Source organism: Mustela nivalis, assembly GCF_964662115.1.
Source record: "Mustela nivalis genome assembly, chromosome: 13".
Classification (NCBI taxonomy): Eukaryota; Metazoa; Chordata; class Mammalia; order Carnivora; family Mustelidae; genus Mustela; species Mustela nivalis.
Window position 1 is genome coordinate 69,716,387 of NC_139032.1, and position 576,716 is coordinate 70,293,102.

Here is a 576,716-nt window from a genome sequence, read left to right on the forward strand (position 1 = left end):
CCTGAATCTGGGCTGTGAACAAACTTCCCATAGCCCTGGGACTATCGTGGAGAACATCTCTGCATTCTCAAGAAACAGTCAACATTCCTCACCACAGTGTACTTAGCAACACCCCCTGCAAAGTAGGGCTCATCCTCCCGTCTCCTGTGAATGGAAGTAATTTGTTTCTGGTTAGCAGAGATCCTATCTGGCAGGGAGGAGACCGGGAACCACATCTTATCGTCCAATCTGCCACCGCCTTTCTGCGGTATCTATAACCGTGTTATAACCATAGAACCCAGACATCGGGAGCAAAACAGATATGTGGGCAGGCCATATCATCCTCCTGTTCCATACTCAGGTTGCCATGCATGGGGAAGGGACCAAAAGAGATACACATCTGATTAAGACCTAATGGCACAACAAAACAGAGGCAAGTGGGGGCAGGGAAACTGCAGAGAGCTCACATGCACTTGGGGGTTTGCCCACACCCTCAGAGCCCAGAGAGAAGCTTCAGGATTGAGGGTTAAAGCCAAACGGTACTCATAACTGGAGGTGAGATTGATTTCTCCCCCAACTCCCATCAGATCCCAACTGACAAAATGTACTAATGACCATGATCTTTGGTCTTTTGCTACTCCATGAACTATAAGTATGACTTGGTTCCCTCCTGCAGAGTGACAGTCCATGTTCCAATTCTGATCCTCATCACCTTTTTCTAGAATATCATAATAACCACCTCACAATTTTCCCTGCTTTGCATTACCCAGGTCAAATCTATTCTATACTACAGACAAATCTACTCATGACCATCCCCTTGAAATCCACCACTCGATCTGCCCTATTGTATACAACAGCACTATCCACTCAACTTGTGATAATGGAAATGTTTGTATCTGTGCTGTCCAACTGGCAGCCACCAGCCACATGAACCTATTAAACATAGAAATATAATTAGTAGGATGGAATATTACATAGTCATAAAAAAGATGAGATTGTGCCATTTGAGACAACATGGATGGTCCTTATGCTAAGTGAAGTAAGTTAGACTGAAAAAGACAACTGCCACATGATTTCACTCATAAGTGGAATCAAAAAAGAAAGAAAGAAAGAATAAACAAAAGCAGAATCAAACGTATGGATACAGAGAACAAACTGATGGTTGCCCGAGGGGAGGGGGATGGGGGGGTTGGACAAAATGGATGAAGGGGAGGGGGAGATAACAGGTTTCTAGTTATGGAATGAATAAGTCACGGAAATAAAAGAGCAGAAGGAATCGAGTCAAGGATACTGTAACAGTGACGGAATGGGACAGATGGCAGCTCCACTGTGTTGAATGGACCATAATGTATAAACTTGTTGAATCACTACCTTGTACACCTGAACTAATGTAACACTGCAGGTTCACTACGTTCAAATTAAAAAAAAAAAAAATACAGGGGCGCCTGGGTGGTTCAGTCATTAAGCATCTGCCTCTGGCTCAGGTCATGATCCCAAGGTCCTGGAATCGGGCCCCGTATTGGGTCCCCTGCTTCTCCCTCTCCCACTTGCCCCTGCTTGTGTTCCCTCTCTCCCTGTGTCTCTGTCTGTTTTTGATGCCGTGTTCCAAGAGTCACTGTTTATGTACAGCACACTCATTCACATTTAAAGAGATACATGTGTCTAGTGGCTGCCAGGACACTTTGTAAATGTGCAGGCTGGTGTGCAAGCTTCCTCACCTGCCATGGAAAGGCGTTGGTGACCTTGCCCCAGTCAATGTTACCTGTGCCATTTCCCACCCCAGTTCCTGTCTGATCCCCCTCCCAGATAAGTTAGACTATTTTAAGCCTAGCTGTTCCTTCTATAGAAGTATCCTTTTCCTCAACACCTACTTAACACATTTCTACTCAGATTTCAGCATCTAAATTAAATGCCGCAACCCCTGGGAAGCCTGTCTCCACCTCTCTTCCCGACATAATGAGGCTCTTCCTCCCCGGTGTTCCCGAAGCTCACCTCACCTGCTTCTGTTACAGCACGCCCCACACTCTACTATAATGATTTGTTTACTTCAGCATCTCAGCCACTAGTCTGGGAACTCCAAAGGGCAGGGACTAACTCTTCTTCATCTTCGTAACCCTATCACCCAGGGAAGTCCACAGTGGTAAATGTGTGGGGAACAGACGCAAACCTGCAGAACGAATTCATCAGTTAATCAATCAGCGTTTAGCTCAAAGAGCTCCCTGAACTGACAGAGACATTAGTAAAGTTGGAACATCAAAGCCGCTGAGGCCAACCCGTGATGTCAGGGACAGATTTGTATCCATGAAGTGGTGCCTCTGGTTATACGGAGGGTCAGCATGAACTCTCAAATCCACTTTAAATCTGAAAACACTTGGGCTTGGGGGGATGGTGCACAGGGCTGGGAGGCTAAGCTGGAAAATGCTGGAAACTGCGGATGCCTAGGATGAGAAACCAGAATCCTGAGGCCTCTGGGTATTCAGAACATTTGAATGGTTACTTAGAATTGCCTTTGATAAGCCAGACATAGAAAGACAAATATTGAGTGGTCTCACTTATATGCAGAATATACAACTAAACAAAAAGAATTCATTATTCTTTCCTAAAGAATGGGACAAGGATCTGCTGTACAGTACAATACCTAGAGTTAACAGGATGGTATGGTGCACTTTAAAATATGTTAAAAGGATAGATCTTGTTAAATTCTCTTGCTACACATGCACATACAGAAAGAACACAGGGAAATTTGGTGAGATGATGGATGGATATATTTAGTACCTAGACTGTGGTGGTGATGTCCTAGGCATATCTATGTTCAAACTCATCAAGCTCTATACATAGAATGTGTGCATTTTTTTTGGTATTTCAATTATATCTCAATAAACTATAGATATATGCATATATAGATGTATATGTACATAATACTAAAAAAAAAAAACGGCGAGAGAAAGGGAAACATTACATTTTCATCTATAAAGAGAACTACTGTTTATTGAGCTCCTACTTTGTGCCATGTTTTATATATGTTACCTCATTTGACCTTTTAAAAAATCCCATGACATCATTATCTACCTTCCACAGATGAGGACACCAGAGCTGAGAAAGGAGACATGATTTTGCATGACCTCCCATACAGTAAATGGTAAAGAGGATTAACACCCAAGCTGACCTCCAAGACAAAACTTTCCACCTGCTTTTTTTTTTTTTTTTAGAGATTTTATTTATTTATTTGAGAGAGAGAGAGAGACAGTGAGTGAGACCATGAGAGTGGAGAAGGTCAGAGGGAGAAGCAGACTCCCCATGGAGCTGGGAGCCCGATGCGGGACTTGATCCCGGGACTCCAGGATCATGACCAGAGCCGAAGGCAGTTGCTTAACCAACTGAGCCACCCAGGCGCCCCTCCATCTGCTTTTTATAGACCCCTGGAGACAGGAGGTGTAAGTGTATCTGATTTATGTTCCGAGACACCTATTGCCTGAAGAGGTTCTATATTCTCCCAAAGTGCCAGAGAAAACTAGAGCTGAAAAAATCTACACAATCATCTGTTCTGCCCCGACATTTCACACTTGAGAAACCTGAAACCCAGAGAGAGGCAAGCACTGACCCGGTGTTGCCCGGCGCCAATGGCAGAGCAGGGAGCTGGTTTCTAGTCTCAGGCCACGGTCTTTCTGCTTGTTTTTAGGTTCATTGGAAAGCTGAGCTTCTGATACTGTCCTTGCTGCAGCGTCAACTATATGGGCAAGACTTTGAGACACCAGCAGGCACAGGCCCTCATGTGTCATGGAACAAGTATGCCAACCTTCTAGAAAGCCCTTTGCCATCCACATCAGGGGCTTTAAAACTGCTTCAAAGAATTGACCGAGTAACTGGTTTGATTGCTGAGAAGTGGCCCTAAGGTCATTATCTGCCATGTGGGCAAAAATGATTATCTCAGCTTTACCTATAATGGCAAAAACAAAACAGAACCCACCTCCCCCTCCCAAATAAATAAATAAATAAATAAAAGGTAGCAAACCTAAATGCCCTCAAATTGGGATAAGACTACTTCCTACCATAGGGGAGTGTTAGGAAAAATGCCAAATATAAAATACACTTAACCCAGTGCTTGGCCCACCATTAGCGCTGGTTGAATTAGATTCTGCAGGCCTTCACATGTGTCCCTCCTTCCAGAGAATAATGAAACCAAGGACAAAAGTATGTGAACTGAGCCAGCCTAAAAAAATAAATTCCAGGTCTGAAGACTGCCAGAAATGAAAATTCAGATTTGGCCAAGTCTACTTTCACTTTGGTTTGTGATACAACCAGGTAACAAGGAACGCTTAAATCATGCCTGCTTCAGGAAGCCTCTTACACAACCTTTGTTAAGGTATCCCCCAAGTTTTCAGTCTCCCCAGATGGGGCAGAGAGGAAAAATGGGCCAAGTCAGAGGAGCCCAGACCAAGGCCTTCCTGCTTGTTATTGCCATTTTCAAAGGCATAAGCCCTTGAAGGTCCACATTAATACCATAAAAAGGAATTTCTTGCCAAGCCCCTGTTATTATAGGTGTTTTCTTCCAGGATTTCTTTCTTCCATTGTCTGCGTCTATCTGAGGTTTGCTGGTAGTGGGTCTGTCCACAGCGTAACTATTCCTAATACATTAGAGTAGCCACTGGCTTTAAAGGGTTAAAAAAATTCCTTCTGCTCTAAGGGCTGCAATTAATCTCATTGAGCCTCTTTCTCTTTTCTGCAAAACAGGGATGATACTATCGGGTGGCTGTGGGGGGATCAAGTTGTGTATGTGGGAATGTGTCTGCACAGAGCCCGGCACCTGGTGAGGCTTCTACCAAAGGGAATGCCACCCATCTTGATCCTTGACGGCTTGTACAAAAGAAAGGAAGCATGAGGACTACTGCAGGGCTAGTGCCTGTGACGGGGAAGCAAGGACTGGGCACCAGTGGCGCCAAGACACCAAGGACCCTGGGCATCCAGGTAAATGTGGGGGCAGAGTGAGATCACCTGGTAACCAAAGGCATGAGGGAAAAGGAAAGTTAGGGAACTTTAAGGGGTAACATAATTCATCTGGACATGGCGAAGCATCCCATGGGGCTTTGGGTCTCCCAAAAGAGAGTGGGGGAATCCAGAAACAGAAAATTCTACAGTCTTTTCATCTGAACAGCAAAAAGTGTAAAGGTTGCTTAAAGAACATTAAAGTTTGTTTTGAGGATCGTTGTAGTTCTGCTTTTGGGGGATTTTTCTTTTCCTTTCCCCCTAGGGTTGCATTTTTAAAGAAATACCTTATTTAGGACGTCAAGTGAGGAACACTGAAGAACAGTAAGAACAGATTCTTGCCCTTGAAGTGTGAGCTTTTCGGGGAGGGACCACATTAGCTCTCATCTTTAGATTCCTGGGGTCCAGAGGGGTTGCTGGCTCTCAGGAGAAGCTCAGGAGATGATTGCTGGATCACAGACCCGTGACCGGAGTCTAACCGCAAATACAAAAGCAATTCTCATACCAATGAGGCTGGTAATAATATTTGCAAAGTTGCAATAAAAGATCTTAAAGAGCAAATTGAGGAAGGTAAGGGCGATGACCCTAGTTTACAGACTTCCACTCTAATTTTGAATCAATAAAATGTAGAATATACTAGAGGCTGTACCAGCATTCAGCCTGAACCTGCTGGAACGGCAGACCTTCTTGCTTTCAGCCAGAGTCCACTGGGAGTGATTGACAGATGTTAGAAATTCTGAATATCCCTGCAGAGCGGAAGGGGCATATCAGTCTTGGCTTGAATAATTCTTCTTGAATTCACTTCTTTCATTAAAAATATTAGGGGAAGGGACAGGGGTGAGGGGTTGGATGAGCCTGGTGGTGGGTATTAAGGAGGGCACGTATTGCATGGGGCACTGGCTGTGGTGCATGAACAATGAATCTTGGAACACTGAAAAAAAAATCAAAATAAACTTTTTTCAACAATTGCATAATAGAAACCTTGAATGCCACTATATGATGCCACTGTACTATTTTACAGTGTGAAATATATTTTCTTGTGGGATGGATGCTTACGTTCGTTCGTTCAGGAGCCCAATCTCTTTACAGATCATTCTCCTACCTGGGTAGTCAAAACACCAGAGATGGAATCAGAGTAGGTAAACTTTGCTGAGCTTTCTAAATCATGGGCAGTGGCCTTGGGTTTGACTGCTGATGTTCCTCTCCAATGCTAGAAAACTTCCGGCCACAAACGTGTGGCTGGCATGAGTGAGTCAAGATACCCTCTCCCTTGGAGGCTCACTTTTTTGGCCAAGGTTTTTGGACCAACGGATGGAAATTATTCCAGATCACTGAATCAGCAGACAGACTCTTGTGTAGGACTTTCAGATGAGTAAGAGAAAACCTATCTGCCCCAATATTCCAGAGTCAGTAACGGCCATGGAGGATATCGGTGCCCCACTAAAGCTCCTAGACACGGTTATTTGCTTGTCTCTGAGTTTCCATCTAAACACTAACAAGGGGAACAGAAGGAGTTTAAGATCTGGCTAAAGAGCTCACCAATAAACTTTTTCACAAGAAAGAGGAGAAACCATAAAATCTTTTAAAAGCTTTTATAGACAAAGTGTTTCTAAGCACGACCACACTCCTGAAACACTCGATGGTCTTGAGATGCAGGGCGCTATTGGAGTGTATCCAAGACTTCAGATTCTCTGAAGATTGGCCATTATCCTTGCCAGACGGGCTTGTCCCTCTTCCCATCAGTGGCAAGACATTTAATAAAAACAGGCTGCATTAATTCATGCTTGCTTTATGGACTGCTCCACAGGGCCTCAACTGGGTAAGCCTGCAAGACCCAGCCGTGCACGGCAAATGGCTAAGCAGATGGTTTCAGTTTAGATAGTGGCTGTCAATGGTTTGGTGTGAACAGCTCTTGCAAACCAGCATGAAGCGAACAGATTGCATGGTGGCTGGGAGAAGCATATGTAATTGGAAACAGTAGCCACTTACAATGGGGGCACATTTTCAATCTTGATCAGAGTGGCTCCAGTTTAGGGGAAAAGAAAAGGGGAGGGCGTTGATTAACCAAATGTGTTTTTGGCTGTGATGAACCCAGCATTAAGATAAGTTTGGGTAGTGTCTCAGGAGTGTGCTGGGCATGATCGGTCTGCCACATGGATCAAGGGTGTCGGGGTTCCAGAACTGATCCTGTTCCCTGGAGACCAGGAGGCATTGAGAGAAATAGGAAAGCAGGCTCAGCTGAGCGCACGAGGCAAGCTTAACATTGCAGTAGCTGAGCTGGTGATGGCGGAGAAGGTTCGCCGGCTCAGGCCACTCCTCAGGCCACTCCTGTCTGCACGGGCACGAAAAGACCAGAAGAGGCAGAAGTCCATGTGGGTTTGCGGGAGACAGAGAACAAGGCGGGGTGACTTTTGGAGACCCCGCAGGGAGAGGATGTGTGGAAGTCTGCAGCAGATGGTCTGGCCACAGGCTCCGGGCCAGGGTTGGATCAAAGACTGTGGGTCTTGAGGGGAAGGAGTATGGACCAGACAGCGACACTTCCCTGAGTGACAGAGACATAAAAATATTTGCTGAAACGGTTGTGGGGCTAATGGACCAAGGCGGGGACTAGATCAGGGCCTCTGAGCCAACTTTGCAGAAAGTGCAGCCTCCGTATTTATAAACATTTATTGTGTAACTCTCAGGAAAAGGAACAGCCAGACCTGGGTGACCCTCCTTGATCCTCCTTGACTCCTTTCTGATACCTGCAGCTCCTTCTCAGCAATGCCAGCATCCCTCTTGGTGGCTTCCTCTGCCCTCCCTGGTGGCATCATGTTTTCTTGCCATTCAGTGTGCGGAGTGGTCGTGAAGTTGTCGTCCCTACACTTGTCCAGTTCTAGTTTCTCACGTATCAGATCGTGCATTTCAGGCACTGGACCATACGTACTGTAACACTGGAAACCATTTCTGGGGTTGTTTTCTTCAATAGTTTGCATCTCTCAGGAGAATCAGACACAGAATATTTGCGTAATTGTTGCGTGGATGAGCGAAAGGAGAAAAGGATAATTTCTTTGTTCAAGGTTCTCAGAATCCAGGAGATAAGCAGTGATAATGTCAAGGCAGAAGGAAGCACCAGGCTTGGTGACCAAGCCAGACCATGGGAAGTTGGGGAAGGCTTCCTGGAGGAGGTGACTCTTGAGCTAAAGTCTGAAGCTTAAGGTGAAACTGGCTCAGTAAAGGTCACAGGAAGACTTGGGGAAACTTGACATAACACCTGATGTTAAGACCTGGGGTTAAAGATGCTTCCAGGCCTTTTGTCCAGTGCTCCCTGATTCTGGGAAATGGAAGGCAGAATGGAGTACATATTGGGTGTCCCCAGCTCAGCAATGAACAGCATCTGGGGCACAAGAAGTGGAGTCCAGGTAAGGGCTGCACAGGACCGAGACCCAGACACTGGAGGTAGAGAAGAGTTCTTCTTGGGGGGAATACTTCCCTCCTCCAGCAGGGTAACTGAAGCAGTGGCAGAGCTGGGGGCCCTGGGTCACTGGCTGTCGTGGTATGGGCCCACACCGATCTGGGCTCTCGGAATCACCAGGGCCTGATTGGGGTCCGTGCTTACCCACACTGGCCTGTCCGGGCCTGGCACTGCCCCTGCTGTGTGTCAGCTCAGCCTGTGGCACCCTTGGCAAAGGGAGCTGGGATTGCAGGGGCTGCCCACCCAGAGCTTGGCTTTCTCTGATAGGGCCGTGCTATCTCCTTGAGTCAATTTCCTCCAGCGATAACGCTGGCCCCACACCAGTGCCTGTGTGAAGGAGCCATTCTTCTCTTCGCCTTTTCCGGAGCCTGGCTCTGCCCTGTTGGCAAAGCTGGGCTTGTTGACGTGACAAGGTCACCCAGGCATTATGAGCCACATGTCCACCCTGGACTGAATCAAAGGAGGCTTGATGCCAACTGGCCCAACACTCCCAGTGACAGATGAGAAAACTGAGGCCCAAGGAGAGAGTAATCAGCAGTGTGGCAAGGACCTGGGCCTTTTGAAACTCCCCTTCAAGTGCTAAGTCACCAAAGAAAACAGTGGGTGAAAAAAATAAAGCACAATCTGAAACCCCAGTGTCAGAAGAGCCAAGAGTTAGGCTGGGTCTTTAGACACTAACCATGCTGCTGGACCCTTTCCCACACCTGGAGACCCAGCTGTGCACCTTGGGGTAAATTGCTTTACCTCCCTGAATCTGTAAGAGTGGGATAAAAATGATCATGCTTCTCACATCTGCCCTTTCGAAGTACACAGTTCATTCAAAGGACAGATGCCCCAAACCAATCACAATAGAAGATGAGTACAATTCTAGAAATGTGTAAAAAGGATGCAATTAGTTTAAGGGATGAGAGTTTCTAAGAATACCAGGGAGGGCTTCCCAGAGGAGGTGTCCCTTGAGCAGAGTTTTTCAGCAGCGCCTCATGTGTACATCATGGATGAGCACCAAAGACATCAGAAACAGTGTACACCCAAAGGTGTGCTGTGGGAACTCCCCACAGGGGTTGTGATCAGAGTACCCAGTGCCAAGAAGTGGGTAGGGGCTAGGGCATGGGGTTGAAGACGGAGTCAGAGTCCAGGTAAGGGAGATGGCCCTCACATCTGAGATGAAAGCAACCACTCTGATTTTTCAAGATCAACATCAAAATAACCCAATGGTGAGTGAAATTTGCTGGGAAAAGTCAACTTTATAATTCATTTTCAACACATTCCTTGTATCTCCCTACATATAAGTTGTTAGTTTGAATTGTACTATTTCTCTAGTTTCAGTTTGGTAGTTTGAAACGAGCTACAAATGTAAGGAGTTTATAACTACTCTTATGTTTGCATACATTTCAAGAGCCCTAAGTCAAGTTCTATAAAAGCTCATCCAGAGGTTGCTACGGAGGATAGAATATTTGGAACTGGACCGGAGTCAAGAAGGCCAGCCAGAAGGATGTCGAAATTGTCTGGGTGAGGAGTAGTCCCTGAGACAGAACATAGTATGTGGTGTTAAAATGCGGGGCCCTGTGTCACAGTCCTTGGGGATGACTTTAGTTTCTAACTCACATAAGATCACTTCTGTAAGCCTCAGTTTCCTCTTGTATGAAATGGAGATAATACAGTGAGAAGTGAGACCACTCCCCCCACCACCCTGAGTGATTACCAAGGTCAATAATCATCCAGACAAAGTACTTAGCGTAGAATCTGGCTAAAGCACATGTTCACTAGCATTTAAAAGAAAAGTTCCCATCAGATAACAGCAGCAGAAGACAGGGATGGTACCAAAGGGAATGTAAACTAGACCCGCTTTCCAAACGTTGACATTGTTTTGGTGCAGAGGGAGAGAACGAGAAACGGGGGAGGGAGATCTCTGGGACGGAAGGTTCTGGAAGGCTCTGAGAGCCGCGTCGTGCAGCCAGCCAAGCCCTGTGGTCATTTCCTATCTGGGCATTTCTCTGGTGCTCTGCCTGCTTTGCAAGGAGGGACCTTAGCACTTAAAACCACAATGAGATGGAAAATGGTATCTTCACAGCTGCGATCGCACCTCATCCCAGAGTGCTGTTCGCTGTCTGCTGGAGGGTTTCCATGAGAACACGGAGGCTGAAGTCTCCTTTGCCTTCCACTGGAGCATAAGGTTCATTTAGAAGCGTGCCCCAGACAAACCACTGCTTTTGTCAAAGTAGGATATTTCTGAATAACTCTTCCCACAAATCAGCAGCTCTCCTAGGCTGGGGCTTGATATTCTCCATCCAGTACCGTCTTTAGTTCCCCTCCTTCTGCTCTATACTACAAGGTCAAGACTATTAAAACTGTAAATGACAAATCTGGAAGTTCCTTTCACAGTTACACTTTAACACTTAGGGGAAAATATTCAAGGGTTGCCTTCATCCTTACCTAGATTTTATGGTTTTAAGCCCTCCATTTTTGTCATAAATTCTATTTCCTATAACTTCAATGAGGGGAACGTTCTAGTTTCTTAGCTGAAGTGAGGAGGAAAGGTAAATTGTTTGAGCTTTGGTGTTCTTTAATATTGGAGCAACACTGTACCCCTGGTCAGCTTCAACAGAGATTCCAAGGAACTTAAGATAGGCAGTCTTGCAGAATTTGGAGTCCACTCAGATGTGACTCGGAAATTAGAGAGAGACCTGGCATTCATTCAGTCCCTCATTCATTCATTCATCCATATACTGAACAAATGCTTATTGATCTTAACTTTGTGTCACACCCTGTGATCTGTGCTGGGTGAATCTGGGCCCTCAGGGAACTGTTCTTCCACTAGGGAAGGCAGAGATTAGTCAAACTCAATTCAAGACAATGAAATGGCACCTAACAGGGCCAGTGGGATAAGTGGAATTCTGCACAGCTGTAAGAGTGTTTATTAGGGAAATCTGATCTTCTCTGGATGGGGGGTGGGTGGGAGGGATGAATCACAGTCCCGCCACTTTCTAATTCCATGACCTTGTCAGGGAACTGAACTTCTAGTGCCTCTCTTTCCCCATCTGTGACCCAGGGCTCTGCCTTTCAGGGTACTGTAAGGATTCTAGGAGGCAAAGTGCGGATGCGCCAGCACAGGAACGGGCTGCGGAAACTGCTCTGTAAGTAATCTCTTCCATTGCCCTTATGTCTTTGAGGTTCTTAATATTTTGGATAAAAACAAGTTCTTTCCAAAATTGTTTTAAAATTATAGAAGGAAGAGTAAGTCTGTACTTACAGGTTGGACACATCTCTACCAAAACACTCTTTCTTTTCCTTCTCTTCTACTCTCTTAAATCATTCTAGGCCTGAGCTCCAAGACCAACAGAGGCAGAAGGCATAGTAGCACAGGGGCCTCTCCCTCTGAAGACAAACCCTTGACACTATGGCAAAGACACTCTATAGCACTCGGGGGCCCATTCATCTCGACATACTGTCCATTGCTGTGCCATATGCATTCTCGGTTTGGCTAGGTGCATCTTGGGTGAAAAGCAGGAGTGGATGGGCACCTGGGTGGCTCAGTGGGTTAAGCCTCTGCCTTCAGCTCAGGTCATGGTCTCGGAGTCCTGGGATCAAGGCCCTCATCGGGCTCTCTGCTCAGCGGGGAGCCTGCTTCCCTCTCTCTCTCTCTGCCTGCCTCTCTGTCTACTTGTGATTTCTCTCTCTCTCTCTGTCAGATAAATAAAATCTTAAAAATAAAGAAAAGAAAAGAAAATCAGGAGTGGAGCGTTACTATTTCACCGAAGCACCCCCTTCCAGTTATTGGTAACTCAGACACTGCACGAGGGGAGAAGTCAGTCTCTTGATCACTAGCCCTGAACTTCAGTGGCAGCCAATGAAGCACATCTTCCATAAAGCATGGACCCAACCACACAGGAAAACACCAGCCATAGGGAAATGAAAACAAACACGGTAAAAGCATAAGAATTGGAAACACGACTTTGGGTTTTCTCCTCTTTTTACTCCTATACCTTCTCCTAAACATTATTAATATCATGGATTCCTTTCTAAATGTTGAGAAAAAGGATTACCAAAGAAGTGTGAAGACAAGGGTGAGCTCAGAGAGAGGCCAGATTCAGCCCGTCTCTAAAGGACGATACTGACACCATCACAGGTGCTCTACTCATTTTGCCAAAGCAAGAATGCCAGCTCTGGGATATTATTTAGGTGGTACAAAACAGAAAAATCCTGTCAAAGCTTGAATAGGCCTATGTACTTGAAAAATTCCTAGGAGTACTTCAAAAATTCCTAGGAGGAATTGGGAGTTGGCACCAAAACCCCACTGATGGATAAGGATGACTTATTCTAGACATTTATATTTAAATTAATAAGAAAGTAGCATACATTAATTCTGAGTCCCCCCCTGAAAATACAGTAATCTTCAACTGATCCTTCTGTTGTCTTCATAAATATAGGGTACAAATATGGATATAAATGAGCTTCATTCCAGATCAACAATTCTAACAATTTTAGAAAAATGAGTAAGTTCAGCAGGCTTTTTCTGCTTATCTGCCTCATGTTAGCTGAGGTTTCTGACTCAGGCTCTTCCTGAGTTACCCAAAACAAACCCAGAGAATGGGGACTTCCAGAGTTGTTTTGAAGCCTCCTCCCTAAGGTCAACTCTGAGTCTTGGGTTAAAGAGCTAAACTGTTCTGTGTGATAACTATAACTGAATTACTTTGGAGGAGGAGAAATTGTTGAATGTCTTACAAGTTTCTACCAAATGACAGTATCTTCCAATCAGGTTAGCAAACATGTGCCAAGTAATTTTAGAAAGTAAATATGGTTTTAAAATATATGTTGCTTTTTTAGAAAATAATAAAGCAGTAAATAGCTACAGCTAGTTAACTGAAATTGTTGTAGGAAAGGCAGGTTATCATGAGAGCAATATAGATGTAACTCAAATTTATGCTCCTTCTATGTCTTTGCATCAGGTAGCATTCACTGAGATTCTACTGTATGCTGGGCACTGCTCTCAGTACTGGCCCTGCACTAATATGCTTAGGACATTGTGAAGAAGTAACTTACAACCAAATTATTATATATTGTAGAAAGCATGTGGTCAACTCCTAATCATCCTTCAAAACAGTTCAGCTGCTGTCATCTCCATGAAATTTTCCTTCATCAGAAGAATGAGTAATTAATTTCTAATTGCATTTATTAGTGCACGTGCTGGCCTGTCTTGAAATTTTGGGTTACGTATCCTTCTCTCTACTAAAGCAAGTACTTCCATCAAGTAAGGACTATCTCTTTTCAAAATCCCCGTGACAAATGGATAACAGATGCAAAGATGAAAAGAATAGACTTTTCTTAAATGATGTATGTAAGTTGTATACACACGATAGGTGTGTGTCACGTGGAAAAAAGTAGCAAGAAGGTGCATTAAGTGTAGAGAATGGTGAGGATGAAGTAAAGACACACACAACAGGGGAGAGAGGCTGATAAATATTGGAGGTAAAATACAAGAATATATAAAATGTAAGAGCAAAGGGGCTTATCTTCATGTTGTTGACACTGGAAGACAAAAAATTATAAACATTTTAGAAACTTTAGATTAACCTAAAGGGACATACGAAAATTGACAAGAAATGGGAAGAAATATTCAAGTTCAGTAGAATGTCTGCTTCAAAGTAACTTTATGACTTTCTGATTATTATCACCAAAATTCCTCAAGGGAAATTTTATTCTGGTATTTGTGTATCCATAACACTCAGTAGAGTACCTGACTCCTAGTAGCTCTTTCATTTACCATATCTAATTAGACTTTAAGGCAAAGATAGAGTAGACAGAGATGATTAAAATAAGATAGTAAGAAATTCACTGAATATGCCTGGAAAAAAAATTACTTTGAAAAGCATACTTGGTCTTCTAGTAAAGATTATTAATTATACACATGCATTTCCCTCTACTCCTGTCTCAATACTCCTTTGGAACAATAGTTTAGGGACTAAAATATAAAGAAGAAAACTCAGAAGGATAAAGAATACAAAAGAAAACAAAACCAGTTTTTTGGAAGACAGAAAGCAGATGGAAACTGAATGAACAGATTCAGTAATGCTGAATTATAAGCCAGCAATAGAGAAAGCTGCAAAATCCTCAGGCTTAGCATCATCAGGTACCTCTATAAAGGGGGTTTGAATAAGAGGGCTGGTTGAAAGTATATCTAAAAATTATTGAATCCCCTCTCCCCCCATGTCTTTTACCATGCTGCTAAGTAACTGCTACTATCACCTCCTGGCAAGAATATTGGAGGCTTTTTTTCTTTTAAGAGGGTACAACAGCACATGTCAATATTGAAGAACATTGAACAGAGTTGAAAAGTGGGTGCCATACTGGAAAGAAGTTATTCAATAAAAGTACATATCACATGTTATTCAGACTTTCCCCTCACACAGCCTCATGATGTGGGAATCTAGACTTATACTCCCCACAATGGCTGCAGGAGGGGACTTTTCTAGGAAATCCGATCTAAAGAAACCTAGAAATAGTAACACTGGGGTATGAAACAGCCCAACCAGATAATTCTATACTGAAGCCCTCTGAACATCCCTCCATGTACACAGAGCTTCTTAGTGTCCCACACTTAACTATAAGACATTTAGAGAAAGCACTTAATATGAAATACAGAGACCAAAATAAATAAGCAAACAAAAAATATGGCCTAAAGAAGGACATGAAAGTTTTAGAAAACTATCACTAAAATTCTCCAAGAGATGAAAGAATTTACATCGTGGAGCAAGAACAGTATTTAAGAAATGAGAACACAAAACACAGAGAAAAATTTTAAATGAGAGCATAAGCAAAAATATTAAGTGAGAGTGTTTCAAGATAATCTGAGAAAATCATCCAGAAAGAAATGTAAAGAAAAGAGATGGAAAATAGAAGAGGAAAATAAATAAATCATTCCAGAAGGTACATCTGAAAAAATGAGACTCATAAAAAAGAGAAGATACAAAACAGAAGATTAAGTATCATTACAGAAATTATTCAACAAAAACATTGCAGAATTGAAGGATAAAATTTTCAGGTTGAGTGCATCCAGTACAGTGGCTTAAAAATAAACCCACAGCTAAACACATCATCACAAAATTTTAGATCACTGAAAACAAAGAGTATAAAGTTCCAGGAAGAGAAAGAAATGTTTTAATACAAAGAATGAAGAATCAGAAAGATAACAGACTTTTCCATACATATCTAAAAGCTAGAAGAAAACTGAGCGACGTGTTCAAAAATGGTTTTTGACTGAGAATGTTCTAGCTGGCCAAACTATCAGTAAGTGAGATAATAAAGATATTTCCAAACTCAAAAGGCCTCAAAAAGTGACTAATGATATATCCTCATTGAGGAAGCCCTTTAAGAATGGACAGCACAGGGGCACCTGGGAGGCTCAGTGGGTTAAAGCCTCTGCCTTCGGCTCAGGTCATGATCCCAGGGTTCTGGGATCGAGCCCTGCATTGGGCTCTCTGCTCAGTGGGGAGCCTGCTTCCTTCTCTCTCTCTCTGCCTGCCTCTCTGCCTACTTGTGATCTCTGTCTGTCAAATAAATAAAATTAAAAAAAAAAAAAAGAATGGACAGCACACAGAGAGAGAGAGAGAGGAACTAGTAAGAAGCAGAATCAGTAAACAGTGGATCCAGCACAAGAGACAGGCAAAGAAGAGTGCCCAAGAGAAGGGTGAAAGAAAGCCTAAGGTATCAGTCATTTAGGAGGGCAATGTATGTACATGAGAAGTTCAGAGGACTCAGAGGGATTGTTTTCAAGATGAAATCAGTATTACCGACTATATTTGAATGTCTTACAAGATACATGTCATAACCTAGAAAGGTTTTTGAGGATAAATTAGTGACGCGTATGTGAGAAACCAAGCAAAAAGAAAAATCTATAGGAAACCAAAAGATTGTGCAGGAAAAGAAATACATAACACGGATCAACAGGGAATGGCATTTGTGTAGTCATGTAACGTAAATACTGAAAATGGATCAAACCACAACTACAAGGTGGTTATCTTGGGCTAGACAGGGGATCCGAATGTGCCTGGATTAAATGGAACAGAAGGTGTAAGAGGGCTAAATCCTCATTCCCAAAATGAGAAATTAATTCATAATCTCTAAACTATAATAGAAATTAAGAAGTATCATCATAAGCATGTTACTCAGAGGATATGAAGGCAAAGAAATATATGATAGCGATTAGCTAAAAGAACGACTCTACGTAACTTCAAGTAGAATTATTTGATTCCACAAGTTATGTGTGTGAAGCGCATTGATGACAATGCCAACTACCTTTCCTTTTTTAATTTTATTTACTTTTTAAATTTCTTTTCAGTGTTCCAGAGTTCATTGTTTATGCACCATACCCAGTGCTCCATGACATACGTGCCCTCCACAATACCCACCACCAGGTTCACCCAACCTCCCACCCCTCTGCCCCTCCAAAACCCTCAGTTCTTTTTATGAATGTATCAAGTTCTGGAAAAAAGTAAGACATTAACCTCTACCTTTGGTTCTCAGGGACCATTTTAATTTCTAAATACTGTCCTCACCCGCACTCTTGCTCTTTCTTTAAGGATTTAAAATAACCCTAGGGACAATTTAACAATGTTTTATTTGCATCTTAGAGACTTACAAATCATTGCTTTTGTGATTAAAATTGCTCTAGAAGGCGAAGCCTGGCGGCCATATTGTCTGTTTGCCTTGGGAATTAGGTTACAAATGCTGAGCAAAAGCTTTGCCTCTCCTTTCTGTATGCCTGTTTACTCAGGTAGGTACCATTTTGTGGCAAAGCAGATAAGATCTGTTCCCAGGCCTGTAGGGGTGACAAGTATATTATTTGAACATGTGGGAAAATTATTTAAATAGAAAATGCACAGGATTATCAACACCCCTATCACTCAGTTCAAACAGGAACCAAATAAATGTCACTCTGCCATCATGTACTTTGCAGCTTATTTCCCAAGTGTCCACAGAGGACGGGGAGGAAAGGTGTTGATAGCATTGAGAAATCACCAAGGTGTGCACAGGGAAAATAAAAACTGCAACATTATTTATTGATTGTTAACAAGTTTTCAACCACAAGTTTCCTATTTAATCCTTCCACCAACCCTATCAGGTATAGCATTCCTAATTTACAAATAAGGAAACTGACACTTCAGAATTTAAGCATTCTAAATGAAAGGGCTGGGAATCAAATTTATGTCTATTTCATTATAAAGCCAGATCTTTTAACATGTATGCTACTTAGATGGGAACTTACCATGATTGTTAATACAGTGTGTGTGGGGGGGGTTTCTATTCCTATCTGTGCATACATACACACACGTGTGTTTGTTGAGAGAGAGAGTAGAGGAATACTAGAGGCTTCTCACATCCTCTTTTGATCTATCATCCATATATCCCCTTGTTTCTAAGTTTCTAAGGGAAAAAAAAAATGTACCAAGGATAAAGCCCAATCCCCATGCTGTCTTTGTAACTGCATTTGTCCTACGTATCTTACATATCTGCATAGTTCCTTGATGAGCTAGGCTTAGTGGTGTGGAGAACACCTCTTGCCCCTCTAGAGACAAAGCTTCGTTGCCTGTTCTCTTCTGGCCATTTTTCTAACCAGCGTTATTATGCAGGACAAGCTTATACCAGCTGGTGAGAGCTGGCAGCTAAATTTTCAGGGATTCTGTGAGCCAGCTGATGTCAAGTTGGTTGTTTAAAACGGGCCATGGTGGGAGCGTTTACAACATCGAAAATGGCAAATGCTACAAAAAAGAGCTTCTCTTCCTTTTCTTTTTCTCTTCTCTTTTTCCCTTTTGTGGTTAAACTTTCATCAGCACAGCACTGCCTAAACCTCAGTTCCCTGCATCTTACTACCCTTATGCAGAGGAAAAGCCAGTCTGAGAAAAGAAATCTGGCTGGTACAAATGCAAAAAACTTTTCCCAAAGCCTGGAGCAGAGCTGGGAAAAGCTGGCCCAGACCTCCACAAAGCAGGATCACAAGAGTTTCTAACCTTACCTGTTTTCGTTGAAGAAGAGGGGAGAAGAGCCGGCAGTAAAAGAAAGAAGGAGAAAGTCAAGAGTGAGCCATGACAGATGGTGGGATCACTGCCCAGAACAGCAACCTCTCTCTGCCCGCCTTCCCTCCCTTCTCTGGCCCCAAACTTAAATCTCTTAACTCCTTCCCAGAGACAGTCCTCTCAAGCACTGTGACCGAAGACTACCTTTGAACTTTACCCACCGTGAAGGACCCCCTTTTAAGTGGGGGAGTTTCAGCTTTCCCAGTATACAGTATACAGTATACAATTGAAGGCAAATCATATCATGTGTTTGAGCCACAGTTTCATCTGCTGTAAAACAGAGCTTTGAACACCCACCTCTGCAGGGATGTGGTGCGGAACAAGGTCAGGGTCCCTCAAACACCGCCCAGCAAGACAAATGTGAATGATTGCTATTGTCATTGCTACTACCCGTATTATGATCATGGATTCAGTATTTCTATCAGGAAAGGTATTTGGAGAGCAGAGGGAAGCTAAATGAAATCCTGCCTTCCATTTCAGAGACTACAACAGCTTATTTGATGGGTCTTGTAATGAAGAACCGGCTTAAGATTCCGTCAACACGCCAGAGCCATCACACCAAAGATCAAACTAGCTCTTCCTTCCAACCGCAACAGCAGAAGAAGACCACTCTATACTCAAAGGTGGCTTTTATGATGGTGGCCCTCTGTGAAAGATGTCTCTGAGGATCACGAGTGAGCCATGAGGACCTTATTTGCCAGCCTACCTCTTCCTTTTGCCTAATCAATCTTTATTTTTTTTAATTTAATTTTTTTCCAGTGTTCAAAGATTCATTGTTTATGAACACCCAGTGCTCCATGTAACACGTGCCCTCCTTCATACCCACCACCAGGCTCACCCAACCCCCCACCCCATTCCCCTCCCAAACCCTCAGTTTGTTTCTCAGAGTCCACAGTCTCTCATGGTTTATCTCAATCTTTACAAGCTGGTTTGAAACTTGGGACGCTTGAATCCTTGAGCTACCTCCAGGTGACTGAGTGATGGGGAGCTGGGAACAGAGTTATCCTGATTTGGTTGCTCACAGACCAATGGGCCTATAGAACAGAGGGCATGACCTGTGTGTTTCCAAACCCTCTTGATAAACAGTGATTGCATCACAGAATGGACGGGGCTGGGAATGGCTGAAGATCGGTTCCATAATCTCGATAAGCACTCTTCCTCTAAGTCAACACAAAGAAATGCCAAGAGGACATCAGAACGGCATGCTTGATACAGAGAGGTAGCTAAAACCAGTCCTCCAATCCCTGAAGCACCCAGAATGCCACCCCTTAACTCTTCCTACATGGAAATTCTGGAACTGGCTCTTATGACAGTACGGTTTGGAGGAAGACATGGAATTGGCTAGTATGGCCCAGATTTACAATTTCAACAAATGAGTGGACTCTCCCAGGAAGCAGCTATGGCTCTGCTAAAAGACCTTCTACCTGATGAAGAATTCAGCAAACCAGGATGCTGGTGGATGAGGAGTGGTGAATATTGTTGGAAGTATGCTTTGCACTTTATCAGTCATACCGAGAAATGCTTAGAAACTTGCCCACAAGGAGTCCATCTTCATGGAAGGGGAATTCACTCTGGAAGTTGGATCTCTTTTAATCTGGAGATTTCACCATTAATAAGGTCTGGGAATGAACTACAAATGACCTTCATTTCCCTATAGCCAGTCACTACCCTTGAAAGCTCTGTGAATAATGCATGAAGAAACTTCATTGCTCTTCTCGTTTCTATCACACATGGTTTTGATGGTTCTTTTGACAACAGTGACTGTTATGTAAGTGTCATGTGTGTGTGTGTGTGTGTGTGTGTGTACACACAGAGAAAACAGTAGATGAATTTCTCTTTTAGTTTACTGCTTGGGAAAATGTCTCTACCTATGAAACTCATATACTTCCTCTTATTCTGATCATGACAGTAAGGCTACATTCTGTTTTCTTTTTCTTTTTTTTTTTTTTTTTTAAATACCTTGGTTAACAAAAGATTCAGTTCAATTTGGTCCTTGCCTGTAGAAATTGACTATGAATAGAATTTTGTTAAAATTATTCATTCCGCCCCCCCCTCTTTTCCAAAGGCTACAAAAGGGAGTAAACGCCTATTGTAAATTTGGTAGAAAGTGAATGACTAAGTAAATCAAATAAATCTTGAAAGGATAAATTTACATATAAAATGTACCACAGAGCTGGTCTCTCAGAACTCCAAGTTTAATGTTGGATGGCTTTTACCTGGCTGTTGCCTATTCCAGTTGCCTAAAGGAATAGAAAAGGTTGATCATTGCTTCAGATTTATTATATCTTAGTTTTTCCAATTAATAAAATAAGACAACATCTATACTTTTCTTAGCGTATAAAAATACTGTCAGATTCAATAAGTGTATATTTGAAGATCCAGGTTATATGTAAAATTTGTGTTACATTCTTTGCTTCTCGGGGATAAAAATAAACACCCCTGTTTCCTGAGAAAAGAGACACTTTTTTTTTTAAATGATAAATAATAAGCATGTCAAATGTTCAATAAATTTGTACCTCACAGTCTTTGCTGTCAGCATAACATTTTGCAAGGCCGGATGTGAATTTTGCAGTAGCTTTGTGAAAGAATATGGGTGTCACTTTGGTCAAACAAACCAACCTGTAATAAAACATTCTATGTTTGATAAGCCTTCTGTCACCAACATATCATGATTGAATTATCGTCATGCAAAACATGAACTTGGCAGTGCCAATGCCAATATTGATATTGACCTCACCTTGGCCACCTAGCACAGAACAATTTTTTCCTTTTATTTGACTTGCTACTTTTTTTCATAAACATGGCCCTGTACATGTTTACCCTCTCACTTTCCAGCATCTCATACCCACAGATACTGGGAATTATCAGGCTATCACATTTCCTCAATAGTCATCCAGGTCTGCCTAGTTTTACAATTTATAAGATAGGGCACTCGTGTGAACAAATTCATCAATGAAAAATAATAATCGTGCAAAAATTAATTTCTAAAATCCCTTCCCGTGGTATACATGACTAAGAGTTTAATTTGTTGGATGATATTGACCAGACAGTACACCTGTATGCACACACACACACGTGATGTAAATTCATAAATAATTTTCTCATTGGGGGGATCAGTGAAGTAATGGTAAAATTCCATGTATTGTTAAGTTATAAAGGGAATAGTCTTTCTAAAAAATTCAATTCAGATCATTTAACTTTATTTCAAATAATTAAGATTAATACACATTGATAATATACTTACTTATACTTAGTTAATATATTATTTATGTAATATAAATATGCAATATTTATATTCTTATTATTCATGTAATATATGTCTAATATATTATATTATATAAAATATGTAATATAAATAATATATGAATATATAATATTTACTATACTTATTTAAATATATTTAAATCTGGAGAAATTACATATTAAGGTATATATGTACCCAACAAGAGATTGAGTCATATTTCTCCCAAGATAATTTTAGGACTCTATCAGCCAGAGGACTAAATGCCCATGGCAATGACTGACCCCGTGCACAATTTGTACACCGCGGAGAGACAGAGGTTACTTCAGGAGATACCATGAAGGAATGTTAGTGAGATGAAGATTGTCCCGTTATCCCCTACCTTACCACTAGAGGAACAAATAAGTGACACTGACTCAAGGTGAAAGCATGGAATGAATTGATCCTAAGTGATCCTGAAGGTAGAGGGCCTCAGTGTCCACAAGTCTCAGGTACCTCGTTTGTAAGCTGGGTGAATTGTGTCCACTACAACACCGTGATGACCAGCAAGGATATGTGTAAAATGTATGGTACCATGGTTGGTATGTAGCAGGAGGTTAATGCATGTTATTTTCCCTCCCTAATTAAAGATTAAATTAGTCTCGACACATCTCAGCTTTGAATGAGACAAAGCACCCCTTTTCACACATGCTTTTAGTACAAAAGGCCCTGGGCGTGGAGTCTGAGAGTCTGGGCCCAGGTCCCAGACATTAACCTCTGTGAGAATTTGGTCACCTCATTTCCTCAGTTTGAGTTTGTTTCCCCAACCATAAAATGGGGTCTTGACAATTTCATGGATCTATCTGGTTTGGTCATTCTGGTCTGAGAGCGTTTCCTAGTAAAGGATGTTATTAAAGTAGATATTCTAGTACTGTTCTGGCCTCAGTAGAGTACTTTAAAAAGGGTCATGCTTAGTGAAATAAGTCGATCAGAGAAAGACAACTATCATATGATCTCCCTGATATGAGGAAGTGGAGATGCAACATGGGGGGTTTAGGGGGTAGGAGAAGAACAAGATGGGACTGGGAGGGAGACAAACCATAAGTGACTCTTAATCTCACAAAACAAACTGAGGGTTGCAGGGGGGGAGGGGGGGTTGGGAAAAGGGAGGTGGGGTTATGGACACTGGGGAGGGTATGTGCTATGTAAACCTGGCAATTCACACACCTGTACCCCTGGGGATAAAAATATATTATATGTTTATAAAAAATAAATAAAAAATGACAAAAAAGGATTATTTACAATGAGGAAGGACTAATATCCAAACCCCTTTATCCTTTCAGAATATTTTCAGATCTGTGATTGAAATATGCAAGTTCTAGGAGCAGGAGAGCAGAAGCAAGAGAAGCACAAGTCTGTTATCTCCTTGGATGTGTTGCCCGTCACTCATCATTCCTCTTCCTGGCACACGCCTTCCACACTCTGCCTGTCTGGTAAATTCCTCCGGGATTAAACTCCACATTGCATCAGAAGGAAAAGAGATGTTTCTTCTTACTTCTCTCAGGTTGTGTTTGATATTCTTTCCTCTCCCCACCCTCCCTGTTTGACCTTTAATAACCTTTCACTGAAGAATACTGAGTAGCACTGTGCAAAGAGTATGTTCAGGTTCACGCAGCAAAACGATCATTCAGGAGGCAGTACTGAGTAGTACGTGAATAGCAACTGCCTGCCCCCTATTTCATGAAGCATTCGGGGAGATATGATGACGACCCAAAGTTCCTGCTCTCCGGAAGCCCATGGTCTCTTGGGAGAACAGGCATCTTCAGAGAATGTGAGAGAAGGCATAGAAGATGAGGAAATTTCTGGAAATTGTGATGTACTCCCTGTCTTCAGCAGTGAAACTCATTTTCTAAGAAATTTCTTCCTATATAGTATATAATATACATATGCATATTATGTATATATACATATATTTGTAAATATGTTTATGCAACATATTATGTACATATAGTACATATAGTACATAATATATGGACTATATATGTGTATATATAGTACTATATATATAGTACTACTATATATATGTGTATGTGTGTGTGTGTGTGTGTGTGTGTATGGTATAATATATATACATAGTATGTTGCAGCAGTTAACAAAGTCTTCAGCCTGGAACCTCTTTCTCAGCTGAAAGGTTAGGTGGAAACAATAACAAAAAGAGCTGAGGAGAAGAGGAGTAGGATAAGGAGGCAGAAGTCTCTCTTTCCATGTTCCAGTCCTAATCCGTGACTGACTGGGCTGATCCTGGCTCCTGACGGTCAGCTGCGGCTGTGTTGAGTACAACCGTGTTGAGTTCAGTGACTGTCACAAGCCATATGCTTTGACAAGACTTGACACTGTCCACTCTTCCTACAACAGCCTACGGACCCAAGGGCAAGTTGGTCTGGTCACCTTTCAAAGGGTCCCTCTCTCTAAGTTTCGGGAACATTCTATGCTCTCTTCTATACGCTGATGTTACCCCTTGGATAAATGCCCCCTTCTTCTTGAGGAACTTTTGTTACTTCATAAACTGGGGTTAGTATCATACCCGGCTGTTTGCCTTACTTCCTGAACCTTCCACCCACTACCATAAAAACCTGCGCATTTTGTCATTCAATTTTTTTTCAATCCTTGAGACAGACAAGGAATTGGGCTGTGTTTTGAACGTCTATTTCTTTATTCCTAGCACCTGTTTGGTTGCCTAAAATATTAAAGTCACTAAGATGTTTTGGGTTTTTTTTTTTTTAATTGTTAAATGCAGACTGAAGGAATGATGAGTACATGAAGAAGATAAGGACAGAGTATTTAGCCGTCATCCAGACTGCTTTAAAATTTCCAGACGAGGTTTGAAATTTGGAAGAAAGAAGCTGAACACCCTGCGTGTTCTCAGCGATTCTCCGCCACACTTTTGGGGATGAGTCGTTCCAGGGCCATTTTGCAGTTGAGAAGATGGAGGTCAGGATCGGGCTGTGAGGCAGCGGGAGGGCGGACACTCCCACCTGCATCTCTAGGGCCTGAGCCTTTGTTCTTTCTCCTCCTAACATCACACAGCCTCGCTCCCGGTGCGTGAAGCCTCCCTCCCGGTGAAGGAGGCAGCAACGATGCCCCGTCCACTCCGGCTCTCAGGGAGTTCTCCCGAGTGGCTGGGCATTTCCACTGCCAGAAGCTCCTTTGGGCCAGCATGGCAGCAGTCCCTTGGGAGACCCACTGAGCCCTCTGCTCTGCGACAGAGCCAGCGGCAGAAGGCACAGCCAACCCCTTCCAATCAAAGGAAATCCTGAAAAAACATCTTCGGGGATCTACTGTGCATTCTCCCTGTCATAGTCCTTGGCAATACATAATACACGAAAAGACATCAGCTCATGCCAAGGTGGACTTCAAAGAGGGTGGCGGAACAATGCCAGAACCCTCCATTTGGCGGCTGTGTCGTCTGGCCATTCCAGAAGTGAATTCGCGGAGAGGGGGATGAAGGGAATGCCTGCCTCCCCTCCCTCTGATTCGTGGGAACTCTGCGTCTGCACGAACAGGAGGGAAGGGCAGCTCGCTAGTCTTTCAAGAACATTTTTCCCGGCTCCAAGCCTTAGCGCGTGCCCTTGAACTGCTGCTGTGACATGTGTTCTGAACGAGTCCCAAACAAGTGCAAACACAACAGCCTCTCCTGATCAATGCGGCACGGCTAAAAGGATGGAATCCAAACCATGAGCCCAAAGAACAGAAAGTCCCGGCGCTTCGGTCTGTGCAAGTTGCCGTGAGCTCCAGCCATGCATCCTGCGGCCAAGGATGGGTGGCCCCCGAGCAGGAAACTCTTTGGCAGCCTCTGCTGCGTGCTTTGCCTGCTGAGAAGAGCACACCCTGGCCTCAGTTACTGCCCTTATAAAACAGCTCAGGGAGGACTTGAGCCAAATGTTTTAAATGTGCCTGGAAGAAAAATGTTAACTATGAATCTGAGCAGTAGAACAGTACAGTACAACTACGACAACATGCCATGCAGCTCCCTGGGGCGGGCGGGGTGGGAGCGGGGGTTGAGCAGGCAAGTGCCGCTGCTGGCCGAGGCTCCCTCTGGGGCCATCCTCCTGGGGCCAGGGCTGCCTGGACGACCCCTCTGCAACAGAATCTGAGAAATGGGGGCTCATGCGGCTGTGGTGAGTCTTTGAATTTCCAGAATGCTCCCAATTAGGAGAGGCTGTACTAACCCTTTAGTCTGCATATCAACAGAGGAAGAAACTGAAGGCCATAATGGTGAAACACAAGGTCTAGCATTTTTTTTTTTAATTAAAATTCATTCCACATGTTTTTCAATCCACACGTTGCAGAAGGAAACTAGAAGGGACTGCATATCTTTCACGACCAGTGTCTACGATCTACCAGGCACTGTCCTAGGTATTTTTCCCATGCCTGATTGAATTTGTAATACAGTCTTATAAAGGAGTATCAGTGCCTGTACTTTAGAAAGAAGGACATGAAAACTTCAGGTGTTTATGCAAATTGTTTACCCAGTAAGGGCTGAAACAAGGATTCAAACATGAGTGTCCCTGACTCCAAAGTACGTGTTCTCTTCATTGTACTAAAATGCCATTCAACTGGCATCAGAGGTGTCTGTTGTGTTTCTGAGTTATGGGCATGCATTTTCCCGTAATAATTCTAATGAAGATATTCAGAAGAGGTAATTAGAGCCATCTCTGAGTACATCCATAAGGAGAAAACCTAATTTGCCCTACTTTTTGGTGAAATACCGGAAGCATTACAATCAATATAAAGAAAAAGATACTGGGAGCCACTGGTGACATTAATACTTATCTTTCTGGACATCTGACCAATACAAGAAGGCAAGAATCAGAAAAATGAAGCAAAAATCCCAGTGAAAGGATGTAAGATTGTTAATTTTTTAGAACTGATTATATAATGTAAAACTAAAGGGGAAAAAAAGCTGAAAAGACTATCAGCGCTATAATAGAGCCCAGTAACTTAGCCATATAAGATCAAGAATAAAATCAGTAACTTTTTCTTATAGCAGCAACATCCATTTAAAAAACATAATGGAAAAAAAGATTGATTATACTTACATTAAAATATACTCCTGGAGAGTTTTACTAAAATTGTGCACTCTGTGGAAATTAAACCTCAAAATTTCATAGGGACTCAAAAGAAATTTTACAAAATCAAGAGAGATTTCAAGTCCCCAGATGAGAGAAATGAATGAAGATGCCAGATGTTCCAAAACTAATAAGCAAGCTAATCATGACAATAGTGGGGTTCTTACATTAAGAAAATGGTTGCAAAGTTATGCAAAAAAGGATGAAGAGATGAGTGAAATTGCTAAGACCAAGCTTGAAACAAGAGAAATGAGAGGAAGTTTGCCTACTAAAACATTATAAATATGACTGTCATTAAAACAGGATCTTGTTGTCCAAAGACTAGACAGCTGTATCAGTAGAATATGACAGAAAGTTCTAGAACAGTTTTGTTTTTCTTTTTAGATTTTCTTGATTTATCTGACAGAAAGAGACAGCACAAGCACAGGGAACAGCAGGGAGGAAGGGAGAAGCAGACACTCTGCTGAGCTGGGAGCCAGATGTGGGTCTTGATCCCAGGACCCTGGGATTGTGGCCTGAGTTGAAGGCAGACCCCTAACCCATCGAGCCACCCAGGCACCCCTAGAGCAATTTTAATATACTATGTGATAACTTAATATATGATAACAATGAAAGCAGCAAAATTCAATGAAGGGAAAGTACAAAATTCACCAAATGATACTGGGGAGTGTGGCTAAAATATGGGGGGAAATAAACTTAACTAATCCTCACCTCACAGATCGAACAATTCAAATTCCATTTGTTTTATAGATCTACGTGAAAACAAGGAAAGTCGTTGTTAAAAAATGAAAATTACAGTAAATATTTAAATTATCTTGAAAAATGGGTCATAACTTCTAAATATAAAATAAATGAAAGAAATCACAAATGATAACATATTGATCACAAGATATTAGACATCTTTACACATTTCAAATACAAAAGTAGATGAGAAATAAAAAATGGAAGAGCAATTTCAACAATTATGAACGATAAGGGTTTTATCTCTTTTACGCCTTTTATAAAAGATGGAAGTATAGTTGACACACAGTGTTACATTAGTTTTAGGCTTACAATGTAGTGATTCAACAAGTCTGTACCATGTCCTTTGCTCACAAGTGTAGCTACCATCTGACACCATGCAACACTACTACACTGACTACATTCCCTATGCTGTGCCTTTTACCAAGGGTTTAACATTTTTTAAAAGAATTATGTATTTATTTTAAAGACCGAGAGAGAGAGAGAGAGAGAGAGAGAGCGTGAACACACAGAGGGAGGGGCAGAAGGAGAGGGAGAGAGGCACCTGAGCGTAGAGCTCAACCCAGGGCTCCATCTCATGACCCATGAGATCATGACCTGAGTTGAAACCCAGAGTCAGATACTTAAATGACTGAGCCACCCAGGCACCCCAAAGGGTTTAGTATTTTTAAAGAATATATAAAAATACATTTGACAAATCCTTTTTCTCTAATACCCATTAGCCTAATCATAATAGCAGCAACACAACGTCCAATGTCGCCAAGTACAAACATTCATCTAGGTGCCCTGCTTCCAAAATCCAATCCTCACACTGTAGAGCTGGGGTTTTTACTCACGTGTACAAAGTGAGAGTCTTGAGACAAAGGGTGGTTACATTATGCGCACAAGGTCACACAGCTAAATTGGGGGGAAAAGTCAGAACCAGACATATTTGTCTGCAAAAATCTCAATTCTCAACCTGCCTCTGCATAAAAGTGGCCAAAGGCACTGAGCACCTATTTCTAAGAGGAAGAAATACATCTGACCAATAAATGTGTGATAAATATTCAGCCTGCTAATAATAAAAAATACGTAGGGAATACCCTTAGCTGTTAAATTGACCCCCAAATGAGAAATTATGTGAAGAACACTCAGTGCTGGTAAGGATAGACTCCTTAAAGCTTGGGGAGTCAAAATATTTTGAAACCTTTCTGAAAGGGAATTTGGCAAGATAAATCCAAAGTCCTCAACATGTTCTTACCCAATAACTCCACTTCTAGGAATTTATACTGAGAGACCATCAGAGAAACTCATAAAAGTGTTTTCATTTGTAAGGAAATTCATTACACCACTGTTTATAATATTTGAAATCAAGAATTGAAAGAAAAATTAAACCGAAACATCCAAGAAATGGGGTATTAGGCTTCATAATGCTCTTGCTAGTCCCCCCCCCCAAAAAAAAAGCCCAATCAGGTCCTAAGGCTCAGAACTGATGAATATGGTACTTTATACCACAAATGCAAATTTGTGGAAATGATTAAATTGAGGATCTGGAGATGGAGAGATTTTTCTGGATTATGAGGGTGGGTACAATGTAATCACAAGGGGTCTTGAGGCAAGAGGGTCAGAGTTAGAGCAGGCAATGTGCGGATGGAAGCAGAGGGAGAGGAAGCAGTATTACGATGAAAACAGAAGTTGGAGCCATGCAGGGCCACAAGCCAAAGAATGCAGGCAGCTGTAAAAGGCAAAGAAACAGACCGTCCCCTAAAGCTTTCAGGGGAAGCATAGCTCTGCCAATGCTTTGATTTCAACTCACTGAGACTGATTTAGGACTTCTGACCTCCAGAACTACAAGACAGTAAATCTGAGTGTTTCAAACCATGAAGTTTGTGGTCACTTGTAATAGTAGCAATAGGAAACTAATTATAGCCCTTAAACACCCTTAAAATCATAGTTTCCAAAATCAAAGATGATCTAGGGGTCATTATCAGGACTAACATTATTTGAAAAGAGAGATTAAAAAACTTGGCATAAATATTAAGTCATAAGTTTCAACTATCACCAAGATTCAACACAAAATTTCAAAGTGAGGTGCAAGATGTAAATTTCTGAAGGAAATGGATATAAAAAGTTTATATGACTTTTTTTTTTAAGATTTTATTTACTTATTTGACAGACAGAGATCACAAGTAGGCAGAGAAGCAGGCAGAGAGAAAGGAAGGGAAGCAGGTTCCTCACTGAGCAGAGAGCCCGATGCGGGGCTTGATCCCAGGACCCTGGGACCATGACCTGAGCTGAAGGCAGAGGCTTTAACCTACTGAGCTACCCAGGCGCCCTGGTTACATGACTCTTTAATCTCTCATCCACCCTCTGAGTATGGGAAGATCCCATGATAGAAGTAAGGAAAGAGGAATTAGGGAAAAATTTTTGAAGAGAACTGTCACTATGGTCTGAGTACCCATCATACATGTCCACAAAGCATTCAAGTGTGTGTATAAGTTTTGGGTAGGAGAGAGCATTTGAAACTCATCTCAAACCAGCTGAGAAGAAACTCAACAGGACTACATGGAAACTTGATTGATCCTTCTACATTCAGGAATCATAGAATGTAACGTCTCAATGACGAGAACCAGCTTGGCTAGCCCTCCTGGTGGGGGCAGTGAAGAGATGGTTGGTGTGGATGGGCAGGAGCTCCTACAGAGGCCAAGGATGTGTGTTTCCACTGGAGCAGACATCAAGGGGGAGTGAGAGAGAGCCAGCATGGGGCTTTGTCCTGAGGAGGAAAACGTAAGCCTTCCTCCTCCTGTGGGTTTTCTGTGCTCTCACAACATTGCCATGCTCCCACACTTCTCACACCGGCTGTGTGTGTTTTGCCCACATCAAGAAATTCTGTGAGGCCAGCTGGGTGTCCTATAATTTAACTCATTTCTGACACCATCTACTTGGAGACGGTGTCAGATCCCATAGTCTAAAGGCTCAATCCTATTAGACTGCCCCTCCCCCTACCTCAGATGCCAGTCTCAAGTCCAGCTTGCCCCCCCTGTGCTTCTGACCACTTCATTATCAATCAGGGCTTCCCAAGACTCCTCCCCAGGTTTGAATAATTTGCTAGAGCAGCTCATAGAACTCAAAGAAATGCTTACTTACATTTACCAGTTTATTAAAGGATATGATAAAAGACACAGAGGAACAATTGGGGTGAGGTCTGGAAGGGTCTTGAACGCAAGATGAGCAAGCTTCTGTCCCCATGGATTTGGGGTACATTACTCCCCCACTTGTGGAGTTTGTGTTCCCTGACCTGAAAGGTCTCTGAACCCCCACATGATTATGACTTTATGGAAGCTTCCTCACATAGACCCGATCAATTACTAATTTCATTTCCAGCCCTTCTCCCCTCTCTGGAGGATGAGGGCTAAGCTGAAAATTCCAAACTTCTAATCATGGTTTGGTCTTTCTAGCAACCAGCCCCCATCCAGGAGCCATCTGGGAGCTTACACAGAGTCACCTCATTATAACAAAAGATGCTACTAGTTCCCTCACCACTTAGGAATTTACAACCATTTCAGGATGTGTCAGGATGGACTGACTCAAAGACCAATTATTAGAATAAGAGATGCTCCTAGGGCTCTTATCACTTAGGAAATTACAAGGGTTTTAGAAGTTCTGTGCCAGGAACTGAGGGAGAGATCAATATATGTATTTTTTTTCCTCAGAAGTCCTATCTCACAGGACTCTTGGAAAGTGGAGGGTCCCCACTGCAGGAAAGCTGAAGTAATGTTGTATTAAGTAGGGGCTGAAAAAGGAGTGAACATGAGCTATACAAGAAGAATGTATCCCCAATATTAGGAGAACTGCATAGGAAAGCGCTTGGGAGGCACGGTGTGGAGGCAAGAGTGTCTTGAAGAACACGTTACAGGCCACTGACTAGTCATTTGCCTGGTCAAGGGAGTGGGAACCCTGTCTTGGACAGTGCCAGTCATGTAAGAAACTTCTAGCGTCTCTGCTGACTCCAAACCTGGAGAGGGCAGAAATGGACCAAAGTGGGGGTGTGGGGCAAAATCTGAAAGTGGAAACCAACCACACCCTCTTGGCCTTCTTCAGGTTTGGGCGGGCAGCCAGCCTAGCTGGGAAAGTGCAGAAGACCATTTCAAACCAAAGTTTTGATTACTGTAAGGGATTGGGAATTGTGATTTCTGAATTGCGACTGTGCTGAAAAAGAGACCATCTGTTCTCTTACTACTTAGTCATGATCAGAAGAGTCAAGAGGCTGCCCAGGGCTTCAGTTTGGAGCAAGGAAGATCAATGTCTTCTAATTCATTTTAAGAAGATAGTGAAAGAGATGAAATAATTTTGTTTGGTGATCGTTTCTCAAGGCTTACTGTGCCCAAGACATGGGTATGTTTTTCAAAACATATGGAAAGAATAGCGGAAGGGAGGAAAGGAAAAGAAAGATGCTAAAATATTAGTAGAGTTCTTTGGGTTGGTCGGGTGATGCTTGAGTTTTATTTTTTATTGTCTCCTCCTTCTAATATCTTTACTCCATTATAATTAGACAAATAATTCTTACATCCCATGCAAAACATCCCATTCTCAGTGCCTCCATGGCGTCAGGCTTTATTAGCGGAGAGTTCCAAAAATCAAAAGGTCTTGGCAGTCAAGGGACTGGAGGAACTTCTTCATCCCCCAGTATCACAGTTTCAGGTCAGCGTGTTTATGGGAACTTTCTGTACCTGGCCCTGTAGAATCCTTGCAACAGGATTGGGGCTTCATTATAGAAAGAACCCACACACAGTGGACAGGAAACAATTGAACAATACAACACTGGCAGCCAAAAAAAATGAGTTGGCAGTTTTTAGCTTCAGTTCATAAAACCAGGGTGGCATTTGTTAATGGGATGCAGAAAACACCAAGAGAGACGAGAACTTCTCGATAACAGAGAGGGACAAAGAGAGAGAGAGAGAATCTTCTAGGTGAAGCCAGAGATTTAGAGTAACCTTTTTTGTTCACCTCCCCTTGCAATGATAGCATCCACCCTATAGCACAAATGTGGAGAAAGGCCAGCAGGAGCTAAAAAAGAATTTGGGACGACATCCGTACGTCCAGGAGGATTCTTGGACATGGCAAAGGGCATAAAAACACCTCAAACCCAGTGTTTGTCTCACTGTAGGTACTTCATAAAAGTTAGTTCTCTTCTTTCCCCGAGTCTTCTCCTCCCAGCCCCCTTCGTAAACATACGGGCACCTCGCTGGGGTGGTTTGGCACCAGATGCCTCCTCATCTCTGCTTTCTTTATTCCATTTCAGACTCTTGGGTGAATTGTCATGCCTGATATGGTTGATTTCAAAGCCAAGTTTAGACGATGTGAATAATTAAAATCATGAAACTTAAACTCTCAAGTGAAACATTTCTGAGTCCTGCACACAGAGGAAACATGAATGTTGAATTGGAAAGGAGATGCCAAACCGCAGCCAAACGAAAAAGGCTACAAATCCAGCATTTTAGGGACCACAGAAAATTAAGCACAGCAGGCAGAAAAGCAGCAAAGTTTATTTTGAGTCTCGGCCAAGAGCGAGCCAGGGGGAAAACAAACAGACAAACAAAAACTCTCAAGCAAAATGCATTATTCAAGTAAGGCTCTGTAGATACCCATTCAACCTTTGAGCCGATCCCCGCTAGGTGATGGTCTGTTTCTCAAGGTCTCCAAGCAGATGAGCATCTGCGGATACAACTCTGCAAGGCCATGCGTCGCCTTTAAATACAATAGTAAATTAAAGGTCTTGGGGAAGACCAGAATAGTTCACAGAGGGTTCTGTGGTTATCCTGGTGCCTCCACTCTTTAATTCTGCAAATGCATGTGCTGGAAAACGTAACAGAGATCCCTCCTGATAGACATGTGGCTCTTGTGGGATCTAAGAGCTCCTTCCGTCAGACCAGTGCACTCACAAGGAAAATACACCCACACTCGCTCACACACACACACACACACACACGGCCAAGTTTACTCCAGCTAGGCGAGAGTACACACACACACACACGCACACACATTCTGACACACCAACATGCATATATATATGGGCACACACTAGCCTACACAAGAAACTGAAAAGGGAGTATGGAAATTCAGTGTTAAAAATAAAATCCATCAAGTTCCTTTTGAGGTAAAAAAAACGTGATCCGAGGGAAAAATCTGATCATTGTTTTAAGTGCATTTCCCCCCTCTCCCTTTGGTTCCACTGATTTTTCAATGTACTCTGAAGTATTTAGCATAATGGCTTCTGATGAAACTGGAAAATTTCAAACACTTATGCTCTGAAACTACATTTCCAGCAATACAACTGAGAACGTATATTTGAGTAGGTTCAGGGGTATATTAGCAGGGTTTCTTATCTAATAAGGTAAATCCACACACACACACAAAGAAATCTAATTCAGTATATTCTCTCCAGTGGCTAATGAGAAAGGTAAGGGGGGGAAATCTTGACACAGTGGCCAATAATCTTGCTTAAGACAGTTGGTGTCTGTTGTACAGGTAACTACATCAGAACACCCATACGACTACATTTGGAGTAAATCACCCCTTGAGGACCTACTTACTTAACATCCTGGGCATCTACTCTTTGTCCATCTCCACTGTAGAGACTGCAGGTCTTCCCTGTGGGAGCTCCCTAGCCCTATGGTTGCGCACTCCCCATCTCATTCAAAATACTTGCCCTTACCACATTTACCAAGGATGAGAAAGAGGAGTTGCTATTTCCCGACTTGGCAAAAGAGGAAATGGAAGTGAATCACTCTGGAAGTAAGAGGATTCAAAGGCATGTTGGAACTGGCCTAGAAACTCTGTTGGAACAAACTGTCCTTGCACTGGGCTGAGCTCTTTGTACCACGTGCAGTACAGAAATACTCACTTACCAGCTGGAAAACAGCCTGGAAAGTACATGAGTTGCCTTGTTAGGTTTAACTCTGATGGCTACAGCAGAACTTCCCCACTCCAGGACTGGCATCATTTTAGAACTATAACCAACATTTAGTTCTTCCTCCCCTTAATCAACCAATATGAGAAGTTCCCTGGTTGCACTGGCGAAACTGCATAGTAAAGCTGAAAGGCGTGCTTCTCATTTCAGCCAGGGCCTACTGTGAGGACTTGCAGCAACATTGGTCACTCTGAAGCAAATGGGTGATGGTGGCTGGAGGACTCTGGGCCTTATACTCAGTGGGACCCCTGCCCCACATTCTAGAAGGTGAAGCTAATGCACCCTACAGACCCCTGTCTTCTTATGCTTATGCAAGATTAAGTCAAACACCGTGACTCACTTCCTAAGCTAGAACTCACAGAGTATATCACCAACAGTATCTTCATTTTAGATGCTTAGTCACCATGTTGCTTAAACATGGCTGCCGAAGCCACAACTTGACCACAAACTTCTAAATCTATACGTTCAGTCATAATTTCATGCCCGAGTTCCAGGCTTGTATCTACAACTTCCTGTTGAACATCTTCGCTGGAATGTTCTACAATCACCACAAACTCAGCACATTAACAGATGGAAGCTATTGGCCCCAATATCCTTCCCCAACATCAACAAAAATCTATTTTCTGTAAAGCAAGATTCAGCCAACATTTTTCTGTAAAGTGCCAGAGAGTCAACTTTTTGTAGGTTGTAAGTCTTTGCCACAACTCCCTGACTCTATCATTGTAGTGTGAAAGTAGCCATAGATAATGTGTAAAGGAATGTGTATGGCTGAATTTCAATAAAACTTTATTAAAAAAGAACAAGGAGTAGACCGTTTTGGAATAGTCCATGAGCCACTCACTCATAGTCGCTCAAACTGGAAATTCCCAAGTTATTCCAGACTCCTCTTTCCCCCTAATCTTCTACACCTTCCCATCATTCACTAAATCTTGCTGGTCTGTACCTTCAAAAAAAAAAAAAAACATCAAATCTCTTTCCTTCCACTCTATCAGTAATGCCTTTGGGTCAGTTATGGTAATCTGTGCTTTTTGAGCATGCCCAACTGTTGTGGGCAAAAACAAAGCACTATATATGCCCACTGACCTATTTCTCCATTGTTTTTACTTTTTTAACTCAACAACAACCACTTAGGGGTGAGTGAGAAAAACATGGTCCTTCTCCCACACAGAGCTTCCATAAATAAAAGGAATATAATTTTAAAGAGTTTAAAATATCCCAGTCTCTGAAAGTGGCTTGATTTTATCTACATAACAAACAGTTTCCCCAGTTTAAAAGCTCATTTAAAAAGAGAATTTTTCATTTATTGAAGAGAAATAAATTATAGTCGACCCTTGCACAATATTGGGGATTAGGGGCAATGAACCCCACCCCTAAGCCGTCAAAAATTTGCATACAACTTTTGACTCCCCCCCCAAATAAACTTAACTACTAATAGCCTACTGTTGACAGGAAGTCTTACTGATAACAAATAATTGATTAGCCAATATTTTATATGTTATATTCATTATACATTGTATATACTTACAATAAAGTAAGCTAGAAAAAAGAAAATATTACTAAGAAAATCATAAGGAAAATATATTTGCAGTATACTATATTGTATTTATCAAAAAAAATCCATGTACAATTTGACTTATGCAGTTCAAACCAGTGTTGTTCAAGAATCAATTGTATATATATTCTATATTTGAATATAAGCTAGTTATTTAAAGTAAATAAGTATGAAAGCAAAACTGTCTTACTTATTGACAGAATGAGGTATTCCTTACCCTGTAATAATTTCTGAAGCATGTATTAAAGGATTTAGGAATATTCTTATCTCACCTCCCAGAACTTCTGAGGATTCTAAGTATCAGGCTTGGTTTATATTGATGGAAATTGCTAGATAAATTTAATTTACCATAGAAAAGATCATACTGTTATGTTAAATCTAAAATACATTCCCATTTGGGGAGTTATAACTCCAGTAATATAAATATAAGGAGAGGAGTGAATAATATGCAAATTCCATTTTAATAAAAAAATGGAATAGACTAGATCGACTAGAGTACCTTTAAAAATGGTAACTGGGATGTCTTGAGATGCAAAGTCATATCATATTAAGAGGAAATTGGGTCATTTGAAGCTGCAGAAGAACTGGGGGACCATAATCCCTGCATTAAAATAAAAATCTGGGATAGATACATAGATATAGAGAGTTTTATATATAGTATCATATATAACATAATACATACAAATATCTATAAACATGTAAGTATAAATAGTATATAAATAGAATATATTTAAAAGATATATATGTTTATATATTTCATACATATACATACATATATACATACATACATACTTAAATATGGGATTACACATATATGATTACATTTATCTTAACCTACAGCCCCAAGTAGAAAAGCTCTGGAAGGGAGATTCAACTCAAGGTTGACCCTTCCACAGACAGGGCTGTCCATAAATGGCCTGGTCTTCCTTGGGTGGGAGGTGGGAGGTAAGAGTTGCACAGGAGAGGCTGCATGGCTTCCTAGTAGGATTTCATAACAAGGATGGCACCCTTGGCAGGGAGCTGGCCCTGTGGCCCTGAGGACCTACTGCCCTGAGCATCTATGAGGTCATTAAAGACGCCCTTATGTAAAAAAGCATGACATGACTGTACAGATAGATCTCTTTCACTCAGAAAGAAATACTATGTAAAATAATAATGTGCTTGTGCCCCAAAGGACGAAGTATTCAGCATGTATTGTGAAATGTTGTGTTGGCTGGAAAAGTAGGAGCAATGCTCACAACGGCATCTTTTCATGGAGGCAAAAGAAGAGATTGTACAATATGTTGTAAACCCCAACCTGGGTTCCAGGGACGCTTCCTAGCATCTGATGGTTGAGCGAGAGCAAAACAGATAAATAGACTGCGTTAGCTTTGTTCAAATCCTGCCTCCAGAATTTCCTTGACGTGGGAACTTGAGTACGTCACTGTCAGGGGCAGCCTACATTTGTTCAATATATTTACTGTGCCTTCCCTGCTGGGGTCTTATTACCTGCCTCGTCTGTGTCAGGCTTGGCCATGTCATTTGCTTTGGTCAATGAAGTTGCAAGGAAGTGGCCTGTGTCCCTTCTCAATCTGTAGCTTTAAGAGACAGGCCGTGGTGTACCTTCACGATATTCCGTCTGCCAGGTCGCAGCTCGGTTGCAGATAAGGGCTACTCTTTCCATGTGGTTCCCTCCCCAGGCCCCCAGCCAAAAAGAACTAACATTAAGTGACAATACACACAACATGAGGGGGAATTAAAGCTTTAGTGCTGTAAGTGAGTGAGATCTGGAGTTGTTTGTTAATTTAATGCGGTGTAATTTAGGTTATGCTGTTTAATACACTATTTTTAAAAACCACTCTCAGTTTACCCCTCTGTAAAAGGAGGATGTTGAAAAATATATTTGAGAAAAGTGTTGGGGTAAATGAGTTCACTCGTGAAAATTACCTGGAACTGTCTGACATACACGATGAGGACTAAATACGTGGTAATTATCATTGTAATTTAACTATACAAAAAATCCCGAGATTAATGCCTACAACTTCTTAGAGCCGGTTTTGCAATTATTACCTGATAACCAGGAACGATCATCAGTAACAAGGAAGATCCCACTGATAGTTAAATTTAGCCAGACAGTCCTGAACTAGCTTTTACAAAGAAAAGATTTCATCACAGAGAAGTAATGTGTGGAGGCTGTGAGTGCCACCACCATGCTGGGAATGAAGAAACCAGGCTTTAGAACTTTCCATTCGCTGGGCTTCAGTTTCCTCCTCTTTGAATCAGGGGATTGGACTAGGTGACTTCCAATGGCCTGGCAGCTTGCGTGTCCAATGGCGTTCTCGCAGAATACATTTCAATATTACAAGCGACACATTCAGAGAATGAAATTGTAGAAGGCGGCCCTGGGGTACATTTGTTTATTCCGGTTCAGCAGGGGTGGAAATTTGAATTCCAGGTGTCCAAGCAAAGTTCTGGAACCCAGAAAGGCTCCGTGGCATACCCAAGAGATGCCCTGCCTTTCATGGGCTCCCAAGCCTTGCAGGGGATGGCCGGCCAAGAGCCAGGTCTTTGTATTCCAGCTTTGTCGACATTTTGTGGCTGAGTCCTGGGGGATCTCTAGCTGACACGTTTAACAAATATATTCCACTCATTTGTGTCCCCAAAGCCCAGGCATGTGGGTACCAATCCAACACCTGCACAGAGGGACGGATCAAACTCAAAAGGCTTCTGACATCTCCGATGTTTATGTTTATTGCTATGATTTCATAGTCCGTCTCCGAGAGTTCATACAATCGCTGAGTGGCAAGTTTTTCGCCCCACTTCAACCAAGAGAAACCTTCCCATAAGAACTTCAGTTTAAAAGACGTAAGACGACCTACAGTGCTAAGTTTGTAGTGGAAAATGGCTTATGAAAACACTGCTGGTGGTAGTGTAAATTGATAAAAACTTTTCTGGAAAGCAATTTTACAGTATCTACCAAGAACAGCAAAATAGTTCATTTCATTAGACCGCGCGTGACTCAACTCCAGGAAATTTATTTTAAGGAACTAGTTCCCTAAAAGGGTAGGGGCGGAAGAAACTAAATACAAAACTAAATTTATTGCAGTGACTTCCATAATAGTGAAAAACTAGGAACAACTTTAAAGCCCGCAAAGAAGAAACTGGTAAAATAAACCGTTTTATATCCCCGCAGCTGAATTTGATGCAGCAAATAAAATCATCCTTTAAAATAAGACACATTCACAGGAAATGTCTATGACACAGGGTTAAGGGAAGAAAGCCAGATATACCATGACTCTATATGAAAAAGGAACCATAATGTGCTTGATTCACTAAAGTGGTGAAATAATTAGTGATATTTTTTCATTTGTTGATTGTTGACATGGTTATATGATTGAATACTCCACAGTGAAATCTGTTAGATTTTCTAACAGAAAACAGGTTAGGTTAGAAAACATCCAAGAAGGGTCACACCATTCTACTCTTCTTTTTTTCAAAATCTTTTTAAAAAGATTTTATTTATATATTTGAGAGAGAGAACACGGGCCAGGGGGAGGGGCAGGAAGCAGGGGTGGGGAAAGAGAGAGGAGGAGAGAGAAGCAGGCTCCCCACTAAGCAGGAAGCCCGACTCAGGGCTAGATCCCAGGACCCAGAGATCATGACCTGAACCAAAGGCAGCTGCTTAGCCCACTGAGCCTCCCAGGAGTCCCACACCATTCTACTCTTATATTCAATTTGTTCTTTTTTCCCACCTTAGTCAAGACTTATACTTTTTTTCTTTCTCTAGGGAGGAAAAAAAATTACAGTACTATATGGAAAGCAGTATAGACCTATGGTTTTTCTATGCGTTTGGTGTTTTTGGAAGAGAATGCATGTTGACTTTCATGAATTTATTTGCAAATAAATTGCAGTTTAATTGCAAACGCAGTTTGACCACTTTTCAAAAATCCACAGCCAAGGCACAATGGACATGATTTAAACAAAATGTATAACAACATCTTTCCTTTTCACTTATAAAGCCAATGCTTGTATAAAAAGCAGCCTGGGAAACATCACACAAGCAGAAGGAACCGTCAAATAAAAGCAAATTGTGTCGCATTATCCTGGGCTGACCATTACTTTCCATCTGGTACGAAGAAGACAACTCTGGCCAAGAGCGATTTCACTGGCCAAGACACCCTCCCAGGGCACTGCTTTTCCAGGCGGCCTTGTTCAGCCTGTGCTTGCCTCTTGCAATTCAAGACCCTCTCTTTCCCTTTTCTGTCAATCCCCACTTCCTGAAACAAATCCTCGGTTTCATTTTGGAGCCGAGACTCCCATTCTCTCTGCCAAGAAACCTGTGAGAGCGATGCTTTTATCTTTGAAGGAATGTGCTTGTGCAGGAAGCCAACACCCATCAGAGTAACATTGACTCAGGTCTATTCAAATGTGCTAATACTCAGAGGAGGTGTGGCGCCTGTAGAAGGACTTTCTAGGTTGCACAGATGGAGAGTTAAGATCTCCGTTCTGCCTGTTGCTTGGTTTTACAACCTTCCCCAAAGTCAGTCACATTCTCCAAGCCTTAGTTTCTTCTTTTGTAAAACGGGGATTGTTTCAACCACGTTGCCATGATGATCAAACAAGATAACATATGCAAAGCATGTGACACGTAGTTAACGCTCAGTAAGTGCTATCTATTATTATTATCTTAGGTATTTCGTTTAGCAAGAATACTGGGGCAATCTACCTGTTAGTATGTGAGCCAACCCGTATGATTAAAAAATGGGACACTGCATCATTGCTTCATTTTGATTTTTCTTTTTTGTACCCCTAGTGACTCTCGTTTGGCAGTGCCTAGCTCCTCATATAACATACCTGTGTTGGCAGCTGTGAGGGCGAACAGGTGGAGAAGGAGGTAAGAAATACTAAGAGGAGGAGGAATGGACTAGACAGTTTGTAACTTATCAGCAAGAAAACATATAACTTGATTTTTACTTTTTAAGTGATCATACAACTAAATAAACACCACTCCATGACGAAGAAATGTTTTTGTGGGTTTTGTGACACTTAACACTTCCAGCTGTCCATTTAATTTTGGCATTTGAATGTTATATCTGAAGAGACATCCTTGATGCATCCATTACTTTATATGTGAATACATTTAGGCTGCCCACTATTCAACTTCTCCTTCCACCGGGGGATGGGAGAGGTGAATCCCACTGCCTGTTTCCTTGATGGCAAATGAAGGGAAATTTCCCCCTCCCCTTGGCAGCCAGGGCACAGGCACATCCCACATGGTGCTAAAGATGCATTCCTACTAGGAAATGAGAATCAGAACTGAGAAATGCCAAAAAGAAGCCAAGTTGGAACTGATGGTGTATTCTGCAGCCACCATGCTGCCCAAGGTCAGGGTCCAACAGTGGCGGTGATGAGCTGTTGTGTACCTTCTAACAGCAGTGGTGTATGGTCCTGGTCAGATGGCCATTCCTGCTCGACCTCCAGACCCTCTTTGAATCTTATCTGTTTGCCAACACTATCTCTTCAAGCTCCCATGATTTACAAAATATTCTCTTTTATTCTGAGAGATTTGGGTGCTATTGTTTGCAACCAAGAAATCTGGTTAGCACACCATTTCCCCCCTGAACTACTCTAACACTTGTGTCCTCATTCTCGGTGGATCCTGTCCAACCCGGATTCTTTATATATCATCTCCAGCCAGGACTCAGATTTTAATCTCCATTGGCCTCTCATCTTGAAAATTGTTGGTGACAAGGACCTTTCCTGGGACGTAGGGATGGGTGTTGAGTAGGATAATTAATTTTAATGTTGATCTTTAATTGTGTTTGTGCTTTTTATAGACCTAACGGGCTGCTTGGCTCCATGTCTCTTCACTTGCGCTACTGTGTTTTGTCTCTGCCCATCTGTTTATGGTCCTTAATTTCTACTGTGAGTATCATGTTTGGTGTATATTCAGATTTAATTGTGTATACGAAGGCTAGAGTTAAATTCTCTTAGGGTATTTAATGTACAATGCTGTTATACATTTGTAAACGCAGTTCTCTAAACGATTGCATTAGTTTTGTTTCATTTTTGCAGAATTCAGCCATGGTGTGGTATCCACTGAGTATGGTCACCCTGCCAGAAGTGAACTTAGGCTTGTCAATAAACTTAAAAACCACAGTTCAAAATGCCTGATTGACATGATGATCCAAGTCTTTCATGAATGCAACTGGTTTTAACATAGTGAAAAATGACTCTTAGGGACACTCTCTAAATTTCTACTCTGTTCTATAAACTGGGACCTACTATTCATTTATAAATGTTAGGAAGTAGTACCATTACTCTTATTTCTAAATCTCCCACCCCGACCGGCAACCCCAGGGAGTAGGAAAGACCTCTCTGGGCAGTCTCAGCTTTAGTCTCTGCTTTCTGCTGTCTGTATCTGTGTGTGTATGAGTTGTGCTTTACTTGTGCTTCCAAATGGAAGTATATCTGATTCAGAGCCCAAAGGTATCTCAGGAGACCCAAGTCTTTGTTCTTACTTTGAGGCCTACCAGGTGTGCTGTGGTCGTGTTCCTTGAGGCTAAGCTGGCTGGTTAAGTAAGTCTGTCTGTTGAACTAAGGCAACTCACTCCAAAGTTGAGATTTGAGAACAAGGAGGAGAAGCTTGCTCAAACCACATTCTCTGATCCAGCAATACTAGTGAAAAGAGTTATTGTCATCTTCATCGTCTGACTTCTCTAGCTCTCAACTGGTTTCAGACACATTGTGTGTGTGCATGTACACGCACACCATTCCAGTGAAGTTGGAAGAGGTATAGTAAGAGGCAAGTAGTTTCCATGTATTAGACCCTATCTGTGGGTAGAACTTCACAGAAGTCATTCTAAATGAAGAGAGAGAAAATAAAGATGAAGCATAATTTGTTCTCTTTCTCTGTAATGGCCAAAATTTTATTCTATCTCCTTGCATCGTTTGTATTGCAAGAGGACTTCTCTGAAAGGACACATATTACACTGTTTATCTGACATTTGTTTAGGGCTCGTCTGTTCCAGGCAATGATGTGGATGTTAGGGCCATCCCTCAGCATGTCTGCAGCCTGTAGTCTGGCCCCAAGCTGACCCTCCGAGCCCTGGGACTTGACAGAGTCACTTACGAGCCCTTCAGTGTGAGGAATAGGCCAAGGAGAAGGGCTCTGGGTCCCACTAACTCCAATCAGGACACTTCCAGATTCACCTAAATTGTATACTTATACAGAACATAAGCATTCTTCTGAAAAAAGGGGCATTTCAGCTAAAACAAGATAAAAACCAAACTTTTATATGTTTAAGAATAAAACTGTAATTTTCAACACTCCTATTGAGGGCCCTACTGCAAGTACCTCATGTTAAAGACTCAACTTATTCTGTGTGTGGAAGTGTGATCTCAATTTGCATCTCCATGTATACAAGAAATACCGCACTTCTGTTTTCTCTCTAAATCAAACTGAATATGACTCTGAACAGTCCTTCCACCAGGGCAGCAGGAAGTCAGTCTTGGTTATGAGGGGTAGTCCCTTTCTTACCCCAAGACCACGTCAAAACCCAAGAGCCTTCTTTGGTCACCCGAAAAGAGGACAGCTCTCTAATTCCCAGTCCGTCATGGTCCTCATGAACATCCTCACTAAGCCTGAAGCAGCCCTTTGACGTCCAGCTGCTTCCATGTCATATGTGTGGAACTCTTTTTTACTCCAGTGCCCAGAATCCTTTGTTCTATGTACACCAAGAAGCCAACCATGCTCAGGTTTGATCAACTTCCTAGAAAACAAAACGGGGTAGGGCATGAGCCCGAGCTAATCTTTGTACTCACAGCCTTTCTTCATCTCGGAGATGCCCTTCCCACTCTGTTCATATTTGCCATCTCTTCTCTCCAGGACCCTAAGCATAATGCTTTCAGTTAAGTCTTTAGCAAAAGGTTATTTTCTACACCGCAACATTCTATGAAGTCTAAAATTAATTGAAACTTGCTAACTGCTTAGAATAGAGGTCAAAGAAGACAGAAGGGATATCAGCATAGGTTGACACTTCAGTAGTATAAAATGCAGGGGTTTGTTTTTAAATCACTGTATAAATCACCAATTTTGTCTTTCTAATTGCTGACTCCTGTTCCTGGAAAATAACAATTCTGAATAACTGAAGAAAATACTTTGCTCAGCTTTTAGTCACCCCAGGGACTTGTGACCTTTTCTTTTCCATTTCAGAGACAGAAGACAAATACTTCTTCACAGAAGGGAAGTCTTCACAGAAGCTCCCTGGAAGAGGATAGAACATAGCACTGCCTTCGTAGTTTGGGAAGGGGTTTCTCTTTCCTTCTGACCCAGGTCTCTAGGCAGGCACTGCACGAGGCCAGGTGACTCTGAAGGTCTCTATCATTATTCCAGTTTCTCATAGTCTCCATGGGAATTCAGCCAGCTTCACCAGTCACAGATCTCTTCTTTACTGGTGGGTGTGGGGAGGGGGGTGGTGGGGGAAAGGGGGTAGAATTCTTGGCTAGGAAAAGGGGTTCATTAGGAATGTCCTATCTGCAGAAGTATAAACCTGAGGAATGATTCAAAAGCCCCATTAAGAGCCAAACCAAAGCACCAGCACAAGCCAGGCAGACAGGAGGAAACCAGGTACAAGAAAAAGCCAGAAATAACACCAGAACAGAATGAGCAGCTTCAGAGTGCTCACTGCCTTTTGCTGCAAGGGTGTGGGTTGGCTGTGAATATTATAGTAACAGGATCTTGGCTGGGGCAGTGGGGTTGGGACTGGGAGGAAGGCCGAGAACTCTAAGGACAGCTACAGCCTGGCTTTTATCAGTGCTTGGGTGTCACAGGTCCTATTATCTTTTGGATGTGAACCACATCCCCTCTTGGTCCTTGCCCTACATTTCACTCCACCTATTGGAGGTGGGGCAAATTACCTGGTTGGTAAGCCACAGCCATTAATCTCAACTGGTGGAGCTGATTCTCTCAAATATCTTAAAATTTTTAGATTGTCTCATTCTCTTTCCATCTCTCCATGGACCAACGGGAAGGAGGCCTATAGTCAGACAAATGCCTTTCCCTCCTTAAAGATGTAGGCTCTAAGAACACCATGAGAGCAGAGAATGAATTACCAGTGGTTTCTAGCAAACCCCAGGGACTGATAGAAGTGCCAGGATCAACAATAAATGGTAGCTGCAACATTGTCACCTCACATACAACTCTTAGTCATTTTCAATGACAGGCCCCAAAGACAACATCAGTACAAAGAACACATGGTTTCCAAAGAAACATAGGAAATTCATATATATTAATTATATTCTATGTGCCAGTATCTCTATCTACATTGTCTCATTTAAAGCAGAGCAATTTATACTTTCATTGTAATCCCTATCAAAATACCACTGACATTTTTCATAGAGCTGGAACAAACAATCCTAAAATCTGTATGGAACTAGAAAAGACCCCAAACTGTTGAAAAAGAAAACCAAAGTGGGGGGCATCACAATGCCTAACTTCAAGCTATATTACAAAGTCATAGTCATCAAGACAGGCACATAGATCAATGGAACAGAATAGAGACCCCAGAGATGGATCTTCAACACTATGGTCAACTATTCTTCAGCAAAGGAGGAAAGAACATCCAATGGAAAAAAAAAGGCAGTCTCTTCAACAAATGGTGCTGAGAAAACTCAACAACCACATGCAGAAGAATGAAACTAGACCATTCTCTTATACCACACACAAAGAAAAACTCAAAATGGATGAAAGACCTCAATGTGAGACAAGAATCCACCAAAATCTCAGAGAAGAACACAGACAATAGCCTCTTTGACACCAGCCATAGCAATTTATTTCAAGACAGGTCTCTAAAAGCAAGGGAAACAAAAGAAAAAATGAATGTTTGGGACTTCATCAAGATAAAAATCTTTTGCACAGCAAAGGAAATAGTCAACAAAACTAAGAGGCAATCCATGGAATGGGAGAAAATATTTGCAAATGACATTTTGGATAAAGGTCTCATATCTAAGATCTATAAAGAACTTACCAAACTCAACACCCAAAAAACAAATAATACAGTCAAGAAATGGGTGGGAGATATGAACAGACACTTCTCCAAAAAAGACATACAAATGGCTAACAGACACATGAAAAATTGTTCATCATCACTAGCCATCAGGAAATACAAATCAATACCACAATGGGATACCACCTTACACCAGTTAGAATGGCTTAAACTAACAAGACAGGAAACAAGTGTTGGCAAGGTTGTAGAGGAAGGGTAACCCTCTTAACACTGTTGGTGGGAATGTAAGCCGGTACAGCCACTCTAGAAAACAGTAGGGAGATTCCTTAAGATGTTAAAAATAAAGTATGGAGATTCCTCAAGATGTTAGAAATAAAGCTACCCTATAGCCCAGCGATTGCACTACTAGGTATTTAACCCAAAGACACAGATGTAGTAAAAAGAAAGGGCACATGCACCCCATTGTTCACAGCAGCAATGTCCACAATAGCCAAACTGTAGAAGGAGCTGAGATGCCCTTCAACAGACGAATGGATGAAGAAGATGTGGTTCATATATACAATGGAATCTTACTCAGCCATCAGAAAGGTTGAATACCCACCGTTTGCATTGACATGGATGGAACTGGAGGGGATTATGCTAAGTGAAGTAAGTCAAGCAGAGAAGGACAATTATCATATGGTTTCACTCACATGTGGAACATAAGTAATAGAGTGGAGGACCACAGGAGAAGGGAGGAAAAACTCAATGGGAAGAAATCAAGAGAGGGAGACAAACCATGAGAGACTCTGGACTCCAGAAACCAAACTGAGGGTTACAGAAGGGTATTAAGGGTTTTAAGGAGGGCACATGTTGTGATGAGTACTGGGTGTTATATGCAACTAAAGAATCATTGAATAATACATCAAAAACTTATAATGTACTCTATGCTGGCTAATTGAACATAACAAAATAAATAAAGAAATGAAGCTTAAAACATCTCCTCAAAATAAGCATTATCTCCATTTTTATAAAGGATGAGATGGGTATTTGCCCAATGTCACCCTTTAGCAAATAGTAAAGCTGAAAATTGATGCCTAGTACTTCTGGTTCTTTCTAGTACACTATGCTCCAGGAGGAGATCATCTGAAGGGGGTTGGCTATAATTTTGATATCTATAGTCAGATTTGCAGGTTAAAAAAAATCAGTCCATTTTCTATACTCTCTAGTCACCCTTAATAGAAATGTATGTATAGTATAGGTAAGAGCCTGGAAATGCATGGATCAAACAATTCATCATCAAATCAAATTGGGAGCTTATTATATTTCTCCAAAGAGAGAGAGAGAGAATGTGATTATATGACTGTCTATGTATTCTTCAAACCCCATTTTGACAGTTATCTTTGAAATCAGTGCAGAGTATTTTTAGAAAAACCCCAAATTGCTCCAGCCTTGGTTCAAGGTTGACAATGAGATAGAAATAGGCAGTAAGGTGGTTAGCATTCCCCCTGGTGGGGTGTATACAGCCCAACTGTTCGTTCATGGCCTGCTAGAAAGATGGTGCCATGATGTCAATGTTTATTTCAACCTCCACAACCATAGGGACACATAAGTTCAGAATAGAAAAGACCACCAGAGAGAGTTATCCAGAGCCCTGCATAGAACTCTTCAGCCAGGGCTCCTATGGTCCTCAGAGAAGAGTGCCAGCATCTTCCGTAGGCATTCAGAATACTTGAATTTTCATATCATATCAAACCAGGTCTACTGGGAGCTTGAAGAACCTAGGAGAAGTGATTCATTCATTCATTCATTCATCCATTCACTCATTCACTCATTCATTTTTCCCCCTATACATCTGGAACACCTATTTGTGCCACCCTCTGGAAATACTGAGACTGCAATAAATAATATCGATGAGAAATGTACAGCCCCTCTTCTGAGTGCTCCGCACATAGTAGGTCCTCAATAATTATTTCCTAAATGAAAGAATACTCTTGAAAGACCTACTTAAAACAGGACATATAAGTACATGTTCTTGTACTGCTGTCACAGGATTATATGCCAAGGACTGCAGAATTATATGCCAAGTACTGAAGGGAAAAACCATTGGACCTTGGTTTTGAAGGTCAAACAGGAGCTTGAAAAACAAAAGAAGAGACAAGAAATCCAGATAAGGGAAATAATATGCACATAGACAAGGAGATAGGAAAAAAGATGGTGGGTTTACAGGCCTACAAGTATCACTGTGACACAGGATTATACACACATGGGGGTGGATGAGGTACGCGGGGGTTGACACGAAAGAAACCAGCAGGGGCACACCTTGCTAATCTGAATGGACTGGACTTATCTTGTAGGCAACTTGGCAGGGAGGCATCCTGACCAACATTATTTTTAGGCGAGTCTCTTCTGAGCAAACAGGGATGACTCAGCACAATCTATTCGTGGTCCCTGGAGCCATGCTCATTCCTCTTCTTATGCCAGTGGGTGGGCTCTGGGCGAGAAGACCACCCGCTTGGTGTCACTACACACACATCTGACTTCCATGGGGATTTTTCTAAGCCCTATGGCATGAGGAAAGCTTATTCAGAAATCTGGAAGGAAAATTCTCCCATGCTTTCGCTCACACTTGTGTTCCCCGCCCCCCAACTTGGTTTGCATTCTTTTATTATGACAGTCATAGGATTACTTCTCTACAGCTTCTTTAGTTTTGCGACAGAAAAACCATTACCTTGAACATCTCTTTCTCCGATGGGCAGATAATTCCCACTCACACTTCAAAGTCTAGTCAAAAACTACCATGCATTTATGTCCAGCAAATGTTTAAAGCAAGCCTTGCAGCAGAAGTGAGCCATTTTCAGCAGAGCTTCATGTGGGAACCTTCCTTCAGCTATTGGACACTCCCTTCCCTCCATGACCACACCTCCTGGATCCCACCCCCATCCCACATTTACCCTTGTATCTGGCCTGCTGACTCAAAACTCGATGAGAGGTAGCAGAAACATGAGCGGCCAGAAGCACACAGAACAGAATAAGTGAAAAAGTAGAGAATGTTTATTCAATGCTAACTCTGAGACAGCCACTTGCTCTTAAGGATTTTCGTATTTATTAACTCATAATAGGATAGACCGCAACAGAGAGGCTCCAGCCACAGGTGCTGAACAGGAAGAGAAAGGAGGAGGAGGGAGTCTGCTGTCAAGAGAAGTGGCAGCTTTCTCCACTCACTTTCGCTGCCACATAGCCTCCTCAAGTCTCTGCCCAGTAAATCGTGTCTTAAGGATTTTGTTTCCAATACTTCTGTTCTCATGTTCATTCCTCCTCCCTAACGGAACCTGCAAGGAACGGGGAATCTCAACCTTCCCAACTTTATTCTGCTAGAAGGGCATCAGATATCCCTCAGAACCACTGTGTGAGGAAGATTTTAGCAAGCTCCATCTCTTTAAAATAAATCTGAGGGGCGCCTACGGGGTACGGTCTGTTAAGCATCTGCCTTCAGGTAAGGTCATGATGTCCGGGTCCTGGGATTGAGCCCCAAGCAGGGTTCCCTGCTCAGAAGGGAGTCTGCTTCTCTCTCTCTCCTTCTGCCCCTCCCCCTGCTCATTCTCTCTCTCTCTCTCTCTCTCTCTCTCAAATAAATAAATAAATAACTTTAAAAATAAATCTTAAAGGCAAGAAGAAGCCGTTGAAGGTGTTGGAATAGGGAATAACATAATCTAGGTGGTGTTTTAGGATTTGTGGCAGAGGGTTTTAGGTTCCCCCTGAACTTCTGGCTTCACATGCTGGTAGAACATTCAGAAGGAGTGCTCTAAAGATAACAACACAATCACAGCTGCTCAGGAGAATAGCATAGTGCCCAGAATCACAGTTGGCAGCACACCTGTGCTCCAGTGAGAGTTTAAAAGACTTTGAACATCTTTTTTTTTTTTTTTTAAGATTTATTTATTTGACAGACAGAGATCACAAGTAGGCAGAGAGGCAGGCAGAGAGGGAGAGAGGAGGAAGCAGGCTCGCCGCTGAGCAGAGAGCCTGATGTGGGGCTCGATCCCAGGACCCTGAGATCATGACTCAAGCCGAAGCCAGAGGCCTTAACCCACTGAGCCACCCAGGTGCCCCAAGACTTTGAACATCTTGAACCAACACCAGTGGGCTCTCTCTTCTCCCCACTCCACCACCTTTCACCAGGCCAGTAATCAATGAGAGGGAAGCAGCAAGTTGCCAGCTCACTGAATTCTTGACATGAAGTTGTAGGATTTCCTTTGTGCCCTCTCCATCCTACCCTGAACATTCTTGTGTTCACAGTCTACAGCCACGCAGCTGTCTTCCTGGGCACCCAGTTGTAATGACCCAATCAGGACCTATTGACTGTCCCTCCGTTTGCAACCATTCTGATCTTCCTCCTCTCCTGGCCACTCCCTCCTCCTTCTTTGGGCATTCATTCAACAAAAAACTATTTAGCACTCACTACATACTAAGCACTCTGCTAAGAAATGAGGATACAACTGTGAAAATGCTCCCTAGAGTTTCTGACCTCATGGAGCGGATGAACAAGAGAGCAGTAGACAGACATTTGAAAGGGATCCTGACAAGGAAGAACTAGGAGGTACAGGGGCAGAAAGCCATTCTAACATGTTACCGACGGCCAAGGGAAAAAAGGATCACAGAAATCATGAAGTTTAGATGGAAACTCAGCAGATGCAATGAATGAGTGTAAATTTCATAGTAATTTCCTGTCAAAGAGGTACAAATTTATCACTTTATTTGAATGAAATTTAATTAAAATCCCAGCAAGCTTAGTAGCTCCTTTATCTAAATTTGGCCAATTCAAGATTAAAAACTTGGTCACTCTGAGGTTTTACCCTCCATTTTTTCCCCCCCTTCCTTTTCCAGCATAATCTAAATTGGGGTAAAGATGGAGACGTGGTGGGGAATTGCCTAGCACTGGTGTGGAGCCATGTCTCAGCCTCAGCCATGCTTCTGTTCCTTCCCTGCCTCTCCCAGCACCCACCTGCCACCATGCTGCCAGATCCACCCTTATGACACCTGGGTCCTTCCTCTGAGTCTCCTCTTCACTCTGTCCTTTAGAGCCCCAGACTCTATAGCCTCTGGAGGTAGAGAATCTAGAAAAGGCTTTCTAGATTCTCTACCTCCAGAAAGGCTTTCTAGACTCTCTACCTCCAGAAGCTAAAAAAACACAGTTAACACTCAATCTCTCTTCCTAAAGAGAGATGATTTTACATGCAGAGAAACTGATTTTCCCCTTGTCTCTTAACATCTCCCCTCCATTCTAGGTCCAAGGTTTTATATTTGAATAACCGGGGGTCTCATCCAAATATTTTTGTAACAAAACAGGATTCCTCCAGAGATGATGACCTCTGCCAAAATATATAAACAGATGCAATTCTTTAAAAATGAACCTTTTTACCTTTTGTCCTGATGCATGTAGAAAGGTGAAGTCCAAATCTATTCTCTCCCCCCCTGCACTGTGAAGCCCTCTGAGCATCAAGCTCACTTTTCAGTCTTCTTGGATTTATTGAGACTTGTTTTGCAGGCTAACATGTGATCTGTTCTCAAGAATGTTCCATGTGCACTTGAAAAGAATGTGTATTCTGCGGTTTTTGGATGAAATGTTCTGTATATATCTATTAAGTCCATCTGGGCTATTGTGTCATTGAAGGCCAGTGTTCTCTTATTGATTTTCTGTCTGGATGATCTATCCATTGGTGTCTAAGTGGGATATTAAATTCCTCTACTATTGTAGTATTACTATCAATTTCCCCATTATGCCTGTCAATAATTTGCTTTATATATTTAGGTGCTTCTATATTGGGTGCATAGATATTTGCAAATGCTATACCCTCTTTATCGGTTGACCCTTTTGTCACCATGTAATGTTTTTCTTTGTCATTTGTTACATTCTTTGTTTTAAAGTTTATTTTGTCTAATAGAAGTATTGTTTCACCAGTTTTTCTTTTCATTTCTATTTGCATGGAATTTTTTTCCATCCCTTCACTTTTAGTCTGTGTGTGTCTTTAGATCCGAAGTGAGTCTCTTATGGGCACTTTTAGTCTGTGTGTGTCTTTAGATCTGAAGTGAGTCTCTGTCCCTTTTATGGGCCTTGTTTCATTATCCATTTGGCCATCCTGTATCTTTTGACTGGAGCATATAGTCTACTTAGACTTACAGTAATTATTGGTAGGGGTGCCTGGGTGGCTCTGTCGGCTAAGCAACTGACTCTTGATTTCGGTTCAGGTCATGATTTCAGAGTTGTGAGATGGATCTGGGCATAGAGCCTGCTTAAGATTCTCTCTCTCCCTCAGCCTCTGTCCCTCCCCCTGCTTGGGCTCTCCTCTTTCTCTCTCTCCAGAAAAATAAAAATTAAAAAAAAAATTTTAAAAAGTAAATATTGGGGCATCTGGGTGGCTCAGTGGGTTAAAGCCTCTGCCTTCAGCTCAGGTCATGATCCTGGGGTCCTGGGATCGAGCCCCGCATCGGGCTCCCTACTCGGCAGTGAACCTACTTCTCCCTCTCTCTCTCTGCCTGCCTCTCTGCCTACTTGTGACCTCTGTCTGCCAAATAAATAAATAAAATCTTTTTAAAAAAGTAATTATTGATAAGTATGTAAATATTGCCATTTTGTTCATTGTTTTCTGGTTGTTTCTTTAGTTCTTCCCTATTCCTTTCTTCTTCTCCTGATCTCTTCTCTTGTGGTTTGATGGTTTTCTTTAGTGTTATGTTTGGGTTCCTCTCTCTATTTTTTGTGTATCTATTGTAGGTTTTCTGTTTGTGGTTACCATGAGGTTCATATATATCAACCTACATATATAGCAGTCTTTTTTTAGCTGATAGTCATTTAAGTTCAAACACATTCTAAAAGGACTACATTTTTACTCCCTCTTACCATGTTTTATGTTTTTATATCATTTTTATATCTTTTTATTTTGTGAATCCCTTAATGACTTATTGCAGCTACAGTTGATTTTATTTTTGTCTTTTGATCTCCATCTGATTTTTTTTCTTTTTGAGATTTTTTAAAGTCATCTCCATACCCAACATAGGACTCAAACTCACAACCCTGAGATCAAGAGTTGCAGGCTCTACTGACTGAGCCAGCCAGGTACCCATAACCTGCATACTATCTTTTAAAAAAAAATTATTTATTATTTTTATTAACATATAATGTATTATTTGTCCCAGGGGTACAGGTCTGTGAATTATAAGCCTTAAACACATCACAGCACTTAACATACCACATACCATCCCCAGTGTCCATAACCCAACTACCCTCTCTATACTCCCCCTGTCCCTAGTTTGTTTTGTGAGATTTAGAGTCTCTTATGGCTTACTATCTTTTAAGTGGCCAATATACTGTCTTTACTATATATTTGCCTTTATCCGTGGCAGTTTCTTTTTCATGTATTTTCTTATTTCCAGGCATGGCCTTTTCTACTTCTGTCCCTTTAATATTTCTTGTAGGGCTAGTTTAATAATGATGAAGCCCTTTAGTTTCTCCTTATATGGGAAACTCTTTATCTCTCCTTTAATGCTGACCAATAACCTTTCTGTGTAGAGTACCCCTGACTATGTTTTTCCCTTTTGATACTTTAAATATATCCTGTCACTCCTTTCCAGCCTGCAAAGTTTCTGCTGAAAAATCAGTCGACAGTCTTATGAGGTTTCCTTTACTTGTGGTTCTTTGTTTCTCTCTGGATGCCTTTAAGATTTTCTCTTTATCTTTAACCTTTGCCATTTTAATTACATGTCTTGGTGTGGATCTATTTGGGTTCATCTTGTTTGGAACTCTCTAGGCTTCCTGGACCTGAATGTCTGTTTCTCTCCCCTGGTTAGGAAAGTTTTCAGCCATTATTTATTCAAATACATTTTTTGCCCCTTTCTCTCTCTCTTCTCCTTCTGAGACCCCTATATTGTGAATGTTAGTACATTTGATGTTGTCCTGGAGATCGCTTATACCACCCTCATTTTTAAAAAATTCTTTTTTCTTTTTGCTCTTCTAATTGGGCAATTTTACTCTTTCTGTCTTCCAGATTACTCATCTGTTCTTCTGTATCCTCTGTCTGCTGTTGATTCGCTTTAGCATATTCTTCATTTCAATCATTGTATTCTTCAGCTCTGTGCTCCTTTTGGTTTATAACTCTTTGTTGAAGTCCTCATTGTGTTCATCCATTCTTCTCTTGATTTCAGTGAGCATCTTTATGACCATTATTTTGAACTCTTTATTATGTAAATTGCTTATCTCCATTTCATTAGGATTCTTTTCTTGTGAAGTTTTGTGTTGTTCTTTTATTTGAAACATATTCCTCTGTCTTCATTCTGTTGGATTAGTTGTGTTTGTTTCTTGTTTTTTTTTTTTTTTTTTTAAGATTTTATTTATTTATTTGACAGAGAGAGAGACAGCAAGAGAGGGAACACAAGCAGGGGGAGTGGGAGAGGGAGAAGCAGGCTTCCTGCTGAGCAGGGAGCCTGACACAGGGATCCATTCCTAGTACTCTGACCTGAGCCCGAGGCAGATGCTTAATGACTGAGCCACCCTGGCGCCCCTTGTGTTTGTTTCTATGAATTAGGTGGAACAACTACCTCTGCCAATCTTGAAGGAGTGGCCTGATATAGGAGCATCCCCTGTGTAGAATGCATGTGTCCGGCAGCTTTGGGGTGGATGTAGGCCTGGGGGGTCCCAGGGCATGCTCATAAAGTTGACCTTGGCAGGCCGGCCAGAGCTCGAGCAAGTGCCCTAGGCACTCTGCACTGGGCTGTCCTGGCAGAAAGGCTAGAGTGTGATGGAGGTCCTATGGTGCTCTCTGCTGGGGCCACCCTGATGGGACAGCTGTATCTGGGGTAAAAGCTTACTCTTCTACAGAAGTATGTTCATGTCAGTTCTTTGTTCTGTTTCTCCAGGTTCCAAGGTGATAAAAAAAAAATGTTGCATGAATTACGGGAGTAAATTTGCCTACAGATTCTTAACAATGGTTATGAAAGTCCTTCATCCCACATAGACTATTTTGCATTTTTCCAGAGGTACATGTTCTACCAGTTATGCTATTATCATAATAAATTCAAAATATAAATATCAAGGACTAGAGGGGTTATATGACCTTCTGGATTACCCATGCCTGTGCTCCTTCTTTAGCACAGAAAACGGAGAGGAAGCTCTCTCCTTATTATTTTAAGAGAGTATGTTTTCAGGAACCCATTTCCTTAAAAAGCTAGAGATCAGTCAATGACACAAATAGAGAACTCAAGACATGTCTATGGTTAGTCCTATGGTTAATTTAAAAACAGAAGGGACTGTTCCTTTCCATATATATCCTCGTTCCTTTCCATATATATCCTCACACAACCACACTCAGGCTTCCAAATATACCCACTGATTGAATTCCAAGAGAGGTGCTCTACTCCAGTCCCACCAATTCAATATGTATTCAGTCTGAACAGGGTATGCTGGACATGGGTAATCTGAGGTTGAGAGCTGGTTATAAGGAAGACTCTGAAGTGGAAAGGATCCTAAAGCCGAGGTCAAAGTAGGAAGGATGTTATACAAGGCAGCCTAAGGTAGTGGGCCAGGTTATCAGGGTTTTTACCAGGAAACCAGAAGCTCTTTGGGCATCAGGACATGAATAGTACAGCAGAGAATGTAGGGAAATCACTGAAATGTGTGAGATACAAATTGCTGATGAGGAAGGCACGAGGGTAAAGGCATTTTGCTGAGCTCCACAGGAGACTGGTATAATGCTGGTACTACTAAATGCATCCTGCTTGGATGCCTTTCTTCTAGGATCCAGGCTGACATATGGCCTCTCCTGAAGGCATATGGAAAGGCCAGTCCAACTTTCCACGCAAGAAGTAGGGAAAACACCCCCTCCACGTAGTAAGCATGAAGTCAGCTGCATTCTTAGGGCCGTGTGGTCCCCGTCACTTCTCATCCCTCTTTTCCAGGCCTGTACTGAGCTATCAATTTTTTAGCGAAAGATTCCAGAAAATTACAGTCTCCTTGTTACTGGTATATGTTCAGGATTCCTTTTAAAAATGATGAACAAATTATCTCCTTGTTTAGCTACACAAAACTCAGCAGCTGCACTCTCACTGCAAACTCAAAGGTGTGCACACTGTCAAAATAAGCTTTGATGTATGCCCTCCAAACACTACAAGTTTACACTCCACTGGCCCAGCAGTAACCCTGGTATTCTAGATGGGAAGTAGAACACCCCTGATGGTCTGTTCCTTGAGCTGTGGGTCCCGAAACATTTGGTTGTACCTAATTCCCAGTTGCCCTTTACCACTTAGGGAGAGGAAATGGAGAAGCGAAAAGGATTTTGGGACAGTCTCACATTCACCATCCTACCCCTTCCTTTCAAAAACAGAAATTGTAGCCTTTTCATGAGCTTTATAAATCTATTTTATACACGATTCTTCCAAGATCACATAGCTGGCATCATGGATTTAGAATTTAAAACCAGATCCCCAAACTAAATATCTACCATGCTTTATGTTTTGAAAAAGGAAAAAAAAAAAAAGACTTTCCTGCCAAAAGGAAAAGTGGGGGGGGGGGCGGGTGGTGGAGAACATGACTTATTTGCCAGGGTCCTGGGATATCAGGATTCACAGATTTTCAAAGATGCTGCTAGAGTCTTTGGTAGAGTATGTGGTCCTTTTGAAGTAAAGCCAGGGTAATGGAAAACACTGAATTTGCTTTGTTTGAATCCCCTTGTTTGGCTCTTCCAAAGTCCAGCTTTTTCAAATAAAATGGCATGCTAACAGCATTTTTGCTTTCCTGAGTTTGAATGGCCCCAATGTGGCAGCATCCCAGAGCATGCTGGGAAGAGGCAGAGTTCCAAGGCATGTCCAGTGACCCAGCATCGCCTCCTTCCTGACCAGAACCTGCTGCTGCTGAGGCTAAAGATGAGTCAGTCTCCCTCCAAACCAAATGGTAATTAAGAGAGGATGCATTTTTAGACTGCTGTGGTCTGGTACTCTGCTGGCAGCTTCTGAGAGCTGTCAGAGCTCTGCCAAGAAAAAAGGGAAGGGACTACCATCTATTGCTTGAGTAGCTATGACAGCCGAGGCACTGTGCTAAGTGATTTACATACTTAGTGATATTTCATCTGAACACCATCCTTGTGAGATAGAACTTTCTTGCCGCATTTCTCGAGTGATAATAATAAGATTCAGAGAGGAAAACTGACTTGCTCAAGGTCACCCAGCTCGGACCCACAGCTGCTAGAATTTAACCCCAGATTTGCCTGACTCAAGGGTCTATTTTAATCTTATATACCAATCCTTGAAGCTAACTTCTAATGTCCCTGGAATTTGCCATGTGCTCTGGGTTCTGGTCCTCAAGAAAAGAGATCAAAACAATGGAGATCCAGGAATTCCATATTAACAATACCTAGCTCACATCTGTCCTTCTAAATTCAAGGTGCCTCCTCTCCCTGAGGACCGAGCTTCTTCCTCAATACATAACTTACAGACTGTGCTGTCTGTACGCTCTCCCTGATCCATGATGAGATAAACACAGAAAGCTACAGTAAGTAAATATTTATAGCTATGTACATAGTCTTTTTTTTTTTTTTGCAGCAAATCCAATTACAAGGTATTTAGGGATGATTATGGATATCTTTTTCTTGTTTAATTTTCCTAGTAATTCATTTTTCATGGGCTTCCCAAAAATATCAGTAGGTAATGGATTGGAAACTAAAGAAATGAGATGGATTCTTTGCCTCAAGTTTGAAAGAACTGTTCCAAAGTTTGAGAGATCTTCAAAAGGACCATCGTTTAGTGTCTGTTAAATGAGAGCTTTGAGGGAGGGTCTGGATAACTGAGTAATCTACCACTTAAAGGACAGCTACTGGCTGAACATTCCTGACCTATACCACTGGCCACTTCAAGCTCTTCTGATCTGAAGGGAGGCAAACCAGTGAGGCAATTAAGAGTATGGACGCTAGGGTCAGAGGACATTGGATTTGAATCCAGGGTCTACTCCTTAGCAGCAGTGTGATCTGGAGAAGTTATTTAGTTTTGCTCTGGCTTAGTTTCCTCCTCTCAAGAGATGAACATTAGAGAAATGCAAATCAAAACCACAATGAGATACCAATTCACATCCACTAGGAATGCTATAATGAAAAAAAATGAAAAATAAAGTGCTGATTAGGGTAAAGAGAAATTGGAAACTTTGTGCATTGCTGGCTGGAGTATGAAATGGTGAGGCAGTATGGAAAATGCTTTGACAGCTTCTTAAACAGGTGAACAAAATTTTCATATGATCAGCAATTCTACTCCTAGATATATACCCTCAAAGAACTGAAAACAGGATCTTAAACAGGTACTTGCACACTCATATTGAAAGCAACATTATTCACAATACCCCAAAGGTGGAAAAAGCCCTAATGTCCAGTGATGGATGAATCAATAAGCAAAATGTGGCAGATACATACAACGGAATGGTACTCACTCTTGGTCAAAGATAAACTGAGGCATATTAAAAACTTTGGAGAGTTTTAACAAAAATCTATGTGAATCAGGCAGTACCAAATAGGAAAGAGTTAGGAGTGCTCCCCCAGCCTGAGCTAGGGCAAAGATTTATAGAAGAAGTGAGGAAGAATAGCAAGGGAATCATTTGAATGGCCATAACTTAAGGGTTTGCCTTATTTGAGGAAGACTAGTTGGCTCCTTGTGATTGCTACCTTCAGTTTTGATTTCTTAACCTAGAGGCACTTACAGGCTGCTAAGGTATTAGAGGCCGCCTCAGTCCTAAGGCTTCCTCGTTTAATTAACTTAACACTTTTACTTTTTTTTTTTTTAAAGATTTTATTTATTTATTGGACAGACAGAGATCACAAGTAGGCAGAGAGGCAGGCAGAGAGAGAGGGGGAAGCAGGCTCCCCGCTGAGTAGAGAGCCTGATGCGGGGCTCAATCCCAAGACCCTGAGATCATGACCTGAGCCGAAGGCATAGGCTTTAACCCACTGAGCCACCCAGGCACCCCAATTTAACACCTTTAAAAAGGAAGAACATTCTGACATAAGGTACAAAATGGATAAACTCTGAAAACATTAGGCTAAGTGAAATGAGCTAGGCACGAAAGGACCAATACTATATGATTCCATTTCCATGGGGCACCCAGAGTAGGCAAATTCCTAGAGATAGAAAGTCAAATGGAGGTTCTCAGGAACTGGTTGGAAGGGGAACAGGTAGTTACTGTCTAATGGATACAGAGTTTCAGTTTGGGATGGAAATCGATATTGGCGATGGGTCGAACAACATTACAAATGTACTTAATGACACTAAATTAATTATATGCTTAAAAATAGTTCAAATGGTAACTTTTGTGTTATGTATGTTTTGTATAAAAAGAGAGAAAAAAAATGGTATTTCCCCTTATTCTACTTATTCCTAACTGCTGTCAGCCTATGAGTGGTGTCAAGCAGAGACTGACAGGAAATGTGCCAAAGCATCCGAGGAGGGGCTTTGCCACTCTCTGTACTTTCCAGGTGTTCTGCAGTAAGCAAGCATTTGTCCCACGACTGGGAAATAAAGGATACTTTTTAAAAAACTGTCTGAAAAAGCAAGATTTAAAAACCGATGCTCTCCCCCATCAGAACTGAGAGGGCTTCGCCTTTGCTATCGGATCAGGCCACAGAGTGGCTATTTTTATCCAAAGGTCCCACGCCAACCAGCTCAACTCTGTCACGTTTTGTGTGTCTCCAACATCTGGGCTAGTTTTCAGACATCTCGATAACTGGGGACACCCAGAGGCACTCGTCTGGAAGATATTGGCTCTTAATTTCTGAGGTAAATTTCAGGCACATGCATTACCATCTCTCTTCTGTCATCTGCCTTTGAAGTGGGCTTGCCACTGAGCTGAACTTCAAGGTTTACCCGACGCTGCCTTGGTCTCCCTAAATTACTTCCTGTGGTTGGCGGCAGAAACGCAGGCAGCATTTGGAGGGTGCAACTCGACGTACTCATTCAGCAAATTCTAGGGAAGCAGCTCTTGGGGCCCAAGAACAAGAGAGGGGGCCTCTCAGTGAGGTTTCTGCTGATGACGGGCTCACAGGCGACGGCGAGAGCCAGAGGAGGAAAGAAATGAATGCATGGAGAGTGATGGGTTAATTACAAGCTAGCCAAGCGCAGTGAGAACCCAGCCGGAGATCACACAACTCAGGATTCTTCTTGTGGGCACTCCATCTAAAGTGGAAATGCCTTATGGCTCTGCCCAAGCTTTCTCTCTTACCTCCATCAGTCCCTCTGTGCCATACGCCCTATGTAATTATCTCCGTTAGTAGCTCACGCCATCTTGTATATTTGCTTGTAATTTCCATGGTGATGTATGCTCTGGGATCAGGGACGCCATGTCTATCTCAGTCACCACTGCATGTCCAGCATCTAGAATGGTGCCTAGCTTTGCACAGTAGCACCTCGAGAATTTCTACCCAGAAGTTGTTTACGGACAGCAACCTACACAGAATGGGAGTCGGGCTGTAGCTCCATTTTCAAACAAACCTTGCATTGTTTGTTTCAGGGATCACAAGTATACTTGGCATGGCTTTGGTAGGGAGACTGTTAGGGGTTCAGGAAAAGTAACCAGAGACACCTCGCTCCTAGCTGCCCCCTTGTGATAACTGCTGTCCTGTAGCCTCTTAGAACTCCAGGGAGTGGGCCCTATTCATTGATTTTTAAACATCTAATATAATTCAAAATGACCAGAAAGAAATTACAAAAATTGTGCTGCTTTTTAAATGCCTGCATGTAATAAATGAACATTTAATAACAGAAAGCAATGTTATTTTCTTAGTCATAGAATAATTCAAGTACATTTTAAAATTTAATAATAGGTGTGCCTTGAAAATTGTGTTCCCACAATGGGGCACAGATTTTAAATTCCACAATAAATGGGTCATGTCATTTTCAGAAGATGCCTCAAACCCTAACCCATCCTGATGAGGCCCATGCCAAGCAGTCCCTAGACACCCCCTATTTCACCCCCATTTCACCATGTTTGGTATAGGCCCTTCCCGGCACATAAATACTGCTCAGCAAGTGGCTTAAAATTATGCTAAGTGAATGCACAAATGAAGGGATGAAGTCAAGGAAAGACAGCATATGGGTTGAGTCCAAAGATAAGCAGCATCCCCAGAAGCTTGGTGGTTAGGAGGATAAACAGACTTCTAGGCTGAGGGGACAGGCGGACAAAGGTATGGAATTGACAGACAGAACCATGTGTTCTAGGAACTACAAACAAGACAGAGCTACAAACAATGCAGAGGTCACGTGTGATCTCCAATGTAACAGGTAGCAAAAGGCCAAACCCACTGGGCTTGGAGCAGAGCTTAGAGTGATGGGGAGGCACTGAAGGTCTTTAAGCAAGACAGCACATAGTTCTACTTGCCTTTGAGAGAGATCTCATTGACCCCGCTGTAGAGCAGGGTCCAGCCAACTCTGGCCTGTGGGACAAATCTGGCCCTCCACTGTTATTGTAAATAATTTTGTGTTGGAACACAGCCATGTTCATTCACTTGTGTACTGTCTGTGGATGCTTTGCACTGCAACGGCAAAGCCAAAAATATTCCCCACCTATCCTTTTACAGAAAAAAAATTTGCTGACCCGTTTTGTAGAGGAAGAGGGAAGAGACAGTGAGATCAGAGGCAAGGAGACCAGTTGAGAGCCTGCCAGGAACCAGTAGAGTGAAGACAGAAAGAAGAGGGCAGAGCAGGAGATACTGAGGGAATAGAATTGTCAAGACTCCATGTTTGGTGGGGGAGAAAGAAAGGGTGTTCAGATGACTCTGTTTTCTCCTATGAGTGACTGGGTAGAGGTTGCATGATCCACTGAGGAAGGAAAGAGATTTACGGGCAGGGAAAAGAGATACTGACTTTGGCTTTCAACATGTTGAGTTTGAGGCTCCTATGGAACATCTCGGTGGAGTTGTGGTCTAAGCAACAGGATAAAGGAGCCTTGGACGGCCTGGAGACACAGATCTAGGAGTCTCAGCACGTTCAAGGAGGCGGTTGAAGGAGTGGGGGAAAAGGAATATCGGTGAATCATTCCAGCCAAAGGAATATCGGTGGCCATTTGTTCTATCCATGTCACTGAAGGAACTGTATACATTTTCTTCCAGAGTTATTGCAGTCAGGTCTCTCGCCCCAGGATCCTGACCTTAGCTCTGGGCTTAGAGGGACCATATATAAAGATAACACATACACATACGGATGTAGGTACGTGCCTACAATACATATAAATAAATATATAAACACACAGGCACACTGCCCTTTGTTCTGGTCCAACTGACAAACTGACACCTAAAAGTAGAAGGAACTTGTGCAAGAAGGTCACCAAGTTCACGGCAAAGCCAACAACATCCCATGTCTTCTGACTCAGAGACCTGTCTTCCCTCCCGCCCGGCCTCCCCTCAGTGTTCCACAGACCTTCGCTGTTCTGATGTGGATTGAAGGGTGTTTGGCTCTCCTTCCCCACATCTACCCCTGGAGCTCCCCCACCCCCTACACCCCCCAGCCCAGGAAGGTGTCATATAGCCACGTGCAGGCATGATATTTAGGTTTCAACAGGGGCAGAAAGCTTTTTCCCCACACCTCTGAATTTCCTGGAGTACTTCGGCCTCCTGCCTTGGCCTGACTTTTTCTTTAGAGGTATATAGTGAGTCCCTTAGATGGTGGGGACAGCTCTTGCTGCATGGCTGCCTATGGGTGTCTTCATCAACAATCCTGAGCCTGGGGTTCTCCCCTGCTTCCCTGCCAACAGTGGTTACGAGGCAGTGATTATGGCTTAGTGGGCCTGCCCTGCAGACTCTCACAGTCCAATGGTTTAACTACTCCAAAGTCAGGCATATTTGGCTCTGACACAGGGCCACGCACTACAACAAGATTTCACCATGTTTGAAAGTCATCTCTTGATCTCTATCATGCTGACTCTTATATCTGTCTTTCAACTTGTTCCAACTGTAGGTGAAAATTAGGGAGGTTGTCAACTTCTCAGAACAGAGAGGCAGGCATTTTCTAAATAAAACCTACAGCACATCTGTCTAAGGTGTGGAGAAGGGGAAGGTTCTCTCCGATATTTTGTCTCTGTGGTAATTTACGTGAGACTCACACACTTCACCCCTCTGAGAAAGAGGAAGTTCAGAGCTGAAAATATTGTATGTGGCTGGGGAACAAGGCCTGTCACAAGCTGGCCCTGGCCTGCCTATCGAGCCTCGTTCACCATGGCTGGCTGCCCTGCAGCCAAATTTATTTTTCCCCTCAGACATGATCCAAACCTTTCAGCCACTGGGCCTTTGCGCACAGGGGTCTCCCCACAGCTACACTTCAGGCTGACTCTGAGCGTCTGGGAACCAGGTCTGCAGAAGACATGAAGAAGGATGAGGTATCTCAAGGCCTAAACCCTCTGGGCCCACATCCGTTGCCTAGGGCTGCCAGAACAAAGGGCGGTAAACTGGGTAACTGGGAATTTACCCTCTCACAGCTCTGGAACCCGGCAGTTTGAAATCAAGGTGTCAGCACGGCCGTGCTTCCTCTGTGAGGTAAATCCTCCCTTGCCACCGCCTAGCTTCAGGTGGGGGCTGGCGAACCTAGGGGTCCTTCGGCTTTGCAGCTCCGTCACTGATTCTCTGCCCCTTTTGTCACATGGAAGCTTCCCTTCAGACCCGTGTGTCTCTGTGCTTTCACAGGGCAGCCTTCTTTTCGGGGAAGGATGCCAGTCATACTGGATTAGAGGCCTCACCCTAAAGACCTCATGTTAACTCGATTACAACTTCAAGGACCCAATTTCCACATACAGCCACATTCATAGGTACCTACGGTTGATGGCTCTTATTGGAAGGCACAATCCAACCCCCCTCCCCACAGGTTCTATTCATTTTCCAAGACTCAGTCTAATATCCTTGGAGAAAGTTCCCTGATGCCCCAACGAAAGGGGGCCCTTCCTTTCTCCGCCCTCCCAGGAACCAGTCTCCCTCTTCTGCTATAAGTAGTCTTATACTACCTTATAGATGTGTGGAGGAAAGGCATCTTCTAACTTGGAGAGGGTGGCCAAGAGAAATGGGCCGTTCAGGGAGAAGAAAACATTAAGTTGAGCCCAAGAGACTACTTCATGATTACATAGCCTCTCACAGACTGTGGAGTTTCTGTACATATTCTTTGGCCTGACCCCAAATTCTGCATGGTGACCTGGCCCGAGGAAGCCTCTCTCACCGAATCCAGGGTTGCACGGAGGCATTGGCACAAACTCACCGCAGCTGGCCAGGAAAGCCCTGGCTGACAGATGCCCCGCGGGTCCCTCTGTGGTGTGTGCCTCGGCCCGCCTGCCCACCAGTGAGCGCCCCCTTACTGCTTTCTCTGGATCGTGCTGAATCCAGAAAGCAGGCCCTTCAAGACCAGCATGCTGCTTGTCTGACCCAGGCCCACTTCCTTTCCCCACCCTGGTCCTCGAAGCTACCTGTAGCAGCCCAACCGGCAGGTTCAGGCTGCTTCTCCACCTACATCCCAAAGCCACACCACTGGGCCGAGACCTGCAGTCTTGCCTACAGTACTGGAGGGAGGCTTGCTGTCCCTTGCTGGGCCAACTAGTGACCTGGGTTGAATCCTAGATATGTACAGATCTCTACCTTATAGCCTTGTTTAGCCCAGGCTCCAGAGCAGGAGGACTTTTGATCTAGAAATAATCAGAACGGGATGGCCCTGTGTTCTGAATCCCAGTTCTGTCTTTTAGGCAAGACTCTGACCTCAGGCAAGGTCATGTAAGTCTCTATGTTTCTGTGATCCGCCTTATGCTGAGATGGGTTTAATGGTCATTTCTGCTGTTAGAAGGTAGCTTAGTGGCTATGAACACAGGCTCTGAGGGAAGGCAGCCCAAATTCAAAAGTGAACCATCAATCTGGAGCCCATGACCTCCCCTCTCAAGGTTTAACCCCCTTCACTGCACTGTTCCCAGGACAGCTGTACCAGTTTCCTGGGGCCGCTCTAACAAATTATCACAAAGTCAGTGTTTCAAGAACACAGCTGTATTTGCTTATAGTTCTAGAGGCCTGAAGTCTAAGTCAGTCTCACAGGGCCAACACCAAAGGCTGTCCCCTGTTCAGATCTCTAAGGAAGAACCCATTTTCTGTTCCTTTTCAGCTTTAGAAGTTGCAATCCATGGGTTGTGGCCACTCTGTCCATCTTCAAAACCAGTGGGCATGGCATCTTCACATCTCCCTCAGCTTACACCATTACATCATCTTCTGGCTTCCATGTCAAATCCCCTTTTGCCTCCCACGGACAGGGACACTTCCAGTTGCACTCAGGGCCCACCAGAATGATCTCCCCATCACAAAATCCTCCATGAAATCACATCTGTGAAGGCTCTTTTGCCATGTGAGGTAACATTCACAGATTCCAAGGCTGAGGACTTAGATCTCTCAGAATGGCCCCCTTCTTTCTTGCCTCACTGGAGGGGCAGAGGCAGCCAAAAGGGTGGAGAGCCACTCAGGGAGATCAGGTCAGCAGCTGTTCACTAACTGGCTTTGAACGACTGCAATGTTTTAACACCCAGCCATACCAGCTAAATCTGAGCCCTGCTGTTAGCAAATACCACAGAGAGGTTTCTTCATGATTAGATTCCACAATCCATGTCAAGCTCTTAGTACAATCCCTGGCATACAGTAAGTGCTCAATAAATGTTAGCTATGAATACTGTCATTGATAGTGACATGGTGCCTCCTAGGAGCCTGAACTCTATTCTGGGTAAACTAATTCCACCAAAAGACAACAGTTCCCCCCCCCCCCAGAACCCCCTCCCATCAAGCTTCCCCTCTGCCATCCCTTCAAGTAGCACAAACACCCTTGCATACCTGGGCACTTGCCTTCTGGGATGCCAGTTTTCCCCATCTTTCTCAACTTCCTCCACCCTTCCTGGACTTCCTGGACTCTCACTCTCAACTCCCCCAGATTCAGGGACTCAATCTATCTTCTCCAGTTGGCACTCTGATGAGAAAGTTGGGTCAACATACTCATTCATCAGCCCCCAGTTTGCCCAAAGAATAAATTATGCTTCCCACTTCCTCATCTACATATTATGTGCCGTGGCCAAGAATGCACCAGAGGCTTCCAGCTGCCTGGGAGCTGGCCAGACAGCCTGAGCCTGGAGTTTGTACATGAAAGCCAGGCTCTGAAAGTTGCAAGAAGTTTGCTGGAAGATCCATTAGCCTGAGCTGATTTGCCAAGCCTAAAAGAGAGCTCCAGGCTATACCCATCCATGCAAGCTGACTATGAACTTGCCCTAGGAGTCTAAGAGCTAGGCTCTAAGGTAACCACTCTCTCATGAAGTTAAGTAGATGCAGGTCTACTGGAATCCTCTCTACAAGGAGGAAGGTTCCAGGCTTCCCTTCCCTTAGTGTTAAGGCCAGCTAATCTTTGAAGTGAAGCTCTCCAATTAAATACACACACACATACAGGGGCATCTGGGTGGCTCAGTGGATTAAGCCTCTGCCTTCAGCTCAGGTCATGATCTCAGGGTCCTGGGATCAAACCCTGCATCAGGCTCTCTGCTCAGCAGGAAGTCTGCTTCCCCCTCTCTCTCTGCCTGCCTTTCTGCCTACTTGTGATCTCTCTATGAATAAATAAATAAAATTTTAAACACACACACACACACACACTCTTTATCATAACCCTTGCCAGGCTCTGGAAATCCAGAATCAATGATAATAGCTCCTGCTTATTAAATGCTTGTTCTGTGCTAGAGAGGGTTCTAGGAGCTTCTATCTATCCTCCAATTGTAGTAAAATGCAGAAACCGAGGCTTACACAGGCTAAGTAACTTACAAATGGTGTTGCCAAGTCTTCAGCTCAGGATGTCAAAGCCTTGTTTTGTTGTCCACACCCCCCCCCACACACAATACCATTCTGCCTGTGAATAAAAAACAATCTTTGAAATCAGAAGGCTCTAGTGGGAGCATGCTTGGTAATTAAATAACCATCCCTGCTACCATCTGAACAAGTTAGTAGAAGCATAGAAAATATAGAACCACTTTCCTATGCCGAGGGATAAGAGCCAGTGATATCCTCAGTGACCTCCTGATTTAACCACCCCCACATTGTGCACATGGGGAAACTGAGTCACTGAGAGGGACAAAGATTCCACCAAGGCCTCACCACGAGTAGGCAGAAGAGCTAGGATGGGAGCCTCCTGTGCCCCAGCCCACACAAACTCTCCTCGCTGCTTCTTCCTACTGCCTGGGCCCCTAGGAAAGGGAAGAACTTAGATTAGGGTTGCCAGACTTAGCAAAAACCAAAACAGGGTACCCAGTTTATTTAGATTTCAAATAAACAACAAATATATCTTTGCATATCTAATACACAAGCAATATTTGGGACATGATTTTACAAAAAAAAAAATTATTCATGACGTATATGTAATTCATGTTTAATTACATCTCCTGTATTTTACCTGGTAACTCTAGCTGGGATGGATCCCCGAGCCATCAGGGCTTTGGGGAGGGGCAGTTTCACTCCTTGGCTGAGTTCCAGCAGATTGTGTGAAATTCAGAGAAGTGGCCTGAAGGAGCCAGGGCAGGAAGAAGACAAGGGAGAGGTCTGGGTGATGCACAATCAGAATCTGTAGGTTCCAACCAGCTGCAAGGTCCAAACTCACACGAAAACCCTCCAGAGAGAGAAGGGATGTGGGATGACTAACAAATGCAGCGCAGAGGAAGGACAGAGAAACTTGGCCTGGATGAAGAACTTCCAGAGAAGGGCAGAGCTCTTCCAAGAAGCAGCAGTCAGTTGGGGGAGGGGGGAGTGGTAGGGGAGGCATCTGAGGCAGAAGAACTCAGCTCAATGACAGCTGAACTTTTTTTTTTTTTAAGATTTTATTTATTTATTTGACAGACAGAGATCACAGGTAATCAGAGAGACAGGCAGAGAGAAAGAAGGGGAAGCAGGCTCCCCACTGAGCAGAGAGCCCAATGTGGGACTCGATCCCTGGACCCTGGGATCATGACCTGAGCCGAAGGCAGAGGTTTTAACCCACTGAGCCACCCAGGAACCCCAACAGCTGAACTTTTTATATCCTATGTCACTTTTCTTAGTGTCTGGCAGCTTACAACAATGGAAAAAAAAAAATCCAAGATTTGACTTAAGAATTTCTAGTCACAGGGCGCCTGGGTGGCTCAGAGGGTTAAAGCTTCTGCCTTCGGCTCAGGTCATGATCCCAGGGTCTTGGGATCGAGCCCCGCATCAGGCTCTCTGCTCAGTGGGAAGCCTGCTTCCTCCTCTCTCTCTCTCTGCCTGCCTCTCTGCCTACTTGTGATCTCTGTCTGTCAAATTAAAAAAAAAAAAAAAAAGAATTTCTAGTCACATCAATAGTACTTCCCAGCTATGTGACCTGGACACATTTACAGAACACTTCTGAGCTATATTCTTTATCAAGTGGGGTTCACAGAGCTGTTGCTCAAATGAGATGAGAAAATGAGGCTACCACGTGATCGAGTGCTGGTCTAAATGCTTGCTCTTAACCCAGGCGAATGCCCATCAAGTGTCTCCTGAATGGATCTTGGGTTTGTATTTCCTCGCCCTCCCCATCAAAAACATGTCAGGACCTTAAAGAAAATCCTGTATGTGACTCGAGTCCTCTGCTGTTTTATCACTCCCTGCCATTTCAGTCTGACAAGAGGATAAGTGAATGATTTGCAGCTATGAAGGGGTCTCTGGGTCCCTGGTTTCTATCGTCATTTTGGGGAGTTGCTTGGGTTCTTGGCAGCACCCTGGGCATTATGAAAGAATTTGTTGTGTCAGTAGTTGGTAGGGAATGGTCCCTTAGTGCATCAAAGTTTTGAGAATGAGGTCAAATAAGGATTACTGGGGTTAGAAAGCAGGTATGTTTGAAGACAGGGGTGGGGGTTGACACAATGAGGAGCCATGAGAGGAGGAAGAGGGAAGGAAGGAAGAAGGGAAAGGGGCAGAGAGGAGCAGAGGTTGGCTTTCCTAGCATCTGGCTATTCTCTGCTTGTAGGCTGGCACGTCTGGGGACTGAAGCCTCTGATTCCAGCTCCCTGAACCATTTTCCTGAAATGAAAAAGAGGAGACTCTATTCACAGATGGGTTGAGCTGATAATTATTAGAAAATTTTGGCAATTTTACTAATATTACATAATGCCATGGGACACCTGTTAGTTCTGACCTATCATCCTACCTGAATCTCAAATGATTCTAAAGTGGGCAAGATAGTGATTGTAATCCATGATCCATGACTTTTCCATTATCAACAGGCCAGCAAATGGCACAGCTCACAGCTATTAGGCTAGCTGTTGTTCTCTGGGACCCTGGGATCCAGAGAGCACCTGCTGCGAGGTAGGCCTCCTGGGATGTGCTGGGAGAGTGACTTCAGTCGAACGAGCCTGGTCCCTGCCGTCAGGGCGCCAACCCTCTACTGGGGAAAAAGACATCACCTAAACTGTCACGCAGCTACGTGCATAATTACACAGTACGGTAAATGAGACGATGAAGTCAAATACCTAAGTCTCCTGAAGAGCAAAAGAGAGGACAGATACTGAAAGGGGAAGAATGCGGGAGAAGGCCTTTCTGCAGAAAGAAGGTCTGAGCTGACATTTGAAGTATGACTGGAATTTAGCCAGACCCAGAATGAGACATTCCAGGCAGTGGGAAGAACATATTTGAAAGCCCCGAGGCATAAAACTGCAAGGATTGTGATCAGAATGTGTTCTTTCTTCCTTTCTCCTCCTTCCTTCCTTCCTGCTTCTCTTTCTTTCTTTCTAATTCTTTCTCTCTCTCTCTCTCTCTCTCTCTCTTCTTTTTCCTTCTTCTACTTTCTTCCTTCCATCGAATATGTTTTTTCAATGAGAGAGGAATGTGTTGCAGAATTAAATGAGGGTGGCTTGGTGGTCCTTAACCCATTCTTCTAAAAATCCCTGGGGAGGTTTGAGAAAGTACCAGTACCCACATACCACAAGAGAGATCATAATAGCTGCTCTGAAGTGGGCGCAAGACAAAAGAATTTTTAAATAGCTCCCCAGGTGATTCTAATGTACAACCAAGGATGAGAACCATGGGGCCTTTTAGAACAGGATGAACTTTTTGGAAGAGGATGTGGTGTGTCAATTTCCTCCCAATGGGAGGGCATCGAACATTTTTAAGCAGGAAGCAGGGAAACATCAAAGCTGAATTCTTAGGTGATCACTAGGATGCTGTCTGGAGATCAAAAGTAGGGAGACGACTGTACAGACTTTCAATAGGTCAGGTAGGATATGTGGAGGCTGGGACTGGGGTAGGGGCAATGGAGATGGAGAAGAGCAGAAGGAATCAGATATACAGGGGAGGTAGAATCAGTGGGCAACATATCTGTAGGGCTCTCAGAGACATGATTTCCGAGACTGGAATTTCTCGGATCATCATCTGGATGAATGGAGGTACCATCTATTGAGGTCAAGACCCCTGGAAGAGAAGCAGGGCTAGCATGGTTTTGAATCTATTAAGTAGGAGATACTCATGGAGTATCCAAGGGGAGCTGGCGCAGAGGCAGTTTAATGTGGAATTCTAGAGCTCCGAGGAGGTCTGGGCAGGAGAAGAAATTTCAGAGTTGTCAGTGGGTCAGTGATCTAAAGACACAAGTACAGAAGTACCTGTTGGTTAAGCCTCTGTCTTCAGGTCAGGGTGTGATCCCAGAGCCCTAAGATGGAGTCCCACATCTGGTTCCCTGCTCACTGGGGAGCCTGCTCCTCTCTCTCTGTGTTGAGTAAATAAATCAAATCTTTAAAAAAAGGTGAGGTGCCTGGGTGGCTCAGTGGGGTAAAGCCTCTGCCTTCGGTTCAGGTTGTGATCCCAGGGTCCTGGGATGGAGCCCCGTGTTGGGCTCTCTGCTCAGCAGGGAGCCTGCTTCCCCTTTTCTCTGCCTGTCTCTCTGCCTACTTGTGATCTCTGTCTGTCAAATAAATAAATTAAAAAAAAAAAAAAAGGCCAGGTACATGAATGAGATTGTTTAGGGAGTCTAAGAAGAATGAGAAGAGGGCAGAGGATCCTGAGTCCTGAGGATCTCCAGAAGTCGAGGGGTAGAAAGATTGAGAGATGCCGATGGGGAGACTAAGAAGGGGCGGGGGCCAGTACAGCTGTCCAGGCAGACCAAGGATGATCAGAGCGGTCACAGAAGCTGCTGGCTGGCAGCCTGGACTGAAGGCTGACACCTCCCACTGAATATGACTGCATGGGGGCTCCCAGCGACTTGTAAAGGAAGAGTTTTGGTTAAGTGATAGGGGCAGAAACCAGCATGCAGTGGCCTAGAGAATGGATGGGTACCCTAGGACTCAGCGATGCCATCCATAGTGTTAAAAGACAAACTGAGTCACACTAAAAAAAAAAAAAAGAAGAAGAAGAAGCATTTGAGTGAAAATCTGTTTGAATCAGGCAAAACCAAACCTAAAGCGATTCAGAGCACTCCACAGACAGGCGCTGGGGAGAAGACTTCTATAGAGAAGACGCAGAGGCAAAGCCAGAGGATCATTAGATTGGCTGGAGCTTTAGAGTTTGCCGTATTTGGGAAAGCATGGCCGGCTGATGGTGATTGGTTATCCCTTAGCTTTTGATTTCTTCCACTGGAGTCATTTACAGGCTTAGGCTGTGGTTTGCTTTACGTAGGCTACCAAGGCTTTAAAACCACCTCCGTCTGAGGGCCTCCTTATTTAATAATTTAACAATTGTCTGTGGAAGATACTTGCGCGTGAAAACAAGGAGTTCCACAGAAGCACGTTTACTGAAGCAGTGTTTGCATTTGAGAAAAACAAAAACAACTTAAATACCCATCTAGGGCTGAGTGGAAAATTAAAGCAAGGGAAGGAAGGCAGCTGTAGAATCCAGTGGTTAAGAATAAAGACCCTGGAGCCAGACTGTCCGGTTCGAATCTCCCATTTTCCACTTATTGGCAGTGTGATCACAGGCAAGTTACTGAAACCCTTTGTGCCTTACTTTTCTCATCTGCAAAAGAGGACTAATAATAGACCATCTACCTCATGGGAGTGTCTGAGGACTAAAGTAAGTTAAAACATATAAAAATAAGTTCAAATGAACAACTCAAATGAATAAATACCATTTTACAATTCGAAGGGTCTCAAAATAATTTTTACCACGCCAGTTTACAGATAAGTAAGAGGCAGCCCAGTGAGGGGGAAGGGGCTCATCTACCTCAGCCATGAGCCTGACTCCTAGATGCTTCTGGTACCAAGCTGCCTCACCATGCCTCTCCGCCTTATGCTGAAGACCCTCGGGTGTCACGATTCTCACTCAGTGCCTGGATAAAGCAAAATGCTCAGGAGGCAATACAAATACCATTTTAAAAAAATATATTTAAAAACACAAACTACCATCAAACAAATGAATAAATATAAAATGACATTCACAGGTCTTAGAACTCATGTATGAAATAAAGGAGTTAAATGAGAAATAAAAAATCTGTGTTCTCCTTGCTTGCTTTTATGTTAAATATAAAGTAATCCAGGTTCAGCCTCAACTTATTCCAGCCTTGTTTCCTTCTTCTGCTTCTTTTTACATTCCCAACGTTCGTCCTATTCCCTAGCTCTCCCTTCCCAACCCTAGAGCCTCACTGTGCCTGTCTGGGCGCCCAGAAGCCTCCTACCCTCTCTCTCTGCCTCAGATGCTAGCCTTCAGCCTCCCGTCCACACCGATAACAGATTCACCTTTGTGACAGGTCAATTTGCTCCCTTTTCATGCTGCTTATTACCTTCAGGGGCTCCCCATGGCCCTCAGAAGAAAGTCCTCAACATGGAGGGCAAGACTCTCTGGGACCGGGGGTTCCTGTCTCACCTGCTGCTGTGACTCTCCTGACCTCCATCACGAGTCCTCCGCTGACCTCATTCTTACCTCCCAAACCTTGCCCAGACTTCTCTGCCTTTCCCCTCTCGTCGTCTGCATAGCTCCTTCTCATCCTACAGGATTCAAGTCATGTGTCCCACCCCCAAGGAAGCCTTCCTTGGACTTCCTGCCTACCCCTTACCCACTCCTCCATGAGTTGGCTGCCCTTCTGGGTAAACTCCCCGGAGCTGGTAGCTGCCTTTTGTGCTTATCAAAACCAGTTACTACTGGTGGTTGGTTTGCTAGTGTCTCTCTCTCCACTAACCTAGGAATTCCCCTAGGGCAGAGACCGCCGGTTCTCATTCCTGTGAAGTCCCTAGGGGTTTTGGAAAGTGCCACACACAGACATGATAGGCGTGCAGGATGGAATTTTATTTGCAGGACCCTGAATTATGATTTGTAACTTGGAAAGGATACAGAAGAACTCATGGCTTCCTGTTTTTCTAAGATTTGTAATTGTACCCAGTGAGGCACTACACAGATACTTGAAAGATGTTTTTGAGGTAATAAGAAACTTGTTTTGTCTGTAATTCACTTTGTAAAAAAAAAAAAAAAAAAAAAAAAATCTGTGTTTATGTTTCTCAAGTAAGATAATTAGTTAGAAAGGCTTCACATTGTATAATTCCATAGATATTATGCTGCTCACTAGTTACAGAAATAATTGAGTATGCCTCATAAAAATGACTTAATTTCACAAATGAGTTGTACTCAAGTAAATATTTACTTCTAAATGCAGTTTCATTGAAAAACCTCTCAGAGCACTTTCATTAAGCTCACATGATGCACAGGCTGTGGAGTTATTAAATCATTATTCAGAGGGATGATAATTTTTAAATAAGGAGAAACATGTTTTCAATGCATCAAGCATTTATTCAGGGCTGCTTACATGCCAAGTCTTGAGGTGGCCACAATCTCCTTGATTTTTCCCATTAGCCATTCTCTCTCTTTCTCTCTCTTTATTTCTCTGTCTCTGTCTCTGTCTCTGTCTCTCTCAATCTCTCTCTCTCTCTCTCACACACACACACACACACACACACACACACACACGTTACAGGCAACTCCAAAACAGGGCACAACCTCTTGCTTTCTCTCCATCCTGCCATTCCAGCTCTGGCCAGTGACCACTCAGGTGGTCCCCTTCAGTGGACTTCAACTCTCCTAATTCCACTCACCATCTTTCAATCCATTTTCTGCACAACGACTGAGCAAACTTTGTAAGACTTGAACTACATGATAGGGCGCCTGGGTGGCTTAGTAGGTTAAAGCCTCTGCCTTCGGCTCAGGTCATGATCTCAGGGTCCTGGGATCTAGCCCCGCATCAGGCTCTCTGCTCAGCGGGAAGCCTGCTTCCCTTCCTCTCTCTCTGCCTGCCTCTCTACCTACTTGTGATCTCTGTCAAATAAATAAATAAGAATCTTTTAAACTACATGATAATACTCACTTGTTTAATACCTTCCAGTGACATCCCACATTATTTAGAATAAATTACAAACTCCTTACCATGGGTGACAAAGCCCCCCATGACCCAGTCACTGTCCACTCCTGACACACCACTGTCCCCAAAAGCTCTATGTCTCAACCACACTGTGCAGTTCTCTCTACCTTGATCACCCAAGCCTATTAAGTTCTCACCTGAGCAATTTTGCAGTCACTGTTCCTTCTCTCTAGAATGTTCTTTCCCCAGGTCTTTGCATGGCTGACACCTTCTTGTCATTCAGGTCTCCACCAGAACCATTTTCTCTGAGAGAGTTTTCCTTCCTTCCATTCACTCCTTCTGCTACATAACTGTTTTATTTTTTTCACAACACCTCCCTCTCACTGAATTCAGCTTATTTCTTTGTCTATCTTCGATTGTTTGCCTCCCCTCCCCAACCCCTCTGAATAAATATCTCTGTGAGAATAAGGATCTGGCTTAGCTTGTTCACAGCGGTATCCCCAGGGCTGAGGATAGTTCCTTATCCAGTGGACACGTTTAGTAACATTTGTTCAAATGAAAACAGTTAAGACATGACCATTCCAAAGTCATTTTTATGTTACCCCCAGCTGTCATAGAATATGCTGTATCATGATTGATAAACAATTATTCCCAACTCTTTTGATAATGATACATAAAGATAAAACATTCCCAGCAAATAAAACAGAAAATGAAGATGTTCCTAGCTAAAGAAGGACCTCCGAATGTGGAAAACATTCCCCGAAGGGTACGTCCACAAAGGTCTCTGTTTTTCTCAGAAATTTCCTAGAGGTATATAGCTACTAAGTGGTGAGAGTATAGTTGAATTTTAATAATGCATTAAAAGATCATTGCCATCATTTATTTTGTCTTAATTTTCAGAGTACAAGAAAGAATAATATGATTTAAATATTATCACTTTCTTGCCTTCTGCTGGAGGTCTTTATATCCAAAATAGGTCAAAGGCAACCATAAAACTAGGAGAAGAAACACCACGCTAGAGTAGCAGCCATCTGCCACTGGAATGGGACCCAGAGAATTTGAGCCCAATAAATTAACTTTGAGCTGGGAGGAGAAAAAAAAAAAAAAAAAGACATGACTTCTGCCTGAAAGATCGTGTATTTATAGAATTAAATTGAAAACAAGGCAATCTGGGACAAGGGATGAAGAAGTCCTGGAGTCTTCCCCCCCTCACCCTTTGATTATAATGAGAGTGTCCCAAAGAGTTCTTCTTTCCTCCAGTCCCTTCTCTGCAATGCAGTGAGTGCTCTGTCCTATACTCCCAGCCCTTAAGAATAAAGTATTAACTCATTAGCATCCATATGAGGCATGTCAAGTTCTGGCCCAGCTGAGCTCCATTGCTTCACGTCTGGCCCTCTCCGCCCATGTGTCCTTCAATCCTCTAAAAACCAAAGCACTTGTAGATGCCCATCACCCTCGCTTGGCCTTTCCTCTGTGTTAGGGACATCCTGTTCTTTCCGCTTCCAGTTCTACTCTCTATTTCTTAGGCTGGATAACACCTATTCGTTGTTTAAGGTTCACTCCAGATGATTTCCCATCTAGAAGACCTAGATTCTCCCTTTCACCTTTACTCTCTACCACAGGCTGGGTTGGTGCCTCCTCTTTGTTCCTATAGTTCCTTGTGCTTAGATCCCTCCTTGGACTCAGCACTCCGACTGTCTCAAGATCCACGACCAGATGGCCCTCCAAAGAGGGAATGAACGCGTCCTACTCAAATGCAGCGGGGTAGGAAAAGCTCCTGGAGCTCTTGTTCAAAATGCATTTAGCCAGCTTCTGCTGGAGAAACAGTGAAGGCTGAGTGGGGTGGCCAAAGAAAGAGGAGTGCACAATGAAAGGACGGCTCAGCAACAGAATTTCTGGCTTCAACTTACTCTTTGACTATTTCTCTGTTAGGTGTCCTCACACTGTTTCTTTTCAATTTAAAAAAAAAAATCACTGTTTTTTAATTCCAGTGTACTTAATATACAGTATTATATTAGCTCATGTGTACGATATAGTGATTTAGTAATTCTACACATTACTTAGTGCTCATCATGGTGAGTGTCCTCTTAATCTCCTTCCTCTAGTTCACCCCTCCTCCACTCAGCTCCCTTCCAGTAACCATCCGCTTGTTCTTCGTAGTTAAAGGTCTGTGTTTTATTTGTCTCTTTTTATCCTTTGCTCATTTATTTTGTTTCTTAAATTCCATAAATGAATGAGATCATATGGTATTTGTCTTTCTCTGACTTACTTTGCTTAGCATTATACTCTCCAGATACTTTGTGTTCTTACAAATGGGAAGACTTCCTTTTCTATGGCTGAGTAATACTCCACACACACACACACACACACGCACACTTCTTCTTTGTCTCATTTATCAGTGGTTGCTTGGCTGCTTCCACAGTTTGACTACTGTAGATAAAGCTGCAGTAAACATAGGGATGCATGTATCCTTTCAAATCAGTGTTTTGCTTTCCTTTGGTAAATATCCAGTAGTGCAATTAATGGATTTTAGGATACTTCTATTAAAAAAAAAAAAAAAGATTTATTTATTTATTTGAGAGACAAAGAGGGTGAGCCCATGAGCAGGGGAAGGGGCAGAGCGAGAGGGAGAGAAAGAGTTCTCAAGCAGACTCCCCTCTGAGCACGGAACCCACGCCTGGCTAGATCCCAGGACCCTGAGATCTGACCTGAGCCAAAATCAAGAGTCTGCCGCTTAACCAACGGAGTCACCCAGGCCTCCTGGATCATCCTATTTTTAATTTCCTGAGGAACCTCCTTACTGCTGCCCAGGGACTGCACCCGCCTGCATTCCCACCAACAGTACATAAGGGTTCCCTTTCCTCCATCTTTGCCAATATCTGATGTTCCCAGTGTGCCTGACACTGTTCTTAGCACAGCGGACCTTCACATGTAGGTGTCTCTTTTCTCTCACCCAATCTCCTTTGAAAGCTATGGTAAAAGGAACCCTTCTGCAGGTGTCTGGGGCGGTCTGACTTTCCAGGTTACACTTGGCTTTCAGGGCTGAAACCAAGCTGTTCATTAGTACTATGCCTCCACCAGCTGTGCCAACGAGAGCCAGCCCTGTCTGCAGGTAGGTCTGTTTTCACATACTGGACACATGCCTCCTGCTTCTGTGCACATTCTACATATGTGTATGTATGACCTTTCAGGTTGCATAATAAATCATTCATTAATTTATTCTATCAGTGTGTATTTACTGAGATGTACTGGGTATGGAGAATACAAAGTCGAGTAAGTCATGGTGTAATATTAACTACGCAGTTTTTCCATTTTGAAGAATCTTGGAGGGTTTTTTTTTTTTAACTGGTGTTTGTTTTTCTTTTGTTTTCATTGCCTCGAATGGATAATGGAATTGAGTTCCTAAGTACCTCTTGCTCTTTATTTTTTAAGTAGGAGTATTCTTTGGGGCATTTCATAATTAGGTCCCTCACTTTTCCCAGAGATAATTTAGTTTTACTTTTTCCAAGTGGCTTTGTCGGGGCCATAATGAATCTTCCTTCCTTCATGTAAATATCAGACTCTTGAGAAGCTCTCTCTGCCCCTGCCCTTCTCTATTAATTATTAGCGGTTTCTTGTGCAGCGCCCATCTAAACCCGCTGACACTGAGTTTCTCTCACTTGATTGAGATGCATTCAGTTCCATGTCAATGCTGAAATATAATTTCCCTCTGAGCTCCAGCACATAGCCTAGGGCCTAGTATACACTGGATGCTCAGTAAGTATGGTCCTGAATACATTTAATCAGGCACAGATTTATCTGCTCTGCTCTACTAAAGTCGTCGTCGAATTCAAAAGAGCACATCAGGTAGTCTGGAAGACAGATGTGTCATGGCAGTCCGTTAATCACCCGAAAGAGCAGAGATATGCTCTGCCTCGCTCTAATGACCTCGTGGACATGTCTGACCTAGCAGCTACTGAGGTGTTGGGCTCTGCTCTTGGTCACCATGGGAAGGACCCCAAATGAGCCCCAGATTCAGAGTGAACGGGAGGACGTGAGTGAGTAGCCTGGATGAATCAGATGGGCCTGGTTTGCTTCATTTTCAGCCTGTTCCAGTTTCCATGCATCTTAGAAAAATAAGGACAAATACTTAGGCAATCCTGCCATCCACATAAAGCAAAAATGTTTTGTGATGTATGCGTGGGTCACTGAAGGAGCATATAGAGTGCATACCAAATGCCCGCCTGGGGAATTGTTGAAGGGAGAAGCTAGATGTCTCGGAGGGTTTGGCGGGAAGGCTGCTGAGGACTGCGCACAGCCCGCCAGAGCATCCCAATTCCGCTTCTCGGCTTAAATAACGCGGTGGAAATGAGGTGCTTGGCTTCCTCGCAGAGCAGAGCGAAGCTGACAGGCGTGAGTTTGGATCCCTTTGGCACTCCTTCTCATTCCTGCCACCACTTACAGCTTCTAATAAAATCTGCAGCCTGGCAGTTTGTTTAGCACCTCACAAAGCGAGGTCTCGCCAGAGAGGAGAGCAGGACGTGGCCGATCTAACATTTCATTATTTCTAACGTGGTAAATGTTAGGGACCTGAAATGCATCAGAGAAGCAAGAGCTTAATTAGACACGTATTTCTGCATCAACCCATTGTTTATTCGATGTGGCTCACTCGCAGACAAGGGAGGAAAGTCTAAAAGGCAACCGAACAAAGGCAAACAATGCTCATTCTCCTCTTCACGCGTTCTGTTGTCCTCTAACGGAAGCCGTAAGTGAAACAGATGAGGGGCTGGAAGTATAATTTCTTGACGGCAAGGACATACGCTGCGGTGTTTTGAGTGTATCTGAGCACCAAGAGGTGTATTTGCTGGACTAAGCATGTGGCAATTTATTCTTTCTCCTAACCACTATTCCTCTGAGATATTTTTTACTGCAAAACATGACGTATGTACAGAAAGGAGCTTAAATCCTCTAAACACAGAGTTTACAAAATGTTGTTGAGTACCCATTTACCACCCTGCATGTGCAGAGATGGTCACCAGCAGCTGAGAAGATGCCCTTCCTAATCTTGATGCCCTTCCCTCCCATCTGCCATGGCCCCCACCTTCCTGACTCTTAGAGCAATAATTTTATCTTTACTGTTTAACCATTTTTCTACCTGTTTTCTTTTCTTTTCTTTTTTAAGATTTTGTTTACTTATTTGACAGAAAGACACAAGTAGGCAGAGAGGCAGGCAGAGAGAGAGAGGGGGAAGCAGGCTCCCCGCTGAGCAGAAAGCCTGATATGGGGCTCGACCCCAGGACCCTGAGACCATGACCTGAGCTGAAGGCAGAGGCTTAAGCCACTGAGCCACCCAAGTACCCTTTTCTATTTGTTTTCTGAAACAACACACTCTTTGGGTGTGCTTCATATATATGGACTTGTGTGTATTCGTTTGCATACAACTTCTTTTATCCTACATCATGTGTTTCAGACTTACCCATGGCTTTGTATGTATCTGCAGTTTTTTTCTTTTTTATTGCTATATAATGTCCTGTTATGTAACTACTCTGTGACATTCTGATCCATTTATTGGTTCATGAATATTTACATTGTTTCCAATTTTTGGCCAGTTTAGATGAATACTAATATAAATATCTGTGTTGGAATTTCCTAGTACATATGTGCACATATTTCTTTATGGCATCCACTTAGGGCAGAGATTGCTGGAGAAATAATTATTTATATCCTCAACTTTGATAGATTAGGAAAAAGGTTTTAATATAATACAACAAATAGGATAGTGCTTTACTAATAAAAGGCTTTTTACTTTAATGGGGGGCAATATACTAAGATGTTCTAATGGACCGATGACTCAAGTTTAGTTTGGGGATTTATCACAAAAAGAAAAGACGTCATAATGTCTCATGCCTATTTTACCAAGAAGAGAGTAGATTTCCTTTACTGTGAGGATGCTCTTAGCCCCTTATTTCAGGGGTTCAAACTGGGAATGGGAGGTCATGAGATGGCAGGTGTACCCTTATTCGTTACTTAGCTGAGAACATATATTTTTTAGAATTAGGACGGTTTTCTGTCTCATAATAGAAGATAATGTTGGCCTTCTAGTATTTTTTCTATATTCAAGGTTCCAGAAGAATAAAGGTAGGTATTAAAAACCTTGACAGGTAGAAAATGTTTGGGAAAAGTGAGATGAAGACATGCATTCCGAAAAAGAGGTAAGTGAGAGAAACAGGATCTCAGCACCCCAGTCTCAGAAAGGTCCTTGTAGGGAACAGCAAACAGACCTCATAGCAAGATTGTAAAAGAAATCTATGCACTGATTTAACAAACATTATGTTGTGCTAATTATGTGCCAGGCACACTTCTAGACCCATGAATTGGCTCTCAGGGAGGCACATGTCAGATGAATTTTCCAACAAGATAGAACACCTCATCATAAGGAGGCCCTTTGCCCCTGGAGGTACAGGGCCTCATAGAATGCTCTATGAGCTGTGTAGGGTGATTCATACACAGGGTACAAGATCTGCTCTGCCTTTACTAACTCTGTGGCCATGGGCAAGTTATTTAACATTTCTGGGCCTCAGTTTTATCATCTATTAAAGGGAAGGGGTAGTTAATCATAGTACCTTCCTCATAGGGCTGTTCCCAGAACCGTGTGTGGGCATGGGTTGAGTATGGTGTTTGACACCCAAATATGCACTCAGTACACCAGCATTTTTGTTTGTAATTGTGGTTATGCCAGATGACCTCAAAGGTAACTCCAGGTGCCTATATTCCGCATTGCCACGCAAGCAGTAAGCAGAGCACAGACGGATGGACCGATTTGACAAAGACTTTCATCTACATTCCGGCTGCTATATTAGTGAGGCACATGGGCTTTGGCAAGTTATAACCACCTCTGAGCCTCAGTTCCCTCATTTGTAAAAGAAGAGTAATTACAGCTCGCCCCACGGTAGCCGGAGTGATCCGTGGGTAAGGGATGGAGAAAGTGTAGCACACGTGCCTGGGGATCCGACCAGCCTGGGCGCTCTCCTTGTTTTAAAGGAGGTTTAAAAACCTTGACAGGTAGAAAATGTTTGGGAAAAGTGAGGCAAGCTTCTCAGTTCCCATGAAGTTCCATTTCTTTTTGGTAAAATCAGAAGAGCAACACGTGCCACAATTTAACACAGGTAAAGCCCCTTGGGATGGGCATAATCTGTAGTAAGCCCTGAGCCTTTCTGGGTTTCTGTTCACTTTTCTATAAAATAGAGAAAATGATGCCCATCTTTTGCTACTCCTAGGATTCTTGTGACTATCAAATAAGGTAATGGAGGGGAAGTCACTTTTTAAAGTATAAAGCAGTATTATGACAATAATAATTTACATTAGTAAGAACCTAAATCAGCACATCAGGATTTATACCGCCTAGCTTTATTTGAAAAAAAAAAAAAAAAAAAAAAAAAAAAAAAGTGAATAGGAAAAGAATGCTTTTAACATTCAAGATCCTTCCCAACAGTGTATTCACTTATTCACTTGATGACTCAGTGAACACGCGCTACATCAGGGTATTTCCCTACAATAATTTAAAAATTGCCTTTTCAAATCATTGTCATCTAGTTCAAAAGATAATCTCATAGCAATAATCAGAGAAAGATGGATACAAAAGTAAATAAAGGAAGAAACTGGGGTTAAGGGAAGAATAAGGGCATAGAAAAATAAATTGAAGCCCGAGGCAAGAAAACTAAGATATAAATCTGTACTCTGATCAGAGAGGATATGTGATTTACTCATAGGAGATAATGCAAAGAGAAAAGCAATTGGCTATTGAATGTTTTTCAAACATCGCTCATTGATATTGTATCAGAATAACTGGGGACACTTCTTTCTTTCTTTTTTTTTTTTTAAGATTTTACTTATTTATTTGACACAGAGAGAGAGATCACAAGTAGGCAGAGAGGCAGGCAGAGAGAGAGGAGGAAGCAGGCTCCCTGCTGAGCAGAGAACCCGACCTGGGGCTCGATCCCAGGACCCTGAGACCATGACCTGAGCTAAAGGCAGAGGCTTAACCCACTGAGCCACCCAGGCGCCCCCACTTACTTCCTTTTTCCATCACCTGACCACCTGAAATTCCACATGTATTCACTTTGCAAACATTTTACAGAAGCCCTAATGCCTTAATGTAAAGAGCTATCAAATTGCCATGTTGTATACTTGACAGTAATGTAACACTACAGGTCAACTAGACTTCAATAAATTTTTTTTAATTAAAAAAAGTAAAGCTCTGGGCGCTTGGGTGGCTCAGTGGGTTGAAGCCTCTGCCTTCCACTCAGGTCATGATCCCAGGGTCCTGGGATCAAGCCCCACATCCAGCTCTCTGCTCAGCAGGGAGCCTGCTTCCTCCTCTCTCTCTGCCTGCCTCTCTGCCTACTTGTGATCTCTGTCTGTCAAATAAATAAATAAAATCTTTAAATAAATAAATAAATAAAGCCCTAATGCCTACATAAAGCTGCCCTGTTATTTGAAATTCAGAATACAAGGAATAATACCCATGGTACCCTTGGCAAAACTTTTGGAAAATAATTTGGCAAAAGTGTTAAAAATGTTAACAACCAATATCTGAAATTCTTAATTTTCTTTCCTAAAGAGCGATTCAATCAAAAGAAAAATAAAGACTAAGAAATAAAGACAATAACTGCAAGTCTAGGGTTGGTTAAATTGAAAACAACACGGTTGTACAAAAATGGAGAAATAACTAGTTAAAATATAGAATACCTTTTCCATTGATTACTCTGGAGATATAAAAAATGATAATCATAACTTTGCCAAATTGGCTCAGTTTCCTAAATGAAACTTGGAGGGTGGAATTTAAAATGACTGCATTGATATAAAATACATAAACTGAAGTCTAGAAAATAAAACTTAAAATAGTATTAAGTTTTATTATGGATGTACCATAGACGATTTGGTTTCACATTTTAAAAATTGTGTTTCATTTTGGTTGGGTCTGGCTGTGTGTGTGTACTTTTTCACTCAGAATGGGGCCAGTCTATTATCTCCATCACCGTGCATTATTATTAGGAATTTAAGAATCAAGCTCTGATTATTTCTGCTCTTCCCTTTCTGGGCAAGGTTAGAGTGGGCATAAGCAGGGAGGGGAATACGTAAAGCTTATAACATCACTGAGAGAATCAAGAAAGACCATGAAAATATAAATTCTATGCACAACCCTCAACATCTCTTGGGTTTGGTTTTTTTTTTTTTTTTTAAAACATGCTTTTCTTGGCAGCTGTGTTTATCAGCATATGTGAAAATATTATCCAGGGTGCATTCTGTATTTTCAGAAATGTGACATGATAACATCCCTTAAAGAAAGGGATTTGGTGGTGAACATCCATCAGTTTTCACTCGTGGGACTCCCTGAGGCAAGACCTTCTGTGCCATGTCAACAAACCCCCACCAGCGCAACTAGGAGATAGAAGGAGAGATAGCATCTCAGCATCTTGTCATCATTGCCTTTCTCACCCCCGTTCCAACAACCCGCCTTCCCCTTGTGGAGCCCAAAATGACAGGAGGAAAAATGTTGCTGCTATTGCCTTTTTTCAAGGGAAATAATGTCAAAGATAAACAATGTTTACAGATTTAACCCAAATGTTAGTCATAAAATGATCTTCCAATGCTTGGATGTGTAATAAGGCATCTAGCGCCAAGTTAATACTGTCAACAAAAAACCCATCCAACTTTCTAAACGGTCTTCATCTGAACTAGGGGCAGCTCTCAAGATACTATGAAGGATAATCCCATAAAACAAGTCAAAGGGTACAGATGCCTAGGGTTTTTTTTTTTTTTTACTATGAGATCCTAATTTTTCTCCCATTACAAGAGAGCATAGAGTTCTTTGAGGGACGATGTGGGTGGAGGGAGACCCTTGGTCAGCCTTCCTTTCCAGAAAGAATAAAGCACTGGAACACTCTTTTCAGGACCAACCTTCTCCTATTGGAAAGGCATGCGAAACTTGATTTTTTTTTTTTAATTTCTTTAGCCACTAACACATTGGACCCAATAATCATGTTCCATTCGATGATAGTGCAAAGAAAAGACACACTGGAAATGGAGTCACAAGCTGTAGTCATGAGACCCCTGGGCCTCATACTTCTGAATTTGGGGTAGACAATGGGGCCTTTAGAAACTGAAAGGTTTTCTCAGTTTACTTGGGGCAGCTAGCCCGAGCTGAGGTGACTACCCCTTCTCTAATGAACTCAACACTTAGACCTTTTTTCTCCCCAAAGAAAACTTAATTGGCTCAATTTGCTGTCACTTACTATGGAATGTCTCTGTCACTCAAAGTTTCTACCAGGACATCTCAGAAGGAGCTGGCTTCCTTCCAGCTGATCTGTCTGATCGGCTGTGTCCAAGAGCAGAGTTGGTTTTTCTCAAAGCACAGTGGGGCAGTCATAGTAATTTATGTGGAAAATATTCAATTTAGCACTCTTTCACCCAAAGGGCCTTGTGCATGTGGAATTTTTGGCTCTACAAACTCTCCCTAAATCCTCTTTATTACAGGGAGATGTTTCCATAGGTCTAAAAGGAGGCTCGGAGGATGGGTTATACTGCACGCCAATTCCAAGCATATATGTGAGGCCTTCTTGTCCCCTGTGTTGCACTGTTTGTAATACAAGAAGGGGACAAGGCTTGTTTTCCACTGGAATAGTGTGGGACAACTATAAAAGTTCTTAAAGTAATTATAATAATCATGCTGACTCCTCTTTTTTTCCTCCAGAATCCACTAGAATAAAACAATTCAGCTATGACAGGGCTGATATTTAAAGGGGTTCCTCTACTTCTTGTTGGTTCTAAACTCAGGGACAGAGAGAATCTGAAAAGCTCTAAAGTCCTTCCTGACTCCCCCCAGATGTTTTTCACTGGTAGGTGGAAAGGCACACTATTTTGTCTTTATTTCCTTGTAGCACCCAGCACCCCCTTAAAAATACAAATATTAGCCAGAGATATCGATATAAGATTGTGACCCGAGAAAAGGATGTAACTTCTCTTTTCCTACATCCTTACTGAAATTATCACAAGATCTTTTTTTTTTTTTTAATTTGGAAAAGGCTGCGCTTGTGCGTCCTAGGGAACAGTCCCTCTATTAGAGGGAACTCTGCTAAATGGGACCAAAACCCGAGAGGAAGTTGAGGAGAACTAATTTGTCTGTCCCATGTCGGAGAAAGCAAATGAGCAGAGGAGATTCATGACGGCCCCCAAAATCTCCAAATGGAAAAAGGCAAGAAGACGACGCAGGGTACACAGGAAGCCCTGCATTCAGACACTTTTACGGTAATTATTATAGTTTTGACACAGCAGCCTTGCCAGAAAGTTAGCAAAGGAACAGACTTGTCCTCTCTTCCCCAGGCTCTGGTACCTGGCTCTAGCCATACTTCGGACCTGGTCCAGAATTAAGATCAAATGCGAAACTCGATGCAGAAAGGAGACCCTTGGAAAAATGATGCCAGCAAACACGGAGAACAGGCGCACACGCGATAGCTGATAGCTTCAGCTGTCTTCCTCCTCCCCTCTGACTACTTTATCCATCGGCTGGGAATAAATGTTGACATCAACTTACCCTCCAGCCTCTGATACGGGGGACCAGGTGAACAAACAGCGAAGGGAAGCGTACTTGTGTGCCTGGTCATTTTTAAGTGCAGGAATGGGGTGGGCAGAGGGGGGAGAGGGTTTGGAGGAGGAGAGAGCTAACTTTGCAAAAATGGCCATTGCTCTGGCAGAAGGCATAAATCCACATGAAAGAAAGAAAGCTGGACAGAGACAGAAGGAAAACAACACTCCCGAGAGTGGATTACACGTATTCCCTTCCCAAATCCATGTTCAGTGACCAGACGGGTAGCTAGAAACCCATGTGGCAGAAGTTTTTACACCACAGAAATAGGCAAATGCTACAAATCAGGACTTACCCTCCCACCCTCTGGAAAGTCTGCTGTTAAATATTTACCACTGCTGGATTAAAAGCAAGATTTAAAAGGATGACACGGTCTAAAATTTATTAAGCACCTTTGGTGTGCTCCTTGACACCCATGCAACCTTGTGATGTAGTTATTATTACCCAGCTTTGCAGAACAAGTAGCTGGGAGTCGTAAGAAGTTAAATTATTTGCTCAAGGTCCCACCCAGCTAGAAAGAGGCAGAACTTGGACTCAGACCCAGCTCTGTCTAGCTGACTCCAAAGCCCACGGTCTTTCCACCGCACTATGCGGTTTTGCTAAAATCCAAAGTCCGTGATTCTGAGATGGCTCACTGACAGACTTGCTTATCACATTAATTCTCCTTAGCATTTTTATTTCCCCCAGTGACGTGCAGGCATCTGAAAGGCCACTGCAGCACTTCCAACACATTCATCAGACTTGCTCCCATGGCTCCAAAGTCAGCCTCCCCAATAAGCTCTGTCTTCAAAGAAACCGTCCCAGAGTCAAGCAAATCAGAGTTCAGTAACCACTCTGCATTTTCTGACATTGGGAAGATATATTACTACACTGGGGTGACTGCAATGTTTGAAACAGCTTTGGAAGAGTATTGTATCAATTATATTATCCCTGTGGGAGCCCTATTAACATTAAAATGTCTTATGAGACTAGCTAAAGACTTGAACAAAGAAAACCTCTCCTACAAAGGCTTCCTCATATTTTATAGTTGTTAAGGCCAAAAAAAAAAAAAAAAAAAATCACCTTGCCTTTCCCTTTGCACATGACACTAGGATAAATGGCTCTTCTTGGACTATTTTAATCAAAACTATCTCGGAAAATGAGGGCTCCTCTCAGATTACCTCAGACCAAGCAATGCTGTGGAGGAGGTGATGGGAGGTGGTGTGGGTAGGAATTGCACACACCTGGGTTTGAATTCTGGCTCTCCAACTTACAATATCAACAAAGCAATAATAATTGTGGTTATAATTCACTGAACAACATTATGGGCCAGGGGCCTCATATAGCCTATTTTGCTTAATTCCCACACCAACAGAGCAAAGTGGATATTATTCTTCCTTCAAACATGGGTCAGTGAAGACTGAAAGAGACTCAGGTGGTGTGGGGCAGCTTGCCATCCTTGTACGAGGTGGACTGGACCGAGTGACTTGCTCCTAGCGAACAGAACACAGCAAATGAGATGGGCTGTCTCTCTCAAGATTACGCTAGGAAAGACTGACCTCCATCTTGGTCGTGTTACCTCTTTGGCTTGCTCACTTTGATGGAGCCGGCCGCCATGTTGTGAGCCATCCTATAGAAAAAACTTTGTGGCCAGGAACACAGGGTAGACAGCGGCCAACACCCCGTAAGGAACTAAATCCTGCCAGCATTTTCTGAGTGAGCTTGGTGATGGACCTCACCTCAGCTCAACCGTGTAATGACTATGGCCGTGGCTGACACCTGGACTGTAGTCTTATGGGACACCCTGAGCCAGGAGATCCAGCTAAGCCCTGCCAGGATTCCTGAGCCACAGAAACTGTGAGTGAATAAGTGTGTGTTATTTGAAGGTGCTAAGTTATGGGGTAATTTGTCATGCAACAATGGATAATTAATACAGAGGTATGATACGAAGATGAGGTCTGAAGCCAACTCTCCAACTTCAAAGCAAAGGCTCCCTCGTCTGAGCTGATTCCTTAAAAGCCATGTGGACCTTGGGAAAATTACTAAAACTCTCTGAAACTTATTATCTCCATGGATAAAATAGGGATGATGCCATACCACAGTGTGGTAAACAGTTTAAATGAGATAATGTACATAACATCTTTGGCTTCTCTGCCAGCTGAAATATAAAAGTGGAGAAAACAGTGCGAGGTTATCAGGGGAGAACGTCTTAAGAATGTCACACAATATGTGACAGGGGGAACCTGAGCCATGGTTACGGTGCAGACTGCGGGCCAGCTAAGAGCACAAGTGTGGGTAGCACACAGGGGTCACGTGACCTGAGCCCAGCCAATTCACATCACGGATCTTGTTTCCCAGGGGTGCAGAGATAACGATGTCTGCCTTCTAGGAATGTTCTGTAGATTAAAGGAGATGGTGTTTGCAGAATCACCGGGACAGGGCCTGGCACGTGATGGACGTTCACTTGACACTAGCCAGTTTTATAATATTTTCCTTGTTAGCAGGATTTTTACTAATAATGATGGCATTTTAGGGACCCGTGTGCAGGTGAGTACAATTTTTGGATCAAGGTCTTTTCAGAAATCCTCATCACTTCGCAGACCCTCTCTATTTCTTAAACGCATCAGATATGTCTAAACATCCACAATTTGGTTCTCCATCTCCGTCTCTTTTCCCTTCTGTATTTATCAGATCTTGTAGAGGAGCTATAGCCAACAGTCATGCCCTAAAATAGAGAAAGGCTCCATGTAAATTATGTGCTTGATTTCCTATACAAGGATTCTTCTGAGGGATTGGTCATCGGGCATCTGGCCTGCTGCTGACATGGGGACCCACTACTGATGTCTCCACAGAAATCAGACACGGCATGCAGCAGGCACCCATAATGATCCACTTGATACCTTCGAGAGTAACAGGAGAAACCATGTCAATCCTGTTTCTTCTCACACCCCCAGTGTCTAGCAAAGGGCCTCACTTAGAGTAGGACCTCAAACATTTGCCCAATTAATGGAAGAACTGCAAGAACCCGGTGGCTTCTTCACCCTGCCTAGACAGTCACCATCTGACTTTCTAAAAATCAGTGCATTCATCAAAAATTCTGCTTTATCGACTTCGTTAGTGTACCGGATATATGCAACCATTTCACTTTTGTGTTCTCTCTCTCCCCACTGTCTTCTCTTATTATATCCTAGCAAATCTGGTTGAAAAATACAAGAGTTTGCCTCCCATATACAGATTCAGGATCTACTCGGTTTCCTATGAAAATGAAATGAAAGAAGATGGAAAAGTGAACCGCAGTGATGGCCGTGATGTATACTTTGTCGAGCTAAGTGTGCGCGCTTGCTCAGGAACTCAGTCCTCATCGGACCATGTTAGCCACGATTCCTTTCCACAGTCACACAGGATGCTCTTCTGGAGCATGGTTGGCCCCAGTCACCTTGTTTTTCAACCTCAAAGACAATCTGGATGTGTTTAAAGATGTAGAAGGTCATATAGCTCATCTGACACCAAACAGCCCTATAAACTTACATAAATCACCACAGCCCACCAGCTTCAAGGAAGTCGATGAGAATAATCATTGGCATTGCATTTTATACACTAATCGTTGATTTCCCATAGACCAAATCAAAACCACCAAATATGCAGACCCAAAGAAGTTGCAGGGATGATCTAGGAATGGTTATTTTATAAAGGTCACAATTTGACGGACCCCCCTGTTTGTCAATGCATTTGTTCAATGGGATGGGGATGCTCAGGAGTTAAGGAGAGAAGAGAAAAGATTTGTTCAGTTAGAAAAATCAGCAAGATGTGAACCACATTTTAGAATTAGAAACAGCAGTTATATTAAAAGTGGGAAAAAAAAAACCCACCCTGGACTTAGAATTTAACACGTGTGTGTGTGTGTGTGTGTGTGTGTGCGCGCGCGCGCGCACATGCTCAAATCCTTGGCCGCCTCTGATTGCTGGAGTAAACTCAAATCACTTCATCTCTGAGAGCCTCAGTTTTGTTATCTGTAAAATGGACAAAACCACTCTGCCCTCACTCTTGGCCCTTGGGTGAAGTTTTAGGGAAACATTTAAAGGAAATATCAAAGTGCATAACTCCACGCGCATAGCAGGCACGGAGTGAAAGTTTGTTAAGTCTCAATTTGAATGGGAATGGCTAGCCACAAATGAAGTCTAATTAGAAAATAACTACAGAAACCAAACCTTTGAATGGTTAATGGTGAAAATAAAAATACATTTTTTCTCCCTATTCTATTTTCTACTTAACACTAGGCATACTGTCACAATTAAGGGCCAGAACTTTGTGACGTTTCCTGCCATAGAAACAGAGCCGGATTAATTAATAACAATAATAATAATAAAACAACGGTTACTGCATTCACAATGTTCATGTCCTTTAAATTAAGTCCCAATTCTCTGGATTTTGCTAAGAAAAACACATGCAAAATGTCTACCTCTTTAGGAACAACTTTCACTTTTCAGAATACATTAACGTCCTCCATAGTTGGACCGCCGAGCCTCGGCACCCTCAGACAGATGGTGGGTTTATGGTCATTTTCTCAGGTCTTTCTGACTAGTGTTTTTCATCCCCAGAGGGAGGTTGATCCCACTTCCTAGAAGACTCAGGAGCTACAGGTGGGTAGGTGACTGAGTCTCCTGGGCCCTGCCTTTTACAGAGTTCAAGTTTCTCGTGCAACCTCCTCCCACTCTAGCAGCCCCGGAACTGCTGTTGTGCCCTATGGGTCTAAGGACTCTGTTCTTCTCTTCTCACACACTCTCCTTGAAGCACTGGCTTTCACCATCTCTCCTACGCTACGTATTTCCAATCACCAACCACATCTGTCAACTCTCCACTTGCGGTGCAAGGACAAGTTGGACACCCATGCCACCATGTCCCGTCATGCACTAAACCAAGGAAGCTTAGCCTTTTCTTCACTAAACTTGGTTCCCTCTTTCTAAGAACAGTACTGTCCATCTGCCCAGAAACCATGAGCCAGGAACCTGGGAGTATACCTAAACTCACCTTTCAGCCTCCCCATCTCCCCAGTCCAAAGCTTACTGATCTTATCTTCTAAATCTTCATGAATCAGACCTGTCTTCTCCCTATCTACACTCACTGGCCTGCTTCAGGCTCACAGCACCTTTTACCTGCCCTACTGCATATGGTCCTAAAAGGTCTTCCATGCCCTACGCTCATCCTGCTCCAATCAATTAACCACATGATAGCTATAGTGATATTCCTAAAAGCAAGTCTGACCATGTCCCCTTGCTGCCTACAATCGCTTTACAATCCTTCCAAGGTTGGAGGCGATGTAACTTAGCATTTTAGACCTTATACATATTCCTACTAGATACTTCAGCCTCAGCTTCTACCCCTCTCTTAATCATAGTAACGCTCAAGCAATACTCATTTCCTTAAAGTAGCTTCCTCTTTGATTCTTGCTGTTTCACAATGATGGGCCGTTTTGCCTGACGTTCCTTTACACAGAATATATTTTACCCTTCAGTACTCTCAGTACTCTTTCAGCTGTTCCAACTCAAGTTTGCTTTTTTTTTTTAAGGAAACCTTCAATGAACCCCCAAGGCTCCTACAAGATCACATGAGTGCCTCCATTCTGGAACTAGTTAGCAAGAATGAACGTCTCCAGACTAGTCTGAGATCCTTTTTAGAGCAGAGGACTAAGCAGCATAATGTGAGATTCAAGAATACGGGCTCTAGAACCCTGGGGTTGGAATCCTGTCTCTGCTAGTTACTAGCCGGTAGACAAACTACCTAGACTCTTTGAGCCCCAGTTTCTTTATCTTTTAAGAGGCATTAATAACACTGAACTCAATGAATGATTATCAGAATTAAATGAAGGGAGGCTTAGAGGATGAGAAGGAGTTGGCCGTGCAAAGATTAGGAGAATGCACACTTCAGGGAGAGAGAGCAGCTAGGACAAAGGTCTGCCCAGGGCGCCTGGGTGGCCCAGTGGGTTAAGCCTCTGCCTTCAGCTTAGGTCATATCTCAGGGTCCTGGGATCAAGCCCTGCATCGGACTCTCTGCTCAGCAGGGAGCCTGCTTCCCCCCACTCTTTCTGCCTGCCTCTTTGCCTACTTGTGATCTCTCTGTCAAATACATAAATAAAATCTTTAAAAGCACAAAACAAAACAAAACAAAAAACAAAGGTCTGCCCAGTGGGACACTGGGTGCCAAATAATTTACAGCCAATGAACCCCAAGCCTCCTCCAGCACACACTCAGTCTAGGATTAGTTTCTAAGAGGAAACAATCGAAACTCTAGAATTGACAACACGGTGCTTTGTAGACTCTAATTAGCTCTAATCTGCTTCATTTCTTCTGTCCCACTAAGCCTTGGGTGAAAATTTAAAGCCCTCAAATATGGTGGAAGGGTCTACACTGGCAGTGGAAGGCTACACTGGCAGGGTCCCCAGGGATGAGCCTGGATGCCCAGGGCAGCGCTCTGGCGAGAGCAGCTCAAAGAAGGCACCATCCAAAATGGCGTGCCTCTGACTGAACGTGCAAAGTACCCACGTTAGGGAATGCAGACTTCTTGTCAAACTTGACAGCAGGTTTATTTCAGCATGAGACCCATTTGCCAAATGAGCAGAGACTCAAAAGATCGCACTGGTTTTAAAAGTGATTTTTGCTTTATAGCAGGAAAATAAAATGATTTATGAGTTTGTCAGGGAACGGATGTTGCCTTTTGAAAAAAAAAAAAAATCTTCCCTGCTCCAAAGTGTCATGAATTGCAAATGAACCAATGGATGATGTATATATGGATGTTGTACGTGTGTACGCACACATGTATCTTAGTGCTTGTCCTCTCTCTTCTTTGCCTCCGTGGTTTGGAAGCCAACTCCACCGTGTGCCTTCACTGACGCTGCAAGCAAATGGTAATTATAATGCCGAACAGTCATTTCCAAGACAAACCAAATCTGTGTTCCATTAAAGTCATGGAATAGTTAAACATTTTTTTTTTTTTAATTCCCAGCCATAATAAAAAACAGGCTCCCCATTCAATCTGATGCTCCAGAAGGCAGAGGATTCCACATGGTCCCCTCCATGATATTTGGAAATAGATTCTGATGGTGTCCCAGGCTTATCAGCAGGAGGTCAGTTTAACTTAGGGTTTATCTTGCTCACGGTGGTTTGGACAGCAACTGCATGGAAGTCCTGAAATGGTAATCGATTTCCTCTCTGCGATTCTAAGCCTGCCTGCCAACGACTGAGCATATTCCCTCAGTGTGTCCTTTCGAGATTTTTGATGGAATCACAGAAATGAGAACTGTACCTTCTGTGGAACTAGAGATGAGAAAATGCTGCTTTCCAGGAGTTGTCTCAAGAGGAAAAAAAAGATGCTTGAAGCTTTCTATTCACCAGCTTTCAAGAATCATTCTGATGATACATTTTTATAAAACTGTCTTTGAAATGAAATCTTCCTCTATAACCCACCAGTTATTTTATCCCAACGCCCTAAATGTATGTGTATTCGGGGTGCATTTTAATCATAAAAGGAACTCTTCAAAGAATATTTGGATTAAAAGAAATGTTCCAATACCCACTAATAACCATTTACCTCCTACAGAAAGTCTAGCTTATAGGCACTTTCTGCCTTCTCTTCAACATTTTGCAACCATGCTGAGAATTATAAGTAGATTTAAATGTTTAATTTAAAAAGATCATAGACTTTCAGCCAATTCTCTACATAGCAGATCCATGTTACATCACTAGATAGAGTGGGGGATGCTGCTCTGGTTTGGCTTCTAAAGATCTCCCTAATTTTCTATTAAGTTCATCAGTGCACCTCAGCGGTGGGTTTCAAATTCTGGGAGGGACTCAAATAAAGACGTACATTCACACTGCAAACCATGACACACAAAAACTTGTAATTCATGCAACGATACTTCCCCTTACCATCTACAGTCCGCTCAGACACTTTCTTTCCTATTCTATTCCACTCCAATCTACTTCATTTTGAAAACGGTAGTCACAACCCACTAAATTGATTTTCCTACACATCCATGGAAAAAGGCCTGCAGCTTCGAAACACTAATTCGCCAATTTCAAGGAATGTTCTCCCTCCTCCTCCTCTGTTCCTTTGTCAGTCGTCTACCCGGAAGTTTCGTGGATTTTGTAGCATAAGGATCTTTAGGATATCTAAGCTATCATGTCGACTCTTAACATTTTTAAGTCTCTTTACCTCATCTCTACAGTGAGGATAAAGATAAATCGTATTGATAACACAGGGCTACTGTAGGAATTAAATGCGATCATGGATATAAAGCATCTAGTTCAGCCCCGGCACATAGAATGTTCCCGATAAAGGAATCCCTATGGCAGATTCCCACCTCTAATCTCATCCCTTTTGACCCACAAGGAATATCTAAATATAACCAAAAGAGGGGCAAATTAATAGAATGAGCCTTCTAGCTCTCATTCTAGGCTCCGAATAATGGCCTTACCTGTTTGCACTCTATATGGGGCTTGGGTCTGTGATTACCAGAAACTAATGAGTTCCCTTCACCATTCTAAATGATGTGTGCCACATCTTAACATGGAACACAGTATACCTGAGAGAAGTTTGACCAGTTATCTGTTAAAGCAATCTAATCAAGGCTAAGGGCTGTGCTTTCGAATTATTTAAATTCACCACCAATACTACAAAGGAACAAGTCCCTGCTGAGTGGGCCCTGGCAGAATGCCAACAGAGATTCTCTATTTCTCACTTTCTTTCTGACTTCCATTCTTCCTTCATGACCTTCTCTAGCTGCTGCTTCTTTCCAGCCCCCTATTCTTAGAATGTGACGAATTTGCCCCAACCCCTATGGTTCCTTTTTATATCTTTCGAACTCTGTAATTCTTTGGCCATTCAGTTCCCACTGGGTCAACAGATGGATAGAAGATGGTGGTTGGGTGTGAGGGATGCTTTCATTTCAGTCTGTGGCTCTTCTTCTCTGAATTCCTTGATGTTAAACACAATATGTAACTGTGAGGATTGAATTCCTTCTGTAAACTACCTTGTCCATTTGACATGAGCCTTGGATGGTCTTCCTATTAACATGACTTTGATTACATTCCTTAAGAAGTTATAATCCTGGCCTTAGAAAGCTGAAGGTCCATCTGTCCCTTTCCTTCTCTGAGCTGCACTGGAAGAGCAGAAGCATTGACGACTATGTCTCTGTCTCCACCCTCCAGATAAATGATGGACCCAGAGAATCTCCCCAAGGCTTCCTGGTGCCTCCTGGAAGGACTGAAAATTTCTCATCATGACTCTGAGGGTATTTAATGACTTGGCTCTCAATTAACCTTCCCTCCTTATCTTCTGCCATGGTTGGTCTCCTCACCTACCATATATTCTTTCTGCCTTTCTATCTCTGCCATGTGGGATGATTTACCATTCTCCCAATTTTCTAGAATTTACCCATGCCTTGGTTCAAGACTGTCTTCCTCCCTACCTTACTCCACCGCTTCATCTGGCCATCTTTTATGCATTCCTCAAAATTCTGCCCATGTCGTCACCCTTCCTTGCCCTTCTCCCCAGGCTGTGGCAGGTGTCCCACTCATCAGGCCATGCAATTTTCCTTACCACAGCAGTTGCACACACTATAACTAGCTGTCTCTTCCAATACCAGAAACCCTTTCTCATTTTGAAGTTTACAGAAGTAAATGTAAAATGGGTATTTAGTGAGTATTATTTGGGGATTTAGTTAATTTATTCATTAATCTCAAGTCCAGCCTCTTGTGCAGCTTCAAAGCTGAATTGCCTGAATTCTCTACAACCTTAAGGATGAAAAGGGATGTTACTTTCCTCCACCCCATAAAATTTGCTTGGTCTTCCCTTGCCTAATAGTCAGCCTCCTGTCTCATCTGGAGAGACTTCTTTTGGTGCTTCAGTGTAGTTTGAGTGTGGATGAATATGGTGTGTGTGTGTGTGTGTGTGTGTGTGTGTGTGTGTGAGAGAGAGATGTAGCAGCTTATCTCATCTTCTATTTGCTTTTAGATTCTTCACTTTGAGCTCATGTCCAAATAGCCAACTTATCACTTCCTGAATTATTTATCGACATTTGAGGCAACGGAATGTGGTCCAGATGGGGATTTCTAGTTAATGGAGAAAGTGCTTCTTCACAAACTAGATCAGTGTTCCAAAACTGAAGCCTCTGGGAGGTGCAGAATTCTTCAGCTGTCAAGGAGACTGGTTATCCATCAGTCAACAAACAGGGTCAGACACACAGACTACACATTTGTTTACCAGTTACTGAGCCTGGTACCTTCTCCCTCTTTCATGTCTTGTACCAGACACTGTGCTGCAAGGATGGTCAGACTCAGATCTTAGGACCAAAGAGCTCAAAGTCTACTGAAGTAGAGAATAGTGAGCAGATCATTAGGATGAACTGTGATAAAGGTATGCATAAAAGTAGGGAAGAAAGGGTAGAAACTAATGAGGAAGGTATAAAAAGACTTGATGTAGGCAGAACAGAACTCACCAGGTCAATAAAGAAGCAAACACTTGTCCAGATGTGTCATAGGAAAAGAGATTTGGAAATGCCAAAGTTGATGGGGACCCTAAATTCTGTTCCTGTTGGTTTGAATCCCCCTTGAAGCTAGATTCTTTGGTAGGTTCTGGGAAATCAGAGAAGACAGCTGAGTAGGTAGTGAAGGAAGAAGTCAACAATAAGGCATGAGTGAGTAGAGAAGAGACTGCCACTTGGGGGACTTCCTTCTTCACTCTACTGGCTGAATGTTGAAGCAGGTTGAAGGGAACTAAGCAGAACTCAACCTCACTATTTTGGAGCAGTAGCTAGAAACCATCCCCTATCATTCTAAATCCCCTGGTCTTCCTACTTTCACCATGAAAAAGTGGCTAATAGAATGGTGAAGATAAGCAAGATGACTCCCTGAGTTGCTTCCATATAGTTACACTATAGTGAGAGCCCTGGCTGACCCAAGACCTATTTTGTGATGAGTAAAGGAAATGTCAGAAGATGACAACCAGGAGGAGATGATCTATGTTCTTGATAGCCCTTAACACTGTCCAGGAGTTCTCCTGGAGTTGTCATTGATCTTGATATCTCCTAAAGAGTCTCTAAACCCGGCTCAGTACAGCTTGGCCTCAGGCCCTTTCTGGATCTTTTCTTTGAGATGTGGCCTCTTCTTATGATCATTCATATGACAACTGCTATATTGACTTACAGGTTACCTGAGCTGGGTGCAACCCCTCACTGCACATATGGGCATCTTAAACCCCAAAAGGGAAAGGGACGTCACTAAGACTGCATAATTAGGGGCAGGCTTAGTCCTCCCAACTACATTGCCTTGTCTCTTGATGTCCACCCTTAATTTTGGGGATCTGCTCTACCATCCTTAACATACCTGTCTCAAAGATGGCAGAAGAGAGGACTGGAGAGGATTTAATACCTTGCCCATGATTACACAGATAATAAATCATGAAAGAAAGCATTTAAGCCAGGAATGTTTGGTTCTATTTTTTTCCTGCTATATTGTTTTTGGAGAACAAATCAATGCAAAGAATCATTCATATCTCCTGAGGGAAACTCATCTCTCAAGTACCTTGAAGTATCCTTAGACATCTAAGAGGATGTATCTTGACATGTCCTTTAAATGTGATCTGTAGCAAACTTTATTCTTGAGAAAGCAGGCAGAGATCCATGGGGGATCTTTGTCTTGTCCATTCCTCAAAGGGTTCTATGTGACTAGATTGCATATATATGACTGGAGTGCCTTAGGGGAAGTACTTGAACTTCTGCAGTGACTTATGCTGTCTAAATTGCATCCAGTGCCCTGATTCTTCACATAGTTGGGAAGATTTGTCACATGTTTATGCTATTTTGACAGTAGCTAGATTGAAATAATCCAGAGGCAAGCAATATTGCTTCTCTAACTGGCATACCCATGGAGCAGGAGATTCACAATTAGTCATTAAATGGCTGAGACAAATGGCTTGGATGCCTCTCTTGATAGAGACATGCAGCAGGGCCATAAGAGAATTTGGTCTGAATAGTGACAAGGTCACAGGAAAGCAGAGGCTGCTATCAGTGATACATTCCAGGCACCAGTGAACTATTTCACGCAGTGTCTGAACAAGAAGGAACTTGGAAGTTCATCTAATCCTAAATGCCTCCAAATTAAAGGAGACTAGGGATTGAAGGGAATCTTCTCTCAAGTCATAAAGAACAGATAGAATTTAGAACTTCTCTTATGCAGAATTTGAGTTTTGCAGTTAAGCATCTGTATAGGCTAAGTTGGGTCAGGTATAACTACTATTTTCAAAGAAGCAACCAAGGCAGGGTGCGTGGATGGCTCGGTGGGTTAAAGCCTCTGCTTTCAGCTCAGGTCATGATCCCAGGGTCCTGGGATCGAGCCCTGCATCGGGCTCTCTGCTCAGCAGGGAGCCTGCTTTCCTTCCTTTCTTTCTGCCTGCCTCTCTGCCTACTTGAGATCTCTGTCAAATAAATTTAAAAAAGAAGAAGAAGAAGAAGTAACTGAGGCAAATGGGATAAAGTGTGCCCCCACAGTTCACCTGGCTCAGGTACATATAGACTGTTGACTACCTAATTCAGTGGTCAGACCCTACTTCTTCTTGGTGAACAAAACTCCAATTTGATTCACGTAGCCAAGTGCACAGGTCCAGGCAATCGGTCATAACTCGTGTGAAGCAATCACCACAATCCCAGGTCCTTTCACCAGTGATTTACTCAGAGCTGAGGAGACGACCCAGTTCTGGCCAATGAGACATACAGAGCAGTCACAGGGGACTTCACAATGCTCAGTACTGCAGCACCCATGCTGTGACCACAAGAGGAGCCACTGCGTACAAACCGAGGACGGTAGAGCCAAAGAACCAAAGGAACCAGAGTCCTTGATGGCCACCACATCTGGGTCCTCACACCTCTACAGAGCATGCTAATCCAAAAGCAAATGGCCTTGAAGATTGAGCATTTAATATTGTTACTTGTAACTGCCCTTATTTTAAAGCTACATAAAGAAAAAAATTTCCGGGGATGGCTAAAACTTTGAACGCTCATTTGTTCATGGACTACTACAGTCCTCAAAAGCAGAGACTGTTCCTAGACTTTCTGTCTTATAATCCCAAGGTCCGGTCAGGGTCTGCCATTGTATGGCTATTCATTAAATGTGTGAAGCATGAACACATATATAACTACGTAGACAAACAAATTGCAGAGTAAAGTTTGGGATGGGCATGATTAACTCAAAAATTGAGCATTTGTTGAGAACTTAACACAAGCTGCCCCTTATCCTAGTGGATGTCCCAGACTAGTGGGGCACTGGGGACCCGATGGTATGAGCTGTCCACCCCAGGTGCGGGCAGTAAGGGGTGCATTGTCTGTGAGGAGTTTTGAAACAATACCACAAATGGATGGAAAGTGGGTCGGTTCCTTATTATCATCATGAGCCAGAGAGTCTAAACAACATGTGTGACAAAACAGGCCTTGAGAAAAATCTTTTGTTAGTCTAAATGCTAAACAATTGTTGTGACTATTAAGTCTTAATGATCTATATGTAAGCTTTAAATTAGCACTTTTTTTGTTGCTTCTCCTTTAATAAACATATGCCACACAGAAGTTCATTCCGAAAATTCCCAGCTATGTTGGCAGCACCCAACAGGCAGAGACCCGGCTATAGGCATTCAGGCTAAGATTGTGTTTGTGACATTCTGGAACCATTCCAGGGCACCTGGGCGGCTCCATCAGTTAATCATCTGCCTTTAGCTCAGGTCAGGATCCCAGGGTCCTGGGATCAAGTCCCACTTTTTTCTCCCTGCTCCATGAGAAGTCTGCTTCTCCCTCTCCTTCCTGTTCACGATCTCTGTTGCTATCTCTGTCTCTCTCTGTCTCTCGGTCTCTCTCTCAAATAAATAAATAAATAAAATCTTAAAAGAAAAATTTAGAACCATTCCAATTCACATCCTTGGCACTTGTGGTATTACCTATCCTTGTGTTTAAATGGGTGATTCCGAATGAATATCAACAACATAGTGATTAAAATAGTCAAAGGAATAAAACGGAAGTTATCACAAATCTGGCATTCTGGGTGACCAGCTGGAGAATTATTTTGCATTTAAAACTTCAAACCGAGTGAAAGTACAAGATGTTATGTTATTGGCTAGTAAGTGCAAATTTTAGCTCATAAATGCAATATTGTTCTGAGTGTGAAATTTTCTGGGTGTGAATTTTTAGATGAGGTTAATTAGACATCCAAAACACTCCTTACCAACAGCTAGAATCAATGTACCATACATAAAACACCAAGCTTTAAAATTTGTCCTTGAAGCTCAGCACAAAGCAACTGAGGAAAAGGTTGTTAACTACAAAGCAAGAGGTAAGGAAATTTATATTTTGCACAAGAAAAAGAGTCAAAGTTCAAAGAAGAATGCAGAGGAAACAATAAAAGATGTTGGTTTTACAGTGCTAGGAGAAATCAAAAGCACAAAAGGATGTCTGACTGCCTCAATCATTTCCTCAAGGAACCGGATACTTGTTCTGCTGCAATTGATTGACTAATGTCAATATTAATTATCATGGAACCATTAGCTCTGATTTTTGCAGATTTTATAAAACATAAGACGTGTTTGATAAACTTTCTGGTGAAGTTATTTCAGTGGGATTTTCTTTTTTAGTTTCATAGAGATTTTAAAACTGGTAGTATTGATTCCAAAAACACATAATCGGCGTAACAATTTCTGGAATGTATTGTGAAATAGGGTTTTTATGCATCTGCCAAGCTTACTCTATGTACAGTATTTTCTTAACTATTTGTATATCTACTGGTTCTTATGAAAGACAACTTGAAATTAAAATTAATAAAAACAAAGAATTCTTGATCAACAATGAGAGGACATAGGTTGGTAAGTCTGGCTATATCATCTATTGAACATAAATAGACAACGAAAACCAAATTTGACAAAGTCATTGACATATCTGCACAAGGTACAAAAACAGAAACTATATTGTTATGTAAATGTAGATGATAGCGTTTTCCCTTTTTTTTTTTTTTAAAGACTTTATTTATTTGACAGAGAGAAAGAGGGTGAGAAAGAGAGAAAGTATGAGTGGGAAGAGCAGCAGAGGGAAAGGGAGGAGCAGACTCCCCATCGAGCAGGAAGCCTAATGGGGGGCTCCATCCCAGGACCCTGGGATTACCACCTGAGCTGAAGGAAGATGCTAAACCAACTGAGCCACCCAAGAGCCCCAGTTTTTTTTCCTTTAAAAAAATTAATGTAAATTAATGTAAAAAAATCAATCCTTTAATGTTTTCCCCTTTTTCGTAATGTATTTTATTGTCATGATTTTATATATCATATATATATACACATATATGTTCATAGAAAAATTTTACTATATTTCTTTTCTTGCCACTATTATTATTCATGCGTTTCATGGTTATTACTGAAGATCATTTCATTGCTTGGGGGGGGGGGCATTCAAAATTATCTGTCTTTGTGTGTCTGAAGTGCCAGGCTCACCACTTTTCAGCAGCTGTGCTTTACAAAAGAGAAAACCAAGACGAAGCAACAGGAAGTACCCAAGTCCCTAAATTTAAGGACAGCTTGGAGATACAAGACATGAAGATACACTGCTATGCCCAGAGCCCATGCTTGAGCGCAGCGCAGGCTAAAGTTAACTGTAGGCTGATAGACGGAATGCTGTGGTCAACTTCATGTGTATTCATAACTTTTACTTGAATATAAGTCAATCCCATTCTTAAAGCCTCTCACCCAGAGTCCTTTGCTTCACCCAAACAAATTTTTCCACTAAAAAATAAATATCAACTGTGAAACAGCCTATTTATGTAAGCAAAAACATTATCTAATCCTCACTTATTATGATTCATACATATACAATGTACTTGATTATACTTTTTGGTAATATTACATTTCTAGTAAAGTTTATTAAAAACAGAACTCTTCAGGAGATGCAAAGGGAATCACTGTGAAAATCCACAATAAACCCCATACTCCCAGCCTCATTCCCCTAGTTAATGTCGTTCTCGAAGATATACACAGGAAAGGCATACGGGGCCCCTTCTCAGTTGTGTTATACTATATGCTGTTTCCATGGGAATACATACTCAGGAGATGAAATCATAAAGTACTCTAGAAGGTGCTAATATCTCAATGGAGCATAATAACCCTCTGAAAGTATCTATAGTCACATAAAATACGGCAAAGGCGAACAATGGAAATTTGGAGGAGGAGAGAGAAGGAGCATCTGATACGGCAGACCAAGTTGATACGAACACCCTTGCTAAGTTTAAAGCTGTATTTAATAACTGTGAGTCACAGGTAATAATAAAATGCCATTGACTGCAATTTAATTTGGTCAGGGTCAGTGTTTAGCCTTTGAGTATTCAAATTTCTCTCCTTTGATCCCTCTCTTTCAGTCCCGTAGAAGTTCAACCCAGCAAATTCTTTTCCTAACTTTTTCTATCCTGTCCTTATTCTCCATCTTTATCTGCTAGTTTTCAGGACATCAGTACCAAGTGATTTACAAAGATCACCTCATTATATTTTGGAATGCACTGATCATTTAGAAATTACTTTCTTTTCTATTTCGCTGCTGAGGAAATCGAGAATCAGAGAGGTCCACAGAGCTCATGAGCTAGATCAACACTCGAACCCAGGTCCCTCTGATGCTACACTGCAGTTCCTTGTTGATGCCACGGGACATGAGGCTCGGGATTCACCTCTTTCGGATTTGACAAACTTACAAACATCTTATGAAATGGGACAGTTTCCTGCAGGTGTGACAGGAATCCTAGTTCAGCTTCAAGCTATCCCAGTACAGCCAATCGGTAAGGACAAAAGGGCACGAGGAGTTTTCTCTAGGAGTCAGATGTCATGAATGGATTAGCCAAGAGAGAGAAGGTTCAGAATATATGTATCTAAAGGAATTGCACAAGAACAAGGGGTGAAGGTATCTCAGAATGTTCCTGCTGGGCCCCTTGAACACATGTCCAAGCCCTATGTCGCGAGGCTGGGACCATGACGGACTCTGATACATGAATGTCAGCTGGGCTGACCAGAGTATAAAATGGAAAGTAGAGCTGGAGAAAGCACTGGCCTAGCCCCACACAGAAAATGATGGGGTTTGGGGATCAGTGAGGGTCCATTATCTGCAATAACAAACAGACTCCAAAAAGTATAATGGCTCAAGCATAGATGTGTTTCTTGTTGTTTGCTTGCTTTTGATTATGTTTTGGGTGTCTGCATGGGCGTGTGCCCGCGCGCGCACGTACTTACTCAGAAATAGTCCAAGGTTGGCAGTCTGGTCTGGAAGAATGACCTTGGTCACAAGTCATTTGAAGATCTAGGCTCTTTCACCTTTGGCAGAGTTTTCACCATCCTCTCGGGCATTAGCATCTAGCCAGAGGAAGGGAAGAGCCGAGAGATGATCACCCATGAGATGTTCAATGAATCAGTCTGAAAGTGACACCCCTCCCTTCCATTCACACCCTCTGGTTTGAGATCAGCCTCTATGGCCAAATCTGACCGTGAGGGAGCCTGAAAAGTGTGGTCTTGCTGGGTGCTCACAGAGGAAAGGAATCGCCTAAAAGAGTCCAGGGGATGCGTCCCCATTGCCAAGGGCAACTTTGGGAATTCCAGGTGTAACTCAGAAATCAGCATTCTCAAAGAGGATTCCAGTCCTTGCAGTGGGAGTGCCAGCCCTTGTGGCCTCACGTCAGCAGAGAAGGCCAGAGTTAGTGGCCGTCTACCAATGAGAGCCGGGAGGAAGACGGCTGTTGTCCTGCGGTAGGTAGCAGAGATACCTTCTCAGGGCTCACAGGAAAGGGGGCTGGGTGACAGCAGTTACTGCAAGAGTCAAAGACCCCCAAAACTTGACTGCTGATTTTTAAATATCCAGACAGTAAAAGCAGGACCAAAAAAAGAAACGAATGCTATTCATAACCATTCTACTTGGAGATTAAAATTATGAACATTTTGGTGTATAGCCTACCAAATGCTCGCTTACCCTCTCTCTCACTCACTCACTATCTATATTGTTTTATGTGTACGTGTGTGCGTGTGTGTGTGTGTTCTTTTTAATGATATATATTTCCGTACCTTGCTTTTTTCACTTAACTATTCAAGACTCTTGCTCTTCCATTAAGTAGACAATCATGTGCGATCAAGTCAATTCTTGATAAACGAAATTTTAGTCCTTTTCTCCTTTATATTTATTTATATTCTTTTTGTTTATAAAAAAAAAAGTTGCAGTGGAAATCCTTGTTCATATATCTTGAGTCACTCTTTGAATCATGTACATTGGAAGAATTGCCAGACAAAACAACTGATGGATCACACATCATTCATACCTGCATACTTGGGGGCAAAACCCTGAGAGCATGCACATTTAAAAAACTGAAGTGCGGGGGCACCTGGGTGGCTCAGTGGGTTAAGCCTCTGCCTTCTGCTCAGGACATGATCTCAGGGTTCTGGGATCAAGCCCCGCATCTGGCTCTCTGCTCAGCGGGGAGCCTGCTTCCCCCCCACCCCGACCCCGCCTGCCTCTCTGTCTACTTGTGATCTCTCTCTGTGTCAAATAAATAAAATAAAATAAAATAAAATAAAAACCTGAAGTGCATCCTCAAATTCCGCTTGAGAAAATTATACTCACTTACCTTCACAGTATATGAATGCGTGATCCCTAGAGTTACAAACACTAGGAAGCTTTATAATTTTTAACATTTGTCCAAAAAAAAGCCAACAAAGGTGAAACTCCCATTCTTATTTTAACTTGCATTTCTCTGATTATGAGTGCAGTACGGCATTTATTCGAATGCTTACTGGCCATCTCCCATTACTGTATTTGAATCCCTAGCAGCTCAGTGCTCCACCCCCTCCCCACCAGTGCTATTTCTTTTCAGAAAGTTTGTATTATGCTAATGTTTATTTTAGATGAACCTTAAAAATAATTTAATAAAAAATTGTTTTTATTAAGAGTCTGTTAAATATATAAGTTTGTTCATTGAAAAATGGCACTACTAGAGTATTCACACAAGAACCAAGGGTAACTTCTCATTTATTCTCCCCTTTTTATGATATTTGATGGATTTTTATAGTTTTTCATGTAAGCTCTGAATCTTTAGTTTTTCTATTTATTCCTGAATATCTTTATGTCTTAAGCTGTATTTTGTACCAGAATGTTCACCATTGTATTTCTTATCTGCTTCTTCTTGTTACAAATGAGTTTTGCTAAGTTCGTTTTTTACTCAGCCACATTATTGGTTCTTATTTTTATATCTAGTTGGTTTCTTGGGTTCTTACGAAATAAGAAATCTGACTTTTTTCTGAATTTCTCTTGCTTTATTTTCTTAACTACTTGCATGGCTTATTTTTCTAAAACAGCATAACGTACCAGTGGTGATAACAGACGTGTTTGGCTTGTGTCTCATTTAAAGGAAATGGCATTGTGTTTGAATTTATGTTCGTGTGTGTGATTAAGTATGTATATGCATGTTTATCATATGAAGGAAACAGCATCTTAATTATGTTCCTCTTAGACTTTTAACAAGGAACAATGGATAAAAGTTATTCAATGTCTTTTTTTAAGTAGGCTCCACGACAGTGTGGAGCCCAGTGGGGGACTTGAACTCACAACCCCAAAATCAAGACCTGAGCTAAAGTCATGAGTTGAATGCTTAACCAACTGAGCCACCCAGGAATCCCTACTAAAGGCCTTTTATTATTTTTTCAAGATTTATTTATTTATTTGAAAGAGGGAGTGAGAGAGTCTGGTGTGCTCATAAGTAGAAGGAGAGGCAGAGGGAGAGAGAGACAAGTAGTCTTCCTGCTGAGCAGGAGTTCAGGAAGGGCTGGATCCCAGGACCCTGAAATCATGACCTGAACTGAAATCAAGAGTCAGAGGCTTTAACTGACTGAGCTACCTAGGCGCCCCCTATATGCCTTTTAAATATCCATCAAAAAAGTCATTCTTCGAGCTCAGTTCTACATTTGGCAGGGAGTTTCTAAGCAAAAATAGGGGAATAATTCTAGTTACATTGTATTCATTGCCTATAACATGGAAGGACAAATCTTGATTTCTGTAAAGCCACACCTCCAATAATCTCAAATTTAGCCAAGTATTATAAAAACAACTTCAGTGTACTCTTTAAAAAACAAATGATGATATAAAAGCTGTTTAAGGAGAGCAAAATAATTGTCATGAAACTGAACAAAGATCAAATAATTAATTGTGTGGAAAACCTGGAACTTCATTGCCCCCCCCCCCAGGGATTACAAGGTGAAACCAAAATAAAGATGTCTAAGGGCTCGTAAGAAATAGGTATACAGTTGCTTCGTACCTTGAAGAAAAGCAAAGAGTTGCCTTTTAAAATAGACTTCTTTTTTATTCATGGGCTCCTTCAGGGGGATGAAGGAGTTGATCTGTAATGTCTCTTTCAGATATGCTGAGCCAAAATGAGGGACCACTAGAAGTAGCGGCCACTAACAGCCACTGGAAATCGTGGCAAAGAACGTCAGAGATTTCAGAGTAAGGGAGGGGGTAGTTTTGGTCTGAGCTAATTGACCTGCAAGGGCCCAGTTACCTAGCAGGGAGGAAAAACAGAGTTGTGGTTTCTCTAGGAAACCTTTCTGTATTTCATCTTCCACTTCCATTCCTAATAAAACTGGACTCTTCTCTCCATCTAAGCCTTGTATTACTTAGTCCGCCTCTCTTTGGCACTTCCTCTTCTAATTATTTATATACTATCCTTTTCCAACTAGAATATAAGACCACTGAAGGCAAAATTCATGTGTTTATCTCACTCCTACCCACACCCTAGAGCATTCAACACAGGTCCTGTGGACAGCAGATGCCAAGCAATAAACACTCATTGACAGAATAAATGAGTGATAAGTGTAAGCTTAGCTTAGATCCCTTAACAGAATTACGACTGATCATAAGAATGGTAACAATAGCCAATTTTTATGAAGTGCCTAGTATGTGCCAAGACTTTAATAGGCATTATCCCTTTAATCCTTATAATGGTCTTGGTAGGTAGATACCATTATCCTCACTCAAGAGATGAAGAAACGGGGCCCAGAGATGTCACCTCACTTGCCAAGGCTCCCATAGAAGGGACTGGAAGGCCTTTCTGACATCAAAAACCATGTTCTTTCCAGTGTCCTGAGTTGTCAGATGTCAATAGGAATTTCAGCTTATTACACAAGCTGTCTGGTGTTCCTCTTCTGCAGAGATTCCTTTGAAGAATTTTAGAAGGAAAAAATATGTTCAGATGTGGGTGGGATTTCCAATGAATTTTGAAATTGGAGAAAATGTATTGCCAAGCACTAAACAAACACTGGATCTGCTTTATGAGTTAATGGATTAAGTTGGATTTCAGCGGCATTCCTTCACTGTACACAGCATACGCAGGCTCATGCCTTTCTTCAAAGCTTCGGAGCAGTTGGTCTTGATCACAGACACGGCCAACGAGCTCGGCTGCTTGGAAGAGATCTACACACAGGGTCTGTGTCCGAGACTGCCTCTCTTTCCAAAAATGTTTGTGAAAGCATTCTGAAGCCCAAACGGCCTTCCTGAGAGCAGGAGAGATGGTTCCCTAAAATACCTTTCCTTAGTTTAAAATATAAAGCTTGTGGAGTCAGGAACGCTGTCTTCTTTCTATACAGAGAATCAGCTGCTGTGTAATAGTGCCTCGATAATCATTGGTTCAAAGAACTGAGCAAAATTTAGCATGCTGGTGTTTAAGTCAGGTCCTACCAAATCTGGTTTTTCTGTACACAGTCCTAAAAGTCCTGAAAGGGAAAATCCAAAATGCAAGTTGTGAGCAAAAACAGAGAAAAAAAAAAACCTCCCACAATTATTGGTTGCTTGCTCATGAAGGGCCTTATGTACCATGCACAGAAGGAAAAAAAAAATCACTAGAATAAGCACATTGAAAAGTGAGACAAGTAGCTTTAAATATTGATAAAATTTAAAGCGAGGATAGATAACTGTTACCAACTGGCATAATACCAAGCAGTTGTTAATTAGACTGCTGGAGCTTCCTGCTAGAAAGTCTGAGACTGGATACAGGCTAGGAGAAGAAAGATTGTCTTGATCCACTCTCTCTCTCTCTTTTTTTTTTTTTTTAAGATTTTATTTATTTATTTTTTAGAGAGAGAGAAAGAGAGAAGAACACAAAGAGGGGGAGCAGCAGGCAGAGGGAGAAGGAGAAGCAGGATCTCTGCTGAGCTGGGAGCCCGATGTGGGATTTGATCCCAGGACCCTGGGATCAAGACCTGAGTCCAAGGCAGGCAGATGCTTAACCGGCTGAGCCACCCAGGCGCCCCCCTGATTCACTTTTAATGTGTGGAAGTCCTACTGGTGACTGGGCTGGTGCTCCTGCCCCGTGTGGACTGAATTCACTAGGCTTAAGAAGAAAAAGAAAGGTTATGCCTTTAAGAGAAAATCTGGTCTGCCTATCATTTATTCAGCTGTAAGACTTAGTAAAGAAGCATTAATTTCTCTTATCAAATAGATCTGAGGAACTGAAATGGTAAGGATAACTTTCCCTTGACTGGAAACTCAGACTGCCAAGGCCCAGGATACAGTCTGCTTCTTTTCTTTGTCAAGTAAGAAGGTATAGGGGAGGACCACAGGACCCTTCGGCTGGCCTCTGTCCCATCCAACACGCATGCCCAAACCGGCGAGTGACACTGGCAGAAGTGGGACGAGGGAACGGGCTGGAGCAGGAGGAATCCAGACCATGGAGGACTCCACGGACCACAGGCCCAACTGCAAGGGCTCCCAGTGCCAAACCACAAACAGTTGACGAGAAATCACATTGGAACTTTGGTCCTCTGGTTTTCACACGCTGAGGAGCGCTGGAAGTTGAAAGCTTCCCTAGAGGAGAAAGGAAACCCAAAGGGCTGGCTAATAGCCTCTGACCTTAGTCAAAGAAGAGATTTTATTTTAACCGAGCTGTTTGCATGTCTTGAAATTTCGCTGCAGATTTCATCTTAAGTTTGAAAACAATGGCAGATGCTTCGTGATTTATGTTTTTTCATTTAAAAACCATCTGGGCTACAAACTGTGTCATCCCTCTTTCTTGCAATCCTGCACAGCAACAAGGAACATCTCTTTTAAATCTGTTCACCTCTTTTTGTTAAGTCTTTTTTTTTCTCCTGGTGGCAAAAACTTTACGTGGTACAGAAAATGATAAAAAAGAAAGAATTATGTTGTACCTGTACCTATAGGATGACTCTTTCACGATCGGCTTAAGAAAGGGGGTCCATTGTTCTAGGAGAGTTCAGAATTCTAACTTAAAGAAATAACATATTTGTGCTTCTTCCTCTTAGCCAACAGCAGTGTCTCATTTCTTCACAATATCTGAGTCTGAATGATTTTCAGCGTTACTGTATCTGAGCTTTCTCTTGTAAAATGCTTCAAACTATCCTAGTTTCCTGGGGCTGCTATAACAAAGTATCCCAAGCTGAGTGGCTTAAGACAACAAATATTTATTCTCTCACAATCCCGGAGACTGGAAATTGGAAATCAAGGTGTTGGTAGGACGTATGTCTAACACCATCACACTGAACGCCTGTCTATATAGTCCTCTAACTAGACAGCAATAGGGTTGATAGAATCTCAGCTTCCCAACTTCAAGACAGTGCTTTGTACTGCTTCAACGTGTATGGAATTTTGTCGTATTTCATGTGAATAAGCCTTTTCCTCTTCAACAATCCCCACCCCCAAATGTTCATCCTTCCTTCTCATGGAAGAGGCGTTTTTTTTGTTTTTGTTTTTGTTTTTTTTTAACTCTCATGGTATCAGTGCCCTCTTCCATCTTAGCAAGACACAGAAGGCTGCGGGCCCACAGAGAAAGTGAAAAATAGTGTATTCATTGGCATTGGAACCCAGTGAATTATCAATAAAGCCAACATATTTTGAAAGTCTCTTTCATTTCAACTTAATGTTAGAACTGATAAAAGGGGTTGAAGCTGGTTTTGACATTAAGGAATTCATTCTTGTTCAATAAATAACTATCATATATGGCAGGTGCTAACGAGCATTACAATTTGAAAACCATCTTTGACATCAGAAATACAGCACTCAAGGAAGTTTACATGTAATTCTCTCTCATCATTTCTCTTCGAAGAAAATGAGTAAGTAATCCAAAAATACTTTTCATAGAGATTAATTTACTCATCAGCTTTATTATGGGGTTGGTATCTTCCCTGAGAAAGAACACATACCTCCAACAGAAGAAGGCGCACATCAGCAAATATTAAAAGACTAAGTCCTTGCATTGTACCCATAATAGCATGGTTCACTTGCTGAGAGAAGAAGGAAGAAAGACAGGGAGAGAGGAGGAGGAAGAGAGGAGAGGGAGAGAAGGAAACAGGTAGGAAGAAAAAGGGAAAAAAGAAGGGAAAATCTTTCCCGAAAATAAGAACGAAGGAAGATTATTCATGAAGTCAGGAGCGAAAAGCATCCAGTCCATTCCAGTCTGTGTGATCTCTGAATGAGACTTTGTGTTTCAAAGTCCTTGTTTAGAAAATGATGGCTTTGCTACCCTCCTTGGCTTGCACGAACTTAAATTACAGAAGACAGCAACTGGAGGCTGCTGGGACATGGCAAACCCTCAGTAACGGGTATAACCAGTTGTTACATTAATTGAGCAACTAATTTAAGGGAGCTGTCATCTCATTTAGCATCTCTGCAGCATTACCTAGTTAAATGATTTCACCCCAAATCTGGTCATAATAACTCCCTGATGTTGCAGACACACACATCAAGAATGATCAGTGATTGAAATTTTCACTTTTTGACAAACCCTTTCAGTGACATTGATACATTTCCTTCTTGTTTCAACTCACATTTTCTGAAATTAACTCCTACAGCTTAAATTACAAATTAAATTCCAGCACAAATGAAAGCTTCAATAAATCAACCCACCAAATCTTATACTTTGAGGGTGATTCCATATATCACATAGAAAGCTAAAGACCTTGTCTTGAAGAGAGTTCTATCTATCAGAGAGATCTTTTTAAAAGTGAATCATTTATGGCTAAAATAGGTCTTGAGTCGACTTCTAAAATATATACCTACTGCCTAATTATCACAGATATCTGGAGATGATTCAGGCTTATGCTTAGTAATGTCATTGAAGAGGTGCTACTTCTGAAAACTGCTTTATTTACGATACTGCACACACGCACACAAAATGCAAAGCTTCATCCTGACTGTTAAGCAACAGTCTCTTTTTGTAGATGCTCTATTGTCTTTGCTTCAGGAAGAAATTTTAATAGCTCTTCCCCTCAGGTTTTCCCCATATGTCCTCTCTTGCTGCCACGCTAAGAATTTTATGAGAAAGCTGAATAAATATTCCAAATCCTGATAATACTTTCTTATATACTAGACTTTCATTTGTTTTGAATAACATTTGGTTATTTACTATATGCAGAGCTTTATACTAATAGTTCTTTGGAATCAGGTGGATTTTGCATGTATTTTCTCATTTAATCATCCTAGCCCCTCTGTGCATGGGAGGCACTCTTCTTAAAATCATTGCATGAGAGATGGTGCTACGACCTAGAGAACCCAAGTAACTTAACCAGGTTCTTACAATAATGGAACCGGGATTCAAGCCCAAGCAGTCAAATGACAGGAGCTGAGCTCTTCATAACCCCTGTTCCATACGGTTACCTGCTGGCCATGACATGCTAGGGGGAAAATGCAAATTTCAAAACAGCATATATAGAAGAAGTTTTAGTGTGGTATATTTCCCCAGTCTATGTGGACAGACATATAATAAGATACATGTATCATCTATGTGCATATAGGTCTGTATATTTTTATATAATATAAATATCAAATCCGGTGAGAGTTATATAGTACTTTCTATAGTAAGCATTTCCTCTAGGCTAGGTGTTTCACATGCATTATCTCATTTACTTCTCAAAATAAAATGGGTACCATTGTCTCCCCCATTTTACAGATGAAGAAAAGCTCAGAAAAGTAAAGAAATTTAACCAAGGTCACAGAGTTCGAAGGTGGTTAATGATCAACCACGTAGTGATACACACACACACACAGATGTACATGCACATACACATGCATGTATGCATACAATATGTATACACATATATATGTTTTAAAAATATATTTATTTATTTATTTGAGAGAGAGAGAGTGCATGAGGGGGAGGAGGGGCTGAAGAGAGGGAGAGAGACCATCTCAAGCAGACTCCCTGCTGAGCAGAGAGCCTGATGCAGGGCTCGATCTCACAACCCTAAGATCATGACCTGAGCCAAAATCAACCGACTGCACCACCCAGGTGCCCCATATGCATGTATATATATATATTTTTTTTTTAATCAAAGAAGGGACCTTCAACTAACAGAGCTGAACATATCCTTTCCCATTATAAGATGACCTTTAAGAAACTGAGTCCCAATATGTGATCTCCACTGGCCATGATCCCCGTTTTCCCGAGTCACTTAGGAATGAGCACTGTCCCCAAATGCCTCATGAGTCTTCTTTGTCTTTTCTTCCATGGTTTCTTTGGCTACCCAGATTCCCTTCAGCCTGGCACATTCACTTTTCGATGGCAGGGATCTCTTCAACTAGATCACTACCAGGTCTTATGGACCGAGATACATTTTACTTCTTTCTGATAAATACCCCTCTATTCTAGGAGTCAGCAGATTATCGCTTTGTTTGTTTGTTCTGTACGGTCTGTGATGTAAGAATGGTTTTTGCTTTTTTAAAATGGTCCAAGAAACCAAACGAAGAACAATATTTCATGACATGTTAAAATTAAATGAAATTCAAATTTCAGTGTTCATAAGTGAACGATCATTGGGACCCAGCCATGCCCATTCATTTGTGTTTTGTCGAAGGCTGCTTTTGTACTGCAATGGCAGCGTTGAGTAGTTGCAACAGAGACCATCTGGCTTGCAAAGTCTAAAATATTTACTATCTGGCCCCTTCTCAGAAAACGCTTGCCAACCCCTGCTCTACTCTAATGCACTGTGTGTTTATTTAAAGTTCAGCTTTCTGGGAGCTTCTCTTCTTTCCAAATTCATTCAGGGCACCTCACTATTGCCCCATGTCCTCCTTTGATCCTTCAAGGACAAGCCACTTTCAAACAATCCTTTTCTAAATATGACCAACTGTTTCCTCACTGCATAGGAATGTTGCTATAGTTCCAGTGGTCTTAGAAAACAAAGGTACTGTACAGTGGGGGATAGCTGGAGAGCCCGGTTACAAACGGTTACAAACTTTCCTCTCTCCGGGCCTCCATCTTCTCATCTGTAGAATGAGTGCCTTGGACTGGATGGCTGAGATCGTTGTTACTAGGACATCCTGTATTTGCACTAGTTCAAAAATGACCAAACAACAACCATATGCAGGGAAGAAAAGTGAATATAAATGGAGTTGAGTCTTTGCTTTCCATGAGCTCACAGCCCAGCACTTGTCTGGACTGCCTAAATATTAGCTACCCAGGTATACCAGGTAGAAAAATACTCCCTCCCCTCCTCACCCCCACCCCTCAGATATCTACACCCTAATTCCCAGAACCTGTGAACATGTTATCAAAGCCCCCTGTTGACTCCTATCCTGCATGGTGTCTCATATGTGACCCCTGTGCATATCAGGATATGCCATTTCTGGTGTTACCCAGAGCAGTTACCTAAAGAGTGTACTGAAGTCTGGGAACTTAGAAAGAAACTGAGTCCCTTAGAGATAGATAGGGAACCAAGAGAAACAGCCCATCCATTTAATTAATTAACATTTATTGATTATCTACCATACGCAAGACCCTGCGGCTGCCCGGTGTGTGATGTGACCCCCTCCAACCCCCACCCCCCATCAATGGGTCCTCAAACCTGGGTATTATCTCCTTTTGTCCCCCTGTGTGATAATGCTTTGAATGATTTCATCTACCAAGGAAATAAAACCCTAATACTTAAAAATTCACCTTCTTCTTACCAACATCATCATACAGAAAACTCAGAACTCCTGAACTGATAAATTTTCCTCCTAATTATGGGAAAGCGCACAATTCTGGGCAGTCATTTTGAAGTTTGAAAAGGATTTTCAAGTCAGTCCGTAGGGGTTCAGAAACCACAGACCAAGGATCACTGTTGTTCTGGGCTGGGATCACTAAATCCTGACCTGACAGCGGCCCGTCGGAACCAAAAAGCTAGCACGCTGTGCTGCTCAGCCGGGTCAGCAAACATGAACACATTCTCTCCGCCTCTTCCTCTCTCTTTCTCATCCAGAGAGAATGATCCCAGCCTTGAACCCTTGTCTAGTGTTCTGAGGAGAATTAGACAAGTTCCATGCTTATTATGTTCTTTGCGTTAAGAAGGAAACAGGGGAAAACTGTGAAGAGAGAGATGAACTGCCCTTTGGAATGTGAATTACTGTTTCCAGGCTGTAAGAATGGAGATGAAAAAAAGCTTAGAACAGCAGGGAACATGACCAAAACCAGGGTGCCAAGAGCTAGAATGGATTGCTGAGAAGACAGAAAGAACAGAGAGGTGTTATAGGATTGCCCAGTCCCATGTCACTCAGGCCAGGCCTGATGCATGGTACTTAGAAGGCCTTCTTTCTAGAAGACAAAGGTGGAACTTTCTTGCCTTTAGGTAAATAAAATGGTTTCATTATATAATACTGAATAAATGAAGAGGTATCACTAATCGCTATCATTTTGCTAGTCTTTGTGATAGATACTTCTGATATGTAATCTGTTTTTTTTAATACAAACAGTTGCTCTTTATTAATACCTTCAACCAAGATCAAAAAAATATGTCATATTTTCTCCAATAATTTTATATCATCTGATAGGTCAGATATATATAAAATTACATTTAAAGTTTAAAAAATATCAGCAAATATTTTCATTTAAATGCAAATTTGAAAAAAAATCTACTTTTCCAAACACGACTTTTTATCCTATTTTTTTCTTTTTTTTTTTTAATAAACATATGTGATCTGTTTTAATCCTTATAACAACACTACAAGATGAGCATTCGTATCCTCATTGGTAGATAAGGACACTGATGGTCAGAGGTATAGAAGGGACCCTATTATTTGCTGGATGCTATAGGGTAACGAATTTTTAAAATATAATTATTGTTATTTAACCTTCATTAAAAAAAAAAAAAAACCCTCCAGGGTTCCATATTATCCCCATTTTCTGTAAGCAGAGAACAGGGATTCAAAGAGATGATATAGGTAAATAGTGAGCCATGATGTCTTGCGTTTCCCTGGGACATCTAAGTGGAGATGCCCAGCTAAGAACTGGAAATCTATCCCGAAAGACTTACAGATGGAGACAGGGTACACAGGCAAATAGGAGAATTCTGAATTAAAGTTGAACCTGAAAAGTTGAATTGCTTTAGTGTGACCAACTCTGAGGACAGAAGTGGTGATGACATAACGTGACAAAGCTGCAATAAATGAGAGCGACCGAACATGAGCTTTCTTCTTCCCTGGGACTCCTGACAGATTCCCCTGAGCCCTCTGCCTTTGCAAATGTCACCTCCTGCGGCTCAGGCTCAAGCCTGTCCTAGAAAACTGCAACCTCTTTGAGTTATGGACACCATGGTCCCCATGGATTCACAGTGAACATTCATGAAAGAATAGTCTACACTTTTCATCTCTACTTACTGACATCTCATTCACTCCTCAATATGAGTGATTTTCTTATTCCCACCATGCATCTGGTGCTCCACTCACAGGGGGTCTCCACATGCAAAGACTGCCAAGCACACGGGCACATTTCAGAATTGCTTTTGCTTGGCACTGCTGACTGCCAGTTCTTTCTAGAAACTACTTTAATTATGGGTTTTGGGAATACCGTTTTTCCAAGTTTTTCCTTTCCCCTTGAATTATTCCTTTGGCTTTTTCCAAATTTTTCTTCCTCTGCCCACTCCATAGGGTTGGGGGACACCAGAGATCAAAGGAGAAGACTCTGTTGATATCTCATTTCCCTTGGCTTCAGCCATTGCCCAACTACATGCCTAGGAAAAAATGTTTCCTTGCCCCATCAGCTTCTGGATATAGCTTGCATTCCTTGTTCATGGCACCTTCCTCCAACTTCAAGACCAACAGTACATCATCATTGTATCTCTCTCTCCCTCTCTCTGACCTCCACACCTGTCATCACATAGCCTTTTCTCACTCTGATGTTCCTGTGTCCTTCTTACAAAGAAACTTGTGATCACTCTGGGCCTACCTAGAGAAACCAGGATAATCTCCCTGTCTCAAGGTCTTTAATTTAATCACATCTTCAGAGTTCCCTTTGCCATGTAAGGTGAAATTCACAGGTTTGGCGGATAAGGACATGGGCATCATGGGGGAGAGGCAGAACAGTATTCTACCTACCACACCCTCTGGGCTTGCTTTTCCACCAATGACACTACTCTTCACCTAGTTGTCCAAGCCAGTAACTTGCAGTCATCTTTGAAGTTTTATTCACCCCCCATATCTAACTCACCATCAGATTCTACAAACTCCACCTCCTAAATCTCCCTCCATCTTCCTCCCTACACCCACTTCGTCTCTGCCATCCGAACCTTTCTTGCTCAGACTGATTCTACATAATTCGGTTCTAGTACTAAGCCCTGAAATAAAAATACATCAAGGGCAGCAAGCCCTGGGGGAAGAGTCAGAGGCTAATTTTGAGTTACAGCTGGCTATCTCCCACCCCCTCACATCTGGCCAGTTATCGAAGTGCTCTAATTCTTGGTTTCCTCATCTGTAATACCTAACACGTCCGTTATTCAGAGATTCCAACTGCAATGACGTAGGTATTTATACTGCTCATATGTAAGTTGTTAGTAACACACTTTTGATTCAAAGGATAAGCCATTATATAAGCAGAGTCAGCCAGAGCCTGGAAACATTTTAATATTCAAAAACTCAGCCGAGGCAGTCTCAGGCCAATAAGCACCGACTTGCCTGTCTCTCGAATACTTACAACTAGGCAAGGAGCAAATCTCAGCTCATTTTGTCTAGGGGTAGATTTCATTGTTATTTTTATATACTTGGAGGAGCGCTTTTTAAGAAAAATAATACTGAATTTTGAGTACAACATACATTAGAAAAGGGGGATTTATTTGGAATGAGGAATAAAATCACAAAAAAATAGAAAATCTTTATTTGCAAATATTATAAATCATATGACCATGAAAAGAGGTGTGAGCAAATGAGTAGCCTTGTAGCTTACATTTTAACAGCTTCAGAGTAAATCTCTTTTGGCTTTGTCTATTCCTGTATTTAAGAGAAAAAAAAAAATCCACAGTTCTTGTATTCTTAAACATCACAGTTACCCCCAACCCTGACACATATTAAAAAAAAAAAAAACTTCCCTATTTGCAAAATTAAGGTGCTAAATATACTACTAACAAATGTTACAAATAAATGGCACATGGATCCTGTGGCTTGCTAAGCATTAAACATTCCTGCTGCAAATTCGTTTCAGTACTGCATTAACACAAATCTGACTGGTATGGGGATGCATTCTAAATTCCAAACAGAGCTATGAGGGACAACAGAAAATGTCTGCTCCTTAAAGGACCAGATACACATACCAGTAGACAGTCGAACTTGTGTAGTGGCTACACGCCCTGGGAAGCATAACTGAAATGAACAGATAATCAACTGACCTGTGAGTTCTTAAAAATGGCATTTGTGGAGTGAATGTTGCCTCTTCGCCCCATCTGTTGGGATGGGTAGGCACAGGGAATTGCTGTGGTGCCATAGGGCTCTTTGGAGTCAAAGCGCCATTCCCTAGAAGATGGGGAGGTTGCTACATCCCTCCCTGGGAATTGCTCTCTGCTTCCGGAAACTGCTTCTGGTTTGGTTACCTCCTCTCTTATTGGTCCACTGCAATGCAAGGCTACAAACGCCCCACCCCTTGCCTCAGTTTGGAATAACTCTGAAGAGCCATTCTAGCTCCAGAGCTTCCCCAGGACCGGCTGATGCATCACTGGCAACCACACTGAGAAGCAGCCCTCCCCTTTCTCAATCCTGCCCGCCTCACTGTGTGATTACAAGTGTAACTCCTGAGAGCATTTCCTAATCAACTCTTATCTCAGACTCTATTTTTTGAGAAACCAAACTGTCTAAGACAGTTGACACCAGAAATGGTCCCAAAAGGCATACTCCAAAATGAGGTCCGAAGATGGATTACTCAATGGATGGCTGCAAAGAAGCCCCAGCAGATTTCCCCTCACACAAAGGAAGGGCTGAAAAGGGAAGGAGTGCCATAGAGGCAGGGATGGAGTCTCTGACAGAGCCCAACAGCATGGTCTCATCAAGAATGATCTTGCTACCATCAGAGAAAGGCAATTATCATATGATCTCCCTGATATGAGGAAGCTGAGAGGCAATGTGGGGGTTTGGGGGGTTAGGAAAGGAATAAGTGAAACAAGATGGGATCAGGAGGGAGACAAACCAAGAGAGACTCTTAATCTCACAAAACAAACTGAGGGTTGCCCGAGGGGGGCAGGGGGCTAGGGAGAGGGTGGTTGGGTTATGGACATTGGGGAAAGTATGTGATATGGTGAGCGCTGTGAAGTGTGTAAACCCGACAATTCACAGACCTGTACCCCTGGGGCTAATAATACATTATATGTTAATTTAAAAAAATTCAAAAAATTAAAAAAAAAAAAACATCTTGCTACCACTGTTGCCAATATCTAGAAACAGAAGCCAACGACAGCCCTTAATGTGGTACTGCCCTTCAAGAAAACCGGTCAATCACTTGGAGGTAAGTTGACTACCTTGCTTTGTATGTGATTACAAGTCCACTCCTTTCACTGTGGGAAGAGTAGTGATTCATACTGACGGAGGTCCATCCATTTTCTAGAAATGGGTTTGCCTTTCCTGCCTGCAGAGTCTTAGCCAGCACAATTATCTAAGAAATCACAGAATATTTGATCCACCAACATGGGATACTGTCCCAAATCAAAGGTCCCATTTTCAAGAAATGGAGGTGCAAGTAGGCGTTTAGCCTTGAGAATCCCCTATTCTTTTCATAATCCATGCCACTCAAAACCCACCAGCCTGAAAGAATGGTAGGATAGACTCTTGAAGATTCTGTTAGGGTGCCATCTTGGAGAAGATATCCTGCTAAGATGAGTCAGTGTCCTCCAGGAGGAGGATTTGCACCCTAAATCAGTGATCTTTATATGGTGATATCTCCTCCATATATAGAAGACATGTATCTAGGAGCCAAGAGATAGATGGAATCTAAACCAGACTCAATTACCATGATCCTCTAAGATGCCATTGGAGGATTTATACGTCCTATCCCTGCAGTCTTAGGCTCTACAGATCTAGAGATCCTGCTCCTCTAGGGTAAATAGTTCCGTTTGGGAACACAATGGAAATCCCATTGAACATTAAGCTCTGGCTACCTACCAGAGTCACTTTAGAATCCCCATACCAAGAGAACAGCAAACAAGGAAAGAAGTCAACACACTTTCAGAAGTCATTGACATAGATCAACAGCAGGAAGAAGTTGCTGAGAAGTCAGCTACCAATCTGTCAATTCTTGGTTGATGATCTGTTCTTTATAATTGCTTTTAAGATATTTTCTACATATTTGGTACTCTGAAATTTCAGGAGCAGGTATCTTTTTATTGATCTTGCTTGAAATTATTGAATCTGACACTGAGCATTTGTTGTTGTTGTTGTTTTCACCAATGTTGGAAAACTCTTGGGCATTATCACTTCAAATTTGGCGAAGTCTCTATGATCTCATTACAGAACCCCAATTAGACATATATTAGATACTACTAACCAGGGGCCACATTAAATTAAATTAATACTTTGGGGCTTTTGGGCCACAGAGGTAGAGTCAATTCTAGACATATGAGTATAGGCACATATCAATATTTAGATATTTTCAAGGGAAACCCACGTTCTCATTCCTCCAACTCTCTGCCCAGCCGCTCCACCTAGAGTCAAGGCCAAAAAGGTCAAGTATGGTGCTCTCGCCTCTGTGGAGGAGGTTTTTCTTATACCACACATTTAGCACATATGGGTGGAAGAGATGCTCTTACTTCACAGGCCATTGGGAGGACTATTCGACCCTCCTCTCTACGCTAGTGTAAACTAGGGGCACAATCTTATTTACTCTGAGTTTGAGCTGGGGCACTCAGTTCAAAGGAAATTGTGTCCATTCAGGGCTTGTTGACCACATTCCTCTCTCCAGCAGTGACAGACCTGCTGGGCTGCTCTGTCCTCCAACACTTTTGCTGGAACGACCAGTGGAGGAGTCACCATACCAGATGGAGCTAGGACTCCAGCAGGCCCTCTCTTACAGAAGTCTCTTAATTTTCTCTGAGGTGAAAGACATTTGGGGCATTTGTTAAATGTTCGTGAACTTTGCCAGCTTTTCCTAGAAGCGGATTCTATTTCATTTCTTCTTTTTAAAAATGTTTATGAGGGCACCTGGGTGGCTCAGTTGGTTAAGCAACTGCCTTCGGCTCAGGTCTGATCCTGGACTCCCAGGATCGAGTCCCACGTCAGGCTCCCTGCTCAGCAGGGTGTCTGCTTCTTCCTGTGGCCTCTCCCCTCTCAAGCTCTCGCTCTCTCATTCTCTCTCTGTCTCAAATAAATAAATAAAACTAGAAAAATAAAAATAAATAAAAATTTAAAAAGTGTATGAAGCCACTGAAGTTGCACCCATTTTTCATACATTTTCAGACCTGCTGAAGTTTCTTTCTCGTGTTGTGGCTTGTTGCTGCTGAAATGACCATGCTGTTCTTTGAGAACCAGGACAATCTATTCCCATATCAGAAAACTTCATGGAGTGATTAATGTTCCCATTGCATCATCTTAACTTAATTCAAATAGAGTTGAATGGTGAGACACGCAAGGCTTTCCATTCCCTAAGACAAATCTTAAAAATCAAGTCCTCTTTGCAACTTTCCCTGACATTCTCCTACCACCCCTTATGGTAAAACACTTTCTCCACAGTGCTCCCTCAGGACTTTGTGTAAACACTGTCCTTAAAAAAAAAAAAAAAAAAAAAAAATTAAAATTAAATTAAAAAAAAAAACAAAAACCTTTGGTTTGGCATTTTGTCACTATTTGTTTATATGGCCCAGGAGATGTTCCATCTCTTAAAGGGCACCTAGCACAGAGCCTACCATGTAGGAGGTGCTCTGTGAATATTTACTGAGTCAAAACAAGAAGCTCTTAAAGTTAAGTTATCTTACATGCCTACAATTACATAAGATTACTGCTTAAACTCAACGTAGCTAATATAAAAAATGCCAAAGCATAATTATCACATCCTAGTGAAGTGATAGCACTTTTTATAATGTACTTGAAGGGCTTTGAGGTATAATATTTCCTGAATTCTATTTGGTGTTATTTGGATGGCTTAATTGTGGGGTGCTTCTTCTGACAGAGGAATTAACTGTATTGGGTTCACGAATGCCAGAGCAAGAAGGGGCTTTTGAAATCATGCAACTCAACAATATCTATTTCCTTTCCCTGCTTTATTTTCTTCAGAGTACTTATCATGACTTCAAAGTATATAATTTTAATGTTTCCAGACTCTCTTCCTATCTCAGTTGTGAGATTAGAAGTTCCATGAAAGCTGGGCCCTTACTGTCATATTCACTGCTGTGTTCCTACCTCTTAAAATAATGCCTGAGGCACAGCAATTTCTTACAAAAATATTTGTTGGATGGGTGGACGGGGGTGTGGAGGGAGGGTCGGCTGGAGGGATCATGAGAGGATGGGTGGATGGACGGGTAGCTGGGTAGGTGAGAAAGTAGGTGGGTGGGCGGACAGACTGACAGATGACATACACATGTGAAAAGGGAATTGTAGGCTTAGATCCAAGTATTCTCATTCCCAGTCCAGCGCCCTTTACACCTCAGAACATTGCCCCATCTTTATGTGAAATAGCTCAAATCCCCAGAATTGAACCTCAAAAATCTCTGTTTTGGTTTTTTTTTTTACCTTTTTTGAAATCTGTTGGACTGCCATAGTCCAGAGTCCAAAATTCTCACCTGTAAATATGTTTCTCTTAGACACCCTTAGTAGATGTCAGTGCAAGATGGCATCGGTCAAGTATTCAAGAACAAAAAAAAAAAGAAGATGCTTTCCGCAGATGTACTTGTGAAAAATTACAGGAACACCGTCTATTCACTTACCCAAGAAACACTTAGGGAAAGTGGATTCTGTGCCAAGCAATAGTTCTAAGTATTTGGTTACTTCAGTAAATGAAACAAACAAAAATCTCCTTCTTGGTGGAGCTTAGGTTCTGTTCTGGGAGCGGGATGGGGACATGGACAAAAAACAAGCATAATGAGTAAATTAGATAGTTTGGCTAGACAGTGAGAGGGAGGTAAGAGCACTGGGAAATACCATTTCCCCCCAGCCACTGTGTCAGGAATGATCTGTAGAGGAACAAGGGCACAGGCATGGAGACCTGCAGGGAAGTCGGAGAAAGTTCTACTGCCCATATCACACACACCCACATACACTCCCCCAACACCACACACACGCCCCACCACACTCACACACACCCACTCACACCCACAAACACACCCCCCACATATACGCACAACACGCCCAGACACATTCACTCACACACACACCCACACCCACCCCCCTCACAAGCAGATAATCCAACCATATGGGAAGCTGGCTTATGCCGAGTCCAAAAGGAAGCCCTGTAGATGGCAGACAAAATACTTGCTCCCTGACCGACTAGTTGTGCATCTCCTCCTTTGATTAGATCCTTTGTAACATCCCCACCACAGGTATACGCAGCCCTCTTTCACATTTTCAGGAACAGGGCACTTGCCCTCATGCAACGCAGCCAGCTTGACTTCCAGACATCTGGGATGGTTTTTACATTCTTGAGCTGACCTACCTGAAATCTACCTTCATTGTTTCCATCCACTGCCCTGGTTTGGCAAACACATCAGAGTCAGAGGGAAGGCACATAAGCTTCGGAGCAGTCAGGGCCTGTGTTATTTGACCTGTAGCCCCACTGGTGCCCAGCTAAGGGATGTTCTGCAAGGCACAATTTTTTCTGAGCCTCGGTTTCCTCATTTACGAGACAGGGGTAACAGTTGTATCATAGGGACACATTAAACACTAGTTTCTTTATTTTGGCCCTCAGCAGAATACCATATTTACGGAAATAAAAAAAGCATGGGCTCTGCCTCCAAGGGGCAGACCTGCTCTTCTGAAGGTCCCCTGTTCCTTCAGCCATGGCCCCAACACAATAGACTGGAGTCTCCTCGCCTCCAGGCACCCCTAGCATTGCCTGCACCAGCTTCTCCCACTGCCTAGCTTTCCCCTCTTTAGATTCATCAGGCTTAGGAAGCATGTTTTTGAAAAACGACCTCCAAACTCAGGTTCGATCGGAGCAGCCCTTAATGGAACAATCTAGGTTGAGATCCAGGAGCCATGGGGCCCTGGTCAGACTCCATATCTAGTTCCCTGTGCAACCCTGGTCAGGTCATTTTCCTTCTTGAGTACTTGACTGCCCTATTTGTACAATGAGGAACTTAAATAAATTTGTACGCATGGAGTTGTAGCTCAGGTGCCCTAAAATTCCATCAGTCCTAGGTGGAGGTTGACGCAAGGGAGAGGGGATCCATCCTGAGTCCTTGCGGGGACAAACCAATTCTTTGATAGTGACGGCTCCAAGCAGAAAATTGTTCTTGGCAATTTCATAAGCATTCTCCCTTTATTATTTTGAAACTTCAGCAGGATTTCCACGTGGTCATGCAAATGGTCTCTGATTAATACCAGGGACTGTTCTTTGAGTTTCCTGCTCCCTGCCATCTGTAACTGTAACTGTCTCTTCCAAAAAAAAATTTACTTTTCAATTACAAGGTCACGCACTGAAAAATAAAATTGCATCTAGCATGTGGAATGAGAGATGGGTGGTATCTGAGGGGTGTGTGTGTGTGTGTGTGTGTGTGTGAGTGAGATGTGTATTTGTCTAATTTTTTAAAAAAATTTTATTTATTTATTTATTTATTATTTATTTACTTGAGATAGAGTGCGAAAGAGAGAGCACAACCTGGGGTGGGGGGGGGGGAAGAGGGAGAAGCAGACTTCCTGCTAAGCAGAGAGCCCCATGCTGGGCTAGATCCTGGGATCATGACCTGAGCCCAAGGCAGACACTTAACCAACTGAGCCATCCAGGTGTCCCTGTATTTGTCTGATTTTAAGAAAACAAGTCAGAAGACATTTATAATATTTACCAAGATTATACAGCCAGAATTATCCTAAAAAGTCTAATGGAAATCCAGAATTAAGTAAATCTAACAAAATCCACTTCCCAAAGCTGCCTTCGTAGTTGGCACATTTCAACACCTGTTTCTAGACCTCCAAATGCTCATTTCCACAGAGGTTGCTCAAGGGCTTCTTCCCCTGGGAAGGGAGAATGAGGGAATATGGGGTCCCTTGAGGAAAGGCAATGTTGGGGCCAGGGAAGCCACCTGGCTTGGGTGTTTTTTCCAAGAGCAAATAAGAGGAAGCCGCTATGTTGCAGGTCCCTGATGGGAAAGTGACTATGGGAGGGTTTGTGCTTGTAACCTTCCTCCACACAATCGCTCCTCCAAAATCGAAGGGAGGAGAGCAATAGGTCTGGAACTTAAAACAAGCCATTTCCTGCTTCTGGCCTCAATTTTCTCAATTGTCATGTTGTGAAGAATGTGGCAGTGCTTCATGTGAGTATTAATGAAGTTGGGAGCAATTCCCAGCCCTGGGAGAACAGGAGAAGACTGGAGGTGAATGCAGGTGTCCCCAAATCAGCAGGAGTCATGTTCCTGGGCAAAGAAGAGAGATGTCCCCAATCGGAGGAAAAGACTGACATCCCTCAAACACTTGAGGGACCTGGGCAGGTTCACAGTGAGCAATGCAGACCAATGAAGGACTGGATCCACCCTCAGGCCCCAAACCCCTCGCTCTCACTTGCTGAGCTCTGGCTTCCTCCCTCCAGAGCCCCAGTCATAGCAACAGGAGAAGAGCCTAGCTTAGGGAAAACTTCTAGGTCCCCAACTCGAAGTCTTCCAGAATCAGGAAGAGACGTCCATGCAAACCTAGGTGGGAGAATGGCAGATGCCAGCACAAGTATGAGTTTGGGGAAATGAGCATTACATAGCAGCTCCTTAGGGGAGGAAGTACAGTGGGAAGGTGATAGGGATTTCCCTACATCCCCCCTGATTCCTACTCTACGAACGTTTGCTTTAATAAGTCTCCAGTGGCTGCCTCAGCCTCTCCCACTCCTCCCTCTTGGCTCAGTCTCCTCGGGAACAGCAGGGAGTCAAGGATCTTCTTGATGTCCTCGGCCCCAGGATTGCTAGGGAGCAGAGCCAGGACTGGGGAACAATGCAAAGTTCTCATGGTGGGTGGCAGCCTTCGATGCCCACCCCATCTGCGGGAGCCCTAAATCAGGCTCTCTGGCTCTGCAAGGGGTCCCACAGCTACCTCCATGGTCTGTGTTCACACGGGGAAGCCCGGCTGTGAACACTCCGTGAGTGCTCCAAAACAAGAGGAGGAGGCTCAGCTAGAGCTGAGGCCCTTGAGAAACTGAACCAGAGACCCTGAGGCCTTTGGTTTCTGGCTTTTCCCTCAGTCCTGGGCTTCCTCAGCCAATCTCAAGGCCAGGATATCTGTGAAAATGCCATAGGTTTCACTGAGTGCACCTGGAAAAGGAACCAAACTAAAGACTGGATGAGCATGGTTTCTGGTCTTGATCCTTTGGTTATTTTCCCCTGGCTTGTCTGAAATTTTTGTGGCCTATTTCCCCCACTCAAAATTTTCTTTTTAAAGACAATTTTCCTATGCTTCCGATGATCAACATCCCACCTATGAGTGGCTCTAAAACCACTATCAACCAGAGATTAGGAGTATTGGTTTTTTTGGTTTTTTTTTTTTAAAGATTTTATTTATTCATTTGACAGAGAGAAATCACAAGTAGGCAGAGAGGCAGGCAGAGAGAGAGAGAGGAGGAAGCAGGCTCCCTGCTGAGCAGAGAGCCCGATGCGGGACTCGATCCCAGGACCCTGGGGATCATGACCTGAGCTGAAGGCAGAGGCTTAACCCACTGAGCCACGCAGGCACCCAAAGTGTCCTCTTAATAAATATCCGCTGGATTAATCTTTTAAAAAGCTAGCATGTTGTTTACTATTTTCTATTTGTCAGATACCACGGTAAACATCTGCATGGATCTAATCTCACAAACGCCCTCTCAAGGATTTGCTTATTACCACCCCCACCCCCATCTCCAGGTCATGATGATTTCAAAGTGTTGTCTGCTTTTCATATACAAAATTTAACACATCTATTTCTTCTTGTCCATACATGTCTCTCCCTAGATGTTATGCTTCTAGAAGATAGCAGCACGTTCTTGTTCATCTCTTTTCCCAGAGCTGAGTTAATTCCCAGGCACATCTAAGCGTTCTACAAATACTCACTGAATGGATGAATGAATGAAGACCTTCCACGTAAAGAGAAAAGAAAAAGCAGAAGCAGAGTGTTTGAAAATGGAATTTACAATCAGTTAGATTTAGAGTAGAACCCATTGTCACCACTTACAGATTCTCTAGTCTTGAGCTAAGCTTTGGTGTTCCCTTCTGTAAGCCAGGGATAGACCACCTGCTCCTAGGATTAAGTAATATAATGTAGGTAAGTCCCTGGCACGCCAGTTCCTTTCCTTCTGTGGGATGCAAAATGGCTGCGTATCCTCAGAGTGTGATAACCAATCTGGTTAGATTACAGCTCTGGGGAGGAGCGAGCTCATGGGAATGGAGAAGCTGATTACCCATCTGTCGCTCTGATGGCTTTCACTATAGGGGAATTTTGTCACTTGGGCGTTGGCGACAACAGATGCAATTCTTGGGCCAGTGAGAGTTCCTCCATATTCCTTTAGCACCGAGGGCCCCTTCAACCCGGAAGTGCACAGACACTACAGATATTTCTATGATCCCGTGAGGAAAGCCTGCTCCTCCCAGTCTCCCTGGAAGCAAGGCACATGCACAAATTTCTGCAGGGGACTTTTCTTTGAGTATATTAATCTGTCAAACAACAGAATCTTAAGGGGCCTTGGGAGGGTCTATCCTCAGTGTAGCATTTATTGATTTATTTATTTAAAAAGAAGGATCTTTTTTTCTTTTTTCTAAAGACTTTATTTACTTATTTGAGAGAAAAAGAATGAGAGAGGTGGGGAGAACGTGAAACAGGGGAGGGTCAGAGGGAGAAGCAGACTCTCTGCCGCTGGACTCGATTCCAGGACTCCAGGATCAGGACCTGAGCCAAAGGCAGTCGCTCAACTGACTGAACCACCCACACACCCTTCAGTGCAGCACTTAAAAATCCTTTCAACATTCATTTAATTCTTCAAATTTTTTGTCTCAAAGAAGATTCTTCTTCTCCTGCATGATCTCTGTGTACCTGTATCTCATAATCATGAGGGAAGTTTCTCCAAAAGTAAACAATAATTCTGCTTGTAGTGGGTTGGGGTTTTTTTTTTGTTTTGTTTGTTTGTTTCTTTTTTGGTGGTGGTAGTGGTGGGTGGGGGGTGCTTAGGGAACCAGTAATCACACCTCTCCCATTTGAGTTCTGAACCTATTAAGAAAGGCCTGCCATGAATTTCTCTTTCAGAGTATAACCAAGCAGAGGGCCTCCTTCTAAGCCAATCCTTCTCACCCTTTACCAGGTTTCTTTAATTAATTCTTTAATTCTTCCTCACGTTCTCTTTTTTAGAACCAGTGATGATTTTTGTCATCTTATCCCTAGATTTTCTCCAAATTCCATACTTTTTAAGCCAAAGGATCCTCACAGATAACTGTGGTGGCTAAGATTAACTATATGAGAATAGATTTTCCAACAATAGAGAAATTTTCTCCACACTGTCTGATGTGTAATTTATGACCTATTGTAACTCTGAGCACTTCTTTCCTTCCTTTCTTTCTTTTTTTTTTTTTAAGATTTATTTATTTGAGAGAGAGACAGAGAGAGTAGGGGGAAAGGCAGAGAAAGGAGAGAGAAAATCTCAAGCAGATTCCCCGCTGAACGCAGAGCCCCACACAAGGCTTGATCTCATGACCCTGAGGTCCTGATCTGAGCTAAAACCAAGAGTCAGAGGCTTAAGGGACTGAGCCACCCCGGGGTGCCCCTGAGTACTTTTTTCTTATTCAGTAAACAGTTTATTCCTCTCCCCTGAGCGACTGTACTGTACTTCCTTCAATGTCCTTCACCTACCCATTTGGCCCACCCTGAGGGTCAAGAACATTCCTAATTACAATCCAGCTTTCCCAAGGGCTTGTTCTCATGCCAATTTACACGATGCCACTTTAATGAGCATAGCTGCCATTCACATATCAAAGATGTTAATTAAATTGCTGAAAACCTCAACTTCCTCCCATTCACTCACAGGAGAAAAGAGCTCCCGAATAGCCACCAAGCACCTGACCGTGTTCTGAGAGCCATGGGAGCCCACGAGCAATTCCGGTTTTGAGCGCTGTGCTCCCAAGGACCAAGAGATAAAAGAGGGAAGGGTTTGACTAACAGGAGAGGGAAGCTGATCTGTTGAGGGTAACGTGGACCAGACATGTGACAATTGTCCTTCGGCAACTAATAACAATTTTGGCAACTGTGATAATAGCCCCTCTATAATATTATACCATGAATCCTTCCTTTTCATGGGGAACCTTGAGTCTATTACAGTGATCTTGCTAATTAAAGAGTTAGTTAAACCAAGCACTGACTTTGGGACCCATTTTCCGGGGTTTGCATTCTTCGAGCTGTGACCTTGGGCAAATGCCCTTATTTTTCTGAGCCTCAGCTTCCTCATCTGGAATATGGGCATGATGGGACGAAGGATAGAAAAACCGAAGTACTACATAAACTGAAGGTGTTTTTATTGCTCTGAACAGTTACTGTCCCACCATCCCCGCAAGTTATATAAAGGGCTATCTCATTACCCATTTTAGAGATGAGAAAACAGAGGTGCAGAGGACCCAAGTGATTAGAATGTTGGAAAATATCACGAGCTTCAGAATGAGGTGGATCTGAATCCCATGTACTAGCTGTGTGACCTGGGAGTAGTTACTTAACTTCTCTGAACTTCAGTCTCTTCTCTAAAATCAGTGTTTTTGTGGGAACGGCCCCCGAGATAAGTAGAACACATGATACATTCATCACACACCTAAGAAGTGTTTAAGCAATGGCAACGGTTATAATTCATATAGCAGGCCTGTCTCCGCTGTCCCTGTTTTACTGAAACTTCTAGTACTTTAATCAATTTTTCGTTGTTTCTGAAAGACCATGATGTGCACAGCCTTCCACTGCTTTTACTTCTTGAATCAATTTGTCTTCGTGGAATACACTGCCAAAAAAACAGAGAGGCAGTCCCACAACAGAAAGCTTAGTGGATTGTGCTTTAGCCCAAACGAGCATGAACTGCTGCTTCCCCCTTGGATAGCCACAGGCTCTTATTGGTAGCAATGCTTCAAGGCCAAGTTAATTGGTATCAACTATGCATTATGTAAAACAAAAGTGTCCCCCCCCCCCCAACCACCACTTAAAAATACGCTTTTCAATAAAGGAAAAAGTGATGTAACATGAGCCTTTGCAGCTGCAAACAGAAAGGCTTGGAGCCCAGCGGCAGGGCACCCCAACCCTTCCTCTGGTCTTTCCAGAAAAAGAAAAAGTGTAGCTGCGACTGGGTAGACTGTTCAGGGAGGACCCTGCAGGGGCCACGTCATGAGTTCCGTCTTGACATGCAGTTCAGTGTTCACCAGGGCAAGGGAGGTCTTCCAGCCCAGAGAACTACCAGCGTGCCCACAGATGAGGGCTGTGGGAGGGAAGGCAGACCGGGGACTTATCTAAAAGCCGAAACGATGTACGCTACAAGATGATATGGAGAGCGATGCCACCTAGGGCAACCTGACTTGCATTCTTGCTTAAGAGGAGAAAGCCCGCTCCCCAAATTCTTTGATGGAAGGAAAGATCAGAACAATGGCCAACTGAAAGAATGTGAAAAATGGTAAAAAAAAAAAAAAAAAAAAAAATCAGCTACCAGCAGCTCCCTGGACTTCAGCGGCTACAGTGGGTGGTTTAGACCAGGGGTTCCCCGAGCGTGATCTCCCAGTCAGCAGCAGCAGCAGCACCGGAGAACTGGTTAGACATGCAGATCTTCGGGTCCTCCTCCAGAAGCACTAACGCAGAAACTCTGGGTGTGCAGCCCAATCACCTGTGCTCGAACAGACCCTCCCAGGGATTTGTTTGATGAGATCTACTACTGGTTTAGGGGGTGTCCAGAGGGTTACAGCTTTTTCCCTCCCAGGATATCATAAAAAGAAGTTCTTGAAAATAGCCATTTTATTTATTTATTGGCAATAAAATTTATTTTACTTATTGATAAATAAGTTTCTTTAAAAAATATTTTATTTATTTATTTGAGAGAGAGCGTGAGTGAGCACAGCTGGGGGAGGGGCACAGGGAGAGGGAGAAACAGACTCCCCGCTGAGCAGGGAGTCTGATGCAGGATTGGGTCCCAGGACCCCCTGGATCATGACCTGAACAGAAGGCAGACACTTAACCAACTGAACATTCCAGGAACGCCTATTTATTAGCAAATCAACACAGGGTTTGATATATGCAAGGGGCCTTAAGTCTTAAGCCACATCCCCCTCAGGGACACTTGATCTCTGCCCACAAAAAACAGTACCCTCCTGTTGCAAAACGGGTGCTTTTGCTTAACAGTGAGAAGGAGGAAGCCGTGCTCGGGGCACCAGGACAAACCTGGGACCTCCTTTGGCCACCGCGTGCCAAGCCTGCCTATGGGTCTGGAAATCAGGACAAGACAAGATTCCCACGTACAAAATTAGATCTTGGAAACAGGTTAGTTATCTTGGACAGACTTAGCAGGGAGGAATGTTATCACTCTACAGATCTACACACAGATCTCTACGAAACTGAACTGAAACTGTACAGTCTTTTAAGGGAAAGCCACCAGCCAGAGAGAGCAGAGGAGCGCCAGGACGCCCGTGCAGAGAAAAATCAGGAACTGAGTTTTTGTGGACTGTCTGAGGTTGACCTCTCCCCCACATAGCCCACAGCCTCCTTTCCCCTCCAGTCTGGGTGAATACAGCCTTCAGGGGACATGCTAGACGTAGAGGCCTTCTGCAATCACCTGTCGAAAGTAAGTAACACAAAGTCCAAGAGACAGCAGCCAGCTGCGGTGTTCTGCTTTTTCAGAGGCAGACCGTAATTACCCTGCGAAACGATTGAATCAGCAATGCACTGTGGTGTTGCTTGACGACTGTAAAGCAAGCACTGGATGTTGTGTAAATATTCTTTTCCTTCTCCCAGGTCATTAACTTTTAGCACCTCATTGTTTGGCGGCCTCCCTTTCCACGGTGATCTGGCCACGTCTGTGGCATGGGGGGTGGTGGCGGCAAGCACAAGAGGTTTAGAACCCGCCGGACCTGTGTGTGGGTTCAGTGCTCACCGGCTGAGTGACCTTGGATAGGTCATTTCACTTCTCTGAACCCCAGTTATCTGGGAAATAAGGGTATTAAGAACCTGCTGCTTCTGTGCAGATTAAGAGAGAGGATGTTTACACAAAGCCAGGAGAAAAACTGGTCCGCTGGAGGAGATCATTACATGTGGTGCCTTTTCCTTCTCTGGGGCCACTGGAAGACTACCTGAGATGCTCATAAATGGGAAGGGCACTTAGCATGCTGGGGACAGGTCACGCGAGTGTTGGCTGTTTCTATTCTACTTTTTTTCCCTTTTAATTTTCACCTCCAAGCTTTTCTTTACCATAGTTTTAGTTTTCACAGGAACTGCACATATTAGCTTTAAAAAAAGACACCCACTGAGCCTCATGCCCAGAGCTACTTCGGTACCACACACTATCCCATTTAATCTGCACAATGATGGGCTAAGTCTCTCCCCGTTTTATTTATTTATTTATTTACTGGTCAGTTAAGCAAATGTAACTCCAAGGAGTTACCTGCGGTATAGGGGGCTTTGCAGTCAGGAACAGCTTCTACGCCTGTCTCAGTCTGAGGCCCCACTTTGTCTCCCTGAGAGAGGCCTTGGAGACCCCTGTGCCCCACTCCCAATGCTGTAGCCACCAGGGACTTGTCCAAGGTCACATAACAAATTATAGTATGCACCAGGGTTACCCGCACGGCTCCCAGCCCTCAGGCTCCGAGATCTCTGTTCCTATGTGCGTTTCAGCCACATTCTCTGGACGCAGGAGAGGTGAGATCTAAGTTGTCCTTTCCCAAACTCTCCCAGAGCCGTCTCAGGTTTGACAAAGAATTCTCAGAGGTGGTTGGTTCTCTTTGTGCTGCGTCTAATCCTGGAGTGAGGTGGGGAGGATGGTGGCGGGGAGAGGGAGATCTTCAGGAGCTTAGTTCCTGTTTATCCATGTGTCATTCTTTTAGTCCCTGGGGCTATAATATCCATTTAGAAAGATTAAATCAAACAGGATTGGGGACAGAGAAAGGGGAGCTAAGCAGAGGCAGGGAGAGAAGAAAGTGGAATTCACAATGCATTAAAAATAAAGAGCCTAAGACATTACTAATTCTCAAATAGGTCTCACTTCTTAAAGACAAGCTGCTCCTTGGGTGATCACAGGCAGGTGAAAAGCGGTTTGGATGATTCTTTTTTTTTCCTTTCTTTCTTTCTTTCTTTCTTTCTTTTTTTTTTGTCCACGAACCTGGCTTTTCTTTCCAGCATTCTCAGGTGCACTGGAGGCCCCGGGAAGAGAGAGGACTTTTTCAAAAGACACTTCCACCTCCTAATCCCTGTGCCTACAAACCAAATATTGATCTATTTAGTAAACCAGCCTGTGGGAGGAGAGATTGTAAAGCCCTGTTTACTCAGCAGTTGGGCCCCCCTGACAGCTGTTCAATGGGGGATTATGATGTCACAGTGGTAATTACACTATAAACAAGGGATGGGGGAGAATAAAGCATGAAAGGAAACTGTAGGGCTAGTTACCAGGCAACACAAAATATGTAACCTGAAACCCGACAAGCATGTTAATTTCCTAGCAAGCCTCCCAGATGTCCTCACTTCATGGCCAACACTCAGTTTCAGTTTCAATTTGTTTATTTGCCCTTCTTCAGTCACGAACGGTGGAGCTGAAAATATTGGAAGAGAGGAAAGAAGGCAAAGGAAGATGGGAAAAAGAGGGCTTGTGTTTTGCTCCTGGGAAGCAAGCCGCCGGGAGAAAGTTTAGAGGCTTGGTCTTATCTTTTCAGGTCATTGCACCAGAAGGGAGCTGAACCAGGTGAGAAAGTGAGCCTCGGGAAGAGAGGAGAAAGAGAAAAAGGTGAGAAGATTAAACTGGGTAAATGAGAGAAAAAGACGACTAAGAGAAAAAGACGAGGACTCCACAGCAGTATTAGACCCCAGAGGTTAGCAGGGGCCCTAGAGTCCCACCGCCACAGCCCCACCTAGTGGTTGCCCCCACAACCTTTTTCCCAAGTCTCATGACCAAAATGCTCCCTACAGTGCCTGGCAACCTGGTCTTTCCTTAGGCAGCTTTATCCGAAAGCTTTTATGTTGAGCTGAAATCAGCTTCCTTTCCTGCCCAGGAAAAATGATTCACAGCCCCACACAGATTGGGAAACAAGGACTGGGCTACCCTGTGTTTTTCTGCTGTATTCTCAACCCATCTGCAGTCCTCCCCCCAATATGATTTTGTTTTGGCTTTAAATCAAGTTCTTCCTTCCTCAACCCCCTGAACTATTTTCGCGTTGTCAATGTTCCCCTTATAACCCGGGCTCTGAAACTAGACACGCCTTCAGATGAGGTCTGACCTCACAGAACCAAGCAGGATGGACCTTGGCCCCACCTTCAGGGTCCTCCCTTTGGAGAGCCATAGAGGTGGGGGGCTAGAGCTGTCTCAGGACTGCTGACGGAGAGATTTCCAGCAATTTGGTGAGCTGGTTTTTAAGTCTCTGGAGCCTGAAATCTGCCGTGATGACAGTATTTACACCACAGTCATCGGCAAACACAACACATCAGGGCTTCCCGCCCCCACCCTCCAGATGGCTGATCTACCAGCATACTGCTGTTCCTGGTCAATCACACTTGACCTCTTTTGGAAATCGGTGGTTTACAGGGGATTGACAGAATCTTGTAGCCAGGGACCCCTACAGGCCACTGGCCTCCACATAAAAGCTACAGAAGAAGGAACTGCGCCCGTCAGATCTAAAGAATATGAAGCAGGATTTTAATTCCCCTTGACTTTCTTCCATCTATACAGTGATCATCTTTGCTGACTGAGACCATTTCTCTGGGGACCGATTTGCATCAGAACCACAGAAATTTCCACGGGGCACTCCTAGAGCCAGATGCTGAATGACCAGGCTGAGGGGGTGGGAAACATAGTCCCCTGAACCGACTTGTAGCAGCGGCGGCTGCTCCTGGCAGGGCCACAAACGCAGCAGCTGGTACGGTCAACAGCTTTTCTGCAATCTTGGGAATTCTGTCACATTTCTTCCCCTCCTAAATTCTAGTCATAACTGTCTAGAGTGACAGTTTGGTGACAAGGCTAAATTCCAGTCCTGGCTCGGCTGCTCCCTCAGTGTTTGATTGGGAGCCAAAGCCTGTCCCTTCTGTGCCTCAGTTTCCCTATCTGTCACCAGTGAGGGTTGACTCTGAGGACCTCTGACTCCAGATGACTTTGTCAGCTGGCTCCAGTACGGGCCACAACACCGAATTCTCACGGACACCGCAACCTGAGCTCGGCATTGGGGGAGGAGCGTTTTTCCACCCAGTAATCCTCACTGTGTGGACTTGTCTCTCGCCTCCACTCCTCCTGTTGTCCTGGGGATGGTTTGTTTGTTGTGGCTCTCCTCAGATGCACTACAATCCGTCCTCGATACTGCAGCCCTAGGCCACATTCTCTCTCCCAGGGACTCTCGCCCGTGTCCAAGCTAACTTCCCCTCATTTCCTTAAACCCAGCCACCAAGCCTCAGATGCCCCAGAGATCTGGGGGAGCTTGACAAAGCCCCCATCCCTCTGCAGAGATCTTCTCTTTGGCTCTTACCTGAGCCTTTCACAAGAGAAGATGCATAGGGGTGTTTTCTTTTGCCAACATTATGACAACTCAGGAAGCACTCTGCATCCCCAAGCTGCCTTCCTTCCAAGGGCCCAGGTTTTGAAGTTAAGGAGTTCAACATCACTTGCCAGTGCACTTGGATCTCCTCTCCAGCCTCCTGCTCAGCATCTGCATACTGCTTGCCCCCACTTTCCAGATCACTCATCCCACGCACATCCTTGGGACTTGATCCCTTTGAGTGTTTGTTCCAGTGTTATATCCCAGGCTGCCCTCTGACAGGTCCGTATGATGAATGGCAAACCCTCTATGCAACCCTCCTCACACCCCCACCCCCAAGTTTAGTCTGCCCGACCATCTGACTGATAGATATATCTGCATTCATCCCTTTCCCAAATCCTAGATCTATGAGCAGGGGTGGCTCTGTCTGGCTCACTTCTAAATCTGCAGTTCCTGGAATAGTGTCTGGCACTGTCAACACTTGCCGAACGAGTGAATATACAGTCAATCCTCGCCATTTGCAGATTCTGTATTTGTAAATTTGCCTGCTCCCCAGAATTTGCCTGTAACCCCCCCAATCAATATTTATGACAATTTCATGGTCATTCACAGACTGGTGTGGAGTGGTGAAAAGTCCGATTCGCCCAAGGCACCTGTTCCCGGCAGAGGTTGAGCAAAGTGATGGTTTGCCTTCTTGCTTCAGCTCTCTTTTGTTGGGCGTCTATTTGGTGGCATGTTTTTCATACCTTTGTGCTTTCTGTTAGTGTCTGCACCATTTAAAATGGTCCCAAGCATTGTGTTGAGATGCTGTCTAATGATCCCCCATGAAGGAAGGCTGCGATGTGCCTTACGTGTAGATAAGCGCGAGCCAGGCATGAGTAGACCATGAGTTCAATGTTGATGAGCCAAAAATAGGTATTAAGTAAGCTGTCCTTAAACAGAAACATACATAAAACGAGGTTCTGTACTGATTGGCTGATGAAGAGACTCACAGGAACCTAACCCTGCGTCTTCCCTAGGAGCACTGGCTCATAGTCTCTAATCTAGCCTTCACAGACACTTTACGGCTACCATGAATACTGAAAATCACGTGTACACTTTACGGCTACCATGAATACTGAAAATCACGTGTACCTGGGCTTGAATCTTGAGTACTAAGCCACTAAAAGCAGCAGCTGAGGGGATGACTATCATTCTCTGAGCCCTAGATTCCTAACTGTCAGTTGGTAATAATAGTGCCTATCCTCATAGCGGTTCAAAAGAATAAGTTAGGTGATTAGTGTAACCAAGTGCCTAGCGTAGCACTCAGCCCATTGAGGGTGGACCATAATCACTCACTCCTCTCACCTTCTCCCTTCTCTTGCTCATAAACATATTTGCAATCCACAGGGCCAATACGGTTTGCTTTTTGCATTATCAGAAGCATTTATCTATGTAGTTCTCAGGATTTTGAAATCAGCCTGTCAACCGTCCTGATCCCTTCTCTTACTGCTGGACATGGAGCTTACATCAAATTTGGAATTATGCGGCGAACGACATTTTTTTGTTCATGTACCTTTTCCTTTTTCTTAAGGAAGTTATTTCTTTACAACAAGCTCCTGTCAGTAGAATTACTAATTCAATGGGTTCAAACAAAAGCACAGCCCTGAAAGTAAGTTCCTAAGTTCCCAGAAAGTAAGCAGTGGTGATAAGAGGAGACTTATTGGCAGGCACGCCACTGGGTATGTGTGCACAGGACTTAAAGAGGTTCACGGAGTGATTCACCTGTTCTCCTGAAGCTTCCAATTTCTCAGAGAATCCAGACCTGGGAGAAGAAACCACCTCATCATATCAAGAGGGAAACTGAGGTTAAAGAAAATAAGTGAGTTGTCCAAGGTGATATGACCAGTTGGTGTCAGATGAGGACTGGACCCAAGGTCCATAGACTCTAGATCAGTCTTCTTCCCACCATCATTTGGCCATAATGAAAACTAAAGTGTTGCTGTCAGGTGCAGTAATGCTGTTACCTCAAGCTTTAGGACCTGGTGCTTGAGGAAAGAAAATGGGATAGATACAGTTGGTTTCCTACTGAGAAATTTAAATGTGCTATTCTGTTCATTTCTTCTTCTTTTAACTTCTGTGTTGGTACAGTGGCAAGGAGAATAAAAAAAAAAGAGGCTCTGTGCCCAGAAACATGGTTCAATATTGGGAAGACCCAGGGAGAATCTAAAGCCAACCAGCACGGCTCTGTCCCTTCACCTGTCATGGAAACTCTTCTCACTGAACTGTTCCCTGTATAGACTGTAACTTCCCTCATGAGACTGTGAAGTGGACAGCACTTTTCTGATATGAAGATTATATATATGGATATGCCATCATGATAGTAATTAATAGTTCCTAGAGAATGACAGGGCCTCGAGAAGTCTTGTATTCTATTAATACAATGTTCAAACCACTCTAAAACCTAGGTGTCTGCCTCCAAAAGTTCCCCGTAATCTCAGAATAGAACAAAGCAGAATGGGAACAGTTCGAGATTCATACAGAGCTTTTTTTGATTTTAGAAAATACAGTTCTTGTTCAATTGTAACTAAGAAAAAATTCCACAGACATTCATGGGCCAACAAAGCCCATGATGAGCTTGACGCTAAGTAAGAGAAGAATTTCACAGAAACGTGTGCCTCAGTTACCATCTTGGGTTGAGGATGAAATGGGCTTATCTGTCATCAGAAGAATTGCACTGACACAATAACAGACTTTCCACTTTTTCTCTATAGAAGCTGGCAGCCCCATGTCTTTGCCCAAGATTTTGTAAGGCAAGGCAAAAGAAGAGAAGGAAAGAAAGGACAACCTTTGAGTTCTACATAAATCTCTCATACAAAAGGAAAATATACACGGGCCATAAAAACAGAAATTCATATTCCACTTCCTTATTATTTAGTAAAAAATATTTTCCCTTTAACCAAAACCAAAGAGTTCTTTTCTTTCCATTTGGATATGATTAACTTTTATTCCAATCAGCAGCTGTGCTGTATGTCTTGGATAAAAGGTCAGCTTCTTCTCCATGGAGCTAATTCTTATTTTTCCATAAAGACACTTATCTACTATACTAACATTGGTACCAAGAATAATAGCCAAGATTTTAGTTATGTTTAATAAGGATCCATCAGCAACTATGTGTTTAGTATCTACTGAATACTCAGCACTGTGCTAGGGAATGGGAGATGTACAAATCATTGAACAAAAATCTATTCAACTATAACTTAGTTCCTAGTGTATGATGACAGACCTATTTCCATCTTAGATCCTGCTTTTGAGGATCCCAGAAGGGAAATGGACAGGTAAGGGGAAAAAATTAAAATGATGTGACATAACAATAGTAGAAAGTATTGTAGATTACAAAAATAATGCAAAGAGAGAAAGAATTGTGAAGGGAGTAGGGGTGATCATAGAGGATTCCACTCAGGAGGTGACTGCTGACTGTAAGTTTTGTTTTGTTTTGTTTAAAGATTTTATTTATTTATCAAAGAGAGAGAGGGGGAGAGAGCAACCACAGGCAGACAGAATGGCAGGCAGAGGCAGAGGGAGAAGCAGGCTCCCCGCTGAGCAAGGAGCCCGATGCGGGACTCGATCCCAGGACGCTGGGATCATGACCTGAGCCGAAGGCAGCTGCTTAACCAACTGAGCCATCCAGGCGTCCCTGACTGTAAATTTTGAAGAATAATTAGGAATGCTTCAGATGAATGACCTGGAAAAAGAAAGGACATGGAAGCCAGTTGGACCTTTCAATACAAAGGCCTTAAACTGTCATCCAACAGAGGGGACATTAGAATGGAGGTATAGGTAAAGGACAAATGATAAAGACCACTGAATGTCATGGTGAACAATTTCACACTCTAAGAAGAGGCACCAAAAGGAATCTGAGGACTCTCTCAGGCATCAATACAAAGGGTAAGCGGAAGGCATTAGAGTTAAGATCTTATAGGTAAGGGGGGAAGAAAAAGGATCTTATAGGGAAGAAGAGGTCTTTGCCAGGGTCTTATAGAGTAGAAAGGAAAAAGGGAGAGCATGGGAAACTAAGTCAGGGCACTTGACCACAGATAATTGCTCAGGGAGTAGAAATCCTATCCAGCAGGTCAGCATTTCTTAGGCGGGATCAGGAAATGCCCAAGCCTGGTAACAAACCAGAGGGAGGTCCTAGACATCAATCGCTAGCCCCTGAATTTTCCTTTCTTAACAAACTGATTCAGTCTTTTGAGTGAAAGAAAGCAGATATTGCCCGTAAGTTTTCTCTGGATCCATTGGATGCCCAGCTCTCTGACTTGGAAGGTGTATTAGCAGAAATCAGCCTTGGCTGAGTCTCACTGCAGAACAAGTGCCAAGGTGAGACCTTGTGGCTAACAAGGACTGTAATATGGCAACTGTCAATTAGGAGGTGATTCCCCAAGGAAATCCTGAGAAGCCAGGAACATAGCCTTCTTCCTGCTATGTCCCTAGTCTAAAAGCTAGAGGAAGCTGGACACAGAATGCTTGCTTGATGGGTTTCCGGAGAGGAAAGAGATGTTGAGGCCACTGTGACATTCCAAGTCTCTGGTTTGGTGGGAAAGCTTCCACTTGATCCTCTGCTGACTAATGTAGCAAATTATGTGTGCCTTTGTGAAAATGCAACCACTGGGAAAAACTGAAAAGGGGAAAGTACACAAATAAAGATTCCAGACACCAAAAATGGGAGAAGGGGTGTAGCTCCTATGACATGTCTAGATGCCCTCCTCTTTAATCCCATTGGTTCTACCAGGTGTCTCCTTCAAGAGTGACCAAGCAGACAATCCCATTCATAGCTCTGAATCAAAGTGATTGAGGCCTTATAAGACTAAGGTAACCTCACTGTGCTAAATTCTATCCTAAAAGTTCAGAAGGCCATAAGGACAAAGTGGCTTTAGTAAACAATGGGGCAAACAAATAATGAGGGTTATAAACCATCATTCTAGGTGATGCACCATAGAATATACTGAGCGCATTGTTAAATTTTTTATTACATCAGTCTTTGAAAGAGCATGCCTTGTTATTTTAATTTCAATTATTATAACTCACATCACTGGATTCTTGTTATACCAGCCCTACTACTCAAAAAAGTTTATAACAATTGGCAATTCTTTTACCTGAAGGCCCACAAATTACATCAAAAAGAATCAATAATTTTCCCTAATCATTTATTTTGAACAGTCCATGAATGGAGATGAACTTGGAAGTGAAATGTCTTACGAACCTACCAATTTTGATCTTAAGGACAGATTTGTCACCACATGAAAGCACAGTGGGTAATTACCAGGTGGTTGAAATGACAATTAACTCCATCGTTAATAATTATAATTTGACAGACAATAAATCAAGATGGCAGCCATCTGTAAATAAACACCCACAGAGCCAGCTGAATAGTATTGCACAATAGCTTAACCTCATAAAACCAGCAAACTAGTTCTGACTGGTGAGCAAGTAAATCTCCCAAAGACCAGAGAGAAGGAAATTTTTGGGTCACCATGTTCCTACATTTCTCAGCTGGATACAATTGAGGGCCCAGTGTTGTTTTATTTTGTTTTTATTTGATTTTTTTTTCTAGGACAATTATTGTTATTTTCCATAAAACAATCGCTCATTTAAAAATATGGGATTATGACTTTTTGATGCAATTGAAACTATGTTCTCAAATTGCTCTCCCCTGAGGCCTTACATACTCCTTAGGATAGTTAGTCCTGACCACAGAGCAACGTCTACAGAGTTATTTCTCTTTCTTGAAGACCTTTCCCCACTTTTCTTCCATAACTCCCCTACTTTTTCTATTTTTCAAGATTCCTTCTTGGATTTTTTAAAAAAGATTTTATTTATTTATTTGAGAGAGAAAGAGCACAAGCAGGGGGTGGGAAGGGGCAGAGAGAGAGAGGGAGAAGCAGGCTCCTCACTGAGCAGGAAGTCTAATGCAGGGCTTGATGCAGGACCCTGGAACCATGACACGAGCTGAAGACAGACACTTAACCGACTGAGCCACCCAGGAGCCCCTCCTTCCTGGATTTTAATGATAATAGTGATGCTAGCATCAGTCACCACCATCACCTATACTCTTTGTTACAGGCTGCTAACTGATCTGTGCATTTTACTGGTTAATTCTCTTAACAGCCCTCTGACATGGAGATCGTTTTTTCAATTACCCTTGAGAATATGGAGACCATGAATCATCCAGTCACTTCTCCATGGTCATAAAGTTGGTAAATGGTGGAGCAAAGATTTTAACTCAAGTCATAACCCCAGAGCCATTGCTCTCAACTCTGCCACCTCATCTGCATAATCTTTCATTATTACATTTTCCCCAAGTTTTATGTTGGGTTTTTTTTTTTTTCCAAATCTCACAAAACATCTTTTCCTTGGTCTGTCTTAGCTACTCCCACACATCTGTGATTCATTGCTAAGGATTTCCAAATCTATCGTTACCCCACATTTGCCTCCTGAGTCCCAGATCCTTGCAGCAACTGCTATGTCCCCACTTGGAGTCTTTCTCTCATTCAGCAAATAACCATTGAGCAACTTGTAGTCAGGCACTGCTTCAGGTATAGGGAACAGAAAAGCGCAACAAAACAGGAATCACTGCCCACATGATATGTGTATTAGGATGAAAGGGTGAGGGAAGACAAATAATAAAATCTAATTGTAAAATAAAGATAGATGGGGATTATGGGCTAACGAAAAAAATGTAGAAAAGTTGGGAATGCACTGGGAAATCAGAGGTAAGAGGGAACCACCAGTATGAGTAAGGCAATTGGAGGAGGCATCACTGAGCAGATGATATTAGAATGAAGACCTCAGGGAGTGAGGGAGATGATTAGCTGGGCATCTGAGGAAAGGCCATTCAGGCAGGGGAACACTCACCAGAAATTCTCACAGGCAGAAGTAGGACGGACATGTCTGAGGAACACTAATAAGTCCAGTATGGCAGAGAGATGCCAGAGAGGGCTAGAGTAGAAAGGGGGAGTCTAAGCAGAAATAGGACCAAGGGCTGTGAGGCTTGGGTCTTGCAAATCGCCACTGTAAATCTTTTGAGATTTTGCTCTGAGCAAGATGGGAAGACTATAGAAGCTTTGAACAATGGAGTCATGACCTGAGTTGCTCTTAAGAAGACCACTCTGGCAGCTGTGTTGGGAACAGTGTGAAGGACGTCAAGGTGGAAAGAATGGCGGCAATTTAGGGGACTACTTCAGTAATCCCATAGAAGATGACCATGGCTTTGCTAAGAATGGTAGCCAGAAAGGTGGGAAGAAATGATCAAAGGTTGGATACATTTTAAAGAAAAAGCAAACTGCATTTGTTAAAGGATCAGAAATAGGATTTAAGAGAGAGGAACCATGGAGGACTCTAAATAACAGAGTTGCCGTTTGCTAAGGGGAAATTTGCCAGGAAACAGGCCTGGAGGTGGGACTGGGGACAAGATCAGGAGCTTAGTGTTAAATATTCTCAGGTGGCTTTTGTATACATGTGTACAAAACAGATATCTATTATTTCCAGTTGAAAACACACACACACACACACACACACACACACACATTTCTTCTCCTGTCTATTTCTCATCTCCATTAGCAACGCACCATTCCATCCAGGCATTCGTGCCAGACTGAAGGACTCTTTTTCATGCTCCTCTCCCTCTTGACTCCACACTGAAGCATCGCCTAGTTCATTCCTCTCAGCGTTAGACAAGTTTTCATTATGTGAATACACCTTGTTTTTCTGTTCTATTCTAGTACCCAAGTCCTTCCCTCAATCCAGGTGGTCCACCTAATGACATTCTGCCCTCCCTTGCTTGGCCAATGTCAACTTAGTCTTCAAGCTACAACTTAAAATATCTTTTCCTTGAAGCCTTTCATGAGCCATCAGCAAAATTAGCCGCTCACTCTTCTTACGCAAGTATCACTCACCCAACAAGCCGGTATCACTTTACCACTTTGGGCCTTGGTTGCCATTTGTAGTATAGTGTGTGTGTGGGAGTGACGGGAGATGAAGCCAGAATAGGAAAAAGGAGTGAATGTAAGGCTCGGGGGTTGTACTTAGTCCTGAAGTTGATTAGGAATAATGGCATCACTCGAAGAAGGGAAGGGGCCTGGTTTAATGTGAGTCTTCAAAGATTGACTTCACTGACCATGTGAAGAGTGAAGTGGAGAGTAAAGTCAGTCAGACAAAACTTGATGACCTCCTGAAAAAAGGGCAGGAATAATGGGGATGGAGATGAAAAAGATGGGACTTTTCTGAACTATACTCCATGGCATTGGGGTTATTAATAATACTTACTAAGTCCTTGCCATTTATCAGGCACAGATTTAAAAATACCCCCTGTATTAACTCATTTAACCTTCTCAACTATCTCATGAAGGAAACTGTATCCTTATCCCCATTTTGCAAAGGAGACACAGATTTAAGACACAGATAGATTTATTAAGCTGCCCAAGTCATACAGTGATTAATGAGTGGAGCCTGGATTTGAAAACAGTCAGTTGCCCCAGGACCCACGCACCTCTCCCCTGCTCTATACCTCCTACAACATAGTGAATTAATATAAAGGTATGTTTAGCAGCACAAGAACATTTTATAATCCTTATCAATCCAAATTGAACGTCTACTTCAATCTTTTTGTAAAATCACCCTTCCAAAATATACCATTCATGAACACTGTGTTGTAAAACCCATGTTTATATGGATGTTTAGCCACTACGTGATGTTTTTCTTAGACTTTTTTTTCCCTCAGTCAAATGAGGGGAAATATCCAGCATATGGAAGCATTTCCACACTGCAAGTTATACTGAAGGGGAATATTATGCAATTTGCAAACACTGTCAAATGAAATATAAATATGCATTAGAAAATGCTACACAGAGACAAAAATATCTTTGTATCAAATATTCATTCAGCCAATCATTTTTTCATTCAACAAACATTAATCTGGCACCCTGTTTATGGCAAGGATAGTGGTCAGCAGCAAGAAGAGAGAGATGAATAAGACTTATGCCTCATCATGAGGGAACTCATAGCCTTGCGATTTTTATTTTTAAATGGCCACAGCTGGATGAAACAATTGCCATTGATTCTTTGTAACCCTCTGAAAGATAAACAGTGCTTTGATTCGGACAGAGCCGTGGTCTCTAGCTCTACCTCTTAGAAGCTGGACATGGCATCCCACTATCTGAGTCTCAGTTTCCTCGACTGAAAAGGAAACAGACACTCCCTTCCATGGGGATTATGAGAATTAGGAATCGTGCACAGTGCATAAATCCTAGTTTGAGCCAATAATAGTAAATGAAACACTACTGTGGCCTTGTATTTTTCAATCACCAAGAAGCTTTCCAAGGGTCCAGTGAAAATTCACAATGAACCAAATATCCCCACCTGCTCCCAAACTAGCAAACAACAACAGCAAACAAAAACCTTGAACACTACACCAAACACTAATTAGGTACTATATGTTGGCTAACTGAATTTTTAAAAAAGCAAAAAACAAAACTCTCCTTAATGACATCAAGTAGGAAGGAAATGGCCCTGCCAACAGGAATAGAGTTGACTGAGATCTTGCAAAAGCAGCCAATGCCTTGTCACCAACTAATGCACACCAGCGGGGAAGGACAAGCTTTTTGAGCATCAGCCTCTGGATGTGGAATGAAACTTGCTAAAGAAAAGGCAAAGACTCATAGAGCAGAGCAGGGCCCAGCTCCCTGAGAACCAGTGTCCCTGGAGAGAGAGAAAATTGGAGTTTTCCTGAACCTGTCCCAACAAGTTTTCTTCAAAAAGTGACACCGGGGGAACAGATGCTTCTTTGCTGACAAGGGGACCCCAGTGAACAAATTTTTAGGAACAACACAGTCCCACCCACCATTCCAGCTATGAGTCAACAAGGGACTCCCAGCCAAAGTGGTCAGACTGGTTCCCCCACCTCCACAGGGCAGGTATCTCACCATATAAGGGCTAACTAATGCAGGGCTAATTGGAGGAAACCAACAAATACCAAACACATTCCATGTGTCAAACATTATGTCAAGCTCTTTTCCTTGGGCAACCTGTTGAATATTCACAATAACTCAATCAGGTGGGAAAGTCGGTAGCTATTATTTCCATTTTGCTGGGTGAAAGAACTGCAATGCAGAGGGAGTAAGTTAGAACTCTCCTGGAGCTGTCCAACAGGTCTTCTCCAGAAAAGACCCCAAGAGATGACCATTAGTGGGTGGAATTTTGAGTCTAGATCTTTCTTACACCAAAACCTCTGTTCATTAAGTTATGCCACCCCATCTCTCAGAGTAAAATCTGAAATGGGTTGTTAGAGGCTATCCCAAGACAAGTCTCTGCTCTTCTCTGCCCCAGCAGGCTGACCTCAAGGATGAGTATTCCCAATCTCCTTACCCTGTGGCATCTGGTTGGGTCTGGCAAATGGGCAGCACTAGCCGGAGACTGAAGGGTCCAAGAAGAGAGCAGTAGGGACCTTCATTCTTCTATTTCCACCCAGTCTTGCTTTACTGAGCCATGCTGCATTCCTAGAGCCATGGGGCCTGTGGGGCCACCCCCCTTCTAGGGATCCAGAGTCCAAGTCCTACCTGTTGCCCCTTCTACCTGGGGCAGTAAGAGCTTCCTAACGTTGACAACTCCTGTGTGCCTCACCTTTCCTTGTGGATTCCCTTAATGGTGCCCATACCTCGTAAATACTCTCTTCACAAAATTTATATTCAGCCAAGCCTTTCTGAGTGTGCCATTAGTTTCCTGCTAAGATTCTAATGATACATATTAAATTAAAAAACTATTAGATATTTAATTCCACCATAGTTTAGTTTCTTAAATTGGCCTTTGGGTATCTAGCAAATAGCATCAACTTGCATCTTATAGCAATGAATCCACTCATTGAATTGAAGGGAACACATTTTGTTTGGACATGATGAACTGTGGAGGGACAGTAGACTCCCCACATGTTATTGGCAAACTCTGTGGTGAATGAAGCTTCCCAGTCACACTTGGAATGTGATGTTTTTTTCATGAGGCCATGCTACAAAGATGAAATCCAAAAAATATGAAAACACATCTGACAGATCCTGCCAAGAAGTTCTCTAGAATGTATGCAAAATGGAACTAAAAAAGTATTTGTAACTCTGTCACAGAAAGTGGAGCTTCAGTTGGGAAAACTTGACTGAAATCACTTGAGCTCTCCTGTCACTGGCTTTCAGAAATGATGACTGAGTAATTTGAAAATGAACTGAGAAACGTTTCAGCCTTAATGACCTTTTTGAAGTTTTCACAGGCTCCTACACAACAGTAGTGTGTCCAGGAAACACATAAATCAAACAGGCTAGATGGGGGGCTTGAAGTCATGCCTCAATGGGTCTGCTAGATGAAGGCTCAGGCTCTGTTTACACTATGAAAATGAAGTTGAGACTTTAGCTCCTTTTCCCTCAAAGTGTGCTCCTTCCCCAACCAAAACAAAACAAAACAAAACAAAACAAAACAACCCACACACTAAAAAACAATTGTCAGGCACTTCTCCTAGAACTTACTGCACAAACATCTCTTTCTCTGCCTTAACCCACACCCAGAGATCTACGTTGTGGGTAGTTACATGCATGATACCCAGTTGGTGTTTGTCTTTGGGAAAGTCCAAGGGGATAGTTTGTTGTCTGGAGTTCTTTGGTCTTGCAGCGTTTGGCATTTTGTAATCATGGCACTTTGAATTTGGTACCTACTCTCCTGAAGAATATTTTATAGGAGAATATGTTTGCTCTTCTAAATCTATCTGTGGATCATTCAGTATCTGTCTTCCCTCTCTTCCCCTCATTCCAACCTCACAAAGTCTTCTTGCTAGGACTTCACACCCACAGTAAAGTACGTGGTAGGCACTCAAACATTTACATGAAAAAATATAAGCACTTCATTAATCTATTTATATTTTTAGTCGGTGACCACTTTTCTGTGGGGTAGGAAATAGGGCTACAATAAGCACGATGAAGTTTTAATTGCCCTGAACATTGGAGGTATTTTTTTCATCCATTTTCTTGTTGTGTGGCTTCAGGCAAGTTAACCCAACAGCTCTGGCTGGCTTTTCCCTCCCACAGACCAGGGACATGAACTCTTGTTTCACTGATTGTTGTGGCGATCAAATGCTACAGTCTTTGTGGGGGGCGTAGCCCAGTGATGGGCTTGTGAAAGAGGCTTCCTAAAGTCCAACCCATGCCATTCTTCTGAACTGACCCTGGGGACACATCATGTAAATAGTGCCAAGGACGGAGGGGATTAGGGGAGATTCCCAATACGGAGGAAATGTGGATTTAGTGGACCATCTAACTGTACCCTACTCAAAGTTTTGCTCATGTTTTAGACCTTTCGCCAAGGAAACTTGCTTCAGGCTTCCCTAGAAGGCAGATAATATTACTAAGCAGCTTGCCAATATCTGGTTGCAACAAATATTTCAAATGACAAATTTTATACTCTATCCTGCATTTCCATCTCTGAATCTTCTTCTAGCTCCCTAGCAGATGCTGCTTGGTCGCTCATAGTTTGATAATCTCTAATTCTATGTGCATTTCCAACATCTGAATTATCTATCATTCTATTTCAGTCATCATTTAGAAACACTTTCAAGGGCACCTGGGTGGCTCATGGGTTAAAGCCTCTGCCTTCAGCTCAGGTTGTGATCTCTGGGATCGAGCCCCACATCGGGCTTTCTGCTCAGCGGGGCTCTCTGCTTCCTCCTCTCTCTCTGCCTGCTTCTCTGCATACTTGTGATCTCTCTCTGTCAAATAAATAAAATGAAAAGAAAAGAAAAGAAAAGAAAAGAAAAGAAAAGAAAAGAAAAGAAAAGAAAACACTTTCAGTGTACGGGATCCAGTGCTAGGGACTGAGATCATAGGAATGAGTAAGACACTGCCCCTCAGCAAAAGGCACTCCCATTCCGACCAGGAAGATAGAGCAATGAATACATTCTACAGTGTGATCACGATGACAGGATATAGGAGATGTCTAAAGCAGGGCCAGGACAGGGTGAGGCCACCCTGAAGGAATCGCTCACTGTCAAGGTCATGGGATTTGCAGAGTCAGCATTTGTACCACCACAGAGAATGAATGCTTGCTTAAATTTTGTGCCCAAGGCACCTCATTTGCACCTTTGTTCTGGCCCTGGGGAAAACACAGAGGAGAAAGATGCAATTCCTGTCTATGGAGTCCAAGAAGTTTCCTGGAGCAGATGACCTTGAACTGAAGCCTCTGATAAGGGAAGGAATTAGCCTGGGAGGGAAAGATGGAGAAGGATTTGAGAGCATCCTCTGCAAATGGTCAGCAAATGCACAACTGTAGTGGGGAGAGAGAGCATAGTTCATGGGTACACCTTCGAGTAGCCCAATGCGGTTAGATTCCTGCAGTGGGGAGACAGTTGTAGGGAAGGGGTGGCAGGACAGGGACTGGGAATGAATCAAGGGCCAGTTCACAGAACTCAGGAGAGGAAGAGACTGTATGTTTAGGACTGAATAGCGTATTATTGAAGCAGGACACTTTTGAGGGTGAAAGGAGGTGACATCTATACTTGTCAGAGCAGCAGAGTCGAAGTGGGATATGTCTGTGTACTGTGCATCCACGTTCCACAGCAAGCTGATGCCTCTTGACTGTGTTCCCAAACGCTGCTTTCCCCACTCCCTGACGTGTTGGACACATGTCACTCCTCTTTTGTGTCTAGGGCAGAGCTGGGAGAAAGAGAGGAAGTCAGAGAAACAGGCTTGTGACTGGGAGTCCAGTAAAACTTCTTCTAGATGTGAGTTTTAGAACGATGTTGAGGACGGGATCCCACCTTGTATGTAAGGACCATGTGGCCAGCTTGGCAAAGATCTTTTCCATTTTTTAACAAATCTGCACTCGCAAACATGACTATGTTATTTGAGCTCTGATTTTCAAGTGGGAAAAGGATTATAGTATTTCTGTGTGTGGTAGTGAAGAGGCCAGAAATTTTCAAAGTTTATCCCACCAAGCATGGTGCCAGTCTGCCAGCTCACATCCCTATTACCCTCTAAGGGGTTCTGGAGATTCCTGGAACCAGCTCTGCTGATGTATGGCTGCTGAATGCAGGGAGATTCCAGATTCCAGTGAGGTTCTAATGCACTGACTGGAAGAAAAATGGTTTTGAAAGAGAATAGTCATTTATTTAATGATGTTTAATACAAATTAGGTCTTTGGCGACATGTTATCCCTCACCCACATATTTATTATTAAATACAGAAAAGTAGAGAGAAAAAAGGATAATAAACACCTCTATGTATAGTACCTGGATTTTATTTTTATCTTTTTTAAAATATTTTATTTATTTATTTAACAGAGACAGAAAGAAAGCATGAACAGGGGGAGGGGCAGAGGGAGAAGCAGGGTCCCCAGTGAGCAGGGAGCCTGAAGCAGGGCTCAATCTCAGGACCCTGGGACCATGACCTGAGCAAAAGGCAGACGATACTTAACCTACTGAGCCACCCAGGTGGCCCATCACTTTGATTTAAATGGCAAAAACGTATCACCACATTTTAGTTCATATGTGTATACACATGCATACGTGCATACACACACATGGTTTCCCAACTAAAACACAGATATCAGGATATTTCTGCCTTAAACACTTTGTTGTGCATTTCTAAATGGTAAGAGCAATTTCCTTCAAATAATAATACTTAATAAAATTAACAGCTGAAAAAGACCACAGTAACTCCCTAATGTCATCTACTACAGTTTTCATATGCAAATTTTCCCAACTGCCTTCCAAACTTTCCCAGTCCTACCTTCAAGCTAGTACCAATCAAGGACCATGCATTGCACTTAGTTATAACGTCCCTCCTCTTAAGTCTTTTAAAAATCTAGAACACTCCCCATTCCCCGAGCCCGTTGAAGGTGCCAGGCCAGTCGTTATGTGGAATGTCCACCTTCTGGACTTGTTTTCTTACTGTGCTATTTCCTCATGCTGTCTATTCTTTGTATTTCCAGTAAGCCGGAAGTTGTATCTGCAGGTTTAGTTATATTCTAGTTAAAAGTATGTGGCAAGAATACGTCATGGGTGAGTTGCTTTCCTTCGTATTAGATCACGGTAGGAAGCACATTTTACCTGATTTACCATAGAAGATATTAGTGGTACCAAGATTAATTAAATTGACCCTATTTAGAGAGGAGAACTCTAAAGTTAGGGAGTTTGGTAACATGCCCAACATCATGCAGTTAGTAAGAGAGGAGGTGGAATTTAATGGGTTGCCTGCCCCTGCAGCTCAGCGAGGGGGAGGGGCTGGTGGGCAGAGTCTCAGAATACCCTAAGAGGCCAACCAGAAGTATATGATGGGGCACAGAAGCTCCAGGATAAGAAACGCTCATGGAAAGAGAACTGTCTTCAATGGCAGTGGGTGGGAATAGGGCTATGGGTTGTGACCAGCTCAACACAGGAGCTGACAAAAGCTTAGTGAGAGACTTTCTTAAGCTTGTATTACAGTCAATTAGGCATGAGAAATAAAGCAAACTTTTTAATGCTTTCTTACAAACAGATTCGTGTTACGAAGTTGGAGAGAAGGCGGTCAGAGACCGGTTGTAAGGCACCATACTCAGTGAGCTTACCTGACATGTAACAGGCAGTTCACAGCCGTTTGTCCATTGAATGAGGCTATTTGTGTCCAGTGCTGGTAACGCATTCAGCCTCAGCCCTGACAGCTGACCAGTCCCGAGGGCCACTGATGCTAGTTCCCCAGGATCTCGTGATTCCATGTGCTCTTGCGCATCATTACCCCAGCTGTATTGGGGCAAGCCACCATCTCACCAGAAAATACTGTAATGGCCTCCCAACTGGTCTACTCTCTTCCACTCTTACACCTTTCCCATCCATTCTCCACACTGCTGCCAAAATAATTTAAAGACTGCGAGTCAGATTTAAAATTAGGCTTAAACACTCTCAGTTGCTTACACTTAGGATAAGATCCCAGTTTGCTGTCTTATTTGACAAGGCTCTGCATAATCTGCAGTCCATCACCTTCTCCAGGCTCATCTCTTCCTCTGTGCCTTTCTGTTACACAGCTCTAACTCTAATTTGTCTTCCCTTCCTCCTTGAATGTGTCCCCCACTCTCCTGCTTCTGAGCCTTTCCATATGCTGTTCCTTCCATCTGGAATCCTCTTCCTCCTACTCTGCTTTATAGCATAGATCTCCTAACTATTTTCACCTTGAATAGCACTTTCTCAAGGGTGCTTTCTTGGATTCTCAGATCGGGCTCAATCTCCCTATTAGAGTCCTCACTTAATGTCTTGCTTTTAATCGGTAGGTCTAATCAAGTTTGTGATTAAATTACTGTTTATGCAATTGTATGTCTGTCTATATCTCTAACTAAGCTGTTAAGTTCCAGCTATAAGGAACCATGTATAAACCCAGCATTCCAGGTAGATCTAGCACAAAGTAAGTGCTTAATAAAAAAAATAATTGAAAGAATGAATGAGCGGGCCAGTGAGTGAGTGAATGAGTGAGTGAATTTATCATTTCCTAGTTCTAGTCACACATCATTTTTAAGACAGGTTTTTGGTCCTTAGTCATTCATGCAGTTTCAGCTTCGCAAACCCTCTTTTATCAATCAGGATTCTGCAACATTAGGGTCTTGAGTGCCCTGAGATTTGGGCTCTAAATATGACTATGGAGAAGAGCATTCCTTCTTCATTCATGTCAACTACAAGGTGGAAGGTGCCGTAGAGAAGGACAGAACCAGGAAAACCCAAAGGCAATAACTCTCCAGGTTTGGTGGAGGGGGTGTGGAGATAATAGAAGAGACTTCCTAAATAAGCTGACTCCTGACCTAAGTTACAGAACTGTTTAGGAGTTGGCCAGAGGAATAGGGATTGGCGGGGATGGGGGGGGGGTGCATTCTTGGCTCATGGAACAGCATACGCAAGGGCACAGAGAAAGGAGAGAATGTGGCCCTTTCAGTGGACTGCAAGGAGCTTGGTGTGGCTAAAGAGTGAGCAGTAAGACCAGAAGCGAGGAAGGTAAGTGAGGTGTGACTCACAAAAGGTCTTCTAGCCATATAAAGGAGTTTAAACTTTAGGCAAGATATAATGGAAAACCAATGAAGGAGATACAGCAAGGAGAGAAAGGAGTAGAAATGAATTCTTAAGCGATTGCGCAAACTGTGGCTCAAAGGAAGAAGAAAGACGCACAATCCAAATTCAATTTGGTTAAGTATATTGAGTTGGATTTGATAATTCTTGACTTTGTCAGGACATGTGTTTTTGTGCTTCTTTTTCTACTTGCCAAATCAAACATGCCTATAGCACTGTGTAGAAGGAGCATAATCTGCTACTTAACCCTTTTCTTCTCTAGAGCAGGGGGGGTTGAATTAACACATTGACTGATTGCTTACATACAGGCCAGGCCCCCCTGAAGCTGTCCCAGATAGCTGGGTTCTGTTGCTGGTTTTGTAGTTTTTATTTATTTAACCAGAGCTAGAAACATGGAAAACAACTTGACTCTGAGCACGTGGATGGGTTTCCTTGCAGGAGTCTGAGCTGGCAGTTATTTTAATTAGCAACACATTTTATAAGGGCAGAATCAGAAATGGAAACATGTCAAGGCCTCTTTAGCTATTAAGTTTGGCAGACTCACAGGAGTGTGCCTGGGCATGGTAATCAGCTCCTGACTGCCCTCCATCTCCCAAGGGAACCACACCAACAGCCAGAAGGAGTTCTCCTCTGCAAGGAGAGCACCCCCTTGGGTGTTGGAGGACTTCACAATGTCACACAACAAATGCTGAGGACGCAGGGGTCCTCTTGGAGCTAGTTCTGGGAAATAAGGCTTCTCAGTGTAGGCCTAAGGTCATCCCTCTTTCATCTAGCCCCAGGCCGATTTCTCTATTTGATGATCTTTTAAGAATCAGTCCCTCTAGATATGCATCTCAATTTACTGAGTTTATCTCTCTAAAATCTACTTTGCATTTGAAAAATGATTTCTTCTTTTTATTTGCCACAGTGGTTTCCTAGGATCCCTGGGAATATATCATATAAATGTATACATATATATATGTGTGTGTGCATATGTAAAATATATAATATGTAATATATTATTTATAGCATAATATGTAATAAAAGTTGGCTATATAATATATATACACATACATACACATATAGATATATACATATATGTGTGTGCATATGTAAAATATAATATATAATATGTAATATATTAACTATAACATAATATGTGATAAAAGTTGTCTATATAATAAATCACATATGTTATATAAGTTATATATAAATTATATAAATATATTACATAATATATAGTATTATATACATAATCTACCTTCTAAAAATTACTGGCACCTACGTATACTATGTATACTGTTGTAATATGAAGCTCTCCTCAGTGAATGAAGCTGACAGGGTACCATCTTTATTCCCTCATCCATTCACTGAAGAAGTCCCTGAACTTCTTTCTGAGCCAGACATATGCTAAGTGTGGAGGACAGGAAGAGACGGGTCTGTGAATTTGGAAAGTCTCAGTTTAAGGGGGTAAAGTGACCCAGGGACCAGTTTAAGACGAAGTGGTAAAAATGGTGACAGACATATACACAAGGTTCTTTGGTTTGCAAGTGACGGAAACCAATCTGAAGCAGCATGAAAAAGACGGAGAATTTGTAGGCAGAGGGAAATATTGTGTTAAATTCAAAGTCACATTTTTGGAAGCAAGCAGCCTCCTGGGATGGGCTGGGAAGACCTGGGACACAACCTCTCTCAGGCTCTCACTCCTTGTGTCTCCTTTCTTCTTCCCTTCCCACTGACTGCCTTTCTCTGCTTCACTCAAGCTCCTAATATTTCATTATCCAAATGCAAACAGATATCCCAGACTGAAATGAATCTCTTAGTCACAGTTTCAGGGCAGAGAGTCTGGCTGGGTCAGGCATCCCTCCCAGGTCTGATCAGCTGAGGCCGCGTGCCCAACTGTATGCCACAGGCAGTAGGTGGCTGTCATTCTGCGCGACTGCAGAGAGATATTCTGAAACTCAACACGTGCAATCTCGAATTTTCTCTCAAGAGGGACAAACATTATTTTCCTACTCGGTGTTGCTTCTCTCTGCAATAAGGCTTTAAAAGTCTATAGCTATCTTTAATGTAATCGGCTGGAATTCTCACATTTTTGGGGGGGCTACAAAGAATCACTGGGTGTCAGTTCTAAACTTTTAAAAGAGAAATAAATAAGGAGGGGAGAGAGGAAAGAAACCATTTTATCCTAAAAAACACAATGCACTAAAATTCCTAAATCATATTTAATGGAACACTGTTTTGTACTATGTTCAGTTTTTAGGCCAGAGATGTCAAGACTGTGGTGCATCCAATGAGGACAGCTTACTCCCGGTAGGCAGAAGGCCACAAAAAGAATTGTCTGCGTTAGAATGTACTGGAATCTTACTCCTGTAATTTCTAGATTCAGACAAGCCCTTGTTCTGCCTCCACAAACACCTCCCAAAAGCTATAAGGGCTTTTCAAGGCCATCGACCCAAACTCCTAAATTATTATTTATTTTTTAAAAGTCTCTTGCGTTGTGGTCCAATAACACCTAAGATCTGTCACAGTACTTCTGGAAATTAAAAGAATTAAAAGCACTTGTTAATTCATCCTGGAACAGACTGGGTCAAAACAGAAGAGAACAACATTGAGTTTTGGGCACATGGCCTCTAGTTCAGTATCTGCCACTTTGGTATTAAAAAAAAAATTTTTTTTTTTTTTAAAATATACAACTGTTTTTGCTTTGAGAAGCAGGCACCCACAGTTAGACGTGCAGGTAGAAAATCCAAGTCTTCCCAGGAGGAGGCTGCAATGAAGAGCAGGTCTGGTGTTGGCCACTCTCTTCCTTGGCATACTGGGGGAGTCTACCTATGTTCACTTCCAAGCGTTCATTTACACCAGCATGGGGTTCCTATGGAGTCCTGCCTCTGAGCCCAAGCACAGCTGTCTAAACACACAACACTTTCATTCTAAAAGGAGGAGTAGAAGGGTATCTGGGTGGCTCAGTGAGTTAAAGCCTCTGCCTTCGGCTCGGGTTATGATCCCAGGGTCCTGGGATCGAGCCCTGCATCCAGCCTCAGATCTGGCTCTTTGCTCAGCAGGGGGCCTGCTCCCCAACCCCCACCCGCCGCCTGCCTCTCTGCCTACTTGTGATCTCTGTCAAATAAATAAATGAAATATTTTAAAAAATTAAATAAAATAAAAGGAGGGATAGATAAGAACCCAGAGAAATGAACGGTGGAGGGGAGTATACTAAAGGAGGTACAAGGCACTAAAGGAGTTTGGAAGAGAACGTAGTAGGTAAGGTTGTGAAAAATTGAAATCCCAGGTTTGTCATCTCTAGCTATGTGACCCTGGTCAGGTTTTCACTATCATTTAACATTAGCATTTTCACCTGAAAATTGAGGATTATAAGAATATTCACCTCATAGGGTTGTGGCATACATAAAGTTAGCAGAGATTGGAAGATAATGTGTTATTGTCATATGGAAGAAATGTCATGTATCCTAGGCCTGAGAGGATGCTTTCTGTATTAGCAAAATAATGGAAATGATGTACTATAAAGTTATTATGCATGTTAGCTACACAAAATTTAGAAAATATAGTAATTATTAAAAAAGGCAAATAAACTCCAATTCCCATTTCTAGAGATGAATACTGTGGTAGTTTTGGTAAACCTCCGTCTGGTCTTCTTTCTTTTCATATATTATTACATGTAACAAATAAATTATGTAGTCAAGTTTCCTATATATATATATTTTTAAAGATTTTATTTATTTATTGGAGAGATAGAGATCACAAGTAGGCAGAGAGGCAGTCAGAGAGAGGAAGGGAAGCAGGCTCCTCACTGAGCAGAGAGCCCGATGCGAGGCTCGATCCCAGGACCCTGGGAACATGACCTGAACCGAAGGCCGAGCCACCCAGGTGCCCCTAGTTTCCTATATTTTAAAGTCAAATAAAGTAGTTATTTCCTTTACAATTTTCTATTGCTTTCTTATTTTGGAAGGCTTCCTCTATTCTCAAATGTAAATACTGTTTTAACTTATACTCTATATAGAGTACCCTCAGCTAGGGCTTCCTAAACTTCCTTTTACAACTCAAGGATAACAGGACAAGATAAAATAATAAATTACAAATAAAGTAAGATTTTTTTTTTTAAAGGAAAAGATGCAAAGAAGGAAGAGATTTATATTAAAAAAGCATGACCACTTCCTCATATCAGGGAGATCATATGATAGTTGTCTTTCTCTGCTTGACTTATTTCGCTAAGCATGATACGCTCTAGTTCCATCCATGTTGTCGCAAATGGCAAGATTTCATTTCTTTTGATGGCTGCATAGTATTCCATTGTGTAAGTGGGTAGAAGAAGAATCAATGAAACAAGATGGGATTGGGAGGGAGACTAACCATAAGTGACTCTTAATCTCACAAAACAAACTGAGGGTTGCTGGGGGGAGGGGGTTTGGGAGAAGGGGGTGGGATTATGGACATTGGGGAGGGTATGTGCTTTGGTGAGTGCTGTGAAGTGTGTAATCCTGGTGATTCACAGACCTGTACCCCTGGGGATAAAAATATATGTTTATAAAAAATAAAAAACTAAAAAAAAAAAAAAAAAAAAAAAAAGATAAAAAAAAAAAAAAAAAAAAAAAAAAAAGCATGAAAAGAAGTTGCTTGTTCATTAACCCAATTTCTGTGTCATTACTGGGTGCTGTTGTGCTTGGCTCTGAGGATCCTGAAGCTGCGTGAGACCTTGTTTTTGTCCCAAGAAGAAATGCCCTTTCAGTGAGATTAATGTGACCAAAGGCAGCTAGAAATTTTTATTAAGCAGTACGCCAATGCGAAAAGAATGGAAACCAGTGTACGGGGAGCTTCTGCCCTGCATAGCATAGTCAAATCCCACTTACCTCTCCTGGCAGCCATGAGAGGTGGGTGTGGGTAGCCCATTGCACAGGTGAGGAGACTGAGGGCAGAAAGGAGATGTGATTTGCTCTAAGCTCCAGGGTAGGTGAACTAGACCTGGAACCAGCTGGCTTTAAGGTTGCAGTCACAGGAGGTCTGCTGCTTAGAAAGGCCCCAGTGGTCACCATCTTGTGAAATGATCATTGTAAATGATATTTTGTTATCATTTTCATGAAAAATTCATCTTTTAATAATTTTATCTCTGAATTTGAGTTCCTAAGTGAAGCCTGATAGGACAATCATGCACATTCTGGGAACTGAGAGCCCCCAGATCAATGGACGCTCTCCTCTCCCACTGCCTCCCTGCTTGCCCGGTTGGGTTCTCCCTCCTGCTCCCCAACACCGGCTCTCAGCTGCCCAGTCATCTGCTCCCCACTCACTACACTGGGCCTCCCACCCAGGACAGCCGCAGGGTCCTACTGGCAGAAAGAGTCCCGCCTTCTGCTTTTGCCCTCTACGCCAGGTCAGGCCTGGGGGCATGGGCACGGGTAATGTCAGGCACACACCTGTAGCAACTATTTATGGGGCAAAGCTGTCCTTGCCCTGGACTGGCAGCAGCATAACACATCCAGCAGGCAACTCACTGGGGCCTCCTTACTTACCCCACCCACTTAGCAGAGCGTCCCTGCACAGAGGTTGCCCATCAGCCATCGGCACCACGGTCCTTTGCGAAGGGGAGACTGACTTTCCCAGCTGGGGCAGCGTGTTTTCTCTTTCCATGGGCTCTGCCAACTACGTTCTCTGCCAGGAATCCAGACCAGAATGACCTCAAAGCCTTCATTTCCCATGATGTCCCACAAGGTTGGGGATCACGTGAAGCAAAGCGTGAGTGTGAGGTCAGAGGGCTTCAGCCAGCCACATGCCAGAAGTCCAGACAGGAACTTGGCAGCCTCGTTGCACACCTCTGGGACTCCCCACCAGCTGCCGGGGACAACACCCCCCATTCTTCCCGCTCAAGTGGCAGCTTTGGTCATGCCTGTGCTGTCCCCCTCCTTCCGTTTCTCCCCCTTACGGCAGGACCTTGGCTTTACTGCACAGAAATCACTCTCTCCATCTACACAGCGCTGCAGACAAATCAGGCCCATGGTGACAGGTGGGTGGGGTTGGGAGGTCTTAGAAAGACACATAGGCACAGTAGGAAGGAACTGAACCAGGAAAGAGGTGGCAGAAAGAGTGATACGGGGGAGAATGTTGTGGGTTTCGCAGAGCTGAGTGTTTTCCCAGAATGTGGCACTTGCAGTGCTCAAGCAGGGTAGTCCGGGGCGAATTCGGATGGTTGGTCCCTCTCGGGGGTCAGATCATGGAGGCAGTGACCACTAGCAGCATCAGTGTCTTACAGGTGTCCGAGCTCCTTACCCTCCTTGATCACGTCTTACTCTGACAACACCTGTGGGCAGAAGACTGTCTCGGCCACTCTCCCATTTTAGTCATGAAGAAACTCAGAGAATACAAATGACTCACCCTCAATCAAATAGTTCCTAAGTACAAGACTGCAAATCCCTATCGGTTAACAAACTAGAAATAGTGGTGTCTGATAACCGATCTAACGTGTGGAGGAAGAAAGAGAGAAGGGACAGGCTCTTGAGTTGACCAAAAGATAGCTACTTCCTCGAAAAGAAATTGGGAAATTATGAGGAAAGAACTATCGGGGTTGGAGTGTATCACGCTCTGAATCCGTGGAGGGACTATTCCTTCATGGGCCAATGTCTTGAATATGCTCAGCCCAAATCATGTTGGCCTAATCAGTCAATCTGCGTTGGAAACTACAAAGCTCTGAGACACACCTTGGCAATGGCTTTCTGCTTCTACTCAGGAAATATTCTGGGTCACCCTGACAAGACAAGCACAAGAATTGGCAGTAAGTGACTGTGACTGCACGGTGAGCAGGAAGTAAGCACACACAGCTAATTCTCTGAAAGGACTGGAGTACGGGAACCACAGAAGGAAGCCCGGAAGGGAGGGGAGAAGGAGAGATGTTGGTATGCTCTCTTTAGGAATTGTTTTACATTTACTTTTTTTTTTCATTACCCATTTTGTTTTCATTTAATTTATTTCTTTGACAATTGATTTCCTGAAGCCATGCTACACTCAGAGAACACAAAGTCACAGCCCTGCCATTGAGAACCTCATGTATGTGTCAGTGAGGTGGACAGGGACAGTCTGGGACTGTGAGACGGGTCTGCCCCTGTTTGGGGGGAAGTCTCCAGAGGAAGTAATGCAAATGGAGCCTTGAACAATGAGAGAAAGAAAGAAAGAAGAAAGGAAAGGAAGAGGAAAGGAAGAAGGAAGGAAAAGAAAAGAAAGAAAGAAAGAAAGAAAGAAAGAAAGAAAGAAAGAAAGAAAGAAAGAAAGAAAGAAAGAAGGAAGGAAGGAAGGAAGATAGATTAATTTCAGGTAGAAAGGGGGTAGAAAAGTGCCATTCATTTTCTCCTTCATTGATTCAGCTAAGATTTATTTAGCATCTACAGTGTGCCTGGCTTTCCTTTAAGTGACTTGGCTCAGGATGGACAGCTCAGAGACTGAGCTCAAGACTTTCTGAATCTAACTTCTGCCATATTGAGACTCCTTCAGAGAAGACCATGACCTTCTGGAAGAGGCAGGGCCTTCAGGGGGAAAGCAGGATTTAGGTCCACAGATCGATTCCCCTATAGTCATCTGCTGCAAGCTTACCTCAAGGGTAGACCTCCATACACAGGTGGGGGGTTTAGGAAAAGAGGAATAAACACAGAAGCTACCACTCCCTAAGCACATACCACATTCCTGGCCCTGGGCTACCTCACCTTTTAAACTCATTCTGTGCTCCTGATGTCAAAATGGAAACTCAGAGAGGTTATTAAAAACTTTACCCAAGGCCACACAGCCAGTAAGAGAGTGCAGGGTCTTTCTGACTCATAGTCTATATTCTTACCACAGCACTGGACTTCTCCCGAAAGCATGTAACTGGAGTGTGCCTATTTAACTGTGAAATTCTCAACCCTTCATATCTTACATTCCACCAATTCCTCTAATTTTATAATTATCTCTACTCCTTCTGCTACTATAAAAATTAATAACTAGCAAGTGGGAATTTTTACGACAACCATATTTCATAACAGAACCACAACTGGGCTTTTCTAGGCCCTTCCAATACAGTTAACGCAAGTAACTGGGTAAGCTTTAAGACCTCTCCTCCTCTTGAAAGGCTGATTCCCTGGAAACTCCCAAGTAAGGCTCAGAATCAATCTTGCTGAGTTTTGCCGGTGACCAACATTTTTGAAATCTCCCCTCCCTACTGTCCCAGCTTTTGTTTTGTTTTTGTTTTTATTTGTTTGTTTGTTGTACCGTGCATTTGTTTAATTCTCCCAAAATGCCAGTAGAGGTTAGCGATGTTGCGCAAGACCTCACATTATCAATCTAGGCTATTCAAAGCATATGCTAGGACTGACTATTTTGTGAATATTATTCCTCTTGGTTACAATTTATGACAACCAAACAGAGCTTTTGCTACAAACAAACTTGCAATTATAAATTAGAAAAAAAAAAGTATCTGGGCAACACACAGAGAAAGGCTATATCTCTGAAATTGACTCTTGGTTTTTGGAAGGAGAAGTGGGGCAGGGGGAGGGAGAGGAGAGAGGATTATGCCTCCTAAATTCTTGGAGATTCCATCCAGAGAGCAGCCCAGCCTCACTTCTGTGGCTGAGAACTTCGACTCCAGCTTCCATCTGGTTTCCATAATGCAAGGGAACTTGGCGAATGGCTGGCCACGTAACAGCAGCACGTGCACACTCTGACCACGAGCACCAGTAAAAGGAGCCAAAGAGGATGAAGAAATTTCCCCCAGTCCCTCTGCACAGTCTCACGCAGGAGAAGTGGCTTTTGAGAGAAAGAGTGTGCTCTTCCCCCGTGCTGGGCAGGTTCACAGAGAACTCACCACTTCACTGAATCAAAAATGTCCAAACCCTGGGGCGCTTGAGTGGCTCAGTGGGTTAAAGCCTCTGCTTTCGGCTGGGGTCCTGGTCCCAGGGTCCTGGGATCGAGCCCCATATCTGGCTCTCTGCTCAGCGGGGAGCCTGCTTCCTCCTCTCTCTCTGCCTGCCTCTCTGCCTGCTTGTGATCTCTGTCTGTCAAATGGATAAATAAAATCTTTAAGAAAAAAAAAAAGCCCAAACCTAATGATGTTACCAGTTATTCTAGAAATATCAAGTGAACGTTTTAATGCGACTGTTGCAATTAATTCTATACACTGTGCCAGTTGCACAAGAAGCAGGATCTAAGAGAAAGAACCTGTGCTGGGATCCGAATGGATATGACCATTCTGTTACTGACTGTGGAGCCTTGAACGGATTACTTAAACTGTCTGGAAAGTAAGCAGAGTATCCTTAATTTATGAGGTTTTTTATTGATGATGTATATAAAAATCTTGTACACAGTGCATGCTTAATAAATTGTTAATGAATTAAGGCTGAAGTGATGCTTTCTTCCAACACTTATAATTATTAAAACATGCTTACATGCTTTATGAAAAGGGTATGTCTAGCCCGAGGATAGTGTACATACATCGCTTCCATCAATCTTTTTATTAACACACCTTTGTTGTTTTTAATTTATATAATTTGCAGTGCTTTCATTCAAAGAATCATGGAAAATGCAGTTTCAAAGGCATCTCCAATTCCCTCACCTTACAGATGAAGGCACTGATGATGTGATGGCAGAAAAAAAGCCCAGATGATCCCCAATACAGACAGTAAGCCGGTACTAGATCGAGGGCGACCCCGGCATCCCAGTGCTCAGTTTTTCCTGTCTACTATTCCATCTGATCTCATACATCTTTCTGAGGTTACAATAATTTCAGTTGTCCCTCTAAAGGACTCACTGTAAAGTGACAGAGCTGGCTGCTGTCTGCAAAGTTCCTTCATCGCTGCTTAGAGAGCCCCCAAAGATGCCTTATCCCTGGAACCAGTGAATGTTATCTTAGATTTAAAAAAGTCGGGGGAGGACTTTGCATATGTGATGACGTTAAGGATCTGGATGTGGGGAGATTATTCTGAATCCTCCAACTGGGTCTGCTATAATCACCACAGCCCTTATTGTAGGAAAGCAAGAGGAGTCAAGGATGAAGGGAAGGCGATGTGGTGTGAAGATGGTGAATGGACTGATACCCGCAGAGGATGGAGGAAGAGGCCACAAGCCAAGGGACATGTACAGTTTCTCGAAACTGGAAAAGGCAAGCAGATTCTTCTCTAGATCCTCCAAAAGGAACCAGTCCCACTGACACCTTGACATTAGCCCAGTGAAACTGATTTTGAGCTTAAGGCTTCTGGAGCCATCAGAAAAATACATTTGTGTTGTCCTGAGTTCTCCTTTGTGATGATTTGTTACAGCAGCAACAAGAAACTAATACAACATGTCACATACCGTATCAAAAACATTGACAATCAAAGTATCCAGTAACCAGGGATTAAATAACTAAGTTAAAGAACACAATGCAGCCTTTTTTAAAAGTATTGATTCATATCTATTGAAATTGGAAAATGTATATATTATAATTTAAAATTTAAAAAGGCAGTTTATCCTATCACATATAGACTATGATGCCGTTTTGAAAGAGAATAGAAAATTAGACTGGAAGTATATATTCCAAGTTCTTTACAGTGATGATCACTGATGGTAGAATTTTTCTATGTTCTTCTATGTACTTTTCTGTGTTCCCCAAATATGATGTAGTAAATGTGTTCATTTTATAATCAGAAAAAGCGATTCTTTTTTTAGAAACACGAATCAATTATTCCCTGATTCTTTCATTTCCACAGAACAGGAAACGTCTATGTAAAGCAGAGGGAATGCTGACTCAGGGAAGGGAGAGCTAGACCAATGTTCTCAACACAGATTTTGGAAGCTTATCCTTAAGTTATAAAAGGCATCAGAAGCCCAATTTGAATCATCCCTATGAAGGCTCATAGAAATGACCCATGCTTCCTTCTCTGCCTTCAATTCTCCTCTACAGACCACGCTTTGGTAATTAGGAAGAGTTAATAAGCGCTTCCTCCCTTAGACAAGTCACAAAGAATGCTGGAGAGCATAATTACGTGTGACATCTTGCAGCCTTGCAACAGAATCTTCCAGTGCAAATGCGATGCAAAGGGGATTGCACTCAGGCAAAAACTGAAATGTAAAGAGACTCTGATATTCTAGACCACGGAACATTCTCACAAGCCAGGAGATTTCCAGGGCTTGCCTGTCCTTTACTATTCATTTCTACTCTGCTCTTACGAGTTTGTTTTGTTTGTTTTTTGTTTTTTTGTTTTGTTTTGTTTTGTTTTTTGCTCTTACGAGTTCTTTCATCTCATCTCTCTCTCCTCAGAGCAGGGGATATTCCTTAATCAATTATCCCCAGATCTTTCTTACTGTTAACCTTCTTGTTGTGTCCTATCTCATTCAGTTTGGAATAGTCCTGAGTTTCTACCAAATTCCAAAGAGTGTACAGAGTTCTGGAGCTGCAAAAATTAGCAGAACAGTTCCCTGCCTTCAACTCATTTCCGATCTGTTGACACAGATAAGCACACGCAAAAGAAGTAAATCTCATATAGGGGAGTTAAAGGGGGTTAACTCTTCTGCCTTCGGCTCAGGTCATGATCCCAGGGTCCTGGGATCCAGCCCTGCATCAGGCTTTCTGCTCAGCAGGGAGCCTGCTTCCCTTCCTCTCTCTGCCTGCCTCTCTGCCTACTTGAGATTTCTGTCTGTCAAATAAATAAATAAATCTTTAAGATATTAGAGAGCATCAGAGGTTCAAGCAGCACAGAAAGATTAGGATTGAGTGTAATTCCAATAGAAAAGGAATGATTTCATGAAGGGGACGCCTGGTATTTATTTGCCTCTCTGCTCTGAGACCCATTACTAACCCTTCTCCGTGCTCTGCATTCGATCATGGGAGGGTTGATCCCTGAAAACTCATTTCCCAAGCTCCTTTGCCAACTAGCTAGATTCAGTCAATGGGAGACTCAGGCAGGATGTTGGAGAAGGGAGGAGGCCAGGTGTTTTTCTCTCTCTCTATGCTTTAGGTGGCATCTCTGGCTGAATCTCCATCATGCCTCAGCTCCCACTGGCTGGGGTCTCCAGGACTACCACCTCCTTCTGCTGTCCCTCCAGCCCTGGCCACAGCAGTGCTAGTAGTTTCCTCTGGGTGGTCAAATCATAATTGCCTCACTGTCCTCTGTTGGCCTTTTCAGCTCTTCCAACCGATTCCCGACTAGTTCCCCGGGTTAAATACCCTACATTCAACTACTGTGGTCTCTGTCTTATAGATTGGACGCTCAGAAGGAGTTGAAGAACCAGAAGTTTCTCAATAGACAAAGTAAACAAAACAAAACAAAACAAAAAAAACCATTCTAGGTAGAGAAGACAGCATGGGCACAGTACCAAGTGGAGAAGAGTGACTAGGGCAATGGAACCATGTTTTGCAAGACACTGGGGAATGTCCTGGAGAATACAATCAGCAATCTAGAGAGAATCAGATCACAGAGGCCCTTAGTTCACAAACTGAGGGCTATGGGTTTTATTCCACATGACTGGAGAGTTGTTGAAGGTGATGAGCACAGTGAAGTGACCAGACTCATTCTTTAGGAAGTTCGAGCTGTAAATGACAGGTGATTCAACTAAACAATGTTAGGGAGAGCCCAGGGCAGGGCAGTTAGAGTGCAAACAGCAAAGAGAAGGTACATTTGAGCAGAGCCAATTTGATTTGGAAAAAGGAGGGGCCCCTGGCCGGCTCAGTCAGTTAAGCACCCAACTCTCGGTTTTGGCTCAGTTCACCATCTCATGCACCGTGAGAATAAGCCCAAGGTCAGGCTCAGTGGGTAGTCAGCTTGGGGATTCTCTCCTTCTGCCCCTCCCTTAACTCACAAGCACTCTCCATTTCCCTCTCTCTCTAAAATAAATAAATAAATCTTAAAAGAAATAATAATTTGGCAAAAGGAAAGGGAAGTGTTAGGGGCATCTGGGAAATGAGCCTGAGTGACTGAGTGGCCAACCCAGTGAGCAAGAGGAAACTGCAGAGGTGAGCTTGATCTGCACTGACATGATAGAAAAGCACTTATTTGAAAAATGTGGGCTTGAAACTCATGGTAGAGATATCTCTGGGAGAATTTTTTTTTTTTTTTTTTTTTTGTAAATTCTACCTCCACAGTAGGGCTTGAACTCACAACTCTAGAGGCACACACTCTATTGACTGAGCCAGCCCTGCACCCCCTTGAGGGAAATTTATTTTAAAAGGCATTCTCACCCATCGACGAACTGATTTTTTGGACAGAGGAAATATTTAGAACACTTATGTTGATAAAAAAGCAAGCACCTTGATTCAATTAATGCATAGTAATTTTTTAATACTGTCATTTTGTTAGTGACAAATTCAGAAGCCTATGACATTTTCATGAACAATAACTGTACTATTAACTTGTTTTTATTCGTGTTATAGGTAGAATTAAAAAAAAAAAAAAAAACGTTTTCATGATCTTTGTTTTAAGTACCCAAATGAAATCATCAGTTTTTAGTGATGATAAAAAGAAGGAAGCTCGGGATGCTGGGTGGCTCAGCTGGTTAAGTCCGACTCCTCTTCTCAGCTCAGGTCATGATCTCACAGTCATGAGTTCAAGCCCCAGTTTGAGTTCCATGCTGGGCATAGAGCCTACTTTAAAAAAAAAAAAAAAAGAAGAAGAAGGAAGCTGAGCCGATCTTTCCCTAAAGGTGACAGAGGTTTTGTCCTTTTCTTGTATTCCGGACCAGCACAAAGGGTACGGAAGTAAGTAGCTTACATGCACATGTGTGTTGTCTCCTGACTTACTAGTCTTTCCAGACCCAGAGAATGTCCACTACATAAACAATTTCCAAATGTCATTGTATGAGTAAGCACTCTAGTGAGAAACTAAGTGCCAATAATCTACCCTATTAAAAAATCAGCTTTTTTAGAAAAGGAATGCTTGACTTCCCTATCATTCCATTTGAATATGATGCCATAACCAAAGAATTAATTTGGGGAGGGATTTCTCAACATCAGCGTACTTTAAACACAAACTCCCGTCTAGTAATGTTCATGGGATTCTGGGGTCCTGAACAACTTGCAGATGAATCCATTTGTTCCACAATTTGCAGGTGCTTTATGAGAATTACTGCCTGAACAATGGGCATTCTGCAGTTACCAGGTGCCCTTGAGATCTTTTATTCTATTTTGTGGAGGAGTAAATAGAGACCTACAGGAAGCCAAATAAATTGCCTAAAACATTTTAGGCAATTAACAATTAGTCACACTGGCCAGCCATATGCCTATCCAGCAACCTTTCCATCAGCATCACATAGGCCTCTGGTCCTCTAGCTCTGCAGCCCCCTCTGGTACCAGCCTGCACGAAGCCAGAGCTTCTGCTCCACCCAGGGCAGGGAGGCTCCCGGATCCATCAGATCTCCTGCCTTGGATCAAAGGTAGGCATCAAAGCCGAACAAAGTCACTCAAGCTTCACCTTTGGGGATACGGGTTTCATAAACCTTTTCTCACCACCCCCCCTGCCCCACTGTGGCTTTCTACGTACAGACCATCAACCTCCAGTGGGTCTCCTTGCCAGGGCTGTGTCTGACAGCAGCAGACCTGGGATGACTCCGACCACCTCTCTGGTGCACGTATAATGGATTTATGCTTAAACGCACACGCACCGCAGAGTAATGAAAGGAGATTCCAGCTGGTGACAAAGGCATGCGCTTGTGAATACAGCAGGATGGGTGTGAATTATTACCAACACCCCTCCCTGTTGACCCTGGATCATCTCCCTTTATGTTAGTTCTGTCGTACAGGTTGTCGTGCACCCTCCAGAATTCCAGAGCTGTCTCTAAGCATGGTAACCAGGCTGCTTTCTTTTCCTAAGCTAAGCCACTGTTTCAGGAGGGTCTCTGGATATCACCCATATGACATGGTATGGTATAAAGACAGGGGAATGGCTTTTTTTTTTTTTTTTTTCCTGTGTTTCCTCTCACAGGAGACAGGAATCTCTCTTATTCTCAGTGACCTAAGGGGTCTAAACCACATATAATCTGCCTGAAACTTTCCTCTGCTGAGGGAGACATGAGAGAATTGATGTGTTATTAGATCAGCTCAGATACTCATAGGGTGTTAGGGACTGAACTGTGCTCCCAACTCCAAATTCATAAGTTGAAGTCCTAATCCCCAGTATCTAAGAATGTGACTATATTTGGAGATAGGGTCCTTATTTTTTTTTAGTTTTTAATTTTTTTTTAAAGATTTTATTTATTTATTAGACAGAGAGGGACACAGAGAGAGAGAGGGAACACAAGCAGGGGGAGTGGGAGAGAGAGATGCAGGCTTCCTGCCAAGCAGGGAGCCCAATGTGGGCCTCGATCGCAGGACCCTGGAGTCATGACCCAAGCTGAAGGCAGCCACTTAACAACTGAGCCACCCAGGTGCCCGAGGTAGGGTCTTCAAAGAGATAATTAAAGCTGAATGAGGCTGTAAGGGTAGGGTCTTAATCCAATATGAACAGCATCTCTATAGGAAGAGGGAAGGACACCAGGCATGTGTACACACAGAGGAGCCATACAGGGAACAGAGAGAATGCAGCCACCCTCAAGCCAAGGAGAGGGGCCCCAGGGGAATCCAAACTTGCCAGACTTTGACCTTAGACTTCCAGCCTCCAGAACTGTGAGAAAATCAATTTCTGTTGTTTAAACCATCCTGTCTGTGGCATTCAGTTATGGTAGCCCTAGAAAACTCATACACAGGGTGATCCAGAAAGCAATTGTGGACCATGACCTTGATCATAAAACCCAGCACCCAAAGGGTGCAAGCAGCTTTGTGCTTTATGTCACTTGACATGATCGAATCTGACCAGTCTCCCTGCGGAAGAAGCCCAAGCCAAGGTAATCAGCCTCACAAGCAACGGAAAGGAAGAACGGTGGCCTCGTAGCACGCTGGATTTCATTCTGGCAGCCGTTGGACAGAGTCGTGTTTCATGGAGCAACCCCTCTCCAAAGACGATCTTGCCCAAGAAAATGTCTGTCCTATCAAATATCCTTAGTCTCTACCTTATAGGCCCGGCATATGTAGTGAGAGTTCATTCATCCAAACCTCCCACTTATTTGAATTTTGTGAGAGATTCATGCTAAAGTTTTTCTTTATACGAAATATAAATGAGATCATGAAGAAGCCAGTCAATCAACCTCAAGGAAATGACATGTTTACTTAGATTGGCTTCAAGGACCTTAGAAATGCGTGTGTGTGTGTGTGTAAATAACGATTGGACCAAAGTCTGAGGTGTTCCTCTCCCGTCACAGAGCAGCTCCCTCCCTCTCTGTCATACCCCGAAGAGTGGTTCTTAAACCTTGTGCTCACTTTGAAGGTCGATCTGGAAAAATTAGAAAGATGAATGAAAGTCTAACAGAACCACGGGCATAGGAGGACAGGATCAATATGATTCATTACACTTAAGCGCCTCCAAAAGCAGTAGAAGTACCTAATACGTAGTAGGTATTCCATAACTGTCATTTCTAGTCTCCTTTCCAAATTAGTGTAAACAGGAAGCTTCACTACAGTGATTGACATTGGTGATGGAGGATCATAAAAGTTCCTGAATAAAAACTGAAATGAAGTTAGAGACCACCCACTCCCAACTCCTTTAGGCTAAGATGTAGAAACTGAGGCCAACAGAGGTTAAGTGACATCTTCAAGTTCATTCACTCATCAGTGAATACCTGCCATGCCGCGAGCTTTGGGCTACTCACAGAGTTGGTTGTTGGCCAAGTCAAGAGTGGGAGCCAGGACCTTGGACCTTGAACTCCTTCCACTCCTACCCCAGGGCTGCCCCTGAACTACTTTTGTTTCAGAAATCACCATGTGATCTCAGGCATATCTTGCTCCCTCTGCCGACGTGTACTTAGGGTTGATTCTCATTCCTTAAATGTGGTAAGAGGAGATACAGAAAACAAATCCCTAAATGCTCACAGGATTACACTTACAGAAAGGAAGGAAAATGTCTACAAATGCTCCTTCAGATGTTTGAGAATGACTAGTGTTTTTTTTCTTCCTTTTCTTTTCTTTCTTCCTTCCTTTCTTTTTTTATTTTCATTTGTGTTTTTAGTTAAATTCAATTAGCCAACATATAGTACATCATTAGTTTCAGATGGAGAGTTCAATAATTCATCAGTTGCATATAACACCCAGTGCTCATCACATCATATAACTTCCTTTAATGCCTGTTGCCCAGTTACGCTATCACCCCACCTACACCCCCTCCAGCAATCCTCAGTTTGTTTCCTAAAGTTAAGAGTCATTCATGGTTTGTCTCCCTCTCTGATGACTTCCCATTCCCTTCCCCTATGATCCTCTGCACTGTTTCTTACATTACTCAGTCATCAGGAAGGATGAATACCTACCATGTACATCGACACGGTTGGAACTGGAGGGGATTACACTGAGCAAAATAAGTCAGTCAGAGAAAGACAATTATCCTATAGATTGACTCCTATGCCTTACAAGTTTCAACCACACTCTCCCTTGAGCAGCACGGGCACGATGGAAGCGAAGGTAAAAGGGCAAGTGGAAGGGCCAGTGGAAGGGTGTAGACTCGGTCAGCAGGAGGGACTTAGACATGGGAGTCACACTGGGTATGGAGGTGGAGGTGGGGAGATTGGGAACAAACTGAGATTATGGTTGAGGAATGACACCAAGTTCAGAGAAGGAAAGGAGCCAGGGTTCTAGGCAGAAGGAGCAGAACTAGCACATGCGCAGAGGAACATCTGTTCAATGTGGAATCTGAAAAGGCTTTATTTAAAAAGCAGAAAGTAGGATACAAAAATATATCATTATTAATAACTTGTAATCTTCCTAAGAATTTATGCAAATAGGCTATTTTCAGCCTGATTTCATTTTTCTGGTAAATGGAGTTCCTCAAGCCTCTAAGAGTGCCTTGAGTGCAAACATGACAACTTTGTTGAGCCAGTCAATATTTACCCTTTTATGTGCTTTCTAATTTCAGCTTTGTCATTCAGCTAATATTTTAGCAGGGCCTCGAAACTGGTCATAGGGAAGCCTGAGATGCTTCCCAGGCCTGTGAAGGGACCAAACATAGTATTATACCTGCTATGCTCACAAATACTGAGCTTAGTTTACTAGTGCCAATTTTTTTTTTAACATGATATGGTAAATTTCTCTAGAACGTTTGTGAAATACAAGTAACAGCAGCACATGCACGCACACACGTGCACAGTCTTCCCATCTATTTAATACTTTGGAATGTGAGGCCCCAAAACCATCTATTTTATATAGAGCCCCAGAAACATTTTAAAAAGAAGAAATATATGAGCTCATAAGGAGATCCTTCAACTTTCTCATGGTTATTATTAAAAACCAAATCTTGTTTCTGGTCTGGCCTATGACCAACTCTCTGGTACCAGACCAGTTCTCCTAGTCTATACCTTAAAACTGGAAATTAAATTAAGAAAATTAGAAAATTAAATCTAAAAATAGCATTTGTAATAACATCACAAACACATAATTCTAAGAAATGAATTAATGAAAGATGTATAAGGCCTCCACATTAAAAACCAAATAAATGTATGTTACGGATCAGAAAACTCAATATTGTTAACAGGTCCATCCTACACAAATTAATCCATTGATTTAGTGCAATCTCAACCAAATTTCTAGGAGACAAAATGATTCTAAAACTTATATGTAAATGCAAAGGGCTAGGAATAGCAAAAAACAGTATTATAAAAGGACAAAGATTGGTGAGTTACACCATTTAATGCAAACACTTACCACAAACTTCATTAAGCAAGAGATTATTCTCTTGGCAAAAAATAGAGTAGTAAATCAATAAGAAGGACTACAGAGTCCAGATATAAACTCATACATATATGACCAACTGATTTTTGAAAAATGTACTGACATAGTTTAATGGGAAAGGAGAATCTTTTCAACATAGGTTTCTGAAACAACTGGACCTTCACGTCCAAAACACACACATACACAAAACATCACAGAAGAATCTCAGCTCCTGCTTCAGGCCACATATAAATTTAATTTAAAACAAATCACAAACATAAACATAAAAAGTAAAATTATAAAAATTCTAGAGAAACACATAGGACAGAATCTTTATAATCTTTGTGGAGGCAAAAATGTCTTAAATAAGACATAATAAGCATGTACTACAAAGGGGGAAAAAAGGAGATAAATCTATCTTCATCAAAACTAGAACATTCTGCCCTTCAAAAGACAGTTAAAAAACTGAAAATGTAAGTCACTGACCAGAAGAAAGTATTCACAATACAGACATATGAAAAGGGACTAGAATATAAAGATTCTTCCAACTCAGTAAGAAAAGAAAAAATAAAAATAAACCAAAATGCACCCAAAGTTTAAATAGATACTTGATAAAAGAAGATATTCAAATGGCCCAAAAGTACATGAAAAGGTAGTAAACATTGTTCATCATCATGAAAACACAAGAATGGCTAGAATTAAAAGACCGATAATACCAAGTGTTGACAAGGAAGGATGAGTGGTGGGCAACTCATATATTGTTATGGATGAGAAAATGGTGCAACCACATTAGAAAACCACTTTGTGGCTTCCCCTAAAGTTAATCATACGCTAAGTGATTTAAATCATAGGCATTCGCCTAAAAGAAATGAAAATATATATTCACAAAAAGATTTTGTGTGAATATTCAAACTAGCTTTATTCATTATAGCTCCAAACTGGAAAGAATCCAAATGTTCACCAGCTGGTGAGGGGACAGCTGAACTGTTGCATAGTCAAACAATGGAATACTACTCAGCAATAATAAGGAATTTAGCTGCAGTTACATGCAACAACATGAATGAATCTAAAACATTACATTAAGTGCAAGAAGCCAAACATGAAAGAGCAGATCCAATAGAATTCCAATGATATGAAGTCCTCCGTCATGCAAAATTAGCTAACAGTGATAGAAATGAGATAAGTGTTTGTCTAAGGCAGAGGTTATGGCGGGGTAAGGGTGGGGGGGATTGAATGCAAAGGGCCACAAGAGAAGTTTGTGGAGCGACGGAAATGTGCATATCATACTGAAGTGGTGGTTATTCTTGGGTATGCATTCATCAAAACTCATCAAAGCATCCACTGGAAATGTAAGAACTGTATGTCAACTATTCTAGAAGAAATCTGATTAAAAAAAATAAAAATCGTAAAATAAACAGAAACATGCACAGCACAGTTTACAAAGGCATTTCAGTGTTAGGTTGACCTTCTTTTTTTATTACTGTTTTATTTTATTTTAAAGATTTTATTTATTTATTTGGCAGAGAGAGAGAGATCACAAGTAGGCAGAGAGGTAGCCAGAGAGAGAGGGGGAAGCAGTCTCTCTGCTGAGCAGAGAGCCCGATGCAGGGCTCGATCCCAGGATCCTGGGATCATAACCTGAGCTGAAGGCAGAGGCTTAACCCACTGAGCCACCCAAGCGCCCCAATCTTCTTAATCCTTAACACCACCTTGTGAAATAAGCATGCTACAAGCTTTGCTTGTAAAAAAAAGTTACAAATTATATTGTCTGTTCATGAGCTATATAGCCTCTCCCCTGAGCATAGGATTTATCCCAACATATCTTGGAGGAATGAGAGGAGCACTCCACGCCCCCACTCACACAAGTTATAAAAGCAGCTTAAGAGGGCACCTGGGTGGCTCAGTGGGTTAAGCCGCTGCCTTCGGCTCAGGTCATGATCTCAGGGTCATGGGATCGAGTCCCGCATCGGGCTCTCTGCTCAGCAGGGAGCCTGCTTCCCTTCCTCTCTCTCTACCTGCCTCTCCGTCTACTTGTGATTTCTCTCTGTCAAATAAATAAATAAAAATCTTAAAAAAAAAAAAAAGCGGCTTAAGAAGGAGCATCACCTCGATTTTCAGGGAGGGGATATTCATACTAGTCATGGCTACATGGATTTATCAATTTATTTACAAGGTTCTGTTATGTGCCAGAAGCTGTGGCAAACTCTGGTCAAGCAACCCTCAAAACAGTCCAGGGAAGCAGGCATTATGATCTTTGTTCCGAGAGGAGGACTTTTTCCCGGCTCCCTCCCTCTCTCTCTTCCTGGGTCTTGCACTCCTCCTGCACCCCGGGCTTGATACTATCCACGGTTTGCTTCTGCTTGGATCTGCAGGGTCCACCCAGGCTTTGCCTCAACTTTCTGTCATCAGCCTGCCCGTGTTCCCTGCAGTTGGCTGGGATGAGAGAGGCAGGAACAAGTATCTGTTCCAAGAAAAACTCAGAAACAAAGGCCAGGGGCCTGTCTGCTGAATCTCCTCCTAACTGGACTTCAAAAAAAGGCAAACCCAACCACGTCATGCTCTTGATTAGAATCTTCATTGGACCTCAAGGTAAGGTCCCAAATCCCTAGCATGACCTGCCAACTCCCCCAGGACACAGGTGATAGCAACCTCTCTAATTTCCTCTCTCTCCAATCTGCTCTCCACCTGCCACAACTAGTCCCTACCTGTGTACTTTACCTTCCAGCCAGATGGACCCACCTGCATGTCCCAATGTCCTGCAGTCCCTCTTGCCCCGGGGACTTTGTATATCCTCTTTCTCTTTCCTGGAATTCTTGTCTCCCATTTCCTCCAGGGCCTTCGAGACTCATCTCTTCTCTTCTTTCTGAGTCAGGTTAGCTCTTACTTGGAAAATTATCTCTGATCCCCGGGGGGTATTCAGGATCTATCTTGTCTGTAACCCCAGATCTGTAAGCTTTTATCCTAGGCTTGTTTATCATTAGTTGGTCTCATGTTTATCTTTCCCACTAGACTGTGAGTACTTTGAGAGTCGGTCTGCATTTGCACTCCTGTATTTCTGGCACCTGCCAGGGTGCCTGGCATGTAAGGGTCACTCTGTGAGCGCTTGGGGAATGAATACATGAAAAGAATGACAGCAGTCAGGAATGAGGAGTGATAACTACATACATTTAAAGGAGGCTGTAGGGCCTGGGAAAGATCTCCCTTAAAGGAAAGGAAATAAAAATGAGAATTTCGGCAATACATTTCCTATGAGATTTCCCCCAAGAATCCCAGCAAATGGGGCTGACTGCAATCCAAGACCACTGGACCACCCTGGGAAGGCAAAACCTTCTACTCAGAATTGCGTGGGAACCCCTTCCACCCACATTGTGCTCTCAGCCCACTCAGTCTGGAAATGGAGTGTCACATATTTTTTGGTCTGTGCTCTGCACTGGCCTCCAAAGTCGAAGAGCACAGCATTCTCTAGGCACAAAGAATGCACCCAGACCCATTGATTAGGAATGCATTTTGAAACCAAAAAGTTTGGGAAGAGTTAAGCAGCCTGGAAGCTTTTAGAGATCTTTAGCAAATGGGATTCAGCACAAAGACCTCCCAGGATGTAGAACTCGACCCAGACAGGAATCAAAGCTGTCCCTGATCTGGTAAAGATTTCTAGGGGCTTAAGTAATTATGAAAGATCTATTTGAGCAGGTCCCCAAGGTGGATACTAAAACTCCTGGGGTCTGCTCTCATAGGAGATCAGCAGATGCAGGCTTCTTTGCCCCAGTAGATGGGCAAATGTGAACAAACATACGTTGGGTTGAGAGAGTACTACAGGATCCTTGAGCTACAGTTGTATAGGAAGACTGCTAACCCATTTCCGGCCTGGGCATTATATGGATGTGTCCTAACTATCTCCTATAAGGTCTATTTCTTCATCTCAAAAATGCAGGCTCATTGAAACAATTTCCGGGCGACCATTGATCGACAGTGGAGCTGATATTGGACTAATAAGACACAGCACCAGACAGGGTGGTCTCTGGGGTCTGAATGCCTGGATTCAACCTGGGCTGTATCACTTGTGTGACTGCAAGCCTCACTTTCCACATCTGTAAACAGGAAATAATGAGAGGCTGTGTAAGAGCAAAGACAGAGTAGAATCAGAACTTAATAGAGAACCCTTGCAAACTCTTGGTACACAGTAGAATCAGTGAGTTTCAATGACCATTAGTGAACTGGGACTCTCCTTGATGGTCTAGGGAGCAGAGTAGCCACGGAACTGACCGGAACACAGTCTTTGCTCAAGCAGCTCACCTCACCACACCGCAAAAGAACTCTGTAGCTTCAACTATAGGACGGTCACTGATTTGGATTTGTTCTCTGGGTCAATCAACATACATCTACCAAGATTATGTGCCCACCTAGTGCTCAGCTCTGAGACTACAAAGATGAAGCAGGAATGGTGCCTCCTTCATCCACTGTTCTTAAACTCACTGATGCATGGGAGAGAGGCAGATCCAAACAGATGTCATGGCACATAAGATCCATCTCATTACATCTCATTACGGTGGGAAAGTTAAGTGGAAGAGGGAGTCAGGGTTGCTGTGGATACACAGAGCGGGGGGCTGAGGGTGTGTGGAAGATTTTTTAAAGGGCAAAGAGAGATGCAGAGGGCTGAGTTCACCAGCCAAAGAAGGCAAGGGATGCACGTTCAAACCAGGAAGGTCAGCCCAGACAGGGGCCCAGAGATGTCATGTACTTTGGGAACCGCTGGAATGAGCCGGAGATATGAGAGTAATTCGCCTAGGCTAGAGGCCAGAGCATGAGGGCAGCGAGGAAGCCGTAGGTTGATGTAAGTAGAAAAGGTCTCAGGGAGATCCCCTGCGCTGAATTAGGGTTTCTCAACCTCACCACTCCCTCTATATTGAGCAGGATGATTGTCTGTTGTGGGGGCCTGTCCTGTGCACTGAAGGATAGTTAACAGCATCCCCGGACTCTACCTTCTGGGGCCCAGTAGTATATACACATCCCCTGCCCCGCCGTGAGGACCAACAATGTCTCTAGACATTGTCAACTGTCTCTTGAGAGGCAAAATCTCTTGGTTGAGAGCCAGTGGACTAACTAAGGGCTTTGGACTTTATGTGGTGGATTAGAGGCTCCTACAGTAAGGTGACGTGGCCAAATGAAAATTTCATTTTGATTGTTTCAGATTAGAAACAGTACAAAGACAACCAACCTGGCTATTGCAACCATCTCAGAAAGGGCTTATACATGATAGCAGAAATGTTAAAGAAGGGATGTTCTCTAGATACAGATATAAACCTATATTATATAGAGGGTTTATACATCTCTCTATATATACTCTGTATAGAGATACATATTTACTCATTATATACTAATACATACTAACCCTAGTGTATAGAGAGTATACACTATATGCAATACTAATTATACATTGAGATATACATAATATACACACACATACACTAATTGGAAAATAGAGGCAGGCTAAGAGAGAAAGGGGTGATGAGTCTTCACCTCCCCTCCCAGGACAAATACGAAAACTTCTTTTGAATTATTTATAATCCTCCAGAAAGATTATGAATGCCACCATTACACTTTAAAATCAGTAACACAATTTCACGAACCCATGAGCTCATGAAGTTCACACAACGGTTCCCAGATTTGGGCTTTATCACCCCCACGTTGCTCATGAAGAAACTGAGGTCTAGAGAGTTGGTGGTTTACCCAGAGTCACACAGGCCAGGAGGCTGGGGAGCGTGGACTCAGTTCTTGAAACCAAATCCCATTCTCGTTCCCCCGCATCATGAAAGATGTTTCATAATATCAGGATTATGGTAGTCTGACTTGTTGCAATCAGTTTGATCTGGGTCTTTTTAAAACTAATTCCATCTAGTTTTTCAAACAACACATTTCCAAGCAGATGATCTCATAAAATACATAGAGAACCACACAAAGTTCTGGGAAGTTTTATATGCCTTTTTTTTTCTTTTCTTTTTAATTTTTGGTATGTGCCTTCTTTCTTTTTTTTTCCCCTCTTTCTTATGGTGTTAATTAAGGACGCACTTTCCCTTTTGTACTCAGCTCAGGCTCTTAAAACTAGAGTTTGTCAGCCCTAACTGAAGTTCTCACCACATACCCACACTGTCCCCCAAGAACTCCCCAGTTTTCTGTGAATTTGACGCCTGGAGCCCATGTGCCTCAATCAGGCCACTGAGGGGCAGAGAGAATCAACCCTTTTACTTAATGTGTTTGATTTGCTCTGTTGCCGGCAAATCTGTCTGCATTTTTTTAAAATTTTATTTATTTATTTTTTTGCATGGTGCAAAGTTTACAGCTGATAAATCTGTCTAAATGTTGTTAACAGGTCAAGTGCACCTGGGGGCCAAACATGAGTTCGCCAGACCCAGGGAGAATGTGTGCATTTTCCCCAGTCGCGCGCACACATCATTTGTTACGCTGTTTGAAAGGCTTGGCCAGTGGCGGTACTCTGCTCTACTCCCACTCTAAGTTACAGAGCGGGCTCCATTTAAGAGTTTTCCAACTATAGCAGGGAAAACATTTTCAAGAGGAACATCGGTCTGATTCTGCATGCCGGGAAAGGAACACTAGAGTTAGAGAATGTATTTAAAACTGTGCAGTCGCTCTAGTCTTTCCATTTAGACTTGCTTGAGAATTGCATTAAGTCAGAGGGGTGGGGTGCATGGGTGGCTCAGTGGGTTAAGTCTCTGTCTGCGGCTTGGGTCATGATCTCAGGGTCCTGGGATCGAGCCCCGCATCCGCTCTCTGCTTGGCAGGGAGCCTGCTTCCCCCCTATCTCTCTCTGCCTGCCTCCCTGCCTATTTGTGATCTCTCTCTCTGTGTCAAATAAATAAATAACATCTTTAAAAAAAAAAAAAAAGTCAGAGGGCTAGTTTGGCCTCTGGAGGTGAAAAGAAACCAATATCTATCCAGAGCTTTCCATGAGCGAGGCCTCACAAGAGTCCCTTCCCTTTTCATCTCATTAATTCCCACCATGAGCCTGTAAGAGATTATCCCTCTTTCCTCCTTATCTAAAAGGAAAGGCAGAGGCTCAGAGAATATAAAACACTTGCCCAAGACCACTGAGCCAATGAAGGAAGAATTAACAATATTCTTCACTCTTTCAGGAAGTGTGTTGAGACTTGCCAAGCACTCTTCTGAGCACTGAAGATACAGCTGTGAATGAAACAGACAAAGACCTCTGTGCTCATGGAACAAACATTCTAGACGGGGAACAGATCATAAATATGGTAAGGATATAGAACATCTTATATGTTAAAGACAACAAAGATGGCAGGAGTCACTGATACACTCACTGGATATCTCCTATGATCAGCCTTCCACTTGTCTGGCTCTTGTGAATCAGTAGTAAGTAGTGTCACTTCCAGCTGGAGGATGTTAATTGCTCGTCTGAGACTTTCCAGGCCACTCTCTGTCCCCTCCCATGGTGACTGGCAAGGTCTCAGGTGATGACTATCCTATTACTCTGGGTCCCAGATAAACACTAAAAGAGTTTAGTGCAGGAAAGAGGGGACAGGCTGTTTGCACGAGAGAGGTTTTACTACAAGTGTAAGTAGTGGACATTTCATTAGGTATAACACAATAAAGGGAACTGTGAGGCCCTGCCCTGGAGTTCAAATCCAACACTGCAAGTAGCCTAGAGCCCGGAACCAAGGGAAGAGCGGTCTTACGAATGGCATCCCATTGTGGAAGGAGCACGGAGCACAGGAGATGCGGAAGGTGGCTCAGGCAGACATTGGTTCAAACGTCACCTGTACCATTAACCAGCTAAACAAAAAACCTTGACTTGGAAATAGTTCGTATGTGAATGTCAGTTTACCTGCAAATGGAAGCAACAAACTTGCTTTATAGAGTTGTAGTCAGGGCTAAATAAGGTGCAGTATGTGAAGTTCAAGCGCTTGGTTCATTAACTCTCGGTGTCTCCAGGACCTCTCTGTCTCCTCTGCCCCAGGGGCCTTCTTTAGGCCTCCGCTCCTGAGAACGAGAAGTTGTGCACCATCTGCAAGAAGGCAACAAACCCGACTTTCCTCCAGTGGCTGTAATTACACTGCCTTTCCTCTCAAGGGCCTGGTTCTTGTATTCCTCATTTCGGTTTCTTTGTTTTGTTTTGTTTTGTTTTGTTTATGTGTGTCTTTTTTTTTTCTTTGCTTCTTTTCATTTGTCTTCAGAAAATCATCTATGTATCCACTGTTTAACATTCTAAAGACTAAACACTGATTCTTACTTCCTATGGCAACTGCTAGATTTCCTTCTTTCTCCTGGCTTCTCTCTGCAAGAAAAATAAAAAGTGAAGAGCACAGTTGCCTAGCTCCCCTGCAGTGGTCTCCATCCTGTGCTTTAGCCTTTCCTCTCTTGGGACTGTCTGGTATTGAAACATATAATTGGATTAAGCAGGTTTATGTCTTTGGGTCCTGTTTCCTGTGTACTTTATGTCCTTCCCCACACATCAGTAAGGGGAGAACAAGAAAAAAAAAAAGAAAGAAAGAAAGAAAGAAAGAAAGAAAGAGGAAGTGTCTTCCTTGCTCACAGAGAAAAATCAATTATCCTTCTTCTAAAATGAAATCATATGTATTTATTTGGTGGGAAATCTTCAAAGAAACCAAAAGGATCCCTCCGAAATATTCAGGCCATCTTTACAAACCCCTGGAGTCTGGCTTAATGCTTTATTAACTAAAAGTCTATTGGTTACCTACTGGGTACTAGCTATCAAATACAAATAAGATGTGGTCTCTCCCCTTAAGACGTTCACAGCCTGGGAGGGACGTAGACATGACTCATCAGAGTACACGGTGACTCACACGGTATACAGGGCAGCAGTCAGGGGTGGCCCAGGAGAAGGTACGATTAATACAGTGGTGTTCAGGGCAAGAGCAGTAGGTCAGAGGGGACAGTGAGATGGGGATAAGGTTGGAGAGATCAGTCAGACCTCATCATAAAGAGCTGCCATTTTATGGGAGAAAAAAGTCTACACTTTTCTTGTTTTCCCCAAGAGAAGAGAGGATTAGAAGATCGATCTCGAGGTCGATTCTACAGTGTATCCAGATTGGTTCTAATTCAAAAATAGAGGAGAGAATGGAATTAACCAGATGTTGCTCTGGGAAGTTAAACACATCACCCCCTGTTTGGCTCTCAGAACAGGCCAGCATGCACCTGCTTTCCCACAAGTTATTCGTATCGCCCCCGTTTTACATATGAGGAGACTGAGGTTGGGAAATACTTGACCTATGCCTGCCCAATGGACTGGGAGACATGGAAGAGCTCTTCTGAGGGCTGGTTGGAAACCCAAACAAGCTGTCCTTACCACATGCATTTTCTTCCACTCATCTGCCCACACCAGGGGCTTTTATGATTATTTTATATATATATATATATATATACATATATATATATATATTTTTTTTTTTTTTTTTCCCCAGAGAAAAACACAGCAAGACAGGGAACACAAGCAGAGGAAGTGGAAAAGGGAGAAGCAGGCTTCCTGCTGAGCAGGGAGCCCAATGCGGGGCTCGATCCCAGGACTCTGGGATCATGACCTGAGCTGAAGGCAGACACCCAACGCCTGAATCACCCAGGCGCCCCATGATTATGCTTTCTTAAAGCTGATGGAAACTAGAGGAATCAATGGTAGCTGGAGAAAAAGTAAACACGCAGTCAACTGCACAATTACCAAGGGTGGCACATTTTCCAGTAAAGATGTTCAGGCCTCCAAAACAGCTTTGTTCCCTCCCATTGTTTGGAACTTCAACACTGATACACTTGTGTGGGAGCTTAGACCCAAAACATCCCAACTGGGTCAACAGTGTCCACATAAAAACCATGAGGCCTTCACAGAGCTTTGCCTTAAGATACAGAGAAGCTGTATCTTCCAAAGGGAACCATCTCACCATCACCAACCGGCCCGACCGTGTTTCTCACATCTCCCTCTGACAGAGGAGAGGGATGGCTGCTCTGGGAGGAATGAACTACTCCCACTGGCAGCACGAAGTTCTTCGGTACGTTTCCATGCTGGGGCGGACTCCCTGTGCTTCCGCACAGTCGGGAGGAGTTAACCAATAAACCTGGGGAGTCTTTGTCTCAAGCCCACATTCTCCAAAAGGGATGGTGACTTCCATGTTGCAATGGCTTGGTGGTTTGCAGGTTCACCAAGACCGAGCACCCGGTGAGACTGGCCGACAAAGGCCAACAACAACGTGGCCATTGGGCACAGCCATGGCCACTGGAGTAAGAGCCATCTCCCCGGATTCCATGTGGGAGAAGGAGCTGCCAGGCTGGCTCACGATATGAAGAAATTCCATTGTGTGGACAAAAACTCAATCTGTCTGGAGCGTTAGACTTCCAAGAAGGGAGGAAGCAGCCCAGGGAAAGATGTGATGGGTCATGGGGGTGGCCCGTTGCTCTTCCCGACAGGTCGGCCTCAATCTATCTGTTTTATCAGATGGGATACAATCTCACTTCTTTTTCTATTTCCTTGAAATGGGCTGCCCGAGTTTAGCAATTCTCGCCTCCGTCATATTTCGACAGAACTGATTCTTTGGCTTAAGCACTGAAAAGCAGGCGTTCTGTGGGCTGCCTTCACCCTTGGTCTCCCTTTACCCCCCTAAAATCCCTTTAGGACAGATGAGGCAGATAATACCAGTGACCTCTCCTCTGACACATAAGGACTCTGACAGAGACTGGCTTTTTCCGAACTAGGAGGGAGAGACTGCCTGACGAACCCGAGCAGTTTTCTCCCTGAACATCCTGGGGATCAAACCGCAGGGCCCCGGTTCTCGCTACCGCACACTTCCACGCAGCGGTCATAAGTCCAGGGACTCTCTCCCCTTGCAGAGTGCGGTAGGGCAACCGTTGCACAATGCAGAGGAACTCCATCAAATTTAGATTTGATTTATCAGATGAAAAGTCCCCTTGGTATGCAGGCATAATGGGAATAGGATGCAAGTCAAGACCATCTTCCTGCACGCTTTTTTTTTTTTTTTTGGTCCATCTTAGGGCAATGCTGAGTGTCTAAAAAGATCCAAAGAGGCATTGTCATTATTGCTATTTTTGTTATCATTCTTCCGACTGAATGATTGATTGACTGATGGTGGTGGTCGTTCTCTTGGGCTCCCTCTCAATCTCTCCTTTCTCTAACTGAAGCTTTCCTTTTCCTGGCTTCTTTACCAAGACCTAATAATGACAAGAAATTGACTATCTACTTGGCCCCGCTCTGCCTCCATCCCCTCCCTGAGTTTTTCCTCACTATGGAAGTCAGAAAGTCACACACATGCATCCTTTATCCATTTCCTATGGTTATAAAACTTCATGGCTCTAGAACCTCTTTCTGACTCTATCAAAGGCTTGGATTCAACATTTTCTGTTCCTCTCTGTCAGTGTTGAGCAACCTTTTTAATCTCAGATATTTTAGGACAAAAATCATATGTATGGGGGTGCCTGGGTGGCTCAGTGTGTTAAGCATCTGTCTTCGGCTCAGGTCATGACCCCAGGATCCTGGGATCCAGCCCCCCATAAGGCTTCCTGCTCAGCAGGGAGCCTGCTTCTCTCCTGCTTGCCATTCCCCCTGCTTGTGCTTGCTCTTGATCTCTCTCCCTCGCTCTCTCTGTGTCAAATAGATAAATAATATCTCCTAAAAAAAACCATATCTCTACATTACTCCTTTTTCTCTACAATTCAACATGAAGACAGCTGTACAGGGTCCCTAAGAGTCCCCCATGGCTGGAGGGGCCATAGAGTGGGCTCCAGCAAGCTCCCCTGCCCCTTCATCACCATGGCTCCGGAAGTTGAGGGTTGTCCCAGGGTAGGCTCCTCAATCTTGGCACATCCCCCGAGAGTCAGAAACCTACGGAAACTTCCTTAGCAGCGCCCTCAGTGGTAGTACCAATGAGCTCTAGTGATGTCTGGCCTGTTGTGTCTCAATTTGTTTAATATGCTACTTCTGAGCTGGTTTTGCCTGTAAAATACAGTACATTCCTCAGTAAGTTGCCTTTAAAGTCTCATTAAGAATTCTATCGTGGAAAAAAAAATAATTCTACGGTGAATGTTGTATATAAAATTAATGGTTTGTCCTTGGGGCCCATTTGACTTAACACGGTTTCTCCTGTGGCTATTTCATAATATTTTTGATTTGTGAAGAAAGTTGCAGTGATTTTTCTGTGTACATATTCCCATTGTTCTTTTTCGACAATAAAATCAATACGATGTTAAGGACTCAGAAAATAAGGTTTCCAGCACCGCTTGCCTCTAGGCAAAGTAAGTGAAAGAATATTTATTGTGACTTCTTCATCGATATAATTTCAGTGGAAAATGGATTCGTTTAAAACAGATTAAGTTAAATTAGTTGCTCAAGAAATGCAGCCAGTGATAACAATGAAGGCTCGAGTCCGATTTTGTTCCGCAGTCTGGCCGTTTTCCGCATCTGGATCAGGAAGCCAGTGCAGAAACCCCGTGTGTTTGGAGGGCTACCGTTCTCCTTTTCATTCTACAAATGAAAGAACTAAGGGCACGGTAGGGTAGGGACTTCCCCCCAGGACACAGGGAAGGTTGACGGCTGGCCTGCTGTGAGAACTGAGAGCTCCTGACTCCCCAGGCAGAACGCGTGTGCTGTTCCAAAGCCTCCTTGCTAGCTTGGGACCATTCACTTTTCCTGTTCCCTGCGGGAAGCCATGTAACCCTGTCTCTTGCATTGTATTAAGTGGCTGATTCCTGAGGATCAGAGCAACATATGTAAACATAGTCCGACGTCCCTGTGCACACAGATACTTGCCATGTCCACATGGGAACTGGATCTTTGAAAGTCTGGAATGAGAAAGCAAAGCTGCTCCACTGAAAAGGAACGTGGGTGGGGGCACCTAGGTGGCTCAGGAGGTTAAACCTCTGCCTTTAGCTCAGGTCATGATCTCGGGGTCTTGGAATCGAGCCCCGCATCAGGCTCTCTGCTCAGCAGGGAGCCTGCTTCCTCCTCTCTCTCTCTCTCTCTGCCTGCCTCTCTGCCTACTTGTGATCTCTGTCTGTCAAATTTTTAAACAAATAAAATATTTTGAAAGAAAGAAAGAAAGAAAGAAAGAAAGAAAGAAAGAAAGAAAGAAAGAAAGAAAGAAAGAAAGAAAGAAAAGCAACGTGGCAGTTGCTTTTTTCAGTAAAAAGAGTTTGGGCTTTGAAATGAGACCAGTTTGGTTTTTTAAGCAGGCTCGATCTCTAATCAGCTGCACGATCTTGACCACACGGCAGAGCCCTGATGAGCTTGAGGGATCTAGACCATGGAGATGGTCCGTAGCCCTCTTTCCTGTTCGTGACAGTCTGTGCCAGGCAAGATAGCAGACAGATTGTGTTTGAAAATTCAGAACACGAAAGTGGTTACAAAAGCTCGCAAATGTGAAGGCATTTTAAAGTGAAAAACGTTCCTGTGCTATTGCAATACCCCAGGTACACACTTGCAATATATAATAATGATTCAATGTATAGTTACCTCTTGGGACTTGCGTCAGTTTCTCAAATCTTGTCCTAAGTCCACAGGTAAACCTTCCCTGCCTTCCACAACAATCATCCCACCTCCCCTTTGACCCTTGGGATAATGCACAAATGGGAAATACCTGATTAGTCAATAACCATATCACCTATGTGCACTTTTTGTAAAGACATGCCAGATACAGGATATGTAGTATCAGAAAATATAGTCTTCTATGCAACAAAATCTATTATTTAACAGAATAGAAGAGTACTTTTAATAAATGGGGAAATGCATTTTCTTAGGAAATATAAACTTAGAAAAGATATTTATCTTTTAGCTGTTAAGAAAGTATAGTTAACAGAGTAAGCTTTTTATCAGTTTATAACTTAAATGTATCTTTGAAATGTAAAAATAGTACTATTTTTATATATTCCCTTTCCCTAAGGTTTTCAGATAACTTCCACTAATTTTTATAATTTTCTCATCAGGAGAGATAAGAGCAGTTATAACCGGATCTACTCAAATGAAGCATTTAAAAAAAAAAGTTATGTTTGCCTGACTAGTCCAGAAGTCAACAATAGTTGGAACACCCTGAAGCAGGCACTTCACAGTTCCTCTGCCCTTTGGCCCTTCACCAACCACAATCATGAAGAGGAGCTGGTGGTCACAGTGACATCATCCTTCAGTCTAGAATCTGACCCAAGACAAGGATCCTATGAAACAAGTCCAGTGAAAGCCCCCAATAACCTTAGTGGGCTCCATTCTGCCATCACTTTTTTATGTGGACACCCCCCACTAAAATCTTCATAGACATCAGGGTTTAATTTCAAGGTTTCTAGTCACTGCTTCATCGTTTTTCTAGAGTCAACCATGTGAAGCTCCGTCCAATTTCCTTGTCACTTCTAAGTTATACCAAGTGAGTCTTTACTGCTGAATGACAATTATATTAAATGGAAACAGTCTGTACATATGATGATTTGATGTGAATAAATAGGCCACTTTCCCTGATCTTGTGGGTCTCTGGGTATGCTAATGTCTTAAGGACAGAAAAGGTATATTGAATGAATGTGCTTGCCCATGTGAATTCCCATGTCAAGACCCATACTGCTGAATGCCAGTTCTCAGGGAGAATTCTCCACTGCCAATCTCAAATTGCATATTGTTAATGCATGCCATTAAGATTAATCTTTGCTTTAGCTGTCAGTTCTTATTTACAGACCCCCACTTTCTTCGCTGCAGTTAACTCCAGCTATGAAATCTTCCTTGATTCTGAGGCACTCATGCCACCTTAAATTGACTGGCCTTAATTTGAGGATCAAAGGTGTATGGAGGGGTTTAAGGCCCATCTGAATTCACAGTTTGGTTAATATAGATGACATCTCCTTATCTTGTCAATTCTTCAAAAGAGGAGTAATAGTTTGGCCTCCAAATTTTATCACACATAAAAAATGACCATGTTCTTGGTCAAACTCAGATGACCCAAGGGAAGAAAACTACCATTAAGAGAATATCTACCTGCTGTGAAGTGTGTAAACCTGGTGATTCACAGACCTGTACCTCTGGGGATAAAAATATATGTTTATATAAAATAAAAATTAAAAAAAATAAAATAAAATGTAAGTTACATGTAAAAAAAAAAGAGAGAATATCTGCCAATCTACCATATATAAACACGTGTGTGCTCACAGCTTTGTGTACATGAATTCATTAACAACAACCTTATGAAGAAATCAATGTCTTCTCCAAATTACAAATAAGGTCATATATCTTAGAGAAATAAAGTAACTTACCCAAAGTCATAAAGCTATTTAAGCACAGTGGCTGAAATTTTTTAAAACATGGGGTTGGGGTATCTGTTCTGCTAGGGCTCTCATCACTAGAACACATAGAACAAGAAGGTGAGAGTCTTTAATTTCATTTCTCACTTTCCCAACTAATTAATGCTGATAAGAATTATGGTCTATGAATTAACATTATTTAGCACATAATAGCACATAATGTATTACATATTTAGATCATATCTAGTTCCAAAAGATGTAAAGAACTCAGGAACTGATTCATTGGGATCCACTTTCTCTCTCCTGTCTCAGGACTAGTTATTCGTTAGTTTCAGCCAAGGGGTGCTGTTTGCACCATGTCAGTCACTCCCAGCAAAAAAGTAATTCCACAATTAAAGAAGTTCCAATAGTATACTTAAGGACCTATTACACTAACTCTAATTCCTAAAGAAACCTGCAGCTCTCTACACTTACTAAAAAGAGACATTCCTGAGGTCGAGGCCTAAGGAAATCCACAGGTGACCTAACTTAACTATAATGCACAAATATGAGTCCTCCTCCGTATAAACAGCCACTTGTTTACTCTTAGCATCGTCTACGCAGGACTGGAATCAGAAGAGAGCAGAGCGATCTCTATCCTGGCCATGGACAGGTAGAGTCAAAGGCACCAAAATAATGACTTTATAGGTACAAATTGTCACAGAGTACAGATATGCAATTAGTGTTAGTGGGAAAGAACCCAAAGAAACACATTAAAAAGGGAAGAGGAAAGGGAAAAAGATATAGCAGTTTTACCAGACAAACTTTTCCTTGAAAAACAAAAACAGAAAAACTAAATTAAAAATGTGAGACTGAACACACATCTTTAACCAACTGTTCCCTCGTCCCCAAAGGTCTACTTCAGTGTCATCAGGCACTATAATGCATTATTATTGTTTGTTTGCCTGTCCACCTGTTTGTTTGCTTTAAAGCATAAATACACAAGGATAAAGAAGACAGAGGAGCTAAAAGCAAGAAACTGTGGGAAGGTGAAGAGTAACTAGACGACTAATAATACATTTCTCCTAATTTGGAGAAAGATATAATTTCAAAACAATGAGAGTAAACAGGATCCTACAGATTTACAGAGAAGAAATACAGCTTGTTTTAATATAAAGGCTTAAAAATTATACTGGCATCATAGTTCCTAACACAAATCATGGAACCAAAAAGGCATGAGCAATGCCTTCCGAATTCCAAGGGAAATTACTTCCTACCCAGAAGGCTGTGCCCAACTAAGCTCTTAATTAAATGTGATAGGAATAAAGACATTTTCAAACAGACGGGTTTAAAAAAATCATTTTCTCCTATATCTCTTCTTGAGAAACTACTAGTGGATGTGCTCCAACAAAACAAGGGAGGGAAGCAAAGAGAAGAAGACTTAAGATCTGGAAAATATAGACTACGGTGTAACAGTGTATCAAAGGGAATCTCCAGGATGATAGTGAGAGGACAACACAAGAAAACTCCTATGCAGAAACCCTAGAGAGTAACATGTTTTAGTTGGTTCTCCAGAAGCAGATGCTGAGGAGCTTGGCATGCAGAGTCTTTTTTAGAGAATCGTAATTCTCAGAATATGGGAAGAAAAGAGAGGGAAGAGACAAGATTGAGCAGGTGGAAAAATTGCATTGTGATTCGGCTAAAGTAATACCTCCCCAGGGAGATCTTGCAACACCACAGCGCTTTTGAGTTGTCCTCCAGTGGGCAGAAGTGACCCTTCTATCCTCTCCATCATCAATCATGGGATACAGGCCACCTTGGGAAGGCCATGCCCTTGGGAGGGACAGCTCTCTGCAGGTGAAGTAGAAGGTGAGGGGCTGACAGCAACTGGAACAAAATAGTTCTCCCCTTGGAAAGGGCTCCTGGGCCACACATCTCCATGTCCTGCACACTGTTCCAGGTTGGAGCAGGTGAAAAGAATACAGAAGAAAGTTCTTCAAGAAGATGAAATTCATAAAATATCTAATATGTTTTAAATTTACACACTGGGAGTAAATGTAGGGATGAATGGATTAAGGCGTAGAAACCTAAGTAAGGGACAAAAACAAGATTAACTCCAAGGGCAATGAAATATTGTGTGAGAAAAGGAACCATACGGTACTGAATGCCCAGCTGTAAATCATCTATACAGGGTCACATAATTAAATGGAGAGAATGGGGAGATGAGCAATGCCGACAGGGGAAAATCCTCAGCTCCTATAGTGGAAAACCCATATTAGAACTCAAAATAGTTTTTGCAAAGCCAAGAAATAGCAATGTTCTAATATTTAGTTGGCTCTTTGTGAACTACAAGTGCACCAAACAGAAATGGAGGTATTATTATTATTATTATTATTATTATTATTATTATTATTTGTGATAGCAAACAAGATGGCTGGATAGCTTTTATTTAGTGACCTGTAAACCTATCTTACTAGAAATTACGCCTGCCTGTATAAAATCTTCTGGACTCTCCTATTCCAGGATATTTTAATACACAGCTAACAAGGGTCTCAAAGTATCACAAGTCCCACACATCCGTTCGTATTCAGCAAGTGGGATGAGAGAAGAAAGACTTGCCATGGCCCTGACAACAACCTGGATATTCATCAGATGTCCCATGTTTCTAGACTGAGGGCTTTGCGCAGGCTTTTCTGGCTTCCTGGACCAGTCTTGCCCCCATTCTCTGCAAAAGTTGCCACTTCTCATTGAAGCTTAAATGTCAGCGCTAGCCCCAGGCCTTCCAGGAGTAGGACCCCTCTTTCTCAATACGTCTTCTGTTACTATCCAACTGAGTCCCCAACATTTTCAACAAGCTCCAATTATTTTAATTTGTGTCCTTCTCTCTCTCTTTTTTTTCCCTTAACTCTCTCCCCACTGAAAAACCATTTGCTTGCAACAAGGGGCCTTGCCTGTCCTTTTTACTCTGTATCCAGATACTTGGTAAGTACGGTGATTGAACATAAAATGAATGAATGAATGAATAAATAAGAACAATGAATCTCACAGTTAACATAATTAGCCAGCCTCCTGATTTGGGTTGTACTTCCAAGTAGTTCCGATGTCACTTAGGGTTGCTGTTAGACTTCATCTCCACAAATGGAGGACTGAGCACTCTCAACTAAATTTTCAAAAGCTACTGTTAAAGATAAGAGCTCCTACTTTCCAAACTGTGCATTCCTCAGTTCCAAAACTCAGAGTCACAGCTGGTAATTCATTCGGTATGTGCCAGGCATTCCACCAACACGGAAATGGACAGAGCAGAAAGCAGAGACCTGAACACACGGTTGCCATCATTCACCGAGCATTTACTGCATCTAAGGTACAGGGTGTATTTCTCATCCTCAGAACAATATGGAAAGACAGCTCCTGTTGTTGCTGCTGTCATTTTAATCTCACTTGAAGATGAGAATATAGAGGCTCAGAGAAGAGAGATAACTTGTCTGAGAATGCATAGCAAGTAATTATCTTTGTGCTGAATGAGAACTCAGGTCTGCTGTTTCTAAAGCTGCTGTTCTTTCTGTACTAAAATGTCATTTCTAGAATGTAAATTTGTATGTTTTCACACCCAGAAGATCAAACCACAGTAGACAAAACTATGCCATTCTAGTAAGAGAGCCCTTTCACGAAAGGAAATGTTAAGGATCCAACTCCTTCTTCAGGTTGTCAAGAAATTTAAAGAATTTTTGTTGTTGTTGTTCAGGGATCACTTATGCAATTTTATATAATGATCCTGAGAATCATGGCTCCATCATTGAGGTCTCAGCATAAATCAAGAGGGAAAATGATAATAAATATTTTTGAGCTAATAATGGAAAAGCACCAAAGTCTTCCAAGGGTTACAGTTTAGCAAGAAAAGATATAAAATGTAAATGGCACTTCATTTACTGTAAGAACAAGGTACAAATGTTCAGAGTAATTTCTTTCCACCATGAATTCCTAATGAAATGTTGAGATCAATGTCAAGCAGATTACGGAAACAGGACATGGAATAGATGTCAAAATAATTCAAACTGAATGAAGTAAGTTAGAGGAAACAGAGCCATATGATACTTTGTCTTTGGTTTCAAGAACAAAGAACCACTTTTTTTTTCTTTTTCCAAAGCAGTAGTATTTAGAAGCCATTAGTCATGATGAAAATGCCCAATTTTTAAGGCAGAGTTATAGTTTCAAAATGTGCTGGACAAAACAAAACAATCTCCCCCTCAAAACAAAATAGGAAAATAATTTTTAAAACAATCTTAATTTCAGGCATTCATCTTAGTTGTTATTTTGATAGATAAACCAAGATAATTTATAGAGAAAAAATTTTGTTCATCAGAACATATCCTTATTAATTTCCTATTTTCAAAAGAATAATCATCACATTTTTTTCTAATTATAAAATACACATTCATTATTTGAAACTTGAAAGATGAGAAAGAAAACCCTCCCATGATCCCACAAACTATGATAAATTTCCTATAAGGATAAATATGTTTACATGTCACATATGTGATGAATATTTCATGCTTAATTTTAGGATGTTCATCGTCTTTTCCCTAGTCCGAGCTTGGGGATTAGGGTTTTCCAGGAGGATCATGATTTTATGTAATTATTTTTTTAACTAAGGATGGTTTTTATTGAACATGTGGTTGTACATGATGTGGTTCATACACTTTGAAAAAAGCTTTCCATATAAATACAAGTGGGAGTCTTACTGGATGGTGTCTTCACACTGATTTCAAAATCTGTATTACGAAAACCCCACGACCACCGCCAGTCTACCCGTGTTATTAGACACCCTGTCGCTGGCCTCACCTGAAACCACATGTGGTTTCAGGTGTCAGACTGCTTAGTGGGGCCTAATTCAATTACCGTCTGCTCCTCTACACCCACGAGCTGTGTGAGGTCAGAAGCACCACTCCTGACGCCTGAGCCCCAATGCTTGGCCCCTCTTCTAGAACGGCCGAGCAGCCTCCTCTTCTAGAATGGCCGAGCAGCTTCGGGAGCTACCCGCTACATGGGTGCACAGTGGCCTATCACGATTTTTCATTATCAGAGATGGAGAAACTGGACGGCAACAAGCGGTATTCTTAACAGTGCACAGTTTCAATGGAGCAGAAAAACGCTTCACTTCTAAGTGGAATACTGGAGTACTTAGTGTAAACTGTTGAATTAAACAGATTTATGATAGTTCTGCAAAAGTAAAAGTTTACAAGGTGTTTTAAAGAAACTGATATCACAGGCCATATAATTTCCACAAGCATTTCAATGTAAGGCTGTGTAATCCCTCTGCATCTGATGGTGACGTAAGTGCAGGCGTCCAACACTCAGCCCTCCACCCTCAGTCCAATGGGATGACCGATGGATATAAAATTAGGGAAAAACCAGCATCAGCCTTGGAAAATAGGAAGGATGCCATACATATGTCCAACACGTTAAGGGATGTATGTTTCATTCAGGCTAATGGTAATGAACCCAAGGCACCATTTTGGCTCAGTTCATGATTGCCCAGTGACAGAGAAGGAATGGCAAAGAAGCAGAGGGACCAAGACAATTCCTACAGGACCAACTAATGTGCAGGGGAGAAAAGAGATCTTGGGGTGGGAAAAACCCAACAATCAAAATGTTAGTCCTGCTGGGAGGCTTTCTCCTTAAGCCAGGACCCATCTCAAGAAGAAAGTGCTCAAGACAGAAGTAGAAGGCCACTTCAAGTGGGAGGCCATACCAAACGGGGGTCGGTCCTCCGTCCTGAAAGGAAGCTGTAAGTCTGAATAAGAAAGTCACCTTGAAGACATGAAATGCTTCTTCGGAAACATTTCCTCTAAGATATAAGAACACCAATATGCTAATTTGTGTCTCAGAAAGATTCTAGAGGGCTTCTGAGTGAGTCTGATAACAGAAGCAGCAGTGAAAGTTAAAAAAAAAAAAAAAGCAGTATTTGATGTGGCATAGATGACTGATTGTTCACCAAAGATTCATGGTCCCCTGTCATTACTATTCTTGGGAAATGTCTTCCGCTTCACATTAGGGTAGAGCCCTATGAACAGTTCTTACCGAAGGAATAGGAGTAAAAGTGAAGAGTCTGTCTCTCTTAGACCAAGGCCTTTGAGCAGCCAGCGTGTCTTCTCTATCAAGCCTGTCTACTTCAGCAGAAAGCTCCTCAAGAACGGAAAAAAAATTGGGACTCTGAATGGTCAAGGGGTGTGGGAGGGGGAAGATGAACTTCTGTCGCTAAGAAGAATGTTGGAGTCTGTTGGTGCAAATTGTTCGATGGCAGCAAATTCCTTCCCTCCCAGGATCCAAGCCCTGTTACAGTGTGATTTGGCAGTGCCTTGGTGAGATAGGGACTACAGTTAAGGGATCCCCTGAAGGATGGCTTTTTTTAGTTCCTTTTCCTGCTTCTGTTCTTGCTGGGACCCGCATCCCCGCCTAACACACTTCTTAGAGTGGAGATCACGTGTATTCTCCTTGCGGGGGAAGAGTTAATGATTGGCTTGAAGTCTTCCAGCACAATTGGTAACATCTAACGAGTGAGGGTTGTCATGTACATTTTCCAGACCACTGACTCCCCCAAGGCCCTAGGGCACGAGTGGCTTTACAGGGGACACCTAAACACTCGTCTTTGTTCCTGGGTGCCTGAGGAGACAGGAACACCACACCACAACTCTCAATAAAAACCCCAGACCCCAAGCAAAGACGAGACTCACTCCTCTATCCTTTCTGAGTCTCCCAGACACTCTGTCTCAGTCGGCACTCCATGTCTTTCTTCAGTAAACTCTGCTCTCACTTCCTTCCCGCTTGCATTCGATTTCTCTCCTACACAAAGCCCAGGACCCTCTTGGCTGATCCTGCGGGGACCTGGGTCTTCTGGGCCCAGCCAGCCTGCATCGTTGGGTCCTTGGGCCCAGCCAGCCTGCATCATTGGGAAAGGAAAAAGCTCTATTTCCTCTCTCTGCTTTCTTTACCAACAAGAGGAGAACTCTGTTTTTCCATACCTGTACTCACACCACTACTTCACTTCTGACGCCGGATGTGTAGGTTTTTTCCCCCACATCAGGCAATTCTCCAATTCTCTGTGGACAACTGGGCGGTCTAGCTACCTGGAGTTCAGGTTAAGGGCTAGGTCCCACAAGGCCACCTCCACTTCAGATGCCAGTCACAAGTGAAGGCTGTCACCTGTGCATTGGACTGACTGGGAGCTCCCATGACCCCCTCCTTTGGTTCAGCAATGTGTTAGAATGGCTCACAGAACTCAGGAAAAACAATTTACGAACTAGTTATCAGTTTACTTTAAAGGATACAATATAGGAAGAGCCAGGTAAGAGATGCACAGGGCGAGCTCTGGGGAAGACAGAAGCTTCCATGCTCTCTCTGACACACCACTGTCCCCAACATCCATGTATTTTGCAACCTGAAGTTGTCCAAACCCCTTAGGTTAGAACTTTTATGGAGATTTCATTACGTAGGCATGTATGATTAAGTCTTTGGCCATTAGTGATTGAGTCAGTCACCAGCCCCCCTCCCCTTCCCAGGGACTGGAGGATGGACCTGAAAGTTCCAACACTCCCAATCACATGGTGGTAACCAGCCCCTACTCTGAGGCGATTCAGGAGACACTGCCCCCCACCTCCCCACCCAGCCACCACCATCTCATGACCATCACTTTGGAGATTCCAGGGGGTTTGAGCTTTGGAACACAGATGAAGAGCAAAGATATATTTCTTATAAATCACAATATCACACTTTCTGTTCAGAGGCGGATAGAATCTGGCTGGCCTTGTGACTTGTTTAGACCAAAAGAAAGTGGCAGAAGTAACATGGGAGAAGTTCTAGAGCCTAGGCCCTAGGCCTTGAGCTCTTGTCCTCAGCAACTGGAACATCTTCATCACCACGTAATGTGGCCAGGCTCAGCATAGATAGGATGGAGAAAGACCCTATATCAGCCAGTACCAAGGTCCCAGGCTGCATGAAGCCATCTGAGATTCTCCTAGACCCTCTAGCAACCTGTTGAGCAGATGAAGACAATAGCCATGGGAGTGAGGCCAGGAGAAACCAGCAGAAGAGCCACAGAAGGCAAAATATAGGAAAAAAATAACATTAAAAAATACAGTAGAGGGGCACCTGGGTGGCTCAGTGGGTTAAGCCGCTGCCTTCGGCTCAGGTCATGATCTCAGGGTCCTGGGATTGAGCCCCGCATCGGGCTCTCTGCTTGGCAGGGAGCCCGCTTCCCTCTCTCTCTCTCTCTCTCTCTCCTGCCTCTCCATCTACTTGTGATTTCTCTCTGTCAAAATAAATAAATAAAATCTTAAAAAAAAAATACAGTAGAGGGGCGCCTAGGTGACTCAGTGGGTTAAGCCGCTGCCTTCGGCTCAGGTCATGATCTCAGGGTCCTGGGATCGAGTCCCACATCAGGATCTCTGCTCAGCAGGGAGCCTGCTTCCCTGTCTCTCTCTCTGCCTGCCTCTCCGTCTACTTGTGATTTCTCTCTGTCAAATAAATAAATAAAATCTTAAAAAAAAAAATACAGTAGAGATAAAACAGACATCTTTGTGTTGCAAACTTCCAGAAACAATAGAATGATGTCTAGAGTATTTTAAGGGGGGAAAAAGATTGTGACAAAGAAGTCTATAATTAAGTAATTGAATTATGTATATGAAGCTAAAAAACTTATACTGAGGGATATAAGACATGGCATTATATCATTCATATATGCTTCCAGAAAATCATATATGGATATAAGTTACTTAAAGATTTAATCAAGATATAAACCAAATTTTTAAAATTCAAGAATGTGGAAGTTGTAGTAGAAAAGCTTCAGTGATACAAATTAAGTCACAGTTGTTTAAATAATTATAAATACGGTTTTAAAACCTAACATAGGTATTAAAATTAATCCTTAAAAGAGAAGCTACATGATGAAAATGATAATAATTTGGTCAAAGTAAAAAATTATTACCAATAAAAATTAGGATATGAGGGAGAAAATATACACAAGTATGTTAAATTTCTTTTGTAATGGAAGTAAATACAGCTTAATTCTCAGCATCAAATATGAGAGAAAATATATTCAAATTTTTTAAACTAAAGGCAAAAATATAAGCCAAATAAAACACTGCATTATTAGTTTTATCAGTGAAACTTTGAGCAATATCTCCACTCCAGTGATTTCTTAATTAATTATATACAAATGCATGTACCCCTGGGGATAAAAATATATGTTTATAAAAAATAAAAAATTATATTAAAAAAAAAAAAAGAAACAAATGCATGTACCATAGTATGTACATGTATATGCACAAATATTATAGGAAATACAGTAACTAAATCATGGAGAAGGTAAAATAAACCTGAAACTAACACTAATTTAAAACAAACTTTATTATATTTCTTAATAATATATTTTTTTCTTTCCTTAATGTAGTAACTTTTATTGAGAGCAGAATGATTAATCCTGCTTCCAATGTCTCTGAAAATCTTGGTCCCACATCTTGCCTATAGCAATTTAAAGGTGCAATTCTGGGTCCATTTTTATTTCAAACTTGGTTTGCGTGACTAATAACTGATTAAGATCCTTCACAGAGATTAGACAAATTCAAAGCAGAGAAGTATGTCATTGGCTACACTGAATAATTATATCCCCTCCACCAATTATGTAATTGTTATTGTTGAAAAGTGGTAGTAAATTTCCACTTTCAATTGTTCTTGAAAAGGTATCAGTATGTGTTACATTTTTATGCTTTGACAAATGGGTTTAAAATCCTCTAAAACTTTTGAACAGGATAAAAATTCTATTTCAAGTTTTTAAAGTGTGTTGATATGAGAGATTATTTTTTATACATGTAACCTTTATATCAATTTCAGCAATGTATCAGATAGCAATGGAAACACCAGGAAACATTTCCAAACATCCGTTTTAAAAATGCTCTCTGTTACCTCATAATGTGGCCGATGCTGAATTCCTGCCAGGAAAAGGGAAAGTATTACCTAGCCTTTTTTTTTTTTTCACCCCCCAGTGGGGAGGAAGGGAAGATTGAGGGGAGAGAGTTGTTATTATTGTTCTCTTGGTTTGTGTTTGCATAATGGACATTACTTTTAACCTGCCCCCCCCTTTTTTGAGGAATCATTTTAAAGTTCTTATCGATTTTATGAATTACCTTAGATAAAAGTGAAAGAATATCCTTTAAATCTGTTTGAGTACGCTTAAACTCCAGTGAGTCAAGAAAAGTGAGCAAAATATGTAAAAGTGTCACCATCATTTACTCTGACCTCTAGAAATCATTCTCTTCTACCTCATACACTAGGAATACAGAGTGGGTCTGCCTTACATGTAAACCTGGGCAAAATACCAGTATCAGTGAGGATTAAATATTAGTAAAGCTTCATATCTTCTTGTTTTTAAATTTAAAAAATAATATTTTCTTCTGAGTTTCCAATGAATGATCTTGTACACCAGATGGGGTTTATGTATCCCACTTTGGAGAATAAAACTCTGATGAAATAAAAAGTGTGGAAGCACGATGGAAAGAAGATCATAGAAATGAGACCAAACATATCAACTGGGGCAATAAATGGTCAGAAATGAAAACCTAACAGGAAGCGTCACCTCTAAACCCAAAGTATTAAATTATTTTAAAAGATTAAACATGCAAAGACAGGGAAAAGCATACTTATGATTTAGCAAGTCCCAACAAAAAAGGCATTAGGACTCACAATACAAATTTCAGACAAAAGAGAATATGCAGGAGGTAGAATTAAGTAGGACAGGGAATATCTCTGCATACTGACAAAAAGCACTGAGATTTCCAAGAATAAAAATGGTTGTACATTAGAAATACCAGGCAAAATGTCAGAAACAGAACTATCAGAGACTAAAATACCACCCCAGCCTTGGCCGTTCAAGTAGATAAACACTATTCAAGGATATAGACAATATGAATAATAAGGTTAGCAAGTGAATATATACATAGTGATTTCAGGGGAAAGAGAGAATATGTCTTCATTCCAAGACCTTATGGAACATTTGCATCTATAGATCATATATTTAGCTGCAAAAATAAAGCCAAGATAAATTCCCCAAAGCAGAAATTATATAGGTCATGTTCTCAGAGCACGCTGCACTGCAATTTAGATGTAGAAATTAGTAACTTATATGGTCTCACTGGCTTTTTACCATAAGCCAGTCTCTCTAAACCTAAAGCTTTCCACAAAATATCATAGAAACTACTGTGATCTAGGAATATGTAAATTTATTATGCTCTAGGAATATTCCACTTCTGACTTTATGGAAAAAGGTAATTCAAAGATTAATCCACTTCAGAATTGAAAAAATACACGTATATTGTAAGAAACTCGGACAATCAATAAAAGTAAAAAGAAGAAGAGAGGAGGAGGAGGAGGGGGAGGAGGGGAAGGAGGGGGGAGGGGGAGGGGGAGAAGGAGGGGGAGGAGGAGTTCAATGGAGGACTGATGACTAACTCCTGGTACATTCTCCTCCTCCATTGAACTCTTTCTGTATTCGTTGATCTATTAATACTTAACCGCATTGCTTACATGTGTCCCAATTTGTTATCTGATGGTGTTAATTTTCTGTGGATTTTTGTCTATTGTTTGGTTGATTTAATTTTTAATATTTTTTATTGTTGGTTTGGTTGGTTTTGCTAAAATATTTTTAATGTTTATGTAGTCAAATCTATCCTTTTTTTCTCATTTCTGATTTTAATGTCATTTAAAAATGCCTTCCTTATCCTGAAATTATAGAAAGATTTTTTTTTAATATTTTGGGTTTAAATATACTTTTTAAACTTCAATCCATTTGAAATGTATTTTGGTGCAAGGCATGAGGCTGTGAGACACTAAAACATAATAGTTTGTAGCATGAACCCAGAGTCTAGACTGCTTGGGTTCCAGTGCCAGCTCTACTGACTGCTTGTATGATCTTGGATGAATTACTTAGCTTGTCTGTGTCTAATTTCCTCCTCTGTGAATAGTGATAATAATAGTATCTACTTATGGAATGCCTGTGAAAATTTAAAATGTTAATTGGTATAAAATATGTAGAGCTATGCCTGACACATAGGAGTAACTACCATACTTTCCAAATGACTAGCCAACGGTGCCAATCCATGCAGTAAATAATCTCTGCTCTTATTCCTAATTTGAAATCTCATTTCTATCTCTTAATATCTCTTACACTTTTCTAGATGAACTTAAAAATATCTCACCAAATTCTAAAAATAATTCCATTGGAATTTTAATTGGAAATGAGTTGAACTTGTGGATTGATTTAGTGGTAATTAACCTCTTTACATCAAAAAATTTTAATGACAAGTTGCTTCCATTTTCCAAAAATATACATTGCCTCCTTTTAACAGACAAAAGGCTCAAAAATGCTCAGGAGCTCACAGAGGAAACAGGTGCTTGAGTCAAGATTTATATCTGAATCTAAGTTGTCATCTAGATGAATGTGTAACTTAGTTATATGATTTATGATTAATTTAAATAAAAATACATTCAAATATAATTTTAGAGATTAATTTTTTTCTACCAACGTGTTCACATTTTCACATTTTCCTAGCCATTTTTTTTCTCATTCGTGGTGTGCATTCCAAAAGCACCACATAATCTTGGATGTCAATAAATTCTACAAGCAGTGGCAATGTTCTCTTCCACAGCATGACTGTAAGCAGAGAAATCTCATTAAATGCTGACATTTATTTCTTATTAGTAGACTTAGAGACAATACGCAAATGTGTATGAGTTTTTTCCTAGCTATATAAGGTATGTTTAGTAAAAGAATTTTTCAGTGTTGCAAGTTTTTTCACTGTTTGCTGCAAAGAGCTTTGACCATACACCATGTGCTAGCATTTATATAGGTCCTGGGGTAAAGAAATGACTAAGAAGACAGTCTTCTGCCTCAAGCACTGTAGAGTTAAGTGGTTAGATACATACAAATAGCTTAAATACATTTGGATATGATTATACTTCGGTTCTTAGAAATATGGACAAGACAGAGGGAAGACTCATAGAGCCTAAGAGAACTCTCTGGGGCTTACCTGTCTTTCCTGGGTCTTGATGGATGTGTAGGTGATTATCACTGGTTTATAGGAGAAAGGGAAATCTAGGAAGAGAGAAAACATGAAGAAAAGTTGTGAGGTCAGCAAAGCAGGTTATATTTAAGAAACTGCACATGATTTCATATGCTGACCATTCAGTATAGTTTCCACCCCCAAGAAGATATCTTAGAACTTCAGTATATGAAGACTTGATCAGACTCCTGTCACCCAATCAACCATTCCTTTTCTCAAGGTCATTTTTCATACCACCCATTACTTAAAGTCTTATCTCTCTTCTGACTGGATACTTCCCCTAATCTCTCCTTTTATACTTTGGAAACAGCCAAAGCAGCAAAATTCATAAACACCCTCCTCCTCCTCTTTTGTTGGGGGTGAAAATCTGACTTAAGTCTTACCCATTTGTACTCATCAATTGAAAAGTATGGTTTATGTTGTATGATATCAACACACCCCTCGTTAGAGTAACAGTCCCCTGTATTTTGTTTGAGAGCCTATACAATCCCCAGCTCCTAGTGTTTGGTGAAGCTGGAGGCAGTGGCCGGGTCTCTGCTTCATCTCTGTGAGATGGCAGGTTGACGAAAACATCTAGGTTTGGAGAGTGAAGTTAGGATCCAGTCCCAGCACGGCTATTTGTCCTGTGAGTGATCGCGGGGAGTCATTTGTCTTTCTGAGCTTCAGGTGCTTAACTAGAAAAGTAACTGCCATTGGATTTGCTAACTTGGGTCTCCAAGAGGAATAAAAACGAATTATGCACATGAAAAGGCCAGGTAAACTCCCAGCTTCTTGAGGATGTCTTAAAGCCCAAGGAAAATAAAATCCTAGGAGTGAAAAAACTGGATGATCTCCAGCTCAGTAAAAATTGCCAGCCTCTGTTTAGATTTGATTCTGTCACATTGGTAAATCAGTTTATGAAACGCAGCTGCAACACATACCACAGGGTATAAATCACAGTTCCTGGGCAGCAAATGTTCCTAAATGGTGTCCATGATGATTTTATAATTAGGAACAACATGTGTGGGAAGCAGAGACTAAGTACCTAACAGTTGCTCAAAAAACCTTTCGGGAATCCAGTCATCCAGGTCCTCCCTTCGTCTGGGTAGACAAGAGCAGGGGTGGAAGGATCCTTCACTGCAATGGTTTGTCCTCTGGCTATGCTGATGAGAGGCATCAGGGGGCATTTCTGTCTCTGTAGCCCTCCACCTCTCTCTCCCCTTTCCTGCTTCCTTTTGCTTCTCTTACGCCACTATCATGGCAACACCGTGGGCTTCATTCCCATACTTATTTTGGCAGGCTGGCCATGCTCGTTCCTCCAGTTTCATGCACTGAAGGTCCTAGCCAGAGCAATAAGGCAAGAAAAAGAAGGCAAAGTTCTACGGATTGCAAAAAGAAGTCCCATTTTATTTATAGAAACCATGATTGTTTATCTAAAGAATTTTAAGGATGCTATCAAACAATAACAACAACAACAACAACAAACAACTACTAGAACAAAGAAATGAATTTACTGTGGTGACCGGATATCAGACTGATATATAAAAATAATTATACTTAATTATTTTTCTTTCTTTAAAGATTTTATTCATTTAATTGACACAGAGAGAGAGCACAAGCAGGGGATGTGGCAGGCAGAGGGAGAGAGAGAGAAGCAGGCTCCCCGCAGAGCATCGGGAGCCCAATGTGGGGCTCAATCCCAGGACTCTGGGATCATGGTCTGAGCCTACAACAGATGCTTAACCGATGAGCCACCAAGGTACTCCTAAGTGATGATATTTCTATATAATGAGAACAAGCAAGTAGAAATTTACAAAAGCATCAAAAACAATATGCTCAGAATTAAATTTATTTTAGAAAGAAATTTGGGGGGTGTGAAAGATTCTATATTTTGATTTTGTAAGCAAGTATTTGTATTTGTTAAAATTTTTAAGCTCTATACTTAAAATCTGCACATTTTATTTTATGTAATTTTGCCTTTTAAAAATTTTTTTAAAAACAAGATTGCTGGATTTTTTTGGAAAGAAATCTCTAAGACAGTATACTGAGTAAAAGAAGCCAGATACACAATGTCACATCATGAATAACTATATTTGCATAAAATGTGCAGAAGAGTTAACTCTATAGTGACCAGGCAGACTCACGATTGCCCGGAGCTGGGGAAAGAAGAGAACAGGAGATTCTGCATAATGGGTACAGGGTTTTACATTGGAGTGATAAAAACATTTTGAAACTAGACAGAGGTGGTGATTATACAACATTGTAAATGTTACTAAAAGCCACTGATTTGTTCAGTCAACATGGTTAATACCATGTTATCTGAATTTCATCTCAATAAATCATTTAAAAACAAATATAAAAACCATGTTGGATTAGGATCACGAAGCAGACAATGTGCTTGAGACCTGGAGTTGGTGACTTGCCCGCTCTGAGCCTCAGAGCTTGGAACTACAGCCTCAGGGCCTTTTCAGGGTACCTGACCTAGTGTTCCAGAGGCTCTACATGCTTTTCCTCATTTGGCCATTTACAGATGAAGAGACCAGGCTCTGAGAAGTATGATAATTTGCATCTCATCTGTATTACAACAAATCTGGATTCTCTAGCTCCCATCTCCTGAAGTTCTAGTTTTTCCAGGGTCAGATCAGCAGACCCCCCACATCCCCCCAGCATCCTTCCAGGGCTAGGGAATGAAGTGGATTTCTGAGATCCATTAATTAGACATGGAAGCTCTAAAGGGGCCTTATAATAATCAACCAAATGCAGACACTCAAACCTCTGGCCTAATATCAAATACTTCATCCCAGGCTACAGACTTTATCACTGTGAAGTTCCAAGTACCTACCCTTTCTGGAAGTTAGAGCAAAGAGGGAATTCTTCAAGTGCTTTCCCTGTGATTACATGTGGATAAAAGCACTCTATACTAACTAGCACATTTCATTCTTTGGGCATCCTTTTATTTTCTATTGAGTGGCTTGTGTGCAAATTTGAGATCTTCCTTCCCAAGCTTCTGCAGTTTTCCAGTGTGCAGCTTACTTATTATTCCCCGTAATATCATAATAACAGGTTAAACTCAAGCTTGTGCAGGGTTAGTGCCAAGATGAGTTTTTGTTTTTTTTTTAATCGTGTCTGAATTACTTCATGAAATAATGTTCCTATCTGTCTCCAAGCTGCTGTCAAGGCTGCGGCCAAAGCTGTGCTAGGAACAGAGCAAAGCTGAGCCAGGGGTCCTCAGGGAAATAGCAGAGTAAAATTCAGCTCTGGGGAAAGCCCTCAGCAGACATTGTTTTATTTCATATTTTCCTCTAAATGGTATAGGTATTACCTTTGCAAAGTACATTTCCTAATCAGATTCTGATTCTACATGGATTAGAAGCCCCCAGACTATGTACCCCTGGCTTCGGTTGTGACAAAGATGAAATAAGAAGAAAACACCTCAAGAATCCTGATCCTTATTATAAAATTTTGTCGTTCGTTTATTTAGCAAACATTCTCTGAATGCCTGCTAAGTTACAAGCACTGGATATAAACATGTGTGGAAAACATTGTTGCTGCCCTTCAGAAAGTCACTCTCTAAGGGGAGTGGTAACCATAAGAACAGATTATTACGGTACAAAGGGATAGGAGGTATTATTGTTGAAAGGTGGATTAGTGATGCTTCGGAAGTCAGTGCTATATTATCTTTCTATTCTCATTTGTTTATTCATTCTTCATTCACTCAGCAAAGCCCTTACCAAGTAATCAGAGTATGCTGTGTTCTATTCATTACTCTGGGGTCCACAAAATGAATCGCATAGTCTCTTCTACACTAGTGTGGGGGAGACTGGACAACAACATGCAATAGAATGAATCTGGACCACTTTCCTATACCACACACAAAAATAAATAAGATGGGTTAAGGACCTCAATGTGAGACCTAAAACTATAAAAATTCTAGAAGAAAGCACAGGCAGTCATTTCTCTGATACTGGTCATGGCAACATTTTTCTAGATTATCTCCTGCAGCAAGGGAAACAAAAGCAAAAATAAATTATTAACACTCCATCCAAATAAAAAAATTTTTGTTCAGCAAAGGAAGTAACCAACAAAACCAAAAGACAACCTACTGAATGAGAGAGATATTTGTTTGTTTATTTTATTTTTAAATATTTTATTTATTTATTTGACAGACAGAAATCACAGGTAGGCAGAGAGGCAGGCTGAGAGAGAGGGGGAAGCAGGCTCCCTGCTCAGCAGAGAACCCGAGGCAGGGCTCAATCCCAGGACCCTGGGATCATGACCTGAGCTGAAGGCAGAGGCTTAACCCACTGAGCTACCTGGGAGAGATATTTGTAAATGATGGTTCATATCCAAAATATACAAAGAACCTATATAACTCAACACACACACACACACACACACACACACACACAAACCTTCAAATAATCTAATTAAAAAATGGGCAGAAGACCTAAACAGACATTTCTTCACAGAAGACATCCAGATGGCCAACAAACACATGAAAAGATGCTCAGCGTCACTCGTCTTTATATTACAGGTTTAAATGTTAAACCCTGTCATAAGCTGCGGTTATACATCATATTTGCTATTATCAATATTACTTTATGTTGACTATCTCTACGTATGACACTTAGTTGTCATTTCATTACTTAAAAATAAAATTAATATTTTTTAAATTCTTTAACTTCAGGAGAACTTTTCATTTTACCTGAGTAGGATAAAAATGGCCATGTTGAAGCAATGAAGTCAAAATATTTTGTTCTCCATAGGACAGCTTCTTGTATTTACGCATCTATATAAGCACTGAGCACAGTACATTGAGATTCATGTCTGCCTCCCGTAGGAAAACACAAACTCCTTAAGGGCGGAAATTAAATATTATTCACCTCTAGGAGGTCAACGCCTTGCCCAGCCTGCCCCAGATGGTGTTGAGTGACTGTTGGTTGTTTATAGACTCGTACGGTTTTTTAACATTATTATTATTACATCTTTGTATCCTCTTCTGTATGTATGACTTTCCAGGTGTTTCATCTAATGAGTAACCAGCTTAGTGTTATCAATATTTATAGATTTGGGGAGTCCTGAAGCACAGCCCTTGTATCCAGCTACTTTGATTATCTCTGTTCCTACTCTTGTCACCATTCATGCTCAGTTCTCCACAACCCTTCCTAAACCCTGGCCATTGAGTAAAAATATTCAAAGTCTCATACACCAGTCCTCCGGCCTTTGATCTATCATTCCTGGCATGAGATTCCAGTCAGCCAGGATCTGCAACAGGAGCTGAGGGGAAATGGGTTAAAGAGGAGGCAGGAAAAGGGCGCCAGGGAGGAAGCGAGGGGAGAAATGCTGTGCTAGTCTGCGTGCATCAGTCTGTTTATTGAAAGCTCCCTAGAGGCCGTGAACTCATTTGTTTTACTCACTACTATAGGTCCAGCTTCTAGAACACTGCCTTACACATAGTAAATGCTCATTAAACATTTTTAGTGGATTGGAGAGACCTGATAAAGGACACTTGGACTTACCAAGAATCTACTGTTTGATAGGTTCAGTGCTAATGACTTTGACCCACGATTTTGACCCAAAATACCACTTCAAATGTAATCCTCAAACCACCTTTGTGAGGTAGGTCATCTTACCCCTGTTTTCAGAGAAGGATGCTGAGCCCTCAACTACCACATACAAGCTGTTGGTAACATTTCATGGATTAGTCATCATGGAGTAAAAGACTTGTCAGAGCGAAAGGGAGGTCAGCAATAATCTAAGCCAATAGCCTCATTTCACTGGTGGAGGACATGACACCCAGATTGCTGAAGTGACTTTGTCAGGGTCTCACAGGGGTTAGGGTGGGAGGCTGAACCTGAACTCAGATCCCTCACCTCAGTTGAGGACCTCCCTGTTCTGCTCTAATGCCTCTTAATGTTCCTATCACAGCCACGTGTCCAGGACTGCCACATGTCCAGGCATACCGTGTTCAACCCCAAAGAGAGCTAATTGTAAGTGTTCTTTGACTCATCTTCCTCAATCACCCACCATGTCACCTTCCGACTGTCACCAACTCCATGAATTTTATTTGTCTTGCAGGGTGGCCCTGAGTGTGGCTCTTGACCCCTTAAGCCCCAGCCTTGCTTATGGACCTAAAAACCATGGAACTTCTCTCCTTGGCAGGGGAAATTTTACCAAAGAACAGAACGTGCTCTTTTTCTTATTCTAACGTGAGTCCATTGTTCATCAGATATATTTTTCTTTCTATGAAGTATAACCGAACAGTTTATGACAGGGTTTAACATTTAAACCTGTAATATAAAGATCTCTCTTTGTCTCTGTACCCTGATGGTTTGTCAAATAAGGCTAACACAGATCGCCAAAAGCATGCCTATGTTATTAGAGATTTCCTCAGGTTAGCTCTTTGCACCCATGCATGTTGCAGATGGCAGAATTAACAAGAGGAATGGGGATCAGGAAGCAACGGAAGGGGAAATGCAAATTGGAACTTGTAATTCTGAGGGGCACCAGCTGTGCTCTAGATGGCCACATTCTGGGTTCCAGAGGCTGGCTTCACACACTGTCTACCTCATTTCTGGGCACTCCCCCACTTTGTGTCTCAAGGAAACACTTGCTTACTGCCCTCACTTAGATGCTTCTAAGAAAATGAGATATTTGTCATTCAGAAGTATATGATTTGTCTTTAGGATGTGTAACATGAGCTAGGTGTTTCACCAAGCAAACGACCCAGCAAGTAGGTGCAACAGATGCCGGTTCATGGTGAATTCACACCCACATCATCTCTCAAGTAGACTGTTGCCAAGAGTCTCTTGACCAGTTTCTCTGCTTCCTGCTGCCCCCAAAACATCACCTCAAAGTGCTTTCTAAAATGCAAATCACATCACGTCATTCCCCACCCCTTGCTGATAATCCTTGAATGTTACAGAAAGAAGTACCAAACTGATCAGCGTGGTGAAACCTGGCCCCAGTCTACCAGCTGGATGTTCTCCATCTGACACCACATTGTCTCTCCTTCCACAATACCTGACTCATTTCTCAAGGAGACAGACTTTTGCTTCACAAGGATTACGCTTGTGCCTTTTCTCAAGATCTCTTAGACTTCAAGACGCAGTGCAGAAGTTCCATCCCCTGGGAAGCATCAAGACCTTTCCAGGAAGAACTAGTCATGTCTTTCTTTCACTAGAATGCTGATCCCACTGAAACCTAGTTATCTGATTCCTTATTCCTCTACTCCAGTGGACTGTGAGCTCTTCAAAGCAGGAGACTCTGTCTTCTATCTATGTATCATGCCAGTAATTAGCAGAGTACCTGCAAAAGAGTAGGAGTCAAAAAAAAAATACTCATCAAGTGGACATTTACTGTGTTCAAAGCGCTGGGCTAAGTGCCACAAGGAGTGCAAAGATGGTTCTTCAAAGTCTATCCTTAAGAAACCTGCTCTTCAGGGGGCGCCTGGGTGTCTCTATCAGTTAAGCATCTGACTCTTGATTTCAACTCAGGCCATCATCTCAGGGTTCTGAGATCCAAGCCTGGAGGCGGGCTCCGAGCTCAGCTGTTTCTTTCCCTGTCCCTCTGCCCCACCCCCTGTTCGAGCTCTCTCTCCTTCTCTCTCTCTCCAAAATAAATAAACCTTCAAAAAAAAAAAAAAAAAGAAAAAAGAAAAGAAATCTGCTCTTCATTAGAACAGCTACTACCCACATTAACTTGTAGACAATGTGCGCGAATACCTTTTGGTGACAAATTTCGACGGCACCTGCCAGAATTCAGCTATACCTACGGTGATTGCCTCTTTCACCTGATCATTCTTCAGGATCCGTTGAGAACTTTTACTATTCTGATTGCCCTCTCTCATATACTCATGAGGCAAAGCACTATGTGTGTTCCAACCCACACAAAGTCACATTTTGATTCTGCTTGATTTTTCTCTGGACCACTTTTCTGAAACAGTATATATTTGCAGTTGAAACAAAATTGAATGTACACATTGATCAAAATCTGACATAACATCTGAGATGGGTTGATGGTGCATCTGGGTGACAAGACATGCCAAATGAGCAATGCTGACCTATTCAAGTAGCTATCACATATGTAGAGTTTTAACCTACGATACATCCTGCAGACACTATAAACAAGATGTGAAAGGTCTAAAATATAGAGAAAAAACAAAGAGGAGGCTCAAGGAAGGCTGAACAGAAAAGGGAATGTCTGAATCTAATGCAAAAATGGAACTTACTTTTAAACCCTGTAAATAATTTAGAAATTTTATCTGAGTCAATTTTTGGCATTTCAGTAAGAAAGGTAACTATCACAGACATTTTCAGCCAGAGCAATCTGGTGACGGAAGGCATGCAAAACAAAAGGAAAGTCAACCCAAAGATACAATCAAATAGCATGTGAGGGAATCTTTTGAGCGGTCCAGGACTGGCCACAAGCTTTTACCTTAGAGTTGCACTCTGTGCTTGGTAAGATAAAAATCACAAGACTGATCCCAATGGAGGGCGACAGCCACGAACAATAAAAATGTTTTGGGGGCAGAAAACATTTCCTCTCCTAAACCCATCACCCCAGTCTAACTATGAGGGAAACTTCAGACAAATGAGGGGAACTCTACCTAACTGTAGTACTCCTCAAAACTGTCTGATGAAAAACCATGAAAGTCTGAGAAATTATCACATACCAGAGGAGGCAGAAGAGACACGACAATGAAATGTGACATGGGATCCTGGATCGGATCCTGGAACAGAAAAAGGATATTAGGGAAAACCTAGTGAAATCATATGCAAAATGACTTGTGAAAATAAACATGGCATTTATAATAACACAGAAATCAATGGTAAGTAGTGAGGTACCAGTGCTGGTTTCTCAGTTGTGACAAGTGTACCACAGTGACATCAATGATCAGGGAAACTGCACGAGGAGTACATGAAATTTTCTGTGCCATTTTCATAACTTTTCTATAAATTTAAGGCTATTCTAATTTTTAAAATAAGTTTATTAAAAAACAAATTGCTGCCAGCCTTTTGAAACCAGCTCAGTGGTATAATCATCTTCCAACAGAAAGATCTGCAAGGGAGATAAACCTTAATGGGCTAGCAGAAAATCACAAGCTCAAATCCCTCTTAGAACCTTAGCAGTCGAATGACCTTAAAAACTCCATGATCCTCCATTTTCCACCATATAAAACAGAATTAACAATATTTGTCCTGCCTACCTCCTTCTAAATAAAGAGGGAAAGGAGAAAGAAGTACATTTTAAGTGCCAAGTCTGTGCCAGGCTGACAACTTGCATATCTATATCTTTAATCTTTACAACAAGAGCATACCCTATAAAGCCCATTTTGAAGACTCAAAAGTTCAAAGAGACTACGTAACTTGCCTAAGATCATATTAGTAAGAGGTATTAAAGCTGGACTCTGAACACGGGGTCTCTGTTCCCTAAGTTGTTCCCCACTGTCTTCCTTTTTCCAGGTTGCCTTCCGTGAAGATGTTTTCTAAACCACCACACAGTTCTGTGTCCTTGCCTGAACAAAGCTTCCAACACAAATGTCTCAGAGCTAACTGAGTGCCCAAGCACAAATGCTGGAAAGGGTCTTTCACCATTTGCTAATACTGAATAAAGAGCTCCCCAATGGGGCAAGGAATACTTGAGCAGCCTTCCAAGGCACCATGAGCCTGTGCCTCCTATGAGCTCTCAGGTTCCTCTTCTTGATCTTTGGGGCTGCCCTGGGGAATGCGCAGCCTGCCTTTTGGCAGCTTCACAGACTCCTTCTTTCTCCTGCAGAGTGCTTCATATCAGGGGTGTCCAGGGCTGGAGCCTGAACGGCATATTGGTAATGTGATGCGATAATAGTGTATCGAATTCAAATTGCCACTTCTGCCAAACAGAATTTAATTAAGCACAAAAGTGGGTTACTGCAATGAAATGCACATGTGTTCTTTAAAGTCATGCGTGCCTTTGGGTATTTGGAAAATACCCTAAATGCATGTTATTACAGGAATCTTGTTATCAGCCAGAATGAAGGCTTTCGTTCCTAGGTATATGTTTTGAAATATGCGAGCATCTTGGAACCTCAGTGTTAATGTGTCAGTTTATCTGCATGAGATAAGCTATATTTTGTGCCCAGGCCAAGACATAATCTTCCCCCTCACTAATCAAGATACAATGGACTTTTCTAGTTTAAAGTTTCAGCTTTGCTTGCAAATCCAGACCAAGTTCTCAAAATTCCAGGCAACTAAGTGAGCTGCTCTTATTATTTTCACATTTATTTTTTTAAAGATTTTATTTATTTATTTGTCAGAGAGATAGAGAGAGTATAGAGAGGTAGAGTGGCAGGTAGAGGCAGAGGGAGAATCAGACTCCCTGCAGAGCAAGGAGCCCGATGTGGGACTCGATCCCAGGATACTGGAATCATGACCTGATCCAAAGGCAGCCACTTAACCAACTGGGCCACCCAGGCATCCCTATATTCACATTTAAAAAGGGCATTAAAACAGACACACAGACCAGTAGAACAGAGGAGAGAGCCCAGATATGGACCCTTAACTCTATGGTCAAATAATCTTCGACAAAGTAGGAAAAAATATACAGTGGAAAAAAAGACAGTCTCTTCAATAAGTGGTGCTAGGAAAATTGGGCAGCTATGTATAGAAGAATGAAACTCAGCCATTCTCTTACAACATATGCAAAGATAAACTCGAAATGGATAAAAGACCTCACTGTGAGGCAGGAATCCATCAAAATCCTGGAGAACATAGGCAGTAACCTCTTCAACAACGGCCACAGAAAGTTCTTTCAAGACATGTCCCCAAAGGCAAAGGAAATAAAAGCAAAAATGAACATTTGGGACTTCATCAAGATCAAAAAGTTTCTGCACAGCAAAGGAAACAGTCAACAAAACAAAAGGCAACCCATGGAATGGGAGAAGATATTCACAAATGACACTACAGACAAAGGGCTGATATCCAAGATCTATAAAGAATTCCTCAAACTCAACACATACAAAACAAATAATCACGCCAAAAAATGGGCAGAAGACATGAACAGACACTTCTGCAAAGAAGACATACAAATGGCTAACAGACACATGGAAAAATATTCATCATCGTTAGTCATCAGGGAAATTCAAATCAAAACCACATTGAGATACTACCTTACACCAGTTAGAATGGCCAAAATTAACAAGACAGTAAACAACAAGTGTTGGAGAGGATTTGGAAAAAGGGGAACCCTCTTACACTGTTGGTGGAAATGCAAGTTGGGGCAGCCACTTTGGAAAACAGTGTGGAGATTCCTTAAGAAATTAAAAATAAGAGCTTCCCTATGACCCCGCAATTGCACTACCGGTATTAACCCCAAAGATACAAGATGTAGTGAAAAGAAGGGCCACCTGTACCCCAGTGTTCATAGCAGCAATGGCCACAGTTGCCAAACTGTGGAAAGAACCAAGATACCCTTCAAAAGACAAATGGATAAAGAAGATAAGGTCCATATATACAATGGAGTCTTATGCCTCCATTAGAAAAGATGAATACCCAACTTTTGTATCAACATGGAAAGGACTGGAAGAGATTATGCTGAGTGAAATAAGTCAAGCAGAGAGACTCAATTATCATATGGTTTCACTTACTTGTGGAGCATAAGGAATAACACGAAGGACACTGGGAGATGCAGAAGAGAAGTAAGTTGGGGGAAATACAAGAGGGAGACAAACCATGAGAGACTGTGGACTCTGAGAAACAAACTGAGGGTTTTGGAGGGGAGAGGGTGGGGGGCTGGGTGAGCCTGGTGGTGGGTATTAAGGAGGGCACATATTGCATGGAGCACTGGGTGTGGTGCATAAACAATGACTTTTGGAACACTGAAAAAAAATCAAATTAAATTGTTTAAAGTTTAAAAATTTTTTGAAAAAAGGGCATTAACAAAAAAAGGGGCGGGGGGGGGCGTTAACTGCCTCTGAACACAAGCATTTGCTATCATGGGTTCCTAAAAAATCATGAATCGTCTAATCCAGAGGGCTACTAGAGGTCATCTAAGTCAATCTCTTCCTTTTATAAATGAGGAAACTAAGGCCCAGAAGGGTAACGAGCCCAGGATGGCACAACAAATCAATGGCAGAGCTCAGGCTCCAGACTGGAGACACACAGTTCACAAAGACTTTCAGTTAGAGACCAGATGTCCCATTAGATTACTCTGTATGTGACAGAGTCTCTTTTAAAAGTCGTGTAGCCAGTGGAAGATGAATCCCAGGAATCCAACAGGGAGGAAATAGGAAATGTATCCCAGGTGAGAAAATTATTTATTTAAAATGAACCAACACATCAAATTCTCCAAAAATATCAGGGAGGTAAAAGACAAAGGATGAGGAACTGTTTCTGATGAGAGGAAACTAGAGACGTGACAGTGAAATGTACTACCCGATACACTTGTACTAACGGAGACAATGCTGGAAGGAACATTCTGGTGTCCACTGATAATCCAAATATAGACCATACACTAGACAAACATACTGTGTCACTATTCAACTTACTGAGGTTGATCACTGCACTGTGCTCATAGAGGAGAATATCTTTCTTCCTAGGAAATGGACAGTGAAGTATTTAAGGATAAATGAACAAGACATGCAACTTACTCTTAATTTGTTCATAAAAAACTTAAAGTTTATATAGACAGATAAAACAAATAGGGCAAAATAGACAGATAAAACAAATAGGGCAAAATGTGAGTGATAGATGTACCTGGGTGTAGGCTATAGGAGTGTTCTCTGCTCTATTTTGGTTAAGTTGGAAATTCTTCCAAATAAAAAGAAAAAAAAATATTAAGCTATGCAAGTGATGACCACCAGTACCACAAAATTATAGCCACTCTCTGTTCAAAAGCAAAAGAGAGCATTTTAAGAACATCCACAAAAATACAGTCATGACATCCTTCATGCATATTTACTACAAAACCCAAATCCCGATAATGAAAGCAATGAGCGGGGTCACCTCAGAAGGCCCCCCAGCTTGGTGTCTGTATCTTGATGTGGGGCTGGCACTAGCCCTTCTAGGAATGCTGCCATCCACCGGTTTTGCTGTGATCTTTTGTCATGAAAAGAAATGTCCTATTATCCTAAAATTTGCAATGAGAAAATTAATACCTATCAAACACAGCAAAATCATTAACTTACACCTTTTTTCCCTGAAAAAGGCAAAAAAGCAAAAGGTTTCATTTCTGGATATGAACACGAACATGGTCAGTCCCTTCAGGCCATGTTAAGGGTCCTGGCTCTGATGAAGAAAGACAAGAACCATTTCCCTGGTGGCTCGAACAATGGGCTTCATGACAGAGCTACAGTGATGGAGGCCTTACTGACCCTGGCCCAGAATAGCAATGCTTGCCCATTCCTCTGAAAAGCAAGACCTCTCCTCTGAGTTTGCCATCCAACTCTGAACAGTGCCTATCCATTGCCTGCCCCATGAGTCCATGCCGATACTGCCTATCCACACAAGCTATGTGGCTGTGGAGTGCCCCGAGAATAAAAGCAAATTCTGGCCACCACTCCACATCCTTGGATCCTTGAAGAACCTACTAATTGGTGTTTTCTGTTAACAACGGGGCAACTTCACTAAGTCATTCACAGATAAATTCGTAGCAGCAGATCTCGCCCAGCATGTTTGGAGATCCTGGCTGGTGCTTTGTTCTGGAGAGGGAACGAACAGAAGGAACTGAGTCCTGCCCTCGAGGAGTTTGTAATCACGTTGAAATCACAGAGCATAAGGCAACCACAGGCAGCCACCAGGACAAGTGCCAGAGAGCCCAGGATCCTCTTTGCACAAGAAAGGATGGTTCTATGCAGGGACCCTGGCACAGAAGGCCCTGCTTAACAATGTTTCTATGGTGCGGATTGGCCACCACTGATTAGCAATCCAATGTGCTGTCTTCTCTCTTGTCATCTGGCCTTTGTACCTACTGTTCCTTCTATTTAAACATTATCATCTTTTGGGGTGACTGGGTGGCTCAGTGGGTTAAAGCCCCTGCCTTCAGCTCAGGTCATGATCCCAGGGTCCTGGGATCGAGACCCGGCATCTGGCTCTCTGCTCAGCACAGAGCCTGCTTCCTCCTCTCTCTCTGCCTGCCTCTCTGCCTCCTTGTGATCTCTGTCTGTCAAATAAATAAATAAAATCTTTAAAAAAAATAAATAAACATTATCTTTCACTCCATCCATGCTGCCCAACATCCCACCTCCCCACCCCCAGCCCATCTCCCTTTCGTTGGTTAACTCGTACCTCTGGCTTGGATATCATCAGCCTTGGAAAGTTTCCCTGAACCCTTTCCTCCTGACCTGGGCTAAAGGTCTTTCCCGTGTTCTTCCATGGGACCATACACTGAGCCATTAGATCCCTTATCACATAGCGTAGCAAGGTGGTTATAAGTAAAGGAGCCTCTGAAGCCAGACGGCTTGGGTGCAGATGCTGGGTCCATCACTTACAGGCTTTCAGGCCTAGATCAGGTGAGTCAAGTGCACAAGCGCCCTGTAACTCTTATGGTGCATCATCTCATTGGAGTTCAATTCCCTATGAAGGGTGTTGCCCTCATTTTACAGACAAGGAAACCAGGTTTCAGAGAGGTTATGTAAGTCACCGGATGTAACATACCTGGGAAGCAGGGATTCAAAGCCAAGTCTTGGAGGATGTTAAAGACAACAGTATTAAGCACCAACCCAAACTTTCTCAATCAAGTTCTGCTATTGTCTGGGAGGAACCTGCATAGAATGAGTCGGGAGCAGGCAGAAGTCCCAAGAGATTTTGAACTGAGACTCCACCCCTGGAACTGTTTTCCAGGAAGGGAAACTCCAAGTGAGAATTCTAAGAAACTGTTTGAGAGCTGTTAGTTTTAATGTCCCATTTAGTGACCCCCAGTCCAATTTTTTCCACTTGTATTTTCATTTTCATTAGTAGCAGAGAGAGAGAGAGAGAGATGAATCACCCCAACAGACGACTCTGATCCCCCAAGGAGCCTGGGCTAGTTTACCATTTCCCAGAGAACAGAAATGACAGGAGTTCCACAGAAATCCACAGCATTTATAGTTGAAGGAAAAGGTGGTAAAGCACAGAGCTTAAAACCACGGGTTCTGAGTTTTCTCTCCTTGTTCTCTTCGGAGGGTATGTGCTTTGGTGAGTGCTGTGAAGTGTGTAAACCTGGTGATTCACAGACCTGTACCCCTGGGGATAAAAATATATGTTTATAAAAAATAAAAAGTTAAAAAAAAAAAAAGAAAGTATTTGAAAAGGTGAGAAAAATAAAGTATTTTCCCCCAGCACAAATGAAAAAAAAAAAAAAAAAACCACGGGTTCTGGAATCGGAGAGAACCCAGCTGCTTCCTCGCTGTGTGACCTTGGGAAAGAAAACAGGAATCCGAGTGTTCTCCAACCAGAGTCGAGCTGCATGGTTTCAAGTCAAGTGGGGGTGTCAGCCAGATAATCAAAACCGGCAAAAGACAGGACCACGAAGATGAAGAGATAGTGTGTGTGAAGACAGTGTGCCTGTCCCTGCGGGAACACCTCTAAGTGGCGGGGGAAGAACCCCACTCCTGCTCATCAAGACGCATCCACCGCTATTTCCAGCTGACCCAGTTCCTTCGCCGGTAGACATGTTGCTGTGACCTCATCTCAGCTGTTTGTTTAGAGGTTTTCCAGGGCTAGATGTTGACCGTGAGGTTAAATGATCCTTTAAAAATCAGGTCCAGATGCCCCAACTTGCGCAGCAAGTTTTGAGTGTTGTAGGCATCTCTAGTTAAACGCTAGGGTCTCCTTTCCAGAGACTTTCTTCCACCAGTAATGTATGGGCAGAGAGCTACAGTTGAATCATATTCATTTTTCTATACTTTGAGAATGATCCCTGTCACTCGCCGCAGGAAGAAAGAAAGGAAAAGGAAATGCAAAGGCCTTCCTTGGTGTGACACATCATCTCATTTTCTGAACGGTGCTTCGTAGGTCTTACAGGCTCAGCAAACTGCCTGGTCCACCATTAGTAACGGTCATGAGAGAGGCTGCAGAGGGAAGGTATCAAAGGCAGAGCTTTGGGAATGGAGTCACATGGTAGGTTGGGGGCAAGGGGCGAGTAACATTGGGCAGAAGGTCGTTGAGATCTACTGGGAGGCCCCTGGCAGGCAGGATCCAGTCCTCAAGTCTCTGCTTGATCGTAGTGGCATTGGCTAGGCTCGTGCTTGTGATGGGAGCCTCTAGAAAGCTGGTATATTCTGCTGGGCCTGTGTTGGCACCTTTAGTAAAAATACCAGCTGATACTCTCGGCTTGGGTGGGTAGGATGGGGCAGTAGAGAAACACTGAGGCTGACACCCCTTCCAACAGCATCGCCTCAGCAAATGATTAATTATTAACTAATGATTACTTAAAACGAATAACACAAAAAAGTTTATTTCTTCCCAACTGCCCCTATTTTAGGGCATGGAAGCATTTTTTGGATTTTTACTTTCAATTGTGATATTGAAACATTTCTTTGGTATGAAAGATATTTTAGATTATTAGGTAACTAGCCAGCATCCCGGGTGTCGCTGGCACCACTCTTTTTCTGTCATTAAATTCCTAAGTACTTGCTCAAATTTATTGTCAGTTTTACACACAGAATTGCACCCAAAGTCCCAGTTTAATCAAGGCCTGAAGTCTGAAGTATCTGTCAAGTGAGACTTGACCAGGGCTCTCTGAGATGATTTGTCTTCTCTATCCCCAGCCTAGCCCCCTCTGGGCTCTGACTGCCTACTTCTCTGAGTTGCCACATGAGGACTTTTCCAAGGGAAGGCCATGGACGCCACATGGCCGACATTTTGAGTCAGAGCTACCCAGATAGAGTTTTGAATTTGACAACTATTTATCCAGTCATTTTCATAGGACCCATTTCGAGGGGAAAAAAGAGCCCAGAAAATTGATTTTGTTCACACAGATGATATTAGGTGACTAAAGTTATAGCTTTCGTCCCCCTCACTGTAAATTGTGGGGACACACTATGGTCCTCAGGAATACAGGGAATTTGGAGTCCCAGGACTATTTATATTTTTCGTGCAAAAGCAATGACAATGCTAAAGGACATTTTAAAGAAGAAAAATCATTCCTAATCCCAACACTTCATCAAAAAAAATTTATTTTTACTATATCCCCATTCCTATCTTCAGTTTACATAATTGCAATCACAGAACACATAAATTTTTATAATCTGCTGTTCTGCTTCACCCTCAACTGCAAATATTTTCCATGTTGATATAAAATTGTTATGTTTTTATTTCATTTTTTGGTACAAAATCTGCAATTTTTCTGGCTGCAGCGTTCATCAAATACCATAACTTACTCAGTCCTCTAGTAATTTGGACATTTGATTTGTTCCCGATTCTATGTTATTTCAAAAAAAAAAAAAAAAAGGCTGCAGTAACATGTGAGTATAGTTTTTCCTTAAAATAAATATCCTGAATTGAGATTTGTGAGATAAAGGTAAGGACATTTTTTGGCTTTTGACCGAAACCAGCAATCCGCAGCTCCGGATGAGTCCTTGGTGAAAAGCTTTGCCAGCTCTCCGCTCATCAGTCTAAGATATGACTTCTCTGAGCTCCTAAGGTCCTGTTGGCTCTGTTTCCAGCCTTGTACTCCCTGCCCCAGTGCAGGCAAGGGAAGGGTGCTGACCAGCATCATAAGATTTGACCAAGCCAATCCCAGTCAACTTCACACTTCATTACTTTCTCTCCACTCTCCTTTCTTTCTAAAGAAATGCCATTCCTTATAATGAATGGGGTGCATATGAACCTCGGTTGTTTGGGGTGCTCTTTTTAAAATCCACAGCTATGGCAACCTAGCAAGTTATCTGAACACTAGGGATGTGACTGACATGCCCATGGAGCCAATGCTACCCCACACACATCGCATGGGGCGTGGTGAGGAGCAAAGAAGATAAAATATGAGAACGCACTTTCTAGAGAGCACAGAAACAGGCAGAAAGTTTAATTAGTATGCAGCACCCTTAAATTTATCTTTACATGTGTCATATAATAGAAAATTTATATATTTCATCTTGGTTGCTGCTTCCTGACACAGAGTCCCTAAAACACTAGGAATTTCTTGAGGATAAAACAGATAGAAGTGTCTTTTCTTATTATAACAAGCTACTTTATTTTTATTTATTCTTTTTTAAAAAAGATTTTATTTATTTATTTGACAGACAGCAATCACAAGTAGGCAACGCAGCAGGCAGATTGCTGAGCAGAGAGCCCGAAATGGAGCTCAATCCCAGGACCCTGAGATCATGACCTGATCTGAAGGCAGTGGTCTTAACCCACTGAGCCACCCAGGTTCCCCTCTTTTTTTTTTTTAAAGAGAGACAGTGAGTACACACGAGCCATGGGGTGGGGGCAGAGGAAGAGGGGGAGAGAGAGAGAGAATCTTAAGGAGGCAAAATCTTAAGGAGGCTCCATGCCCTGCATGGAGGATAAAACAGCCCCTGCCGTGGGGCTCGATCTCACAACTCTGAGATCATGACTTGAGCCAAAATCAAAAGCGGGAGACTTAACCCACTGAGTCACCCAGGTGCCCCTATAACAAGGTACTTTAGATGAAACCTGAGGTTATGCTAATGAGGTGATTCTCTAGAGGCCCCCAGATATCTTCAGGATGGAGGATGGTCCCTGGAAAGACTAAGCCATGATTAGCAGATTGGAACTCTCAGCCCAACCTCACCTACCAGGAGGGAAGAGGGGGTGGGAGACTGAGTTTAGTCACCAGGGGCCAGTGACTGCATCAATCATGCCTACGTAATGAAGCTTCTATAAAACCCACTGAAAGATAGGTTCAGAGAACTTGGGTTGGGGAGCACATCAGGGTGCAGGGAGGGGTTTGGGGAGCACATTGGGGTGCAGGGAGGGGGGATGGCAGGGAATGTCTGCACCTCTTCACACACCTTACTCCGCACATCTCTACCATTTGACTGTGCCTGAGTTGTATCCTTTATACTAATTCAGTAACAATAAGTAAAGTGCTTTCCTGGGGTTCTGTGACTCATTCCAGCACACCACGGAAACTGAAGGAGGGTGGTAGGCACCCACCTCATTTTCAATTGTCTTCAGAAGTAGGGACACTCTTGGGGGACCGAGCCCTTTAACCTGTGGGATCCAATGCTAACTCCAGGTACATAGTGCCTGAACAGAACTGAACCGCTGAACAACCAATTGTGTCAGCAGAATTGCAGAATTGGTGCTGGAAAAGACACCCCATATTTGGTGTCAGGGGGCAGACAACCTCTAAATGTGACTCATTTGGGGATCTTGCAAAAACACAAAAACTCTGATCAACGAGAGTGCTCATGGTGTAGTCCATGAGGTTCCCCCGGGAGCTGGTAAGAAATGCAGAATCCCAGACTCTATCCCAGACCCACTTAACCAGAATCTGCATTTTAACAAGATCCCGAGGTAAGTCACATGTGCCAGAAAGTTCGAGAAGAACTGATCGGAGCCTCCGTTCTCTTGTTCCTAAATGCTCCGTACCTGGCATACAGCACACACTCAGTGAGTAGAAGCTGCTACAGACATGGCTCCAGGTTCAGAGTTCAGAGTAAAAAGAACATTCATTATTCCTGAACCAAGCAGCTGTCAGTGGGCTCAGGCTTGTAAACAGGTACAGAGGATGGGCGCTGCAGTTTCAGCAAAGGGGGAGAGAGGGTCACTGCAAAGGTACCTGTGTGGCTCGTGTGGAGAAGGGATGCTAGAGGGCAGAACAAAAAGCAGATCCTTAGGAGCAATCTCAGGAGCCTGGGAGGTGAAATGAGCCTTGTGCCTGAACACCGGCGACATCAGCTCATATCTTGAGTCTCCAGGAGTCACAGCTGGTCGGAGACTGGCTTGGGCCTCATGTGCTTCCCCCTCAACACCAAGATGCTGACTGGTGGCAGGGTACACTCTGGCACCTTCCAACCTTCCTCAGCTGCTGTTCAGGACTTCCAGAAGCAACAGTCTCATAATGACCTCCCTTTATTTTCATTCCAATGATTTTCAAAGAAAAATGCTTTTCCAGAGGTAAACTTAGACAATAAATGGTGACTCCAACTGCAGTCTAAGGCTTTGGCCTGACTTCCTGTATGTACCACTGGGCATGCAGCTCCATCCCCAGGCTCAGGCCCCGCCCCCCAGAATCAGGGCCAAAAATAGGAAACATTAAATACCCTCTGGCCACTCCAAACCTTGACTTTGAGCCCACTGTGATGTTAGAGTCAGACGAACATGGTTTTAGTGCTGGTTTTGCCTGTTCTTACCACATTGTCCTGTGAAAAGTTACCTCACCTCTTTATAACTTAGTTTATCTCACCTAGTAAAATGAAGACAACAATAGCTATCTCATAGAACCATTGTGAGATTTAATGGGAAAACATAATTATAGTAGCTAACAGGGTATAAAGGGGGCCAGGCTCTCTGCACAGCTCCCTACATGGATTTATTCATTCACTCATTGATGCATTTTTATTGACTACCTATCATATACATGGCACTGTTTTCTGGAATCTAGACTAATAATATTATTGAACACTTACTATGTGCCATGCACATTTCTAAACAAGTTATTTCTTTTGATTTTTCCAGATTTGTTAAGCTGTAATTGTTATAAAAACACACAAAAAACTGCACATAAATAATGCCTAAAATTGGGTGAGCTTGGACATATGTGTACACTCACATTATCACTACAACAATCCAGGGGGTAAACTCCAAAAGTTTCCTTGTGTTTGTTGTATAACAAGTTATTTTACAACAGTTCACATTTCTAAGCAGATTGAATCTTCACAGTACTCCTCTGACTCTCCTTAATCCTCACAATAACCCAATGAAGGCGTAATATGTATTACTTTCCTCATTTTTACAAATAGGGAAACTGAGGCATTAAGGGTAAATAACTCACCTCAAGTCACACAGCTAGGAAATAGGAGACTCTAGAAATCATACTCCAAACTATTCAGGTATACCGTGTGATGTATGAGGTTGAACTATATGAAATCAGCAATATTTCACCATCATTGATTCATACAAATAGTAATTTTATATGCTTTTACCAATACCTTCTTAAGGGGATTTGGAGATTTAAGGGGATTTGGAGAGTGAAGCAGACTTCGATAAAAGGTCTCTTGTGTTCTCTTCTTTTGTTTTGTTTTGCTTTGCTTTTTTCAATAGAACAGCCCTTTTGCCATATTTCCCAGACCCAATCTTAACTTTGTGCCTCAGGTCCAGTATCAGGCCTCTGTCTTCTCTCTTGTGCCTGAACTGGGTCCTGAGGGGTAGGCTTCTATCTCACTTTAACCTGTTAGACCTCTTGACTTGTCCCCCAGGAACTGGCATCCTTAGGACCTTGCATTAATACTAATACACAGTAATGTGACCATGAAGATAGTGAATGTTCACTCTATAGCAGGCCTTCTTCTAAGAGCTATTTATGCACTTAATTCTCACAACAATCCTACTAGCTAAATATCATATTGCTCCCTTTTTATAGATAAAGAAAGCAAGGTATGGAGAAGTTAGATGATTTGGCCACATTTGCTCCCTTCAAATAGTTCTCCCTGTCTAGCTGCATTTCCAGATATCACTTGACCTGGATTCTCATCCTGTATCACTCTGACCATCCACTGATCTGGACCTCCATATCTCTAGGCTTTAACTGCTCCAGGGCTCTCTTTGCATTTTTACCTTTTTCTTTCCATATCTCATTCTCCTGGCCAATGTGGCATCCCTGAGAACCATCCCTGGCTCCTGCCTCACCTCACTTGGCCAATCTAGGGCACATCCCAGATTCCTCATCGAACCAAACCCTGAGCCAAACCCAACCCAGACGTAAAACCTGCCTAGTCTTGTCCTGAATAATTCTTCAGGACTTAGGGTCTTTGCAGCTTTCACAGAGTAAAGCTAAATTTAATGTGTCCAAAAGGCTTCAGGGAATAAAAGAGGTAGACCAACTTCTAAAAACAATTCAACAGTCCAGATGTACTCTAAACAACTAACGATATGATATATCCCTGGAGGAAACTATTTTTAATTCTTCCATCCATCCTTCCACTCAAAAGAAATTTACCTTGCATCTGTTCCATACTAGCCCCAAAATGGGGACACTGAGATGAAGAATAAAACATAGTAACTACCCCTTGGAATTCCCAGTCTGGTGTGGAGAGGTAGATCTGTGAACAAAGCATTCCTACCTAGTGTATTAGTTTTAAGTGCTTCAAAAGAAGGGGACACAAGGTACCTACAGGCCCAAGAGAGAAAATAAACCACCTGGTGGTTCACCAAGGAAAACTTTCCTAGGATCTAAGCCTTAAAGATGAGAAGGGGCTACATACCTACTCTCAGGCAGGAAAGGGAGAAAAGCATTTAGGCATTAGAGAAGGACAGTCCACATAGAGGAAACAGCATGAGCAAGGATTAAGAAGTATGTGGGAACTAAAGTAATGTAGGTAATAACATAGTGAAACTAAAGCCTAGAGGCAGAGAAGGGAAAAAGGAGAAGCCGTCAACAGCTAGGTCATGGTGGACTTTGTGCCACCATGCTTCTGGCTGAGGGACCTAAGGATGATAGAGAGTTTTCTCTAACAGGGCAGTTAAATCACCAGATCCAGGTTTGGGAATGCCATGGCAGCAGCATGGAAGATGAATGAGTAGCAACGACTTTGAAAGTCATTGGAATAGTTCAGGCAGGAGGTTAGGGCACAAGAAGAGCCTCAACTGTGGCTCTGGCTGTGAGATGGAGGGGAAGGAACAGAGAAGAGTACTCTAGGGGACAGAATCCACTGGTATCCATACCAGTGGGAGGAGTATGAGTGAAAGGAGGAATTTGGGTAGACTCTTTTTGCCTAAGAGTACCTCTATATTTAAGTGGGGATAATTTGATAAATTAATTATAGTCACTGGAATTGAAAATCAATCATTAGCCACTGAGCAGCCTTCTTATTTAGCTGTAGATAGACTCCTATCTGTGTTAGAAAAGCAAATCATCATTTTCTCCTAAAATCGCAGACCTAATGGTTAAAAGGGATCTCAAGAGGTTGTTCTTTTAACTTCTATATTAATTATCTTTTGCTGCATAACCAATTACCCTAACACATATTGGCTTAAAACAAGTATTTATTATCTCACAGTTGCTATGGGTCGGGTACTTTGAAGTGGCTTAGCTGGGTGGTTTGAGCTTAGAAAGTTGCAGTCATAATGTCATCCATGCTAAAGCCATTTGAAGTTTGCCTGGAGCTGATGGACCCCCATCCAAGATGGTGTACTAACATGGCTATCAGTTCCATGTCTAAGTTCCTTTCTGGCTATTGGAAGGAGGCCTCAGTTCCATGTGGCCTCTTCATGAGGCTCCTTGAGTGGTCGCAACACAGGGAAGCTGGCTTCCTTCAGAGCAAGTTTTCCTAGCTTTGAAAGTGACAGACTATCATCTCCACAGTATTCTATTGGCTTACCCAGCCAGCCCTACCCAGTGTAGGAAGACACTACATAGAGCAAAACAGCCAGGAGGTGAAGCTAATGTGGGTCATTACAGAGGCTCACTGGCTAACCCCCACATTTCAGGGGACGTGTCATTAACCCCATTTTACAGATGAGGTAGCAGAAGCTAAATGTGAAGACAACACAATGTGCTGGAAAGAGAACTTGGTCAGGAGTCAGACAGCTCAGGATCTCTGTGATCCTGAGAAAGTCACTCACTTCTCAGGCCTCAAACTCAACTCCAAAATCAAGTAAGCATGTTTATACTTCCAGGAGAGGACTACTGGGGCCTGACATTTGGGAGTCTTCAATGCCAGAGGAAGAGGTTGAGTAGCTATCCTGTGGGTGGTCAGTGAGTCTCAGAGGTATTTAAACTCAAGAATACGGGAAAATCATCTTTTCTGTGGAATATTCTGGAAGCAATGTGGAGTATAAAGTAGAGGGCCCAAGACAAGAGGCAACCACACATGATATTCAGGCACAGGAGTCCATTCTCAGCAAGTTGTGTTAGGAATGAAAGCCTATGGTCAGATTCCTGGGTGGCTTAGCTGGTTAAGCGACTGCCTTTGGCTCAGGTCATGATCCTGGAGTCCCGGGATCGAGTCCCACATCAGTCTCCCTGATCTGCAGGGAGTCTGCTTCTCCCACTGACCTCTCTCCTCTCATGCTTTCTCTCAAATAAATAGATAAAATCTTAAAAAAAAAAAAAAAAAAGCTCAGAACATGAAAGGCTCAGGAACCCATCCATCACATCACTGCCCTATTTTTATTTGTGCAGTATTTCAGGAAACATCTACTTCAAGTCAAAGAGAGTGTAAATCTCTATCCTCATTCCACTTTTTTGTGAAATGACAACCTGTGTCCTGTTGAAGTTCCTGGTTTCATACAGTACCACTAATCTGCCTCAGTACAGTACCACCAATCTGCCTCAGTACAGTACCACTAATCTGCCTCAGGATCCGCAAAAGGCTACCAGGCCAAGAGGGAGACCGGAACTGTAAACAAGGCTGTCTTCATTGGATGGTCTGCATTTCACTTCAAGCTGTTTTTCAGACTTAGTGAAGGTTTTTACTCTCATCATGAAAACATTAAAAATAAAAGTTTTAAATTACAAAATAGGATGCATTCATCATGCAGGCAGAGAGAGAGAGAGAGAGAGAGAAAGGGAAAATAAAAGACTGCAGGCTGGCATCCACTGAAAATATATGCCTCTTCTTTTCTTTCTTCCCTGAATTCAGAAAGAGTTTAAGTATTTGCTGTGTATGAAGTCGCAAAAATGAGCTGCTAGACTCTGTGTCTTAAAGACATAATGGAGACAAATATGAGTTTAGAACTCAAGCTTTCAATATGAGCACAGCTAAGATGACCAGTTTAATTTTTTCTCTTATTTGTAGTGTACATAAAGTGGGGGATATAAGCCACTTTAATAGCTTCTCTTTGAATAACAGGAATGTCTTCTATTAAATGCATCTCTGAAAGATTAGAGGAGAGCCATAAAAAATAATTTTAACAGCCACGATCCCCTGCCTTCCCACTTAAAAAAAAAAAAACTCTGTTTATTCTATTAATTGTTGTATTACACCATAAGCTGCAGAGCTAGGAAACTCCCACTCTTTCCACAGATTCACTCATGCATAGAAAGTTTGTGATTGATGGACCAGTGAGGTTGAAAGGTGCAAATGGAGATGGAACATCCTAGGATTAAACATCCTCCTCGTAGGGGATTGGCACCTTTCCAGCATCTTTAGCTTGGCTAGGCTTTGCTGGGATGAGTATTCAAGGACAGATGCTTGCTCTTGAGCAGAGACTGGAATAACCTGTCCCCTGCCTGAACCTCTAAATATGCCCCCAACAACTTCCTCTTTCATGATCTATACTCATTTATTCAATAAATATTGACTGAGGACCTGGAGAACCCACTCTAAGCAGGCTTTTTAACTAACTCTATCTAACTAACTTTTTAACCAGCTCTATCTAACTTTTTAACTAACTCTATCTAAGAAGATAGAGTTAATTAAAAAGGATTCTAAGATGAGAGGAACTTACAGTCTTATGAAAGTGTTTGTCAACCCTGAATGCACATTGAAACTATCTAGGGCTTTTAAAAAAAAAGTACTTATGGGCCCTATTGATAATTATTTAAGTTATAATCATAGGGGTGAAGTCCAAAGTAGAACCAAACTTGAGAACCACTCGGAAAGGGGTAGAAAGATGACCACCATGTATTGTTATTGAGGAGAGTAGAAAATCTATTAGAGTCTAGAGGAAGACTCCACCCTGACTTCGAGGGAGTCAGAGACTGGCTGGAAGTCACTTGGTATTGTAAGTTTTGCCTGAAGAAGAAAGGAGATAGATGGGAAAGCAGGGCGTACAGAGGGAGGGTTGAGAGAGCGATGTATGCAAAATGCGAGGTAGTATGGCATACCCCAGAATTATAAGATGTTCAGTGCAACTGGAGCAAAGGGTTCTATGGAAGAGAGATAAGTGGCAAGACAGGGGGCTGAAGAAATAGGAATCCAGTTGTATCCATCCTTTGTCCTTACCTTGTCATATATACCCAAACAAGGAATTTGTGCTTTATACTTATGGCCATGGGGATCAATGAAGAGTTTTTGTTGGGGAGCAAACTCATTGTCTCAATCAGATTTCTATTTTAGAATCATTCCTTCCTGGCTGATAAAAAGAAGTGATGGATAGAGGAAAGGTGTATGAGAGGAGTCGAGGAATGGAGAAAGAAGGGCAGGTAAGACAATGATGACAGAAGGAGAAAGATGATGTGGGACCGAACTGTGGCAGGATGAATGAGAAAGAACGGGTCTGAGAGACAACAGTGGCAGAACGGATGAAATTTAATGACTGATAAGATGTGAAAGTAAAGCCAAGAGAAGACTGTCTCCCAGATCCCTGGCCCGGGTGACCAGATGCCTGGAAGAGCAGCTAGAGGATAGAGGGCAGCACTTCCGTCTTTCTGGCACCGTGTCCTGCTGTGGTTCCTGCCACTTCGCTCTTTGACTACTTCACAACATATTCACACCTTCCGAGGGCATGTGAGGGGAAGACATATGGATTTTACTTCTGTAGATGACACAACAATGGGAAACCAATGGATGGATACTTTTGAAAAGGGGTTATTCCTTTAAAAGAGTTTATTAGGCCCCATTCCTCACTGGGATTTCTCTATCATCAGCTAGTCAGTACCTTCTCCTTCCCAATTCTTGTTCCTGACTGAGTGAGAAGATTTCCAGAAATATCAGGGCTATCACTCCAAGCCATGGAGGCTAAGAAACAACTAGTTTCTCCCATCCTGAGAAGGATAGAAGGAATGTAAGACAGTGGGCGGGAAAATCCTCTTTAGCCTGCTTCAAGCAGGAACATTAGATTTTGGGAGGTCAGATGATGTAGAGAACAAAACCAGATACATAAAATTATCTGAAGCTGGTTCCAAAGATCAGAAAGGTTGCCTAATACTTTATGACCAGCAATTTTATTCTCAGGTAGATCCCTAAAAGAAAAGCACACAGGTGATCACCAGAAGGCACTAGAGAAAATCAGAGTGTTCATAGCAGTATTAATAGTAAAGCCAAAAGCAGGAAATTACCCAAATATCCATCAGAAATATAATGGATAAATCAATTAAAGACCTGCAATAACCCAAAGCAATATGGATAAGTCTCACAATCATAATGTGAAACAAAAGAAATCTGACACTAAAGAGTCCTTCCTACACAATTCCATTTAATGAAGCATAAAAACAAGTCAATCTAATCTTTAAAGTTAAAAAAGTAAGCTGTAAAAAGTAGGGATAATAATATATTTATATATTTATTATATAATATATTATATATGTCTTATGTCATATATATCTCCATATATTCTCCATATACTTATATGTATATTATATTAATATAATATACATAATACACATAATATACATATACATATTATATTAATATAATATACATATGTTATATCTCTCCATTTATTTCTCTATATATTTAGGTCTCTTTCAGAAGTGTTTTGTAGTCTTCAATCAGTATTGCTTTTAAATTATTCCTGTTTAATGTTGCAAATCATTTTGCTAGTACACAGAAAAACAACAGACTTCTGCATATTGACCTTGTGTCAAACAATCTCACAAAATTATTTACTTTGTAGCATTTTTTTGCAGATTCCTTAGGATTTCCTATGCCCATAATTATAATCACCTGCAAATAAATATGGTTTTATTTCTTTGTCTCCCATCTTTACACTTTTAATTTCTTTTTCTTAATTTATTGCATTGGCTAGGACCTCAGGCTAGTGAAGAGATATGGTGAGAATGATCATTTTTGCATTTTCCTGAGGAAAAGCATTTAGTCTTTTACTATTAAATGTGATATTAGTTGAATGTTTTTCATAGATGTTTACTATTATTTTGAGAGAGCTCCTTCCTATTCTGAGTTTTGATAGTGTTTATAATCTATGCTTGGCAAATATGGTCAAATCATTTTTGTGCACCTATTGAGTTAATCATATGATTTTCCTTCTTTTTACTGGTAAGACTGTGATTTACACTTATTATTTTTGGATTGTCAAAACAAACTTGTATATTAAAAGTATCTGATTAATATTTCTGGATTTGACTTAATACTATGTTGTTAAGGATTTTCTCCCTTGGTATTTGTAAGGTAAACTAGTCTGTACTTTTCTCATTTTGTCTTTGATTCATGACATAACAGCACCAGTTAAGAAATGTTAACTTTTGCTCTATTTTCTGAAAAATTTAAAAAAAAAAAAAGTAGGGATAATAACAGGGGGACTAGGGAGGAGTTGATAAATAGAGATAGGAAGTCAAACCCAGGGTAATTTCCAGAATGCTTCTCAGGTTCCCCTTTTTGACCTGAGTGCTGGTTACATAGGTGTGTTTATTTTGTGAAGTCACTGAGCTATGCACTGACAAGATGTGTATATTAAGATTCAAAAAAAGTTTTTTAAAAAAACCTATAGCTGGGTTTTATAGCTGGATTTTTCCCACCTTTATTTTGAAAAATGAAATGAATTTTTTGTCGGGGGAAAAACAGAGGGAAAGAAGAATGAGTTCCATTTTTGATACTATGAGTTTGAGATGTTTTTGAAATGCTAATATAATGGTATCTAATAGGCATTAGTTGAATGAACTGGTTTCTCAGAAGAAAGATTTGTACAAGAGCTTCATGAAAATAAAAAAGGAACTTGCTCTCTCTTTCTGAAAATATACTTGCCTAGAATTAGCACCCAAAATGTATTATCCCTTTAACATTAGTGCTTGCCTCTGAGAAAACCTCATTTTTTCTGCTCCTCGTGCGTGCTCATTTTCCCAATGAGCACAGTTCCTGGTTGGCAAGAGGCTGACTACTTTAAACTATTATGTACATACTCTCCCATAGAATATGAATGGCACATACAGGCCATTCTGTATTCTTCATGCATTGAGACAGAGACTGGCTAGCTATTCACCATACTCATTTCCTCCTTGTTCTGGCACACAGTGATATTAACATTCCTAGCCTCCCTTGCAGTTAGATTTGGATGAGAGACTGGGTTTGAGAAAATGCAATTTAAGTAGAAGTGATGGATGCCACTTTCAAATATGAGTCATCAAAATCTCTCACATGTCATCAATCCTCTATGCGCTTCCCCCTCTGCCCATTTGAAGCAAACAAGCATGGCGACCTTGGGAGTCATGCAATGAAGGTGGTAGAGTCACAAGATGGAAGGGACTAAGTCCCTGACATTCTGCCATCAGAGAGCCATTTGCTGATCAGGAACACCCATTTTGAACTTTATGAGATGAAGAAATAAATCTCAGAGATTACCTTTTTCTACTCCCGTTTCTAGATATTCCCATGTGAAGAGACTCTACATCTACCTTCTGTCCCAGATGATGATCACATTTTATTTGTACTTATCTCACTTGTATGCCTTCTATTTTGATCAATGTACCCCCTTCTATGAGATCAAAAAGCTGAGAGATAAGAATTGACCCCTTAATTTCCAATTGAGGGAGAAGATGTTTCCAAGGACTTTTAGTCAGTCACTAATCCTTGTGGAATGAATAGATGAAGACATGTTTGGATGCATTCGCGCACAGATAGATGAATATGCGTGTGAAGGGAAGGAGGAGATGCCTCAGGTTTGAAGCCTGGCAAAAATGGAGAAAGCTAACAGAACTACTAACTACTAACAGAAATATAGCCAGAAAAGGAGAAATCAACCTGTGTGTATTCATTCATTTATTTAGTGTCCCCCCCAATCCATCCTTCCACTTACCTTGTCCTCCCTTAATGAAAACAAACTGAGCAACTCCTATAATGAGATAACATTTATTGAATATTTATGTGTAGAAGATGGCGCTACACACATTCGATGGAGTAACTCATTAAATCCTCATAACAATCCAGTTAGGTGTGCACTATGATTTCACCCACTTGATAGATGAGAAAACTGAAACTTAAAGAAGTAACTTGTCAAAGTCAGACAGCTAGCTGTGGGGCAGAAACTCAGACCCAGATGACCGGCCTCCAGCTCAAGCAATCAATGGCTATGGTAGAGCAACTCCTACATGTCAACGGTGATCTTCCTCTGTGGAACTGCAGAGAAGCATAAAGGCACAACCTTCTCCTTTAAAACCTCATCATATAATTAACTAGTAATCTCTTTACAATGCCTAGTGTGACACATACTAAAGTGGAGAGGCACAAAATTCTGGGAAAGGACGTGGAACAGAAAGGAAAACTTGGAGGATTTCATCTAGAAGGTGGCATTTGAGCTATGCCTGGAACATGGCTGGGGTAATTTTGTGCAAGAAGGGGAATTCTGGAGAGAGTCAAGCAGACAGACTACCAGGAGCCACGGGACATAAAGAAAGTGTCTCCACGGGACAAAAGTTTCTGATGCTTCAAGATGGAAGGGAGTAGAAAGTAACAAAACTTTAAACGAAGTTTGTATCTGGATCATAAAGATCCTTGATTTCCAAGTTAAAAGATTACTCTTTGGCTGGTAGGCAGTTAGAGAAGAGTTTCAAGCAGGGATTACAGCACGATAAAATCTGTGTTTAAAAAAAATTATAAAAGTATGGAGGGAATAAACATGAGATCAAGGTGTATAAATGGGTTGAACATTATCTGCCAAAAATTAATATCCACTTGCAACCTCAGAATGGGACCTTATTTGGAAATAAGATCTTGGCAGACGTGATTAAGGTCAGGACTGAGATGAGATCATAGTGGATTAGGGAGGTCTCTTAACCTAATGAGAAACTCCTATGTGAGACAGAAAAGGACAGAGAGAACAAGGTAACATGAAGATGGAGGCAGACATTGGAGCAATAAGACAAGTAAAGCCAATAATTGCTGGCAACACCAAAAGCTAGGACAGAGGCATGGAATGGTTTCTCCCTCGGAGCCTCCAGAAAGAACCGACGCTGATGACACCTTGATTTCAAACTTCTGGCTCCTGAACTGTGAGATTAAAAAATTCTGTTGTTTTAAGCCACCATGTTTGTCATAGGTTTTGGTATGGCGACCCAAAGAAACATGCAAGGAGATTCATCAAATGGTTCCTACTCTGGTCTAAGAGAGGAAATACTTTCTGAATTAGGGTGTAGGTACATGGACAGAGAGGAGAGGCCAGACTGAAGAAATGAAGTGCAAATGGACAGGAAATCTGGGTGACTGAGGAGGAAATAAGATGAGAACATCAAAGACGGCTTTGTGGTTTCTATCTGGGTCATTAACTGAGACTCAGAGTATACGAGGAAGAGCTGATGAGGAAGGAGGAAGTCCTACTTTAAAAATGAAATTAGTGTAGTTTATTGTTCTTTAAGCTCTGCATTAAAAAGCAGATAGATAGGCTACGAGGCTTCCTCGTTGTGCATTAGATTAAATGGAAGAAAGAAAGAAGGAAGAGACCGGCTAGGAAGAAGGGTGGGGGAGGGACAGGTAAAGTCAGAGCAGGCAAGGGCAGGGAAGGGAAGGAGATAGGAAAGGATGTAAAGGAAGGACGAGAAAGTTCTTTAAATCCCTGCAAATTATGAGGTAGTGTGGCATAGTTTGAAAGACAATGTCTGTCTCAGAGTAGGCATTGCTGAATCATAGTCCAGAAGCCAAAGTGTAAAGTTGAATATTTCAGAAGAACAGCCATAAGAGGACAACTCTCAATTTCCTTACTCCCACCAATCATAATTATAGATTACATGTGCGATGTAGGTGTGTCCTTAAAAAGACAATGATCACAGCCTGACTGCCATATCTAGCATGGACACACCATTAAAAGAGGGTGGGAAGAACACGGTACAGTTGACGGTGGAGCGTGGGCCCCTGGCATCTGGAGGACGAGGCAGGAAATAACCAGCCTAATGGTGTGGCCAAGAGGACTGAGGCTCTGTTACAGACGCTGGAAAATAGATGTGAGTCTGGTTTTTAGACTCAGTAAAACAGGGTGGATTAAAGTACTCTTGCTCAGTTGCGTTTGTGTCTGCTCTCCTTGACTGCCCATGATTCATGCAAAGGCAAAAAAAAAAAAAAAAAGAAAGCCCCAAAAGATGAATTACTATGATAATATTTGTAGTCAATAAAACTAAGGGCTTCTTTATTTCAGATTTATTTTAACATCACTCCACAAATCATATTGAAAACCTAAATGACTCAGACGATACTTTTGAGTATATTTTTCATGAGTGTCCCAAGGATTACTATGGAAGATTATGCCAAAACTACTTTTTTTTTTTTTTTGGCATGTGACGGGTACAAAACATATATTAGGACAAATAATTATAAATTTTATTCATTGGGACATATGACAGATTCGTACAAGACTCTAAATTGGAAAAGTTTACAGGATTACTTGTTTTTTCTCTTTGGCATGAGCCATACACGGCTACGTGAATTCTCCTCTTATGACTACTTGCTCAGAAAACATAAAGATAAAAAAACAGTTTAACCAAATAGGAAAAGCAGAGACTGTTTATTTATGAAATATAAGGTGCAGCCAGAGAGGATTTTTTTTTCTTAAATCTTCTGTACTAACTGACTCTCAATGAAGCAGTGCCCATTTTAGAACACAAACTCAGAGATGATATTTATTACTGTTTAATTATAATTACTTGCTAGTGCCCAAACTGAGTGATAAATTCTTCTCTTCTTTTTGTCCCCAACTTCCTTCTCTTCTTATATAAATATTCATAAAATAAAAGAAAGTATTAATACAGGTGACCACATCATTTAAAGATAGGTGTAGAGACAGAGTTAGTCATTTTATCCCCTACTCTTCACCTTCACACTGGGCACCCCACACACGCTCCCACACACGTGCAGTGGCACAAACACACAGCATACCCACTAGGGTGACTAAGCACTTGCCTGGGGCAGACAGGATTCTCAGGACACAAGTCTTTCACTAATAAAACTACAAATGTCTTGAGAAAACCAAAAATCAGTTAGTCACCCTCACACACACACAAATTCTATTCTAATTTCAATTGCTTTAAACTGCTATAGCTATAACTATGTAAAAACCACCTTATAGTTCACTGTCCCCACTCCTATGCACTGTTGTACTAGAGGTTCCAGCCAGTGCAATGAAGAAAGAAAAAGAAATAAAAGGAATACAGATTATAGAAAAAGAAATAAAACTGTCTCTCATCAAAGATGACATGACTGTCTATATAAAAACTCCCAAGGAAACTTTTGAGAAATTACTAGAATAAGTGAGTTTAGTAAGATTATAAAATACAAGGTTAACATCATGAAAATCAGTTGTGTTTTTATACACTAGCAATGGACAACTACAAATTGAAACTGGAAAAAAAATCACTTAAAGTAGCACCAGAAAAATAAAATATTAGAAATAAATCTGATAAAATATGTGTAAGATCTATATATTAAAACAAAATGCAGACAAAAAAAAATCAAAGAAGACTAAGTAAATGGAAATACTAAGCTCATGTGTTAGAAAACTCTATATAGTTAGGATGAGAAGTCCACTCAAATTGATCTACAGATTTAATGCAGTAGAAAATAAAGGAACAAGAACAACCAAAACCACTTGGAAAAGAACAGTGTTGGAAGTCGCACATTATCGGATTTGTAGACTTAAAAGATCTAAAGTTGTAGCAACGATGACAATGTAGCAATAGCAAAAGAACAGACACACAGATCAGTGGAACAAAATAGAGTTCAAAAGGAGACTCATACATTCGATTTTTAGCAAACATGAAAGTACCTTTTCAACAAATAATATAGGGAAAAAATGGGCACTCAGGGGCTCCTGGGTGGCTTAGTAGGTTAAGCATCTGACACTTGATTTTGGCTCAGATCATGATCTCAGGGTGGTGAGATGGAGCCCCATGTCTGGCTCTGCACTGAATATGGATTCTGCTTGGGATTCTCTCTCTCCCTCCATCTCTACCCCTGCTAGCTTCCTCTTTCTCTCTCTCTTACTGAAGAAGAAGAAGATGAAGAAGAAGAAGAAGAAGAAGGAGGAGGAGGAGGAGGAGGGGGGGGAGGGTGAGGGGGGAGGGTGAGGGGGAGGAGGAGGAGGTGGTGGTTAAGCCTTCTGCCTGTGGGCATGCGCGCTCGCTCTCTCTCTCAAAATAAGTGAATGAGTTTTTTTTTTTTTTTAAATTGTGGTAAGGCTCCATCACTGTACCTAAATTCCCTCATGTCCTTTTGTGGTCAGCTCCTCCTCTGACCTCCAGCCTCTGGTTACCACTGATCTGTTTTGTGTCCCTATAAGTTTTCTCTTTTCCTGAGTGTCATATAAATGGAGTCATAAATAATTCATTGCTTTTTTTTCCCCCCAATATTGCCTTATGAGTCTGGTTTCTTTCACTTAGAATAATGCATTTGTGATTCATCCATATTGTTGCATGTATCAGTAACCTTTCTTTCTGAGAAATACCCCATTTATGGATGTGCCACAGTTCATTTATCTAGTCATTGGTTTAAAGACTTTAAAGTTGTTTACAGTTTTTGAATGATTATAAATAAATAGACCATAAACAATCAGGCTCAGGTTTTTGTGTGACCATAGTTTTCATTAGTCTTGGATAAATACCAAGGAGTGGGATTACTGAATTATACAACAATTATGTATTTAACTTTGTAAGGAATTGCCAAATTGTTTTTCAAAGTAACTTAAAAATTTGCATTCCCACCAGCAATGCATGAGGATTCCAACTGTTTGCATTTGTACCAGCACTTCTAGCAGTTGGTATTGTCAGGGTGGGATTTTTCTTTCCTTCCTTTCTTCCTTCCTTCCCCCCCCTCTGTCCCTCCTCGTCACCCCCACCTTCTTCATTCAGATAGCTGTATAATGGTTATCTCACTATGATTTTAACTTTAATTTTCTTTATTTCTTTTTTTTTTTTTTTGATTTATTTATTTGACAGAGAGAGAGATCACAAGTAGGCAGAGAGAGGGGGAAGCAGGCTCCCCACTGAGCAAAGAGCCCCATGCGGGCCTCCATCCCAGGACCCTGAGATCATGACCTTGAGCCCAAGGCAGAGGCTTAACCCACTGAGCCACCCAGGGGCCCCAACTTTACTTTTCTTACTGACGTTTAATGTCTTCCTATTTTTGCCATTTGTACTTCTTGTTTGACAAAGTATCTTCACATTTTAGCTTATTTTTTAAATATTGGATTGCCTATTTGTTATTGTTAAAGTTTGAAATTTCTTTATATATTCTGGAAATAAGCCCTTTATCAGCTGTGTGTTTCACAACTATTCTATCTCAGTGTGTGGTTTGTCATTTCATTTTCCTTAAGGATGTCTTTTGAAGAACAGAAATTTTAAATTTCATGGGATTCAATTTTTTGATCTTTTCTTTTGTGGATTATGTTTTGTTAATGTATGTAAGATATCTTTGCCTAACAAAGGGTCACAAAGATTTTGTCCTATGTTTCTTTTAGGACTTTTAGTTTTAGGCTTTACTTTTAGTTCTATGATTCATTTTGAGTTAACTTTTGTGTGTTATGAGTGGTATGTGTTCTGGTTTACTTTTTGCATATGAATGTCCGATTTTTTTCTTTTTCTTTTTTCTTTTCCTTCCTTCCTTCCTTCCTTCCTTCCTTCCTTCCTTTTCTCTTCCTCCTCCTCTTCCTCCTCCTCCTCCTGAGCCTGATTGTTTATGGTCTATTTATTTATAATCATTCAAAAACTGTAAACAACTTTAAAGTCCTTAAACCAATGACTAGATAAATGAACTGTGGCACATCCATAAATGGGGTATTTCTCAGAAAGAAAGGTTACTGATACATGCAACAATATGGATGAATCACAAATGCATTATTCTAAGTGAAAGAAACCAGACTCATAAGGCAATATTGGGGGGGAAAAAAAGCAATGAATTATTTATGACTCCATTTATATGACACTCAGGAAAAGAGAAAACTTATAGGGACACAAAACAGATCAGTGGTAACCAGAGGCTGGAGGTCAGAGGAGGAGCTGACCACAAAAGGACATGAGGGAATTTAGGTACAGTGATGGAGCCTTACCACAATTAAAAAAAAAAACTCATTCACTTATTTTGAGAGAGAGAGCGAGTGCGCATGCCCACAGGCAGAAGAGGGGCAGAGGGAGAGAGAATCTCAGGAAGACTCCCCACTGAGCAGGCAGCCCAACACAGGGCTCAATCCCAGGACCCTGATATCATGACCTGAGCCAAAACCAAGAGTCAGATGCTTAACCAACTAAGCCACCCAAGTACCCCAAACCTTACCAAATTTTGATTATATACTATATACCCTAGTAGAACTGTACACTAAAAAAAAAAGGTAAATCTTACCTTTAAAAAAAGTTTCAAGGTTTCAAGTTATGAAGATTCTTTATGTACGGGTTATCTTTTTAAATATTGTTTATATTTTTAAAACTCAAGCCAAACAAATATAAGAGGAAAACCCTGTTATTAGTTGGAACTTCTCTAAAAAAGAAAAAGAACGGAATTAAAATAAATCTTTATTAAATTTAGAACTTATTTTCTGATACTAAGAACATGCTAATGAAAAAAATGTTGAAACTGTGGAAAACGAAAGAAGAAAGCAGAACTTCTACTCACCCCCTGAAGGCAATTACCATTAATATTTTACTTAACTTCCTTTTGACTTTTACTCCAAAATTTAAAATGATTGTTCCTAATTTGGTGGTTCTGAGAATGAGCTTTGGATTCAGGAAGCCTGGGATTCTCAGAAAACTGAGACTCAGTTTAGAAAATGGAGATAGTAACATCTAGTTCAGAAATTATGGAGATTAGACAGATCAAGGAACTCACTATTGGCCCAGAAAGTAGAAAAAGAAAAAAAGGAGGAGGGGTAATTTCACATGGGTGGGTATTAGAATAACCAACTTACCCCCACTTGCTAGGACTTTCTTGGTTTTAGCACCAAACATCCTGTGTCTCAGACAATCCCTCTGTCCCAGGCCAACCTAAAAGTATGACCACCCGGCAACCAAATTTACCCAACCTACATTTTATGGGAATCTCAAGCCAAGAAAGTGTGCAAAAACTGATCTGACTCTTGGGAATTCCTGTGGATTCAACTGGACTCAACAACCACTCTGCAACACGGACTTCACAAAGCATGGTATGTAGGAATCCCCCAGACAGAGTTGTCAGATAAAATGCAGTTCATCCAGTGAAAGTTGAAATCAGGTCGCAACTATTTTTAAGGGGCAATGTGGGGGTATATCCACACTAAAAATATAGTTGTCATTTTTTCTGAAATTCAAATTTAACTGGGTATTCTGTATCTTTATTTGCTAAATCCAGCAACCCTGAAGCCCCAGAGATAAAAAACAGCAATTAGCGCAACAACCATGTATCCCGGAGATGAACTCACGGGCAGAAATGTGTAAATTACAACAAGGAAATGAGCCCCTGCGATATTTCGTAGATGAAGCAAATGGAATAATTTGCACTCCGGGAACCAGAAATTATAAGGCAAATGTGGGCACTACAAAGTAAATGCTTTAAATTATTAAAGAGATTGGGGTGCCTGGATGGCTCAGTGGTTAAGCTTCTGACGCTTGGTTTCAATTCAGGTCATGTTCTCAGGGTCGTGAGATCAAGTCCCATGTCTGGCTCTGTGCTCAGTGGGGAATCTGCTTGAGATTCTCTCCCTTGTCCCCTCCCCCCATTTTCTCCCCCCTTCCCTGCCTCAAATAAATACATCTTTTAAAAAAAACAATAAATAAAAATAATTTATTTTAAAATTTATTTTAAAAAATAAATGATTAAAGAGAAGAAGGAATGGACATTATAATGAAAATACAGGATGCTGATAAGAAGAACAGATGTTAAGTGAAAGAAAGGAATCAAATAGAATTTGTAGAAATGAAAAATATGGCCATTGAAACTGAAGAGTCAAGATCTAGGTTGAATAGCAAATTAGATAGCTAAGGGAGTTACATGACCATGGCCTAGTGAATTACCTCCACGTGCCTCCGTGTTCTCATTTGCAAAAGAGGATAATAATAGTACCTGTCTTATACAGGTGATATATACCAATAAATACACTGTGTGCAAAGAGCTCAGAACAGTGCCTGAACTGTAGTAAGTACTCAATCTTTCAGTCAATAATTATTGTCTAGTCATGAATGAAATATCTAGAACATCCTCATATAGCAGCATTTGCCAAATGTGGGGCTCAGAAAGTTAGTCCTCTGAGATGCTCTGAGAAAAAAATACTCTGTGGTGAATGCTTCTGGAAGTCCTACACAACTCTAACAATCTCTGGGGGATTCACAGTGAGCATTACCACATTAAAGACCCTAAGAAGTTCTGCTGTAAGGAAACCTGTTTAGCCTTGTGGTTTGGATAACTGAATGATGACAAAACGGAGGCTCACAGAGGCTCTGCCACTTGGCCAAGGTCCTTTGGCTGTTCCATAGCAGACCAGGTCTGCAAAACCACGGTGGTCTGACTCCAAAGGCCATGACTTCAGTGATTGCACTCTACTGTAATGTTGAGAAGAAATACACAATAATTCTTTTCTTGGAAGATGGCTTCTTTCTGAAAGCGCAGGAACTTGCCCTGGTGTCCCTTCATACCTACCAATGGCTGTTTGTCCCCCTCCACAGCCCCCCACCAGTCCCTGAGTCCCAGAGCACAAGCTAAGTGTCCTTTGAGTCTTTCCTCTCTTCTTGACGTGCAGGCAGGGGAGAGTAGGAGAGCAACTAGGAAGTACCCTGCTTCCTAAAGGCCCCTTGCCCCCCATACAGTCATGTCCTGGTTTTCCTTCCACAGCGCATAGCTCATACAGCTGTGTTGACACCTCCACAGGCTCCCCAGCCAAATGAATGTTGGGGCTTCCTCAGAAAACAGCATTTGACTTCAAAGGAACAAGATACAGATCCACGAATATTGTTGGTATTTTTCACCTTAATTTTTTTTTTCTTTAATTAGGTCCATGATTTCTGTATGGTTACTGCCAGGGTCATTGTCTTTTTCTTGCACAAACATTCAGGTACCTTACTTGAGGAAAACGAAGGTGGAATTTTCCACATTTCATTTGCTTCAAAATAGGGATCTGCATTTCATGAGAACTGATAGGACTTGAGCAATGCTATTAACCGGTTTCCATTAAAGGCTAGTCCTGCCCCAGTTGTGAATTAAGTTGGAATTGACATGCTGGGTGTATGCTTTGGTTTCCTTAAAGCTGTACTTTAAATAAGACTATGTTAAAACCTTCTCAACTATACTCAGAAGTCCCAACGTAATCATACTTATGACTGTGGCTCATTGGTATTAAGCTGAAGTTAGAAATGCTAACTAATGATCGTCAAAGATTCTGACAACATGGAAATTCTTCCTAAGAGAATCCTTAATATCTGTAACAAGTGGCCACTTTCTTCATTAGCTTTTCATTCATCTCAATTCAGCAAATTTTAATTGAGTGCTACCATTCATATCTTATTTTAAGCCCAACCCAAATTTGCTTCAGCACTTTTTAAGTATGAGCCTCTAAACTTCGCCCTGGAGATTCTAAAATTAATAAAACAGCCTTGGCCTTCAAGGTACATACTGTAAATAAAGGAAACACACACACACACACACACACACACACACACAAACACACAAAAAACAAGCAGTTAAAAGTAACCTACAAATTGCCTCAACAATATAGGCACAGCAATATAAACGGATCTTAAAATAGATGTTAGGGAGCTAATTAAAAAAGAATGAGAAGTATAATACCATGATATTTACGTAAATTTTTAAAGCATCTACAAAAATACAATGAAGGGGCACCTGAGTGTCTCAGTTGGTTAAGCAGCTGACTCTTGGTTTCAGCTCAGGTCAAGATCTCAGGGTTGTGGGATCCAGCCCTGCCTCGGGCTCCATGCAGAGTGTGGAGCCTTCTTAAGATTCTCTGTCTTGGGGTGCCTGGGTGGCTCAGTCAGCTGAGTATCTAACTCTTGGTTTTGGCTCAGGTTGTGATCTCAGCATCATGAGATCACCCCGCTTTGGGCTTCAAATGCTGGGCTCCAAGCTCAGAGCGGATTCCGCTTGAGTTTCTCTCCCCCTCTTCCTTTGCCCCTCCCCCAACTTCTCTCTCTCAAATAAATAAATATTTAAAATAAAAAGATTCTCTCTTTCCCTCTCCTTCTGCCCCTCCTCCCTCCTTAAAAAAAAAATACAGTGGCTATTTTGCAGGAACACAGACAAATGCAAGGATCCAGAGAAAGCACATTTGGATAGATTCCTATGAGAGAGGAGGAAAAGGAGAGTGGAAAAGGAAAGAAGTGAGAGAGGGAGAGAAAGGTGAGAGGCTCAAGGAGAAAAGGAAGAAAGAAAGAAAGAAGAGGTTTAACATTCCCACAGCTGGCACGGCCATCTGGCACAGTCAGGATCCCTTAGATGGCAGATTCATGGCCTATGCTCTTACTTCTTTGTCCTGAGTCTCTAATTTTGAAGGATTTTCTTCATCAGAAAAGTGTTAAAGAAATAAATTAATAAACGGTGGCACCATTGATTTTAAGACAAGGTGAGCTTGTGGGTGCGCAGAGGCTGGGTGTACTGGTCAACCTTGCGTAGACCCCAGCTGCACTCTAGAATACATTCATCATGGCAGAGCAGGGAGAGCCGCCAGCCTCCTTCCGCCCTCTCCCAAACATGGGAGTGACCATGAGTGCTCACTGCCTGAGTCAGTTCATCTTGACGCAGGTTGTGATTTCCACTTCTTTTTGGGAGATCCTGCCTTAACCCCACTTCCGGTCCTCTAGCAGTCTGAACTCTTCTTCCTCAAGGCTTTAAGCTTGAGACCAGAGGCAAGTCTTTCTGAGCCAGTCCGTCTTCTCTTTCCTTGAGACTGAACACTATCATCAGTCAACGTTGATGAACTCCTCTCCTCTCCCAACAAAGTCAGGTTCATCTGGTGAGTCCCCAAAGTATCTTGCCAGATAGAAGGTAGGATACCCAGTTTAATTTGAGTTTCAGGTAAACAGCAAATAACTGTTTAGCGTAGGCATGTTCTAATATTGCAGGTAACATGCTTACACAAAAAATTATTCACTGTTTATCTGAAGTTCAAATTGAACTGGGCCCTCTATGTTTTCAGGTGCTTAATTTGACAATCCTACCCTAAAGTGAGAAAGCAATGACTGGAAAGCTTGGTCTCTGGAGTGTTCCTGTGGCACACTTTGGAGGACAGCAGGATGGGGGGAAAATTCAGGAGGTAAAACATTTCACATTCTTTTATTTTGTTTTGTTTTTCTTTTTAGGGGGCATACCATTGTAAATGGAATAAAGCAGTTTAGTTCTATAAGTGAACTGCAATTCTTCCTCATGGTATATACCTGGTAAGAAAAACAGGGTCAAATCAGAGAAGAACAATTATCATTTGCTCTTTCTGATATGAGGAATTTGAGAAGCAGGATGGGGGTCATGAGGGGTAGGGAGGGAAAAAAATGAAACAAGATGGGATCTGGAGGGAGACAAACCATAAAAGACTCTGAATCTCGGGAAACAAACTGAGGGTTGCTTGGGGGTAGAAGGGAAGGATAGCACGGCTGGGTGATGGGACATGGGGGAGGGTATGTGTTGTGGTGAGTGCTGAGAATTGTGTAAGACTGATGATTTGCAGACCTGTAGCCCTGAAGCAAATAATACATTACATGTTAATTTTTTAAAAAGCAAAAGAAAAACTGTGTCAAGTAGGAGAGAAATAAATGGCTAGGAGTCCAGAAAGTCTGATTTTAGTCCCAGCTCTACTTTTTTTTTTTTTTTAAGATTTTATTTATTTATTTGACAGAGAGAGAGGTCACAAGCAGGCAGAGAGAGAGGGAAGCAGGCTCCCCGCTGAGCAGAGAGCCCGATGCAGGGCTCGATCCCGGGACCCTGACATGACCCGAGCCGAAGGCAGAGGCTTAACCCACTGAGCCACCCAGGCGCCCCCCCCCCGCCAGCTCTACTTCTAATGACATCTGTGGAATTAGGGCACTTTTGTCCCCAGTGATGTCCCCAGGACCTCCCTGAAGTCCTCAGTCTCCACATCTGCAAAATGGGAATGTAAGGGCTAAATGATTTTTTAACGATTCCTTCTGCTGCAGCCTTCAATGGCTCTATGGCATTCATCATATTTACTTAATTTAGTAAAGACAGTTTTGTTGCTCTTCATCCATGCAGGAACAATAAAACAACACAAATGAGGATTTCTTCCCTTTCCCGTATTCCAGTAAAAATTCCTCTTTGAGGTATTGTGGTTGTTACAAAAACTGAAACCAGAAGTTCAGGCTCAGTGAGGAGGCCAAAGATTGCAAATGCCCTGTTACCAAAATAGAACCAAAGCAGAAACTTCGCTCTAAACAGCACTCACTGTCTTTTTGGCAGACAGAAAAGGATTTGGTCAGAGAAGATCTTAATATGGCTCAACCGGGCTGCGACAGACAGGAAGAGACCCTTGCGTCTCCCAAATGAACCACTTACCTATAAAATGGGACTAACAATCCCTTCTATTTCCCTTATGAAATTGTCCTGAAGGTTAGGTTAAATAACATCTGTAAAAATATTTCTAAAAAATGTAAAATTTGGGGCGCCTGGGTTGCTCAGTGGGTTAAGCCTCTAGCTTCGGCTCAGGTCATGATCCCAGGGTCCTGGGATCGTGTCCCGCATAGGGCTCTCTGCTCAGCAGGGAGCCTGCTTCTCCTCATCTCTCTCTCTGTCTGTCTCTCTGCCTATTTGTGATCTCTCTCTCTGTCAAATAAATAAATAAAATCTTTAAAAAAAAATGTAAAATTTTACACCAAGCAAACTTGTGTTATGATTTGGGTTCAACCTGATATAAAAGGTTAATGTTCACTGGCCATCCCTCATCTATCCCTCTTTCTTTTGTTGACCTTGTTTTACGGGGGAGAATCAGCTCCTCTCCCATTCTTATACTCTGTGATTTGGAAAGAGCTGAATCAGTACCCATTTTCAGAAAAGGGGAGGTATCAGAGGCCTTTGCCAATCAGTGCGTTACATTACTCCAGACACAGAAACTGGTTCAAGGATAAAAAAGTTACCAAATACGACCCAGTAAAAATGGGCCCCAGAACTTTTTCTTCAAACTATTTGTAGAACAGGTTCTCAGGATTCAGAATTATATAGAAAGGAGCTGCGAGATCTTGGCAGCCATTTTGTCACTATGAGGGAGAGACTGGGAATGAAATCAACACAAAGGAAAAGTACAGACAAGAAATGGGGAAAGGCTGATTTTTAATACCCTTAAGTCCCTATATCTAGTCCTAAGACCACATTTACCCTTTGTCTTCTCCACTGTGTAAGTAAATAAATCGTTTTTGCTTTGGCCAGTTTAATGAAATTTTTCTATCATTCGCAACTAAAAAGTCCTAACTGATATAAATCCTTTGCTTGATGTGTCCTACACAGATTCAAAATCTATCTCAAATGCCTTGCAGAGCAAGCAAATACCTAGTAAGGAGGCTAACCACAAGTTTGACTTGAAGCCCATGTATTTCCAGAGTATCTATCTTAATTAATAAGGCTTGAAAGAGCAAAAGTTGGTTGTGTTTTAAAAAAAAAAAGATGATAAATTATGTTTATCCTCATTTTACTGGCCAAAATAATTCTGTATATCCCCTGAATGATTTAATATAACAAATTAAAAAAAATTTCCATCAAGAATATTAAAATCAGAAATGTTTTATCATTTAGAGCAAGAGTGACCTGATGCACACAAAAAAATTCTTCTATGATGATTTTTTTCACTCTTTTGGAAGCAATAAAAATGGGTTATAATCTAGCAAACCATTGCTCCATGGCAGGAGGCATAAAAATGTGTAAATTTAACCAGCTTCTGAATATTACCATTCCCAGAGTATTTTATTATGGCCTAAAGATTCTGAATTTAAAGACTCCTCTTCTGTCCCAAACTTAATTTTCACTTTTGTCAAGACCAATGGGAGGTAAAGAACCAAGACGTCCAAGAGAAGGGACAGACTGTTACAGCCACCTGAGATCCATTCTCCAGCCAGCTACTGTGTCTTGCCCCAGAACTTGGTCACATGGAGAAGACAGACTGGAGTCCTGTACCCTTCTCTACATAGATTTAAGCAAATATAAGCAAGGACTTTTCTCTGAGGTTACATTATCTAAGCCTCAACCATCTCAACTCCATGTACACCACCGGTAACTACAATGGATGTGCTCTACGGCTTCTTCAGATCTTGTCTCTTTTGCCTTACTTCACAGCAATGCATTAACTCTGCTGAGAAAGAAATCAGGAATGTGTTGCACTCATGAGTTTGTTCTACATTAAGCCACATCTAGTGCTCAGAAAGCACACCCAGCTCTGAAATCTCGCTATTAGGCACAAAAGCTTCCCATGATGGAGAAGCCTCCTGTCTCAGCTGCTTTTACCGGCATCATGAAATACAATGGGAATAATCCACCAGTGGCTTACGTAAGACAGTCTTGCTTTTTTTTTTAATCGACATGATTGAACAGAGTTGGTCATACGGTTCCAACACTGATTCTGTCTCATTAATTTTTATTCCTGATGTAGTCCGTAAGCATCAGAATGTCATTTAAAACAAAACATAATGGGGCCACCTGGGTGGCTCAGTGGGTTAAGTGTCTGATTTTTTATTTCAGTTTAGATCATGATCTCAGGGTCATGAGATGGAGCCTTGCGACAGGCTCCCTGCTCAGTGGGAAGTCTGCCTGAGTTTCTCTTTCACTACCCGTCTCCCCACTTTCTCACACTTTCTCTCTTTCATATAAAAATAAATACAAATAAATAAACAAAACACAATGTAGTGGCCTCTTCAAACTCAGGAAACGTGTGCAAAATAAACATCAACCACTTACTGTAGTAATGAGGTCAATGACAGGTTGCCAGCTTGGCTGGAGTCCTTGCTCTGACATTTTTTACAGTTACTTTATCCCCTTAAGTCTCCATTTCCTTAACTACAGAATACAATTTAAAAATATTTATTGAGCACCTACTGCTTGTTTGACTCCCTGAGAATCCATCAGTAAATAAGACAAAAATCTTGACCCTCACTGAGCTCACAGTATAGGGAGACTATATTAAAATAAGTTAGTAAAGCATATATAACATCATTCTAGTGGTTTACCTCTTATAAAAATAACATTTTAGGCATTTTTCACACTACAGTAACAGCAAAAAAGTTTTTTTACATAAAGTGCATGATGAAATAAAACTTGAAAAGGAAAAAGCTAATTAGAAAATCAGTACTGCACGACCACCAAAGTAATAACTGTTTATACAAAAATCACTGAAATATGCTAATACTAGTAGGTGACAGTTTGAAGAAAAAATGGGATATTTATACAGTACTCTCAAGTACTTTCCCAAAATATGCATATTAATCTAAAATAATGAATTGGAAAGAGCTGAATTAACACCCACTTTTGGGAAAGAGAATGTATCCTAGTCCTTAGCCAATCAGTGCATTCCAGTAGTCTGGCCACAGGGTTTTCTTGAAAAAGGCTCACAAAACCCACTTTCATTAATGAAGGGATCAAGGACAACATTTCTGATAATTGGAAAAGTAGATATTATATGCCTCCTGATATGATGCATTTCTTGAGAAGGGTACAAAAATATCTTCGGTGGTATTGCTACCAAAAATGCAAAACCCGAATCTCATAATGAAGAATATTAGGGAAACCCAAATTGAGGGGCATTGTACAAAACAACTGACTAGTACGCTTCAAAAACGTGAAGGCCATGCTTACAAAGAAATACTATATAACTGTTTCCAATTAAAGGAGACTAAAGAGGCATGACAATCAAGTTTAGTGTATGATTTAAGACTGGATCCTAGACCAGAAAAATACATGCTTTTGCTCTTAATGGATATTAGTAGGACAATTGGTAAAATTACAAGGTTTGTAGGCTAGATAATAATACTGTATCAGGTAATTTTCTAACTGTGGCCATTATACTGTGGTTATATAAAAAAATGCCCCTGAATTTAGGAAATGCCCATTGAAGCATACAGCAATAATTGAATATTGCTGTAACTTATCTCAAATGGCTTGGAAAAAAAATACTACATATAGATAGGTAGACAGATATAAAGAGAGATGAAATTATAAAGCAAATATTTTAAAATGTCCACATTTGGAGAATCCAAGTGAAGGGCATAAGAATTCTTTGTACTATATTTTCAGCTTCAGTGTTGGTCTGATCTGGTAGTGACTAACCTAATCAATTAATTAAAATTAACCACTCGTAGTGGGACAACCTGGTATTTTGTGCCCCCTGATATAATGCAATATGAAATAGGCAACATTACCTATGATGTGTTCTGGCCAAAAATGTTTTCCCTGGATCTAATTAAGCCTCTAGACATAATTTCCAATTTAACAGGAAATAAAAGGGATAGAGAGATGAGTTAAATGACACCAAGTGAAAATAATCAGAGAAATTCAGAATGCAGTACATTCTGTAAGACAGATAGCCTGGGCTCACCATGATATAAAACGTCATGGGGGAAAAAGCAAACAAACAAGCAAACAAACAACAACAACAACAACAAAACAGTATGGGAGGTAGGGTATGGAGTGTGATTCCATCTTAAAAGGGTCTAAGAGAAATAACAACCGAAAGCAATGTGGGACCCTAGATTGGTTTCTGTTTTCAAAAACAGTTTCAAAAGTTCCAAAAAATGTTTTTGATATAATTAGGAAAATATAAATCTGGACTGGATATTAGATGATATTATGAAATTATTGCTAATTTTCTTATGACTCATAATAGCATTATGATTATGTAGGAAACTGTTCATCTTTTTAGATGTCCATTTCCAAGTATTTAGAGGTGAAAAGTGTCATGGTGTACTTTCAAATGGGACAGAAAATTTTATGGAGCAAGAGAGAGGAAGAATAAACAGAATGGCATGTTAGCAATTGATGAATCTAAGAATATATGGGCCTTTATTATTTTGTTGTTTCAACTTTTTATATAACATTTTTCATTAAAATATTGAGGAAAAATAATACACTAACACTTTTGCCTTCCTAACATACTCCTATTAGTTTTTTTTTAAGGGGTTAAAGACTTAAAAATGAACAAAGAAATGAAAAGATAAAAGTGTACCATCCCTTACTATGTTGTTTCCTAAACTCTTCAAATGTAAAAGACCTAATAACATTTATCTCAGGATTGTGGTTGTGGCTTAGATTAAGGAGGGTTGACCAAATACAGGAATTTCCTCACTGGTCAACGGGGGAGGTAATGGGGCTGTAACTGCGGCTGTGCCAAAAGGCCACTCCCTCCAAACCTGGGAATGACTGTGAGATTCTCCAGTCTGAGACTGTCTCCACGTCTGAGGTGTATAATTAAGGTGGGGGAGAAATTTCTAATTCCTTTCTGGCTGCTGGAGCTGTTTTGTTTCTAGACATGAACCAGCCCAACCATTTCCCAAAGCCACCTATCTATGTTGAAGATTAATATCCTTGACTTCCAATGCTATTGAGTATTTGTGTGTCTTCCTGTAATTTCATGAGATTTTTATGGTAATATGTGTGTGGTTTTACCACCAGGAAACAAGACAACAGCACAACAGCACAACCACACACCTTGTTGTCTGGACGTGAACTAAGTCACATATTTATGGCGTCCAACTGCAGACAGCCTTTGAAAGAAGTGATGTGATTATAAGAAGCATCTGTTATTGATGTAGTGATTTGTGGAATGAAGAAGTAGGAACAAAGTCTATACTTTATGCAATTACCAACAATTACTCTAACTTGGTAACTAAAATGTGAACCATGTTGTTGGTGCACATAACCATACCTGTGCTGCCACTCTAACCTCTTCATTATGTTTCTTGAATAACCAAGGGAAAATGTGAGGTCAAGGTCTTTGCCCTCTGCCTGGAACACCCCTTTCCCAGATACTCACTTTTGCTCACTCTCTCATTCCCTTCAGGTCCATGATCAAACATCATCTTCCTAACACAGTCACCCCTGGTCACTTCACCTTCCATCTGGCATTCCTTATCCCCTTACACTGATTTACTTTCCTTCACAGAATTTTCACCCCCTGATACATTAACTTTATTTTTGTGTCTGTTCCAACTAAGTGGATGATATACTCTACTGTTAATAGAGGCCTTGTCTTGTTCACAGTGCCTCAAACACAGTGAACACAGTAGGTACTCAAATACTTTTTCTTTTCTTACTTTTTTTTTTTCATGAATGAATGATCTATCACCTGAGACCACTGGAGAGAAACATACATGGCGACCATCTGAATCAGTGTTGCCCTGCACGAGGAGAGCCTGGGGTGGGAATGAAACCCAAACCATTCCCAAGAGCAACTAAAGCACAGATTCTTGTTTTGTCTTGTGCTTTGAAGGATAGATGTGAAGTTTCAAATCAAGTCATAGTCCTAGAGAGCCAGGAAAAGCTCATGAACAAAAGCACTCCTAGTTTACCAGCAGGGTACTGGGATTAGTATACCACCTATGTATCTGCAAAAACCTCTTTATTTAGTAGCTATTGAAAACAAATGATAAAGTTTTAAAGAAAGGAAGTAGACATTCATATTTCTGTAACAATTTGAATGTTGCCATAGTTAAAGTAGGGCCTCTATATAAAATGCTTGAGAAGGACTTCTTTTAAGTTCAGTTTTATAGTTTTCATGTTCATGGCTAAGGTTCAGCTGAGTGTAGCTTTTACAGAATCATCTGAGTTAGTGAACATGCAAGCCATCGAATGACCACAGGAAAAAAAAAAATTCCAGCTAATTTATAAATACTTATAATGACAGGTGACCGGCAGGCTGTGATGACCATATGCATTGTATAATTTCCGAAGATTAACTTAATTTTTAAGAACTAATTTATGTTTCCACAACAGGTAACAGATACCCATCACCCATTTTGATCATAATTCAGTATGTAAACATATTTATTATAATTTTAGGTAATTCTGAGTTGATCAAAGGAACCAACTTGGCTGAACCTGTTCATGGCTAATTAAACTTATATCAACCATAGAATATTTGTGACTTTCTCAAAAGCAACAGAATAGCTTAATGAAATTATTCTTTGTATCTCAAGTGACTATATGAACAAGACATCTTTAATATTCCATTATTAAGTATGCAATTATATAAATATTCATCCAGGTAGAACTTGTGATTTAGGGGCCTCCTAAATTTGCTTTGCATCCTTGATGCTCTAAGATCACCAACATGCCTTTGCTTCTTCCAAAGTAAAACAAGGTAAAACTAGGTTCTTCTTGGTCTATCCCAGTGACTGAGTATGCAAATGCCTGGACTTGACCAATTCCACTACTTGTGAAAGGGAAGGAGGAGTCATCCGGTAATGTTTCTATCAAAACACTACCAAGAGCACTCAAAAAACATCTTTTGGTAAAAGATATCATCAAGTCCTTCAAAAAATATAATATGAGAGGTGTCAAACCAAACATCATTTTATGACCAGTCACTTTATTTGGCTTGTTATGATGTTAGTTACCAAAGCTACCGCTTGGAAGATAAGAAATCTAGGATTTAGACTTCAACCTGCCCCATACCCATAATGTGACCTTAATGAATCCTGTAACTGCTGTGAGGCATCCTTTCTCCACCTGTCCAATAGTATGGCACTTCATCTGCCTCACGAGGACCAAACAGATGAGTGTTAGATGCGAAAAGCAGGACTGTGTACAGACGCCAACCACGAAAAGAGCCCACGTCACAATGTGACCCAGTATGAGAAGTTGACAAAAACACAGTCCTTGCTTAGGGTGATTCATAACATAATGAGCAAAATCTGAACTTGCTGATATGCTCATTAATGTGTCTTTGCACACAATTATCAGTTCCCAGAGAAATAACCCATTTCTTGATCCTTGAAAATGGTTTCTGTTTCACTGGAGACACAAAAATCCACAAGGCTTAGTGTGAACTCCAAAGAAAACATGGCATAAGCTCTAATATGAAAAAATGTTTAATCCCATACGGAAGGTACATTATTTGGCAGATATAACCAACTGACCATGTCTGTTACCACTAGAAGCTGACTCTTCCAGTGATTCAGAAGGTGTAGGGGTGGTCGTGAAGCCAAATTCCAACCATCTTGCCCACTGAACATTGGCTCTTTCACTTGTTTCCCATGTGTGCCTTTCTCCCTGGAGGAAACCTCTTCACACTACAAAGATGTCTCTGTGGTTGTGCACTGCACAGCACAGATGTGTGGGCAAACAGGAGGAAGCTGAAAAAGATCCAGACAAGCTTCATGGATCACTCTTTTAAAAATACTTAAATATTGCCACCTGTCAGAGCCCTGGTGAAGATGTGAGAAACTAATTATCCACTTCTAAGTCTTTTCTGTGGGTGTAGTCCGTTGTCGACTGGCAGAATTAGAAAATTTACACAAGTTGCCCAAAAGCCTAAGCTCATAACTTGTCATCCCTGGATGAATGCTTGTCATCTTTGGCCAGGCAGCGTCTAGATGCCCTTTCTCTCTGGGGGTCTGGCTGTAGGAGAGGGAATCCGGGCAGGATAAGTCCCCAGGAGAGGCACGAATTTGCTTCTACCGTGAAATCAACATCTCTTCCTCCTGGCCACCCGCATATACTGGCACATCAGCATGTGACCTAGACTTGGCCTCACCAATCAGAGGATGGAATTTGCCTCTCTGGAAGTCAGAATCTCAGAGGTGTGATGTAAAGATGCAGCATCACTTAGAACATTATCGATAAAGGAGGCAAGGGCACTGATAACCCAGAGGCACAGACCTGAAGTTTCAGGGCCACTGGTACCAGCAGTGAAGGCCTAAGGAGACTGTTCCCATGGCTGCCGGCCATTGCTAGTCCTCTGGGACTCCTGTCCATCCTCTGAGCTTGATTCCTAGCCTTTCGATGGTCCTTCACCATATATTTTTGATAACCTGGCCACCTGCCAGGCTCTATACTAGGGAATTAGTTGGTGTACAAGGGGGTACTGCCCATATAAATATAAGTAAGACATGCTTTTTGCCTTGGGGTAGCACAGAGCAGTGAGTCTGGTGATGAACTACAATTCAGTCCCAATTCCATTTCTTCCTGGATCCCCATCCTCTCTCCTTTCTCCTCCCAGCTCCCAGGTCGCATGACCAGCAGCTTTCTCTCAAAACTTAACAGCTCTCTAACTAGTTTCTCAGGGAGTTCTTATCAGCCTCATAAGACTGTGAGCATACTGGGCATATAACCCCTGTAGATCTTATTTTTAAATCACCATCACACTCAGCCCGGTGTCTGAAATATGGGCCACCCTTCTCACGGAACCATTTACTGCCAATTGCCCCGAATATCCCTTGCATAGCAATGATGCTTTGTGGCACTAGCACATCTCGTAGACAGAATATCAGATTCCAAGCAGTTCAATTAAGTAAGCACCATAAATGTCTTTGTTTCAGGTCCCCACTTTACCACAGCTGATGAGGAGCGCCCACAACCTGATGCTCTTCCAACTCACAAACACACTATGCTGGCACCTGGTCGTTGGGACCCGCAGCTAGGAAATGGTCAAAGATACAAACATCAGAGTCCCTCCACTCGGGGAGTCCACAGCCACATGGAAGTCAAAACACTATAAACGGCCTCTATTCCCAATAACAGATGCAGAATGGCAAGGGGATTTATTCCAATTGTCAAAACAGACAGAATGGGAAAGCCAAAATTAAGAAAGAAAAACCATAGATATTGAAGAGGTAGAAAGAAACCCCAGAACTGCTTGAGTCAAGCAGTTGCTGTGAATGAATGAAGGTTGGTTTCCAAATCTACGATAAAGGAATCTTCAACACTAAGGCAGAGACCAAGAGAAACCAAAAGCTTTGGGCAATCTCATCACCGGGGCTGGGAGGACTGGCTAGGACAAGGGCAAGGGAAGGAGGATGGAAAAGCAAACACTAAATTCCATGGACAGCATTTAGTGGGTTTGCACAGCAGGGTGGGCGGGTCCCTGGTAGATTAAGGTCATGGTCCCCTGAGTTCATCCCCTAACATGAAGTGTAGTGGCCAAAGCAAGCATAAAATACTCTTCAGCAGAACAACGTATAACTTAACCCTAACCCTATTACTGAAAGGACAAATACCCACCATTTGCACTGACATGGATGGAACTGTAGGGGATCGTGCTAAGTGAAGTAAATCAAGCAGGGAAAGACGATTATCATAGGGTTTCATGCATACGCGGAATATAAGCAGTAGCACAGAGGACCACAGGGGAAGGGAGGGAAATCCAAAGGGGGAGAAGGCAGCAAGGGAGAGGAACCATGAGAGACTACGGGCCCTGGGAAACAAACCAAGGGTTTCAGGGTGGGGGGAGGGGTAACAGGGTGATCGGTGTTAAGGAAGGCACTTGCTGTGATGAGCAGTGGGTGATGTAGGGAACTAATGAATCACTGAACACTGTATCAAAAACTAATGATGGACAATACAGTGGCTAACTGAACATAATAATTAATTGATAAAAAAATTCAAATAAATAAATTTTTTTTATTTATTTGATATTTCATTGATTCTTTTCCTACCCACTTCAAATAAGCTTTTAGGAGGTAGATAAAGGCTAAACAGCCGGCAGCAGAAGAAAAGTATGGAATAAGGCAAAGAAGACAAGAGTATCATTCATTCGGGGGAGGGGGGAGGGGGCCTGCTGCTCAAGGAAAGACGTGAAACATTCTCAGGGAGGATGTGAGAGAAGTAGTTTGTAGCTTCAAGGCTACAAGTAGAAGTAGTTTCAAGGCCCCTTTGAGAAGGGCCTTGAAAGACTTGGTAAAGAACTTGAACTTCAGGACTGGAGTCAACAGAAAGCCCTCGGAGGCTTTTATGGAAGAGGACGTTGTATTGCTGGTTGGGTTCCCCGAGAAGCCAGTTCAGAAGCAGAGATTTGCCTGCAGGGAGATGACCGGAGAGTGCCAGAAGGCTCAGTGCCCATGGTGGACTGAACGAAGTTGCAGGGAGCAGTGGAGAAACGTGGTCTGCAATGACATCACCACAGAGGCCTCAGCGGATGCCTGGGTGCCCACAGCTCTATATCCCTTGCGTTCAGGGACAGGAACAGAACAATGCAGCACACTAGGCGAGCCCCCTCCACGGGGCACAGACTCTGCTAAGACGCATTTCCTAGCATGGGACTCGCGAAGAAACTTCGCAAAAAAAAAAAAAAAAAAAAAAAAAAAAATCTCGCTGCCACCAAGTGACAAAGGGATTAAAAAAGGAGAACCCAACAGAAACATAGAAACATTTCAGTGGGATCATTTTTTTTAAAGAATTATTTGGAATCTTGTGTAGAAGAAAAGGGGTGGGAAGTTTGGATTTTTTTTCTTCAGAAATTTTTGGTTTTATTGTTTGTGAGAGTGAGATGAAGAAAACAAAGGAAATCCCTTTGCAAGTAAACTGTTGCAAACCATCAGATGGTTTTCTGTGAAACAAAAACAAAATAGAACAAAAGCGGGTAGGGGGTGGCGGGAAAATGGGAAGAAAGAAGAAAAGGAACTACAGCAATGTTCCAGAATAGCTTTGGAGCTAGAGTTAAGACAGAAAAGAAAGAAGTAAATAAAATTGCTGAATATCACCTTACTGAGATTTCTGACCCTGTAGATACGTGTCTGTGGGTGATGTGTAGCGTGTCTTGCCACAGAATTTAATGACCATTACAACGACTCAAATTACTGAGCATTTATTTTGTGCCATTTACTCTGCGGAGACCTTTATGTTCATTTCCCCCATTTAATCCTATTAGAAAATAAACTGAGGTGTATTAAACATTTTAAGAGTTTATTCGAGCAAAATTTTGGAATCGGCCAGAGCCAAGCTGGAAATCGTTAGGAACTCTCCTCCGGCAGAAGCCAGGGGAAAGGCTTATATGTAAAGTTCAGGAACTAGAGAAAGGCAATAATTTGAGAGGCTGTAGCTTACAGCCCAGTTGGCTGTTTGTGAGTGGTTGTCCTTTGTGTTTTGATTTTGCAACCTTGAGGCATTCACGGGCTTAGATCTTGGTTTGCTTACACAGGCCACGAAGGCATTAGAGAAATGGAGCTATATCCTTCTAATGGCCTTGTTGTTTAATTAATTTAACAATTCTTACAGCAACTCTATGGGCATGCATATGTTTTTAAAACCATTTTATCGTTTTCTTATCACCATGTACGTGTTTTATTCACCATTTTGACAGAGGCAGAGGCCATATCTCAGGGAGGTTAGAAATCTGGCCCAGGGCCCTAAAGCAAAGATGGGGTTGAGGGGAGACCTTTCTGATTGGGGAACCTGCTCACTCAACCGCTCTGCCAACATTCCTACAGAATTTACAGGTACAGTGCACCTTCCCAGCCCTCTCTAGGCATTTGCCCCTCACAACTATGCACGCAGGAATGTCAATCAGCCCTCAGTAGACGAGGTGCAGAAAACTTGAACAACTTGTGCTGATCACACAGCAGGTAAATGGGGAAACTGAGGCTTACGCTCGTAATAACAAACTCTGGGCTTTTTCTATGTTAAAGCACATTGGCGCTCTATTTAAGAAAGGCAAAACAAATAGACTAGTCTGTCAGTTAGATGCTTTAAGATACAAATGCTAAGCATGACTGACCATGCGGCAGATGATAAAAACATTTGCCCAAAAGAGTGATTTCTGTGAAACATCAGTAATTTCGATCCAGAAGCAACCCTGGGAAAAACCATTTCTGGCTGACAGAGGAGCCGACCAGTGCAACGTTTCTGGAATGCTCTTCAGAAATATGTGTGGAGAGTTTTAAGCGCACAGACTCTTTGGCCCAATAATTTTATTTCTGCTTTGCAATGGCATCTGGCTAGCAGGCGCCGCCAGAGCTGCTGCCATTAAAATGCACATGAAGTCAGAGAAAAAGAGGAAAACCTCCATCAACACTGAAAATTAAGCCTGACAGGAACAACCAGAAAACTTGGAAACCCCACTCTGTAGCATGGGTGTTGCTTTTTGAAGTCATCAGAATGCTGGTTTGTACCTATTTGAGGGCTAAAAATCTAAGCCATCACATGTCAGAACGTGGGAGGGGGTCTGTTAGGGGCATGGTACACCTGGGAAGGGAGGCACCCTCTCTCAGACAGTGGGTGTTGTGGGCGGGATGGAAAGGGGAGGAGCCAGACGGCAATGCATGCTGGGCTCTGGAAGGCCATGTCTTCCATCAGCTCCAAGGGTCAAGGGTCATGAGGTGACGGAGGAGAGCATTGTACCCCAGTGGGGCAGAATCGCTCTCATTAGAGGCTATATCTGTGTGGAGCTTTCCTTATGAGACTTCAAAGAAAAGTCAACTGAGTCCTGTTGAAAAATCTTACAGAAGAGCTCAAAATGAATATTAACTGTGTCCCTCAGAAAATAGATAACTTCCTTAAAATGATTTATGACGGGAAAAAGAAAAGTTTTTAAAGGTATTTTGTTTCTTTTGCGGGATTGAAAAAAAAAGATTGTTTTAAACTGGGGCAGGCGGGACACCTGGGTGGCATAGTCCACTGAGCTTCAGGCTCCTTCGACTCAGGTCATGATCTCAGGGTCTTAGGACCCAACTACACATCTCAGCTCCGGGCTCAGCAGGAAGTCGGCTTGAGGACTCTCTCTCTCTCTCTCTCTCCCTCTGCCCCTCCCCCCTTCTTTCTCTCCCACTCTCTCTGTCTAAAATAAATAAGTCTTTAAGAAAAAAAAGGCGAAAGGGCTTGGGGGAATGGGAGGGTGAAGCCTATAAGGAGGAAATAGGATGAGATGAAAAGAGAAAAGAATGGGACAAAAGAATAGGGTGAGCCAAAGAACTAAGAATTTTTTTACAATACAGTGAGCAAAAAGGGCTCATAACTCGCACATGTACATGTACGTACAGTATGCATACAGAATCTGTCTTGTGGACAAAAACTTTAGAAAAGTAAAACTACGAATTAAAAAAGAATAGTAAGATATTAGGTAATAGACATGAAAAAATACTACCTACAATAGGTATTTTAGGTTTTCTCAAAAGGACACCAGAATTAGAGAAAGTTTTAAAACACATTCTCTCTCTGTCTCTCTGCCTCTGTATCTGTCTCTCTCTCTTTCTTACACACACACACACACACACACACACACACATTATTCTGAGTGGAAATCAAGCCAGTTGCCTCATATTAGACAAAAGTAAAATTAAGGTAATTGTTTCTAGACACACTCTGACAGATGTTTTAACATTGTGACCACAAAGAAAATCATCAATCAAATGCTCAGGTAGAATTCTAGGTTAATACTAAAAAAAGAATTAGATTAATAAAACGATAATATCAAACTTCTACACATCACTAAACTTACAGAAACAACAGAGCAACGGCTACAAGTATACTGAGAGGCCAAAAATTTTGACCAAGAGTTTCTACACCAAGTCAAAATTTCATTCATTTGTGAACACAGGAGAAAGATATACATTGCATGTTCTCAGAAAATCTGTACTTTTCAAAATATATTTTGAAGATCTACACCAATCAACAGAAGACTAAGGACCCAAGAATAAAAACATCAGGGTATATACAAGGACCAGTGCTAACTCCTGAAATGTAGCCAACATAGAACTCAATTAAAAGGTTATAAATATGGGGGGCGCCTGGGTGGCTCAGTGGGTTAAGCCGCTGCCTTCGGCTCAGGTCATGATCTCAGGGTCCTGGGATCGAGTCCCGCATCGGGCTCTCTGCTCAGCAGGGAGCCTGCTTCCTCCTCTCTCTCTCTCTGTCTGCCTCTCTGCCTGCTTGTGATCTCTGTCTGTCAAATAAATAAATAAAATCTTAAAAAAAAAAAAAAAAGGTTATAAATATGGCTATAAAACAAAGCAACTGTAAAAATTTATTTAAAGATAACAAATACTAGGTCAAACTATGAATACCTTTAATCTGATTCTATTAATAAAGTCCATGTATGGGGAGGAAAGGAAATTAGGGAGAAAGTAAAGGGTGTTAAATTCTAAGTGTAAAATATTTAACTCTCAAGATGAGGGGATGGAAGTCTCAAAGTCCAGGTTCTGCCATCTTAAAGAACAGGACACAATGGTCCAGAAAGGGAAAGGGCACGGTTAATGTCATAAATCCATTCCAGGTGTTGTGAAAATACAGGGCTTCCTTCATTAGTGCCAAGTGTTTTTATTGACAGGATTTCTAGAGAAGAAAAAGAATAAGAGCCTTGATTTTATTGACCTCTGTGAAATCAGGGAAGGAGTGTTAATAGAATGAGAAGTACTGACGTAAAAGCTAACAAATGAAACAGGGAATGGTCTTCATAATCTACTTTGTTTTAACTTAGAAATTGATCCATTGAAACAAATGCTTCCACTACCCAAAAACTTTTGGGAACCAGCAAATAGAATCACTTCTTTTTTCTTCCCCTCTTCTTCCTGACTAAGTCCCATATGACAGAAAAGTGCTTTCACTTTCCCCACAAGATACTTCCTTTAGGAACTGTAGGAAACATTACGTATAACTTAAAATTTATTAATTAGCATAGGATGACTTACTTATAAAATGACTTACATTCTTGTTTGATAAAAGAGATTCTGACTATAACTGTTACTTGCTTTATGTGATGATCAGGACTGACCTGAGACAATTTCACTATCAATTAAGACTACCCAAATCTGCCTGTATTTGGAGATCCACCAAATAATCTAAGATTATTCATGTCAGACAATTCATGTCACTAAGTTTCTCATTTTCTTGAGTTCTTTGCTGGCTCTCCATTTTTAACCTCCTGGGGACTTTAAAAGACATCAAATACTGTAGTATGTTTCTAATTTATTTATACTTAAATCATCAAAATGCTCTTTTGTAAGAGTTATTTGATGTCCAAGTATCCTTATGGGGCCTTTTCATTAGCCATGTCCCTGCCCCGGAAAAAAACAGGAAGTCACAATTTGCCACAATTAAAAAGACTTAGCCGGAAAACAAGGTTTGAATTCAGTTCCACATTGGTCTCAGAACACACTGTTGCCTCTCTCCAAGTAGCCTTCTTGTTTTTCAAAGATGTTTCAGAACACAGCAGACTCTTTTACATTTAAACTTCAGGAATAGGAGGCAGAACTTGTAATAACGGCCTGGGCTGCAGTTTACCTTCCCATTATGTGTGTGGCAGCGTGGTGGCTGGGGGATTAATCGCTTTAAAACAGAATCCGGGCACCTGGGTGGCTCAGCCGGTTAAGCATCAGACTCTTGATTTTGGCTCAGGTCATGATCTCAGGGTCATAGGATGGAGTCCCATGTGGGGCTCCGCACTCATGACCGAGTCTGCTTGTCCCTCTCCTTTTCTTCCTCCCCTCTACTCCATTTGCATGCTATCTCTAAGATAAATAAATAAAATCTTTAAAAAAAAAAACAAAACAAAACAGGAGGAGGTAAAGAATCTTAACTTTGCTACTAAAGTACACTGAGTTCCTCCGAGCTAAATCAAAGTTGATTCCCTGCCAAAATAAAAATCTAGCAACTACGTCCTCAAGAGAAAAAATTGGTGGAGGGAAGTTTCTCGATTTTCCATTTTTCTCCCATGAATGTAAATTACATCTTTGGCCTAGGATGATACCAGCTGCTGAAATAAAAATGATGCCTTCCCTCAGTACAGATGGAATATGTCAGTCTTTCGTAAGATTTTGCTTCAAATACCACAATCTCCAGGTGCTCTGTTTCCTGAACGGGTGGGGGTTTCCTAATTTATCAGTCAGAATCCACTCAGAAGACAGAAACCATACCAGTGGTTTGAATAGAGATAATTTCACATAAAGGACTGTTAAATGGGCATAAAGTTGTTAACCAGGTACCAGAAAGAGTGGAAAGAGGCCTCAAAGGTGTCAGGGAGGTAGCAATTTCAGGAAGCAGCCAGAGCTCCCCAGGCTGAGGAAACCAAGGAAGGGTTGGGAAGATCACATGTAGAAGCCCCAGGGAGATGCGCTCCTGAGGAGAGGTTCCTCAGCCCAGCGTTGTTGCCTGTGAGCAGCTCTGGGTGAGACACAGCCCTGGCAGAGGGGAGGGGGTCCGTAGGGGAGGAGTCCGTCCCCACTAGCGCCCCCTGTGGACAGAATCAGTCATGGAGCCAGCTGGCAAAGCAGGACCGGGGTCTGCACCCCCACCCGCAGACCACCTCCTGCCCAGCTCCACCAAGTGGGGCACAGAAGGATGGGTTTGGAGATGAAAGACAATACTTAAGGAATGGTCGCCCGGTATATCCAATGATTTAGGAGGACAACTGAGCTGCCTGAGAGTTCTCATTGTCATTTTACCCAAAAAACAAACAAACAAACAAACGAAACAAAATCAAACAGCAGGCTCAAAGAAGTGAGTTCTGAAACTGGGTTGAACAGCCAGTAATAATAATCACAGTATTTATCAAATGCCATGTGCCATAGAGGACTCTGAGCAGCCTGCATGTGTTTATTCTGTACAGTAAGATTTATGTCTCCAGAAAAACCCTGGTGGGGGGAGGGGGCACTACAATTAGCACACTTCTACGTGCGAGGACCCCGAGGCACAGAATGGTTAAGTAACTCGGCCAGAGTCACTGAGCCAGAAGTGGAAACTGAAGGGCAGGCGGTCCAGCTTCGAGACCCACCGTCCTAACCAGCACACCAGGCCACCGTGCCAATATGCGTCTACGCGGATCAAGTGGCCTCACTGAGATAACAGCAGCAGCTGATCCTGTTCTGGCTAATGAGCGGCGGCTGGGCCCTGTTCTTTTTTTTTTTTTTTTTTTAAGATTTTATTTATTTATTTGACAGACAGAGATCACAAGTAGGCAGAGAGGCAGGCAGAGAGAGAGGGGAGGAAGCAGGCTCCCCACTGAGCAGAGAGCCTGATGCGGGGCTTGATCCCAGGACCCTGGGATCATGACCTGAGCCGAAGGCAGAGGCTTTAAACAGGCATGGCTGGGCCCTGTTCTAAAAGCACCTATGTGTACGAACTCGTCGAATTTTCAAAACGACTGTGTGAAGCCAGTACTATAATTTTCTTTGTCTTACAAATGAGGAAACTGAAGCCCAAGAAAGATGGGCAATTATTCCACAGTCTCAGGCCTCCAGAGAGGCTGAGCTGTGACTGAATCCGGACTGGTCCAAGAAAGAGCTCAGGCTCTCGCCCACCCCAGGAGACTGCCCGACACATTAAGCCTCAGGATAGCGGAATTTACGGTCTCTTTCCTTGGACACCCGTTGGCTAGTTACAGTAAATGGGCCATGTGCTCCCATTTTTTTAGATATTCAAACTCCCATCTTTTTTAGGCATATTCTGTAACTCAGACTTCTTTTTTTTTTTAATTTAATTTTTTTTTAAAGATTTTATTTATTTACTTGACAGAGATCACAAGTAGGCAGAGAGGCAGGCAAAGAGAGAGGAAGGGAAGCAGTCTCCCTGCTGAGCAGAGAGCCCAATTCGGGGCTTGATCCCAGGACCCTGAGATCATGACCTGGGCTGAAGGCAGAGACTTTAACCCACTGAGCCACCCAGGTGCCCCTGTAACGCAGACTTCTATCAATCAGGACTGCTCTTCCTGTCAGATTCTCCATTACATACATCTAGAGAAGTTTTGCTTTATGTCATGGCCTGTGAAAAAGGGAGTTTCAGTGAAGCTTATGCGTTTAAGAAAGCTGAGAAGGTCTGAGTCAGTGTTTGCTGATGCCCCGGGTCGCCCTGATAAAGGCCCTCCCTCCCAGCGCCACAATATCAGATTGAAGCAGCAATGGCTTCTGGTGGCTCCTCTCTAGATGTGAACTCTTTGCGGAGAACCCAGACACCAGTTCAATTGGCCATACATTCAGTTCTCCTGTGCCACTGAGCCCATCCTGAGGGAGCAGCACTCACAGACATTCTTCAGGGGATCTCTCCTCTGAAAATTAAGCGGAATGGCCAAAATACTTCCCCGTCTACAGACTCGAATCTATCTCAACAGAAGGCTTAGCAGCTCTCATTCCTGGCCTCTAGCACGACGCCTGGCCAGCAGAAGGAGTTTAGTGAGTGTTTCTTAGATAAGTAGGACAATTAATTAATAAGTGATCTTCCCAGAACCTATCAAGATACACATATATCATAATAATTAGGTGAAAGACTATCTCTCCTAGACTCCAACAAAGAGACAAAAATACAAAACTGTCTCCAGATAAAAGAGTGTTTTCTGCTTTAAGGAAATCTCCCAGCTAAGACCCAAGGACAGTGATTTACAAGATCTAAAAGGCAGGTATTACCATAATTCAGAGGAGAGCTATGTTTTGCCTCCTCTTTAATGATGATTCACTCTATTTTTAGTAGAGAACACAGCTACAGACTTTGAGATCGTCACCAGTTTGCACATTTAGTTTATGAGAATGCCCGTTCCTCTCAGTAATTCCTACTTAACAATATTTTTTTAAAGACTTATTTATTTATTTATGTGATGAAGAGAGATCACAAGTAGGCAGAGAAGCAGGCAGAAACAATACTTTTAATATGGATTTCTGGGAGTCTTTTCTGAAGTATTTTTGGCCTACTTTTTACATCCCTTTCTATTCCAATGTATGTATGGATACACACTGTATGCGCACAGATAGCTAAATAATTTCTTTAACTAAACTATATGTGATTTTCATTTCCTTCTTTCTGATTTTTCCTTATTTACTTGAGCCATATTTCACTGCTAATGAAAAACTGGTCTATGAAACCCTTCAAGAAGGAAAATCCTGTGATGTTATTTCCTTTTCCAAAGGAATTGTTTTTGTTTTTTTACAAGAAGAGCATCTATCTCTAAAGCCTTCTAAATACAATCTACTTGTTAAATCTTTATTTACATTTACCATATCAGAAACCCTTTTCAGTCTCAATTGAAGCTGTAGCTATTTCATGACACATACCTTCAAACAAGTGAAACATCCTCTTCTCACTGAAATGCAATAGGCAAAAGATGAGAATTTTCTTAAAACTAAATCATGATCATAAGAAAAAAAAAAGGACACAAGAAAGAACATAGGTTTCTAAAAATCGGTAATCAGACCATGTACTGCACTCACTAAAGTATGTGTTCTTTGCAGAAAAATGAGAAAATCTATTACATTACAAGGGCTATGTAAACCAAAAAGGGGGAAAAAAAAGAAAGAAAGAAAAAGAAAAGAAAAAAAGGAAGAAGAATGTGAAAACCTCCCAGAGTGGAGGGAAAAAAACACTGCTGAAATTTTAGAAGTACTCTTCTGTCTCTTGCCTGGGCACACACATATACATGCACACAAATGAATGCGGTTCCCCTTTTCAAAAGTTAACTCACACTGAACATACTGTTGTGTAACCTGCCAGGCCTTTTTAAGCTCTGAAATTCATAACTTGGGCCCTTGAGGCAAACTGGAAGAAGGGGAGGACCAGGCTTGAATAGCAATCTTACAAGAAAAAGAAAGGGAAGGAAAAGTGGATGGCCATTGAGATCAAAGAAGACAGAGGATATGGGGCTCAAAGGATATCACAGAGGAAGCAAAAGATAAAGACGGACTTTTTCCATTTAAACGGCATTTTCTAATTTGCTTAATTGCATCAACATTGCACTATTGTGTGTTTCTGGAAATTCTACTCCGCAATCCCAGTCTTCCTCTCCTCCTCTTCCTCCCCCTTCTCTGTGGCTGGGGTAGTTCACAGCACAGTGTAGAGATGCCAACCGCTGGAGCCAAATTCAATTCCAAATCCAAACATAAGCAATGTTTGCGAATCGAGACTCCTTTGAGGTTCACCCAACTCCAATTTTACCAATTCCCCCCAGGGAAAGATTTCCCTTTGAAGCTTCTGTGTATCCAAGTGCATTCTGGGATGCAGGTCTGGGTTTCTGGTGTGGGGCGATTTACGTATAGAATGAATACGTTCTGCACCTAACCCTCTCTCGCTTTAGGGACGCGCAGCCTGTGACATCGTATACTGAAGCGGCTACTTGAAGGCATGGCTGGAAAACATTTTTGGTTCATGTGCATCTGAATTAAAATTTAAAAGGCAAATTGGGAATATTGAATTAGCCCAGATGTTGTAAAGTTAATATGCATGTTGCTTTCTTCAGAAATGCTCTTAAGCTTAAAAGAGGGGGGGCGGGGAGAGGGAGCACTTGAAATGAAACTTCTTTTAAAATGGGAGTTTTAAAACTGTTAATTGTATCAAGCGTTGTCTCACAGATAAATATGACAGGCCACAACTTGAAATGCTTAAACACACAAAAAAATTTTTTCCTAAAGAAAAGAGTCTGCTAAACTATGTGCGTTGAAACATGTTTCTAAGCACGCTCGGAAAAGGGGGGGGTGTAGTTGAGCAAGATTAGGGGACTCTACCTGCCTCCAGAGACCTGAAAGCCCAAGTGGAAAAATAAATAAGCTTGAACTTTAAATAAACAGAGAGTTGGGAGAGGGCTGAGAATGGTGCCCATGCTGAGAATGACTTGCTAACAAAGCCCGCATGTGGGGGGGTGGGTGGCATTCGCTAGTGGTTACGTTATTTGGGGGGTGAACTGAATCCACGGAGAGGTCTTTAAACCCAACTAGCAATCTAAGCCCCTCTTATCCAGGCCTTCAGGGAGGCGTCTCCCATCTCCCTACAGAAGGTATTGACATTTTCCATCTGGGTCTTTGTTGATTGATTCCATTCTTGTTCTCCCTACCTTGCATACCTGTTTCAGTGCCTTCTCTCGGATGAAACTTCCAGGAGGCTGAGAGTTTGTCTCCTTGTTCGACCCATGAGCACTCCTCCCCAGGGCCTCCTCATGATGTCACACACCCAATCCGCACTCAGGAAATATTTGAGAAGAAGGGCCCGCATTATCATTTCATTCCTAAATTACTAAGAACAGATTTGGGAGGGGGCCAACGGAATTATGTCTTCTGGGCCTCCGACAGTCTTTATTTTATACTCCATTATTTTGCCAGATACCAGTCTGTTTGACCACAAATAAATACTATTTGGATGACCCACCACCATGACCTTTTCCAAGACACATCAAGACTTTGAAAATAAATACCTATTGTTGACATTATCCTACTTCCTTCCCTTTGCAGATGCTAGCATTTAGTCGTCAATCTGGAATCTCGCTCCTAACAAAAAATTCCCACATGGCCCACATTTTAAATCATTGTCCTCCTTGGGCTTCCCAAAAAGAGGTATGCTTTTCACCCAATATATGTTTGTAAAATAATGTCAGGTACATAGAATTTTATAAACAAATGTACTGAGCAAACTGAAGTGTCAGGAAGTCAGGAAGATGGTCATGCCCTTAAAAACTATTCAAAGTTTGTACTATTTACCAAGATGGGAAAGGTAAATAACTCACCTAGTAGAAAAAAATCCATAGTCCCTTTGCCATCTTAAGCAGACGACATGCATGTTCTTTTTGGCTTAACACTAAAGCTTTTTCTTAAAACTGCATCCATATCATCCTATTATGAGTTGAAAGAAATTAGCAAAGCCCCAAGTGTTATTTAAACGAGGCAAGAAACTATGAGAGAACAAATGGCAAGACTGTTGATGAATACTCATCCCAAAGTACAAAGTAAGGCTAGTGGCCCGCAGGAGGGGAATGATAATATAAAAATATGGCAGTCAACGTCCTTCTCTCTATGAAATTCAGCTCATCTGAGGCATTGCCGTGTGAAGGAAAGAGTGCCAACTTCAGATCGGAAGTCCTAGGTTCCTTCTGGTTTGCAGGCCAACACACAAGGAGCTTGAACACTGCCACTCCATCCGAACAACAAGCAAAAAGCTGAACAAACTGGAAAATGAGCGACTCTTCTGAGATCAATCAGAAATGAGAGGTCGGAGGGCAAACTTTTGCCTTCCAAATGAGAGAAAGATAGGTGGATACACAGCGCCACAACTTACCAGAACAAGATCTTATGAGCAGAAAACTGCTCAGAAACCTGGGCCAGGGCAGGAAAGTCTGAGCTGTAACTGACCAACAGGTGGACACAGTGAGAAGAAGAGCGAGACTTACAACACCGGAAAGATAAGAGTCACAGGGGCTTCCACACTTTGGTGACTTTTACCTCCTGGAGTTCTACCAGGTTTCCACAGTGAGTATTAGAGAAAAATCCACTCATGACAGGGGAAATGGACCAGTTTGTTTAAAGACCCAAACAGCTAAAACTCACACAAGAAAAAAAAAAAAAAAAACAGAAAATCTGAATTATATGAAAGAAACTGAATCAATAATTAGTTATCTTGCCCAAATGACTTCTCTAGGCCCATACATGTACACTGGTGAATTCTATCAAACATTTAAGGAGGATACAAAAATTCTCTACAATCTCTCCCAGAAAATAGAAGTAGAGGAAATACTTTCTAATTCATTCTATAAGGACAGCACTATTCTAATACCAAAATCAGACAAAGACATGACAAGAAAAGAAAATGATAGACCAATAATTCTCACAAACATTAATACTAACATCCACAAAGAAATATTAGCAATTCAAATCCAACAATGTATAAAAAGAGCTACACACCATGACCAAGTGGTATTTAGCCTATTTAACATATTTAACCTATGTATGCAAGGCTAGTCCAACATGCGAAAGTCAATTATAATCCATCACATCAACACGCTAAGAAAAGTCACTTGATCACATCAATAGATACAGGCAAAGCATTTGAAAAAAATCCAACACCCACTCATAATTGAAAAAAAAAAAAAAAAACTCAGCCAACTAAGGATAGAAGGGAACTTCTTCAACTTGATAAAGAACATCTACAAAAATCTACAACTAACATCTAATAACAACTAATGGTGAGCTTTCCTGCTAATATCAGGAATAAGGCAAGGATATCTCTTTTCAACATCACACTAGAAGTTCCAGCCAATGCAATGAGACAAGAAAGGGAAATAAAAGATATACAGAGTGAGAAGAGAAAAATAAAACTATCTTTGCTCACAGACAATGGGGTCAACTATTTAAAAAATCCAAAAGAATTGACTAAAAAAAATCTCTTGGAAATACTAAGCAATTGTAACAAGGTGGCAGAATACAAGATTAATATATAAAAGTCAGTCACTTTCCTATATAACAGCAATGAGCAAGTAGATTTGCAATTAAAAACAAATTAGCATTTATAGTACCAAAAATGATATACTTTGGTAATAAAATATGTACAAAATCTATATGAGGAAAACTATAAAACTCTAATGATAGGTATCAAAGAAGAACTAAATAAATAGAGAGATACTTCATATTTGTGGATAGGAAGATTCAATGCTGTCAAGATGCTAGGCCTTCCCAACATGATCTATGTATTCAGTACACTCCCAATCAAAATCCTAGCAAATTATTTTGTGGATGTCAACAAAATAATTCTAAAGTTTGTACAGAGAAGGAAAAAACACTGAATATTCAACTCCATCTTGAAGAACAGTTGGAAGACTGACATTATTCTCATTTTAACACTTACTACAAAGTTACAGTAATCCAGACATTGTGGTATTGGTGGAGGACTATATCAATAGGTCAATGCAAAAGATTGGAGGACCCAGAAATAGACCTTCATAAATACAGTCAAATTATCTTTGAGAAAGGAGTAAAGACAATACACAATGGAGCAAAAATAATCCTTTCAACAAATGTGTGCTGGACAAGTTGATATGAGCATGCAAAAAAAACCCTGAATGTAAATACAGACCTTATATTTTTCACAACAATAAATTCAGAATGGAGTAGAGGCCAAAATATAAAATGCAAAACTCTAAATTCCTAGACGTTAACCAAGAAGAAAACCTGGATGACCTTGGGGATGCTGATGACTGTTTAGATACAACACCAAGAGCTCATCCATGAAAGAAAGAACTGACAATGTAGACCTCTTTAAAATGAAGAACTTCTGGGGTGCCTGGGTGGCTCAGTGGGTTAAAGCCTCTGCCTTCGGCCCAGGTCATGATCTCAGGGTCCTGGGATCCAGCCCCGCATCAGGCTTTCTGCTCGGCGGGAAGTCTGCTTCCTCCTCTGTCTCTGCCTGCCTCTCTGCCTACTTGTGATCTCTGTCAAATAAATAAATAAAATCTTTAAAATTAATTAATTAAATAATTGATTTAATTTAAAAAAAAAAGAACTTCTGCCACATGAAAGACGATGTCAAGTAAATGAACAGAAAACCAGAGACTGGGGAAAAAATAGTTACAAAAGACACATCTGATCAAGGAGTATTATCCAAAATATATAAAGAACTATCAAAACTTAACAATGAGAAGATGAACAGCCTGATGAAAAACTGGGCAAAAGATCTGGACGCCTCAACAAAGAAGATATACAGATGGCAAGCAAGCATATAAAAAGATGTACAAACCATGCGTTATTAGGAAATAGCAAATTAAAACAACAGTGAGATACCATTACAAACCTATGAGAAGCAACAGGACACCTCATTCATTGCCATGCGTGATGCAAAATGATAGAGCCCCTCTGAAGGGCAGTTTGGTGGCTTCTTAAAAATCTCAACATCCTTGGGGCGCCTGGGTGGCTCAGTGGGTTAAAATCTCTGCCTTCAGCTCAGGTCATGATCCCAAGGTCCTGGGATGGAGCCCTGCATCGGGCTCTCTGCTCGGCGGGAAGTCTGCTTCCTCCTCTGTCTCTGCCTGCCTCTCTGCCTACTTGTGATCTCTGTCTGTCAAATAAATAAATAAGATCTTAAAAAAAAAAAACAAAAACTCAACATCCTTCCACTAAATGATCCCACAATCATTCTCTTCAGTATTTACCCAAAGAAGCTGAAATCTTTTATTTTTTTTTAAAGATTTTATTTATTTATTTGACAAACACAAGTAGGCAGAGAGGCAGGCTGAGAGAGAGGAGGAGGCAGGCTCCCTGTTGAGCAGAGAGCCCTATGGGGGCTCTATCCCAGGACCCAGGCTTCATGACCTGAGCTGAAGGCAGAGGCTTTAACCTATTGAGCGACCCAGGCGCCCCAAAGCTGAAATTCATGCCCACACAAAAACCTGCGCAAGAATGCTTATTGCAGCTAGCTAGCTTCATAATCACTGAAACTTAGAAGCAACCAAGACATTCTTCAGCGGATAAATAAACCGTGGTCCCTCCTGACCATCGGATATTATTCAGCACCAAAAATAAATAAGCTATCCAACTCTTTAAAAGACACATAGGAAACTCTGAAAAGGCTACATACCATATGGTCACAAGTTACGACATTCTAGGAAAGGGAAAAGTATGGAAAGAACAAAAATATTAGTGGTTTCCAGGGGCCAGGGGAAAGGGAAGAGTGAATAGATGCAGCACGGAGGGTTTTTTGTTTTTTGCTTTTTTGTTTTTTGTTTTTTTTTGGAGTAGCAAAACTCTTCTGTATGGTAATATAATGATGGCTACGTACCACACGCTTGTACAAACCAAAGAAAGTACAAGAGAGAACCCTGATGTAAACTATGGACTCTGGGTGATAATGAGGCATTCAAGGGGGGTCATCAAGTTTAACAAAAGCACCAGTCTGGCACAACAAAGGATGTCAACAGTGGGGCAGACTGTGCCTGTGTGGAGACAGGGTGTACCTATGGGAAATGTATTTTCTGCTCAATTTTGCTATGAACCTAAAATTGCTCTAAGAAATAAAGTTTACTAATCAAAAAAGAAAGAAAGAAAGAAAGAAAGAAAGAAAGAAAGAAAGAAAGAAAGAAAGAAAGAAAGAAAGAAAGAGGAAAGGAAAAGAAAACCCAGTCCTGGTTTTCAGTTCTGACTCTGCTACTTAGTAGTTAAGGTGTCCTGGGCCTGTCAAGCTATTCAGCCTTATAAACTGCTGGTACAGGTGATATTTACTTCTCAGGCTTGCCAAGAGAGAGCAGTGAGACACTGGGTGTGAGAACACATTGTAAAGTGCGGGAGGCCCATGCCTTCGGCTTCCTACAGAGGCAACCTCACAATTTCTCATCAGTTTCCACTGAGCAAGCAGTGGTGGTGGTTGCAGATGTGGAAATACCTCATCCTTTTACGATCTTAAAGAAATTAGCATGAGCTCCAAGAAAATCCCAAACAAAAGCTGATGAAACTCTGCTGGGTGCCAGGGAAGCAGCTGGCACCGTAAACACCGTGAGAGCTTTGTTGGCACGCCTCCCTCTGCTGTGCTGCCAAATGCTCTCGTTGGGGGGACCTGGCACAGCTGCGGAGACACAGACGTGGGAGGGGAGGTCAAGGCATCCTCTAACCTGCGGCTGGCCTGAAACAAGAGGCCAGCTTCGGAGAACCGGCCTGCAGAATCCCACCGAGTTTCTATGCACATCCTGTGCCATACACCTTGGGGGAACGCAAGGCGCGGCCCAGATCCTTTGGGATGAAGCCGCTGAGTAACATCAGTGTTGTTTAGGCTTTAAACATACTCTTAATTACCATCATCCTCTTTCTTTAAATCTCGGGAGAGAAACACAGTCTTGAACGCCTTTCTAAACTCTTGTGTGTTTTACTTCTGCCTAGTTATCTTGTAAGGCATTTTCCAGGCAGCTCTTGATGAGTCTTGAAAGGTTTTTGTTATGGAGAGATGGACAATCCTAAAGCTGCATTGCCAAAATGAATGAGGGGACAATGACTGTTTTCCCATATTTAGGTAAATCTTCTCTCGTTTCCACCATCTTCCTTTAGTATCTTAAATAGGCTTAATATAACCCATTTAGGATACTCTAAAAATTCCTCATTTCAAAAAAAAAGAGTGTTTTTTGCCTTCCTGTGTAAGCAGCTTGCCAGGTAAGAATAGGAAGGCGGCAGCGGGGGGGGGGGGGGCGGGGGGCGCTCCTTTGGGCGCCTGGGTGGCTCAGTGGGTTAAGCCGCTGCCTTCGGCTCAGGTCATGATCTCAGGGTCCTAGAATCAAGCCCCGCATCGGGCTCTCTGCTCAGCAGGGAGCCTGCTTCCCCCTCTCTCTTTGTCTGCTTCTCTGCCTACTTGTGATCTCTCTGTCAAATAAATAAATAAAATTAAAAAAAAAAAAAGAATAGGAAGGGGGCCCCAAATTGCCTTTGCCCACTGAGCTCACATTCCCTTGTCCCCATTCAGAGACACACGCTGCCCACTCAGACCTGGGCAAGGTATCCAGGCCTGGCACTGGGCAGGCCCAATCTGACATCTGTCCCAGTCCCAGTCTCCCACGCTCAGCAGTGCGAACATTTCAACAGGAAACATAAATGAAATGTGACACTGGATTTTCTGTCAAATTCTTCACATTAAGAGTTTTAGGAAAGGTCACGAGAGGTCTGTGTACGGGGTAGGGGGTACAGGGCACGTTCAAAGCGGAAACGATGTCTCTGGAGCCTGTCCGCTGGAGAGCCTTCTGTGTGCGGTGATGGTCATAGCCAACGTCTCAACCCTGAGCTGGACTTGAAGCCTAGACTTGAAAATTTATAAGCCCATGCTCAGAAACATCTTCAGGATCAAACTGACCATCTAACTGACAGAGTTCAATTTCAAATTAGAAACGATGTGGGTTTTTAAAAATACTGATTTAGGGGCGCCTGGGTGGCTCAGTGGGTTAAAGCCTGTGCCTTCGGCTCAGGTCATGATCCCAGGGTCCTGGGATCGAGTTCTGCATCGGGGTCTCTGCTCAGCAGGGATCCTGCTTCCCTCTCTCTCTCTGCCTGCCTCTCTGCCTGCTTGTGATCTCTGTCTGTCAAATAAGTAAATAAAATCTTTAAAAATAAAATAAAATAAATAAAAATAAAAATATTGATTTGATAGCTAGGAGACACAAGTGGTATCTCCACCACTGGCAGCTGGGCTGACGCTTTTTTTCTGTTCTAAGAGCATTGGAAAAAAAAAAAAGTCTAATTCATTTTGGATCTCTTCAACCCTAGAGTACCATTCAGGACAACATCTCAACAGAGCTGAGAAGAGCTGAGTGTGTAACTCCAAGGATTTTTACATATTTATAGGTTCATGTAAAAATATTCCTTGCCCAGTGAGTCTACTGACTCACTGACAGCTAACAAAACACCAGGGTATCAGTTAGATGTCAGACTGCCAATCCCAGGAAGAAAGACAGAAGGAATGAGTCAAAGAAAGAAAAAAGACATATGAAAGAGGGGAAGGGAGGGAAGAAGAGAGAAAGCAAGGAAGGAAGAAGAGGAGGAAGGAAGGAAGAGAGAGAGAGAGCTGAGAACAAATGGCATTAATCAGTGTGTGTTTCAGAGCACACCAGGTTTTGATGGGGCACCTGGGTGGCTCAGTCAGTTGAGCATCTGACTCTTGATTATGGCTCAAGTCATGATCTCAGGGTCCTGAGATCGAACCTCTGCGTCATCCCCCCTCAACTCCATATCAAACCCAGCATCCAGCTCTGTGCTAGGCATGGAGCCTGCTTGGGACTCTCTCTCTCCTTCTCCCTCCTGTGCTCCTTTGCCATACACACACAAACACACACACACACATGTGTGTGTGCATATATATATATATATATAACAGAAAGCATACCCGTTGAGGCTAGTTTTCTACTGGATCCAATTTCTTTATATCAATGAATATTAATCAAATACATACTATCAGCAAGGCGTTCTGATGAAATGATAATGCCCTCTAAACATTTTAAAATAAGATTCTGTTATAAACAAAGCCTAAAGCAGACCATACAAATGCATGGACATAAATTCTCATACTGCTTGTGTACAATACAGGTACAATATGGTGGTATATAAGCCTCGAGAGGACTTGAGTTCAGAAAAACACAAATTTGGGCATTTCACCATGCCATTTTGAAATCCCACCTGACAAAAAATATAACGATAATATAAAAGGTTGATGCATGGAGTGTACCTGCCTACCAATCTGCCTTCTTCCTACCTTGCTTCCTTCCCTCCACCTATCTACTCATCCATCCATCCCTCCCCATGCCATCTTTCGCCGAAAGCCAACCTAGCCTCTGCCCTCACGATCTGAATCAAGAAGGCTTTCAGTAGTAGGACAGAGTGCTCATTGGAAGCCAGCTGCTGTGGGCAATTCCTACTTCCACCACTACCTCTTCCCGGGCCAAGCCACAGACAGCCCTCAGCTGAACAATGGCAGGAGCCTTCCAACTAGACTCCTCTTGCCCTTTAAATGGGGTGCCTGGGTGGCTCAGTGGGTTAAAGCCTCTGTCTTCGGCTCAGGTCATGATCCCAGGATCCTGGGATCGAGTCCTGCATCGAGTTCTCTGCTCAGCGGGGAGCCTGCTTCCTCCTCTCTTTCTCTCTCTCTGCCTACTTGTGATCTCTCTCTGTCAGATAAATAAATAAATAAATCTTTTAAAATACATACATAAATAAATAGATGCATTCTCTCCTAGTACTCAGAGGGACACTTGGGAAATGTATCAGATCACGTTACTCACATGTTCAACGCGCTCCAAACTTTGCACTGACAATAAAACCCAGGGTCCTCATCGTGACATTGAAACTTCACCTAACTGGCCCTGCTAGCTCTCCAACCTCATCTGTACCTGCCCCCTTCCAACACTGTCCCCCACTTTTCCCCTCCTTGAATATGGCAAGCCTTTCCCATGTTAATGTCTTTCTGAACTCCCTCTCTTTCTACCTGGATCAGCTTAAATATCATCTTCCGCAAACACCCTGCCTAAAGGGAACCCTGCCCTCTTCACCCGTTCATTCATTCTTCTCACCTCTCCTCACTTGTGTTCTGCATAGCACTTCTGACCTTTTTAAGTTGTTTTGTTATTTCTCTCTCCCCTTGCTGGAATGTAGCCCTCAGTACCCAAAACCCAGCCTGCCTTAGAGAAAGCAGTCAGTCAACATTTGCTGAATAAATGAAGAAATCCACTCATTCACCCACGGTTTCTTACAAGGCTATGTTCCAGGTGCTGGGGATTTAGAGATAAGTAACACAGCCCTCAAAGGGCTCGCAGTCCAACAGGGATACAGGTTAAAAAAAAAAAATGGTTCTAATACAACCAGAAAATTGCTACAAGAGGCAGGTACATTTTGCAATGGCAAGAAGTGTCACAAAGGAGCTCAAGGGAACTGCATGTGAGCAGGGGTGGGGGTGATCAGATATTCTGCAGAAGGACAATAGTGGACAGAGGATTTGGTGAGGGCTCTCTAGCCCTCTAGAACGAGTGGTCCCAGAGGTGTGGAAGCAGAAAAAGAGCAAGTAAGATTTGGATACCCTAGAATGTATCCTGTTGCAGGATACAAAGTGCTAGACACTTAGCTATTTAAAAAAAAAAAAAAATGGCAGTAGAAAACACATCTGTGTTCCTGATGTTGGGCTCTCATACACTGCAGAAAGACCTTTTTAAGCAGGTGCTCACTATTGATCCATTCCTTCTGCAGCAAGAAAGGAGACTATGTGGTAGAAAAGAACCAGATTCATGCGTAGTTTTATATGCTAGACTAATGTTTTATTTTCTCCTGTGGAGAAAGGGAATATACGAAATGATTGTGAGTAGAGTTTTTCTTTGTTGTTGTTGGCTGTTGGTTGTTTGTTGTTGTTGTTGTTTTTAAACCTTTGCTCTCCCTGGCAGCAAAGAGTTGGGGGATATGGGGGCTGTTCAAAACGGTTGAGATCAGGAAACTGCATTCAGAGACAAGGGTACAGCTACGACTTTAAGATAGACCTTTGGGAGCATGTTATTCACATCCACTCATAAAAAAATAAAAATGGCAAAGTTTAGCCCTTTTTTTTCCAGACCACATCATAACAGAAAGAACAATTTTATGCATTTGTTTCTTCCTCTGTTTCAAGAAATATAGTCTCATCTGAACCTCTTTCTCCTTCCTAAAACATTCCAGTACCTAAAATTAACCTAAAACATTTTTCACTGAAAATCCAAACAATGGCTAGTGTATGTATGTGACTCACAAGCTTACATTTTTTTTTTTATTAAAATCGATACACTTCACTTTTTAGCACAGTATTAGGTTCACAGAAAAATTAAACAGAGAGTACAGAGTTCCGCTATTACCCTCCTCTCCCCAAAGGCCCTCCTGTTATTCTCATCTTGCATTTGTTACAGCTGATGAACCAATATTGATACATTATTACTAACAACATTCCACCGTTGATTTTAGGGTGTGTTGTCAAGTTCTGGGTTCTGACAAAGACATCACGGCCATGAATCACCAGCACAGTATCATCCATGAGGGGCTGGTTGCCCTAGAAGTCTCCTGTGCTCTATTTGTCCTTCCTGCCTTCTCCCAGACCCTGCAAAATTACAGATCTTTTTACGGTCTCCAGAGTTTGGTCTTTTCTAGAACACCTTATAGTTAGAATCATATAGAACGCAGCCTTTTCCGACTGACGTCTTTTACGTAGCGGCATGTATTTAAGGTGTTCATGTCTTTTCGTGGCTTGCCAACTCACTTATTTTTATTGCTGAATAATAGCCCATTTTCTGGATGAATTAAAGTTTGTTTGGACATTTTTATGGCTTCTAATTTCTGGAAATAATGAATAAAAGCTGCTATAAAAATTTATGTGCAGGTTTTTGTGTGGGCTTCAGTTTTCATTTCATTTTAATAAACAGCTAAGAGGGTGACTGGTGAATTATATGGTGAGAGTATGTTTGGACATATAAGAAACTGCTCAAGTATCTTCCAAAATGCCATCACCATTTGCATCCCTATCAGCAATGAATGAGAGTTCCTGTTGTTCCACATCCTCGTCAGCTTTTGGTGTTGTCAGTGTTTTGGATTTTAGCCACTGTAGTAGGTGTATAGCAGTATTTAATTGTTTTAATCTGTAATTTTCTAGTGACATGTGATGTTGAACATTCCTTTACATACTTACTTGTCATGCATATATCACCTTTAACCAGCACACTGAAGAAGAAATTGAAAGATAAGTCAGAAAATACTCTGAGATGAAGGAATACAGAAACACAGCTACCAGTGACGCAGGGGAACCTGTGCATGGAGAGAAGGCTTTGGTTGGATCACTTATACTTAAATAAGAAAAAGAAGAACAGGAGGAGGTAGAGGAGGAAGAAGAAAGTTCCCAAGTTGAGAACCTCATTTCCCATCTTAGGAAACCAAAAAAAGACAAGCAAACTAAACATGAAGCAAGCAGAAGAGAGAAAATAAGAGTAACGCCAAGGTAAGTAAAATATAGAAAAGTAATGGAACCAAAGGTTGGTTCCTTGAAAAGATCAATACAACTGACAAATCTTCAGCCAAAGTGACCAAGAAAAAAAGATGATTCAAAATTACTAAAATCGGGCTTACTACAGAACTTACAGAAATAAAAGGATGATAATGAAATACAATAAATAATGATTGGCCAACAAATGAGACAGCCTACATGAAATGGTCAAATGCCTAGAAAAACACAAATATCAAACCTGACTCAAGAATAAATAGATTAGGGAGCATCCGAGTGGCTCAGTCATTAAGCATCTGTCTTCTGCTCAGGTCATGATCCTGGGGTCCTGGGATCAAGCCCCACAATGAGCACAACAAGGCCCATAGCATCGAGCTCCCTGCTCAGCAGAGAAGCCTGCTTCTCCCTCTCCCACTCCCCCTGCTTGTGTTCCCTCTCTCGCTATCTCCCTCTCTGTCAAAAAAATAAATAAAATCTTAAAAAAAAAATTATCTGGATGTAAAAATATTGAATTGTTAATTAAATCAGTTTATCTAATTAATCAAATACTCCTTAATGTTTCCCCTTTTAAGAATTCTTCCATGGTCAGTTGTTAAGATTTCCAAGATAGGATGTATAATGCTTTGCCCTTCTAGGCGGGGAGAATAACATATACACGACAAACACAAAGATGTGGTTATCAAAATTGATTTCTATGCTGTTTCTATTTGCTAAACATTTGATCACTTTGTGCTCCCTGCCACCCAAGAAAAGCCAGTATAAGTATTTTCTAATTCTCTCCCAGGTTTCAGGACTTGAAAGAATTCCAGCCTACCTAGTGCTTAATCTTCACAATATCAATAAGATGGTGGCTTTTGGAATCAGGCCTGGGAGAAAATTCCAGCTCTTTTGTTTATATTACCTGTGGGAACTTGGACAAGTCTCTGAGAATCCCGTCTCTCATTCTGTGGGATGCTATGGGAATAATACTGCTTTCTTCTAGTACTGCAATTCATAACTGGGGTAGCATCCAGAAGTGTCTAGCCAACCCATCAATGTGGTAGGTGTTCCGTTGGTCACGTACTGTATACCTAGTACTCTGTTCGGGACACAATTGTAAGCAAAATGCAACTCCTTCATGGAGCTGATGGGGTTGTTGGAAAGATGCTTTCAACAGTAACTCATAGTCTGCTGGCCATTCCTAATCTTAAGATGGAATTTAAAATGTAAAAATTAATAACACGACCGATCTGGCATCATGGTTAAATGATGACTATTTTACAGGTGGTAAAACGCCAATGAGTTAAGGCTGGTATCTTCTCTTGGGAGAAATTCTTTATCTTCCTGTGTCTCTTGGGAATGGAGAGTGGAGAGATACCCTGTAAAAGCTGGGCCAAAAAAAGAAGTTCCTATACTTAAATGAATGAAATGAAATGAAATATGTGGGAGGGCTTATGCTTATTTTCCAAAAAATTTAGAAGTACTGAACGAGGTCGGTAGAATGAAAGTCACTATGAACCATCTTGACAATGAGTCAGCAACATATTCGGCCCCCCAGACAGGAGGCTACAGAGACAAAGAATGCTGGTACCCTATGAATATAGATTAAGGAGCGGTCACAGGGTAGAGGACAGAGACACCTTCCAAATCAAGTGTGACCTGTCGCGGAGCTCACAGGTGCGAAACATGTGGCAAAATCTCTAGGACCGGAGAAAATGTACAGCACCTTCTACCACCGGCGAAAATAATGCTTAAAGTAAGTGGCAATTGACAGTCTGTCCTGGTAAGTAGCTTTCAGCACTCCCACAGACAAAGGCAAAGAAAAAATAAAGCCAGTTCGAATACCCCAATTTCAATTTGATGACAACTTCTGGTCAGGAAAGAAATACTTTCCTCAGAGGACTCCCAGATTCTCGGGCGGACACTTGTCCTGAATTGGCTCTATGCACAGCACCATCTAGTGAAATAACTTAGAACACTTAGGTTTTTGAAAACCGAAACTAAGGAATGGTTAAAAACATAAATCAGTGAAAGATGTGGGGATTTTTTTAAAAGGTAGGATGAGGGAGAAAAATTGCCTACAGTCCTACCTGACATACATTTATAAACTCCTCGAGAACCTAAGAATGCTTTTCATTCAATCGGTCCTTTGATACAAAGGACCAATCCCAGAGCATTGGTTTGACATCAGAGGGAGAGAAGTGTTGGAGTCAAGGAAGAGAAGGGGGTGTGGAGGTGGGAACTGGGGTGAAGCAAGAGGCCGCTGAGCCCCCAACTGAGTAGAGTAAGTGGGGAGCTGGGGCCACTAGTGTCCCTGGGCAGCCAACTGTGTGCATGTCCCCCTAGCCCCTTGTTCAGTGAGGTCTCATTTTTTGACTTTGAGTTGGCCATGGTGGGAGTATTTACACAATGGAAATCGGCAAATTCTACAAATCAAGGCTACCCATCCCCAGAACAAACACCACTTTGACCTTCACCAGCACACTATTGGAATATACCCGCCTCGAATCCTCCCAGCTGACCACGGTCCTGAGGGATGGAGGCTGGGAAGAAAGACTGGTGGTGACCAGGATGCCATTAGCCAAAGAAATCTGAGATGAAATGGTGTCTGGTTGATGAGCTAATGGCACCCAAGCTTTTGTCAAAAATGTCCAAAAAAAGTCCACACTTATAAAAAGACCAGTTCAAGCTACTTTAGCTTTTAGCAAGCAATTGATAATGCCTCGTCTAGGACCTTGGGAAAGAGAAAGACCAGGTGCTAAAAGAAGATTGCTGGGTGCCTGGGTGGCTCAGTGGGTTAAGCTTCTGCCTTTGGCTCAGGTCATGGTCTCAGGATCCTGGGATCGAGTCCCGAGTTGGGCTCTTTGCTCAGTGGGGAGCCTGCTTCCTCCTCTCTCTCTCTTTCTCTCTCTCTCTCTCTGCTTGCCTCTCTGCCTGCTTGTGATCTCTGTCAAATAAAAAAAGAAGAAGAAGAAGAAGATTGCTAACGTGTATGCTGAGTGCAGGAAAGGGTTGGTACACAGCAGAGCGAGGGTCTGGACTGGCTTGACTTTCATCAATGGCATACATAGCCTTGGGTAATGCAGACACGAGGCTGGTTCCTCAACTAAAAGTCAAAATGAGACCAGTAGGGTTTTCTTCCTTTAATTAATAGAACACTTTTCTCAAATGACCTCTTTATACAATACCAGTACTCTACAGTAAGCTTTATAGTGTCATTTAAAAGGCCTCTGGAAGATTCCCAAGCTCCTCAGAAGACCTCACTACACAGTGTAGAAGGCACTGAATTAGATTATTTCCAGGAGCCCAGTTTTCCTTCCAGCATTGGTATTCTAAACAAGGAGCTGGCTATCCTCAGCGCTATTCCCCGCCCCCACCCCCAATATCCTAGAGGAGTGAGTGTCCTCCTCTTTTGCCCAAGGGGAGGGGGTGGAGGGAGTATGGTCAGAAAGGTGCTTCTCTCCATAGACACCCCGAGGCTTTCCTCTCCATTGTGCAAACAGTTGATCCTAGATGGATCCTGACATCAGAAGAACTGGATGCTGATGGAAATCATATCTGGGCCAAGAACTTTCAGTCCCATTCTGAAAACTAACTGGTGCTGGGAGTCTGGATGCATAGGTGAACCGTTCTATTCTGGAGTCCTCTGGTCTTATTTGAACATGGTCTGAAAGCTATTAACTTTTACCAAGAAATAATGGTAAAAGAGGGCTATATTTTTGTAAGGTGTTTTTTTTTTTTTTAAGTTGTTCATAGTCAAAACCGAAAAAGATGTTGGATAATTTCAGACCTAAAATCTTTAAAGGTGAATATGATTCTAAGTGACCCAAGTTGTACAGATAAAGGTAATATGGCCTTGACCCACAGCATTACTAGAAGACGACAGCTGACAGTGCATATGAGAGGATGCACACTGGTGGGCCTGTGGGCCAACTCTGGTATCTGCGGAGTAATAATGTGCATTCATTGCCAACATTTAAAAGTTGGAAAATATCATATGGAAATTCAATCTGTGGCTTTTCTTGGGGGAAAACAAACAGGATATAGCAAAACTCTGCTTCCATTGCTACCTGGCAACCATCAGCTGCAATGAGAGTTGCCATTCCCTGTTCTCCCAGCCCAACACCCTTGCTCAACACCCACTTGGCTTCCTCCTTGCCCTTTGTTCAGTCTGTACCCTGTGATGTAAGGCTGTGCCACACTGAGCCACAAATGATACTGGAACTTTCTGAGGGAAGGGAGGAAAATTCTTAGATACAATACGCTGAAAGTTGCTCAGGCCTGAGTCCCCTGGGCTGAGCCCTGTCCCAAGGAACAGAGATGTTCTTTACAAGCAAGGACACCCTTCACTCAACATGCAGACTGAAAACCTGAGCTGCCTTTGGAGACAAAATGGGAGTTTGTGTTTGAGCGCATGTATTTCTGAATTGAATGGCATGAGAACCAAAAGCCAGTCCACACCATCAACTTTTCATTTAAAAAAAAGAAAAGAAAAGAAAGGGAGAAAAGCTATGGAGTCCAATGCTCCAAGAGTACCTGGTCCAGGGAAACCTTAAAGTGTATTTATTGGTTGGACACGCAGGCGTACCTTGATCCATGGAGAAAACAAGAGCTGCCACCCTTGGACACTTGTTTTGCGCTCCTTTTTCATCCTCACAAGCATTCAGGAGGGTTTCTGGATTATAGACGAGAAACTCCAAGCTCAGAGGGATTAGCTAACTTGGGCAAGTCACATAGCTTGTCACGTGATGGAACCAGCAGTCAAGGCACAGGCTGACTGCAAACCTGTGCTCTCTCTACCGTGCTTGGCCGGCACTTTGGATCCCAAAATGGCTCTTTGCACTACCCAATGCCATTTCTTAAAGAGTATCTCCCTTGAGTCCTGTTCCAAGTTCGCAAGGTGAAGAGATGATTATCCACGCTTTACAGATGGAGAGCTAAGGCACGCAGCATATAGGTCTTAACTTACTAATCCATAGCTGAGAACTAGTGCCCAGGCTTTCTGCCTTCTGGGCTCGTGTCCTTTCCACCTCCCCAGACTAAAAGCTGGATTGGGGTGAGGGTCTGTACCGACTCTTCAGAGGTTTCACGTTAAAGAGCTGCAAAGTTTTTATATTATAGAAATGATGTGTTTCTTTTGATGAAGGGTCTTTTTTTTTTAAACTTAAAGAGAATAAAATGAAGAAAACACCACATTAACATTATTTTACTCACTATGGACATTAGGGAGGGTATGGGCTATGGTGAGTGCTGTGAAGTGTGTAAGCCTGACAGTTCACAGACCTATACCCCTGGGGATAAAAATACATTATATGTTAATTTTTTTAAAAGATTATTCAGTGCCTGGGTGGCTCAGTGGGTTAAGCCTCTGCCTTTGGCTCGGATCATGATCTCAGGGTCCTGGGATCAAGCCCCGCCTCGGGCTCTCTGCTCAGGAGGGAGCCTGCTTCCCTTCCTTTCTCTCTGCCTGCCTCTCTGCCTGCTTGTGATCTGTGTCAAATAAATAAACAAAATCTTTAAAAAAAAAAAAAAGATTATTTTACTCATTTAAAAAACAAATGCTTAAAAAATGCTTCTTTTAAGGTAGCCAGTAAAACTTCTCTGCAACTGAGCTCTATTTATAATAGGGACAGATTTAGTCCTTTGTGGCAAAGGCAGTTGACAAAGAAAATAGGTCTGGGTAAAACACTTTTTGTTTTTCAAAATAGTACAAACTAGTTTAGAAGCAACAGAAGTTCCAAAATGATGCCACGAACTGAAATTCTTTAAAGGAAAAAAAAAATGATGGCAGTAATGGGGCAGGGGGTAGGGGCGTGGAAGAAATCAGTGCTTTAAACAGATGTTTAGTATCAGAGAATATATTTTATTTATCTTCATACTTTTTACAGATGAGAAATTTCCACAAATAAGGATGTTAAACAACAACAAAAAAGGCAAACCTGAACACTCCAGAAGCAGAATAGATTGTGAAAATACTCTGGAGAAACACAGTCTCCCCGGATTTGGTTATGCCAAGAAAGCATCTTATGCTTTTCCGTACAGTGACTCCCCTGAACTGATAGGTCCCCTAAGTCAGAAGGAGCCACTGTTCTACCCTCTGACACTTCTTCTTTCATGACAAGCCCCAGACAGCAGATGCCTGCAAGTCCAAATCCAATGTATTCTATAAAAGGAACAGATTTTTATTCCCTTGTTGGATACAAAGGCAGGGTTTTGAAACCCCTTCCACAGGGGAGCACAACCCCGGGGGTAGGAGGCTACAGTCTTTGGAGGATGTGCGGACAAGCGAAGCCGAGACACCAGAAGATGGCAATGCTGGGGCTTCCGTCAGATGGGAAGCAACAACCCTGTGTTGGGAAGATGGAGGAGAGCAGGATGAAACTCCATTTTGGAAAATTCTTATTACAAAGATGGCCACTGAAACAAGGAATCGGTGGACTTGGGGCGTGGATTCATGGTGAGTTCTGAAATACTGAGCTACAAATTCTTAAAGCTCGTCTATCCTTCTTCTTCTCCTGTCCCAGAGGTATAGCTGGGTCGATCGTGCAGGAAGACTTCAAGAAGCTCCCTGGCTGGGGCGCCTGGGTGGCTCAGTGGGTTAAGCCGCTGCCTTCGGCTCAGGTCATGATCTCAGGGTCCTGGGATCAAGTCCCACATCGGGCTCTCTGCTCAACAGGGAGCCTGCTTCCTCCTCTCTCTCTATGCCTGCCTCTCTGCCTACTTGTGATCTCTCTGTCAAATAAATAAATAAAATCTTTAAAAAAAAAAAAAAAAAAGAAGCTCCCTGGCTGAAGCAAGGGAGTGTTTGCAGGCTTAGAATGGGTCGCTGTTCCCGACAGATTCAGATTCGAGAAGAACCAAGAGGCACCGTCTCCTTAAGTGGCCTACCCGGGACATCAGCTCTGCGACCCATCAAGGAGCCAATTCACCAGACGAGCACTGGCATCCATGGTCACGATAGGTAGCACGCATGTTAGGGGCTAGGAATGGTCTCGAGCCCTTTTGTTTACCTCTAATAACTCATTTCATCTTCATCTTACACCGTACTACTATTATCCCCATTTTCCAGACTAGGAAACCAAGACACGGAGATATAGGAACTGGCTCCATAGCTACTCACTGGGTCACAGACTAGGAAGTGGCAGAGCTACTGTGGGAATCCACTGTGGGAGACAGAATGATCCCCCAAAGATGCCCCTTCCTAATCCCCAGAACCTATGAATACATTACCTTACCTGGCAAAAGGGACCCTCCTAATGGGATTAGATTAAGGATCTTGAGATGGGAAGATTATCCCAGGGAAGCAAGAAGATCCGAGTCAGTAATAGGAGAAATGATATTGGGAAACAAGGGGTTGGATTAATATAATGAAAGGCCCCTGCCAAGGAATGCATGTGGCCTCTAGAAGTCAAAGAATGTAGCCCTATGAACACATGGATTTTTAGACTTCTCACCTCCAGAACCGTAAGAGACCCCCCCCCCAAATTCATTGTTTTAAGCCACGAAGTTTGTGATAACTTGTTATAGCAGCAACAGGAAACTATTACATCCTGGAAGATTGTAAAGGGAGTTTCACACTGGCTTTTGGGTTTCCCTTAGTTAGCCATATAGCACTTGGTGTATGTAAAGCTTTAGTTACTATTTTAGATTGATTGCAATGCACACAGATCTGATAGCTCAAACACAGTGGTATGGCAGTAACCTTTACTAAAATGTTAAACATTTTCTATCAGTTGGTAAGTATCCCTGCTGTAAACCTGCCCATAATCCAGCCTTTGAAAGGTTATAGCCTGACAAGAAAGGCTCCTCCCTGACCCAGCCCCAGCTCTGAGCCTGAGTCCATTCTACTGGTCAGTGGCCACAAGTGGCCAAAGCAGATGTTTCATATTTTGAACAAACCCCAGAATGTAACATGCTGATTTAATAATTCAGGATACCCTAGAAGCTTAACTAGAAACAAGTTGTACATTATGATTAGAGTTTCAGGAATTATTTTTTTTAATTATCAATGAAAGCAAATTATCACAGAACAAAACAAGCAAACAAACAAAAACAGCATCTAGTAAACTCTCAGAAGCCCAGTCTAGGCCTCTAGACTTCACACTTGGACCACAGTGGCCTCTAAGGAAAAGGAAAAATAATGCCGAACAAACTATATCAGTGAATAAGTACTTCAAAGGTTTGACATTAGCATGTGTCCCTCTGTCAAGTGAAACTGTGTGGGTGTTACACCATTTCTCCTGTCCTCTTAAACCAGGACAAGGGAAACTGAGAATCAGATAAGCACACTGTATATTATGAAATGTCATGAATTGCTTTTTCTCTGACATCTCTGGCTTCACCGATAAGGAATCTGACTGTTGATGCCTCACATTCTTAGTCTCCTCTGAATGATATAATTGGGTGAATCCGTGTTTTCCTCAGAAGATGTCCGTGAGGTTATAGTCTAAAACTGCTCTACTGATAATCCTACCCTGTGGAAAGAATCCTTCAAGGAAAACCATTAATGGAATATGTCAATATCCCTTAGTCTCCTAAAGATCTGTCCATGGTGTGCTGGGTACACAGGGCATCCATGGGGGACAGCCTGGTCAATGGAAAGAAACACCAGATTTTGGGGTCATTATCAACGTCAAGCCATCCCTGTTCCACCACTACCAACTGTGTGACCTTCACATGTGAGCCGGCTTCTGAAATCTGTAATTCTGTAATTTAGAAAATGGGATCAGCATTCCTTCCTTCCACCCTGGTTATGAGAACTACATGAGATAATGCACTAAGAAGCCAACCGTAAAACCAGGGACCTATAGCCTACGGAGCCCTGTTATTTTGCTTCCCATCTTCCCTGTACGAGACACAAGTGAGAGGCCAGATTTCTTGCCTGGTACGTTGCAGATTGCTAAACAATGTTCCAAAATGATAAAATACCAAGCATGACACTTCTTGATAACTTAGTGCGCTTGGCTTCATCATACCAAAGAGGAAGCAAAAGAAGCAAAAGACTTGCACGTGCCGTAGGACTCAAAAAGAAGAAGAAGAAGAAGGAAGAAGAAGGGAGAAGGAGAAGAAGAAGAAGAAAAGTTTCCATGAGCCCAAAGTTAAGCACATGCATGTTCTGTCTCTAAGAAAATGAAGACTATGCAAATGGAAAATTCGAGATGGAAGCGGAGTTAAGTGTAAAAAGAAACTCCCGTAAGCCCTCTCCAATTCTGGATGGGAGATTCTGAAGGTGGAGACCATCTTCTTATCACCTCCTCATCTACACTCCCGCTTCTCCATCATTTTTCACATTAGCCATAAATTCGAGAACATGGAGTAGGTGGCCCAAAGTCACCCTCGCCACTTCTAAGTCAGCCGTTTAGAAAACTGATCACAGATTCTGTTCCTTCCTTCCTTCCCTTTTCCTTTTTCCAGGCGCACTGATAAGATGAAAGAGCAGTCACTCTGCAAAGAGACAGGGAACTGGAATCCAGCCGTGACCCCCAAAATAGACACGGAGATACAGAGAATGTCTTTTTCTACCCGATAGCCCAAGGGAGAACCTCTTCAATTAAAAACACTTTTGATACAAAGCCAGACTGCCCAAGATGACCGCCTAAAAATATACGAAAATCTAGGAAAAACAAGCTCTCCATCCTGGAGGGAATGTCAATGGAAAATAGTTGCTAGGCTTTTCCAGTTACCAGTAATAAAAGGAAAATAGGCTCCCCATTATGAGCCCGGAGCTGGAGGGGTCGTCAGCTGGTTCTGAGCCAGCTTCGGGATTTTCAGAGTGCGTTACAAATTACAGGAACAAAACGTGGACTTTTCACTCTAACCATGTTTTCAGAGTCCAGACAATTTATTATTAGCTTTGGTTCCCAGTGGGCTAGAGTTCAAAAAGATGCCTCCATGTATAGATTCAGTTTGTAAGCTTTTAAAGCCATACATTTGTATATTGAACAGCAATTGTAGAAGAAAAATGCAGAGAGAAGCAAATAAGGCATTCATCCTTCCACTCATCAAACATTGATAATAGGCCTAAATATTTATATAATATTTATATAATTCCTAAATATCTGTATTCTTGTCAAAGGTTTTTGCCCTTTATGTCGTTATTTGCTTATCACTTTTGTCTGATGACCCTGAAATCTTTTGAAGACAAGGCCATATCTTACTCATCTTCAAATCTTTGTCCCAATATAGTATCTAACATATAGGAGATGTTCAATAAATGTTTGACGAAGAAATTCTTCTTTTGTGAGCTGCATATGAAGGCATTTTCTGTTAAGTTTTTCATGCTTATATAAACATCTATGCAATCAATTCCTCTTAGAGTTTAATGCTCAGGAAAAAAAATGAATTCCCACAATGTTCTCTTTCTCCTCACACAACCGTAACAGCAAAACTCAACACATTGTTTCCTTTGTTTACCTGAATTCTAGAAAACCCAAAACAAGTTTTCCTCCTCCTCCTCCTCCTCCTGTTCTGATACAGCATTTTACCTCCTTGCTTTCTCTTTTACCTGAATCCTTGTCTTTTATCCTTGTTTTACATAAACTTTACTTTAGGCTGCTTCAAATTCCCATTGGAAGAGGATAGGAAGCAAACAGAATTGAAAAATAATAAATGAATACAGAACTAAGAAAGGAAGTTAGCATATTTCTTCTCAATGGTTTCTTACATGCATGCAAAAGTCACCCTCAAAATGATGTTGGGCTATGTCTGTGGTCGTTTAATGTGTTCCAATAGGAATGAGCTACATGACATTGAGGAAAGACTATTGGACTGGGAGACCAGCATCTCAGGTTAAATTTTATCCTCGGCCCCTCACTAGCTGTGTGACCTTAAACAAGACACTTAAATTCCTAAGCATCCATTCTTTCAATGGACATAGAAACTGAGTCCTTATTACATGATAGAGACGGTGTCAAGGCAATAAGATGAGGCCCATGCAGTCGAATAAGTGCACAGCCTAGTGAGAGACAGAAAAACAAGCAGATGATTTCAGTCAACTGTAAAGCACCATACACATGGTACAGAAGAAGTACAGAGGGGAGACATCTCAATCAGAATGCAGGATTCCAGAGGATTTGAAGAACGCGGCGATTGTGTCAATTTTTAAAGTTGGTTGAGAATTAGCTAGATGAAAACTCAGACAGAGGAGGGGAAGGAGGCTGTTCCAGGACTCAGGAAGAGCACGTGTGAGTCACAAAGACATGAAACAGCATGACAAAAGTGGGCAAGGACAAATTGTTGGAAGACAATATAGCATGTGTCCTGTCTGCCTCCCATGGTGGTTTAAAGGATTGGTTGAGGGGATGTATACACTGAAAGTGCTTTGTAAACTGTAAAGCACCATACACATGTTTGAATGTAAAAGATTATTATTAGACACTCATTTTTTTTCCCCTCTCTCCAAATTGGAAACATTTGCTGAAGTAAACATTGCTGATGCATTAGCTGTCAGGATGGTGTATTATATTTGGAAAACATTTGCCAATGTCTGTTCAGTTTTTAAATTCCCAGTTACATGTGTTTTTTGTTTGAGAAAATACATCAAGTAATAATGGATTTGTTGTTAATTGTGCAACATTGAAGCTTCAAGCGCTAAGTAATCTCTCTTCCATGTTGACTTTTCTTCCACGGTGACTATAGAGTGTGTAGTCATTTATTTATTAATGAAAACTGGTAAGTGGACACCATCACCACCTTGTAGTGATCAAATTTTGTCATCAGAAGAAATTCAGGATTCTTTCTATGGACAAGTGTGCCCATGAAAACAAATTCCTTCTGAGAAAAAAGAGGAAAGGAAATGGGGTTGTCTCCCCTTAGTATAGCTTCCCAAAGAGGTCCAGTGAAGCTCAGATCCAAATACTTGTCTCCCTATTCAATACCCCGACAATCAAATCGTTCTTTCTTAGGGACATTCTTCCGTGGTTAGAGAAATCAACCAAAAGCATTTGGGGTGGGAGAATTAGGATGGATAACTCATGTTCAAAATTCTCGACATTCATACACTATCAGTCATTGGAGGGTTTGAATCACTGCATTCAAAAGTGTATTCCTTTTTTCCCTTCTTCCCATAAGTTCCTGTAAGAGGAGGATCTGAAGAAGCAAAGGATAAGAGAACTTCTTTTTCGTGTTGCCAACAAGTTGTCTGGACTTTACCTTTTCATACCTAAATTCTCAAGAAATGAACACAACCCGCTCCCTTTCCCCCTGCAAGAGGAGAAATGTTTCAGGTCTCAGAAGGTCTGTGTTAGCGGTGAAATCTTATATTGAGTCACAATTAATTAAGCCACTCATTAGGCATCCTGGTCATCTGGATCTAACACAGCACATTGAGGAACTAAGTAATATATTCATTTATTTTGTTGTGTGCAGAGGAGAACCAAACCACAGCCCACCAAAGCCATACAGAACCTGAAAGTTTATTCGGAATGATATCTCATTTGATGGACGAGGGAATCTGAGGGAAGTCAGACCTCGTTTAAGGTCCAGCAGTGAATAAATGGCACAGTGGGGAATAGAAACTGACGCTCTTGTCCAGCAGGGCAGCATCTCTGGACACGAGGCCAACATCCAGGGAAAAGACATGGTGCCATTGTGAGTGAGTGGCCATTGTGAGTGAGTGGCTTCGGGCAGGGGGTCCTCACGCTGCCACATCAATCCCACCATCTGAGGGGGCTGTCAAAGTCCTTTCTTGCAAAGAGTAGCTTGAGAGCAGCAGGGCTCCAAAAGCTCCTTTACTGAGGTACCAGCTGAGGATCGCTTGGAGCAGGCAGCTTCTGCTAGGTGACGGGAGTGGCCCTGGCACCGAGCCAGAGTTCCCAGGAGGAGCAACACGCCCCACTGTGCCTTGACAAGAGCCGTAGCTGAAACACCGGCAGTCTGACTCGCTTCAGAGGCAAGCTGGGAAAAACGATTTGTTGTAGAATTCCTGTTAGTCCAGTCAGCTCCCATTCTCTTGTGAAACCGGACTTGTAGGCACATGCACAGGCCAGTGAGTCAGCCCTTAAAAAGTCATTCATAATTTATGTATAAACAAGAATAGCTTTTGTTTCAGAGAATTTGGGAGGTTTCTGTAGCCTGCTTTCTTGCAATACCATTTCTGAAGAACTGTTCCTGTCTCAAGGCGGTTCCTATAGGCCTATAAATACTTTGATGTTCAGACATCTGGAACTTATACTTGGTGTTGACTAATGAGTATTATTATTTTATTATGTATTTATATATGATCTGAAAGAAATTTGAGGTTATATGCCACATAACTCTGTATACACACTGAACAATGACAAAGCCTTTTTACCCATTACACTCATGATTTATTACTTGGGCAGAAGAAGTTCTGAGTCATTCAATTGATATATGATTGTGTTTTGGAAGATAGTAATGGGATAGAGGAGATGTAAAATTGCCCTTAACATATATCGTTAAAATAATTTGTAAGTGGACAAAATGGACTCCAGAGATATTATTTCTCTCATTTTAAAAAATATCAAAGGATAGCCAAAATGGCAACAAACTCCAGCGCTCCTTTTGAATGAGTAAAGAAGAGTCTTGGTCTTAGAAATACATGTGGGTATGTTTGAAAGAGCAATAAACAATGCATAATGGATCTGACTTCAAAGAACACCTATTGGAGCACCAGACCTATTTCAAAGTCAAAAGCTCCATACCCAGTTTGCCTTGATACCAGTAAGCCACAGGTAAACACTAAGATCAAAGGGAAAGGTGGGCGTGTGTAGGGGCGTGTGATGACATTACTTTCTCCACAAAGCATTCCCCCCAAGGGACACTGGGGACGGCACCTTGTAACAGCCTCTGTTGTATATTCAGGAATTTCTTCTAGAGGAGTGTCAGAGGTATTTCAGTCTGTAGGAATTGCAGCTTTAAGACTATAAAACAAGAGGCATACTGAAGGTGGCATGCACTTGGGGAAGAGAATACTGAGCTGGAAAGGAATCAATGGTGCCTTTATAGGCCACGCTGACCCTGGCCTACTTGCTTTCTTCTCCCTCCCACGAGCAACATCAGTGTAAACTGCCTTGGCCCATCAGCAGGCTGGCTGGCCCTTCGTGGAAGAATGAGCCCTCTGTGCACGCAGGCAGGGCCGTTGCCAACAAAGGCCCATTGGAGTGTTTAAAAGCCCCAAGTCGCTGCTGAATCAAAGCATTTCTAGAGGCTGAAGCTGTGAACAGGATATGCCATCAACAGTGAGAGGAACTCTCGGGGGCTCCTCTAGAGAATCCTTAAAATTGGCTTATCTGCTTCTCTGACACTCCCCAATTCCAGTGCCCACAGTGTGGATAGTATTCATGGACCGTCATCGCCTCGAGTTCTGTGAAATCAGACTGCACCGCATTTCAGGGTCTTTGTGCGGGCACCAGCTGACTCCACAGCCGGGGGAAAAAGTTAATAAGCCCCCCCCCCCCCGGGGGGGATCCCACAACGGGGAAAGCAGAAGTCCTCAAAACAAAACAGGATCAAAACTTGCTTTTAAGAATGGCATGAAATGAAGCAATATTTCCCGTCTCCTCCCACATACACACCTTGCAGTGACTTTATCTCACTGTCCGTGATAAACAGATCATAATATTGCTCGGGAACATTAACTTACACAGACAAGTTAGCTTACTTTGGAGAGACGCAAAACCCCGAGATGAAGGGAGAAGACTTTCAGGCTATGTTTAGACTGCATGAAAATCGTCTGTCCTATAGATTGAACGCGGTGTCACAATATTTGCCTTTGACTGTGTGCCAGTACATATTGTTCTTGTCCAAAGGATTATGCGAGGGTTAGTTGATTGGAAGTCAACAAGAACTAGATATACTGAAACTAAACAAAGCAACGAATGCGTAGCATGAACCAACCTCATTACACAGGAGGGAAAATAGATGATCTCAGCCTCTGCCATGGATTGCCCTAGTACTTCCCCAAAGTGTTCTCTTCCTGAACAGTTATCCCTGCCCTGCCGTCGACGCTGGCACTAGCAAAGGAGTCAGCATGTCAGCTAATCCTCCCGGTCCCGTCTCCCGATTTATCACAGTCTCCGGGGACTGGGAATGAGGCCGTGCTTCCAACTTGAGTTAACACAGGCGGGTTCCTAATGAAATTATCACTACATTCCAATTCCCTCATTCCTGAGCGTCTGTGTAGCTCTATCGTCTCACTCTCAGGACCCCTCAATCTAGATCAGCCCCATCCTGAGCACTGGGCTTCCACTTCCTGTTACCCATCTGTGATCATTATGGTTTGACCTGGTGGAGTCAGAGCTGCCCAACGTGAGGTCTCATTCCATCTAGTGAGACGCGAGTAAGCTACGTGATTCTGCTCGGGTCATTTTCACAGGACTGTACCCCAGTCCAGGTCCCCTAAATGTTGAGAAGCTGCTATTTTGCTGCTCTCCAGTCTTACCATTAAATGGTGGTCATTTCCTGGATTTCCAGCCCCTGGATGACCTAGATGAGAAGCTCCAGTATCAACTGCTTCCAGAAATATCCCTGGGATATTAGACCCTGGAGGTATTCTTCCAGGACTGGTCATTGGCCTCTCTAAATCCAGTCACGCACCTCAGTCTACCTTCAGCCCTAGAGACTGTGTCTTTGCCTACCTCTGGCTCTTTCCCCTCTCCATTGCTTGGTGTCACCAAGCCTGACCCATAATGCATCAGGTCTGAGCCATCCTCTTGAGCTACAATGGTGGATTATCAATGATGAAAGAAATAAGGCTTCTTTATAATTGTGTTCATTGCCCTCATTTCATTGCCAGTAACAATATATTCAGCATTTCAGTCAATCATAAACCCCTCAAAAGGGAATCTTAACTTTCAATGAGAATGAATTTTAGACAACCACCAACCTTGAGAACCTATCTCAAACAAAAAAAGCACTATATAGGGAAAAAATGGACAAACTCCCTGACCCAGAGTAGTGAGAAAGTGTATTTATTTATCCATTCAATAAATATTTATTTGGTCCCTACTATGTGCTAGATCCTTAGTGCTGGGGACATAAAAATAAATAAAACAGATTAAAAGACTTGCTCTCATGGAGTCTGCATTCTGAAAACCACTAGCTGTATGATCCTGAACAAGTCATTTTACCTGAGTGACATTTTCCTCATCTACAAAGTAAGAATTTTGGTATAAAGAGAAATTCTATTCTATTCTATTCTATTCTATTCTATTCTATTCTATTCTATTCTATTAACACTCTGTGCTTCTCTAAAAATGCTAAGCAATATAGGCAGACCATATAACATACCAACATAAAAATATCTACCTGATGGGGCGCCCGGGTGGCTCAGTGGGTTAAGCCGCTGCCTTCGGCTCGGGTCATGATCTCAGGGTCCTGGGATCGAGTCCCACATCGGGCTCTCTGCTCAGCGGGGAGCCTGCTTCCCCCCACCCTCTCTCTGCCTGCCTCTCTACCTACTTGTGATCTCTCTCTGTCAAATAAATAAATAAAATCTTTAAAAAAAAATTTCCTGTCAAGGAAAGATGGTAGATAAAATTCAATTTAATCCCAATAATATTCACTGAGCACCCCCTAGGCATGAATAGGAGTCAGAACTACAAAACCGAATGAAGTACATTCTCATAACCCTTTAACATTTCAATACCTAGTGGCAAGCATATGAAATGAATTATTTTAACAAGTTGGTTCTTGATAAATGTACTTCTTAATTATTACCAATTTATACAATACACAAAAATACAAAGAAGAATATCAAATCACCAGAAATCCAACTGGCCAGAGACTATCACACTTAACAAGTTGGTGAATCTTTTTCCAAACATTCCTCTAAGCATGTACATAAATTCCATGTATTTTCTGTGAATTGGAAAAATATAGATATGTAGGTGCTACTTTTTCCCTCAAAAGAATAACATGGGTCTCTCTCTTTGGTCACAAATATGAATTTATGTCATCATTATAATTGTTATGAAACATTCTATTATACTTAATCAGCTTCTTATTGATAGGCATTGTATTCTATTTTTCTATATTAACGAAACTATCCTAATGTTCACTTTTTTTTTTAAAGATTTTATTTATTTGACAGAGACAGTGTGGGCAGAGAGGCAGGCAGAGAGAGTGGAGGAAGCAGGCTTCCTGCTGAGCAGAGAGCCCGATGTGGGGCTCGATCCCAGGACCCTGAAATCATGACCTGAGCCAAAGGCAGAGGCTTTTTAACTCACTGAGCCATGCAGGCGCCCCTCACTTTTTTTTAATTTGTGCCAATATCTCCTCCAAATAAATTTCTATAAGTGGAATGTAGATGTCAATGTATATTTGTGTTTTATATTTTGAAGTAGATTGCCAACCTACACTCTAAAAGGTTTGTGCCAATTCACCATTCCAGTGACTGTGTAGGAATTTACATCCATTTTTTTTTTCCTGAACCTTTTTAATCTTTGCCAACCTGATAAGTGAGTTATGCTTTCATTAACTTTTCTTTGAACATCAGTGAGGTTGAAATTTTTCATACATATTTATTGGCTATTAGTGTTTCTCCATTTGCAAATTGTCTGTTCATGTCCTTAGACATTTCTTTTTCATTTCTATAAACGCTTTTCCACACGCTGGTTAATAGTTCTTTATCTATGAGAAATATTACCTCTTGTGCTATATTATGGGTGTACCAAATATTTTTCCAGTGTGGAGTTCCAACCTTTTATGATTGCTTTTAACCAAATAAAATACTTTAATGGTTAAAAATTACAAACTCCACAAAGAAAGAGAGATGGGGAAAAAAGATAAAAGTGTACATGAACCCTGTGTGCCTGTCACCCAGCTTCAATAATTAATTCACAGACAACCTTGTTTCCATTTTAAACCCTCCTTCCTCCAACCTTGTATTATTTGTAGCAAATCCAAGATATCCTATTATTTCACCTACAAATACTTCAGTATGGAAGTTTTCCTTCATACCTTTTTTCCCTAATTATCTAGCTATTAGATCTTTATTCATCCAGATTTTTTTAAGATTTATTTATTTGAGAGCGTCAAGCAGCAGGCGTGGGACAGAGACAGAGAGACAAATAGACTCCCCGCTGAGTAGGGAATCTGATGTGGAACTCAATCCCAGGACCCCGAGATCATGACCTGAGCTAAAACCAAGAGTCAGAACGCTGAACTGACTGAGCCACCCAGGCGCCCCCAGATTAATATTTTAGATAATTTTGTTCATTTTCCAAAATCTGGTTGTCATTTTAATAGGTAATTCATTAGTATTACACATTAATTTAGAGAGAATCTATATTTTCTAAAGTTGAATTTTCCTGACCTATTTTGTTCTCTAGGTTCTTCATATAGATCCTATAGTTTTCTTTATAAGTTAGCTAGTTTATGCTTTTTTCCTGCTATTATGAATCAACTGTATCTTTTTAGAATATTTTCTAATTGATTATTATTTATATATAAAGAAGAGATCAGTTATATATACAAACATATATGCACATGTATATACAATTTATGTAGTATATAAGTTTACTATATAATTATATATTTCTTTATTATGGCTATATAATACAATATATAATGCATATATATAATTTATATTTATAAATAATATATAATATACTGCACATAACATATATTAGTTTATAATATAATAACATTACCACACTATTTATATAAAATGTCACCATGTTATATAAAATATATATATTTTTTGTAATTACTATGCCAACTAAAACTATTATAATTTTTCATCTCTTTCTGACTGTGGTGTTCTTGTCTTGACAGTATTATAAACAAGAAAGAGACCAGGGTTCAGAGCAGAGCCAAGAGAGTGCATGACAGATGGACCAGGGAGAGGCATTGCCAGTTCTAACTTTCTGGACACAGAACACCAGTCGGAAGAGTCAACTCTGGCACCCCAAGGGCAGAGAGCCAGACAATACTAGGTCAAGGTATGCATAAAACAACACATTATGAGGAAGAAAGGAGAACTCAAAAAGCTTCTCATGGCTAACTTCTTGCTTGAAAAAAATACCCGTTGTTGAGGGAAGCAGTAAAAAGGCAGAATAGGGGGTGCCTGGGTGGCTCAATGGGTTAAAGCCTCTGGTTTTGGCTCTGGTCCTGATCCCAGGGTCCTGGGATCAAGTCCCGTATCAGGCTCTCTGCCCAGCAGGGAGCCTGCTTCCCCCTCTCTCTCTGCCTGCCTCTCTGCCTACTTGTGATCTCTGTCTGTCAATAAATAAGTAAATAAATATATCTTAAAAGAAAAAAAAAAGGCAGAAGTAGCCTTGAGCCTAGGAAAGAGAAAAGGGAGAACAGTCCAGACCCTTCTTCCAATGCCTCATGGATCCGTAGCCATGGTGGGCCCTCTCTCCAGTCCCTTCACAGAGCAGGACTTCATTTTCTCTCACTGTGGTGAGGTGACACAACCAGCTTTAGAGCTGGAAAAAACTTTAGAGCATGTCATTCAGACTCCTCAGTTTTTGGTGGGAAATGAAGTTCAGAAAGAACAAGGGACTTGCCTGTGATCACAAAGTCAGCTTGCGGGAGACTCGGGCTTTCTGGATCCAGACTCATGTAGGCCTCCAGACATCAAGTCCAGAGTTCTGTTCTTTGTATCACGCTGCTTCGGGGATTTAGATCTGAGCTTTGTGGGGATTTTTTTTCCTGGCCTAGGAGTATTCAGCCTAGTAGACCAGATTATTTCTGATATATTTCAATAGATAGAGCCTTAGCTATAAAGAGACTTACTTTATTCCCTATAGTACTTATGAACACCATGGGAACATCTGAAAGGAAGTTGATTTCCAGGCAAAATGCAATCTCAAATATTTGTACATGACTTCTCTCTGTAGAGAAGTGAACAAATGCAGAAGTCTGGTACAACGTGACCAGGCAGCTCAGTTTTATCAATAGTAGAACCACCACTGAACCATGGCTTTCCGTGAAAGTGATAGGTGTCTTATTTCATCATTTTAGGGTGTTTTGGAAATCTCCCATTGGTGTGATTGAGATGTCTGTGTGTTATGGCATTCGTTTACTTTTATAAAATTTGTGCCTGTAATCACAGAACTTAATGAGCCTTCCATTCCTATTCAATTTGTTTGTAGTTAGGATACACAGCTCCTGGGTGAATGCACGTACCTTAGTGATAGTCTAGTTGGAACTCTCAGGCTCTCTACAGATGGCTAATTGAGAATGCAATCAATGGTCTTTTACAGCGAAATGTATGAATTTTTTAAAATAAAGGGAGGGTTTCATCCATTCATTATATATCTGAAGAAGTAGGAATATGGTCCATTCAAAATAGCTATTACTCACATCCAGGAATAAGCAGAAATGAAAGACCAGTGAGAATAAATATTCCCTAAAATCATTAATCCAAAGTAATACTCATATACTTTGCTAAAGTTGTATCTCTTGGAATGTATTTTATTTTGCACATAGTTCTAAAAACCACACTAGCTTCAATATCACATCAGAAAAGAATGTGATCGGATCAGAGTGCAGCAAGAAGTGGTGATAGGTGAGAATTTCAGAGCAGGGGATGAGGAAGCCTGTCAATAAAAAGCATGCAAAAGAACTCAAAGAATTAAAAGGTTTGGGAACGAAGGGGTCCACACATATAGCTGCGAAGGCCTCACTGTTCTGCAATACTGTACTATATTCATGGTGATGGCCTAGAGGCACAAGGGGAAAACTACTGTGTTTTACCATATTCTCCTTCAGAAAACATGGAATTAATTATTTTGATCACTTTCCATCACATGATTACATCAAAGTTATTTTTCATCTTAAATGTAAACTTTTTTTGCACAGCTTTTTTAAGAAGCTCATTTCTTATTGGTCAGAGAGTAACTTCTTTCAATATTCATCAGCAATATTTAAAGATTACATTCAACTGGAATAAGATTTTTAATGCAAACTCTTGGATATGTGTCATGTTCATTTATGAATAGTTAAAAACAGTTTTTAACCTAGTACTGATTTGGTTGCATCATTTCAATAAAATCTATTTGACCTCAAAACCCTTTTCATCAGGGAGCATCTCAGAAGTCAAACCTTTGAACATACAAGAGAAATGCTGTCCTGGTGCTCTATGAACTTTATGCCACCACAGTACAAGAATTTAGCAAACATCCCTAAATCTAAAACTGGATTCAGATGACAAATATATTCCATAGTTTGAAATCACAAAACAAGATGAGGAATTGGTTCAACCCAGCAAGCATAAAATACATTCTAGAGAGAAAAAATAACAACATTAAACTAAGATTCTGTCCATGGGATATTCTTTTCTGCCTTTGCCTTTATTAACCTGAAATTTCTGATTCAAAGTAGAGACAGTGGAGTAGTCAATTATAAACTAGTAAGTCTCTGATCCCAGCAAGGAGGTCTGAGCAACATAACATCTTATAAACATACATTTCTCCTTATTATTAAATGGATCAGATTATCAACTTATTTTAAAAACCATCTTTGAGCACTTGATTTCCAGCCATTATTTGCTCTTGTAGACGTCAAACAAAGGCCCTGCGTCCTCTCCTTTCATTTTGTGGAGTTATGATCTAAGCCCATAAAACAATTCTATAGGCTCAAGTTCCCACAGTCACATGTATGTAAGAACAATAATTGGCCAGGTATTTAAACGTCTGCGTCAACTGTTAGGCTATTTCTCATTAACCCTCAGCTTGAGTAGCCACCAAGACCCTTGAGTGACCTGACTCATCTTATTGAATTCATTCATTCACTCAACAGATATTTCTGAGGGCCAGCTGTGAATCAGGTACTGCAGAATATCAACTAACCAAACAGATGGCAAACCACAGCCACTCAACAGTTCTGGCAGAGTGACCCAAAACCTTTCAAGGCTACCTTCCATGTATGCAGTATCCAATACACCGAAGCACTTGGGGGTCTGATACAAATCCGCTGAGGGGAACAGAACTATATGGAAATACTGTACTGTGAAATACACATCTGGTGTAACTGCTTTTCAGAACAGCAAATCTACTGGTGTCCCATGGACTGATTTACAAGCATCTATGCTTAACAAGAGGTATGGTAAATAGGAATGAAATTTAGTTTCTGTTCCCAAACTCAACTCCTGACTTCCTTTGAAGGCTACTGTCTCTAACAATACTGCAAGTTGTTAACCTGTACCTGAAGAATAACCCTACTTTGGGCTTAAACATGTTAAGGAATGATTAGCTTTTGTTCTCATTTTTCCAAGGAACCATTAAAAAAAAAAAAAAAAGCTTAAGATGGATTTTGTACAAGTGCTGACTTTGTTAAGCTATTACCTTCACTTGAGGTTGCCACACAGAATTTTAGAGCTGGAAAATATTATCTATAATTTGATGTAATCTACTACAGTGGTGTTAGAACTGTTAACCACAGGACCCCGAGGGTCCCCATGGGATCCAGGAAGATGGTGTACATAGGCAAGACCTTGAACCCCAGAACTTCAATATCTAACTTTTGATCCCAAGACCATGTATTTAAAGAAAGAGATCTAGAAGTGTTCAAAAAAAAGTTTCAAATCATTGAATTAGTCCAACTCCCTTGTGTTATGAATGAAAATACTGAAACTCAGAGACACACATAACTTGCCAAAGATCACATAGTAGTGGGTAGGTGACAGTACTTGGACTCAAATCAGTATCTCCCCATTCCTTGTTCAAGAATTTTCTAATAGGTGCTGCCTGGGTGGCTCAGTCAGTTAAGCAGTTAGGCATGTAACCCTTGATCTCAGCTCAGGTCTTAATCTCAGGGTGGTGAGTTCAAGCCCCACCTTGTACTCCACACTGGCTTGGAGCCTACTTTAAAAAAAAAAAAATTGTCCAATAGGTCATCTTGCCTACTAGGAAAGTATTTAAATTCCCAGAGTTCTAATGTTACTACAGTATTTCAATAGATTGTGGTATGCTGGAGTTTCTGTCTGTTTCAGGATCTTTGTCATCCTCTGTGAGCAACTAGAGGTGAGGACATTAACACCTCAGAGTTTTGCTCTGGGAGGGTATCAATACTACTATGAAAGTTTGTCCATCTGTAAAGGTTCTGTACTAAAAATAATAATAAGGAGAAGAAATATATATACAGATATATATATATATATATATATATATATATATATATATATCTGTATATATATATATATTTTTTTTTAATTTTATTTTTTTGCTTTTTGGTGAGGGTCCACAGTTGTGCTCCAAGATGATGTTGTGTCTATATCTGGATCCTTGCATGTAGGAAACATCTGAAATCTGTGCATCTATCAGTCTGGTTTAACCATGATCTTATTCTGCATTTCCCCTCTGGATTTTTTGATCTGCTGATTTATGGCTTTAGGTTAATATTAATTTTTTAATTTATCCTAATTGGTCAGTGAAAGAATAAAGAATACAATCAGAGTCAAGTTTGTAACATCCAGTTTTCCGAGGTTATTATACCTCACTTTGCAGCTAGGACCCTGTAACTTTACTGCTTTCTGTCCCAAGAGAAATAGTAGTAGTAAAGAGAACAGCATTAGAGTCCCACTGCCTGGATTCAGCTCCTGGCTCTGCCAGTTACAAGCTGGATGATCTTGAGAAAATCAATTGACATTGCTATGCTTTGGTTTCTCATCCAGAAACTGGAGATGATGATAATGATGATAATAAGAAGAAGAAAAAGAAGAATAGCAGCACTTCTTTGTAATTTGACAAGAACACTGTAAGTATTCCACAAATGTTAGTCACTATGAATTTCATGCTATTGTGTGGATCACGGAAGTAAACTCATCTTCTGATTCTAGTCTCACTAGGGAATGTGCAGCCATATTCTCTAGTTGATAGTGAGTATAACATCCTATGCCTCTTCTGAATGCCCAACAGCTGAATTGTAGACTATATCCTATAGTTGTTGACTACTTTTGTCCCCTTCTAATTCTGCCATCACTATCATTGTCATTATCATCTTCATCTTCAGCACCATTAGCATTCGAGTACAGTGCTAAAGACTTAAGTTAGAAAGTCCAATTCGCCAAAAATTCCCTGAGAAGCTACAACACAATGGGCAACAGGTCAGACATTAAGACAAAAAAAAGAGGGAGGGGCACCTATTGCCTTGAGAGATCTCGGTATCTCAAGATAGTGGGGGAGACAGTAAAGTCTCATTAACTTCGATGTAAGAGTGCTATGCTCTGTAGGGACCCACAGTCATCAGTGATTTTTCCCACAATGTTGTCTAAAGCTCAGGAGAAGTCCTAACCCCAGAGTTAAGGGTCAGAAGTCAGCAGCACAGAAGCAAGTTTAATCAAGACCCTGACTCTCATCCTGCCAGCTGTGGTCTCACAGCAGGTGGCAGCTTCACAGACACTCCATCAGGATCCCAGGAGAACAAGAAGCCTGAGATACTGTGAGCCCAAGGACGAGATGATTGGCATTCAAATACCCAAAGGACACAAAGCCATAGGTCACCTTCTTTGAGGGCCCTCATTGCTTCTTGCCCAGCATGGGGCATGCTGAAGACTTGCGACAGAAGGAAAGGACTGGATGTGGGACCATGGGCCACAGCCAAATTCTAAAGAAGTGAGCCAGAGGTGTGGTTGAGACCCAACCCCTGCCAGGGGAAGCCAAAGGCCAATGGTTGAGAAACGCTTTCTTGGCCTATTCAGAAAGGTGGTGAAAGCTTGGTGCCAAAGGACTTCTGTCAGCATCAGCGTCTTTACTAAAATTCACGTTCACTTACTCAGGCCAGGCCCTGTATTCAAGCACATGCTTCATACACAGAACCCTATTATTTCCCCCACTTTACAGATGAAAAGACAGAGCCTCTGAGAGTCTAGGGAAATTGTCCAAGATCACACAGCTAACAAGGAGCAGCCTGGTCTCTCCGAGGCATGAAGGCAGTGAACTGAATAGACACACCTGCAGCTCCCACCAGTTGCTATAAGGTTGGTGACTAAGATAAAGCAAGTTATTTAACTGCTTCTATTGCACTTCTACTTTGTTTTCATTATACTGAAAACTGTGCATTGTCTTTTTTGTGTAGCTACAAGAAATATTGTATGGTAAAGCATTAATTAGCTACTTATCTGTCTTACAATATCTTCTCACTGCTCTAGGAGTCTAAAATTATTGTCTCTATTTTTTTTCACATTTTTACTTCTACCAGTAAATATATATATATATCTCCAAAATTAGTTTCACTAGATAATTTCATGGTCCCTAGACCGGACATAAATAACTCTCTAGAATTTGCAAACTCTAGCATGATGTTTCACTGTAGAAATCAGATGTCAGCATTGGGTCCAATCTTCCATTCTTTTCTCTTTAGAGAAGTACACTTGTTGATTGGTCTCAGTGAGATATGTCTTACATTCTGAATGTATTGTGCCATGTTGCATTAATCATTACATAGCTACAGGGAACAAAAATAACCAATTTCCTTAATTAAAGGGTTCTAGTAAGACAAGAGATGCTCTATTCACTTTTCATTTGTCTTGGCTAATAGTAAGAGCAATAATAATACCTTGAATTTAGACAGTCCCTTTCTTCCAAGAAGTTCAAAGCTCTAGTATGTCATAAGAACAGACAGATGAGTAGTAGTAAACTTGGCAAGAAGAAACAGGTGTAATTTGGGCCAAATTAAAACACAAAAATGAGACGATAATTTTTTTGGTGAATGTATTATCTTTCATAGGATGGATGCAGTATGGTGCAAGAAGGAAAGAAAACACAAAATTTAGATGCTGGCTTTTGTGTATCAATCTTGGCTTTGCCAAAAATTAGAGGGAGTCACACTTAAGTACATGTGACCATGCTAAATCTCAGGGTTCTCACCTATAACAGAAAAACATATGATTATTATTAAGATAAAAGAAGAGCTAAGGAAGGCACTTTATAAACCATGAAGTCTTCTAACACAAATGTTGAATTATTGTTTCTCATGATGTTAGTAGAAAAACATTTCAAGCAAGCTAACTTCTATAGGCATACACTATCTTCTACAACCCATGCTCCACTTTTTCTTCTCCGGTCTCTTCCCAGTGCCTAGTGGAAGGCTACCAGTGTTTGTTGAACTGGGGTGGTTAAATGACATTGGATTGATACTCTTTCACACAGATTCCTAAAGACAATAGATAAGGTACTCGGATGTTCCAAGTCTTTAAATTCTGGGAAATCAAATTTGTGACCTGTAAGAACAGAGGAAGTGGCTCCAAACTGTTTAAACAATAAGAATTTTGGACCCCAAGAATTTTTAGGAAATCTATAGAATCTATGCTTTTAAATGCAGTTAAGTGAGAATTTTTAAAATGGTTTTCAGATATAATTTACCATTCAAGAAAGAATTAGAATAGCTTTAAATAAATAGAAGTTGGTATTTATATCTCCAGTCTCAAACAATTACATGGGCTATTAAAGGGAACTTTCCACTTCTTTGGGAAAAAAGAATTTTGTGGGAGAATTTCAACAAGGGATAATAAAGCCCTGCATGTGTATATCCTATTGTCCTTAAAAAGGCTCACATACCTCTTTTCTGATCTGGCCTTCACGGTAGTTCCCCATTTTACAGATAAGAAAAAAGAATCATAGACTGCCACTCACTAGATCCAAATGATGAGGTTAGGATTAAAAATTAATCCTTCACTGGTTGAAGGAGACACCAAGTTTAGGAATAAAGAACACCATGGGAGAATACCTAACTTTTTCCAAGCACTAGAGGGTAGAATAAACAAGTGAGGAATTGAGTTAGCTGACTTCTATAAGCAAAAGGAGAGTGGCTTCACCACCACTGCCAACAAAAACTAAATGACACCGTTTGCTCTTTGAAGTTACCTGCTCCATGCCTAAGACAAAGTCTGGATGTTAAGTTTGAACGTTGTGGTTAGTGGTGGTAATGGGCTGGGTTTTTTGTTTGTTTGTTTAGGTTTTGTTTTGTGGTTTTGAAATTTTTCCCTATAATTGTATTAACAATTATTTGACTAACTGACCAGATGAACCAGCTGTTTTGCCTTCAAAAGACATAACCTAAAAATACAAATAGGAAAAGAGAGAACGAGAGTAAGGAATAATGGAGTTGAGATGAAAATACAAAGATGGACATTAAAAATGGACAGAAAAAAACATTAAGAGAAATGGACTAGATGTACATTACGCATAAAAAATTATGTGCTCCTAGAAAGCTGGGAAAAAAGACCAATTTAAAAATAGTTCATCTCCTCTCCATTTTTGTAACTTAATTTTTTTGTATCTCTTCCTAGAAAACAACATGATAAGGTAAAGAATAAACTATATTAGAACCAAGGTCCTAATATAAAATATTCTTTATTTTACATTCAAGCCTTTCCAAACTACTTTCAGACAGATTTCATGTACTCTTTCCAAGTCCCTCATGATGGGAGTCACTGCTTTTGGATTTATCTTTGTGTAAGTGTGGGGATTCCATGCAGTGGGTTTGTTTAAACTAAAATATGGGCTGGCAGCATATCTCTCCTGGGTTTCCCTCTGGCTTCTTGCACATTTCTCTGTACAGTGTATCAGAAAAAGCCAGACTGGGAGAGATGGCTCTCTCTTCCAACGAAGCATTTATAAATCAATTAATCAATCAATATACATATATGATATATAGAGATACACATCTATATATATCATGGATTATTATCTAAGACTCATCAACAACCTTTTTACAAAAGATGTAAAACATTCATATAATGGAAGCTACCATTCACCGAGAGCTTCTGTTAGTCTGATGCAGTGCTAAGTTCTGTATACATTTTTTATTTTCAGGTAACTTCACAACACCCTATGACATAATACAATAAGTATTATTATTTCCAATTGATGGTGGAGGAAATGGAAACTGAAAGTAGTTAAGTAACTATCCCATGATTAGAGTGCACATAAGTGTTGGAATTGGGCTGTAAATCTAAGTCTCCCAAGTTCCAACACCTTTTTGGATGTGACAATCACTGTAGAAGTAAGAAGCACTAAGTCACGGAGCCATCATTAGAAGGCAGACCATAGGAACTAAAGTCACACAGTCACTGGATGGCAGTTTTCCCTGGAACTGGACTTGATCCTTGGTGGGCTGGCACGTACATTAGACTGGTCATCTACTTTGTTAATCGCTTTTCCAGCATCACTTTGAAGCTATTTTCTTCTCCAGTCTATTTATATCTTCAGGCTATACCTTGAGATGTTGTATCGCCTCCCAGGCAGACAGTGTGGAGTTGCAAAGAAACATGCATAAAGCAGTAATCAAGCACAGTAGCTAGGTGTGATGCCCTGTGCTGGGGTTTTACTGATGCGAACTCGTGATCTTTAGCTCTTCCAAGATATGTCTATATTATAGTCTCCTCACACAACAGACCAGGAAACCGAGGTATAGGTATCTTCTAGGGTCTGAGTCCAGGCTCAGCCACTCACTACCTATGTGATGGTGGGCCAGCTACTTGACCTTTTAAAGCCTCAGTTTATCATCTATACGAAGCTCATAGAATTAACATCAACATATAGTAGAAACTCGGCTCACAAAAGCTGCTTGCCTTATTCCATTTGATATCTCTTCTAAATATCTAACAGAGTGCCTTGAAATGGCAGGTATTCAGTTATGATTTAATTTTATATCAATATATAGACTGATTGATGGACAAGTAGAATAGTGTTGAAAGGATGATGCGAAATAAGCATTTGCGGATTAAGTCCTGGGGAAGGAGATGTGGTCAGGCCTTTTAAAGGAGGAGCCATGGGGACTATGGTTCTCATATTCTCTGCCTTCAGTCTTCTTATTTGAAAGCTCAATTATCACTGTGGATTATTAGAGATGGGAGAGAAAAGAGGTAGAAGACCTTTCCCCTGTCCCACTGCCACTACTTCCATGCCATTGGCTCAAGCGTACAGTCCCTCCAAAGGGTGCTTTCTCCATCTCTTGTCTAGTACCAGTCCTTCCTTCAATACCTAATAGGTCATCCATTGCAGACTAATGGCTTCCCATGCCTCAAAGATAATTTCACCTTTCCGACCCCTGTTGACTCTACCCCACTTATGTGGAATATACTTCCAGCATCTCTTCTTATCATTCTTCCGGATGCTTTTAAGCAAAGCCCAAATGGCATTTCTTTTAAGGATCTCCCTGGATTTTAACACAGATAACTGGATTAACCCAGCACCATCAACCAGGTATTACATTGGGTACAAATATATGCCCCCCCCATACATACACAGGGAAGGAACTTTGTCTTATTCTTCTCTGTATCCACAGAAACTACCACAGAGCCTGGCCTGGGATACTTTTTATATAGTCAAATGAAATAAAAGAAGGCATGGTCAGAACCCCTTGTCCTCACTTCTGCAGTGGACCATAAATCAGGCTGTGTGTTCATTGAGGGACTGCCTTTATGTTCTGTCCCCTTCCAACCTCTGACTTAAATATTAACAGACTCAACAGGGTTGAGGTTTGTCTTCCATGAAAATGGAAACTGGTTTGGTTTAGAATTATTTTAATAGTGAAAATTGGAAGATGACTGATGAATCATCCTCCTTAGTCACCATTGGTCCAAAGCTTAGGACACACTAAGAAGGAACTCGGCCCTTAACCACATGTGAAATGAAGATTGTCCACTGGGCTCTCCACCCACCATCCCTTTCCATGATTTTTGGGCCGGGATTCACTGGAAGTATTGTGGAGCTGTTTTCCATTGACACAGAGGTGGAGCACAAACAGGACAGGCCATAGTAACAAAAGGCAAACACTGAGGCCACAGCACCAGGTCTGAATTCATCGTCCTATTGTCAGATCTATTCTCCCAGTGTTCCTGTGGCCTGCCTATAAAGTCACCAGATGCTATGAAGGTAGAGTTTTGACCACTGGCATGATTGTGTATGTATACCCATCCCCTCCTTTCTCCCTACGACAAGGAGCTGAGAAACCCTACAATTAAGAAAAAGTAACTGCAAACTTCCCTAAGTCAACATGTATTTATTGAGGACCTGCTGCATGCCAGGAGCTAGGCATGAAGGGCACCATGGTAAACAAACACAGCCACAGCCCCTACTGACATGGCAGATAGCCAAGTGGGGAGGAGCATGACCTCTGGAGCCAGACCACCTGTCTGATCTGATTACCAACTCTGACACCTAGGAGTCATGTCACTTTGAATAAATGAATTAGTCCCTATGCCTCAGTTGCCTCATCTGTAAATGGGAATGATAATAACATTACCTATCCCTTAAGAGTTATTTTAAACATTAAATAACACACGTAAAGCCTGTGGGAAAGAGTAAACTCTCGGCACATTTTAGCCCTTTGTGTTTTAATTTAGTGAGGGACACAAACAACAGACAAAACAGTCACAATTACACTGGAAACAAGCAGGATTAGAAATGAGCCATAAGTGGTATGACAGTGAGAATGAACACCAGGGATACATAAACTAGTCTAATGGTCAAAGAAGTCCTCTCTGAGGAGCTGTATTGGGGAAAACATGAGGTGGGAGTTGTTCAAGGCATAAGTAAGCCCTGTGGTGAAGAATACAGGGCACATTCTAGAAATTAGAAGAGGAGTGAAGCTGGAATACCTCCCCTAGGAGTTGAGGAGTATGGGCCAAGAGATCAGCTCATTTGCCTTAATGAAGGTCCAGCAATGGAATGGAGGAGGATGCCTGGAATGGAGGGTCTGGGGAAATCAGAGGGCTCTTTAGAATTACACAGTCAAAATCACTCTAGCAGGAGGAATAAGAAACTGGTACAGGGATCCAAAGAGGATTTCAAGTAAGAAACAAACCTTTGCTATGTGAAATTGTATTTTTTAGCTAGCTTGAGGAGGGCCACCTGTCTCAGTCAATAATGCATACAACTCTTTGACTCAAGGTTGTGAGTTCAAGCTCCAGGTAGGACATGGAACTTACTTTTTTAAAAACCCCTCAAAAGATAGCTGAAGGAAAAAGTAAACTGTGGAGGGGCCCCCTCTTCATAGCCTCATATCCTTCTCCCCTTTGACCCTAGCCCCAGCATGTTACCGCAGCAGCAGAGAAGGTTGGTCACAGAGACGCTTACATTTCTGAATGCCATGCCATGAGCCATGAATATTTACATGACACCAAAAAGGAGTAGGGGCTTCAAATTTCCAAAGGAAGAGCTGAGAATAGAAGGAGAGAGAAAAATGTGAAAGTCAGAGGACTACCAGAAGAAGGAACACAGAATGTCATTACGAGGAGAGAGTGACCACATGACACTCATTGGATAGGCCAGTCCTAGAAGTCCCCAAGGAATGCGAGGACTGGGCAGGGTCTCCATGCTCCTCTACAACATTATGGTCCATTTTCTACCTAGGACTCTGGATGGCTTATCTTTATCATTGGAACTTGGCACCAAAGCTCTTAATCTATACCAAATATGTGTGTTTCAGGGAACAGAAGAAGGCAAGGACTAGAGTCAGGAGGTAATTGTCTGATATTCTCCCTGTCCCATCATTGGCGATTCCTTACCTATAGCCATCACCTTCCCAGTGGGCTCCTCTAGGGAGGAGATTCCCCCACAGACAACTCTATTCCAATGTGTTATGGGAATTGAAGAGGACATTTTCTTTTTAAGAACTGAGTTTCCTGGGGCACCTGGGTGGCTCTGTAGGTTAAGCCTCTGCCTTCGGCTCAAGTCATGATCTCAGGGTCCTGGGGTCGAGCCCCACATCAGGTTCTCTGCCCAGCAGGGAGCATGCTTCCAGCTCTCTCTCTCTGCCTGCCTCTCTGCCTACTTGTGATCTCTGTCTGTCAAATAAATAAATAAGATTTTAAAAAAAAAAAGAAAAGAAAAAAAGAAAGAAAGAGCTGAGTTTCCTCTAATATAAAATGAGAGACCTGGACCAGGTAAGTTATAAAGACCTCATGTGAAGCCTCGGTTCCATCCATAATTCTTGACAGAGTTCATTGGTCCCTTTTTCTACCTTTTTCTGTTTTAGATTCTTAGACTGCCAGTGAGCAAAACCCCTTCGTCTTACCTACAGTGGATACGAGGTGGAGCAATATGCTGAGATGGAGGAGAAGGGGGAAGAAAGATACTTCTAGTCAGGATGCATCAGCTCCATAATTGGCTGGGCCCAGTACAACACAGAAACACGAGGCCTCTTATTCAAAACTTAGGAATTTCAAGATGGCAGCAACGGAGCATTAATCCAGATGCAGGGTCTAGTGTACCTGCATAGGTCGGACGCCTATGAAGCCAGCCTAGCTCCTGAACCAATGCCCTTTACGACGCCCTGACTTCCCTTTGTTCTTCTTCCCATTCCCAGCCTCCATTAGGTAGTAAGTGATAGAAAAATAAATGACAATATGGGTTTGAAAGACTATGATGAGATTCTTAAGAAGAAACTATTCAACCCCTAGAAAGAAAGCCAAGAAAGAATAGGAGTTGAAGACCATCTCCTCTCTTTCTAACCCAGCGTGCTCTTCACTTCCAAAAAACTGCTGTGTGAGCAGAAAAACAGCTCAGGATATGGAATTAAGGGGGTTAGTAGTTTTTCGTTAAAAAAAAATCACAAGTAGGGTTTTCTGAGTAAAAGTCAATAAACTGTAGTAGGTGGGCAAGAGGAACTGTCCCTGACCTCAAGAAACAGCTTAGGACAATCCATACGTCTTGGTTCTTGAGTGAGTTACACAGAAAGACCATGCAGATCCAACAAGATAAATGGGATCATTACAACCCTTGTTGTTGGGGGGTGGGGGTGAGGGGCATGGTCATAGCACTGAGCTATGGTAGCTCACAACTGAGCTACCACATGGACAAGCCAGGATATGAGAGGTCAGTAGACATGATGTTTGGTATGACCCAAAGCTCTGATAAAATCACCAAATAAAGCTAATGCTACCATGTGGTGGCTATATCAACAGAAGTATAAAGGCCTGGGCAAAGAGGGTGAAATTCATTCTATGCCATTGTTGAGGGTAGACACAGCAAGAAAAATATTCTCTGTTTTAAGCTCTTCACTGCAAGTGAGAAAGTGAACAAGTGGAGGAGGGTTATAGGCCAGGAAGGAGAAAGATCTCAAAATGGTACCACCTGAGAAACGTTGATGGAGGATGGAGTTCTTTGCCTAAAGGGCAGAGTCGGGGATTCATGGGCATGTTTGAAAGGCTGTCATGTGGGAGCTGGATTCAGCATACTCAGCATGGCTCTAGATATCAAGAGACTTGGGTGGGTGGAAGACAGGAAGACAGGACAGGCTCTGTCACCGGAAGTGGGCGCAATGTGCACCTGTGCGTGCTATTGCAAACTAGAAGTTCCGCTGGGTGGGACCCCTGGGTTCTCTTCCAAACTCGAGAACTCCTGGGAATCAAACATATGAAAAGACAGTGGGTGTCTTGAGTCTTGATGTGATATATTTCACAACCAAAATCAACATATTTCAAAGATTTCATAACTTCAAGGACGGTAAGAGGGAGGGGGAGTGCCGGCATCTACAAAGAGTTAACTGGAAGAACACAGGTTGGACACTTGACAAATGCCTTCCCAAGGGAAGAGTCACCCAAGACACTGCTGCTGGCACATGACGGGTACTAGTCGGGACGAGGGCTAGCACAGATTTTTGGCTTAACGTGAAGTCATCCTAAGGTTACCCAAGGCTGGCCTGGAAACAGATAGCAGTGGCTGTTCTCTAAACCATTTTTGTTGACCAGCCTTGAGCATGGAATAGCAACAGCAGCATCTTCTGGCTGTGGTAAGAGAGAAAGCAACAGAAGTCACTCTCTCTCTCTCTCTTTTTTGCCAAGCCTCGGTCCTGTTTCCTTTTACAATCATATAGTGCTTTTGTCAAGCCACTCTAATTCCCCATCTGTTTTCTTTGGATTACCCCACCCTGCTGTGGGAAAATTAACTCTTTGGCACGTCCACAGGTACACAACCATGTAGACATCCACCCCCGGCAACACATCTTCGGGAGTCCCACCAAGGCTACCAGGTTAAAAGAAAGGCTTAAAGTCTAATTAGTCTAATGAGTTGTGCTAATTGAGATCATTCTTACAAATTGTTTAAAATTCTAATGAGTTGGCCTTAAATGGAACCTCCAGTCAATGTTTACTCTGGCTCTGCCCCAGCAAATTTGTAAGACAAATGCAATATCTCCTTCCTTGCCAGCCTCAGTGAAAAGGGGGTATAACATTACTGGACGCCAGATACTCACAAGCATTAATCATCCTTTTAGGCTGCTAAAATGCTGTCAGCTACTGATATAAAAACTGATATCAAACACAATGGGTGTTTTCTAGGAAAGTAGCATTCACCATGTGCCAAGCACTGAGTTAGGGGTGTCAAGAACTCAGGACAAACATAGAAAGACACTTGCCTGATTTCATCCAGAATTTCTAAAGTCAATGTATGCATGTTGGGGGTCTGGGGGGGAATTTTGGGGGGGAGGAGCATCACAGTGGGGGAAAAGGGAGAGTAATTCAACTATTCCTCCCATTCAGATAGCAAAATTTTTATAGCAAGACTTGGGATCCCATACATTCCAGATAACTAGCTACAATAACATCTACAGGGAATTTAGTTACTATAGAGCTTCATAAAGATAATGAAAACCTAGACAGATTGCTCAAACACCTAAGTAAAAATATCCTGGTTCCTACTCCCGCACACACACATGATGGCTTGTAACAGCAACTCTGGGGCCTGGACACAGAGTCAACTTTGGCTGACCCACAAAACAAGGGCTACACCACCACTCTCACCAAAAGAGAGTTCTCATGGCAACTGGTTCCCGGGTGGCTCCAACTGAAATGAAGTCTCATATCAATAGTTCTGACTGATGGAGCCTGTGATCTCACGCCTGTGCCCTGAGAATTATGGCTCCTATCTCAAGGAAGCAGAATTTGTACTGTAAATTATTCCCCAAACATAAAAAATATTCAAAGTTGCCGAGCACTCACAAATGGGGCAAATTCCCTTACATTCATCTTAACAAGTAAGAGACTTCCGGGTGGAAATTTAAGAAGTGGAGCCAAAATTCACCTAAGCCAAGCTCCAAAAACTATCTTAGTTCCACAGTATCCTATTGCCATGTATAGAAATGGCACAACAAAACTATACCTTTGGCCTATGCTTTGTCTGTCCGTGTTCTAGGAAGCTAGTAACCTAGAAAAAAGAAAATGGCCTCAAACTTGATTCTTAAGGCAGACTTTCTAGGATGGATCCTATGTTATCATTGCTAAAATAGTTTTAACAACTCAGTCTCTCTTTCAAACTGACTTTCTCTTCAGTTATCCATTTTCTTATGATCATCCCTTTAAAAAATAAAACAGGATGGTGGGGCCAGGGTGTCTGAGTCCATTAAGTGTCCAACTCTTGATTTCGCTCAGGTCATGAAGTCCGGGTCCTGAGATGGAGCCCCACATTGGGCTCTGTGCTCAGTGGGGAATCTGCTTAAGACTTTCTCTCTCCCTCTGCCTCTGCCCTCCCCATGAGTATGACAAATAAATAAATAAATAAACAAACAAAATATTTAAAAAATCAAATATCTATACAAACTTGTATGCACCTTCGTAACTATCAAAAAGAAAACTCTATTCCATGAATACAATCATTTTGCCTGTACCAAAAACATTATTATGACCATTAAATTGGAGGAAAGGCAGTGAGAGAGAAGCACAGTTTAAATGCTATAGAGTTTGGAGGTGGTAGATCACGGGTCTTAAAAAAAAAAAAAAAAAAAAAGTTGGCTCCAAACCAAAAGGGTCATTGATGCTGACCCTAAAAAACAAGTAGAATTTCAACATGACAAAGGATTCAAGAGGATTCCAAATGAAGGGAGATGTGTGCATCAAATGAGAAGCCAATGATGGGTAAAGATGCACCATGGAGATAAAGGCTGGAACATGAGTCAAGGGTCTTGAATAGCATGCTAGCAAGTTCAACTCCCATTTGGCAAGCACTGGGGAATCATAATTTGGGTTAGTGGCCTGAACTATCAGATCCGGGGTTTAAGAAGAGGAATTCAGATGTAAGTGTCCTGTGAGCTAGAGTGGAGAGAGAACTGCAGATGAGATATAAGAAACATCGGACCCATTTTCACCAGAACCAATTTTCTTCAAAATATTCCTATTGAATAGAAACAATGACCAAGATCAGAATAGGATTTTCTTAGTAAGAGAAATGCTTTCAACTAACATAGGTAAGCCTACACCATGAGTAAATCAGTACATTGTGGCCCAGAAACCAGGCCAGACATTTTAAGTTGCCATTGCTATAAACTGGTAGGCCACTAAATTTTCTAATATTACTGCTACAGAGGGGTCTCAAAAACCACCTCATCAAACCCCTTCATATGACATGTGGGAAAACCAAGATCTAGAAAGAAGCCATTGGGCTTGTGCAATAGAGTAAAGTATAGAATGTGCCAATCATTGGGTCTACTAATGAATGAATAATGTTCAATTTTCTCCTGTGCTCATAGTGCAAAGACAGGGACAAATGTTCTTTCTCAGAGAGGGCCATATGGCACAGTGGAGGCCAGTGTTCACATTCCAGATTCTCCACCTACTACCTGGGTAAGTGAATTACTATCTATGCCTCTGTTTCCTTTTCTCTAAAAGGGGCAAGAATAAGAATACCTTCTTCATAGGGTTGTTATGAGCTAATTTATATATAGTTCTTAGAACAGTGCTACCACAGAAAAGGTACTCCATAAGTGTTAGCCATTTGTATCTATAATTCAAGTGACAGGCTGGGGTGACCAGTTCTCTATATCTGAAGAAACTCAGCCAAGATGCTGAAGAGTTTGGAAAATACTTCAAGCAAAAACAGCAGAGAGGATGGAGGTATAGCAAAGAGAAGTATGAGTTGTAGAAAAGAGAAAGAGGAACATGGCAGTTGCCCACAAAATCTGTGTCATGGCAGATAAGGGTTTATTCTCTTGTCACAGCAGCAGAAAGAACTAACGACAAGGGAAAATAGGCAGATTTCTATTTAGAGGAAGAATTTCCAAAGTAGAACTCTTCCAGAAGACGAGTAGTTAATTTCAACCAGAAGGGAGTATTCAATCAATGGACATGCCCAAGCCCTGAAGATCCAGTAGGATGGTGTCCAAGCATCAAGCAGTCTGGGTTAGGAGGTCAGCCTGCCCTACTCTATGTCCTCATCTTAAAAATAAGTTCAAAATGTTCAGCATTACTGTTTTATTGAACAAACAAAATAATGAGTAACAATAATAGGACTTGAAATAGTTTACAAAGCAATTCCACCTTTAGTGTTCCATTGAAACCATACCCTACAAGGGAAGTCTTCTTCCGATCTTACTAATGGATGTAGAGAGGTAAACTGACATAACCAGAAGCCACACCATGAAGGTCTTGTGACAATTGTTCAGGGTTTTTTTTTTTTCCCCTGCTATACTGTATGTAGCTAGGCAAAGGTCACAAGTGAACTTAACCTAAGAAGTCGAGCATAGGCCAGACAAGATGGTGTGCCTATAGGTTCACAGAAAATTATCCCTAAGAATTTTAGGGGCTTCTACTTTGGAGAGGTTCCACCAGGGCTTTGGAATTTGGGTAGCAAAAGAATATTCTTCATCAAACTGTTATCTTAAAAATAGTAAACAGAAATCTAATTTAGATGCAAAGCAATCATTTAAAACAAAACCTAGTTATTGGTTTTGCTTAATTTGAGTTAAATAATTATGTCTCTTTTATAACTGATGGGTTTCCATGCATTGCATGATAAACTAAGCTTCTAGAACATAAAATATTTCAATTTGTTTGCATTTCAAAAGTCACTCACAGACACACAAATTCTAATACGGTTCCTAGGTAAAAAAAATTACTTTATAAAGTTCTTTTTAGTTTATAGTATAATTTCCCATCCATCATAACAACTAAACTTAAAACAATGCTATGTGTTATGGACCATATCCCTAATTTTATGATCAAAGACCCAAAAAGTGCTTGTGCAAGGTCACCCAGATAATTAGGACATAAACCACGGAACCAAAACCTGCTGACACCACGTTTCATGCTTTTCTCAGCACAACAGGGCCATGGTACAGTGACATGAGTAATCTCGAGCAAGCTAGGGTTGATACCTGTACTACTCAACGCACTGCAAATTTGTCAGGTTCCCATGTCTCTCAGAGTTCTCTAGCCATGTTACAACAGCACTCATCTCACTGGGCTCTGCTGCCCTACCCAAGGGTATGGGACTGGTTTTCTCAATCCCAGGTGGATGGGCAGGGCTCTGAAAAAGAAATAAGTGAGCTGCTACATGCCAGGAGAAAGGTGACTCATAGCATGGAGAAGAGGCTGAGAGGAAGCCTGACAAGGCCCCAGGAGGACCGTTATCTTGGTCAACTCACAGGGCCATGGTCTAGCCCTTCCCTTCTTGGGCTCATAAATTCCTACTGTCAGAGCCACAGATTTGACTGGACCCGGAGCACTGACTCACGCTAACAATGCTCACAGACACATTCATCAAATTAGCTGCCAAATCTGCTAATTCACGAGGAAGCTCACTGTTAAGTGGATGAACGCTTATGTAGCCTGACCAGCTGAGGACAGCCAGGTGACTGGCAGGCTCCTTCGAGGGTCTAATCCTTGTTGGAGTGAGGGAATCAATGGGGCGATCTAAATACTTAATGCTACTGGGCCAGGACAACATGATGATGCTTTCAGTTCACCATGGGGTGAACCTATGAGGAAGAAAGAAAACGGAGGCCAGTCTGATGGAGCACATCGTTCCTGGGCCTGTTTTGATGGGCGCTGGCCACCTCCGTGACTTTCCTCCAGACACAGCCAATCTCAGCCAAATCCTTTGTGACAGATGCACTTCTCAACTGTACTTCTTAATGTCAAGTTTGGTTGTAGCTGGGACTAATTCTTGCCTGTGAATCATTCTGATACTTTAAAAAGATTTTACCCACTCAACACTAACACTTCCAATGCTGATTCCTGAGTGTAATTCTCAGGGGGGCAATCGGAGTCCCCTGTTTCCAAGTCTGCGGTGAGAACACACTCATCGCTATCACCCCATGTCAGGGCACTCTGACTCATCTGATCCACTTTTGCAAAAAATAAAAAACAAACAACAAAAAAGACTTTAAAAATTCTTATTAGAAAACCAATATAAGCACCGGACGGGAAAATCAGAAAACACATGTACACAATTACATACATACATATATGTTTTATATGTTTTAAAACATATATACATATATGTTTTAAATCCTCTCTAATTTCATTAACTTAGAGATAATAATTCTTGCTATTTTGGTGCATATTCTGTGAATTAATTCTCTTTACATACATACCTTATAAAATAATATTTTGGGTTGGAAGTGGTTTTTCACTAAGTATATTGTCAACATCTTTATTTGCAAAAAATTTTAATTTTAAAATATCATCTAAATGACTGTCTGATTTTTTTTTTTTTTGAAAAAGAGAGAGAGCAGAGGGCAGGGCAGAGGGAGAGGGACAAGCAGACTCCCTGCTGAGTGCAGAGCCTGCTGCGGGGTCCATCCCAGGACCCTGACATCATGACCTGAGCTGAAGTCAGACACTTAACCAACTGAGCCACTCAGGTGCCCCTGATATTTCATTGTCCGAAGCACCAAAATTATTTAAGAAATCCTCAGTGGTTGGATAGGCTGTTTCCAATTTTGTTTTACCATAGTACTATAATGAAAATCCTTATTATTAATAAAATTATATTTTAATAAACATTTAAAATTAAATATTGAAGCAAATATTGAATCAAATTAAATATTAAATTAAAATGCCGGATTAAATATTTTAATACACATTTTATTTTAGAATAATTTACTGCTTGGAGAAAAGTTGCAAAGACAGTACAGAGAGTTCCCATGTACTCCACACCCAGTTGCCCCTAACAATAGTATCTTACATTACTACCATAGCACATTTCTCATAACTAAGAGACCAACATTGTTACATTATTATTAACTAAATGCCATATTTCACTCAGATTTTATTAGTTTTCCACTAATGTCCTTTTTCTGTTCCAGGATCCAATCCAACATAACACACTGCATTTAGGATACCTAAATTTTTACTCACACATTTATCACTTCCTTTTATGCCTGGTAGTGGAAAAAGAAACTCCTGGAGGCACTGGATCCAAGGGCACACATATTTTTAAATTCTTTGATACGTAGGAAACTGCCCATCAGAAAGGTACCAACACACACTTCCCCAACAATGCCTTAGAGTGCCCATTACATGCTGATGACGCTGTTCTGTAAAGCAGCTTTGAACCCTATCATCATAATATCACACCATAGTCAAATAGAAAAAACCAACCTGATTAGGGTCAAAGGCCCCATCTCTCTGCTGATCTGGCTGGGTTCTGAAAAGTTTTAGCATATAAGCAGACTGGGGAGCTGCATGTTCTCCAAGCAATCATCCCAAATCTTACTTGATAGATCTCTAAGCCCTGAATAGATATCAGGAAGTGGTGAGCCTAAGAGCCAGTGCATGGCCTGGCAAGTGCCCCCACACAACTCTTATGTTTCCAAGGGAGCAATCTTCAGGATATCTCTATAGGCACTTAAATGGGGTAAAGTTCAACTTGGTTTAATACATCAACTTTCCAACCTTTTTTAACCATGATCCCCACTAAGAAACATATTTTGCATCCCCTGAAAAATTATTTACCTTACTATTAGCAATGCCCTCTGAAATTTTCCATTCTGTTCTATTCCGTTGCAGTGTATAAACTTGCAAGCACTAAACTTGGCTGTTTAATACAGTAGACACCAGCCACATGTGGCTAGTGGGAATCTGAAATGTGGCTGTTCGGAATTGAGGTATGCCTAAAGTGTATAATAAATAAAGTGTACAACAGGTTCTGAAAACCCAGTATAAAAAATGAATATGCACGATCTCATTAATAATTTTATATTAATTATATGTCATAAAGATAATATGCTTATATAATGGGTTGAATAAAATATATTACTAAATTTAACATCAATTATTTTGTTAATGTAGCTAACAAAATTTTAGATTACATATGTGGCTTACATAATATTTCTAATGGACAATGGCACTAAACTAATTTTATGACCTAGTAATGAGTTGCAACTCAATTTGAAAAACATGGCTTCAGCAGGCTCTGGACTCCTGACCAGGAACCACTGCAGAGATGAGAGAGCAAACCCCCAACCCACACACATACCCGGCCTGCCTTTCTGAGAGCAAGATGCCTGGGGACTAGGCCAGGTTTCTCCTTGAAAAATGTTATTTTGTTTCAATGTCCAAAAGAATGGATGGCCAATGTTCAAAGTTCTACTCCATAGATCATGTCTAAAATAGTTTAGGATTCACTAGGCATTTCTGAAAAAATTCAGACTTCTCATCAATACATTTTGAAGATTTGAACACCTCTTTTAAAAGAAGTTGATACATAAGAATTTATGTTTGAGTGACAGAGATATTCTCAAGCAGGCATTGTTAGGCTCTTTTGTTGTTACCGTTATTGTTACGGTTATTGGTAGATATAGATAACTGGTTAGTAGGAAAAGATAGGATCTTTGGGAGATGTTGATGTTGAGATCTAAAGCAGAATGTTGCCGATTTTTAACTATGTATCATGTTTTATCTGGTAAATTTGCATACTTATAAACTCTATTTTAATAATGTTCTATTTTACTGTAAAGTTGCAAGTATAGTGGGAAATGCCTTACAATAGTACTAGAGAATACCATACGGAATACTGGAGATTTGCTGAGAGAGTAGATTTCAGCGCTCTCACTATACACTGAGAAATGGTAACTATGTGAGCAGAAGACACATTAATAATTAGATTGACTTGAGTAATCATTTCATTCTCTATATGTATGTCAAATCATGTTGCATAACTTAGATATACATAATTTTCAGTAAAGACTTTATAAAGTCTTTATAAAGACTTAAAAAAACAAAATATACAAATGCCCTAACATCAGTAATATAAAATAGGTCATTTTATTTTTATAACCTCTCTATAAGCTAATAAGGGACTCTTATTAGAGACTTTGAAATAGCATTTACATTATTTGTTCAGTAATTGTCACCCACGAGGCAGATTTTCCTAGTTCAAAATCCATCTCTCGGGGCGCCTGGGTGGCTCAGTGGGTTAAAGCTTCTGCCTTCGGCTCAGGTCATGATCCCAGGGTCTTGGGATCGAGCCCCCCATTCGGCTCTCTGCTCAGCAGGGAGCCTGCTCTCCGCCTCCCCCCGCCTGCCTCTCTGCCTACCTGTGATCTCTGTCTGTCAAATAAATAAAATATTTTTTAAAAAATCCATCTCTATGTCTCTGAAATGAAAGGGAATGAATAATTCAGAGTATACTTGGATTCAATCACCGGACGCCCTTCCGCTCCGGAGTAGACACTGCCAGTGTCACCAAGTGGTTAACCTGATGAGCATAAATATGTCGGCTTCATTAATGTACTTATTAACCTTATTAATAAGCTCGTTAACCGCTTTTCCTCACAGATATCTTATGCTATTGATGAAATTGTTTCTTTTTTATTATTAAATCTTTGCTTAGTTGGGGAAGTTAACGCTAGTGGGAGCATCTGAGCAATCTAGAGAAGTGAAGACGTGAAGGCGCAGAGGCCCGTTGCCACCGTATGGTAATGACCGCTCTGCGGCGGAGGCGATCAGATCGCTCCTGGGATACGAGGTCTTGGAAGGATGGGGCACCATTTGTTCTTTTTAAATTAAAAATAAATAAATAAAACTGAATTATTTTCTTTATACATATTATGTAACCCTCTTATTAAATTTGTCCTGAATTTTATCGTTTTTGTCATTCCTACATGTTATAAAATTCTTCTGTTCCCATTTCTAATCCATTAATATTCATGACTGGAACTATTTTTTGTTTTTTTTTTTAAGATCTTATTTATTTATTTGACAGAGATCACAAGTAGGCAGAGAGGCAGGCAGCGAGAGAGGGGGAAGCAGGCTCCCTGCAGAGCAGAGAGCCGGATGCGGGGCTCGATCCCAGAACCCTGGGAATCATGACCTGAGCCGAAGGCAGAGGCTTTAACCCACTGAGCCACCCAGGCCCCCCTGGAACTATGTTTTATTAAGTTAAATTACTTTGTATCAGGTATACACTTACACATCACATGGTCTTGTCTTTCTCCCCTCCTCAGTTCAGCACAGATAAAGCACTTGGTCAATACGGGCTGAACAGACTGTGGAATGAAGACTTGGGTTGTGTGTCTCCTCCTTACTGGCTTCTGCTTCCATCTCAGGTGTTCTTGGGAGAGAGAGATGTTTGGATCTTACAAGCAAGGCTCTAGCGTATCCCCATCTCACACCATGGAGTCCTGTCTCAACCACCTCCTCCTACTGTCACTCAGCAAATGGAATGGTTTCGGTGTGCCGAGAGCCCTGTACTGTGAATAAGGGAGAAGACCAAGATACGTCAGGTATGTTCTCTGCCTTCAAGGGACTCACAGATACTTCGGCAAGAGAAAGGATGAAGGAGGTGAGGAGAGACGCTGTCCTCTGAAGAGAGCACTAACCGAGCCAGGAGACAGGCCATTAGGTATGGAGCAGAGGCTTCCAGGGCTGGGCCTAGATGGAGTGAAGGGACAGGCATGGGGACAGAAAGCCATACACGGAGGCCAAGAGTGAGGAGGCAAGCACAGAGAAGGATGGGTTTCAGAAGATGCCAGGTTCTCAGCTCTCCTACCTTTATCTAGCCTCCATGTGCAGGCCTGGGAGGAGGACAAATGGGCCAGAAATAAGAGCAATTCCCCCAAGTTCTAGGGGTGACTGGGGAGCTGGTCGGATGAGGAGGAGGCCCTCCTGTGTGATGACAGCGTGGCTCAGGTCTGGCTGCAGGTTGAGGCCCGTCCACAGGCCTTCCCTGGCCTCTCTGTGGGTGTGAGGGAAATGTGGAGAGAAGCAGCGTGAGGAGGTAAGAGCCAGTGTGGGGGGTACAGATCTGGGGGCATATGGACAGAAAAGAAATGGCCTTATGGACACAGATCACACAGAGAGGCTGCCCACGGGCTCAGGAGTGGAAAACAGGAAGAACTGTGGAGAAACACAGAGACTGAGAGAAGTTTCAAGCTGAAAAAACAAAAGGTAGGACTAAGGATTGTTGAGGGAGGGTCTTGCAGGATGGAGAGGAGGCTGCACTGGGGTTCTGAGGCTACAGAGAGAGAATCAGACTATGCTTCCCAACTCTTGTGAGCTTTAGAGGGAGCTGTGAAGCCTTGAGCTGCTGCAGGAAAGGGTGACCTGGGGACTTGGAACCAGGTCTCTGCTCTCTCTATGGTGTCTAAAGTCAGGTGGCCACAGGAGGTGACCCTGACCTCAGTCATTGAGTCACCCAACTCTTTTAGGTCACCACACACTTGTGAATGTGCTTTCCCGTCTGTCTGGCCTGCGGTTTGCCTTCAACTGATAGAGAGAAACTAAAGTGGAAGGTAAAGGCAGGATTTTACGCTTCAGAAACTTCTGTGTCAAATACAACAGATAATTGCTCAAGGACACCAAAAAGGAAATCAATCAGCAAAAGCCACAGGCGCTTCAAGAAACAGAGCTGGGGAGATGCCTAGAATTTTGAGTGACTCAAGGCAAAACACACCAGAAGAGTTTGTCTTTCCACAGGTAGGAGATTAAAAAAAAAAAAAAAAGAAAGAAAAAGAAAAAGAAACGAAGAAAGGAAAGAAGGAATAAAGAGAGAGAAAGAAATAGAAAGAAAGAAAGAAAGAAAAAGAGAAAGAGAAAGAGTAAAGTCAACAGCTTTTGGCTTCCGTGTGCTATCATTAATCATTTTCCTAGGAATGGAGGATAGTTTCCTTACTATAAGAGGAAAAGAGAAACAGATTCCTTTGACCAATATGCTACCCAGATGTTCACCAGATCCCCATATCTCCTCCCCCCCAACTTGATTTGGAAAAGTGAAAGCCAAGATGACAATTGAGGAGAAGTGGCTCCTAATGACAACATCACCAATCACTTCTCAGATGTGGCAACCGTCCACCTTCTGCCGGGGGAAGGGAATGACATGACATCCCAAGAGATTTCAAGAGCATCCCAGCCATCTTCTGACAGGAGCCATGGAAGTATTTGGTGGACTAACTCTTTCCTGGCTCTGCTGTGAGCCTAATCATCTCTAAAGATGGAGAGAGTCTTGTGTGAGGCCTGTTGCCTACAGGAGGAGCCCCAACCTGGAAATGCCTTGACACATCCCAGCCTCACATGGTTTCTCACAGCATCACATACAGGACTGTTGAGGAGTTCCTTGCCACAGGAAAAATTAAGTCAGATACTTGGTGGAGATAATTCTGGAAGCTTCGTATTAGAAAGACAAAGGTGAGACCCAAAGACTGTGAAGTTCAACCTAATTGACCTAATTCTGAAGAGAGTGAGGACCGCCTCTTCATTTTCACCATGAATTTCCCAGATCCTGATAGTATGTGGATTTTAATAAATGTTATTATTTTCCTTTTGATTATCTCCTATTTTTACTTAAATAAGTGTTTGTAAATGAAAACCTTATATTACCATCTTCAATAGAAAATAAATATCCCTTGCCATGTGTAGATGTGAAACATGAAAAATAAACACAGTGACAAGAGAGACATTATGAAGTTCATTCCATAGAGAGGGCGACCTGCAGGGCTTTTTTGCCTTGGATTTACTTTTGCATCATTTATAAACAAATGAATAAATTAAGATGATTAGTAAGTAATGGAGAGGTGATAAGGACATTTGGCTCCAAACTGTAATGGAGAGGTGATAAGGATATTTTGGCTCCAAATCTCCTTGGCTAATCAGAGGCTGAAGAATTAAAGAATGCCTCACACTATGAGACTCAACAGTACTTAGCATTGTAACCAGATACCACACCAAAACAACCCAGTTGCCTCCAGGAATACAATTCCTCACTTTGGAAAAAGTGAGGCTAGATGGTCTTTAAGGGCCTTGAACTCTGACATTCAGTAATCTTGGTTGTTACCGTGAGGTCTTTTAAACTACCTCATCAATAAAAGTATCAACATGAGACAGATGAGACTATATGGAATGAATCAGAAGTAACGAACCTGACTTCTCTGCTTGACTTTGGAAAAATAACAAACAAAAATCCTACACCTTTGCCACTAAACTTCTCCGTGCATCATACAGTAAGGCCCCATTATGATCTACCAAGTAATTACAGGCATGTGGGTTTCCCCAAACTATGACTGCAGGGACTTTTTCTATACTCGAAAGCAATATTTTCATGAAACCTGATGGGTAACTAAACTGGGGCCACCATATATCTTCTCTAAATCTTTCTCTTGAGAGAGATTATGTTTCTGGAGTTTAGTTCTTCCCTGAGTTATTGTCAATAAGGTAAAAAATGTTCTGCTAATAAAATAAGACAGGCCCAACGGTGGGATATCAGAAGGAGAGTCCTGGAGAATGGGCTAAATTCGTAAGTGGTTTATCCAAGGGAATCCAAGAGAGAGAAGCCACGGTTAAGAGAAGCTATGGTCAAGAGACAAGCTGAATTATTATCCAGGGAAAACAAGCTGTGAGTATTGGGGGAAAGTTACAATGGGAGGCTAAGCAATAAGATGAATCAGGGAGAAAGAATTGAGAAGGAAGGAAGGAGAAGCCAAACTGGTGGTTCAGAAGCTAAGTCAAAGAACAAGGCCTAGTGCCAAAATGTTTCATCAATATGGTACCTGGTACCTACTGCCAAGGAGAGCATTGAGCAAAGAGCCACTTCAAAATTCATATACAGTATGTGTGTTGAGGATACTTGCACACCTATAACCATGCATGTGTCCATCTATGCACATAGGCCCTTTGCACTCCTCACAGTGGGAGTTTGTGTGGATAGAATGCAGACCAGAGTGGAGATCAAGGTGCTGAGAAGGAAGGAAAGAAACAAGACAAGGGAAACCACGGCACTCACTGCAGACAGGGTCCAATAAGCCAAGAATGGTACAGAAATTGCCATGGGAAGGAGGTCAGGGAAGAAGAACCGGGCCACAGCTGGCTGGGGTGGGGTGGGGTAGGGCGGGGAATGTCTAGATTTCTCCAAATATCTCCACCTCCAAACCAATACAATAAAAAGGAGGGGTTTTCCTGGAAGTGGGACCTTTAAGCAGTATTAGGAAGGATTAGGGAAGGCCAGGATAGAATAACAATGGGGGATTTTTCAGGCAGAGAGAACAGCTTCAACAAAAGCAGGGAGACAATTATTTACAGCTTCCTAGATGTTTTCTAACCGCAGAAACCAAAACGTAAAGAATCTGTCAGCACATTCGAGGATCACTGACTGAATCTTGAAAATTTATAGGCAACTGACACAAGAGGGCTGAACAAGTCCATTGATTTTATCAGGGTACCTGTAATCGTACATGGAAAGCAAGAGGCAAATGATTTGAAGACTTTTCTCAGATTCTGCAGTTCAAAAATTCTTTTGCAATAAAATACCTTGATGTGTTTATAAATACCATATTACAGTAAAGTGATCCCTTCTGGACCAGACACTGGGAGGTGGGGGAGCAATATCTTGAATGGAAAATTGGGAAATCCCTGGAAAAATAAAAACTTAGATATTTAAGGCACTTGGTTATCTGCTCACACGGTCAAAGCACAGCCGTCCTAGAGACTTTCAGTCCCCAAGTACACAAGGTAGCAGAGCGTACTACTTTTGAAAGCAAATTCTTCTCCTTAATGACATTAGTGCCTGGCAACTAATTCTTCTGATATCGAGAGGTGGAATAAAAAGGGGAAAATGTTGATCTTTAGAGAAACATCTTAGGAAAAAGGTAAATAAAGGGCATCTTCTTAATTCTGAGGTAAGTGTTGCCTTTTTGGTAATTGAAGTATAATTTACAGTGTCATATTAGTTTCATGTGCACATTATAGTGATTTAACAATTCTATACATTACTTAGTGCCTATCACAAAAGTGTATTCTTTTTTTTTTTAAGATTTTATTTATTTATTTGACAGAGATCACAAGTAGGCAGAGAGAGAGAGAGAGAGAGAGGAGGAGGAGGCAGGCTTCCCACTGAGCAGAGAGCCCGATGTGGGGCTCGATCCCAGGACTCTGGGATCATGACCTGAGCCGAAGGCAGAGGCCTTAACCCACTGAGCTGCCCAGGCGCCCCACAAAAGTGTATTCTTAATCCCTTTTATTTCACCCATTCCCCCAAGCCACCTCCCCTCTTGCAGCCACCAGTCTGTTCTCTGAATTTAAGAGTCTGAGTTTTGTTTGCTTATCTCTGTTTTTCTTCATTTGTTTCTTTGTTTTGTGTCTTAAATTCCACATATGGGTGAAATCATATGATTTTTGTCTTTCTCTGTCTGACTTACTTCACTTGGCATTATACCCTCTGGATCCATCTACATTACTGCAGATGGAAAGATCTTATTCTTTTTCATGGCTGAGGAATATATATATATATATATATATATCACATCTTCTTTATCCATTCATCTATGGATGGACACTTGAGCTGCTTCCATAATTTGGCTGTTGTCAATAATACTGCACTAAACATAGAGGAACATAGATCTTTTTGAATTATTGTTTTCCTTTTCTTTGGGTAAATACCCAGTAGTGGAATTACGGGATCATATAATTGTATTTTTAATTTTTTAAGGAACCTCCATATAGTTTTCCACAGTGGCTGCACCAGCTTGCATTCCACCAACAGTGCATGGGGGTTCCTTCTTCTCCACATCCTCGCCAACACTTGTTATTATTGTCTTTCTGATTCTAGCCATCCTGACAGGTGTAAGGTGATAGTTCATTGTTTTGATTTGCAATTCTCTGATGATTAGTGATGTTGAGCATCTTTTGACGTGTCTTTTGGTCACCTGCGTGTCTTCTTTGGCAAAATGTCTATTCAGATCCTGAAATGTCTAGTCAGGTCCTCTGCCCATTTTCAATCAGATTATTTGGTGGTTTTGATGTGTTGTATAAGTTCTTCATATATTTTAGATCTTGACCCCTTAGTAGATACATCATTTGCAAATGTCTTCTCCCATTCAGTAGGCTGCTTTGTCATTTTATTGATGGTGAATTTTTTTTAACTTCTATCTTAAGACGAAGCAAATGAAACTCAAAGAAACTAAGTAAATGGCCCACATTCATTGGGAAGGAAGATTAGAGTGTGTCACCACTAGCTCCCCTGTCACTCTTTTACTCAATCCTTCTGGCTCTCCCTCCTTGTAACTCTAACTCTAGACCCGGAGCCTCCTATGCTTACCTCCTCCTCTCCCTTGGATCTGGGAGGATCCAAGGCGGCTCTGAATTCTACTTCCTGTAGAATTCCTTTCACCTTGCCACCCCCAGAAGATATACTGAGTTGTAGAGAATCGTGCCCTTCTCCCTGTCTTCCCCATCTTAGTAAACGGTATCGCTATCTATTAGGTACCTAAAACTAGAAATCTGAGGAGGTATTCTTCATTTCCCTCTTCCCCTCCATATTAGCTTCCTACACATGACGTAACAAACTTAATGGCTTAAAACAACAGACCTTTCTTGTTTCACAGTTCTGGAGGCCGAAAGGCCTAAATCAGATGTTGGCAGGTTTGATTCCTTCTGGTGGCTCTAAAGAAGAATCCATTCAATGCCTCTTCTTCCTTCTGTTGGCTGGGGGCAATCCTTGGCCTTCCTTGATTCACAGATGCACCACTCTGATTCGGCTTCTGTCCTCACATGACCTTCCCCTCTGATCTGTGTGTCTGTCTCTTTTCTGTCTCTTATAAGGACATTCATCTTTAGAGTTAGGACCTACCCTAATCTAATCTCATCTCAAGATCCTTATCTTTATTACATCTGCAGAGACACTTATTCCAAATAAGTGTCATATTCAGAAGTTCCAGATGGACATATCTTTTAGAAGCCACAGTTCAACCCAGTACACCTTCCTTCCCCCATCAAATTCGTTCCAAGACCCACTGACTCATCTCCACTATATATTCCATGATCTTTTCCTTCTCTCCATTTTCATTACCACCATTCAGGTCGACACCACCATCATCATTCCCTGGACCACTTCTGTAGCATCGTACTGGATTCTCTGACTCCACACTCCGACCCTTCCATCCATTCTCCCCATTACAGCCTAAATGATGTTTTTTAAATTCATCTCTTATCACACCCCTACTTAAAACAGTCCCATGATTTATCATTAACAGTATAAAACCCAGACTCTTCACCAAAGCCTCCTGACATAGGAGTCCCTATAATACAGCTCAAGATAACATTTTAAAACTATATAGCTTTTTCATGAATTAATCCCAATTTAGAGACACCTGATAATGCATATAATTTAAGAGGGAAAAGAAGAATGCAGAAAATACATAACATAAGCAAATAAGTGAAATATCCACCACCTCCAAATGTTGGCACCAGTATTAGCCGCAAGTGGGAAGAGTAGAAAAAATCCTGAATCTGCTTTTTTACCTTTGAAGTATTGCTCATTGATTTTATGCCTGAACATCTCTTTTTCCTATAAATTTTTTAGGCACAACTAGATCATGAAATCAACTCAAGACTTCAAAAACTCTCTATAATGGGATACTGGAGCAAAGACACTTTGCTGTTGTGTTGCTTTTTAATGTGGTAATTTTCAACTAGGTAGTTGCAGTCAAATAGAGGCAAAGATGTTAACTGAATCCCTCCGTGCCCTGCTGTGTGGGGCCAGTGATGGATGCTGTCTGGGATGCTGAGGTACATACAGTCCAGACTCTGGTCATACGGAGCCTGCTCTCTGGGCAGGAAGATGGACACCTGGATAAGTCAGAAACAAAACAGCGTGAAATGAGTACACCCAAATGAGGACGATGGGAACATAGAGGAAGGACTAACTATTCCTGAATGAGAGAACCAAGAAAATATTTGTGACAAAGGCAAGATCTGTAAGCTCAGCCTGGTAGGACGTGTATGAGAAAGTGAAGAGGGTGTTGCTGGCCATCGTGAGTGATGACACAGGTGTCTCTGACTTGAAGGTTCTTGAACACCATGATCACGACCTTGGGCTTCAGTGTGTACACTGTGAACATATCATGAGTACTTTGAGAAGGGATGTGATGTGAAAAGAGCTTTGCTTCTGAAAGCTCACACTGGTGCCTGGGCACAGGGTGACTGAGACGCAGAGAGATGGGGCATGGAGGCTGGTTAGGGAGCTGCCACCATAACCCTGAGAAGACACGAGGGGCCCTGACCAAGCTGTGGAGAGAAGGACTGCAAGAGGGAGACTTTAAGAAGGAAAAATCAACAGACTTGAGAACTGACAGGAGGTGGTAAGAAGAAGCGGAAGAAAGAATTAGGATGACTCAAAGCTTTGGAACAATGAATAGAAGGAATTTTGTATTTCTCATTAAAATTGGAAGCAAAAAAATAACTGGGAGGGGAAAGATAATTTTGCTCTGGGTCATCCTGGCCTTGTGGTCATTATTACTTGGATAGATTAGCAGAGGCGAACATCAGCTTTTGCTCTGACTGCTGGGAATGGTAACAGTCTCTCTTTTTTTTTTTTTTTTTTTCAAAATACATAATGCATAGCACTCCTCTTAGAATAGGTCTGTTACCCAGACCTCCAACGACTGGCTCTAATATCAGTAGCCACAGGGGCTGTGGAGCGCATCACCATATTTCTGCCAACTTCTCCTATCCCAAATCATTAATTAATTCCTTTCCATCATCCCCAAATAAGACAGTGAGAGGCACAGAGAATGCAAAATAAAAAAAGAACACAAGCATTAGAATCAGATAGGATAGGCCTCCAAAATCAACTTCTTCACCTCGCAGATGCATGACTTCAGGCAAGTTTCTTAACGGGTTTGTGAACACTAAGGCTCTAAATGCAACTGGGCTTTATAACTGCATCATTAGAGGAGCAGGTAGAGATGGCTTCTGTGACCCCCAAGGTGGCCTTCACAGTAGACATTGGCTTCATTCATTCTACACTTATCATAACAAGATCTTTGACATAAACTGCTAGGAGAGCGGACCAGACTAGCCCCACTCAGTGCAGAAGTGGCTGAGAAGCCTTTATCAGCTGATTTCAGGCAGTGAGAGAAGCCAGAGAAGCCAGAGCAGAGAAATCGGGAATGATCTCTAGGCATTCACACAACGCTGGCTCTGAAAGCGCATCTGGGGAGCATCTCGCTTCGAATGGGCCCTTGTTATCATCATAATTAATATCTTACATCTGTACTATGTTTTACACTTTTAAAACACCTTCATGTTCATTATTGGATCATCACAGAAACTCTCAGAGCTACAGATTTTTATCCCCACTTTACAGTAGTGAGTAATAATTATGATAATGCATTAATAATGTAATATGGCAATTACATTATTAATTAGTTACTGTGTTCCACACCTTGTGCTAAAAGCTTAGCTTGCGTCATCTCATTTCACCCTCACAGCTCCAAGTGGTAGGTAAAGCTAGTGTCCCCGCTTTACCAAGGAAGAAACTGACACACTGGGAAGTTAAGTCACTGGCACCAGGCCCTATGCAAGGCTGTGCCACCTCCAGAGCCCTTCGCATCAAGCAGTGACCAGACTGTTTTTCTAGGAGTAGCAGAAGGGTTAAGAGCTGCTTTAGAGCTGACAGGGTAAGTGCAGATCTGCAACTCAATCCACCTACTCTGGACCTTACATTGTCCCCTTGGCCTCCACGTGAGCTTGCAAGAACAACATAGTAACGACCAACTCCTGTTACTGATACAGGAGATGACAGCACAAGAGGTGACTACTGGGCACCCACGAACTCCTCTTAGGGGTCACTCACCTCACAGTCTGTCCTTATCCCCTCACGGACGCCACAGCAGAAGGCTGCCTGCACTGGGACAGCTGCTTCTTTCACTGGACCTCTAGCTGACCCCTCCCTGGTTTCACGGGGCTTTGTGGTCTGTGATCTCAGCTGCACTCTCATGACTGCTCCAGTTAGTTGCCCCCACAGCCCCTCCATGAGCCCTGCCAAGTACAAACCCAGATACTGGTCATTCTTCCCAGTCTTCTTGAGGTCTGCAAGCATTCCTAATGATGCAATCTCAACTAGTTTCTGTTTTGTCTCCATTGCCCTACGGAGGCCATGGCCTCTAAGGGCATATCTGAGCGGCTATAGAAGTGGTTACTGCAATGGCACCCTCCATGGGCTCTTCGCATGCCTTTTCCTTGCCCATCCATACGCTGCCATGACACAAGGGCAGTCTGCCTACAACACAGATCTGACTATCCCTGCTCAAAAACCTCCAGTCACTCCCAGTTGCATAAGAATACATTCCAAACTCCTCATCTCATACTGATTGATTCGGAACTTGATCCCTGCCTTCTTCCCTTCTGGTTTCCCCATGCCCTCACGTACTCCTCATGGGCCCTACATTTTCTTGCCCCATGCCTCTGCTCGGGCTCTTCACCTCTGCCTACCATGTCTTTCCCCCCCATGCTTAAATCTGGCTATCCTTTGCCAAGGTCTAGTTCAAAATACATCCTTCCACCAATTCTTTCCAAAACACTCTGACAATTCTTTCTTCCTCTGTTATATGCAGTTATTTTTTTTTAAGATTTTATTTATTTATTTGACAGAGATCACAAGTAGACAGAGAGGCAGGCAGAGAGAGAGAGAGAGAGGAGGAAGCAGGCTCTCCGCGGAGCAGACAGCCCGATGTGGGGCTCAATCCCAGGACCCTGGGATCATGACCTGAGCCGAAGGCAGAGGCTTTAACCCATTGAGCCACCCAGGCGCCCCTATTGCACTTATTATAGTATATACTACAAACTGTGCTGTGTTGGAATTGTTTTTATGAATGAGAGTCATACATGTGTCTACGTACCCCCCACTTGATTGAGGGTAGCTGGAGAGAAGGGATTAGATATCATCCACTTTTGTCTTTCTTTTCACACACAAAATAACGCGTTCCATCGTATTGAGCCCGATGAGGTGGGAGTTAGTAGACGGGATGATGAAATGTTAGCTGATAATTGATGACCATGAACAAAGAGGTCCTAGCGGAGAAGCGACTCATCCTCTCTCGATTTCCTTCCAACCCACGCTAATCCCGGGGTCCTGGGTTGTCCTCAGGGAAGTACCAGGACTGGTAGGGGATGAGCACTGATCCCAGGTCCCTCCCTCCTCATTGCCACCCCAGCTTCTGCTGCTTCTCCCTGACTCTGGCCACTGTGTAATCGCTGATGGTGCCTTGGAAATTGGCACCTAACAGGTAGCATTTTAATCATCATGCCGGGCAGGACTCCGGGGCAGACTCTCACTCATGGCCCCTGTTGATGAGCCCTAGCTGAGCACGGTGATCCCCGCATGAGGAAGCACAGAGGGTACTAAGTGGAAGTGTTAGGAATTCTATCTTTCTCTCCCCTTTTGAAACTGAAAACGGGTCAACTTTGGTGGCATTCTAATGAATCTCTTCCCCTTAAACTGAATTTTAGCAAGGAGAAAATTGGCGATCCTGTATCTCATCCATCTCATTTTATAAAAATGCAGGAAACTGGGGTACCAAGTAAGGGAACTACCTCTGTCAGGAGCTACTCAGGAAAACAGAGCCCGGGCTAGCTCCAGAAGAAATTAGTCACAAAGTTGTCAGAAGAGCCTAAAAGCCAACCACAGAATAAATGGTCAAACTAGAGATTATCAACGGCTAAAAGCCACGACCATCCCAAGGGCTGGAGGAACGAGGGAAGGAGGTGGAGTCACCAAGAGGCAACTGGAGTGGGGACCACGAGAAGCAGAGGTTATCATATGGCAGCGAGAATGATGTGCAGGAGACTCCGCTGCTGTTGGCGACACTCGCCAAAGCAGGGAGAAGAGAGAAACGCCCTGGCTTCTCCCCCTCTTCCCTCCAATCTCTCACCAGCATCTCCTAGCAGCTGGTCTTAGCTAGAAGCCAGATGGTGAAGGTCCTTGGGAAATGTCACTCGCAGGGCTCAGCCCCCTAATAAACAGAAGAAAGCAAAGAAAGAACAAGAAAAGGATCTGAGACCAAAGTGGCAAATGCATGGTAGAGGGACTTCCCAATGTCCGTTCTATTCTAATTCATCTACGCATCATTTCTTATGCTTGCTGCTTATGCCAGTATTTCTTGAGTTTGTTTTCTGCATCAAGCTCTGTACCAGGTCCTGGGCACAGAAGACTTAAGCTCCACACTGCCTCTGCCCATCCTCGAGGTTCTCTGAGTCCTGAGGTGGAGAAAGAAGGAAACAGCATTAAGGAAACTTTAATGTGATCAGTGCCATAATGGGAACGGGCAGTAAGGGACACGTGAGTGGCTCCACAAGGATCAGTAAAGACTTTGCAGGGATGGAGACTTTCCATGCACGGGAAACAGCATAAAGCAAAGGTACAGAAGCCTAAATGTATGTCGAGAATGCAGGGAGGAAGAAGTCATTTCAAGGCGCCAGTGGGTGAGATCTGTCCGAGAGTGGCTGGAAATGCACTGGAACGTCAGATTGGACCAAGAAGAAGTAAAAGGCTCGAATGTGGTAAGGTTTTGACTCTAAGATATAGGCTTAAGAGTCCTCTGACCTTTGTTGTGTGAAAGAGCTTCGTTTGTATCAAAATAAGGGCACGTTATTCTAGTTTATTCTGTTCTGATTACACTCCCTCTTTGGGTGTCTACTACTTGATTTTCCAACATTTTTCTTTAAGATTTTGTTTATTTATTTATTTATTTGACAGAGATCACAAGTAGGCAGAGAGGCAGGCGGCGGGGGTGGGGGTGGGGGGCAGCAGGCTCCCTGCTGAGCAGAGAGCCCGACTCAGGGCTTGATCCCAGGCACCCCAGGACCATGACCTGAGCCGAAGGCAGAGGCTTTAACCCACTGAGCCACCCAGGTGCCCCTTTCCAACATTTTTTATGAATTTTTTCAAGCACAGCGAAAAGTTGAAGGAAATTCATCATGCATAACCATGCTGTCCACCACTCAGACTGCCTGCTGGCATCTACTATGCTACCTTCATCACACATCAAGCCATGTCTCCCTGTCTATCCACAGCCATTTATTTCTGATGCATTTCAAGGAAAGTTACAGACATGAGTAAATTTGGCTTCTAAACATTTCAACAAGCATATGATTAACCAGAGATCAATATTTGTTTGCCATTTTTTAGGTTAAATTTATATACAACGAGATGCACAAACCTTAAATGTACCTCCCAGTGAGTTCTGATGAATGCATCTCCCTGTGTGGTGGAGGCCCCTATCAGAACATAGAACATTTCCATCACCCCAGAAAATTCTCTGATGCCTTTGGAGTCCTACATCCCAAAGGTAACCACAGTCCTAATGTTTTCCACCCAAAAAAGCCCATCTATTTCTAGAGCTTCATTTAAGTGAAATAACATCATATATACTCTTGTGAAATAAGTAGATACCCTTGGTTCAGCATAATGGTTTTGAGATTCTATCCATGTTTTTGCGCCCATTGGGGTTACTCCCTTTTTATCGCTCAGTAATATTCCCACATGCCACAGTTTATCTCGTCTCCTCCTGATGGACATCTGGGCTGTTTTCGGTTTTGCTATTATGAATGAAGCTACAGTCACTATTCGAACACAAGGATGTCTGTGCACTTCTACTTATCTCACAGAAAGACCTAAGAGCAAGAGTGCTACGATTATCACATTTACCCCGAAAGTTTGTTGTGGGCCTGAAATGGGACGTTGCACAGAAAGCACTTGGCACAGTGCATGGCCTGGGGAGATCGCCGTGATGACTTAAGAGCAACAACATTATTGGATGCATTTTCTCGGTAATGACAACATCGAGTGATAGCACGGGATTCTGCTGTTCTTTTGTCTCAGAGAACTTCGAGACTACTCTTTTTCACAATCACTCACCAACTCTCTCTGTTCCACAGTGGAAGATGTTACAGAGACCCAGCTGAAGTGTCCACTTCAAGTCAGCATGAAACTGGTGGTAATTCTTGTTTTGACGGATGAATTATGTGGCCTTTCTTCGAAATGATAGCACAGTTGCTCCCCAAAATGTTTCCCACCCCTAACGGGTAAATGTCTCTCACCACCCATACATGCAGGAAGTACCCGTATACTGAATTTTAGCAGTCGGGAGTAACAGGAGGAGGGAGAGCTCTGGAATCGGCTGCCCTGGTTCAAATCCTGGTCTGTCATTTGAAAGTACATCACCAGAGACAACTTCGTTTAACCTTTCTGAACTTCACTTGCTCGACCAGCAAAATGGGCATCCCAGTATCTACCTCGTAGGATTACTGTGAGGGCTAGAAATGAACGCAGAGCCTAGCACGTGACCGGGTTTCTGTCAGTGTCTGCTGCTAATGTGTGTCAGGGACAGATGGAAATAAGTGGAAGTCTTCACAGCTGTAATCAACACACCATCAATTCACGAATGACATCAACTCGGCAATGAAAAGCTGAGCATGTTAGAAAGGGATGTGGCCTCTTCTTCATGCTGCTTTGCTGAGTCTCTGAGCAAGGAATTCACTTTCGTTTCCCCCTCAACCCTTTACTCAAATAAAAAACAAAACATATGTAGCAATTCATTCACTCAACAGATGTTGAAGGAAGCCCCCCCCCCCACCCACACCACCACTTACAGCTGGGCTGGGCGAGGCAGAGGGTGCACGCAGATGGCAGGCCGAGTCTCCGGCCTGGATCACTCTCAGTCTACTGGAGGAGTCAGATACGTAAGCCCATCGCTAAAATAAGTCACCTCTTCCTTGAGGCGGAAACTCTTTGGAGCAACCCTGACAGTATTTCTAGGTAAGGCTGCATCGCTCGCCTGATCAGCAAGCAGTCCCAGCACACTGACGTTCATGGACAGCTCTTCTCGGGCAAACGATCAGAACCTTCAGGAAAAGCAGGGTCATCAAGGGCGGAATAAAGAGCTTCGGGAGTAGTGTTCGCTAACCTGCGCGCCAATCCAGAGTCCCTCGAGGCAGGTAATGCAGACCAAGCCCCGGGCCTCTGGCTTTTCCCGGAAGACTACCTGAGAAGGAAAAGTGCCCAGAGAGAAAAAGAGAAGATTTGTACAGGAACAAGGAAGAGAAGCACAAGTCAGGGGTGAAGAAGAGGAAAGGGAAAATAATATGAGTGGAGAGAGAAGAAGGCCAGAAAAATAGGACGTGAGGATCCGCAGAAAAGAAAGTCTATGCCTGGAGACGTTCTAGCTGAAAGGGCATTTCAGCTTGGTTTTGTCCCTTTTTTTAAATTTTCATTTTCATTCCAGTTAGTCACCCTACGGTGTTGTGTAAGTTTCAGGTGTACAATACAGTGATTCCACACTTCCGTACATCACCCGGGGCTCATCACCATTAGAGCTTCATTTCGAAAACTAAGTAGGGGTTTGAGCGAGTAAGATGTTCCAGACAGAGTAAATGGGATATCAAGGTGTACCTTCGGCATGGGAAATAGTTAGTGTAGCTGGAACATGCTGTATTTTTATTAGGTCATGGACAGAGGTGAAGAATGTTGTCAGAAAGGAAGAATGAAAATTGGGATCGGATTGCAAAAAGACTTGAATGCCAAGGTAAAGGTTGGATCCTTTTCCTATTGTCAGTGGAGAGCCATGGAAGGATTTTGAGCAGCAGCTGACATTCTTAAATTCATGTTTTAATAAGAAAATAATCTTGACTACAGAATGGAAATAAAGATCCCACTTGAAGAGTGAACAACTTGATATGAAATTGCTGGGAAGCCTGTTGGCCCCCACTTTGGGGATTATCTCAGCTGAAAGGATCTCCCCTGACCCAGGGTCATGCCCTTTTCCTGAGGTGGGCAGCATCTGGTGTCCAACTAATGTGGGCTATATAGGTCCGACCCTACCCCCCAAAACTGGACCGGCTCCAAATGGTTCTTCTCCCATCTTGACAGCTTCTCCGGGTCTGCTGAAGCTTCCACTGAGCCTGCAGCCCAGCCTGAGCTCTCCCTAGACCCAATCCTGCTTCCTTCCCGTCCCTCCTCTGCCCTCCCCTCTCCACCTTTTCTCTCCCCACCCCCTTTCCCCAGATGTTGGTCCCAAGAACACTCTCTAATGTACCCCATGAACACTAACCTAAGTGTCAGTCTGCTTCCCAGGAAACCTAACCTAGGACAGTGGAGTAGATTGAAAAAAAGAAGGAAGAGACAGGAGGTGAGATCCCATTGCCTCTGCTGTGCTTGTTCGGACCACACAGCCTGCACTGCCCATACAACCCTCTGCCCAGTCAAAGACCCATCCGGCCACACATTTCCTGTGGTTTTCCTAACTCCTGGCTGGTCTCCCAGCTCCTGGATTCACTAACATGTTCCAGTGACCGAATTAAATGTTCACCATTTTTGAAAAGCAGAAAGGAGAGTCCTTCTCAGACAAGACACAGAGAGAAGAAACTGGTGCTGTCACAGGGCAACAAGGAATGATCGAGAGGACGGAGCAACCTGTCCAGAAGTGGAGGGAAAGGAAATAATCCAATGGGACAGCCGCTCATAAAACCTATCTTCTATTCTGAAAACAAATAAGTCAAGAGATAATTCCTTCTAAGTACTTTAATAGACACTTTCCAAGCCTTTTTCATCTCTGCACATGAACAAAATGTTGCACAATATCAGGATGAAACTGTAACAGTTTGATATCTCCCTTTTTTTTTCACCTTATATTATTTCATTCCTGTTTCCCACATCAGGAAGGGAAATAAAATTTTGATTCAACAGGGGCAGCTGGGGTTAGTTTGTACAGTTGGGGTTTTATTCAAAATATAAATCACTTATTGCTATGAGGAAAGCCAGAATCATATTGATTCATAGTAAGAAGCCAACTGATCGGATGTCCTTCCTTCTAACGTATGAGCATCAGACACACGTCTCTGTCCCTACACAAATCCTACCACTGTTAGTGAGAAGACTTCAGTTTGTTCTATTAAACAGGGTAGATTTAGCTAATATTCATAAAACATACCTCACATAGAAAGAATTACCACATAATGAACACTTCTGTTCTCACTGCGCAGTTTTTCAAAAAGAACATTATCATTACCTTGAAATTTCATGTGGGTATCCCTCCCTATCCCAAACATTCCCTCCCTCCCAAAATTCATAATCATCTTCCCAAATTTTATGTTAATCATTTCCTTGCTTAATTTTATAGTAACATACATATGTTTTCATCTTTAACATATGCACACACACACACACACACACACACACATATATATATATGTAGTTGTATATTTTTTGAGCTTTATATAAATGAAATCACACTGTCTGTATTCTCCCCTGGCTTTGTTTTTCCACTCAACAGTATGATCCTGAGGCTAACCCACATGTATTTTAATTGAAGGTAGAGTTATTTCATCAACTCTGAATCATAAATACCATGGTGTCCGACGTTAAATAAAAGCCCCAGGTAGTCGGAGCAGAGAGACGTTTGCAAATCAGTGTCAGGGTTTCCATTATGTCATGGTCCTGCTGGAGAACATTGTTTTTCCCATTCCTCTCCCCAGTCTACCTCCTGTAGGGACCCTGGGCAATGTCACCATGGAAAAATGTGTCCAGAGCAACACCTCTCTCAGGGAGCCAGGGAATCCAACGTCCTCTGTATCTGCTGGGGTGGGACAGGCCTAGCAGACAGCTTCAACCCTTTCCTCTCTGCTCTGCTCTGCTCCTCTCCTGAGAAATGGACACCAAACAGCCCTACTCATCTCAAGCCTGAACCACCCTGTATGCCATTGCCCAGGGCCGGACACCTAACCCTTTCTCACCTAACACACATGAAAAAGAGTGGTCTTGAGGAAACTACTCGCCACTGATGTTCTGCATGTATCGGTTCAGTCATCATTTTGTTTCTGAGCCAGTTTTTCCGAGTCTAAAAGGCAACCCCCTCATGGAAGAAAGGTCATATCAAGAGCCATTTCCCCCTCATTTCAGCCAGATAAAACAAGAGTCTATTCTGTCGGCCTTCCAGATTTAGCATTTCCACTGCAGTCGCTGCTGGGAATTTCCCCTCTCTGAAGAAGACCAAATTAGACCCTTGGTCAGGCTGCCTGGCCATGGAGCATTCTGGATCCCAAATGTCAAAGATTTCCATCCAAGAGGCTCTGACTTCTTTCTCACATTACTCTGTCTGCAAAGGCATCATTAACAAACCATGAACTTATCTGTTTCAGAGGACCTATTCCCCAGTCTCAGGGAGGAAGTCTGGTTCTGTAGGAGGCGTATTTTCTTCACGTGGGATGTTCCTGGAGATTCAGCAACACGTTTCCCCAACCATCCCCACAACCCTGGCACAAAGGACTTGTCCCTTCTCTATGCCCTTCACTCGCTCCATATGGATTTCTCTCATCATACCTACAACATAACACTACCTTTAATTATTTCATTTTCTTCCCTGATGGCTTACATGTTCCTTGAAGGCAGGGGAGCATCTAATCCTTCTCCATATTCCCAGCTTAACCCAAGGCATGGCATAGAGGAGCTACTCAGGGAATCCACCGTAGCTGTCCTGAAGCTCCTTCTCCTGACCTGTCCCGACAAGTGAAAAAGAAGCCAGTCACGATGCCAGACAAGCAAACTGGAGCCAAAGAGTAATTTTCACGAGGCTGACAGGGTGTCTTTCCCTGGGAGAGGAGCTAAGGAACACGGAGGAAACCCTACGGAGTCCTTGAGACAAAGGTAATAGTCCAAACTGGGGATACGGAATACTCATGTTGAGTATGAAATGTTGGGGTGGCATTAATTACTGGAGGCAGAGCCAAGGGTCACTGGATGCTAGGGGAAATCACAGCAGATCAGGAACAGGCTAGGAAGACTTACAACCACAAGCCAGTCAGGTTTAAACTAGTTTAAAGCAAACGGGTTGTAACTAAAGGTTGAACAGCCTCGAATGCCATGCTGTGAAGTTTGGATATTATTCCATGGGACAATGGCAAATGGCCCTATGGCACCTGAGGTAAATTGGCTTCCCTCAAATGAAGCCTGCTGTGAAGCAAGATTGCTTGGGAAGAGCAGCACCACTTCTCAGACTAATAGGAATTTAATTTTAATTCTGTCTCTGACCCTAACACGGGGGGAAGACACCCATAGGGCTTGAGGAGTCTTGGCATTAACTCTATAAACTTAAGCCAAAATGGCGGGTTTCAAATCGGGAAAGAGAGAAGGGAGTTAGGCCATCACATCTCTCTCACTCACTCATTCTCTGGCCCTCAAGACCATCCTCTGTAAAGGGAAGATATGAAGTTTTCCTCACAGAGTTCATCATCTATGAAGCTATCAGGCATGGTTGGTGGTTGTTGTTGTTGTTGTTGTTTAAGAAACAACCAGATAAAAAGTCTGCAAGTCTACCTGTTGACAGTTTGCTAAGGGTTTCATGATACATTGAAAGCATGCACGTTCCCAGCCTGTCAGTTCATGACCCGGAGCACTATGGGAGCCACAGCACCTCACATGATGTCTATAGGGATCTGGAGCAGAGCAGGCTTTGCCCTGACAATTTCTGAGAGACCTGGACACCATACAGAGACAATCCCAAACTGAGACCTTTTTGGTTCCCACAGTCTTTGATCTAAAACAAGATAATCAAACTCTGCTAAACATCCCTAACCCAAAATGCAAGGACAGCATTTCAGACTAGGAAGACCTCTTACAGGTCAGCTAGTCCAACACCGGGTGAAGAAATTAAAGCCCGAGAGGGGACCAGGCTTAACCAATGTCATGAATCTGTAGAGAAGAAGAACTGGGAACAAAAATCATGTCTTCCAACCTCAGATAGCATGTCTTAAACACCGACTCAAATCTGGTTTTAATTTTTAAATGAGCAGATAATGAAAGTATGATAAGATGGGAATAAAATGGAAGAAAAATTCAACTCACATACTAAGAGGAAACGTACAAATAAGCAACAAAACAAACTCTTCAAATAGATTATACAAACCACAGAATGCTAAGCCCCCTAGCTAATTGCATTTCTCTTACGAAAATACAAAATGTGGGTGGTGATCAAGCCTGGAGGTAACTCGAGCTCTCAACTCATCTGGACAACTAATGTTGAGTGCATGGGAAGTTGAAGTGATTAGATTTGCTAAAGGAGATGACTGAAAAACTGGATGTGATTTTGGAAGGGCCCAAAATGGGGCAGAGGGCAGGCCTCCAAATTAGAATTGACCCAGCCCCGGTCCTCTCTGAAACTTGACTTGCAGAGAATTTGTACCAAATCTCAGAATACAGGAGTTCCCTTTCTGAACCTCAGTTTCCACAGCTCTGAGGTTGGGATCTTAAGAACCATTTCCCAGACAGCATAATAGGAGCAGCACAAAAATCCCCCAGCAAACCGTGACTTACAGAAGGGTACAGGCCTGGTAACTCAAATGTTGATAGTACCCAAAGGTCCACTTGCAATTCCGTTGTTTTGTATATCTGCTTTTTGTAACAAATGACGCCCCCCGCCAAAAAAAAAAAAATAATAAAATAAAATACACAGAGGAATAGCAGAAAAATCTCTTGAGAATGAAGCAGAGAGAGGTATTTAACAACCTAGTGATACAAGCATACATCATGCTGCCTGCCAGGCCAGTAACCAAACCATAAATTTAGACGGCAATACCAGAAAAAAAAAAATGTGGAGGTTTTTTTTTTTTTTGCTTTTTTTTGTTTTGTTTTTTAAATAATGGAATTTCAATGTGCCATACATCCTCTGTACAATTATCTCTGCAGTTTCTTGTTTAGGATGATTTTTGGAGTTATACCAGTCACAAAATGCAGCTGCTAACATGAACTGCTTCATTTCACATTGTTCCCAATGGTGCTACCTTGAGAGGGACATCAAGCTGGAACACGAGGAAGGAGTCCTACTCTCGATTCTGCTCTTACTTCACAAGTGGCCTCAAAGACATCCCAGCCCCTCTCTGGGATTCAGAATTCACATCTATAGAGTGAATGATCTAGAGATAATCATCATTTTAATGATCAATCTCTCATCCTAGCTATTGAGTTTGGCTTACTGGCTTCCTAATATACCTGTATATGAAATCTTCTTGTAATAAGAAATGCTGGGCCTTCCAGGTATGATGCTCCTTTCTAGGAGCAGAGGAAATGAAAAGACAGCTAGCTGATTGAGGGTCCCAGCCCAGGACATTTTGCTTTTGTTAATTACCTTCCTTCTTCATTTCTCTTCCGGGACCACCTCCCATCCCAACACTAACCACTTCAGAATGTCCATGCCCCTCAATGATGATCATCTGGTGCCCTTACCAAAGCCAGGATGTAGAGATTTACTTGTTTACATATGACACTTGGGTTACAATATTGACTAGAACAGATGCAGCTATTGCCTCGGTACATGAGAAGACCCAGGAAACATTACCAACCCTTGACAACCCATCGTGGAGACATATTCTGAGTAAACCCAAGAAGAGAGAAATAGGAAAAATTGGTTGTAGGAGAATAGTTTGAACATAATACACCCCAGTCTATTTTATGCTATTCCTAAACAGTAATAATGAAATAAAACTTTTTGTCTCCGGTATATTTTCTAAAAATAAATATGTATGTAATTATCTAAAAGTGCTCTTTATTTTTTCACATGCTGTTACATGTTTTTAGTCAACAAGAGTTATCAAACAGGCTATATCAAATAGAACTCTACCTTCAACTTTGAGTTGAGTGCACTCTGTAATGTATGTGATTTATTGACTACGATCTTTTTTAATGCTTGTATGTGTGTGTGTGCCCACACATGTGCACACTAGCAATAATTTTGACCCACAGTGGAATGCAGAAGTGACTTAAGAATAGATCTGGATTTTCCAGATTTATTTTTCTTATTAGTTGTTACGGCAATTAAATTGCCAATTTTGCCACACTTTAAGATGTCTTCAGAAAAATAATGAGGAAATCAAGGATGAAGATAAGCAGATAATCAGGAGGGTTTTAGTGGACTGTGCCGATATTTGGTTCGCCTGGCCTACATGCTGACTGGTGAAGTGCTGACTCTCCTCTCCATGCCTTATTGCCTGAATCAGCCAAGGTTACTCCTTTTGTCGCAAAGAAGCAATCTGCTGGGCCAACTCTTGCAAGCAGGAAGTTGGCCAGAGTGAGCTTAGACACAGAAAACACAGCACTACAGCATCCTGACAACTTTCCTGCCAGATGTCCAGAATCTTACCTACACCACAGTCCTGCCAGATAGCCCCACTACAGAACTCCTTACATTTTCTAGCGCTCACTCAAGATCTTGCGACCTGATTTCCTGGGCAGGGAAACTTCTGAGTGTTCAGAGAAGTTCTCAGAGGCTCTGTTCAGCCTGTGACCTCCTGGGAGCCTTTAACTATCGTTGGTTTTGTGCTTTTTCTTACAGTTAAGTTTGTGTTTAAAAGTCAGCATTTTTTTTCCCCATTGCTTTTCATTTTCACATACATGGACATAATCATTGATAAAAGCAATACAATTTTTGGTTGGGGCAAAAGATGGCAAGTTGTCAATTAGAGACTGAAGAAAGACTGCTGACACTATGTGATGTTGTTAACATCATTAATGGTCCTGCGGCCTGGGAAGACGAATGGAAGCAACCATAGTCTGATGGAAGAAGATATGATTGGAAGCATGTAGTTGGTGACTAGAAAATATAAAGAGTTCAGAAGAGTAGGGGAACACAGTGTGACACGAACCATGCCACACAGCCCTTATATCGTGCAGATTAAGGGTCCCATTTCTAGAACCCAAGCCCTAGTTAAATCTATTGTTTCCCAATACAGGAGGTTTTCAAAGACCAGTTGGGTGTGAAAGGATGTATGTACAAGGGTATTCATTAATGCAACTTAGAAATGATAAATCCAAAAACGGGAAATTAGTTACAAAAACTATAGTCAACCCACACAGTGGAACTCTATAAAAATCAGATGTGGTTATGAATTTATTTACTTGGAAAAAAATGTTTATAATGGTTTGCTAAGTTAAAAAAAAAAAAAAAAAAAAAAGGTCAAGCACAATCTCTTTCGTAGAAGAGACCAGAGTTATGCAGCCGATTCCTAACTACACTGATTCCTGAGCAGTGAAATTACAGGTGCTGTTTCCATTTTGCTTGTATGTGTTTTCCAATTTTAAAAAGTGAACATATAGTTTGTGTAACATTTTTGAGGCTAAAGTAAATAAAGACAGGTTGATTGGTCTTAATGGCATTTAAACACTCCGCCAACAATGACATTGTGAAACAGAGTACCTGAAATTATAAATAAATAATGCCGTGGCCGCTCCTCCACTCTAACCAACCAAGCACACAGACACACACAGGCACGCACGCGCACACGTGCACACACAGAGCTAACTCGGAGGCTCTTTTTCATCCCCTGGATGTGTGTCACTAGCAATAGCCAGGAAGCCCGTTCCTGGCACATGGGGCTACCATGATCAGCCCCCAAGTAATGGCAGGAATTTTGACGGTCACAACAGCTCTGCAGCAGCACGTCCAGAATGACAACAGGGCTGAAATAACATCAGCGCTCCCCAGATAACAAACAGGACGGAGCACAGCCTGGATCCGGGGAACGCCACAGCTTGTTTTCTTTCTGTTGTATTTCCCTGTTCGCAGAACAAGAACTTGACTTTAGCTGTCCTAGGCAGAGCAATACTGTTATTTTGACAGTTGCTTGCTGGCATTGCGGAGGATGAAAGGGCACTTGTTAGCTCACCATCTAAACACGCCGCCCACTCCAGGCAGCATAAGCACTATTATTCTGATGGATGAGATTTATAAATACATACGTCGAGGGCAAGTTGAAAATAAGCAAGGAGAAGCAGAGAAGTATAATGAAGACACAAATAAGTGTGATCCGTTTTGATTACAAAAGAGGCCAGAAATTGTATTTTAAAATGAACTTGTGGAAAAATAAATGCATTTTAATTAGAGGTGGATCCCTCATCTATCAGGTCAAGGTCAAGGTCAATACCAAATACTAATCCTCATGATGCTCAAGAGTATTTTGGAGTTAGCTCTAAGTAGTTAATGGACCTAAAAGTCCTTTATACTTTTTGTGAGGAGTTGTGATTGCTGTAGGAGTAACAGTGAGAAAACAACATGTAATTATTATCAGTATTTCTTAAGACTACTTACACTAAAGGCCTGTTCTTGCCTGCTGGGTTAAGATACACAAAACCATGTTAGGAACATGATTGTTTTCTTGGTTGAAAAAACCAAAGTCAACATCTAGAACCCTACAGAAACACATAAAATATGAGGGAAAACATCTTCATTCAACTAGCCAGATCACTCTTTGCTTTAATATATCAAACATATTGTACCAGAAAGGAAGTTGTAACTCAAAATGGTATCAGCACCAAGCAACTTCTGAAACAAACAGTAAGATTTTAAGCCTCTAAAAATTTTTCTATACAAAGTAGTATTGGGGGAGCCTATATATGGGCACTTCCCTATGTTTTCCACTGTTGACCTATATAAGGAATATAAGAATCATGTTTTACTGAAGAGAATTCCAGACCTAAGGGTGATGAGGGGATCTGTCCAGTGATCCACAGGCAGATAACTTTCAGGGCCAGGATTCCTATCTATAATTTTTTTTATTCCAAGACTCGTGCCCTTTCTGCTTTAAATGAGCTGCCTCCTTCCCCGCCACCCCCCACACTGGGTAGCACCAGAACATACAGTATAAGCTTACTGCTCAAAACCCCCTACTTTCTACAGAGGAGTGGCTTATGGAAAATGGCTTATACCAGGCAGGTAACTCTATGCCCCACGTATGACCTTCTAGTTGCCTAACTCATGATTGCAGTGAAGTCACAGTTATCCTAACTGCCCATCATCTCATGACCAAGCCATACAGGAAAGGTGTTTCCTCCCAAATACCGATCATTTGGAACATTGTTTATGACGGAAATAATGTGAGGGGCTGACCCAAGATAAAACAGCAGTCATATCATTTAAAGTCACATTCTGTTAACAGGAAGACGTGCAGGTTACTGATGCATAAGGGGTGATTTACAACTGTCATTCTTATTCAGGTTTCATCTGAGCTGAAAAAAAAAAAAAAAATGGAACTTGTGAACGAAGCCCCACACTTAGATACTTTGTTAGATTTAAGAGAAAAGTATCCTCCTACCCCACCACCAAACCAACTGATAGAAAACATCTGAGAAGCATTTGGTGTAATGGTGAACCCCAAATTCTATAACCCTAGCACCCTGGGTTTTATAAGTTATTGAGTTATAAGATCTTGGGCTGGTTTTTCAACCTTCTTGATCTGTAATTTCTTCATGTGTCAATGAGTTTCTATCAATCTCACAGCTAGGTTCTGACAGAGCCAGGACTCAAAATCAGTCCATCTGATGGCAGCCCATTATATATCATCATGGGTGTGCATTTCAGAAGACAAGTGTGCCTGCACATGGAGAGGGTGTGTTGGGACAGAGCAGGAAGCCTGAACCGTCTGCTTGGGGGGACATCAGAGGCCAGGTAATGAGGAAGGACACATGAATGGAGTTGTTTTAGGGGAAAAAAAATGTTGGTGGAAAGGTAGGTGTCCACATGAGGACTTCCAAGCCAAATCTAATGCAAGACTCAAAAGTCCAGAGGTATCTGTTGAGGTCATCAGAGGTTCTATAAGCATAGTCTCCAAAGAGAACTGGTACACCAATCTGGGGTGAACCAAAATCCTAAAAACTCTCCCAGCACATTTCAATCAAATGACTTCTTTATTTGACATTCATTAAGCATTTATGCTGGGCACACACTGAAGGGCCTTCCACACAGAAGAATTTCAAATCCAGAGGGAGACACAGACCCACGGACACATACACAAACAGTGTCAAGCTGTTAACTAGGTAGAGTGGAAAGAGAAGGAGCATGAATGGGACCAAAGGAGAAAACGTGTCAGGTGAAAGTCTCCAAGGAGGGTCTCTGGAGTTATGAGCCTTATAAGGTATGTTTTATTTCATGGGGTAATATCCTCCTTGATCCCCTGCTGCTTCCACATCATTTCTCCTCCCTTTTTCTACTCCAAAACAGACAAACAAACAAACAAAAAGCTTCATTGAAGGATGTGCCATTAGATTCCCCTCGCTGTTGGTGTCCTCATTCACTGAAGAGTTTAGAACATGGTGACTAACTCTTTTCCTCACCACCTCTCTTAGCATCTCTCCTGGTGACTTCATCACTCATGTAGATCACTAATCCATTGCCTGGCCTCTCACTGCCAAACTTAGCTACATCTTATCAACCAATACCACAGCAGGCTGAAATTTCTCTTCTGAACTCTCCACTCTCAGATGCCCACCTTCTATCTCACCAGTTCACATCTTCTATCATGGCCACATCAACAATATTTTGACCCAGTTAAGAGTTCCAATCCATTCACTGGATCTACAAATTTATTACCTTCTATCGCCGCCTCCATCATATTCCCAATTTTTCATCCCCAGGTGAATTTCCATGATGTATTTCATAATCAGTGCCTTGACCCTTCCACTCCCTTGCATCTCTCCATCAAACTCCCCCTTGTCCAGTCCCTGTCTGCAGTGTTAGGTAGGGGCCATCAGTGCAAACTCTACACTTGTGAGAAGGTACCCGCAGGGGAACTGGAGGCCTGGAGAGATTCTCTCTGGTATGGAGATTCCCTCCAGCCAGTGAATTAATTAGCTCCTGCAAATATGTTGTTACATGCAGGTAAAAGTAATTAAAGCACTATTGATACAGACAGATTAGGTGAAGGAAACTGAAGGGAAATAAAAAGGAAGGTAATTTGAATTTAGTTCTGAAAAATAAGGCTCTAGCTTTAAAATGAATAAAGTAACCAGAACTGCTAAGGCATTGCCAGGCAGAGGCCAGACCTATTAAATAATAAAAAGCTTTCTCACTTTCATTTAGCAAATTATCTGATGACTTTGTAAATGGTAGATGCTAATTTTTTTTAAAGATTTTATTTATCTATTTGACAGAGACAGAGAGATCACAAGTAGGCAGAGAGGCAGGCAGAGAGAGAGGAGGAAGCAGGCTCCCTGCAGAGCAGAGAGCCCAATGTGGAGCTCGATCCCAGGACCCTGGGATTGTGACCTGAGCCGAAGGCAGAGGCTTTAACCCACTGAGCTACCCAGGTGCCCAGATGCTAAATTTCTTAACAAAATTAGTCTCTTAGTCAAATATCATTCACAGTCACCTGGTTAGTTAATAAATTTTTTTGCAGAAAATAGGAAAACTTCAAAAGATAAAAATTTACGGCACTCCTTTGATCATAAAGTTAATAAATGTTTATCACAGAAAATTTGAAAAAGAAGACAAATTCCTAGGACAAAGTGAGCACCCCATAATTATAGTCCTACATTATTAAACATTGTTTGTAGATACCATAAGCACTTCATCCTATTGTTATTAGCTAAGATTGAAGGTATCTCCCGTATTCTTGGATATTTATATTGCATTTTTTGAAAAAAAAAAATTTTTTAACTCTTCCAAGAATAATTTTAAAAAAAAATGAGTATACATGGTTCTGATCATTGGTTTTTGTTAGATTGGGTTGGGAAAAAAAAAAAAACTGGAATAAAGGAGTCAAAGGATATGATTCATTTTAAGGCTTTTTATCTGCAAAGCCAACTTGCTTTCCAGAAAGTATATACTTGTTAGGGGTTTTTACTCCCAGAAGTGAGAGTTCCTTGGAGGGCAGACAAGCACATAAACAGTTTGAAAGAAAGGAGGAGGTTTAAGTTCAGACCCAGCCAACCTTGGGCCCCTGGGATAATGGTGCAGCTTATGCCACATAAAGAGAGTAATTTTATATAGTGAACCTAAGGTTCTAAAAGATGCACAATAGTGCCCGAGGATGCCCGCTAAGAAGCCTTCTACAGCAAAATCAAGCAAAGGTCCTGACTTGAAGCAGACCTTAGATCCCCATCCATACTATGAACCACCCCGCCCCCACCACCTGTAATTCCAAAACTCAATTGCATCCAAATCCTCTGGGAGCATGTTAAAGTCTACACACACACACACACACACACACACACACACACATACACACACACACCCTGCATTCCTTGACCCACCCCCTGAAGAGTCTGATTTAGTAAATCTTGGACTGGGACTAGGAGTTTGTGTTTTGAACACTATCTCTAGACAATTTTGACAGATGAGCCTCTTATGAGACCAAACTCCTGAAAAGCTATCAAGTATTGAATCTTCATGGACTGCTCTTCATGGACTGCTTCATGACCACTGCTTTTTAAAACTGATGGGGAGAGTCTGAAATTGTTTTTAAGAATGGGGTATTTAATTTTTCAAGTTTTTAATGGTTATTTCCCCCTCAGACATACTCTATTATCCATTTCTTTCAAATGTTTTTAGACACTCATTTTCATAAGCCTGTGGTTATATAATAAAAGCTATTCATTAGCCTTTTCTTCCTTGAAGTGTATGTTAATATATATTTTAATATACAGGGAATTTATTTAAACTTCCTTATCTCTGTTCCCATGGCACTTCCTTCCTACCTCCATCCTCTGGCCCAAGATAGCAACAGTTGGTTTAAATCGGACTCTGCCACCAGATGTGAATGCTTCACATGGACCTGGCCTCCCCTTCTATGTGGCTTTCTCTTAGCAATAATAACAACAGCAATAAAATGTTTGTTGAGCACCTAATCAGGTAGAAGAGAACATATAGAAGACTTTCGTAAAGATCACCTTGGCTCCCTGACATCAGTCAACCTACCTTGAGATCATTGGATGTCACTGAACTTATTAATTTCATCAGTAAGAATAAATATAAAACATACTTTCTTTTAAAAGATAAATAAACCATCTTACATACTGTTCAGGTAAATTTTCAACTCCAATAAATATAAAATGAATGTGTACCAAAGGCTTTATTTAACCTATTAGTTAATGAGCGAACTAGTAAGATGTTATAACAAGTATTTGAGAAGTTAGGTAGTAGAAGTTAGGTATGCAATAGGTATACAATAACAGACATCTACTTTAGATACAAAAGTGGTCACTGTCCCACAGAGCCATAACCCTTAATCTTTGGGGACATCTTTTCCACTAACAGGAATTATCTGTCTTTCTACCAGACAAAAATCTACAAGTTATCCTGGTATTCATTCCTACAGAGCCATAGAGTAGCCCAGTCAATAGAAAGTTTACTGAACTCCACTGACACTGTAATGAGAGGATACATCGTATCCTCATTTGTCCATTACTGAATTTGGGATAGTTTTCATGACAGCCAAAAGTTAGTGAAAATATTACAATGCCATCAATTAGTAAGTGAGTGATTAGTAAGTGAAATCTTTTCTTAGACACGTGGCACAGTTTTCTGCGACTAGGCATGAAAAAAAACTACAAAAAAAAAAAAGAGAGAGAGAGAAAGAGGGAGGGAAGAAGGGAGAGAGGAAAGAAAAGAGAAAGAAGAAAACAGGATTTCAAGTGTTAGCCCTCTTATTATATGCCTAGAATTTGGATTCATCCAAAATATGTTATTTACTTAGAGATTATATTCAACAATGTTTGTAGTTCTGTCAAGTTTAAGGCAATTTGAATTGTAGACTAACAATATCTGAATAAATATAGTACTACGCCTAAAGATTAGAGAAAAGCTAAATTTACTACTTCATCTAACAGTTTTGATGTACACCAATGGCAAATATTCTGTGGTTAAATCAGATATGCTATATTTTCATTGTTAAGATACTTTTTAAAATTACTTGATTTGGGTTTTGATATATACGTTGCTATTTGGATGTTTTTAATGCTTTAGGGAAAAGGGTATGACAAGTTTTTGGAAAAAGAATTTTAATAAGATTTTCACATATAAATGCCTAGTGCTTCATGTTCTAAAAAGTATTTAAAAAGTATAGGAAAGTCTGGAAAACATCAAAAATCCTTCTGACCTGAAAGTGATCTCTTTAGAATGAAGCCGAACAGAAAAAGAAAAAAAAAAGTCTTATTTTTTTTCCTGCTATTTGAACCAACAAATATTCAGACTTTTTAGATGGTTCTAGAATTTAGGTTATTTTCTTTCCTTTGAATTTTAGGCTTTGACTCATATTGAGGAAAAAGAATACTAGAATAAAACATTTTTGAGGGATGACCAAAGTCATGAGATGTTGGAACAATTAGAAAGAGCCAGACAGGCATCTGGATGAATATCCTTCACAAAAACCCACCTTCCCATGAGGGGGAAAAAAAGTCCTTGAGAAGTCCCTGTACAATTTGGTTTGGCTAACCAAAAACACCTTCAAAAGAATCTTTATAGTAGTACCATGAAATCTCCAATTTTGACCTTCAGTAGAACCAGAAATCATAATGCAAGGACAAATAGAAATAAAATTAGATTGTTTTTTTAAACTTTCCCAACATCGATCAATATTTCAATCATCCAACACTGAGTGTAAGCACAAACCCTTCACCATAACATGCCATCCTTTAGATTCCCACATGAGGCGCTGGCACTGACCCAGATGGACTCTCCTGTCCCTTTCAGGAATGGCTTCATATGTACTAAACTTTTGGTGAAGACCAAAAGGGTTATAAATCAGTCTCTTCTACCCCAACACTAGAAAAAGGCTACAAAAGGAACTGACCACTAGTCAACTACTCATTGACCACTGAGTACAATTACGGCCAGACACTTTACAAACGCAACTCTTGTAAGGTAAATGGTACCCTCTTCCTTTTACCGAGTAAGGAGACCAGTTCTCAGAGAATTTAAGCAACTTGCCCAGGATTGCACTGGACTACATAGCCTGAACATGTGCACGGCAAAATTCACTTTAGCTGAAAACCATTTCCTCAGGCTGCGGACCAGCGGGAGCAAAGATGCCTCTTGCATGATCAATCTTTGAACTAGACAAACAGAAAAGGGATTTGGGCTCTGGTCTTCTGACTCCCAAGACCAGGCTCTCTGTCCTATTTCAGCAACCGGAGATAGAATGAGAGGACCTCCAAGCACTATGGGTATTCGAGCACCTCTCACCCCTGTTCAGTCTGGGGTTCAAGTCTGGGGCCTGCTTCTCTGGACACATTCATATTCTGGGTGTATTTACATAGCGCTGTCCAGTCCCACCATATCTGCAGTGCCCTGCTTATATCACACATAGGCCTCGAAACTCAAATTGCCCACACAAGTTTTGGAGAGAGCACCGGAACATGTGTCTATTGTTTTTCTAACGACTCCAATTCTGGATATGATGCTAATGAGATGTAATGAGAAAATTCATAAAACAATCCCTGCTCCCCATTCACTGAAAGTTCATATTTTAAACATTTGTAATTAATCCTTCAACAGGTATATTACCAATGAGACTTGCCAGATTATAAACAAGGACCTGTCAAAGTCCAGGGCTGTGACAGGAAAGAAAAACAACAATTTACCCAGCTATCCAAAAGCAACAAAAAAGATACAACTAACTCTTGAGAAAATTGACAAGCTAAATTTTGCTCCGAGTTTTTTAGATGGAATGGTCTTGAGATGTGGTTAGTTTTGATCATCCACTATTTTCATGAGCAAGAAGTTCTGGATGAATGAGTCGGCTATGCAGTTGTTACACTTGGTAGGTTTTCATCAGGCTTTACATGGTCAACCTTAAACATCTCGAGCAATCGCCTCAACGACTCTGGCATACAATCTGCAGATAAATCAGCCTGACTTGCCTCACAGGGTCCAGTTTCTCACAACTGGAACCACAGTGCTGCATGGGAATGAGGTGATGGGCAACTCACTGTCGTCCATTCTCAGCTTATTCCCAAGATAAACTCCCAACCCTGCTTTAGCCTTTCTTCTCTCTTCAGTGAGCACTGGCTGGAGACAGGCTCCATGAATGGCACTGAGAACACAGAAATAACTCAAGGCATAGTCCTTTCCTCCAAGAAGCACTAAGTCTACTTGGGGTAGAGTCAGGTAAACCATCAACTGTAGGATAGTCTGATGGCGTAAGTCCGGAGCACTTCGTGGACACCACGCTCAGAACCATCTCCAGCCATATTCAGGGAAGGTTTTCAAGAAAATGTGAAGTATGATCTAAGTCCTGAAGAACAAGTAGAAGCTTACCAGATACAGAAAGAAGACCAGAAGGATGGGTAAAGGGAACAGCCCGCAGGAAGGCCCAGAGGGAGCAGACAACACTGTATGTTTGATTGAAGCATGCTGCGTGGTCCCCTAGCAAACACACAATGGACAAACCCCATGAGCAAGAAACAAAACTCTGTTACGCACAGAGAATTTGGGAATTCCTCTTACAGCGGTATAGTCTAGACAATCCTGGCTGATACAATAGCCACGTGCCCTTGGGAATAGAGATCTAAGCCTTGCAGTCCTCATCTGTAAAAAAATAAATAAATAAATAATGGGACTAATAATACCACTCTCTCTGGAGTATTATAATAATAAAAATAAGCTAATATATGTGAACGTGCTTTGTAAACCAACAACTGCTCTTCTTTATTAAGTAAACCTAAGGTGTTTTTTTTTTTTTTAATAGAGCAAATAGCAAAAGAGGAAAGAATCACTACCCAATGCTACTTTTTTCCTTTCACTTAAAACTTTATTTTCCATTTTGACTAGTCTTGTACACTGACTGCAAGGTCTTTAGGTAAAACTCTTGAGCAACAATCACAGGAAGATCTGCCTTATCCTTTGCTGACACAATATAAACAGACCTCCAGCAGGCCTGGGCCTCCTTTGATGAGCCTTTCTGAAATGTGTGTGTTAGTATTTGTGGAGACACGCCACTGTCAGCTTCGGCTCGAGCAGAATTTCTTCTGATAGGTGATTCCCACTCCCACCAACTTCCCCATTCTACCAAACTCTGACTTCATGAATGTATTCAATTAGCAAACACAAATACTGAGTACCTTCTCTAGGCACAGAGCATCGCTAGGGTCAGATGATGATGTTTTCTGAAACGCAAACTAGGACAGATGTCCAGACAACTAAAAATGTACAAGCAAGAACAGAGTGCTTGAAATTGAGCCCATCGCGGATAATCCGCCATACATAGGCGATATCCATTCATTGATTCGTTCAACAAATGCTTATTGACTCCCTACCATCTGCTACGGCTGTAAATGATAAACAAACATAGACACCACTTCTGCTCTTGATTTACTTACCATCCAGATTAGAAGACAGATATGAAGAAAACAGTCACAGACACAAGTAAATTGGCAACTGTGGGGAGTGACATGGCAGTGGTGACATCATGAAGCGTCAAGGTATTTGATTTAGTCAGCAATGTTGAGGAAGTAAAGTTTCAGCTGGGATTTGAAAGGAACCAAATGGAGACAGGTGGGGACAGCGTTCCATGCAGAAGGAAAGCCTGTGCAAAGGCACCGTATCAGGGAAAGAAGCAGGGACAAGAAGAAAGCGGAACAGAGAATGCTGGGAGGGAAATGATATGAGGGGAGATGGGATCCACAGGAGATCTAGGAAGGAATGCTCAGCATTAACATCCGTACGCCAACAGCAATAGAAGCCACTGAGAGGATGACTAAAGATACCGGACGTGACATGAATCTGACCTTGAGTGGCACAGTATTTCTCAGGAGAACTTCATATGCCCAGCATTAGCAATCAACTATGGGAGGCACCAGAAGGTAAACCGTCCGAAGTCAGGGATCTTTGTTTGTTCACTTCGACACCCCAAATAACTAGAATAGTTCCTGGTTCATGGAAGGAACTCAATTACTATTCAAGGGGCCAGGAAGAAGGAGCAGTGCTCCCAGAGATCAGACAGGATGTCAGGAAGCAGCATGTGAGCTACATCTTGAAGATCAGGTGGGACCAGGCTAGTGGAGACCAAGAGGTCAGGGATTCCGGGGAAATATTCCAGGGCAAGAGACCTGTTCAAGCAAAGACAGGGAGGCCAGCGGGGCACAGACAGGATGAGCAGTTCACTTTGGCTGGAACACAGGGTGCAGAAAGAGATATCATGCAAAGAAAATGACAAAGGTAAGCTAAGGTTAAATGCTAGGGGGCCATATTAATCACCAAAGTTATTTCCCAAGCTTATCCATATGTCTTCTCTTGGCACTTGGAATTCCCACTTGAGGGAATGCTTTGAGCTGTAGTGGGAAGAGACAGGCTCCAAGAAATCCAATTCTTGAGAAGCAGGAACTCTGCACCAATGTGATGATAGATTTTTTTGTTTGTTTTTACTTGGGAATTCCAACACATGAGCCAGCCCTCTTCCACACGCCCTCCAGGGAGCCACTGGGACTCTATCTGACACGTGGATCTCACCACCTCAGCCTGCACTTGTCCTACCCTTTGGGAGGCAGGCAAAGGGATGTGAAACTGAACACATGGAACCCGGAATTCCGGGCACCATCTAGGAGGGGCATGTGTAGCAGCTCGGTCATGCAAAACTTCTGAGAAAGTGCTTCTCCCGTGGAGACCCCAGACCGCGTCTACTTGCCACTATTAATCTATGCTGAACCACCCTCGAAGAAATCAGAACTGTTGGAATGAATTACTGATCACAAGAGTTGTAAGTGTTAGCTGGAGGCAGGAATGAAATTCAAGATATGCTGTTTTTCTCTGTGTGTGGGTGTATCTCATTCCTTTCTTAATTTTTAGATACTGGGTTCACAAAAAGAGTAACTCACAGTCAGGAGTCCCGGATGGTAATTCTGGGTTGCCACAAACCACGTTAAGACTTAAGTGACTTAACCTTTCTGGGTTCCCTCATCTAGGAAAAAACAAATAAAGTGAGGGATTAGAGAGCTGGGGTAGGAGGGAGGATCATAGGAGGCCCACAGTGTCTCGACTGTGTCAGACTCCTTCATCTTGAAACTAGCACTTGGGTGAGGGACGTTCTGGGGCAGCGGATAGTACAGGTGTGTGGACTCAGATCTGACTCTGAGGCCCCGTCCTCTACTTGCCACATCTCTATCCTTCCAAACAGGCTCAACTGAGTGCTCTCTCTACACCTATTCCAAACGCTTTATGAGGGTAATGATCCCATTTTACAGGTGAGTAAACTGAGGCACGGAGATGAAAACTTGCCCAAGGTAAGTAGAGGTGACTCCAGAGCCTTAGCATTCCTTACCACTTCGGCACTACAGGGAAGACAGGGAATAATTCACTGAACCTCTGTTAAGATTTTATTTTCCCATAAGGTGTATGATCAATAATATACCAGTAATACCCATCTTGTGGGATTATTATAAAGATAAAATGAGACAGTTGGGCGCCTGGGTGGCTCAGTGGGTTAAGCCGCTGCCTTCGGCTCAGGTCATGATCCCAGGGTCCTGGGATCGAGCCCCACATCGGGCTCTCTGCTCAGCGGGGAGCCTGCTTCCTCCCTCTCTCTCTGCCTGCCTCTCTGCCTACTTGTGATCTCTGCCTGTCAAATAAATAAATAAAATCTTTAAAAAAAAAAATTAAAATGTTTAAAAAAAAAATGAGACAGTAGATTCAAAATCGTTTCTTAAAGTCTATTAAAGAGACGCTATATAAAGATGAGCTGGAAAACACTTGGGTCAGATCATAAGCTGACATGGAAAGGACCTTCCAGCCTCAACTCAACAACGGTCATGATCACATCTGCTGACCATCAGATGTGCTCCAGCCCCATAAAGTAAGCATCTTGACTCCCACTTTTCAGAAAAGGAAATTGAACCAGCTAGTAAGCACTGGTACTCACATCTTGCCAGAGCATTTAAACCCAACTCTGCTTGGGTCCAAAAGGCCATACTCAGGATTCAATGCTGAGACCCTCCCAGGAAAGCCAGGAAGTTCAGCACAGGAAGTATACACAGATAAATGGGGCCGTGTGTGTCTAACACGTTCCTAGAACTCTTTCGTCTTCAAACTCCTCTGAGGTGAGTGTTCCCAGATCATTCAGTTGGGGCAGACAGACATCCTCAGGAACATTCAGAAGATGCTCTACCTGCCTTCTACAGTCACAGAAGGACAGACACGTCCCCCTTCCAGGGACCTGATTCCTATTTTCATTCACACAGTCACCAGTGTGGAAAACAAAACTGAACATCCAGAGGACTAGAATACGGCCAGCCACGGTTGATCTGCTGCCTAGACAATGATAAACAGCAGCTCTCAGGCCCTCACAGGTTTTTTAAAATTTTTTTTAAAGATTTATTTATTTATTTATTTAACAGAGAGAAATCACAAGCAGGCAGAGAGGCAGGCAGAGAGAGAGAGAGAGGAGGAAGCAGGCTCCCTGCTGAGCAGAGAGCCCGATGCGGGCCTCGATCCCAGGACCCTGAGATCATGACCTGAGCCGAAGGCAGCGGCTTAACCACTGAGCCACCCAGGCGCCCCCCTCACAGGTTTAAGACCACCCAGGCAGATGACCCTGTACCAAGTGGGTGCTGAGAGCCAGGCACCAAGAGTCTGCTCAGGCGTGTGTCCCTAGGGGGAACTGTAGGCCTGCTACAGAAGCCTGAGCCAGTTCTTACCATAAGCCCTGTCAAGAGGTCAGCTTGGCACAACATAAAGACGACCAAGTCTTTAGAACCAGATGGACGGAGGTTTTCCCATCCTTCCATGCCACTTACCAGACTACGTCCATGGGCAAGTGACTTACCAATAAGAAACTCAAGTTTTCTCATCTGTAAAAGTCCTTATGCCTGCTTTATACAAGTTCCCTGGCACACAGCAAGTGCCTAATAAATGTTCCTCATCTCCCCTTCCCTGCCAAGAAAGAAAGGCTCTCTAATAACCCTTGGTCCAGATCAGAAGACAAGAGGTCATCAGAGAACTTGCTGAATCACTGCACTGAACATTTGAAATTAATGTTATATTGCCTGTTGACTACATGTCAATTAAAAAAATAATAACAACAAAGTAGGATACTGGTCTTAAAAGGAAAACAGAGTGACTAGAGAGGGCTAAGAGAGAACACCAGCTTCCTCGGGGTCAACATCAGTTGTTTAATACTTCTTCATTCCTCATTCATTTATTCAGCAAAGATTTACTGAGCACCTATTATGTGTTGAACACTGTATTTTATGCATGAGAGGAATCAGATAGGGAATCTTGCCACCACCACCCCCGCACCACCCTATGTACACCATCCCACTCCTTGCCAGGCCACCCAAGGCAGAGAAAAGGCTCAGAAAGAACCGCCCCTCCCTTCAGAGGCGGGAGGCCAAAGAACAGAGCCCTTTAGTCCATGAATCTTAGCTACAGCCAGGAAGGGCAAGAGTGACCAGGTGCTCAGGAACTGTGCTCTATGGGGAGAGAGATGGAGGAAATGTCACCTTACATGCACTCAGGAGGTACATGTCAGGCAGACAGACCAGACACTAGGGAAAAGCAGATTGGGAACACATATGAGGCACATAGGGTCTAGAGCAAAGAAATTTATAACTTGTGATGCTGTCCTGGGGAGAAAGTCCCAGTAGGAACTCAGAGCTTGCTCAAAAATCCCTTTGGAGGGGCGCCTGGGTGGCTCAGTGGTTAAGCCGCTGCCTTCGGCTCAGGTCATGATCCCAGGGTCCTAGGATCGAGCCCCGCATCAGGCTCTCTGCTCAGCAGGGAGCCTGCTTCCTCCTCTCTCTCTCTGCCTGCCTCTCTGCCTACTTACGATCTCTGTCTGTCAAATAAATAAATAAAATCTTTAAAAAAAAAAAAATCCCTTTGGAGACTGATCACTGACTTTTCTAGTAAGTCACTTACAAAAGGTCTCAGAGGAGTTGGGTGTCAGCCTGGTGAGAACGGGGTTAAGATTTCTTTCTGCTGTTTTCCATATGTACCCCCCAAATTCAGCTGCATCTCTAATCAATATCGTGATCCACATTCTGAGCTATGTTGGACCAAGGCATGGTCTCACCATAGGGCTACATTATGAAGTTTAGTATTGCCTCTTCCGTATCAGGTTGCTTGCGTGTACTCCCTTCCAGATGCAAATTTTAGGAGGATATAGACAAAGAGGAACAGGAGTCGAGCACCAGACACAGGATGTTAATCTACAGCAGAGATGAACTCGGCCTTATAGGCATGATCCATTTTCAAACACTACATAGGTATAGAAGGGAAGAGGAAGTAGGATGGTTGCATTGAGGACACCAAAGGGTGGATACCTTGGAGGTTCACTGCCATGTTCCCGGTGCTTAGCACAGTGCCTGGCCCGGAGTCGTCAGCACAAGTTTGTTGGATTCCACTGAAGAAAGCTATCAGAGAGTCAGGCTGCTGATAGGCTGGGATTGGTGAGACGGGAGAGATCGAGCAGAACACTCCCCGTCTCTAGAGGTATGCAAGCCAGAGGCCACGTGGCAGGCCAGGGAAGGCCGAATGGACAGCCATCAAGGCTTCTCTTGGCCCTGAGAGTCCTCACCCTTGGCTCCAAGAGATAAAGGATTCCCGTTCCCCCTAGGGGGCTGTGGGCCTCGCTGCTATTATTCTGCTCCTTCCACTGCAAGCCAGTCCAAGAACGCACATGGTTTAGGATCAAAGCTGCTGGGAGGGTTCCCACTGCACTCTGTGCTCGGCAGCCGACGGAGCCCTTGAACTGCCAGGGAGGTCTGGGGAGTGACTGCCGGCTCCGCGGTGGGGCTCAGGCCCTCCAGCCACAAGCTGGAGGGGAGAGAGGCCTTGTTGTTCCCCCGGCCTGGCTGTCAGCTTGGGCCTGAGAGGACTTCTTTCTCCTCTCCTTGAACAGAAATCAGGCTTGAGAGCAGAAATGACCTCAACCTGCATGTTTCTTTGAGCCCTTACTTAGCTGCTGGCAGTCAGAGTCCCGAGGAGGGCTGGGAAGACTCTCCACAGCTTCCACGGGATTCAGAAAGTGCTCCCCCCTGGTTTCACCCCGAAAAAAAAAAAACAGCATGTAAAAACATAGCATCAGAGGCCATCTCTAAAGCTTCTCATTAGGACCCCTTGGGATAAAGGTAGAGGCTGGTCCTTGAAGAAACTGAAAATGGGAGATAATCTGCTAACTGCTGCTTCTAGATCTGTCCCCCCAAAGCCGGTGCAGAAATTGGCAAGGAGCTGTGAAAGGGGGTTCATCTCGTGTCTGTGTCTTGAATCCCAGGTAAAAATTTCATGCTGGGTGGTCAGGTTGGTTTCAGCATGGGACCAGAACATTCAATAATGTTCAGTAACAAGCATGAGCATGAAATAAGGAATCTGACAAATGCTAAAAGAAAAAAAAAAAAAAAAGAAAGAAAGAAATCCCGGAATTATAATGTGCTATAACTGTTTTCCTCTGCCATGTTTACTCAAGTATTTGATCTTTCCCTCCTTTCAATCTCTTGAATCTTGAGAAGGAAATACTTTTAAATTTTACTTTCATAACGTTTCCTCCCGCTGAGATTCCAAGGCTGTCAGCAGCATTACCTAACGCAGGAAGACTTGGGAAGAACTTCTCAAGGCATAGGAACAGTGAGACAGGACACATGGTCAGGGCCCCGGTAGGGAGCCTAACCACATTGCCACCATTGCTATGCTAATCGCTTCCTCTTTCATTTAAAGGACAGCAATCATTTTCCTTTTGGTGCATTTCTGTAAAGTAGCTTATTTGCCTGCTAAAGAATAATAACCATCAAGAAAACGAAAATTAGGAATCAGTCACATTTATTGTTACATGAATAAATGGGTAGGACCCTTGACTTGGGTGCAGCTGCATAAATACGGAGCCTAAGGAACCAGCCTTTGGAGAAGCAGAAGGCAAGTGTCAGCGGCCCACGCACCTGTAATGCTGGGCAGAACAGGCAGCCAGCTTCCCGAAGCCTCGGGTACCTAGTCTGCAAACAGCGTGATGGCTTCTTCTTGGCCTGAGGATGACTGTGAGGGCCACTTCGGAAGCCGGCATGTGAAGTGTCTTTGCATTACGCCTTCTCCCAGGTGGAGCCTGGCAGACACGAACAACAGGGGCCCCTGGGCCTCTTAGACATGACGAAGGAACTATTCTCTGCAACACGACAGCTACCCTAGATTACAAACTCAAACTGTAGTCCCTTTGAACAACAGAGGAATATGGAGAGCGCTGGTGCTGCCACCAAACTAGGAAACCGAGGCTGAGTTTTGCTGAACTGTTTTAAGAAAATGCATTCCCTGGATCACCCGGCAGTTCTTTTTGGGTGGTAAATGGAAACCGAGGCAGGAAAGTGAGGCCCTCGGTGTGGAGGGAGCCCACGGTCTAGTGAAGGGACCAGACGAACGCGGCAGGTGTTTACAAGAAAATGTGCTAGAATGTGGGGTTACACCGAGAGGAGGGCACCTGACCCAGACTGGGCGGTCAGGAAAAACTCCCTCCGAAAGGGATCTGACGGCTGCGATCCAAGGGTGCACCCCACAGAAGCAGAGCGAATCACCTTTCGTTTGCTCCCGAGTGCCCAAGTTCACCTTTCCTTTTCGCCCCAGGAGTCAACAGTGTGTGGGATCTGTTTGGCATAATCTTGTCTTTGCACTTGTCTCTCGGGTGCACTTGTCATCCCCTCTGGCTCGCCGGGTCGGTATTTTTCGGCAAGCCTGTCAGCTTTTAGCCACAGGGATTGAAGGTAGTGCAGGCGGCTGCTGCTAACGTCCTCAGGTTGGAGCTCTCCGGGAGACACTAACTGGGAGATACTCAACGCCCACATCCCAGGGGTGGTACCTGGGAGTGTCTGAGTGGAAGAGTCAAGTCCAAAGGCCGCCTCCGCTATTGTTGGAGAGCTTCTCCTCCCGACTGCTCATTGTGTCATTTGGGCAAAGAGGATTAGGGTGTGCCTTGAGGTGGCCTGGGGAATGCTCCATTTCCCCAAACACGGCACGCAATTGTAACAGAGGGAGGTCACAGGGCATGATCTTGTGAGCAAATAACGCTGTCACTGGAGAATAGGAAGCTAATGATTTATGTCATCTCCCTCTCACCCCATACTTTCACAGAGCCCCATTACTCAGATCCGAGACAAAGGTCTGAGAAAGCTGGGGCCCCACTCACACACAAGCCATGACACGACAAGCTATTCTGGGCCTTGTGCGTTCTAGAGCGCCCTCCCTCCACGTTGGGGCTTCATGGAAGCTTCTACTCATGCCACAAGGCCCTGCTCAAACATCACCTCCTGGCTTATGGTCTACATAAGCAGGGCTAAGTGGGCTACAGCACCAAACCCTGAACTGCCAGAGATCAGCTGCCGAGGGGCTGTGCGTATCTGAGGCCACAGGAAATCGGGGTTCTAGGTAGGCGGTAAACAGTGCCTGCCACCAAAATCCTGCATTTTATACACCCTGCCAACCACCCTCCCCTTTTGGGGGGATCACAAGGTATTTTAACATATAGAGACTTTGAGAATTTGACTGTGCCCAACCTAAACTTTCCTACACTCGGACAGCCACAGGATAGGTATTTCTCTCTCACCTTCTTGGAACGCCTATCAGAAATCTGCAGACTATACAGTGAGAAGCATCAGCATGGTACATTTCAGCCTCATAGTATTCCTGTGAAGCAAGCATTATTATTCCCATTTTACAGATGATAAAATCATCATATCAGTTGTTCAAGTGAATTGCAAAACTTTGGAAATAGTATAAGGTGGGATTAGAGCCAAAGGCTTCCAATGCCAACGCTAGATCTTTTTTCATTAAAACCAGAGAAACAAAGAAACCAAGAGAAAAAAAGATAGATGGATTATGTTGGGATTATAATCGGAAAGAACTACAAAAAGGGCAGAAAGTGAGGGGGAATGTCCTCCTCTGTTAAGGCACAGGTCTATGTCATCAGATGAAGAGCAAAGAGCTGGCATCAGTGGCCCCATCCCCAGTAAGATCTAAGAGGGTCCTGATAAAGTGAGGGGTTCCGGGCATAGGTCTTTCCTTGCTTTCACTCTTTCCTTCATTCGCCTCACCACTACAGTGCTCAAGCAACAAATTATGATTGAACATTCACTTTGGTTCAGCCCTTGCTGGCTACTAAGGAGAGGACAGGGCCTCCAGCATCTTCTAGTCTCCCCAGGTGCCCTGACTTCCAGCCACAAGAATCTGCTAACTCCTGCCCTAAACATTCAGGTGCCTCGGGTCATCATCCTCTGTGCAGACTGTGCCCTCCCTGAGAATCCTCATCCCCATGTCCTTATCCTGGGAAATTCTTGTTCAACATTCCAAGCCCAGCCTCATGGCCCATCTCAGGTACAGCCCACCCCCAGACCCTCAGGGACAGGGGGGCTGCAAAGGCCCTCGGAGCCCCTCCTGGTGCTAACCTCACCTCGGCCTCGGCTCTGCACTGCAGTCTGTGTAGAGGAGCTCCCACCCAAAGCCTGTTATTCCTGAGAAAAGATAAATAAATCAGGAAAGTCCCCAGAGCACAAAGAGACCGCCATCTTCCCCAGTCAATTTGACTTACCTTCCCACTCAAAGCTGGGGGAACAGAACACAGCCATGCAATGATGAGTAAAGATATACGCCAATCCACATGAGTGATCATCGTGGAAGAGATGCTGTTGAAGAGAAGGGAGGGGGTCTGCATGCTTTTGTAATTCAAAGCACCCCATGCAATACTCTTCAACCTCAGTTTTGCATACAGTATATTCAAAGTATGACCGTTACAGCTCCATTTGTCAGGGTTGTTCAGTGAACCTTCCAACACTCTGCATCTGAACTAGTACTCCTATCTAAAGAACATGTCCTAGTCTAGAAAAAAACAACCCTAAAAGAAGAACGTGTCAGAGCTCGTGTATCCCTGCCCAGATAGCCAACACAGACCCCAGCAGACGAGCCCCCCCCACCCCCAGTCACTGGGGAGGAGGCCCCCCTGTGGAGCCGGAGTTGCCATGGCTCCAAACCAGCCAACTCCTTCTGCCTGGCTTCTACGTTCACCAACGTACTTTCAGGGTTGATCCCCTCTCCCTGCTAGATAGGCAGAACAACAGACTGAGGCGAAGCATGGTCTGTGGTATCAAAACCCAACATCACCATTTTCTTCAAGACTTTAGATAACTGACATCATCTCTTGGAGGCCCAGTGTCCTCATCTCTGAAAGTGTTAAAATAGATCTCCCCAAATCTCAGACACATAGCACCACAAAGGACCCCTTCTTGGTCACAGCACACGTCTAATGCAGATCAGCAGACAGTCCAGCTCCATCCGGTCATCCAAGGACCCGGCCTGGCAGAAGAGCAAGACAGGAACACTATTACCTTAACAAGTGATGTCAGGGTTCGGCACTGCCACAGAAAGGAAGGAGAGTTTCCTTTAAAATCTCTTGGCCAGGAATGACATGTATTATTCAAACTCAGTGCCTATTGGCCCAAACTAGCCAGTGACCCATCTAACTGCAAGAAAACTGGAATGTGAGGTCCTCTGTGGTGCTCATGAAGGAGAGAAAACGAGAACAAGGATACAACCAGAAGTTTCCACCACAAAATTTTAAACAGCATAGGAATTAAGTCAAAATAGAGTGGCAGTAATCTCTTACTGCCATTAAGGTTTCCACTTACATAAACTGGTACAACAGAAGTTGGTTCTACTTTCACTGAGAAAGAACGTGTTCAATCAGAAATTTATAACACTGCTCACTGGGGTCACCCTCTATCTTTGTTGGTTAGCTTTATTACGGAGGTTGTTGGGCATAACAATGGTCAGGCCACCAAGCTGGAGACCAACCAGGGGACTGGCCCTGGGAGCCAGAAGAAAATCTGAAACCAACACCTGGGGTCATGCCATTTACTGGCAACAAGTGCTGTGTGAAATGTTTAAATTTTAATCCCTTTAGTGGGCTTCCCAAGAAAAGGTCTGGTTCAGAAATTCAGGCTACGAAGGTTGAAGAGAAAATGAGAATGAGAAACAGGAAAGTAGGAAATTTTTGTCAAAAGGACAACGGGGGAAAGCAATTTTTAAACTCCTTCCGAACTGACACTGGGCAACTATACTCTTAGAAGTTACCTTTATCCTTCTGCAAACAAGTGATTCACACTGTCCAACCGTGAGTGACGGGAAAACCACGGACCACAAAACTGGACTCTCCAAATACATTGAAATGTTACATTAGCACCAATGCATATAGTGAATTCCTCTTTTTTTTAAAATTTAAACATAAGGAGAAAAGAAATCAGTTCAACAGAAAATGAGTTTCTCTCCTCTCCTACTAAAGAAAATGATGAGCAAATGTATTTTTAACATAGATACAAGTAAATGCTAAATTAGTTGCCTGGGGCACTCGCATCTCAACCCAGGCCTGGGTACAACGTAGCTCTGACAGAATCAGAGCAAACTCTGTCCTTCCATAGGTAAGAGGAGGCCTCCGGATGTAAAGAAAGACATTGAACTTGAACACAAGATTATGTAAGTAGTGGCACAGCAAGTTACTAGTCAATTATATAATCTATTTAAACCAGCAAATGGCAATAATAGTGCTTTTCTAGTAGGATTGTTTATTCAGTGGACTACATGAGCTACCGTATATGTAGTACCTAGCATGAGCCTGCTTGGGTCTGCAGTGCCTACTCTAAGTTCATTAACGACTGTTGTATCAGTTAAGAGACTTCAATTTGAACCAAGAGACCTCAACATGAAGGGAGTCCACTCACCAAAATGTGAGCTCTCCCTTCTCCAAAATAGGGATGATAACACCTGCTTCTGCCTTCACAACAGAGTCATATGGAGATGACCATGATAAAACAGATAAGAGATCTTTGAACTCTTAGAGGAGAGACACTCAAGAGAAATCCAAACTATTATTACCTGTCTTTGCTGAGTAATACCAGGGGATTTTCCCCACCAGGAAACAGCGCTCGCCTCCTGAGAATGCGTATTGTCCATATCAAGCAAACGCTTCAGTGATGACCTATTTGCCAGTGTCAAATAGAATCTTGGCAATGCTTTTAGTTAACCGAGTTCATTATGCTTAAGGACACAGTGTCAGGTGAATAGGAAAATACCAAGAGGGCCTCCTCCTGCATTCTGTGTGTGGGAGTGACAGAACAGGTTTGGATGCTGACTTGTCAGCAACAAAAGAGAATAAAACCCAACTTTCTCGTTTAGCCTTCGTCCTATTTTGACATTCCTGAGATTTCCCATTTTCTATGCCACCGGCCAAGGACAGAGCTCTTCTCTCCTAGGGAACATGGATCCAAGGCCGCTTTTCTTGGTGGCTTATATTTGGGATTTGGCCAATAAGCATTTTGATAGGTGCCCTTTTAGAAGCAACAAATGGAACTTTGGTCAAATAAAAACTGGAGTTTTTACTTTCACGGTAAGAGATAAGCATCCCTAAAGCCTGGGTTTGAGCTCATTTGGAGCCCACTTTGGCAAAGGGGGTAAAAATGTGCTTTCGCAATCGCTCCAAATGGTAGCAAACCTTTGCACAGGCCCACGGCTAGAAGAGGCTGCTTGTAAAACCTGCTTAGAAACCTTGTCAGTAAAACAGACTTTATTTCTCTGGGAAATACCATGAAAATGCCATGCCAGCTCCTTAAATGGAGATTTGAACAGTGAGCATACGGCTGAGAAAAACACAAGTCCCTGTCTTCGAAGAAAATGAATGTCTTTGGGCACACACTGTCTCATTAATCTTCATTATGTATCTATAAGGAAGTTAAAAACAGTCATTATTTTCTTCCCATTCTGCAGATTTTATAGGCTCCAGCACTTGCCTGAGGTCACAGGACCCACTTGTGGCAGAACCCAGCCTCCAGGACTGGCCAGCCTCCTGGGAAATTAGTCCTTTCCGGTAGGTTCTTGTGTCATCGTATGGTCACTCACTCGTTCGCATGCTGGGCAAACATTCAGTGATGCTGACTCCATGCCAAGCGCTGAGCTGTGCGCCAGGACAGAGAGCTGATTAAGGACAGGTCCTGCCCCAGAGAAATTTACAGTCTAGGAGGAGAGTCTGGAAAGTAAAGAGATCATTCCTAGAAGATCCCAGAACCAGAGGCAACATAACTGAGTGGTTAAGAGTGTGCCAGGCATAGGAGAGATCTGGACTCAAATTCCTTTTCAGCCTCCCATTTGCAACTTTCCGTAGCACTTATCCCCTCCTAACATGTTACATAACTTCCCTGTTTGTGTGTGTGTGTATGTGCATGTACACACACACACACACACACCACTAGAATAGAAATTCTATGAGGATGGAGATTTTTTTGGCTGTTTGCTCAGAGATGTGTTTCAGAACCTAAAACAACATCCGGCATGTATTAGGTGTTGAACAAACATCTTCTGAAGGAATGCATTCACTCTTCATGTCCCCGAGAAATGCACTGATTTCGCTCCCTGAGCCTCAGCTCCCTCAACCATAATAGAAGAGTTGTCAAGAGGATTGGATTAGAAAACATATACCAGTGCTCAGCACAGAACCTAGATCATAATAAGCAAAGTGAGTGGCCGTCACTGTTACATATTGCTGATTCCGTAGTCTCCAATGCTAAGGAAGTGGTGAATTCACTTTACCTTCCCTGCTTAGGACATCAGGGAGGCCTGGGATATTGAGTCCTGAAGAATGAGGAGTAGAACGTTGCTGGAGGAAACCAGGAAAGGAGAAGGACTCAAACCAGCAAGAAAGGTGGGGCCAAGGCCAAGAAGCCTTCCCTGCAAGCCACTCTGGGACCCAAGGGTTCTCTGACACCATGTTCCTTCTCTGTTCACAGTCCTCCAACCCTGTGCCCCCAAAGGCTGCTGGACTTCAGAGGTGCCTTCTCTGGGAGCATTTCCAGGACGCACAGCCCAGAGCAAAAAAGTCTCCTAATTCCTCCTCTACCAGGCCCTCTCCTTCCGCGCCCTGCCACAGGCTGGGTTCTGTGTGCTCGGTGTGAATCCACCCAGAGGAGGCCGGCCGTGCAGCGACTACAACAAGTAAAACAGGAGGCTTTCCGCTCGATGACACACCTCTGATTCAGTCTGCCCTGACAAAGCTGCAGATTAAGTTTCCTTGCCTAAAGCTGCAAGGAGAAACATGACTCCCTTTACTGGCTACGAGAGGAACATGCTTTATTAACCCAGCCTTAATTATATTCCATTTTGAGATTCAATAGTTTCGATTGCAACACCACATGAAACCAGGGTGAGCTGCACCCCACAGGACTCCAGCCACAAACGAGATCGGAAAAGTGCCTCTGAGGCAGTGACCTGCTTCTGTCAGCCGGTCGGCGGGGAGCAGCCTGGAGCCCAGGCCCAGCTCTGGGGGAGCCCCCGAGATGGCCTGATCAGGGCCAGGGCTGGGACAGCAGTTGGCTGGGTCACGTGAATCCCATCTCTATGAAAGAAATCATGTCTCAGTGTGAAAAGTAAGAAGCAAATGTGGCAGGATTGACACACAGCCTAAACTTGCCACGGAAACAACGAACACCACTATCCCCACGTGGATGAAATTCTTTTTCATCTCATCGTGCCAACCTCTCCTCCTCACCCCTAGTTCTACAAAGAGGCAGAAAACGACCTTTCGCTTTTCAGGAGAGACATTAGAATCAACCTTATCTGAGGCAAAGGAGATCATCTTGCACTGTCTTTCTTTCTTTCTTTCTTTCTTTTTTTTTTTTTTTAGGTCAGATTTTCTCAAAATATTTTGCCTGCCATCCTGTACTTTTCAAATATGGTTTCTGAGGGAACGGACTGGCCCAAGGGCTGAGTGTCTCCATGGGACTAACAGCTGCAAATTATTGAGCATTTTCTAGGTAATACACATCATTCTAAGGGTTTTTCCATGAATTGCCTTATTAAATCTTCACAATGGTTGTTTTTTTAAGATTTTATTTATTTATTTGACACACACACACAGAGATCACAAGTAGGCAGAGAGACAGGCAGAGAGAGAGAGGGAAGCAGGCTCCCTGCTGAGCAGAGAGCCCAATTTGGGGCTCCATCCCAGGACCCTGATATCATGACCTGAGCCAAAGGCAGAGGCTTTAACCCACTAAGCCACCCAGGTGTCCCTTCACAATGGTTTTATGAGATGTTCATATGCATTTTCTTTTTCCAGTTCTATAACTGGAAAGGAACAGGAATGCAGCTCCCACTTAAATCTACAAGAAGCCCAAGCTGGCACCATCATTGCCACACTCTGCCTCAGGATCCCAGACTACAGGATCTAAGAAGACGAGGTGCACTGCACACCTGAGTCATTTGAGTCCCCCAGTGTCCAGCAGAAGCCCAGATGCATGGTAGGCCTCAGTGATATTTGGTTAATTAATTAATTAATTCATCAAATGGGTAAATTCAAAGAATCTTAGACTGGAAACAAAGGGGCTAGTTGGAAGCCAGCTCTTACAGTAATATGCATGTGGCCTTGAGCCAGACATTTCCCCCTGGGCCTTGGCCTCCTCACTTGAAACAATGAGAAGCTGGACCAGATGACCTTGCATGATACCTGATTCAGGGTCTTGCCCCAAGTTCATCAAGCCAGCCAGCCTCCAAAGCCTGCACTGGAAGCCTTTCTACCTCCCCATCTCCCACCCCAAACTTGAATCCACATTCACAGAAATGGGCCCTTAGCCTGACAGCACCTTGGCTGGAGCCCCGGTGAGTCATAGGTCAGGCTAGGCGGGGAGGTAGGTGTGCACAAGAGTTACTGCTAAAAACACAAGGCTGCTGACTGTCTAGCCAAGGGAAGACCAGTTAGCACAACCAGAAACCAGGGTTCTCTCTAATCTTTCATATAGGAAGGATGGGACTTTGTGAGCACAAGGAGAACCCTCCCCTCAATCGGGGAATGTGCAAATATCAAAAGAACCTTCTTGGGCACAGGTTAGGTATTTAAAATGAAAGCATTCTCATTTAGCCATGGTCACTAAGACATTCAGCTCATTTTTGCTACATTCAGCAAATTGCTTTTTAGTGCCTGCCCTGTACCAAGGACAAGAAGAGGCAGAGACTATAAAGAAGAAAAGATAAATTATTCTCGCCTCAAGAGTTGACAATCTTCTGAGATTCTTCTACCATCCAAGTTGGACTTGTAGAAGGGAACAAGGAAAGTCCTAATTCTGACAAAGGAATCAGAAGGAGGGAGGTTCTCTGGACATCGGGCCCGGTTTCTCAAAGGACATGGCATTTGACTTAAGCTTTGATGAAAAAATGGACTTTGACAAGTCAAAGTAAAAGAAGAATATTTTACCAAGAGGAAATGATTAGCAAGTGTTAGCCATCTCCCTGTGACATGCACATATGTACACACAGACATAGACGCACATAAGGTTTATCTGTATTCAGAATGGCCCCATGCACACACAGCTCAGCCCCAGAAGTGCCCACTAGACTTCAGGACAAACGGTCTCACTTCTCAAAATGGCAAAACTGAAACATGGGTCTCTGTTAAATACAATCTGAACCATCTGGAGACATTCATTCTGCCTTGTTTCTGCCTAGTTCATCAAAATTATCTTTCACATTTGGGTTCAGGTAGCCAGAAGCCTTCCACATCTTTTTAACCCCCTTTGGATGTGTAGAAAATTGTCTTTTTCCAAGGGGAAACACATTGAAAAGGCAAAAGATTTCAGGATGTTCTTTGAAGGGATTAAACATGTTTAAATTCACACACAAAGTCTAAAAAGGTAGAGATTCTCCCAAGTTGCATTTATTTGTTCTGCATGGTCCCAAAGTGCTCTGTGTTTTCCCCTATATTAATACATACTGTAACATGAATATATCGTTTTGTAATGTAACGAAGGGCCCTAGTGCACGGGTCAGCAAACTAAAGCCTGTGGGCCAAATCTGGCTGGGCCCCTACCGATGTATGACCTGCAAGTTAAAACTAGTTTTTACACTTTTAAATAGTTTCAAAACTGGAAATAGTAATACTGTTTTGTGATATGTGAGACTTATAAAAAATGAAAATTTCAGTGTTTCTGAATAAAGTGGCTTTTTGGGGGATATAGCCCTGCTCATTTAATTTTCTATGCCCATTTATTTGTCTATGGTCACTTTTGCACCACAGTGGCAGAGTTGAGTAGTTTTGGCAGAGACGATATGACCTGCAAAACCTAAAATATTTACTCTCTGGCCCTCTACAGAAAATGTTTGTCAAAACCTGCTCTAAGGTAATGGGATTCTCTTACTGAACTGGATGCTAAGATTTTTTTTTTTTATGGGTCCTGATGCTGAAAAACAAAATCTCTAAAAAGTTCTCAGTAGTCTTTATCTTCTAGGAGTTAAAGGATTGAATATACCTTTGGGTCACACTACCCTTTGTCCTTTGTTCTTTAAAAATGAATCTAGTGGGCCCTTTAATTACCCAGATGTAAAGCAATATACCCTGCTATTATATTTGAGGAAAAATGAAGTCACCATTAATCTGAATGTAAATGTTTACACTAAGAAGTAAAGAATTCTCTTTGGTATATAAGTTAGATGTTTGTTTGAACTTGGCTATATCTCTGCAGACTTCATAGCTTCTTTAGAGAAAACATTTCTTTAGTTTTAATCTTTTCTATGATTGTATATTATTACTCTTTCCACCCTAACCCTTACAACTCCTGACTCAAAGTAGGCTTTGGATACAACAAATTATCCAACATAACATAACATAACATAACAAATTGTGTGTGTGTGTGTGTGTGTGTGTGTGTGTGTGTGTGTTCATTCTAGAATTTTCTCATGTGAGACCTAAAAAACTGCAGGAAAAATGTGGAAGACTTTGTCTTTATTTTAAGGCAGAGTTGAGATTGGATTGGCTATGTTTAAGTCATCTTGAACTTGGATATGATGTTACTCAAGATAAGCAACAGCCTAGGCTTTGTGAAAGAATGATCAAATATTGCATTTTGGTATGATGGTCTTTTAAGGACCATAGGCCCAAGGGCAGAATTCCCTCTATAAAAGACTGGATGTCCTCATGGTACATTATCCTCAAAAGAAGGACAAGATGTGAGGACTAAGGGAGCATACTGGTCAATGAGGGGGGGAGGGGATAAAACTCTTTGCTCACTCTGAGCCATCCTAAATTGAAATCTAGATTCTGTTGAAGAAAATAATACTTCAGGTCAGAGGGACTCCCATGGAGAAAGTAAAAGGGTCTCTTTGAGATAGGTGGGCTTGGCAATGACCATTCAGAGGCCTACAGAAAGTGAGCCTAGACCTATGGACCTTGAAAGAGACACATAAAAATAATTTTTGAATATTTTCTGCTTGTACTTATCTCCTGTCATCCCCAACATTCAATGAAATTGTCTTCAAGATTTATAATCTAGGTTCAAATATGTGGTAATAAATTAAGACATTGCTCCAAACATGGGTGAAATGATAAAGAGGAGAAGAGAGCAATGTCCTAAGACCAGGGAGCAGCTGAGGATGGCCATGCTTAATGGAGCAGTGATGGGCAATTAGAGAAGTTCCACAGCAAAGAGCAAGGAGGTCATAACATGTCTATTCTGGAGGCCTATGTATTTACATACATAATCCAGTGTCCGAAAGAACTGTGAGAACCAAATGAGAATGGCTGAAGGGAGAGACACGTTGGCCATCAAAGCTGACAAAGGTTCAAGCCAATAGAGACAGGTGTAAAGGGATGTGACCTCACTGCATGGCCAGGCTGATGTGGCTCAGCTGCTCTAGGTACTTCCGCTGACAGTCTCCACAAAATGGCAAGCATTTGACAGTGGGTCCTCTTTCCACCCTAACCCTTACAACTCCTGACTCAAAGTAGGCTTTGGATACAACAAATTATCCAACAGAGAGATGTGGGGGTCACTCCCATGCCTTCTCATTATAAAGAGCCCCTCCTCAATCGAGCTCAGGGGCTTGCTTTCATATAGGTATTGGAAGTTCTTTGGACAAACCATCTGATAGCTATTCTATTGTGAAACAGATACTTCTGCCTCCAAAACTTATCTTGGAAATCTGCAAGGCTGAAAGTGAATAATTTCTAATGCTTCACAATGGCATATAAGCATATCTTAGAACATTTTAATTACCCAGAAAGTATTAAGGATTACAAATAAAATATTCCACAAATATGACCTATCTTCTTATTCCTATTTAATTGATTATTTTGAGGGGTTATTTTTTCCAGATTTGGGAGTTATGTCAACATGTATCAACACCCAACAGATGAACTGTCAAAAACAATAATTAATTTCAGGTGGATAGATGTGGCTTACATGCATACTGAGCATGGAATCTCAGAACGTTCAAGTGGTGAAATTTACACAGACCATCCAACCCAATGCAAAGCTCATACTCATCTGCTCCCCTTTCCCATGACTGCGGCAGACATCACCCATCCCTCTTTCCTGCTGAATGTGACTGTAGCCACACAATCCCCACCAGCAGAGCACTCTGGCCCATACCTTCTCAACCAGGCAATACAGCACCCAAGGGACCAAAACTTGGCCCTAGGAAAATAAAAAAAATTGTAGATATTACAATGGTTTGTTGCCTTCCCAAAGTGTCGGAGTACATAAAAAGATGTACAGTATACCTGTAGCATTAGAATTACATGGGGATGGGGTGACTAGGAAGAAAAAGCCTCAAAAGACTCCTTATGAGGCTGAGAACCACCACTCTAGGCAATCACTACCAACCCACTGCAGTTGGCACATATAAGGAAAGCTCTCTGCCATCCTGGATAGTCCAAACATCCATTTTACTGACAGGGAAAGTGAGCCTCAGATGGGTCAAATGAATTGTCCCAGATGGCATGTATCACAGTTGGCCAAACCATGTCTTCAATTCCAACTTTCAATTAAGTGTCCAGTTCACTTTACCATGCATCACATTATCATTACCAATGTAATATAAGAATGGGTAGACTGAGTCTACTTTGCAATCTATTCAGTTAAAATTATATTTCTTCCTAAAGTACACGGGAAGGAATAATATAAAATACTAAAGGAAAACTAAATTGTTAACTCACAGCTTAAAAATCTAGGGGAAACAGTACCACCAATGCTCTAAGCACCTGAGTATCTACCATAGGCAAGGACCCGTGCCATGTCTCAGGTTCCCCAGGAAAGTGGGCAGGATCATTCTGTAGATCTCCTTGTTCTGCCATGTTGGGTGGATCCTCATCTTACGTGCCCATCAGTGAGTTGAGGGAACTACACATACACACACACACACACACACACACACAGAGTCCCTAATTACTCACTATATTCAGTCAAAAGAAAGCTAAATTCTTTATTAATGCTTGGTTGTGAGATGGATACTGTTGTTTTTTTCTAACTTGCCCTTGAAGCAGCCCACATGGACTAGACCACTTTTATGAAGCAGTTTTACAATAGTAATAATCCCACAGCAACTCTGTCAAGGTCCAAGCTAAGACTCTCAGAAGTCACCCAATCTGGCCAGAATGGTGGCTGCTGAAACTCTTTCTATGGGCAAGGAGAGCTCCTGAATAGAATTTGCATGGTACAGCTTCAGCTAATATTGGCATTCCAAGGAGAGAATTGTCCTCTCATCTCCCCTCACCGTTACCAGAGTGACCTCTCTAAAATGCACATCTGCGCCTGTCATTCCCCTGCTTACATATTCTGGATGTCTCCTTACTGTCTGCAGGACCAGTCCAAACTCCCTGGCAAGGAATTCAAAGCTCTTCTCAAACTGGCTTGGATCTACCACTCCTGCCTCCTTTTCTAATGTCTCCCTCCCCTATCCAGCTCTCTCCTCTAGTTTAGAGCCAATCCAAAAACACTAGTTGTTCCTCAAGACAAGCAGGTCTTTTCCTACCTGTGTTACTTTGTAGAAGCTGCGCTTCTCCCGGGAGATACACAACGGTTAAGCCCTCATCCTTTAATAGCCAGCTCAGGTAGCAACACATGTGTGGCGCCTTCCCTCCCCCGTGCTCAGGCAAGGTTGAGGATGTACACCCCATGCTGGAGAACTTAGAAGTCTACACCATTGATAATACTAATGAAACCACAAACTTCTATCAGGAATGAGACTGGGTCTTATTCATCTTTGCATGGCCAGCACATAGTAGGCATTCATTAAATGGTACTGAGTGGCTAAATAGATCCATACTGATTTATGGACAGAACTAGCTAGCACAACTACTACTGAGATCTGAAGACTACCAGAACTAACCAACTCACCGTCAATGTTCACTCCATTATTACGTCACTATGGTATTCTATAGCATTTCTCAGAGAAACAACTTGAAAATTTTTAAATTATGTGTGAAAAAATTCCACACAGACACCATATTGAATATCACTGATTTGCAGGTCGGGAAAGTTATTCCTTTCCCAATTCTGTTTCAGTCCTTCAGATGACATAAAGGAGAAAGTCTCAGTTTGAAGCCATATGACTTCAACACCTCTCTAAAACTATGCTAAAATTTCCCCTTTTAACAAAGAGAGAGCAGAACTTAGGCTCAGAAACTTCAATGGGAATCAAAATTTAGCTAAAATAAATTCAGTCTCCTTTTTTTATTTTCATGATTATTTTCCAGTTATAGCAAGTGGTATTTGATTTTTATTTAGTGCAGTGGTATGAAGTTTTCTTGTTAAACATATTTATTTAGGTTAAAAATTATTACTTTTTTTCCATTTTATTTAATTTTATTTCTTTTCAGTGTTCCAAAATTCATTGTTTATGCACCACACCCAGTGCTCATGCAATACGTGCCCTCCTTAATACCCACCACCAGGGTCACCCAACCCCCCACCCTCCTCCCCTCCAAAACCCTCAGTTAGTTTCTCAGAGTCCACAGTCTCGTTTTAAAAAACACAAGAAGGAACTATTACTACAGGTACTTGTGAGGCACTAGAAAGGATGGCATCCCAACACCTAGGAGATAATCTTAGAAGGCAAAAGATCTGAGAGGCTCACAAGTCCTCTACTTTTGGGTAAGTTACTAAACTTTTTTGAACGTTTTGCTATGATAGCAGAGGACAGTTAATAATTACAACTTTTCATATTCAAATATGTTGTAAAAATCAAATGAAATAATGTGTGCAGAAATGACTTGGCATATGTAGAGAACAATATTATAATTATCAAAATGACCAGCCCCGACACAACACACCATTTCTTCCCACCCTGCCTCACCCAGTGTGGGTGAAATTTAAGTTTGTTTTAAGTTCTAGTTCAAGATATCCATTTGTGTCCATGGATTTAATTCTCCTCATTCCCAGATTCCTGTTTTAAAATAACCAAAGACATCTTATATCTCAGGAATGATGGCATTAATTGATCAAAATATAGGAGGAATTTCTGCCAGATGTAGGGCACAGAGGACTATTTGAGGACCACCACCCAAAACAAGTGAAGGAAAGAACCACAGGACCTGTAACAGCACCCCCATGGTAGCCCCCACATTCTGGGCAGGAGGAGCAGGGTACCCCATTAGGCTAGGATGCAGAATGGAGGAAAGTGCCAGCCTCAAACCCAAAACTGACTTCTGGGAACTACAATAGTCCAGGCAATCAAGGTGGGTAGGGCTGAGGTTGAGATGTTGGAGGAGGTCTTTTGTGGATCACCAGGGTATTCCTGCCCTTCAACCACACACAAGGAGGACAAAAACACTAAGTAAAGAAGTGATCTTTCACTTCCAAGTAACTGGACCTCAAATTTAACATAATAGGACTGTAAGAATATAACCTTTTCTTCCTTTCTCCCTTATACATTTTCCAAAAAACTTCAATCAGGAATCTATGGAATCTGTGAATCTATAGGATCTGTGTCCACCTCAACCCTAGATCTGAGATAAGTTCTATAAGGCTTCTCAGTTCATAGAAAGTTTAATAGGCGATACCAGCAAATGCTATTCAAAGCTCTGCTACTAGAAGTCAAACTAAGAAAAAGGAAGGTAGGTGGGCTTGCTCTACTTTGTATGGAGCAGGTTTCACTTCCAGTCACTCTGATGAATTCTAAATCCATACAAAACCAATATTTTTCTTAATTATGTGTCTGTAATCCCTTCCACCCACCTCATCCTTCCCTCTGCCCCAATAACAAAGAACTGAGCTTAAGAGGGGACAAAAGATGAGAAATTAAGAGAGCTGGACTGGGCCGGCTTGGGGAGCTGTCTCAGAATTTCAGTAGAGGAAGATGAAAGACTAAAGTGGAAGCAGAGAAAAATAGAGAAAGATGGAAAATGTGAATTTCGTGTTTTGCTGTGAGTCAGGAAATGAACCCTTTTGGGGTTTTCAAATAACTTTATTAAAGTTCTCAATTCCTTCTCAATCATTTTTGGTTGTTGACAAGGACTTCTTTAGTGTGACATGATCCCTCCTGCTCTATCTGGGCTACACCTTATTTCAAGAGGGCAAACTGGAAAGTGTTCAAAGGAGAATGGCACTACTGGTCAAAGTCTTGAAGTGGTGTTACAGGAAAGAAAGCTTAAAGAAATGGATGATTTCACTAAAAGAGCACAGCCTTGGGAACAGGAGCTGAAGGGACTTATTTGTTATATGTAGCCGTGAGAGGCAGAATTGAAACAATCTGTAAAAACTAGAGCAGAGACAGAAATCTGCTCAATATTAGGAGAAATTTCTTTTTTAACGAACAGTGCTATGTTAAAAAGAATGGGCTTCCTAGACTGCAGAGGGGAGGAGGGAGGGCGGGGGGTTGCCTGTCAAAGAAAGTAACCAAACAGTCCAGAGAACCACTTCACTGGGACAATTCAAGTAAGAGGGAGCCAGGGGATAGGCCTGGGTTTAATGACTCTTCCAATAGATACAAAGATTAGGAGAGGTGGGGAGCAGAACTATCTGAATTTTAAAGAGCCCAAAGCTTTAAGAACAACAGATGGCAATGCCAACCTTCAAATGCCAAGGGCATTTTTCCAAATAGAGTCATGGGAAGGCATTCTCTTTTACTAAATCAAAGATATTCCTCTCTGTTCTCTCAGAAGAAAAATAAGCATATGTAACCATCCCTAGCTTGCTTCTCTAATTCTCCTGACTTAGGATTTTGTCCCAGACACAATTTGTCTCCTCTGTGGTGACATGTTATGTTTCCACCGCCCACTACCCTTCTAACCTGAGAAAGATCTGAGGCTCGCCTGGTAGTCCTGAGCTGTAGCTGAGAATTCATAATCCCACCTTGGATGAAATACAGACTCCCAAAGGACAAACTCTCTTCCCCCAAGGTATCTACCTCAGCCGTGTAATCTCAAATAGAGAGTAAGACTGAGCCCAACTCAAAAAGTTACCAAAGAAGGCTAAGGCCAGGAGTTAAAAAAGAGCAGCTGAGATCTCCAGAAGAGCCCACAGGCGGGAGCCGGGTCTTCTCCATCCCTGGACTAACACTCAGGCAAGAGCTGGATAAGCATGACTCAGAAGACATTTCTGTGCCTGTGAACAAAGCCCAGGCCTCTGGGCTGCAAGATCATCGCATCACATTCATGCAGTGAGCCAACAGGTGAGCTGCTCCGACTAGCACATCAGATTGCTTTCTGGCCAGGATTTCTGCAGAGTTCGCTCCTCACGAGGAAGGCAAGAAATCTGAGTAAGACAGCAGCAGGCACCACAATGAATCAACAATGGGATGAGTAAATACGGACATGAGCACCTACTACACCCTCGGCTCTGAGTGGGCTAGGGAGATGCATAGATGAAGGCGTGATGGTCACTACCCTCGAGAAGCCCACGGTCCATTGTGGAAAAGCAGATGCATGATCTCATTAGAGTAAACACATTGTGGTGATGCCATCGTGGGGGTGGGCCCACTGCAGGAGCACAGAGAAGACAGGAGTAAGTTATCTGTGGGGAGTTCTCACAGACATCATGTCAGCTGAGCTAGAGCTCCTAGGTTGGTCAAAAAGGAAAAAGTACGCTAGTCAACAGGAAAAACATAAATAAAGACATAGAGGCAAGACATTTGCTGCAGTTACTTGGGAGTAAGAAGGGTCTTAAAGCTCTTTTATAGAATTAAATAAAAATAAAACTTCTATAGATGACAATCCCCAAACTAAGTGCTTTGAGAAGTAGACTTAATGCCTTCCATTGATAGAATACTAGTGAAAACTGATGGACCTGAAAAAGATATAAATTTGACCTTACAGCCAATTATACACTTCTATCCGTGAGTATAAAAATACACAAAGGAAGTGAACAAGAAAGGAAAAACCTTCTTCTCTTGGTTAGGGAATATTAAGGAAAAAAAAAAGCATTCATTGGGCAGAGACTTCTATAAATATAGAGAAATAAAATGGTGGAGTTGAAGGGGAGTGGTTTAGAAAATGCTGGAAAAGTAGACAAAAATTGCCTGGAAAGGGCTATTAAGTAGGGACATGACTTCTTTTGCTCTCTATGGGAACATGAATAAATGCATGAAAGATAAATTTCCATCAAAATTCAGCTGCCTCACTTCTTCTTTGACCACGTTTTGGACAAAGATGTTTGACAAGATGAAGCAGCTCATGCTTTAAGCCGACAGGCCTGCTGGCTTCTATCCAGGATAAACATTGTCAGTAAAACTATCCCTTCCCAACCTCCCGGGAGACTGCTGCATGGGGCTACCAGCATTCCCTAACTTTTTCTCCTTATGAAGCTTAGAAAGGAAATCACATCACAGGTCACCCAATGAGCTGTCATGGACTTGGTCAAAAAGAAGATGATAAACAGAACAATCTATTCCATCCAACACAGGTGGCACCGCTCTCGTTTTATCACCAACTTTACCTGAGGGGTAACTGGATGAACATACCTTTCTTTACATTTCATTTCTGAAGGTATTTGAGGATAGTTATCTCTCTTGCAAGATCAAAAGAAATGTTTTTGGAATAAGAGAATGTGCTACAGATCAAGAGTGAAATATAACGGGGCTTAACTGAAAGCCATTGGATCTTTACGTCCTCCTGGGCACATCATTCTGCCTCTCTGGGGCTATTTTTCAGAAGATCTTCCCATTTATTCCAGTGTATTTTAAGAGACAAAGACTTTTGGGTTGGTCGATAGATTTGTTTAAACATCGAGTTCAATCTTAAGATTCAGATAAAAATATCATTCACTCATTCAATCAACAAATATTTTAAGCTCCTACTATGTGCCAGGAACTGACCTAGATATTGCCTCATATTTAATGTTTCCCCATTCCTTGTTCCAAAGAGAATATGAAGCAGCTTGCAAAAATAATTCAGTACAATATAAGGTCAGAGAAAAATAAAGTAAAATCAGGCATGCAATCATTTAATTATCACATATAATTAATGGATCACATACGATAACATATAATCACTTAGTTGATTATATAAGTACATATTTAGCATAGGGTCTTTTTTAGGTATTTGCTAGAGGGGGGGCCACTAAGTTATCTCTGAGCTTCCTAGTAGCCAATGCAAAGAGGGAGACAAAATCCATTTCATAATTTTCTGTGTCTGTAAGATACGAATAGCATCAAAACTCTTTCTGCTATGGAAATCTGAATATTTAAAATTTGCTTGACATAGTTAAATACCTCAAACTACAGAAACCTTAATTCAACAAACATTAACTCACACCTACCCTGTACCGGGACTTGTGCCAAGTATTAAAATGAGTGACATGAATAAGATCTAGTCTGTGCTCTTCAGGTCTTTCTTAAGCATAAACTGCAGATTAAGACTCTCAGGTTATCACTGTAAATTCTTCTCCATTCCTGACTATGCCCCATCAACCCCCCCCCCCCCCCATGAAAGGGAAGATTATGAAAGGAACTTTCTAGAGGTCATCCTAGCTTAGGAGAAATTCCAACAATATGTTAACCACTAGGAACACAGAGATGGAGAGAGATGGAAGTAGGAATGGCTCTTGAGGAGGAGGAGGGTTGTCTGTGGTTTGGAGATACCCTCTTCCATCTCCAGTCACTGATGATCTGGAATATACATATCTGGCAAACAAGCACATGGAATTTGTGTATGTTTTTAAAGCCTTTATCATCAACAGTGAATTTTGTCTGTAATGAAGTAAATGTTACCATGAAGAGTCAGTCCACAGAGAAGCAGCCTGAGGTCGGTCTGTCTGTCCTGCCTGAAATGCCGAGTTCATCCCAGACTAAGAGAGTCCATCCCTCCCCCAAAGAGCCAGATTGCTCCTGGGGACACACAGAACTTGACTGAGGAATGATACTGTCCTTGGGAACATATATAGATAGCTCTGTGGATCCTTGGAGACATCTAGCTTAATGTCCTTATTTTTCCAATGAGGAATTTCATCAAAACCCACTGGAGAAAGTATATCATGGAGTGATCAAGCAACATACTCAAAATCAAACAAGAGGTCAGGGGTTGCAGGAATACTTCAACACATACCTGGATCCTGTCTGGAATTTTAAATCTCAACCCTCTTGAAACTATGGCTTCCACGTCTTAATGTCTCATTAGGAGCTTACACTGTATTGCTTTGATTGGGCTCTTGCAACCCTGGGGGCCAATGGCATCCACCTAGCACAGATTACTGGGAGCACCTGGAAGTTCCTGGGAAGCTTTAACAAAAAATATTGACACCTGGACCTCATCCCTAATAAGGGAAGTTAGAATACCAATGATTCTAACAGCCAAGGATGACTGAGAACCATTGCTCTAACCTCTCTGAGAACCAAACCATGGCCATCCTGCCATGGTTTGGGATGGAGCCCAAAGTCTCAATGATCTCCAAATTCCTTGTCTTTGTAAGGTTAGCTCCAATGGGATGCCCTTGCCAAAGCTTTCACCATGGCAGTCAATCCCAAGGTTCTCAAAAATCAAGAGCAGGATCCTTTCCCTCTTAATGTTCATATACTGCCATCTAGTGGTTTCTTTGGCTTTTCTGTGTCTCATAAAGACATAATTATGCCTCCGCTTTCACTGAGAGATTTCACAGGGTGCCAGAACCCCAAGCCGTTTTATTATTTGAATGCTTTTTATTTGTAAAGTGTTCCATGATTTCTTCTCAGAAGAGAAGGACTCTACGAGTCTTTGGCTTTATTTGGACGGAGAACTCAGGGTGGAATTATTTTAAGCATCAGGAAGATAGCTTTACAGGTTCAAGAATCGAACTGCTGAGCCCTGGCTCAACAATGGGCCTTGGAAACATCATTCCATTTTCTGGTGACTTTTATTTGCTCATCTGAAAACTGAAAAAGTAACTCTGCCCTTTACAAGGCCAAAAAATCGTTACAGTTAATGAGATTACTAATACGCAGATTTGTTACAAATATCCATAATCTTAAAAATAAATAAATACACACAAATACACATAGATAGGAAGACAGATACATTGTTATGCAGGTTCCAACACATATGGGACATGAACAATCAATAATTTATTGATTAAATATCTGGAAGCTAATCCTATGATTTGGGGGTGACAAAACTACTTTCAAATGGATAATTATTACTTTTTTATATAATGGATAAAATTCACACCCCACTGAATTTATTGAGGGCATATTTGCTTGCCTAAAAGATCACCAGAGCAGAGAACCCCTGAGATGAGGCCATCAGAGGCTCCATAACCCCATTATCAATTTAGAGAGGTTATTGGGGAAGAACTATGAAAGGATTTGAATCAGGAAATCAGTGCAGGGCAGTTCTAACCAAGAAAAGCGAAGGTGAAACCATCCCAGACTCATCAGGGATTTGTAAAGATAGAAGTCCTGCAGTCCTGCAAGAGCTTTCTCACCAGGAATGTTCTGCTGCTAGTTTTGTACATGGGCACAGAAGTGGCTGATCAGGGACACATCAGGAGAGTCCAGCAACTCTGAGACCCAGGAAAACTTAAGCTTATTCATTGCATTCTTTATTATCTTTTTGACAAGTCAATGTTTGGCTTAATGTTCTACCTTTCACTGATTCCAAGAGCTAAGTCTCATCAAGGCAGTTCAAGGGGGGGGGGGAGGTAGGGGAGTGGAAAAAAAACTTTTAATGCTTTAGATGGAATAGCAGCAAGTCTTCAACCCTGAAATTTGTAAGAACCACCTGAAAGCTGGTTTAAAATGGGCCCCACAACAGAGGTCCTGACTCCAGAGCTCTGGATGGGGCCCAAGAATCTCCATTTTTAACGGACATTTCCAGGTGATTCTGTCCAAGTGCTCTATACATGGTACCCTGAGAAATCCCAGTCAAGAAGCCCCTTTGCGGGGTACCTGGGTGGCTCAGCTGGGTAAGCGTCTGCCTTTGGCTCAGATCATGATCCCAGGGTCCTGGGATAGAGCCCTGGATCTGGCTCTCTGCTCAGCAGGGAGCCTGCTTCCCCCTCTCCTCCCCACCTGTGCGCTCTCTCTCACTATCTCTGTCACTGTCTCCCTCTCAAATAAATAAAATCTTTAAAAAAAAAAAAAAAGCCCCTTTTCTTCCAGGCTCCAGGTATTAGAGGGCCACTGATTTTTATCCAGTGGGGTGGGGCAAGAATGGGGAGCAAATCGCCCTAACATATAAACTGGAAGGAAGTCTGGCTCAGCAAAACAGAGCAGCCGACAGTTTGGGCCTCAGACAGTTGGCGGAGTCAGAATCCAAAGATGTCAACCAGCGGGGCAAAGAAGACAGCCAAGCACTGGATGTTTGACATGCAATTTCTCCGATTCTCACTATAGAAAGAAAGGTTGCTACTGTCTCTGTCTCACTGTTAAGGTAGAAAGAGTTTACCCCCTTGCTATTCCTGCCATACCATGGCCCAGGGAATGCTGTTGCAGTTCCCAGGGTCCCCTCAACAGCGTATCAAGACACTCACATACGTTCTTTCCTAAACCAACTAGTCCCTCTCTAGTCTCCATCCCTATCTGCGTCCCCTATCTGGGAGACTCAGATCTAAGGACTCAACTCACACATATCTTTTCTTGTAAGCCTCCAAATAAGAACTAATAGTTGTTGAGACTTTTAGGTATTTTTTTTTTTTTTTGGAACAATTAATCACAGACTAGACATGTCGCAAAGATACCTTACACGATACAATGATTGCACAAGCTAGAAATCATCTAGAACAGCAACCGGCCCAATATGGCCCCCAGGCCAACCAATCACCTGTTTTTGTAAATAAAATTTTACTGGAACACAGCCACACCTATATGTTTACATATTGTCTTTGGCTATAGTCGAAGAAACTATAGGGACTGCAAAGCTGCATATTTACTACCTGCCTCTTTACAGAAAGAGTTTGTTGACCCTGGTCTAGAAAGATGAGTAATACATCTAAAACAGCCCAGCAGGCATCTTGAATCCTTCCTAACAAAAATAATTTGAAGCCAGGCTCTCTGAATCCTGAGCTAATGCACAATCATGTTTCCACTCTTTCTACTCTTATTATCTTGTTTGTATCTCATTGAAAGCATTTGTCATCATTTTATTCATAGAGAGGCCATTCAGTTATTCAACTAATTTTTATTGAGTTCCTACAAATTAGATAATGTTCATGACTTCCAGGATGTAACTACTAGAGCAATGACCCTCCAACTTTTTGGATTATTAATCCCTATCAGTAAAACAACTTCTGAACACACAATCACAATACTGGCATCTTTATTAATCATGAAGTATCTATGTGTACCATTGTACCAACATATAAGGCAAATTACAAGGCACACCAAAAAAATAGAGATGGGAGTTCTATTTTATTCTTCCCCTAACCAACTCTGGAAGCCACTGGACTAGAATGATTATAAGATATTGTGGAAAGTGCTAAGAAGAAAAGTGAACACAGCTTAGAGAGAAAAGAGGGACCAAATGCAAGAAGGGATATTCGAGGGAGGCTATTTGAGCTGAGTCTTGAAAAGGGAGTAGATCATCAGGCAAAGAAAGAGGAGAGGGCATTCTGTACAAGGAAGACAGCTTATCCAAAGACACAGAGGTGAGAGACAGCATACTGTGTTCAGATAAATGGGGTTATTGTTATTTATAAAAGAGGGACAGAAGAAGATGAAGCTGATCAGTGTGATTGAAACCAGAATCTGAAGGGCCTTGTGTGTCAGGTTAACTGAAGTAGATCCGAAAGCAGTGAGGACATATTTCAGCACAAGACTAGCATTATACATTTTCTGTTAGAAAGATCTCTCTGGGGGTACCTGGATGGCTCAGTTGGTCAAATGTCCTCTTTCAGCTCAGGTCATGATCTCCAGGTCCTGGGATCGAGTCATGGGGCTTCCTGCTCAGCAAGGAGTCTGTTATTTTCTCTCTCTCTCTTTCTCTCTGCCCCTCTTCCCTGCCCACTTTCTCTCTCCCAATTAAATAAAATCTTAAAAAAAAAAAAAAAAAGATCTCTCTGGAAGGTGGGTGAAGAAAGGATTAAAGGTGGAGACGGAAGGCAGGAAGGTTAGTCCACAGTATTTACTGAAAACCTGCTTGCTCCACTTATATAATCACATCCATATTCATCTTTGGTGCTCTCCTCTCTGCCCAATATTGAGCTGATATGTAGAAGCTAATGATCATGTGCTGAATCACACTGAATTGACACTTTCCCCCATTACAAGAATGACAGTCCCTATTCTCTGCTGCCTCTGGAAAACCATCATGGCCGCAGGCTCTATGCATGAGAGATAAAGGACTTGAGGAGCCAAGACTCCATAGTAGAGGATCCCAGGCCTCGTGGGACCAGCACCTGGGCTGACTTGGCACTTCGAGAATTGCTGAGGACGCATATCAGACCAGCCTGGCCGAGCCTACATCTCCAGGCTGTGGTTTGGTGAATCAGCGGGTACCAGTCATGCCCTGGGCAGTGTTGGGAGGCCGTCTGCTGAGGACGGCTCAGTGGTGAAGCAACTAGTCAGGCATACGTATCAAGACTGATAATGGAGGCACCTGGGTGGCTCAGTCGTTGGGCTCAGGTCATGATCTCAGGGTCCTAGGATCAAGCCCCACATCAAGCTCCCTGCTCTGCGGGGAGCCTGCTTCTCCCTCTGCCTGCCGCTCCCCTAGTTTGTGTTCCCTCTTTCACTGTCTCTCTCTGTCAAATAAATCAACAAAATCTTAAACCAGAAGAAAGAAAGAAAGAAAGAAAGAAAGAAAGAAAGAAAGAAAGAAAGAAAGAAAGAAAGAAAGAAAGAAAGAAAGACTGATATGAAATGCCTTGTGCCAGGGAAGTCAGGAGGGAGCTCAGCAGTGCTGGGTGGTCAGAATCAGAAATTCAGAAAGTGGCTCTTCAGCCTCCACCTCTTTCTAGGTGAGCATTAAGGAATAAAAGGTTTGCCAAGGGCCATATTTAATGAGTTGCTCTAGGAAGAGAAATCAGACCTAAATGGAAAAACCACCCAAAAAACCACCCATGTGGCTTGACCTAAGGGCCCCACTGAGTGACTTCAGGGAACCTCAGAGTAGAAAGAGCCAAAAATAAAATAGAGTAAAATAAAATTTTAAAAAATAACCACAACTGCATAACACTGGCTGATCTGCCTCCTGTACCATTAGCTGGTAGTGTAATGGAAATGACACTGAGGTTTGTAGAGGAACTCCCTCACATACCAGATATCTGAAGATGATTTCAAATATTTGCATTTTAATAGAACTCATCACAATAACAGCTCAAAAAGAAAAATCATATGCTGATCCCTATAAACACTGGAGAAGTTGAAAAATTCAAAACCCATTCTTAATTTTTTTAAAATACCTAAAAGTAAGAACAGAGGGCCATAGATTCAACACTAGAAAGTATATATCTCAAAAACCCATCATGCTCATAAGGAAAACATTAGAAGAAGCATTTCACTAAAGGCAGAAGACAAGGAAATTCTTTGCCACCGCTAATATTTACACTTATTTTGAAGCTACTCAAGTTTCAATATAGCTACTTAAGCTAACCCACATAATAGATAAGACAAGGAAGTATGAAACATAAAAAGTAGAAAAGATATAATAAAGTTATAAGGACTGCAGATATTATTTGCTTAGAAAATTCAAGAAAAGCAACTGGCAAATGTTTAGAAACAAGGGGAGAATTCATTAAAGTGGATGGATACAAAGTTAATATACTGAAACTAATAGCTTTCCTACATGCAAACAATAGTCAATTAGAAGGTATAATAAAAGGGAAAAATCCCATTTACGATAGAACCAGAAAGACAAAAGACTTAGGAATAAGCAAGGTCACCATAAAGAAAACTTTAAAATGCTACTCAGAGACAAAAAAGGAAGCAAACAGATGGAAGACATGCTGTGTTCTTTGAGAAGAACACTTCCATATCATTAAAAAATCAGTTCTCTTAAATCAATCTATAAATTTAACACACTTCCAATAAAAATACCAATGGGATTTTTTTTTTTTTAACCAAGCAAGCATAGACAAGCACATTCTAAAGTTCAGATAGGAAATAAACAACAGTAATCCAAAAAAATGTCTGAGGGAAAAGAGAGAGGAGTAATCAGTCGGGACCAGCCTACCAGGTATTAAATGTTTTAAAAGCTGTTAGAAATTAAAATAGTGCGACATGTGCTCAAGAACAGTTTGACCCATGGAACAGAGTAGCCAAGTTCAGAAATAGACATAAATGTATGTTAGAATATATGTAGGAACAGGTAGCATTTTAAATCAAAGGGTAGGGAGAGAATAATTCAATAAACAACGTTTTGTCAATAGGATAGCCATCTGGAAAGAAAAGTAAAGCTGGGTCCATACCCCACATCTTATATGAAAATAAATTCTAGATATACTAAAGATTTAAACATGAAGGATTAAAATGGAAAAATACTAGAAGTAAATAGAGAATAATTGTTATTTTTGTTTCCAAGTCGGGGAGAGGGTGATTCTAAGTATCACAGAACACACTTATACAAACCGATAAATGAAACTGCATAAAAATGATTGTGTCTGACAGTTTCGGACAAATGTAAAACAATGCAGGGAAGCTGCCTGCAACTCTCATCACAGCTACATGACTAATTTATTTTAATTTATAAAGAACTACCAATCAATAAGAAGGGTGATGAACAAATAGTTCGGAGAGGAAGTGTGATTGCTTCTTGAACAATCGCTCGGATGTCTCAATATCACTCATGATATGGAATGCAAATTCAAACCACGATGAGATATCATCTATCACCTACCATGTTGGCTAAGATCAGACCTCTTGGGAATACGTCCCGTGGGCCAGCATGTGGGGGGATAAAAGCCTCCCACGTGCGCTGCTGGGACTTCGGAGCCAAGACACCTACGGAGAATCACGTGGCACCATCTACCAGAACTTTAAATATATGTCTTTTTAATTATCATATGATATCACTGATACAAGGAATTTGAGAAACAAGACCGAGGATCATAGGGGAAGGGAAGGAAAAAAACAAGACCAAACCAGAGAGGGAGACAAAGCATAAGAGACTCTTAATCTCAGAAGACAAACTGAGGGTTGCTGGAGGGGCAGGGCGGGGGGTGGGGAGTGCGGGGATGGTGTGGCTGGGTGATGGACATTGGGGAGGGTATGTATTATGGTGAGTGCTGGCAACTGTGTGAGACTGAGGAATCACAAACCTGTACCACTGGGCCAAATAATCATTATATGTTAACTTAAATATATATATATTATATATAATTGTTATTTTTATATGTTAACTTAAAAATACATATTATATATAATTGTTATGTTATATATTTTTTAAATTTTATAATACATATTATAAATAAATTTCTATTATATATAAATATAAATTTAAGGGGTACGTGGGTGGCTCAGTGGGTTAAGCCTCTGTCTTCAGCTCAGGTCATGATCTCAGGGTTCAGGGGTCAACACCCACATCCAGCTCTCTGCTCAGCAGGGAGCCTGCTTCCCCCTCTCTCTCTGCCTGCCTCTCCAGCTTTTTCTCTGTCAAATAAATAAATAAAAATTTTAAACATTTTAAAAAATAAAATAAATAAATGTAAATTTAAATATATGTTATAAGTTATATTTATAAATAAATACATACATATATAAATAAAATGTATAATATACAATAAATGTATATATAAATATATATTATATATAATATATATATAATTTACATATATACATCTCTTTCTCTCTCTCTTTCCATCCAGCCATTCTGCTTCTAAAAATTTATCCTACTTGTTTGAAATGAGATGTGCCACTGCAACATTTTTTACGCTAGCAAAATTTTGGAAATGATGCCAATCACGACCAGATGATTTGATTAAATTCTATCTGTATATGGTTATTTTTAAAGTTGTAGCAGCCCTATCTGTACTAATAAAAAATAATATCTATGATACATTTTCGGGTAAAAAGAAAGAAAGAAAGAAAGAAAGAGCGAGCAAGGTATCCAAAATAATAGAGAAAAGTAAGAGAACACATGCTTATACACACATAAAATACCCACACACACCAACAGGTAATAGTGAATACTTCTGTGGAAAGAATCAGGGTAGCTAAGGGTGGGCGGAAATTCTATTTTTCACTGAGTGCCCTTATGTGCCTTTTAAATTTTGTAGCATAAATACTGCCTATTTAAAAAAAAAAGTACCAACATAAGTTTTTAAATATGTACCACCCCCCCACACACAACCCCCACCTCCCTGGTACTGTTCCAAATTGGGGGAAATGTGAACGGTCTGACCAGGCACAGGTTCAAAAGATCCGGAGACTTGGGGGAGGAGACGAAATGGATCTTAACATCATCTAGCGCAGCCTCCACCGGAACTCTTAATAGTTTCCCTTAATTTGTAGTCATAGAACTAAAAATGCAGTCCGCAGACCAGCCCCGGTAGCCGCAGTATCTGGGACCTTGTTAGAAATGCAGAACCTCAGGCACCACTGCAGAACTACTGAATTGAAAACTGCTTTAACATGAACCCCAGGTGATTTCTGTGCACATTCAAGTCTGAGAAAGACTCCCTGTGATGCTCCCACCACATCACCAGGAAGGGAAAGAAAGATCATTTCCTTCTGAATTTGCCTATTCGCTTTTGATAATTACCTTAGAGGAAGCGCCAGTAATGTGCTAGGAGGTCACATAAGTAATTAATCATCCTTAATCTTCACACGTCCTCTCTGAGGCACACCGTTCCCCAAGGTCAGGAGCAGGTACCACCAGCAGCGTGAGATAATTCTAGGTAGACCATCGCAATTGCATACCATTTTCATACAGAGTGAGAATATTACTCCTTTTCAGAACCTTTAAATACTTTTAATTATTTTTTTAACGATTTTATTTATTTCTTTGACAGAGAGAGATCACAAGCAGGCAGAGAGGGAGGCAGAGAGAGAGGAGGAAGCAGGCTCCCTGCTGAGCAGAGAGCCCGATGTGGGGCTCGATCCCAAGACCCTGAGATCATGACCCGAGCCGAAGGCAGTGGCTTAACCCACTGAGCCACCCAGGCGCCCCAATACTTTTAATTATTCAAGAAGTCACAGTTTGATACTAGTTGGTACTAGTGTATCTTTCATGGCTCTTTAAATCTTTTACAACACCCCCCATCTTCCTCCTTGCACCTAGGACTCTCTCTTTCAGTATCTCAGTTATTATCATAATAAGCCTAAGCTACCTTCCTGCAGCTCCCACTCACGGATCCTAAGTTCATCTCTTGGTGAATCCACATCAGAAAAGAACGGAGAAGGAGACTTTCCCAATGAGACATTAAAATGTTCTCCACTGAGAAAATAAACAGGTTGGTGTTGGCACAGAAAAAAGGCAGCAGATTAATAGAAAGAAAAACACATTTCAAAAACAAATTTATGTTAGATTATGACTATCAAGAGGAATCAAAAATCAAAAGTGGGAAAAATGTAATAAATGGCGTTAACTAGACAATAAACTGGGGAAATGTACACAGTTATCGGATTAAAGATTTTAATTAAATAAAACATGAATTAATATGTGTATTGCTTTAGAGGGGGAAGGATACCCTCAAACACAGCGCTCAGAGCACAACTGAAGGATAAAACTGATTTAAAATTTTTAAATTTCTGTACATTCCAACCACCACAAACTTAAATGATAATTGATGTCTAGGATAAAATTCCTGCAATACATGTGACATTGTAACTATCCATACAATATAAATCTTACCAATCAATAGGAAAATAAACTAAGTTTTAAAATGGGCAGAAAAGAGCAAACAAGACCAAAATATTAAACACAAAGAAAAGTTTATCACTACTAATTAAGAAAACATTCTGATTACCAACTGTAAAATTAGAAAATATTAAAGAGGGGCTCCTGGGTGGCTCAGTTGGTTAAGCGTCCAACTCTTGATTTAGGCTCAGGTCATGATCTCAGCATGAGATCGAGCCCCGAATCAGGCTCTGCCCTGGGAGTGGAGTGTGCTTGGGATTCTCTCTCTCCATCTCCCTCTGTTCCTCGCCACTGTTCTTGCATGCACTCTCTCTCTCAAAGAAAAAAAAAATATATATATATCAAAGATATATATATATCAAAGAGCATTAATGCTAGAGATGTGAAGATATAGAGAAATGGGTATGATTATGCACTGATAGCAGAAGTTTGACCCGGATGGGTTTTCTCACATGCAGTTTGGCTATTTGCATTTTTTAAATTAGAAATATTGTTTGATCTGGCAACTCTACTTCTAGAAATTTAACTTGTGGAAATAAAGATTGGAAGGAAGGAAGGAAAGTAAAGGAAGGAAGAAAAAGGGGGAGGAAGAGGAAGAGTTGTGTGAGACAATCCTAAATGTCCAACAATAGGGAATTGGTTGAATAAATTATGGTATGGCTATGTAATGGGATACAATGTAATCATTTAAAAGACATTATTGAAGCAGATTTAACAAGAAAAGATGGTCATGTATTACTGAGTGGGGTAAAAAAAGATTTGAAAACATTTTCAAAGCAATCCCTAAATGTGTGTAAGTGTGAAACATTCCGACATGTGTACAGCGTTTTTATTATTGCAGTATGATGACAGGAAAAACTAAACAAACTTGAAACAACCCAGATTTCAAACACAGCAGACTGATTAAGTCACCTAATTATGATATAGCTATATCATACAAGCATTAAAAATAATGGGGTATATCTATATACACTGATAAGAAAGATTCCTAAGATATGTTGCAAAAAAAACAAGGCAGAACACAGCATGAAGAATATGAGCTCATTTATGGAAACAAAAAAGACCTAGTTACAGATGTGCTAGGATTTCATCTACATATATATATATATATGTATATATATTTCTGATATATATTTCGTATATGTATATATATACACACGCATATATATATCTTCAAAGAATATTTTAAAAACTGTAAATACTGGTTAATTACAGAGGTAAAGCCTAGCTCAGGGGAATGGAAAGGAAGACTCATTATTTTATAGCTTTCTATATAGGTTTGAATTTCTCCCATCTGTATTTGTTACCATGTAAATATATATAGGCTCAATTGCTAATAGAAAAAAATATATATATGTATATAGTTTGTATGTGTGTATACATCCTTATATACACCTATATATATATACATATATATACAGTGTCTATGTATGTGTTATATACATATATATACATACATGCATATATATGTATGTGTGTCTGTGTCTGTGTGTATATATGGGTATATGGGATAGACCCCAAAAAGCTAATAGCAATTACCACTAACTATTGAAACTGTCCTTTTATCTTTTTATCTTTATTTCCCTATTGTTCTATGGTTAACATGCAGTAATTATGGAGTTAATATACTTTAATTGTTTCAAAAATAACATGGGAAAATGTGGTATAATAAGTTATAGGACATTATAGTACATTTAAATTTTATATGAATTTTTATTTTGTTTTAGTATATATTTAAATATGCACAGAAAAGTGACTATAAGGAAATATAAATAATGGAATTATCTGTTGATGGTTTTAATGCGTGATTTTAGTTTTCTTCTCCGCACTCTCCTTGTTAACTACCATTTTCCATATTCAATATTCAGTATTTCATAATCATAAAAACACATGGCTTTATAAATAAATATGAATAAATAAATAAATATACATATCTTAATATGTCTATTTAAAATAAATAAATATACATGTTATTATAAATAAATATGAATAAATAAATAAAATGAAAAAAGGAACTAACCTACATTGATTCAACAGGGTAGAGGAAACACCCAAGAAGAAATCTCTTGGCATTATTAGACAAGAGCGCATGTCACAACCTCCTTGGGCACAGCTGACATTAGGTAAAAGTGGGAGGGGACATACAGAAGCTAAAGGAGTTCCTGTGATGCACAGAGAGCTCTAGAATCTTGAAACAGGAAGAGATTTTCTGGGTTACTGGTGAGTTAAATCCTTTAGCTGAACTCTCATCTTGCAGGGGCCTCTGTTGCTCCAGCTACAGGGGAAGTGCTGTCCCGGTCCTTCACTCAAAATCCTTAAGGACAGGAAGTCAAAGTAGCTGGTGTTGTGCACTAATGGGACCAGACTGCTCCCCTGAGGTGGTCCAGTTCCCTGGATATATCTTCCCATCATTCACTTTTCTTTTCTTTTCTTTTTCAATTTATTTATTTTCAGAAAAACAGTATTCATTATTTTTTCACCACACCCAGTGCTCCATGCAATCCGTGCCCTCTATAATACCCACTACCTGGTACCCCAACCTCCCACCCCCCCCCCCGCCACTTCAAACCCCTCAGATTGTTTTTCAGAATCCATAGTCTCTCGTGATTCACCTCCCCTTCCAATTTACCCCAACTCCCTTCTCCTCTCTAACACTCCTTGTCCTCCATGATATTTGTTATGCTCCACAAATAAGTGAAACCATATGATAATTCACTCTCTCTGCTTGACTTATTTCACTCAGCATAATCTCTTCCAGTCCCATCCATGTTGCTACAAAAGTTGGGTATATATCCTTTCTGATGGAGGCATAATACTCCATAGTGTATATGGACCACATCTTCCTTATCCATTCGTCTGTTGAAGGGCATCTTAGTTCTTTCCATAGTTTGGCAACCGTGGCCATTGCTGCTATAAACATTGGGGTACAGATGGCCCTTCTTTTCACGACATCTGTATCCTTGGGGTAAATACCCAGGAGTGCAATGGCAGGGTCATAGGGAAGGTCTATTTTTAATTTCTTGAGGAATCTCCACACTGTTCTCCAAAGAGGCTGCACCAACTTGCATTCCCACCAACAGTGTAAGAGGGTTCCCCTTTCTCCACATCCTCTCCAACACATGTTGTTTCCTGTTTTGTTAATTTTGGCCATTCTAACTTGTGTAAGGTGATATCTCAATGTGGTTTTAATTTGAATCTCCCTGAGGGCTAATGATGATGAACATTTTTTCATGTGTCTGATAACCATTTGTATGTCTTGCTTGGAGAAGTGTCTGTTCATATCTTCTGCCCATTTTTTGATATGTTTGCCTGTTTCGTGTGTGTTGAGTTTGAGGAGTTCCTTATAGATCTTGGATATCAACCTTTTGTCTGTACTGTCATTTGCAAATATCTTCTCCCATTCATGGGTTGCCTCTTTGTTTTTTTCACTGTTTCCTTTGCTGTGCAGAAGCTTTTGATTTTGATGAAGTCCCAAAAGTTTATTTTCACTTTTGTTTCCTTTGCCTTTGGAGACATATCTTGAAAGAAGATGCTGTGGCTGATATCGTAGATATTACTGCCTATGTTCTCCTCTAGGATTCTGATGGATTCCTGTCTCACGTTGAGGTCTTTTATCCATTTTGAGTTTATCTTTGTGAACGGTGTAAGAGAATGGTCGAGTTTCATTCTTCTACATATAGTTGTCCAGTTTTCCCAGCACCATTTATTGAAGAGACTGTCTTTTTTCCACTGTATATATTTTCCTGTTTTGTTGAAGATTAATTAACCATAGAGTTGAGGGTCCATATCTGGGCTCTCTACTCTGTTCCACTGGTCTATGTGTCTGTTTTTATGCCAGTACCATGCTGTCTTGGTGATCACAGCTTTGTAATAAAGCTTGAAATCAGGTAATGTGATGCCCCCAGCTTTATTTTTGTTTTTCAACCAGGCAAAGACCCTACCAAAAAGGAGAATTTTAGACCATTATCACTGATGAATATGGATGCTAAGATTCTCAACAAGATCCTAGCCAACAGGATCCAACAGCACATTAAAAAGATTATCCACCATGATCAGGTGGGATTCATCCCTGGGCTACAAGGATGGTTCAACATTTGCAAATCAATCAACGTGATTCAAGAAATTAATATGAGAAGAGAGAAGAACCACATGGTCCTCTCAATTGATGCAGAAAAGGCATTTGACAAAATCCAGCATCCGTTCCTGATTAAAACGCTTCAAAGTATAGGGATAGAGGGATCATTCCTGAACCTCATCAAATCTATCTATGAAAGACCCACAGCAAATATCATCATTCATTTTTCTAATAATATACGGGAAGTATTGGATGATGAACTTAGTCCGTACCTTCACCTTCAAATTCTGGCTCCTCTATTTCCCCTCCATAGTACTTGCCTCTACTCAGGTGTGGGACAGTGTAGGAAGTTTCTCTGGGATAGCCTTCTCCCACAACCTAGGACCCTAGGGCAATGGGGATCCAAGTGTCTTCTACAGTGGACCGCAGTGCCCATTGGAGCATCTGACACAGCCATCATGTCCATGACACCCTGGCTATGCAGGAAGCTCTTCAACTTCCTCTGAGTTCCAGCTCAGTTCAGGTGGGATTGGGACACTCCCCTGTGACCAACCTCACACATTACTCACTCCTGCACAGGTAGGTGTAAGGGAGTTTGCCACCACAGTGTTTCCATGGGCTTTGGCACGCAAGGACATTCCATTAAGCCCAAAGGGCAAACCTTTCCCTTGAGAAATAAGGTAACCGATTTTGAAGGGAACCTATCTGTGTGTGCATGAAACAGTTAAATTGCAAAACCCCAAGGGCCAAGTAGGTAATTTTCACTCCCAGCCTCTACAGCCCAGGGAGACATTCACAAGTGGGAGATAGGAAGCAACCATTAAAAGAAGAGCCTCTGGGTTGTGATGGGAAAATACCAAGTAGTCCTCAAACCGGAAGTTGGTTTCCCTCCAGTAAAGTCAGGGGTATTTGTAACATCCCTCCAATCCCCAAAGTGCAAGAAGTGAGGACCAAAAAATTTGCCTACTGGGAGAATGGCAGGGTTCGTGCTCACCTCCTCAATATAATTAGTTCACACCAATCTGTTTGGTGGCACACAGAAATAGTTCACGGTGGTTATCAGTCCTCAGTGCACATCAGAATCACTGGGGATGAATTTCAAAATTATAGATCAGCAAACCCCAAATATTTTAACTTAACTGGTTTGCAACTAGGGATGGGAATTGGTGTTTTTTAGATGATCCCCACAAGTGACTCTAATGAGCAGCTGGAACACAGACCACTGTGCTAGCACAACAGAAGGCTGATGGGTGACTGTGAACATAGAAGGATAGCTTGAGCAACTTTGCATGGCAAGGATAATTCCCAAGTTTGGACCCTCTCATCTTTTTCACTCCGTTGCTCTCTCCTCTATGCATCCTGTATGAACCTCTCTGTCAGCATTGGTTATTATAATTTTCAGCATATCTGTAACGGCAATTGGACATTTGTTTGTGGCCCCAATAAACGGAGCCCTTTGAGACTTTAGGGTCTCATTTCTCCCTAAGAACCTAAATCAATGCACAGCCTGGAGATACCACACCAGTCATAAGAGCAGGCTAGCCCCTAACTTTTGCAGAGAGCAGGTCAGGAAATCAAATGGAGGCCCAAATGGCAGAAGCCTCACCTGTTGAAAAGTTGTAAGTTAAGTCAGCCTCCTATTAAGCAAAATATGTTCTTCCTCCTACCTTGAAAAATACAGTCTCAACAATCTGGAAGGCCAGGTTCAAGTGCAGACTTCTAGGAGTCCTCAAGGATCTGCACTAGAACTGGGAGACCCAGGGAAAATAAACTCTTGCCCCAGCCCTCAGCCTGACTCCTTCCCCATATCAGTTCTTACGTGCAGTGTGAGAGCCCTCTCACAAGCACAAGTGGTTGCCCAGACACCATCCATAGCCTCCCCAAACAATCATCCTTTGACCACCCTTCAACCCTAGGGGTACACCTCTTGATGCAGTAAGCCCAAGGGAGAACAGACCCGAGAAAGAGGCCCACACAGGATCTAGAAGCAGGCTCAGAGTTATTTGGGCAGAAAATTCAGGGTTCAGAGAACCCATGGGGAACTGGAAGAGGGCCAGAGTGAAGCCCTCCAAAGCTTGGAACTCTGGACAAGAGCCCTCCTTGTGCAAATCCAAGGGCAGTTCTGCTGAAGATGCATTTCAAGTATCATCACCTCCTCTGGGAAGTTTACCCAGATTCTCCAAGCTAAGGGCTATCCCTCTCTATTCTCGAAGTACCTTTTAGGGGTATCTAACTCAGTATTTAGCCCAGTGTATTACAATTATCTGTTCCTAGGTCTCAAGAAGTGAACAGGGACCATACCTTAATCATCGTGGTGGAGCCCAGGCATCCATTGCAGAGCATGGCATAGGGTAAGACCTTAGCCAATGGCCAAGGAGTTGTGAATTCATGAAACAGATGATGATGGAAGGAGAGGATACTCACCAGACCCAGACACTAACTCCCTTTACCTCTCCAGCCTAAGAATTTTACAGGAGACCTTTTGAAAGTAATGTAGCAATTAACATTCTCAATTGAAGTCGACTCTGGTCCCACCTATATACAATTTGTGATTTACTACAAACACATTCTCCAAGGAGAAATGGAACTGCCTCATTTCATATTGTAATTTTAGGTCACAAATGACACTTTTGCTGTCTGAATAAAGTGACCTTCTAGAAAATAAAATGACACTCTGATGTCTTGCTGAGGAGTACGACCTGGGGTCATCTCTGAACAAGCTACACAGACACCACCTCTGGTCAAAAGGACTTGAACTGAACTACTTCTGAATAAGTGAGAAGGGCTCTTTCTCTTACTCACATTCCTTATTCCCCAGGACATTCCAAAACCGTGTTGATAGAACCCCCTAGGAGAAAGCTTTCCCCTCCAGTAGTGAATGCCTCCACTAAATCTCTAGATGACAGAAGCAATTTGAAGATGAGATTAGAGTTAGTCTCCTATGGTAGTGTGCCTCCTGATTCATGTAGCAGTGGCTGAACCCTTGGTCTGCTGGATTTTTTTTTTTCATCCTCTGACGATTCACTCAGGGATGTTCTGATGTTGTGCAACAGGCAGATTGTAATCGCCTGCACCCAGGGAGCGGCAGAGGAGTGAGCACAGTGAGTCACAGACCACAACAAAGCCCTTCCTGGCATGTCAGGCTCACTTGGCAACCCCAGAGGATGTAAAATTGACAGCAAGACAAGGAGCATCTTTGTTATTTGTCAACAAATTGCAGTGGCCATTGCAGAGTCTTGGCAACCTGACATGGGGAAGCCTGGAGGGAAGGAATGGGGGAACAAGTAAATAAGATGATGGAAAACCCCATTCAGATGACCGATTCTGAGACAAGTGTGTCAAGAAGGATTTTTTTTTTGACCCCAATGACCTATTTATTACGTTCAGAGAAATAGGAAGTAGTCGTTTAGTGGTAGTGGGACCCTCAACTAGATATGAATAATCAACTGACCTTCAAATACACTTTAGCATCTGGCTCTATCAACTACCAGCTGTGTGACTTTGGAAAAGTCATGTGATATCTGAGCACCTGGTTCCGTTTGTCTATAAAATGGGAGTAGTATCTATCCAGCCCAACTCATGGGCTGTTATAAATATCAAATAAGATAATGGAAGTAAAATGGTTTGTAGCTACAGAGTTTAGTACAAATAATATTTGTATCACCATTATGTTTGGTACTAAGAGATGTTATCCAAAAATCAAATCCTAAGAGATTGGACAGAAGCTGACTTGACTGTTTTAGATTCACAGAAATAAATGCATTTATAAACCAATGTGAAGCCATCAAAATATTCACTGGTTGTGATATACTCTATTTCCAACATGGAAAAAATATGGAAGAATGTCACTTATAGCCTCCCACTTAGATGGGCTTAGCACTAGCCCATCTGCACAGTTTCACTCCTGTGATGTAACTAAGCCTTAGGTTCAAATTTTCTTTCAGTCAGTATTTACTGAGCACCTACTCCAAGCCAAACCCTTTGTTGGTCACCGGGCACATAAATACAATGAAGACAGCCATGTTTCCTGATCACGATGGAACAGAGGAGGAACACGAGTAAAGCATCCAGAGTACTCCATGTTACAGGAATCTGTATGCAAGGTATAGGGAAGGGGAGCAAGGGACAGGGACAGCTGTTTCTGCTTATGCAGTCAGGAAAGCTTCAGAGAAGAGCTGATTCTTGAACCAGGTCTTAAAATAAAAGCTAGCTAAGTGAAATCCGTCAGCCAGAGAAAGACAAATACCATATGATCACTCATATGTAGAATTTAAGAAACAAAACAAATAAGAAAAGGGGGGGGGAGACAAACCAAGAAACAGACTCTTAACTATAGAGAGCTGATGGTCACCAGAGGGAAGGGGGATGGGGGGATGGGTTACGAAAAGGTGGTGGGGTTGGGGATTAAGGAGTGAACTAGTCATGATGAGCACTGGATGACTGAAGTAAAAACTTAAAAAAAAAAATAGTAATAAATGGAATCAGAAAGAAAGGGAGAGAGAAAGAGAGAAGCTGGCATTTCCTAGACAGCTGGCAGATGGGAGGAATAACCAAGCGAGGAAGCTGTGAGATGGAATGCTTGAGTGTTCCTACGGGTACAGGAAAATGATCGGACTACAGGAGGGAAAGGGACATTAATAGAGAAAGGTAAAGGGTCAGGCAAGGATCATATCTTGAAAGCCCTAGTATCGAACTGACATTTATCCTGTAGGCAGTGGGGATTCAAGAAACATTTTGAACTTGGAGATGACACGATTAGATTTTCACCTTGGAAAGAATCTCTGGTGTGTGTCTGGAATGTGGCATGGAAGGAGAAAAGCCTAGACACTGGAAATCTTTGGCTGGATTTCCAGCTTTTAGGCTTTTCTCCTTCCACGCCACAAGACAGTCCATGCCAATTTCAAAACATCTCTGTTAAAAAGTTGTTTCTTGCTAAGCTAGAGTCTTCCTTCCTGTAGTTTCCATACTAGCTCTTCCTCTTTGGGCCACACAAAGCTAGTGATTTACAGATAAAAATGGTGTTCTCCCCCAGGCTTTCACTCATGCTCAAATGCTCACTCTCTAATGGAGACATATCAATCACGTTCTCCAATCATTCGTTCCAGGACATGATTTTGAGTCATTCCATCGTCCCTGATAGCTCTCCTTTGAGCAGGGTTACGTGGTTTATCCTAGACCAGCATAGAGAAGAAAGATGCTTGGGCTTTCAGAGTGACTGTGTAGTAACCATGTAACACTAATCTGGAAATGCCTGTTGGGTCTCCATCTGTTCACCCAGTACAGCCCGCCCTCCACCTCTAACCTTTCTCAAGTCTGTGCGCCCACACTTAGCCTTTCCTAGAGTGGGGAGATTAATCCAGGTTTCCTGCTGCTATTGCCTCTGCCTTTCTCCCACACCATCCTCCACCTCCATTTTGAAAAGGTAGGAAAAGAACTAACATATATTGACCACCCACTGTGGGCCAGATGCTAGGAGAGGGGCACTTCATGTGACTTGTCTCCTAAGTCTCATGATCACTCTGCAAGATAGTAACTGGCTCAAAGGAAATAAATGATGGGACGGGCATTCATACCCAGGTCTTTCTCAATCCAGAAATTCCCTTATTGAAATCTTGAGCTGCACTGTTGAGTACCAGAGCCATCTGCTACACGCAGCTATGGTACATGTGAAATGTGATTGTTTAAATTGATACGTGATGTGAGGATAAAAATACACACCAGCTTTTGAAGGCCTAGTTCAAAAAAATAATGCAAAGTATTTCATTAAAATTTTTGATGATTACATGCTTAAATGATAACATTCTTGCTACATCCATGTAAATAAAATATATTATTAGAAACAGTTTCACCCTTTTTTTTTTTTTTTTTGGTAATGTGATTACTGGAAATTTTTATGTTATAGTTGTGGCTTGTTATATTTCTTTTGCATTTCACTGATCCAGAACAATAGAATGAAAAGTCCCAACTCTTTGGAAATTACTATATTAGAATAAGAGCCCATAATTCAAGGAGTAGCCATTCATTAGGTTACCATCAGATGGGATCAGAACTTCTTGATCAATGAAGGAATCTGAGCTTTGCCTTTCTGTATTCTACTGTTGTTTTCTGTTTTTCTTTCATTTTTCAAACTTCCCAGAGGCTTGGCATGAGTATAGTTTCATAAATAAATGAAATAAATTCATATCTCTTGCATCCATAAGTACATGTATCTTTTCATCTAACATGTTATATAATATGTCACAATATTCCATTATAACTTACTATATCTGAATAACACCATGTATGGTCATATTGGGAATCATCCTTAGCAGGGATGACTAAAGCATCTGAGGAAATTATCCTACATGTGATTTTTTTGTACTTCACTCAGTTATTTGGATGCTTTGTAACTTCATCATTCCTGTCATCACATTGCTTTAACCCTCTGGTGAAGAGAACTTTGACTTAAAAACTCAAAATCCAGATGAAAGAAAATAAAAGGGTGGGAAACCATGTGCTTGATGATTATATTTATTATTTTCAAGAGTAAACCTGTTGATGGTGACTTGACAAACCATCAGGTTCTCTGTGAAATGCACGTCACCAATCAAAACCTGAAGGATGAAATTCAACAAGTGCCGTCATGGGAGCCTGACTATAGCTTGGGGATCACTCCACGCTGCACTCCGCATCTATAATTACTTTAGAGTGTTTTAAAAAATGCTTTCACTTCCATAATCTCATTTAATTCCCAATTTACAGATGCGGAAGTTGAGAGGTTACAAATCCGGCAGAACCAGCCCAGCAACACAGGCCGCCTGCTTCCCATTATGTCAGTTGGGACTTTTTCGATTGCAAAGCTGTGACATTCAAAATTGAGTTTTTGAGGGGCACGTGGGAGGCTCAGTTGGTTAAGTGCCTGACTCTTGATTTCAGGTCAGGTCATGATCTCAGGGTTGTGAGACCAAGCCCCACGTCAGGCTCCACAACCAGCTTACGATTCTCTCCCTCTCCCTCTGCCCCTTCTCTCTAATTCTCTATGTCCCCCTCCCTCTCTCTTAAAAAAAAAAAAAAAGAGTTTTTACTTCTGTAACAGAAAAGTCAAAAAGCGGTGCTGGATTCCAAGAAGCTGGATGAAGTCAATGAGTCAATGATATGACCAAGAACCTGACTTTCGCCATCTTTCCTCTCTGCTTTGTGCCAAGTCAACTTGGCCTTAAGACTGGCCTCCATCATGGCTGCAAGAAGCTGGTCGTCTGTAATTCCAAGAGCCTTGTGTTTCTTCACCTACATCTAGCGGCACTGGATGCCCCAACTCTCCTGGAAAAATCCCTAGATTCACTCTCACTGGAATAACTTCAATCACATGCCTCCCCCAAATCAATCATAAAGGCCAAAGGAAGACACACAAGCAACTTCTGTGGATGCAACCCAGTAGGAAATCAAGAGCTCCTGAGAGAGAAGGAGACAACAGACGCTAGAGAAGCAAATCAACAAATGCCCACTACCTCAGTCTAGGGCTTTTGCCATTCATGCACAGTGGTATGGAAGATAAAAAGGAGGTTAGGTGGATGGTAAACGCAGACGTCCTAATATATTTTGTAGCACCGGAGATGAACTGGAGAGCCTGTATATATATATGGGGATTTTCCTCCCATTAGGTGTGCTAAGCTGAGTAGGCTAAAGGTTACTTAAAAGATTTGCTTCTTAAAGCACTTACTTATCATGTGTTCCTGAAGCCAAAGGAGACCAAAAGACACATGTCAACATTAAAACTTTTCCAACAATTGTGCAAGAGACAGTGTTCTCTCCCCAGCTCCTTATGCAAAATTAGAGCAAGGTGGTGGTGGTGTCTGGACTACAGACCACAATAATACTGATGGACTGACTACTGTCTGGTACTAGAATAAAATGTCTTACACGTTCAGTTACTGCTCACAACACACTCTAGAAGTAGATACAAATAATTACCATCCCTAATTTCACAGATGAGGAAACTGAACATCAAAGAAGTTAAATGGTTTGTCCAAGCTGACTCTGTATAGAAATTCAGCTCCATTTCAAAGTCTTAAATACTGTGCCTTTCTGTCTTAGGGCAACAATGACAAATGTTGCTTCTCTGGCTCTCTGGGAGACTTGGGCCCTTGCTGGTGGGCTCTTGCAAAGCAAAACCCTTCTTTCATCACAGCGCACCCCTTATTTTAAAGAGGGAGGGGCGTCCAAAGAGCCCCTAGAATCCTTCTTCAGACTCTTGATGTTTTGATGTTTTCAACAAAGTAGTAGGGTTCTGGGTTCCCACAAACTCATGGGACCTGACTTTGCTCTTACCAGCTGTTTGACGTAACAAGGCAATTAATATCATGAGCCTCACCTAATTTATCTGTAAGATGTAGATCTGACCTGCCCTCTGGATTGTGTGAGACATAAACAGGCTCACAGGCTGGCACACAGAAATTAGCTGGTTTTCCCTCCTCTTCCGTTAAGGGACACACTTGCAGGGTCTTCTTTTTCAATATGGATTCCTTCCCAGAACTCTTGGAAACCATATACACCAGAGGACAATTTTATTTAAAAGTTTTCACTCTTTCTTGCTGAAGTCATAAAAATCTTTTTCCTATTACTAGAATGGTAGAGAGAAAAAAAACAAAAAGAAAAACTTGTTTTTTCACTGAACCCCTTGGGCTTGTTTTTAAAAGAGATTCACAAGATGTTTTGTGGAAATGGGAGTATAGCCCATTTAAAGGGGGTCTTTTGGAGTGAGAGGAAAGGCCAGTGGCCAATTCAGGCCTTAATGAGTTAGCTTAAGTATGTAAGCTAATTAGTAAATTCAAGTTTCCGGGGCAAGAAGCTAAGTTAAAGAGAGGTAGCCAGGTGGTTTAAAAATGCCTCTGGAAAAAGCACATCATTGGGAAATCATGCTGTTGATAGACCTTAATCACTTTCTCTTCTACTTTCTGCCAAATTTTGGAGAATAGAAGATAATTTCATTTTGTTATATTTTGTTTGGCTATGTTTCCCCTGAGCTAAGAGGTGGGAAGAAACTGGGAGCTATTTAATCAGATCTGCGAGCATTAGTAACTAGGGAAGCCCCTGGATGTCAAAGGAGAAAACACTTCTAATAGAATAACAGCGTAGCACATGCCCTCCCCCCTTGAGCCGACACCACAGTCCACTTGGTGGCAGCTTCCCCAAACTACAGCCAAGAGTGTCTGATAGGGAATGAACAGACCTTCCCAGAAAGTAAGAGCCTCACAGCCAGCCCTCGGGGAGTGGATCGGAAGAGCCGAGCTCACACGCCTGGGTTCTAGATGCTGAGTGCTACATGGGGATGGAGTTGGGTCCCTGGGGTGGGCATTGATGTGGAGCCAACATGAACATGCATTGGCAACAGGGACAGAACTGGAGAGCATTTAGAAACTGACGTTCTTCTGGAGAATGTATTAAGTGGGAAATGTGCAATTAAGACATCTTAATACAAGAGAATAGGCTAGTAAAAGCATGCCCATTTTGGAATTCAGTTACTAGACTGAACCATATGAAATTGCCATTTTGTTAGGTTAAAAATGGTTCAAAAGTGGCAATTTCCTGTGGCTTGATTGAGCATCATTTAAGCATTTTATAAAAGGGGAGATGATGGACACTGATTGACACTTTTTGGCCACTATTTTGCGTCAGGAACCATGCGAAGTGAAAAAATATACACACATAAAATATAACACACCCATATATGTTATCTTATTTAATTTAATAAATTAAATTTTAATTAAATTTAATACTGATCTTTAAGGTCAGTATTATTATGTCATTTTCAGAAGAGGAAGCTAAGGAGCAGAGGAGGAGAAACAACTTGCTTAAGGTCATACAGAGCTGGGCTGCAGACAATCCCTGGGGCCGTGTTGCCGAAAACCAATGGCCAGTTCTCCATAGTGACGGCCACAACAGATCATTCCTTCCGCCAGACAGTTTCTTCCTTCGGTCTCTCTTTGCTACCTCCTATCTCACCAGCCACACATGGGCTGGAATCGCCTCATCTTCCCAACCTGTAAAGATGCCGTGGGTCCAGGGCTTCAGCCTCAGACAAACTCTCTTCTTTATTTATATACTCACTTCCTAGATTACTGTATTCTGTCCTTGATTTTTTCAATACCAGTTATTTACTGATGACTCCCAAATTTCTATCTCTAGGCCCAACCTCTCCTCTGAACTCCAGACTAGCACACCTAACCAACTACTTGCCTTCTTCCCTTAGATTTGATAAGCAACTTGAACCTAATAAGTCAAGCATTGAGCCCTGATCTCCACACCTACCCCTCAAAACACTAATCTTTCATCTGCCTTCTTGATCTTAAAAATAATAGTTCTGTGCCTCCCTCTACACAGGCCAATACAACCAGAGAGAAGGTCTGTTTTTTAGTCCTCTCCTTCTCTCATAGCTCACTTCTAATCAATGCATCAACAGATCCTGAAGTCCCTCCCTTCTGATCCTACGCCGAATTGGAGCACATCTCACCATCCCACTAACTCTAATCATGTCACCACCAGCTCTCACTAACTCTTACGAAAGCCTCCTAACTGGTCTGTTTCCACCTTCATCACTCTATAGTCTCATCTCTCTCTGACTGCAGTCAAAGTGACCTTTGTAAAACATAAATTAGGTCATGATATTCTCCATTCAAAACCCTTCAGTGGCTTCTTACTGAACTCAGAAAAACAGAGTCTAAAGTCTTCCCCGTGGCTTGCAAGGATGCAACCCATCACTGCTTTTCTAATCTCCTCTGTGATGGATGAAAACTGCACCCCCCCCCCCGCCAAGAGCTGGAACCTACTGTCCCTCCCCTTGAATCAGAGTACAGAGTGACCAAGAACATGATGGAAGGGGTCCCAAGCCAGTCCTAGGGCCAGTCTTTAAAAGGACTAGTAGCTTTGGCTGGCATGCAAGGCATCTGGGAGTCCTGAGCCATCATGTTAGAGGCTCAGTGTCCTCAGGTCACCATGCTGTTAGAAACCCAGACAACATGAGAGCAATAAGGCCCTGGGTCGGCACTCCAGTCAACAGCAACAACTAAGATCCTACAGCCACGTAAGAAAAACCATCTTACTCTCCCAGCGTGGTGCAGCCTTCAGATGTCTCATCCTCCCACGTGGCTATTTGAGTATAACCACATGAGCAACCCTAAGGAAAAATGCCCAGCCCAGTCGATCTACAGAATGATCATAGATGCTAATGACCAAATCCACCGTGATAGCTTGCTACGCAGCCATAACTACCTGGAACATCATTTCCACCATTCTCTTCCTTGTTCTCTCCACTCCAGCCATGAAGACCTACATTCTATTCCTCTGACATGCCAGACACATTACTACCTCCAGGTCTTCATACCTGCTTTCTCATGATATTACATGATAATAAAAATGATGATCCTGAGGAGGAACAAGATATGACACATGGCCTTAGCAGTAGCTAAAATAGTAACTATTTTTTTTTAAGAATGTTATATGTGCTAGACATTGCTCAGGCATCCAGGGAAGCGACAGAACGGAGTGCACTCCATTTCTATTATCATGTTAATGTCTCCTCACTTTTTTCTTGTCCATAGGAGAAAATTCCAGACTCCTGCATTTGAAAAGCCTGAAGTTGAGAGTATGTCCCTACCTATTCAGTTCTACACCCCGAAACCGAGCGGAACTCCTCCATTCTGCTCCTTGGACTTGATCCATGAACTCCTCCTTGGATCAGGCAGAGGGCTGAAAGCAGAGCTGTCACAGGGATGTCCTGCCAGAAGGTCCTATCGGCCCCAGGGAGCCAACTGGGCACATCTCCACCCAACTCTGTAATTACCTTGGTAGCCAGAAACTGGCATGATGGGGATGCCCACACCATAGAAGGCAGCGAACGCAAGAAATCAGGGCTTTGTCTTTCCCTACAGAGAGCTGGTTGTTAAATCACTGCTGCACATCACTGCTTTGAAATCAGACCGGCATGGGTTTGAATCCTCATGCAATCACGTGGGATCTCAAGACAAGAATTTCCTTGCACCTGTCACAGAAATGATAGCTTCCCTGCTGGATTGTTGTAAAGAGTAAATAAAGCACTAGGAGTAGAGTTCTTAGGAGAACATGTGGCACTTGTAGGCATTCCCTAAGCGACGGCAGTTCTATTCGTTTTACTATTTGCATCGCATTAAAGTAGACGGCAGAGACCAGGGTATAAGTGAGAATATAGAAGGGCCAGCTTGTGCTTGACCAAAATTGGTTTCACCCTTCCAGAAACTACCCTAGTCATATCCCAATTCAAAAGATCTGAACTTAAGTGCTTCCCACTCTCTGCTCAAGTAATGCATTCTCGTTTGGATCCTTTTCTCGTATTACAAGCCCCTGCCCGCACCATTCAGCCAAGGTCAGGGTGAACCTTACCTAATTAGTAGTGGCATAATCAAAACAAATACTGTTTCATTTCCCTGTGGCATGATTAATCCCGTATGTACTCAAGGTTGGGCCTGCTCCTGATGAGTAACTGGAGACAAAACCACAAAGTCACCAGCCACTTGTGCTGGAAACTAACTGGCTCCTCTTATCCATTTTGCAGACAGAGAGATTGAGTAGGTAAGTGACTTGCCCTCTAGAAGTATGTAGCTCTACATCATAATTTATTTGTAAGCCTTAAGAGGCAAATAATGCAAAGGAGATAGCCAAAGACTTAGTGATCCCTTCTACTCAATCACCAAGGCCTACCCACCCACCCACCCATTGCCACCGCTGGATTTCAATGTATCAAATGATATACCATAGAAATTTAAAGAATTTAATGACACCACTCGTTCTCTAGGGAAACTATTGCATTTTATTGAACTTAACAGTTTCAGATCCTGGTCCTTCTCCTGCCCAGCTCATTCTTTCAATGAGAATGCTTTTAATGTTTTAATTAGTGCTTTTAATAAACACATTAAGGGCTACATAAATTAAAGGACACCCAACTGTGCTGAATGCTTGCTTATAAACTCTCAAGATGTCTAAGACTTTTCACACTGCAGCTCCCTCTTAGAGAGAATCATATGTATTAGCATATTAGAGGCCCTGAGAAGCCCCAGAATTCAGACATCTTTTAAAATTCTTTATTATGGGTGGCCTGGGTGGCTCAGTGGGTTAAGTGCCTGCCTTCAGCTCAGGCCATGTTCCCAGGTTCCTGGGATTGAGCCCTACACTGGGCTCCCTGCTCAGCAGCAAGTCTGCTTCTCTCTCTGCCTCTCCCCCTTCTCATGCACACACACACGCATGTTCTCTCTCTCAAATAAATAAAAAAATCTTAAAAAAAATAAAATTCTTTATTAATCAAAGGTTTATTTTTTAATTAGCCCAATGTTTTCCAAGTTTTTGTTTTGTTTTGTTTGTACTACACATCTCCTTTGGGGCTGGATATCTTAAATCTTAAGAGAATGTTCAGCATAAGGCGAATTTGATAAAAACTAATCTAGTCTACCCTTTCAAATTTAGAGAAGAAACTGAGTTTCCAGGTAAAGATCTGGCTCTTGCACCTCCCACTTCTTGCCACGGCCACACCTTCCTGACCCCCCTCAGTATGCAAATAGGATAGGTCTGGGCTGGCTGGGTGACTTCCCTGGGGACCTTCTCTAGCTGACCAGTGAATGAATAAGTGAGTGGATGAATAGGTAGGTGATAAAAGAATGGAGTGGATAACGAAATGAAAGAGTAAAAGAACAGGTGGAGAAGAAGGAAAGTTAACGAGTAAGTACAGAAGTAAATGAGAAGTTTGGCCCCCAGTTGCGCCGTGATTCAGATAGCAATGGCTTCCCCTAGCAAATGCTACCATTACCTTGTTATCGCTCACAGGCAATGCATAAGGACACATCTATACCTTCTTGATTTTCTTTCTACAGATGAAGTATGAAGGAGCGACAGTTTTACCCTGACCATGAAGAGACATAAAAGGATGCAAACAGGAAAGGAACATGGTCATCCCTTAGGTTCTGGAAATACCACTCACAGGGAAAGAATTTGGTGGGAGCTTCTTGTGTGACCCTACCCCAGGGAATTTGGGATAAGCCATTTATTGGTCTTTGCCTCTCCTTCATCTTACCAAAAAAAAAGCCATAAGAAAATCCTGAAAAGCAGTGATACAATTATCTTAGCAATGTGGAGTTAACTTCTGCTACCCCTTTGACTAATCCTCACCGCTTCCTGGCTTGATACCTAACAGAGGTGGTAATATTGGAGACATCCACCATTTGACTTACTTTCAAAGGACGTTCACATGGAGATGAGGACAGTCTTGGAGGGCGCTTGGGAAATAAACCCTAGGAGCATGGTTTACTAAAATTGACTAGCTAGATCCCTGACTACATCCTTAGTGGATGCTCAATCCTCAATCTGAATATGACAATTTTAAGAGACCATTTTATGACCTAAAGAAAAAAAAAAGTAAGTGACAGAAAACAAAAGAAAATCTATGCTTACTACTACGTGACATGGGCCATGTTAGCAACAGAGTCATGGCAGTTTGTGCCCTGCACGGTGCCTGGCACATAAGAGGTATGCAACTGGGGTGCCTGGATGGTTCAGGTGGTTGCTCATCCAACTCTTGATTTTGACTCAGGTCATGATCTCAGGGCAGTGAGATTGTGCCTGCAACAGGCTCTGGGCTTAGCACTGAGTCTGCGTGTCTCCTTCCCTCTCCCTCTGCCCCTACACTCACTGTCTATCTAAAATAAATTGATAAAATCTTTTAAAAAAAGAGGTACTCAACAAATAATAGTTGACTAATCAGTGCTGGGTTTATAAAGGAAGCAGATTCATTTCTGTACTGAGGGAGTCTATACTAAATGCCAACTCTGTGCTAGCACATGTTGAGTCCTGGGGATACAGCAGTGAATAAACAAAGTCCCTACCTTCATGAAACGTCCATTTAAAACAGGTGTGATAAAATCCCAGCATGTTCGAGTCAGAAATGATCTTATCGATCTTACAGGTCAACTCCCTTGTTGTTTAGATAGGGAAATTCAGATCCAAAGAAGAAAAAGAAATTCCCCCCAGGGTCACAAAATAAGCTACTAGCAAAGATGGAATTTAAACTCTGACCATAAATTTAGTGCTTACCCACTCACAGCAGCTTACCTGCATTACGGTGGTTCCAGAATATCTGACATCATGATCTTTTTTTTTTTTTTTAAGATTTTTATTTATTCATTTGACAGACAGAGATCACAAGTAGGCAGAGAGGCAGGCAGGCAGACAGAGAAAAGGAAGCAGACTCCCCGCTGAGCAGGGAGGCCAATGTGGGGCTCGATCCTAGGACCCTGGGATCATGACCTGAGCTGAAGGCAGAGGCTTAACCCACTGAGCCACCCAGGCGCCCCTGACATCATGATCTTAAGGAGAAGTGATGGTGCCATAAATCACTGTTAATTCATAGGCATAAGTACTATGGCCCTGACCCCCGTTTAGCATCTAAAAATACTTAAGGATGTCAGGTCTTGGGGCACCTGGGTAGCTCTGTCTGTTAAGTGTCTGCCATGATCCCAGAGACCTGCAATCAAGCCCTATGCTGAACTCCCTACTCAGCAGGGAGTCTGCATCTCTCTCTCTCCCTCTGCCTCTCCTCCCTACTCACGCTCTCTCTCTCTCCCTCTCTCTCATTCTGCTCTCTCTCTCAAATAAATAAATCTTTAAAAAAAAAAAAAAAAGGAATCTCAGGTCTTAGCCTATGTTTCTGACTTACCTGAATTAATTACTTTAAGAAACCTAACTCAATTTACCAGAGCTTGGGGATTAACAAAATTAGCACAGATAAGACAGACAGAGGACTGCCTTTTTGTGTTCTTTCCAAAAAAGTGACCAGGAAACAGGAAGTGGATAAGGGCATGGGTTTTGGAATCAAACAGAGTTTCGAATCCCAATTCTGCCTCCTATTAGTTGTATAACCATAGGAAACTCACACTCAACAAGTAAACTTACACTCAATTTTCCCGCTTGTAAAATGAATCCTCATAGAACTTTTATGGGAGTTCTATGAAATAATATATGCAGACTGTAATAAGGGCTAAAAAGTCATCATTTCTTAGACCTCCCCACACCTCTTCTTCTGGTCAGCAATTTCCCTATTTTCACACCGACCAATAAATTAGGAAATATTCAAACACTTAGTTGTGTAGGACACAAAAAATATAATAACCTTAAAAAGTCAGAGGAAAATGCCCCTAAATTCATGGTGTGCACAAAAGGCCTGGAATTTGGATCTGTCCTTTGGTGGAGTTTTCATATTTTCAGCATTTGGTCAGACTTCAATTCCAGGGGGACCACCTCGTCTGATACTTTGGCACTTTCCCTAGTCACGGTTGGAAGCCAGAAGTACAGAAATGAGTAAAATGGAAAAATAATGAAAAACAAAAGTCAATCAAATCTTTTCTTTTCACGTTTTCTTTTTGCTTTAGTAGGGCTTAAAAAAAGGGGGGGTGGGGGGAATCTGTTCAACTTCCAGTCAAAGCTTTGGATCAAGTTTTTGTTCTGTAAACCTTTTCCTCATGCTTTCATTTAGCAGGGATTCCTCCTACCTCATGCTGGTTTTTGAAACCCAAGAGCTCCTTTTGTAGGCAATGTCTTATCAAGACCAAGGACTCTCATGACTAATTCTCTGGTTACATTCTCTGGAAAGATATATGTATACAGGTTTCACTGGAGTGGAGAGAAAACAAAGCTTTTTGTTATGTGCTTCAATGTTGATACCAACCCATCACGTGAAAGAGGGAGCCATCTCCATCTACACTGCAGGAATTTTTAACATCCCTCAGACCGTGTATCTGCAGCTTAACCCCCTCCCCGTTCAGCAGAGGAGGCCAGCTTCTCCCAGTCATCCCAATATCCCTCCCCATCCACCATGCCTGAAGGAAATCACATTTTCTTTTTGGCAGAATCGAAGGCACAGAAGAAATGTTAATGAGGGAGCTGGGCATGCATAAGAATCCCAGCACTTGTGTGCTCCAGAAAATGAACTGATACAACTCTTTCTTTCTTTCTTTCTTTCTTTCTTTCTTTCTTTCTTTTCAAGATTTTATTTATTCATTTGACAGAGAGAGAGAGATCACAAGTAGGCAGGGAGGCAGGCAGAGCGAGAGGGGGAAGCAGGCCCTCCGCGGAGCAGAGACCCCGATGCGGGGCTCAATCCCAAGACCCTAGGATCATGACCTGAGCTGAAGGCAGAGGCTTTGACCCACTGAGCCACCCAAGCACCCCCTGATAACTCTTATAGGCATCCTTGCTCACTGTGGAAGTCATCAGGGGTTGACATTCACAAGGGAATAGTAATAAACTGAAATTTAGGGAAAGCAGAAAGAGATACTAACAGCATCAACTGAGAGTTGGCGGAGAGGTGGGGTATCCACTCTAGGCTTTGCTCTAACTCTGGTCTACCTTGTAGGAGTCTCCTCCCCAACTAGACCTCACTGAGTTGTCTCTGGAAATTGAGGGAGAATTGGACCAGATGGGCTCTAGGAGGCCCCCTAGATCTGATATTCTGGGAGTGGATGAAATAACACGACATCCACCGCAGGGTTCTGGGAATTGGGCAGTGCTGACAAGTTGGATGGTGCCAAAAGACCTTCCATGTGGAGATCATCAGTGATAGTGGATGCGCCACGAAGTAACAGTATACCTCCCCAATTTGCATAATAGCAAGAAAGGAGAACAGGAGGCACTGGAGCCACTCAGGGTACGTTGCCACTTTGGAATGTTTCATTCACTATGGAATGCTTTCTCCTCCTTGCTCGAAATAGTTGTCAGAATGCTTAATTGAAAGATTTTTCTAAACCTAGTCATGAACACACTTCAAATCCCAGAAGCTAAATTTTGGGAAAAAGAAAAAAAAATTTTTTAAGTAAGCTCTACATCTAACATGGGGCTTCACAGCCCTAATATCAAGAGTCCCATGCATGCTCTATTGACTGAACCAGCCAAGCTCCCCCTTCCAAAAATTTTTTTAATCACAAATCCAGCAAAAAGAGCAGATAAAACAGCTCTGGAAGAAAGGGACATGGCATTAAGCATCTAGTATGTGCCAGACATTAACACTCATATGTGGAAACCAAGAGGAATCAACACAACCCCCAGCCCCCCCCCCCCCAGATAGGAACACAGGGCCTAAAGTAAAGGTCATAGACCAGAAAGACTGAGGAGGAGCCCCTCGTTCCTTCATGAGGGTATTAGAAGTGACATAGTATTTAGAGTGGCTTCTAATGGACCTAAAAATGATCATTTTCTGGACCTCTAGCTATGGTAAAATCAGTGTAACAAGTAGAAAAATGAAGAATGATTTACAAAGGATAAAAATCTTTAAACGGTATATTAAACCTCAGTTTCTTCATCTGTAAATTGGGAATAAGGTTACTCCCTTTCTGTGGTAATAGAGCTTTTGAATTTAATGATGGTTTTGGAAGCACTTACATGAAATACAGAGTAAGCTATTTGATGTGATACATGTGTAACACCATGATAAGATTCAAGGGGGAAAGGAGAAATGATATTGGAGCCCCGCTTCCATGAGGACAATGATCAACTCTGATTTCACAGAGACTTACTGAAGGCTGTATAATTAAGTACCTGCAATCTTTCCTCAAGGGATCATAAAATGCTCCCTGTATAAAACTTTCTCAATAGGATTCCGAAGGCATCTTTGGAGTTAGAAGAGAAATAGAAAAGGTATTACAGTTCTTCATGAATAGGTTAAACCTAGTCTAACTTAAAAGTTAGGCAGATGCCTCCTCTCTACCCCAGCCATCTCCAGTCAGTTTCAGCTTTAAACATCATGACGAAGATGGGACCCCCCACCCCCAACTCCAAGATCATGAAACTCAAAGCCAAGTGCAAATACAATGAGTTCTAATGGAACTACATTTATTGAGTTCCAAACTGCATGTCAGGCCCAAAGCTGACCTCAAGCAGAGCATGAGGTACAAGACCTTTTGCTCACCAACTTCAGAGAAGTCAAACATGTAATCAAGGAAAATTCAATATGAAATATTCTAGAACAATTCCATCTGGGTCAGTCAGAGGCAGTGTTACAGAAGAGGTGCCATTCAGCGGCACCTGCGTGGCTCAGTTGGTGAAGTGTCTGCCTTCAGCTCAGGTCAAGATCCCAGGGTCCTGGGACTGGGCCCCTGCACTGGGTTCTCTGCTCAGTGGAGAGGCTGCGTCTCCCTCTTATTCTACCCCCTGGCAGCTCATGCTTGCTCTTTCTCACTCTATCTCAAATAAATAAAATCTTTAAAAAACAAACAAAAAGGAAGTGCCATTTAGGTTACCAAGCAGCAAAGAGAATGACAACGTGTCAAGCAAAAGGAGGATCTTAAGCAAAGACTCAGAGAGGTGAAGGGGCATGGGAACCTGTTCAGTTTCTCACTTGAACAAACAGGGAGCCGTCTGGAGACAAAGACTGGAGAGGATGCTACCTGAGATGTGGGCAAGAGCCAAGTCGTGAAGGGCCACCTTGTGGGCCAAGGCAAGGAGCTTGGCCTTTGTCCAACAACCATGGGGAGCCCTTGAGAGCTTTCAGAACCTGGAGTGACATGGACATTAATAGAGCTCCTTCTGGGGCACTGGGAAGGTAGGTTGGTGGTGGGGGAGGGGTACACTGAGGGCAAGCAGGTAAGTTAGGAGTTTTACTGCCATTTTTGTGTGGAACATCTATCTGGTCTGAAAACAACCATCGAGGAATAAGTCATGTGGCCTAATAACTTAACACATAGGCTGCCACAGGGGCTGTTTAACACCAGATGAGGGGACACAGGTTGAAGAATTGGGACCGGGGACCCAGTGACAACCAGCAGCACAGAGCAGTGGGCTCAGAGGGAGAAAGAGCCAACAAAAACCATGGTTCTACGACTTCTCGGTTGGAAGATACTGGGAAACACAGCGAACCTCATGCAATTAAAACTCTCCTCCTGCCTCAGGTAGCAAAACAGCAGCAACCCGGCCAGTTCGCTGTGAGCTAGACGGACACAAGGTCCCTGGCACAGCAGCCGGCCCCAAGCGGCTCCTCTGTGAGCAGTAACCACCATAATTACAATGGAAAAGGCTTTTGCCAAGAATATTCTCAGAAAAGATCCATTCACCAAAACAGAGGCTTCTCCTGCTGAGTACCAGTAACCAAAGCAAACAGAGCAGCGGGGACGAACCCAGAGTTATTACCTACACGAGAGGCTCAGGTGTCCCTTTGAAGGAAAGCAAAAACCAGCCTGAGTCTAACAAGCCCATACACCCTGATCAGAGCTGCCTATTCTCAGCAGCCCTGGGCGCATTCCCATGTAACCTGGTCGGACAAGCTGCACTGGCCCAGTGCCCAGCTTCCAGTCAGAATCTACCAGACCCGGAGATTATCTGACAAGTTCTTTCTCTCTAGGAGGGTAGTTACGATGCAGAATGGAGATGTCAGTATTTGTTTCAAACACATATACATCACTCTTTCATTTCCTATCTCACCTAGAGGCTAAATTACTTCTTCAAGATAGCAAAAGCACCACCTCATGGCCCAAAGCTCTGAACAGAGCTACCACAATTAGCACAGCTAATTTCTTGTTCAGGAACAGTCTGGGTTCTAGAATCATGGCTCGTGATCGCAGATATTCTGATAGTCCCGGTTCAGACAGGACTGAGATTCCTGCTCCAAACCTCCGCTTGGAAAGTAAGGGCATTCATGGACAAAGATACTGCTCATTGCCAGCTATTATCTCTCCTCCTACCTTTTCTGACTCTCATCCTCTCTGGAGGATGACTCTAGAAACTTCTCCTGCCCCCGTTCAGACACCAATTGTCTCCTTCCACCTACCCCTGCGTGTTGCTCAAAGTAGCCCACAGCCACGGCTGTAGCTCACCTGCTGGTCACCCTTCGTTCTCTGAAAATCTCTTTCTGCATTCCCCATGAGGCTGAGAGGTTCTGGGCAAGTCACTAATCCCTTTGCAAATCCAACAGGGTCTCACCCTACCTGGCCCACTTCAGTGTTCTCCACTTCCACCATCCCGGCCCCTCCTAGAAAGCTATCCCTCTCTTGGCCTCTTGACACTCCTCCCAACTCCTGCCCACCCTTGCCCCACCCTGCCCCAGTTCACTTTGGCTGACTCTTCTTCCCCTGCTCATCTCTGGGGGTGGGCTGAGTTTTCTCCCATCGCCCCTTCTTTTCCCATAACCCTCTTCCTAGAGACACCACAGCAGCCCACCATGGTTCCAGATGCTTCCTACTTCCACAAGAATGCAGAATCATCCTTGACTCTAGCTCAACTCTCTCCCTCTCATCTAAAACAGCAAAGCAAACCCCCTCCTGGAATCCCCATAGGACCTGCTTGTTCTACACTGGCTTCAAACACAGCTGTCCATATCCGAACTTCCAACATCCCCCATCAAAACCCGGTCCTCTGCCAACGTTCGCTGACTTGGTGGTGCACCGCCATCCTCTACCACCAAGGTCAAAAGCTCAGGTACCCTTGACTCCTCCTTTTTTTTTTTTTTTTTTAATTAAAGACTCTGGGGCGCCTGGGTGGCTCAGTGGGTTAAGCCACTACCTTCGGCTCAGGTCATGATCTCACGGTCCTCATTGGGCTCTCATTGGTCCTCATTGGTCCCGTATTGGGCTCTCTGCTCAGCAGGGAGCCTGCTTCCTCCTCTCTCTCTGCCTGCCTCTCTGCCTCCTTGTGATCTCTCTCTCTGTCAAATAAATAAATAAAATCTTTAAAAAAAAAGATTTAAATTAAAGACTCTGTATTTATTTATTTGACAGTGAAAGAGAGATCACAAGCAGGCAGAGAGAGAGGGGGAAGCAGGCTCCCCGCTGAGCAGAGAGCCTGATGCAGGGCTCCATCCCAGGACTCTGAGGTCATGACCTGAGCCGAAGGCAGAGGCTTAACCACTGAGCCACCCTGGCTCCCCTTGACTCCTCCTTCTGTTTTACCCCACTTGTACTGAGCTGTATCAGTTCTTTCCCTCCTTCCTAACTGCCCCAGCTCCTGACCAAAAACTCTTGCCTTCACTTCGTAACCAGTCTTCTGCTTGCTTCTTTTGCCTTTTTGGAATCTCCTCCTCATTGCTGTCTTTGTAAAACACAGAGAACATGACCTTCAGAGCAAAAAAAAAAAAAACACCTCACTGCGGCCCCTGCCACACCATCTCCTTCACGGGGCATCCAACACGGCTCCACGGTATAGTGAACACACGCATCGGGGTCCGTCTCTCCTACTAAATCATGAGTTCCTCAGCGGCTGCAACTGTTCCTTGATGGCCGAGCGCCCAGCGTGGCACTGGGTGGCTGAGTGCCTCTCCGTCCGCACGTGGAAAAATGGATGGATCTTCGGGCTGTCAGCACTCCCAGCTTATCCAGCCCTGCTCTCCAAAATCAAAATGTCCTGCTCTGATTATCTGAGGATTAAGAGCTCCTTCAGAGAAGTTACGTAAAATTTGCCAAAGTATCCCAAAATTTTTGGGAGAAATGAGTGCCTTCCCTTATCTCTCTACAGCATTGCGCTGCTTCTAACTGGTTATTTATCCGCATCAAGAAGAAAAAAAGAAAGTCTTCTCATGATGTGCGGTGGGTAACAAAATTAATTTCACCAAAGTTTTTGCTTCTGTTTTTACTTTGACTTAATTTGTTTTACAGTCAGGGACGAATCATAAGAAATGAGAAATCACTCTACTTGACACATACAGAATTAAAATATGGATTATTTAATACTCCAAATGATGGAGAAATTGAGACATTTCAGCAGATGATGATGAGGTGACCCAGGAAGCAGGAAGCTGCTGCCACTTCCAGGCTAGAACAACAAAGGCGGGCCAGGGGTCAGTCACCCAGGAGAAGCCCGAGTGTTGGCAAGGACAGAGTCGTCAGGAAGCTAATAAGGCATATGCTTTGGGGCTTCCTGCCCTCCTGGATCCCTTCTGAGGCTCTGGATCTAATTTCAGTTTCCGTATTCTTTTTCCTTAAAAGGGCCCCCCAAATTGTAGAAGCTTTCATCTTCACAAAGCCTGGATCCTCCACAAGCCATGGAGGAAGTATTGCCACCACTGGAGAAGTTGTGCAAGGCTTAGGTGGGGAGAAATCCCCTAGATTTTCCCTTCTGTCCACTTTCCAATTTCCTGCCGGTACTTCCCAGTGGCCGGACTCAGCGATAACAACTTGCATGGGAGGCTGGGAAGCACAGACTTCGGGGTCAGCCTCCCTGTAACATGGAGCAGAGCAGGGGAGGGGCAAGGAGTAGATCTGAGAGCAAACAATCTGAGAGTTAGCGTATCAGCCTCTTGGAGCTGCCCTTTGGTACCCAGCATTAAGGCTGAAGAAGGGCATGTAGAATTTAAGGGCATGACCAGGGAAATGCTAACAGACTCTCCCTCTCCCAAGATGTCCTATAGGACAGTGTTGGCACAGTATATCTGTATGTGCCTTCTGCAGAGTCTGAAACTCAATCTTGCCTCGTCCTAAAGGCAGTCAGATTCTGGAAGGACAAATCACATTAACCAAGCTTATAGAAGCTTGAAGCGTAAACTTAAAAACGAGCATGTCTATATATAAGAAACGTGTGGAATAGCATGCTTGTACTGACAAAAGTAGTTCAATTCTTTTGCTCAATATGTAGCACACGATTACTGACGATTAACACCACGGGGGTGAAGCAAAGGGGACACAAATTAATCACGCCCAGCCCCACCCCATGAGGCCTGGTAACAAATTTATGGTAACACTGCAGACAAACCTAGATTGAAGAGAAAGTAACATCCTTACTGAGCACAGACCCACCGACAGTCTAGCTAACATGATTTGGACAACTTCATGAGTCTGTCTTTACCATAGACACAGGTCCTGCCGGAAACGTGTCAACAGTTTGCTTGTCAGAGTACAGACTCCTCTGAAGACAGTCCGCCTCCCTGACATGGTTTTCCTGTGCCTCACGCTGACCACCACCTCGGAGGAGCGCATGGATGTGACGCCATCTGGTTACAGTCGGATGCAACAGACCTCGGAGCTATTCGCTTACATCAGGGCTGGCTTCTGAACTGTTCTTTCTCTTTGAGAATCCCATAAAAGCTTCCGACTCTCCCTGAAATCCATAGGCGCACCAATTTTGTGTGTACCTTCAGGGGCTTCTTTGCCAGCATTGGCTGCAGGCTCTTTCCTCTAGAGCAGGGTTTCTCGACCTCAGCAGTACCGGCACTCCACACTGAGTAATGCTCTGTCGCGGGCATCTGTCCTCTCCGTTCCAGCATGTTTAGCAGCGTCCCTAGCCTCTACGCACGGTATGCAAGCAGCCCACCCTCCACCAGCTGTGATGTGCGGAAACGTCCCCAGGCAACATTAAATGTCCCCCAGGGGGGCAAAACTGCTGGCTGCCCCAGCTCTTACCCCGTGAACAATGCACGGAGGGTCCGGCCCCAGGAGTGGTCAGGTCCCCCGTGCCCACCCTGTCTAGACCTTGGGCTATCGGTCAGTTCAAGAGGCGAGTTCGCTTTAGAAAGATGAATGTTTAGAAGTGCCTGCATTCTGGTTCCAGCAATGAGTCAAACAGGTGTCTGCACAGGGATCAGGGTGGGGAGGGAACTTAAAAACGCATGGTCAGGTTCTTTATCAGGATGGAGAGATTCTAAGGTTATTTTTTGTTTGTTTGTTCGTTTGTTCACAGTTGGGGAGAAAAGAAAAGCCAGCACTATTGGTGTGCACATGTTTACAAAACAGTAGATGACTATATGCATTAGCCGGCTGCTTGGGACTGTTAGCCATCTGGAGAAGCTCCCCAGGTTTCTGGCATAGCAGGCACTATGGTCCAGCTCTCCTGAAGGATTAGAAACCCACAGCCCAGGCCGATTCTCAGGCTACCTGCAGCCTTTATTGTTTTTATTCGTTTTTTAAAAGACTTTATTTACTTGTTTGAGAGAGAGAGCGCGTGCACACAAGAGGGGGCAGAGGGAGAAGGAGAAGCAGACTCCCTGCCGAGCAGGGAGCAGGACCGGGGCTCGACCCCAGGACCCCGAGATCACGACCTGAGCTGAAGGCAGATGCTTAACCAGCTGAGCCACCCAGGCACTCCCACTTGTAGCCTTTAAAAGGTGGCAAAGAAATCATCATTATCCCCGGCCGCTCCAAACACATGCGGAGGGTTTGCTGTGGGCCACACGCGACGCTTCACGTACATCACATTATTCAAACCTTGCAAGCTAGAAGAGTAGGGATTATTGTCTCCACTTTGAAGAGAAAGAGCTGAGCCTCAGAGTGGTTTAGTAGGTTGCTTAGCATCACACAGCCAGTAAGTGGCAGAGCTGGAATTAAAACCTAGTTCCTCTGACAATAAAACCAGTGCTCTCTTTCTGTCCCTGTCCTATGTCTGGTCCAGTTGTAAATCTAGCAAAGATTATTTAAGACAGGAAGAAGTGGCCTCTGTGCCTTGTAGGAAAATCAAGACAAACAGCTCGACTCTTTCATCTCCCTGGGGAAATGCATCAAAGAGAGATATTTGACATCAAATCAAATCAACACACATATACACACACACATACATATATACGTACATACATATATATACACACACATATATATGTATATATTCTTTTTTTAATACTTGAACCCACTTAGAGCATTGTTTGGCTGTCATCTTCCAACTCCCAGTCTTCCCATAATGCAGGCAGCTACACGCGGTGCTGAGGGTAAGGCAGAAGCCCAAGAATCCTGACTTGGAGAGCTCTCCCGCCCCAACTCCTCATCAGCAGCTACAAGTCGCTGGCTCCGAGCAGAAAAACATTCATTAGCTTTTAGTTACCAATTCAAACCAGGGACCTCCTCGTTCTGCCCACACAACTCCACGGAAGTCTGGGACAGGAATGGGGAGACCAGATTGATGGGGCTAATCCAAAACACAAAAAAATGTATTTCCTCCCAAATATGAAAACAACACTTGAAGCCGGGGTGTAATAATAGGTTTTCCCAGTATGACTGTTTCCAGAGAGAGTTACGAGTGTCCCCTGACTATACTTCTAAGAATATCGAGTCTGGATTTCTTCCTTCCTTTCCTTTTTCTCTTGCTTTCCTTCCTTCCCTCCTTCCTCCTCCCATAACCACATCCTGACCTCCTCCTTTGCCCTAGCCCCTGAGCTGGGAACTGGGGATACTGAGGCGAATGAAACCCAGACCCTGTCTTGTCCTAAAGCAAAGTGGGAAAGACTGGTAAATAATCCCAAAGGTGTACAACAACAGGCACAGGCATGAACAGACTTATGCTACGGCCCCCTCGGAAAGATAAGAAACATTCAAAATAGGATGCGGAAATCATTCGCTTGTTTGAAATGTTGGAGGTCAGGGTCAAAAGAAGCATCTCAGTAGGTAGGATGCATGCGTACAAGCCCTACAAATCCGGGCCTCAAAATGTCTTAGGAAAACATGTCTTTGCAAACCATAAGGGACTCTTAATCTCAAAAAACAAATGAGGGTTGCTGGAGTGGAGTGGGGTGGGAGGGATGGGTGATGGACACTGGGGACGGTATGTGCTATGGTGAGTGCTGTGTATTGTGCAAGACTGATGAATCACAGACCTGTACCCTGAAACAAATAATACATTCTATGTTAACAAAAATAAATAAATAAATAAAAATAACTTTAAAAAAAAAAAGAAAGAAAGAAAGAAAGAAAGAAAACATGTCTTGGACGGGATCCTGTGGTATGAAATCCTAATAAAAAGAAATGAGAACAAAGCTATTTTTCCCTTAGAGAGCAGACTGGGGAAAGCTAAAGACTACGGTTAATGATTGCTGCTTTTCTTGTTCATTAATTTCATTAATATTTCTATTCAAATTTTCAAATTACTTTTGAATGCATTATCTTAATTTTGCCTGACAATCCCAACCCCAGGAGGTAGATATTATTACTTCCATTGCACCGGTTAAGGAAATGGAGGTGCAGAGAAGTACATGGCTGTCTTAAGGGCTCACAGTTAGCCAAGAGAAGAATGGGCCTCTCATAGCCACCTCTGTCCGCCTGCAAAGCCCGTGTCCCTTCCTCTCGACTGTAACGCCTCCATACATGCCAGCAGTCCTGGGAAAGGAGGAATGTTATTCAACTGCCGTCTCCCAGGCATTGCACGTGGGGTGGAAGGTGTGTTCAAGAGGCTCTGGGGTGTTGAGAAGACAGTAAAGTGAGTTTTAATGGAAAAGATTGTTCTACTTATAGCGGCTCCAAAAAAAAAAAAAAAAAAAGTGATTCACTCTTCAGGCCTGACATGTTTTGAGAGACAGACATGCCTGTAAATTTGGCCAGACTCGTGGGTGCCAGATGATAATTGACAAAGACCCTAGGGCTTGGCGATCAAGCCAGGACTTCCTCATGTTCTTCTCTGGGCTCTCCAGGGGCCTAGTGCAGTGCATAATTAAGTCAGATGGTTGCAGAGGGAAAGAGATGGGTCATTTTCTCTATGGAGAGGTTTTCTTCTTGGCAAGACGCAGAATGACACACTTCAGGCAGCAGGAAGATCATTTCCATAAAAGTCGGCAAAGAGGGAGGGAGATCGCACAGTTACTGAAAGACAAACAAAGCCCAAATACCATAAACAGAGTACGGAGTTCCCAACCAGAGGCACAATTATCTCTTACCTCAAACTTGGACAGGACTCAAGCGAGCATTATAAGAGATTTTCTCATGCACATGAGTAATTGCCCCACTCATTAAAATGTTATAGATGAGCCTCACTTGGAAAGCAACAAAGTGTGAATTCCAGTGCAGGACCTGGAGGAGGCTGAAAGGGGCCCCAGAAAGTCCTAGCACAGAATTTCAAGGCAGCCCAGCAATGTTCTAGGAGATAAAACAGTGGCCAGAGTGAGAAGAAAGATGGGAGGAAGAAAAGATACCACCTATATGAACACCAACAGATGCCTGCCATTTCACTACCTCCTATTTAACGAAAACACAAATCCTTAAGTAAACACGAGATTATTTATGTCCCCTGCAATGAAGGAAAATGCATTTTTCAATCTCATTCAGTGTTTATTTAACCACTTGGGACTCTTTCTTCTTGGACCAAAGTCAATATGTGTTAAAAAGAAAGGACTGATGGGATCAATAATAATGTAATTTAAAGAAAATGTGATTCCTGTGGGATTTAATAGCGTGACGGAAGACCACACTGATATCCTTAACCCGTAAGTTTTGGGGTGCGATCTTCTCATCACAGATGTTTTCATGATATTTTGAGGCTGCTCAGCCACCGAAGAAGGGCACAAACATGAACTTCAAGTCTTAGAAGACCTATTTCAGTAGCTTGATAGATGATCGTGTAAGCTGATCCTGGAATTTAAATAATCAGATACGAATTTCTAACTTTAGGTACCGTCCTGGAAAGCACTGTGGGTTGGTGGATAATAGGGAAAGATGATAGGTGGATGATAGGGAAAGAGTAGCATGGATAGAAAGAAAGAAACAAAAATTAATGAGTTTAATAGAAGACCTGTTGAACCTCAGTTTCAGGTGAGACACCCATTGGACATGCCCAGGTTGGAGGCCATCCCAATCCCATAGACAACTGATTACCAACATTTTAAAGAGCAGCAACAGGAAGAATAGTGTCCAAAATTACAGATGATAATTACTTTTCTCTGCTTTCCTATGTGAATGTGTTACTTGATTCCTGCTTCTTTGCTGTTATATGTGCCATCTGTCATCTTCTGTAGTAAGTTCACTCCTTTGTACCACAGTTCAAAGACTTTTGAGTTGGAGCAAGCATCCTCCCTAGAAAATTTTAGGCATGTGACAGACTCACCTTATCCTTACAGGGCTAATCAAAGTGAATATTATAAAAAGGCAACACATCTCCATGGGATCTGGTGGGATTAGGGACATCCATTCAGTTACTTTGTATAAGGAACTGATGACCATTACTAACAGCGACTAACAGTTGAATATAAACCATATTTCAACCTTTGAAATATGACAGAATGCCCACGAGTGATCCTTCCAGATCACATGTAGTTCTATTTCGTTTTTTATAATGTTTCTTTTGATTATAAAGTAATAACCTCCACTGTATCATGTCTGGCAAATGTACAAAGTACAACAAGAAAACAAAATTATCTTCAGCCATACCAGAGATGACCACTTGTAAGTAATTGGCTGTATTTTCTCCTTGTTGATTTTTACTCATTATAAACATATATATTTGGGGGTATGTGACACCATTCTGTACAGACTCTTTTTTTTTAATATTATTTATTTATTTGACAGACAGAGAGATCACAAGTAGGCAGAGAGGCAGGCAGAGAGAGAGGGGGAAGCAGGCTCCCTGCTGAGCAGAGAGCCCGATGTGGGGCTTGATCCCAGGACCCTGAGATCATGACCTGAGCCAAAGGCAGAGGCTCAACCCACCAAGCCACCCAGGCGCCCCTGTACAGACTCCTTTATATTGTTTTTTTCTCCTTAGCATTATATATTGGGTATCATCCCATGATATTAAATATTTCAATAATGTGATTTTTGTTGGCTAAACAATACCTTATGATATATCATCCCTAATTTAGTCAATTTTTCAGTAATGGAAATTTGGTTTGTTTCCAGGTTTTTGTTAGTACAAATAATGAAACAAACAAACAAAAAAACATCCCCCTACTTAAATCTGGTTATAGTCCTGTATGAAGTTGGATCCAGACAGGATGGCAGATGCAAAAGGAGTTTTATGAAAAGAGTATTTATAAAGGCATTGGTGGGTTTAAGGGAAACCAACAAAGACGGTGAGGCGAAAAGGGTTGGAGCCCAGCCACAGTGGGGAAGCCACCATTCATCGGGCTTAAATAATCAAGGGGGGGGGTGCTTCTGGAGCTACCAGAACCCAGTCAGAGCCATAGCAGAAGGAAGAGCCACCTGATAGGGAATATGGCCGTGGGTGAGGAAGGCAGTCATTCTCAAACCATGTCCCAGCCAGGAGGGAGCCAGCCTACCCTCTCTTTCCATCTGCTCTCTGACCGCCCTACCTTGCCAACAGCAGAATCCAGCAAGCAGACAGAAGGCAAAGGAGCTGGGTTGATGTCCACTGAGTTCAACCTCTCCCTGGACAGACCGCAGGGTGGAGAAGGTGTTGGACATAACCAAAGAGACAAACAGAGAATACCCAGCTCAACAACTTTGCTTATGCCCTTCTAAGTTAGAGCAGTGAGGGCTTGAAAGACAGACTATGTGGCCAGTACCTCCGAAGTCTCATGGTCTGAGTTCCAGATGGCTGCAGGGCAGCCCAGCTCATCTACCTCTGTTTGTGCCAGGTCTAGGACTGGATCAACCCCTCCTCCAAGCCTTATTCTGCTGCAGCCTCCAGGAGTCTTCTAATACTTGGTCCCTGAGCCAGTGCTTACTGGGGAAGCCAGTATATTAGCACATTGAGGAAGTTCTGGAATTAGGCTGGTGCTTAGGCCAATTACACAATGCATCTACAGGGTGACCCCATCACAATTATTACACAGTTACTAAGCTGACCAAGCTTCTTGCCTGGGAGCCAATTTTTAGTGCCCTGTTACAGAGTGGGGTCCTTCTCTTAACACTAGCTAGTGGTCAGTGGCCTTGATGCCTAATTTTGGCCAGTACCATCTTCCTGGAGGCTGGTCTCTGCTTCCTTTGTAAGCAGCTAGCTGACGTCCTGTCCCCAAATCAACAGACCACCCATAACCATAACTATACCCATGAACCAGTAAAATCACCACTTGCTACAAACACTTGCTTGTTATGCTCTGCTACCAGGTTGAGGATCTTGGGCTGTCGAGCCTAACCCCGATGGAAGCAAGCTTAAATTATGTTTAGGTAATGTGTTTGGGGTCAGTCCTACAGTCTGGTTATGATTCTAGCCATAGCTCAACACGGCCTGAATCTTCTACTCACTGAGGTTCCATTATGTCTGGCAGTCGATTGTGCAATACTGGCTAAACCCTAAGGTTTCCCAACTGTGAGAAAAGACAGTAAAAATGTAGGTAGTTTGGCTGCTGAGTTTTGGCAATGACATCATCTCCTTTTCATGGCCTCTAACGCTCAGGTTCAGCAAATGGGGTTTGAAGGTTCTGCTTTAGGACCTGGCAAATCATTTGGAAAACTGTATTACCCATTGCAGAAAAATACTTCATTTTTCTCGTCTGATCTATAGCAATGAACTCTTTTCCTGGTTCCTTGGCCATGAAATATGCCTCCTGTATTATTATAGGAGGATCTGCCTCATTGGGGTCTACATCCTGATTGCCTTTGAAGTCCGCAACATCAGAAGTTAATTCCAAGCAGGTCCTCTAGGTCCTGTGCATGCTCTGGTGCTTTATAAATTGCATTAGAGGTTAGTTTAAGCTCTTGCAGCCCAATAGACATTGTACTGTGTGCCTCTATTTCTTTGTCTCTTTATTCCAACAGTACACGTTCAAGTCCCGTCTTTGTTTTGTCAGGTGGGTCCCATTAAAATCTTGTATTAAACTTTGCCTCTTTTGAAGTCCCAGACCTCATCCATCTGTTTTGTTTTTTTTTATATTTTTGTTTAGAATTTTCTCAAAGTTAATGGAAATATCTGAGGGATGGAAACTCTGGTTAATTGATCTTTCCGTTAACTGAAGGCCATTGTCAACCGGTGTTTTTAGATTTTTGTGTCTCATTTCATCTCACTTCAAATATTCCTCCTGTTTGTTTCAGCTGCTCATCCTCCATTGAACAAATTTCCAAATTTCCCTCTTTCTTAATTCCTATTTTAGTCCCTTCTACTCCCCAAATTGGGATTAGATGCCCAGAAATTAGACTCCAGGGGGACTGGCTGAGAAAGGTAAACTACAGAAGTGAGGCAACCAAGGAAGAACCCCATAGAGAACGTATGCTTGAAACTGTGAATCACACCTGATAATCACGGACCATATATAAGCATCAAATCTGGAAGATTATACATGCGAGTAAGATTATAAAGAAACTGCAGGAGTTTAAGGCTGAAAGTTATTTACTGAGTTCAGTGCGACTGCTGAATCAATACTAAACATGAACCAAAGTACATCCTACCCTAAATTTGGAATGAAGGAATTTAAAAATAGTGATCATAAATTCACATTGTCTAGAAGATGCTTAAGGTATGGAGGAACTGTCAAGGAATGGGGGAATGCAAATAGAGTAATGAATATTCAGTTCCAAATTGAGAGAAAGTTTAACAAAAGGAGTTTTAAAACCTCAATGTGATCAGAACAGAGATAACCCAGCCACCAAGGGAAAAAATAAAAATTGAGGGTAGAAAGACAAAAGCAAACTTCATGAAGACATTCAAGATTAAAGAGATAAAAAGGAAAGGAGGATGGGTTAAATAGGTGATAGGGATTAAGGAGTGCCCTTGCTGTGATGAGAAGGGGGTGATGGGTGATGTATGGAAGCGTGGAATCACTATAATGTACACCTGAAACCAATACAACACTGCGTTAACTAACTGGAATTTAAATAAAAACTTAAAAAAAAAAAAAGATAAAATGACTGCGAATCAAATAGTACAGACCAGAAGGGGCGAAACTAACCAATCTGGGACGTGTTGGAGGAAAATGCTGATGAAACCAGAATGATTGCCTAAGCAACCTCAGTGCAAAAGAATCAAATGCATACTGAACCTCTGGGTTCTTTGAAGTGTACTGATTGTGTTCTGTATTTATGAACTGTCCTTATTTCAGGATGAAGGTTAAGTCATTGTCAACAAGTCTTTTTGTCTTCTTCATAAAGCACCCCTCCAAATGCCATTTATATACAGACACTTGAACGGGACACACCTGGCTACAATCATCAAGATTCTAGTGCTCAGGAAAGAACAAAACCAGATAAAGAACACTCATTATAAAACACTCTCTTAAGACTCTTATTTTCAAGTTAGTTAAATAAATTCTGTTTCAAGAGGGAAAATCGAGTGGGATAAACATCCCTTCTTTCAGATCCTATGAGCAGTTAGAAGATCACATTCTCTCCTCTGTTCTTTCTAGATTGCTGGGAAATAAAGCCAGATGATCTTGGTCTTGGCACATACATGTACCCTGTGTGTGCTTATCCACAAACTGGGGCACAAGTGTGGTCACGTGTTTACATCCCCAGTTAATTCCAGCATCCACCACCATAGGGACCCATACCCATCATTCCCTTTCTTTCCCAGAGATCAACCCCAAGGGATTAGGCAGTCTTTTCATGGAAACACCCAGAAAAACACTCAAAATCACATTATAGTTTTTATTCCTAGACAGCCTTGCGAGGGAGGCTCTCTCCTTCTAAGTAATATTTCCCTGGTAATTCCAATAGCAAACTTTCTAGAGGGACTATTCACAATGACTCACTAGAGGGGGAAAAAAACCAAACAAACGAAAACAAAAAACAAATATAATCTCTTGAAAAACCTCCTTTAAACACAACTCGGATTATGTCCCTCAGCTTTAAAGTCTTCGGTGCCTCCCAGTTGTTTACAGAATACAGTTCAAGACTTTAGCCTGATGTACACACTCCTCTATAGCCAGCTCCCTGTCTATCTTTTCAACGGCAGGTTCTGCCCCTCACAGGTAAGAAATCTTCAGCTGAACCATGCTGAACTTCCTGCAGGGCCTCAGGGAACGAGAGGCTTTCTCACACCTCTGTGTTTTTCTGCTTGGTGGTCCTTCTTAATAAAAATGCCTCACCACCACCTTCTTACACCCCTACTACCATCTTCTGCTGCTTCTCCAACAGGAAATACCTATTTATCCTTCAAGGCTGAGCCAAAGATCAGCTTAGAAAGTGTTTCCTGGTCATCGGAGGCACCGTCTACATAATATACAACTATTCTACAATTCAGTATCATATTTATTCTACTTCTTGTAAGCATCACTGTAACTGAAGCCCGGAGTGCCTGATCCAAAGACTATGTTCCATCAGTATCCGGGGAAGTGAAAGGATTCTGAAGACTATGACATATGAAAAAGAAGTGAAGAAAGTGGGCCTGAAGAAAACTCAAGGAAGACGTCAAAGCTGTAAACAACACAAACAATAACCGAAGACAGGTTACTATTTGGGTGTCTGCTATGTGCTAGGCACTCTGCTAGCTATTTCAGAAGCATCTCATTTAATTCCCGACAAGTACCCTGTGAAATGTTTATCATCCTCATCGTCATCTCAAAGAGGTAGAGGAAACTACTCAAAATCACAGAGCTTGGGGCACCTGGGTGGCTCAGTGGGTTGAAGCCTCTGCCTTCGGCTCAGGTCATGGTCCCGGGATCCTGGGATCGAGCCCCGCGTCGGGCTCTCCGCTCCCTGGGGAGCCTGCTTTCTCCTCTCTCTCTCTGCCTGCCTCTCGGCCTGCTTGTGATCTCTGTCTCTCAAATAAATAAATAAAATATTTTAAAAAAAAAATCAAAGAGCGTATCGCTTGCAAGGCTAGTGTTCAAAGTTGGGTGCCTACTGCCAAAATTCAGTTCCTTCATACCATAGCATCCTGACCCACTTCCTGACTTCAGGATCACTGGTCTCAGCCTCTTTGTTCTGCTTTGCAATTAGCTAGCTATGTGGTGGTCGTTAAGTCATTTCCCCTCTACCTGAATTTCTTCACCACCCCTTTTTTTTTTTTTTAAGATTTATTTATTTGACAGAGAGATCACAAGTAGGCAGCGAGGCAGGCAGAGAGAGAGGAAGTGAAGCAGGCTCCCTGCTGAGCAGAGAGCCCAATACAGGGCTCAACCCCAGGACCCTGAGACCATGACCTGAGCTGAAGACAGCAGCTTAATCCACTGAGCCACCCAGGCGCCCCACCACTCCTTTCTTAAAACCCTCTCTTACCCTCGAGAGCCGGTCTACAGCAAACTTTACTTCTTGTACTTCCTGAATGTATCTCAAATCTGACCAGTCCTTTCCATCTCCACTACCAAAACGCTAATCCTCTCCCCTGAACTTGGGGAGTAAATTCTTAATTTCATCACTGGTGTCCACACCCACTCAGACGGGCCTCTAATCCAAGAATTGTGCTATAGCCAGACTGAGCCTTAAAAACACAAGCTTATCACGGCCCCCCACTTGTCATTCTGATGAAGACCAAATCCTTACCATGGCACATGAGACCCCTGGTCCCCACTCTAACTTCATCCCACCCACCCACCCCACAACGACTCCCTGAGCTCCAGCCTTTCATCATTTTCTCAAATTCCTGCCCTCCCTACTCATAGCCTTCTGCAGGCTTTGTTCCTCAGCCTGAAAAGCTCCTCCCTCCCCCCATCTGCTCTCAACTCTTTGGACCATCTCAGAGACTGCTTCACTGGGGATGCTTTCCCTGACCCCCAGATCAGACAGGTCCCCATCACACTTCCTCACTGTCCGCTCTTCTTCTCCCTGGTATGTATCAACGTGTTGATACATGACACGCCACTATGATAATGTAAGCAGGATCTGTCTGTCTCCCTCACAGGCTGCAACCTCTAGGATGACAACGTCCAAGTCCATTTTTTTTTTCCCTGTGTCCCCAGTACATGGTATGGGGCTTGCTGAAGATAGAGTGCACAGCAGAAGTTTGTTAACTGAATGTTGAAAAAAATGTATGTCAGTTTCCTCCCATGAACAATGAGAAAATTCAACCATGTGATCTCTAAAGTCCCCCCAGCCAGGACAGCCAACTCTTAGGACACTATATCACATTCCTTGTTACTCTGCAAGGTCTTAACCAGACCAAGATGGAGGGAGATTTTAGCTTAGGAAAAGAAAGTGCTTTCCAATAGGAGGAACAGCCCAGCAATAGAATAATTCCCCACAGAGTACTGAGGCTAATGAATTAACAGTTACTTGACCCTTTGCCAGGGTCAAGTAAGACCCCCTCAGGGTCCAGTGAGAATGAAAGTAAATGACCTCAACATCTCTTTAACCCAGAGTCTATGAGTTTGCACCTGGGTGATACAACCAGACCCAATTCTAAATCCCAGGCGATTAAACAGTAAGCTCTTTAAGATTAAATAGTAAAATCATTTAACCAACGAGGTGATTAAGTAGTAAGGTATTTTCTACAAGATCCTCCTATATTAAAATGAGGATCTTAAACTTGCAGGGAATTGACACATTCTATTTTAACATACAGTAAACCACCTTGGGCACTTGGTAAGAACACGAAATCTCAGACTGCCCATGTATAGATTTTGATTCAGCAAGCCTGGCTATTTTTAATAAGAGTGTCCAGGTGAACCAGGTGAATTAGAAAATTCTTGCATAGAGAAAAGAGCCCTGAGATTGAAGCTAGGGTTCCAACTAGAGTTGATGGCTAATTAGCTCTAGGACACTGGAGAGCTATGTGACCTAAGTCCCATGACTTTAGTATCATCTTGGAAAGAGAAGCAATATTGTTTAATGGACTAAAAGGAGTTGACATGGAAGCTGATTCTTTTTTTTTTCTTTTCTCTTTTTTTTTTTTTTTTTTTTTTTTTTTTTTGACAGAGATCACAAATAGGCAGAGAGGCAGGCAGAGAGAGGGAGGGGGAAGCAGGCTCCCCGCTGAACAGAGAGCCCGACGCAGGGCTCGATTCCAGGACCCTGAGATCATGACCTGAGCTGAAGGCAGAGGATTAACCCACTGAGCCACCCCGGCGTCCCTGGATGCTGATTCTTAATGATAGTTTATGTTCCACATTGATCCTAATCCCACTACCTCTGCAAAGGATTCTCAAGCCCTGTCTCAAAAGCTTAGAATGAATCCATTTAATGTTTGGCTTCCTTCAGAGAATGGAGGCATATTTTGTTCCCCTCAAAAATTATGAGAATTTTGGCAAAGATAAATTCAGCCACCTCAGTGACCAACTATCAAAACAAGGTTTCAGGAATTCAAAAGCTTCTCCACAAATGAGGCTCCACAAATGAGCCTCTCAGAACAGATGTGAGATTATAAATGACATCCATTTAGGGTAAAAACCTGCCTTTGTTTTCCCTTCCAGTCACTGTTTTGTTCAAGAGTCTATCACCATTAGGAAAAGCACTTAAGAAAAATTCTTGAAGTAGGAATGCAAGAGCCTATCAAAATCATCTTACTCTGCTTCTAATTCTGGAAATTTGTACATTTGACACATTTTGAGACACAGAAGAGGAGTGAAAGCTGGCATTTTTCTTGAAAAGCCAAGGCACGGGGAGGGGTGCCTGGGTGGCTCAGTCCATTAAGGGTCCGACTCTTGGTTTTGGCTCGGGTCATGATCCCAGAGTCCTGGGGATCCAGCCCCATATCAGACTCCTTGCTCAGAGCAAAATTGGCTTGTCCCTCTCCCTCTACTCCTCCCCCTGCTCGTGTGCATACACTCTCTTACTCTCAAATAAATAAGTAAATAAAACAGGAAGGAAGGAAGAAAAGAAGGAAGGGAGGCAGGGAGGGAGAAAAGCCTACGCACTGGGAATTCAAACCTACTTCTCAAGAGTCTACAATCTCAGCTAAGTTTCATTTATTCCTTCATTAACCTCCAGATAAGCAGCTGGTTTCCGTAGATGGAGAAATGAAGCTGACGTGGTCCCGGCCTTCAAGGAGCTTACACTCTAGCATAGCTCTGTTCAGTGGACCTCTGTGCAATAATGGAAATATTCAACATCTGCACTCTAACACAGTAGCCACTAGACAAATGTAGCTATCGAACATCTGAAATGCGACTGGGGAACGGAAATTTTATTTCACTTTAGTTACTTTAGATTTAAAGTTGAAGAGCCACACACAGCTGGCTCTAGAATAAAGACAGATATTAGAAGAAGGAAAAGAAGGAAAGGAGAAAGAGAAGGAGGAGGAGGCAGGTGATGAAGGATAGGGTAGGCTGTGTGTGATTACCAGTGTATCTATAATGAGCTGTTGATTATCAACCATGTGATGACTAACTTTTCATTGAAATATTTGGAGGGTCAGGGTGAAGGTGTTTAGGAAAAGATGAGGAGTGAAGATTTCATTTGAGTGGTGAGGGGTGTTCACCAGATGGAAAGAGGGAGAAGGAGCCTTTGGAACAGAAGTCACAACCTCAGGGAAGCTTGAAAGCACACAGTGGGTTTTTAGGATAATGGTTTGGTTTGGTTTGGTTGTAGCACCAGTGAGGAGGGAGCACTAATCCTGGGACATGAGCAGGTGGGGCCAAACCACAAAGGGCCTGATGTATAGTTCTGAGGACTCTGGGTTTTGTCCATAAGCAAACATTTCTCTTGGGTCTGCTCTAAAGCTTTCCAGCGGTGGCTGATATGCTTGTTGCTTATTTGTTTTCCCAGGGATGGGACAAGAGCTGGTGTTTTCATTGTCTTTAACTTCCTCCTTCAGCTTCATGCTTGTATTTTTTCATTGCAAAACATTTTGGGTTTCTATTTTCATAATGCCCCAGAAAAACATAAATAGCAAAGCGGGGCGTAATTCAGCGGCGGTCTCTTCACTCATTACAACTACTTCAACCTAAACCTTTTCAGGCTACAGATGAGCTTCATTTTTCCAGTAGGCATTATCATGCTTGTGGACCTGCCAGCAGCCACCGAGAAGGCTCCAGCTGCTCCAGAAGGTACATAAACAAGTGTCCCAGCTCCTGGCAATGTGTAGAAATGAAGGAAATGGATGCACCTTTCAGTCAAAATTAGCACAAGTCCAGAAGGACCTGGGAAAGTAGGGGAAGAGGACAATGGTTTAGGATCCGGTGAAGCACCAAAGTCAGAAAGACTTGATGGTCACCGTTAGTATAAAGTCCTTTCCTTTTAGAGCAGCACTAAAACACTGTTATTTATTAATTATGGGGGGGCGCACCCCTTATCAAGCATCAACTCTGTATCAAAGCTTTATGCTGAGTACTTAGTCTATAGGATCCCATGGAGTCCTCATAACACCCTGCAAGGGAAGTCTTCCTCTACCTTGTCCACATATAGGTCAGGTGAAGCTCAGAAACACTGTAGAGCATGCTATCTACCCAGAGTCACACAGCTTGTGACCCACGGCATCAGGCTCAAACCCCAGGGAGGCCAGGTGACACTTCGGCTCCTGACAGGCACTGCTGTAACTGGTGTGGCAAGTCAAACTGAAGGCACTCCCACCTCCTCCCTAACTCGCCACGACCAGTGATCATGCCTAAACCCCTCAACACTTCAGCCTCTGTTATTTCGCCCATAACATGGGGATAATGAGATCGTTGCTCCAATTCTTGAAGACAGGAAAAAAAGTTGGGTTTTTTTTTTCCCCCGAAAGATTTTATTTATTTATTTATTTGACAGAGAGAGAGATACAGTGAGAGAGGGAACACAAGCAGGGAGAGTGGCAGCAGGGAGCCCTACCCAGGGCTCGATCCCAGGACCCTGGGATCATGACCTGAGCCAAAGGCAGACGCTTAGCGACTGAGCCACTCAGGCACCCCCAGAAAAAAAAAGTTTCAAAAATTTGCTTTTAAGTGGGAGGTATTTGGAAGCTACTCCATCATCAAACCAACACATGCCAAGTACCTACAATTTATAGAGCCCTCAGCCAAGACGTACAGGTATTAAAAGAATATTAAGACCTCAAGAAACTTTCCATTTAGCAGTTAAAAATTACAATGTTTATAACATACTACTCACCCAGACAGGAATAATACTCATTCCCAGACTTCAGTAAAGTGGGAAGGGGTACATCCACGTTGTCCACTCCAGGCACTAGGATCTTTAAGGTTTTAGGCAGAGGAGCATAACAAGTACCGGGACCTGTATACCTGTGCCTCCGTAGAACCTCCTTGCTAAACTGATCACACTCCAATCTTTCTCCAAAGTATATGGATGGACACTCAAAGCACACAGAACAGACAGCAGGTTACTCCCCTGAACACCCCAGCAGTCTGGTGTTGCCTTACCGAGAGCCATTTGGATTGACATCCAAGTGTGTTTATGCCAATTGCTCTTACCAGTAAAATGACATAATTTAATTATTTTGGGGATCTAATAAAATATGAATACATAGTTGTTTTTACAAAAAAATAGTTTGAATACTTTGAAAAGACTCAATAAGGATGAGTGACTAAGTACATAGCTTTGGAAATAGGTGTTGGTGAGATGACAATAATCGAGGTAAAAATCCAAAAGTCTAGAAAGATTTTATGCCCAATTTGCTTCACAAATGTTTTTAAGTTCTTACTCCCCATAAAAGAAAGCAGAAGTGCAATAGTAGACTGGACATCATGGCTGTGGTTTATGAAAGACGAATGACTAGTCAGTGAACCATCCCCCCCGAAAAAGAGCTTTGGCCTAACATCAAAAGACTGGAAAAGGCATGTACGTGTACGTCTACGTTAAAATAAAATGTTTATGGTATATGGGTATCATTTTATCCCTGCTTTGGCTGACTTTTCAAAAACACCAACCGTCGGTCTCAGTCATATCTGATAAGAGGATGTCTACTGTCTTATAAGAGCACAATTGTTTTGTTTTGTTTTGGGGGGTTATATTTTTACAAAGATCATAAGAGATTTGCTGAGTATGGCCAAGGCTAAGCTCTGAAATGAGCCACACTGGTTGCTGTATTAAAATCAGATATATTATAGGTCCCCAAAGCCCTTGCGTAGGGCTGGAGAGACCCCCACCCAGACTGGCTGCAGGAACATCACAGTGTCTACATTGCTGTGCTCTACAGGTCTAGACGCTCTTCCACGTCAGCTCCTTGGCTGACATTGATTGTGTCTCTCATATGATTTGACCTGGGTTGGAGGAGACTTTTAATCTCTAGGACTCTCGTTTCTAATCTTACTGCTAAATACTCTTGATCAAATTATTCAGTCTTTACAATTGATTTCTATGATGGCAGCAGTTCCCTCTAAATTGCTGTTAAAAAAAAAAAAATGCTGGCAGCAGGTCTCACTCCAAAGTGGCCCCTAATGAGCAATAAATGAACTGTTTCTATTTGGCAAATATTGAACTATTCCACAGATTTTCATATCCACGTGTATCTAAGGACTACTCACTGGTTACATTTTAAGCTATGAAAGCTTCCTAAAATTGAGTTTAAAAATTTAATACATTGCTAAAATGTACTGAACTCTTCCATTCAGAGGTTACCAAAGGAGTCTGGCTATTTCTATGAAACACAAAGCTCTTACTGTATGTGCACAATCCCCAATGGCTGGAATTCTAGCAATTTTCAGAAAGAACGTATTGTTCGTAGAGCTTTATCATTGGGGTCTTGGGTTAAATATGATCTTGAGTTGCCTCTGCTCTTGTTTCAACGAACAGATAGACAGAACTGCTATTAGGTTTTATTCCTGCTACTTGGTTCTTGAGACACCAACTGCCCTGCTACCATTTTGACTTTTTTTTTTTTTATCAAGTTTTTATTGTTGATGTCAAGCCAAGTTTGGAGAACCACTGCTCAGCTTGTTAATCAGAATGGCTGGGGGAAGCTAGAGCCCGCCCTGTGTCTCTCTGACCTGAGAATTCTGTGTTCCTGTTCCTTACAGCAGCTGCCATCTCTCTGCCCTCATCTGTGCTCTCCAAACTGTGGATGATGTGCGGGACCTTAATCCCCTTTGCCTCCTACTCAGAGTCCAAATTGAGAAAGATCCCTATTTACAGCTCCGTAATATTTCCTGGGCCACACCATTATACTTAATAGGGCCGGGCCCCGTATTTCATGGTCCATGAGTATATAAACAAAAATTGCAGCAAATACCCTGCAAAATATTAAATTGGGATTCATTTTACTCTTATCTTTTTATAGACAGATTTTCTTACTGAGACAACACGCTCAACAATACTCTCCATGCCTTTGGTCTCCCTTGACCTGAGGGAGATGCCCACTAAACTATCAGATTTGATCATTTCATTCTCCTGCTTCAAACAGAAAGAGATAAATAAATTAAGTAATGTTTCTTACATGTGTATCTGTTATAAACAGAGTAAAATGTAAGGGTTTTGTCGTTGTTGTTGTTTAGTATCAGGACACATCCAACCATGATGTAAACCCAACCAAGTATTGTCACCTTACTTTCCCTCACTCCCTTGTGTACAGTCTTTATTTTAATCAAATTGAACTGCTCCTAGCATGTGGTTTTAAGACGTCCTGTCTTACTTTTGGTGACCCGTCTGACAGCCCTCTCCCCTGTTGTGTACGGGCTCCCATCCCGTTAGTCCTGTTAGTCCTAAGGCTGCCTCCTTTAAGAAACTCATCCAAATTATTGTAGGCAGGAAGCAGTCTTTCTCTCCGGAATCCCAGGGATGCATCCCCATAAGTCCCTTAAACTCTGCACTTGCAGCCTGGAATCTCAATGCATTGCATCTGCCCACAGGAGCTCAAACTTCTTTTTTCCCCCTCCTCCCCCATTTTCATTTAAATTTCAGTTCATTAACATAGAAATATCTTTGCTCCTTTTTATTTATTTTATATTTTTTATTTGTTAAGTAAACTCTGTGCCCAACCTGGGGCTTAAACTCTCAACCCTGAGATTAAGAGTTGCCTGCTCTATGGACTCAGCCAGTCAGGTTCCCCTACCCACCTACCCCCGCCCCATCTCCCCACCAACAAGCTTCTTGATGACAGGATTGGTGTGGTGTTCAACTTCTTATATTCCCACCCTCCTATCTGCCATTGGGCCTTGCAAACAGTAAGCAGTCAGTAAATGAGAAGATGAATGAAATACATGTATCAACCAATCAGTCAACCCAACAAATGTCCAACCAATGGGTCTCTCCTACTATAGCTTCATTTCTTGACCTTTATTCTTAGATGAAGTGGCCTTACTAAGAGTATCCTAGGCAGGGCTCTGCAGATTTGCAGGGATTCTCTCTCCTGCTTTTGAGGCAAAAGAGTACAGTCTGGTTGCAGGGGCAGAGCTGGAACATAAAAAGTTGTGCCAAGGAAATCCTTCCCACCTACACCTGCAAAGGATGAAAGGCAGGATCTTACCCAAACAAGGCCCTCACCCTCACACAGGATGACCATATAATCTGCATTCCAAATTTTTGAGAAGGGGGGAAGAAGAGTTTATTAATGATTCTTCTGGGACAACAGGTATGACCCAGGAGCATCCCAAGCAAAAAAGACACCCTTGGATACGTTTCAACACCTATGAAGTTGGGATAATAATGCTAACTCAGAGTTTTCCACAAGACAAAAGGTGACCATAGAAGTGAAGCCCCCAGGGGGACATCTGGCACCCCAATGGCAGTCAATAAAGAACCACTCCCTTCCCCACTGCTCAAGAAAAGCACTCTATCTTACGTAACACTTTTTATATTCACCGACCTATGCAATCTATTCCATGAAACTTTGTGGAAACCAAGGTAGACACCATCAACTCCTTTTATTGAGAAGCATGCTGACACACAAGTCAAGGTCAGGTCATTCATGATGCAGCCAGGACTTCTACGCAGACGCATCTGTCTCCAAACTGAAACTCTTTCTACTGCAACACCCAGGCTTTACAGGCTTCACAGATGAGACTTTAAGTCTGACCAGACACCTTGGAAAATGTGGCTGAAATCATGGGACAGTGGGAAGAGGGATCAGAAGAGGAACAACTGGAAGTCCACACTCTTCTCAGTCCTAGGGGAGACAGAGAGTCCAGCCTGGGAACACCAGTTTCATCAGCCTCGTCCTTTCCAGAAGGAGACATTTTCCTGGCTCTGTCATAAGCAGTTTCACGCTACATCTCAGAGGTGGCTGCATTTCAGTAGAGGATGGGAAGAGAGCCGGAAGAGACCACAGTGGTCTAGACAGATTAGGAGCCCGAGATTGATCAGGGAATGGTAACGATCTGGCAGGAGGCAGTTTCCTGGGAGGTTTAACAAGCAAGCAAAAGCATCAGTTACGTGTACATATCCATAAGCATCCTGGCTAAAGACAACTACCCACTTCTGTTCCCAAATGAGACAAAACAATTAGAAAGGCCAAGCATTACCCCTTCTGTTCATGCTTCACTTCCAAAAGACAAGTGCTGATTTGTCTAACTCATATACTATTCCTTATCTGTATGTTCTTATGTGAAAGCACTGTCTGATCTTGAGTTCTCCATGAGTGATGCAAAACTTGTTAAAGTCCAATGCAATTTATCAATGAATATTTCCTACTTCACAGAGAATATGAAAGGCTTTCAACACTAGTACCATATGCCCCTCCTCCTCTAAATTTAAGAATACTCACACATTCTTATTTCCTTCATTCACAGGTCTTTCTCCTTACCTCCAAAGCTAGCCCATTGCCTTGTGGAACAGATTTCTTCCTTCTCATCTTCTTCCAGACTGTGCCCATCAGCCACCCAATACCTATTCCCAATTACCTCCACTCTGTCTTCTTCCCCTCAGCCTACAGTCCTAAAGATCCTTAAAAACAAACAAACAGTTAATTTCTCCTTCCAATTCCCACCTTACTTCTTGGTTTTTCCCTTCACCAAATATATTGACAGGGTAACCTACACTAATTATCTCTACTAGCTCAATTCCCATTCATCTTCAAAGCATTACAATATGGCTACCCTAAAGACTCCACGGAAACATCACCATTGAAACACAGCTTGGCAATAAAAACTAATACCTCACTAGCTGCATGAGTAAACTTGTCAAATACAATATGCTCCCTTCTTTTTCTCCTTGTCTCAGCGTTACAGCCAGAAGCATGGAGGCTATCCTCGGGGTGTTCTCATCACCCCCCACAATCAATCACAAATCTTTATGAAAAGAACCCTACAAGGAGAATGAAAGAGTCTGAGTCCCAGTCTAGGACTTCCTATCAATTTGTTTTATGATTTTATATTAGCCACTGCCATATCCAAGCCTCAGCATCCTCAACTGTACAATTAAGGAGTAAAAGTGAGTGAGCTCAACCCTTCCTTTGGGTACAATCCACCTAAACCATGGCCTTCTGGGCCTTATTTGCCTCTTGAGTGCCCAAGGATTGGTCACTGTAAAGTCTCATTCCCCTCCAAACACTGTCCATCTCACTTCTCCCTATAATTCTCCTCAATTACTGATGGCACAACCGAATCCATCCATCCTGCTCCCCACAGGGCCCGGTTCTGAATGTTCCCAATTGGCAGAGAACAGGGGTTTCCATTTCATCAAAGCCTGTTTTCTTTAACAATTCGATTATCGTTGCATTACTGAGCCCTTGTTCTGCTATGGACGAGTGAAATCATAACATTGAGCAGTTTCCCGATGAAGAGCCCAAAAAACGCAAAGGAAATAATATCTGAATACATCCAGTGATTGAGAAGAAACTAAATGACTTTAGAGACTACATTCAGTCGAGACCTGGCACCAAGCTGCCGCTGAACCAAGGTCCAGGTTTTCAGCCACTCATCTTCTTACCTAGCTAGAAGGAGGAGAGATGGCCAACACAGGACTAGCTCCATTTAGATCAGCTTGCATTCATCACATCACACACTGGGCTTGGTGTCAGGCACTGTGCTTGAGGAATAAAAAGATGGAAAGACAAAATTCTTGTCACCAGAGCCCTATAGTCAAAGAAGCAACAAACCATCTTCTCTTCCAGAAGATAGTAACAAGAATTAGTGCATTGGAACGACAAGGGTTTTGGTCTCAAGCAGACCTGTTCCCAAATTCTGATAACTACATTACTTAGTCATGGGTGCTGAGGCAAATTAATTAACCCCTCTAAACCTCACTTTTGCCATCTGTAAAATGGGTTTAATACCTTACAGGATTGCTAAAAGGCTTAGAGTTAACATTAAAAAAAAAAAAGCTTAGCATGTTGCTTGGAATATGGCAAGTGTTATGAAAATGATAATAATTATTTGTGCTAGTAGGAAAGTAGTCATTGGCTAGATGTGTGAAATTAAACAAATTAATTTGCCTCTCTGCCTCTCAGCATGTTTACCTTTAAAAGGAGCTGACTTGGGGCGCCTGGGTGGCTCAGCGGATTAAGTCTCTGCCTTTGGCTCAGGTCACAATCCCAGGGTCATGGGATCAAGCCCCGCATCGGGCTCTCTGCCCAGCAGGGGGAAGCCTGTTTCTTCCTCTTTCTCTCTCTGCTTGCCTCTCTGCCTACTTGTTATCTCTATCTGTCAAATAAATAAATAAAAAATCTTAAAAAAAAAAAAAAGGATCTAATTCTGTGCAAGCCAATTTCTGTAATTTTTGTAATTATTTGATAACCCATCAAATACCCAGACCCTATAAAATGCTATTACTGATGATAAAAATAGGGTAAGGAATAAGGACATTCCAATCTCACAGACCCAGGCATCATTTTCTCTTCTAGCAAAAGTTTATTTTCACTTTTAAACAAACATTCATATGCTACTTAACGTGCTAGTTACTGTCCTGGTGTTTCATAACAGCAATCTCTCTGGTCTTCATAACAAACCTTTAAGTGTGAGTGTCTTTACCATCCCCATTTTAAGATGGGGAAACAGAGGCATAAAGAAGTGAAGTAATCCACCCAGAGTTTTATAGATGGTGGTTGTTCTTATATAAAGTGCTTTACTGACCACTGAATTCTGTCTAAAACCCACACTGTGCCTACAGTGACATGTCCAAATTTGGGGCTCCTTAGTATATTTCCCCTAAAGGATCCAAAAGCTAGCTACATGGTCCATGCCTCAGTTTCCTTCTCTATAAAAACCACAGCAAAATGCTAGATGGTTCTGCCTATGGTACACTGGTTTTTGAAGATTAAATCTGCACAAATCAATAACATTTCCAACTAGCTTCATTATTTTAATGAAGACATTTCCTACACAGCTCCCTGTTAATTACTATTAATTTTTATAAACCACTTGGTCGGAATAGAGAGCATTTTGACAAGCACAGTGATGATCAACAAAAGGCAAAGGGCCTAAGTTCCATTAGTGTCGATAAAGAACACAATAAAAATAGGTACATGAAGACAGTTGCATGATGCAGGAGGCTCACCGTCATCATCCCCACAGGAGGACCCAGCCTCCGAGTCTCCATAAGCTGTTGGTAATAGTACCTGACTGAGCCACCCTTCCAGAAGTTCCCACTGGCATTCCTATACATGGGTTGAAGCCCTCTGTGGTCCTCTCACTGTCTGGGGGAAACTCTGGCTCCTTGTCTGCCTGCTCACCTGTACAGGGAATTGGCAAAAGCAGCCCACCTGTTCTGTACCGACCCCAAATCTGGGGGAGAGGAGGGTCAATTTCCAGACTGTATCAGTCTTAGCTGAAGTCTCTTCCTGAGGCAGGTAGGAAATGAGTCTTGTTATGTAGCTGAGGAAACCAAGCTTCCTCAGAACAGAGGGACCAAGAAGATGGACCAAAAAGGTTGGTGGAAAAATACAGTCTGATCGCCCAGAAGATCAGGACCAAATTCTGCCTGTGCTTGGGCTAAGAGTAGGAACTCGGAGAGGTGACTGGTGAAGGTAGCCACCATGAACCTAGGTCCTTACTTGCAAAATGTAAAGAATATCAGCCTCCTCGCAGGGTTGCTGTGAAGGCAGAAATAAGATAATGTACACAAAAGCCCTAGTATTGTCTCCAGCACGTAATAAGGCCCCGAAAAATGGTATTCTCCTCCTCACTTCTTTCTCCAAATCATGTCATTTGGGGAACACCTGAAGAAGCATAAGGGCTTTTCAGTCAGGAAAAATGAAGCCTCAGGAAAGAACAGAAATATGGTGAGCAGGGGAGAGGAGAGAAGAATCTTTTTTTTTTTTAAGATTTTATTTATTTATGTGACAGACAGAGATCACAAGTAGGCAGAGAGGCAGGCAGAGAGAGAGGAAAGAAAGCAGGCTCCCTGCTGAGCAGAGAGCCCCATGTGGGGCTCCATCCCAGGACCCTGAGATCATGACCTGAGCCGAAGGCAGAGGCTTTAGCCCACTGAGCCACCCAGGCACCCCAAGAAGAATGGCTTTAGGTGGTCCATAAAAGACAGCTAAAATTGGGTGGATGCAAGTTCTGGGTTGGGGGATCAGGGTAAGTATGGGGGTGGCATCAAAGTTGACTCATCACAGTAGCACACTTCCTGGCATTCAGCAGTTCTCCAAGTTTTCTGAGAAAAACCATTCTTCATCTACAAGTCATGACCTCATGAATAATTTGGTTCATTAGCATGAACAGAAAAATGTGGCCATTTCAAAAGGACAACTTGAAACCCTTCTGCAGGCATAACGGATGCTAAGAATCAACACAGAGGCAGAGTGTAAGCCTGTGGAGAGTCTCTTTCCCAAATGCCTCACAAAGCCTTGTTCTAATTAAAGGGCGTGCTTTTACCTTTCAAGAGAATCTGCGTGGAGTCTAGAGTCTTCCCTTGATCCCCAGGACTGGCACATACAGGGGCCTACTAAATGACGAGACGATGAAGGGCGTGAAGAGCCAAGTGTATGGTCACTCGCTTCTGCCACAGGTGACATGTGTGTTGTGCAGGCTGCCTCCATCCATTCTCAGAATCACTCTCCAACTTCCCTGGGAAAGACGCCCGTCACTGCCCCGAATCTGTTCTCCTCCCGTCTCCTTAGGAACAAAACCCTGAAGTCCTGAACTTTCTCAGAGAGACCACATACCCCGTTAAAGGGCTCTGTTTCCCAGCCTCCCATGAAGGTAAGTATGGCCTTGCGACTACAGCTGACCCACAAAATTTCAGAACTGTATGCTACTTCCAGCAAGTCTCCTTAAAAGGAAGAGGAAAGGTCCTTCTTCTGTGCTCCTTCCTTCCCACTTTTGGAAGAGAGAGGGAGAGCTCCAGCCACCATCGTGGACGGCCAGTACAAGACTTGGGATGCCGACCCTATAAGCCAGAAGGGTCCAAGCTTCTGAAGACTTTTGGGGCTGCCATATCAGCCCTGGGCAACCTATTCCCAGACTTCATTTACATAAGAAAATAAACTCTTGGGTGTTTCTGATATTTTATAGGGTCTCTACAAATTCTAAGGGATCCTGTTCCTAAAGGCCATTCTGGTTTTTCTGGTTGGAACGACGGAATGCCCCATGACTCACAGCGCTGCCTGTACCCATACATCTGGACAGACAGCCTTCCCATGAATAATTAGTAGTTTGATACCTTAATCACAAAGCTAATGCTTTCTGCAAGGCCATCTTTTGACTTTTATGGCTTTTGAAATATTTCTCTCCAACAAAGCGTACCCATTAACCCTTTTCTGACCCCTATTCAAGAGCTGCTTTTCGCATCCACAACGCAGATCAGCAAGGTGTCTGCCAGTCCCTCTGGAGTCATCTCCAGTTCAAATGGCCTCCCCTCTTTATTTACCCACCGCAGCCACTGTTTCTAGATGGAAAATCTCACAAAGAACTCACACAAAAATCTCACACTTGCTTCTGATTCTGGGGCCTCTCGAGAAAATGCCGCGATTCTTGGGACGGCAGAGTCACCATGACCGTGACTCAATCCAAACTCGAAAGCAAATTTCTACTGCCACAGGACTAAACTTGATGGGAATTTTGGGAGTTGCCCTGACATACCAACCCCAGGAACGTGACTTTTTACTCAGGCCTAATCATTAACATCACGCAGAAGACACCCAAATAATGTTATGATGTTCCCAGCTATTTACAGTGAGGTATAATAAGTGACATTCCAGAAAATGTCTGTCCCACATCTTGGTGCTTGACTTTGTATTTAAATGAAAGCTGCAGAAGACATTCCACACGCTGGGCAGCTCACATGCCTGCAGATCCCCACATGGTTTGTGGGTCTGACTTCTCACTTGAGCACAAATCCATATAAGGTTCTTGGCTTTCTGAAAGTCAGAAAACTGTCTTATTCATGGAATCTCTAAAGATTAATTCTGACTCCAGTTACCACATTCCGTCTGGTACGTGTGTACCTGTCTGTTGGCTTCCACCCACCACTCTGCCACCTCAACCCCAACCCCACAGTCCCAGACCGTAAGAGCCCTCAGGGGAGGCACTTGCCTTTTCCCGTCTCTATGATCTGTGCATAGTAGGAGTTCAACTCACATTAAGTCTTTATTTAAATGATTTGAGTTCTTTACTTTGGAAAGAAGAGAAAGATTAAAAGGTTAACCTAATTATAACATTACATATACCATAGTATTATTATATATATAAATATAAAATTAATCTAAGGGGGTAGGAAACCTCTGATGTAAAATCTTCCAGAAAATCCTATCTTATTTTAGGAAAGAACACACACATACACAAACACACACACACACACACATATCCATCCATAAATTTCATCTTTTTTTCTTTTAACATTTTCCCTTTCATAAACTCACTTTTGCTTCCTTAATTGTTAGTAGTAGAAATGTGAAGTTCAAGCCACAGTCGAGTTAAACTAGAAGGAGTCCTCCTTAGGGCCATTTCCTGGAAAGGCAGGAGGGCACCAGGGATGAGGGATGGCAAATAGTTCTGTGTCATGTTCAGTTCAGGACCCGTCCTTGTAAGTTGATGAGGGAGATTTTTATTCAGGATTTTTTAAAACGAGTGGGCATTCAAGAGAAAAGAACCTCATCCTCATCCTTTAAAATAAATTGTGCACAGTTCATTATGTCCTTAAGCATAAAAACCAGAAAACAAGTTGCAAATACTTTACCAGTCCAGCCATACCGCAGTTCTAGCATTAACTATCAATCCCTCCCTGTTAGAAAATGTAGGAAGCCCTTGGTTAGCCCTGGCTTTGCTCCTCTACGGAGTCCTGGGTCTTTTCATCTGCACCCCGCGCCACCACCCCCATGCTGGTATGCTTCCCAAGAGTCTGCCTCCTTGCACTAGAGTCGACAGAGAAGTAGAGAAGGCTGTCTCCTGTCTGCAGCTAGATGCCACTCGGTCTCTCTCCCTCCCTCTCCCGTCTCCCTCTCTCCTTCTCTTTTTTCAACAACTCAGTAATTCCGCCGCAGCATTTTCTGGGCTCCTCCCTAGCCACGGTTCCCTGAACCGTGGCCTGCACATGTGTCCAGGCAGCAAACCGGGACATTCTCGGGCCTCAGCCCATTTGCTTCTCATCTCTCGGGGTAATTCACTGCCTAATGTCCAGTGTCTTGAAACTGTTGTTTCACACACTTTGTCTGGTTTGGGAGGGTTACTTTAGGGAAGATGTGTCTAGTCCTTTTACCTACTGTCGTGAGAAGCAGAAGCCCTGGAGCGCCTGGGTGGCTCAGCTGGTGAAGCGTCTGCCTTCAGTTCTGGTCATAATCCTGGGGTCCCCGGATCAAGCCCCACGTCGGGCTCTCTGCTCAGTGGGGAGTCTGCTTCTGCCTCTGCCCCCCACCCCCCGCTCATATTCTCTCTCAGGCTCTCTCTCACGCTCTCTCTCTCTCAGGTAAATAAATAAATAAAATCCTTTAAAAAAAAAAAAAAAAAGGAAGCAACAGCCCTGTGTTCACTTTTAAAATAAAATCCCAAAGACAATAAAACTAAACAAATAAACTACAAGTTTGATTGACAGACAGACAAGCAGACTGAGAGAACTGAGTTCAGATCACCTTGTGGAGTTATCTTTAGAACATATTTTGGTGTTAATTTGGGCAAATAACGACTAGGTCACTTTTTGCTTGAAACCAACTTCCTCCTTGAATACAACAAAGCATCAACTGTTCAACAAAGTAAATCCCACAGAAGTCGGCTGTCTTCCAGCTTTTCCAACCTAAGCAAGTCACGAACCTCCTCACCCAGACCCAATATAACCGCCTCCACTCGGAGCGGTTGTCTCCCCTGATCATCCTCTCATTCTCCTCCTTTCAGGTACCCTGGATGCCTCTCCTGGGAGCTCCCCTTCCCTGGCAGAGAATAACCACTTCTTTTTTTTTTTTTTTAATTAAATTGATTTATTTATTTTCAGAAAAACAGTATTCATTATTTTTGCACCACACCCAGTGCTCCATGCAATCCGTGCCCTAATACCCACCCCCCAGTACCCCAACCTCCCACCCCGCCCCGCCACTTCAAACCCCTCAGTTGTTTTTCAGAGTCCATAGTCTCTCATGATTCACCTCCCCTTCCAATTTCCCCCAACTCCCTTCTCCTAACACCCCTTGTCCTCCATGATATTTGTTATGCTCCACAAATAAGTGGAACCATATGATAGTTGACTCTCTCTGCTTGACTTATTTCACTCAGCATAATCTCTTCTAAGACTGATTGTAAGGGTGGGTTTCGTGTTTCTTGGCTTTGGTTTTCCTTTCAGGTTTTTACTTGGAAAATATATATATATGCATATATATATATATATTTTCTTAAGATTTTATTTATTTCTTTGACAGAGAGCTCGCAAGGAGGCAGAGAGGTAGGTGGTGAGGGGGTGGGGGAGTAGGCTCCCTGTTGAGCAGAGAGCCCTATGCGGGGCTCGATCCCAGGACCCTGGGACCATGACCTGAGTCAAAGGCAGAGGCTTAACCCACTGAGACACCCAGGCGCCCCTGGAAAACATTTTTTATTGTGTTACCTTTGCTTGTGTTCTGGATCTATTTGAACTGTAATGCTGTGTTCTTAATTGTGTTACTATAAAGTCTCTTCCGCAGAGGAGTGGAAATGTGACCCGTTCTGTTGATCCCATCATCAGCTCTCCTTCCCTGAGCCCACTCCTGAGGAGTCTTATACTGCTTTCTTCTCAGTCTAATTGTCCTCATCCACCTCTGGTTGGTTTCTGAATTCCTTGGCTCTAGGATGACGACTCAGGAAATCTCTAACTCCCCAAGTGGGCAAAGGGGCTCAAAATGAATACAGAAGGGGTTTCTGGGAAGTATAGCTATCTCAGAAGGCTGAGCCTTTGCTGCTCTATTTTGAGTCAAAGTTCAACACTTAAATTAGTCTCTGTAGTCCTGATGATTCCTTTTTCCTGTCCACTGCTGCACTGACCCTTGCAAATGCTAAAGACACAGCAAATGTGCTTTACCTTTTAGACCACAGACAGCTCTTCAAAATGCCTTCAAGTCTTCTAGGTAAAAGGGTTATATTATTCCCCAGCTTTTGAAGGAAAAAGATCTAACAGAACAGCCACCTGTCCTGGTTTGCCTGGGATGGAAGGAGGTTGTCCAGGACCGAAAAGGTATCTGCTTTGCTATGGGACTTCTAGTTTTAATACTGGACAGTGCCACGTAAACAAGGATGGTAGTCTCTCTGGCATCGTCTGGTTGAAGACCATGTCACTTTTGGTTCACCCTAACAACTATCCCCAGCTACAAGATGATTTAAAAAGAGGATCAATGCAAAAGCATTGAACGATCATGTTAAGAAGTAAATATCCCCAGTCACTGATCCTCCAAGTATTGTCCATTTAATGCACAATACAGCAGTTTGGCCAATATATTACGTGTCTTTAAACATATTTATCTGTTTTTGAAATGTTCCACAGTTTCAAAAATAGTTCCCTGCTCTATTTATTTACATTTCATTTTTTAAAGATTTTTATTTATTTACTTTAGAGAGTGCAAGCAGAGTGGGCGAGAGAGAGTGAATCCCAAGCAGACTCCACCCTGAGCACAGAGCCTGACGTGGGGCTCGATCTCATGACCCAGAGATCATGACCTGGGCTAAAATCAAGGGTCTGACACTTACCTGACAGAGCTGCCCAGGCACCCCATTCCTATTTCATTTTTAAGTACTACACCTTTCCTTCCATGATTTTAAGAAACTGTAGAGTCCCTTTAATGACGAATGTGAAGGAACCTAAAAAACTATCGTCTGAATTACAAACACCTTTTACTTTACACCAAAAACGGCATAAATCTCTTACGGAAAAAAAATACCAACATGTACATGTTACTTGGGAAAATGTTTATATGCTTCTATGTACATGTGTGTAGACATTAGTGGTTTTCTAAATAACACATGAGTGCTTGTTGACATCCTTCTCCAGAAAGGATTTGTGTTTGGCAATGATTTTATTTTTGTGGACAGTGTAAAGGACCTTTAATTTATTTCAGCCAATCTCTTACTTTTGCCACTTAGGTTCTTTCAACCAATCTTCTATTACTGGTTACTTAATTTTTCCAATGAATCACCTATTATCAAACATACATGTTATTCGATTTCCTCTTTGTCACAAACAGGGAAGCATGGGAAGTACAAAAACACCCTCATTAAACACCAATCTTAGACTTATTTGAAAAAAAAAATAGTGATTGTAAAATGTTCATGTCTTAGGAAAGTCATCATTTCAGTCACATCATCGTACTCAAGTCTTCTTCATCAAACTGCTTTGGCCTAAATGTTTTCAGCCAGAATCACCCACAATCCTGAAGTACGAGTTACACGCTCATTTTGAGGAGAAAACCAGAGACCAGGATAAAGGGCTTACAGAGGGAAAGAATAGGGATGTGTTAAAGCCATTTGAATTTATTGTAGGCATTCTTGAGGCTGTGAGGGACAATGGCCATTACAGAGAGGTCCCCGCAGTCTCATCCCCCTATAACCTCCCCCTTTCCAGACAGCATCCCAGATAAAACCGGATACCATTATGTCCCTCAGCATCCTACAAATATACATATATCTCTCATTTTTACATTAAAAGTTTATAAATCTAGGGGCGCCTGGGTGGCTCAGTGGGTTAAAGCCTCTGCCTTTGGCTCAGGTCATGATCCCAGGATCCTGGTATTGAGCCCCGCATCAGGTTCTCTGCTCCGTGGAGAGCCTGCTTTCCCCACTCTCTCTGCCTCTCTGCCTACTTGTGATCTCTGTTAAATGAATAAATAAAAATCTTTAAAAAAAAAAAAAAGTTTATAAATCTCAAACATTTTCTCCTTTGGGGTGGCTGGGTGGCTCAGTTGGTTAAGCAACTGCCTTCGGCTCAGGTCATCAACCTGGAGTCCCGGGATCGAGTCCCGCATTGGGCTCCCTTCTTGGCAGAGAGTCTGCTTCTCCTTCTGACCTTCCCCCTTCTCATGCTCTCTCTCTCTCTCTCTCTCTCTCTCTCAAATAAATAAATAAAATCTTTTTTAAAAATTTCCCCTTTGCAATGTAGTGCCCATTCAAGAAGTTATGAAGTTTTCAGCTGCTTGTTACCCTGACTCAAATGGGCTCAAGCAATGTGGAAAATGGCTATTTCACATAACAAAGTCCAGAAGTCATGCAGACTTCTGGGTTCCTTGATTCAAGGACAAGACTGCGCCATCAAGAGCTTCCTTCCCTCTCCTCACTCCACAGCCTCAGTGTATCAGCTTTGTGCAGAGACTGCCTGTTGGTGTGGTAAAAAAAAAAAAAAAAAAAAAAAAAATGGCCGCCATTGCAACCATGCACATATCTATGTTCGTACCCAAGGAAAAGGAAGGAGAAGGCTGCCCTTGCAGCCTTGAAATATAAAGCTTCCATTTATCTGATGTGGACAATTTAGGACACGCATTCTACCCAGAACCAAAAAACAGTTGCCAGGGAAATGCTGTGTGCTGACAAACCTAGATACAGAGTAATTAAGCTTTACTTCCAGAACTGGGAAAGTGCTGTCTGAATAAAATCAGGGTTCTCTTAGGAAAAAGCAAGAGGGAAACAATTGCATTTTCCTTATATGATGCCCTCATTCCCCATTGATTAAATTGCCCCATTAGCTGCTCCTCTCCACCTCTCAGGGTTTTGTAGTTGAATTATAGTATGGTGGTGAAGAACTCGAGCATCCCAAGGTCATGATTCACCCTTCAGCTCTGCCATTTTCTTCCTTTGGGAAGAAACTTTATAAGCTTTAGAACATTATTTCATTTCTCTGTGCTTCCTCACACTACTGTAAAATGGGATAATCATGACTGCTATTTCATGGAGCTGTTAGATTCTGTAAGAAAGCCCATGTACTACCTTATGTAGAGTGATGACACAGCAAACATTAGCTTTTCTGATGAATGTTGATAAGCTAATTTGATGTAAACTGTTTATCCTTCCAGTTTTCTCTAAGCATATCACTGAACCAGCAGCATCAGTACCACCTGGGAACTTACTAGAAATGCAAGTGTTCAGGACTCACAGCAAACCAACTGCATCAGAACCTCTGGGTGTGGGGCCAGCAGCTGGGTTTTAACAAGCTCTCCAGGTGATTCTGAAGCCCACTCGAACTTGAGAATCCTGGCTCTACATCATCACTCCCTCCAGCCAAACTGCACCACTCAAAGACAGTGCTTCCCAATCGTTGGTCAGTAAATCTTCACTCTTGCCTTTCCCTTTCCCTCCTACGCTCCCTACACTGTATCTCCATCTTCAAGGCTCAGCCCACATGTTACCTTACTCTGGTGTTAACTCTGCCTAGAATGCTCTTCCTTTAACTCTGCCTAGAATGCTCTTCCTTTAAGCCTTGCAGGGCTGAGTCCTGCTCATTTCTGAGGCCTCAGATCAAATGCCCCCCCCACACCTTTTAGAGACACTTTCCCAGACCAACGAGCCTAAAGTAGACTGAGGCTCTCTCCGCCACATCACACTGTTTCATTGTTTCCATAGCACTTATTGCTATCTGAATTTGTTATCTATTTCTTTGCGAATTAAGTGGCCTCCACTCACAGACATAAGAGCAGTAGAGACAGGGGCCTTGTCAACTGATCATGACATAGATGCTTCGCACCTGAAGGAGTGCCTGGGAAGTAGTAGGCACTCAGTGAACATCTGTTGCAAGAATGAAGAAATGAAATGACAGTGAGCTTTTTGTAACACCAACATAAGGCTGAGCTATGTTAGGGTTCTCTCACGATTCGAGTCATCACATTATGATGCTACCCAGCAGATGCAGAAGTCTCTGTTCTGAGGCCAGAGAACGACAGCTCACACACAGTAACCGAAAGCAGGAGGCCACAAGTTCCTTCCCTTCTCCATGTAAACAGGTAGGAAACTGGCCAGACGGTTGTACTCTTCTTATCTGCAAAGCTCTTCAGGACTTTCCTCAGGGTCTTGGTGGTTTATTTGTTTAATTACCCAGACAACTCAGAAAGTTCTTCTGCCTCCACACTATGCCCTATTTCCTGACATCCTGATGTTTCTGGAGATGGAGAGCGATTTGTCCATCTCTATCCCATAGTAAGCCCTTGTGGCTGTAAAGCAAGTAATGAAAGCAACCCTCAGCTTTCTCTTTTCCAAAATGAATGAGTCCGACTCCCCTCAGTGCTCCTCCGAGGGCCCGCTCAAAAATGTCTGATGCTTTTCTGTGGAGCCTCTCCAGATTTTTTCCATTATTTACAAAATGAGGACATCCAAATGGGGAGCAAAGATAAGAAAGATTCTGAACATTTCTTTTTCATCACATTAGAGATGCGTGTGAACTCTGCCCTGCAGTGACAAAGGCTAGAAATACTACGGTACGGGTTCAAGGGCCCACTTAGCCTCTGGAGAGCCTGGCACTTTAGATGCATTGCTTAACCTTTTGACCCATATTTTGATCCCTCTAAGACAGGAATTCTTGGTCCTCGAGGCTTTTGTAACAATCATGTGAGAAAACATATATATGAAGTGTGTAAAATGTGAAGTGTTTTACAAGCATAAGTAATTGTTTAAAGAGTGCTTTTCCTTTCTCTGTTAAGAAGTCAGTGGATTGTGTGTGTGTGGGGGGGGGGTGCTGAGTGGCTCAGTGGTTAAGCATCTGTCTTCTGCTCAGGTTATGAGCCTGGGGTCCTGGGAATGAACCCTGCATCGGACTCCCTGCTCCGCGGGGAGCCTGCTTCCCCCTCTCCAGCTCTCCTTCTCCCTCTCCCTCTCAAATAAATAAGTGAAATCTTGGGGGGGGGGGAAGTCAATGGATACAGAGGTCACTATCAATAAATTCTATTTTGTAATCAAGAAAGAAAAGGGACCAGCTCTAAAAAAGAACAGTAACCCCATCTCCATTAGCTCTTCCAAAGTGCCACAGGATCAAATCGGTGCCCTTGCTCACGAGGCCCTTTAGCCAGTGTTGGACAGAGCACCACAGGCTAGTTAGTTCTGCCCTTCACTGGGTAGAAGCTTGGCTGCATCAGGCTTGTTGAAAGGCGCTCTCTTATATATTAAGCATAGTAAGAGTTATCAGAATAAACAGTTGAAGTTGCAAGCAGTTTATTCTCCTATTTAGACAACAGATTCTTCCTCACAGTACCAGCTGTAAGGGGCAGATCTGACCAGCGCCCTCAGCGGCCGCACTGAAGTCCAGCACCACTCTTTGCTGAGGCCACACCCACTGAGCCCTTCCCAGCCAATGGTTGAGCTAGCAGGGATGCAGGGGGCACTGGCTACCCCCTTCCCGAAAGACACACATGCAGGATTGCTCTATTGGCTGACTTTGATTCAGGGTTGTCCCCCTTGCCAAACCTTCCTTGAATGGCAGAGCTTCCACCCAATGACCTTACCTCTTTCCTTCCTCCAGGTCAGACCTCCGACGTCGAGGTCTGCAGGCTCTGTGGGCTTCTCTAGCTCCCACCCCATTTTCTCTCGCATGTATTTCCCCTACCAAAATCCTTGGCATCTCTTTCTTAGAGGATCCAGACTAACATTGTAAACCAAAAAAAAAAAAAAAAAATAGGTTTTCAAAGAAATTTTCTGTCTATAATCACAATTATTCCTTATAAATATCTAATAAATTACACAAAAGGGAAATCAGTAGTCCCCGCTGGATGAGGAAATGGGTTAAGAGACTTGGCCAAGATCAATTACCTCATTTTTTCTTTTTCAGTAGATTCCCTATATCCTAGTCTTCCTTGCTTTGTGTTCAGAAAAGGACTTTGAATTTGCTTTCCCTTTTGATTATTTTCCTCCTCTGAAGAGCACCTACAATTTATCAAGCAGATTCTGTGTAAGTACTTCACACATATTCCAGTTGTCATTTAACCCTCACAACAACTCAAGAAGGTAGGTACTTTCTCCTTTACACATGGGAGAAACAACTCCAAGAAGTAATCTGCCCAAGGTCACTTACCTACTACATACGAGACCCAGGACCAGCGTCTGAATCTAAATCTAGTGCTCCTAGAGGCATCTGGAGGTAGCCCAGTCGGTTAAGCATCTGCCTTTTGCTCAGGTCATGATCCCAGTGTCCCTGGATCAAGCCCTGTATGGGGCTCCCTGCTCAGCGGGGGGGTCTGCTTTTCCTTCTCCCTCTGGCCCTCCCCTGCTTGTGCACAGGCTCTCTCTCACTCTCTCTCTCTCTCTCTCATTCTCTCACTCACCCTCTCTCCCAAATAAATAAAATCTTAAAAAATAAATAAATCTAGTGTTATTAGCACTAATAATAAATACCTCATGTCTATGGGTCATTTTACTTAGCACAGGTACGTGCATTAGAAAGCGGGATGGGCACCCAGCAGGAATTCTCCCTGCAGAAGTCTAGAGAAGGCAAGAGCCAGGGAAAGGAGCGAGGGGGATAGGAGCTGACGAGGTACCGGCAGGCATGAGGATGCTTAACCTTCTCTCAACTGCCATTTATCTCAGGTTTCAAGAGTCATTCGTGGCCATCTCTACTCTAAGGGCCCTATTTCAAATAAAGTATGGAGCGGGGAATAAGATTTTATTTAAGAGATGGCCAGCCAATATTTTCACAAATAATTGTCCAAAAACCATTAGGAGATAGGACCCAGCTCCCTGCTACCTACCAGCCATGTAATGGGGGAAGAAAGCTTGAGGCATTCAAGGTTCTCCATGACCCAGTTCTTAGCCTTTCCTCCAGCTTCACCTCCCCTCATGCTCTCTTTCACTGGAAGCTTCAATACAACAGTGTCCATCCCGTGCGGTCCTACACCTCTGCACATTCGGCCACGCAGTCCACGGTCTAGGTCACCCTTCCTTCCCTTTCTCCAGCAAAACTCTCACTCACTCTTCAACAGCTCAGCTCAGCCACCATGTGGCATGGCCCTGACCTCTCCAAATTCCCCCCCTTTTGCCCTTGCTTACTAAGTGTCCTAGCACCGTGTGTGTTCAGATCCATTACCATATCATATCTGTCGTGTGTTCACACTCATTTCCTCAGTGCTAGCAGAGTTGTTCCTTTTTATTCTCCAAATCGTTGCTTGAATGCTGCCTTCTGATGGGCAACTTCTGCCTCCACCCCTAGGATCGCCATTATTCTCTCCCACTGTTCCCTCTTCCTTTTCTTTGTTGCAATCTCAGAACTTCGTAAGGGTATTTATTTATCCATCTCTTCGTTTCTTATTTACATCTTGAATTTAGGGAAATCACATCCTCAACTCCTCATGCTACTTGAGAGCAAGGATCCAGGCTTACTAAACTGTATCCTTCCAGGGTGTCTGGTGCACTAGTATGTCCTCAAATTTATTAAATAAATGAATAAACAAGTAAAGTTCAGAAAGCATATAAAAAGGCAGGGAATTACAACATAGCAGAGTGTTGGGGCACCTGGCTGGCTCAGTCAGTGGAGCATATGACTCTCGATCTAAGGATTGTGGGTTTGAGCCCCATGTTGAATATAGAAATTACTTAAAAAAATAAAATATTCAAAAAATGGCGGCGATTTATTAAAAAACTAAATATTACTGTTAGTTTCCATAATTATTTATGTTGCGGGAACTCTAAGTGCTTTATAAACATTAATTTACACTTTATTCACAGGAAGAACTCATCATCTCTAACTTAAAAGCAGAGAAAGTAAAGCCAAGTAAAGTGACTTTACCAAAAGCAATATAATGAGTTAAATTGTGAGGTTGGTCTTGACTCTGACTAGCTTTATTTTATACCCTGTCTTGTTCCCAAAGGATTGGATGTGGCTTTGAAAGACACAGACAGTTACACAATTAAGAGCGTCCACAAAAACAAAACAAGCCAGTTGCTCGGGAGAAATACAACTATTTCTGGTACAAGGACTGAAAGAAACTTCTCCCGTGGGTCCTCACAAGGGGTAGCAAACCACATCCTCAAACACATCCTCCTGGACATCCAGCAGTGGGGTGCGCGGGCTTGTTTGCTAGCATTCCACAGTGTGGGCTGATGGCACAAAGCCAGGGCTTAGATCCACGGAGCAATTCTCCAAGAAGCCAAATCAAGACAGGCCAGGTGTGCAATTCTCCGATGGTCTGTCTTAATCCAAAGAGAACATCTGGAGATTCTGGAGGAATCATTTAACTGCACACCCTTCCTATGCCGGGCTCTGTGAATTTTACTTCTTATGGGAAAACATCTATAAATACTAAGTGATAGCGAATTGAAAGTGACAAGCATCCGGAACACAGTCAACTGCGGAACTATGAAGAGTTCCATATGATTTATCAGTCAGGTGACCTGTGGGAGTATATATTAGTTAGAATATAGGTTCAGCTGCTATAATGAAGAGGCCCCGGTATATAATGACTTAGATAAAACCAGAGTTTATTTGGTCTAGATATAGGAGGATCATCCAAGGTAGGTGGGCAGCTAGGCTCAGCTGCTATAACGAAGAGGCCCCGGTATATAATGACTTAGATAAAACCAGAGTTTATTTGGTCTAGATATAGGAGGATCATCCAAGGTAGGTGGGCAGCTAGGCTCTACACGGTCACACCGGGACCCTGGCTGGGAGCATGCCCCTACCATCTTCAACAAGCAGCTTCCTCTAAGTCCAAGCCAACCACTCTGGCTGTCACTGTTTGAAAGCCAAAGAAAAGAAATGAAGAGAGTGAAAGGCAAACAGCTCCCTTAGAAAAATGCGATCTAAAAGTTGCACATATCAATTCTGTTTGCATCCCACTGACCAAAATTTAGTGATCTGGACAAACCTAGGTACAAGGAAGACTGGGAATGGAATTTTCTTGGGCAGCTTCAAATCTACCTAAAACTCAAGGAGAATAATATTACTTCCAGGAAGAATGGGAGAGTGGATAAGGAAAACCATATAAATCTGTGAAAGGGAATTCAAATCTGCATAAATAGAAGCATCCCTGGATTAAAGGCCAAGGTGCTACCTGCCAGAGGAAAATACAGGTAGAAAATAATAAAATGCATTCCCACTTTCTGTCCAGTGCACAGACAATGAAGGATCGCTACCCTAAAGTTCTACATCATATACATGACTATGCTCATTTTATCCAGGAAAAGTTTTAAAGTTGTTTCCAAATGCCAACTAGGATCATAAAAGAATCAAGAGAGCCTCTGTATAATACCAGGTACTAAGAAATGTCATTTCCTTGCTCATTACCCTCCAAGATTAACTAGTTGCAAACTGTAAGTGACTGAAGGTAAACAAGACAATAACAACTGTATAGAATTCATATCTCTAAGCCAGTTAAATGTCAGAGGTTTGGGGGCTAGTTGATATTCAGTGATCTCTTCCTGGCAGGCATTAGATGATAGCATCAGTTTGTTTTGTTGAGGCATTCTTAAGTTGAAACAATAAAAACCAGGATGAAATCAGGATATTGTTATTTCCTCTGTCAGGGGAGGTAGAAAGCACATGCCCATTCACCCAGGTGCCATGTCACATTATCACCATGTAAATTTATAAAAATGGGGCAGCGGGATCTATTACCTAGCCCATAGAGCTCATCTCCTCCCTCAGGAGACACCCCATCTCTGCTGACTTCAATGGTAGTATTAACATTTAGATTCTATATGAGCATTAGTCTACTAGGGACATAGATTTTCTCCCATAAGCAATTCTTTCTCCATGGAGTAAAAGTTCAAGGAAAATTCAGTGAAAAGTAAAACTCTTAGTTTGCTCTAGTTTTCTCCACAAGGTGGTAAAAATATAACATTGTCAACAGTGTTTAAAGCTGACCTTCTCAGGGTGCCTGTGTGGCTCCATCGGTTAAGCGTCTGCCTTCAGCTCAGGTCATGATCTCAGAGTTATGGGATCGAGCCCCACGGCAAGCTCCCTGCTCTGCCAAGAGTTTGCTTCTCCCTCGCCCTCTGATCCTCCTCCCCGTTTGTGCTCACTCCCTCACTCTCTCTCAAATAAATACATAAAATTGGAAAAAAAAAAAAAAAAAAGCTGACCCATCCCTCATGTAGTAGATTTGGTCAAAGACATCACAGGTACTTAGTATAGACATCAGGTTGGTAATCATACAGTTCTATAGCTTGGAAGGAGTAGGTGGTTGTTCTATGAAACATGGAGGGGAATCACGCACTATCAATCAGTAGGCATACCCCCAAGTATACCCTCATTACTAGAATGAACAGCCAATGTCAGCCCTGAGTAATATGCCTTAAGCATCTGTCAATTAATGCCCTTCCAGCTACACCTGATGTGTCCACATGTACAGATACACGCGTATGTAGTGTAAAGAACAATGAACCCAACAGAGCTAGGTTCTATTCAGGCACAATTTGGTAAGAGGAGGGGGAAAAGGGGGCTAACACCGTTGAGTACCTCTTTGTGCCAGGGATACTGCTGTATCCTTTTCTTTGTTTTGATATTTATTTCTCACAAGAGTGGTGTGAGGCAGGGATCCCCATTCTAGAGATGAAGAACCTGACTCACAGACATGTGAAGTGACTGGCTCATAGTCACATAACTCATGCACCAAGGAGCTGAAAATTCGACACAGTCTGACTGTACAGTGCATGCTCTTCCGAATTAATCACACTGCCGATCTGAGATTCCCAGTGCTCCCCACTTATTCTGGGCACCACAGTGTTAACCATAAATGGGGCTTGGGTCTCCCCAGTTCATGCAGTGATACCTAAAAGGGGCTTTTAATTCCACTAGAACGTTGCTAGTAGGCTCTCTGAGAATAAAGACCTCGTTTCTCTTACCTACTGCTATATACATCACCCAAAATGGTGACTGTGACCCTCCCTCAAAAGATATTTTTTATTTTGTTATTTTTTAAGATGTTATTTATTTAGAGAGACAGAGAAAAAGAGAAAGAGAGAGAGAGAAAGAGAAAACACAAGCAGGGGGTGGGACAGAAGGAGAGAGAGATTCTCAAGCGCACTCCGTGCTTTGTGTGGAGCCCGACACGGGGCTCAATCCCACAACCCTGAGACCATGACCTGAGCCGAAATCAAGAGTTGGACACTTAATGACTAAGCCACCCAGGTGCTCCAAGACATTTTTTAGATGAATGAATGAGACTCCTCACTTCCCTGTAACAAAAATAGCATACTATATCCAGAGATGTCTCCGTGTCTCTACCTAGAATTGTATCTCAGCTTGGATCTCCTTAATATGCAAAGCCTTTCTGCCATGAATTTCATTAAATGCAATAAGTATTTCTATTATTATTATTATTAAACTGTCGTTTACTGAGCATTTGCTACGTTCCTGTTATTGTTCTAGGTGGTTACATGCATTATCCCATTTAATCTCACAATAATTCTGCAAAGGATATGCCTTTTTCATTCATGAGAAAGTTTAGGTTTAAAATGATTCCATGAGGGGCGCCTGGGTGGCTCAGTGGGTTAAAGCCTCTGCCTTTGGCTCGGGTCATGATCCCAGGGTCCTGAGATCAAGCCCCACATCGGGATCTCTGCTCGGCAGGGAGCCTGCTTCCTCCTCTCTCTCTGCCTGCTGCTCTGCCTACTTGTGATCTCTGTCTGTCAAATAAATAAATTTTAAAAAAAATGATTCTGTGACTCAGCAGGACTTGACCCAAACCTCCCAATTCAGTGGGGGACCTAGAAATTGTAACATCTAATACAGATAATGTCTTAAAACTGCCACTCATACACAACCAAATTATTTTCAGAAATTGTCAGAAAAGAATCACAATTTTCTTTGTTCTTTTGTTTCAAAACAATTCATTCAAAAGAAGAATAAATTTTGATTCTAAATGTTATTATTCATGGTCTACAGAATGTTTCACACATGCATCAGAACTTGCACTCACCCAACAAAAATACCGTACCTCGCACGTTCATGCGTGGTCTCGCTGTTTGAAATTCTAAGCCCAGGGAAAACCTCTCAGGGGTCACACAGACCACCAGTAATGGAACTTACATTCTATCTCTTCATCTTCACCATCAGTGTGCCATCACCGTTAATTTTTAAGTCTTCAGTTTAAATACCAGCAAAAGTGTTCTATGTGTTCTGGAGATGCAAAGTGCATACAGAAGGAGCAGTACAAACTCCAAACTATTATGAACTGATCCTCAAAACCAACGCAGGTAGCCGAGTCCATGGGAACTGTGCACTAGCTCTGTAACAGGGAGGTTTCTGAAATATTTATTTAATATTTAAAATGCTAAATATTTTATTATTATTAATTGATTTTTATTATTACTAATTAATATTTATTAATATTAAATACTACATAAAATATTTAAAATGGACTACTGTGAAGCTGACATGTATGTTATTAATAGTTACCTTCATGGGGCACCTGGGTGGCTCAGTGGATTAAAGCCTTTGCCTTTGGCTCAGGTCATGATCCCAGGGTCCTGGCATAGAGCTCCGCATCAGGTTTTCTGCTCAGCAGGGAGCCTGCTTCCCTTCCTCTCTTTCTGCCTGCCTCTCTGCCTACCTGTGATCTCTGCCTTTCCAATAAATAAATAAAATCTTTAATAAAAATAGTTACCTTTGTAACTGTTCTAAAACTTAGAACAAAAGATTTTCTCAAGTTGTATCTTATCACTGGCATCATTGGGAATCACGAGAGCATGTAATAATTAAAAGAAACCCCATTTTAAAGTTCTTTTTGTCACTTTTTTTTTTTAAGATCTCTGGAGATTTTTTTTTTTTTTACTATTACGTTAGTCACCATACAATAGTACTTCATGGTTTTTGATATAGTTATCATTGTTTTTAAATTCTCTACAGGCAATACACCTCAAGTCTCCTGGCTCTGAGGCTGACCCCTCCCAGCAGCACCCACCCTGGGAAAGCCACTCCCCAAAGCTGCTCCCAGTCTCCTAGTCACCTTTGTATTCACTACGTACGAATTGAGCTCAGTGAGGCTCTTTCTACTCTTCCTTTAAGTCCTTTAAGTCCGTGAAAATCTCTGCAGCAGAGGAAGACAATTCTTCTTCAACACAGAGCCTCCTGAAGACCTCCCAGCTTTTAGAAGAAAAAAAGAGGTCCTGGTCCCAGCTTTTGCCGAGTTGCGCCTGTTAGTCAGGAAAGCTCCCTGTCGCATTGCTTCTTGTGCACCACACAGAAAAAACTGCCTCCTTAGGGCACTTGGGTGTTAGAGGTTGGCTGAGTGTCCCACTCGGCTTCAGCACAGGTCATGATCTCAGGGTCGTAAGATCAAGGCCAATGTTGGGTTCCATGCCCAGCATGGAGTTTGCCTGAGGTCCTCTCTCCCTCTGCCCCTCCCTTTCCTGTTCATTCTCTGTCTCAAATAAGTAAATCTTTAAAAAAGAAAAAAACTGGGGCACCTGGGTGGTTCAGTGGATTAAAGCCTCTGTCTTCGGCTTGGGTCAAGATGCCAGGGTTCTGCGATCAAGCCCCTCACTGGGCTCTCTGCTCAGCAGGGAGCCTGCTTCCCCCTCTCTCTCTACTTGACTCTCTGCCTACTTGCGATGTCTCTCAAATAAATAAATAAAATCTTTAAAAAAAAAAAAAAAGAAAGAAAGAAAAAACTGCAGCCACTAGAGTGACAACCTCCTCCTGTCTTTGTCAGTATTCTCTGTCTCATGCCCTCTTTCTTGTAAGTTATGTGCCTCAACTAGCACAATCCGGAAAAGCGCAAAATCACTACAGTCACTGTTGGTTTAGTTAAAACAAGATTATCATCTTTAGTGTCCCTTTCCGATTGCTGAACATATCCAAGAATCTCTCTGAAAATAGAGCCTAAAATAAAACACTAACTGGACTTTAAGTTGGAGGTAAGGCAGGGGGAAGGGCGGTATAAGAATAAGAGAACTGGAATAATTCTGATTAAGATTTTGGGGGGAGGGATGCCTGAGTGGCTCGATGGGTTAAGACTCTGCTTTCAGCTCGGGTCATGATCTCAGGGTCCTGGGATTGAGCCCTGCATCGGGCTCTCTGCTCAGCAGGGAGCCTGCTTCTCCCCACCCTTCTGCCTGCCTCTCTGACTGCTTGTGATCTGTCAAATAAATAAATAACATCTTAAAAAAAAAAAGATTTTGGGGGGGGGGGAAACAATGTTGTTTCATTATTTTTGTGCATTGTACACTGCTATATACATAGGCCACATATGTGAGAGGAAATTCTTACTGTTGATATCATCTCGATAGATATTTCATGAATGAATCAGTTCGTAAAATAATTGTTATTTATACTGAGTCAGAACATTTTGTCATCTGTAGCTATTTCTCCTAAAATGATTCACCTGCACTGCAGCCAAATTATCTGTCCTTAGGGAAATTTAATCTCTTGAAAATTCTTCTTTCCTAATCTTCATTAATCTCTCCGGCACATTGAGATATTAACAATAGGTCATTATCACCCCTGTGGTGGTCATGGAGATACTGAGACAGGGCGACAGGGAATAATTCCCTTGAATGCCTCAGGGTGGGTGACAAGAACTGAGGGGAGGGTGGATCCCTGAGACCTGCTGTCACCAACTAGGAATAAAGCTCCAGGAAGACTCAGGGAATCTCAGGGGTGGAAGGCGCCTCAAAGACCATCTCCTCCCTGTTACCTCAGCCTCAGCCAATACCATGTCCCCACCAGAGCCTTCAGCCTCTCTGAGGTGAGCAGTACCTCCAAGAACGGTGAGCTCACCACCTCCTGAGCTGAACCCTCCTGTTCTGGGACATCTGTGACTGTTAAAAAGATTCTTCCTCATAATGGGCTGAACTCTGTCACTTGATATCTTCTCGTCATTGTCCTGAGGCTGAGCAGAACAAGTTACTCTCTCTTCCGCCTGACCTACCTTCCGGAATATGAAGGCGGCAACCATGTCACAGTCGATCAACCCAGTTCTTTCGGTCAGTCCTGGAGGGATGCAGTCTCAAGCCTTGTCGCAACCCTAGTGCCTGGCCTTGTGCTAACCTGCCCAGACGGGAGGGAACCCTTTGTGGCCACCAGCGTACCTCCTGCAAAACTGGACTCTGCTAACTCACCCCTGCTCTTCTTTGTTTATGTCCATAGTCAGAAGCGAAGAAAACACGGGACACTCGAGAGTTTCTGCTCTAAATCTTTCCAACCATGCCAACTTTCAAATCATTTTCTAAGCAACCAAAGTGATCTTGTGATTAAGGCTCCACTGATTTAGACAATGTCCTGCAGAGCATAAAATACAACGTGGCTCTTTAGGTAGTGAAGGGTCAAACTTCAGTCAGAGGACACTGCCTTACTGAAGAGAAGAGACTAATTTTCTTTTTTAAATAAAAACATTTTGGGTGGGACGCCTGGGTGGCTCAGTCGGTTAGCGGCTGCCTTCGGCTCAGGTCATGATCCCAGCCTCCTGGGATCGAGTCCCGCATCAGGCTTCTTGCTCGGCAGGGAGCCTGCTTCTCTCTCTGCCTCTGCCTGCCTGTGCTCTCTCACTCTCTCTCTGACAAATAAATAAATAAAATCTTTTGAAAAAGACACACACATTTTGTGTGACTACTTATTTTATAAATAACCCTAGAGGAGTGGTGAGAAAAATGAAAATGAAAAAAAATATACCCAGAATTTCCTCAGTCACCCGAAGTTCCTCTTCATTTTTCTGTTTTGCCCACCAATTCCTGCCCATATGTGTAAGCATATTTACACTTTTGTAATCATAACATAAATGCAATTTTGGATTCAACATGTTAAATCTAACACTGTCTTCACTGTTATTGCAATGATGCATCCTGTATCCTTCCGAATAGACAGTAATTTACGTAACTCACTGTTGCAAGGCATTCTAAGTGATTTCCAAAATATACTTATTACAAATAATAGCCCCACAAACTTCGTAATGCTTACACCTCTTTTGATTTTCAGACAAAGCGTCATTGTCCACATTTGACACGTTACTAGATCAAAAGACAGAAGCATTTTACAACACAAAAAAAATTAGCCTGACAATGAAACTTATTTTTTGGTGGACTGGGTAGCCCTATGAGGTAAGAATATCTATCCTACTGGGGTCTATACACACAGAACCCTCGGAGGGATTTAAGAGACTTCGGTTTAACCTTCAGTGGAACTAAAGGCAAAGGCTTTGCTTTATGCTGGCAGCAGAAATGAGGAAACAGGTTTCTAGAAATTATGCAGTTTGTCTGAGGTCATTTAGCTAGAGACAGCGAGAGACAGAATCATCGACTTAGCAAGGGTTTGCACCCAAGTCTTTCTGGCTTTAAAACCCACACACTCCGCACCTCAGTTTGTTCATCTGTATAACGGGGTTGAACTAAATGTTCTCTCAAAGCTGTTGCATTTGAAGTCGGTTCCTGACAGCTTCAGAGAACCTGGACCCTCTCTGAGCACTAATACTCTGTTAACAAAAATTTCCCTCACAGATTGTGGGGGAGCTGGTTGAGCACCTTCTGTGCTTATAAAAGGTGCTGATCACAGATATTTGTACACGAAGTGACCTCATTAGTAAGAACTCTTCACAGCAAGAACTCTTTATAATGATTCCTTATATTATGTGAATTCCCTCCTTTGATTAACGCATGATAATCTTACAATTTTCCTCAGTCGCTATTAAGTGTCTGGACAAAATATTCCACTTTTTGAAACATACCTGCAGCATCTTCCTAATTCTGCCAGGAACTTATGTTTGGTTTGGTTTGGTTTCTAAATGCTCTCCTGCCATCCAATAAGCTTTACTTAAGCATCTGTGTACATTACAGAGCATTTACTCTTTAATCATTTGTGGAAATGATCTGTAAGACATGAGATTATTATTTTTTTTCCTCAGAGCAATCTATCATCTCAGATCATGTGGTTCGGATGAACAGACTTCTACCTTTGTAACTCTTGCTGTGGCTGACCACTCATCTGACGTCACACAGCCCATGTATTTAAAACCCATACTCTGAGCCACCATCCCAAGCTCCCTTCCTGGGTGAACGGCCACTCGTCAGAAGTCTCCAGAAATGGTAGAAATGACCATCGGTCCAGTAAACGAGAGAGGGAATAGAAGTACAAGGATTTTCTGTATCGCGGGGTTCAGTCAACACTGGTTAGACTGAAAAAAAGTGGGAGCTCCAACTCTTTAGCCCCCTTTGACCTCTTTCAACCTACAGTTTCTCTAGTCCTTGCTACTTGCATTTTCAGTCTATAATTGACAGTACTGGGGGGTTTTGAGGATTCTGCATGTCACATGCAAAGTGTTAGGACTGGTGGTCTGTAACAGATACAGAGCGAATATACAAAGCCAGGGGAGAGGCAGGAGATGGGGGGGAGCGCATTCCTACCTTTAAGCTCACTTCTACCTGCTTTCTTTTCCCATAAAACCCACTGGCTGACACAGAGGGTGTTCAGACTATGAGGAAAGGAGGCCAGGGAATGGAGTGTGGCGGGGGGGAGGGGAGGAAATGCCAGTATATTTGCTTAAACTGAACACAAACCAGGTGTGCAATATCTTTGCAGAACCCTGTTACTAATAATCACATAAGCAATGGGGTTGCATCCAGGATTCTGCAAAATAGAACAACAGAGACGGTTCCTGCCCCGAAGGGGCTCCCGGTCTAAATTCTACAGAAAAAATACAACCTGGGCTAGAGAGCATAATTTACAGTAGCCAAGATATGGAAACAATCTAGGTGTCCATCGACACATGAATGGATGAAGATGTGGTAAACACATATGCATGTGTACACATGTATGTATGTACATGTGTGTGCACACACACACAGGAATATTATGCAGCCACAAAAAAGGGCGAGATCTTGCCATTTGTGACGGCACAGATGGACCTAGAAGATATTACACTAAGTGAAGCAAGTCAGACTGAAAAAGACAAATATCGTGATTTCATTCATACATGGATCTTAAAAGCAAAACAAGTAAGTAAAAAAGCAGAAGGAGACCTAAAAACTATAGAGAAAAAAAATGATGGTTGCCAGAGGGAAACATGGGTGAAGGGGAGACTTCCAGTTATGAAATGATCAGTCATAGGAAAGACAGCAGAGGAAATACAGTCAATGCTATTGTAACAGTGTTGTGTGGTGACAGAGGTTACACTTGTGAGCAGAGCATAATGTAGAGAGATGCTGAATCACTACATTGCACATCCAACACTGATGTAACATGATGTGTCAACTATCATCAAATAAAAAAATTTAAAATTGATTAATTAAAAGTGGGCTGGAGAGGCAAGCCTGGCCAGGTAGGCAGGAGGAGGTGCCTATGGCCAGAGGAGACGGTGCCTCGGGAAGCTCAGGGGCTGCCCCTGAAAGGAAAGCTTGGAAAGCTCCAGACTTCAATTGGGCCCTGCACCTGGCTCTCATCTGTAAAACAGAACTAACTTTCACCGCTAGGCAAGACCGTGGTAACTGAGAATTAGGTGAAATAAAGTATGGAGAAAGAGCTCTGTGAATTATGAAGAAACACGCACTCAGAAACTAGAATACAACCTGAAGTGTGAAAGCAGATTTCCCATGAAAATGGCATTTTTGGTCTATGGATTAATAATCCTCACACCTTCCTTTGCCTCCCCAGGTAACTGTGTATCCATATTCATTACACATCTACCTACATGCCACCCACATGCATTGAACTGACTTTGATCATCCCCCAAACCTGCCGGGTAACTACCATTATTCTCAACTTACAGAGAAGGAAACATGATCGGATGAAGAAAATAAAAGATTTAGAATTTGTTTTACCAACTGATCATCTTCCCACAATTGTCTCGGTCCGTTTTTAGGACTTCTTTCAACATATTTCCACCAGAAAATCAAGTTTGGGTTTCAAGATCCTAGTCCCATCCAGTAATTCATTTGATTTCCTTCGCTCATCCATGCAGGTGACATTTATGAAGTCCCTACCAGATACCAGAGATTGCCTCCAGGTCCTACAGTCACTGGGTTAAACAGAAAAGAGAAGGGCTCTGCTTTCTTTACAGGTTGTATTCTAGAGGGAGGAGACGGATTAAAAACAGGCAAACAAATACATCAACACAATATTCTCGCATGCTGACAGATGCTATGAAAAACATTCACACGACACTTGAGCAATGACTAAGTGAACAAACAAAACTGTCATTTACCCCATTAAAAAGCTAATATTCTCCTCAACAAAACATCGAATGGAGTCTGCATAATGCCATCATCTATCCTGTTCTTCTGCCAAAGACAAACGATCCAAGGACTGAGATAAAAGCTTCCTGTCACCAGTATACAGGTATCAATACGGAGGAGCTAGGTACACGGGAGGAGTGCGCGAGTTCATCCGACAATCCTCTTTGAAATATCCCGAGCTATTTACACTGCCTTTCAGCTGGCCCACCCGCCCAAGGCTGGGAGTAAAACAGGGATGTCTCTGAAGATGCTCCTGTCTGAACATTCCATAGCTCCGCTGTGGTTACCTGTCCATTCCTGCCAGGCCCCACGGAATCCAGGATCTGCGTGTCTTCTACATGGGGCGCAGAGGCGGAAGGGACTGCTAGTGACAGAAATAGAACTAGGGGCCCTTTAAGCCCATATGAGAGGGAGAGAAAGACCACTTAAGAACAATTTGAGGACGTGTCTGACAAGAACCATGCGGACTCTCGGTCAAGGCTTCTTAGTTTATTACCACCAAAGTTTAGTCGGGATTGGTTAGCTACATTGTAAATCAGAATATGTACTACAACCCTGTGGTTTTCTAATGATCAGAATAAATCCCCAAACATCCATCCTAGCTCCTGGGCTGTGACATATGCAGATCTTCCTGGCATACTGCCAGTGCAGGGCCCGAGACAACATGATTCGTGCCTTCAACAAGAATAACTCAACTTCCTTGTTTTTAAAAAAGCACTCTCGGTAAGTAACCCTTTTTGACAGTTTACTACTCCCTGGGTGGAGAATCAGAACAGCAAGAGCATACTATTTGGAGATTAGTATGTAGTTTGAGACATATCTCTGCTATTTCCTGGGTGAGTCACCTTCTATAAGCTACTTATCCTCCCTGAGACTCTGCTTCCTCATCTGTAAAATGAGAATACTAACACCCATCAATCAACATTTTTGTGAGGATTAAGTAAAAGAATGTGCACCCACACATGTCACAGGGCAAGACATCATATACCTGGTTATGGGTACTCCTCGGGAGCCCTGCTACAACCCGGAGAAGATAAGACATGTGTCAATCTGGGAGCCTCCGCAACTATTCGTCAACGTTTTTCATTATGTAAAAGCAGGTCATTTAGGTCTTCTAATATTAAAATACAGAGCAGAAATAACAGAGCCTTATCTGAACTCCGCTATGTCCCTGTTACTGAGGGCATCTCAACTCTGAGTTAGGTGTTGCAAGAATCGTAAGCACGGAGCAAGTATTTCATTTATCTCCTCATTCATTCATTTGTTTCCCGTCCACCATTAAACATCAGACATTCATTCAACAAGTCTGTTGAGAGCCCAGTGCTGGGCTGGGGGCTGTTCGATGGCTGGGTTCACAGTGCAGGGGACAGGCAAGTCCATCAGTGACCCCACCGTACAGTGATGAGGAAAGTAATCACTTCAACAACAATGAAAATTTTTTTGAAGATTTTATTCATTTACTTGACAGAGAGAGAGAAACAGTGAGAGAGGGAACACAAGCAGGGGGAAAGAGGGACAGGGAGAAGCAGGCTTCCTGCTGAGCAGGGAGACATGGGGCTCGATCCTAGGACCCTGGGATCATGACCCGAGCCAAAAGCAGATGCTTAATGACTAAGCCACCCAGATGCCCCAAACAACAATAAAATTTAATTCTGCTGGTCAAGCTTCTGATTGTAAGCAGCCAACACCAACGCTGGTTTATTTGAGCAGAAAGAGAATTTATTGGGGTCAGGGGGGCAGGGAATTGCTCCCAGAATTTCTGGGAAGTTTGGCAATCCAGATGCTAAAAATGGGCAGAAACTAAGAGAGACCACACAACGGGACCACAGCCAAACTGCCACCACAGAGGAGATCCAGCGAGGACACAGTGGCTAGTCCCGTTTCCCCAGGTACTCCGGAAAACAGGCTAGGCTCACTGCTGCCAAATTCAACAGGATAAATCCCCACATAATGGGGGAGATGCAACACTAACTCTGAGGCTAGGGTGTCCGGCGAACCAAAGCCAATAGAGAGGGGAAAGCAGCAGCAGGTCGTTCAGCTTTTAAGGTGGATACGGATGGATAGTCTTTCCAGGACTCATCTTAAGAGAATCCTCCTAATACAAGGGTGGGTTTCAGATATCAGGCAGCCAGATGTTTACTGAGAACTTCCAATGTGCCAGACACTGGGCTAAGCAACTCAAATGCAGTATCTCATCTAATCTCACAGCAGTCCTGTAAGACAGGTAGCTTACTCTCAAAGTCATTGATCAACTGAGGCTTGACCAGAGGAAGAAACCTGCCAAGGCTGTATGGCTAACGAGGGGCAGAGCCCTGACTCCAACTTGGTTTTTGACAACTGCACTATACAACAAGAAAGAAAGAAGTACAAAGGTTCTCGGGATCGTAGACCAGAAGCCCCTGAGCTGGATTGGGAATTGAGGGAAGACACCCCAGAGGAAGAGAGGTTGCAATGAGATTTAACAAGTAAGTTGGTTAAATACTGCAGGGAGGTGTGTGGAAACCTAGGGTAGGGGCGGTATGAGTTAAGAGACCCCAAGGAGAGGGAACAATGTATGAAAAGAAAAAATGGCATGAAACAAATTCAGATTTCTTGGAACCAAAGGTCTTTTTTTTTTTTTTAATGCTGTACAGTTAAAGAAAAAAGAGTACAAAAGGAGGGGATATAAATGAAAAATGTGGTGCCCCAACCTCAGGCATGTTTGTCCCTAAAACAGAATGCCAAGAGAGTTCAGATTACTCCATGATTAAAGAGTGGCCATTTCTAAATTCCGGTATTAGAGAATGACACTGGAATTGGCTCATTCCTTTTGTCTTCGCCGAAGAAGTGGAGGGGATGACGTGAGCAGAACATTCTGACAACTCTCAGCACCATCTTCCTGAAGTGGTCCCTCCATCCCAACCCTACAGTCCACGGAGCGAGAAATCTCCCAAGAATCCCAGAGACAGAGCAGAGCGCTCAAGTTGCCCCTGACAACCAGGTTGTGATTCCGGTGTTTGCTGCGGGTGCTGGGGGGCCGCCTGAGCCCAGGTCCGGATTCCATGAGACCTTCTCCCAGGCAAGGTCAGCAAGGGGCAACGTGTAATGCCTTACTCGCTCTGCCCAGGCCACGGCCCCAGAGTCTCATCTCACAATCAGCATTTGAGCCGACTCAGTGGGTAGGCATGATTGGTGCTTCATCAGATTAAATTTTCAAGCACTTCACTTTTTCTAAACAGAGAAAGTTATATTTTTAATTTCATGTAGGAGTGTATATCAACAACTGTTAAATGTCCCCCCAAATCCATTCTTTCCTTCCTCTATTTAGTATAAGAATACACACATGCATGCCTACATGTACTTCTACCCTGAGTTTTAGCAGAATACATCCAGAAATGTATTCCCCTGACCCCCGTGCAGCAAGGTGCACCCATGTGACTGTGTTTTCCTGATAGTGTGTAGGGTTAGGAAGTCGTGTGCACAACTTCTGCAGCAGCACTAAAAAAGGAACCTAGGTCCATGAATGACCTCGTGGAGCTGCCCAGCCATCCTAGGCCCTCTATCTACAATAGAGCTGTGACATGAAAAAGAAGTAAACTTCTATTTAATTTAATAGTATATTAATAATATATATTATTAGTGTATTATATATTAATATACATAATACATAATAAAGTATACTCATATACAGTATATTAACAGTATAATACATTGGGATGCCTGAGTGGCTCAGTCGGTTGGGCAGCTGCCTTCGGCTCAGGTCATGATCCCGGCGTCCTGGGATCGAGTCCCTCATCGGGCTCTTTACTCCACGGGGAGCCTGCTTCTCCCTCTGCCTCTGCCTGCCACTCTGCCTGCCTGTACTCTCCCTCTCTCTCTGACAAATAAATAAATAAAATCTTTTTTTTAAAAGTATAATATATTAATATTTATAAAATTAATATCATATATTAACAATCTATATATATAAATAATGCATAATTATGTAAGATTTGTAGTATATTAACAGTATAGATAAATAATACATATTTATTTAATCCACTGTGTATTTGGGTTACTGTGTTAGAGCTTAGCCTTCCCTTAACTATAGAGGTTTCATATGAAGGTAAAAACAGAAAGCATGTGTGTTTTTTGAAGGCCTACAGATCTAGGTTCTAATTCTAGATTTACCAGTAATTAATCATCTACATTCAGTTAATCATCCTAGGTCTCATTTTTCTCCCACGAAGAAAGGGCAAATAATATCAAATTCTCAGACTATTAAAAGGATTGTAAATAGCGGACCTCATATGATTCTGGTACACAATGACTGCTACAATTGCTACTATTTTTGTCATCTTATTTCAGAACACTGATAAGGCCTGCTGCAAATCCCACAATGCCCTGAGGCATCCAACGTGGAACCTGCTAAATACGTTTGAATTCTCAGGCTTCGATATCCAATCAACAGTCACATTTATCTGATGGAATGTGATATGAATTCTATCAGCTGGGCCTGGACTTCATCCCACTTCTGAACATCTACAGCCTTTCAACTTGACACTTTGCCTGTCAACTCAGAACGTGAGGGCAGCCTCCACCACGGAGCAGTAGAGTGCGGGTCTACACTGACTGAACCCCTGCACACGGAGGGCAAGGTACTTTCTGTCCTCTGTCAGTATTTTAGTTAGAAGCTGTTCCTTTCCCTTCTCTGGTATGACTGCTTTCATTTCATCACAGGCGGCTTTCTGAGACCAGCTGAAGTGATAAACTTGGGGCGTGAGAGAGACCCATGGAAGGGCTTTACCATCCGCTCTGCTGCCTTCTTGCGTTTTACCAAAGGAGTTTCCAGACTTGCAGCGTGGAAGCAACAATTACCCCTTGCAGTACCAGCAGCACACCCTGGCCAAGCGGCTAATTCCAGTCCTGAAAGTAAAGCTCTGAACCACGTCCGTGCTGAGGAGACGTGATAACGGCCCGATCTTCAGAGCTGTCCAAGTATCCCTCATATTGTATGAAGCCCGAGCAACGCAAAGTCCTCTGACGACTCCCTCACCCATGACAACCGAGTCCTCCATCAGGAGCCGTATGTCTGTCAGGTTGGGTTTTCTTTTTCACCACTTTATTGAGGTATGACTGACATACAAAATGTTGTGCACATTTAATATATATAACTTGATGAGTTTAGATGAGTGTGAATACATGACAGCAGCCTTAAAAAGGCGAACAAATTCTCCTCTGCTCGTCAACCCCAGGTAACATCCTAACTAAGTGAAGATGCCACACGGCATCCTCATCACGAGTTCAGTGGCCGTCAAGCGGGCTGCTGTCACACAGCCAGTCCTGTTCTGGGCTCTGCAGCTGAAGCGGAAACCAGAGATGACTCCTGTGCTCAAGAAATCCCAAGTCCGGCAAAGGAGGCAGACAGGGGCCCGGCCATTTCAGTAATGCTTACGGTAGGCCACAGTAGAAGGGCAGAGAAGCCCAGGGGCTGCTTGTGTGCAGGGGTGAGGCGCCTGACTCAGCCCAGGTCGTGGGCGAGGGGACACCCAAAGGGATCCTGAAAGCCTCCAAAACTTTGGCCACCTGCTGATTTCACCAGATGACAGATGGCCTTCCCGAGGGACCACAGATGTGCCTCCGAAGGGTGAAGTCTGCGGCACGTCCAGGCAGGGACAAGGGAAGCAAGCTAAGTCTCACGGAGGCTGAGTGGGACCTCCTCGCTCAGGGGGGAGCTTGTGGGGGGGTCAGCCCCACCCCCACCCCCACCCCCACCAGGAGCCCGTGGGAGTTGAGCAGCTCCGTGAGAGAACCTAGCGCAGCCCAGTCACCTGCACTGGGCTCTTTGCTCAAGACGATTAAAACTTACTCAGCATGAATAGGCAGCGATGATGAGTAAGAACCCAAATTGCACGAGAGCAGGTCCTTTTCCTTGAAGAAGCTGATTGCATAAGAAGGGACCATGATCCTTGTGATAGACAAAAGGGTTTCACAAGCAGAGATATTTTAATAGCCCTATATTTCACTTAATGAGCTGACTGCTGAAGGCACACATTGACATTTCCACTTGTTGGACTCCACACCTACATCGTGGCCATGTTGTCCGCCGGTACGGAAGCCTGTTCACTCGGACCTGCCCCACAGGACAGCCCCAGGCCCCCGCTGGGAAGGTAGGAGGGCCAAACCACATTGCAGTCCTATGAGAACAGGCTCCGAAGCCATTTCTTTTTAAAGATTTTATTTTTTATTTATTTGACAGACCGAGATCACCAGTAGGCAGAGAGGCAGGCAGAGAGAGAGGAGGAAGCAGGCTCCCTACCGAGCAGAGAGCCCGATGCGGGGCTCAATCCCAGAACCCTGAGACCGTGACCTGAGCCGAAGGCAGAGGCTTTAACCCACCCAGGTGCTCCTCCGAAGCCATTTCTTATCATCAGTCTCTGACAGGGAAGAGGCTGCCCCAGGCGAGTGCTCCCCCAAGTGTGCCCTGACAGCGGCAGCAGCCACCCTGGGGAGCCCGTGACAGACGCACATTCTCAGGCTCCACCCCAGACCGCCCAAGTCAGAGTCTCTGGGGGTAGGAAGCCATATGTCAATCAGCTCTTCACACGATTCTTGTGTGAAAGCTTGAGTACCCATCCCACAAACCACCGTCCCTTCCCCTGCCCTTTTATTAATTCATCCAACAGATACGTACTGAGTATCGACTCCTTAATAACCCTGCAACCGCATGCTGGTGTAAAGCACTGGATAAAACTGACATGATTTTTGCACTTGCAGAATTTAAATTCTCCCCTGGGAAACAGCTGGGAGTTGGTGGCTACGTTTGATGAGAAACCCACGAGGAAGTTAAAAACCAACCCTCATTCCTGACAGTCGAGTATAGTCATTTCACATCACAAACATGAGCAGGCTAACCCAGAATGAATACTTAGTAGGCATCAGAGCTGGGTGAAAAAAAATGGCAAAAAAAAAAAAAAAAAAAAAAAAGCTGGATTGAAAAAAAAAATGACAAAAACAATGAATGAGATTAGGCGATCCCTACTCTGCCTTTTTGCAGCCCCGGTCTACTCTGCCCTAGGACTCTGCATTCACTGCTTATTTACATTTCTGTTCCTGCTACCTGAGTCTGAGCCCCTTGAAGGCAGGCCAATGTGCCATTCAGCCTGCTTTCCCCCAGGGTTCAGCATGGTACCTGGAAATCACTCAATATTTGCTGAATGAATGAGGAAAGGAATAAAACCCAATTAGCCTGGGAGGATGCTTAGTGCCCCCTGGTATTCTAGAAACCCCCAAGACTGCAGCCTACCCTGCACGCTAGGAAAGCCACCAGTCACTTGTATGTCCACCAAAATTCTGCCAGCAGGACCCTAACTCTATTTATAAGCCAGGCCCCAACCTAGAGGGTTGTGGACCAGAGCTTCGTTCTGGGAAGTCAGATCTCTCTGGAACTGAAAGACCCGCAGATCCCCTAACCCAAGAATCCAACACTGCCACTGGATGCAAACAGCAAGAGGTTTATTGTCGCGCAGGTACCGGCGGGTGGTCGGCAGCTCCAGCTAACCGAGCACACCGACCTGAGTGAAGCGGGGTCTTTTATAGGAAGGTACAAACAAGTTTTGGGTGGGGCGCAACTGATTGGTGGACAGTTTGAACTTTTGAAAAAGGCATACTTGGAGTTTGCGGATTGGCTCCAGAGACCTGCGCGCGCGAAGAGAGCGGCGGGAAGGGGGAACAAGCTGATTGGTTATGTGGGCCCGCGCCCGCGAAAGGAGAGGCGGGGAAGGGGAACAAGAAGGGGGAAGGGAGGAATGCCATCATGGCGTCTCTATTATTTCTATAAGCTATGCGGTTACAGAAAGGCAAAAGAGCAATTAATAAGCAATTAATCACACAATTGATAACCTAATTTTATATCTAAAAGCCAGTGGTTTACAGAAAAGCAAACAAGCGGTTAGTTATCCTATCTGTCTACTGGGGGGGGGTGGGTCTTTCTAGGAGAGGGGTCTTTCAGAACCACCTATCTCTGTGCTGGGAGACTGTAAGACAGACTAAGAAGAAGGGCTGGAGTGATGGGCAGCTGCCCCAAGGGCAAAAGTAGAAATAAGCCTGGGGGGCCGGGCGCAGGACACAGGGAAGTAGTGTCCCCTATCCAGCTTTCCTGGAAAACAGGAACATCAACCAATTAACAGTAACAATAAGCAGCTCAGATCTCAGAGATTTCATTCAACTGGAAATCCTTGGGCAAGCTCACAGTGGCAGATTTTTGCCTCATTTGGATACTTGATGGACTTAAGCCAGTCTGTGTATTTACTTAGGAAGGAGAAGAATGAAACATTCAAACATACTCTTCATGCTAAAATTGCATTTTCCAAAAGCAAGGTAAAAAAAAAAAAATAGAGTTCTGATATCATTTTTCAGCTCTTAAGGAATAAAATCCCCTTCGGACATGTAGATGTATGTTTAGGTTTGACCCGTGCACTTTCTTAGAAGAAGAACATGATATACCGAAGCGGGAGCTTTCATACCTAATGGACGTAGAGACACTCGTGGGCGACAGGACAGAAGAAGGAGAGGTGGGAAGAGCCACAGCCTGCATGGCCGAGGCCTCCGGTGAGCAGCAGTTAGACGAAGGGGGCCCTCTGCTCTCCATCTCGTGCGCCAACAGAATCCTCCTCTGGCTTAGGAGAGTAGGCCAGAAGCTGATACAAATCTTGCTCAAGGCTCAGGCGTGATGAGAGAGGGCTCAAGCGAGGCTGACTCTTGCCCTCAGTGTACAAAAGCTTCTAAGGCAAAGCACGAGCATAAAGTTTTGGATCTTCCTCACCGTAGGCCGAAGGAAAGACTGGAAGATGAGGAAGGGAAGGGGCGAGAGGGTCCCTAGCCAAACCCCCACTATGGCCTGGCGCAGGAGTCCTGGGCCTGAGTTCACAGCAAGGATGCTCAGGAGGGCTCTGGGGAAAAGAATCCCCGGGCCAGGCTGGAGAGGACATTAGGCCCAGGCAGCTCCTACAGGCCTGGGGGATGTGGGTCTCCCGGGGGAGCCCAGAGGCCTTATGGGCCCAGAGCAGGTGCCTGAGACCCTTCTACTGGCCTGGCACCATCCTCCCACACAGCGGGTCAGGGAGGGGCAGAGAGAGGCCTGTGACTTCCCAGAACCAGGACACAGAGGGAGAGGAAAAGAGGAAAAAAAAAAAAAAAAGGCTGAGATTGAGAAAAGGGGAATAAATGAGACCCCGAGAGAGAGAGAGGGAGACAAACAGCAAGAGAAAAGTAAAAACAAGAGTCACTGGGGTTGACTGAACGGTGTTTTAAGAGTCCCATGTATATTAACTCATTTCATCAACTCCTTGCAACACCGTCTGGGGCGGGCATTATTATCCTCCATTTTATACATGAGGAAAGTCAGGTGTAGAGCTTGTGAATGAAATGAACATTTAGACCTAAATAGTTTGGTTCCAGAATATGAAAAGGAAAGAGAAGCCACAGGAAGTTACAAGAATGGAAGGGAAAAAAGGGAAAGAAAATCTTAATGTGGAAGACATTTCATTCAGCAGATGGATGGGTAGATGGATGGACAGACGGACAGACAGATGGTAAGAAACCGAGGGATAAGTGGAGCAAGTCTCTCATCTTCACTATTAAATCCGAGCACGAGACTCTGGAAACTACTAGTTGCTGCACAGAGGCCGCTCCTACGCTGGTCTAGCTTTCATTCTACTCTGTCCAGGGTCTACTGCTTCACAAATTTCACACCCCAAATCAAACATTTCCATAAAGCAAGAAGTGGCAGAACACATGTCACCTGCAAGGGGGCAGCTGGTATTACCCTCCGAGACAGGAGTCTGAGAATGCGCTCCCTAGATTCTTGCACTCGGAGAAAGTTAAGTGACTCAACATCTTTTAAACTCTGCTCAGCAGACGGTTGCTGCATGTTCATCCAAGGTCAGGTCCTCTCTCGGGCAGGAGGGAAGAATGCGGAGGACTCTGGGCTCTCTGGTGGCTGACGGCTGTCTCCACCGCCCCCAGAAGATGCCATGAGTCCTGTGTGCATCACAGGAGTAAAGCCCACATGAGCCCAGAACAGGGGAGCAAACGACTTTGCCTGAGAGCGTTGAGGAAAGCTTCATCTCAGTGGCATTTGAACTAGACCTTGAAGATGAACTAGAGTTTCCCCAGTGAGGAAGAAGAAAGCAGAGAGGACCAGCAGAGGGAACCACAGAAGTGCAGGCGGGTAGAGAGAATGCAAAGAACCTTCCAGAAAATTGTCAGAAGTTCCGAACAACAGCACTGAACAGGGAGGAAGTGGCGGGAAACAATCCTTGTAACAAAGGCTGACGATGTTGAGTCTTAACTGCTCTCTAAGGCATGTGTACGTTAGCCTTTGAAGTCAGGGACCCTTTGAGAATCCGGCCAAGCTCTGAATCCTCTCCCCAGAAGATACACAAACGCAAGATTTTACTCTCCGCATCACAGCGTGCTCATACCTGGGGTTAGATACTCTCACTCTACCTGGTACAGAGCTATGGACTGTTTTCAGCAAGAGAGTGCTATGATCAGATCCTGTATTAAAAGATGGCAGGACAACAGAAAGGTAAAACCCCCATTTTAGGGTCAAACAGAACTGAATTTGAGACCCTGCCCTGCCCCTTCCGAACTGTGAGACCTCAGGCATGCTGATTTAAGAGGTAACCACCCCATTTCTCATTATAAAATGGTCATAGTTATAGTTCCTCCTTCACAAGGCTGTAAGCAAGATGGAGAACCACGGAGCCCAGGGCACAAGAAGAGCACTGGCCCCACAGAAGCTTTTTAAACAATGAATACGGTTCTGGTAAGGGACGGGGGAGACCCCAGGGAATGAGCCAGGGAAACTAGCTCACCTGCTGCCCCTCGGGCTGCCTGGTCCCAGGTCCCTGCTATGTGGACGCCTGGCTATGCTGTGCACATTCGTTTAATCGGTTCTGGACAAGCGGGCCCACAGGCATGTGCTACTACTTTGGGAACAGAGGGTCCCCGAGCCTTCCGAAGCCAGAAACACAGAACTGGAGAATGACTGAGCAAAGGAACTCACTCATGGTGTTTCCAAACAGATTTCATAACCAGATTATGCCTCAGATTTGAACTTGGCAACCACAGGTCTATTCTTCAGATTGTGAAACCAATAGTCACAAAGCTGATGAGGCAGATTCCCAGTCACATCACACGGGTGCCATTGAAGATGCCGACCGCAGATACAGCAGGGGCACGTCGCTCTGGCTCATTCAGCGGGAAGGGCACAAGCCGCTGGAGAGACTCTGCCTTTAGGGAGAGCACCAGTGGTGCCCGGCACACAGCAGGCACTCAAGAAATACTTGTTAAATGAACGAATGAAACGAAAATTCCCGCTGGACTTGCCAAAGTGAAAGAGAACATATAGAAATGGGGCCTTGGGGTGGATCTAGCTAGTCCCACCTCCCATTCTACAGGCATGGAAAGGGACCCTCAGAGAGGCAAAGTCACGTGCCCAATGACACAGTATGTGTCATGAGTTGAACTGTACCCCCCCCCCAAAAGGCATATACTGAAGTCCTAGCCCCCAGTTCCTCAGTGAGACCTCACTTGGGTCTTTACAGAGGTAATCAAGTTAAAATGAAGTCATCAGGTGGGCCCTCATCCAACAAGACGAGTGTCCTACTGAAAAGAGAAAATCTGGATGCAAACACAGGAAGAACACCAAGTAAAAATCAAGCCAGAGACTGGCTTCTACAGGCCAAAGACCTCCAAAGGTTGCCAGCAGGGCACCAGCAGCCGGGAGAAGAGCGCGGAACAGATTCTCTCTCACAGGCTCCGGAGAAAACCAACCTTGCTGACGCCTTGTTCTCAGACTTCCAGTCTTTGGCACCGTGAGATGACACATCTCTGTGGCTGAAGCCACTCAGTCTGTGAGACCGTTACAGTAGCTCTTAGCAAGGCAACACAGCGCTAGCTGACTTCTACCGGACGAGCCTCAGATCCTGCTGCTTCACAGGGCAGTCAGGAGGCCAGGGAATTAGATGCTGGGGACGTGATGATTCATTCAGGTGACTAGAATGTCCTGAGCACACACGCAGTGCCACCGTCAGTGCGGCTCCGGCCCTACAGCCGGGGAGCAGGAGCACGTGTGAGCCACAGAGGCAGACCTCACACCCGGGCCACTGCAATGGAGCATGGTCTGGCTCAGAAGATGCCAAGCAGCCGGGGAAAACTCACTCCCTCTGTCTGGGAGGGTCAAGGAGGATGTCACACAGAATGTGACTTTTGAGAAGGTCTTCAGTGAGGCATTTCCCAAGCAAAAAAGGTGGATAGGGGCCTTCTGAAAACCCAGACCACAGAAGCAAAACTCCAGAGTGCCCACAGCAGGGTTATGGGCGGGCTACAGTGCAAAGGGTCTCCTGCATGAAGAGGAGGCCAGGGAGGAGCCACAGGACCTCACAATGGGCTGAGGGACGGTTGTTAGCTTGTGTGCAGAGAGCACGATGCAGTCACACCACTTTTCAGGATGTTCACTCTACGGAGGGAGTCCAGAGGCTGGGAGAGCCAACGGCAAGATGCTCTTGTCACTGGCCTGGTGAGAGAGAAAATGCAGAGGGGACAAATGGGCCCCCAGGCCACTCCTGAGGCCAAATTAGCAGACTGTGCTGACCCAGGCTCCATGGGTACAAGGCTGCCAATAGGAAGGGACCCTGGCCTCTGAGGACGATGCCCAATGTCTTCTTCCTAAATTCGGGAAAGGGAAAGGTGCCCACAGGTTCTCAGATCTCACACTTTTCTTAATGACTCAAGGAAGAAACTCATAAGGGAAACGTCCAGAAGAGAGGAGCCCACTGAGGGCCAAAGGTAAGTGGGTGCTGTTTCCCTTCAGAGCTCGTGCTCACCTAGCTAAATCTGCCTGCCCCAGGGCAGGGGGTACGCTGCCAGGGCTCTCTGCCCCGCTAAATGGGCTCCAGATTAACCAACCCTGTTAGTCCCTAGCCTCACCGAAGGAGGCAGCCCCAGGCCTGCAGAAAGAACCCGAGATGTCAGAACTCCATGCAGGACCCCAGGAGGGAGTCACGGGGGACCAGGTGGAACTGGAGCCCTCCAAGGCAACATCCCACCCTGTCCTGCAGCTCAGAATGCTGGGATTCAAGGGACTCAGCAGACTTCGGGCCCAACGGGCTTCTAGAGCCTTCCATCAGCGGTTTGCCTAGTGTGTCCTTAAAACCCTCCAGCAATGGAAAAGCCTGGCTCTCACAGGCCAGCCAATCTTTAGAGAACTGGGACTATTTTCCTCATATTAAGCCCATGAGACCTCCTCGATTTACCTGAGTGCTCCACCTGCTTCACTTTTTTTTTTCCAGTGCTCCAAGATTCATTGTCTATGCACCACACCCTGTGCTCCATGCTTAACTCTCTTTGAGCATCCGAAGATATAACCATGCACGCCGCACACTTGCTTCTCCTGATTAAAGGCTCTAGCCTCTCCCCACAGAGTGACTTCACACCCGCCCGCACTCTGCTCGTGCTCGTGAACTCTGGCCAAGGCCAGATCACTTCCAGCTTGCCGCTTGAGGTTCTGACCTAGGAAGGAATCTCATTTCATTGGTTTCTCCTTACTTCTCAGGCACTCAAAAATCACAGTCACCTCCTCAGGATGTCGCCACACCTCTGTGCCTTCCAAAGACATCGCTGGTCTTTGAAGATAAAATGCACAAAGGATGCAAAGGAAAAGACAGATAAAGCCACGGAAAAAAGGGAAGTTGGGGTATATGTGTGGAGAAAGCAAAACAAGGGTGGTGGATGGAGCTGGTGGGTAGAGATGCCCCCCTTTTGCTCCGCTCTGATTCCTCTGAGTGTGTACCCAGCACGTCATTGTCATTCTCTGGGAAATCTGGAAAACAGTAAATTTAAGCATGGTGCTGGGTGACCATAACTCGGAGTTCAGTTCTTTTATACAGAGATTTGCTTTGTTTAGCAGAAGGACACTGCATAGTCTGAATTCTGGGGGTAAAGGTCCGCAGGTAGTATAAGACAATCCAATAAGGTGGGGGGGGGATGTATTAGCATTTTTATTTCTGATTGATTCATCTCATAATTTAAAATTTCTGATTTTTTTTGCATGTGCTAAATTATACATTATGTAATTTATAACTAAATAAAAATCCACGTGTTAGAGATGCCTGCTCAATAGGTTGTCACTGAGACACTTGAAGAATCGAAAAGGTTTAAAGAACGCTGCTCAGGATTGCAGTCAGTTAGCCCACAAATGCCTCCTTCTGGCCTCGGGACAGGTAGATGAGAGTATGGCTACTGATGACAGGCATCTGCACCGCTGTAAAGACGAGTCATTCTGCACAGGACCTACTGACTTTGGACAGATACATCATTAAGACGGCATCATTTGGTCACCCGGGTGGCTCAATGGGTTAAAGCCTCTGCCTTCAGCTCAGGTCATGATTCCAGGGTCCTGGGATCAAGCCCCACATCGGGCTCTCTGCTCAGCAGGGAGCCTGCTTCCCCTTCTCTCTCTGCCTGCCTCTCTGCCTACTTGTGATCTCCGTCTGTAAAATAAATAAGTAAATAAAAGACAGCATCATTTAAGCTACGTTAACAGTAGGAGCATATCCAGAATGAGGGATGGGGGCAGTCACATTCAACCTTACTTGTCCAGACTACACACAGAGGATTGTGTTCCATGCTGGGGGTTAGATTTTTATTTTATTTTTATTATTTGGGGGGAGGCGCAGGGGGGGGGAAGAGAATAGAGAATCTTAAGCAGGCTCCATGCTCAGGGTGGAGCTCGATGAGGGGCTCGATCTCACGACACCGAGATCATGACCTGAGCTGAAATCAAGAGTCAGACCCCCAAGTGACTGAGCCACTCAGGCACCCCCGGAAGTCATATTTTTAAAAATAACTCCAAAATTAGAGTCCTGTCAAAGAACAGTTATTAAATATGTCAAGAACACTTGAAACCACGTCATCTGGATGGAACTGGATGTAAACTGTGTCCCTGGATAGAACTGTAGCTGGAGTGTGGCATATCTGAGAGCGGGCTTCATATTTCTAAAGAGCTGTGCAGAGAAGTGAAAATAGACACAGCCTATGCAACACAAGAATTAAAGACAATGGGTAGAATCATAGGTAAGAAATTTGGGGTACAAGCTACAGAAGAACTTTGTTATTGCTGCCCCAATAGAGTGAGCTCCCTGTTACTAGAGATATGCAAACAGATGACTACTCTTTGAAGACGTTACAGAGCAGACTGTCTTCAGATAGTGTGGGGGGTGGGGGGGGACGGTCATCTGAAACACAGGTATCTAACAAAGTCAGTGCATGGACAACGGGTAGTTTTAGGTAGTACCTGAACAGGTCTTTTTTTATTTTAATAGTTATAAGGTGATCCCCTAGATCTCTTTGATTTAGATGAGGCTGATTTACTTAAGTCAGTCAATTAATGGAAAGAACTCCCATACTCACCCTCCAACCAAGGATCACTTTTGATTTCTGCCATTCTCCTTCCAGCAAAGCGTGGGCCCCACGGCTGGAGTCGCCAGAGCCCTTGTGCTCACCTGGTCTCCCAGAACATCCAGTCTTGCCAACCCTTCCCTCCCTAAACAAGTCCTGGATCCTGAACGACCAGCTTCCCTGTTAGAAGACTAAATGAAACTGATAAAGGGCCCCCACTTATACCTGGGCTCCTCCCAGGGAGCCCCCCTTCTCAAGGAATCCAGGCTTATTTGAGCAATGGGCTCCTCTAGGGTATATTTGAACCCTGAGAAGAAACTCCAGAGTCAAGGAGGGTAATCATTAAGAGAGCTTTGAGGACAGCGATTTTCTAGTCCAAAAGGATCCCCTCCGCCCCCTGCCCCCCATTATGCACTTACAATCACATTAGAACCCTGCACACCTGCTTCAGTTTCTGGGCAAAGGGGAAACATACACTTGTCTTTTAAGTAGTAATTATCTCCATTCTAAGGAAGACCAATCACTTTGTCTTTTTTGGAAAAGTGAAATTACTCTTCCAAATAAACCCTCAACTCATCTGTTCCTCATGCAAAAAGAAAAAAAGAAAAAGAAAGAAAAAAGAATCATGCACTCAGCTCTTCACAGTTTACAAAGCATTTCCCACATCAGTTTTTCATCTGATCCTTACAACGGTCTGGCGAGGTATGGATTACAGGGATGACCCCCATCTGGGGACATGGAAATTGAGGCTCAGAGAGGTTGCTTAAGTTGCTCAAGGCCACAGAGCTTTCAAACCCACACCCAAATCCTCCAATGCCAAATCCCAAGCTCAAACCACTATACCACACTGCCCTCCAGTGTCCCAGAAGAGGGATTCTAGGCCATCTACAAAGGCAGCAAGAGCAGCGGCCATCCTTACATTCCCAACAAATAAGGGCTCTTTCAGTTTACGGACTGTCTGGACTGTGATGTGGGTGGTTAGCCTCCGAATGATTCTGGCATAGCTCACTTCTGCCCTTCAAAGAGCCAGGCAATATCCTCATCTGCTTAATGGATGTGACTGATACCTACCTGTCTCCTAGCACGGTTCTAAATGGGATAACATAAGTGAAAGGGCCCGGTATACAGTAGGGGTTCAATAATTGCACACTGGGTCTGTTGGCACTCCTTTTCTACCTGTGATCCTGGATAGAAGCAGTCTGAAACTAGCAAAACCCATAAGCTAAACTGACACGGAAACACCCGATTTCCAGATTGCACATTTCCATTCGAACTAAATGCAAGCCTCTTCTTGTTCAGCCTGCAGGAATTTTACAAAATGAATCATTTCAGCAAAATGCATCTTCATATTAGGAAAGGCAGAAACCCAGGAATTTCGGGGGAAAGGCAATAAAGTGAATACTATTATACTCCATTGACTCGGTGCACGGGGCGCCTTAAGCACGTTTTTACCACGTGTCCTGGATTTTCCGAGATGATCCCCCTTTCAGATGCTCTGGGCCGTGGCTCAGACCACAGGGTGCCCACTGTGCCAGACCACATGACTCCATTTGGGGTTAGGAAAAGATGCTCAGTGTCAGGGCATGCCAGACTGCAGCCCTCGGAGCGCTCACGGTCTAGGAGAGAAGGCAATGGGGAAAGAGGAGACAAGTGTGTGAAGTGACGCGGTAGAGGAGGGAACTCTTGGGCCAGCAATTCAGAGCACACTGGAGAAGTCAGAGGAGGCTTCAAGAAGGGGCACTCCACTTGGATCCTAGGAGTTCAGCCATAGAGAGGAGGTAAAAGAAGCCATCTGTGACCCACTCGGCCTGCCAACCACCCCCAGCCACCTGCCGGAACCCTGCGCTCCGTATCTGACTCTGCTGGCTCATGTTCCCCACCCAGACCCTAACATCGCCCACCTCCCTTTCTTCCCCTGATCCCCATCCAATCCATGTCTCTCTTCTCCTCCGCATCTTCCTTCCACCGTGAATCACGAGACCTTCGTGAATCTCAGACCTTCCTTCCCTCTGAAAGAGTCAAGATGGCTTCTTTAGCTGGGTCTCTGCCTCCACCCCCAGGCCGCTGTCCTCAGAGGACAGCAGAGTGAGGAACATGCCAGACCTGACAGAGAACAGAGTACGGAGGTGCTCACTGGCTCGTGACTCATGATTCAACAGAGATGAGTGAGAGGCTGTGGTGGGTGTGGGAGCAGCAAAGGCAGAAAGACAAGGAGAAGGATTAATTGAACCAAGCCAAGCTCAACCTTAAAGATCCTGGTTTGGTTTGTTCCCCAAATAGGGTTGAGCTTACGGCTGGTTCTTACTTGTTAGTAACCAGTCCACCCATCCCTTAAGTCCTTGTTCATTAATCTTCTTAAAGAAAGCAACTTGACTCTGTTGGGTTTACTGGCTGTGTGTCAAAAACCTGTTCTCCCACTAAGAGATTCCAGAGGGGAAGTACACATATAGAAACCGTCCGAAAACTTCCACGTCGTAAGAACATCCTTCTCCCGACCCAGCGTCCTGACCTACATACTGGTGAAGAGCCATATGCCTAAACACCAGGAAGCTGCATTTACTTACTCATTCTCTCATTCATTCATTTATTCCCTCATTTAAAAATATGTATTGACTGTGATCCAGACATGAACTAGGTATTGTGAACATGAGGAACAGTGAAGAAATCAGGTGTGGTCTCTGCCCTCACAGAATGATGAGGAAGTTAGGCATACGGGTAACTGCAGCTTATTGTAATCGGTGATGTAACAGAGACCCTAAGAGCATGCTCTGGGAATTACCAAAGGGATTAACGATATTTTCACAGAGAAAGTAATACTTGCGGTCTCTTTGAGATCAAGGACGGTGTCCTACTCATCGCTGTGCCCCCTAGGCATAACAAAGGGTTTCGCTGATCAGAGGGTGCTCAGAGACGTGTGCCAAGTCAATAATCAAGATCTCAAAGAATGAGTAAGAGTCACTAGACAAAAAAAAGAGAGAGGAGGCCCAGCAGGGGGAGCGGGCTGGCCTCTGCGGGAAGGACAAGGCTCACAGCACGGTGCGGCATTGCTCACAGCCAAAGACGGGCTGGAAAAGGAAGCTGGGCTCAAACTGGGAAGTGCTCAGTATGCCACACAAAGAAGCTGGAACTTCCTCCTGGGAACAGAGGGTATATTAGTGTGGGCTTGCCATGGTATATCCATGTGGACATACTTTCTCAATTAAAAACATGTGTCTTGGACTTCAGTAAATCAGAAGCTTTTTCTTTTTTTTTCCTTTTTTCTCTTTTTGTTCTTTTTTTAAGATTCCATTCATTTATTAGAGAGATCTGAGAGAAAGAATGAGCAGGACGAGGGTGGGCAGAGGGGGAGAGGGAGAAGCAGACTCCCTGCTGAGCAGGGAGCCTGACATGGAGCTCAATCCCAGGACCCTGATATCATGACCTGAGCCGAAGGCAGACACTCAACCGACTTAGCCACCCAAACGCCCCTTTTTTTTCCCCCTTAACAGCAAAGACATTCATTTGGTAGGTGTGGCATAGCCCAGCAAGTGAATGCTTAGGGATGTCAACCCAAGTCTAGCCAAGTCTGCCTGATCTCTCTCACCCAGAGGCCCCCTCCACACTGAGGGTCCCAGTCCTCCACCTAACCCTTCAAGTGTATCAGAAGTGTCCCTGCCCACTGGCCTCTGCTGCTCTGAATCAGAGCAGGCAGCAGAGGTAGAGGGCAAGATCCAGAGGAACACACGGACACCCCCAAGCACCAAAAAGATTATAAATGACAAATCAGCATTCACAAATGCTTCAGCCATTTAAAAAAAAAAAAAAAAGACAAGTTTGCTCCGTTTTCTTTTTCTTTTTTTTTGTTTTTAGACAACGTGTGTGTGTGTGTAGCCACCGGGTACAATCTTAGCTCTCCAGCTCACTGTGAGACATCGATCAAGTCACTTAAAGCCTGTGACTCTCAGTGACATCATCTATGAAGGAGAATAACACACTGACACGGCTACTGTGGGGACTGACAGACAGGAAGTCTCTAAAGCCCCTGCCAAAGGGTCTGGTGCTCAGCATGCACCCCCCACCCCAGACACCTGTCACCCCTCCTGGGTCCCCACCCCTCTGGGAGAGCAGCACAACTTGCTGGGTTCACAGTGCTCAGTTTTGCCTCCCTCCGAACTTCAGGCTGCAGGTACCCCAAAAGGAAAACCTCACTGCTGTCTGCTTTACCAGATAGTGATAATGATGGGTCGTTTCCTAGTGACTAGGGACCGGTAAATCAATAGCCAGGAAATTGATATGCATCAAGTCTGTGCTGTTTAGCTGGCTTCACAGGGCCACTGTGTGCTTCCTCCCTCTCAACCAGCGTCAGCTGCCCCTCTCCCAGCCCCACACTTAGCACCCGCGGCCTGTAGACACTGCACACCAGTGCCCCGCTATTCCTTACCCTGAGCCCTCACCCGGGAACATCCTTCCTATTTCGCCTCTGCTGGACTGATTCTTAAATTTTTCTTTTTTAAAATTTTATTTATTTGATAGACAGAGAGATCACAAGTAGGCAGAGAGAGAGGGGGAAGCAGGCTCCCTGCTAAGCAGAGAGCCCAATGTGGGGCTCTATCCACATCCCCTGAGATCGTGACCTGAGCCAAGGGCAGTGGCTTAATCCACTGAGCTACCCAGGTGCCCTGCCGGACTGATTCCTCAGCGTTCAAGTCTCAGCTCAGGCGCCAGATCCTCTGGGAAGCCCTGCATGAGCTCCTCTATCAGAACGAGCACCGCTTCCCCATGTTCCTTTCAGACCTCGTGCTCACTATCTCATCATATACCCCATCACACCGAAAATCTCTGCTTTTGAATCTGTCACCCCAAAGAGCCTCCAAGACTCTCAAAAACAGGAGCCAGGACTTTAGGCTTCCTTTTATCCAGTGTCCCTCACAGAAATGGAGACAAAGTGAGCACAGAGCAGAGTCACTGAAAGGAGCTGATGATAAGCATAAAAGGACTCTTGGAACACTGTTTCCGTGAGTACCTGTCAACAAACCTCTTTCCAAAGAGGTTTCCAAAGGTGACTCCCCCGCCTCCCCCCAGCGACATAGAACCAAACCTCCCTATGTCATGCCTGTGTATAGTCCTTTCTGCGTGAATCTGGGCTGGCCTTGGGGCTCTCACTGGACGGGCAGAATGCAGAGACAGTACATCTGCCTCACTTCCAAGGCTGGGCCATAAGCCTGGCAACTTCCACCTGGGTTTCTTGCAATACTAGGGCAGTGGTTCTCAGCCCAAGGTGATTTTGCTTCCCAGATGACAGCTGGCAATGTCTGAAGACATTTTCTGGTTGTCACACGTCGGCAGAGGGAAGAGGGGTTGCTACTAGCATCTGACGGACAAGGGGCAGAATGTTCCTAAACATCCTACATAATGCAGACAACCCCCCACAACAGAATGGCCCAAAATGTTCCTAGTGCCAAGGCTGAGAAACCCTGCTCTAAGGGAAACCAGATGCCATGTAGGAAGTCCCACCCCTTCAGACTGCTTCGCCAGAAAGAAGTCCCAGCTAGCCAAGTGGCGACACAGAGAGAGACCTGGACAGCCTCTCACTACTCCAGCCAGGCAGCTGGATGTTTTAGACATATGCAAACTCCCTGACAGCTGCTCTGATCCTACCAGTTGGGGCAGCAGGAATCCTGTAAAGCCCTGTAAATGGGGAGCTGAGGCCATTTTCACTTTACTGGGAACCTTCTCCCTGGGGAAAGGGGGACAGGAAAAGTCAGGCTGCTGCTGTAGTTCACAGCAGTGCCTCGGGGACAACACTGACCAGGGTGAGAAGGTTCTGCCAGAGACACGGGAGTGAGCTCTGGCTGAGAATTAGAGTCAGTAGAAGGGGGAAACCAGTGTTTGTGTCAGGACGCACTGCGGTATCCTTGGCTTCCAAACCACGCTAATTTACCGCCCAATTCAACTCAGCAAACATTTGTTGAACACCTGCTGGGTGTAGAAACTGAGCTCACTCCCGTTGGAAGATGCAGAGATGAGATGATCGAGTTCCTGCACAAAGGGGTTGATATTTTAGTCAGGGGGACGAACATAGCAACGCAAGCTATCAAACAAAATGACAAAACGAAATCAACACTCAAGCGAGACGCAAGCAGATGAAGAGACTGGGGGTTTGCACTACTGTGTAAATGAAGGGACACTCACCCACCCCACCATTTGCCAAGCACCCATTATATTCCAGGCACAATACTGCAACCAAAATCCAGCAGTTGGAGGTTTATGACCCTATGTAAACTCAGCATTCACACCTTCAGGACAGTATGGAGTCCTGGTCATTCAGTAAATAAGTAACTGGGAAAAAGCGGGATACACTCCAAAAATTCCCAATTGACAGGTTGATTTCGGTCTGTATAGTGAGACTCTAAATCTGAGCATGACTCACAAATCCCATACTGTCTGCTGTATTTTAAAGATTTAAAAAATTAAAAAATTAAATTAAGAATAGTCATCTTTCTGGGAAAGTTGGGGGTGGAGAGAGCCAGTATTTGAAATTTTTCATTTCTCATCTGTGTCCCTCATCTTCCAAAATGTGTGATTCTCAACAAGATGCTCAAGGCCAGGGGTGCCTGGGTGGCTCAGTGGGTTAAAGCCTCTGTCTTCAGTTTGCGTCATGGTCTCAGGGTCCTGGGATCAAGCCCCGCATCGGGCTCTCTGCTCAGCAGGGAGACGGCTTCCCCCATCCCCTCTGCCTGCCTCTCTGCCTACTTGTGATCTGTCAAATAAATAAATAAAATTTAAAAAAAAAAAAAGATGCTCAAGGCCACATTTTCAAAGTGGAAGACAGGATCCCCTTCAGAAACTTGGTGGGCAATAAAAGGGAGAAGAAGAATGTCAGCAGGGACAGGCTATATCACACAACGGTGACCAATTCTCATTGGCTAGTAACCACAGCTTTTATTTCCTATTCACCCAGCCTAGCTGATGGAGGCTTCCTCGGACCCCATGCGCCTACTCTCCACAGCAAAGAGACGTGGCCAACTGCACACGGGTCAGACCTGCACACTGGTCGAACCCCGGTCAGACTAGTTACACAGCGCCAGACTTCAGGCAGACAGAGACACGCAGTCCTACTACAAGCCTTGAAGCAAGGACCATAAATACTTGACAAGCAGCACTAACAGCTATCAGGAGTCATACATTCAGAGGAGACCCTCCCAGAACATCAGTCCTACTGAAAGATTGATGATTCAAAACACTGACTGAATATTAAAACAAACATAGATATATAATGGGCTGATGTTCAAGACACGTATAGATTTTCAAGTTAAAATACAAAATTTGGAAGGGAATTTAGTCTTCTGGATTCTAAAGACAAAACCTCCAAATTCCCCTCAGTCACTATACTTGGCTGTTTTTAGTGGTTCCATTTAAAAACTCAGAAGTAGGGACACCTGGTAGCTCAGTTGGTTAAGCCACTGCCTTCAGCTCAGGTCATGATCCTGGAGTTCCGGGACTGAGTCCCACATCAGGCTCCCAGTTCCACGGGGAGTCTGCTTCTCTCTCTGACCTTCTCCCTTCTCATGCTTTCTCTCCCTCAAATAAATAAATAAAATCTTTAAAGATAAAAATAAAAAAATAAAAACTCAGAAGTACTAGCAGAGGATAAGTATTCCACTTGAAGGAAATGGAAGAAATAGATGTTTGAAGCACTCAAGATAGGCAGTGGGTAACATTCTAGATTGCCTGACAATTCAGGCAGAAAGAAAACATAGTAACATCACTCATTTCTGCCAACAGAAAACAAACATCTCCACAGACAGAGGTAGGTGCCTCTGTGGGAGGGCACTAGCTATGTAATGAAGCCATCTCCAACTGTCCTTTGTGAAAGAATACAAGTGCTATGTGCATCAGCTGCTAACAGCTAAAGAACTCACATCAAAGATGGGCCCGTGAGAGTCAGTTGCTCTCTGCAGATCAGATCTAATTCAGAGGCAGGCTTGGGCATGGTGGGGGCAGAACTCGAAAGATGGAAAATAGCTACACACATGAGTGCTTACAATGTGCACTGTTCTAAGTCACTGTGTAATAGCTAATTAAATCCTCAGAAACACTCTACGCAGTAGGTGCTATTATTATCCCCATTTTATAGGTAGGGAAACTGAGGCACAAAGACATTAACATGCCAAAAGTCACAGAGCTTAGAAGTGGTGGAACCAGATTCTAACCCAGGCAGTCTGACCTCAAACCCTCACTCTTTCTTACACATCAGGCAATTCTACCTCAACTGATTGACTTTGGCCCACTGGGCATCTTCTGGGTCAGTGAGCTCTGGACAAGCGCTGGAACTTTGCTCCATATTAGGTCACCTTCACGGGAACGGGGTAGACAGGCTGTGCTCTTAGTCACAGCACAGTCAGTGCGCCTTCCTCCTTAATGATCCCAGGGAAGCCCTGCCTCCTCCAAGGATCCTTCTGGACCCAACTCCGCTCCTGCCCCTACCCCAAGCAGTCCAAGTCAGGCCCAGCACAGACCTCCAAGGCCAATGTAGTGAGTTTTCTGGAGGGAGATTGATGTTTTCTCCAGCTCACTTCCCAGTGATTGATGGGGGACCCCAAAGCTCCCACACATTAAATGAAAGGGATGACCTCAGCATGGAAACATTTAGAGGATATACCAGTTACCCACCCTTTCTGTGACAGAACTACCCAAAGTGGACTGAATCGAGCCCTAGGAATGCTCCTCACTTTGAGAAAAGAAGAAGAAGGGAAAAAAAAAAAAAAAGCCCTCTTTTTTAAATTGGAGCTCTTAGAAGAGACTAGCTTTGGATTATTTTTCTTCTTTGTGGGACACACTGACCAAGCGTCTAGAGTGTGCCAGGTGTGTGCTCTACAACGACCCCACTACCATCACCACCACCACCATCGTCCCTGCCCCCCAGGAAACGTCCAGAACTATGCCCGAATCTGTGCCTGCCACAAGGAATTTGGGTCTATTCAATCCCAAGCTGACAGTCAGCCCACGGGGTTGAACCAAACTGTAAAAGAGAGCGTGGTGGCCGTGGGCGCTGGGTCGGGAACAACCCGGAAGAGCTGTGTCATGCGAGTGTGGGCCTGGCCAGGAGCAGGCAGCGTACCTGCTGGTGCCCTGGAAGGAGCACCGCGTGTGCAAATGGGGAACGTGAGCCGGGAGGATATGCTCCGCGGCGCATGGGTCAGGCCTTGAGAACAGACTGCGGTGAGCGGGAAGGCCCACGTGCTGTCTAAAGACGTCCATTCCCATGCCACATGGTCTTTCTCGACAAACAAGAGGCAGCCCAAAGCACACACGTGTGGAGGCAGAACTGGTCTGTGAGCTGCCCACCGGGGACCTCTGTTCCACATGAGGTGCCAACACTGAAGGCTGGGGAGGGCGGGCGGGGGGGGTGCTGGCCGTGGAGCTTCTCCGAAGATAGACTTCCTTATTGGAAAAATAATTCGTCTCAAAGGGGTTATCTGGAGAACTCAATAATGGTTAATAATGTTCCTTGTATCCATTCAAGGTTGAGGTCCTGGAAGCTAGTGACTTTTCCACCACTAGCCTAGGACATTACCTCCAGCATGTCGGAGGTGACTGCAGAAACTCTGCATGAATGAAGCGCATGCCTGCTGTGTGCGCATACCTACTGTGTGCCAAATGTTGCCCTGAATGCCCTCCCACAATCTCAGTAAACAGAAAGGGGCCCAGGGTGCGTGGGCGGCTCAGTGGGTTAAGCCGCTGCCTTCGGCTCAGGTCATGGTTCTCCGGGTCCTGGGATCAAGCCCTGCATTGGGCTCTCTGCTCAGCAGGGAGCCTGCTTCCTCCTCTCTCTCTCTGCCTGCCTCTCTGCCTACTTGTGATCTCTCTGTCCAATAAGTAAAATCTTTAAAAGAAAGGAAGGAAGGAAGGAAGGAAGGGAGGGAGAGAGAGAGGGAGGGGCAGGCCCCAAGGCAATCCTGCCGATCACATCCCCACATCTGCCAAGGGCAATCCTTGTCTCTTTTCCACCACGCATGTAACCAGTTCTTTTCAGACAGGAACTGCTTAAGCGGGCAATGGGGCTGGGATCACGGCTTACTTTAATCAGCTCTTCTGCCCTTGTACCAACTGCACTGCCAGCCTCACTCTCGTATCCATTTATTCGCCTCAAATTCCCTGAGCCCTGACTTTGTGCTGTGGGCCTGAGCCGGGGGACAAGGAGGCCGTGCCCTCCACCCTGCCCGCCAGGAGCTCACCTTCTAGATACCGCATTTGCAGGACTCTGGACAAGAACACTGCAGCCGACGCCAGGTCTCTAAATCACAGCAGTGTTCTAAGGAGCAGCTGTGGTCTTATTTTTTATTTCCTCAGCACACCCGTCTCTCCACATTTAGTTGATATGTTCTAAAGAACAGGCTCTGACACCTGGGGGTATGTTTTGCAGAAATGTGTGGACCATATGCATACCTAACATGCAACAGGGCCATGGAGAAATTGGTACAATGCGGCTTGGCACCGGCCAGTTTTTTGGGGGTTTTTTTGTTTTTTTTTTTTTTTAATTCCTTAACATCTTGCCTACAAATTGCATCCTCAAGCACTTCAGAGAGTTGAATAACCCCCAAATGCTTATAGCTTATTTCATTATGCTTTATTTGGGGCTTTAAAGGAGGGGGGACCAGAGACTGTCAGGAACAGTTTAGCGGCATCAGGGCTGATTAGGTTGAAGAGCATTCAAAGAAATGTATTTCTGTCTTCCTTTTGTTACCAGGATCATGTGTTTCGCTGAAAGCAATCTTGTGATTGCCTCACAAGTATGCTTCCTACTCTCTCACGAGGCCGTTAGCCATTGCTTGGCTGCCTTTTATTAATTTTTTAAAAAGAAAAGGGGGCAGCGGGCGAGGGGCAGGACCAGAGAGCACTCTTAGGGCAGCAGCCAGAGGGAAACGGGCCATGTTCTGGGAATAGAGAGATCCAGCTTCTAGGCCCCTCTATGGTTTCTAATGCTGTGTGGGCTCACGCCAACCATTGCACTCCTCTGGGCTTTAGTTACCTCCCTTGTCTGAATGCAACAGAAGTGATGATGTCCGTCTCTTTGGGACTTTGCTGCTTACAAAGCACTGCTTTATGCACTGTCTCGGGGGCATCAGGTCAGGCAGGCATGGAATCCCAACTCAAACCTGTGAGCTGGGTGGCCTTAGAGAACTTAACTAACCTGTCTGAACCTCAGTTTCCTGGTAGAATAGGGAAAGAAACAGAACAGTAGGTGTGAGGCTCAAATTAAACAGGGGAACCAAGATTTCTCTTTATTCTATTTTTGTTTTACCACGGTTTATTTAGAAAGTAGTTAATTGTGCGTGAGTCATAATCACATTGTTGATGTGTCTATATTAAATTTATGATCAGACTTAGTAGCTAAATGTTCAACAAATAATAGAAGTAGCAGCACAAATATCTACAGTAGCATTTGCCAGGGTCTGCACTAGGATGTTGACACACAGTTGCATTTTAACAAGTTATATAAACATTTAGACTTAGCTCTCCCTTGGCCCACCTCTCTCTCCATTACCTTCACTAATATTTCCCCTGGCTGCCCCAAATGCACAAATGCATATGCATGTAAACACAGTGTTAGGCCATGCTACCTTGCATGTTGGAAGCAGGTCTCTTAGCATCCACTTCTAGTCCAACGGCTTTCTTCAACTCTTCCCATATAGCAACTGCCACTTTGAATTATGCAAATGTCATACTCATCTTCTTCCTCCCCCTTTCTCTTCCTCCTCCTCCTCATCACCCACTGTATGTATGGCACCCAGTTATTCTGGATCCTCACGACTTTGCGATCTAAAGATGTCTTTCAATAATAACCATAGGGTAGGTTCTAACTCAGGTGGTCTGTAACAGAGCACAGTATTCCAAATAATAGCTAATACTGACACAGTAATTTACAACAACTTTCATATGCATTCACTATCCCACTCGTAACAGCCGTATGTTTTATCTTGTTATACCCATTTTACAGATAATGGAACAAGGTCAGAGAGATAAAGTGACTTGCTCAGGTCACACGGGGGTAAGGAACAGACTGCAGGTGGGAGCCTCGGTTTTTAGATTCTGTATCTGGTAACTTCCCCTTCTCCGCTCTCCCTCTGGTCATACTGCAAAGGCGCCTGCCCTCGCTCTTGTTCCAACAGTCGCCCTCACTTGAGGTGGGCGATCCCGCATGATTAGCACTTTGCTTCCCTTCCCAGGAAAAGTAAGAGATGGAAGGAAGTGGGATGGTTCTAGCTAGAAGTTTTCTGCGTACCCTTTCCCCTTAATTTTTTTTTTTTTTCTCACGACCACTTAAAACAGCTTTTTGGCCTACACCAGCAGAGTGGTCCTAACATTTATACATATGAAAGCTTTCTGCTTCCTACGTGGTTTTTTGTTTTTTTTTTTTTTTCTTTTTTTTAAGAGGTGTGTTTCTTTTTAGACCAACTTCTAAAGCTGGGCCCAAGGCCATTTACTCTTCGCGGCCAGACACAGGATCCATCCACACGTCTCACTTTCCACACTCCATAGCCACAGCCTGGGCAAACACGCAAAACCCTTCTCCATTTTTTGGTTTTTTTCTTTTTTCAATTAAAGATTTTATTTATTTATTTGACAGACAGAGATCACAAGTAGGCAGAAAGACAGGCAGAGAGAGAGGGGGAAAAAGGCTCCCTGCTGAGCAGAGAGCCCGATGCGATGCGGGGCTCGATCCCAGGACCCTGGGATCATGACCTGAGCCGAAGGCAGAGGCTTTAACCCACGGAGCCACCCAGGCGCCCCCCTCCTCCGTTTTTTATATATCGCTATCAGGACCGAAAATTGCTATTCGGATCACTGGAATGGGTGTTTTAAGCAATGTTGTATACAGGGAAAGGAAGGATCCAATTTACTGAGCCCATCCCATGTGCCAGCCCCAATAAGAGGTCATCAGTCCTCACAATGGAAGAGAAAGAGACCATTACCCCATTTTTCAGATGAGGGGAATCGCTCAGAGAAGGCCCAGAGTCCCATGGGAAGATGAGCACAAAAATAGAAGCCAGACTTGGGTGAGTCCAAAACCTAAGCTCTGCAACACATGCGTGGGCCTGGCTATATGCTTCCCCAAAGGCATCTCCACTTCTAGCTGGTTATCCCGTCGGGTGGAAGGAAGCATCCTGTTTCCCAGTAAAAGCAGTTTAGGTAAGTTAAGAATTGGGAAGGGGAATGGGCGAGGGAGGTCAAGGAAACCACAGAAAATCTCACTAGGACAAGCCACAAATACCATGTGGAAGGTACAGGAGAGGTTAAACTGAAGAAGAGAGTGGAGGTCCCCGAAATGGCTTCTCTCCAGCCCCGCCGAGAAGCCCAGTCATCATTCCTACTGCAACTCCTGCTGCTGGGCAGAAGGTGGGGACCGTGGCCAGCAAGCCCCATCCCTTTAGACTTTCCCAGGCTCAGCTCTCCTTCCCACTACCTTGACTGTAAAAGTCATGGCCGTCCCCCTCCCTGCCCAGCCTTCCAAGGGCATGCATCACAAGATGTTGATTTACTTGGCCTTTTATAACATTTTTATCCACAAAGATGCCCTGGAAAGCATCCCGTCTTCCTGTTCCTTGTACCTCCAAGAGATGACCCGGTGATCTCTAACGAAGCTCATGAAAAGATGCATCCCTAGTAATTCCTCCTCTCGGTTTGTGAAGAGTGTCACTGTTTTACTATGTCTTGCAAAATACCCACACAGTAGTTTCTAAGCAGCAACTCTGTTCCAGGCATGACGTTTCTAGGCACAATTTCATTTCATCCTGTCATTAATGTGCTATTAGGAGTGTTATCCCCCTTCTACAGATAAGATCAGGATGGCCGAGAGAGTGTGTGAATCACCCAAGGTCATGCAGGGAATACAAAGATTCTCCCTTGGGTCTCCCAGATCTAATGGTCTTTCCAGTCGCCCTGTGCCATTCCTGGACTCGGCAGAGAGAAAAAGACTGTATTCAAAGATAGAGCACTGAATCGTGCTGCAGAGTTATGTCAATGACAATGATTGTACTGGTCTGGGCCATCTTCCCGGATGGGATTAAATGTACCTAAAAGGGACCATGAGAAACGGCTGTGAGTAGAAGACAGCAAGGGAGTCGGAAGAGGCAGGAAGAGGCGGCTGACCACATAAGAGGTCCAACCCTGAGTGGGGGAGACAGGGAAGAAAGGCAAGAAAAAAGCCTCGTGCAAGCATCTCAGATGCCACTCAGGCCCAGGGGAAGTCTGGCCACACCACAGGGGGGCGCTCTTCGGATTCGCGGCCCACCAGAGAGCACCCCACTGTACAGGACAGGCCTCCTTCCGTATGTCCACCAGGCTCCTCCCGTGCCAAGAGTCACTGCGGGAAGGTTTGGGCGTGACTGCGGGGACAAACTTCAGAGCAGCCCAGGGGCTTGACCGGCCAGGCTCCCCCCCGCCCCGCCCCGGTCAGAGAGGGGCACCCTCAGAGCTGCCATGGTCCTTTTGTGTGGACTCGGGTAAAAACATTTAGAACTCTTTTGAAACACTTGTTTTGTTTGCAACCCGAGTTGAACATTTTGCAACTTTTTTTTTTTCCTAAATACAAAAATAGCCAATATAATTTTTAAAAAGCCTTTTTAAAGAGACATGGACTCAGCCTGGAAGAAAGTTCAGACATCCTATTTAAGATGAAACTGATTTCTCCCAAGAATACAGAATATAGAGGATAACAGAGTTCTGTGACAGGTGCCTCCTTTCCCATCCTACCAGGCTCAAGCGGAGTATTCATGTTTCTGGTGCACCTGAATGGCCAGTTCAATGGGCAAAATGACAAAGGGTCATAAGTGACAGGCAGACCTAAAGTGATCCCCAGCTCCTGGTGTCCACACTCATGCCTAATCCCCTCCCTGAGCGTGTGCAGGATCTGTGACTTGCTTCTCCCCAATAGAATACAGCAAAGGTGATGTCACTCTCACAATTACACAGCATTACATAAACTCTGTCTCCCCAGAGTCACTCTTGTCCTCCTGAAGAAAAAAGCAGCTGTGCTGTAAAAACTTCCTATGGAAAGGGCCGCACGGTAGGGAACTGTAGGCAGCCCATAGAATTAAGGGCCTCGGATCCTACTGGCCACAAGGAAATTAATTCTGTCAACAACTTGATCTTGAAAGCAAATTCCTCTACAGTTGGGACTCTGGAGGAGAATTCAGCCCATCAACAACCTTGACGGCAGCTTTATGAAACTCTGAACCAGCTAAGCCAGAGCCGGACAGATGAACTATGTAAATTGTGAGAAATAAATGTATGTTTTTTAAGCACTTAATTTGTGGTAATTTTTTTCATAGCAATACCTAATTAATACAGCCAAAAGCATGCTCTAAGTTGGGCACTGTTCTAGGCACAACTGTGCTATTAGCTTGATGAGGGCATAGGCACAGTTTTAGGTTGGGAGAGTGGGAGTAAACGACTAAACCAACATGATCGTTTGTACAATATAATTTACAAAATATTATAAAAGACTTAAAAACAGACCTCCGGGTGTGTGCAGCTATAGAAGCAATTACTTCTGCCTTAGGAAGCTAGAGAAAGCCTTCTAAATACAACATGTGAACTTGGAAGTAAGTTTTAAAATCATGAAATCATTTCACATTCACAGAAATTTCAACGCTTTGGGTTAAAATGATAGCATCCTTCTTTCCCCCCCCCCCTTTTCTTTTTAATGCCCATTTAAGTTCTACCAAGAGAAATAGCTTCTCCATCATGGAAAAATGGCATGATTAGAGGAGTATTTTCATGTAGGACTTTCTCCTGTATACTTCCCTAGCTTAGCAGAAGACACACCTGTGCTTCCCTCCCACATAGGATGTGAAAGAATTGCTCGCGCATAAGACCCAGAGGAATAAAACAGCTGTTGACCACGTCACTGGCAGGATTTCCCTCACCCAATCGTCAGTCTCCATGGCGACTGCCAGCCACAGCCTATAAACAGTTGCCTCGATTGCATTACACATCCCTGCAGAACTCCCACGGAGGGAATCCTTGTTGATCTCCTGGTCACCATGGTTTCAGTTCTCACCATGCTATTAGGTGTTCTCTAAGCATGTGTGTGCATGCGTGTGTATACATTCATGTGTGTAATGGAGCTTAGTGCATCCTGCCTTTGCTCTCGGTGGAAGCCAAAACATGCCTGTGGAGTGACTAGTGTAATCTTTGTGATGAAAATGACAGGGTGATCCTTGCCCCAGTAAAAGGTTTGTGGTTGCTCAGAGGATCAGCCGAAAAATTCCTTCAGACTGACTGATGGCAATGCACTGTGATTGGGTCTCCCTAGAGGAGAGTACATCTGCAGGCATTAAAACTACTTTTTAATTTTGGACTTGTAGAAAATAAGTCACCGCTGATGGGTCATTTTAACTCAGGCTCCAAAGAGAGTCAACTTCAGATTGGACGTTAGTGTGCACATTCATGATGCTTGTTCTAAAGGACTAACACCTACTGTCTCAGCGGGGCCGCCCCTAACCCAGACTATCAGAAGTGTGAAAAAAGAGAGACCTCCTTGGAATGATTTTTAAATGCTACATTTGTATTTCTTTTTTTCTTTTTTCAAAGATTTTATTTATTTATTTGACAGACAAGGATCGCAATTAGGCAGAGAGGCAGGCAGAGAGAGAGAGAGAGAGAGGAGGAAGTAGGCTCCCTGTCGAGCAGAGAGCCTGATGTGGGACTTGATCCCAGGACCCCAAGATCATGACCTGAGACGAAGGCAGAGGCTTTAACCCACTGAGCCACCCAGGCACCCCTACATTTGTATTTCTATTCTGAGGCTGAGGAAAGTGCACCGTTGTGATATGGGAACCATCAGCCCTGCTCAGACTCTAAGGTGAGTGTAAATCACCCTGAAGGTCTTGTGAAAATGCCTTCTGATTCAACAGGTGAGGCCGGAGATTTGCTAGCTCTGCCATGCCCCCAGGCAGTGTCAGTGCTGTGGCTCCACGGCCCAGTGCTGCGAGGCTGTCAGGAGTCCTCGCTGTCACTGGAGTCCCTGGGATTATAGTAAGAATTCTCGGCAATGATCTCATATCTGTGACATGCTACACAGCACCTTACATGGAACAGATACTCAATAAATGCTGTTTCTCTCCCCTGCAAAGTGTTTCCACTCTCATGGGGTGGAATCCCCATTTTAAGGATGAGGAAACTGAAGCTTAGGGAGTTGACATAATTTGCCTAAACGTACAGAGGTAATGAGACAGAGGCAGGAATTAAACCTTGGTCTTTTAAGCCCCAGTCTTGTGTTCTTTCCATCACACCATCTTGAGAGCCTACACGTCCATGTTAGGAATGTCACTTAATTGATTCAAGATGAGGACCATCCTATCATATTTTTGAAAGCTAGAAAAACTCTGAAATCAAAACCTGGCACAGACACTCCTCTCAAAAACTCTATAGACCAAGCTCAAAAACATAGAAGCAAAACTCCTAAATAAAATATTATCAAATCAAATCCAGCCGTGCATTTGAAGAATAATACAGAATGACTAAGTACAGTTTATTCCAGGAATGTAGGATAGTTTAATATGAAGAACTCTATTAACATAATTCATCACATCTATAGGTCAAAGGAGAAAAACCATATGATCACCGTAAAAGACGCCAAAAAGACATTTGATAAATTCAACAGTCATTCAAGGTTTAAAAAACAACAACAACAATAACACCTGGGAATTGAAACTTACTTTTTTAACATGAGAAAGGATAACTGTCTGAAGCACCAGCCAGTAACTATTTAACTGGGAAATACTTGGGATAAGATAGAACTGCCAACCCTCACTCCTATTTTTAAACCTTGTTTGAGAAGTTTTAATCAATGCAATAAGACAGGAAAAATAAATAAGAGGCAGAAATAGTTGGAAGGAGAAAATCAGGTTATAATTATTTTCAGATGGTAAGATTTTCCTCCCAGAAAAATTAAGAGAATTTATTTTAGAACCACTAAACAGAGTTCAGAGGAATCAGCAATAACCAATTAAAAACAAAAGAATTTTTAAAAAGTCTCAATCAAAATAAGGAACCAGAAAAATTAAAATACCAACTTACAAACTTAAGTAGTATTCATTAAACTTCAGAATTTTATAATGAGACATAGACGAAGATTCAAATATGTGGAGAGAAATTCCATATTCCTAAATGGGAAGTCAATTTTTGTAAAGGTGGTAAGCCTTCACATTAATTTGCAAACTTAACGACTTTTTCAATCAAAATTACAATGGTATTCTTGGAACTTGAGAAAGTGAGTTCTAATTCGGCTAGAAAAATAAACACATGGGAACCATCAAGAAAATATTGAAAAAGAAGAATAATGTGGCTAAACTTGCTTTACCAGATTTTAAAATATACTATAAACCTACAATAAATAAAATATTGCTGTACAGGTGCCAGAAGAAAAAGATAGATCAAAGAAGCAGAGTAAAAAGCTCAGAAATGGTTCCAAGTATAACTATACAAGAATTTACTAAATGACAAAGATAGCATTTATGTTCCACGGGATACTTGGCTGAACTAATGGATTAACTATGTAAAAGTAAATTAAGTCACACTTTTACTTACATCAAAGTCCAAAATAAACTACAGTAAGACTCCAGAGTAAATGTTCTTAACTAAATCATAAAAGAAATAGAACTATATATACATATAGATATTTTTTATATACATATATTCCTCTTAAATATAACAACCAAGTCAGAAAACTTAAAGGGAAATATGGTTATACTGAATAATCTGAAAATAAAGAATTTTCATACTATAGAGGGAAAGAAACCAAATGACACAATGCAAAACTTAAAACATATATGATAGGTAAGGAATTAATATCTTCAATACATTAAAGAGACTTTACAACTCAATGATAAAAAGATTACTACATTATAAAAATGGGGAAACTATATGGAGTCCATTTCCAAAAGAAGAAATATAATTGACAAATATATGAACAAACATTCAACTTTACTATTAATCAAAACCATTCAAATTAAAAGTTTAAGATGGGTTATGCTTCCCATAAAGTTAGCGAGGACTATAACTCACTGAGGGTGTCTGGATCCTGCCACTCTTCTTTACTGCTCAGAACACAAATTGGTCCACACTTTAAGAAAGGCAAAGAGCAATATGTCTCAGAAATCCAAAAATATGCGTACTCTTCAACCAAGCAATTCTACCCGTACAGATTCATTACTCCCTTCCCCCACAAAGAAATATAAAATAGACATGTGCCCAAGACTATGTGTAGAAATATATCTTATAATGTTACTTATAGTAGAAAATAATCAATGCTTTATAATAGGGAATTAAGTCAATTACAGTAAATCTAGTCAATGGACTGTAATAAAGCCATGGATTCTTTAAACCAGTGTACTTAATGTCCTGAAAAAACGTTCAGAATATATTACTAAGGGACAAAGCTAGGTATGGAACAGTACACATTGTTTGACAGCATTTTTATAAAATAGAGAAGCACAGAAAAAATGGAAATATTTACAGTGGTTATCTTAAAGTGATCGGATAATAGATGATCTGGTTTTTTGGATTGGTTTTGTTTTGTTTTGTTTTCCATCCACTTTTCTGTATCTTACTATTTTGGCACATCAAGCACGAGTTGCTTTTGGAATAACCACAAAAACTGAGTGTGCATGCATGTGCGTACTTCAATGAGGCAACTGGGAGCCAGTGTTTAATTCTGAGGAGTGCAGTGACGCAAGCTAAGTGAGGCTTAGGAAAATCTGTTTTCACTGCTGTGAGTGCTTTAGGTCAAAAGACTGAGACTTGAAGAGAAGGTGATGCACGGCTCACTTTGGCCGTCACAGCTGCAGCATAAGATCTGCCGGTCACAGGTGAGATTCAGGAAGAATCTCGGGCGAATCACTAGGCAAGAGTTGTAGAAAAATAAAGATGTGGTCAATACAGAGAGAGAGGGTGGAGTGGGTCCGAGGACAAAGGGTTGGTGATACACATGCGGCCCCAGCAAAGGCATGGCCACGGTTGTAGACACAGCCGTACAAGGTGGGTCCTGGTACGAGGAGGTTCAGGGAAGAAGCTTTGTAGGAAGGAGGTCCAGGGTTCCTCTAAAACACTCCCTCCCGTGTGAATAATGCTTTAGCATTCAAAAAAGCTGCTCTCTCATCTGATGCCCGCAGGGGACCTGGTATAACAGCAATGACAGTCAGCATCCCTCCACCTGGACAGATGAGCGAACTGACCACGTCTCAAGCAGTGTACCCAGGCCTCTGGGATGTGGCAGAATCAAGACTGAAACTCTGGCCTCTGTCTTTGGATCCATTATTCTTTTAGGTCATGTTATTTTGCTAAAAAGACAGGGAGTAGTTGAGATCACAGAAGCAGATGCATTTGTTAAAAATTTAAAAAAACTTTCTTTTTAAGTGGGAGGTGGACAAAATAGGGCCTTAGAAGTTAGGCCAAAGACAGTATAATTACACAAGTGAATAAGAACGAAAAAGACTTACTTAGGATTTACAATGTAGTAGGATTTATTCGGACTTACAGTGGTGAGAATAGAAACTAGGAATAGATTTCTCCAATTCTTATTTCTGTCAAGATAGTCTAGGTTATAATATGCTAGAAAAATATCCAAGCTCTTGGTGTCTTGTTTTTTTTTTTAAGACTTTATTTATTTATTTGTCAGAGAGAGAGAGAGAGAGAGAGATCACAAGTAGGCAGAGAGGCAGGCAGAGAGAGAGGAGGAAGCAGCCTCCCCACCAAGCAGAAAGCCCGATGCAGGGCTCAATCCCAGGACCCTGAGATCATGACCTGAGTCAAAGGCAGAGGCCCAACACACTGAGCTACCTAGGTGCCCCCAGGCTCTCAGTGTCTTAAAATAATTATTATTTTTTTTCTCCTGGCTCATAGTAGAAGTTGATCACAGGACATCAGAAAAGCTCTCGGCTGGACAAAATTACTCAGAGAACCAAACTCAGCAAGAAGCCAGCACCTTCTAGAACACTGGCAGTCACTGCTTTAGAAAGAAGAAAAAGTACCAACAACTAAATGCTTTAGGGAAGTAAAACACATCACTCCCCATCCCAACCCATGGGCCAGAAGTGGCCACGTACCCCATCCAGCCACAGGGCCAGGAATCGGGAGAACCACAAAGATGTGATTAGGGGCATTCATGAACACCAGGCCTACAAAACATCTGTGCCCAGCGACAGAAAAGGTGTCTCTATTTATTGAGCTCAAGGGTATCCCAGTGAGGAACTTGACAGATGGATGTAGCCAGAAATGTGCAAATCCATCCAAGAAAGGAATAAACCATTTCTTGATTTCTAATAACAATACTAGTTGGGAAAATCATTTGAAGGAAGGCTGCTTCTCTCAGCTAAATGGGAAAACTAAATAATAATAATAATAATAAATAGTAATAATAAAGTCCTGATTCTTCATCTCCCAGAACAGAAGTGAGAAAGGATATCAGAAGAGAACTGAGGGTCACAACACAAAATCGGTGACTGAGTTGTAAACAGCCATTCAGTCAACATGCATTTTTAAAGTACCTGCTGTGTACAGAGCGTTATCCTAAAACCCTGCTCCTACCCTCAGCTCAGAGCCCTACCTCAGTCCACTCACACACAACAGACAATTTACTCCTGGATGTTGAGGGACCAGAATTCCTCCTCTTCCCCAGGTGAAACTATTTGGTGCCCCCTGGTAAACTCTCTGACATAGTGGGCTTGAAGTGGCAGCAAGATGCACTCAGAAAATGATTAAATCCAAATCTTGACTCTGTGCAAGGTATTTAACTATGCAAACCAATGATAATAGTGGCTTCCGCTCACCAGGCTGCTGTGATGAGGTGATGTGTGAAAAAGCCTAACACGCAGTAGGTGTTCAATAAATGCTCTTTCCCTTGCTTTAACACAGCATCTCCAAGTGTAAAATATGTGCCACAGGCAAGATTCCAGATGTGCAAAGCGTGTTTATGACCTCAGATTTCATTTTACAAGACTTCTATCTGGACCTTTATAGCAACTTCGATAGAGAAGGTGTTAGACTTTTTTTTCTCACAGAATTTCTTTTGCATATTGTACCTCCTTCAAAGGCCAAATCGTTAGTTATAAAGCAACCCCTTCTAGAGGCTTGCCTCATATCATGTGACAATTAGACAGCTCAAAAACAGAGCTCAAACATAATTCAGCTAGTGATGAGTTTGAGGGGTTTATCAGTCGACCAAACACCAACACCAGGAAAACGGACAGCCTGTTACTGATGCACAGGCCTGTCCTTTGAGTCAGGTAAGAACAAAAGCGTTTGCCATAAGGACCTAATTTATCATTGGAAAAGATAGCAAATATGTTATTAATGAACGAATAAATCACTCTCAGGCAAGCAATGACTTCATTTTCTCTCGGGGGTACTCAGCATAATATTTTTCCTGCAAAACGTACCCGTAGGCCAGCTCACGAGAGTCTTGGGGGAGAGGCTAGAAGGCATTTCTCTGCAGGCCTCGAGCCCTGCACTGCGAGCAGAGCCGCAGATACCCAGCATCCCGCAGGACAAAACCCTGTCTGCAGGCAGGGGAGTCCGTCTGCCATAGACTGAGGCTTGTGCCCTGTCCCCCAGAATTCATACACTAAATCCCATCACCCAGCGTGTTGGTACTTGGAGATGAGGCCTTTGGGAGGTGCTTAGGTCATGAGGGTGGAGCCCTCACGAATGGGATTAGTGCCCTACAGAGACAATCCTTGCCCCTTTCGCTGTGAGGGGACACAGCAAGAAGACAGCCGTCTATGAATCAGGAAGCAGGCTTTCACCAGACCCTGAATCTGCCAGTGTCTTGGTGTTGACTTCCAGCCTCCAGAACTACGAGAAATAACATTTCTGTGGTTGGTAAGCTACCCAGTCTATGGTGTTCTGTTACGGTGGCCTGAACTATACCTCATGGGGTATAGCTGGGAAGTCAGGCTCTTCTCTTGGACCTTCGACCGCCTCTAACTGTGAGAAAAACACGTCAAAATACCAGTGACCCCATACCGGGTGGTACTCGGGCTTCCTAGGAAACATGTACCCTGGGGATTGAGCCACGGGCTGCCCAGAGAGCAGAAGCAAGCAAGGAGAGGGAGGCAAGGGAGTGGAGAGAAGAAGAGGAAGGCAGCTGGGACAGGGAGCAGGGGCGCCCCAGGAAGATGCTCTGAAAGAACCACGAAACTGACACAGGAGTCACAGTGAAACTGCTCCGAGCGCGCATGAGGGCAATGGGGTGAAACAGACCACCCCGTAATTCTAACTTGTCTATGGTACTTTGGAAAAATCACTTTGCTTCTTTGAGCCTCTGCCGCCTCATATGTTAAAGAGGGATACTGTTCATCCATCTCAGAGAGTTGGAATGAAGATTAAATTAGATGGTATACATGAAACCACAAAGCCCGGATAAATGCCAGGCTTTCATTATGATTATGAAAGTTTCACTTGTCCTTTCACTGAGCATTTACTGGCTGCCTTCTCTATGGCAAGACCTACGCTCCGTGCCCATGACACAAAGACGAACGTCAAAAAAACAAGATCGAAACGCCAGCATCTAGGCACTCTGAATCTAGAGGGGCAGAAAGACAGAAAATACTGTGGCAATATTACAATGCTAGGATCAGCAAGGTTTTTTTTTTATTTTCTGCTAAGACCAAAATGTAAATATTTTAGGCTCTATAGCAACTACTCTGCAACCACAGACAGTATGCAAATGAATAAATGTGGGCCATGTTCCCAAAAATGATGGTAGGAGGCAGGGTCAGAAACGTAAACAGGACTGGATTTTGCAGAGGCTTGGAGGTCAGGCTAAGGACGTGGATTTTCTCCGAGGAGGGAGAGGACAAAATAACCGTCCCCCCGTGGTGTACGGTGGCATCGTCCAAAGTCCTTTCTTCAGGAACTGGAGACAGTGAGGAGGCCCATCAGAAAGGCTCCCATGCCCTCTGACTCTCTCTCCGGGATAGTCTCAATATGCATGTTAAAGGTTCTCAGAGTTCTCTCTCTCTCACTCTCACACCTATTTAATTTTATTAAACTTTTTACATTTGCCCGATCACAAGGCCCTTTTTCCAAAGAACACCCAACATAATCCCCAGGACCCAGTGTTCTCTGATGGATACACTTTGGGAAGCAGTAGTCAGTGGGTGAGAAACAGCCTCCTTAGCAGCTCATTCACAGCCACTGGCCTCACCATCAGCTGTACCCAAACGCTCTAGACTCAACCGACACGACATCCCTCATTTTCCCTATGAATCTCATGCTATGTCATGCCTCCTTACATTTACACGTTCTGTTCAACATGCGTGGAATGTTCTTATCTTCGCTGACTTCCTGTTGAACTAAGCGATCTTAAAATCCAGCTCAAAAATGTCCTCTTCGGGGGGCGCCTGGGTGGCTCAGTGGTTTAGGCCTCTGCCTTCAGCTCAGGTCATGATCTCAGGGTCCTGGGATCGAGCCCCACATCGGGCTCTCTGCTCAACAGGGAGCCTGCTTCCCCCTGTCTCTCTCTGCCTGCCTCTCTGCCTACTTGCGATCACTCTCTATCAAATAAATAAATAAAAATCTTTAAAAAAAAAAAAATGTCCTCTTCGGTGAAGTGCAGAAAAACACCTCTCCCTGAGCCCATTCTGCCTTAAACAAGACCACATGCATACACACGTATGCACAGGCATGCACACATGTACGGACACACAAACACAGGGCACTATTCCCTTCTCCGTATAACTTCACATCTTGTGTTTAATTCTGTTACTGTCCATCTCATATCATATTGTAAGTCTGTGTCTACCTACTTGTGTCCTCTATTAACAAAGACCACTCCAGCGCCTGCTCAGTACTAAATACTATATGGATATGTTTAAAAGGATAAATTCATTCATTCATTCATTCATTCATTCATTTCATCTGTGAGAAAAGCATACTATGCATTCCACCCCTTTTGAGGTCCTAACTCCCCCATTCTTTTGTGGGAAGGCAAAGGCTATTTAAATGGGGGAAAAACCAAGTTAACATAAGAAGTCATTTCTAGGGGCACCTGGGTAGCTCAGTGGGTTAAGCCTCTGTCTTCAGTTCAGGTCATGATCTCAGGGTCCTTACGATCAAACCCCGCATCGGGCTCTCTGCTCAGCAGGGAGCCTGCTTCCCCCTCTCTCTCTGCCTGCCTCTCTGCCTACTTGTGATCTCTCTCTCACCATCAAATAAATAAATAAAATCTTAAAAAAAAAAAAAAAGTCCTTTCTAGTCTTTGATCCTATGTTGAAAGACACAGGCTTCGTTAATTCGAGGTACTGCACATGCAGCTGCAAAATTTTGGTGAACTGACCTCCTCCTCTTCTCCTTGCTCTCAGCATGAGAGAACATCACTGCAGGGGAGTTGAGGGGCACTTAGGTGGCTCATTCAGTTGAGTGTCTGACTCTTGGTTTCAGCTCAGGTCGCGATGTCAGGATTGTGAGATCAAGCCCTGCGTCAGCTCCATGCTCAGCACGGGGGGGGGGGGGGTGGCTGTGGGGAGTCTGCTTGAGGGTCCCTCTCTGCCACCCCCACCCCGGTCCCAATCCCTCTTTTTCTCTCTAAAATAAATAAATAATTTTTTTTTAAATTAAAGAAAAAAATAAAAGGGAGTCAGGTGTGTCTCTGCCTTCCCACCATTCAGTACCAAAGTCAGCGTGAGAGAGGGGCAGCGAGATGTAGATCTCACGATGACCAAAACCAGTGCAAAACCAGTGCTTCTCCAGCTGGAGTGGGTATCAGAAGCCCCGGAGGACTTGTTAAAACATGGTTGTTAGGCCCCACCCCAAAGTGGCAATTCAGGAGGTCTTGGGTGGGGCTGATAATCTGCATTTTAACAGTTCCCAGGGGATGATGGTGCTGCTGGTCCAGGAGCCCCCCTCGAAGAACGACTGATCCACGGTTCGCTGACTGCTTCCCAAAGCCATAACCATACTGGCAATGTAGCTGTGCACGCTGCCTGATTGCTCTTCTCGGAGATGGCAACAAGGACCAGAGCTAGATTTGGATCCCAAAGACCAGCTCTGTGAAAAGTGGCAGATCACAGAACCTCAGAACTACTTAGCTTCTTCCATCCAAAAATGGCAATGACAAGCCCATCGCTGCCTACCCTCACTGGTTTGCTGTGGCAATATGGTGCAGAAATGACCTACACGTCTTTCTATATCCTAGAAAGCCCTCAAGAATCAGAAACTTGATCAGGAAAAAATAAACATATGTGAACGGTACAAAAAAATTTTTTTAGGTGTGTGGGCAGGGGAGGGTAATTCAGAGGAAGAGTTCAAAGATTAGTTTCTCCACATTAATCAAAAAAGTTTTCATACATGAGCATATAGCCATAGCTTTAGTCGCTGAAGTGTTCATCTGTTCCTTTTTATTACTGAGTAGTATTCCAAAGCATAGATGATAGATGTGCCATGGAATTTGTTAAATCATTCAGTCATTGAACGAAGCAGCATTTTTCTTTTTAAAGACAAGGCTTTACATCTCACGTTTAGGTGTTTAATCCCTTTTGAGTCTATTTTTGTATATGGTGTAAGAAAGTGGTCCAGTTTCATTCTTCTGCATGTTGCTGTCCAGTTTTCACTCACATGTGGAATTTAAGAAACAAAACAAAGGAAAAAAGAGACAAACAATAAAACAGAATCTTAAATCCTGAGAACAAACTGGTGGTTGCCAGAGGGCAGGCAGGTGGGGGAATGGGTGAAACAGACAAGGAGCAGTAAGCATGCTCAACGTGATGAGCACGGAGGAGTGTATGCAACCATTGGATCACACTGTCTACCCAAAACTACTATAACACTGTATGTTAGTTGTACTGGAATTTAAAATTTTTTAATTTTTAAAAAAGACATAGAAAGTAAGAAAGTTCAAGTGGTATTCAGGAAACAATGAACATTTTTTAACTTATTCTACCTTGTTCCAAAAATTATTTTGGAGACAGGGACCAAAAGTTGATCCACTTGGTTAGAGGAGTTGGTAAACTTGTCTCCTAAAAGACCATACAGTAACTATTTTAAATTTTGTGTACCAGTCTCTATCACAACTATTCAGCTCTGCTGCACCGAAGTATCCATAGACAGCATGGGAATGAATGGGAATGACTCTGTTTCAATAAAACTTTACTTCCCAAAAAAAAAAAACGGGTCCAGGACTTAATTTGCTGATCCCTATTTAGAATAATAATGGAAGACAGAGTTGAAAAGGCAGGTTCGGATTGTAAAGAGCCCGAAATGCCGATGAGTTTACAATTTGTTTAGTAACCATTCAGAAGTCCCCAGAGCCTTTCTGAGCAGGTATTGGGTGGAGAAAGGAACATTTTAATCATAATCATTGTGAAATGCTTGGAAGATTAATCTGGAAATGATGGGTAAAATGAATTCATGGTGTGAGCAAAGGAAAATGGGAGGAGAGAAGCTGAATGACTACTGCAATTGTCCAAGCTAAAAAGAAAAAGGTCCTGAATGGGGCAGTTGTAATTGGACATAAGAGGAAAGAATGGAAATAAAATAAACTTTACAGAGCAGAGTTGACAGGTTTTGGAAACTGACTGGATACCATAGCAAAACAGAGAAAGCAAAAAATATCTCCGAGTTTTAAGTACACACTGTGGAATGAAGCAGACCTGAGCTTGACTTGTTTGTGCTAACATTTAGTTGAGCAAATTATGAAATTTCAGTTTTAGTCCCCTCGTCTGTGAAAGGAGTAAGGGCAGTGTCTTCCTCAGAGTGCGGTTGGGCAGGTGGGATGGAATAATACAGGTAAAGCCCTTAGCACCATAACTGGTATTTAGCAAGTATTCATTAAACATCAGTGATCATAACATTGATTCTGCCAGAAAAATCCCTCTCCAATCCCCGCCCCTGTTCTAGTAACAATTTTACTACCTATTCTTTTCACTTTAAATATCAAGAGAACTGCATGATATCCCATCGTGGGAAGCTTCCACGCTTTAACCAATCCACCATTGTCAGACATCTTGTTTGTTTCCAGTATTTTGCTATTTTGTAAATCACTTAGGGTGTTTTCAACTCCAAGGGAAAGAAACTTTAAATCAAACCAATTTTTTTTTTTTTTTTCAACAAAGGAAATTTGCTGGGAGAGAAAGAAGGCTGCTGTGGAGAAAGGAACAAATCTTATCAATTGTCTCCCGCTAATTCTTCCCCCCCCCCCCCTGCCTGGTTTATATTACATACACCTCTGCCTGCTTGTGTGCTTTCTCTCTCTCTTTCTGACAAATAAATAGAATTTTTTTAAAAAAAAGAAGAAGAACAAGAGTTGCCAACTTCCCAACCTGAAATAAATGACCCATCTTAGCCCAGGACACCTCCCCACTGCTTAGCCACTTACACATTTTAGGTCAATTACTTGTAGTAACAGCCTACTCTTGATACCAAATTATGGGTCAGGAAGGACTGCAAATAACTTTGAGTTGCAAACAACAATAACAATAAAAATAAAAACAAAAGAACTCCACTCAAAATGACTTACGTGCGCATTATTTGACACAGCTAGAATAGTTGAAGGGGGTAACTTCCACGGGTAAACCAGATATTTGTTACAGGCTCATCCTCTCTATTTCTCAGTTCGTCACTTGCCTGTTTATGTCCTGTGCCCGTTTCCATTGCAATATTTGACTTTTTCTTTTGATTTGTAAAAGTCCTTTATAGAATAAGAATTTCAACTCTTTTACATGTTGTGATGAGCAGTGGGTGTTCTATGCAACTAATGAATCATGGAACGTTCCATCAAAAATATGATGTACTTTATGCTGGCTAACTGAATGTAATAATTTAAAAAAAAAGAATTTCAACTATTTTTTCTACCATACATGTTGAAAACATTTTCCCACTTCGATAGCTCCTCTTCAACTCTGATATTTTTGATATATGGAAGTTTATACTTTTATTCATATATTATAAAATTTATCAATCTTTTCCTTTGGAGTTCTATATTTAGCTAATTTGCTTAGCAAGCCCTTTCTTCCCTAAGGCTGAATAATGTGTTTTCCTCTAAAATATTTATGGTTTAATAACATAAGAAATATTTAAATTGATTTATTTGAAATTTATTTTGGTGTTAAGTGGTGTTAAGAGATGGGAATTTGACGTTTTTTCCTAAATGGTAACTAGGTACATCCCCTCTCTTCTCTGGAAATCAGTGTCACTTGTGCTATACACTAAGCTATTGTGTAAAGCTGATTTAGCCTCTTGAGTTCCCATTCCATTTCATTCATATGTCAGTCTACTTAGGGTCACTTTTACTACTACACATGGGCCACTGTTACTATTTTAACTATCATAGCATGATAGTTTTATTATCAGGCATGGAAATTTCCTGCACATATCCCTTCTTTTTTTTTTTTTTTTAAAGATTTTATTTATTTGACAGAAAGAGATCACAAGTAGAAAGAGAGAGAGAGAGGAGGAAGCAGTCTCCCTGCCTAGCAGAGAGCCCAATGTGGGACTCGATCCCAGGACTCTGAGATCATGACCTGAGCTGAAGGGACAGGCTTAACCCACTGAGCCACCCAGGCAGCCCCATATCTCTTGTTTCTAAGCCTCTTGGTTATTCTGATTTTTTTTCTCTCAGATGATCTTTGCACTTGTTTTTGATAGGTTCCCCCCAAAATCCCATTAGAATTTGGTTGGAATGGAAATAAAAGTTGACATTAATTATGGAGAGAACTCGCAGTTTTATAATTTTTATCCTCTGCAACGGGTATTTCCAATATTATATCTGGTGTTTTTTTCTCATTTTATTATATTGACCAGAATTAAATTACCAGGAAAATGTAATATATATTAGTGATAGCAACCATCTTGATATCTTATTGTTGACTTTAATGGGAATGCTTCAAATATTAGGATGAACCATATGAAAGTGCCATTTTTTAGACTTTTCTCCCCCACTCCAAAAAAAAAAAAAAAAAAAACCAATGTCAGCAATTCCCTATCTTTAAATCTATTATTTGGCCATTTCATAAAATATTGGAATTTTGTTTCAAATAAGAACTCATATGATTAAACAAATATTTTTGAATGCTTACATGTGACAGACATGGAATTAGGCTGTGGCTATGTAACCCTAAGCAAGACAAATGCAGTTTCTGCCCTCTTGGAGTTAATATTACCATGGAAAAGCAGAGAGAATTCAGCTAACAAAAAAAAAAAAAAAAAAAAAAAAAATTAACGAACTAATTAAAACAGTAAAAGAGCTCAGAGGAATTATTACGTGCTAGAAGCTGGAGTGGGGGCACAGTTCAGACAGGGCAATCAGGATCAGTCCTTTTAAGGCAGGACACTGAAGCCGAAAGCCAAAGGCTGAGACACAGCCACCCCCCGGGACGGGCTCTGAGGCTCACTCCAGCAGACACAGCTAGGAGCAGGCTCTGTAATGAGACGTGGCGGGTGAGCTCTAGAATTCATCGGGAAACCATACGGCCGGAATGCCACAAAGTGGGTCCCCAAGCCACAGGCCAAGCCTGAGCTGGTGACAACAGGAAGGAAGAGAGTTTTGAATCAGAGGTGGACTGAGATTTAGGCTTGGATGGGGCTTTCAAGACTGCAGGTGACCAACAAATGACAGGGTCTGTTCCAAGTTGGGACACTGGGTAGGAGAAGGGGTGATGGAGCCCCTTTAGAGGCACTGGTGAGGGAAAAATAAAACCTAAGCGTACACCACTGCCTTCCGCCGTCCTGTAAACCAGTTCCACAGGCTGCAGAGGCAAGGCAAGGACAGACCTGCGGAGGTGGTAACGTTTATTGTGGAAACCAAAAGAAAGCAGTAATGCTTTTTAAGCAAAGACTTGGTTCTCCAAAATCAGAGAAAGCATCACAGGACTAAGACAGAAGGGGAGGCACGGATTTGCCTCTCGGTGGCGGTCACCCATGGCTGGGTCTGCATTATTTGTACATTCTTTAGAATCCTGCAGAACGTGCCAATGAAACAAAATACATTTTCAGAGCTACCTGCAGGCTGGTAAGTGACTGAACAGCTGTCCCACTGGGTGGCTGTCATATTTCAGAAAAGACGAACAAGTTGCATATAAAGCTGGCTACAAGACCAGGGGCAGAGAAAAGCCAGAGCTGGGTTCCAGCCAAGCCTCTAAAGACTAGGGGGAATTGTGCTGGGGAAAGCCCACATGACAGTGGCCATTCTAGCAGGTAGTTAAGGCCTAAGCACAGGAGCCAAGAGAGTAAGGCTCAGGAAATGGTGGGAGTCCCAGATGAACATACATATGGTATGCTAGGAAGAGGGAGAATGTGACAGGGGCAGGGGGCACTAGAAAGCCCACGCTGGAGAGGTTGATACCATACGGTGGAAGCGGCATGGAGAGGTCATCACATCCTCGTCCCCAGGAGGCAACTGGACCCCAGGCCAGAAAAAAGGCTCTAGACCTTGCAAGAGGCTTACAGGACCAGGCAGCTCATTTGAACCAGAGTATGAGACATAGAAAGAGATCTCCAAGGGGTTGGGGCTGTTTCCTCAGGAGATTCCCAACCGATTCCTTTCCTCAAAGGAATCTAAGGGTGGGCCAGTTGCAAGAAGGCAAGTCCATGAGTCTAGCCTGGGAGAAGGTAAGGAAGCAGAGGCACAGCCGGGGCGGGGTCTACTGGGCCTCGCGGGATTTCTTTAGCCTGATGACAGCAGCCCTAAGACCTCACCCCTTTCCCTTTCCATAAGGAGGCTCTCCTCCCCCAGCCTTTCCCTGCTTCTGCCTGGGCATGTTAAAACTCTGACGTGAGTTACTAGCAACGTAACTTGCTACTCGCATGTAACGATGTAACAGAAGAACAAGGAAACACTGTGAGCGTCACACAAGAGACTCGGGACCAATGGGCCACTTGTTGCCACGGTAACCACAATCAAAACAAAGACTCTAGCTTTCCTGCAGCTCTTGTTTAATGATGCTTGTGTTACACAGAGCGTAATCCCACAGTGCATTATAAACAGAGTTGCTAGTATCCAACATCATCTATGACGGAGAAAATAAACTTCTAACTGGACAAAGTACATTTCTCAGGATGTAGGCGCAGCTCAGGCCAAAAAAGCAAACAAACAAAAAAACACGGAATCTCCGCTCAGCTTGAAGTCACTGTTTTATCCCGATGTCCATTTTTCCTCTCCACCCCAGTTCTTAGAGAGAGATACCTTTATGAACTCCTGAGACACATGATGAATTTGCTTATAAACCCAAATATGCATATCCCTACCCCTATGGGTAAACAGGACAGAACTGTAATGATTGCTATGAAATATTCACATTCAGAGTGGATTTAATAAGTTTCTTTTATGTGAGCAGGGCAATATATAATCCAGGCTTATCTCTTTGAACCAGATTGTTCCTTTCTAAATGCCTGATGCAAATGTGAAACACAACCTTCCCTCCCCTTTTCTAGAGACCCTCTCCCCTAGCTGGGAAGCGGGGCTGAGACTCTAGGCCCATTGCTGCCACCTACTGGCTGGGAAGCCAACACACAGCTCCCTGGCCTTGGGTTTCCTAGTTTCTCCAAGGCCTGCCTGTGGAAAATTCATAGTGACGCTGGGATAGAGCACAAGTTCACCATCTCTCTTCTCTGTTTCAAAAACTGTTCCCCTTTCCATTTCCCATCCAGCTCTCACAACAAGAGAGCAATCTGGATAAGAGAAAATAAGCACACAGGGAAGCCAACTTCAGTTTTCTTTTCCACTCTGACTCATCATTTGGGCCAAAGGCCCAACACCAACTTACCCTAGTTCCCACGTCTCATTCCATATTCACATAGAGAGTCTGATAAGTTGCGGATCAGACGATGACTTGACCACCCCACGATCAGGTGTCCGCCCCTGGACCAATCAGCTCTGGCCCCGGGTGAGGATTATCTTGTACCAATATGGCTAGCCAGTCTGAACCCAGGGGCCGTTCCCAGAGAATGGAAGTGAAGTAGGGTTCTCAGAAAACCATTCTTGGGGCACCTGCGTGGCACAGTTGGTTATGCACCCAACTCTTGGTTTCGGCTCAGATCGTGATCTCAGAGTCATGAGACAGAGCCCTGAGTTGGGCTCTGCTCTGCTCAGCGCAGAGCCTGCTTCAGATTCTCTCCTGCTTCCTCTCCCGCTTGTGCTCTTTCTCTCTTTCATAAACAAGTAAGTCTAAAAGAAGAAGAAGGAGAGAGAGAGAGAGAGAGAGAGAGAGAGAGAGAGAGAAAGAAAGAAAGAAAACCGCATACTTCTGTGGGCTCGGACACAGCTTAACCCTCAGCTGTCACTTTCTTTCACTATGTGTGCAATTCCCAGGACTTTAGCATGGAAATGGTGTCATACAGAGAGCTGTAATCAAGTGTGTCTCCTTGGTGGCTGCACCTTGTTCTGGCTGTGCAACCACAAGCAACCACCCGCAACCACCCAGCCTCTCTCTGACTTCTTCCCCCACCCTAGAAAATGAATCTACCTTGTGGGATTTTCACAACAAAAGAAGTGCACATATATAAGCTATTAGTACAGGGCCTGGTACAAAGTCAATGCAAAATCACTATCAGTTGCTATTATCACCATCCTTATCACTACCATCATCATCACCCTAGAGGCAGGAAAGCCATTTCCCAGCTTCAAGTTGAGCACCAAATTTACTCCCAACCAACTTCTGCCCTCCCCGTCCTATTTCTTACATCAAAAATATTTCACGGGTCATGAATTGAAATACTTGCTGTTACTACCCAGGATCGGAGTCCTCCCATCTAGCATGGTGAATGGAACAGATGTCAGTTCTGACCAAATCTCACCAGAACCTGGATAGGCCAGAGATGCAGAAGGACATTATCTGAGATGGGGGGAGGGGCAGGGGGAACATGTTCTCTGGCTTTATAACTCCTGGATGCTGGAACAGGATTCCTCAGAATGACGTGAAAGCTAAATAAATCAGCAAAATGGAATTTTCAAGGTAACTTGATCCCGTGCCAATGAGTCTATTTGGGAGGAAAAGATTCCCAAAGAGCAGGAGTGTCTCTTCAACAAACCTTCAAAAAAAGAAGCTCCTTATTGTGATTTTGTGGGTTTGGATGACATTGCAAAGCAGTATGGGCTGCTCACATCCTCACGATCTTTCTAAAAACCAAATAATTGGGAAAGGAATCGATGGCCAAGGTTACCGGCGCCTTCTTTCTAGTTGCATTTGTGGAAGGAACTTTGCCAGCAGATGCAACTGAGTAACACTTCAAAGGAGTTTATGATCTAAATTAGAGCAAGAGTAAGGGAGGGAAGGATGGAAGACACAAAGGCAAGTCCACTGCCCTGGATCCTGGAGAACTGACTCGCAATACACCAGTTCAGAAACCCCGGGAAGGTCACCCTACCTCTACGTAACTGGGGAGAACTGAATCAGATCAGTGATTGTCAAGCACCTCCACCTAGCCCTGCAGTCCCTCTGTAAATTCAGAGGCCACTGCAGGCTTGGTGGGGAAGATATTAAGAAGCCCAAGTAAGGGTGAGCCTCTGGGTCCCACCACTACCACGATGACTCCTTCAGCTAGATAGTCTCCGCCCTTTTGATGATCCAGATAAGATTCTGTTGAGAAAAATCCTTCATGCTGAAGCAAGAAAAGGAACTAGATGATCTCCAAATCCATTCCAGCTCTCACAGTCTGTGGTTCTGGACGGAGGAAACAGGATCACTTCAAGAAGAGGCTGGAAGGGAGGGTTAACATGAGATCATGGAGAGCCCTGCACACAGTGCTAGAGCATTTGTGCTTTACCCAGCAGGGAACCACCACAGGGGAATGATAGGACCAGGTGAGTATGAGTGGAGGCAGCACTGAGCTGGGGGGGGGGGGGGGGGGAGTGTTATTCGAACACCATCCAAACAGGAAGCAGCTATCAGTGTTTTATCAGAAAAATAGGAAAGAAAAATGAATGCAAGAGGGGGCAGCATCCTTCACTCACCAGCATCCCCCATCCTGTTTTGGGTTTGTCTTCCAACTGCATTCCCATCCTCAAAAAGCTGAGTAAACATGACTCCTTTCACTCACAGAAAATGTCTCGGACAGTCGCCTTATACCACATGAGCACAATGACGCCAGGGTAACAGGTGTGCCACCTTCAGCTAACTAATAAAGGCCAGAATACTGCTCCACCATCAGATCAAGTCAATGGTTGGCCACCTGTCTAACTTCCCCATGACCCAGATGCTCCCAAGCTCCCAGCTATGCACCTGCACCTCCCTGACCAGCTTTGAAGAGGGACTTCCAGAAGGTCTCTGTCCCAGCAGCTTCCTGGCTCAGCAGACCTGCTCCTGCCATCACCTCCATCAGGGCAGGGAATCCCCACACACAGCCCAGTGGACTTGTTGAAGATGGAAAAGCCACATCCAGGCCTCTGATTTACGATGTGGCACGAACTCAACACTTTCCTCATGTTCTTGAGTCCAACACAAATGAGCAAAAGCAGATATGTAAAACTGGCACTAAGAGACTATGTTGCACCTTTAAAGACATCTCTGCTGTCTGGCAGCCCGGTATGGGGAGCTCATTGAGAAGCAAGATACCACTTCCTTGACTGTGGCTGTGAACCTAGTTCTGGAAAGAGCTGTCAGCCCACACCCCTGGCGCCAGGCTTCTCCTATCACTCCCTGCAGGTGGCCGAGCCCTTGTCAGGGCGTGCGTAGGTGCTAGTCCTCTGCTAGGGACACCCTTCCCCCGGATTCTTTTTAGGTGCATTCAAATCATACATACATTCAAATCATTTTTGAGCTAATTCAACAGAGTAATGAGTAGATAACCATGGCTTCTTGCAACCCAGATTCTGTAAATCAACTCTGTTCCAAATATTAGTGGCAAAGTTTTGGGAACCAGAGAATCAAAAGGCAGGATTTTCGATAGTCCTCAAGTCCCACGCATTTTGAATTTGAAGAAACAGACCCATCGAGCGGAAATGCCCTTTCCAAAGTCATGCAAGAATAACCCTACAACCAATGCTAGCAAGTACTGACGCTCGGGGTCTAGGGGCTGCGTCAAGTGTTTCGTGTGCATGAGCACGGTTGATCTTGCGATGACCGTATGAGGTTGATGCTGTTACTAGCCTCATTCTACAGATGGGAAAATGACTAATCCAAGTTATATAAGCATGATGATGTCAGATAAAATTCTAGATGGGAGATCCCTGAAGGGGGGGTGGCCAGGGAGGCAGAGAGAAAAGGTACAGTGGAGGATTGTCTCCAGGAATGAGCCAATCACTTCTCCTCTCTGAGCCTCAGTTACTCAATCTACGAATTGAGAACAATTCCCTTAGCCACAAAGCACTATGCAAGTCAAAGAGAAACGGGTGTTTTTATAAAATAAAAAGATTTCTTGTTATTTTCTATTTAAAAGACTATATTCTTAAGTTTAAAAAAATTATAAAAAAAAAATACTGGAGGAAAAAAGCATGAAGAAAGTACACATCATCCATTCCATTGTCCAGAAATTATTAGCATCTTAATGCGAATACCACAAGAAATCTGTTTGTGTTTCTATGCGTATGCATATAATTCCTAATAAATGGGATCATCCTCTTCATGCTGTTTTGTGATCTATTCCTTTCACTCAAGTTCTACTTGGTGAAAAAATCAAGAAAGTTCTATTTTTAGGAGGCCATTCTTCGGAGCTTGGATCAGCTCTGTGGAAAGAACCAGGTGGTTTACTTATCATCCTCTTAATGGCTTAGGAACCTAGTCCTCCGAGGACCAGGAGTGCCTCCTCACTCACCACCTGCAGCGCCCTGTGCCCTGCACACAGGCCGTGTGCCCTGCAACACACGACAGCTGCAAGCCAGCCTGCTCTGGTCTCCAGGCGAGCCCCCCCAGCACAGTGACAACGTCCAGGGAAGGGAGCACTTATGTGATCTGCACGGAGGCAATGTGTGTGCTGGCCTTTGAGAAAGGCTGACGCTAGCCCTGGAGACCGTGGATCCAGAGGGCCTGCTTCGGGTCACACTGGAACCAGAGAGGGCAAGCACAGTTGGCACCATCCATCTGTCGCATCTGTGCCAGATCGATGCCCCGTGCCCCAGGGCACAGGGTCAAACCACAGCATGCAAAGAGCAGACTCTGACAATGGGTGCTAAGCCAGTTCTGCTCTCATGCACAGAGTGCTCGTGGTGCTTCCATTCGTTTCCTCTAAGCAACTTTTAGGAAAATACCCAAGTGATAAGAAGTTGAGCAAAGCTTCAGCCCAAACGCTTTGCTCATGTGCCGCCTAGGAGAACTGGAGGCTCCCAGCCCAGCTTCCTAGGAGGCGGTCTCTGGTGGTCTCTGTATTTAGCCAAAGTTCATTGCAGAGTGAATTCATTCCCTATTGCTGCACAATAAATTACCCCAAAATTTAGTGGCTAAAAACAAGTGTTTCGTATCTCCCAAGTGTCTGAGGGTCAGGAATCTTGAGTGCAGCTTAGCAGGACACTCTCATTCAAGGTTGCTGACAAAGCCAGGGCTGCCCCTGTCTCAAGGTGTAACTGGACTGGAGAAGCTGCTCTCAAGCTCGCCCACGTGGCTGCTGGTAAGCTTCAGTTCCTTGCCAACCGGCCCTCTCGGTTGGGCCGCCTCGTAACACAGCAGCTCACTTGCCCCCCACACCAGGGAAGCTGGGCAGGGGGGTGGGGTGGAGAGAAGGAGAGGCGAAAAGTCCAAAGGGGAGGGGAGAGGAAAGAAGGGTGGATATATTCTTTTTGTAACCCAATCTCAGGAATGACGTCACATCACTTTTGCTGTATTCTCGTCACCAGAAATGAGTCACTAGGTCTAGCCCACACTCAAGGCAAGGGGATTACAGAAAGGCACCAGCCCCCGACCTCTCGCCTGGAACAAGGACAGGACGGCTAGCATCCTGCCGGCCACCCTGGCTGGTGAGGATGAGGGCCACACCCTAGAGATGGTGGATCGGAAAACAGGAAGAAGCCCGAGTCCCCGTGAGTTCACCACATCATCACTGCCTCTCCACTTAAAAGAATAAAACCCTAAGTGTTGAAGTCACGTTCAACTCGAGTTTCCCTCACATGTGGGTGAGTCTAATCTCACCAGAGATAGGTTGCTAGCTCTAACCTCAATTAAGGGTTCGCATTCAGTCCCGCATCTGTATCTTTTACAGATGGAACATCAAAACCCAGAGGTAAAGTGAGTCACCCAGCACTACTCAGCTAGAGACTGGCAGGCATGAGACCCACACTCCTGGTCTCCACATTTACCCGAGCCAGTTCTGAGTGTCCCCAAAATTTGTTGAACACTCAGAGCTCTGTTTGGGATATTCCTGGCAGCTGGGAAAGTTCTGATTCCCTCAGGCTATGTATTTGTACCAGAACATTCTCTGCTCTGTTTCTCTGCTTACCAAGTAAACAAGTGAAATAGAAGAGGAAAAATATTTTGGACGAATGGATGAATTGCAGTTCAAAAACTTTTGTCTTACGCGCACTCAAGCCAGTAGCCACGGAAACCCTCATGTCATTTCTCAGCCTCTCTGAGCACCACTCCTTACTTCTGTAGGCACTGAGGTGGCGTGATTTTTTTCAAAGGACTTTGGTACACATGTCCATAACCTGGAAACGATCATGTTTTCATTACAGGGCTGTCTCAGATGGCTTGGCTCTTTAGAAAGACCCTTCTACCCCACCTGCGAGAAGAACTGTTAGCAGAGCCACCCAAGACAGAATTATGGTAGATATACTGTTAAACATTTTTATGTTGTAGAAGACAGGCTTAATGTCCTTGCCCAGCCGCATCCCTTGCTCCAGGAACGCCTATGCTCAGTGCCACTGCAGGACTGGGCCTAAGCCACCACGTACGAACCGTGTGATTCCCATTTCCTGCTTCCATGGTCTCAAGGTAGCTGAGACTCGGCTTGTCACCTGACCCAGGGAGGCCAATGTAGCAGTTCAGAATCTTTCTCTTGGGAACTTGAAATAAAAAATGCAGAGACTGCCATTAATTGATCAGAGGTGGTTATATTAAAAGATCATACAACGGGACACCCGATTAAGCACGTGCCTTTGGCTCAGGTCAGGATCTCAGGGTCCTGGGATGAGGCCTGCATCAGGCTCTCTGCTCAGTAAGGAGTCTGCTTCTCCCTCTGCCTCCGCCATTCCCTCTGCTTGTGTTCTCTTGCTCTTGCTCTGTCAAATAAATAAATAAAATCTTTTTTAAAAAAGTCATATAGCTTTAGAGCTGGAGGTACCCTTCTTGGCCTTTTACATAATTAGAAGGAAACAGGGGCGCCTGGGTCTCAGTGGGTAAAAGCCTCTGCCTTTGGCTCAGGTCATGATCTCGGGGTCCTGGAATCGAGCCCCGCATCGGGCTCTCTGCTCAGCAGGGAGTCTGCTTCCCCTTCTCTCTCTGCCTGCCTCTCTGCCTACTTGTGATCTCTGTCAAATAAATAAATAAAATCTTTAAAAAAAAAAAAAAAAGAAGAAGAAGAAAAAGGAAACAGTCTACAAAGAAGAGTGAGATTGGCTCAGATAGGAAAAAAAAAAAAGGGGGAAGGAAGAAAGAAAAGAACTCATGTAGTCCCAGAGAGAGAAAAAGATAGTAGCCACTTCAATTTCTTCTTTTATTGACTTATAAATGACAGGTCATAAATTACTTGCAGGTGCATGATATAGTGAGTTTATGTTTTTATACACTATGAAATGATCTCCTTGGTAAGTCTAGTCACCACCTGTCCCTTTACTAAGTTATTACAATATTATTATGTACCCTATACTGTACATAATATCCCTGTGGCTTATTTATAACTGGAATTTTGTACTTCTTAAGCCCTTCCACGTATTCTGCTTGTTACTCCATCCCCCTGCCACTGCCAGCAACAATCAGTTTGTTCTCTGAATCTAGTTGCCTGTTTCTGTGCGTTTTGTTTGTTCATTTTTTGTTTTTTAGATTCCCATATAAGTGAAATCGCATGGTACTGGTCTTTCTCTGACTTATTTCACTTAGCATAATAACTTATAGGTCCATCTACATTGTCACAAATGACAAGATTTCATTCTTTTTTATGGCTGAGTAATATCCCTGCTTGTGTGTGTGTGTGTGTATGTGTGTGTGTGTGTACACACGTGTGTATACCTCTTTTACCCATTCTATTGATGGACACTTAGATTGCTTCCATATCTTGGCTACTATAAATAATGCTGCAATGACATAGGGGAACAAGTACCTTTTCAAATTAGTGTTTTTGTTTTCTTTGGACAAATACCCAGAAATGGAATTGCTCGGTCATCTGGTAGATCTGTTTCTAATTTTTTGAGGCGCCTCCACAGTGTTTTCCATAGTGACTGCACTCATTCACACTCCTACCAACAGGGCACAAGCCACCTTAATTTTTCATGGCTTCCCAGTTCCCGGCTCCAATTTTCACAGGCAAGGCTGTGCTCCGTTCCCGTGTCCTGCCTCGGGATTCATTCAGGACTGAGAGTCTGAATTTCTGCTCTCTGCTTGCCACAAAGATGCACCCTTGCTTTAGAAATCTTTTCCACCGACATTATCTTGATTGCCCTTCAAGTCCAGGAAGACCAGGAGACCAGGAATGGCGACCCTCACTCTTCTTTTACAGATAGGGAAACTGAGGCCCAAAGAGTGGAGGGAAATGACCCAAGGCCACTCATCCAGCTAGCAGAATCGGAACTCAGGTCTTCTGACTCAAGGTGTGGTGTTTTCCCCGCTGTTTCATGCGATCAAGACTAACAGAAATTCAGAGTGAGGTTGACTGGAACTCCCATAATTCCCTTGGGCACTCCAGGTTTCCAGAAGAGACCAGTAGCTGTGGATCCTCAATGGTGAGAGGAACAAGCCAGATCATGAAGCCCATTTTATTTATTTATTTTTTAAGATTTTATTTATTTATCGGGGTGGGGGGAGAGCGAGCACAGGCAGACAGAGTGGCAGCAGAGGCAGAGGGAGAAGCAGGCTCCCTGCTGAGCAAGGAGCCTGATGTGGGACTCGATCCCAGGATGCTGGGATCATGACCTGAGCCAAAGGCAGCTGCTTAACCAACTGAGCCACCCAGGCATCCCATGAAGCCCATTTTATTTTAATAATTCTGTTTGACCTCTTGGACTGCAAATTAACCACCTAGAGGATCCAGGCCACTGAATTAGAGAAAAGAGGAAAACAAGCCAGTGTGTTACAGGTGGGAACGGAGGAGACCGGAGCAAACTGCCGCGTTCGTGACAAACTGGTAAAGGTGTGTGGCTGTTCGGCTCATCCGCTGGGAAGGCAGATCCTCTAGGACCGGATCTTCCCAAGTGTTACGAAAACATAGACATCAGACTTTTTTTTTTTTTTTTTTTTTTTTTAAGATTTATTTATTTATTTATTTGACAGAGATCACAGGTAGGCAGAGAGGCAGGCAGGGGGCGGGGGGAGAAGCAGGCTCTCTGCTGAGCAGAGAGCCCGATGTGGGCTTCAATCCCAGGACCCTGAGATCATGACCTGAGCCGAAGGCAGAGGCTTTAACCCACTGAGCCACCCAGGCGCCCCAACTTCTGACTTTTTATGTTTAATTTCCTAATTGTGAAAACATGCATTAGCCAAACCAATTGCACTCATGCTGGCTAGATACAACCCCTGCACTGCCAACGTGCCACCTCTGCTCTAGATTACAAGCCCCTGAGGATGAGGCCGTGCATCATTCGTCTGTACATCTCTAATACCAAGCACAGAGGAGGCACTCAGGGGACCTGATTCATAAAATGGCTTAGAGGAAAAGCATGTCATTCTGGTCTCTACTCAGGTGACGCCTCCTCAGAGAGATCTTTTCTCACAACCTCTGGCTATCCCCCAATGTCTATTCTCCTATTTCCTCTACAAAAAAGACCCCTGATTTTTAGCCAGGTGCAGAATAAAGCCTGGAATAAAGAAGACCCTCCTCAGCCTTTCTTGCAGCTCTGTGTGGCCATCTGAGTCTTATCTGACCAACAGAATGAGAACAAAGGTAATGTGCACAACTTCCAGGAAAAAACTCTGAAACCCCGCTCTTTCTCTTTCCGCCTTCCTACTGGAATGTAGATGTGATGGCTGGAGCTGAAGCAGCCACACACCACCATGATGTGCAAGCCACATATTGAGGATGATGGACCAAGAAGATAAAAAGAGCTAGACTGTTTGATTTTGCATGAGAAAAAACATTGTATACTTCTACCTTCTTCCATCTATTGTTTTAGGGATTTTCTAAAAGGACAAATCCTCCCTTTCTTGCCTCTCCTCCTGTTTACTTTAACACTCAATATACCTACCATAATAACACATATTTGTTTGTTTTATTTATTCCTTTTGTTCTGTACTAGATTATAAGCTCCATGAAGGCAGTGGCTTTGTTTTGCTTACAGCTGCTTCTCAGTGTGTAGAATCTGACATATGGTAGGTAGGTGCCTAAAAAAATAGTTCTTGAATGTATAAATTTAGTAGATTAGATTAGGTTAAAAGGGAAACTGCATCAAAGGACAGCCTAAACCCAGTTTAAATACCTAATACCAACCTAAACCCCAGTCGCCATCAGCCAAATGTGTTCAATACATCCAACACATTACCCCAGAGGTTTTGGTAAAATGCAAACAAGGGGAAAAACTTCAACCATCCCAAGGACTTGTCCCAAATTTACAAAGATTATGAAAAAGGAGGAAAAAATTCCCTAAACACATTTCCACTTCCGAAGTCAGCACTTTCCCAACAGCTGTCCCATTTTGAGTCTGTGACAGCCAGACCTGGGGTCCAGGTGGGGCTCCGGGGCAGTGGCAGTGCGAAGAGAGCCCACGCATCCAGCCCAGCATGGCTGGAGGGAGCCACTCCGGCTCTGGGTTCGAGGCTGGCCTCCTGGATTCTAAAGAACATACATTCTTAATTGTTCAAGCCACATTTCAGGAGTTGCTGCCTCCCTCACAGGAAGATAAGCCTCTTTTCAAACAATGAAGCCACTGCGCAAGGCCTGGCCCAGGCAAGTGAAAGCCCAGAAGACGTGACCCAGACCACCAAGAAAGGTGGCAAGGCCCAAGGCACTGTGTGGCTCCTTCTCAAATCAGTAGCAGTGACTTTCCTAATTAACAGAGCAAGTCTCCAGGGAACTGAGGAATGCCCTCCTCCCGGGCCCCCTTCCAGAAGAGGTAGGAAGCTCAGTTATAAAGACTCCAGAGTCACAACACTGGCTCAGAGGCCCAAGCCTAGAGCAGGCGCACAGAGCCAGGACCTTTCCTGAAAGAATACTGGGGTAGAGCAAGGGGGCGGGGGGGAAAGCAAGATTGTGTGTGCTAAAATGCCACATTATAGACTCAAAATAAACACCTGGCAGAACACCTCCACATCTGGAGCACGTCACAAGACTCAATTACATTTGGCCAGGCCAAGTGCCCCACAGCTGCTACAGAGTAAAGACGGATAATCAAAAACAGCAGGTTGCCATGGCGCAAAATTGGTCGCTGCTGAACAACGTGTGTGTTTGTCTTTGTAGCTGAAGGACTAGGAGTGAGCTCTGTCTTTGAGGCAACAGGAAGGCGATTTCTCAAGACAACCAAATGAGCGGAAATAAAGGATAAAAGGTACGAGCTGATTGAGCACCTCCCCTGTGCCAGGCGCCACGTGTGCATCTTTTTCTGTTCCTCCCTGCCACCATCCCATGAAAACAGGCGCTATTAACCCCTCTGTCCAGACAGAGCGATGGAGACTCAGTCACAAGCCCAGAGTCCCACAGCAGAGCCAAGTGGCCAGGCCAACATTCAGCCTAGGTCTGACTCCAGATCCTGTCCTCTTTTCCTCCTACCACCCGATCCCGGTCTAGACCTGTAAGTGCAGATGTCGCCGGAAGATGCCTGGGCACGGGGGCGAAGAGAGCCAACGAGCCCACAGACATGGGGAAGGTGCTGGTCCCCAAATCATTTGCTGCAAAAGGGCAATCTTTGAAAACACACACCCACTCACACACACAAGTATGTATTATACATTCATCATCTGGTAAAGAAGGGGTCTCAAGGCTTTGTGAAAATCAGCAAATAGTTCTCTGACCGAATTGTGAAGGCTTTAGAAGGTGGGGTATGATTGCGCATTTGTTGGGGGGTGGGGGGCAGGACCGAGAAGGGTCTCTGGCCTTCAGGACCAAAGCGGATGTCTGGTTGGAGAAGGAATAATGCTCCCTACCACAGCAGCATGGGCTGAAAGGAATCGCTCTGACTCTGTTCTCTCCAGCTACACCCCATCAGCCAGGTCATTCTTAGGCCTCTGACTGCGACCCTCTTCCGCAGGTTGGATTGGGTCTCCAAAAAGAAACGTCCACATCAAATCCCTGGAACCTGTAAACGTTGCCTTATTTGAGAAAAGGGTCTTCGCAGATACAATTACACTGAGAATCTCGAGATGAGATCACCCTGAATTATCTGGGTGGGCTGAACTCCAATGACAAGTATGCTTACAAGAAAAAGGCAGAGGGAGACGGAAACACACAGAGAAGGCAGGGAATGCAGTAAGGCGGCCTCGGGGAATGGCAACAGCCACCAGAAGCTGGAAGAGGCAAAGAAGCGAGTGTCCCCTGGAGCCTCTGAGGGAAATACAGCCCTGCCAACAACTTGCCTGCAGACCGCTGGCTACAGAGCTGTAGGGGAGTAAGTTTCTATTGCTGTCAGCCACCCAGTTGTTTGGTAAGTTGTTACATCAGCCCCAGGAAATTAACAGAACCCTTTTCAGAGTTTCCGCTCTGCCCCAGCAGGACAGGGTGACCACACACGGGCACACAAGCCAGTTCTGGGCACCACCCTAAAGTGTCCACCAGTTTCCTTTTCTCTTGTTGTGCCCCCCTTTATCCGACTTGGGCCTCTGTTGACTGGCAATCATGTCGCTGTGTCCCCCACCACCGTACTGCCAGCCCCCACCAGCAAGGGCCAGTGAATCCTGGCAGAGGCTTTGTCCCTTGATGCTCCCAAAGCTGCCAGCCCTGCTTCGTGCCGCTGCAAATACTTCTTCAACTGACGCTGCCACCTCAGGGAGCGGCGGCTGCCATCCATGGGAAAGCCTTGGGAAAATCCCCCAACGGCGCCTGATCACCTAGCACCGGCCTCGACAGGATTCCTCCTCCCAAGGGGCAGAGGGGAAACTAATAAATCCAAGGTTAAGCCCTCTTCTTCTAAGATACCTGCAGGTCTATACAGAAGGAAAAGGGGTCCCATCCATTAAACCCACACACAGAGACATCATCCTCTGGTGTCAGAAGGGTGCTGTTTGCTCTTCTGAAATGTTAGCTTCCATAAATGAAGCTTAAAGAGAAACTTGTCCCTATGTCCTAAATGAAGCAAAACAGTCTAATTGAATTTCATCTTGAGTCTACAATTTGCACACCAAAGTGAGTAATAAAAAGGGTCAGTGGAGGCCCCCTGTCTTTGCTGGAAGGCAGTGTTGGCCAAGAAAGACCTGGCGGTGAGGAGAACCCCTCACTCTTGGTCCAACCCCATCAGCTCTGGGGCCCAGGACCCTTCAGGCAATGAAGACCCCTACTGCCAAGCATGATATTGCTGGACCATTGAATCTGATGGTGAATTAAGCCTGGGTGATACTCTGTACCAATCTCTGTCTTCAGTGACCCCAAATCTCCATCCCATCCACATCAAGCAAAACCCAAGAGTCAGGCCCAGAGAAAAGAGGTATCCCCCGTGAAAAGGCACCATAGCGCTCTAGCTAAAGACTCGACCTCTACCCACTGATGTCAGCCGCTCAGCCAAGACCCTTACTAAGATAACCAGAGCCCTGTGCTGCCCCCTGCCAACTGGGAGAAGGCCTCTCTCCTACTCCGTGCACCACGTTCTATTGCACTGATTCTCAAGTTACACGCTCTTGGACTTAGCGTCCCAGAATTGTTTTATTTTATTTTAACTGAATTACTGAAATATAACTGATATGCCAAAAACTGCACACTTACTGTATACAATTTGATAGGTTTAGACACATGCATGCACCTGTGATGCCATCACCGTAATCAGGGTCAAAAACATATTCATCATCACCTCTGAAAGTTTCCTTGCATCCCTTTGTGGGTGTGTAGTAAGAATGCTTAACATGGGATCTACCCTCTTAACCAGTGTTCAAGTGGTACAGTACTGTTAACGCCAGGCACTATGCTATAGAGCAGACCTCTAGAACTTACTCATCTTGCACGGATGAAACTTTATACCCATTGAGCAACAACTCCCCACTGCCTTCTCCCCTCTGCCCCTGGCACCACTCTACCACCCACTCTCTGCTTCTATGACTCCGACTAATGTAGATACCTCATATAAGCGGAATCACATGGTATCCGTCCTTCTGGAACTGGCTTATTTCATCTAGTATAATGTCCCCTGGGTTTATCCATGTTGTCACAATAGGAGGGTTTCCTTCTTTTTTAAGGCTGAATAATACTGTAGGCGTTCCCCACATCATTTTTCTTTAATTCTGACCAAAGCCAACTTTAATTTTTTATCTTCACTCTTAAAAGGTCATCTGACGGCCACCAGTTTTCCATTCCTAGTCCTGGTTACTAGCTTATAAGTCTTAAGGTAACCTCCTCTCATTTACCTAACGTTCAATTTCCATCAGTTTTAATATACACCAGGGTAAACACCGTTAGGGACTGCTTTGTGAAATTCAGTATTCTACAGATCCCGTGGCGTCATGGGATGGAACCAGAAGCCTCCACATTTTCTGTAAACTTCAGTGGACTATGGAGACCAAGACAATTTTGCTTAGGTTAAGCAGGATTTAGTTTTCACTTGTAAGAGAACCTTCTTGTGGTGAGTTTATTCAATTCTCCTAAAAATGGGGGCATTCTTTTAAATTATTCCATCAGATTCAGTGGTTAACACAAATGGAATACTGGATGCAGCCTAAAAAATGTATAGCACATCTTCTTTATATATCTGTCAATGGACACTTGGATGGTTTCCATACCTTGGCTATGATAAATAATGCTGCAGGGAACATGGGAGTGCAGATACCTCTTCGAGATCCAGCTTTCAACACAATATTATTTTATACCTACGAAAACAGGAGAATTATTTTTACACATAGCACTCTCTCATCTCAGAACCAAGACAGGAATGCGCAAGGGCTGATGTTGAAGAGAAATCTGAATGAGAGCCGGGTAAGGGTCACCCCTGCTCTCAAGGGTGCTTGCTCTGGACCAAGCTATGCACCTGATTCCTTCTCCCCTTGGATGAACCTTCTGCAGAAGGCCCCGTGGTAGATGATGAGAACAGATTATGGGGGCATACCCCCCAACTCTCTATCTGGCTTTGAATCTCACAGGTTACTTGCTACATGTGTTCTCAAAAGTCCCACACAGTCTCTACATGAAAACAGGAAACTCATCCTCAATTCTGAGAGCCCTTTTCTTTTGCCTAAAGGTATGAAGAGGAGGTATTTACTAAGCAGCTATTACATGCCATCCATGGCAAAGACGTCATCTCACTTCATCATTACCAGCTGTGCAGGACAGGTTTCATTACTCCAGCTCTACGTGCTTCCACCGTGACCCATTCTCTAACTGGGGACAAGATTGCAAGAGGCCGGAAACAGATCATGAAAAATATTATGGCCAATAAACATTTAGCTGCTGTAACAAGTCCTGGGCAGGGTGTGTCACAGGCTGGAAGTTTTCGTTCTTTCTCAAAACATGAAGTCCACAAATTAGAGGGCACCCTGTCTGGGCCATCACGTCAGCATCCGCTTTTCTGGACTCTTTTCTTTAATAAGCAAGCTATTTCTCCTCAGGAGAGAGCTCTTTGAATCCAACACAAAAGCCGAGTCTGGCATGTTCTCTGAGCATTTAAGACTCAGCAATCCAGTGATTGATGGGGTGGGGAGGGGGCGTGGAGGATGATAACTGAGAACTCACGGGTGTTGAAAGTTTAGCAAGGCTCTGCAGCCAGAACTCAACCAAAATAATAATACTGCTGGTTCTGGGTGTTTGTTTCAAAGTCTGACACAGATCCAGTTAGACTGCAGGGAGTCCGAAGATGCTATCAAACCCGCCGTAAGAACAAGACCAAACCAGGTATGCTACAAAATCATGGTTTTGTAGAAACACATCAGAGAGGCAGTAACATAAAGAAATCCAAATGAACGAAATTCCAGGAAGTGGGAAACTTATCCTGGGGGCGAAGACGGAGACCCACTATCGACAGGGAGGAGGGACCCCGCTGAACGTTAACCAGCTGTTATTGCCTAGGTGTAGAGGGCAGCAGCAGATCAGAATGTCAGGGGTGCCAGTCACAGAGTAAGCCTGATGCCCCCAACCATCCCCTTGCCACAGGCTTTCACTGAGTACATGGGGATGCTTTCTAAAGGCTTGAAGTGTGGCGGAAGAGCTGAGAAAGATCCCCTAAGAAGCACAGAAGACCTGAGGAAAATTCCTCTGAGCCTCTCGAGGACTTTACAAGTGCTCAGCAGTGGTCTTCCAAAAATACGGGGCAGGCAAAACATCTAGGAGTAAATCTAATGAAAAATGCACAATATGGCCACGCTGAAACCTACAAAGCACTTAATTAAATAAGTCAATATCAGGTTCATGGATTCAAAAAGGCAACAGTGTCAGGTGTCCATACCTCCAAGCTGATGCTAAATAAAAAGATAACAATCAATTTTCTAGCTGACAAGTTGGTTCTAAAATGTATATGAAAGGCAAAGCCCTACAATGGCCAACACAACCTTTAAAAAACAAAAGCAAAGCTGGAAGGTTTATACTATGTGATTACAAGGCTCACCAGAAAGCTATTGTGATCAAAATAGCATAGTACTGGTATAAGATAGACAAGTAGATCAACGGAACAAAATAGAGTATCCAGAAATAGACCCACACGTATAGTATCAATGGACTTTTTACAAGGTACTAGGTCACTTTGATAAGAAAAGTTTTTTTCAACACATGGTGCTGATACACTGGATATCCATGTAGAAAAAATTAATATATAAAGAGCCCTTACAAAGTAACAACAACAACAAAAAAATTAAAATGAGCAAAAGACTTGAATAAATATTTTACAAAAGCAAATATACAAATGGTCAATAAGCACCAAAAAAAAAAAAAAAACAAAGGCTTAATATCATTAGTTATCAGACTAATCAGACAAGGGGACTTTTACACCCTTCACAAAAACCAACTCAAAATGGATCACAGACCTAAGTACAAAGTGAAAAACGATAAAACTCCTAGGCGGTAATATGGGAGAAAATCTAGATGACCTTGGGCATGATGACACCATAGACAGACACGAAGACCAAATACACATTTTTTTATTGTAAATCACAGTATCACAGGGGATCTGGGGGATCCCATGAACTCCCCGAAATTTTATGCAGGATCTTGAGTATATACATGCTTGGGGCAGGGCAGGGAAGAGGGTGTCCTTAGCTTTCATCAAATTTCCAAAGAGGCTTGTAGCCTTTTTTAGTATTAGGTTACAAGCTCTAGCCTCTATACTCTCCCCCATCCTTGGCAATTCCCCATGATTTCAACTCCTCCTTCCGTTCCAGTGACCCTCATTCTAGTAATTTTGGACAAGTTACTGAACCTCACTAAAGTCTTCACCTTTAAAATGAGAGAAGATGGGGCGCCTGGCTGGCTCAGTCGGTAGAATATGCGACTCTTGATCTCAGGGTCGTGAGTCCAAGCCTGTGCTGGGCAGAGAGCTTAAAGAACAGAGAGAGATAATAAGCTAATAAAATCTATCACACAGGGTTGTTGTGAGCATTGAATGCCATCATTCTATACGCAAACTACATACACACCTGCTACGTAACAGACCAGGGGTCAGCTGACTTTTTCTGTACGGAGCCAGATGACCCATATTATTCCCTTGAGAAACATTCTTTCTTGCCACTACCACCTACCTCTTTCTACCTCTGACTCCGAAATCCCTCTTCAAGTCTCACTTCCAGCATCTCTACCTGCCTGAAGGGAAACTTCACTTGAATGTTCTCAGAAATGCATCAAGAATGGAAATAACCATTTCTCTTATCAGCTGAATCGTTCTCACTAAACCTAACACCCAGCCTGTTTGCATGCCCCAGACATGTCAGCACTCCCATGCTTTTTTGCTTCTCTGGCAACTCCCCTGGGTTCCCTTTCACCATCTACCTGTCAACCAGCTGTTGAACTCTTATTTATCCTTCAAGACCCCAGGCAAATGTCACCACTTGTCGACCGCATTTCCCAACATTCAGCCCACTACCAGCAGCAGTAGCCGTGGGAGATGGATTGTGCCTTCATGGAATGTGTTATGGTTATTTGAGCACATATCTGCTCCTCCAACTAGAACGAGAGCTCCTTGGAGGCAATATTTTTTAAGTCAAAATTAAGGCAGAAATTAGGCCAAATTAATGAAAACTTCATACGACAGGGCCAGTATTACAGAGAGGCAGTTGAAGTAAGTCAGGCAAGTTTGGGATCAGATCCTATTTTATTTAAAATTTTATGGGACACCAGTTAAAGATCTGCCTTCAGCTCAGGTCATGATCCCAGGGTCCTGAGATTAAGCCCCTTGTCTGGCTCCCTGCCCAGTGGGGAGTCTGCTTCTCCCTCTACCTGCCACTTCCCCTGCTTGTGCTCTATCTCTCTGACAAATAAATAAAATCATAAAAAATAAAATAAAATAAATCATAAATTTTTTGCATTAATGTTGCTTTTTTTTAAATATTGCATTAAAATATTATTTATCTTGATTACTAAGTTTGTTGGTAGCCTTTTAAATTTAAACCAAAGGTAAGTGCCTCACTCCCCTCATCCTTGTCCTGGCCCTAAATTAGTAACCAGCAGCTCTGAGATTGAAATCCAGATTTTTCTGCTCCCAAAGCCATTCTTCCAAAAGTCAAAAAGACAAAACAATGTTCAACCTCTCAAGAAGCATCACAGATAGCAACAAGTAGATGGGACAAATGGCACCGTCCTCCAGGGGCGTGACTGGAAGGGGCTGTGCACAAGAGGAGTGAGTGGCTAATCTTGCCTGAATACATCAGCAAAGAATCCATGACAGAGGAAAGGTGTGAACTTCAGGGGTTTCCCTGAAAGGGATTACTTTGCTTCTGTGAGAAAGCAGCAGCTTCTACAGTAAATTCTGGACAGTTTTTCATCTCTGTACAAACTACATTATGACAGTCTCCCCACTGATTCTCAGTGACACGTGGCAGATGCCCGGTAAGTGGGGGTGGAACGTCTAAGAGGACAGACCAATGAACAGAAGGCAATGGCTGAACACCACAGCACCCCCCCACATTCGCCTCACAAATGAAAGGAGCACAAAGGCTCCAAGCACTGGGGTGCTGCAGCCTGGTGACATTTGTGGACAGACGACAGGGACAATCTTCCCAACCTCATTCCTGAGAGGCATACTGACAGACTGTCTGACCCCAGGGGCCTCACCTGCGGACTGAGATGCCTGGGCAAGTGCACACACGTGGGCCCAACAACACCGCCTTTCAGCAGTGCACAGAATGTGCCTCCAGACAGTATCAGCTATGAAGAGCCTCCAGTGTCCACTGGGCAGACAGATGGCACTGGCCTGGGAAAAGTCTAGCTCTGTGCCCACAGCAATAAAAATACCATCCCGGCCACAGTGGGCGGGGCTGGAGACACACCAGCGGAGGAGGCGGCACGTGATGAGGGCTGAACAAGACACTACTGTCAGCTCAGACCACAGCCAAGGACAAATGCAGAAGCCAGTACCTCTTCCCGGAAGAAGACAGCCCAGGCCCAGAGAGAGTGTGATGTTCCGCAGAGTCAATACATGACCTGGACAACTAGCTCCCTTTCCTCATCTATTAAATGGGGGGTAAAATTTCCTACCTCCTAGTTCTAAGAAGCAAAAGAGTTTAGGGATAGGAAGCCCGGCTGGCTCAGTCAGTCAAGTGTCTGCCTTTGGCTCAGATCATGATCCCAAGGTCCGGGGATCAAGCCTGCTTCTCCTTCTACCCCTCCCCCTGCTCATGCTCCCTTTCTCTCTCTCTCTTTCTCTCATGCCTTCTCTCTCTCTCAGATAAATAAATAAAATCTTAAAAAGAAAAAATAAAAGAGTTTAGGGATAAAAATGCTCCCGCCGGTGCTCGGCCCACAGAAAGTATTTAATTAACATTAGTTCTATTCTCAATCTATCTTTCCCATCCATCTACTTATCCCCAGAGTTTCCTTGGAGCTAAAAGTAATGGCTACATGGTAAAATACAGGAAAGGCCACTCGTGCTGCTTCGCAGCGTTCCAAGGCGAGACCCAGCCCCGTCATTTACTGGCTGCTACTTTCTGCAATTGACCAGATCCCCCCGCCCTGTTTCTCCATCCACATAGCAAGGATAATAACAGCGGTGAGCACTGATGGCTCTTGGAAAAGCAAAAAATGTATTCCGAGTTTGCTCGTCTGCTTAATGGTTGGGTCCGCTTCTTTGAGCCTCCAGCGGGCCAGGTGCTGTGTATCCAGAGTTCGTGTGGTGCTGCAACAATTCTCTGAGGGGGAAACTGGGCTCACAGAGGTGAAGTGATGGTCAAAGTACCAAAGTCAGAGGGGACAGAGCAAGATTTGAACCCCGGATGTGTCTGCCTCCGAAGCCTCGGGTTCTTCAGTGACGAGCAAATGAGGAACATGTTGAACGAGGCAGCAAGTTCTGTATTTGTAACAGTAAAAGGCAATCATTTTGAACGCCCTGCCCAGTGAGTCACAGAGGAGATGATATTTGAGCTCCGTCTTTAGAGGAGACGCTGGTGGGGTCTCCAGCCCAGCAAACGTTGGCCTGACCACCGTGCCCATCCCCCAGCCGCCATGTCAGGGGCTAAGGGCTCAAGGGCTCACAGCCTCACACTTCTGAGAAAACCACCTGCGCAGACAGAAGCCACTGGGCCTGACAGAGCCTCTCCCCCACCCCACAGAAACCAGCAGGAACCCTCAGTCAGTGCCTGACTGCTTCAGCATAGACAGGGCTGGCCCCCTGCTTCATGGGCACTCTTCACGCTCCAGAGCTGCCCCGTGGGATCAGGCTGGGGCGAGGCTTTAGCTGGAAACTCCTCTTTGATTGGCTCCATCCCTGCCTTATGTTGTTACCCTCACCTCCTCACAGGATCTTCCTCTGAGAGCACTTCCTCAGTAAACCACATGCGAAACTACCCCCATCTCAGGCTCTGCTTCAAGGAACCTGACCCAGGACAGTCTTAGGAATGAGGGGCAATGTGTTTTAATGAAGAAAAAAGGAAAGGACATTTCATTAAGAAAGAATGTCTTGGATTAAAAAAAAAAAATTATAAAGCTCCTGCTTTGTATCAGGCCCAGCAGTCTGCGCCGAGAGAAAATACACAATCAAAAATGCTCCCAGCTTCAAGGGGGAAGTAGGGCTCACAGAGTTCTGTGACAACAGAGGGGTTGTGTGAGGAGGGATGTACTCAGGATTGCACTTGAGGGAGACGCTCCTTGTCTCAGCAGGTCCACGGGAGATTAATCAAAATCGAAGAGGGAGAGACTAGAGGCAGGAACATGGCACGTGAGAATGTGTTATCATCCAAATGACTTAATTAGAGGGAGGACACATAATTGGAAAGGCAAACAGCGTAACATTAAGGAAAAAAATCAAGTAACTAAAAATGGGAAACACGTATTAGTAATAGTTTTCGAATTTCAATGTAATCTGTTCCTGATGACACTCTAGGGCTCAGGGATATAAATGATTCCAAACCCAATTCCACTGGGAACCCCCCGGGGGCAAGGCCCTGGGCTACATGCTCATCCCGGTCCAGGAGGAACCCACAGCCTGGGGGGCGGGAGACCATGGCACAGATGCCTCAAGGATCCAAACCTAAGCCAGCCACCACCTTTTTCTTTTAATGTCAGGTCTCCCCTAGCTCCATCTGTAGTATTTCTCACTTAATGGACTCTAATCCAATGTGTCATTGATAAATAATGTAATTTGGGCAAGACCAGGGAGTCCCGGCAATCCAGGGTTTTTGTAAAAGCCGCTGCAGTTTGAAGAAGGACTCCAAGTTCAGAGGGACCTGGAATCCAATCCGGGTTGTGCTTCCTGCCGGAGGCAAATCCTTTAACCTCTTTGAGCATCATTTTCTCATCCGAAAACTGAGGATGTTTCTTCCAAAGTATTTGAGAGAATTCAATAGGACAAGAGAAATAAAGCACGTAGTACAGTGCCTGGCTCAAAGCAGATGCTCAGTAAGTGGTCACAAATTTATTACCACGATTTCAATCCTGCTTCAGTCATTCCAAAATGTGGACCAAGGGGAGATACTGATCTCCAGCCAGCTTCCTCCTCAGACCTTTCCTCTCCTGATTTGCCAATCACCGCATCACTTGAAGAGCTACTGTTAAAAACAGACGTTACCATGTGTCATGAGAGCTGCTATGTGGTTTCGGGACGATTATTGGCTCAGGCAGATCAAGTGGCATCTGAAAAATGCATACGAAATATGTATCCTGGCGCAATACTCTGAGAAGCAAACCTTTGTTCTCCCCACCATCTTATTTTCAAAGCAAAGAGGTGACATCTGTCTGTGCTCCACATGCCTGGGATGCCAGAGAGACACAGCCAATGGGTGTACCCCACAACGGAAGGACCCAGCGTCTCGGCTATACCCAAAGGCCTAGAATGTCGGGATACGGGGCAAACACCTACTCAGTCACCGTTCAAGATCTCCTCTAGGCCTGCTGCATGGAAGGACAGAAACCAAGGAGGCCATTACTGCAGTCCCCTACTCCCATCAGGATTCTAAGATCTGAAACCTCAGTATCTCTGCTAGTGTAGCTCAAGGAGTTGTGTCTGAAATCTCAGGGCCATGGACCATTCTCCTAAATTCCAGAAGGTCCTCTGGACTCCATTCACTGTCACCCTGTAAAGTAGTGAGCTCCCCACTGAAGGAGGAATGCAAATAGTTCCTAGGATATTACTAAGAATATATGCAATCCTGATCAAAATTCTAATGATACTTTTTACAGAAATAGAATAAGTAATCCTAAAATTTGTATAGAACTAAAAAGACCCTGGGCACCTGGGTGACTCAGCTGGTTAAGCTACTGCCTTCGGCTCAGATCAAGGTCCTGGAGTCCCAGGATCAAGTCCCGCATTGGGCTCTCAGCTCTGCAGGGAGTCTGCTTCTCCCTCTGACCTTCTCCCCTCTCATGCTCTCTCTCACTCTCTCTCAAATAAATAAATAAAATCTTAAAAAAAAAACAAAAAACTAAAAAGGCTCTGAATAGCCAAAGCAATCTTGAAAAGGAGGAACAAAGCTAGAGGCATCATGCTCTCTGACTTTAAAATATTTTATAAAGCGTAATTAAAACAGTATGACACTGACATGGACACATAGATGAATGGAAGAGAACAGAGAGCCCAGAAATAAATCCAAGCATGTATGGTCAACTAATTTATGATAAAGGAGCTAAGAACATACAATGGAGAAAGGACAGTCTCTCCAATAAATGATGTTGGAAAAACTTCACAGTTACATTTTTTTAAAGATTCAATTAATTATTTTAGAGAGAGTGAGTTAAGGGGGAGGGGTAGAGGGAGATGGAGAGAATCCACAAGTAGACTTTCTGCTGAGCAACGGAGCCCAACACAAGGCTGGAGCCCAGAACCCTGAGATCATGACCTGAGCTGAAATCAAGAGCCAGCCACCCAACCAACTGAGCCACCCAGGGGCCCCTGCACAGCTACATTTAAAAGAATGAAACTCAGGGCACATGGGTGGTTCAGTTGGCTAAGCGCCTCAGTCTTGATTTCTGCTCATGTCATGATCTCAGGGTAGTGAGACTGAGTCCATGTCAGGCCACACTCAGCAAGGAGTCTGCTTGAGGGTTCTCTCTCTCCCTCTCCCTCTGCTCTTCACCCCACTCACTCACTCACTCTCTCTTTTTCTCAAATAAATAACATAAATGAAAGAGATCACAACTAGCACCAAAGAAATACCAACAGCTATAAGAACATATTATAAGCAACTCTACGCCAGCAAATTAGACAAATCTGGAAGAAATGGATGCATTCTTATAGACTAAAAACTACCAACGCTGAACCAAGAAGAAACAGAAAACGTGAACAGACCCATAACCAGTAAGAAAATCTCCCAACAAACAAGAGCCCAGGGCCAGAAGGCTTCCCAGGGGAATTCTACTAAACCAAATATTTAAAGAATATATACCTATTCTCCTGAAACTGTCCCCAAAAAATAGAAATGGAAGGATAACTTCCAAACTCATTTTATGAGGCCAGCATTATCTTGATCCCAAAACCAGACAAAGACCCCATCAAAAAAGGAGAATTGCAGACCAATATCCCTGATGAACACAGATGCAAAAACTCTCACCAAAATACTAGCCAATAGAATCCAACAGTACATTAAGAGGATTATTCACCATGACCAAGTGGGATTTATTCCTGGGCTGCAAGTTGGTTCAACACCCACAAATCAAAGTGATACAATACATTAATAAAAGAAGGAGCAAGAACCACATGATACTCTCAACAGACGCTAAAAAAGCATTTGACAAAGTATAGCATCCTTTCTTGATCAAAGTGTAGGGACAGAGAACACATACCTCAATATCATCAAAACCATCTATGAAAAACCCACAGTGAATATCATTCTCAATGAGGAAAAACAGAGAGCTTTTCCCCTAAAGTCAGGAAAGCAGCAGGGATGTCCACTATCACCACTGCTATTCAACATAGTACTAGAAGTCCTAGCCTCAGCAATCAGATAACAAAAAGAAATAAAAGCCATCCGAATCAGCAAACAAGTCAAACTCTCACCCTTTGCAGATGATATGATACTTTATGTGCAAAACCCAAAAGACCCCACTCCAAATCTGCTAGAACTTGTAAAGGAATTCAGTAAAGTATCAGGATATAAAATCAATGCAAAGAAATCAGTTGCATTTCTATACACCAACAGAAGAAAGAGAAATTAAGGAGTCAACCCCATTCACAATTACACCCACAACCATAAGATACGTAGGAATAAATCTAACCAAAGAGGCAAAGAATCTGTACTCAGAAAATGACAGAATATCATGAAAGATATTGAGGAAAATGCAAAGAAATGGAAAAATGTTCCATGCTCATGGATTAGAAGAACAAATGTGAAAATGTTTATGCTACCTAGAGCAATCTACACATTTAATGCAATCCCTATCAAAATACCATCAACTTTTTTCAAAGAAATGGAACAAATAATCCTAAAATTTGTATGGAACCAGAAAAGACCCCGAATAGCCAGAGGAATGTTGAGAAAGAAAACCAAAATTGGTGGCATCACAATGCCAGACTTCAAGCTCTATTACAAAGCTGTCATCATCAAGACAGTATGGTACTGACACGAAAACAGACACATAGATCAGTGGAACAGAACAGAGAGCCCAGAAATAGACCCTCAACTCTATGGTCAACTAATCTTTGATGAAGCAGGAAAAAATGTCCAGTGGAAAAAACACAGTCTCTTCAACAAATGGTGTTGGGAAAATTGGATAGCCACATGCAGAAAAATGAACCTGGACCATTTCCTTAACACCACACACAAAAATAGACTACAAATGGATGAAATACCTCAATGTGAGGCAGGAACCTATCAAAATCCTTGAGAATAACACAGGCAACAACCTCTTTGACCCCAGCCACAGCAACTTCTTCCTAGACACATCGCCAAAGGCAATGTGAACTACTGGGACTTCATCAAGATAAAAGCCTTTTGCACAGCAAGGGAAACAGTCAACAAACCCAAAAGACAACTGAGGGAATGGGAGAAGATTTGCAAATGATGTATCAGATAAAGGACTAGTATCCAAAATCTATAAAGAATTTACCAAACTCAATACCCAAATAACAAATAATCCAATCAAGAAATGGGCAGAAGACAGGAACAGACATTTCTGCAAAGAACACAACCAAATGGCCAACAGACATATGAAAAAGTGCTCAACATCACCCAGCATCAGGGAAATACAAATCAAAGCCACAGTGAGATACCACCTCACGCCAGTCAGAATGGCTAAAATTAACCAGTCAGAAAATGACAGATATTGGAGAGGATGTGGAGAAAGGGGAATACTCCTACACTGTTGGTGGGAATGCAAGCTGGTGCAACCACTCTGGAAAACAGCATGGAGGTTCCTCAAAAAGTTGAAAATAGAGCTACCCTATGACCCAGCAATTGCACTACTCAGTATTTACCCTAAAGATACAAATGTAGTGATCCGAAGGGACACCTGCACCCCAATATTTATAGCAGCAATGTCCACAACAGCCAAACTATGGAAAGAGCCCAGATATCCATCAAGAGATGAATGGATAAAGAAGATGTGGTTGTGTGTGTATGTGTGTGTGTGTGTGTGTGTATACAATGGAATATTATGCAGCCATCAAAAAACATACAATCTTGCCATTTGCGACAACATGGATGGAACTAGAGGGTAATATGCTAAGTGAAATAATTCAATCAGAGAAAGACAATTACCCTATGCTTTCAATGATATGAGGAATTCAAAAAACAAGACAGAGGATCATAGGGGGAAGGGAGGTAAAAATGGAATAAGACAAAACCAGAAAGGAAGACTAAACTGAAGAGACTCAATCTCAGGAAACAATCTGAGGGTTGCTGGAGTGGAGTGTGGTGGGAGGGGCAGGGAGGTTGGGTGCCGGGCATGGGGGAGGGGATGTGCTGTGGTGAGTGCTGTGAACTGTTTAAGACTGAGGAATCACAGACCCATACCCCTGAAACCATAATACATTATATGTTAATATAAATAAATAAATAAGGCCATTGGGTATTAATTTTTCTCAACCTTTTGTCAAGTGAGCCCGTCTTCCTGTTTCCCGTACCCACAATATTCCACTTTGTGATTTTTGTCATATGTACATCATCTGCACGGTTTATGTATTTGGTTAAAATTGCCTCACTTCCTCACTTTTTTCTTCCTTGAAATTGATTTTAAAAGGAAACTTGATAGAATTACCGTGAATGGAAACCGCTATCACTTGCCAGAACAGGAGGCAGCCATAAAAGTAAATACGACAAAAAGAACAATGCTTTTAATTGTGTCTGGGAAGTGCTGTCTCTTGAGGACTGGCTGCCTGAGATTGGCTGTTCCTGAAGCACAGAGATTCCTAAGTGTCGTTAACAAGAACATCCCAGCACCCACTTGAGACCTTCCCCTGACTCATCAAAAAAGACTGAAAGAAACCTTAAAAGGGAAGAACTTCTCATTACAGAACTTGATGTTAACGTCCTAACCTTATCACCTAAATGATCTCACTATACCTATGGTTTAGGAAACACTTGATCATTTCTAAGGTCTTCTCCCGCACTGATATTTCATTTGGCCCCACTGTAGCGGAAAGGAAATCATAATGAGTGGAAAATATGAGTTACAGACTATTCGGAGAGAAATTACTTTCAACATCTAAACATCTTCAGAACATTTTCCAATTAGAGACCTTGAATATACATTAATAAACAAATAGAAATCATTCGTAATCATTTATTTTCAAATAAACGCTTCTAAATAATTTGGCAATCCCTAAAAAGTCTTTCAACCCCTTAAGTCATTTAAACACTATTCCCCCCAAATCTTGTTTACATTATCAACGTGCTTAATGAAGCGTTTTGTCAGGCCATACGCAAAGATAAATTTAACCAGAGCCTATGTCATCAAATTAACACAACTTCCAAATCAGTAAAGTTCAGACGAATCATGACATCAGGGACATTATTATGAAAACAACATGCAAATGGATGTTTTGGCTGTTTGTTCATTAGAATGAATCTGTTAGATTCACACTGCAAAAGTTTCTTCATAGGATTCTCCAAGGCACTCAGCTCCTTGAAACCATTTAAATGTGATAATATTATTTGGACAGATAGGAAGTAAGAGAGGGGAAAGCACCTCAAATGTCTCTGAATGACCTCAGAACAACTGACATGTTTAGCCTCTGGACCGCAGTTCTTTTCTAAGTATTTGCCTTTTTGCTTTTGCTAATTCTTTAAGTGATCTTGGGCCATGTCCTTTCTCTTTCTGGAATTAATTTCCAATAGTTAAGAAAAAAGGGAGGGGGATATCGGGCCAGAGCAGAAGTCAGCAAACTCTTTCTGTAAATGACCAGATAGTAAATATTTTCGGCTTTCTACACCACATGGTCTCTGTTGCAACTACTCGCTCAGCCTTTGTAGCAAGAGAGCAGCCGCAGGCAATATGTAAACAAGGGAGTAGGGCTGTGTCCCAATGTGACTTTATTTACAAAAACAGGTGGTGGACCAGATTTGGCTCACAGGCCTAGAGCCTGCCTTTCCTAGACGAGAGGACCCCTAACTTCTAGCACTGATATGGCCCTTTCACCTAAAAGGAAGGAAGCTGCCCAAGGCCTCTCATTGGACAGAATCAGAATTGAAACCCAGGTCTCTGAATTCTAAGTTCAAGGATCATTCCTCCACGGCAGACCGTCTCCCTAACCAACAAACCTCTTTTTTTTTTTTTTAAGATTTTACTTATTTATCTGATAGGCAAAGAGGCAGGCAGAGAGAGAGGAGGAAGAAGGTTCCCCGCTGGGCAGAGAGCTGGATGTGGGGCTCGATCCCAGGACCCTGAGATCATGACCTGAGCTGAAGGCAGAGGCTTTAATCCACTGAACCACCCAGGCGCCCAATAAACCTCTTGCTCTAAGACAAAGTATTATAGGCCTTCACAGAGAATGGAAGAACTTACCATTTAGGGCATAATTAGTTTAAAATTGCTGTAGCAGGCAGTCCTCGGGTTCTACAACAAAGGTGGCATTAACGTCTCCCCAGTCCCCCCAAAACTGATCAGATTGAAAGAGCAAAATTCAAGAAGGTTGTTGTGGGAACAGATACGGATATCCATCAAAGGCCTACAGCGAAAAGGAAATACTTCCTCTCCACCCCATGTGTGCGTGGTATTATATGGCTTATAACAAAGCATTTTCATGTCTGTTATCTGACTTCATGTTCACCAGTATTTCTGTGAGACAGGACTCATTGCTCTCTATTTGTGACCAAAAAACCTGAATCCCCACGCTACAGGCACTTAGTAATTGACAGCAGAGCCAGGAGACAACGGTCTATTTGCCAGCCCATTGATACGGCAGGGGACAGGTAGTTGAAATAAGCCATTTTGTCCCAGCCCTCAGGGAGCTCACGGTCCAGTATGCGGGGTGAGAGGCTACAACCAGAAAAAGAAATGATTGACTAAGTCATTACAGACACTGACAGGTGCTAAGAAAACAAACATGGCACAGTCACGCCGATCATAATAGCAGGATCAGGAGTAAAACTCAAGTCCGGTGATTACACAGCCATACCTGGCCTCTCTCATTACTACTCCAGTGAAATAGCAGAGACCCAGTTCTGTCCTACGGGGAAGGCCTCCTGCCCCGCACTGGTCCCTTGGGAGCTGAGATCCCTATGGAGGGGGTCCCAGCTCTACTCAAGGTGGAGGTAGCTGCTACCTAGGCTAGCCAAGGAGGGCGTTCAGTCCTAAAAGCTGCATGCCCTCTCTACCCATCAGGAGTCTCCATCAGAAGCTCCCAGCCACTCCGGTGAGCTAAGCACCTTCCTTGCCCTCCGTCCCCGGGTTCTTTCCCGACTCTACAAAAAAGAACTCCAAAGCTCAGAGAACTGAAATGACCAGCCAGGAAATCACACAAACGGCAGGTGGCAGAGTCCTAAGTCAAACACGAATCAGCTTGATTCAAAATCCGCAATGTCATCACTTCAGGAGGCTGCTTCTCCTTAAGAACAGAAGCATTTGGGGTAGTGCATGGCATTCTAGAGACTTCAAGTCTTAATAATAAGGTAGGATAGAATAGGGTAGGGACGGGCAGGGTGGGGTGGAACAGAACAGACAGAACAGAACAGTGTTTTCCCTCAGATAACACAGAAATCAGGCTCACTGACAAGCCGCAGTTGAACACATTCTATCAGTTTTCCTGCTTTCTGCTTTTCTTCCTAAGCTTTAGCTCCATTCACCCACCCCTCAGAGGTGCTCTGAGAACCTCCCTAGAGATGCTTAAACACCTAACTCAATAGCATTTAGCCTCTCAAAAGGAATTCCACTGAGAGCCACCAGTTACTGAATACCTACTATGGCACTATGCAAGGTATTTTCCTAACACTGTCTACTTTAATCTTCGCAAAACCTCTACCAGGTGGTCAACATCAGCCCTACGGCAGACAAGGAAACTGAGGTCCAGACAATGAGGTTCCCACAGCCATGGAGAAAAGGCCAGAGCAGGGATTTGACCCTGGACTTCACTTCTAAAGCTGTCAGGCCACTTCTCAAGAAATGGAAGTGGGGAAGGGGTGCCTGGGTGGCTCAACGGGTTAAGCCTCTGCCTTGGGCTGAGGTCATGGTCTCAGAGTCCTGGGATCGAGCCCTGCATCGGGCTCTCTGCTCAGCAGGGAGCCTGCTTTCCGCCTCTCTCTGCCTGCCTCTCTGCCTACTTGCAATCTCTCTGTCAAAAAATAAATAAAATCTTTTTAAAAATTAAAAAAAAAAAATCAATGTGGGTTGCTTTGCAAGGAGTGAGTGTAACCTGGTCCTTGCCCAGGAGCCCCTCTGGACCAGCATCCGGTGACCCACCTGGGAGAGGTGCACACCAGCGCTATTCCAGATGTGGTCCCCCAACCAGCAGCAGCAGCGTCCCCTGGGGGCTGGTTAGAATTCACATTCTCTGGCCCCACCCAGACCTACTGATTCAGAAGAGCTGGGGACAGAGCCTGCGACTTGACATTGGCAAGCTCTCCCACGCGCCCCCATCAAACACGGAGAACTTCTGCTGGATGTGGCATCTCGTGCCATCCGTGGCGGCCAGTACCGTGAGCCAGCCGCAGACTGAAAACATTAGACCCAGAAAAGGAATGCATCTTCCTCCAAGGACTCAAGTCCCTTGTGGAATGGAGCACTGAACCCAGAAAGTCTCACTGGAAGTTCTGTTCCCACAGCTAGGCACTCACCCATCCTCTGCAGCGAGAAGGAACAGACGCCGACACTGAAACAGGCAAATCAGATGTCCGGCAAAGACAGTCCTGCCTCAGGAAACGCGGGGCCCGATTTCGCTTGCCCTCACTGCTCCCTCAACTCGCTAAGGGAATTCTGTCTCTGGTCAGTTAGTGAATCCAACCCTCCCAACAAACCAGGGCTTGCTTTTCTCTTTGTGGTTCTTAACTGTTCGCTTGCGTGCTTTCTCACAGTGATACTGAAGACAAAAGTCCTCTTGTCGGTTTCCATCTTGGCAGTCCTTCTGCTTTTGAGTTTGGTGATTGCCTTGGGACTGATGCTACAAAGCCTGGATCACAGATGCTTGAAGAATATTTATTGACTCCAAGGGGGAGAAAAAGTTGTGAAATAAAGTAGTTCTTTAAACCCAGTTCTACTACTAATAATGTCTTGCCTTGTTTTTCTTAAATCAACCTTATATGTGTGGTCAGAAAATTTCTGACTTTGCTTTCTTCTGGAAACATCTTAACGATGGAAAGCAGTGGCCCATAATCTCAGCACACTAACAGAATTAGTTTCATTTTTGCCCATTCCATTTCAGGCCTTGTTTTCATATTCCTATGCAATTTCGCATGGTGGTAATCACACAGTAGAAGTGATACTTCAGGCTTGTGTTTCTCCTGGTTAAAGTTCCAGCATATGTGAGTTTAGGTATGATCTTCAGGAGGATCATTTTACATTTCTGGACAATGGACTCATGAGTTGGCATGCCACCCTGAGTCAAGAAGTATTTAATGGACTCCTACTGTATGCCAGATGTAGCTCCAGGTCCCCAGGAATCTAACAGGGACCAAGATGAGGTCCTTGCTCTCAAGACTGCAATAGCACACAACTCCAGGGGATACCATTTATGTCTCGGTGTATGCGAATGCACAGCCTGTATGGCCCACAGCGGGGCATTGCTTGCTTGGGGCAGATTCCATTAGTTCCTTTAGGGGGTCGGTGAACGGGATTAAGGCCAGGAGCAGGCCTAGGGATACACACAGATTCACTGCTTGGTGCTATAGATTACCAGTCTGTTCTCCTAAGGCATTGTACTGATTTTCACTACTCCTGGTAGACAGCAAACATGCTGTTTTCAACAGAAACTCATCAAGCACTGAGTGTCAACATTTTTTTTAAAAGCTTGCCAACTAAGTTAGTTCAGAACAGTCCCTGAAGAGAAGCCACAGACTTAAATAGGCTTGCTCCCTGATGATCGTACACTTCCTCCAAGCACGTCCTTTCGTTTCTAAGATGATGCTGTCAGATGATGAAGGTTAAAATGGGACATTGATATGTTTCAATGATCTTCCTAGAGCTAAAGGCAGAAGAAGGCTTTCTCACTGGGTTTAAGTTTTCCTTATGCGCTCACTTGGTCCCTTGTGGTGGACATAAGAAGGAAGGAGAAAGGGTGAACAGCCTCCTCCAACAATCCTGACCATCTCCTCCTCCTCAAGTCTGAGAGGCAGCACACTGCTCCTCGGGAGCTGGCTCTCTCCACTCCCATCACTGGCTCCTCCACAACCTTCTCCAGGCCCTCAGCAGCCTCCACCCCCAGCCCAGACACTTCCTCCTTGGGCAGGTCTTCCCTGACCCCTGACTGAAAGGCAGGACTGGATGTTCCCCTCACCTCGCTCCTTGCCGGATGAGGCTTCAGCTGAAGCCCTTTGCCCTACGTGTAGTGAACTTGACTTTTCACCTGGGTCTTCCCTATCAGACCATGGAGGCCTGGACCTATCCTTGGCCTCCATGTATCCCCAGCAGTGACATATGCCTAGATCATGATGGACGCTCAGTAGATGTTTACATGGCCCAATGGAGCAGAGGGTCAGAAAGAGGATAAATATTCTGGCAGATTGACAACAAAAGATAAGAAGCCCTGGTCTCAGAGTGCCTGGGTGGCCTCAGTGGGTTAAGCCTCTGCCTTCAGCTAAGGTCATGATCTTAGGGTCCTGGGACTGATCCCCACACTGGGCCCTCTGCTCAGCAGGGAGCCTGCTTCCCGCTCTCTCTCTCTGCCTGCCTCTCTACCTACTTGTGATCTCTCCCTCTCTGTCAAATAAGTAAATAAAATTTAAAAAAAAAAAAAAGAAGAAGAAGAAGCAGCAGCAGCAGCAGCCGTGGTCACCAGTTTGATACTATCCTCGGCAATCTGGCCCTTCAGGAATCCCCAATGAGGTCTAGATTCTGACCTCCCTTTTCTCAGAAGCTCAGGGACATTAGCAATTAGCTAATTTTGTTTATTTTTCCTACATAATCCCAATCACTCTTTTCTTTTTATGTTCAATTATCCTTAATTCAGACTCTGCTATAGCTCACTGATGTTCTTCAAGTTCTCACATTATTCTGCCTCATTTTTTTAAACCCTACCTAAACCCCCATTTCAGGACAGAGAAGCATGTTTCATTGCCCTTGGACTTCAAAATGAAAGAAATAAAAATAGTCTCATATTCTATGAACACCTTACAGGAATACTTTCTTCTCAAGCCTGAAACCCACCCTGGGCAGCGGGTGATATTATTATCCCTTTCACAAGAAGGACAGTAGGGCTCAGAGAGGTTCAGCTACCTGCCTAAAGTCACACAGCCAGTAAACAGCAGGCAGGACTTAAACCCACACAGGTGTGGGTTCCATCCTCTGTACTCCTGCTGCACTCAACCCCAAATGCCTCACGTGTATCAGAAAATGGAGCTCTTTTCCTAGGCTGGCCATGTGCTTCCATGCGAATACTCAAAACCATTGCTTTCACACGGCACACTGCCCTGCTTAGCAAATAGAAGTAGATGTTGATGCTGTCCCAATGTCACAGGACCATAAAAAGGAGAACCCTGGGCCCCAAAGCCAGACAGGGAAGCCAGGGTTGTTGATGTATTCTTGTATTGCTCATCAGAACAGCTTGTTCCAAGGCATAATGTCTACTTTGAGAAGCCCGAACATGGCTCCAAGGGCTACGTTGCTACAATACCCATATATCACAGTGACATTCAAATTTATGACATCTCTGTCTGCTCTCCATCACCAGAACCCACAGACCTCAGGTGAGCTGGAGAATGGGGCTTGTGAGCGTGTCCTCTAGATTTGAAAGTGGAACAATGTCAGCGCTGGGAGGGCGTTAGGAAGTACTCAGCCCCATCCTCTCAGTTTACCCATGAAGAAACTAAGACCCAAGGTCCTAGCCCCACCCTGACCCCCGTCTCCCCATCTGGGGGTAGCTGGGACTCACGCCTCCATGAAGGCTCTTCTTCTTCTTCCTTTTTTTTTTTTTTAAGATTTTATTTATTTATTTGAGAGAACGAAAGAAAGAGGATGAGCAGGGGGAGGGGCAGAAGGAGAGGGAGAAGCACACTCCCCACTGAACAGGGAGCCTGACACCGGGCCCCAGCCCAGGCTCTGAGATCACGAGCTGAGCTGAAGGCAGAAGCTTAACTGACTGAGCCACCCATGAAGGCTCTTCCTAACATAACTATCTCTGAGGCTCAAACCCAGCTCTCTGACCCGAAGTTTACTGCTACAGCTCAAGGAACACAGCCGGAGACAATGAACAAAAATGGAACTGGGAATGCTTCTTCTAAAGGCAGGAAAGAGGAGCCACAGCACATTTGGGGCCACGGACGGACATTCTTAGTTGCATAAAAGATAATGGATCAAGACCAGTTTCACTTCCCTTCCCATAAACTGTCCAAACTGTCAGACCAAGACACAAGGTATTGGCTGAGGGTATTAAGTGGACATAAAACAAAACGAAGGCTAAACTCTGGGTAGCCAACTAACAAGGCTCATCCCCCAAATGGAGATCAGCAAAAAAAAAAAAAAAAAAAAGAAGAAGGATTCCACATTTTACAAGACAGCACCACTGTCTTAATTTTATGACAGTAATTTGAATAGGAAAGGAATGCAGGAGCAGGCCATTCATCAACTCTTAAATAATAAACGTAAAGTTGCAGAAGGTGAACTGCACATACTGCTGGCTTAGAATAGAAAAGATCCAAAAAAAAAAAAAAAAAAAATCAATCATGGAGCTCGCACGCCTCCTAGTGGCAATACGAGGGATTACTACAGGGGAGGATTCCTCTTCATCCACTCAGGGCCATTAGGCCTGTCCAGGATTTGCTCTGACTCTCATTAGAGCCATTTTATAGACAATGAAGCAGCTCAAAGAGCTTAAATCACTTGTCCAGAGTTACCAAGCCAGTAAGGATTCCAAACAAGACCTGGGGAATTCCCAGTGCAGGGCTCCTTCCTCAACATCACACCGAGTACAAAGTGCTGAAGACACAGAGATGATTACCATCCAGCCCCGTGGGGCTGTTTGATCTTACTGTGTTCCCAAATTTTAACTAGGCAGGCCGACTCCTATTAAATAATCAGACGCAGAGTCCTAAGTGCTGTTTGCAGAGAGGCAGGAACTGAGCGAGCACAGGAGGTAGGCTCAGGGTACCCGTCCCCGCCCCCCCTGACCCCAGGGCGCCCTGGACAAGGAGCCCAGTGAGCAGGGAGCTGGTGCGTGAGCCCCTCTGCTTCTTCACGCTCCCGGCTTCAGAACGGCTTCCCATCAGCCTGGCAACTGGGTAAGAAACAAGGCCCCGGGTTGAGGAACTGCAAAAACAGACATCATTAACCAGCCGCAACCTTCAAACGCTCCAAGTCAAGGCCGAGTCGAAAGAGAGTTAACGAGGCTTCCAATTTGTCTTTTAAGGGGTTTGACATGTCAGGTTAAGGAAGATAGGAACCCTGTGGGAAGGCAGTGCAGAGAAAGTCAGACTATTATTTTGGCTTGTTGATAGGAGTGACAGGTTAAAGAAATGACCATGGCCAAAAAAGACCCAAGCGTCTATTTTTGCAAGGTACCAGAGGGCCGTTTTCCGCCTGGCACCAGCAGCAAACCATCCCACAAGAGAGAAGACCAGTCACGGATTCCTTCAGGTGCCAGCTAACCTTCCGTCACATATATATAACTTATATGGCGGGGGGGGGGGGGGGAGGGAGAATCTTCTTTTGTTGATGTTTATAAATACCGTTCATAGAAATAACGTACTTTGGACACTATTTTGAAAACTGCTTTTTTTAAAACCTGTATTGCAAATAATTTCTCACATTACTTAAATATTCCTCTCTCTCATTTTCTGATAATTGCCTAGTGCTCCCGTTTGTAGATATAACTAATTTTAAAAGTTATTTTTAAAATAGAAAATAAAATTCATGTGGCTTCAAATTTTTATTATAAAAATATTTTGTAAAAATTCCCTAAATAAGGCTCTGCTACATGTTCATTCTCTACATTTACATCTGTGTGTGACTCGTTTTTCCAAGTCATTTAGCCAGTATCTTTTATTCATGTAAGGCAGAGGTTAAGGGTAGGAACTTTGGTGTCAGCTCTGGGTTGAAATCCCAACTCTGCAATGTACAAACCAGGGTACTTCCTTCCCTTGTCTGTAATAAATGGGTAATGATAGTGCCTGCCTTCTGTGGCAAGAAGTAAATAACACACGGAGTAGATAGTGTTCAATAAGTGTTAAACGGTTGTACTTTTCCCTATTAATTCAAAACACTACCTTTATCCCACTCTACATCTGTACACATACTTGTCTTTTTCTGAGGTTTCTATTCTGTTCCATTGCTCTGCCTGATTACTCCTGCACCTTTTAATTACTTTATTCTATAAATGGTTTCAGTAAAACTGGGATATGCCTCTCCTTGTTACTCTTATTTATTTTTTTAAAGACTTTATTTATTTACTTGAAAGAGTGAGAGAGCGAGCATGAGAGGGGAGAGGGTCAGAGGGAGAAGCAGACTCCCCCACGGAGCTGGGAGCCCGATGCAGGACTCCATCCCCGGACTCCAGGATCACGACCTGAGCCAAAAGCAGTTGCTTAACCAACTGAGCCACCCAGGTGCCTTCCTTGTTACTCCTTTTTACATTTCTGAGCTTTTCTCACATTTATTCTCCGAAAATATTTGAGGACCGTATTTGTCAAGGTCAAAAAAAACTTCTAGTTTTTAATCAAAATTTTATTAAAGGGGCACCTGGGTGTCTCAGTCTGCCCTCAGCTCAGGTCATGATCTCAGGGTCCTGGGACCAAGCCCTGTCTTGCCTCAGAATGACAGACAGCTCTTCGGGGAGCCTGCTTCTCTCTCTCCCTCTGCCTGCCACTCCCCCTGCTTGTGCTGTGTTGAACAAATGAATAAAATCTTTTTTAAAAATTTTATTAAAGTTATAGTCCTCTTGTTCATCGAAAATCCTCAAACCAAGTCATCAGAGAATATCTCATTTACTCCAGTCTTTCCTGCTTCTCTGGAACATGTCATAGTTTTCTCACATAGGCCCTGCATGTTTCTCAAATGTATCCCTTTTCTGAAATCTTTTTTGTATTGCTCTTGTGTTCAGGACCCATGCCATTATGTTTTCTAGCTCTTCCTGCTGGTATTCATTCACTCATGTATGCACTCAGAAATATCCAGGGAGCACTCTGTGTCAGGCACTGGATAAAGGGCTTCGAACACATTTGTGAACTAAAGACACACACACACTCTGTCTCTCTCATACACACACACACCTGCCTGTGGAGCTTACATTCTAGTGGCAGGAAGACAGAAAACAAAACCAAACATGATCGACACAGGTAATGTAATATTTCAAAAGAGGTTAAGTACTATCGGGGGTCGGGGGGAGGCAGAGTAATCAGAATCAAGAGTTTTGGGTAGAGCGCAATTTTAAATTGGGTGGTTAGAGTAGGCCTCACTGATGTATCTTTGAGAAAGGATGCAAAGCAGGTGAGGTAGAGCTGCCCACGCCAGTGCCCTAAACAGAAGCGGCAGCCAGTGCAAAGGCCCTGAGGGTAAGCATGGCCCGCATGGAAGAGCAAGGAAGCCATGTACCAGGAAAGCCAGTGATTTCTGCATAGTGCTTTAAGGACATGACTCAGTACCCACACTGTTCATGGAATCTTGGAAACAGCAGCATCTGCAAAGACATCCTTGAACCTCGAGAGTCTCGGTGCCTTCGGAGGCACTGCCTTCCACACCTCAATTGAACCTTGTGACTCTGAACCAGGGACCCCTCTCTTTGCCCTCAAATTCAACATTTCTCAGTGTGTGGATGCCATGGGTCTTTGGAGCAGCACAATTCTCCACTGTACCGCAGTACAATTAGAATCCCTGCCCCCTGCCTGTTAATTATGGGCGACACTCTTTGTCATTGTGACAATCAGAGCAACTCCAAACATTTTCCACATACCTCCCAGCTGAGAACCCCACATGGGACTCTCAGGAACCATTATCTTAGGCAAGTCTCGCTATCGGAGTTTTGCCGGCCTATTCGTGGAAAGGCATACTATGTTGGTGACTCAGTGGGGAGCCCTGTGCTTCACATACCCGCCAGATTGGCAGGAAAACTGACATTCTACCCTGAAAAGAAGAACACGTAAAGAAACATGTTTGTTCAACGTAACACAGCTGGTAAGGTATCAACACAGAAGCTCAGATCTTCTGGCTCCTTTTACACATACATACGAGAACTGAACTACCAGCAATCCTAAAATTCACTCAGCTCATTTCAATCTCAATAAATCCTTTTCACATAAAGAGGGAGACAAAGGAGGGGGGGGGGAATAGGCCTGATTCTATGTAATTTAACATTAATAATAATACGGCATTAATAATAGCTAATGGTTGGGGCACCTGGGTGGCTCAGTGGGTTAAGCCTCTACCTTGAGCTCAGGTCATGATCTCAGGGTCCTGGGATCGAGGCCCGTATCGGGCTCTCTGCTTGACAGGGAGCCTGCTTCCCTCTCTCTCTCGGCCTGCTGCTCTGCCTACTTGTGATCTCTCTATCAGATAAATAAACAAAATCATTTAAAAAAAATAATAGCTAATGTTTATTAAGTGTAAACTGCATTTCCTACTTACACTTTTACAACAGGTATAGTTATGGCCACTCTTAAAACATCGGCAACTAAGCTTAGAAAAGTCACAGAGAGAGAGAGAAAGGCGGGGGTAGGGTTTGATCTCCATAACTTATCTCTCAGCCATGAAACCATGAGGCTACAGCACAATTATTCACACTTCCTTAAGCTTCCATAGCAGCAATTAACAGATCGAACAGAGTTAACAAACTGGATTACTTTCTAATGGACTTTCATACTCCAATCCAAAGTCTCTTTTTAGAAAGTCTTCTGGGGGCACTGGTGTGGTTCAGTCAGTTAAGCCTCCAGCTCTTGGTTTCAGTTCAGGCAATGATCTCAGGGCCCTGAGATCAAGCCCCGCTTTGGGCTCTGTGCTTTGCATCGAGTCTGCTTGTCCCTCTCCCTCTGCTTCTCCCCATGTATTCCCTCTCCCTCTCTCTCTCTCTCAAATAATTAAAATCTTTAAAAATTTTAATTTAAAAAAAATAATAAATAAATAAAAATTAAAAAGATTTCTGTACAACAAATCAGCCAGTCTAAATGACAGAATCCCAGAGTGGGGTCTAAGAGCTAAATTATCCCCTAATGACCATTAGGAAAGTGTTTAGTTGAGAGTCAATGGTTGCCTTTTGGTAACTATTAGCATCTACGTTCTTTTAAAAGCACATCGAACTTAAAGCGTTTTGCATGTCAAGTCACAGAGGTTTCATAGGTGTCCAGTGGGTTCTGACGAACACTGCGGGGGAGCTGTACTAGGAAACAGCGCCATATGCTTTACACATCCCTGGAAACACGGTACACATCTGGATCTTAGCAACCAGGGACGCATTCTTGCCAATAGCCACCACTTTTTGCCAAACTCGCAATATTTGAAAAGATTTTAAACCACTCTGAAAGAGGTCCAAATGTACCTTTTTCTACTAAGCCGCTGAAGACATTTAATAGCTGGAATAAATCATAAAAATAAAATGTTCAAGTGGAAGAGTCAGAGGAGAAATAGCCCAGGAGTTATTAAGAGCCAAAGGGACTAAGAAGATCACTTAGCCCAATCTTACCTCAGACTTATCTGACAAAGGGAAATTTTTTTTTAATAACCATGTGATGATTGTTTTTTAAATGATTACACAACTTGGGGCCACTGGGTGGCTCGGTCAGGTAAGCAGCCAACTCTTGGTTTCGGCTCAGGTCATGACCTCAGAGTCGTGAGATCGAGCTTCCACTGGAGCGCCATACTCAGTGTGGAGTCTCCTTGAGATTCTCTCTCTCTGCCCCTCCCCCCACTTCCACTCGCTCTCTCAAATAAATAAATAAATAAATAAATCTTTTTTTTTTTTAAAGATTTTATTTATTTATTTGACAGACAGAGATCACAAGTAGGCAGAGAGGCAGGCAGAGAGAGAGAGAGGAGGTAGCAGGCTCCCTGCCGAGCAGAGAGCCCAACGTGGGGCTCAATCCCAGGACCCTAGGATCATGACCTGAGCCGAAGGCAGAGGCTTTAACCCACTGAGCCACCCAGGCGCCCCAATAAATAAATCTTTAAATGATTACACAACTTGTTAGCAGCAAAACAGATAGCTTAATATGTTTATCTGTTTGTTCGTGTATTTGTAATTTTATCCCCAAAACACTTCCATGAAAATTGGGATTAAAACAGAAAGATATCAGCTGGTAAAGAGAAGGGAATAAATATGAAAATCCATAGCTAACTGGGCTAACAGAGTTATTATAATAAAATATTACATTTAACCTTCCTTATTTCTACCATCCAAAGCCAAAAAAGGAAAGGTTATCAACTCTTAATGCCTTCTGAAGGAAGACTAATTGATTTCCCTTTTTCAGGCAAGATAAGCATTTTCCTGATACTAATTTCTGGAAGGAATTTATCATTTGGCATGTCATGTGAGGGACACTGAATGTCATTCCCAATGATTCTCCTCTGCATTCCCAGGGAGCTTCCTCCACACTGATTCTACTGAACATACACAGATTTCTTCCAGTGGTCATTTCTCATATTGACCATGAATAAAAGTCAAAGGCATGACATTAAACTGTTACTTGGTGACCCTTTTTCCTTGCAGGTGGCTGAGTTATTGCAGTCCAGGTATGCATGGTGATGCTGACTGGTTTTCACCGCTCTGAGGAGAGAGCTTAGAGTATAGGGATGAACCAAAGAAATGTCATTCAAATTTACTTCCTCCAGGCGCCTGGGTGGCTCAGCTGGTTAAGCATCTGCCTTGGGTTCAGGTTGTGGTCCCAGGGTCCTGGGATCCAGCCCTGCATTGGCCTTCCTCCTCAGCAGAAAGCCTGTTTCTCCTACTCCCCCTGCCTATCACTCCCCCTGCTTATATGCTCTCTCACTCTCTCTCACTGTCAGATAAATAAATAAAATCTTAAAAAAAAAAAAAAAAAGAAGGAATTACTTTCTCAAACTGCAATAGCCCTGGCCTAGCTCTGGACAAGGACTAGATCAGTTCTCAGTGAAATACACTCCCTACTGAGACCCAAAAGTGTAGCGACTCCTTTGGTGGCTGTGTTTAACAAAACAGAATGGAAAAAGAAAGTGACAAAAGATTCTGAGAACTTCTGACACAGTGGCAGTAATATTCAGTAATGGCCCCTAGTCACTCAGCTCTCCCCTTCCATAGTCCCCTCGACTCCAGGGTTGGCCATGTAACTTGCTTTGACCAGTGAGATTTGCCCTCAGCCTATCCTATGCACAAAGCCAGACTAGCTTCCTGGGGAATGAGAGATCACATGGAGTAGAGGAGAGCTTTCCCCGCCGAACAGTTTGCCAGTCACCAGACATGTGAGTGAGGTCAGCCGGTACCATCCAGCTCCCGCCATCTGGTCAGAACTGCTAACTGCAGTCAACAACCAACTCATGAACAATAATAAAACAGTTGTTGTTTTAAGGCGCTAAGTTTTGGGGTGGTATTTATACAGCAATGTGAACTGAAATGGACACCCATTATAAGCAAATTCTGAAGGGAGGAAGAGATATTGGTCATTTTAATTTCTAGACTGTATTGGTCATTTTAATTTCTAGACTGAGTGGTCCTATGGCCTCAGTATAGGAGTGAATAATGTCCCCACAACGTGCGGAAATGCTGTACAGAATACAAATGCATTTTCCCACAGAAACTCTGACCTAGATGATGATGGACTTCCTAAGCTGGTCCATAAAGGTATATTTAACCACTATGAGATATTGTTTAAGAAATACATCAAGGTATAAAAATGTTAAGTAATTACTATAATTAAAGTAGAAGTGCAATTGAATAAGCAAATTTAAAATCTGAATGATGGTGCTTGACAAAAAGAAGTTCATTTTTAGATTTTTTTTTTCTTAATTACCTAAGCCAGTGGTTTCTGTGGTAAATGGGATCTTATGTAGCACCCAGTGATCTCCTCTCCTGGTATTTGTCCCACTGTGTAATCTGCTCTCTCTTTAGTGCTGGCTGGACCTAGTGAGTTGCTTCTAATGAGCAAAGTGATAGAATGTCATTTCCATGATAAGGTTGCAAAAGACTGACTCCCATCTTGCTGGAAGTCTACTGACTTCCTCTCTCTTTTGCCTTCTCTCTATTGCCCGCCCAGCTAACACACTTTGATGCAGCAAGCTGTCCCACTGGAAAGGGTCACATGGCAAGGAAAGGATAGTGGCCTTCACCTAATAGCCATTAAGAACTAACTGAAGCTCTTAACCCAACAGCCTATGAGAGAGTGAATTATGCCAAAAACCATCTGAGTGACCTTAAAAGCAGAGCCTTTCCCAATAGACCAATGGAATGAGATCACAGCCCCAGAAAACACCTTGAGAGCAGCCTTTTGAGAGATCCAAAAGCAGAGGGTCTAGGTAAGCCATACCTGGATTCCTGGCCCCAAAAAAGTATTATATAACAGATGTGTGTTACATTAAGCTGCTAAATTTTGAGGTAATTTGCTACATAGCAAAAGAGTACATATTTTGGTCTCTAAATCTGTATGAACATCAAAATCACATGGGGAGTTTTTATGTTTTTTAGTCATATTTAATTTTAAACTGTTTTTTTTAATTTTACAAGTAAAAACACCCTAAATTATTTAAAATTTGTTCCCCCAAAAATCACTTTCCTCTCCAAAAAAAAAGCACTCTACCCATTTGAAGCATATCCTTCTACATCTTTTTTATGTAAGTACTTATAATGTAATAGTATCATACCATATGTATTATTCATTAACTTGTGCTTTCACATAACCCTATGTCCTAGAGACCTTTTCATGTTGGTCAACTTCGACCTATTACATTTATTTTTTAACTACCTCAGAGTATTCCATGAAATGAATGAACCATAATTCATTTAATCATTTTCCTACCAAGAAACATTTGTGTTTTTTTACTATAAATGTTTTAGGGCTACCTGGGTGGCTTAGTCAGTTAAGCATCTGACTCTTGATCCCAGCTCAGGTCTTAATCTCGGGGTCATTAGTTCAAGCCCCACATTGGGCTCCACACTGTGTGTGAAGCTTACTTAAAAATAATAATAATGATGCCTTAGTAAACAAATAGAAACAAAATGTTCTCCAAAAGGGCTATATCAAATTAGTTATTGATGCAAGATAATAGTGCATATTATACTTTATATATTAATTACCACTAACATAATAGTATATAATAATATAAACTTATCAACTTTACCCATACAATAGATAATATGTCTTTGTTATTCTTGCCAATCTGATGGATGAAAAATTTTATTTCATTTTTAATCATGTTTTATTACAATCTAATAACATTGGGAAAAAAGCATGTGGATTTCATTTCCTGCACACAAGTGAATCATGAACATAAGCACTTTCATACATGCCTTCCAGGATGTAGGGATTTTTTAAATTTATGGATAAAATAAAGAGAGATTTTTCTGAGGCAACAGACATGTGTCAGAAGATACAGAAGAAGGAAAAGGGTTATACTTAAAAATGGGTGCAGAAGTAAATTAAACCAACCAACAAGACAGAAGAAAGACAAATTAAGGAGTTGATCCCATTTATAATTACACCCAAAACCATAAGATACCTGGGAATAAACCTAACTAAAGAGGCAAAGAATCTGTACTCAGAAAACTATAAAGTACTCTTGAAAGAAATAGAGGAAGACACAAAGAAATGGAAAAATGTTCCAAGCTCATGGATTGGAAGAACAAATATTGGGAAAATGTCTGTGCTACCTAAAACAATCTACATGGTTAATGCAATCCCTATCAAAATACCATTCATTGTTTTCAAAGAAATGGAACAAATAATCTTAAAATTTATATGGAACCAGAAAAGACCTCAAATAGCCAGAGGAATATTGAAAAAGAAAGACAAAGTTGATGGCATCACAATTCCGGACTTCAAGCTCTATTACAAAGTGGTCATCATCAAAATAGTATGGTACTGGCACAAAAATAGACACACAGATCAATGGTACAGAATAGAGAGCCCAGAAATAGACCCTCAACTTTATGGTCAACTAATCTTCAACAAAGCAGGAAAGAATATCCAACGGAAAAAAGACAGTCTCTTCAACAAATGGTTTTGGGGAAATTGGACAGCCACATGCAGAAAAATGAACCTGGACCATTTCCTTATACCACACACTAAAATAGACTACAAATGGATGAAAGACCTCAATGTGAGAAAAGTACCCATCAAAACCCTTGAGGAGAACACAGGCAGCAACCTCTTCAACCTCAACTGCAGCAACTTCGTCCTAGAAACATCACCAAAGGCAAGGAGAGCAAGGGCAAAAATGAACTATTGAGACTTTATCAAGATAAAAAGCTTTTGCACAGCAAAGGAAACAGTCAATAAAACCAAAAGACAACTGACAGAATGGGAGAAGATATTTGCAAACGGCATATCAGATAAAGAGCTAGTATCCAAAATCTATAAAGAACTTATCAAACTCAACACCCAAAAAAACAAATAATCCAATCAAGAAATGGGCAGAGGACATGAACAGACATTTCTGCAAAGAAGACATACAGATGGCCAACAGACACATGAAAAAGTGCTCCACATCACTCGGCATCAGGGAAATACAAATCAAAACTACAATCAGATACCACTTCACACCTGACAGAATGGCTAAAATTTACAAGTCAGGAAAGGACAGATGCTGGCGAAGATGCAGAGAAAGGAGAACCCTCCTACACTGTTGGTGGGAATGCAAGCTGGTACAGCCACTCTGGAAAACAGCATGGAGATTCCTCAAAAAGTTGAAAATAGGGCTACCCTATGACCCAGCAATCGCACTACTGGGTATTTACCCTAAAGATACAAATGTAGTGATCTGAAGGGACACATGCATCTGAACACTTATACCAGCAATGTCCATAACAGCCAAACTATGGAAGGAACCTAGATGTCCATCAACAGATGACTCGATAAAGAAGATGTGGTATATATATAGAGAGAGAGGAATACTATGCAGCCATCAAAAGAAATGAACTCTTGCCATTTGCGATGACATGGATGGAACTAGAGGGTATTATGCTGAGCAAAATAAGTCAATCAGAGAAAGACAATTATCATATGATCTCCCTGATATGAGGAAGTTGAGGGGCAAAGTAGGGGACTTGGAGGGTAGGGAAGGAAAAAATGAAACACGATGGGATCGGGAGGGAGACAAACCATAAGAGACTCTTAATCTCACAAAACAAACTGAAGGTTGCTGGGGGGAGGGGGGCAGGGAGAAGGTGGTGGGATTATGGACATTGGGGAAGGTATATGCTATGGTGAGTGCTGTGAAGTGTGTAAACCTGGCAATTTACAGACCTGTACCCCTGGGACTAATAATACATTATATGTTAATAAAAAAATTTTTTTAAAGAAGTAAAGTAAACCAGAGACAGCAGGAGAAGAATGACAGTATTTAGCACGGGGTGCAAATGAGGTGAAGAGGCAATGAGAAGGAAAGTGGCTGGATTGATTGGGAGGAAGGTGCTGTTGGCCTGGAAGAGATATTTGTTAACTCAGGTGTTTAAAACTGTGGACTACACAAATGCCTATACTTGTTTCTTGGGCTTGTATGTGTCTGTATCAGTGATCCTTGAATCGATTCCTCTGAAGAAATTACGTGCTCAAAGAAAACCCAGCAAGAGCCACTCTGTCTTTTGATCATGTGAAGGGGAAATGTAGTACAGTATTTCTAATACCACAGCCGTTCTTCAAAGAACATGCTATTCTCCTCACTTTACAGATGGGGAAAGTGAGGCTTGGAGAGATTAAGTAACTTTGCCCAACTTCACAGTCAGTAACTGGCAGTGCAAAGGCTTGAGCCCAAGCATGTCTGGTACCAACAGCCTCGCTCTTTCCACCAGATGCTGCTGTCTCCAGTCAGAAGAACTTGGCCCTGACTCTGGTTGGTCATCATTCATTTTGTGATCTTGGGAATACCACTGGGTTTCCTTCTTTTGGAAGAAAGACATAGAATCAGATCATCTATGGGGTTTCTTCCAAGTCTAACATGATTTGACTCATTTACTATCTCCTGGATTACAACATTGAGTTAGGGCCATACAGAGAGAGAGAGACAGGAAGCTTTCATCTGGAGACTAATTTTACACAGTGTGTGCGCCTTTTAGAGACATGGTTCCAGAAAGATACTTCTTATTCCTGAGAGAGAGAGAAATCATAAGTTTGGGAATGGGAATCAGAGCAGCATGGAGGCAGCTCCAGGAGACTGTTCAGAAAGCGTTAAGTTTTGGAAGACTTTGACCCTCAGTAGGATATAACATGGTTCAGTCACGCTTACGGATGAAGAGGAGAAGGGAGAAATGAAAGGACTAATTTTTTCAAAAATCAGATGAAAACTCGATCTACATTTGTTTTGACAAAGCTAGTTTTTCCATTTTTTTTTTATCTTGTTTATTTTTTTATTTTATTTATTTTTTATTTTTTTTTATTTTCATTTTTATTTTTAACAGTTTCCTGGAATGAATATGAAATCTCCCCTTACACAAAGCTGGAAACTGGAAATTAAGGATGAGAAAATGACACCATGTTTAGTGTGACAAAAAAAGAAAGGCACAGATCATCTCTTTTAGTGTGACCTTTTTTCTCATTATGAGAACAGAATATATGCATTACAGAAAATTGGGAATGGATAAAAATTAAAGATATAATCCTACCACTTCCTCCTGTATGTGGGCACCCTTCTAGTGCTCTTCCTATACACGTATTTTAAAAGCAGAACTGGGAGTCTATCACGCATGCAATGTTTCACTTAGATATTTTTAAATTCAATACTGTGAAAAGAGCAAAGAGCATTTTCTCAAGTCATTAGAAATTCTTCAAAAAATGGCATTTTTAATGGCCACATGACATTCTGCATTTTGAGTGTGCCATGATTTACTGAACCATTCTTCTGCCAGGGGACAGAAGACAACGTACCTACATGTCTAACAAAGGACAGAAGCCAGAGAACCCTGGCATCTTATGTTCCAGTTACCTATTGCTATGGAACAAACTACCTCAAAACTTATTGACTTAAAACAATGCAACATTTGTATCTTTCATGAATCTTCAGTTTGGGCGGGGCATAGGGTGGGAGGTAGCATCAGCTGAGCAGGGCCAACAGCTCGCCTCATCCTATCTGAAGGCTCTCTCATTTAATGTCTGGCAATGGAAGCTGCCTGTTACCTGAGATGTTAGCTGGTCTTGTCAGCTCCAGTCCCCACACAGAGCTTCTCCCTGTGGCCGGGGCTCCCTACAACATGGCGGTCTGGGTTCTAAGAGCTTGTATAGCTTTTTCAAACCCAGCCTCAGAAGTCATGCACCACCCCCTCTGGCACATCCCATTAGTTAGAAGTGGGTCTAAAAGGCAACCCAAATTCAAAAGGAGTTTAGGTTCCACCTTTGGAAGGGTAGTGTCAAGTAAAATGCAAACTTGTTATAAAACCACCATACTGAGCACTACCATAAAAGTCTCACACTGGAGTCCTGTCTTAAAGCCACGTTTCCTAGCCCAGGAAGCATGCATTCCTCCCCTTCTCTGCCCGTGCCAGACTTTAGGCTTGAGAGCTGAGGACATCACAGATGGGCCTATGTTGGAATTAACCATGGATGGTTCTTGAATCCGGAGCCAGAAAACAGGAAGGGTCTAGCCTCAGAGGGGTAAGATTCTCCCTCAATGGCCCCATAATAAGCCTACCACCCCGTGAAGCTCTAGGGTTTTAGTTACTACTCCTCCAGAAGCCTCTTCCAGTCCTACCAAGCTAGGTTCATGGGCCCAACTTCTGGGGCAGCCATGACAGAACTTAAACCATAAGCTCACAAGGGTATTATGCCAAATGAAATAATGAGAAACAACAAGTACCATGTGATTCACTCACACGTGGAATCTAAAAAATAAAACAAGTAAATAAACAGAAAGCAGAATAAGACTTCTAAATACAGAAAGCAAACTGATGCTTGCCAGAGGAAGGAAGGTAGAAGGATGGGCAAAAGAGGTGAAAGGGAATGAGAGATACAGGCTTCCAGTCATGGAATGAGTAAGTCAAGAAATAAAAGGCACAGCCTAGGGAATATCATCGCTATTACAACAGCACTGTATGGTGACAGATAGTCCTTACACTTGTGGTGAGCATATCATGACGTACAGAGATGCTCAATCACCATGTCATACACCCAGCATTAATGCAACATTGTGTATCAGCTATACTCATATAAAAAAAATTTTTTTAATCAGAAGACACAATAAATTAAAACAAAAAAGACCAAAACAAAACAAAAAAAAAAACAAAACAAAATGACAAAACAAAACAACAACAACAAAAACAGAAAAAAACATGATCTCATGCACCACACCTTGCTAACACCTCTCTTCACCCAGGCAATGTTCCTTGCGGTCCCAGGGCTCACCACACTAATGGTCTGATTGGTCCTAGCCAGCACTCCCTCCCAGGGACTGGTGCAGGGACCGTGTCCTTATTCCTCCCCACAAGCAGGCAGGTAGACTAAGACACCCCCGAGTCAGAGTGGTATTGAATGGGGAAATGACCATCACCTTGGACTAGCTACCACTCCCCGCCCCACACCCTTTCCCCAGACATTTCAGGCTTTGTGAGAGGGTCCTAAAGACAGCAGATTAAAGCAGGGGGTGGGACCAGCGATCTAATAGAAGGCCACAAACCTGAGGCAGGAGGCGGCTTGTAGGAGTGAGGAGGAAAATAGGCCTGGGGAAATGGGCAGACACAGGCTGAGGGGAAGAGGAACAGGAACATTTTACAGAGAAGCTAAAATCTGACCTGCATCCTGAAGGAGGAGTAGGAAATATCACATCAGAGAATGACCCTTTATGATCCCAGTTTGTTTATGAACTGCCAATCTGCTTTGAGCCATGCTAATAGTCTTTGGCCGCACTCATTTTTAAGGTCTCTCCGCCTTGGGACAGGGTAATTGTGAACTACACCTTTAAAATGTAAGCAATGTAACTGGGATTCAAACTTATAAATCCATTTGCCATAGATGATCATCCCTAGTCAAAAAAGAAAAACATTTCCTCTTAGCAGGTGACATCACAAAACTGATTGCTCTGGAAAGGAGAACCATGCTCCTACACTATCTTTTTCTATCTCTGTTACAAAGAAAGTTTTACCAATAGGTCTCTGATTCTACTAAAGGAAACCTTCAGAATATTATTTTTGGATGATTATATTTTAGATCAACTCCTTCATCCAGGATCCTGGTGAAGCTTTTTTCTTTGAACCTGGATATCACTCCCCCCCACCCCTTTTTTATTTTCAGTTTCAAGAGTTTAAGACTTCATGGTTTGGATTTCATTCCAAGTTCAGACTTCTCAGAAGCCCGGTGGGATCACAACTTGGCAAAATATATCTCTGTTCCTGAAATTAAGCAACTGTTCTAAACATCTGAGCTTCCACATTGGTGCTGTTGAAAGGGCATTTTCATATCACAAGTGGAGACTTCCTGCTGGGCCGTGGGTGGAGAGGAGAGATCGCTCGGCAGGCCCAGCTGAAATCTTTTCATCCCCGGAACCTTCTTCATCCACGCCCCCACCACCACCCCTCACCTCCTCAGATTTGCTGGGTCTGTCATTTGAGGCTAAGTCATATAGACGAAGTCAAGGTTCACCCAGGGATGCGGACAAGAAAACAAAACAAAACACACATTATTCTTGACAAAATCTTTTCCCAGGTCCTGGATATTGCCTGGCACATAGTCGGCACCTAACATAGTTTATGGAAGGAAGGAAGGGGGGAGGAAAGTAAGAGAAAAGATAAAGAGAAGGACAGAGGAAGGGAGAGAAGAGAGAGGAAGGATGAAATGGAAAGGAAAGAGATCCAGGAGTGATTTTGAATAAATACTTACATAGTTACATGCACAGTGTCTTCTAATTAATTGTAAATAGAGCCGGAGACTTACACAGCAGGTGCTGTGCTAAACTTCATCACACACACTAACACCATGAGGCAAGAACCATTATTAACCTGATTTTACAGAAGAGAAAACTAAGGTTACAGAGTCTAAGTAACTTGTCCCACAACTAACGAGTGTGGGGCCAGAATTTGGACTTCGATCTGGTAAGAGTCTGACTGACTGACTCCTTTTTACCTTTTCTTTCCTCTGCTGTGCCTCCGAAGGGCCCCAGACAACTTTGTTTCTCTTCTTCTCACTGTTTTAAAGGGTGGTGACCACCTCTGCTCATGGGCACACACAGGTTAGCCTTACTAGTGGTCAGCAAGCCCATGGCACACCAAGCTCCTGCACCAGAACCCAAGGTCCACTGTCTCACAGTCCACCCACTGACAAGGAGCCAGGCTGGCTTGGGCACATCACACTGAAGGAGAAGCCAGCCCTCTGGATAGAAGGGAAGTTCTACAAGCGGGAAGAGATATTCCAGGATCTGAAAGGACCCGGTGTGGCTCTAGTGACATGCACAGTAAGATCAGAGGGAGCCAGAGGCCACCATCGTAAAGATACTACCCAGACTGCACCCGGAGACCACTGAGGAATTTTAAGCAGATGAGCAATATGGCGCCACCTGTTTTTAAAACAATACTCTAGCTACTGGGTGGCAATGGACTGGAGCTCAGTAGGAGGCAGTTTATGCCAGAAGTCCAAAGAAAACCCCATGACAGATCGCTCAGCAAGCCTTCTGACCCCTGCTTGGTGCCAAGGACCCCAAAATGAATCAGGCCTGATCCTCGTCCTCTAAGACCCCTGTCTAGCGAGGGAGAGAGACCATGACCAGAGAACTCTGTGCTATAACAGAGGCGGTGGTGGCAGAAAGACCAGAAGTTGGATTCGTGGACACTCTACTGAGGAAGATAGATTTGTTTGAGCTGGGTCTTAAAGAATGCATACAAGCTCTGCAGGGGAAAGGCATTCCAGGCAGAGGGCACAGCATGGAGAAAAGTACGGTTGCCTAAAACCACATACTCCACTTAGGGAACTTGATAAAGTTCCGTATAAAGGGTCAGGGTGGGAGTCAGAGGAGAAGCAGTGGGGAGGAGGGGCTAGGGTCCAACAAGGGCCCAGAAGGACCTCTTACGTCATCTTGCAGGAACTGATTGTACTTTTTCCTGGGGGAATGGGGAGCCATGGAAAACTACTGATTGCCCTGATGAGAAGGGAGAAACACTGAGGGCCCATTAGAAGGGAAAAACATAAACTATCAATCTCTAATCAAAGTGATCTGCGATCCGCCAGCAATTACAATCCAGTTTGGAACAGCTGCCCTCAGTCCATGGCTTCTCACAAACGCTCAGCTCAGAGCAGTCCTCTCAGTCCTACTAGACGCCCAAGAACCGGGGGCGAGAGACTCCTGCGGGGAAACCACATAGACGCTCTGGCGCCGAGCTGACTCAGAAGAAATCTCCGAGTCCTGTGTTGCTTCTACTTCCTAAGCTCCACCCAGGGTGGCTCTACTGGGTGCAGAGCCCCTCCAGACTTGTCCCCGGCGACCCTCTTCTACGTCCCTGGAGTCGCTCGTTTCCGGCACTCTCCATGCTGTCTCCTAAGCTCAGTGTGATATGGTAAAAAGAACGCAGTTTTGTCCAGGAGACTGATGACCTAGATTCCAAAGTCCCAGTTCCAAACTTCATAACTACCCTCTGTCCCTGGCCTTCAGTTTCCCTGTTTATATTCCCACCTCCCTCAAAGAAAATGGATGAGAATGAGCTTTAGAGAATTTCGAGTACCATGAAAGTAGAAGAAATCCTCCTTTCATGCCAGAAAGTTTGTGTACTGGGTTTTACATCAACTGCCTGATGCGGAGATGTTTTCTTCAGCCCACAGTACAGGTGCTCACTAAGGAGCACTGCTGTAGAGGCTATGGGCTTTTCCAGAAGAACAGTTCTAAAGCATGGGGCTCACCATCATTGCTTTGATGTTTCTCCTTTATTTTATGGTCAAGACCACTTTAAGCCTCATGAGCAGAAGGAATAGACCCAAGTCACTTCCACCAGATCCCTTGAAACTGAGGTGGCTGTCGCTTCTTCTAGTGCCAAGGACACAGCTTTAGAGAGAGAACCCCGCCTTCCTAAGTCAGAGATGGGCCAAAGGCTATTGTGCAAAGGGAGGTCGGTTTCCTTGCAAGAAGGAGACCAGTGCCTGAGTACAAGCAGGCATTGTTTGCCCCTAGGGTCTGGCAAAGTTGAGCCTGAGTGGGCAGAGGAGTGGCCCGACAGCTCTGGCACTGTGGGGGCAGCCTCTGTGGTGGGGAGGGAAGCACGGAGCTGTGTGGGACAGTTGGGCTTACAATGTAGGCATTGTTCCCCTCCCTGCGCTACATCTGCTCCTCTGAGGGTGGAGGGCCGGGAAGAACTGAGTTGGGGAGCCTCTGCCAGGGCCCTGGGAGAGAACTGTGCACGGCCCATCTAGAAGGAAAGACAAATACTGAGTGGGGCCCACCCATAAGCCAACCTGACAAAGGCTAGAGACGCATCAGAAAAGTACTGACTTCCTCTGCTACCGCCCCTCCCCACCCCCCGTCTCTTTGATCCTTCCTCTTATTTCGGTCATTTCACACCATGCTGTGATTTGCCTACTGGTGTCATTTTTTTTTTTTTTTTTTTTTTTTTTTACTTTTTAGTATCTAAACATTTCTTTTGAACACTTCGGAATATCCCTAAGTATCTATTAGTATCATATTGCCTGTTATACTGAACTTTAAAGTCATAAAACTCGATTCTGGTAAGTTTGCCCTCAAACCTATGTACACCCTTATACCATTGGTGATTTTGCCTCCTGAAAAAGAATTTGGTGATGTGCATCGAGAAGAATGGAAATGTCTATCCCTCTCAACTAACTCATTTGAATATGCCAGGCACTAATGCTCAAACGATATCTCATCAATGCTCATTAAAGTCCTTTAAGGTATGAAACCACATAAATCAAGTTTACAGGTGAGAGAACTGTAGGTCATGGACGTGACGTAATTTGCCCAAGATCACACAGGTAATGGATCAAAGATCAATCCCAGGTCCCTGACTCTAAATTCCGTGTTCCTTCTGGAGCCAGCCTTCCCTCACCACCCAGTAATCCCACTCCAGAGGATTTCTGCTGAGGAATTTTGCAATTTCATTTTAAAATAAAATGTAAAAAATGTTCACTGGGTGGCTCAGTCAGCTGAGCATACAGGACTCTTGATTTCAGCTCAGGTCATGATCTTAGGGTCCTGGGATGGAGCCCCGTGGGAGGCTCCGTCCTCAGCACTGTCTGCTTGAGATTCTCTCTCCTCCTCTCCCTCTGCCCCTCCCCCCACTTGCTCACTCTCTCTCTAAAATAAACAAAGTCTTTTTTTAAAAGTTCACTGAAGGGCACCTGGGTGGTTCAGTTGGTTAAGCAACTGTCTTTGGCTCAGGTCATGATCCTGGAGTCCCGGGATCAAGTCCCATATCAGGCTCTCTGCTCGGCAGGGAGTCTGCTTCTCCCTCTGACCCTCCTCCTTCTCAAGCTCTCTCTCTCATTCTCTCTCTCTCTCAAATAAATAAAATCTAAAAAAAAAAAATTTTTTTTCACTGAATTATCAAAAATGACACCAGAAATGGGAAACAATCTAAATATCTAATTACAGTAGAATAATTAAGCAAACCGTTGTAAACCCACTAGAAACACTATCACTCAACCATTAGAAATGACAATTTCAGGGGCGCCTGGGTGGCTCAGTGGGTTAAGCCGCTGCCTTCGGCTCAGGTCATGATCTCAGGGTCCTGGGATCGAGTCCCGCATCGGGCTCTCTGCTCAGCAGGGAGCCTGCTTCCTTCTCTCTCTCTCTCTGCCTGCCTCTCAGTGTACTTGTAATTTCTCTCTGTCAAATAAATAAATAAAATCTTTAAAAAAAAAAAAAAAAGAAAAAAAGAAATGACAATTTCATAGATTATAGAAACATGGAAACTTTTTATAACTGAAAAATGTGTATCTCATTTTGCACACTGTGGAGAAGTTTATCTATGTAAATAAGGACAGTCAGAAAGATAAAATGGACAAATCATTTGCAGGAAATAGAATTCCGGGTGTATTTTTTTCTTTACAATGGTTTTTTTAGCTCCATGATGCCTTAACAATAAGTAGGTTTAGGGCGCCTGGGTGGCTCAGTGGGTTGATGCCTCTGCCTTCAGCTCCGGTCATGATCTCAGGGTCCTGGGATCGAGCCCCACATCGGGTTCTCTGCTCAGCAGGGAGCCTGCCTCCTCCTCTCTCTCTGCCTGCTGCTCTGCCTACTTGTGATTTCTGTCAAATAAATAAAATCTTAAAAAAAAAATAAGCAGGTTTATAATACCCCTGCTGACTTTTGTCTTTTTTTCTTTTCTTTAGAGAGAGAGAGTGAAGGTGTGAGTGTGGGTGGGGACAGAGGGAGAGAGAGATTCTCAGGCAGAGATTGAACCGAAGAACCTTGTGGTGCGTGAAACAATGACCCTTGAGGCAGTGGTGTGCGAAAGTCAGCTCTTACTGGACCATGAGAACCAACGGTTAAATTCAGAGGAACTTCGTGACTTGTTGTTAAACACAGCTATTATAAAAAAATAATTAAGTAAAATACTTTAACAGTTAAATAGTTTATATTAAAATTCAGCAGTGGGGATGCCTGGGTGGCTCAGTGGGTTAAGCCTCTGCCTTCAGCTCAGGTCATGATCTCAGGGTCCTGGGATCGAGCCTGCTTCCCACTCTCTCTCTGCCTGCCTCTCTGCCTACTTGTGATCACTGTCTGTGAGATAAACACATAATCTTCACAAAAATGAAATCCAATAGTGAAAATGTCCCCAATTAGCCACTTCCTAGTTACTTTACTACATTGTACTGTCATGTCTGCCAGGGGTCAGCAAACGTTTTCTGCAAGGGGACAAATACTAAATATTCAGGCTTTGAGGGTCACAGACAGTCTGTCGTATATTGTTTGTCTTTTGAACCACGCTTTTAAAAGTTGGAAACCCTTTGGTGAGTGCTGTGAAGTGTGTAAACCTGGCGATTCACAGACCTGTACCCCTGGGGATAAAAATATATGTTTATAAAAAATAAAATTTTTTTTTAAAAAAGTTGGAAACCAATCTTGGCTCATGGGCTGCACGATTCAGATGCAGCCTCTAGGCCATAACTGGCCAATCACGGACCTACGAGCCTGAGGTGATTTACACCTACGTCACTCAGACGGCGGAGATACTATAGAATTGTGGGCTCCTGCACATCTCTGCCCAAGGCCGTTTTCAGTGCCATCCCATTAGTAGCTTAAAATCAGCTATGGTGAAAGTATTTACACTACGAAAATGGGCCAACGCTGCAAATCAAGGCTTCTCTTCCTGGAAGCTGGTTGTTGAAAGTTTCCCAGCACACGACTGTCCTGAGGTTACTGCGGAAGAGAATCACAGAGAACTGAAGTGCTTTACCAGCTCACCCAGGAGATCCAGACAGAGAAGCCAAAAGGTAAAGGGCAAATGCAGTCCGTGGAGTCCGAGGAGGAGGAGGACAGGAATACCCAGCCGGCCGCGTCTGGCCGTGGCTTAACTAACAGGTGGTCTTTTGTGACCAGGCTCAGGATTCAGGCTTCCTTTTCTGTAACTGAGACGTATCCTATTTTTCCCTTCTCTCACTTTGAAAATGCTATTTCTGGCTCTGCCGCTGCCCTGGGTGGTAACAAAGCCTCTGAGGTCTGCCTGGAAGTAGCCAGGGACAGAGACTGTAGCAAGCGTTCACAGCTATGAGGGAGACGAGCGAATGCCAAAGGGCAAGGCGGTTTTACGCGGGGCAGCCACCTCTGCTGTTCTGGTGTGGACTTGGGGCTTCTCTTAAAATAGAACGATAAACGTGCAGGTCTAGACTAAGCAGCAATTTTGGTTTTAGGGAAAGCTGATACCCAGCAGGATGAGGATAACCCTGAGAAAGCTTGTTTTTGGCAATTTGGGCTCAATTAACCAGGAAAAGTGCCTGGCCGAAAACACACACACACCCACACACACACACACAACACCAGGAGTACACCTTCAGGGTATTTATGAGATGACCCTCCTACAAATTCCCAGACTATAAGCTCTGCCTTTGGGGAGATGAGGTGAAATCTTGACAGTTCTGGAAGAAGTCACCTCTGTGCCCTATTCCTCTCTCCACGTCCCAGGATAAAGCCACCCTGGGCATTTATACTGCCTCTCATCTACCTGCTTTGCCCGCCCTTCATGATCATAAGGAAAACTAATGGAAACCAGAAAAAACAGTATCTTTGCCCAATTCCCAGTTGCCCGAGTCGGATAGTACAAAATGCTGGGGAAATGGAGGGAAGGAGAGAGCAAGGTCTGGTAGGGGTGGTGCAAGAGATCTTCACCCACAGGCAGGCCGACGCCAAGACTGCACACCAGATCAAGTACAACGCACGGCACATGCTGTCTGGGAATCACGGGGATAACCTCTGTCCACCAAGACGGAGACTGCCAAGATGAAATGGAACTTCAGACAAATTCAGGCTGAGATCTAGCCCTCAAAGGCCAAAGGGCTCTCCACGAGGCTGCCATCACTGATGGGGACAGTGCAGGCCATCAAGGACACCAACGCCAAGCCGGCTGAGCTGGAGGGTGCCCTCCAGTAAGCCAAGTAGGACATGGCACAGCAGCTGCGTGAGGACCAGGAGCTCGTGAACATCAGCTGGGCCCGAACATCAAGATCACCACGCACCACACTGACGGAGGGGGAGGAAAGCTGGCTGGAGTCTGGGATCCAGGACTTGAGTCTCCACACCCAGACCATCAGCAGCTACTCTGGTGGACTGAGCTCAGTCGATGGGCATCTCGTGAGCCCCGGCCTCAACTACACTGAGCTTCTTCCAGTCCAGCTTCACCACTGTCAGGGGCTCCAGCTCCTTCAGCTGCTCAGCTTCTCCAAGGCCATGGTTGTAAAGAAGATTGAGACCGGCAGTGGGAAGCTCGTGTCTGAGTCGTCTGATGTCTCGTCCAAGTAAACAGCCATTGTGGTCCCTCCCAGTCTCTTCTTACCTGTGGCAGCCAGGGAGCTTTTGAGGGAATGTGCAGGGGAGTGGCTGGGAATAGGAGACCCACCTCAGGCTCGTTCTGAGCCCTCAGTCTACCCTTGGGAGTAGTCTACTTCCCTGGGGAGCCTCTCTTGCCCATGCCCCCAACTAAAAGTCAATTTCAGTGTCTTTTCCCAAATAAAACTTGAGCTGGTTCTGCAAAAATAAATAAATAAATAAATAAATAAAGGCTCAAACTCATTAGTCATGAAATAAATTCAAATTAAAAACCACAGTGAGAGATAGAAAGCCACAAGAGAACACACCTCCTAACCCAACAATGAGAGAAAACCAGACAACCTATAAAATCTTAAGTTTCAAGTTTCCTTGAGCCCATCAGAGTACTGAGATTACAAAGCAAATCAGGAGATCTGAATTCCTATGAATGATAAGCCCTACCACAGAGAGACATTACACAAGAACTGTTTCAACTTTGTCAGAGCCTCTTTGGAGGAACAGGGTAAGAAGAAAAGACCTTGCACTATAACAAATTCTTAAAAGTAAAGTTGAGTTGGCATGAAGTTAAGAATCCACGGGAACCCCATACAGAAGAGAGGTTCATATTCCCAAGCTCTTTTCCATAATCTCCACTAGGTACTCAGGAGAAAGACTGAGGCAGGCAGGACAGCTGAGAGAGCCCTCTTTGGCCTGCAGGCATGCAACCCCATCCATTTTCCAGAACCTTCTCTCTCTCTTTTTTTTTTTTCCCCAGATGCTACTTACTTGACAGAGAGGGACAGCAACAGAGGCCACACAAGCAGGGGGAGTGGAAGGAGGAGAAGCAGGCTCCCCGCTGAGCAGGGAGCCCGATGCGGGGCTCGATCCCAGGACCCTGGGATCATGACCTGAGCTGAAGTCAGATGCTTAACAAATGAGCCACCCAGGTGACCCAGAACCTTCTCTTATATGAAGTCAAAACCTTAAGCCACAAGGGGAATGACAGGCAACCGCAACTCCACCCCGACTCTGGAGGCCCAAGCTGAGATGTCTGTTTGCAGAAGGGACAGACATAGCCATCTGCCTCTGGGGAAGAAGTAGGAAATCTTCCTATCCCCATGGTAACCCTTGCATTGAATAACAAGCAAGGACCTTCTTCTCCTGGTGGGGAAGAGCAGAAAACCCTCTTGCAACCAGTTCTCAATAAGGAGCTACCACTACACACCCAACCGGAATGACTACAATTAATTAGACTGATGATGCCAAAAACTGGCAAGTTTGCAGAACAACAAGGACTCCCCTATGCTCCTGGGAAGGGTCTAAACTGATGCAACCACTTTAGAGAAGTATCTGTTAGCACCGACCAAAGCTACACACATGTATATCCTATGACCACTTCTAGGTACTAATCTGAGCGAAATGAGTACAGAGGTGAGCAAAAGACATACAAAAGAGATTAATAAAGACATTCATGGCTGATCTACTTGAAACAACCCAAACCATAAACAAGCCAATAATCACCAACAGTACCATGTATAAACTGTGTAACTGTGGTTTTTCCCCACACACCAGAATAAATACTACACAGCAAAGATAATGAGCCACTACTACTGGCAACGTGAATCAATCTAATCAACATGATGCACAAAAGAAGCCAATTATAGTGAACCCAAGAATTCATCTATATGAAGTTTAAAAACAGGAAAAACCAATATATGGGATGGAAATCAGACAGCAAGTATCCTTTGGAGGACAGTAAGTGGACAGGCGGTAGTGGGGGTAGGGGGAGGCACTGGGAGTCCTGGCAATGTTTTACTTCTTATTCTAGTTCTGGATATATGGGCGAGTGCATGTTGTGACATTTCATTGAGCTGTACCTTTGTGATTTGACCCCTTTTCCATTTGAACATTACATTTCAACTGAAGAGAAAAGTTTAAGGAAAGGTAACTGGTATGAAATGTTGACCAAGTCAGCCCTGCAGAAGTGGCGAGAAAGGAGCCTGAAGGCAGGAGAGGGGAAGAGCCAGAGCACGGAAGGGCCCGGAGTTCCAGACCAAAGGGCTGATCCTTCGTTGCACAGGCAAAGGAGGGCCACCAATTGTTTTTTGCTTTGTTGTTTGAGATAACTGTAGAATCATATGCAGTTGTAAGAAACAGTATAGAGGGGGCGCCTGGGTGGCTCAGTGGGTTAAAGCCTCTGCCTTCGGCTCATGATCTCAGGGTCCTGGGATCGAGCCCCGCATCAGGCTCTCCGCTCAGCAGGAAGCCTGCTTCCTCCTCTCTCTCTCTGCCTACTTGTGATCGCTGTCTGTCAAATAAATAAATAAAATCTTTAAAAAAAAAAAAAAAAAGAAACATTATAGAGAAATTCAATATATCCTCCATCCAGTTTCCCCCACTGTAGACATCTTCTAGACATATAGCCCAGAATCACAATTAATAAAGGGGCACTGATACAATCCACCCGTGTTACTCAATTTTCAGCACGTATGCACCCACTCGTGTGTATGTGTGTTTTGTTCTCGGCAATTGTATCACGTGTGCTTATTCACGTGGCTGCCACCACAGTCCAGAAACAGAGCAGCTCCATCACGAGGCTCTCCACTCATGGTTGCACGAACGGTAATACATGTTGACCATGGGATATTGCTCAGCGACGAGAAGGAACGAACTCTTGTTACACAGAGGAATTGCGCCCCGTGCAAAAGCCCACCTCCAACCAGTTGCAGACGGCGCGGTTCCATTTATAGGGCATTCTTGAAATGACCAAACGACAGAGATGAACAGATGAGTAGCTGCCAGGCAAGGGAGCTGGGGGGTGGGGGTGGCTATAAAAGGGAAGCACTACCAGTTTGTTGAGCCGAGGAGGGACAGGAACAGCCAGGCCAGTGCATCTCACTCATTCTAAGTGCTTCAGCTCTGACTTTCCAAGACTTTAATCGCCACCCCCCCCCCGCCATTCCACCTCTACCCCTACCCCACTGCCACCCTCAGTCTCTAGCTCTTGCTGATCCAATACCTACTCACTTAGCAGTGGCTTAGGCTTTGATTAAAGGGTCCTGTTGACCACGGGACCTCCCCACTGGCAGCCCAGTCGCGTTTCCTGTCCAGGTAGTGCAGGCACTCACCCCTCCACACGGTGACTCCTTTTTGGTTCTCCTGCAGACCTCCGAGAGGAGCTCAGAGTCTCTGCACAAGCTTTCCGCATTAGCGGTCTCGTGAATTTGGGAGGGTCTTAGATTCTTTTCCCCCTCTTGTTCCTGCTTCTTCCCTGAATATTATTCTATTAAACTTTCAAAAACAAGTATGTTGTTGTGGGGGGCTGGGAGGAGAGGTTAGTCTGACATCACTCTGTTACTCTGACATGAGACCCACAGGATGCCTACGGGCACACGGTAAAATCTGACCTAATCCCGTTACAAAGGAAAATTAAAAAGGCAGAGGATCTCCTAAGCATGAAGAGGCAACTCCCTTCTGCACTAACGAGAGGCACTCTGGGTCCCCGAAGCCAAGTAAGGAGAGAACGTGCATTTCACAGCCACAAGCAGGGAGAAAATCCACGTACTACAGAAGAGAGAGGCACGCCAGGCCTCAGCAGCAACCAAGCACTAAGACGAACTTGAACTCTGTGAGCCAGGCCCTGCACGCTGGGCTGGGGACACCTTCCCTGCAGTAAGGAGACAATGTAAGATAGCAGGAGGGAGGGGCTTCTTGGAGGAAGCCCTGTGAGCTGGGTCTAAAGGGTGAGTAGCTTGCCAGGTAGTAAGGGGGAGGGGAGGGCGGTATACCAAGTAAAGGGAACAGCATGAGGAAAGGCACAGGCTCGGAGTAGACAGATGAGACTGGAAAGTATGGTGTGCAGAGGAAGTAGGGAACACAGAGACAGGAGAAGTAAGGGGCCACTGATCAAGAAGGATCAGGAAAGGCATCAGCTTTTAAGTGATGGGTAAGCAGTACAAGTCGTTTTTTTTTTTTTTAATATTTATTTATTTTGGAGAAAGAGAGCATGTAGGGGGAGGAGCAGAGAGGCAGAGAGAGAGAGAATTGGAAGCAGGCTCCACACTGAGCAGGGAGCCCAATGCGGACCAATCCCAGGACCCTGACATCGTGACCTGAGGCAACACTTGAGAGTCGACCCCTTCACAGAGCCACGCAGGGGCCCCAACAGTACAAGTTTTGAAAGCAGAGGAATGACTCCGTAGCTTAGCAAGATTACTCAAATGGCCCCACGCAAGCAGGTAAGTGACAGGGCTGAGACTCCCGTCCCAGAGATCAGTGAGAAACCCACCGCCTTCCCCCATCCTCCTCACTAAGACCAAGCCAAAGAGATGATCCAACTTCCCAGGAGGCTTACACGCTGAGGTGCTTTGAGGGCAAGCACTGCCTTCTCTTGCTGGGACAAGACTTTTCAAAACAAGGATCAGGCTTCTGCTGGTTGAAAAAATAAAAGAGCACTGAGCGTGGTTGAAGAGGAGGAGGGGCTCCCAGCACAAGCCTGCAAGATTCAGGCCTTCTCGAACCCATGTGCGAGCCACCAGTGCGCTGCCGGCCACCGCACGAGAGATCCAGTACGGCGTCGAGGCTGGAGCGTCGGGGTGCCCGCACACACCTGGCTGATGAGGGGAGGCAGGCCGATGTGTGCAGGGCAGTGAGCTAAGGCGCCTCCTGGGAAGGAACATACCCTAAGGGTAAGAAACAGCCTGTTTAGCTGTAGGAAACTTAAGGATGGGAACACTCTGAGCTCAGCCAGGTATCTGCCCTTCTCACTCGTCTCTTGACGCAGCCCCCAGTGGGATCGGGTCAGACGTCTCTGTTGAGCAAAAGACTGGAAACGAACATGAAACACTTGGGAGTTCACGCAGCTCTGCCTGGGGACCCTCGCACAGAGTGTAGTTAAAGGAGAGGAGACTCTTCCTCCACAGGCTTCTGGCATCTGAGGACTGGGGGCAGCAGCCAGGGAAGAACTGCGGGAGAAGTCACAGCCGCCTCCAGACGGGCACAGAACGGGGTCCCTGGCCATGCCCGCCTCACAGCGGCGATGTCCACCACGGCAGGGGTCACACCGGGCAGAGCGCTCCGCGGTGGCACAGCAGGGACACTGAAAGCACTGGATAGGCTCGGAGCTCATCACAAACACACCCCGAGAGCGGCTGGGGGCCTGGACGGAGCCACTGCACAGGCAGTCAGGGATCCAATGAGGCTAATTTGCATCCCAGTGTGAAGGCATGACAGCCTCACCAAAGCGCTCGTCTGTCAAGTTCGGAATGAGGGTTGTTCATACAAGAGACTATCAGCACTCGCAGGGCTGCCCAGTGGCAACGCAGCATTTAAACTTAACTAGTGGGGGGGGGGGGGGGCTGGGTGGTGCAGTCTGCCGGGCGTCCCACCTCAGGCTCTGCGCTCAGCGTGGAGTCTGCTTGAGACCCTCTTCCTCTCCCTCTGTGCCTGCCACCCACGTGTGCGCGCACTCTCTCTCTCTCTCACACACACACACACACACACACATACACACACATCTTTAACACCCAACTAGGCTGGGAAGAAAACATCTCCTCTGAGCATAACAGCTTTGAGGAACAGACATGTGTGTAACAACTCCCACATCATTCCTACTGTTCCCAGTTACGCGAGGTGCCTCCCAGGACCCGTCATTTCCCTCCAGCCCCTTCTCAGGAACCAACCCTACCTACATGCAAATGTCCAGGTAACTGGGGATTTTTCAAGCACACGGTCATGATGAAATTCTGGAAATATGAAATGCCAAGACCAGGGCCCTGGACAAGGTAACAGGAGGAACTCTTGTGTAATGGGTTACAACAGTAAAAGGAGCTTGATGGACTTGAGAAAGAAAAAAAAAAATCTAGGGGAATTATTGTAATGTGAGAGATCATACAATCTTTGTGTGAGTTTCTACATCTGAGTTGGGCATGGACCAGGATAACTGCCCTCCTTGGATGTGGTGGACGCTACGTGATCCACAAAATATCCAAAGATTACCCTGCTAAGACTCTGTGCTCCAAGTTACTTTGGAAATGCAAGGGCCCAACTTACGGAGCTGGGGCAGTCGAGATCAAGGTGGTGCTTCCTTTCCAGTCCTGAGCTGGGAGTCATATTACAAACACAGAGCTCAAATATTGCTGTGCTACATCAACAAACTGGTACAAACTGGCCTTCTTTCTGTCCCTTGAACATGCCATGGTCTTCCTGGCTTCTCAATTGTTCTCGTTTTCGGGAATGCTCTGAGCCTAGAGCTTTGCACAACCACCTAGGTAGCATGCAGGTCTCAGCTCAAATGTCACCTCACCAGGGAGTAGGGGTGCCCCCAGGGTGTTGGTAATGCACTATTTCTTGCTCTGAGTGGTAGGTAACTACACATATTCACTCTGCAGAAATTCATCAAGCTGGGACGCCTGGGTGGCTCAGTTGGTTGGGCAGCTGCCTTCGGCTCAGGTTATGATCCCAGCATCCTGGGATCGAGTCCCACATCGGGCTCCTTGCTCAGCAGGGAGCCTGCTTCTCCCTCTGCCTCTGCCTGCCATTCTGTCTGCCTGTGCTCGCTCTCCCCCCCCCTCTCTGATAAATAAATAAAATCTTTAAACAAAAAAAAAAAAAAAAAAAAAAAAAAAAATTCATCAAGCTGTACACTTAGGATGTGCATACATTTTTGCATGGATGTTACTTCAGTGACAGTTTACAAAATAAGTCACCTCCTCAGAGAAGCCTCCCTGACCATCCCATGCCCCCCCACCCTCCGCCTCTCATGTTAGCCTTATTGTCTTCATGACACGATAATCGTTTCAAATTAACTTGTCTATGTTTCTGTTTACTTATTGATTTTCTGTCTCCTTTTCTAGAACATAAGCAGCAAGAGACAACAGGGACAATATCTGTCTTGTTCCATGCTGTATCCCTATTGTCCAGAACAGTGCCTGGCAAAGAATACTCAGGAAAGAGTGATACATGAATAAATGGAGACCAACTCTCCCCCAGCCCTGTTGAGAATGAGCTGCACACTTGGAATGTCTGTGAATGAAGCAGAAAGATGTCTCCATCTGGGAGTCACAGAAACCAAGGATTCTCAAGGCCTTCGACACCATAATACATTCTGGTCAGTGAAGGATCACACATTGCTCCTGGTAGAGAAGCCAAGACCCTGCCCTGAAATCCCCGAGTCCTGGGACCCCTTGCAGGCTGTGTGATCTTGGGCTCCCTGTGACCACCACTTTGTTTTCTCATACATTTGCTCTTCCATTCATTCATTCATTCATTCAAGGTCTAGGCTGAAGAGCATTCACATGTCAGGCATCATGCCAGGTGCTGGAAGCACAATGACACACTCACACAGATGTGGTGCGTGTCCCTGTGAGGTCCGCAGCATGGAGTGATGCAGTGCAGTGTGGGAATATCGTGAGTTCCTTTGCTTCAAGAGGGAGGTTCTTCGTGCAGGAAATGAGAGCAGGAAAGTCTCCCCTCTGGTTTCTCACCTGTCTTTCTCCGTCACAGCATATCGCAACCTGGACTAGCCACGTTTCACATGCCCAAGAGCCGCACACGGCTCAGGGTCACCTTACTGGTTACCCTGCAGCTCTAGATCCTTCCTAATATCCAAGCGCAGCCTGCTAACCAGCTACATCTGTACCAGCCTGGGGACTCATGAGAAATGTCAGAACTCATTTACTTTTAGATGGTATTAAGAATAGATGGAAACTAAAAGCGACTGGTGTCTTAAGAAAAAGGTGTGCTTGTGTGTCTATCAAACAAACAACCAACTAAACAAACAAACAGAAAACAGTGGCGGTCTGCAAGGGAGCATGACTGAATTTTCCAAGGTACTAGTCACATTTTGTTGTGGGTTTATTTGCCCCTCCCCCTTTTTCTTTTTTGAGAGAGAGACAGAGTGAGAGCATGTGAGCAGGAGGGGCAGAGGGGGAGGGAGGAAGAAATTCAGCCGGGAGCCCGACACAGGGCTTAATCCCCCAGACCCCCAGAGCATAACCTGAGCTGAAATCAAGAGTTGGATGTTTAACCGACTGAGCCATCCAGGCACCCCTGGTCATGTTCTCTTTCTTAATCAGAGTACGAATTACATTAATAGATTCCATTTGTAAAATTTTGAGCTCTACACTTAGGATTTTTACGTTTTTCCCAATGTAATTATAGGTTAACCAAGAAGTGTTTCGGATCTGCGGCAAACTTGGCTCTCTCTCTGTTAGAGTCCTTCAAGGAACACCTCCACTCCTCCTGAGTGCCTCCTGTACTCCCCCATGACTGTCACACTCACAATACTCCTGCCACCAGGTGTGGTGGCTCTTTCCCCAACACCAGTCAGTTCTGTGATACCAGCCTGATGTCCTGTAATTTAACTCACTTCTGACACGGTCTACCCGGCATCAGATCCCACAGATGGAGGGCTCAGCCCCACAAGACTGGCACCCCAACACCACCACTTCAGACACGAAAAGCCAGTCCAGGCTGTGACCTGTACTTCTGACCAACAGGCTGGACATGGAAGGTTCCCACGACCCCTTCCTCAGGTTCACTTATCTGCCAGACCAGCTCATAGAATTCAGGGAAATACTTACCAGTTTATTATATTTATATATATATGGATCAGAGACCGCATATTAGAACAAAAGATGCTCCTAGTGTCTTATCACTTAGGAAATTAAAAAGGTTTAATTAATATAGTTTTTTCACTATCATTTCACAGCTACTAATATAAAATACATGACACAGGCTTCTACAAGATGTCCCTAATTGCTGGTATTTTCAGTTGGATAGCACGAAGAGTCCCCTTTGGCTACAAGACTGACCTAATGGAAATGACCTATTTTGCCAATTAACAAATTCAAATTTCTATTTATACTATCGTTGTGGACAACTGCTTACATCCTTATTTAGGTACAAAGTTCCTGATTACAATTCTCAGGGTCAAAATAATTTGCTAACCTTGGGTCCTGCTGTAATATACATAATAACAGACACATAAGCAGAGTGCAGAGAAATCAAATATTCTCACTTATTTATGGACACTGATTCTCTCATTCAGAACAAAAACATCTGCAGAAAGTTCATAAGGAATTAGGACTGAATTGACTGAGGCCAGTCAATTAACTTGCAAATTGATTCCCACCCGCCCCCCACGAAAATGGCCACAAGTTTGTCAGATTCTCATCAAAGTTTTAAGACATGAATCAATTAGGTCCATTAATGAAACTCGTTCTACTGAGCGGTGCCCACTCAATTCTATGCATGTTTCCCAGGCCCCTGATTGTGCTTATCTCTGTGCTGGTTATTAAAATAACCAAGATGAATCCAATGCCATAACCCCGCCCTACAGAGCTGCTTACCAAGCAATCCCACCTGCCAAAAGACAATTGAACTTCAAGTAATTAATGGTACGCATGATTAGTATTAACTGAGTTTTAGTAAAACAGCAGGAAGTGACTTCGTTCCTGATTTTTAAAATTTTTTTATT

At 42.9% G+C, this 576,716-nt stretch overlaps 6 long non-coding RNA genes across 7 annotated transcripts; 3 read left to right on the forward strand and 3 right to left on the reverse strand.

Annotated features, from left to right (window-relative positions):
• Positions 1-78,422: 78,422 nt before the first annotated feature.
• LOC309846173 lies at positions 78,423-86,111 on the reverse strand. Its single transcript, XR_014301761.1, has 2 exons — positions 85,926-86,111; positions 78,423-78,922 (listed from the first exon to the last, which is right to left on the reverse strand). It is a non-coding gene; the product is annotated as an uncharacterized lncRNA (long non-coding RNA).
• Positions 86,112-103,256: 17,145 nt separating this feature from the next.
• On the reverse strand, positions 103,257-388,777 carry LOC309847098. Of its 2 annotated transcripts, none has more exons than XR_014302304.1 (4): positions 388,699-388,777; positions 207,836-207,892; positions 199,150-199,214; positions 103,257-103,361 (listed from the first exon to the last, which is right to left on the reverse strand). It is a non-coding gene; the product is annotated as an uncharacterized lncRNA (long non-coding RNA). The 2 variants fall into 2 exon arrangements; XR_014302305.1 differs by lacking the exon at positions 103,257-103,361 and adding an exon at positions 148,555-148,756.
• On the forward strand, positions 132,976-133,291 carry LOC309847092. The gene is made up of 2 exons (XR_014302295.1): positions 132,976-133,143; positions 133,236-133,291. It is a non-coding gene; the product is annotated as an uncharacterized lncRNA (long non-coding RNA).
• LOC309847096 lies at positions 158,908-162,356 on the forward strand. The gene is made up of 3 exons (XR_014302302.1): positions 158,908-159,008; positions 161,631-161,755; positions 162,105-162,356. It is a non-coding gene; the product is annotated as an uncharacterized lncRNA (long non-coding RNA).
• LOC309845924 lies at positions 298,334-325,136 on the forward strand. Its single transcript, XR_014301605.1, has 4 exons — positions 298,334-299,006; positions 301,843-302,138; positions 317,297-317,473; positions 324,538-325,136. It is a non-coding gene; the product is annotated as an uncharacterized lncRNA (long non-coding RNA).
• LOC309847228 lies at positions 356,681-361,497 on the reverse strand. The gene is made up of 4 exons (XR_014302369.1): positions 361,444-361,497; positions 359,262-359,355; positions 358,281-358,360; positions 356,681-356,792 (listed from the first exon to the last, which is right to left on the reverse strand). It is a non-coding gene; the product is annotated as an uncharacterized lncRNA (long non-coding RNA).
• Positions 388,778-576,716: the final 187,939 nt, after the last annotated feature.